Genomic DNA, 490,126 nt, shown 5'->3' with positions numbered 1-490,126 from the left:
AACTGAAACAGGAAGTGCTTCTGGACCAGTGTTGTTTACATCTTGTGAAATGGTCTATTCATTAGATATTTCCCATGAGTCATCATTACATTAAGAAAACTGAACAAACTGAAATGAGATATAGCTGATATTTTGAGAATCCCATAAACATTTAAACATTATAATCATTTTGGTGTATGAGGAACTTGCATTTTTGCAAGTTTCTATGTTAATTTCCTGTCCTATTGTGTTTGTGTGACTGCGGATGACAGTTTTTAATGACATTTGTGACGTAAAATATTGCTAAGTCATGTAGATCATTTTGTATTTGTCTCTTTTTCTAGTGTAGTCAGACTCAGTGCTCTTTGCCCAGTTTTTGCATCCAGTTTTGAAATTTGCCCAGTTTTTTTGTTTGTTTTGTTTTTAGCCAGACCAAAGCAGACAAAGTAGTGTGTTTGCTGTCATAACCCTGGTAGATGGTGGTTGAGAGTGATTCAATATATTGAACATCACAAGTTTCATTAGGCCTACAGTTGTTTACACTGAGACCTGTTTTGACATGTCTTGGTAACTTGTCAGTCAACTTTTGAAAACTGGGTCATGTGTGTAACTAACCATACCATTATTAGGCTATGTGGTAAACAGAGGTAAACACAGTTATAGCATTAGCAAATTAACAAAAATAAATCTTAAGGCTATTATGATACCAATAATGTTATGGCAGTGAGTTCAGATTAATGTGATAATATCCGATGCCCCCTAGAGGCTTCATTGAAAAGGAAAACAATCTGAAGACCACATATGGCCTGGGTAGCTCATTAGACCTCATCGTGGCTTATTTTTCTTTGCATTTTCAGCTTTCAGTCTGTTTATAGACAGGTATGTTTCTTTTAAAATTATGTCTAATCAGTTTAATTTGCCAAATGTGGACTCCAGTTAAAGTGTAGAAACATTTCACAGATGATTCAGAGATCAGAGATGAGCTGAATTTTGTGTCCTATCAACAAAAGATTTTTTTTTTACTCTTTTGAATAAATTTACATTTTCAAAGTTATCACAGATCAACCTTTTTACTTTTATTATTATTATTATTATTATTATTATTATTATTATTATTATTATTTAAATTTAAGCATTTTAGCATAAGGCTGCATGTAAAACAATGTAAAGAAAATGGACTTGAATGTTTTTTGAATGCACTGTAAAATGGTTGCCGTAATAGTGACATCGTGTGGTTATTTTGGGTACAGCAGTTTATTTCCCTTCACATGTAGCTAGTAGACTAGACTTAAATGCTAGCATTTATTCTCACTGAATAAAAAAAGTATTATAATTAATCCCGGAATGATATTTTGTTTGCTGTCTTTTTGTAAAGTAATCATATAAAAATATTTTTTAAAAAAGCAAATATCTTGAATGAAATGGCAGCTGTCAAGAGTTGAATCCAGACTGTAAAAATGGTTGAAACACCTGAACCTAATAATTGAGTATTACATGTCCCCATGACAACTGATCAAACTGATTAATTCAAAACGAAATTCCCTTTAAAGAAAGGCTTTGCCTAACTTAGCTACTTGCATTTTTCATTCGTTAAAGGAGTGATTCACTTTAAAAAAAATAAATAAAATTAAATGCTGATAATTTACTCACCCCCATGTCATCCAGGATGTCCATGTCTTTCTTTCTTTGTCTTTCATGTTTTGATGAAAACAATCCAGGATTTTTTCTCCATATAGCCTGGTGCACTTTACTGGTAACCAAACGGTTCAAGGTCCAAAAGACAGTTTCAATGCAAACTGTTCAAAGGGCTTTAAAAGATTCCAGACGATGAATAATGGTCTTTTCAAGTGAAACGATCGCTCATACGTATATGATTAACTGTAATGTGTCAGTAGATGTAAGCGGTTGCCACTAGAAGGCGCTGTGGTATGAAAAGTAAGTGTTGTAAAACAGAGAGTGAAGAAGAGATAAAAGAAAGTTGTGGAGAATCATAAAAGAGTGTGTCCGTGTGTTATTTGATTAAGACAGAGAAGCAACATCAACTTCTGGTGATCAGTGCAACCTCGTTTATCAACTTTATGAACTAATTTTTTTTCGTGTCATTTGGTTTATTCAACGGACGAAATGAACGAATTGGCTTTATGCACAGCTTCACTACTTCCTGAATTTCAGCCAGCTCCTTGGTTCCTGTCTGCCATTATTGGACACATTGATTAATTCTGGTGTGCTTGACCTCAGTAGTCATGGCAACAATAATCAGACACACCTGAATTAATCAGTTTTGCCCAATAATGGCAGACAGGAAACAAGGAGCTGGCTGAAGTTCAGGAAGTAGTGCAGCTGTGCATAAAGCGCATTGACTCGGAAAAAGATTTGTTCATTTTGATGTGTATAGGCTACTGTATATATATATGCAATTTCCTTCTATTTTATTGTATTGCAGTTGTACAGTATATTTAATGAGACAGACACCTCACATTGGCTGTAAGTTTTATTCTAACACAACTGAAAAAACAAAGGTTCAACAAAAGTTAACCTTTAATATCCAAATATAAGAAGACAGTAGGCTACAGAAAAAATACACATTTGCAGTTCTGTTTCATATTAAGCCTTCAAGATGTTTTATTATTCAATTACGTTTATTTTTATTATTCAATTATTTGTAAAACATAACCTACAATAGCTGCCATATGTGAGAAGAGAAATAAAGACTTCTATATATTCATGCAAGCTAATCAATCATGAGACTAAAGACCCATTCACACTAAGAACGATATCTAAAGACAAGTTCAAAGATAAATAGTAGCGTCCACACCAATGAATGATAACATTTTTTATAGTTTTGTCATCTCTTGCTTTAAAGCAACACTAAGTACGATTTTTTTACCGTAAAATAATGTTTCCAAAATCGTTTCAGTGGTAACAGAATGAAAGGCACTTACAGTATAGCTCCTCTTTGCTGTCCTATATCTGCAAAAACCATGCTTTGTAAGATTGCCAGATCGGGTCGAGTTTCTGTAGTTCTAATGAGACATAAGAAAACTACAAATTTGACTTGCTTTACGTCAAGAGTTACATTCATCATTATTTTGTTTGTTTTTTTCATTTCCGATGCTGTTCGCAATGCATCATACTTTTTAAAAAAATCAACATACAAATCAACAATATGCAACTCCACCTTGTCTGTGGACATCGTTCATTCCAAAGCCAGTGCTGGATAGACAACGAGCATGAGAGCGACAGTATATATATATATAGGCTGCGGTAGGCTAAATTATTTATGACAGCGGTAATGGACAATTCCTCTTCCAACCTGTAGGGCGACTGCAAAGAAAAGGTTGGTGTTGCTTTAAAGGTGAAGTATGTAGTTATGACACTAGTGGCACCAAGCAGAATGAGAATTACAAAAATATATTTTCACGAGTTGTGCCTGAAAGAACTCTGGCACAAAATGAACTTTTGGTCTAATAAAACATTGGTACCTAGTCAAGCGTTCTCTGAGATTAGTTTTCATGATAATCGAATGTAAAGAGTTTTATCTCTAAAAACTGTTTAGCGTATAACGCTAGTAATGGGGGCATTTAATAAGTAAAAAGAAATCACTAGTTTATACCACAAACACGCCTCAAGATAGACCCACACTAACACAGTAACATAATGAGGGTCCCTACATGCAAACCAAAGCATTGAGAACTTTGTAAGTGTACAGACCGTTTATTAAGAAGATATTTTATAAAGACAGTTCACTTCGTGTATACAGACAGGATCCATCTTGGAAAACAGTCTCAACAAGTCGAACCACGAACGCGGTTCGTACAGTTTAGAAGTTCGCTGAACTTCATACAGTTCAGCTCACTCAGCATTACGTTCGTGGTTCGACTAGTCGAGACTGTTTTTCAAAGATGGCTCCTGCTTGTAGACACGAAGTGAACTGTCTTTATAAAGTATCTTCTTATTAAACGGTCTGTACACTTACAAAGTTCTCAATACTTCGTTTTGCATGTATGGACCCTCATTATGTTACTGTGTTAGTGTGGGTCTATTTTGAGGCTTGTTAGTGGTATAAACTTTCTTTTTACTTATTAAATGCCCCCATTAGTTTTTAGAGATAAAACTCTTTACATTTGATTATCATGAAAACAAATCTCAGAGAACGGTCGGCCAAGTACCAATGTGTTATTAGACCAAAGGTTCATTTTGCGCTGGAGTTCTCCTTTCAGTCACAACTACTCCGGGCCTTCTCCTGGTCCAATTCCCTCCTCTTGTCTGTCCTACTACTTTCTTATCTAAAATCTTATCTAAAAAAAAAATTGTCTGGTCTAGTCTGAAAATAATCTTTTTAACACTATTTGAGCATAAGAATCAACAATTAGACAGTTCATGTCAGATTTTGAGGCTGATTTAAAATGCTATATAATTGCAAGTTCTGCTAACAGTTTTTTGAGATTTCAGGATTCCCAGGCCTCATTTTTGACATGTAAACTGTTGGAGGCTGTTTACACTTGACACATTGAAGTCAACATTTTAAATTGGTACATTTGTCTTTCTGAAAGAGTGCATGATGATGCTGTATGATACTGAAAATTCCATTGTAGCGCGCAATGCCCAGTTCGCTTTGTCACTTTCATTACCTGTTAATTAGGTCTAAATAAAAGGCTTGCACTTCTGAAGCTGTTCTGAAAATGTCTTTTCCTTTTTCAATAGCTAGCCACACCACAAACTCAAGCTAAACGTTGAGATGGAAAGAGATTGACGGATTTGAGTGGACCACTCTCAATGTTTTAATGGTGACCCTTTTAGGGGAGATGAATGGGATAACAATAGTTAACAATAAAATGGGTTAAGAGAATGTACATCTTTAAAGTTGGGTGGATTCTGATTGTTAATGGTTTTATCATTCATCAGCTGGGAAAGTAGTAAAGTAAGTGATTCCGATGATATTTTCTCTGTGTCTTTATTGTTGTGGTGTGGACTTTACTATTCTCAGAATTAGAACTATTAATAGATACCATTCTTGGTGTAAACAGAAACACTTGTGTGCTTAAAGCCAAACTCTTCAGAAATAATACTGATACAGATGTTACAGGTTGCAAAAAAAAAGAGGAGATGGTTTCTGACTGTATAGTTTGATCTTTCAGAAAGCAGACGTGTGTGATGTGTCCACTGACTCTGACCATACAGAGCTTTTCCGCGACACCAGGCCTGCTGGGCCTTTCAGCGTGAAGCCCAGCGGTTTCAGTATGTCCAGCAAGTGCTGGCGAAATTTCACCCCCACAAAAGCATAAAGCACTGGGTTGACACAGCAGTGTAAGTAGCCCAAAGTGTGAGTTGCTGTAAGAGCAACATCCAATGCTGTGGTGCTGTCACATTGGTAACTGAAGGTTTGGTTGGTATTTATGGTGTCAATGATGAGAGTGATGTTGAGGGGTGTCCAGCTGATGAAGAAAGCCAGTACGAGGGTTATGATGACACGGATGGCCCTCTTCTTCTGCATGCCCTGAGAGCCATGTTGCAGCCGCAGGAGGATGCAAGAGTAACAGAACAACATCATTATTGCTGGAAGAGCAAAACCCAAAATATGGTACAGCAGACGAGAGTACAGACGCCAATTCTCAGAGGGGTAAAACGTAACACATTCTGTTTTATTCTGACGTCTGCTGTCCGCGTAGTCTGTAAGGAATGCCCAGTCAGGAATGGAGAGCAGAAAGCAGAAGACCCAGACCATCAGGCAGCAACAGTGAGTCACCATTGGCTTTTTACGAGAATACATCTGCACCGCAAAGACGATGGACAGGAAGCGGTCAAGACTGATGCAGCATAGCATGAAAATCCCACAGTAGAAATTGATCTAATGGAGAAACGTGACAATGAAAGGCTGCAAACCTGAAGTTGATTCTTAAAGTAATATATAATATTTAAAAAAGCATGGAAGTGAATGCAATTGTTAAATTAAAAATACACATATTACAGTGTTTTACTTGTTTTAACCCATAAAAAGTGAATGTTATTAGTATAAATTAAAGGGCCCCAATTATGCTATTTTAAAGTTTCCTAATGTTGTTGTGGAGTCTCCTAAAACAGGTTTACATGCATCAAAGGTAGAAAGTAGAAAGGTAAAAAAAAAAAAACTGTTTAATTTCCTCATAATACACACCTAAGGGATTATTATGAACACCACACTAATACTGTATTTGACCCCCTTTCACCTTCACAACTGCCTTAATTCTAGTGGCATTGATTCAACAAGGTGCTGAAATATTTCTTTAGAAATGTTGGCCCATATTGAAAGGATAGCATCTTGCAGTTGATGGAGATTTGTGGGATGCACATCCAGTGCACGAAGCTCCCGTTCCACCACATCCCAAAGATGCTCTATTGGGTTGAGCTCTTGTGACTGTGGGGGCCATTTTGAACTAATTGCCATATTCAAGAAACCAATTTGAAATGATTCAAGCTTTGTGATATGGCGCATTATCCTGCTGGAAGTAGCCATCAGAGGATGGGTACATGGTGGGCATAAAAGGTTGGACATGGTCAGAAGCAATGCTCAGGTAGGTTTAAACAATGCCCAATTGGCATTAAGGGGCCTAAAGTGTGCCAAGAAAACATCCCCCACACCCTTAAACCACCACCACCACCACCACCAGCCTGCACAGTGGTAACAAGGCATGATGGATCCATGTTCTCATTCTGTTTACGCCAAATTATACCCTCTGAATGTCTCAGAAATCGAGACCAGGCAAAATTTTTCCTGTCTTCAACTGTCCAATTTTGGTGAGCTCTTGCAAAATGTAGCCTCTTTTTCCAATTTGTAGTGGAGATGAGTGGTACCCGGTGGGGTCTTCTGCTGTTGTAGCCCATCCACCTCAAGGTTGAGCATGTTGTGGCTTCACAAATGCTTTGCTGCATACCTCGGTTGTAACGAGTGGCTATTTCAGTCAAAGTTGCTCTTCTATCAGCTTGAATCAGTCGGCCCATTCTCCTCTGACCTCAAGCATCAACAAGTCATTTTTCGCCCACAGGACTGCCGCATACTGGATGTTTTTTCCCTTTTCACGCCATTCTTTGTAAACCCTAGAAATTGTTGTGCGTGAAAATCCCAGTACTGAGCAGATTGTGAAATACTCCGACCGGCCCATCTGGGTGTTCCTAATAATCCTTTAGATGAAACAGAAAATTCTTGCGCCAGCAGCATGGGTCCAAATTTCAATCTTAACCGTTCATCAGAAACGATCTTAAAACAGGGCTTTAATAAGTGTAAACTACCAAACTTGTCCTTTAATATACGGTGCACTTTTAAATTTAAAACTTTGCAGGATGTTTTTCATTCACATAGAGCTCTATGTTACATACTAGGCCTATGAAAGGCAATTTTCAAAAATCCATAATAGGGGCCCTTTAATGCATTATGTTGATTCGGCATTATCAAATAATATTTTGGACTTGATAAATAGGAGTTAATTTAGATGTTATAATTTCTCGGTTACCAGAGTGAAATGTCTGTTTTAGAATTGTCATTCATAGAGTTCCATTCCATCACTGATTGTAGGCTATGTGTAAAACAATAAAACGGAGAAGCTGTGTACCAAATCATTTCATAAATAAAATTTATGAAATAAAGACTAATAAACAATAAAATAAACAACAAAGACTTTGCCCACCTTGAACATCGCTCCGTTCAGTTTGCAGAGAGCTGTGCCGAAGATCCAGCCCTTCGCTGCCTCTACAGCCATGAAGGGCAGCGTCATCAGCAGCAGAGTGTCTGCTAAACTCAGGTGAAAGATGAAGATGTCTGTAACATTCAAGCTCTGCCTTTTCTTCCACATTACCACCAGAACCAATCCGTTTCCCAGCAGCCCCACTACCAGCGCCAGAGAGTAAAGGACTGGGATAAAAATTGAATCAAAGTGCATGCTTGCAGCCTGATCACACACAAGTCCTCCACAGCAGTCCTCGTCATATGTGTAGTTGTCGTACTCATTTGAGAAATTAAGTTCTTGGGCGCTTCCGGTGAAACTTTTGTCAGAATTCATCTTCTGCAACAAAACATACATTTCTATCATTTATTTTCAATACAATAGGCTACTGGCTACCTATTTATTATTTAATTTAAATAATAAATTGTAATAAATTAATTGTTTTTAGGCCTAGTGTGTGACGTGAAACTAGTGAATGTGCTGTTTTGTGTGTTTGGCAGCATTTTGTGAAGGGTAAAATTTCAATTTAGCCTTTATTCCAATGTATAGTTGACGTCTGAAGAGACAAGCTTTTCTGAAGTAACGTACTTTGGCCAGAAGGGGGCAATGATGAGACATAATGGCAGGCATCAAGACTTCAAGCTCAAATTAAAGGAATCCTTCGCTCAAAATAATAATTCGGTCATCGTTTACTCATCCTCGTGTCGCTCCAAATCTTTATGACTTTTTTTTTTTTTTTTGCTTCTTTGGGACCCTAAAGAAGATATGTGTTTTTGTTCATTTGTGTTGTCCATAAAATGAAAGTATGGTCAAATGATTGTTGGACCCATTGCCCATATTGTATGGACAAAACAATTTAAACATTCATAAAAATATATTTTCCTGTAATATTCTGAAGGAATTTTTATACAGGTTTGAAATAAAATGTGACCGAATGTTGTATATTAATAGGAATAATTTAGTCTTTTCATATAGGCTAGCCTATTCATTTCTATTCCTGCACTGCCAAATCCAGGGTTTTATAAGCGAATTTACAGCGGCTGGAACACACTGTTGTTTTTCAAATCAACTGTTTTCATATTCTGTGAATAGCTCGATTGAACAGATAAGAGAAAATGAAAAACCACACTGTGGCCACAAAGCATTCATCACTGATGTCTATCAGTCAAAATGCAATTCAGATTTTCATCATTGATGAGACTAAGCTGAATCCGCTATGACCTTCAGGAGTGTTTCTGAACTGTCTAACACCTCCATGAGTGTGCATTCCTGGTAAAACACCATTTCTTTGAAAACGAGACTGTGGGTATTTTGGATATACACTCTTAAAAATAAAGGTTCTTTATCCACCTTTAACATCCATGGAACCTTAATTTCCTTCCCCAAAAAGTTCTTAGTGGAAAAAGTTTCTTTAGATTATTAAAATGTTCTTCAAAAAAAAGCTCTTAAGAACTGTTTAACGGTTTTTGGGGACCCCAAAATGTTTGCAAAAATAACCTTTATTTTTAAGAGTGTAATATAGTATAGTCTTCTGATCTTATGCGAAACCATGTTATTTACAATAATGTTCTGAATGTCAGTAATCGAAACCTGAAATCTTCAGAGGTGATATTCATCACCCCCCTGGTATTTCCCTTTTATCATCCTGCAGTCACAAGCATCAGTCTGTTTGAGCTGGACATATACATTTAACTTTTAGAAATCTAAGTCTTAAAATCATTCATAATTGGAAGTGAAGCTCCATCGACGGATTGCATATCAAGACAAGGGAAGCAAATTGTACTCAATATTATGGCAAGAAATAAATCCAATAATAGTGAAATAAAATGAGATGATCACTGATAATCTTTAAATATAAAATGAATACAACAATAAACATTCATTTCAGCATCAATGTGAGCATTATCGATCTATGGTTATTTGGAAGGATGAAAACGTACCTGTGTCAGTGAAGGATCTCACAGTAGTTGAGAGGCGCTAAAATGATTGACACTTTGACTCTCAGTTACTCATTATTAGACCTAAAGGTCACGGCATGCATGCGCTGAAGAGAGAGAGGAGGAGGAGACAGTGGCAGGGAACACCAGGGTTTAAAAGAGGAAATATGATAACGATCAGTTGTCACCCATTCACAATTCTATTTTAAATGTTCATTTTGTTTTCTCAATGAAATGTTTTGCTCAGGGAAATGCAGAAATAGGATGCATGTTACAAGTTGGCAAACATAGATTTGACATGTTCATTAGTTATTGTTCATCATTCTTAAAGATGATCTTGTCTAGCACAAAAACAACTACAAAAACTTGACTACAGAGAAATTGTAACTGTTGTTCTGTATGCTATTTGATAATATTTCAGTCTTGTGTTTTTGCAAATTTTTCAACCTTTCAGTCAGAAAACAATCAAATCAAGCCAACTTTGTTACTTTATTACCAGTTATTTGTGTTCATATTACAGATATATTTTGTGTTTGTTTTCCATCAGTATGAAGCTGATTTGTAATTAGTAGTAATTGTTGCAAAGCAAACTTGTTGCAAAGTAGATGTTCCATCTTGTTTCATCCTTATGTCTCAGATGCACATGCAACGGGATGTTTTTTTTCACACCTTTACACCACGTCCTGTTCTGCATTTCTTGCCTTTCTCACTTGCACATATCGCTGCTCACGTATATTAATTTGTACTTTTGTTGTCTGGTTTTGGTTTTCTACCTTATGTGCTGAGATTTCGCTATTGTGTCAGGTTGTACTTGTTGATAGCTACAAATGAAAATGTTTAAAGGAGAATAGAGAAGAGAAATCTGGCAGATTTCTTTCAAGCAGAAGAAAAGGGAACCGGGAGACGATGAGCATAGCTATTATTGGTGATAGCTAAAGATAAAGACGGGTAATCTTGACAAAATATTCAATTCTTAAACAGACAGTAGACCTATATGTCAAATACTGTTGTAGTTGCACATTGGGTTATGAGGTACCACGTGTCAATTTTTGCCATACTTGCTTGCCATATAAACAGCCTCAGACCTTAAAATACCAACCCACACCAACCAAAAACTTCTCACTGGTATAAACAGGGCAACACACTCTTTAGGAAATGTCACTTTTGAAACCAATTTTAAACCTTACTATAGTGCCCTAGTCAAATTGTTTCATAGGACTTCCATCACTTTTAAATTGTTTAAAGAATAGAAATTCAAATTGAGGTCTTTGATTATGATTGGCTGAGCTGAATTCAAGGCCGTTTTAAAATACTAAACATACTGTGTCTCCTATGCTATTCTAAGATGTTAGCGATGTCATTCACACACAGCAACAACAAAAAATGTTCTTTCACTTTCAACTGCTTTTTTTACATCAATATAATTCAGCAACTGAGACATGAACTGAACACATTATATACACAGAAATAATATAACAAGTCCCTCCCTGAACAAAGGTGTCAATACCAAAAGTAGCAGTCATTATGGTGTTTCCACCAGCTTTGGGATAGTTTACTTTAAAATTAATTTTTGATATGTTTTAGCTTACCTCAAGGGCATCCAAGTGTCAGGGTGTGGTTCAGGCAGAGGAACGAGGAGTCCGGAATATCGGTAAAGATCAGTTTTAATATCTATAAAACAGGCAGGAAGACAGGAAGACAGGAACACGGGCGCCACACGGGCTAACAACAAACATCGACCGACAAAGACTGAATGGAACTGAACTGAACTAAATACACAGATGACTCAAACATAATGGGGTGAAAACAGGTGAAACAGATGATCAAGACGAGGAACAGGTGGCTTATGAGGGAGTGAGTTTAGGAGAGGAGACAAAAGGATCCTGGGAAGTGTAGTGCTGATGAAAAGACGAGGGACTGTGACACCAAGATGTAGGTGTCTTTGTTTCCACAGTATTTTCAATTGTGACATGCATTTTTAGGTCAAACCTTTGTTGTCTTTCAGTCATATAATGGAAGTCTATGGGGATTTTCTAAAAGAGCATGCACAGAGAAGTCAAAATTAAACATGATTTAATGACTCGTAAATGTAAGTACACATTGATGGCCTAAGACACGAAACGAGCGGTTTGTGTAAGAAAACAAAAAGTATTTATATAGTTTTTACCTCGTGTATCCACAGCCAAGTCCAACTGATCTGACGGCACGGGCGCTTTAGTTTGCGCATGCGCCGGAAGGTATCGTGTACGTCCCTCATTGTTTACACAGAGATTTCGGAAGTTTTACCTTTCACTAAACATATTTAGATATTCAGGACATCGCAAGACGATTTATATATATCTAAATATGTTCAGTAACTTTTGGACAGTGTCACTTTAGAAAAATTGTGAGAAAAAAAGAAAAAAGTGTGATTTATACACTTTTTATTTTCACATTTTGAAATAGGCTATGTATGTTGTTTTTGTACAGTGGATTAATTTCTCATTGATTTTTTTAAGGAGGCACTGTCTCCTCTGAGGAAACTGTGTGGTACAAAAAATTACTAAAACATTTCTCAATATATCAAGTTTTATTTTGACAGAAAAAAAGAAACTTATAAAGGGTTGGACTGACAAGTAAATGATGACATAATATCAAGTTTTGCGTGAACTATCCCTTTAGAAAGAGGGTCAGGTGAGACATAATTTAGCCCTATGTTCACAAACATGTACCCATTTTTCTGGCAAATGGCCAGAACATATGACAGATTTCTGGCCATCTGCATTATCAATCCAGTGTATGCATTCAGTGGTGACCAAGTAAACATGATGACACAAAAGAACAGGATTCACATGGTGTTTGCTACCACTAACCTCTTTAGCAGCAACATCTGAGTAATTAAACCTGCAGTCAGAGGAAGTCTGACCTAAATCTGCAGCTGAAACTTTGCAGCAACAAATTATGAATATCAAATGTACCCCTATAAAATGTTTATTTCTTTGTTAAAGTTAGTATAAATGTGGTAGCCTACACATAAAATAAATAATAATAAAAAATATTAATAGCATTTCAAATAAGGGTAATGTTGCAAACATGATGATGTTACCTTAAAAAACCGAAGGACATTTATTTCTGGATTGTGGTGAGTTGGTACTTGTCAGTACTTTACACACTGCATGTGTGTCAGTCACTGAAAAGTAAATCTCTCTGGAGGTTGTTAGATTAAGAATAAGAAAAAAATTAAAAGTAAAAAATAACTTATATTGTTTGTGTAACTCTCAGTGATAATGTTTGTGATCATTTTCATGTTTTGGACTATTTGACAGCAAATAAAAAATGAGTAAAATATGAATAGGAAATGAGTAAAAAAAAAATCATAAAAATCATGTCCATATGAGTTGTTCTGTGATGTAAAACAAAAAAAATAGCGCAGCAGGTGTTGATACCATGGTCTTGTTTCATTTAAGGAACTGAGAATACTAAGACGATACGTACATTTTAATGACACTGCACTAATTTTACACTTTTTTTTGCTGCTTAAACAAATGTTTGTTTGTTTTTAGTAGTTAGGCAGATGACAAAAGCTGTACCGCAAGGCTAAAGAGGTTGTGTGCAACAGGAAGAAAAATATAATTTTTAAAAAATAGAGAAGTGGAAAGAGAGGGAATTGCTGAGGCTAAGGGAAAACTGATGTTTACAGTATATTTATAGGAAATGGGCTTAGTTATTAAGTATGTTATTGCTTCTTTTTTATGACAGCTGAATGTTTTGTAGGGAAATACAGTTTCAGAAAAACTTAAAATACAATCATAGAAACAAACAAGAACATTGCCACATTGATAATTCAAAAACCCTTCACTTCCTCGTTACACAAGATGAGAAGAATATGCCCACCACCACATTACCACGTTCTCACCCATTTTGAAAGGTGGGATGTAGGAACTGTGGCAGTGTGTATATGACCGCACAACAAACATTTCTCCACATTCTGACCCGTTTTTAACCTGTAAGTGATGCGTAGTGGGCTTTGTAAGGCTCTTGAAACTTACTGTGACAAAAGTGACAATTGTTACATTTTTTTTTAAAGACATGTTTGAGTCTCCATGCCCACTACACCTCTGTGGTTTCCTGTTCTGTACGAGAACAAAAATCAGCAGACAGGAAATATAACTTTTCTTCTTAAGACTAGGGCCCCTTTTCAGAACATACAGTAAATGTGTTTTAACACTTCCTTCAAATACTTTGCATAATAAACTATTAATTTTTTTAGTTCCATAGTTCCCACTCGAGTCAAACTCATCCAAAAAAATTAGAAATAAAACTGTCCAGTAGGGTACCAGCTGTTCTGGTTCTGGTGGCAGTTTGACCTCAAGTAGCTCCCGATCTCTTGGATCTTATGCTCAGTCATTAAGATTTCCATTGTTAAAAATCCAGTCATGCTTTTGAAAGGTTGTGCAACACACTCCTGAGGTGAGAGAAATCCGCTATTTAACTTTTTCACTTTCTCCTACAATGACGCAAAAATCGTCATTTTACGTCATTGTAGGAGGAAGTATAAGAGGGGGGATTTCTGTAAAGTCTACAAACACTAGCTTCCACCCTTTCAAACCCGCCCATAGGGGGTTGGACCTAATGCGCTAACAGACCTATCACAGATCAGTGCCACTGCATTTGATTTCACCGGCAGAAACTTTTTGAAAATATGGACAAAGGTACTGAATATACAGACGGATGCACTATGGATAAGGTACCGAAACGTGGTGCCAATAGGACACCGGTTCCGACATAAACGGTAATAACCAGGCCAAATAAGAACGAAAATTTCAGTGCCTGAGTCTCTGTGTCATGACACGCAAAGTCTCTCGCTCTATCCCTTTGGAGCACAGTCTGTTCTCTCTCGCATGCACACTCTTGCTCACTCGCTCTAGATTCCGGGAGATTTTAATTAATTTGCGGGCATCAGGGAGCCATTATCAATATGCGGGAGACTCCCGAAACTTCTGATAGTGAGGGGGTTAATGAAGATGCCGAAGAGAAAACGCTCCAAGGTTTGGCTGCGTTTCAAGTTTAAATTTATATAGTTCATTGAATTAAATTTATAGTTTATGCAATTTATTTGAAGGTACACTATTTAACTTTTTTTGTTCAGAATGAACAGAATGTAAATAAGGAGTCAATACATCATCCATCATTCTTCCAAAATGTAATGCTCTTTATGTTGGTTTAAATCAAAGTTCCATTTCAAGACTGCAACTTGTGCAAAATGCTACTGCTCGGTTTTTAACAAATACCTAAGCGTGCACACATCACTCCCGTCCTCTACATTGGCTTTCAGTGCAGTTTTGAATAGATTTTAAGATTTTGCTGTTCATTTTTAAGGCCCTAAACGGCCTAGCCCTCAGAGTAACTGAGATTTTAACTCTGCGTGAACACAGCCGGTCGTTACGGTCTTCAAACCAATTGGTTTTAGAAGTCCCAAGGTCAAAGTTTAAGAAATGGGGCGATCAGGCGTTTGCAGTTGCTGCCCCGAGACTCTGGAATAAGCTAACCCCTGTAACCCTTGTTTGAACAATTCTAGATTAATCTATTTTTAGGTGGAAACTTAAAACCCACCTGTTTAAAAAGGCTTTTAATACGCAGAAGTGGTGTGACAATTTCCTTTTTGATTTTATTGATAATCTGTGCATTGTGCAATGTCTTTAATCTTTATTGATTTTATTAAAATCTACACACTGCACCTTTAAATCTATAGTGAATGTTTTATGATCAATACCATTTTCATCACACAGTCACAAGGACTCGATTAACAACTAAAACAGTGCTGTTCACTAATAATTGTGTGGATGATTTCTTATTTGTACGCACAGAAGAACTTCTCATGAAACATCTCTGCACAATTCACAAGTTTGTATGCACATAAAGGTGTTCTTAAAGTCCCTGTAAAGGCAATTCTAAACACATTGTAAATGTTGCATATGTATTGCTAAAACATATTAAGACTGTACAAAGACTGTGAACTGTGAAGTACTGAAATGTGGAGTTAGACCGTTAAACAGTTTTTCACCATTGCAATTTTTACGGATTGTTTGGGCGGGGCTAAAACAGGGCTCGATGACGCACTGGAGCCCATGAGCTCCTGGAGACACCCATATTTGATGACGCACAGAGTCTGATCTCTCCCCTTTACACACAATAACACTCCCTGAGCACATTCGCATTTACTGCTCAATGGGCTATATGCACGCATAAGTTCCGCATTTGACGCAAGGATGCTCGTCCATTTCTGGTTGTGGAGATTTAAGCGGAGGAGAACCGAGGAAAACGGGATTACGGCAGAGTCTTCAAAATTTACTGTCCTCCCGTCTTTGAAACGAAAAGTACATACGTTTAGATGTAATTTTATATATAGTTATGTTTATTTAATATAATTTTAAAAAGAAGCATAAAGACAACGAGGGGTGTCTGTTTCATCTGTTTTTGTGACTAACGTTTCTTTAGTATAACCATGGAGTATAAAATTCAATATAAAATCTCGGTATTGCATTGGACTCTACGATCGGCGGAAGTTATCGAGCATCCTTAAACCTTCACCGGAAATACCGCCGTGCATAGAGCCCATCGTGACTGTCAGTACAACTACAGCTGCCTACAGTTTTCGACACAGAAAATGCATAGCAAACTGACATTGAATCAACGTGGAAATATGACATTGAAACAACGTTGATCTGACATAGTTTTGCTCATCGAATTAACGTTGAACCAACATCAGACGCGTCATTCTTTCAAAACTAACGGAAAATCAACTTGAAATCAACGTGTTGTTTCAACGTTATGAAAGCAAACCAATTTTCGATTTTCATTTAGCTTTGAAGAATGCCTCGTCTGACGTTGGTTCAACGTTAATTCGATGAGCAAAATCAACGTTGTTTCAATGTCACGAGAGACGTCGTTTCCACGTTGATTCAATGTCAGTTTGCTGTCTGGGTAGGCTACTACCTGGATGCGATCATGTACAAAACAGATCGGTATCTTCATTTAAATTCCATAAAAACGATCACATCAAGAAGAGGTTTTTAGAGAACCAACCTTGGTGAAGAGAGGATCGCCGTCAACAACACCCGCCTCTGAAGTGATCATTTTACACTGGATAGTTTTATAAACTTTCCTCAGAGACAACTGGGATTATTCACTGATGATCCGCTGTTACTGGTGAACGGGGCCGAAACGACTCTCCCACCTCAGTGTTCATCCTCCCGTCCCGAAAGCAGTATCAGCTTAAATCACCGTCGACAGCTTTCCCGCTAGTGGGCGTGGTTTCAGCGCAGCCAGCGGACACGCCCCCAGCGTTTTTTCAAGATTTTGATTATTTTATGTAGCCTACTTGCCGGCTTTTTTATCATTCAAATTTGGATGGGTGGCTAATAACACATTTTTCTGTGGTGTGACAAACTCAGAACACATAATTTTGACTTTACAGGGACTGTAACATTGTTCTGATGTAAGTGAATTTGGAGTATTCTGAGCGGCACATGCATGAGATTATACATTTGCATAAAACACTCCCAAACATCACCATAGAAGGGCTTTCCTCAGCTCTCTCACCAAACAGCTATTTGCAGACGTGTCTTCGCCCGTTCCTCGAGCGATGACATTTCCAAGTGTGCCATTCTCACCATTTATCACAATAAAAACCTTTTATCTTAGCCTCATTTCTCATTAGCTAACTGTGATACATGTAAATCCTCGTTATTCAGAGAAACCTTGCAGCTGATAGACCACTAATGGAATGTAGGCCTATTTGAATTGAAATTAATCATTTTTTTATATAATTTTAGATATGGATTATACACTCACCTAAAGGATTATTATGAACACCACACTGATACTGTGTTTCTTAAAAATGCCAAAGTAGACCTACAGTATTCTTAAGCACACTAAACGCACACTATCTTGAAAATTGCTGCAGAGCGGTCTTCGAGGCTATAAGCGTATTCATCAAGCATTATGTTTGGGAACTCGCATGCCCCGAAATTGCGAGATGTCGAGGAAAATATTCTTGTAAGTTAAATTAATTTGATATTACATATCATTTGGAAGTAAAACATAAGGTGTCGTACAAAATACACATTGCCTATCTGTGCACTAATAAAATGTGCATCATTTGCAACTGCTTTTTATCAATTAGGTTACAAGCACCACAGCTTTAAAATTGTGGTTTATTTTAACACAATTACTGTTGTACTACTGAACTGAAGTTTATTTTAAAATGCAAAGTATTTAAAATAAAAAAGCTCTGTAAACACTTTTTTATGCAACACTAAGTGAGTCCCATCCGGTATTCAGTTCTGCGCGTTGATAGATTGTATTCTCAGTCATAAGACTCATTTACATTGTGACTCTCCCTTAGATTTAACTTATTGTAACTCATAGAGCCAACTTATTGTATTGGAGAGATCTAATACATTGGCAAGCAATCCAAAACACTGCTCGGCCAAATACACCAAAATCTAACAACGTGCACGTTCAGTCTTCACACTTACTTGAACACTTGGGCCACATACAGGAAATAAGTTATGCAAGTTGACAGGCGATCAAGTGGAAAGACCGCAAGTGTTTGTAATTGGACAGGGCAGAAGTAGAAGTACTGTTTTCAAACGCGTTGTTTCAGTTTTTACTGTAGCCTATTCCTTTTTCCCCCCGTAAATTTAGTAGAATTTAATAGATTTCATTACGAAATGTTTGGTCAATCTTGATTTGTTCTTAAAATAGTTTGTATGCACACAAGACCCATATGTTCTTCCGCAAAATGCATGCAGTTTGAGTTTATTTACCCACTCGTGGTCCAAAAGTTACACAGTGTAGCTACCTTTAAAGAAAGCTTCTGAATTGATTTCTGTTTTGATATTTGGTATTCATTATTCTCACTTATTTTAATGACTTTCTTGATTCATCACTGACATGGCCGTGTGTTACTTTTTTGTAGATACATTTCTGAATGGTTAAAGATGATCAAATACAGCTAAATCACTGAAAAGTTGCAGCTTTTACAACTGTTTGGTTTCAGGATGTGCCAGCATTTCTCCCATGTTAGACATTCTCTCTGATTTCTCTCTAAATCTCAGCAAAAAATGCGTTTTATTGGCTCTGCTGCCATCTAGTTGAGAAAAGCAAGAGTTACCCAGAAAAAAGTGTGAAACCGGTGCACTGTCAGATGAATCTTTAATCTTGTTTAATTTATTTTACTTTTTGACTTTTTAACAATGAAACACCTAGGGTTTTCTATGTTTTCAGGTTCTCTGCTCCATGGAGTGGGCTATACTGTATAGGCTACTGTAGTTATTTCTCTCTCTCTCTCTCATATATATATATATATTTGAAAAACTCACTTTCAAACTACATTTTGCAGCTCCATTACTGTCCTTCTCACTCAGTCAGTCACTTACAATGTTATAAAAAGACAGGGAGAGGTTTTATTCTGAGCTGAGACTATTTGAATTTTGGGTAAAAAAAAAACTACTGTTCAAAGAAAAAAAAATAGATAATCCTTGAGAGTACAATGTTAGGCAGAAACACTGAGTGACAAACTAATATGCAAACAGGATGTAGATTCTGACAGACAGTAAACCTCTGCTAATTAACACACTTCAACTGGGACTGAATGAATGAGGATCACAGGTTCTCTGGCCCTGTAAGAGGGAAGATAACTCAGGGTCTGTTGAATAAAACCTTATATTGGGCAGGTTAGGTTCACAAAGTTACCCCTATTTCTGGAACTGAGCTGAGTGTCCCTCATCTCAAGGCCAGCAAACTCTAACTTTCCAATATACCAGTTTTCTGGAAGACAGTCCCGATCCTGCAAGTGCTGCAATAATAGCATTAATCTTCTAAATATATAGTTTTTTTCACTTGTGTTTTCATGTGAATGCACTTCCATAGCCTGTTTTGATTTCAATAAGCAAAGTATTGTCTCTTAAAATACATTTTAGGCCACAACAAAGCAGCCAGTAAGCACATTTGGGTTCAGAGCCGGCCCGAGGCATAAGCGAACTAAGCGGCCGCCAGGGGGCCCCCTAATCGGGTTATTTTTTTTTTTAGATTACTTAAACAAGTGACATAAATCAATGAATGAATGAAAATGACTGAATGAATCATTCAAGACAACAAAACTCTGATTTAATGATCAATATACCTGCCTACAAGTTACAACTGTTGCTGTGTCTGCCTGCATTTAAGTCATGCGTCTAGATCATAGACTGTAAAAAAACGGGTTGAAGAAATATTGTTTAGGCCACTTTGTTTGATATAATCACAACAATTTAATGCAAGTATGGGAAATTAACTCAAACCTTCTTGATTAAAGCCCAACGCTTTATCAACTGAGCCACTGCATCTATTGCGGGTTTAGTTTTATTTGTTGGAAAAATAAATATAGAAATATAATTTGACACAAGAGGGCAGTATAGCCCTATTTATGGTTCTGAGTTTAAACTAAACCGTGACATCTACACGTTTTCCAAATTGGACCAACGTGATTATTTCACGTCTTGTCGTGATACGGGTTGGGCACTGAAGTTACAGGAGTTTCTTCCCGTTGCTAAGCAATGGAACTAGGTCGAGTATTTAAAAGGTTATGGTTAACAAGGTTAACGTGGTTTAACGTCAATGTAATAGAATTGTTTTAGCGTACCTTTTGCTTACACGAGGAGCTGTGGGACGCCGGGAAAATAAACATTTTACTCATTAGGCTGCTTCATTAAAAACGTGACATTTAGATGTTTTCTTCGGGGTGGATCCAGGCAAATGAATCCTTTTCACCTTAAAAATAATATATATACGTATATATATATATATATATATATTGCATTTTAAATAATAGAACATTTCTCAGTGATCGTAAATAAAACAAAATTCCATTTTTCTCGGTTTAATGAAAACCTGACATCTACACATTTTCCAAAGTGGACTATTTAGGCTGCTTCATTAAAAATGTGACATTTAGACGTTTTCTTCGGCGTGGATCCAGGCAAATGAATCCTTTTCACCTTGAAAATAATAAATGTTTTTTTTTTTTTTTTTTTTTTTTGCATTTTAAATAATAGACCATTTCTCAGTGATCGTCAATAAAAGAAAATTCCATTTTTCTCGGTTGAATGAAAACCAATAGGTCGTGATGGTAAGTTTTAAGTGCAAGTTTTACGTTTGTGGGGGTTTAAACCGTGACATCTACACGTTTTCAAAAGTGGATCAACGTGATTATTTCACGTCTTGTCACGATACCAGGTTGAAGAAATATTGTTTAGGCCACTTTGTTTGATATAATCACAACAATTTAACGCAAGTATGGGAATTGAACTCAAGTCTTCTTGATTAAAGCCCAACACTTTATCAACTGAGCCACTGCATCTGTTCAGTTCAAGGGTGTATTGGACGGGGTTTTATTGCAGGTTTGGCTTTGTTTGTTGGAAAAATAAATATAGAAATATAATTTGACACAAGAGGGCAGTATAGCCCTATTTATATGGTTTTGAGTTTAAACCGTGACATCTAATAACAATAAATGTTTTTTTGTTTGTTTGTTTGTTTGTTTTTTGCATTTTAAATAATAGAACATTTCCCAGTGATCGTAAATAAAACAAAATTCCATTTTCTCGGTTTAATGAAAACCAATAAACATCCGGATATCTCTCCAATGGAGCGTGTTAACGCAAACGTGTAAGTTTCACGTTTGAGGGGGTTAAACCGTGGCATCTACACATTTTCCAAAGTGGACTATATCAATAGTATTGCTAAGGTTTTGAGTAATTGTTATAGCAGCATACAGCGCATCTTGTTTAAATTCCGATCGGCTCGAACAGAAACCCGCTAGGCATACTGCAATATATTCAAGCACTTCAAGAAATATATTTACTTTGAACCGTGATACAGGTGATGCTAAACAGCTAACATTCCAATGCCGAGTTGCCGACCGGCAGCATTAGCAAGTTTTCAGACTGATAAAAAGCTATTTATGTAACACGTCACACCATATAAGAGTACAAATAAATGTTTACCTGCTCAACAAAAAGTCAGCCGTGTCAGCGTCGGTCTTCAGTCCCAGATCTCGCTGAAGTTTCCTCCATCGGTCAACGGTGAACCCTATATTTATCCTACTCAACTTTCGGCGTTCTTCACATTTTCTTTTCGTCTCTGCTTTTTCCTCAAACGACTTTCTCTTCCGTCCTAACTTTCTTGTAGGGGCAAGCAGGGGACGCTTGCTGATGTATTTTTCGTTGTTATCCATAGCTGTCTGATGTGCTACTGCTACTTAGCTAGCTACCATGTGCGGTCACCTGCTAACGTGCGCGATTCTCATGACGCAGAAGGGGGGCGCGGTCGGGCGTGGTTGGGCGCGGTCGGGTGCGGTCGGGGTGGAGACGCGAGCTCCAGGCGGAGTTTCAAGTGTAGCTGGTGATTGGATGAGAGCAGTTGACCAATGTAGCTTTGCGCTCGCAAAGCTTCCATTGGTCAACTTTTATGTGGCTGTACAGCCAATAGAGTGAATGGATTTTTTTCGTTCTTTTTTCTATTTATATTGTTAGGATTATACTATATAACCATAAACAGCATCTAAACGAGGATATTAATAATGAACATTCTTTGAAATCGTATACCCTAGCTTTAAGAGACGGTAGTTTTGAAAGACCTGAATAATATAATGTAGCCTAATGACTCTTCCTTTAATCAAACATATCGTTTTATTCATGGTAAGCTGATAAAATATCCCCCTGAAGCTGTTAAGTCATCACAATTCAGAGCTGGCCCTTTAAGGCTCTCCAGCACACTGTTTTGAACATTGACCAATCAAAATCCTTTTCCGGCCTGCTCCATTTGCATGTGGCCCACTAGTAGTACTAGTGGACCGCATGAAGCATTTTACATGTTAACTAGTAAGAGTTAAAATGTCCACTAGTTAACAAGTTGACACATTTTGGACCTTACTAGTCAAGTTTTACAAGTTAACTACTTGTCGACAAGTGCACGTTTTTGTAGAACTAGTTCGGTCAAGTCGTTGACTCGTTTCAAAAATTATGAACAAGTTTGGTCAAAGTCATTACTAGTTCGGCTTTGCGCTGAACTAGTAAGACAAAATTCCCTCTACTAGTTAACTATTTATGCTTTTGGTACCACACTAGTTAACTAGTATGACAATATGTGTGTAACTAGTTAACTAGTCAGACAATATGTGTGTAACTAGTTAACTAGTATGGCTAAAAGTGCCTCTACTAGATTACTAGTGGGTGTTTTAGCTCTTACTAGTTAACTTGTAAAACATTTTTGGCCTTACTAGTTAACTAGTAAGGTTAAAAAAAACATGCTACAAATGGACATTTTGTCCTTTACAAGTTAACTAGTGCAACATTTCTCGCCTTACTAGTTGACTAGTAAGGTCCAAAATGCGTCAACTTGTTAACTAGTGGACATTTTAGCTACTAGTGGACCGCATGCAAATGGAGCAGGCCGGACAAGGATTTTCATTGGTCAATGTTCAAACTGTGTGCTGGAGAGCCTTAAAGGGCCAGATCTGAATTAACAGAAGGTGTGTTAAGTTATTTTGTTTTCTATTATTATGAAAAAGCAATTGATTGAATGCACTTTGGTATAGTAAATGTACAACAACTCAATGCACACATAAAACTAAAGTAAATGTGACATTAATATTTGTATAGAAGACTTGCATATACAAAACAGTTTACATTTGCATTCCTATTTTATTGATATTTTTCATTAATATAATACAAATCATATACATTTTTGTGCATCATCATTACATTACATATACATCATCATTACACGTATGTGATACTGCAGCTAAAGAGGCTTCTGCGCTTTTTACATGGTCAAATCTAACCAGCAGGTGGCAGCAAAATTTGGACGTAACGTAATGTCCAGAGCTGCTGGGATCATGAGCAAATCTAACCCAACTAAATCTAGCACAACTATGCAATATGCTTACACAATCTTTAACCAAATTTTAATAACATTTGAATAAAGGGGGAACATGTCAATTTTCCAATTAAGGCTGGACAATTTTGGCCACTACTGTACACGAATAAACAAGATGAGACTGCAGACATTAGTGGATCAAATCAGAGCAAGTATGGAATTTAAGTCACATTGAAATCAAAATTGAATCTTGAATCTTGTTCTTTTTAAAGGAATATTGCAATATTTATTATAAATGATTTATCTGTGCACACCATATTTATTTAAAATTAATATGCCCTCGTAACCTTTAATCACAACGGGGAAGAAAATACTATCACAACATTGTTGTTTATTAGTTTATTTAATCACTTTACACATTAATACTACATGGTAAAAAAATGTACAATGGGCCAGATTTTTATTTTTAGACCCTAGGCAGGTTACTGTTAAAAAAGACAAACAAACAAGCAAAAATGTCATCTCACAAATACAAAATTACCACACCAGAATCTCTACAAATGCTAACAATTTTGATTTGACAGCAACCACATTTTCCACTTTCTAGAGAAGCCACAATGACACGTTATATGTTATAATACTTTTAGTAAATCTATTCTAGGCATTCAGAGGATAAAAAGATAAGTAAACAGGATAATTCAACAAAAAAACGGTCAGTATCAAAATTTTGAACAGTAAATATACTGATTTTGTGAAATGTTTTATATTTGAAAAAAAAATTAAATTGCTATAAAATTGATAAAAATGACATTTTGTTCTATTATGAAATGCCATTCATATGTTGACTTGAATGGGGGAATGCAAAGGAGCATTCAGAGGATAAAAAGATAAGTAAACAGAAGTCAATGAAAAATATTAGCACAATAAGGAGGCACTTTGGGAAATTTTAATATAAAATGTACAGGTATGTTCCTTATTCTAGTATGCACATTTATCTTCCAGACAAGCTTTATAATATGTCATGTTATTTACACCTTTAGAGATACTGCATATTGGTTCCAATCAAGCATGTTCAATTATATACAGTGTAGGCTAGTTATGAGAGTATTTCACACAATAACAAAGAAATACCTGCATCCCCTGCACAATGAAGACAGTCAGTTCTGTTATGAGAAGCTTTGATCAGGCAACTGTACATTAACACGATTCTTTAAATCAGTAATACAACTGAAAAGCAGAGGATCCTCAGGTCTTGTAGAATCCCTGTGCCTGAGGACTGAGACAGAGAGAGACAACCATACATGAGGATGAGGATGATGCATGTTCATAAATACAGTCACCACAAATGCACTATGTAAACGTGATTTCAGTGCATTAGCAAAATGTATTATTTGCAAACAAATGCTTTATTAAGCAATTATTTTAAACAGACTTATCTAAGAGTTGCAGTTCCGGTGTAATTAATCATGTCATAATTCAACCAAAAAACGGTCAGTATCAAATTTTTGAACTGATTTTGTGAAATGTTTTATACTTGAAAAAAAGTATAACGCTGATAAATATGACATTTTGTTCTATAATGAAATGCCATTCACATGTTTTAAGTGTATGTCCAAATACGTTATTATAAGCATGTCTAGCATAACAACCACCAAACTCACGTTTTGCAGCAGCAGAATCTGGTCTTTCGTCGTCTGTACATCATAGTCTGTTAAGAAGAATGAAAGACATAAGGCGTTTGATTTTCACCTTTCAAACACTTCACGGATGACAGCAGTGTGTTGAACTGAACGAAAACCACTCTTGAGTATCACAGTGAACATTTACCTGTTTGTGTCTGCGAATGCCTATGACGGCGATAACAAGGAGCAAGATGAAGACCACAACTCCACTGCTGATGGCAACACAAAGCCAGATGTCCACTGGAGCTTTCTCTGTGAAACAATTGATTGGCAGCAGACATGTTACACATTTTATTGCACATGCATCACTCTCTATCTTTCTTTCACTTCTCTTACCAATCTTTAATGATAGCACAGCATATGTCAACCTCGTCTCATTTTTCCAGAGTTCACACGTCCACTGGCCACTGTGTTCCATTGTCACTTCAGGGATGGACAGAAAAGGTGAAGAGTGAAGAGAGGAGCAGGAGCGACATTTCCATTTCACCTCAAGGTCGGGGTCAAGTGGATGTCCTAAAGTGCATGTCAGATTCACCCTTTGGCCAACATAAAGTCGAGAACCTCCAGACGAGGAAACTAAGAGAAGGAGAAATTCCAGAGTTCAGAATGAACAAACCAAGAAACGTTTGCATTGTAAATGTATTTATGAAGTTTATAAAACGTAAACATTTGTGGTTTCGAGACAAAAAAAATTCATAATTAACGCACAGTGAAACTTTATTCATTCAAAGTCATTTCAATGTCCAGTGTCACTTTTGTTGGTAATCAGCGTTCCCTGAAGCTACAAGTTACTCATAATTTAAAGGAACACTGTACTTTTCACCTTATTAAATAGTTTTACTTTGAATAACATTTTTTTAAATATGTTTCAAATCATAACTACAGTCAAAGGCCCGGTTTCACAGCCAGGATTCAGCCTTAGTTAAATTAGGACATTTAAGTAGCTTTTATAAACTTGACTTAAAAAAACTGATGTGCATCTTGAGACAAAACAATGGCACTGACATATTTTAAGATATGTCAGCGCTACTTGCTTTCCGTTAAAACGGCTCAAATATGCACAGAGCTGCCAACTTTTCAGTTTAGCTTGGCGTGAGATTTCTCCAACGGCGGGTGGGGGGGGGTGGTATTGGGTTGCCTCTCGCTTACCCCTCTGTTGTCGTGCGTGGTTAGGAGCTCAACGTCTGTCTCGCATGCAAGCTCGCTCTAGATAAAGATTACAAGATATTTTAACTAATTTGCAGTAAAAATAGTGGATCGCGAATGCCTCAATAGATAGACCTATAGATAAACTCATCTTTCAGGTTTGACACATCAGCGTGAGAAATCAGGAGTGTGGCGTGAGAGCGTGAGAATTGGCTCAATTGTGAGTCGAGTTGGCAGCTCTTGGTCTGCGGCTAGGCTTAAACCTTTCTGAAACCGGGGGATATTCTAATAAAAGCTGATTGATTTTATGTGAGATCACATAACCAGACTAATATTAGTAGCTAATACTAACCTACTCAACTCCTTAAATGGACACTTTTACTTGTTGTATAAACTAATCCTAGTAAAACTGAAACACCCACACCACTAGGTGTCAGTATAAGTCCAAGATTTCTTTTATATCTTCACTTATTTATTGTAATATCAGGTGTAGACAATATGACTGCATGCACACTGACTGGTCTAGCCTGAAATATAAACTTTTAACACAACATTTATGGGACAGTTCATGTCAGATTTTTTTTTTTTGTTGAGTGGAAATTATTTAAATGTGAGTAAGGCAAACATTTGTGTGAGTTTTAAGGATATCCCCATTCAAGAAGATAGACTTGGTCTTGATAGACATGGCCGCAGAGTGAACAGACTTTCCTTGAAAGGTAACTTAGTAAAGCTACGCCAATATGGAAGTGCTGTCACAATATTGACTGAAAGTAGCCAAGTAGCGTGGTTAGTTCCTAGACTAGACCCCCAACACAATGTCTTTTCACCTACCCTGCAGAACCTCCACCTTGACTTTACTGCTGAGGGTCTTGCTGTTGAACTTCAGGTTACAGTTGTACTCCCCCCTGATCTTCTCTGATACAGGCAGATTAATCAACGATAGATCCTGGTCTTTTAACTCTCTTCCCTGGACCCTTCTGTCTGTGTCCGCTGTGATATCCCATCTGACCACATGACCAACGCTGAGGTTGAGGAGAGACTTCTGCTGGTTTTGGTCACTGAGAGGAGTGAAGGTCCAGCTACCGCCCCGAAGGCCAGTCTCATTTAACACGGACCAGGGAATGTTAAGAGACAGGGAGCAAGGAAGGGTGACTGTAGAGGACGAGGAGGAGGTATAAATGGGATCTGGAGGAGGAGCGGAGAGGTCTAGAGAAAAAGAGATGAAAAAAAGGAAAATGATCACTATTATTATTATTATACCAGCACTGGACATAAAATAAACAATTAATAATAACATAATTTAATAATAATATTAAATATAATATTATATTATATTGAAATTATAATAAAAATATATTGTTCATCTATTTACACTTAGCATTACAAAAAAGTTAATGCTTCATCATGATTTGCTAAATTTGACATATTTCACCATTTTTGTCATTCTTATAGGTCTTGGCTATAATTATCTTTTAAGTTTCTCGTGTATTATACATTCCTTAATGCTTTAGTAAGCAACTCTCAGAATATAAAAACTCCAGAACAAAAAAAAAAAAACAGTAAATGTATATATACACTGCGTGTTTAAGTTATGGAGTCTCACCTATTACAGAAACAGTTGTTGTTGCTTCAGCTACTCTCCTATCATAATCCACCTTGCATGTCCAAACACCACTATGACACCTGGACACCTCTTTGGTGGAAAATGTCTTTGGGTAATTCTTGTTTTGAGGACAATCTGAGTTTTGAGGTGGAATCCATGTTACACTGGACCGAACTGGACTATTGTCCAGTTTACATTCCAGAGACAGAGAGTTACCAAACATCACGGGCAGTACCTTGGGTATAGTGACTAAAACAGAGAAAAAGGTGGTGAAAGGTGGAATACAGCAACATTGGAGAAAATTTTATGTAATGTGTATAGTTATAGGCAAAAATATCTAAGTGTATATGAAAATGGAATAACCGATTTAATCCTGTTAATAATGCCAGATATGCAGTTTAGAATTTAGATTAAAGTCACTCTAGAGGTTAAATTCTTCGACTTAACCAATGCCTTTATGAATATGGAGATAGATTATTATAGAATACATTTACAAAATAATTTGTCATGTTTTTTTTGTTGTTGTTTTTTCTGCAGTTCAGCCCTATGACACACACTACTTCTGCAGTGTGTACATCCTGACTTGAGCACAACAGTAGGTGAGTCATTCCACTGAATGTATTTGTATGTATAAATGTGCATGACAATACAAGTGTCCTGAACAACATTAATATAACTGCAAATTTTAATTATATAATTTAAAACATTTATAAAAAAAATACTGAGAACTCTAAAAAGTAGCTTTTGTTAAATTTTATCCTTTATCATGAAATATAATCATTAAAACCTTTTTTTTTTTGCATTGTTGTGTATCTCAACGTACTGTCCTGTTACATGATTTCTTGTGTTTAATTGAAAAATATGAACTTTAGGTAAGTCACTAGAATTTGCTAAGTGTCCTCATGCTGTTAGCATGTATGCTATGTGGCCATATATCATGTACCATATCTGCAAACTTTTTACTTAAAAAATCAATCCTGTTCCTTTCGGTCCTGTTACTCATACGGTATGAAATAACAGGAGTGAGTAGTGTCATCTGTTTTATTGATTTAATAGTGTGAATATTAGTTAATATAATACTATCCACCTGATTTGGGAGTTTAAAAAGTTGAAATTACTTAAATTGTAGACATACAGGGAGTCAGTCGACCACAAAGTTGACTTTTAAATTGATATTTTGACTTTCAAAGTGATAATTTATCTATATAGAAGATGGAGAGAACCCATACTATGCAGGTGCCAGAAACACCCACCAATTGCATGCTAAAAGAGAAGGAGTGAAACACACACGCAAACCGTCTTTTCCCTCCTTTTTGTACACTCTCTCTCTCACACACACACACACACACACACACACACGCACATACATCTGGACACTCATTCCTGTTACCCAGTGTTCATTTCTGTTACCAAGTGTTCATTCCAGTTACTAATGTTTTTTTTGTTTTGTTTGTTGTTGTTTTTTTACAAATAAAGTTAAACCACTGTTTTTATGAGTTTTGTTTGGTTCATTTAAACAATTGTTTAATAAATTAGATAATAATAAAAGTTAAACATGAGGCTTCGGTCTTCATTAAAATGAAAAAAAAAAACATTACTTTGTTTTAAAGTTTCAAAATGACTTTGTGTGGTTTTTAATGCCTTAATATAAAGTGATTTTGTTTTTTGTTTTTTTTTTGTCACAAATATAAATTATTTAAAGACATAACCCACCATTTCTTTAAAATAAACACTTTCTTGGGGGAAACAAAGAAATTAATTGACATGCTTTTGAACATTCTTTTTAAACGGCACATGCGTTTTGGGAACAGGACTGAGAAAACATGCATCCGTCTTCTGTTTAGAAACCTTAAATAATAAATTTACCTGAATTTGACAAATACACATTTTGGATAGTTAAATATGTGTAGTATTAGATTCAGTGTTGAAGAAAATTTAAAATGAAAGTGTAATTTTGAATAGTTACAACAAGCAAAATTCACCCATTCAGTGGAATGACCAACATATCATTTACTCATCTATTTGAAAAATATTTTCATTCTATTTTGGAGAATAGATGAGAGCATGTTCACCCAGAAAGAAAATTTTTGTCAATATTTTAACTTTTTTGACTTCTGTAGAACGCAAAATAAGATTTATTTGTTGTTGTTTTTTTGTCCTAAAATGAAACTGAATGAAAATTTTTATTGTATGGACAAAACAGTTATTTTGTTACGCAGAAGAAGGAAAGACATAATGAAGCATTTTTTTAGTGAACTATTGCTTTAAGAGATTTTGAGACTAAAATGTAGATGTTTTTCTACTTTTTGTTTCGCACTCACACTCTCTTTGTGCTTTGTCTTACCATGGTACAGTCTGTAGGTCCTGGTGAATTTAGACGTTAATACATGCTGTTCACAACTCCAAACATCAAAATCAAAATCTTGTACTGGTGAGATTTGGAGAGAGAAATCTGATGACAGAGAGGCATGTGTCTTAACATCTTTCCCTACAAAAGACAAACATACATATTCCGTTATAGCAAACATGCTAGCCTGATTATTATGGCGACGTAAAACGGTATGCATCTCACCCTTTTGGATCCCACTCTGAGGGTTCTTGGAGATTATTGGGTTAGTTAAGTCTAACCCGCGGTACCAGTTCACATATAAACTTGATTCTTTATTTGGTATTTCAAATTCTTTGTTAGGCAGGATAGCGGTCCCTCCTATCTGTGCGTAAACTACTATTTCTGATGATAGAAGAACACATCGGTCAGAAGAAGAATGCTTATACAGGCTGCATCTCATGCTCTTCGCCATGTAACAACTGTCAAGATATTTGAACTTACCTTCCGCTTTGAGAAATCGAACAAGCAGTGATATTAGTATCCAACTAAACATCATTCTGTCCTCAGAGCAGAGCCAGAGAGGATGAATGGTGATCTGTAAGACATAGCCATAGAGAAATGCATCACATATCATAGAGGAAGGAAGGGGCTTGTGGTGGGCTCAGATTTGTTTGAGAGAAACAGAAACCGTGACGGATGGTGAGGGGGAGACAGAAGCTTTGTGGTGGGCTTCGGGTTACAGACATAAAGGTAGACAAGTGCCAGTGAAGAAACATGAAAGAACAACTGCTAGAAAGACAGCGAGACAAAGAGGCAGAGAGGTGTGTCTGTGGTGGGCTGAGATTGTGCAGGGAGTAGATCCGTATCCCTCTCGTTTTCACCTCTTCACCTCCTCCTCCAAACACCCCCTCTCTTCCTCCCTTGTTCCACGAAAGGCGGATCTCTCCACGCTTACACACAGAAAAAAAAAGACCACATGGCGCTTCTGGTGCTGTCGCTGAGCTTGGAGTGTGGTGTGCATTATGCCTGTTATATCTGATCTTGGTTTTTTTTTCTCTCTTTTTGTGCTTGAGATGCACAGAAATCTCTCCTTTTACTCCTTCTGAAGAGATTGATAATTCAAAAAAAATGCAGACTGATTTTTTACAATGTGCGCTCTGTAAATCCTTTAGTTTTTGACTTTAAATTGCCATATTCTTTTTATTTCTACAACGGCAAGGTCATGGGTTTGATTTCTAAGGGATGCATGAAAATGATAAAAATATATATATACGTTAAATGTAATGCATATCGCTGCCAAATACATAAGCGTAATTTATAACTATTTTAAGATAAACAACCTCAAACATGAATGCACATTTAAGAAAATCTAATTATATACCAGTAAATTATAATGTTCCAACTTGATTTTTTCACAATTTTGCTTTTAAAATCATGTTTTACAATTTTTATTTTTGCCAGTCCACCACTGAGAACAAAAAGCCTAGATTCAGTTTATTTAGATTGATAGCATGCATTGCATTTATATAAAAAATAAAACAAGAGGCTATTATAAAAAAACTAGGACTGACTTTCTTGGAAAAAAAAGTAAATGTTGATTAAATATAACTTGTGGTATAATTTGCACCAATATAGTTGAGCACCAAAAGTATACGGCAAAGAACAGTTTGACATTTTGTTAATGGCGGTTACATTTTTATTAAAAGTACTAAAAATCCATCAATGTATAGTTCAAAATAATTAGCTATATGGAATAAACATGTTCATGTGGAGTGGTAAAGGCTACTTATGCACACATGATACGGCTTAAATGTTTTATTTCAGTGTGAAAAAGAGCAGTTTTCAAATAAATAAACAGAATATTAACAGGCACACTGTCTTATCAAATCATTAATCATTCAATGCAAGGGTTGCATTCTGGGAATGTTGCTTTAAATAAAAAACTGCTATGAATTTAAAACCATTAGTGGAGACATGCCGTTATAATAGTTTCAACTATTTGTACTGTGATGGATTTTTTAATTAAAGGGATACTCCACTTTTTTTGGAAATAGGCTCATTTTTCCACTCCCCCAGAGTTAAACAGTGTTTTACCGTTTTTGAATCCATTCAAACGATTTTCTGATATTTAGAAGAATATCAGTAACCAGACAGTTTCTCATTGACTTCCATAGTAGGAAAAAATATATACTACGGTAGTCAATGAGACCAGAAACTGTCTGGTTACTGATATTCTTCTAAACATCAGAAATTCGGCTGAATTGATTCGAAAACGGTAAAACTCAACTGTTTAACTCTGGGGGAGTGGAAAAAAGAGGAGTATCCCTTTAACCATAACATTTCTGTTTCTGGTAGGAATAACATTTATATGCTTTTGAAACCTAAATGTTCCCAAACACTTTGGCCAAAGTCAGTGTGTGTAAAAGTCTGAATCATGTTCGAATTTTACAATATTTTTGCTGGTGGGATTTGCTCTCCGAAATTGGTCTGAGGTCCTCCGGCCGTGATTAAAGCATATTCGAAGGCATTGTCTGGAGTCTGTTTAATTACTGCTGCGCAACAGGTTATAGGACACTAGAGATCTTATTCTAGTTATAGTGTAAAAGTACGGGACGTCGGCTGAGTGGGGCGACTTTCTCTAGAGGATAAATTTGTAAGTGTTGATCAGGAGACGACACAGGTAAACTTAAGTCTGGTGTGTAGGGGTTTTTCTACCACAATACGTAAGGTCCAAATGTGTTTAATGCTCTGAATCTGAATTAAAATATTTCTTCATTTTGCTGCCATTTATTACAAAACTAACTAATTGTGAACTTAGCAATTGTAATCTGATGAGTGTTTTTTGAGTCTCTAGTGGAGCAAAGAAATGTGTAAGAAATGAGGGAAAAGTCTGTGAAGAATGAGAAACAGAACAGAGGAGGAAGAGAGGAAGCACACAAAGAAACGCAAACGATAGATGTAGAGATAAAGACAGTCAGAGACTGCACCTGAACATCTAACCCAGAAAGACAGATGATCAGGGCTGTGGTCAGGATGGAGGTTAAACAGTAAACAGACACACAGAGATGGAGGAGAAGGGAGGGGAACATTAGTAAGACCAATAACTTGAAACAAAGCTTTCAGAAGTCAAAAGGCAGTCCTGCAGTTCACACCATTGCATTCACCAGAAGAATATACGTGTTTTAGATCCCTTGTACATCTGATGACTTGCTTTATTTTGTGTATTGGAAAGTTTTCTAGTTTCTGTATGAAACAAGTTTTTAACCATGTAACATAAATGCCGTAAGAGCAATCGAACCGAAAATATAAAGAGTGCAAAGCTTAATTTCTGTAATTCAGCATATTCTACAGTATATAGACTTCACAGTAAATAATGCAGCTTCATTTAGTTTTTTTGCTTCTAAGGTAATATAACTTTAAAAATAAAAGGTAGAAAAGGAATTTATCTGCTATTCTGGTCTAAGCATAAAAACTGATTGAAATTAAATCATCCATAATAAGAACTGATTAAAGTGTTAATAATGAATAAAGTTTATAATTAGATGTACATCTTTGTGTAAATATACTCACCTTATGAGCGAAATACTTTATCGTTCCTCTTCAAAGTTCTGCAGCGGATGTGTTCACTTACAGGCCTAAATATTTCTATTTAACCTCCGTTGACGCCTCCCCTCTGTCTGATTGGCCTGAGAGGTAAAAGAAGACGTCCGGTTATTTACATAAAGCTGTTAAATTCTTTTTTTTATTTTGGTTAGACATTATTCCGTTTTTCGAGTTATCACTTTTCTTTTCTAACAGCATAATGTCTCCCTCTAAAACATTATTGTTAGAACAATATAATAAATCATAATAAATTTCTAATTCGTAGGGAAATTTCAATCAGATTAATGTCGGAAAAGTTTCAGTGACAACAATTAAATGACAAAATTTTTAAGTTTTCTCAGTTTTCCGATGATAACCAAAAAAAATGTTACACCCAAAAACATTTTGAGCAGGTTTTTTCTAGTCTGCAATAAATATTTTCAGATAAAGGACAACATGTTTTCTGTAACCGTGTGTATTCTGAACAGCCTATTTTATAGTGAAGTTTTTCTTCTTTCGTAGTTTTTTTTTTTCGCCACATCATACTGTAGTTTAACTCACTTATGTCCATTTATACTTTTAAATGTTGATGTTATCTAATACATTTCAAAACATTATTATTAATAAACATATTTATCAGCATGCAACGCTCTGAGCCCAAAAGAATAAACTCTAACAATTTCTATACCTCTGTTGTCTTATAGTGGTTCCATTTTCCTTTACATGCATTACATAAAATTTTGATATCTATCATCTGTTCAAAGAGATCCGATGCCTAACACTCATATTAACCCGCACTTGGAACTCGAGTGCATGCTTGAGCAAATATGAGTTGAATATAATAACATATAATGACTGTACTAAATAAATGCACCAAAATGTATTTTAAAAACACATTTATTTTATGCTTTTATTTGTTTATTTACAAATGTATGTACTTAAACAAAACCCTATAATTGCACGTTTGGTATACTAAATCTGCTAAATTAAAACAACTTATTTTGTACTTAATGCATTTTAGTTATCTGAACATGCTGAAATCCAACTAAAGATATTTGATTGTGCTAAAGTGGAACAAAATGTAAGCATACTTGAGGTACATTTTATATACCTCATGTCTTGCATTTATATAGCTATATATATCTCGCATTTAAAGACTGATATTATACAGTGATCCTACTCTCCTTACTAAAGATATTAAAACACATTTTAGGCTTAATATTAAGAAATGTGCATTATGCAATAAAGAATACTCAAAATGTTTATTTTAAGTTTATTTGCAATATTTGCAGTGTCAAGCGATATGCCAGTATGTTAATGGATTTGTAATAAATGCATTTTAAATACATTTTGGTTTAGGTTTTTTTCACTATGAACAGATAATTCAGTTTCATTTGTATAAGAACTTGCACAAATGTTCTCAGTGTGCTAAATCACCATATAACACCACATATAAATGTTTAGCTGTACATTCACAGATAAATTTGACTTGATAATATGTAGACTTGAAAAAAAAAATGTAGATGCCTATTCTGTAAATTACAGGATTTTTTAAATTAATTTAAATGTTATTTCTTAAAATAAAACAAAAGAGGAACATTATTTGAAAAGTAAAAAAGAATAATTTCATTGTGTAATATGCAATTATGATATGCAATAAAATCCATTCAAATATAGATCATTTAAAGAAGCACGGTCATGGATAAACTATAGACTGCCGTTTCTTATATTATGAAAATAAATTGGCACAACCCAACTTCCTCTAAAAATGGACTGATCTCAGCTGTATGTTAACTTTATTTTTTAATGACTAAGAGGTTTCTCTGTAATGTATCACTTCTGCTATAAGATAAACTCAAACCAATGCGGTTCCTCGGAAGAAAACAAACTAAACAAAAGCTAAAGGATGATTATTAGGAAAAGAGAACAGAAAAGCTTTTTTTTCCAGTCAGCATCTGTCCGTACAATACTTCTCTTTAGATCTCGCTCTTCTCTTTAGATTCATATCTTACATTTATAGTTTGTAACTCACCAAATCAAATAGTAATAAGCCCAAATTCAATGACTTCTGATTCTTATTCTGATTAGTGTGTTAGATTTGCAATAAAGATAAAGCCCCAGCAATTCACAAGTCTTCATACACAGCTATTAAGCTTTTAAAAACAACGGTTCTTCGTTGGGTTTTGCAAAGATCGCTTTTCTTAATAAGAAACTCTTAAACATGTTAAGAGTTTTACATACTGATGTCGTTGGACAGTCTTTGAACTTTTTCTGAACAAAATCAATGACTTTAAAGAACCCAGAAAAGAATATGCTGACCTGAAGTACTCATAATCTAAGATGAAGATGTTCCTTGGTGCCTAGAAAAGCGATCTTTGCCAAACCCAATGTGTTGCAAAAATGCTTAATAAGAACCAACCAGCACTGAAAGGTTTTCTAAGATGAAGATGTTCCTTCATCTCCAAAGAAGCATACAGCCAACTCAAAAACCTTTCAGCGTTGGTTCTTATTAAGAAAAGCGTTTTTGCTGCACATTGGGTTTGGCAAAGAACACTTATCTAGGAACCAACGCTGTAAGGTTTTTGAGTTGGCTGTATGCTTCTTTGGAGATGAAGGAACATCATCATCTTAGATTATGAGTACTTCAGGTCAGCATATTCTTTTCTGGGTTCTTTAAAGCACAAGTCATTGATTTTGTTCAGTTTTGTTAAGACCTAGACAGAAAAGGTTCAAAGACTGTCCAACGATATCAGTAAAACTCGAACATGTTTAAAAGTGAATAAAGCATCCTGCTGTAAAAGAATAAAAGCGACAGGTACTGTAGAGCATCTTTCAGCGCTGTATGAACAGGAGTGGTTTGCTAAGGGGAACCACATAAAGGTTGAAACAAACATGTTGCCTGCCTCACATCTGTGTCTGAGGTTTCACCTCTCTGTCATTCTCGCTCTTCCTGCCGTGCTCAGTTCATCTTCTTCAAAAAATACCTTTCGCTTCATGTAGTTCTTTAACTACTTAGATCACTATTCTCCCTCCATCTATCCATCTATCTCCACATTCTTCTCGATTCTCCTGTTTCTCTCGAAGCTGTAAGGAAAGACCCATTTTAGAGGGATCCCTCATTACTCACACAGACTGAAAAGGTGTCGAGACACCAACATAATCATTACTGAAAGAAAGCAAGCAAGAAAAGTGGGCGATTTATTTCAATATGTCCCATACAGGTTTTCGTTACGTGTTTCCCCTTCAGCAAGTCATTTCTGTGTGTACTTGACTGAAGAGGACTGATATTGTCCTCGTCTCCCACACATCTTACCTTATAACTAGTATGAAGGACTTTTTGGGGCAAATAATCAACACTTCTTTTTTTCTTGCCATTTTATCTACAATCTTTGACTGGTATGCTAAAATTAGCGATAATTGTAATACTGTTTTGTGAGGCTGCGTGACTAACAGGGGATCCTCTACCAGATCTGAAATTTCAGAATCGTTTAGTGATTCACATACATCTGCTTAGACTGTGGGCTGTCGGAAATGTTGAAGAAGTCTGAGGAGCGCAGAGTGCTGAAGAACGCTAAGATGGACGCCATTGCAGGCAACAGCTTCTGGGTTTTCTAGTGTAAGAGTTTCACATGGTGAACTGGCTGTTTTGGAAAAGTGAGTGGAAATGACATATTGCATTTGTCATTTTCATTCTTGAGTTTTAGTAGCAAACCTCCTCCATTTAATGAAGTCCTGTAGGTTTGAAATGCAAGTATGGCTAAATGTCAGTGGAAAGAGATGTCGACAGAACGAGAGATTACTGACATTTTCGTGTGAGGCTTACAAAAATGTGTATTTTTAGATTAATGTACAAAAGATTAGATCATATTTTAGTCTGCAAATTTCGAAACCTCACAGTATAGATGACGATTCTGTTCCATTGCGTAATTGTTGCGTTCGCATCATGCTATGTTTTTCTGCTGACGGGCCTAGCTGTAAATGGCCCTCTCTATTATTGTATTTTCACAGAAATGCTCATATTTCCAGAAATCGGTCATCTATAGTGTAATTTCCTATGTACTATTTTCAAGTGGCGTTCCACTGAATGCACAATATACGCTAAAATTATGTTTTTGTGGCTTACATTTTTCTTTCTTTTTTTACATTTTTTATTCATTTAGCTGACGCTTTTATCCAAAGTGACTTACAATTGCTATATATGTCAGAGGTCGCATGCCTCTGGAGCAACTAGGGGTTAAGTGTCTTGCTCAGGGACAAATTGGTGTCGAACCCAGGTCTCTTACATCAAAGGCATGTGTCGTATCTGTGCCATCACCACCCATATACGGCTGCCATACAATCTGGTTAAGATGACGCTTGTTTACTTTATTGAGGTGAATTAATCACCTGTCATCCTCAGTGTCTTCTGAGAGGAGTAAAAAAACATTAAACATTCAAAAAAAAATGCTTCCTATTAAATGGCTATTCCATAACAGTAGATTCAGACCATCTATAAAGACAGATTTGTTGTCTTCTTTCTCATGAATTACATGTTTTGTTCCAGAATGAAACTACCGGTCAGGTTGGAAAACCTTTGTGTGACAAATTGTGTGGTATGTGTGTGGGGCAATAAGTGAGAGGATGACAAACAAAGAAAAATGCCTGTATGACACACTTTGTGAAAGAGGGAATCCTGCTCTCATTATGAAAATCCCTCCTCCATAAAAGCAGCACTCTAACAACAAAATCAAACACAGATTCATTCTGTATTTTCAAACTAGTTGAGGTCACCGTTACACACTCCTAGGTCAAGTGTGGCAGTTGTGAAAATTAAGGGTCACGCCCATTGTGATGTAACACTGACCATCCAAAAAGGTGGTTTCTTTGATTATTAAAACACACTAATCCTATTCTTTTAATTCCACATCCAATGTAGAATCTATGAAACACATATGTATTCTGGAATCAGGATGCTGACTTAAAGGGATACTCATCCTGAAATTGTTCCTAACCTGTATGAGTTTGCGTCTTATGCTGAACACACACACACACACACACACAAAAAAATGTGAAAAAGAAATTATTTTGAAGAATATGGGTCATATTGGGTGTGACCCATATAATATGGGTCACCAAACAGTTAATGGACCCAACTGACTTCCATAGTATGGAAATAAAAATATACTATGGAAGTCAATGGGGCTCATCAACTGGTTGGTGTCCGACATTCTTCAAAATATCTTAAGAAAAACATTTATACAGGTTTGGAACAATTTGAGGGTGAGTAAATGATTATCATTTTTGAGTGAACTAACCCTTTATTTATTTACTGGCTTATTTATCGTCCTTTGCACGATAACGTCAAGCGATGTTGTCCAGTGATTTTTTTAATGTACATAACATATTTTAAACCAATCATAACTTGCATTATATTGATAACACGGAACGACTCTAAAAATCCAAGCTAATGATGAACATAAGAAAAGGTCATAACCTAACCTTCTTTAGATTTTAATGAAATAATGCTCAAAAAATGTTACATCATTGTGTAGTTAACGACTCATTGCACATAATTTGTCTGACTAATCCCTTTGATTCATGTTGATTCCTTAAATTTTGGGTCAAAGCATCTACTGACTGCAATTTATTTAATGCAGGAGTGCTATTATAATAAAGATTATTCATGTGTGGCATATTGCTTGTGCATTGACCAAACTCTCTTTCATAAGCTATAAAAAATGCATGCATGCGCAAAGTTGAACTGAGTGCATGTATGTATATGAATATCATATTATATACATTATTTATAATGGCTAATGATAACAAAAGACAGTAGCCAAACAAATCCTTGTCTGAGAAAATGAACCTGTTTTTGCATTATGCATTACCCGTAATGCATTTGGGATTGCAATGGGTAATGCATAATAATTGTGCAAACTGATGATTGTGCTCATTTAATAATTTTGATTCAGATTTTTTTCATTGTGTTAGTGTGTCTTGAAGAATTTGTCTGTTCTCTATTTCAGAGATTTGTTTCTATCACTGAACAAGTGCCGCTCCACAACTACAGCCGCTGCATTAACAGCAAACGGCTAGAGACAAAATGCACTGCTATAATCTGTTGTTTCATACTGTGATGATCATTAACACTGCTTTATTTACAACCACTGACAACCCACTTTTTAAGGTGAAGTAGTTGCACGTTACATGTACTTACTGTAGTAATAACAGTAAATTATGCTTAACTACAAGCAACTAAGCCAAACCCTAGTATGTGCATTACTTAAAATGTAGTACTTATTTGTGTAATTACACTGTAACAATCTCATCTCAAAATAAATTGTAACCCAAGGTGATTATTTAAAAAATGTCAATTGTTTATTTGACATTTTTTCACTGTGCATTTTGAGCTGCACCTGAGGTCAAAGTGTTTTTGATGGATTGAATTTTGAAAAGACGTTTGACAGAACGAGACATCGAATAAAGCTCGTACAACCCTCTCTACATGTGCCGCTAACATGAGAATAGTTTATTGCTGCATAAAATCAGTGCATATCTGTAAAATCAGTTATGCCGGACTGATATTTTCATAATAAAATTAACATGATAAAAACCATAACCACCAGACATTTGCGACTACATTGCTATACGCTGACAAACAGAATCTCTCCATGACATCTTCGACACGTATTATTCAACTAAGGGAACGCAATATGATGGACTCTTGAAAATAATTCTGGTAACACGTTACGATAAGGTTCATTAACATTAGTTAACTGTAGTTAGCATGAACTAATAATGAACTGCACTTATAGAGCATTTATTAAACAATGAACAGCTGCAACAAAGATGAATAAATACTGTAACAAATGTATTGCTCATGGTTAGTTCAAGTTAGTTACTTACATTAACTAATGTTAACTAATGAACCTTATTGTAAAGTGTTACCAAAATTCTTATATTGATGTTGTCATGAGGGATAGCAGACCTACTCATATGTTTTGTATGCGATTTTCGTCAACAATCCACCGACAAAAAGAGATCTTTAGCAAAAGGCAGTGATGTCTGACAATGACGCACAGTTATTTTTTATGATCGGGCATCTGTTTGTATTTGTATCATAACTCCTTTCCCCTGCAGAACACAATGTGGCCTCAGCACGTATTTGAACACCTAAGCCAAACTTAAACAAATAAATACCATTGCATTCAATGTTGTTGTTGTTTTTTAATCGCCCAATTTTCAAGCAAACTATTTAAGTGATAAAACAATAAATTTACTGTTCAAATTAGTGTTTGGATACTTTTGGATTGTCAAACAAGTTAATGTGATGAGCTTGTGGTTAGTCTGGTTGGACACCTGTGTGAACTTGGGAGCTGACTTTATTCAGCAAATAAAAAGCACCATTTTTGAGTGAATACCTTTGGCAGACTTTCATCCAAAACAACTTACACTGCATTCTATTGCATTTTATCAGGTTCATACAGGCCCTAGGAATTGAATTGAAAGCCTTGTTTGAGCATAAATCAGAAGAGTTAGTTGAGGAAAGCATAGCAGCATTTTGTTTGCAGATGACGCTTACATTGAAATTTTCTATCTAATGCAATGCCATTCATTTTTAAGTGGGAATTGTATTGAATATGTTCTGAAAAACTGCAATTAATGTGGATGGATTTCCGTGAAATTGGGTGGAGGATGAGGATGGTGTCTATTAAAGTGAATACTCCATAGTGAAAAAGCTTTTCACAGTCTTCGTTTCAAAGAGAGAAAGGCTAGCAGTTTAGAGCAACCCCTTGAAAATTTGAAGCAACATACATTATGTGATGTAGGGGTATACTAGTGACTTAAACTTGAACCCTTTTCTGAATTTAAATGTAAAAATATCTAATATTGTAAATGATTTTTATAAAAATCTGCTGTTTCTGTTCAATATTACCTAAATATGCACATTTTTTAGGTTTATATTGATATCTCAGTGACCTCAAATGATTTAAATGAAATGTAGCAAATGCAAAAAGTACCATTCAGTCGGACTGTGAACATTTAACGTATTACGAAACTGTTGAAACTTCACAAAACCTTCATCATATCACACTAAAGACTAAACCCGAATAGTACTTAAAGTCTTTGACTTAATCTTCACCCAGTTTATAAGAGTTTGTCTGTTGACAACAAATAATTGTGAATTTTCAAGCAATGATCCGTATTTAGGCCTTGGCCTACAGTAGCCTACGGTTAGAATTAAACAGAAGTGACTTAATAATACGATGTCTAATATCTGTTAATATTCTGCACAGTAAAGGGAAGGCTGACAGATTTAAATAGCCTATTGTATGTCTAATAAGAGTTATAAAACATAAATGCACAATGACATGAGATAACTTAGGCTATTTTGCAGTAAGACTTCAAAAAAATTAATCAACAAAAATATTTAGTATACCATGTCAGTATATCAATATAGACCTAAAATGTCTCTTGAATCGGTTATTTATGTTATCATTCAGCTGTTAAACGTTTGATATTAAGTATTTTGATTGCTAGAGAGACAGCACACCAAAAACAACAAATCGCCATCCGAGACATCTATAACTTTACATTACAATGCTTTTTTAGTTTTTTTTACAAGTAGCCTCTATAGGACCATATTATTTTAATGAACAAAACTAGCTGCTTGTAAAGAAGATCATTAACGAACCCACCACTGTCATTTTATATGGAATATTTGCTAGCTCGTCGTTTGTGTCAAGACAATTAGCTGAAGACAAAACACTTTTGGCTTTATACAAGTAGCTAAACAAATATCTACCAGGCATGCAAACTAATAACAAAAAGCATAGTTTGTATTTGTCATAGTAACAGAGCAATACTTACAGTTCTGATGAAATGAGTCTGTGTGCGTGCGTGTGTGTGTTCTGTTCAGGATCTCAGAGCTACACTGACATTTTCTTCCAAACACATTCAGTCACACACACAGGGCAGGAAACTGCAACGTGACTTGCGCAGCTCTACGCTCATGTGTCTGTGGTATCGTAGCATCATATGCGTTTGTTTTTACTTTGACAGTTTACCTCTATATCAGTGCCACACATCATTTATCAAACCAAAGGCCTTCCGTCTGCATCAGCGAGCCTTTCCTAGACCTCTTTTATTGCAGTCTGTCTGTGGCAGGGTCTGTGGGGCCGTTCACACAGAACGCGTTTTTCCACTCCACTGCGCTACTTCTTCATTATTTTTCAATAAATTAAGTTTTACTTTTACATTGTTATTTTTAAATATATCAGTTGATATGTGTCCACTTATAGACGGACGTGTGTGTGTGTGTGTGTGTGTGTGTGTGTGTGTGTGTCTGTGACCGTTGAGACTGACGCGCATAACACTGCGTTAAAAAACGTCGCGCTTTATGCACAGCTGCACTACTTCCTGAACTTCAGCCAGCTCCTTGTTTCCTGTCTGCCATTATTGGCCAAATTGATTAATTCAGGTGTGTCTGATTATTGTTGCGGTGACTACTGAGGTCAGGCACACCTAAATTAATCAATTTGGCCAATAATGGCAGACAGGAAACAAGGAGCTGGCTGAAGTTCAGGAAGTAGTGCAGCTGGGCATAATACAATAGGCCTACCATATGCCTTTTCCATGTGTTTTTATGATTAATAATGACTGATTTGATACATTTGTGTTGAAATTATGTAATAAAATATAATTATTTAGGCCCTACAGTTCTTGAAACATCAGATGTGCCAACTTTTTTGCATGAGCCGTTTCAGGTAAAATGGTCCAGTCAAACTGCAAAGGGAAATAGCAATTTATCATCAATTATATTTAAACACAATTTCTTATACAACCACATACACTATAAAAATGAATACGCTATATGTAATCAGTAAAACTGTGACAACAGATTACAAGCAATATTACAGTATTAATTACATTTAACAAATTAGAACTGAGTAATAATTAACCTAATTAATTCCTTAAAATTTAACCATTTAAAATGAGTAAAATGTACAAAAAATAAACAAAAATATCTGAATAACAGATATACATCAAAGATGAATGAGGAACTAAATTGCCAATATTGAAGACGCCTGTTAACAAGAAGAATTACTGAAGGAGAAAACCATCATTTTATGTCACCATTATGGTGATCAATGTTTGTTTTAGTTGGGATCCCTTCAGATAAACAAATAGAAAAGGTGATCTGATGGTGTTGGTTATGTTTTAAAATAATATTTTTTGCACAATCATTTGACTGGTTAATATGTACTCATTATTGGATAACTTTTAAGGAATCAATTTGATTAATTATTACTCAATTCTAATTTGTTAAATTTAATTAATAATATTGCTTGTAATCTGTTGCCATTTTATTGCTAGATATACCGGTATTCATTCTTACAGTGTACCATTTCAACTGCATTAAACGAACATATTTCATATGTGCCATTTAAAAACAAAAATGTGTGTGTGTCTGTGTGTGTTACAGATGATGGCCCAATTTAACTGAAACCATGTTGCCCATTTTACCTCAGTGGGCTAAGGTAAACTGGGCCGCCAAGAAAAACATCACTTTTACAAAAAATATGTGCATATACCAATTACCAAACTAACATTATTTCTGATTAATGCCATCGAGACAGACAGTATGCATAGTTTTTTTGTGAGCATGTTTGCTATTTTATAGATTTATCATCCTTATAATAGTTTAGTTAGATTTGGTATGCCATGCTACTTACCATACAGCTTTCTGTTGTAGTCTCGATTTGAATTATTCCCCCGCCCACCATAGCAACTATAAATCAATCAAATCACCTGTTACTTGTCAAGCACAGTTATGACAACTGTTTGAAATCCTTTGCAGTCATTGGCTCTAAATTCCAGAGGAGCTTTGACCCCCAAACCTTAAATGGCCCATTTTACCTGATATCACCCGAAATGTAACTTTCTTTATAAAGTGCATTTATATCTTATCCTACGCCAAAAAAAAAGACACACTTTTGTACTAAAAACAGATGAACGTTCTTTACATTCAGTTGAGTATAATTTATTAGGCCTAATTGTTGGAGGCTATACAACAAAAAATAAGCTTTTGAGTAATTGGATGTTTTTGACGTCTGCAAACAGCTGTGCATTTGTGGACACCTGTGAGCTAAAAAAATCCAGCTGCACCAGTTTAATTTTGTTCATTAAAGCTATAGTGCGAATACACACACATACGCAAAGAGAGAGAGAGAGAGAGAGAGAGAGAGAGAGAGAGAGAGAGAGAGAGACTACAAATATACAGCAGAACCATGTTAAAAGAATAATACAATTTTATTTTTGAAAGAAAAACTGCAACATTCAACATTCTTGTCATTCATAAAGTACAGTTGTAGAAGCATTTATATTATATCCTCTGCAAAATACACATTATTTGATTTAAAAGTACAAAGCCTAATCATGGCATATTCATTCTTTTGTGTTTTTGGCATCATTACCGGTAAGCAAGAAGCACATATAAAAGCACAGGCCCAGCATGATATTTTTCCCTCAGTAGTCTTGCTCTTTGCTCTTGTCGAATGAATGGTTTTGATTTGCTGGATGTATACGCAGGTTGCGCTGTTTTCTGGGCACTGGAAGCGGTTTCTCTTGCTGTCTCGACCCTCCCGACTCTATCTTAGCTCTATAAATAAACAAATGCTTTAAGACATCTGTAATACTGTAGTATGATTGCTTTAACACTTTGGTTCATTTATGCTTTAAACTAATATGAATTATTAACTACGAACAAGTTAATATTATTAACCAAATGGGTAACTGAGTAAATATAACCAGTGTTAGGGGTAATGCATTATATTAAAGACAGATAAATAATCATAAAGTAACAAATTACTTTGTAAAACAAACAAGAAAGAAAGCTCAGGTGACAAAAAGTAATGTAAACGTAACTTTATGCATTTTTAACAAGTAATCCAAAGTAATGGTAAAGCATTGCTTTTAAAAGTAGCTTTACCAGACACTGAATTTAACTTCCCTATTATTCATTTCAACATTATACTACAATGTGGTGTAATAAACAATAAGGATGCATGATTATAAAAATTATATTTGTTTCATATAACAGATAAATGGCAGATTATTTAAATTCCACTCTATTTTGTCAAAATAAGTTAAAAAAAATCACATTTAAAATATTAAAATAAACCTCTTGAAATGCTTAAAAGTGAATTTAGGTATTATTCTGAACAGTGTGAAAAAGGCGATGGTAATCTAAATGTAACAATAAAATGAGTGGACACAGTTAAATAAGCAATATCAACTGATAAATTAAAAATAACAATGCAAAATTAATTTTAAGAGAATATATAACGAAATTGCAGCATTAGAAAAAGGGAGTTTATCCAAAAATGAACATTTTGTGATCACTGACTCACCCTCATGTCATTCCAAACCTTTTTGACTTTCTTTCTTCAGTCAAATGATAGATATTTTGAAGATACTTAGAATCCCACATTTTTCAAAAATATCTTCTTGTGTAAAAAAATATATTTTAAGGTGAACTATACCTTTAAATCAACATAAAGCCCATACAAACGTTCAGTAAGCCTGACTGTGAGTAATACAAGTACCATGTGTAGTAAAGGAAGAGGAGGTACCTGTTGCATTGGCAGTAGTCATTGGCAGTAAGAGACTGTCGCATGGATCTCAGATATTTCACTCTCTTCTAGATAGAAGAAAAAAAAAATGAGCCACTTCCTTTCTCACTTGCTTGCTGGTTTTCATCTTTTCTTTCTTTCACCTTAATTCGTTTGTTCCTTCGCAGGACGATAACAATCCCAATGACAAGTCCTATCAGAACCATAGAACTGGCTCCTACGGCAATCCAGACCCACAGCTTTAGGCCAAACACCTCCTTGGTCCATGTTCCCCCACCTGCAGGTTTTTTCCCTTGTGCTTTAGTGACTTCCTGTCCACCTGTTCAATGATCATTATAAACTAAGACTGCACTGTTGATCTGGGATTTTGCTTAGTGAGCAATGCACATAAACTGCATCCTTTCTATTGTGAAATTATATTAATTCCTATAGCGATGTTAAAATCCTGCCTGGTACCAATAAGCTGATAATCAATTTAGCCAATAACTATTTTGTCAAACTAAATAAAAAATAAAGCACTTCAAATCATTTAAAGGGGTGAAGAACTGAGAAATCTAAATTTCCTTGAGCTTTTGACATCTAAGAGGTCATCATATTATAAGAATATCCTGTAAGTTTCAGAACTGAAAACGTCCTTGTTAGTCCAATAAAAGCTTTTATTGACACCAGGATCAGCAAACGACTCGTTTTTCAAAGTGGGGAACTATGGCGTCAAAGAGGATAAAACCCCACCCCCTGCAGGAGAAGATCAACACCTCCTTCAACATGGCCCGGTTTAGCCCCGTCCACCAACACGCATAGCTAATTACATAGATGCCTACCTCGTGATGGCAAACCAGATTGTGCTACCGAGCAATACAGAATATTGTGCAGCGCCTGGTTGTGGAAGAAGACAGTCACTACATAAATTTCCTCTGGATTCCAATAGGATTGCATGGATAAACTGTATTTTTAATGACGTTCCAGCTGATGAGGGTAAAACATCGTCCGTCTGTTCGCTTCATTTCACGGAGGATTGTTTTGTAAACAAGACTGGATTTGCAGACCGATTAAGATTTAAGAATGCTACTGTGCCGTCTATATCGGATCTGACAAGAATTGTGCAACACATGGACTCTGGGTCGAACATGTATGGGCGAATTATTCCTGTTGCCATTTTACAACATTGGACGTTTTCAAAACAATTTCCCCCAAGTGCACCGACGGGTGAGTCGAAACTCATTATAATATGCAAAACTGTTATCCACTCACAGCAGTGGGCAGTCTTCAGTGCGAGACGCCCATAAAAACAGAGCGTTTTTCAGCTAGGCTCAAAACTAGGGTACAAAATAGCCTATTACTTATTCATTTTGATGTTTTTGAATGTAAAAACCAAGCGAACGTCATAAGTTGACCTCAGACAACAATATAATAAAATTTAAAAAGCCAGTTCATGACCCCTTTAAATGTAACAAAAATGTAGGTGTCGACTAATGTATAGTATGAACATCTTTATTGTATTCAATTATTGTTTTTAAATCTTCATTTTAAGTAAGCATTAGATGACAGCAAACACAGTCTGAAAATGACAGCAAACATATATTTGAGCGTATATAAAATTAACGTCTAATCCAAAATATATTAACTATGGACTGCTCACTAACATCGGCAGTCAATAACTGATGTGGTTCTGATAAAGTGCATCCCAAGACTGATTTTGTAAAGTTGTGAAATGTAGATTTGTTTCACCTGAAGGTTTGGCCTCAACCTTCAAACGCGTCTTTGCAGTTAGCTCGGCTCCTCCCTCGAACTGCACTGTGCACACATACTCCCCTTCATCATCATGCTTCGCCTGAGGGAATAAGAGAGGAAATGACTGTCAACTCTTAAAATAAAGCCTCATTATTGGCACGATGTTATAGGTATAGTTTATTCAAAGCAAGATCAGTGTAAGGTATTCACATTTATCAATGTGACATCATAGTTTGTGCTGAGTTGTCCACTAGTAAATGTGATTTTTGTTGAATTCTTGCCATTCCAGCGTAAGCCTTTGTCTTCTGATTTCATCAGGGCTGGGAAATGATTTGTAGGGAGTTGGTCAGCCTTCCACTTCCCTCCCACAACAGGTTGAGGTGCACTCTGGGAAAGAGAACAGGGCAGCACTACTTTGCCCCCCTCAGAAACTTCAACATCGTTGGTCAGAAGACCTGTTGGAGACCCAGACAGATGTCATTTAAATGATAAAATGTGAAATATTATAATAACTTTTATTAACTATTAGGGACACCAACCGACAACAGTCAATTTTAAACTGAACTTCAAGTCATCCTTGACCAGACATCTCCACACGCCTTCCTCTTTTGAAGTCACAGACTTCAGCTGAATCACTTGTTTTTTATAATTAGTTTGATTAGTTGGAGTCAGCCACTGTACTTCAGCATTTGGTTTTCCTGTAATTTCGCAGTGCAGCTCTACGTTACTAGACTGCACCAGCACTGGGCCTGGACTAGCAAAGACTGTGTGAGAGAGAGAGAGAGAGAGAGCAAATATGAAACATACCGTACAATCATTCTAAAAAAATAAATAAATACATTTAAAAAAGGCAACTCTAGGTTCTCGCCACTGCTGTGGTCTCTCACCTGACACAACATGCACAGTGTATTGTTTCCCTGTCTGAATGCAGGTATAAACGCCATAATCTCTTTTCTGCAGGTCAGGAACATTCAAAGTTCCTTCATGTACCTTTACTTTATCCTTAACATGGGAATTACCTTTAAAAATAAAATCAATTATAGTGTGACTCCACAATACTTCAAATTCAATCATGTTTGTATAAAAAGGGGAATAAACTGATACCTTTCAATTTACTTCCACTTTTGCCCCTAACGATAACAATGCGAGCGTCGTTCAATTTCCATTCTACATCACTGTTCGGAGTCAGGGCACCACAATTCATGGAAACCTCACCCCCGACTTGCTGATATAACTCATCACATTTCCCAGACGATGTACACAGTGCTGAAGGAGAGAGTGTTGGAGAATAAGGGGGTTAAAGAGCGCAAAGCTGTGCAGGCAGTGTTTTATATGTAGACCGTTTAAAATAATAGGTACTTTAGAAAATAACAATGCATTTTATGAGTTTATTTATGCTCACCAAGAAGGAGAAAAAAGAGGATCTTGCAAGTTGGCATTCTGTTCCTTTTTCTTAAAAAAAAAAATTGAAAAGAATTGTAAAGTTTCTTTTTAAATCAAAAGCCTGTGTTATCTAGAAATTTCTTTTCAGTGAGAAAATCTTATCTGATTTTTTGTGTGTGTGTGTGTGTGTTTTTTTTGTATATAAAAAGAGGCCCAAGCTTTTACAACTAAGAAAAAAGGGGCAAACAGGAAAACAATGTGGCTGTGAGCCACAAGTGCAACTGCTTTCGGTAATTTTGTTTTATTCTCTCTTGTAAATATAGTCATAATTTAACTGATTAAAATTAAATTTGAATCATCTGAGATAAATAAGACACTTGGAGATGGGGAATGAATAAAAATGTTTATTGTAACCAACTTATTGTAGCCAATATACATATCAAAGCTTTATAACGTATCTCTAATGCATAGTAGGCTAATATACATTTCCCTTACAGTGTTTGTGGTGCAAATAAGCATTTCTAATTCAATCTGCTGTTATTACGGATTTTTGTGTTTCATACGGGTTATGACGAGTTGAAACATTTTCATAAATTCTGCAAAATAGGCTACTGTGCTTACGTTATAATCTGGTAATAGTTTATTTCGTATAAATTTGAATTCTTAAAATAAGAAATTATAAATATTTTTTTTTAAGTTAGCCTACATTTCTTTTTATTATATATTACGATAGCGTATTAAAGTTAACGAAAAGCAAAAATATATAGCCTATACAGAAACAACGAAAAGATAAAAAAAAAAAAAAATCAAATGAGCATCATAATCGAGTGTTAGGTAAAACAACACATCAGCCTCAATTAGGAATTGAAGACAGATTTATCTTTAATTTGACCACATGCAGCAAAAACCCATCATTCAGTTGGATCTTTTATGTATTTTTAATTTAAAACCCTTCGCCTATGCAAGAGAAGTTAGATAAATTTCATATTTGAAAACTCTGCTGTTTACTCACGTTTGAATGTCCTTTTTGTTTGTTTTGTTGACAGTTTCTAAGTAGTTCACGCGCCTTTAGTCCAACTTGCACAAACAATCGTGTGAGAAACCAGCCGATACGAAACCCTTAACCTGAACTGGAAACTCAAATGAGAGAACAAAGCGGATTCAGCGGAAGAAAAAAAGAAATGAAAAAAAAGTAGTGTCTTTAGAGAGCAGAAAACGCCTCTCAACGTACCTCGCGGTGGGAAATCCATGACAGACTTGAGAATTATGGTTAAAAAAAGTTAAACAATTAATCGATTTGAGTATTTTCCAGAGCATCTACAGGCCTAGATAGCATGTGCACATTAATCTAAGTATTGACATTTCAGTACAGTTAAGGCTTGCAAATGTGATACGCTATGTAGATTCACTTAAGATTCAAACTTTGTAATTTACTTACCGTCAAACCTTGAAAGCAACAAGACAAACAACGATTTAACTTTCCATTGTTAACCAGATATGCTTAGTTAAATGTAATTGGTGTCGTTTTTACATTTAATGCATTTGTTTTCATTGCATTTACAATTATCAACAATCTTTGCACTTTCAGTTTGTTGCTTCCGTACAAAACGATACTGCTAACAAAGTTACTTTATTCACACACATAATCACAAAACACAGTCAGAAGCAGCAAAGAGTCTTTTTTTTTTATTTTAAAGCAAAATGAACAAAATTAATTCTTTCCTCCCCCAAAAAAGGAGAACAAACCATAAGGAAAAAAGTGAAACCGCACAATATCTTTTGCATTCATTTTTTTAAATTTAAAATTCCAATATATAATATTTAGCTGTTTTTTTTTTGTGATTTAGTGATATTTACTTGTCATTAAACATTTTGCAGAAACATTCTGGAACACAAAGGGAAGGAAGGTGGAGCTTAGCTCTAGAAGCAATGATGACACAATAGTCACAATCCAATCAGGGGGAGCCACAAAGGAGACTAGTGAGTGTGGTAAGGCCTTGTACAACATATGGGCGTTTCGAGTAAGAACACTCTAATCCGCACATCCTACATCTCTTTTTTTTCCCCCTTCCATTTTATTACGTCTGGTTTCTCTCAGTAGTGAATAAATTCGAAGGAGAAGTGCTTTGACTTATTAAATGGCGCATCAGTTCAGAAGCAGGAGTCTGTCGCCTACTTTTCCAGTAGATCAGATAGAGAAGTGTGTGAGTGTGCGTCTGGGTGAAAGAGAGAGAAAGATGCTATTCTAGTCTACTTTATTCCACCACTCTCCTGTAAAAGTACAGGTAGCCCAGGTCCTTAGGTGGTTTCTCAGAGGCACAAACTTTCTGATCGTTAAAGATAACCCACCTGAAAGAAACAAAGACAGACACTGGATATAAAATCACTGAGAAGAAAATTAATTCTGAGAAGACGATGTTGCATTACAAAAGCTGCATATGAATAATAATAGAGGGATTGGAGTCCACAGATGGAGAGAGAACTTTACTCACTGTTGGTCCTTCTTGATGTGGCAGACATAATGACCACACATTGTGCTCGATCCCATGTGACTGATGAACGCAAAAAGCTCATACTCTTCAGGATAAAAGAATGGGAAAGATATGAATTATTAGAAGAGAGCATAAAATTTAAGAAAATATTTAATAAAATGCCACACAAACACACTTACTTCCTGGTCCATCACGGACACGTGGTCCTGGAGGAGGTTCCCGACTGGCTTCACTTCCTCCCTCCGAGCGTCCACCCTCAGACACATCCATGGACTCCAGATCATCCAGATGAGAGAAGATCCAGTCCACAGCACGCTCTAGAACATTATTCTACAAACAAAGAAATTGACAAAATATGGGCTTGACTCTTATAAGAAAGTGATAACAAATAGCCTGTGAAAGAAAGTGCAAACAAAGCATTCATAACATACTGACGGTTTTATTTTCTTGCAATTTTTGTAACCTATTACCAAAATTGAAGACCCCGATTTGTGATTTTGTGCATAAAATCTTCAACTATTTGGTGGTTACCCCAAATATTTTCTAACATATCAAATAACTCTTTTGCAAACGTATTTAAAATAGTATTAAAGTATTATGCAGATTTATGCATCAATGTTTTTTTGCCTCTCACCGTAGCTCTGAGAGCACGAGTGGCCTGGTCTCGACTGAAGCCCATTGAAACGATGGTTGCAAGGTGTTCCTCAGGTACACTCTCAGTGGGTGTTGTGCCAGGAGCAGAACTAGAGCCAGGCAATACTAAAGGTGCAGAAAAATCTGCAGAAAAAAACAAACACAAAGAATTGTTACTCTAAATCTGCATACTGTTTTAAATCAAATTCACAGCTGACACTCATTGATGAATGCATTTACCAGGGTCGTCCATGTGCCCCATCACCCAGTTCATAGCAGCGTCGATGCCACTGTTGCCTGTGTAGTACACGGCCTTCCGGCAAGCTTCCAGAGGAAAACCCATCTCACAGAGCTGAGACACTGTGGAGTCATCCAACACCGGAGCTGAGAGACAGACAAAGAGAGAGAGAGAATGGTCTACACAGCGTTTGATACAAGAAATCATTACACAGACTGAATGCTAATCAAAATTAAATAAAAAAAAAAAGTTTAACCACTGCTTAATTTCAAGAAAAACTCCATTTAACTGAAAACTAAATACTGACACTGTGTATAAATGTATATGACACATCATGTATAAAAAGTGTTTACCTTGAACTAAAGCAAATTAATTTAAAGAACAAAAAAAGACAAAAAGAAGAAAGCAAAGGAAAAAGAAAGAAAGAGGCTTAAGTGAAGACAGATGCAGTCGGAAAGAGGAGAAAAGAGACAGACTGACACAGCAGTGGGGAGTATAGAGAGTCGTCCTCCTCGTTGCCGTGGGAACCCAGGATACCTTTAACCTCCACATCGGGGGTCATGAGAGGAGGCGGGGCCACCTCTGGCAGAAGCTCCTCCCCTGGCTGCTGTCCCATGGCACGGAGCGCACTCAGATCCAGCGTGTCAGGAACGTCAATGCTCACATCTAATAAAAGGATCATATATTAGTCTTCAAACTATGACTGTCAACCAATTAACTGAATAATTTACATTTAAAGATTTATTTGTTATGTTAGCAGGGGTCTTCAACTCTGCCAATCAGCAAACTGCCAAGAAAACTGCTAGCTGGCTACAGAAAATAAACTAGCAATTTATTTAGTCAGCATATTTGTGTTTGATCTGTGTGAAATACAGAAATATAAGACTTGCTAGACCTACTTTTAGTTACTAGTTACCAATAACATTTCCACAAGAATAGATTGATTGATTTTTGTAACTTGAGCATACTTTGATTTAAAATGACGCAGAATGGGCTGTGTGTGTGTGTGGTAGTAGTAAGGAGTGAGGTGTGTGAGGTGGACCTGGTCACCACAGACCCTACTGTCATATGCTACACTGTCTCTTCATGTGGCACATTATGTGTTGGCACATTGTATGGGTCACTTTATCATAACAAGGTAATACAATGTGTAATCAAGTGATGGACTGATTAACAGTAATGTAAATGCTAAATGTCCTAATACCTGTTGAGAGGGAGAGAGAGAGAAAATATTCACCTAGTTTTTTAGGAACCCAATCCAGGCCAAAAGTAAATTTCTTGATTTGGATAACAAGATGGTCAGGAAATGAAGCAAAGCGAGTGGTCCTGGAAACAAAGATATATAAATCACACAGAAGAAACCAAAAAAAGACTGAATGAAAACTAAAATTAATATTATTATTACTTTGTGGCAGTGGTTTTGGCCTGCACTGCAGAGCTCCAGAAATCTGTGAGTGTCTCTGGTTCGCTGAGAGCAGCCAAACAGGCAGCAAATGGGATTTGAGCACGTGTCACAGCGGGGGGAGGGGCTCCAGATGACTCCGCCTCATCACGGCGACGCTCTGCTTCTTGTAGCTCCTCTAATGAACAGGAAGAGAAGATGATAAAAAAGAGGAAGGATACACAGAAACATACTATTATTATTTTATCCAGTCTTTCCAGTACGTAAACTACATTCCAATGAGTGTCGAACCCATATTAGTTGCCTGGTCCATGGGAACGGGCAGCTGGACAATGTAGTCCACTCGCTGCGTATACTTGGCCTTTTGTGACTGCTGGCATACGATCTTCTCTTCCACCAGGAAGCGGAAAGCTTCTGAGGGATTCATGCCAGACCGGCAGTTCCTCTGGCCAACATAAAGAAAGCTGAATTGAGCGAATGCACAAATAGAGAAAAACAAAGACAACAGGAGAAAGTCGTCATCATTACCTCCACCATATTTATAAAGTGAAGAAGAAACTCCTGCGCATCCTGCTGCCGATTGGTCGAAAACTCAGGGTGGCCTCGTCCAACCAGAGCTTTGAACATGCGAGGTGCTATCCCAACCTGGTCACCCTGTACAAACAAAATCATTTATGAATGGCTTATCTCAACATCTGAACATAAACAGAATGACATTTCATTAAAGACAATTTATGAAGGATTTGGACATGAATTCAGCTTTATCTTTTCTTAATGAGACCCAGTGAATTAGAATTGTTAAGAGGTGGGTGTGCACGTGTACCCTGGGTTCGGTGGAGGCGCTGGGGTCATCTCCGGGGTCCGGGGCCGGCTTAGAGTACTCCCCTGACAGAAGGCCATAGCCCAGCTTTGCTCTGATATTAAAGAGTGAAAAGGAAGGAAGAAAAAAAAGAGAGATAATTGATGTATAGTGACCTCTGCTGGATATATGAGATTAAAGGGATAGTTCCTATCATCATTTACTCAACTTTAAGTTGTTTAAAAAGATTTTGGGGTGAACGGTCACTAAACACACCCATATTTTAAATTTTAAATTTTGAGTCAGGTACTCACACTTGAGTCTTAAAGTCCTGGGTAGGGTCACTGGGCGCCTCAGCAAAGATCTTGTCAATGTTAGAAACGTATCTGACAAATCAAAGAGTGAGAGGAACAAAAGACGCATTTAGAGACTTAATTTTATTTCAACAGTTAAAGGGTTAGTTCACCAAAAAAATTTAATTCTGTCAGTAATTACCCTCATATTGTTCCAACCCCGTAAGACTTTCGTGCATCTTCGCAACACAAATTAAGATATTTTTGATTAAATTCGAGAGCTGGATCACATCTCTATAGGCTTCTATAGGATTGAAACTTGCCAAAAATAGTCCAAGTGACTACAGTGGCTCAACCATTAGTTTATCAAGCGACGAGAATACTTTTTGTGTGCAAAAAAACACAAAAATAACGACTTTACTCAACCATCTCTTCCCTTTCGTGTCTTTCTCCTAATATGTTGACAATTTAACAGTGCAGCGCTTCTGGGTTGTGCAGCGCTTCTGGCAATAGTGAGCCTACATTCTTACGTACAATAAGATAATAATATAATACAATAATATAATACAATAATATGAAACAACATAAGGGTAATTACTGAATTATTTTTGGGGGGTGAACTAACCAACCCTTTAACTTATGAACATAAAAAATATATAAAACATTCATATCTAATACACATACACTACCATTCAAAAATTTGGGGTCTGTAAGATTTTTTTATGTTTTCAAAATAAATCTCTAATGGCTGCATTTATTTAATAAAATTACATTTAAAAAATATATAATATTGTGAAATTGTTGTAATCTAAAGTGCTCAAGTAACATTTCTGATTATCAATGTTGAAAACAGTTAAAAAAAAACTGAAAAAAATAAATTAATTCAGGGTTCTTTGATTAATAAAAAGTTCAAAAGAATAGCATGTATATGAAATAGAAATAGTTTGTAACATTATAAATGTATTAACCCTCTGGGTTCGGCTATCGCGCCGGCGTGGCGAGCTCACTTTTTTATTTTGCAACGTTTTATTTTGCGTCACCATTCTTAGTCGAGTTACACTGCTCGTGTAACTGTATTTGAATAGGGAAAACGTGGAGGTGTTTGGTCGCTTCTCTGCTTGGATCTTAATGAATGAACTGGGCTAGTTAACTGCTATCAAAGGGACTTGTGAGCAATCGCCAGAGCGATTGAGTGCACACACTGAGACGAGAGAGGTATAGTGAGGTGAGTGACGATTAATACTATCGTAATAATCCTGGAAAAGTTACCTCACAAGTGCTGGTAGTTTAATTTCGAGAAGCAACGGATTCAACTGATGTACAGTAAGTAATTTATTCTTAAGTGCTTTGTTCTAATCATGTTATTGAATAGTGTCTGTAAACTGCACAAAGTCTGTTTAAATATGAATTACATGTATGTGTGAATGAATAAATGGCACAGCCACACGCGCGATGTTGTTTACTACAAATACATTGCATCTGTGCGTTCATTCACTCTCGTTCCTACATTAGTGAACGTTATTATTACATGAACACATCCAAACTATATTGCTATTAGCCTACTGAGATTTATTCTAATCACTATATACGTAGAATAGTGTCTAATGACAACATTTCGTAGACTAGTTTTGGATAGATTATATAATATTTTACTCTATAAAAAGACATCATCTAATGTTTCTGCACATGTTAAATATATATTATGTTTTATCAAAACTTAACTAATAAACTGTTATAGTGTTTGTTCCAATGCAAGATACCGTAAAACTTCAAATAATAGCCGAGTCCCAAATAGACGCCTGTCTCTTTTACACGTCTGGTGTGGCTGCAGGTTGGGGTAAATAAAAGCCGGTCTCAAATAGAGGCCGAGTCTGTTTTTTAGTTTCGGGTTGTTAATCTTCTAAAACCATCAGATCGTCAGCTTTTTGGACGATCTGAATAATAATACTGTATAAGAGATTTATTGAAAAAGACTATTTTCTTTTCAAGATGTTTCCAACTCTAACTTTGAACCAATCCAATAGAATGGCCCATAAAACCTATTAGAACAGGATTTGGTTCCAGGTATGAGTAAAAATGTGCTTCTGAATTATATTTTGATTATATGTATATATGTGTGTGTGTGTATGTATATATATATATATATTGTCCTTGCATTCTATTTTATTGTTTTATGTGAATGATTATGCGGGATGATTTTCAGATCATTTTTAAGGAAAAACTCTAGGTGACCACATCCATTAGTCAAAAATCTTGTGGACACATATTTAGTATGTGTTTTGTAGCCTTATTTCAGACACTTTAATTTTTAATTTAACCATGCATAAACAATATTCTCTCAAATACACACATGTACATGTTGCTCACATATTATGGTAGCCCTGTTTGTGCTAAATAGAGTTTCACCTTTGCATTAATAAGTTTATAAGCAACTGAAAAAAGCACAAATGTCAGGGGATGTCAAAATATCTCGAAAGACACCTTAGACCCCAGAGGGTTAACTGTTACTTTTAATGTGTCATTGCTGAATAAAAGTATTTAAATGTTTTTTTTTTTATTCTTACCGACCCCAATCTTTTGAATGTTAGCGACAATGACAAACATGGCAAAAACACTAAAATCCCACACATTCTCACAAGCACTCTGAAAGACACTAACTTGGTCTGGAAGTCTGGGATGGTGAAGAGCACTTGCATGACAGAGTTGAGGTAGCAGCTGTTTCCCAGGTTTTTCATACCGGTGAGCCCCTCACCCCACATGGGCCTCAGAGTGGTGCCTGACTCCTGAATCACCTCCCACTCTCCAACACGCTGGTTCACTGCGATCTCCAGCTCAGTCATGGTTCTTTCCGTCTGACATAGGAGAAACACACTTTAACACCAGTTTTTTTTTAACAGCTTCATAAGCACTTTTAGAATTAAATCGTATCTTCCAGAGATTTTAGGAATGAATGTACCTTTTCCATAGTCATCATATCAATGCCAAAGTGAGAAAGGTGTTCTGGAAGCTTAGAATCTAAAACCATATCATCTTCATCATATGAATAGACATCTGCAAAGACAGACACAGCACACAATTTCATCAAATATACACTATCTGTCAGTTTTCTTGACAAAGGAGCAGGGTAAATTGATCAAAATAGATAATAAACACATTGGTGATAAAAAAGCCTTCTATTTTAATTAAATGTATTTTTTCTTCATATACATCAAATAATCTTGAAAAACTTGTATCATGATTTTCACAAAAATATTAAGCAGCAAAATTGTTTTTCAACACTGATGATAAAATTAACTGCTTAAGCAGAAATTCAGCATATTAGAATGATTTCTGAAGGATCATGTGATTGAAGACTGGAGTAACGATGCTGAAAATTCAGCTTTGCCATCACAGAAATAAATCATATTTTAAAAAATATTCAAAGATGTTTTGAAATTTAATTTAATTTTACAATATTATACTTTTACTGTATTTTTTTTTTTAAATAACTGCAGCTTTGGTGAGCAGAAGAGACTTCTTTCAAAAACATACGGCAAGCATCACTTGAGATCATTCTGTGATACTATTACGTTTTAAAAGGCTTGATACCGGTCGCTATTTACTGCCGTTTGATTTTAATTTTAGGGTGAACTCTCCCTTCAACTTTACTGGCTTGAGATATTCCCAAACAACATTATTTAATTAGATTCCAGGAGATTTTGTGTGACAATCTCACCTGCTCCATCAGGTGTTATTGTGCCGAGTTTGACAGCCAATGGGTATCCAGTCTGCTGGTAGTGCAAGAGGGCATGGTTATTTCCTCCTGATCCATCAAAATACCTCCGCCCACACAAAACCTTCCCATCTGTCAGATTCATCCAGATGTTCTCCTGGAGGTCACAAACCTCACACTTCCAACCACTAAAAGAAAGATAGGAGCATCTAAATGCAAACAATCAATTTCTGTAAATTTCTCTGGGATCATATTCTCAGAGCTCAACAGTACATATCAAATGTGTCAACAACATTTGCACGTGTATACCTCGGAGGGATTTTGACCCCATTGTCGAGTTGTTTAAGTTCAGCAGCGTATTTTGACTCCTGTCGCACTTCACCGTCCCACTGCTGCACCTGCAGAGCGTGTGACACCGAGTCTGCTGCCTGCAGCCCTGCCATTGACAAAGACACCTGCAAGCAAGATTGACACCAAACAGCGAATGATAGTTTAAAAAACATCAGCTCACACTTAATTATGACTATAAAGTATTATATTTGGTAAATAAATACAAAGTTAACAGTCTATAGTATAAACTGAGAATCGCAGCTTAATTAGAAAATTAACATGCCACCCACAAGTCTGTTATTATTAAATAGTGAAAAATAATGTTAAAACATACACTAATATAAAATTATATTTACCCGTTCCCGAACGACATCTGGCATGGAGGCTAGATGATCTGATGTCACTTCCTGTCGGTCTGGGAACAAAACCACCTTGACTTCATCCTCATATTGCTCCTGATCAACATCAAACCCTCCCTCAATTCCTACGAGAAAAACATGAAAGCTTTATATCCTCTTGTGTTTCAAAATAATATGCTTAATAACAATAAAAACTAGATGTACTAAAATATTAAGCAAACACTGAGGAGAAAAGAAAGCAGGTGCTTACCAATTGCCAGTCTTGTGGGCTTCTTTTTTGGAGGATCACCAGATCCAGAATTGGGATCATCCTCCTTCTGATAGACAAACAATATTAGTCAACATTTGCCTGAAGAACAGCACAGGAAACGAGACACTACAAAACTTTGCAATTGCAATTCGTATTTGCTTAGTTCAAAAGAGATGACATGATATACATCAACAACAGTGAAATAAAATTCAAGAAAGTTTTTCATTAAAATAATTTATTCTAAACCATATTATTCATGGTATATGTCGTCTATGTTGATTTCCAGAAAAGTCTAACTGTTGCAGCAAGTTATACAATGCCCACCCAATTTGTTTTTGCAGCCTTGGTTACGTTATGTTTTTCCATATTTTTTTAAGTCTTAATTTAAGAGTTATAAGCCATGAATTAACACAACATTACAAATTTTGATATGAAGCAAAACAGTTTTTTTTTTTTTTACTGTTTACAGTAAGACTGTGTAGAGTAATTGAAGTTGCAATGAAACAAAAGTAGGGACAGTTCTTATATTAAGTATTGTGATGCATATCTGAGTGTAACAAAACATCAAAAAAAGAAATGTATTGGTTCTATGCATTTGTTTATGTGGATTTTAAGATGTGGGTGTTGCATTCAAAAGTGGAGGTGGATGAACATGAACTTGCAGAAAAGCCTGTTATATTCACAGGAAGGACATGCTATTTTGATTTAACACTAGGTCAAATTTTTTTTTTTTTTTTTACGAAACAGGCATGAACTGTTCTCAATTAGATCTATAACATGCACTTAGAAAGTAGACAAGATCAATTTTATTTTTATGACCTTTATGGCTTTATTGAACTACAATCCGATAAAGCACTGCAAACGACAAATTTGACAAATGTTAATTACATACATATAGGCAATTTGTTTATATTTATAGCAAATTATGCATGTTATGCATAACTGTTACAACATTTGCAGCTTTATTGAAGTGGGCATTCATCATGGAGAGCAGTTTCTGCATGATTTGCTTGTCACAATTCCCTGATTGGAGGATATTTCTTTGGACATTCATGAATAATGTAGTTCTTCAAAAGGAATTTTACTGTTAAACAAATTAGTTGAAAATCTAGGCTTATGGTTTCAACAAATGGGTTCAATATATAATTTATTAACCACCTAGTAGTAGCTCACAACAAGTCTGGCTTTAATGGTTAAAATTATCATTAAAAATCAATGTGCCTAAGGAGAAATTTTTAGTCGATTTATTACTTCCCAACCCAAATGTTTAACATGAATAAACGCTTTGTCCCACCCAGCCTGAAACAGCAACACTGGCTAAACCAATGGCGTGAGTCTAGAGGCGGGACTCTGTTTGTCTGGCCAATGAAATACAGGAGGTGTGTTAGGGAAACCTGTTTGACAATAATCCATTTTATTTTCTCCTTTTAAAATTACGTTTGGAGAATGGGGGCTTTAAAGATTTATGAACATGTACTAAAACCATACTTTATTATTCATAAATTCACTGAATGATGTGTCATGCGTTTCTGTGCTTACCTGTGTTTTCCGGGTCCTGGTGATATGCAGGTAAGCTCTCTGACCAGTTTTGGCGTGGTGTCGGTCTACGTACTTACTTCCAAAGCCGAGAAAGCTGTTCATACAGACATACAAGCCTCCCTCACTCTCCTGAAACAATTGGAAAGAACTGCTATAACAAAATACTGTTGGTCAGCAACACCACGAGCGCAATGAGGCTGCCTCACGCGCACAATGACAAAATAACATTCACGCGCGTGATACAGAAGCACACAGGCTTCTGAATATAAAAAACTTTGCAGGTAAATTACTAGCTCAAGTTAGCGTTATAACTAGCTTGCAGCTAGCAAAAGTTGTAACGTTATATAATCGGATAATTTGAAGTTACAGAAAATGAATGAATGGCTTAACGTTAGTCGAGATGTAAGTTAACCAAAGAGTGCAGAGTCAAGTCAACAGTGCAATGATGACTAACGTAACCTAATGAAGGAAAATAGTGCAAACTTGAGCGCTAGTTAGCAAACATTCCGATATCTCACAGCTTGTAAGAAGACAAAAGCAAAACAGCAACCTTATACAAACAAGCAAATCAATCAATCCAGAAAGTGCGCGATGACTGTGCAGTCTGCTGGACTCACCGGGCTGGCGAATGAGAAGGCGCACTCGTCTTTGTGAACACGATCTCCGGGCCTCGGAACCCGAATCGTAGACAGAACCGACATCAATATCTCGCTAACCTCCGTCATCTCTGGCTAAACACAATTTGCCTTCTTGCCTACACACTTGCCCGACTGGGTTTTTTGGCCCCCGCTCCTGAAATACAGTCCACTTGAAGTCTCTGACAGCCACTTCTTTCTCTGTTTTCCCTCAATGAAAGCTGCTGCTGCTGATGATCCAGTGTGTTTCATTCGAGGCCAGGGGCGCTGCACACACTCGCACTGCACGCATTACAGCCGCAAATGCTTGACCGTAACATGTCTAAAATGCACGCACATATTTTAAAATTACATTTTAATTTTCGACATAAAAATTGCAAATATGCATGTTTGTTGAGCGTCTTTCATGGAAGAGGATTTAAGTGATCGCTTAATGCAACATAGTAATCTTGGCGTTACAAATACTTTCTTTAGTACATTATCACAGAGGAGACATTTTAAACTGTATTATGAAGTCTCGTTTATTTTGTGTACTACGGTAATATGGAAGCCATGACAGTTGACAAAATGAGAAAGCGGAAAATATTTACCTCATGTAAATAATAACACTGGCCTCATGCGGCTTGGAGTGGAAGTGCGGCCTTTAGGCTTAAGAAGTCTATATGGGGAGCCTATGAGAATCAGAGTCTCTTTGAAATTACAATTACGTTCCTGTCATTATCGTTGTATTTGTGGTGTGGACTTGTCTTTTCTCATAGAATTACAACGATTATTAAAACTAACTATCATTACAATTGTCCAAGGTGTGAATGGGCCAATTAACCCTCTCTAAAAGTAATTTTCCAGAAGTAAAATTGTTAATAGTCATTAATTGTTAATTCATTTTAATTAATACATTACATTATTACACGTGTTGCATGAATATGCTAATTGGTTCCCGCCTTCACTCAGTCACAGTCACACCAGCGTGGTGGACTAACTGATCCACTCGGTCAACTAATGCTACAAGCGGAAATGTTGGTTTAATTCAGCCATATGTTCGAACCAGAAACTGATTCAGAAGAAGAGCAAATTATACAGGCCCAGGTACAGGGGTGCTTGATGGTGCTAAACTAAAAAATGTTCGCCATCAGACGTCTAATGAGAAACTCCTCACTGCAGAGCAAATTGGTAGAGCTGTATATGTAGCTCCACCCAGCTAGATCTCTAGCGAGGAGAAGTGAATGTAATTTGGGCCTAATGGGTGGAGCTAAACCTCCAAGTAAATGATGACAGAATTTTCATTTTTGGGTGGAGTATCCCTTTAACTGCTCACCCATCCCTTTCGAAGAAGCTATGGTTGCTAAAACGGGACAAACATATAGAGAGCCTAAGTCCCTCCCTTTCCGGGGGACCATCATGGGACCTTATTTCGAAAAAAATATTGTATGGTAGTCAATGGCGAGAGACAACAAATATTTTGATCTCGAATGAATTGTGCCCTGAATTACACATATGATGTTTGTCAATTTAAAAGATACATTTTAAAGTAAAGAAAGTTGCAGTTTGATGTAAAACCGTTGAGGTATGAGACTGTGAAAATATGTAATTACAAAGACTACAAACCCCAAAGGCGCACATTTTCCCTCAATGAATGAAGCTATCTTTACTGAGGTTAATGTCTGTCATTGTTTCTATAGATTTATGTAATTGTAACGTTATGCCGTCATGCCTGAGTGTTTTGTACCAGACTGCACCCACATGAGCAGCGGATCTCGCTTGTTGTTTTGCTTCCCGGGAGATGTAGTTCATTGAGCGATTTTCACATAAAACTAAATGTTACTCTTCTGTTTTATGACAAACTGCGACGTTTTTGACTTTCAGAATTATCTTTTAAATTGAAAAACATAATATGTGTAATTCAAGGCACAGTTCAGACGGAATAAAAAGATACGTTGTCTCTCGCCATTGACTACCATACATATTTTTTCCAAAATAAGGTCCCATGAGCCGGAAGCGGAGGGGCGGGACTTAGGCACTCTATCGGCGTCTGAGGCAGCAGAGAATTGCCAGAGTAAGCCAAGTTTCTGTACCAAAGTCCATTATAAACATCATGGATAAAGTTTACAAACAATATTCACCATATCATCTCACCATTTCACCATATCCAACTCCTCCCATCTTACATACACCTAAACCTACCCCTGATCCCTAAACCTATATACCCCAAATCCCTAAAGTCAACCCTAATCCTACCCATCTCGACCCCTTGGATCTTGATCCGACTCCTCCCCGTGGATCTCATGTAATGCATTGAGGTGCTACTGGAAATATTACACATTGCACCGTTAAGCATATTAAAAACGTACCACACTGACATTGAAACAATAAAAAACCCCAGGGTTTTTAAATATATATTGTACAGCCTATGTTTTTAGGTAATAACCCTAACACTTTACTTTTCCAGTTAAAACTTTTTTTTAGTAATAATTTACTTTATGAATGTATATAGGGAATGAACATTACAGGGAATGTATATAGGCCTAAACACAAAATAATAATGCACCAACATTTTTATTTTTATAGAAGCAAATGTGTCCACAGACACACGTTTCCTCTCTCGTGCTGTACCTATATTTCTTGCCAGCAGGCACGTATTCCCCTCATTCCTCTGTGGGACCTCCTCCCTCCCTTCATCCCAGCCACAGTCCCTGCATTATGGCGATACTCTCAAACACAATCCCTGTATACGTGGCGTTCCTCTTCATTCTCAAATATGTATCTAAAACTGCAGGCAGTGGACTATCTTCAGAGAGTTCATCCAGACTTTTACCGCCTTACGATGAGCTCTATTACCGCGGGGTTCGGGCGTATTTTAGGGAGGACTGGGAGCGCGCGGCGGAGTTCCTGGAGAAATCCATTTCCACGCGAGACATGCTCCTGCGGACCAGGCGAAAATGTCACGATGAGTGTTTAACAATAGGAGATGAAAAATTCTCCAAACTAGGTAACTGTTAACTTTATGTACAAATGGACAAAATATATTTTGCGTGTCTCAGTGTGCGAGTGTTTCAATGACCTGGAGAGCATTTAAATTACAGTGCTTGAAACAGTCTAACTAATGCTGCAGAATGAAACATGCCATGCAAACTGGAGACTGGAGTTAATTTCCATGACTTGTCCTGTTGACTGCGTATGTGTGTAGACAGAGCGGATGTTAGTCTCTGGGACCTGGGGGTGCTAGAATGGATGCAGTTGCGGGCCGAGTGTGTGAGGTTCTGCATGGGTCGAAGTGTTTCTCCTGCTGCTCTGCTCCCAGTATCTTCAGACATCGAGTATGAATTTGAAACACGCAACCCTTACAACTACCTGCAAGTCACCTACTATAAGGTAAAATCAGTAATCATAAAGATTTTAAATCAAATCAGTCTAATAATATATCACAACACCTGGAAAGGTCCGAGTAACCCTGCCCTTTTTGTAAGTTTAAACTCTCTTCCCCCCCTCTGTATAGTTGGGAAAAATGGACAAAGCAGCTTCAGCAGCTCACACGTTCTTTGTGGCCAATCCGAGCCACCTGGAGATGAGGAACAACATTGAGAAGTACAGGAGGATGATAGGAGTGAAAGATGAATCCTTCCAGGACAGAGAGAGAGAGCAGGAGCAACACTGGGTGAGTTCAACAGAAGAGAAAAGCAGTCTGGGTATTTACAACTCAAAGTATGTATAGATTAAATGTAGCAGTGGATGTGAACCTTAATAGAACAGAATAGAATTGTAATGAAAAAATTGATAGGTAAAATAAGCTAAGGCTTCAGCCTACACATTTTCCGGTTAATATACATTATATTGATTATGGAAAACTGTGTATGAGGACCTAACTCAATCTTGATGGTGATAAACAAACTAAAATAACACCACCAATGTCACCACTGTTAGTGTTGTGAGTCATAATAGTTATTTTGTTTTTCTAGTGTGTTGTGCAGGCTGTTATTTTGGTAGTTTCTTCCCACATTGACCAGGTGGGGATAACCATATGTGGATAACTTCTTTTAAATTGTATACTTCTGCATCTCACTGTCCTCACTCGTCTCTTGCGAAATGATAAAACGAAATGATAAAAGTTATAAAATGAACCACATTAGCTGTCCTGTATACCCCTTACTCTGCCATCATTTTTTCACATTATTTATCATTTTTTAGGAGATGTACGATGCAGCTATCCTGGCTGAGAGCTCATCTGATTGGGTGAAGGCTGTGAAGAAGTGGAAGGAGTGCGTGAATGGGACTCTCAAGCAGACGGAAGAGTGCAGAGCTCAGTGTGTGATGGCGCCACAGGTCTTTCCGGAGGAGACGGACACTGCACGTGGAGTTTACGAGAGAGCTGCAGGTCAAAAAGGATTTTTATTTACAAAGTCTTATCAAGTTATTGCAGCCACTATTAATAGTTTAACATCTGATCATTTCAAGGAAAAGTAAAACTGGTTACTCCTCTTCTTTGCAAAGAATATTTTAAATAATATGTTGGACCATCATGGCACATTTTGTTTATTATATAACAGATGAGTGAACTCTCTGTCTCTTCAGACCTCTCTCTCTCCTTGCTTTCATGCAAACAGATGTGCGTGACCTTAGTGTCAACGCGACCTGGAAGGGTTTCTGCTCTGGAAGACTTTCTGCCCTTACAGCTCGAGCATCTACATATTGCACAGTTTAAAGGTCAGATGTCATTTATAGGTCAGGTGTTATTAATACAGAACTGATATACACTGATATTTCCTGCTCGTGTTTGCTCACAAATGCCAGTGTTTTTGTAATTTAATTGTTCAAATTGGCTTATTTCTAATTTCTGATCAGTATAAAATTTTAATACCAGGTCATGCATAAGCATAGCCTACATTTTTTTATGTTACAATTTGGATGTGCATAGCAGTGTTATTTTAGTATTATTCAATTTTAATGTTTTTTTTTTATTAATACTTGGCTTTAATTTTCTTTTATTGCAGTTTTAGTTATTTTAGTACTTAAAATTTATTTTATTTTGGTTAGTTAATATATAAGTAAGTAAATATTTCTAAAGTTTCTAAAAATATTTCTAAAGTTTTTCCTTGTATATATATATATATATATATATATATATATTTAAAATATAAAAATAAAAAATAAAATATATATATATATTTTATTTCCGATTTATTTTAATTAACCAAAACTATTTTTAATAGTTTTAGTTAACAATAACATTATAACAACACTAACATAACAATCGAAATACTATTCTGTTTGAGAAACTTCACTATACAAAAAACTCTTTTTACTACAACTCTTTGATGTCCCATAGCTGGTGACCTGAAGGGGGCGGTGGAGACCCTGCGCTCCTTGATGCTCTTTTACCCCACTGATTCAGACTCCCTTAGTAACCTGGAGCTCTACTCTCAGGCTCTAGAGGGCGACACGGAGGCTCAGGAAACAGGCCCTTTGCAGGTATGATGATTGGACTGCTGGAGTAACTATGACACATGGGTGATGGGGTAGAAAGAATAATGTTTGCATTTATAGATCGGTGTGTCTGTTTGATGAATGGATGAGTCAATGAGTAAAATCAATAAAGACTTTAAAATGGCTATTTTATCTTTTTCTTCTCAAAGGAAATTGCTAAGTATGTCAGCAGAGCTTTGGAAGAGAAGAGCCTGCTGTACTTTGGGATGGCAAACTTGGACTTTAAATTCAGTGACCCGGTATATGCCTAATTTCTGTTGCTGGAGTCTTTCACCTCTCACCTTATGTTCCGCTTTCTGAAACTAGCCAAAAAAGGCCTCAGTCTCACTCACTCTCTGTCCTCATCAGGATCTGTGGACACCCGAGGACGTTGTGCCCGAAGCTCTGCGAGAAACCTGGAGGTGAGAGAAACAACAAAAAGGAAATGGTGAGATGAATTTCCTGGCAGCTTCAAACTTTTCTTCTTCTCAGAGCAGAGAAAGAGCGGCTTCATGAGAAACTGAAGCAGGGCCAGAAAGTGGAAGAAGTGGATGAAAGTGGATTTTATGCAGGTACAAGCACTGTTTCTGTCCACCTTGTTCCTTCCATCATCTTATAATATGTAATGTAATATAATTATTGAACTGAATTAATTACATACGTATATAAAATTTGACTCAGGTGGTCCTGTTCCTGTGGTTGGCGTAACAATCACAATGGATGATCAGGGGCTGAACGGGACCAACCGTGTGGTGTTGGATGGAGTTTTATCCCAATCTGAATGTGATCGAGTGATGCAGCTGGCTGCCGTGAGCCTTTAAATAATCATTTCAAAATCGGCCATGTGAACTACTGTTGCAGAGAGCAGCTGAAAGAGTCTCACCTCACATTCTGCATGTGTGGATAATAGGCTGCCGCATCAGTGGGTGATGGCTACCAGGGGCGGCGCTCTCCTCACACGCCGCATGAGAAGTTTGAGGGTTTGACTGTTCTCAGAGCACTAAAGGTGAAATATTATTCACTCATGACACATACGAGAATGATTCACAAAATTATAGACATTCTCACATCAAATGTCATAGATAATATACGTACTAGAAAATATCTGTTTACCAGTTGGCGCAGGATGGGCAGGTCAACCAATCAGATGCCAGGCTGCTGCATGAGATCGGGGAGACCGTAAAAGTTCTGATGGACTCATACTTCAGAAGTCACTCTCCTCTCTACTTCGCTTACACACACTTGGTGTGCCGCTCCGCCATCCCAGGTACGACGCTCTATAGTGCTATACTGCGTAAATAGGAACAATTATTCACACATAAACACATGGGCCGTCATTTATAAAATGTTGCATAGAAACTGTCCTACTTTTGATCTTACAGTAATTTCTCAAATGTGCATACGAGCGATAACAGAACGAACGCACGCACAAAAAAACGTCCGTCTGCCTCTCTTCCAGATTTGAATTTGTGTGCAGCTAAATTGTTTGCGATCTCCACCCTTATAAATGCCACCTAATTCATTTCATTAACAAATAAAAGATCACCAGTCAACATCTAAATTCTTTATTTTTATCTCTGCCACAAGGAACAGTGAGTACGTCAGCTAGACCCTGACATGGCGCTAAGCACTTGTCCACGTCGAACACCGGTTTTATGAATATTAACATTGGCATGGATTTTTGCATACACTTACTCCAAGATCAAATCTGTGCGTACGCACATTTTATAAATGAGGTCCATTATTTGAACGTCTTGCTCAGTGCATATATGACTTTATGTGTACAAAGGAAAGCAAGAGGGGAGATCAGATCTTTCTCACCCAGTTCATGTGGATAACTGCATCCTGGAGCCAGAAACCAGGCAGTGCTGGAGAGAAGCTCCTGCTTTCACGCATCGAGATCTCAGGTGCACAGATGAGTAGATGTTGGCAAAACACACAGGAAATGCACTAAGAATCAATAGGCTTGCTGATAGCTTCCTTTATTAGCCTAAATTAATTTACTAAAAAATAAAATCAGAAGATTAAGATTCAGATGATGAAAGACAGAGTGTGGTTAAAAATTCAGAATAGAAATTCATGTTTCTTACACACAAAATTAGTAAAATAATTTTTACCTTATATTAGGTAAATAGCATTGACTTTTGTGAATCCAGCTTATTCTATAATAAGCCTCATTTGAATAGAAAGGAAACATCTGGAAAATAAAGAAAATCCCTAAATATATATGTAATAGTTGTTGTTTTACTTTTCTTTAACGCACATGTTGTGATTTGTTTGTATTGTTGCCTTCACAGTGCAGTTGTTTACCTGAATGATGATTTTGAAGGAGGTGATTTCTTCTTCACTGATCGAGACACCAAAACAGTCACCGTAAGATTAATTTTCTCAATATTCACAAAAAAAATAAAGTGTCTTTTATTCAAATCCTTATTTACAGGTCATTTACCCTCAAGTTGTTCCAAACCTGTATAAATGTCTTTGTTCTGCTTTACACAAAGTAAGATTGTTGGTAGAATGTTTGTAACCAAACAGATCTGGGGCTCCACTGACTACAATAGTAGGAAAAAAAATACTATGGTAGTCAATGGGGCCCAAGATCGGTTTGGTTACAAACATTCTACCAACAATCTTACTTTGTGTACAGCAGAACAAAGACATTTATACAGGTTTGGAACAACCTGAGAGTGAGTAAACGATGACAGAATTATTTTTTTTTGGGTGAACTATAGCTTTAATATAATCTCCTGAATAACATTAAAGTTCACTTTAAAAAAAAACTTTTGCTGATAATTTACTCACCCCCATGTCATCCAAGATGTTCGTGTCTTTCTTTCTTCAGTCGAAAAGAAATTAAGGTTTTTGATGAAAACATTCCAGGATTTTCTCCATATAATGGACTTCAATGGGAACCAAACGTTTCAAGAGAGTTTCAGTGCAGCTTCAAAGGGCTTTAAATGACACCAGACGATGAATAAGGGTCTTATCTAGTGAAACGATCGGCCATTTAAAAAATAAATAAAAAAGTTTACGTTTTAGAAGCACAAATGCTCGCCTTGCTCTGTACTATGTCGAGCGTTCGTGACTCTCCTTTTCAAACTCGTTCATTAAAATGAACAAATCTTTTTTCGAGTCATGACTCGAAGGGTCCTAGATAAGACCCTTATTCATCGTCTGGTGTCGTTTAAAGCCCTTTGAAGCTGCACTGAAACTCATTTGGACCTTGAACCATTTGGATCCCAATGAAGTCCATTATACAGAGAAAATCCTGGAATGTTTGCATCAAAAACCTTCATTTCTTACTGACTGAAGGTGAGTAAATTATCAGAATATAAATTAAAAGTGAACTACTCCTTTAAAAAAGTCTCGTTCACTAATAATTTTGTGGATTACTTCTATATTACTTGTATACACAGGATAACTTCTCACAAAACCATTTCTATGTAGATTTCTTGCCCAAATTTGTAATCACGTTCAAACCCAATTATTTGCCTTAGACGTTCTCCGTCTTTTATTCTCTCTTTCAGGCAAAGGTTAAGCCTAGGTGTGGGCGACTTGTTGGATTTACATCAGGACCTGTCAATCCACACGGTGTTACTGCAGTAACGGAGGGTCGACGATGTGCACTGGCACTCTGGTTCACTACAGAAAAGCTCCACAGAGATATGGTACGGGGCTGTTATGGCACCTTCAAGAGATGCTAAAAGAGGAAAGATGTAATGTGCACTTATTTGTTTGTTTAACTTCATTTCAGGAACGTGAGGAAGCTGAAGCCTTATGGACAGCTGATGGACAGAGTGTAGTAAAAGAGGACAAGGGGGATACTGAGAGCGCCTTGAAATCTGCCCGCAGTGGGAGAAGCCAAGGCAAAGAGAGGAGCAAAGAGAGAGATCGAGTGACAGGCAGACGAGATGAACTGTAAAAATGACAGATGAATGAAAATATCAGAAAATTGACATCCATGGACATGAAATGCCATGCTGCTTGTTCACCTTGTCATGAACCTGTTCAACATCTGTGTGTGTGTGACTCCCCTCCCCCTTGGAGTATTTTTAAAATAAATCATGTACACACAAGACATTCAAAATCACATAAACGCTAATTTATTTTACATGTTGTGGCTTGGCTAATCGGCATTTTTGCGTGAAATTGCATCCACAACACTAGGTGTCAGTATAAATCCAAAACCATATTGATCATATCGATCAATGCAGCAAACTAAAAATTATTGTCTGCACATTTATCATTCATTTATTATTCTTTCAGAGAATCAAAACCAAGAGGAAAAAAAAAACCCATAGATTTAGACAACGGTACATTAAAACAAGTGAGTAGAGCGAGGGAGGATGGGAGGTGTGGCACATTAGCACTGATGGAACGAGTGAGAGAGAAAAAGAGGGAGGGATTGGGAGAGAGACGGAGAGCGAGATTATAGATAATCCCTCGTAAATGAGTGCATTTGTTTATGAAGCTTACAAATCTCCCATTTAGAGTATGGAATAATAATCCAGGCAAGAAATCATGTAATCATTCATACCCGACTCCCAATTTCAACATGACGCCCTTCGATTAAATCCAAACCCTAATATCTCTGAACCTCCTCTAATGCACCAACAAGAAGAGTCTTGTCATACTTACAGCGGTCATTGATCTTCTGTATGCGTTAATCTACTTTGCGCTGTAAAATAGAGTGTGGAATGGCTAATGGTGGAAAAGGTGTTTATATGATCCTATGGGTCTGATCCTTTGGCCTGGAAAACAGTTAAGAGTTTAAGAGCAATGCAGATATGTGAAGTTACGTCTTAGTAGGCCTAAAGACCCTCGACCTGACCTGTTTCCAAATGACGTTTGACTATCACTGAGATGCGTTCATGAATAGGCCTAATCCCTTTCTCCCTCATGGTAGCGTATAACATTACACAACATGTTGGTGTAATGCTGGATTTTGTCCAGAGCTGAAGAGCACGGATATTAATAGTGATAATGAAACGTTGATGTTTGATGTTACATTCTCATACATTTAACCAGGCCTTACCAGATTTGTTTAACCTGGATTTCTCAATGTAATCACACTGCTGCAGGTTTTTCACAGTGTGTCTTTTAGCCAAGTGGGTCCTCTCGATGCTTTAGACGCATCAAGAATCGCTCAACAATGGCTATACATGTGTTTTTCTGTATTAAGAAAGTAAAGTGTGAAACTTCCACTTCAGTGTCTATTAGCATTCCAACAGTCATTGTTTAAGCAATGTCACAAGAGCTGTGATTTACCATTGTGAGTGTGATAATGTTTTTATAACGGTTAAAGTTTGTGTGAATCGAAAGTTGTGAAAGATTGTGACTTATTTCACGCATCACGTTTTAGGGACAGATTTTACCCACGGGTTGTAAGGTTACTGAACAAGAGGAAGGAGGGTTGAGGTTTGAGCAGATGTTTACATTTTAAATTTTTATTTTAATTTTATTTTAATGGACTGGTGCTAAGAGAGTGCTACGGCACTTTGTATTTCATTGCTGTGGTATTCTGTACTAATATGCATATGACAATAAACTTGAACTGAAATGAAACAGAATTCTGAATGAGGAAAAAATAGAGGGTGGGGCTTGATTTTAGTGCTCCTCATCTCTAGCTCACAGCTTCAGAGAGTGATACAGCCGCCAAACACGTTATTAATACCATGGGATGCCATTCAAGTGGGGCAGAACTAAAGACGAATTAATTCATAAACACATCAGTGTTGTTCAACAATTTGGTTAAATGGCTGACTCAATAAATCATTCGTAAAGATGTCGCCACCTACTGTCGTAACTAAGTAATTGGTGTTGTCAAAAAATTGATATTTCAAAATGCGTCAATTCTGAAATGCTTCTTTTCTGCAGTATTCATACACCTTTACCAGCTGTACGTTCTCACGCTCTCTTCTTTCCGATTCCGAACTGACACACACCGTCTCCTCTCACTCGTCTCATTTGCTTCGGTTGATATTACTGTGACTTTTTACTTGTCGATCACGACTTAACAAAATTTAACAAGATATTACAACAAAATTACCCAAATTATATTAAAACATTGAGATGATAAATTATCTATAGCCTATGGTAATTTTTCCCAGTGGTATCGAAAATTATATTGAATATCGATACTTTTCAAGGTATCATATCGAAGTTATAGATTCCAGTATAGTTGCAACACTTGTAAGTAACCTCTCTGAAAAATTCCCACCACAGCCTGACACACTGGGAATTACACAACAAAAATGTAAAAAGCACTTGAGTACTGTGTTCATATTCATTCCATTTTATTAAATAATTATTGAAGTTACTACTTCTGCCAAGATTGGAAAGCTGCCGGACCAATCCAATTCAGGGCAGGAACTAACTAACCTATAATAAAATATATATATATATATATAGATGTAGGAATGATGTAAAATGTTTCTCCCAGCCTTAGGGGGGAGCTGTGTTCTATGAGTGTTTCACTGTGTGAGTTAGGCCTTCTTCACATGGGTGGAGCTGTTTTTAATTCAGTTCTATTTTCCTTGTGGAAAGGTAAGGAGGGTTTTTTTGGTGTTCTCTGCCACATCTATTTAATTTCTTGAATTATATTGGCCATCCATGTTATTTTAGAAAATATATAACTGTTAAAGATGTCAACTAACATATATGTGCAGTTATTTGTGATGGATGGTTTTATATTTCTGATATTATTTAAAGAGTTGTAAATTCCATGTGGTGGGGTATATTTTTCTGTGTATTGTATGGTTATTATCATCTGTCTGAGTATTTTGGGTTTTGTTCTTTGTATTTTGGATGTATGTGACATTTGACATTTAATTGTCATATGGGGAAAGTTATTTTTTCCCAATCTTTGAGAATCCCTGTGATTTGATTGCTAATATAATTGCAGCTAAGGCTGTGCTGTTTTATTTTATAGTTTTGTATGCATTTTTATTTTTTAATATTGTTTACTAACAGTTCTATTTTCCTTGTGGAAAGATGTTGCGGTGTGCTGCGTACTGGCTGATGCAGAATAAGAGAGCCCAAAATAAAGTTGCTACCGTGATGACCACGATATTTGTGTCCTCCTCATTCAACACCATTTAAACACAACGCAGAGACATCTAGGGGAGCACACAGACGAAGAGGGTTACATCTTTGGTGCCGTGACCCGGATCGTTGGTTTCTACGTCAACGGAAGCAATCTGACAAATAAGAATTGTGAGTGAAAAAAAAAAAAAAAAAAAGAAACTTGTTTTAAAGTGACAGTGTTAAATAGATTGTTGAACTGAACTAAGTTTTGCATAAGGAGAATTATTTTTTTTTTTCTCCTTCTGTCTCTGAACTTTTGATATTGTGTTATATAAGAGTGTTAATTTATTGATTTGAGTAATACATTTGTGAACTGCTGTGTCTTTGGAAGCAATTAACTTTTTTTGGTGTGTGCATTCAGGCGTTTAAATCTCTTGAAGTGGATATTTTTTTATTACTATTTTTTTTGCTCTTTTCCATTTACCTTAATTTATGATAATTTGCTGAGTGATTACAGGAAACATCAGATACATATACAACAAATTCACTAACAGCATTAATTTACACTCAACTATTTTTTTCCATATTTCTATATTATCAAACACTACACACAGTGTATTGCACACTACATACACATTGTGTATTGCATAGAAGAGGAAATTGAAAGAAGTCGAAGAGAAATGCAGGGGCTCCAGGAAACCACCCCTCATCGACCACCTCCTCATCCCCAAGTACCACCAAGGCAGCCCTTCCAGGCCACCCCATGGCTACCAGTAAAGCAGGACAAAATCCAACAGTATGAAATAAGCATGCCCGTCGATGTGAGTATTGAAACTGTATCATAGCAAAATGATGACTCCCAACAGTCTGTCAGGCCAAAGACTAGGCAGCTAGCTGTACATACGGAGAATGTGCCCCCCTCAGCAGTGAGCTGGCACCAGTTGGGCACCTGCCCCAGCACTTTTGTGCAACATCAGCCCTCAGCTCATGCCCAAGGCCCAGATAACCCATTCTTTGGACTTCCAACCCCCATGCCCATGTCTTCTGTGAGCCCACACCCATCTAATGTGCCTACTGTTTTGTCCCAAACTAACATTCATGACAATGTCACTACCATTCAGACTTCACCACATGTGGCCAGCAGAATGCCAACTGGTTTGTCGCCTTCTCCAAATGACCCATACCTGCCCCCAGCGTTGACTGTGCCGCCTAAAACTTACATTCCTACTTGTCCAGGTATGATCCAGGCACCCAATATGTACACTTCTCCATATGGCCTGCAGTCTCCTTCTGCAATGGCTGTTTCACCCCAAACCAACTTTCCAGGTCATCCAACGGCCTCTCAGGTTCCTCCATTCTTCTGTTATGGTGTGCCAAATGCCATTTACTCAAAACCACCTGACACAGTCCAGCCCCCTGCACCTCCTGTCTTGTCTGGACCCAACTTTCTGCAGAAGACGGACTCTGTTCTAACACACCGAAATTACGATGATCGGCAGCGCACCTTACATTCGCATTGTGCCGTTGTGTCATCCTCCTCCCCTCCTGTGTATGCTCCTATGACAGTGCCGGTGTCTCATGGTTCACATATGTATGCACAACAACCCATTTCAGTGCAAAGACCTCAGACTGCACCTCCGCATGTGGCTCATCAGCAAGATGTATACATTCCTTCTACTGGAATGACCACGCCACAGCCCAGCTTTACACAGACACATCAAGTTCGAAATGTGCAAGTGTTCAGCGGTGGCCCTGATTGCAGGATACTCATTGAAGACTGGATAAGAGATATGAAGTACCTCCTTGATGCTGGAGGAATGCCCGAAAATCTGTCCTTTTCTACTGTAGTGCGACATTTGAGTGGTGAAGCCAGGAGGCTAGTTCTGAATCTCCCTCCTAAAGAGCAGATTGCCAGCAGAGCATTTGAAGAACTACGAGCTGAGTATAGTGATATGCAGACGTCCCTGGACCCCTTAGCTGATTTCTATGAGAGATACCAGCGCCCTGGCGAATCAGCTTGTTCATACGCCATTGCTCTGGAGGCCACTTTACGTTCAGTGGAAGATGCTCAGTATGGAGGCCAACCTTTCCCAGACCGGGACGGAAAACTGACACGTCAGTTCATGAGAGGATTGAGTGATGAAGAGGTTTTTCACAGGATAGCTCCGATGAAGCCTAGACTTTTAAGTTTTCGTGAACTTCAAGCAGAGCTTCGTAACCTTGCTCGGGAGACAAGGAAGTTTCAGACACAGCCAAAGGCCAAAAAGACGTACACACAGGCACAGTTTACGACAGTGAGTGGAAACCTGAGTGGTAAAAAGCCGAGAACAGAAAAGGGAAATAGGCAGAACACAGACCTTACTGAACTCACAGCCATGGTGAAGAAACTGGTGAGCAGTCAAGAGGATCAGCTTAACAGATTGATGCAGCTGGAGGCTAAAGTTGGAGCATCACCACAGACTGTGTTTCCTCACACCCAGAGACCTCAAGAGAGTAGTGACACTGCAGTGAGGGGCGTAGTGTGCTATCGTTGTGGAAAACCGGGACACATTGCACGTCTGTGTCGGACAGTGATGACTGATGAAGCAACCCAAGCTGAAATTGGAGCAGAGTCCAGGAAGGATTTAAATGCTTAGGGCCTGTGGTTATCGGGGCAACTACAGGCATGCAACAGAGTCCCCAGCATCATGAAACGGGCAGGTCAAAACCAGCTGATACCCCGCTGGTGGGTCCCTGTAATGAAGGGGTGGTTGGAGTGAATGGAGAAATGTGTACGGCTCTCATTGACTCTGGCTCTCAAGTAACCACAATTACTGATGAGTTCTGGCGCCGGCATCCTGTCCTACGTTTTCAGGAATTGCAGCCATCAGACATCCCCATTGAAGGTGCCGCTGGTCAACCCGTATCTTATGTTGGTGTGCTTTGCATCAACCTTAAGTTTTTGGGAAGGGTCTACTCAAATGTTCCTGCTTTTGTTGTCCCTGTGACGGAGTACCGATCCAGTGTTCCATTGCTCATTGGGACTAATGTAATAAGGATCTCCAGAAATGACCTTCAAGCATCATATGGCAGAAAATATCTGGCCAAAGTGAAGTTGACCAATCCTGAGTGGCACTCTGCAATGGTTGCTGTGAGTAAAAGTGAACCTGGTGGATCTACAGGTAAAGTTGGTCAAGTACAGTATGCTGGTCACAGAATAAGGATACCAGCTGGTAAGGAGCAGGATGTTATTGGCAGAGTTGTGGGTGGACCGAAGAAGACACAATATACAGTTCTAGTGGAGAGCCAGTCCTCCAAAAGGGTTCCAGAAGGCCTTGTGGTTGCCAGGCTGCTTGCTAATGTTGAAAAAGGTTGTGTTCCCATCCGACTCTTAAATCTGTCTGGAAAGGAGGTTATTGTCAATCCGAAGACTCTGCTGGCAGATGCTTTCCTGGTTCAGAATGTCATTGAAGGGGATGAAAAGTGCCACATGCTGCGCCAAAACCAGGTCATGTGTTCGAGTCAGTGTGAGAATTCAGTGACAGCATCTTGTCAAAGTCAGCAGCAGACTACCAGTGTTGAGTCTGTTAATGGTATGACTTGTGGAGTTGATCTTAGTGCTGCAGCAGTGGAAGGTGAGGAGCAGTTGGCGTTGCTTCAGGATTTGCTGAGGAGAAATGCTGATGTCTTCTCCAAACACTCCATGGACTATGGACATACTACCACTGTGCAACATGAGATACCTCTGGTGGATTCTAAACCTTTCCGCCTCCCTTATCGCAAAATACCCCCCTCTCAGTACCAGGAAGTGAGGAAGGCCATTTCAGAGATGGAAGAAGCTGGAGTCATTCGGCCAAGCAAAAGTCCCTATGCATCCCCCATCGTTGTGGTTTCTAAAAAAGATGGCTCCCTGAGGATCTGCGTGGACTACAGGAAACTGAATTCCTGCAGTACCAGAGACGCTTTTCCACTACCAAGGATAGAGGAGGCATTGGAGGCGCTGGGAAAGTCAAAGTTCTTCTCGACACTTGATCTCACGTCTGGTTACTGGCAAGTTGAGGTGGCTGAACATGACAAGCTCAAAACTGCTTTCAGCACCCCCATGGGTTTATATGAGGCCAACAGGATGCCGTTTGGTCTGCAGAACGCCCCCTCAACTTTCCAAAGATTGATGACCTGTTGCTTTGGTGATCTGAACTTTGAGAGCCTCCTTATCTACCTTGACGACCTAATTATCTTCTCTAGGACTTTTGAAGAGCATCTCGAGCGGTTGGAAGAAGTGTTCAGCCGGCTCCGCAAACATGGTCTGAAGCTGAAGCCTCAAAAGTGTAGTCTCCTAAGGAAGGAAGTTCAGTACCTGGGCCATGTGGTGTCTGCGGAGGGTATTCATACAGATCCTGAGAAGATAAGCAGAGTCAGAGACTGGAAGCGGCCGTCGAGTGTGAAGGAAGTGCTGGGGTTCGTTGGTTTCGCTGGGTACTACAGGCGGTTTATCAAGGGATATGCAACATTGGCGGCACCTCTGTATAGACTTACCTCTGGAGACCCAAAGAAGAAGAAAAGAGGGGTGAAAGGAACTTCTGGAACTGTGAAACCGTTTGAGTGGACAGATGAATGTGAGAGAGCGTTTGAAGTACTGAAGGAGAGACTAACTACAACACCAATTTTGGGTTACCCTGACTTCAACTTACCATTTCTACTACAAACGGATGCTTCTGGTGAGGGTCTTGGGGCGGTCCTTGCACAAGTTCAAGACGGTGTGGAAAAAGTAATTGCGTATGCAAGCCGAGGTTTGAGACCACCAGAAACCCGCTACCCCGCACATAAGTTAGAGTTTTTGGCTCTAAAGTGGGCTGTTACAGATAAGTTTTATGATCACCTTTATGGGCATAAATTTTCTGTGCTCACTGACAACAATCCACTTAAATATGTGATGAGTACAGCGAAGCTCGATGCCACAGGTCAGCGTTGGGTGTCACAGCTTGCCATGTTTGACTTTGACATAGAGTACAGACAAGGGAAGTCCAACTCTAATGCTGACGCACTCTCAAGGATGTCTAATCAAGAGGTCATAGAAACTCTTCAGTCCTGCCCACAGTGCATTTCCTCCACGCAGAAAGTCCAGTCCTGTGGAGATGAGTCAGGGAGGAAGGACGATGTTTGGGAGCATGAAGAGAGAACTCTTGTATGCCAAGATGGAGAGTTTCTGGGCCAGGTTGATGAGCTAGCCAATCCATTTGATGGAGCGGGTACTGATGCGCTGCCTGCAATGACAAAGCTGGAGATCAGAGGATGTCAAAAAGAGGACCCTGTCATTGGGCCAGTCCTCCATTACAAGACACTAAACAAAAAGCCAAGACGTGGAGAAAGATTGGAAAAGGGAAAAGACGGAAGGCTTCTCTTAAAAGAGTGGAGGAGGCTGGTGGTCAATGATGGAATTCTTTACAGGCAAGTTAAGGATGTTCAGGGACGGTCCATTGCTCAGCTGGTCTTGCCAGAGAAAATGCGACTTTTGGCTAAAACAAGTCTTCATGACGACTCTGGTCATTTGGGATTTGAGCGTACTTTGAATCTGTTCCGGGAACGATTCTTTTGGCCAAGGATGCACTGTGAAATAAAGTCCTGGTGTGAGCAGTGTGAAAGATGTTGTCTGAGGAAAACTCCCACTGGAAATAGGGCTCCGCTGGTGAGCATTCACACTAGTGCCCCTATGGAACTCATCTGCATGGATTTCCTTGTCCTGGAGAAGTCTAAGGGAGGAATAGAGAACGTCCTGGTGGTCACCGATCATTTCTCAAGATTCGCCCAGGCTTACCCCACAAAAGACCAGAAGGCTGTCACTGTGGCAAGGGTGCTGTGGAAGAATTTCTTCTGCCGATTTGGTTTCCCAGCAAGACTCCATGCCGATCAAGGCAGAAATTTTGAGAGTACAGTAGTCAAGGAGTTGTGTAAACTGACGGGGATTACAAGGACTCATACTAGCCCCTACCATCCCCAGGGAAATGGGACCACTGAGAGATTTAATAGAACTCTGATGAATATGTTGGGCACACTTGATCCTGATAAAAAACCGAAATGGCATGAATACCTTGATGCACTGACGCATGCTTACAATTGCACTCAACACGATTCGACTGGGTTCTCCCCATACTTCTTGATGTATGGCAGACATCCACGACTGCCTGTTGATCTCCTTTTTGGCCTGTCAACAGCAAGAGAACCATGCGAGTACAGTGAATATGTTCAGACTCTGCATGAGTGCTTGACCTATACTTATGAAGAAGCAGACCGAATGTCGAGGCATGCTAAGGATCTTCAGAAAAAGCACTATGACAAGAAAGCCAGAAGCCAAATGTTCCAACCGGGCGACAGAGTGATGGTGAAAGTGTGTTATGTCGAGGGGAAACAGAAGCTAGCTGATAGGTGGGAACCATGTCCGTATATTGTGGTGAAGAAACAGCCAGGAATTCCAGTGTATGTGGTTCGTCAAGAAGATGGTGACCGGGAAAGAATCATCCACCGAAATCTTCTGTCCCAGTGCATGTTTTTCCCGATGAGCCCTAAGTGCCTTGTACGAGAAGAGCCTGACATGGAGGAAGTGTCTGGAATGGACTCAAGTATTTCAGAAGAAGAGGAAGTAATGGAGACAATTGAAAGTGGAGACAGTGGTACTGTTACCCAGTTTACAAGTGTGGAATGGCCAGATGTTCTGGGCGAAGAGCATGAACAGAATGGAAGTCAATTGAAAGAGACCGTGAGTGAAAAGGAGGAGCATGAAGACCAGACGTCGTTGGAAGTCTCCAGTCCTGAGCGGCCAGAGAGGAGATATCCTGAGCGGAAAAGACGCCCTCCAAATAGACTCTCCTTGGAGATGCATGTCCTCCAAAGTGAGATTGACAAGGAGAAGGTGGAGAGAGGAAGGAAATTGTGGGAAAAGGCTAAAGCGAAGAAGCAGCTCTACTTTAGCAATACAAACACACATACACACCCCACCCAGACACATCAAAGTTAATCTTAAGATTTAAACTGATTTAATTTTGTTTTTATTTTTAGTGATGACTGGGACGGCATCATTTAAAGAGGGGGTGGATGTAGGAATGATGTAAAATGTTTCTCCCAGCCTTAGGGGGGAGCTGTGTTCTATGAGTGTTTCACTGTGTGAGTTAGGCCTTCTTCACATGGGTGGAGCTGTTTTTAATTCAGTTCTATTTTCCTTGTGGAAAGGTAAGGAGGGTTTTTTTGGTGTTCTCTGCCACATCTATTTAATTTCTTGAATTATATTGGCCATCCATGTTATTTTAGAAAATATATAACTGTTAAAGATGTCAACTAACATATATGTGCAGTTATTTGTGATGGATGGTTTTATATTTCTGATATTATTTAAAGAGTTGTAAATTCCATGTGGTGGGGTATATTTTTCTGTGTATTGTATGGTTATTATCATCTGTCTGAGTATTTTGGGTTTTGTTCTTTGTATTTTGGATGTATGTGACATTTGACATTTAATTGTCATATGGGGAAAGTTATTTTTTCCCAATCTTTGAGAATCCCTGTGATTTGATTGCTAATATAATTGCAGCTAAGGCTGTGCTGTTTTATTTTATAGTTTTGTATGCATTTTTATTTTTTAATATTGTTTACTAACAGTTCTATTTTCCTTGTGGAAAGATGTTGCGGTGTGCTGCGTACTGGCTGATGCAGAATAAGAGAGCCCAAAATAAAGTTGCTACCGTGATGACCACGATATTTGTGTCCTCCTCATTCAACACCATTTAAACACAACGCAGAGACATCTAGGGGAGCACACAGACGAAGAGGGTTACATATATATATATATATATAAAATAAAACAACTGAAGTTTCATTGTTTATGGTGGGACTTTCCATTAAAGGGACACTCCACTTTTTTTGGAAATAGGCTCTTTTACCACTCACCCAGAGTTAAACAGTTGAGTTTTACCGTTTTAAAATCCATTCAGCCGATTTTTTGATATTTAGATAATATAATCTGGATAATATCAGTAACCAGACAGTTTCTGCTCTCATTGACTTCCATAGTAGGTAAAAACATACTATGGAAGTCAATGAGACCAGAAACAGTCTGGTTACTGATATTCTTCTAAATATCAAAAAATCGCCTGAATTGATTCGAAAACAGTAAAACTCAACTGTTTAACTCTGGGGGAGTGGTAAAATGAGCCTATTTCCAAAAAAAGTGGAGTATCCCTTTAAGTTCTATTGTTTTATTGCATTAGAGATGTTTGTTTTCCCCTTTAACTCCCTAAACAATACTATTTTCCATGTTTAAAGCTGTTTTCTTTGTGTACATTTAGGCTGATTCCACAATTTAGCTGTTTTTAAGATCTAATATCCATGTGGTCACATTTGCTCCCCATGATGTAGGCAAAACCTGACCCTACACACACACACAGATTATCATATATGAATACACACGACGTAACTATACATGACAACAAAGGGCTTTTTACATGACTCTGAACCTAATGCTGCACATAACCTTTCCTCAATGTTCATCCATGCGAAAGTAAACCTTTCCCTTTTGTCCTAATAGAATATAATCCACCCGTGGGTCGCTTTGTCCCCCTCCTTGATAAATCGGGTGATGATTTTATCCACCATGCTGTGATGTTTTGTCTGGCTCAGTGAGGTGGGGGAGGACGAGTTATATTTATGATAATGATAGTTTGTCTGTTCTAAATCAGGACACTAAAATTGATTTAAGCAAAGCCTTAAATGTTCACAGGCTTTTAAGCTCTTTTGCTCCACAGAATTCATCCCCACTCATTTCTGTTCCCAAAACAATGTGTTTTATGTTTTGTTTCAATAGCATTTACAGGAATAAAACGTATTGCACCTTGTGCTTAACTATACTGTAGTCTTCCGCTCATCTCAAAGTATAAATATCACTCGCTTTGAAACAGTTTCCGAGGTGTACGCAACACCAACTCCCAGTGATCTGAAACGTTCATCATTCCATACATAGACATTTCTCTCGGATCCATTATTTACTGTTTTCAGCTTCCTTGCATCACGATGACATGTGAGAAAGTTGTGGATGTTCTACCTGCTCATTCGTGACTAATAGGCTTCTTTAGCCATGACCCTCATCTAAAAAAAAGTGGTGTTCAGGGACATCCATGTTCAGAGTTTAGGGATGTATCGCCAAGGCCTTTCGGATCAGGTCGGGAAAAATCTGTTCTATACTTTTTTCAACCTAATATGAGCACTATTCATCTCAAAGCAAACTTAGCCAGCTTTGGCATTTCTATTTTCTTAACAGGGAAAATGAATATTCTCTGAACAAAACAACAAAAAATAAATAAATAAAAAAAATAAAAAAACAATAATAAAAAAGATATGCTCTCTGTTCCTTCACCTTGGCCCTCCACACACCTGTTTTTTTTGTCATGTGACCCCATGACCTGATTCTCTCCACTATTTAGTTCTCTTGTCTTTTGCTCTCTGTTCTCTCCTCTCCTAACAGATTTCCCTCCCTCTCGCTCTCTCCATCCAAGGCTTTATCCTTTCAGCCCTGATCTCACTTCATCCCCTCCAATCCTCATCTAGCCATCACAAAAGCATCACAGAGTTTACAGAGAGAGAGAAGGGATCAGAAGGTGCGTAAATCAGAAAACCTGAATGAACACTGTCCCGAGAAAAGACAAGTGGATAGAGAACTGGAAAGGTATAGGAATTACAAATAGAGCGGAGAAACGACCAAGAGGAACGGGTAAGTGAGAGGTTGTTTTTTTACTTATTAAATAGTGTATTTTGGGTTCATTTTCAATTGCTTTAGTTGTAACTTATGATTATGGCAAAGTTAAGATTATGATACTGAATTCCACTCAGAAATGTCCACTTCAGGTCAGAGCAAAACCGTAACATTAGTGTCAAACAGTTTTATGCTTTAAATCCATAAAAATATATTATTATTATGTTAAATTGTTGGTCTGTCATTTTTAGTCCGCATAATTTTTTTTTTAAACGAGGCAAGCCATTGAATAAAATGGATATTGGTTAAAAAAAAAAATGAATAATAATTTCTCTACATTACAAAGAATGCTTAAATAATTTCCAATGCTCTAATAGTTATTCATGAATGTAAATTATCAGCCCAAACATTCTTAATCATTTTTAGGTTCTGCGAAAATAGTTCTAGGAATTTGTAACCATGAAAAGTATGTAAATTACTGAATAATATTTGGGAAGAATGTGCTTTCAACAAAGTAAAAATTCAAATGACGGCTAGGCCACACTTTCACACCCATTCCTAGTTTTTTCTTTATCTCTCTCTCTGTTTCTATCCATCTACCCCCTCCCCATCTCTGCTGTAGCTCTTATCCAGATGCAAAGAGCAGTCAATAATCGGATGAGAGCAGATTTGATTCAAAAGGCCTCCCTTAAAATCTCAGCAGTGTGGATTTAAACTCTCTCTCTCTTTCTCTCTCTCATTATCTCTCTCTGGTTATGGTGTTTGGTGCTCACGGTCTTGTTGGTAATAACATTTTTCAAGCAGTTTAATTCACACTGATGTCAAATACAAAAATTCCAGGTATGAATTTCACCTTTAGTTCTAGAACAGGGACTATTTACACAGGACAGCTCCCTCCCACCGGCCCACCTCTCTCCCATCCACACCCTTGTTCTCGCTTTCTCCTCTCAAACAAATTTTAGGCAAAAGTCATTTGGTCATGAGAGCTCGGGAGATACACAGAGATTCAAAAAAGAATTCAACAAAAGGAAATAGCTTGCGTTAATCTTCTTTTAGGTAAGGTAAGACATTATATTCAAACTTAAGAAGTATGCTTTATGACTCGCAAAATATATTTTCACTGCACACTAATTATAAAAGCAAACTGGGGTCAACCATCCAAAATGAAGGGCAAAATTATTATAGATGACAATACTGAGAGAGTTTAACCTCATCAATAATATATGACATGGATCTCAGAATTTTTAGGTTTAATTGTTTGTTTGTTTTTCCTTCATTGTTTCTGAGGGAAAATTAAAGCAGTTGTAATGTCCTAATAGAGTCACAATTATTATTGATACTCAGTAAAGTCCCTTTTATTTCATGGGAGCAGTTGGACTTAAAAATGAATATATTATGAACTAAACTATCTATGTGTGTAATATCTGAATAAATGAGAGCAGGTGTACGTCAGTGTGCTTGACTCTGACTCATTACGCCATTGCATGTTTGTGGTGGTACAAGTGAAATTTTGCATGCATCTTTATTTGTGAGGATTTGCAAACCAGGTCGAAGGGAGTTTGAATTGCAAATAGCTGTTGAAGGGACAACTGAAGATAAATCACAGTGAAAGCAACAACAACAAGCTCTCCCCACAAGCAGTCGAATAAATTGCGTTGTCATGATTACTGTAATAATTAAATGTATTTACACAGGAGTTTTCCCCAGCATTCTCTTGGATCTACTGACCTCACTTCCTGTCTGTGTCTGTGGGTGATCGTGCCTGACAACCGTTGCCATGGGTGAAATGGAGCAACTGCGAAAGGAGGCGGAGAGCCTGAAGGATGACATCACTGTTAGTGTCAATAGTCCCCCACCTAAATAACTCCATTAACATTTACAGAACATCACTGACTCATTCTCAGGTATAGATCAGCTGTAATATCTGTATGTTTTGTGCTCTATAGGCGGCCCGTAAAGCAGTGCAGGACCTGACGCTGCAGGATCATGTGGCGGGGACAACTGTTGTGGGACGTGTCCAGCTAAAGACCAGGAAGACATTGAGAGGACATCTGGCCAAAATCTATGCCATGCACTGGGGGACAGATTCAAAGTAAACACAATAATATATGCAAATAAATGCAACACAGGCTCTACCACATGTACTAGTCTACAAGGATATCGACATACACATATTTACATGATACGGATTTGTTATTTTTAATAGACTTGCACTTTAATTATCCAAAGATAAGTGAAATTAATGATAAATTATTATAAACTGATGGATGTGGCCTCTTTATCTCTGACATTAACAAGGCTGGTGTGAATCCTGCACCAATACCTGGAAAAGGATAAGATCTTTTGCTTTTACAGATTTTTGTGTGATAGTAAATTCACTATTTACTATCAAAACTGAATTAATGCTGAAGTCTTTTCAAAACTTTTATTTTTCATACATTTATGCATTGTGTTTAGGTCATGAGTATGAATAAGTATAATAAAATTAAATAAGTCACAAGTATTTAATATGTAGCCTTCAAGATCTTAAGATTTTAGTATTCATGTGATCCCTTTTAGAATCAAAACCATAAACCTGATGATATTAGCGACATCCTTCAGCAGTCTCCTAGTTGTGGTTTTCGATATTTAAATACAATAAAATATAAATAATATAAATATAAATGTATAAACAAATACATAAATGTAGCTTTAGTAACATTGGAAATAAAAAAATAAATGAATGCTAAATAAAAATACGACAAAAGCACATAACAAAATTACTAAAACTGAAATAAAAGCCAATTCAAAATATTAATAAATACTATATAAATATTACTAAAATAACACTGTTGTGTTGTGGTCCCCTAAAATATTGAATTTCTAACCTGATGTTTCTTTTTACCTCTCTCTCAGGCTGTGTGTCAGTGCATCTCAAGATGGTAAACTGATTGTATGGGACAGCTACACCACCAATAAGGTATTGAAAGGTTAAATTTTCTTTCGAACTTATCTACAAAAAGGCTAAAAATCACTTTACCTATCATTACTAATTGTTTCAGATGTAATAAATGACATAATCTGTTGCTTTAACTTGGAGCTGCAGTCACGTACATTTAAATGCAAATCGGTTCTGGTCAAGACTATTAAGAAAATCAGTATCTGCCAGTGGTCACATTTGTGTGCAAGAGGGAGGAGACACATTTAAATGACATGAAGCACGAAAGCAGGGATGAGATGCTTTCAGTTCTTTTTGAAAACATGGAAGCTGCTTTATGCAACATATTTAGGATAAACCAAGGCCCTTCTGATTTTATTTAGTGCTATTGCAACTTTATTTCTCACAATTGACTCAGCTTTATATCTTTCAATTGTGACTCAAATCTCAAAATCTCACAGTTGACTGAAAATCTCACAGTTTATAAAGCCACACTTATGAGAAAGTATGGCAAAATTATGTATGACAATCATTGCTATTATGAAAAATAAAGTCTCAAATGAGAGAAAGTTGCCATTGTGAAATATTAGACCTCATTCATGAAGCATGAGTAGAATTTTTATGTAAATTGTTCACAAACCCTTTGATATAAATTGTCAGATTCATCGAAGTGTTCATATTTTCAAAATAGTTAGTACGAAAAAATATTACATAATGTAAGACTGAAAAACTGAAAACTGGTTGAATAGATAGACCACTGGACCTTGGCAAATTAACATTTTGAACTCTCACACACACTTCTTCCCCCACTCTTGCAGAGCTCACCCAAACTCAAATAAGAATCTATATGGTGGTTTTAATTTGAACAACTATCATACAGTTTTATACATGTGTTTAGTATTATTTGAAATGTCTACAAGTGCTACTGGTACAAGTCTCCTATTTCCAAATAAGTAAAACAAAAGGTAATAAGGTTTTTAAGAGTTTTTAGATAACATACACACAAGGGAGGACGGATAGGTAAACCCTCCTGCTCTCAGAAGGTGTGAACTCAATGCTAATTGCCACTCTTAGCAAATGGTCCCATGTAAATCAATTTCTGAACTTCTGTCAATGAATTTCCATTGTAAACTTAAGTTTACATATCAAATGAGGTCTGGCTATATGAAATGCAGCAGAAGAATCAGGGCCTTTTCTTTACCTCAGATCAGTCCGTGAATGCGGAGTCGCCGAGACAGACTTTGACTTTATTTTTATTAGAGTCAAAAGGAATAGTCAAACATTCACATAGATTTAATGACGCACAGAAATCATTAAAAAAAAACCTTTTTATGGAGTCAGATGAAATTACGAGTTAATACATAAGATAAAATGTATTGCGATTAATCAAAATCCTTTTACCATGAGAAAAGACGGAACATGCGTGAGACCTTCGCCGCTGATAGAATACCGCCATTGGATCGATTTATTCGGCCTTACAATACCATTTTGTGTTCTTTTAAGGTAACTGATGACACTGCATTTTGATAATAATAACACTATTTGCCATAATAATATATATAAAAAAATTACTTAGTTAAAATGATAGTCCAGCCAAAAGTTTTAATTCTGTTATTATTTACTCACCTTTACGTCGTTGCAAACCTTTATGACTTTCTTTGTTCTCTGGAACATAAAAGAAGATATTTTGAAGACTGTTGGTAACCCAACGGTTTTGGTTCCCATTGACTTCCATTAAATACAATGGAAATCAAAACTGTTTGGTTACCAACATTCTTCAAAATAAATAATTATGTGTGGGTTTCACAGAAGAAAGAAATTATTGATAAATAAGTATCATTGTAATGTACAACGATTTCCAAAAAAAAAAACAACGACAAAAAAAAAAAACTTAATCTGTAAAATATTAACAAACTATTGTCTCTGGTTGTGGTCTAGGTGCATGCAATCCCCCTGAAGTCCTCATGGGTGATGACATGTTCGTACGCACCTTCAGGAAACATGGTGGCATGCGGAGGACTTGACAACATGTGCTCCATCTATAACCTGAAGGCTAAAGATGGTAACGTGAAGGTCATGCGTGAGCTCGCTGAACACACAGGTAAGGATGACTTCAAATACTTCTCATGCAGACCGATTTAAGAACCAGTTGGCAATGAGATGCTAATGAGATGCTTTACATCAGCTAGCTGTGTCTTGAAGTCTCTGTTTTTTTAATGTATATGATTTGTGTTGGTCAGGTTACCTGTCCTGCTGCCGCTTCCTGAGTGACAGTGAGATCATCACCAGCTCTGGAGACTGCACCTGGTACATTGACTTCTAAGAGCTATGAACTAAAAGAGCAAAGAAAATTTTGCACAAATGATTTATTCAGATCAGCACATCTTATTTTCTGAAATAACATGACCTCTGACCTTTCTCCAGTATTCTGTGGGACATTGAGACAGGAACAGAGAAGACGGTCTTCGCTGGACATTTGGGAGACTGTATGTCTCTGGGTGTTGCTCCTGACTTCAACACTTTCATCTCAGGAGCTTGTGACTTCACAGCCAAACTGTGGGACATCCGTGAAGGCCAGTGCAGACAGACCTTTGGAGGCCATGAGAGTGACATCAACGCCATTGGGGTAAGACCAAGGCTCCCCATAGTCAACTGGATAAGAAAATGCCTTATACAAATTTTACATTACTTGCCCAATTTACTGGATAAGTCGTTTACTTATCCAGTAAACTGGACAGTTAACAGGTTCAGTTTCCACCACTAAAATATTTTAGTTTGATATCTAGAAAAATGTATACACGTTATAAAAATGCCCATTTAGTATTTTAATATTTTAGTATAGTATAGTATTTATAAAAAATAACTTTTATTTTGTTATATATTTTTTTTTGTTTATTTCAATTTTAATTCAGTTTAATCATATTATTTCTATTTAGCTTTATTTTTTATTTATATTTATTCATTTTAAATTATTAAAATGAAACTTATTTTATTTCAGTTTTTGTTTTTCGTCAAATACTTAAAATGTATATATTTTATTTGATTTCAGCTTTTTCACTCAGAGAAAACATTTTTCATAGTTTTAGTTCTATTTTATTATTGACATGACTTTTCCAGGTCTAGAAATTACACATTTAAAATTAGACTACCTCATACTGTATATATATATATATATATAGAGAGAGAGAGAGAGAGAGAGAGAGAGAAAGAGAGAAAAAATATCAAATATATATATATATATATATATATATACAGTATACACACACACATATACATAACATATATATATATATATATATATATATATATATATATATATATATATATATATATATATTACACAAGCTTGTTTTGTCTTATTTTAAACAATTGTAAGTCATCTTGACGCCACCTGGTTGAGAATGCCCTAAACAAATGTATTTAACGTTGATATGAAGATTATCTCGCACTGTGTGGTTTGTTGGAGAGATGCTTTTGCTTCATTAACACAATGAGCAAAAATCCCATAGATTACACTGAGGAAGCGGCTCAAGCCATCTTTTGGGACCAGAAATATTTGCAAAAAAGGCTGTATAATTGTGCCAGGCCAGTAGTTGGCGATGTCACTGTGTAAAGAAAAGCTATGCGCCTAGAGACTGAACCATGGAACATGTCAAATGCATGCTCATGACGTCAGTGTTTTCACAAATTTGCTTTTTTTTTTTTTTTTTTAGTTTACACAGAGACGGAAAAAATATAATTTTCAAAAACGTGCACGTTGCGTTTTCAGTCCCACAAAATGCCGCTGTTGAGAAAATGAATGGCCAAAATGTATTATAAGTTTTCTGGTTTTAGTTGACCAGACAAACTGTGACGTGTAGTAAAGTACACGGACAGTAAAGTGTCATTTCGGTACTTTCTGCCTACACTTTTATGAGTACTGTGAATTCAAACATACTTCTTTTTAGCCTACTATATAGTAGGTAAGCATGCGATTTTGGATGCAGCCATAGGGATGAGATTTTTGACCTGGATCTGGATGCAACCACCCAGAACAACTTAGAAATCACCTAGCACACACACTAACAACCTCTCAAAACTCCTTACAGCCACCACATAGCACGCCCTAGCATAGTGGCAGCGAGATTTGCAATATATTATATATACGTGATCTTTCTCTCTGTCACTTTTCAGTTTTTCCCCAACGGCAATGCAGTGATCACAGGTTCAGACGACGCATCCTGCAAGCTGTACGACCTGCGTTCAGACCAGGAGCTCATCACGTTCCAGGACTCCAGCATCATGTGTGGAGTGACTTCCCTCGCTCCCTCTCTCTCTGGAAGACTCCTCCTCGCTGGGTACGACGACTTCAACTGCAACATCTGGGACACGCTTAAGGCGGAGAGAGTGGGTGAGTCACAAGAGATGCAAAGATAGATGTGAACTTCAGGGGAACACTTAAAATGTATATCAGATGCAAAAAAAAAAAAACCCCATCTGTAATAAAAAAAGTGGTTGTCTTTTGCAGGAGTGTTGTCTGGTCATGACAACAGAGTGAGCTGTATCGGCGTGACACCTGATGGGATGGCCTGCTGCACAGGATCATGGGATAGCTTTCTGAAGATCTGGAACTAAAACGCTGTCTCAAAGAGAGGCAAAATCAGAATACGTCAAAGTCAGGGTAAAATGTTAAGGGGACAATTGAAACAGGACTATGGGATATAGTTGTATAAGTAGGGAGGGAAAGAGATGTGTTTGTTGTGGCGTCAGAACGAGAAAGATTGTGAATAAGAAAACCTCATTTAGAGACGGGCTTGATCTGTAGAATAGTCTTGTCAAAGAAACCATGTAATAACAGAAAACAGTTTTTCAGGGACTGCTAACTGCAAAAGGGGGCATTTACCAAGCCATGACCTATTTGGTGATTTAGGTAATTTTTGGATAGGGTCATTAACACAAGGGTGTGTTACAGCATATTATCAATATAGCATATGAAATAAGTCTTCAACACTAGTTGAATCAAACTTACTGATATCTAAATGCATCCTGTGCTATCAAACCTATATGACAGAGGTTGCCAAAATAGTTGCGCAAGATCGAGAATATAATTTCAGTCTACACAGAATTTTCACTTTTATAAAATGTGATTTACAAACTAAAAATAGATTAGTGAGATTGTCTGATTGAAACTTCTTTCAAGTTTAGTGTTAGATTTTTTTGATTGTGATTTTCACTGATAGTGTCGTGTCTTTTTCTGCTTATTCAGGCCAATAAAATAAAAACTACCCGCAAACTTGACTCATTTTTGATAGCTTGTTTCAGGTAATAAAAAAAAAGGGTATTTGCGAGCTTACATCTTACATTTCTGACTTATCTCAGAATTGCGTGATATAAAGTTGCAATTGTGTGTTATAGTCAGAATTTAGACTCGCAATTCTGAGGAGAAAGGTAAAAATTGAGAGATGGAAAAAAAAGTTGCAATTATCTTTTAAAATGTTTTATTCTGTGGCAGAAACAAGCATCTATACTGATGGAATTGAAAACTAAAATTGTGTATATAATATACTATGAGGAAATAAATCCTTTTAAGTAAAAGATTTCCATTTCAAATAGTGCCAAGAATCCTATAAAAAAACATGCATCAGTTTCCCCGAGAATATTAAGCAGCATTTTCTTGAACATCAGAATAAGTTCTGAGGGATCATGCGACACTGAAGACTTAACGATGCTGAAAATTTAACTTTGCCATCACAGCAATAAATTGCAATTTTAAAGTATAAAAGGTTGTATCAGCGATTGTGGGTAACATCACTTCTGTTAGTGTTTGAAGTGAGATCCCAAACAAACCAAGTTAGGCAACGCATTCTCACCCCAAGGCGTCACCTTTGACCATGCTTCAATATTTGACGCTTTAGGCACCCTTTAGCGTCAGTTAGCCTACATGACGCGATCCTACGGCGTCATCTAACTGACGCTAAAGGAAAAGCGTCAGTAAGATGACGCGGGTAGGTTTAGGTCTGGGGTAGGGTTACACACGATCCTAGGGCGTCATCTAACTGACGCTAAAGGACGCCTAAAGCATCAGATATTGAAGCGTGGTCAAAATGCGCTAACAACCTTTAAGTCTTAATATTTTAATATTTTACAGTATTATTGCTTTACGTTATTTATAACTAAATGAATAGGGCTTGGTGAGCAAAAGAGACTTTAAAAAACTAATTCTTACCGATCCCAAACTATTGAAGGGTGGGCAGAACACTGATCCTGGACAAATATCTGATGACTAACAGAAATGACAAAATTGTGCAGAAGAGTTTTGATATTTTTCAAAAACTGCAGGGCTACAGTACAGTAGAGGTGTATTGCAGTATTATCACTTGCTTTGTGAACAGTCTTTAGCAATGACAAAGGTTTACATTTTTGTGTTAAGCATGTGTTTGTGAATAGTTTCAATTAAAAGGTCCTTAGACACGCTCAAAAAAGAAGAAACAAAATTAAAAGTGTTAATTTTATTTACATTAAAAACAGTGTTTATCTACAAACACAAAGAAAACAACAAAGAAAAGGAAAATAGAATGATAAAATTGGCTTAAAATTGTAGTATATACATAGTGTTGTTGGCTGGATTAACCCTGGTGAGTCCAGATTCTCACTCGTTCTCCTTGTTGAGTGATAGAGTCAGAGCTCTCCTGTCCATCTGGGTGAATCTCTGTTTTTCTGGGGTGGACACTTTCAGCTTCATCTGACGGGAAACATGAAGATCCATGACCGATTATATGCATAACATGAACCTCAGTGCTCCTTTTACTGCAGATGTCCAAGTAGTGCCTAAGAACGGTGTAATTACCTGAGAGTTGCGGCCTCTGGGTGAATTGGCTTCCCTCAGGATCTGCAGAGGCGATCTGCCCTCACCAATCAGAACTTTTTCTGTGATATTAAACAAGCAAAAACCTCAATTTTCCAGTTTATAAACAGAAAAAAAGTTAATTAAAAAAAAAAAACTTAAATATACATATTTATTCTTGTGTTAATCTTCTATCCACCTTACTTTTTTGAACAGACGAGGCTCCCATTGTCATTGCTTTCAGTTATTTTAGCGGTAAAAAAAAAAATCAGTTTGTTAAGCTACTTAATATTGCAAAACTGGTATTCCTTCCATAAACGTACTGTTCTGCTGCACAAATAGTTAACTTTTACTGCACGTTATTTACCAATAGTGGCTAATCAACTGGAAGTCTTGCACACTCAAAGAAAATTTGTGATGAAAAATAAAGTGGATGGAAGTAGCATCAGAAACTAGCAAAACGATTAATGACACATAACCATGTGGCCAAGAGACATTCTCACCTCTAGGTCTTTGTTTGGCACGCACAACCATGTTGTTATTCTCGTTTGTGGCTGTGTTTTTGGTGGAGAGCGGTGAAGAGACGAACGTTTTTCCACGTCCCTGTACCCCTCTTGCTCTGACACCAGCGGTCCCGAAGCCTACCCCCAACCACTGGGGCTTAAAAATGGCTTGACTGGGGCTGCGGGTGTCAAACTTCAGACAACGGATGCCAGACTGCACCGTTTCGACCTGGACGCTGGTCACTGGGCTGGATTTGCTGGACACAATAGCCGGTTGAGCCGAGAGAGGTTTGCTCACCTCTGGCTGCTCGTGGCGTGACTCAGGAAGTGCAGGTGTGACCTGATGGACGAGAGACACACATCATTTAGTCTCTCATAGGGAACAGTATGGATTTTATCTGATGCCAAAACAGGCCTATAAATTTGTTCAGATTCCCACCAGCCCTGACGCCATTGATCACAAAACAAAAATATCCATTTAAAGTTATTTAAGTAAAACTCAAAATGTGTTTTCCCCCCATTTCGTAACATGGTAAAAACAAAAAAATATGCAGGATATTTAATTTATATATAATAAATTGGAGATCAATAAGATTTCTTAAGACTGAATTCATGTGTTGAAAAATAATATTTCATAAAATATGAAATATTATTTTTCAGCATTATTGAATTTTCAATAATGAATTTTCAGCATTATTACTCCAGTCCTTAGAGTCACATGATCCTTCAGAAATCATTCTAATATGCTTTTCTTCTTGAGAATCATTATCAATTTTAAACAGTTGTGTTGTCTAATATGTTTGTGGAAATTTGAAATGGATCCCTTTTGCAACATTATAAATGTCTTCACTTTCACTTTTTATCAACTTAATGCATCCTCGCTGAATAACATTATAAACAATATATTCTCAAACCATTGAAAGGTATCTCAAAAACAAACCTGTTCGTCAGACGTCTGGGATGGGACAGCTTCAGCAACAGTCTCGGGCTCTGTGGATGCTGGGGCGACTGAGAAGAGCGTGTAGGAATGATTTTCATTCTCAACAGGAGGAAGAGGAGAAAGAGGACGTTCCTCCTGAGAAGATGAGTAAACGCCTTCATGACATGCAAGAAGACTCAAACTGAGCTCTTTCTTTAATGGCGAAGCACCAAGCAGCAGAGCCTCCTCCGCCTCTTCCAGCGAGGCCTCAGGATCCACCTCTACCTCCATCTGCGTGTCTCCAACCAACACAAACGGGCTGCTGCATATGGAGCCGTAACCCAGTGAAGGAGAGGACTTCGCAGGGGTGAACACGGCATCGGTGCGTTCTCCGAGTGAGGCGACGGAGTTCTGAGCTTCTGCCAGAGGGAGAAGGGGCTCTGTGAGGCCGGAATCATTTTGCCGAGCCCCATTGGGTAGGCTGGGATGTTTGGTAAAGGAGACCGGAGGAAGAGGAGAAATAGTTTCCCCACCGGACTTGACATCATTGAGAAAGAAGGTGCTCAAACGCCGAGCAAGAGATGTGACGCTCACTGTAAAGGAGACAAAGGTGTTTGAGATAATAGTCAACCTTTCTATTTTCTAAATGCTTGTTATTGATCTTATTGTGAACTATAAATCCATGCATAGGTTTCATTTTTAAAGGGTCATGAAACCCTTAACCCAACTTTCTGAGATTAACAAAAGGTATGAGTGTTGAACACCATTGAAGACAATGTTAGATTTAATAATAGGGGAAAATGGTTAAATTTGAGTTTTTTACGCTATTTTTGTAGCCTCAAACTCTGCTACTTCGCTTCGCTTTTCTGAAGTATATTTGCCAGCTCAGCCGCGTCGAACTTCGACAGAAAACACATGTATGATCCGAATAATAGTTGATAAATTAAACTTTTCCTAAAACCTTTCATCATAAAATATGTACATTAATATATGTTCTAAAAAGAATTACATTTCATAGGCAGGGCATTCAGTTACTTATTCACTTAAAAATAAGATGCCAGTGAATTTCATTACTTACTTTGAAGAATTACTTTGCCAGCTATAAAAAAAATAAAAAATATCTAGCATTTCCTCAAGTTTCACCACTGATTTTCAGTGACAATTGATATGCATGGCATGAGCCACTGGCCGATGACAGTTCTCCCAGCCTCCCCACTACATACCACTCCCCTCCCCTCCCTTCTCACAGCCATCCACGCCCATTTGAGTTGCATTTTTCAAAAAGATTATGAGCTAGACTTGAGCTGAGGGGGGGGTTCATGACCCTTAAAATTGCTATTGTAATTTATCGAAACACACACCCCTTTCTAACAATAAACTAAAAGCTCATTCATATCTCCATCCATCAACAACTGACGGATAGATCTGCATTTTCTTTTCTGATCACCAGGTCACTCGGATGTATGTCACAAAGAAGAAAAATTGTCGCTACATTAACCAATCACAAATTTAAAGGGTTAGTTCACGCAAAAACAAAAATCATGTCATTAATGACTCACCCTCATGTCCCTCCAAGCCTGTAAGACTTCTTCAGAACAGTTTTACGATATGTTGGATTTAGTCTGAGAGTTTTCAGTCCCTCGATTGAAAATGTACCATATACTGACTTTGTCCATCAAAAACACATTTTGGTCCAAAAATAAACAACAACTTTATTCAACATTGTATACTCTTCCGGTTCTGTTGTCAATCCGTGTTCAGTGATGCTGATGACACAAGACACTGCTGACATCTTATCAGTGCGCCCGAGCTTTGTTTACAGTCTGAGAAGCACGCTATAAACAAAACAATCTTTGCAAACATGCCTGAGGATTTCGAAATTTTCGACACAGAGGAAGACTTGCATTTTTTTTGCCCAGCCATATTTATTTGATCCCAAATACACAGACACACCAGATACATGTCTTCAGCGTCACTGCGGACTCGTGAACGCGGTTTGACAACAGAACCGGAAGACAATACAATGCTGAATATAGTCATACTTTTCTGTTATTTTTGGACCAAAAAGTATTTTCGATGCTTCAAAAATTCGAACTAACCCACGGATGTCACATGAACAACTTTGATGATGTCTTTATTTCCTTTCTGGACAAGGACAGTATACCATACATTCATTTTCAATGGAAGGACAGAAAACTCTCAGACTAAAATATAAAATATTTAAATTATGTTTCCGAAGATGAATGTTTTTGGATGAACTAACCCTTTAAGGGCTGAGGACAGAGTGTAAATAAATCACAAATGATAAACTGCAAACCCTTAAATACAGATCTACTGTGAGCCGTCTAATAATCAACATTATCACTGATAATCAACAGTAGCTATATGCATTTGTTGAAGTTTGTTTTATGGCCTGTGATGTTAACTCTTTATGGTAGGGGGAAGAAAAACAATTGCAGAAGTGGGCTGGAAATTACTGAACACTCAAAGGGTTGAGCTAATGAATATTAAATTACTCCTTTTATTGGGTTAAAATATTGTGAATGAAAAATGCAGAAACAAACACAGACAGCGTAATGGAGAACACTTGACTTGACGTGAACGTTACCCTTTATTGGTGTTCGCGTAATGCCAGCCGTGGGTGATCGGGGGTCAACAAATCCAGGCCCAACTGACTCCACCACAGGTAGAGGAGAGTAAGCCACACCCACCTACAGGAAAATACATGAAAAAATTAAAATAAAAAAAACTACCTTAATTTGTCCATTGCTCACTCTGTTGTGCTCATTAGGGACCTGAGAAATGACAAAAATTCACCTCACACTGTCCAGCTTCTCTAAGCAACTAAATTATTTAGCACTTTAACTGGGGAAACTGTAATAAAAGTAAGCGTTGTTAAACTGCATGCTTGTAACGTTACCTGTACAGGTGTGCGGTCGATAGCACAGGACGGTGAACGCGGGTCTGCGAGTCTCGCTACACGGGCTGCTTTCGGCCGCTGGCTCGGATCTACCCGAGGTGTTGATGCCACAGACATCTTGCTTTCACTGGATCCCATGTTTTCTCTATGTTCTACTCAGAAAACACCACGGTTTATAAAACATTGCATGGTAAGAAGCGAAAAAAGTAGTTAAACCCATAAGGTAATGATTTTTTTAAAATACATTAAATAAACAAGCACATCGTATTTTACCAACAATATAAAGTTATTGTTCAGTAATCAAACTCACCTTAAAGCTAAAAGTTTTCCACGCTCAGTTCACTGTATATTTCCTTTATCTTTCACACCAAATCAGACTGAATGTTTCTGTTCAATGTAACGTTACATGTAAAAAAGTAGATATTAACAAAGAAACGCTCACTCTTCTAATCCAAACTCCCTGTGACTCGAGCGAGAGCATTTAAATGGACCGTTCTGTGTTTGCAGCGTTTTTTAAACCGACCAATAGTAGAACGCGAGAGTTCCTGCCTAGGCGCTTCTGATTGGTCGAGTCGGTGAATACATTTTATTGGGCGTGTTTCGGTGATTTGAAATACAGCCGCGTGTTGACTGCTGACGCCTTCTTCCAGACCATCTCCCTTCTTTTAATACTTCAGTTAAACAGCCAAAAAAAAATAAATAAATAAAATACATATATAATATATATATACATATAAACTGCACGGGATTCATAAATTTTGGGGCATCTCGCCCGGGGGGCGGGGTTACGTCCTGCGTCACATCTCTTATGCAGGTTCTCGTCGGCATAAAAATACTTTTGAATCGAATTCAATTACAATAAAAAGAGTATGTTTTAATATTTTGATTGTTACTAACAGCAAACTCTAAATCAAATGCCACAGAAAATCGATACATTTGTAAAATTTGTAAAAAAAAAAAAAAAAAAAGTAAAATCGTCAATTATAAAAATGTATTACATAATCATAAAATTATATAATTTACTTATGCTTGAAAATATTAATATTTTTTCATCAAGTTACCAAGTATCTTTGTCAAAGCTTTATTGCTTAAAGTAATAGCAATTTGAATTGGCTATATGCAAAACATTAATAATTATGGTACAATACACATATATGGCAAGTAAAATTTACAATTAAGCAAATATTTTACAGCAAGAGCAAATATCCGATAAGAAAGAGTGATACATACAGACATGTATTTCAGTCTTGCTTACAAATTAAGTTGCTAATATAACTTTAAGGCTTGCAAATCACTGTTACTTTGTACAGGAGCCGTAGTGACATAGAACACAACACATCCCTCTTCTGTCAAACAGAGGCAAGTACTCTTGAGCTCACAGTGCTGGGACCTTATTTTCCCCATAAGAGAAATATTAGTGTCATTTTGATAAGGACAATGGAAAGAACGGTAATTGTCAAGATTAACAAAATTGAAAATTACAACAGATTCTCTGTAAGCATAAACTTGTGACAACCCCTAGCAATAATGCTGTGTCTTTAAACTGTATCATGGGCTTTTCAACATGTCTCTTTTTCTCAAGCATCTGTCTGTTCATTAATGCAGTGCTAGAGTTAAATGACTCTTTTTATTCTCCTCACATCCGTAGCAACGTCTTATCCCGCTTTGTTGGAATGTACATCACGAGTCTTGATGTTTCTCTCCAAAACAGGCTTCTCCACACTCACATTCTATCTTCGTGCACTCCTTCAACTCCTCCATCCTTCATTCTGTCTCTCCTTCTCTCGGGGAGAAGTGCACCAGTAGCGTGTCCAGATCTCGCCGGTCGGCGGCTGAGTAAAGCGAGCTTTCTCCCATCATGCTCAGTGCCATGCGTAAGGTGGACCAGATGTTATCTGACATCACAGTCACTGCTGCACCTGGCCCTCGCCCCGCTCCTCCCTCTCCATCCCCGGCGGCCTGTCGCTGAAGAGAAAGGGCCTCCAGGAAGTGCTCTACTGCTTCCCTGATGGAGAAACGACAAATGGAATTTAGCTTTTTGTTTGCTAGTTTACCCCAATGAAATCATCTTCTTTTACTAACCTGTGTGCACCCAGGTTGACACAGCTGATGCCCAGGTTGTATCGGCTGCGTACAAATCCAGGTTGTAACTCCAGTGCGCGTCTGTAAGCTGCGACCGCTTCCTCGGAGCGATTACCATTTGCAAGCGTTGCTCCCAGCTTGTTCCACAGCAGATAATCCTTCACGTAGGGTTCAGAGAAGGAAGATTGTGAACTAAAATACTAATGAACAATGTGTAAAAATGTGTAGAATATAACAATGTACCCGTTCACACCAACAAGAATAACTATAAAGGTAACTAGAACAATGAACTATATTTGCATCCAAATTAACATTGTTTGTTTGTCATATAGCACATGCTGCAGTTTTGTTGCTGGCTGCTTTAGTCACCATGAAATCCAAATGTAATTTTTTATGGAATAATGCAACGGCTTCTCTTCTCTTCTCTTCTCTTAACTAGCGACAACCTGTCCCTCACATGACATCACAGCAATAGCAAACTGCAACGATCCAACAATACAATCATTTCCCCAAGAACTAGATCAAGTCCCATCTTACACCATCACAATAGGGAAGCAAATATGTTTGATTTCATGCCGACATTACACGCTCAAGCTCTTGGGTGGATTCTGATTGGCTGACACAGTTTTTATCATTCATCAGCTGGAATTTTTTCTTTTGAAAATGATTCCAAAGATATAATTTCTCTATGTCGTTATAACTAGCTCGCCGTCGTCGAGTCCGTTGTAATTTCAGATGTCGTTCTGCCAATATCTGGCAGAGGTCACACCTGATGGGATCGGCTCAGCCAGGTCCTGGGGGCTGCACTGGGGGGTGTTTTCACACTCCAGTAGGTAGGCCATTGTCTGTACTGCTCCGCAGCTACATACGTCATCTGTCTGGTGCTTCCATGTTTTCATAAGTGCTTTACACCTCGCCAGTTCGTAGTCTGTTGAGGGTTAGCCATTGGAGAATGCTGATAACTATGTAATATTTAGCTGTGGTGTGGACTTTCCTATTCTCATAGAATAAGAACAATTAATAAAACATTATAGTTACATTTATCAATTAAAGTTATAATTCTTGGTCTGTCACTGCCTTAAAGGTGGTACAAGCTAAACGCAGTTGGACATTGATGATATTTGAAATCCACCCAAACAAACAAACACACCCCTCTCTAAAACTCAGCCTCCAATCCTAACGGCCCTGCTTCAAGTCGGCCTTGAACCCAATCCCGCTGCATGTGAGTGCACTAACGATGTCAGCGAGACTCTTTCTAGCTGGCCTCTGTTACACACGCAATCCAAGAGTGGATGTCTGTTTATCATAGTAGAAACGCAACAAAATAATGCCATGAAAAATTAAGTGCGGATGATGAACAAATGACAAGGAAGCACAAAACAATTAATGTGCAGTACACAATAGTAATTAAAAGCGATCGTTAGTAGCCAACTCCAGACAAACAGTGACACTCAAACACAGTGTTACTCATGTGTGGAGCGAATCAAAGCAATCTCTGCATCTGTTTTCAGGCCTTCCCGCTTAGCTCTCTCTTTAGAGCTGAAAAGCTTTTCTGATATTAACGCGGGTCCTAAAGCTCTTGCCCAGTCATAAGTAACCCTTCATTTTCCAGTGATTTTCACTGAGCTTTTCTCCTTTGTATTGTGTCTCATTTCTATTTCTGCAGTATTTCTTTCTCCCTCTTGCTCGTTCTCTCTCCTCCACCGTCATACGCCCCCTAATGCTGATTGGCTACAAACATTTGCTGTTGTGGTTCGTGTGTCGGTCCAACTAACTTCAAAACAGCTTTTTTAAAATAACGCTTGCCCCACTTTTAAGTGTGAATGAACCAACCTGTGGCATCACAGACAGGGCGGCACTGAAGCAGTCCACAGCCTTGTCATACTCTCCACTGAGGTTGAAGAGAACGCCCAGACCACACTGCAGCTCAGGGTCAACCCGTGCGGGGTCAGCGGCCGCTGCACTCAAAAACAACGTCTGCACTTCACTGAACAGTGCCCTAAGAGGAAGAAGAAAGAAGGAAATAACTGGATTAGTCTGTAGCTCAAAGGGATAGTCCCCCCGACCAAAAAACAATCGTTTAGCTTCAATAGACTTGGAATACAGTCAATTTATATGACATTTTCATGGTGATTTTTGTCATTCCAGAGCTTAAAGTTGCAGTCCGGCGTTTTTCCTCTTTGTCGCCATCTCTGTTCGAAATCTCAAATTGCAGTAATTCACAGAATTATCAAATTTACGCGAGTTGTAACACCCTAGACACAGCACAGTGTGGATGAACACAATGTTTGATGAGACTGTGAGGCTTTAAGTCATCACGCCGGTGTGGATACTGGCATTCAGAATCACAGATTATTCTTTATGGAAGTATGACCAACAACTTCTTAGCTTATACTAGCTGAGACTCCTTCTTTATGTGTTCAGATGTGACGTAATGACTCAAAGACATGCTCTCCCGCGGAAATCCAGCAGTACCACTGGAATTAAAAACATTATTACAAGCTTACCGCTTTGAATCGAGCTACGGCAAGCAGATAGTTTTGAACACTGGCTGGTTATAAATTTTCTCAAATATGTATTTTGGATCATTTTTAACCCCCCAAAAAAGCTACGGACTGCAGCTTTAAGAAACCCAGTGCTCATTCACTTTCATTATGCCAGAATATTCTTCTAGAACCCTCCTTTTGTGCTCCACAGAAGGTAGCCAGTCAGGCAGGTTTGAAACAAAATGGTGAGTAGATTTTACTTGTATTCTTTTATGAATAAAACTATTCTTTAAAAAAGAAAAGACAGTTCATAATCATTCTTGAGTCATACAAAAAGTATTTAAATATCTGCACTGTCAACTGATTAAAACACTTGGATGGAACTCGGATGGAAAACACCTGTGTTTGTGTTAGATGTATTTTTAGAGCACTGCTCACTTACGATTGGTGACAAATGTAAATCTGTTGCCTGGTTACAATGCCCTGTCCAGTGCATATCACATGCCAGTGTCGGCACTGAAAACAGGCTTCTTCCACATCTGATCAATCCAGTGTTATACAATCATTAATACGATTTAACGGAATTCTGTGTCTGATTAAAAGATACGATTTTTAGCATATTTGTGGTAAAATAATTCTGACTCATCCATCAGTTTTTTTAAAGCAGATAACATGGTTACATTAATGTGCCCTAACCATTCGGTAAAGCTGAATTTTCCAATATGCTGATTTGGTGTTAAAGAAACACTTCTTATTATTATTATTATCAATGTTGAAAACAGTTATGCTTGTGCTGCTTAATATTTTAAAGAAAACTGTGACTTTTTGTAGCATTATTTGATGAATCAAAAGTTAAAAAGAACAGTATTTATTTGAAATAAAAGTACTGAAAAAATGTATTCATTTCTTTCAGAAATATCTTATTGAACCCAAACTTTTGAACGGCAGGGTACATGAGGAGCAAAACCTGTACCCGGTGCAATCAACAAAATCTAATTTTGCTCATCGCAGCAGATTAACAAGAAGAGATGTCATTAATAGCATGCATCTTGTTAGCAATGGAAATACACAGAATCAGTTTTTCAGACCTTGAACCCATAATGTTTTTTTACTGCGTGCATTCATGAATCGTCTTACTCTGGCAAAAGAGATCCAAATCGCTCCCTCTCTTTCTCCTTCTCTCTCACACCCTCCCTCTCCTTCTCTCGTTCATGCTGCTCCAGGATAGGCCTGTATTTGGGGTTGTGCCTCAACCAATCACGGAGCGTCTCGCAGGCCTGTCTGTGCAGTGACTCATTGGTGAAGCTCACAGCTAGAGCCATGAGAGCTGTCAGATTGTCCTTTTTCAGCTCAATACATCTGAAAATAACAATTTAACTTAAATTTAAAACTTAAATTTAAAAGGCAGGTGCAGTATTTTAATAAATCATATTTGTCATAGACAGTTATACTTCTCACCTGCGGAGGGCGCTGATAGCAGCAAACTCTTGCTCATTCTCAGCCTGGCACGTGCCCAGATATTGCCAAGCCTGCAGTATCATCACACAAAGTCAGCATTTCACAAAGACAAACAAGAAAGCAGAACAGAGTTAGAGTCCCTTGAGACAAAATGTATCGTCGGTTTTTGAAAATAGGGTTTATACGTATGAGGCTCTGACCAGCTGGTTGTCAGGCTGCTTCTGAACCGCGCTCTCGAAGAGACGTACAGCTCCAGGAATGTCCCCCGCCTCCATCCTCTTCACACCCTCAGCAAACGGATCATCGTGGGACAGGTAGGGGTTGTCTTCTTCAAATTGATATCCCTAGAAGAAGAGTAAAGGCATATTCACACTCATTTTAATGGGACCAATAACATGAAAGAAAATATTGAAAAAATGTTTTGCCATTCTCTGAAAAAGTTTAGATACCTAAATAAAACACACCCCTGTTTAAAAGTTTGGGTTCATTAAGTTTTGTTTAGTGTTTGTGAGAAATGAATACTCAACAAGAGTCTATTATGCTGATAAGAAGTGAGGTAAAGGCCTTTATAATCTTAATAAAACCAACATTTACAATTATTACAATTTGAAAATGTGGAATAAAATGATTTCTGAATTATCACACCCAAGACTGGAATAATGGCTGTTGTTAAATTAAATTCAGTTTAATTATAAATTAACAATCTTTAAAAATATTTAAAAAATTGTAATAATTTTTCACAGTATTACAATTTTTTTTACCCTATTTTTAATCAAATAAATGAAGCCTAGGTGAGCACAAAACACATACCCTTGTGCATCCTTAAGGACATTTTTGTCTTTTTCAGTTTTGTTTTTTTCGATCACTTTACCTGTGTTAATGCTAACTACATAAAATTGGGCACAGGTGTGTATTTTTGTTGGAATTTTACTCATTCACCCCATTTCCTTTAAAAAAATGTTTGGACTAGGTACACAAAATACTTCCTCTCAGCGCCTTTTGGACAAAAATGTCCCCATTGAAACCCATTAAAACTGCAATTTTTAATCCCAGGGCAGTTTAACTATAAAATTATGCAATCTTTGTTAAAATGCTTTCATTCTGTTGGTAAGGCTTCAAGTTCAAGCTTCAAATTTCAAGTTTTTTGACACGTTGGAATCTGAACAATAAAAAAAAAATCTATTTAAAGAAAAGAAAGTTGTCAAAAATGATTTTTGTGCAGAACATTTAAGCTTATTAAGTATTAAAAAGTGGATATGTAGTATGCAACCTTTAAAATGCTGTCCTTCTGAATATCAGAACAAAAGATTCGGCCACAGGTAACAGCATGATTGAGAGTATTACATTGTTCTTATACAACAGTTCAACAAGAGGTTAATATTAAGTAACATACATTCTAGACACCATAGATACAGTCGGCAACGCGTCATAGTTGGGGGGCGTGGTCGGCGTGGGGGAAAGCAGCGCGACCATCCTATGTATTTGAATGACAAAAATGTCATATTGCGAGTCATTTATGCCTGCCGACCGGCAACGGTACATTGCAAAATTAACTGTAATAGGTTATGATTGCCCTTATTTAATTAAAAACTGGGTCAATGACCCAACCAAATGGCCGGAGGTGTTGTTTCCAGACTATTGTTATCTGGTTGAATCTCCAGACATCGCGGAAGCTGCAACACAAGCCTATTACTCAATCAACTTGCGTATAAGTTACTATAAGTCCATAAAACCATGTCACTTACCAATTGTACGTATGCTTCACTCAAAACTATTAATCCTTTTGTAAAACGGTGATCAGTAGTAGCTGTGAAGTTGCAGAGGGACTTTGCTGACAGTTATCCGAATTCTCACAGACTGCAGTCTGATAACCTTTGGCTGATAACGCTTATGTGACTGAGACATCCCTTATGAAAAACAACTAAAGGAATCTTGTAGTATTTGAGGACAAAATATTATAGTAACGTTAATCCTAAATGAATACTATAGTATTTTGGGACATAGCCTAGAAGTATAGAGGTATTAAAGAACATCACAGAAGTATTATACACTACTATAGAATACTAATAGCCATAGGATTACTATAGTTCTTTTTCGTAAGGGATGTAAAGTCAGACAAATCTGGCCCACTGCCTAATACGAGTTAAACATCTACTACTATATCACACAGGGACCTCTACTCACACAGTAATCTAATAAGATATGATTAATTTTGCCGTTTTGTCCTCCTATCCGGTTCTGCATGTATGTAAGAAAGGCTGTAGAACTTCAATTTATAATTTGTTAGTTTATTGGTGGTACAGAAAACGACACAGCAACTCTTCGGCATGATTGTCCCATGTATTTCAATGAGCGCCAAGGCAATGTTTTCCCCCACGGGCTAAATTCACACCACGTGACGGGGCGTTCCCGGGGGCGTTCCCAGACCAACCGACTGTATCTATATTGCCAGTTATTTTTGTCTATTTTTCCAACGTCAATGAATATTTTCCATGTGAAAACAAAGCAGAATCAAAACTAGAACTAACTATTGTCTGGTAAAGGGCTCAAGGTTTCAGTTAGGTGGAAGTATCCATGCTGTAAATGGGCACAGATGTATATTCAGATACCTTGTCGTAAGAGCTGCTGAGCATCTGGTCGAAGTCTGAGAGCCAAGGGTGAGCTTCAGCATCCCTCTTCGCCATTTCCTCCCACTCCTGCTGGAGTTTCTCCCAGAAATCAACATCACTCTGAACTCACACACAACACACAAGCACCAATGAATTAAAGGATGTCGCACTCAAGTTCATATATATATATATATATATGTGTGCAAGTGTGAAGCCTGGCTCACCTCCACCGCTGCTTTGGCCTGCTGGAAGTCTGGCCCATAAGTGGCAAATTCATCTACCCATGATTCTGCAGAATCTGCCGAAACCTACCGAGCACAGCGACATGCCTGTTAACAGCCTCCATTTTAACACATAACAGAGCCTGCAAATGCTTAAAGGTGCAATAAGTAATTTCTCAAAATCGTTGTTGAACACACATAATGAGTGGACATGCCCCCTACTGCTGATTGGCTACAAGTTTGTTGTGGGGCTCAGTCCGATCCACTTCAACATCTTCATCTTTCATTTTTCAAAAATCGCTTACTGCACCTTTAAATAATACCCAGGTGAAGGGAAAAAAGGCAACATACTGTGATGAATGAGAGTGGGGGAAAAAAGAAAGGATGTAATGGAAAAAGAAAGAGGGCATGAGAAACCAGAAGAAAAAAAAACTCACCCTCATTCATCCATCTTTCCTTTCCTCTCTATATTAAAAATAGCAAGTAATGCTCAGTGTACCTTCACTATAGCAGAAAGTCAAAGTGGTTTCAGAAGCTGGGCACAAGTGAAAAGCAGTGTGAGCAGGGTTTCAGCTGTACAGGTCTTTCAGCGATCACCATGTTAAAAGCACTATTAAACTAAAGCAACAGTCTGCTCTCTTTAAGACAGCAGGTCAGCAGGAGCTATTTAACATAATGAACATGGCAAGCCTACACAGGCAAAACACATAGCAGGACAACTGTGTCACTGTTGCCAGGTGATCAGGGTCCTACCTGCCTGACGATAGTAGCCCACTGCTCTGCCTGTTTAGATTTAACTTTGTCATTCTTCTCTTTGCCCTCTTTGGTTTCCACTTCCACATTCCGTTCCCTTGATTCCAGGAACTGGGCAGCCAGTTTGGGACAGAGGGTACAGGTAGGGGGTATTTATCAATATTGTGCGTTTGGTGTGGGATTGTTAGGGATAGTGGGAAAATTTAGGTATGGACGGTTAAAATGTTAAAATGTAGGGAGGATCTCATGATGATTGTCCATGACAGAGGGAAGAAGGAAATATTGCATTGCATTTAAACTACTGCTTGTTTGAACCATGGGGAAAAAAACAAGCTTTTTTAGAAACAGGAGCCAGTTTCCAAGACCTACACCTAGTCCTCGACAATTTTTCCTGTGAAAAAAAAACAAAACAAAAAAACGTGGACTTGGCTTGATCTACAGCGGGGTCCAAACATCTGTGACCGCAAGTGAAAATACTGTTTCTAATTTAATCCAAATTTATATTATCTGCATACAAATTTGAGTGAAAACTCAAGTTGCATTAGGTCCCCAAATTTGACTGATAACCTACAAATAGTTTTGTTATAAACTGTATTAAATACAAGTATTTTAACTTATCTGTTTATAATTAAATAATAAAAATAATTAGATAATTTTGAAAATAGATTACACTAAAATTCAAAAGTTTGGGGTCAGTAAGATTTAAAAAAATATTTTTAAAAGAAGTCTTATATGCTTATATTTAAAATTTTGGGTGACAACGATTATACTTTTTAACAGACTCTTTCAAGTTCAAAAGAACAACATTTATTTTTCATATAAATCTTTTGTCTTTTGACATTATAAATGTCTTTACAGTGACTTTTGATCAATTTAATGCATCATTGCTGAATAAAACTATACATTTCTTTAATAAAAAAAAAAAAAATCTTAACCGACCCTTAACTTTTGAAAAGTAGTACAAATGTAAATGTGGTCTTAGTCTCCACTGTGTGTACAGAATTCAGTCTCTAAAGCAAATTAAACTATCCAAAACTGTATTTTCACGTAGGTTAGTATTTAAATCCACGCAGTGCAAATCGGGAAGGATTTACAGTATGCCATGTAGGTACAGCGTGAGAAGAGCCAAGATGGCTGCCAAAGGGCTGCAGTGTCACCCTTCACAGTGCTTCCTCTATCAGAGGAGCTGGGAAGGGCTCGTACCTGGTTAAGGCTTGAGGCCCAGTGCTGTGCCTCCTTGGCCTGTGCTTTATCACTGTGCTCTTTTCTTGCTCTGTCCTCCACAGTCACACTGCCATCGCCAATCTGCCTAATGAACCGCAGGAACTACACAGTAACAACAACAACAACAACAGCTATTACACATCTACAGCTAACAGGAAACACGTTGGCGATGCATTGAACACGCACACACACACATACACACACACATCCATCAGTGGTTTCCTTTTGACAGTTATGGTCAGACACAAGGAGGAAGGAGTAACAGCCAAAAGCATAACATTTCCCAAATTATATGACAAAGCCAGAGCAGAGTTAATTGAAAAAAGAGAGAATGAATAAAAAAAGAGAGAATGAATGAAGAAACGACCATGAAAACGTGAACAATGTCACATCACTTTCTCATCAACCACAAGGCAAAAATGTATCAAAATAATAATCATTTTTATTCCCATGGAGAATCTGTGGTCAGTAACGTACTACTAAACCTTTTAAATATAACCCAGAAGTGCAAACGGGGGGTGCAAGTGGGATGATCCCTTGAGACAACATTAACATGATTTTATCTTAACTTGAGAGATCCGTTGTGACGGATATTTTCAGTGATGTGGCATGGCTGAAAGCAGAGCAAACTTATTTTGAAATAGATACACTAGTCAAATGTCTAGCAAAAATGATGTCAACAAAGTTCCAGTGCTGGAGCATTTAATACAGCAATGTGTCATTAAAATGTGGCACAAGGATTTTACCAAGGTGGATTCACTGCCAAAAAATTCCTTACGTATGGTCAAATGTATTTATTAATAGCTATCAGAATAAACAGTTCTTCTACCATGTAAAACCCATTTTATTAACCCAACCATAGGCAGTTTGTGGTAACAACTTAAGTATATAGAAAGGTCTATACATATTAAAATAATGTTTTTCAGAAGTGGAACTATTGGTTTACAATATGTGTTTTAATATATCAATGCGTGGGGTGACTTGGAGTAAAGTGTTTCAAGAGCAGCTCAAAGAACACTTAAACATCACTCTTCATTTTGCTCTTACCTCTGTGTTCTTGAGTTTAGGGTCGTCCACTTTGGAAAGGAGTTCATTCGCCGTTTGTCGTAGTTCTTCACCTGACTGGAATTCTTGTGTCCTGATAGTATAAAAATACATTAAAGTAAGGATAGGATCAGGACTCTGTAAACATCTATTACTCTTAATCTGACCGTAGTATAATTTATGTACGTTACCATTCAAATGTTTGAATATTTTTTTATTAGGCAAGGATGCATTAAGTTGATCACAAGAGTTACAGCAAAGACATTTACAACATTAAAAAAGATATTTCAAATGTACCACAGTTTTCACAAAAATATTAAGCAGCACAACTGCTGTATATACTTGTTGTATTTCTAATCAAACAAATGCAGCCTTGGTGAGTATTAGAAACTTGCATAATATTCTTATGCCGAGTCTCTCTATATTAGTCCTTTTAAGAAACATAAAATACCACTCTTTGTCCTGTTCTCTTTCTCCCAAATCTCCAAGCCATAACTTTTCCTCCGATTGCTCCAGGTACTCCTCAGCCCAGCGGCCGGGGTCTACGAGACAGGAGGAAGAAAACTCAGTGGTGTAAATATAGTAAAAGACGAAAGAAAAAAGTAAAGCAACGGCGAATGAAAGGATGACTGAGCTAAGATGAGTGTAGATTTGTCAATTGTCACCTAATAACATTGAATGACATCTAATAGCACTTAAAGCTGCAGCCGCTTCCATTATGAGCGTGCATATCGTGCGCCTACATTTGAAATAACGAACTTGAGCGTGCAAAAGACACGATATGTGAACAGGCCCTTACGCAGCTTATGCGCAGTGCAAGTTGTGGAGAGACGCTGGGAAGTTTTGATTTTAAGTCGGCAGCTGCAGAATTCAGCACTGCAATACAGTACAGTGTAAAATGTAGCTTAAAATGACACGAGACAATGTTATAGGCCTAGTCATTTGTTTGATCCATTTCATTTGACAAGGAGTCATTTCACGATGGCCAATTTAAAGATTACCAGCTAAATGAGACATACTGAGAGTTTAAAATTACGTTCACTTGAGTAAAAGCAATAGGCTGCAATTCAGATATTTTATGTGGGGAAGGGGGATTGGTTTGTTAAACTATGAATGTGAAACCATATAATAGTAAAAACAATTGCCGTTGATTGACGCCAATCGGACATTCATGTTTTTTTTCCGTCTATTTGAAAGTTAGGCTAATAAACATGTTGCATTCTACACGGCCTGATTATGTCATTTTTGTTCTGTTCTGTTTAAGGCCCCTTCCAAAGTTTTGGGACATCTGTAAAAATTGATTGTTTCTTCCAGAGAAGAAAAGGTGTCCGCTACCATGAGTCATGTGTCGTGCCAACGGTGAAGCATTGTATGGTAGTGAGCTCTCACAATTCTGCCCCAGTTCACTGCCATGAATAAAGAATGGTATCAAAATGTTCTGCAAGTGCAACTTCTCTCAATGATCCAGGAGTGATTTGTTGATGATCCATGCACCATTAAATACTTATCATTGTTTCCCAGTATACCATATAAATAAGTGAAAAAAATTAACTGCAAATACTGAAGCAGCAAGCTTTGCAAAACACAAAATTGATGTCACGGACACACACACACAACACACACACACACGTATTTACCTGCAACTTCATTGATGAATTCTCTGGTCCAATCAGCATCAGCTGGATCAAGACCAGCTTGTCCAGAAGAAGAGGCGGAGTCAGCAGTGGACAAGAACTCTGCCGCCCAATCGCCAGAAAGCGCCAGAGCAGCCACGTCAGGAGCTGAGAAATGAAAACATATAGTTATATGACACTGAAACATGCTGAAATCTGTCTGGATGTGTGTTTGTGCACGCTACCTCTCTGTGGAGCCTGTCTGTAGTTCTGTTGATCTATCTGCTGCATTTCCTCCAGCAGTTGACCCATATCAAAACTGTGAGGAGGCCGTTGTGGGGGCTGGAGAAACTCACTGACCAGCTGGATTTCAAAAACAACAGGATGTCATTATACTAATGGCTCGTTTCCACTGAGTGGTACGGTACGGTACAGTTTGGTTCGGTATGCAATTATTTGCGTTTCCACTGTCAAAAGTTGTGAATGGTACCAAAAAGCCGAACCGTACCGTACCACTTTTTGGGTACCCTTTTCGTTAGGGTACCTAGCACAGTGAAAGGGTACTAAAAGGTGGAGCTAGACTCACTGCAGAACGCTGATTGGTGGACAGAGTATCGTCACTCGCGCGTGCTACAAGGGCATTAGAAGCATACAGTTGAAATATAATTCTACTGTTATTGTGTCACGAAATGTAGTTTTAAGACTTTTTCAGGCGAGAAAGTAGTTATTTAAAGATCAAATCTGTGGTTTATTTATGAATTTTTGATCATTTGACTGAGATCCATTCCAAGCGATCACCGGACGCTTGCGCTCGTGTCCCCAGCCTGGAACAGCCTTCCTCAGCTAGTCATCCTGATGTTTGCCGCTGACTCGGACGTCTCTGTAGTGGTTAAACATGAGATATAGTTCGTCTTGTATAAACCTAACAGGTGATCTTTGGTCTCGTGAACCTATAATTCGTTTCCTGGCCAATAGTTTTGGCAGAAGGCTACGTGAAGTTTCATATCTTGGAACTCTGAATCTTTATATATTTGACTGACTGAATTGTTTCTTGATATTATTTAAGCTTTACTGTATTTTGTACCTTTTACTTATACTTTTATAATGGCTATTATTCACAAACCTGAAATTTAACAAATTTTTTTTATTATTTTAAATTTCATTACAAGATCATCTCTAATGTTGTTTATTGCAACATTTGTACCAATGCGATATGCAATACATTACATTACATATTGCCTGGAATATGTTTAATATTTTTAAATTTAAACGAAAAGAGGCAGGGTTGTTTTATATTTTTTTTTTTTTTTTTATATTTTTGTTATAAATATAACACATGCAGTGATAATCAATAGGCTATGCGTTGTCTGAACCACATTTATGCTTTAGAATGTTTAAATTGTATTGAAATGAAATCGAAAAGAAGCAGAGTGGTGTTTTATAACATATTTCGTTTAATTGTTGCCTAAAATGAACATGCAGAGATAACCGGAGTCGCAGAGCCAGAGCGAGCAGAGTGCCGCGTTCAAGAACGCGCTGTTCCATTAACAGAATTACTGGACTCGCGTCCTCTGGATCATTCCCTTGAGTCAGACTTTGCATTTGCCTCTTTGGAAACGCCTAATGCCAGCACTTGTTTCTAGTGACAAACATTCCGAGAAGCAAGAACAAGATCTGCTGTCTGTCATCCATTGTTGTTTACTATGTCGCTTTCTTCGCGCGAAAATGACGTCGATCGCTTCTTTACAGCATACCACGCCTATCAAGTAAGGGTAGCCTACTGTTGGCGGTGGAAACGCAAGCCTGATCATGGTGTACCCGACCCGACCCGTAATGTACTGTACCGTACCGTACCGTACCCCTCAGTGGAAACGAGCCATAAGTAATAAGATGGGACATGATCACAGACTACTTGACCAGACACAAACATCAGGTCATTGAGATTGAAAACACCATGAAATATTAAGAGACCAAAAATACACACCTCCTCTTCCGTGGCTATTTCGATTGGAGTAGGGGGAATCTATGAGGTGGAAAGAGTAAAAGAAGATTTTAATGTTAATTCAATTATAATTATCTATTATTTTCAAGGCTGCAACTGATTATTTGCATATTAATGCGGTTGCAAGTCCTATAATTTGCAGGTTTGTTTATAGAATGATGTTGTCATGCTCGCAGAAAACAAAATTCAAAATAAAATTTAATTCCCAAACTTTTGATGAACAGACTCAAGAATTTTGGGATAGAGTCTCATTTTCAGCATGCTTAAGAGCCGGAGTCCCCATCATTAGGGACGTTTGTAAACAGAATGATGAATCGATACATTCTTGGCAAATCAGTGTATTTACATCAGATCTTCTCAAACTCTGGCCCTCTAGGTCTACTTTCCTGAAAGGTTTAACTCCAACCCTGATCAAGCTGACATGCCTGTAGCTTTCTAGAAATCTTGAAGACCTTGATAAGTTGTTCAGTTGTGTTTGATCAGGGCTGGAGCTAAACATTTGCCCCGGTTACAAAAAAAAGTTTAGTAACTTACAGTGGGTGTTGATCGATGCCTCCAAGCCCCTCCTTCTTGTGTCATGTGACCAGTCAGTTTCATGAGGGGATTGGCTCCCCCACATTCCGCATCCACTAGCTCCCGCATCGCCATGGCAACACACTGTGAGGCTTGATCAAACTAACACCTTGAGATATCTACAAGTGAAATATCATTAAGTGTCATGTTATAAAAGTGACAGTAGTGAAGTGGTTAAGGATTTATGGATCAGTGGTTCTCAACCTTTTTGACTTCAAGGCCCACTGTCTGAAAGAATATTCGAAGACCCCAAAGGCCTAGTTTTGTATTCGAAAATATCCAAGGGCATTAATATTTAGGCTTTCATCAGTATTTATGTGAGGGATGAAACTGTTATTGGTCTGACGATAAACCACGATAAAATACCACACCATTAGTATTAACATTGCATAGTTTAATTATTAATGACAAAGTGACAACAAATTCAATGCCTAGAAAGTCCCAAAAATAGTTAAATGACGGGTGAGGTGAATGCGATAATTTTTTTGTTGCGACAAAAATATCATATACCTCCAGAACACCAGTCACATGGGACCATTCTGTGATACTGTTGAGTATATTTTAAAAAGCTTGATGCTGGTCACAATTCACATTACATGACGAGCGTGAGCGGGACATTTTTTTTTTTAAATCTCCTTTTGTAGTCCATAAAAGAGGGAAGGGTATACGGCATTAGAACAACACCAGGGTGAGTAAATAATGACTTAAATGTCATTTTAGAGTGATCTTTTAGAGGCTCTATTTCTGCAGTTCCATAAGTGCCAACTGTTAGTGGATTATAACATAAATATAACAAATAATAATAATTATATACTAAGGTATGTATAATTATTCACGGAGTACATAAATGCCAATCATGCATTATTTTGACATCACAACTTTATTTTAACATGTAGCACGTGTTAGTAGATACCATGTTATGGTATAAATCAGAAATGTATGCCCTATGTTTGTTTCAATCATTTACATTACTTTACCAAGTCTAGAAATTAAAAAGATATGAGATTTTGTTTAAGCTTGTTGTTGTTTTCTCTTCATTTAAAATTTAAGAGGCCCCCTTAGATGTTTTCAGCTCCCTGGTTGAGAACCTCTAGACTGGTATCAGAAAGGTTGTAGCCCTAGTTGCATAGAAAGTTATTGCAATCATCGTGAGGCTATAAACAGAGCCTGAAAGACAATGAATCATCGACTTGAGATTAATCCTGTGGATTGAGCTACCTTTCCACTGACTGACATAAACATATGTCCCATCAGCTTATCCAGACTAGAAGGATTACACAGATTCCATTGTTCCTGAAGACTATTAACAATTAACCAAGAATGCACGTGCACAAACAGTGCAGGTCTACTTTGCTATCCTTATGCAATAATTCCAAAACAGCCTGCTTCCCTCGTGCATGACACTTCTGATGAAAAATCATTGAGATGAACAAGAGTGGCCACCGGTTGAATTGGCCATTTGATCACTGTTATGAAAACATACATGCATAACTCTTCTGCTCAGATCTGGTTCTTGTCTGCTGTCAGTTTGCCTTCAGCAAAGAAACATGACTGAGGGCAAGTGTCGCTTTTTCCCAGTGTAACGTTAAATGGCAGTTGAACATCCCCAACGTACTAACGTTTAGACCACAACCGGTTAGCTATTCGCAGCCTTGTTTGTGCAACAGCTAACGTTATGAATGATAACAATAAAGCTAACAGGTCAACTAAGTCAACTATGCTGCAGACAGTTAGCTTATAAGCTAAATAAACTCACTCCTCTCACCTGCCCAGGCGATGTTGTCACCTCTCTTCTCCTCTCTTTCTCCTTTTAACCCGTGAGTAATGCAGTTTTGACAAAAACAAAACACGACAGAATGAAGCAGGGCCTAAAAAAAAACGGCTGGGGTTAACGGCCCCCTGGTTGTCGGTTCCTGACGGGTAAATGTTGCGCGGGTGACCGTCCTGTCTTTATTTACCTTCTCCGTGTGGCCCACTGAAACACGAGCGAGCGAACCAGCAAGACGAACACGCTACGCTCCGGTTATTCACAAACGCAGTTTGCGTAAAGACAAGCGCTTTGAACTGTGCTGAGCATCAAAACGGGCGGAGCGAGGTTTACGCTGAAGTTACGTAAAGTTCCTAAAGTGACAGCGCATGCCTTGAGTGACAGGTTGATAACCTATTGTTTGAACATCAAGCGAAATGTGCTTTAAAGGGTTTAAATTTAAATACGTGTAATTTGTAATTTAGGGGAGAAATGAAACGGATAGCCAACCAGAACAAAAATATAAACTTGTAAAGCTCAGGAGCTTAAACTTGCTTTTATTGATTAACACACTGGCAAGAAAATGAACATGTTGCCCATCAGGATGGGAATAAGCAAGTTTGTTGCAATTTTAAAAATATTGTTCAGATTTCTGTGATCCATTTTTTTTAAATCTATTGCATTTGTACAGTTGTTGTCTTGCTAATTTCACTTTCTTAAAAACTGTTCCATTTTTATTTGTTTGTTTGTGTGTGTGTGTGTGTGTGTGTGTGTATACAGTATCTATGTATATATATATATATTTTTTTTAATTATTATTATTTGTTGTGGCTGTTACCTTTTTTGAAAGTAATCAGGAAAGCTAAAATAGAGTGTATGGAACAACCTTATGGTCGTGTTTTGTTTTATTTGATTAATAGCATTATAATATTGGCAACATAAATAAACATAGATTCCTTACCACTTCCCTCCCTCCCTATAAAATCAACAAAACCATTTTTAGAAGCACTTGCTAACGTGTGCAATTTCTTGTTGTATATTTACTATTTATGCCATTCTGACTTTTGTATTCAACTATCCCTTTTCAAGACCAACGCTATAAAAAAACAAAAACAAAAAAAAAAACAAAGACCACATTCTAACGTCATCCGTGTGTTTTTATTATGAATTTTTTTGAACAGGTTATTTCTTCAGACGGTTATCATTAACAATCAATCCATATAATCCATGTCATTGTGTCTATAAGTATAGTTAATTGTCCCAATGGTAACCATTGAAATAATATAGCTTAATGCAAATTTATCCATTCTTAATATCACACTGCAAAAACAACAGGCCTTTATTTACTGACAGGTTTCCACTGTACACTAACACAGACAGAGAAATAGTCACGGGAAAAGAGAGGGAAGTGCGAGCTGGTATGAGGAAGGGTTGGCACAGTTGTACATTCAGAAACCCAAAATAGCAGTGGCAGTATCTAAAGAGCGTAAGGATAGAGAAAGGTCGGGGGGAAAAAGAGAGCGGGAGGATGATGGCAGAGTGGGGGTGTTTAGGCATTACAATAATATGCCTTTCTGTTTCACTGTGAATCAGATATTAACAAGTTTTAAAATTACACAATTGAACACACAAATAAATAGACATTCATCAAGCCAATCATTACCGCTCTTATTACTAATACTATTATTTTCATTGTCACTGTATATTACCAGTAGAGATATTAGAAAAAAAGTCCTAGCCTAGCCTATCTGAAAGTGCAGACTGAAAATGAACGCAAATAATGAAACAACAAAAAAATGATAATAATAGTAGTAGTCATTTGTATTTACACACATTTAAGTACAATCAAAACTGCCCAGGTTGAGCTAACATTCTGATACAGCAGAGGGCATTGCACTGTACTGTGTTTTTCGTGAGGTTGTGAGAAGAGGTGCAAAAAACATTTGTGCGTGCGTGTGTATTGTGATGCTTAAAAGAAAGCACTTGCATACCTAGCTGCAGTCTATCACTATTACGAAACACCTTTACTGACTAGTCCTCTATATCTGTACATGTGAATTTGTTCAAGGAATGTATCAAGAGACAGATTGTGCAGAAGAAACACAGCTTCTGAAGTCGTTTTGTACTTAAGACATTAGATTAGTTACAAAATGCTGTAATTTGAAACATTCTGAGTCAATTAGTTGATATGAATTGAAAATTAGTGTTTTCCTTATGTTTAATACAGTGTTGTGAGCACATCAATTGGAAAGGTTGTGGGGTGAAAGAACATAATTGTGCCATTAATAAATGATTCGAGAGTGGTGACTAGGGAATGCTTTGTGCATTGTGGGAGCGTACATTCCAGAGACAAGCATTGCATTCACAGAGGCTGAGATCCTATAATTGTGTGTCACAGGTGTTTTAGACACTTTTTTCATTATCTTTGATGGTGCGTCTGTGTGTGTATTTTCCTGTATTTTAAATGAGTGTGAGGAGCTTTAGAATGTGGGCATGGCTAATTGGCTCAGTAGCGTCTGGGAGCGGAGTCTCTTCCCTCTTTCTTGATGATGATTCGTTGGTCATCACTGGTATCATCGGGCGAATCCACTACTTCTTCCTCATCATCACACTCTCCGTCAATATCTGTTGCAATACCCATGCGGTTCTCGTATGTCTAAGAGAGAGAATACAAAGAGAGACGTGTAAGATACCACACATATCAGTAATAAAAAAGTTTGGGTGAGTAAGAGATTTTTTTATAATAAAATAGCTGTTTAATTCAGCAAGGATGCATTCAATTAATTAAAACAGACAGTAAAAATATTTATAATGTTAAACAAAATTTATATTTCAAATAAATTGTTGTTTTTCATTTTCATTAAGGATTCCTGGGGAAAGGGGAATCATAGTTTCCACAAAACTATTAAGCAGCACAGCTGATTCAACATTGATATTAATAGGAGATGTTTCTTGAGCACCAAATCAGCATATTAGAATGATTTCTGAAGGATCATGTAACACTGAAGACTCCATCACAGGATTAAATGACATTTTAAAATATTTTCAAACAGAAAACAGTTATTTTAAATTATATTTCACAATAGTACATTTTTTCCCCGTATTTTTCCAAATTACCAACACCAAACCTTTGAACAGTAGTACATCATGTATCTACTTTTGGATTCATACCTCCATTGGGTTCACAATGATGGTGAGGGCCGAATCATCCCATTGATTACTGCCCTCTTTGCCTCCGCCTCTTGCTCCGTCACCACGACGGTGGATGGAACGGATGCGAAAAACACCAAGAATCACCATGACAACCAAGAAACCGACACACACCATGATGATGACAGTTGCAGCTCCTGGAACAACTTTACACATGAGGAGAGAGAGCAAGAGAGAGAGAGAAAGAGAGAGAGAGAGAGAGAGAGAGAGAGAGAGAGAGAGAGAGAGAGAGAGAGAGAGAGAGAGACATTATGTTAATTCTTTATAGTCTATACTTTTTTGAAGGGTTATATCATGAGGAATAAAACTGTCTTGTGAGATGAATGATTTTATTATACTATTACAATATAGTTTCAGAGGTTTATAGTTTTATAGTTTTTACTTGCAGTAAAAAAAGGCAATTTGCTAACATTATAAATTGATCATTTGAGCTTAAATAACCCTTTAATAACTTTACTAACCATTTTAATCCTATTTAGATATATCAGTAAATATTAGTGTTTACATATTTCAGACATGTACCTGAGTTGCGGTGTGGATTGGGGAGTGTGTGTCCACTCAGTTCCCCGGTGTGATGGGATGGGTGGAGGAACTGCTGCTGAGACGCCAGCAGGTGAGACGGATGGTACAGACTGTCCAGAGAATGCAGGAAGTTTACCTGAGCAAGACAAAGACAGTGAGATTGTGTGTTAATTATGCATCAACATTAAGAGTGTGAACTTTCGATGGTGTTCTTTGTCAAGAAGTGTGTGTACTAAGATAGTGTGTGCTGTAGGTCAGGCTGAAGGATCCATATCGGTGTCGCGTGTGTTCAGTGGTGTTCATTACCTCCAGCGTGAGCTCGTTGCTTGTGTACCGGCCGTTCATTTCTGAGCACGACAGACGGAATCTTCTTTCAAAACGAGCAGAGCCCTTTGCTAAGCGATAGCGAATGGAGCGCAACACATCCTCATACACAGAGATAGACTCCGCTCCTGAAAGTGAGAAAAGGAAGGATTAAAGAATGTTTCCTGTGAAAAAAATAAGAATCAGTTCATTATGTGTTTCTGCTAAAATAATGTTTTGAAAAAAGCTACAAAAGTGATTTTCTCTTTCTCTTTCGTTGATTACCATTGGTGACAAGCATCTTTGGGTATATTAGGCTGCTGTCAATTTAAGACTAAAGCAAGGATCAGATATAATGATACGCGTCAGTTTTATTACTCATTTGTTTACAAGACATGACCGACTGTGTTTACGAGGAGACTCGCCGAAACAGGCATTTTGGCATCATGTTGCGTGGACGTGACTGTTCAAGCTTAAGAGAAAAAGAACTGAATTTGCCATGTGCGCACACAGAAAACCAGTACCAGTATTTTTGCACTTGATGCATAAACTGACAGGACTTAAAACACATGAAAATGATAAACATTCATTCTAGGATGGCGAATCAAACGAGTTTCTAACCAGGGAGCAGCTAATCCCCATACTTGACATCACACATCCCTATACTTGACATCACACATCCTGCGATGTGACTATCACGGACACCATATTGATGCTAAAATGATATATTGTACAGACTAAATTAAAAAGACATCAACAAAAATCTTACTGACCCCAAACTTTTGAACAAAACTGTACATGATTTACATTTACATGGTGGGTTCATGTCCTTCTGGGAAGTTCGTATTTACGACGTGGAACTTTCGTCGAAGTAAAATGGTGGAGTACTTAATTACACAAAAATACAGCAAGGTTCTTAAAATCTACTTCCAGAAAATGAATAACAAAGACAGCCACGTCCAAACACAGCCCTGACGCCTAGGCTAAAACAAGACAAAATTTGAGCTGTCAATGAAAACCATAGCCCAAAAATAGAAGCACAGGCAACCCATAGAACATGTCAAAGAAATGAAAAACTTCACTGTCGACTTTGCTTACATGATGGAATATCATACATCTCGCAAGTTATTTTAGCAAAAACAACATGTAACTAAATTAAAGATTATTTTGGTTAGAAGTGTGTTACTCATAGCCATACTATATCAGTTAATCTAGACGGTGAAATGACTGCGATCTTGACGACGTGACTTGAACACACCAACAGTCCTAAAAGTACCCGGTCACTAAAGTAACACTTAAATGTATAAATGTTTGAAATTTTTTAATAAAATATTAAACCAAGTGGCATTTATTTTGAAGAAGTACACTAACTAGCACAATAGCACAAAACACTATTCATGCAAAACATTTTATTAATTCTTATACATTTATAAATTTTGTTCAAAATTAAGACAAACTTTATTGCAAATGATGGCAATGCAAGCTGTTAAGTTGATGATGAAAAATTACCAGTGATGGCAATGTAGGCCGTTGTGTTAATGATGTCCAGCCCTCTCTCTCTTAACGCCTCCATGTCAACCAAAAGCTCCTCCCTTTCTGGGTTTAGCTCCTCCCCCAAGGGCTGAACTTCACATCCATCCAGAGTGTGAGCCACAGCATCTGACATCAGTGCTGAAAAAAAGAGACAGAAAAAGACCTGAATAACTCTCTAGCCTTTGACCATAACACTGAAGTGAGAGGAGAGCAAAGTTCTGTCTCCTGCATTGCACAAGCTTAAAGTTAAAGATAACAGAATGAGTACAAGTTAACCTGTAAGCAGATAAGCAATTCCATTGCTAGTTTTGCTCACATTGCATATTAACTTGCAAATATCTGATGACTGATCTTGACTTCTTTAATAGAAAGTCCATCTATGCTGCACCACCTCCAGACAAAACCAAAACACACTCTTAGACTGCAGATATTTTGTTCTTAGTTATTCATCAAAATCGAGCCTCTTGGCTATTACAGGGTCTGATGTAGAAATAATTTTCCAGAAATAAATGAAAAGAATCCATTTTGATAAAAAAGCCGATATAGAGGTCATCCATCAAGCTGTGGGTTCACAGTTTTAGGTGAGATGTTCAAAGCTTACCCCCTCCTTCCATGCCCTGGGCAGCTGTGTTCACAGCATGGGACAAGGAGCAGACGATACGGAGCTCAGGAAACAAGGGAACCCCTTGAGGACCCTCAAATTCAGCGGCTGGTCGGGCCAGGTGGGGTCCCACCCCAGACAGAGAGATCTGCGGGGCGTCAGGCTGGAGCACGACCAGGTAACCCTCAAGCTGTCTGAGAGAGAGACAGCTCTCTTCACTGAAACACCTGCAGAAGGACAAAGAGAAGTCTGATGATTTAAACCAAATATTTAGATATTTGAGAGTAATGTTTCAAAAATTTTGTGCCATTTTGCTGGAATGCTTTATGATTATGATATTTTAAAAGCCAACACATTTAATAATGCTTTATGCTGATTTGTCTTCTATAATAATGTCATATTTTTATTTGGCCTTTTTTAAGTAATACATTATTGATCTACACCACCTTAAGTTCATGAGAGTTGGGTTGGATTTTTTTTTTTGAAGGAAGTCTTTCATGCTCACCAACGTTGCATTTGTTTGATCAAAAATATGGTACAAACAGCAATACTTTGAAATATTATTACAATGTAAAATAATTTTTCTATTTTAAAATTGTACTACTTTTATGTTGTAAGTTGTTTATTCCTGTGATGGCAAAGCTGAAATTTTAGCATCATTATTCATTACTCTAGTCTTCAGTGTCACATGATCCTTCAGAAATCATTCTAATATATTGATTTGCTGCTCAAGAAACATTTAATATTATTATCTTATTTGTTTTTTGTTTTTACAAATTTAAAGACTTTACTATCACAAATCTTACTGACCCCAAATTTTTAAATGGTAAAGTATATGATTAATTGTTCTTAATTTGATGAATTAATCAGTATGTTAGTTTATTAATTGATACTTGACTGTGTGGCAGTATTCACGCTTCACAGTTTCCCAGTGATATACGCTATATATATATATATATATATATATATATATATATATATATATATATATATATATATATATATATATATTAATCACATATATGCCATAAAATCAACACAACACAGTCTAAACAAAGCAACCATAACGGTGATCTGAACGCAGCGGCCATTATACATTATAATAACATTATAATCTCGTTCATGGTAGAGAAAGATGCATGTAGGCTACACAGGAAATGTAACCGTGACGACACTGAATTTAACATAAAACAGCCTATATAATAATGATGATAAAATATACAAATACACTTAAATTGATGTAAATTAGTTTTTATGAATGAATGAATAGCTTGCTCTAACTTTTGCTCTGGTCTTCGTCAACAACAAATGCTTTTGCACCCCCTCCTGGTGAGGGTCGACTAACAGTAGATTATGCTCGGTAATCTACAGCTTTTCCTGCAGTCAATGTTGAATTTACTGTCATATTTGAACCACTGAATTTATGGAAGCGAATAGTTGCCTGTTGAATATTATAGGTTGTATTTGTAAACAGTTTGAATATTTTGGAAGTGAAATATGAAACGTGAATATGGATTATTACACCATTAAAATGCAAGCATGGCTAATGCAATGCATAGTAGTGCAATTTAACAGGCTTTTTTGTTTCAAAAACATTTGCCATTATTTTACTTCCATTTACAGCTGCTCACCGCGAGCCCTTGACTTGATATCTCAAAATCTTTACAGATTTTCTTCATTCTGCACTTAGCAATTGATTGTAACATCTCCTTTTCTTTAATTCGCTTTCAGGAGAAGCCTTTTTTCCCCGGTATTTTAATTTCAGTTTAGGCAGTTAAACACAAACTAACCTACTTGTCCACTGCAGTAAACTGACTAAATGACTAATAATATTGAGTTTAAATTCATAAGACTTTAGATTTGTTAGTTAATTTGAAATGCTGAAGAAAGATCCCTATTTCAGCGTGTGGGTTGTCACGTACCTCAGAGAGGTGGTGAGTTTGAGCGGACGTACACCAGGGGTGGCAAATCGTAGAGAGTTCCTGTATGTCACCTGCTGAACAGCACGGTTGAAACTTTCAATGTCGTCTCCCTCTAACACCAGTACAGACTGGCTAGGGTTCACGTGCACCTGAGGAAAATAAACTAGGGTAAGTAAAATAAATAAAAAATCAAGTTTGTTTAAATGTTACAGGAATTTTACAGGTTAAATGCAACTTAAGCTCTACTGACAGATTACTACAGAAAACAATTTTGCATCTCAGTTAGACAACAAACAAACCACAATATTTATAGCCATAATGGGCCGTTGGGAAAAAATCTGGGCTGTGTTATGGGTAAAAATATAAAGTTATCATACTTTGAGTTATAATTTGAATGTACCTTCATGCCTGAGCCCAAAGTCTCAAGGTCTCCGAAATCAAGGCCCTCTCGACAGGCATACAGGCACTCCACTACACTGTGTGGCTCCACATTTCCTGGACGCACTGTTACTCCTGACAAAAGCCCTTTGTAACCACTGACAAACTTCCCTGTGGACCAAAATGAGAAGATATATACATATGAATCGATACAGGCTCTTTTGAGAACATTAAACACATGCTGGCATTTAATGGAGTATCTCTACTGATCCCAGAAAGCTCATGAATAACACATACTTGCACACCCTCATCCACACACAAACATAGGCATGTTCTCCTGGTGAACACCTCACCTGTGTCTTTACTCTCTGGCATGGTGTTGTTCACGATGTCTTTCGATTTCTCTTCTGGCTCTATAGGGAGGAATAAGGGAAAGGATGGAAGTAAATAAAAAGCTGTATTCATTAATTTTTTAAGGAATAGTTTATCTAAAAATGTCTGAAAACTGTCATTCTTCACTCACTAACATGTAATTTGAAACCTATATTAACGTTCAAAAGTCTTTAATGCTCACCAAAGCCGCATTTGTTTGATCAAAAATATAGTAAAAAAAAGTAATATTGTGAAATATTTTAAAATAACTATTTGCTATTTTAATGTATTAAAATTCATATTTAATGTTATAACCTGTATTCAAACCATATATCTAAAATATATAAATGTATATGATATGAAAATTAATTGCTTTACAGTTCAAAAGTGTTTTCTATTTTATTATACGTTAAAATGTAATTTATTCCTATGATGGTAAAGCTCAATTTTCAGCATCATTACTCCAGTCTTCAGTGTCACATGATCCTTCAGAAATCATTCTAATATGCTGATTTAGTGCTCATTAAAGATTTCTTGTTATCATCATCAATGTTGAAAACAGTTGTGATGCTTAATATTTTGTGGAAACAGTATTGATTTTTTTAAAGATTATGAAGAACAACATTTATTTGAATTGAATTTATTAGAATTTTTTTGTAACATTATTAATGCCTTCATTGTCACTTTGATCACTTTAATGTTTTCTTGCTGAATAACAGTATTCATTTCTTTGAACAAAATCTGACCTCACACTTTTGAATGACAGTCTATCTTCTGTTATTTTATATTGGAAGAAAAAAAAAGCACTATACATGTTCTTTTCAAATAAAGTTCCAAGAGGTCCAGTCTCAATATTTCTTTCACAGCGGAGCTCAGGGCTATATCCTTCGGGGCAGATAGTAGTCCTTATTCATGATGATAGTCAGGAATAGTTATGAAAGACAACAATCTTGGGCTTGAGAAAAAAAGAAGTGATGTCTAAGAATTTTATTTTTATTTTTAGTGATTTTTAAGAATTACAAATTTATTTACCAAAAAAAGTAACTGTATATGAATATGAAAAGGTAAGATCAGCTGTTTTTACAGGCTACTATTTTTAGACACCTACGTGCGTGTATGGCTCATAGAAGGCTTGGGACTGAGAAAACATACTGTGGGTGCACAGTTTACCTCTTAAAGCTGCAGTCCGTAGCTTTTTTGGGGTTAAAATTTATCCAAAATACACATTTGAGAAAATACATAACCAACCAGTGTTCATAACTAACTGCTTGCCTTAGCTCGATTCAAAGCGGTAAGCTTGTAATAATGTTTTTATTTGCAGTGGTACTGGTGGATTTCCGCAGGAGAGTCGAGCATGTCTTTGCGTCATTAAGTCACATCTGTACTCATAAAGGAGTCTCAGCTAGTATAAGCTATATTGTGTGTGAGGATGTTGGAGGTGGAGATTTATAGCCTTTCTCACTGCACTTAATATATCCAGAAAGGTTCAAACGACCAATCACCAGTGACAACAGATTCACCCACTGTAAAATGCAAAAGACTTTTTTTGGACTTCGGCCTACAGAAGAAGAGACTGCAACCGGCCCATGCGAAAACAAGAACACATATCGGAAGGACATTGTATGTAATAATGCAATGCTGATGTTGCTAACATTAACAATTTGAGAACAAAGTATAATTTGCACGGTTTTGCTTGATATGATAACTTAAAGGTATAGCGGAGGATTTTCTTTTTCCGGGTGGGTAGTCTATACTATTGGTCCACCTAAGTGTCAATCATTCTGGTGATATGTTTACGTAAGGCCGTCGTACGTGCTCATCCCTGGCACAAGTCATGCACCGGATAGACATGGTAAACATCTCAATTTGTCTAAAGTAGCCTTTTGACCAAATGATAAATGGTATCACCCTGAAATATTCTAAAACCTTGTGTGTTCATGTGTTCATATTCTAAAACCTTGTGTGTTTATTATTACACAAATGCAACAAGCTACTTCTCCATGCAACTATGTATAAAAATAACGTATTATTAACAATGAGACATAGCCTATTAGGTTAAGGACCAACGTAATAGCACTGCTTATATGTTGCCATGTAACGTAATTGCGATTTGCAAAATAGTTTCCTCAGAACGTATTTCGTGTGATACAGGGTTGTACATACCATGTCTTGAGTCCTCGGTCACTCAATCGATCAAGTAAATAAAACACGGAAGGGCATTTGACATGTTGTCTTTTTTATGAATGTTTTTGAGTTAGTTTAGAATTTGCAACATAATTGTGTAAGATGTAATAGACGTTTCCTCTCGGGAGCAAGAGTGTTGTGTTTGTCCATGTGCATTTTTTTTAAAAATTGGAGAGGGCGGGTCTTCTCTAAAATTCGTAAAGATCCTCCGCTATACCTTTAATGATAACTAATTCAACGAATGACTGCAATTGCAGATTTCGAACAGAGATGGCGACAAAGAGGAAAAACGCAGGACTGCAGCTTTAAGAAAATAATGGACCACTACCACTACTACTACTAAAAACAAACATATATCATTTAATAATCAAAACTCTCATCATGAATACAAAGCAAAGTAAACTAGTAATTTCAAAGTTTTTTCTCTGTCCTCGCCATCTCTAAATAGTTTTCCAAATTATAACATTGTTTATTATGAAATGCTCTTAATATGCTGATTAATGTATGGAAAAAATCAAAACGTCTAAAGGAGGGATTGTTCACCCAAAAATGAAAATTCTGTCATTATTTACTCACCCTCAAGTTGTAAAACACCCTGAGTGCTAGCGGTGTGAACCGCTATTATTTTGCTGTTATTTTAATTTCCGCTGTTATTTTGACGGGCTGCTCACTTTAATCTGCTGAAACTGTAAAATTGTGCAATTATGTCCAACGGTCCAGATTGAACCAAGCCTGGGTCCAGATACGAACCATTGTCCACCATTTGAATACCGCTGTTATAAAGCTTCTGAAGCCATACACATTCCATTTAGGCATTAATGCACCACTTTTGTTTAATTAGTATGCATGTTAGATCCAAACTTTGGTGGCGGTGAAAATTATCAGTGTATAACGACTTCAATTTTGATTGGTTCAGAAAACTGTTCTACTTCTACTTTCTATTGCTTTGATGGCATTTTTTGTCTTTTATGGAGTCCGTGGTCACTCTGAACTGGTTTTATATGACTAAAATGGCGTAACAATAACAAGTTCCACAATTCTTTAAAATTTTTATAATTACTGGTCAATGTCATGGTTTCAAAGGGTGAGTAAATAATGGCATAAATCAACTGTCATTATTGGGCTAAATATTACTTAAAGCCTCAGCTCAGTGTCAAAACATTATCTTAAGTGATGAACACAGACTAGGTGACCCAGAAAGCAGAGTAGAAGGAGATTGAAAGCTTGAGCATCTTTCTACCACACACACTCTAAAAGAGAGCCACAGTGTGTAAGAACGGTTCTGTTTAGCTAAATAATATATGAGTCTATTAATAGCCGAAACACACAAAGTCTCAGAAAAGAACAGTACTACAGATTTCTGCTCCACCTACTGCTGATATCTTCACACCAATTGAAGATTTATCACACATATGACTAACTGTAAAATTACCCCAGCATGCTCCGATGACCAGCCGTTGGTGTGGTGCGGGGTTGGGGATAGCTCCGTTGTCATGGATGAGTGCAGGGTCAAAGGTCACACCATCCACATATAGTGTGACAGAGGGGAACTGCACACTAAGGGACAAGTGATGCCACTCACTGTCACACACCTATCAGAGACAGAAGTCAAAGTTCAGCTAAGCTCTGTACACATTCAGAAGTGTGTTTGTATGATCCAAAACAAGATATCTCTGTGACAGAATTCAAGTAACTGAGATTTGCTGTCATGGTTAGTTTACCTGTTCCAGTTTCCAAAGGAATTTGACGGGTCTTGCAGCGGACACATCCGGCCAATAGAAGAGAGAGAGACGACAGCCATGCACCGATAAAGAGTAATGAGAGTATGTGTCATCTGGAAATGAGATCATAATATGACCAGGGATGTCAAAGTTACTGGTACTTCAGTGCTACATTTCATGGTCAAAAATGATCTTGGTAATAATGTAAACACATCTGATATATGTTTAACTACCGTTCAAACATTTGAGGTCAGTAGGATTCAAATAAATAAATACTTGAATACTAATACAGCAAGGATGCATTATATGTATCAAAAGTGGCAGTAAAGACATTTATAATGTTACAAAAGACTTCTATTTCAAATAAATTCTGATCTTTTGAAAAAAAATCCACAAAAATATTAAGCACCCCAACTGTTTTCAAAATTATAACAATTTTCAAAAATTCCAAAATTCCCCAAAATTTGAACCGCATTAAAACTTTTTTAAATAAAAGAACAACAATCTTCTTTTTTTCTGTAGTATTGAATTTTACTACCACTATTATGCACTACTGAAATGTTGGCATGATGACAAAGCTAGCACAGACTGACCATTCTTTACAGTGCTGCAGACAATAGTCTCCTCCTCTTTACGTGTTCCCCTCGCCTGATTGGCCAGTGGTTGAGTGCTGGCACCTCCTCTTCGCATCCAGAGCTGCAGGGTGAAGTGGTCGCCGGATACTGCTGAAGCAACTGAATCAGGTACAACAGCAACATGGGTGGAGCCATTGAAGGAGAAGACCAGGGATGAATCAGAGGACGGTAGAGTCGGTAGCGCGGCGGTCCAATTGGTTGCAGGGGATGGAGGTGGAAGGAGGTCGACTTCACCCCTCACAGCACCTGAAAATGTTAAAAGCCAACATATTCTTGATTTGAGTGTCAGCAAGAACTATGGAGTAAACGCTAATTTGAAGGGATTTGCATCCTGCTGCTAATCTAAGGAGAACGGAATGATTCGGGACATTTTCCCATCTGCTCTAAATGAGATGAACAGTTGGGCGACGGATAAATCCAAAGTCCTCAATTTTCTGTCCGCTAATCATGTCTAATCCTAATGCAAAAAGGGTCTGCCATCATGAAATTCAAACTGTAGACAATTTATCAGAAAAATGAAACATTTTCCCAGATCAGAAACTTATCGTACCACAGAGTCTGCGCACAGATCGATCGGAGTAGCTGTCCCTGTCACAGCCCTTCCCAATATGACCCGTCTGAAGCTCAACCGTAGCCTGGATGTTCCAAACCGTCTCCTCGCAGGTCTCTAAGTGCAGGTTCGGAAAGAGAGGGATACTGCCCGAACCGGGAGTATACTCGATGCGCTTTGTCCATCCTGTGATTCAAACACACACATTGAATAAAACAAAATAACATACGTTGAAACATAACATTGTCGATTTTCAATAGGGTTGAATTCATAGCCAAATTTTTATAATTAAATACATTTTAAGATAATTACCGATCCAGCCTGGCTTGCAGGAAGGCTTGACTGTGACTATGACTTGAGCATCAGCCTGAGCTCGATTCTTCCCACAATCAAATGCGGTCACCCAGAAACTGTGGACACGCTGGCGTTTGGAGTCCAGAGGCTCAGTGTTCTTTATGTTCCCTTGATTTTTAAGAGATAGAGAGAGGTTTATTTATATGGCTAGATAGGCACATAGAATGTTACAATATTTGAAAGCCCTGGTGACTGATTGTAAATTATAAAACAGATTGACTACTGCCAGGGAGCATATGATAAAGAAAGCAAAAAAATTCAAAAGCAGCTGAAAATGAGAGCAAAAACAAATAAAGCAATGAAATATGACAGCGACACATAAAAGGCAACAGTGAACTGGAGGAGAGAGGGAGTGTGTGTAAAATAACAATATTGAAGTGGCACAATAAATAAAAGGATATTCACACAGTGGTGTCTGGTACAGAGTCAGACTGACCCAAATTACGAAACCAAGCCACACACACTACAGCAGAAAAATCTGCAAAGTCATGGCTTAAAGGGGGACTTGTGCGCCTTCCTCTTTGTATCTTTCCTCCTTGTTTCGTTTTCTTTCCATTGGCCAATTCCTTCTTCATCAGCATTTGTCATGTTACAAAATGTCGGCTATTGATCGCCTCCCCCTCAGTCTGTCAATGGGTGCTCTGATCTGCATTGAATGATCAGGAAGGGTCACTATCCCTCATTCTTACTGCAGAAACTGGGATGTTCAGAGAACAAGAATGTTACCCTAAAAAACTGCTTTTTGCCACCTCATTTTTGAGATAAACAATTATTTGGAACAATTGCATAAAATGAAGTTCTTCATGGGAAGTATTATAATATTATACAGTATATTACAATAATAGGTAATATATAGGTTTAGGCAATTTTATCACCATCATCAAAATTAAATAATTTTAATCAAATGTGTCTTAAATAAAAATAGCACATCTCAAAGTAGTAATATTGTCACTTTAATAATATTACACTATTAATATTGCTCAATAATTTTAACATTAGTATGGGGACCTACATTATAATTATACTGAATTATAAAACGGTTATTTCGAATCATTGATTCTGATTGGTCAAGAGCTGTTTATTTGTGATAAAACATGGCTATGACCGCTTCACCCGACGGTTCTATTGATCGCTGCGCAACACTGCGGTTCTATGTTGTTTTTATTTGAGCTTTCATGCATTTTACACATTGGAACGTTGTTGCTGTTCACGGTCAGGGACTATTTTTTCTAGCGGAAGGAAGGCTTTTAGTGATTTTACTTCAAGAAAGTTGCACTAATACATTGTTTTTTACTTTAATATTGTGTGGCAACCGTTGAACTATACCTTAAGTAAGCAATAAGGTACTCGAGGCAAGTGCTGTATCGTGAATAAGTAACGGCTTAAGGGGTTGCAGGCACTCCGCTTCGCGTCGTGCCTAACAACGCCCTTCAGCCGTTACTTATTCTCTCGTACCTTATTGCTTACTTAAGGTATAGTTCACCCAAAAATGAAAAATCTGTAATTATTCAGAACACAAAGGAAGATATTTTATAGAACTCAACTAAACAGACCACAGAGGTCTATTGTATGGACAAAAAATACAGACATATTTCTTTTTAAAACAAAATCTATCTTCTTTTGTATTTTATGCCCAGAGAAAAAAATAAAGTTATACAGGTTTAAAAGGACATAAAGGAAAATTATACAGATTTTTCATACCTTTAAATACTTTTTATTAAACTGCGTTGATAGCTAGTAAAAAACAGCCTTCAACCTACATACTTCAGAGAAAAAAATGTTTATTATGCGTTTAAAAGATAATTGTTCAATTCAGTCCAACAGTTTTCAGTCTCACAGCCTTGATAAAATCTTGTATGGAAGATATTGGCGACAGTGTAAACCTTTTATTCATGTTAAATTTTAATCATCAACCTGGAGATGAATGAGATATTAGTTTGAAATTAAAGACATCAAAACTTAAAACACCAGACTAAAACACAGTTGCAGTTGTAGTGTAGTTCTCACCATCGTTATCAATGGTGAAAGGGACGTTGGGTGTGATGATGTCATAGAAGCAGATCTGGCTGTACTGTGGGGAGCAGTCGGCATCCACGGCTTCCACCCGCACAATACGATCAAACAGACGACCCTCAGGCACAGACGCCTCATACCGACGCTCCACAAAGACAGGAGAGAACTCGTTCACATCATTTACACGAACGTGCACGGTGGCCCTTGGGGAAAAAAAGGGTTAAGAGTGAAATTTAGAATCCAAAATGGATGACCACAACAGTTTGCCAAAATCCAGGAATTGAAATGGAAAAAAAAAATCTCTTACTTATGGGATTTCTTGCTGTTGGTGCCGTCAGGACCTTCACCGCAGTCATACGCCTGGATGGTGAAGCTGTGCTCCTTCTGGCTTTCACAGTCCAGAGGCTCTTTGGACCGAACCAGACCTTCTCCAGTGGAGCGGTCCAACACCACGGCCTCAAACTGTGCCGAACCAGAACCACCCGGTCCGTTATGAACCCTAAACCCACAGATCTCCCCTAAAAAAAAAGAGAAAAAGAAGTCTTGCATTTGAATAAATTATATTTGTACGTGATAACCTGTTTCCAAAATCCTAATTTAAAGCGCCATTCCTACACAAATGAAAAAAACATTAATGTGTGAAATGATGTAAAAAGAGCTGCTGAGTGTTCTTCTGGAAGTAAATACGTGTCTGTGTTCAGGAAGTGCAATCACAAATGACACGCCACTGTGAATGTTAGCTCAGCCTGCGGAGGGGGGAGGTCTGTCAGCCTTAATCCCTGTGTAATTCATGTAATTTGGGTAAACATAACATGTAATTACTTACCGTAGTACTGAACTAGCCGCAAGAAGCTTCAAAATAACCCTTGCACCAAACCCCTAACTAGACCCTGTCAATCGAAAGGTACACTAGTAATATGATTATGCACAACCATTGCTTCCATTTCACACTTAAGGTATAAAAGATTATAACTACCGACTAAAGGTGCGAACTCATCATTGTTCTGTGAATTTTCAGGAGGGAAATCCAGGCATTATAATAGTAATCTATGCAGTCAAGAATTTCATGTGAGGGCGATAGATTTCCCAAAGCTGATTTTGCAAAACATTCAAGTTGGTCACATGGATTCCCTGCATTGACCAACAGAAAACTGCTTTGTTTGAAAGTGACTTCTGTATGAGCTGTGCTATTGACAACAGACAATGGATATTTTTTGCCCACTATCCTTTGCAAATGTAACCTTAAGTGGATTAATCATCACAGCACGACTATAACAAGTAAACGTGCAACATTATCAGCATCTTTACCTGCATAGTGCAGCGGTGCGTCTTTATCCAGGGCGAACAGAGGAGGGTTGAGGAGGACAGTGTTGTCGTTTTCCATGACGATCCCTTGGTACTCCGTCTCGATCCATGGCTTGTGTTTATTGGCTGAAACAATCACAAAAGCAAGGGACAGGTGTGAGAGATGCAAGAACAAACTGTGATTCAGAGCAAATGGCTGTTTTTTTTTCTGACAAGACTATAACGTTATGACGGTGAGTGAGTAGAGGTTCAAAGACGCACACGAGCAGACCAATTCAAAGGAATGTGCAACAAATAAAAAAGTCATGCTGAAATACATAAGTGGCAGATGGTGCAATGGTTCGGCCAGCTGTATGTATGCATAACACTTGCACATTAAGTTATAAACATACCCATATGGGGATCCACCAAAATTGTGTGATGGACACGCACACAAAACGCACACAAACACACACACAGAACGATATGCATCGCTGCTTTGCAGAGTAATTAGATGTAGAGATGTTTGGCCTGATCGCACACCGTGAGGTATATTGCACCTATCACTCAAATACAGACAGAAAGCTCTCTGTGAACACTCAGAGAAAGACCGAACCATGCAAACCTACATCAGACTCCCTGAAAATGAGAAATCTTCAACAATATGGGTGACCCGCTAGCCTGGGGTCTTTCTGGTCGCTGCTGCATTGCTACTGAAAATCTTACATTCATTATTTTGAATTTTCCATTTTATGCCTTGACTTAAATGTTTGCTTTTCTGTGATGTACAGATTTGTCAATGAGATAATGTTATCTAGCTTGTCTTAAAAACATAAGTATGTGTTGTAAACTGCAAACGAATCATTTTGTAACATTTCAAATAAATGCTGTTCTATTAAGCTTCATATTGAGCGGCATAATTGACATCAAATTTACTTAAAAAACGCATTGAAGGATCTCTAAGGAATCATGTGATAGTGAAGACTGGAGATTTGCCGTCACACGATTCAATTCCATTTTACAACATATTAAAATAGAAAACCGCTTTTTAAATAGTAAAAAATATTTCACGGTATTACTGTTTTTACGGTTCATAAATGTAGCCTTAGTGAGCAGCTGAACATTTGTTTTTTCAACAAAAAATCTTACTGGTCCCTACATTTGAATGGTAGTGTATATTTATTAAATATATCAGTAAACAAATATCATATCTTTTTTTTTTTTTTTTAAACTAAAACATATAAATGAATAAAAAATAATAAAAAATGAACATGCTCCTCCCGAACTTTGTAAACAAAACATAATTTTTTTAGCAAATACGTATTGCTAAAAATAAAAATCATTCATTATTTTGCGATTGGTTGTGACAGTAAAAATTTTGGCAAGGCAAGTAAAAATCATCACTACTAATCCTTATTATTGAGCCCTGCTTGATTAAAATGACTGGTCATTTGATATTATCCTATACTAGACAGTGTGCTGACCACTAACTCAATGGACCAGTCTTGCATGTAAGGTTTTTTCATGTGTGGCTGCATGCTGACCACCCCGCTCTCATATTTCATAAGTCAGTCTGTGTTGTTTTGCCATTTATCTCTCTACCTATCCCTCTCTCTCCCACCCACCCACGCCTGCATTCCTCCCTCTCATCCCTCACTCAGCCATATAACATTAATCTGAGCATCAGACCACTGGATTACTCCTCGGATTACAGACTGAGAGATGGTTTGCATCTACCTCCATTTATCACACTTGCCGCTTTCGCACACTGACTGACCAGAAGGTTTTTTGAACGACTCTTGACAACAGCTGTGACGGAGGATAGATAGAAAGAGCTACGCACGTCTGTGATCATACACACGGGAGAAGCATTAGCTGTAAATTAAGAAATACAGCATCTCTGGTTTCCCACATCTCTAAAAATAGCTGAGACAAGAATAGATAAGCTTTCACCCTTTTCTTCAAGGACAAGAGTCGACCTCTCACTCCCTCGCTCTTTCTCACCGAGATCCTACAATATATATCTAAGCATCCTCTCCTACCAGTTGGTCTACATATCTCTGTCATTGGCTTTCATCTTCCAGAGTGTCATTCCATGTCTCTTCACTTTTTTTCAATGTTGTCTCTTTCCATGTCACCTTGAGATGCGGCCTACCTTTTGTGATTTCTACAAGTTGTCATTCATTCAGGAGGCATTGAAAAACTGACGTGTTTATATACTTTACAGCCGCAAAATGAATCAAGTGACTGGTTTCAATAGACTGTATGTGCCGAAAAGCTGCCAACGAAAATCTTAACACACTCGCACTTCATCATCAACACAATGCTCAATATCAACATTCAAAAGGATGGAGGACACTGACCTTTGTTGCCATGGGCAACCGAAGTCAAGCAAAAGAGGAGAAAGGAGAGAAAACTCATTCTGGCCATCTGAGAGAGGAAGGAGGGGAAGGACAGAGGGAAATAACATGCATTAACCTGATATAAAGCAGTTTAAGATAGAGGACAGAGGATAAACAGATAACCGCAAGGACAGAGACAGACATATATCTCCTTGCCTGGATTTTTCTAAACGGAAACATGAAGACTAATAGTAGCCTATCTATCTAGGTATGTGAATATGATATGTAACACTCTTGACATCATCTTTATGGCCTAGTTTGGCCAAACGGATATGTCTTACATCTGAGGTACAGTGTTTCTATGTATATATATAGGCTATATATATATATATATATATATATATATATATATATATATATATATATATATCGTTCATATTTACTAGTGACAATCAACAATCAATAAAACCTTCACATATTAAGCGATATGAGTGCGCGTGAAAGTGAGAATCTGCGCATCCTCGTTTACACGCGCATGCAAGTGTATCCTCGCGACTATGCGCGCGGACGCGGATATCACATAGACAGGTTTGTTAACAGAATATCAAATGTGATTCATTACACATGTCCTCGAATAACATCTGTTTTGAAAAGATGTACCATTTGCATAGCCTACATCAGAACTATTTTTTTAAAATAAATGACGATTTAAAGCTCTACCAATGACGGGAAGATTTGATTTAACCACCTGGTGTTTCAAACGCCTTATTAAAATGTTAGCCAACAGCACACTCAAATTTGTAACACATATGCGACAAACATGAATCGATTTTTCAAGCCTATAAAGAAATTCAAGCGACCTGAAATCACCACATTATTACATATGTACAAGCAGAGAGCGGTTTAGTTGGTATCAACCCGCCACAAGCGCACGAATCGAATTAGAAATATTAATGTTGGATGAAATGCACGTTACCGTGAGGTGTGAGATGGTACCCTGCTCAGTCTCCTCTAAGCATCCGTCACACACTCACACACCTATGACAGCCTGATGCCCGCCGACACACGAGCACAGCAATGCAACGGGTGGAGCGATGGGGCCTCCGGTGTCTCACGAAATGATTTGAACTGTGAAAAGGAGCGAAGCTGGAAGGATATCAAGATTATGTACTAAGAAACCAATGCCCCCGTTTTCGGTAGACGCCGTGAGAAAAAAAGACAGTGTTATATCTCCTCCCTCTCGCAGTTTCTTAACCCGCCCACACTGCGTCTCTCTCGCTCTCAGGACTCACCCCCGGTGAACGAATTTACAAATCCTACTGCGACGAAGGCTTGGTTCTTAATATTCATAGTCGAAACCTCCGCCATTGGAAGGTCAAACTTAGCTAATTAATATTCAGTAGCCAGGCGTGTTCATTGGAGGATGTTACAGCGGACTACTTAATATGCAATAACCAAAGCGTTTCTATAGGACGTTACCAAGCGACATTAACATAAACTATTTAATATTAATAAGCTGAGCTTTGTCAATAGTAGGAAACATTTTTTTCCCCAAACCCCTTCCCTATTAGAGATGGCTGGCTGTGAGATACATCTGGCTGGGTGGGACGCATCTGGAGGGCTCGTTACAACTACTACTCACCCTGAAACAACACATTTATTCCCACTTCGTGTCTAAAACGAAGGACATTTGTGAATACGTTTGAAATCCCCACTATCACTATATCTGTGCTTCAGCTCTGCAAGATGACGTCATATCGGCTCCCACAGCAGGCAGATCTAAAACCCTGACACCACAGTTCAAAAACACTACAACACACTGGAGCAGATTTTATTAAAATCCAGCATTTTTTTAATGAATATTACAAAAAAACGTTTTCATTTAAAAGTATTTTTTTTCTCTCTCTGTTTTTTTTTTTTTTTACATTTGGTAGCAGTAAGGCAGTAGTAGTTGTTTCCCAAAAACAATTTTTTACATCATTAAAATTTGCAACCACACATATAAATATTATAAAACAATTCCGTTGCTACAGTGAGCCTCGGTTCCCTCGGATTAAATCTGGGTGCAGGTTTTAAAAATCGGTCCTCACTGAAGAGTGATGCACATTTGTGGCAAGGATCTTCAATGTGTCATGTCATATACAGAACAGATATGAAGGCAAATATGTGTGGCAATTACTGAGAGCAGATCACACAGAAGAAAAGTTCCTGATGTATAATGAGAAGTGTTGAGAATGAAAAAATGTTATAAGTTAAAAAATAACTTCACTGTGCAATGAAACAAAATAACATTTTAAGGACTATACACATAAACACACTCTACATCAATCTACATAACAGCAGTTTTTTGTGTTGTTGACGTGCACAGTTCCGGTGTTCATTGCTCACTATAATACTTATAATTTAAATATATAATACTCTGCTCTAAATAATATTGACACAAATTTACCCTCATATATATGATTCCGGTGTTTAGTGTTGATGTGTTTCTGTTTTGCTTGTGCTCATACACAGGACGAAAAGATTTACTGGATAAATGGAGTGAACAAGAAAAGGTCAGATGTATGGACAGACAATGTTAAATGGAGTGAGAGGATGAGATGACAGAATGATGAGCCTTTTTATGAAAGCTTGTAAAAAAGAAAAGAAAAGAAAAAGCCGTTAAAAAGAGAAGGTACACCATCAGAAGTTGTCTGATCGCAAGAAAAACAAATGGTTATAAAAATGGAAAACATTCATTTATAATGCCAGGCGATGGTGAATATTCAATCACTGTTCACTCTTATGTGTGTTTCACATTTCAGTGTCTTATTTTAAATCTAAACGTACACAAGTTGGAAGTTATTAGCAAAGAAAAATGAAAAAGGTCTCATTTGTTTCCATCTTTCAAACACATGCTCTACATTCCCTCTAAAAGTGCACACATGACCTCAGCCACAGCAAAAGCCAGTTATCTGATTAGTAATGGTCTCATTTCCTGTTTCCTGTGAGTAATGAGTGCAATGGTATGAGCAGATACAGTATAATTATTTTCAGCCACCAAACATCAGTAAATCTTATTTAACGAATATATTGAACCTCAGAAATACTTGCATTTCTGCAACTTTTACCCTTTTCATTAGAGTCAGAAAGAATGAGAAAACTTTCAAACGCACTAACATTTGTACACATACATCAGTCCTGTATGTAAATAGTAATATATTACTAAAGGCCTTAAAATTTGTCCTCTTCAGGTGCTCTTTAAAAGTCACAGTTCACTTCAGTCAAACTTAGATGGCCGCAAACAAACCTGTGTAAGACAAAGAGAAAGAAAAAGGATGATCATTTTACTTTTTCACTAATTCTAAAGCACTTTTAGTTAAAAATTACTAAAGATTTTGTCAGTTATCAGTACAGCCTCATTATGATCCGAAACAAAACGCTTGGATGAGAAGGGGAAAAAAGATGATGCAACAAATAAATAAGATATTTTATGAAGACCTGGGTGAATGAAGCATTGCCACAGCGCCAGTGAAAAGCTTTGAGACAGAAGGATGATACATTTTGTCCTAGAGGAATTAAATGGCTTATGGTCACACTTATCCTAACTGAATCATCAGTCATGATCTAATGAAGTATGATTATGCTGCTTATAAGTCCTCCTGGGAAGATCCTACGTACATGTTCGGAACCCGTAATTAAGATGTGATGTGGGTTCAAGTGATTTGGGTCTGAATAAAAAGGACACGGAAACTGAAAATCTCTCTGTCACTTTTGGAATTCAAGAAAGAAAAAAATATGTGCATTAAAGGGATAGTTCACTTTGAAATTAATATTACATTTTATTAATTTCACTCAACGGTAAAACGTTAAACGAGTAAACAATGAGTGACGTACACGCGCAAGAGATCACTTCCGGTGCATGCTCAGACCGAAGTTACACGAGGTAAAAACTATATAAATACTGTTTGTTTTCTCACACAAACCGCTCGTTTCGTGTCTTAGGCCATCAATGTGTACTTACATTTACGAGTCATTAAATCGTGTTTAATTTGGACTTCTCTGTGCATGCTCTTTGAGGTGAACCCAGGGTGGACCCCCTAAACCTGCATTATAGGACTTATAGACAACAACGGTTTGATCGAAAAATATAAAAATTGAAAATACTGAGGAAACAAAGACACCTACGTCTTTGATGCTCTTGAGGTAAGCTAAAACATATCAAAAATTAATTTCAACTCCCTTTAAGTACACTTTTTTCATACATTCATCTTGATCTTAACTAAACAAAATATGTACAAACTTAATAGTATTTTTATCAGAATTCTGCTCGAAAAATCACTCTTAGTGTGAGATCAAAATTCAAGAATATTTGCATGGTTTGGAAGAATTTTCATGCCTTTGTTTACATTGTTTACATCGAATTAGCATTTTTTGTGCTTTCTCAACATGCAGTAACATGGATAAAGTGACGTACACTACCATTCAAAAGTTTTGGGTCGGAAATTAAACTGGGCATAAAATGTTTATTCAGCAAAGATGCATTAAATCGATCAAAAGCAAAAGTAGATAAGGGAAAGACATTTATAATATTACCAAAAAATATTATTTCAAATATTATTTCAATTACTATTTCAAATAAATGCAGCCCTGTGTATTATTCAATAAATCCCATCAAACTATCATGATTTCCACCAAAATATTAAGCAGCTCAGCTGTTTTCAACCTTGATAATAATAAGAAATGTTGAGTAGCAAACCAGCATATTAAAACGATTTCTGTGATCAGTCAGACCAGCTCATTATGGATGGCTGTTAATAAATACCATACAGACATTGTGACAGTGTTCACGCAACTACTAATATGATGTGAAGCACAGGAGACAACAAACACAGGAAAGAATAGATGTCGCACTCACACACACACACACACACACACACACACACACACACACACACACACACACACACACACACACACACACACACACACACAAAAAAAACAGTGAGAACAGACAGGTAGCACAAACAAGAGACTCTAGAAGAAACAGGTGCTATATTTACCCTTTTAATTAATCCTCCTTTTTCTCGCTGCCTTTTTTTCGAGGCACGAACACCTTGCGGAGGTACGGCAGGATGAGAAAGGCAACGAAAAAAAAGATGTGACCACAGAAATAAATGGAGGAGTAAACCTGGAAAACAAATGCATTCAAAATATAAATGGCAATAGCAAACACTTCAATAAAGGTGGTTAGGAACATGGACAACCAACGTCAGATTAATGATGAACAAATCTACACACCTTGAGCCACTTGTCATAAGTGAAGAGGCAGAATGGCACCAGAGGGTATCCCATAAAAAGCCAGTGAATAAACTGCTGTACTACATATACAAGTGGATACAGATGACTCTGAGCGATGGATGTCAGCAAAGGACTGTCGCGCACCAGTGCTTGAGCCTGCAAAAATATTTACAGAGCAGTTATATTACATTTATCCTTTGTCTAAGGGCATGTGTCGACATATGTGGAAAAAACGCTCAATATTACGACCAAACTACCAATAATTTCAAGTTGTTTAAATTAACATTAACAAATACATTTAGTATTTAAGCATTAATAAATGCAGTAAAAAACATAACTTGCTTTGCCTCAATGTAAGTTTCCATATGAGCCTGTCACTCAGATCTCATAAAAAAAAATAAAGTGAAAGCGATTCGCTCCACTCACTCCACATCGGTGGACACATACCGCAAGTAAACATGCACAATGTTTCAATCTTGCCTCGAGCCATAGTTCACTGAATAATATTACATTTCAACTTGTTTTCTTTTTCTCCTGAGAAGGTTAATGATCAAGCTGTACCATCAGCATTCATCAAAAAAAATGTGTTTGGCTCAGACAGGAAAATATCAATTGTAAATGTTCCATTGACTTTCATTTAAAGTTGTCTTACATTTTAAAGTAGGACTACAAGGGCAAGATGCCTCCTCAGATACTCACAGCTGTCTTCAACCTGTAAGATTGTGCTGCACAAGAATAGACAGAAGCTCAAAACAGCAGCAACAGTCTTCTGATCAATTTAGAAATTTGGGGAAGTGACTTCGACCTCCTCACTGTTGTTTTCTTCGCTTTTTTTAAATGGAAGATTGGAGGAACCTAATTTCACTATGACCACAGGATATAAAGATTGTAGAAAGTAGCCTTCTCATTATATGAAATAGTTAGTAATATGCAGATACATTTCTATATCATTTAATTTCTATAAGTGTTCAGCAAAGGAATCTGTAGTTGAGGCAAAGGCTGCCCTTCAAATTGAGGATATCGTGGGACAAGTACAGCATGGAAGAGGGGGTTTTGGGCTCAGTTTAGCTACTCCTAAATGGCACAAGGCAGGCCCGCCTCAAAGGAGGAAGCTGGTAGTCAACGAGGTGCGAAAGTAGGAGGAGAGGATGGGGTTTATAAAGGCCATGGCCCATGGGAGAGTGTGGAACAACGTAAGATGGGCTGACAAGACCTTTAGTCAATGGAAGAGAGTAGAATTCCTTATCAGGTCAACATATGATGTTCTCCCATCACCACAGAAATTAAACCTCTAGGTAGGAGAGGATCCCTCTTGTCCTTTGTGTTTATCACTTGCCACATTAAGGCACATTTTGACAGGATGTAGGGTGGCTCTTAGCCAAGGTCGGTTTACTTGGTGCCATGACCAAGTACTGCTATGTTTGACTTTAGCATTGGAAGGCAAGCGTAGTATGACCAATACATTGCCGCCTGTTCAAGCAAAACATTACACGCAGAAGACAATATTCCTCCGCCCAGGCGAGCAACCACCAAGAAAAGGTGTTACCACCAATTCTCGCCCAGGACAACTGGAAGCTGCTAGGGACTGGAAGATGCAGGCTGATCTTGATCAGCGTCTTATTTTTCCACATGAGATTGCCACCAATAACCTACGACCAGATATTGTTTTGTGGTCTGGATCAGCACGCATTGTTCAACTGTTAGAGTTAACAGTGCCATGGGAGGATGCGGTAGATGAGGCATATGAGAGGAAGAAACTGCGGTATGCTCATCTGGCCACTGAAGCAGGACAGCAAGGATGAAGAGTCCAGGTTTATCCAGTGGAAGTGGGTTGTCGAGGATTTGTGGCACACTCTACAACGAGACGTCGGATTGAGTGGCCAAGAGTTGCGTCGCACAGTAAATAACTTATCTGAAGCAGCAGAAAGGAACAGCAACTGGCTGTTGAGATGGACAGATTCTAGCTGGCTGTGTACAGGCCTTGAAACTTCAAGAGTCTGTTGGTTTATAGTAATCACAGTTATTACGTTCCTGTGTATATTACGTGAATGAGGGTTGGTGTTTGGGCAGATATTGTGTTTTGCGGTTGGTGGTATGCCATACGGAACCGTTGCCACTGAACCTAGACAGTGGGGCTCGACAGCATTAGTCAAACAGGTTGGCGCGTATGGTTGGATTGCGGAGAGGTTGTGAGATAGTGGTTAGGTCACATGTGAACTCCGAGGAAGGGGGCGACCTCAGCAGAAGGAGGGATGTAGAGGTCAGTAAGCTGGGCTGAGTTGAGTGGGGGACGGAGGGGGGTGACTCTGGTACGCCACTGTCACTGTCGAGCCTTCTTGAGGTGTCATGGGCTAGTCGACGAAACACTGAGGACGGAAGGTGCCCACTTGAAGACCTTAGAGATGTCCCCTACTCGGCTCAATCCAGACGGTTGTCGTGGTGGTCCACTGGGGAGACCACACTGTAGTTGTAGCCGTCGTGTGTGCTGACGCGGCAAGTACACTGCAGCCGTTAACGCCGGACAGAAGGGGAGTCACACCACCATAGGGAAAGAAGCGTAAATGGATGGAGAAGCATAGTTTACTGTAAACCTACGTCTTAGTTTTGCTTATCTTGGCGAAAGCTGAGTACAAATCAGCACAAAATTAACATCTACTCTCGTGTAATGGAAATCAATTATCTCAGATAGATTTTCAGATAGAAAATTGTCATTTTGGCTTCCCCTGAAATGGGTCATTGCCCAGAAGTAAATACGCTCTTCAAGCATGTGCATTTATTGCATAGGTGGAACAAGACGTGTCTAAAAAAATAAAGCAGAATGCTTTTGCACAGAATTTGAAGTAAACCGTACACTGAAACAACAACAACAACAACACTGAAATAAAGAGCGTGCGGTATATCGGTCAATTTGATATGCGTGGAAGTTGCATTTAATGTAACAGAAACAGAAGAATCTCAGCCAATGATCTATGCTCTCAATCGCTGCGTACGAAATCAAATACTTCCCTACTATATAGTATGCGAAAAACAGTACGTCAATAGAGTAGCATGACAGAATATATAGTATTCACCGAGAATCAGAAGTCCCTATTTCAGGGGAAAATTTGGTTCATGGTATCCAGACTGCCTAGCAGCATGAATAAAACGCTGAGGCAAGGCAGAATGGGGAAACCCAGGCTAGCCGTATGTAAGATTGTGGCCAAAACTGGTACTGCAATCACTTTCAAATTACTGTGGCGTATCCCCTCCCCCCTGACTCGAGGTTGCCAGATAGGCTGCAGGATCCAACATTTTTTTATCCAACACATTTGTATCTGCAGCTGTGGTAACAAGATCACAAACTTCATTTGTGTTTCTGAAGATGAACGAAGGTGAGCATGAGGGTGAGTAATTTAATGGCAGAAATTTCTTTTTGGGTGAACTAACCCTTTAATAATGTCACAAAAGATATCGATTTCAACTAAATGCTGTTCTTTTGATGAACTTTCAAATTATTAGTGCTGTCAAATCGATTAATCGCATCTAACATAAAAAGTTTTTGTTTACATATATGTGTGCGTGTCTATATCTATATCTATATATATTAAATGTATATATTATATATACTGTGTTTGTGTGTATATTAAATACATATATGTGTGCGTTTATGCATATATACACAGACACACACAAAGACATACTGTATATATATATATATATATATATAAAGAATGTATACACATATTATATAAACAAATACTTTTATGTTAGATGCGATTAATCGATTTGACAGAACTATTATTTATCATATTATTGTTAGCAGTGTTGAAAAAATAATATTTGATAAGTTAACTGAACTTGATAACTGATATATCAGGATTCTAGAATGCAGTTATTTTTGCTCCATCATTTATATCGGAGCAAGACAATAATTTCAAATAAATACTCAGTGAGATACTAAACTCAGAAACACTATATCTTCAAAGCTGTAAACTTTCAGTTCTGCCTTCTGTTGGCATGAAAGTAAGTGACTCAAAGACTTTAGACATCTAGATTCTGAACAACTTCACGACTCATGTCTGGTATAGTAACGTTGCCATGGTTACCTGCTTCTCCACATTGACAATGATGAACTCCACGGAGAAGCAGATGAGGTACCCCGAGTGCAAGCCGTGCCAGACAGCCAGGAATAACAATGTGAACATTTGAGATAACAACTTGTTACCCAAAAACTTCAACCTCTTAAACACATGCCTGTATTGTGGACGAGAAAAGGAGAGAAAATTAATAAATGCAGAGATTGAAAAAAAAAAAAACAAGAAGATTTTGAAAGTCACTGATGTGAATGAATGTCAAATACATTAAAAAAAGCACATACCTGGCCACCCAAGCATTTGTGTTGATGTTGAAGGAATTGATGGTGCCTGTGAAGAGGGGCGTGGTCTCAAATAGCCACACCCTCACATTGGCACAGGCATCCCATTGGGGCTCCCCTTTCTCGTTCTTCCCATTATAGCCCAGCCCGGAGAGTATACACACACCTTCCTAAGAATACAGATATAGTAGTATATTAAGGGATGATTACCTCTTCTAAGCTATATAATGGCAGTGAATGGCTGTTTGAAGTGCATCTATCAATCATAAAAGTGCTCCACACGGCTCCGAGGGGTTAATAAAGGCCTTCTAAGGCGAAGCGTTTGTGTAAGAAAAATATTAACATTTATCACGTTACAAAAATAAAATTCAAGCTTCCGGCCAAACGAACATGCGCAGTCTACTTGCGCCTAAAGCGAAACTTATGCAAGTTGTAATGTTGGAAGTAGCGTAGTGCATCATGGCGTAGCGTTAATATCAGCAGTAAGTTCGTTTGGCCGGACGCATCGCTTCAATTCAGAAGGCAGTTATTAACACCCCAGAGCTGTGCCGAGCAGTTTTAAGATGGATAAATGCACTTTAATGGACCTCAAAACAGAAACGACCATTCATTGCCATTATTCAGCTTGGAAGAACCAGGACATTTTTTTTATATAACTCTGATTGTATTCTTCTGAAAGAAGAAGTCACCTGGGATGACTTGAGGGTGAGTAAATCATGGGCTAATTTTCATTTTTGGTTGAAATATCCCTTTAAGTTACATCTAAAAACTGTATAAATGTCTTTGGATTTGATACAAAATATCAAACTAAGTAGAATTATATATGATGTTTGGTTATAAATAATAAAACAGATACGCTGTTCAGAACTAAGACTTTATTTAGGAATTCAGACATTTTAAGTGTGACCTAAGTCTTTTAAAAAAAAAAAAGTAAAATACAATGAAACGAAACCTTTCCAAACATCAAGAAAACAATACAAACTATGCAAGCACACCTACAAATCACAATCTACAGAAAGTTTTAAGCCTGAAAACCTGTTTATCATCCTTTCAACCTGATCAGGTATGGCTTGTACTTCTAGTCTGGCGAACCCTACGGAGGTTCTGTTTCACATTCTCAGCTAGAAAAAGAAAGCCACGTCTTGTATGTACAGTAATTGACTTTTTACACAGCTAAGAGAGTAAAGATTCATTGACTGTACGCAGCATGAAATGTAATGACTCTCAAATACCACAAGTGTGGTCCTAATGGGGGATTGTGTTTGTGCCGTTTACTCACCGTGATCAGCCAGCAGCTGATGTACTTATACAGGTTTACTTTCACCCACACTAGGATGTACACACACTTGTACCAGAACGGATGTGCCTGAATCACAGATAAGAAATGTTTCAATGAGTTAGCCCCATAAAACCATTTTAAAAAAAATAGTGTGTTCATTTTTATTTTGCCTCCCGTACAGTAATAAATACTGTCTTTCTGCAGAAAGAGGTTCAAATGATAAATGAATAGGGATGTAAAGACTTTTCATACTTGTTTTTCATTCAAACTAACGAGAACACTTTACAATAAGGTCTCATTTCTTGTTAACATTAATGTATTAACTATCATAAACTAACAATGAGCAATACATTTGTTACAGTATGTATTAATCTTTGTTAATGTTAGTTAATAAAAAATAGATTTGTTCATTTTTGTATAAAGACCAATTATTCTGTTATTAGAATATTGAATATTATGATATAAAATATTCTCATTGTTCTAAAACCAAAAGAAATTATTAAAATATTGTTTGCTAAATATTTAACTTGTATTAAATAAACAGAGGTTTATTTAAGTATTTGAGCAAACAATAATGATACTATTTATAGAAAATACAGATTTAAGGTATAGTTTGTAAAATATGCTAAATTACAGCACACAACAAGAGTATAGTCTGTAACAATATGATTATGGTGCTTGTTGTCATGTTGCACTTTAAGGGATAGTTCATCCAAACATGAAAATTCTGCCATCATTTACTAAAATTAATTTCTTTCTTGTGCTTAACACAAAGGAAGATATTTTGAAGAATGTCAGTAACCAAACAGTTGATGGGCCTCAATGATTTCCATTATATTTCAATCTATGGTCCATCAACTGTTTGATTACCGACATTCTTCAAAATATCTTCTTTTGTGTTCAGCAGAAGAAAGAAACTCATACAGGTTTGAAACAACTTGAGGGTGAGTAACTTATTTTCATTTTTGGCTGAACTATCCCTTTAACCCGAAATGTTTGAAGTAAACATAATTGTTGTTTGTAAAGCGCTCCCACACCTGATTACATAAAGACTACATTACTTTTACAGGCCAAGAATATGCAAGCCATTCGCTCTATACGCATGTAACATGCAGTGCAAGCTTTAGCTCACTGATTGAATGATTCCTCCATTCGTTTGTGCTGAAATGTATTCATTGAAATGTGATAAGCTAAACTGATTTTATTAATGTAACCAAGAGTCTAACTAAGTCTTGGTTATGAACACCCCTAACAATGAATCTTTTCACTGTTTGTGTGAACTCCTTTTAAATTGCATTTTAACCACAGTCAAAATGCAGTTATTAGGCTTGCAGAAACCGTTTTTCATTTCCAAAATATATATAAATAGCCACAAAGACTATAACTAACAGACTTAAAGAAGGCTCTCATTCAGACTGTAAGCTTTCTGTGGTATCAGTGCCACATTGAAAAGATAACAGAACTAAAGCAAGCAGCAGAGATACAGATCCAAGGCTGTTAACAATTGAACTGTAAATACTAAACATTCATTTTGTGACTGTGTATGTTCAGTCACAATTCACTTACCCCAAACTCATCTGTTAAGTAGTAGCTGGCTGGATAGACGGGCCCGCCCATCGCAAAGATGGATAGGGTGATCAGACCTAAACCGAATCGCTTCATTGCTGGAATCACACTGCAAGAGGAAGAAATGTTTGTTCGTATAGTTCATTAACAGAGGTCTAATAAGCCTTATGATTGGTCAGACTCCGTACTAGTTAAGTTGTGGTCAAAAGTAGTCCTGCCAAAAATGCATATCATTCATTTTCAATTCCCAGCTAAAGAGACAATTGGAGTCATAATAAGGGTGAGCCCAGCAATTCGACAAAGTTGAGAAAAACTTAAGTAGAGAGTAGAGAGAGACACCATGTGACAATGGGAGTAAATACTGTGCTATTTTTCAGTATAAAGTTATAGTGAAGGGTTTTGCTGTTCTATGTTATTTGGATATAATAAAAAAAATGATGTGTGGAAAATCATTTCACAATCTGTCTGCATTTTTAATGCATTGGTAATCATTTATCTTCTTCATGGTATGATGTATTGCAATTCATATACAAACAACAAAACACAGAAAGTTCATTTTTACCAGTAATATAACTTATTTTTAATTAAATTTCCAGTAAGATTTTAGTTTAGGGTCCAATTCTCACTTTATAAACCAGTTTGCATATTACAAGAATATTGGCTTTTTATTAGTCCTTATAAAGTACATTTTAATACCAGCTACTGCATAAACTTAACAACCACCTTACTAACTATTAATAAGCAGTAATTAGAGAGTTTACTGAGATAAAAGTCAGAGTAAATAGTGAGAATTAGATTGGATTGTTGTTGTACAGCAATCCAATAGCATAAGATTATCCAGTGTCTATATGAATGTGTATAGCTTAACAGTTTACAACAAACACAAAGATTAGGCATGTCGCAAGAGTGAGTTACTAAGACTTGTTCATTATCACTTTGTCCTTGAGCAAGTGAAAGAAGTCAATGTCCTTGTAGTGGACAAATAAATCCTGCAAATCACTTTGGATGAAAAACTGTTTATAGAAAGTAAAATCATTGGTTTGACAGACTTTAGCTAAGCTAGTATGGCTGTACTTACATTTACATTTTACATTTTTATTCATTTAGCTTACGCTTTTATCGAAAGCGACTTACTATTGCTATATACGTCAGAGGTCGCACGCCTCTTGAGCAACTAGGGGTTAACACATTGGTGTCTCACAATGGATCTGAACCCGGGTCTCTCACACCAAAGGCATGCGTCTTATCCACTGCGCCACCCACCACCATTACTTGTGAAATTTTGTGCACTTACCTATTGGGTGGTTGTCCGGGGATATCGGACATCTGTCGAGACACCAGCAACAGGTAGTTTTGCAGTGTGAACTGAGGCCCTACCAGAAAGCCTCCATAGAAATATGAGAAACCAAAGATCTCCAACAGAGATGGCGTAGAGCTGAGGGCTGACTTCTTCTGTTCTGCGGTTATCTGAGATTGCTACATAAAAGAAATAAGTAAATGAATTGAAAGAGTTGAACTGGGAAATAGGAACTGGCCACAGAAGATAAATTGCAAAAAAAATTATTGAAATCTTTAAAGATAACAGATATACAAAAGTCTTGGATCTGTAAGATTTTTTAATGAAAGAAGTATCGTATAGCAATCAAGACTGTGTTTATTTGATCAAAAATACTGAATAAACAGTAATATTGTTAAGTATTATTACCATTTAAATAAAGGATTCTTTGATGAATAGAAAGCTCATAAAAACAGTAAAGACATTTATAAAGTTACAAAAGATTTCTGTTACTTTTAATCAATTTAATGCATCTTTGCTTAACATAAAATAATTTATTTCTTAATAACCAATAAATTCATTTTTAAACAGTAGCGTAATTATGACTCTTGTTTTGAATGCATTATTTTCATGCCAGTGAACAATGAAAAGTGTATGTATCCATTTACACCTGGTACAGAGATCCATATCCATATGGGGGTGAAACATCACATTTGTGACTTGATTTAAATGACAAAATATATAGTATTTGAGAGAATAATTGATGTTATGTGAAGTGATGTGACAGCTGGTCAAAGGAGACGCATTATACCAGATGTGAACAGTGATCTGTTTGTCTGACTGACCAAATCACCTAAGATGGATGTTAATACCAGGGGTAAACAGTCTATTTTTGGACATAAGGTAATCTTTACACCCTCAATAAAACATTGCTTTAAGAGGAGAATGAATTTTCTTTCTAGGGTGGCTACAGTTATTGACACAAAGGGAGAGATCAATAGATATAACCTTTCACACAATCACATGAAGACGCCAACTGTGTCAAGCCACGGCTACGATTAATATTTAGACAGAGGCGTTTAATATGAGCCACAGATGAGATCACTGCTGTATAGAGCTAAAAGAATACACAATTACATATTAGGGAACTGCACTACATTTCACCTTGCCGGGAATCATTACACTGATCCATAATGGCCATTTAGCAGAACGTCTGCTACACAACTGAAGAAGATACTTTGTGGTTCCTCATCAGTTCCTTGTGCTCAAATCATGCATAAAAATACGAAGAGTGATGCAGGAAGAGGAAAAGCAGTGAGATAATGATAAGAGGATGAAAGGTGAACAAACTGAGCAAAGGAAGACAGAAATGGTGGAAGATAATAGAAGCTCATAAAGTCAAACTCACTTCTTTTCCACCGTCATAGTAATCAAGCGCTAAACCTGCAATGAGAAAATGAATCATCATCAGTACTAACATGACATGAGCACCAGCTCTGGAGGAGGAAAAAAAAGGTGATGTCGATCTCATAAAACAACAGTATAACAGAAAATACGTCTTTTATATAGTGGACAATTTCAAAACAGTGATAAAGTATAAAACAATTAGTAATAACAATGGTAATTGCAAAAGTACACTTTTTTTTGTAAAAAATACCCTGGTTTTGCAGACATGGTAATAAAATACTTAGGAACATCTACAGCAGGGATTTACAACACATACCATACCCGTTCTCTATCAGTATGATGGATATTTATTGTGCATGTTAATTTCCTCTTTTTTATGTTAACATTGCCTTGCTTTTTTATAATACTCAAAAACAGTTTTACAAACACTAATAATTTAATAACACAGTAAAAACTTTACATAGTATATATATATATATATACATACACACACACACTCAAAAGGATTATTAGGAACACCATATTAATACTGTGTTTGACCCCCTTTCACCTTCAGAACTGGCTTAATTCCACATGGCATTGATTCAACAAGGTGCTGAATGCATTCTTTAGAAATGTTGGCCCATATTGATAGGATAGCATCTTGCAGTTGATGGAGATTTGTGGGATGCACATCCAGGGCACAAAGCTCCCGACCCACCACCACATCCCAAAGATGCTCTATTGGGTTGAGATCTGGTGACTGTGGGGCCATTTTAGTACAGTGAGTGAACTCACTGTCATGTTCAAGAAATGATTGAAATGATTCAAGCTTTGTGACATGTTGCATTATCCTGCTGGAAGAAGCCATGAGAGGATGTGTACATGGTGGCCATAAAGGGATGGACATGGTCAGAAACAATGCTCAGGTAGGCCGTGGCATTTAAACGATGCCAAATTGGCACTAAGGGGCCTAAAATGTGCCAAGAAAACATCCCCCACACCAGCAGCCTGCACAATGGTAACAAGGCATGATGGATCCATGTTCTCATTCTGTTTGTGCCAAATTCTGACTCTACCATCTGAATGTCTCAACAGAATTCGAGACTCATCAGACCAGGCAACATTTTTCCAGTCTTCAACTGTCCAATTTTGGTGAGCTCTTGCAAAATGTAGCCTCTTTTTCCTATTTGTAGTGCAGATGAGTGGTACCCGGTGGGGTCTTCTGCTGTTGTAGCCCATCCGCCTCAAGGTTGAGCGTGTTGTGGCTTCACAAATGCTTTGCTGCATACCTCGGTTGTAACGAGTGGTTATTTCAGTCAAAGTTGCTCTTCTATCAGCTTGAATCAGTCGGCCCATAACTCCTCTAGCATCAACAAGGCATTTTCACCCACGGGACTGCCGCATACTGGATGTTTTTCCCTTTTCACATCATTCTTTGTAAACCCTAGAAATGGTTGTGCGTGAAAATCCCAGTAACTGAGCAGATTGTGAAATACTCAGACCGGCCCGTCTGGCACCAACAACCATGCCACGTTCAAAATTGCTTAAATCACCTTTCTCTCCCATTCTGACATTCAGTTTAGAGTTAAGGAGATTGTCTTGACCAGGACCACACCCCTAAATGCATTGAAGCAACGGCTTTGTGATTGGTTGATTAGATAATTGCATTAATGAGAAATTGAACAGGTGTTCCTAATAATCCTTTAAGTGAGTATGTATGTATATATACATACATACATATATGAAGAGTTCAGATGCAAAAGCCTCTAAGTGCTATTTGAACTTTTCTTCCAGAATTATCATTTTTACCAAGCTTGTATATTTAAGTTCAGTAATTTCACTTAAATGACAATTAATAGGTAATCTTCATTGCCATTTAAGTGAAATTACTGAACTTAAATATACAAGCTTGATAAAAATTATAATATATTTATATATATATATATATATATACACACACACACACACACACACACACACATTTCAATGATTACTATACTATGGTATTTTGTAACTATGTTAATTTACCTTGTGATAAATAGTTTAACAGAATTCAGTTGTATATATATATATATATATATATAAAGTCAGGGAAATAATAGGTAAGGAAGAGATGGTAATTAAAAGCAGGCATCATACCGATGAGTTTGAGTGTGAGGACACAGTGAGGCATGGTCCATTTGATATCATACTCGTCTGTAGCTGTGTAGTAATAACCCATCAACAGATATATCTGCCACACAAAAAGAGACAGTGTACAGCCTCAGGTTCTGTTGACATTGATTTTACTGTTTTTATGTCTGGGGTTAAACAGTTCCAAAAGATGTCTTAACTTTACAAATTAAGCTCTTAATTTCCCTTGACATTATTTTAGATTCCCCTGGTCTCATTAGTAAAAGATTTTCGCATTTCGCTCTACCACAACAGATAAGCATTTTTCAGAAATATGACTTGTAGACATGCCAGAAACATTTTAAAACAGAAAACTGGCAGGAGTCTATCTCTCGGAGAGTGTACACCAGGCAGAAAATCTCATCATATGAATTTAACTGGGGTCTGTGTGACCCTGACATTAAATACAACATGACATGCTTCAGCCATCCTCCATGATAAATAAGTTCATAAGTGTAAGAAAAGTCATGAAGTATCAGTCTGGTACTTCAATGTTAAGCATGCAATGCAGAGCAATGTTAAGCACTTTCCCAACAGTTAAAATAGGATTAAATACATGATCCAATATGGTAGTGATAAGCTTACATGCTTATTATGCAAGTGTTCATGCACAAGATCACGTCAAGAGCACATGAACTGATATAGAGATAAAGAAAAGTGAATGCGTGTGCATTTGTTTCTTACCATCTGAAATATAAAGCTACTCAGAACGCATGTGACTGTCCTTCCCATCAGCCTCAGCATCAAGAACTGAATGATTATACATAAAAAGGAGTGACCGACCTGATACCCTGAGAGAAGGACATGGAGAGATGAGTTATTGCATTCCAGCAGAAACAGAGCATCACACAACTATATAACAGTTTATCTACAATATGAAGATTTTTAATAGAACAGAATACTTCAGCCAAAATGCCAATTGTGTCATCATTTACTCACCCTTGTGTCATTTTCTTTCTTCTGTGGAGCACAAAAGGAGAATTTTTTTGTAATTGGATGAGTAATATTTTTAACGGTCTCTCTTTTCCATATCATGACAATAAATGAGTACTGGGTGTGTCAAGCTCCAAAATAACAAAAACTATCATAAAAGTGATCTATACTTTTTTGTACTTTTGTAAAGCTTCATTGAAAGGTGGAAGGGAACATTATCAGTGAAAAACAACTACATTTTTGACATGTTTATCACACAAACGCATTGTATGACTTTAGAAGGGTTGAAATATGGTGCACAAGTAGTGTGATGGACTTTTGTGGTGCATTTCTTTGACATTTTGGAGCCGTCACACCCTGTTACCATTCATATTCATTATACGGAAAAAAAAAGTGGCTTGGATATTCTTCAAAAATTCTTCTTTTGTGATCTACGGGAGAAAAGTCAAGTGGGTTTGAAACAACATAAGAGTGAGTAAATGATAATGAGAACAATAAAGTTGATTTTTGGGCAAACTATCCCTTAAAAAAAAAAAAAACGGAGGGAAAAAGTTAGAGAAAGACATATTTCAGACTCAATGACAAACAAAAGTAGAATGTCACAGATAATGATAAAGAGAGACAGACCTGCTGTTAGATCCAATTGCAGCAAAAAATAAATCAAATACACAGAATACAAGCACAAGTTAATTTTCCCATTTCCCAACACAACACTCTTCTGTTTTCATTAGCTTGCTTTTCAACCTGCCACTCATATTATCATTAGCCACGCTCTCACACCAGGGGTTATTGCCATGGTAACAAAACCTCATGTCTCTCTGTCACAATCTTCTTTAAAGCCACAGTCACCAGGAAATCCTGACCACAGACTGTAGAGCAGTTAGTCAGGATACCCTTCATTTTCCCTCCATTATTCTCAAAGACACTTAAATGGTAAATAACTTTACAGAGAACAACCTCAAGAGGCAATCGGACAGGGGCCGAAAGTAAATAATTAAACACTTTCACTGGACAACTAAAATAAAAACCCTCAATGCTCTGTGTTTATTAACTTTATGAGAATGAGAAACAGGGCTTGGCATTCACATTTTTGCTCACCAGCCCCTGTGACTAGTGGTTTTCCAAAGTTGTCAGCCACATAGATTTTAATATATTTTCTCATAATTTGAGACGGAGCCATTCTACTGTTAGCCTATACATGCGTGTTTACGTTCAAATAAAACACAACTGACTGTGTTTATGTGAATACTCGCCAAGACCGGTATTTTGACCTTTTTTTGTGTGTATTTGACTGTTTATTGGCAATGAGAAGAGAAAACTGCACACTTTGGATGGGAGCACAAAATCTGCCGGAATACGTAAAATGATGTGCAATCTCACATGGAAATTCGAGACCTGTAACACTAACAATATTCATCCAGAGGAAATGAAAAAAGTGAGTGAGGGGAAACGGGTTTGTATTATTTCAGATGCCTTTTTAAAAGAAGACGTTTGAAAAATGTATATATTATATATAAAAATTCAACACGAGTGACTGCGTTATATATGCCACTGCTGAAAACCACCCACATTTGGCAAGTGTTAATGTCAAGACCTGATGAGAAACATCTACTACCATTTTAAAAATCTGGGATCAGATGTTACAAAATATTTCTTTTGAACTTTGTATTCAACAGAAATATTAAGAAGCACAACTGTTTTTAGCACTGATAATAAAAGGAAATGATTCATAAGCAGCAAATCAGCATTTTAGAATGATTTCTGAAGGATCATGTGACTCTGAAGACTGGAGTAATGATCCTGAAAATGTAGCTTTGCAATCACAGCTATACATTAGATTTGAACAAATATTCAAATAGAAAACAATAATTTTAAATTGTATAATATTTCACAATATTTACTGTTTTTACTGTATTTTAGATCAAATGATGCAGCCTTGGTGAACACAAGAGACTTCTTTCAGAAACATAGAAAAAAAAAATGTACCAACCCCAAACTTTTAAACGGTAGTGTAGTATTTTTAGAGCAACTGTTTTGTAATAAGGACACTGACAAAGATCTGTGGCAAGCCCTTGTCTTTGACAAAAATAAACCATATAAGCAAATGAAATGTCGAAAACAGAACTGTGATATTCCATTGATAATACTTTTGAAACTTCTTATTCAGAGAAAAAATCTTATTCAGTGAGAAAACATTGCTTGAACCCACTTTAATGTGGGTCAATATTGAGAATGCTGCTGACATATGTTGCAAGCCAAACTAGAATCAACTCTTTTGTGTGATTAGATAAGAAGCAATTGAATCAGTGTGAACAGAGCAAGTTCAAGATTACAGGTAACTAGGGTAACTGAACAATGGGCAGAAAAAAGCTCCAGTCTAAATATGGGCTGACAGATGGCAACTGCTGAGCCCTGCCATAGACCATAAGAGTGATATTCACGTAACTGCTAAAAAAGGCTAATAATATGTCTAACTTAAACATGTTACAGCGGTAAAGACACTAGTTATCAGATCTTTCAGCTCCTCACTCCTTCATTCTCTATCTCACCAAAATTAAACATGGCCAGTGCCAGGCCGGAGAATGTGTGGAAGAGATGAACAACTGTCGCAGACTGATGAAATAAAAAACACCGGTAGACCAGTGCAAAGGGATAACCTACAGGGGAAAAGAAAGGGAAATAGATTAGGCATGTGTGGCAACTGTAAATAAATGCTTCCTTCATGAACGTGTGTCATTTCACATAAACTTTTGGCATGACACATTAGAGAAAGCTTTGATGGAGCGTTTGACAGATAGGAATGTGTAAGATCTGTCTCGAGGATACACCAATATTAAAAATTAAGATCTAAAATTAATAATATAGTTATAAAATTATAAAGTTATGGCCAATAACCGACCAATATGGCTGACATTAAAATTCTATACTAATTGGTCTACAAAACAAATTACAAAAAAACAAACACTATAGGTTTAATACTGCAAGTGAATTTTAATTATAATGTAGGCCTACAGTATGAAAACTTGATATTATTTACATTCTCAGGCTTTGATCCATTTTTGCTTTGAACATGTGTATCATTAATTGTTGTTTTTTATTTCTATTTAGCTTATTTTTATTCCAGTTTCAGTAATTATAGATCTTCATCTTAAATATACTGTATTAGTGGCCAAGTCTAATTATTCTAATATGCATTTAAGATTAATTTCAATTATCAAAATGTTTTAAATAAGATTTATAGTTTTGTTCAACAATAACAACTCTGCTTTAAGTGAGTGTCAGTTGAAGGTGTCTATATGTACAGATAGACGGGAATATATTGTGCATCCAGAGTAAAATTAAAATGTTTTCAACTTTTGGTCTTGACGTTTTTCCTCACACCATCCTCACTGAATAGAGCTTTACAATGAAAACAGTTTCATCAACATATATTATGTATTATGCACAGGTTAAAACTGGAAGTTTAGCAGGCTTCATTCTGATTATCCATATAGTCCAACTCAGTTGAAGGACTGTATTAACACTAAATATTTTACAAACACATGAAATAGTGAAATGAATAGTGCTGTAACTGTCATTCCATCGAAATCATGCAAATGTTTTCCCAGCTCAGTCCGTTAGCCCACATGACATTCATCTGGTTGAATTGGTTTAGCTAGCAGTCCAGTTCACTGCAATGCACCTGACCAAAGTACAAATAATCCTGCAATCTGCTCTCACAACCCTATTCTTATCAACCTGTAACTTGAAACCCAGCTTCATTTGCATTGAATACTTCCAGCTAACTGTAGGTCAAAGCGCTCCAATACACTTGCAAAATGAAAACACAGCTGTCAGGTGGAGGTCTAATGAATTAAACTAGTTGTAATCCTAGCAGATGTGTGGAGTTAACCGTGAAATCTCGCCTGACATGTAACTTAGTCCACCCTTGTCGACAGTTGACTCTGGCTAGAGTCGGTGTGAATGGAAAGAATTGGTGTTGGTTTCGTGTCTTTACTGCAGCTGGGAACAGGTTAGACTTGAGGTGTGACTTGAGCAGACTTCAAATACAACTACAACTACAACAACATACCTGTCCACGTTTCTAATGACTCCTTACGACACTCATCACAAGCTCTCCGCACAGCCTAAAAGATCTCACTTGTGTGCCGTTCACTTACCTAATAAGACAGACAAAATCAATCGAATCGCCGGTTCGGGTGAACCGAAATATTCGGCTATTTTCTCCATGAAGGGAGCCGCCATCTTTAGTGTGGGCGGAAGTAGCTGCGGTTGAGTTTCCGTGAGTTTGTGGTGCTCGTGAGGTGTCGCGCGCTCCTTAACTCCGTTTTGCTACTCCCATGGTTACTCCTCCTCTCTCCACCTCTCACACCATTCACAGTGAACCTGCAATCTCGTCTTTCGCAAACGTCTTGCGCAATATGTGTGCCATTTCAGTTCATAGCCAAGCTTCCAATGACGCGAAACGAGGATGAGATTAGCTGTTCAGCCGTTAGAACAGCCCTTCAGAGTTTACTTATTCACAATACAGCACAGCCTCTCGTACCGTATTGCTTACAATAGAACTAATGACATACGCAGAAACTGGATTATTGTTCAATTTTACAGTAAAAAAGAGGTCTTGAAAAAATAAAAAGTAACGCAGCTTCACAATACTGCCATCTAGTGTTTGTCAAACCAAACGGCATTGCTGCACTTATCCTGTTGCACATCATGCTCTCTGCATACTGTTTGTATTGTTTCCAGCTCCAAGTTTAGTCGCATTTGAAAATGTTTTAAACATTTTATTTACATCCTTCTTGCTCCTTCAAAAAGGGAATGCCTTAAACTATAAATTACTTGCAAAATACATTGATCCCCGCCCAATTTAACAATGATGTCTGTTTTTTGGTTACACTTTATTTTTAAGGTGTCCATCTTTTTTACAGTCTATGGTCCACCCTTGTTGCAGTTTAATTATATAAATCAGCGCTGACTAATATCAATTAACAACTTTGTATTTACTATATAAGGTTAGGGTAGGATTAGGGTTTAGATGAGGGTTAGTTGCAATGTAATTATGCACAATTTACTGGTATTGCTCTGGTAAGTGCATAAAATAAAGTGTTATCCTGTTTTTTTTAACCCTGAAGAGTTATTAAAGAGATAGAAAGTTTTTTTTTCCATTTCCCACTATTACTCTAGGCATATTTTCTTTTTAGAGCACTAACTTCAAAAAAAATATATGTATAATTATACATACATACATATGCAACTGTATAATAGATATTTAATATAGGATGCAAGTGTACAGTACGCACAAGTGTACAATAATTCACGTGGTTTGTTTTAAACAACAATGGCATGAAATAAACCAGAACCTGGAATCACTTTTAAGTTAACTTAACTTGTTCTTTTGAGGATGGTGTTTGTGTGGGCTATGTTGTCATTTATGTATTGAATTTGTATCTGTTTATTGTCACACGTGACGCTACTAATAATGTCATTGTTGTGACTATAAATGAAAACGAGTAATTTCGAAATGAACAATTTCTAAACTGATGTTTATTAACATACGTTGTAATAAATATAAATAAATATTTAATTTAATAGAATAATTAAATGAACAAATAATAATTTCTAGTTAAATAGCCTATTTTGTAGTGATGTTACGTATGACACCGAAGCTTCGATGCGCGTATCACATATGCGACACAATTTCTAGTGAAGCCCCGTATCGTGGTGTGTATTGGTTTTCCCAGAGTCACGTGATCGATGACAAACGAAGCCTCACTTTCTGTCCGATCACGTGCGAGTTTCGCTTTGGGTGTCAGAAGGCTCGAACTTTAACGAGTCAATGTTGCCTCAGTCTGGTTGATGGGTGTTTGAGGAGAGTGCTGTACTTTGAAAGTTAATAAATATAATTCATTAAATAACCAACATTTATTTTTCACTACTTAGTCTTCTTTTTTGTTTTGTCTTTTTGTTTTTGTAAAATCTTTGCACTTAAGCTTATATCTTTGCACTTAAGCTTATATTATATACACTTTAATGGGAAAATGAATTTATCAAATGAACAAATCAAACAAACATGTAAGGTTTTTATTTGTAGACAAAACATTGAAACTCTGTAGTGTGTTGTGGTTGCTTCATCTGCCAGAGCTTCTGGCTGCTTTATTTTAAATAAGCACCAGATGGCGCTGTTCTCGACACTCTCGAAGCTTTGAATCTTTTCCCGGAACAGTCAGGGGAAAGCCTCATTGCTTCATGAAGCTTCATTTCCCCATCCCTACTATTTTGTGCTTGCAAAAGTCTTGACACCGTCTCCAATTTCAATATAACCTCATATCGATTCAAACCACGTTTGATACCATTAGAGTTGTTTCATTGTAAGTTTGTAAATCTAAATTACTTTGTATTATTTCTATCTTTCAAACCGAACATGGTGGGCTTCCCTTTAAGGGAAACCTTCTGGACAAATACTAAAAGAGCAAATTTCTAAGCTGCAATGTATGATGAACCTGTCTGGTAACTTTCGACAGCCATATCGATGACGGTGACCACATGACTGACGTACAATAATTTATAAAGATATCAGAAGACCAATTAAAACTGAAATGATTGTTTTATTAACAAACGTTCGTGTACTTCATGAATATTTTTCTTTAAATAACTTAAAATAACATAAAACCGTCTTTGATATAGACGACATAAACGAAAAGCATTGTGGGAATGCAAATTTAATCCCTCCTCCAAATATACATTAAAGGGATAGTTCACCCGAAAATGAAAATGCTTTCATCATTAAGTTGTTTCAAACCACTTTTTTTTGTTCTGCTGAACACTAAAGAAGAAATGTTGAAGAATGCCGGTAATCAAACAGTTGATAGACCCCGCAGATTTTTATAGTATTTCCCCCCATTGCCTACTATGGAGGACAATAGTGCCCCACAACTGGTCTTCCAAATATTTGTGTTCAACAGAGGAAAGAAATTCATACAGGTTTGGAACAACTCGAGGGTGAGTAAACAATGACAAAATTCATTTTTGATTGAACAGTCTCTTTAGTGCCAGCCTACCTGGCCGACAGATCCATTTCTCCAATTTCAATTGGGTCTATCAAAACTAATATTGTGAAAATTGTGCAATTATTAAATATTTACAAATACATTAAGTGGTTACGCATGTGCGAACAAACAAAAAATATGGACATTAAATGTTAAATGAAACACTAAATTAATAGTATTAAAAAAATATTGACACATTTATGCTTCCTTATTTTTCAAACTTTAATATCGGTTTAGGTACAGTTGAGCTTTTGACTTTAAAAAATAGAAAAGGGTTTATTTCTCCACATTTACATGTATGTATAATGTCTTCTGTTATATTCCTTATGATGATAAACATGCCATAAGTGAAAGAACCGGATGAAACATTTTCAAAGTACAGTTGGTTTGTGATTTGTAGTTAATGAACACAAAATAATAGTGAATGCACCTGTATCTCTCTCCTTTTATCAAAGAAACACATTCGCAGGCGTGTAGTCTTGAGCCAATGGTAAGCACTGGGGGGCGGGGTTACAGACAGTGTTATATAAATCCCAGCGGACTGTATTTCCTCGCTGTCTCTTCGTCTGGAGGTCGTTCCGCTTGTGTCTTTCGTCATTTTTTCCCCTGGTGAAAGTAACACTTTTTGCAATCATGACTGGCAGGAAGTTTTTCGTCGGTGGCAACTGGAAAATGAACGGCGACAAAAAGAGCATTGAAGAGCTCGCCAACACTTTAAATAACGCTAAACTCAACCCAGACACCGGTGCGTATTTCATCCACTTTCCTCTTCACCAGCCACAATCAAATGCCATTGCAAACACAGGCCTTTTCGGGGTGTGCAACCCACCGCATTGACCCTGAAATGACATTCACGCGGGACTTTTGACAGCTACCATCGCCTTTAAGCGCATCATTTACAGACTCTTTCTCGTTGTAACGTTAGTTATATAATAGGATAACAGCTCTGTTTTCTACAGTTCAAAGAAATCTATTGCTTGTAACCATTTAATCCATTAGCAGCAACCAGACATAAACAAACCAGTTTCTGTTAAAATTCGATATAAAGAACTATTCGATTTATAAAAGAGGGGACTGCACGTCATGTTTCGATATGAATGAATGAATGATGCTCATCTTGTGTAGTGATTCAAGGGTTAATGCTGGAAATGGGTGTGTGATTTCCAGCACGTAGCCTCCACCGTGTGCATTAAGGCCTTGTCAAATCAAATGACAGGATTATTAGGATGCTCGGTTTATCAACAAAACTGTACCATGCTATTTCTCTTAAAAATATGACCCAGGAAAAAGAACGATAGTTGCTATAGTTAACGCGTTTTGAGTGATTTCTGATCGCGCGGTGTTTCCGCTGTTCACTGCATCACTGTCCGGCTTTATTTGAGAATCTTTCAGACAGACTTGTGTCAGTAATGACACAACTGTGGACTTTGAATTGGTAAAGTCCAAAAGTCACGCTGCTTGTGCGTCGCCTGTTTCATTCATGGTCTGAAACCCGAGAAGCGCTTAACGCGCAAAGGTCACGGGTCAGACTGTCATATCTTGGACTAGCTTTTGCCTTTTTCAATTTACTTCGTGGCCTGTGTAGTATGCAATGCAGTCATATGAGTAACTTTTCCTTTGACCTTTTATCAAGGAGGCTCGAGACGCCAGATATGTCTGCCCTTTACAGGGAGTTTAATTTAGGCTGACCCAAGCTAATTTTACAGTATAAGTGCCACGTCCAATGGGAATACAACCAAGCATAAAAAAATCACAAAAACACTGAATGCTTAGTTTTAGTTTTTTATTCTTATTCTTATTTTATTTGTTGTTTATTCTGTTGTAAAGCACTTTGGTTCACCTATCGGTTGATGTAAGGTGCTAAATAAATAAAGTACATTTACATTCATATATATATATATATATATATATATATATATATATATATATAATGCAATGCATTTTATGACTGAGAGATGTACAAATAAATGTTCCTCAAAAGACTGTAGTTTCATAAATAATACATGAATTTTCTAAACAAAACAAAACAAATTATGTATGGAGTAAAGTAAACTTAAGTTGCTGCTGTCCAGTAAATGTTTATCTTGAACATAAATGTTATTATATTTATTACTTTATACAGTAATAAACATAACATTATCTTATAAACATAGTAAAATTTTTCACATTTTTACAGCAAAAAACACGTGTACCATGACCGAAAGGTGGACATTTTTACAATTATACTAAAGGCCTTTTACTTGCTAAAAAAAAGAATGAACTATTAAGAAATTCAAGTTGTCCTGTCAATAATGTGTATGGTTAAATGTTCAGGACACTAACATCGATTTAGTGACATGAAAGCAGTGCTTTGCCATGGTGGTCTTTCACATAAAAAAAGCACTGCAGTTACAATTCTGTTTTGTTTGTGGGTTTTTTTTACCCATTTGTTTGTTTGACAGAGGTTGTTTGTGGTGCCCCAACCATCTACCTCGACTTTGCCAGGTCCAAGCTGAAACCTAACATTGATGTGGCAGCGCAGAACTGCTACAAGGTTGCAAAGGGAGCCTTCACCGGAGAGATCAGGTACATGTCAACCCGTTTACAGTCCAGTATCACTGAGAATAATTAATGAAAATGAGACTATATTGAATTCATTCACATTTTATGGCTGTTTTTTCTTCTTCTTCTATTTTTACTTCTATTTGTCGCTTGAAAGATCCATTGTATTGTTTCAGCCCAGCAATGATTAAGGATTGTGGAGTAAAATGGGTGATTCTGGGACACTCTGAGAGACGCCATGTGTTCGGAGAGAGTGATGAGGTAACTTAGTGCTTTTACACGTTATAGAAAACCCTATTTTATTATAGAGTAAATCAGTAAATCAGACTTTTTTCCAGGAGTAACTTTATTTGATGTGCACGTTGATCTTTAAAACTTTATAGACCTTTTACATTCGTAAACAAGTATGGCATGAAAGGTAATATTCGAAAAAGCATAATGGGGCACTTTAAACATGCAAAACATGTTTACACAACATCAGCCTCTTGCACCAAAAAAGCATGTTAACTACAGAACATAATAAATTAAAGTTACAGTAGGGTTGTTATTCTACTTAACTATACATTCTCAAGTTCACTATTATAATATTTCATTTCTTTTACCAGTTATGAAGGAGCTTCCTTTTATCAGAAACCTATTAGACAAATACTAAAAGAGCAAATTTCCACCTGCCATATTTGCTGTGAGAACTCCCATCAATTTGAGCAGGTACCTCACTGGTGGTGACTTGCATATGTTTTAGCAGTATTTGAACACTTGAAAGGCAGTATGTGTATGCAAATTTAAACAGGTCATACAATCCTCTCTCTCACCCCCTAACACCTGCTCATACCATCTCTGGAGAAAACGTATACAGTAAGAAATGGAATAAAAGTAGCACTGAGTTTGAGGCTGATTTAATTTAGTGTGAATTTTTCTGTTCAAGTATTAAGCAGAAAAATTACAACATTCTTGTGATCTAATTTTATCACTTTGGTGGTTAAACTCTCAACTATTATGGGTATGCAAATTTGCAAAACTAATTAAATATGCATAGCATTTTTATGAAAATAATGGAATTGAACAGAAAACCGATATTATTAATCATGTATTGTAGTACATTTAGTTTGTTATGAATATGATTATCATGGCGAACCACAAAAAAATAAGAAAGCAAAGAATTGGTCTCACAAAAGATAATCGGCCACCATTTCACTTAAATCGTATTAACTTTCTGTTTTTTTCTTCTTCCGATAGTTGATTGGACAGAAGGTCGCTCATGCTCTTGAGAGCGGTTTGAGTGTGATCGCCTGCATTGGTGAGAAGCTGGATGAGAGGGAGGCCGGAATCACAGAGAAAGTGGTCTTTGCACAGACCAAGATCATTGCAGGTATCTTTTAATTTAGTGTTGTATGTATTATAAAACTTTTCTTGTATTTGAAATAAAACTATCATCTCTTTTAGACAATGTGAAGGATTGGAGCAAAGTGGTCCTTGCTTATGAGCCTGTTTGGGCCATTGGCACTGGCAAAACTGCATCACCCCAACAGGTACAGACGAGATGTTTAGAAAGGATTAGACCATGGAGGTTTTTTTTTTTCAAACATGTTCCCTGGTTTCATTGAACTCAGTGACGAGTCTCTCGCTGCTGTTCTTACAGGCTCAGGAGGTGCATGACAAGCTCAGGCAGTGGATGAAGACCAATGTCTCAGAGACTGTTGCCAGCTCCGTCAGGATCATCTATGGAGGTCAGCGCTCTAAATATTGTTTTCTTTTTTCCATAGAAAAATATCCCATTAAAATTTAATTCATCCGAACCCTTTGAAATTTAATTTATCTCACCCATGGTATGAACCTAATGAATTTTTAAACACCCTTAGTGATGTCATTCATAACTAACTATGCATACCATTTCTAGACAACACTGTTTATTAAGCTTTAAAGCCACTTTACTTAATAGTGTCAAACTTAGACTTTGAATGCAATTTTTGTACAAGTTTGAAGGAATTTTCTTCTATAGAAATTAGAAAACCTACTAGAGCAAATTTCTAGCTAATTGTTCAATTACTGCCACCATTTATTTAATAAAATAATAATAATATTAATAAAGCATAAAAACAAAATAACCTTTTAATTTTTCATCTTTTTCTTTTTCCTTCTTAAAAAAAAAACACATATAGAGCAACCTAAATTCTTTCTGCCAGTCTTGTTTCCTTTAAGAATCAAAATACCAATGTACTCATACCATGCCCCCCTAACCTTTGTATGCCCTGTTTCATATTTCCCTTTCCCTCTCATATTTCTGACACTCAAAAAATCACATGCTCCACAGAATCAGTATTTTCACAAAATTCACACATACATGATAAAGTACTTACCCACAATATGTAAATGCTTATTTAACCCACAATGTCCTATTCTTAATCTCGTGAAGATCATTTCTTCCCTTTGTTTCCTTCCATTGACCCTCTCTGTCCAAACCTTTTGTTGAATGTTATATCAGGCTATGTTTACACGGAAACGATTCTAAAGAGAAAACGCAAAAGTGGCGTTGCGTTATCACTTCTTATTCTGCATTTAGACAAGCGTTTTGGGTGGGAAATCCGCGTACATATGATGATGCAAAAGTGTGTGAAATTCAATGTAGTATGCACTCCAGGCAGCTAGGAGTTCATACTACAACAACACTAAGTCCGCGCGCCTGCGTACAACCTACAACATACAACTTTTGCGTTTTTACCCTCTACACGGGAACGCGGCGGTGGAGCGTTTTGAAGATTTCCGCTCTGGAGGGTGGTTTCACTTTTTTGCGTTTTTAAGCCCCAAAAACGCTGTCGCCGTGTAAACGAAAGGCACATCCAATGAAATATTTTTACGTTTTCAGCCTAAACAGGGCCTAAATGTCTCCCTTTCTCCTCCGCATCCCAGTGTGCTTGCCACTTTTTATTCATTTTTGACCAGATTTGTGCTTTAGCGTCTGCTTTACTTATTGTAATTGATATTTCAACCTCTTCCTGTTTACTCGCTTGCTTTGCCAATCTATCTACCGTTTCATACCCTTCACCCCCCACATCTGCTGAAACCGATGTAAACTTTATCGTTATCCCCACCTGACAAATCCGTGAATGAAGTTCTAGTACTTTATATATTAATTCCTGTCTTGGTTTTGACTTAAATGATTGCAAACTTTTCATAACTGCACTATGACAACTTTGACTGGTTTAATTTCCTTTACCCAATGCAATGCCAACCAAACAGACACCAACTCCACTGCAAATACTGATAAATTATCAGAGATTCTTTTCTGCATCTTCACCCCCATCTTTGGTACACTGAAAGCAGGCCCAGCTTTTCCCAACCCATCAGTAAATATGACCAAATATACTTGTCACTTATCCTATCACAAAATACTTGACAAACATTCAACTCCGCTCTATTTCATGAGTGGGTATTGAAAATCTCTAGGTCCACACTAGTCTGCCAAAGAAGCCAAGGTGGTCTGACTGGCAGCGGAACTGTTGGGCTAAATTCCTTTCCCTCTAATCCCATCTCTTTCCCAATAGTATCACCCACACATCCAAAACTCAATTTTAACCCTTTCATGCTCCCAGCATACCTGCATAACTGCTCTTGTGGGGTGAGACTTACCCTGTTCTTGCAGGTTTGTCCAATAATTGGCTGCCTGCTGTTCCCTTCTTAATTGTAGCAGCATCTCACCCATTTCTACCTGCATTGCAACTGCAGATGATGAACAAAACACCCCAGTACATATTCTTAATGCTTGTGTTTGCACCACATCCAACTTGGTTCTAGCTGCATCTCTGTAAGCCAGGGGTGCCCAACCCTGCTCCTATCAACTGTCCTGCACAGTTTATCTCCAGCCCTAATCAAACACACCTGAAGCAACCAATTAAGGTCTTCAGGATCACTTGAACATTAAAGGCAGGTGTGTGTGTGTGATTAGGGTTGGAGATGAACTGTGCAGGACAGTCAACCATCAGGAGCAGGGTTGGGCGCCGCTGCCGTAAGCCATACATAATCTATTATTGATTTAATCAGTGCACCACATATCCTCTTCATTGCTTCTCTTTTCATACCCCAGTCTACTCCTACCAAGCACCTTTTTACATTTAGCTAAAACTTTTTCAATGTGGCCAGCCCATGTCAACTTGGCATCAAACACCATTTCCAATAATCTAAAGAATTCAATCCTCTTCAGTATACTAGTTAATTGTTGTTTACTGAATTTGCCCTATCAATTTGAACGAGGATCTCACTTATGGTGAATGAGGAAAACATGATTAAGTTTAATAATAAAAGGAGTTACGCAAATTTATTGTAACCAACATTTGATTGGTTAAACAAGATATTTGTTAAACCAGTTAAATTCAATATTTCACTTGATACTAGTCCATCACTTTATATTGAATAATTACAAAAGCATTTGAAACATGTAAAAGCCATGTTGTGTGCAAATTTAGATGTGTCTCATTTAATGCTTTCACCTCCCACCCACTGCTTATTAAAAAAAAAAAAAAAAAAAAAAAAACGAGGAATGTGTAAGAATGTAAAAGACCTGGAGAATTCATGATGGACTGTGCTGTGCAAATGTAACCCATACACATACTGACATGGTGCTAGTGCTGTGTGTTACTGTTTGGGAAGGTTTATGGGTCATTATGGTTTATATTCACTTCAGTATGTTTATATAGAAACATTATGTTGGGATTTATTATTGTCATGCCATACAACTACATAACCACTACTGACAAATCTGAAGTGTATAGTAACAACAGTCAATAATTTAATCACAACTGCCACCATGTACATAAATAGTTGCATATTATATTATCACAAACCACCTCAAATTTAAAGCAGATGAAGTTCTTAAAAGACATTTTTCATTATTAATTAATATTTAAATAAACATTTATTTTAATAGTTATTTAATTATTTATTAACATTTAGCTAATTCCAGAGGTGCTCCCTCATTACTGCGGGTGGATTCCTCACTCATGGTGACTGAACAGAAATTCTGTTTAAAATGTTAGAATAATAATTCTGTTTAAAATGTGCATTTTGCATTAATACCTATTATTTCACATATGACTTATTAAAAAATAGAAAGCATCACATACTGATGTATACAGTAAGTAGTAATGTGGTATTCAAATTATTAACCATAATGCTACCCATTATGCCTTTCACTTTGAGTGGTTCAGATTTTACTAAGCCCTCCAAGAAGTTTCTTGATAATGACTGTTTGCTAAACCCTTTAAAAGAAACTTTTTTTAATATGAAGTAGCCGCCTTTTAAGGAAACCTTCTGAAGAATTCATCTGATTATCCCATTAGCCATGTGTAAACAAAAATATAATTTATGTTCCAATTAAGGAACTTAGATTAGTAACTTAATGTGAAATGTCTTTCAAAAAAAATATTAAGTGGGAATTATTACCCATTTTACTCTTAGCAATTCAAAAAATCAAAAATACTATATTTTTAAAGTATCAATAGTAATCATCATCCCTAATAATAATTGACTTGGTTACATTCTTTGCAATATTGTACTTTACAATATCTTTCTTTTAACAGATTTATGGGGCTTCCTTTTATAGAAAGCCTTCTAGACAAATACTGAAAGAGCAAATTTCTATTTAATCACAGTTAACTGAATCTCTCCCATCAATTTGAACGAGTATCTCACTCATGGTGACTGGCCTGTTGAACTCACCGGTAATCTTGTTTTCTACAAAGGCATTATTATGCAAATTTAAAGGGGTGGTATTGTGCCCTTTTCACAAGCTGTAAAATAAGTATCTGATGTCCCCAGAGTGTGTATATGATTTAGCTCAAAATACCCCACATATATTTTTATGTCCTTTTACCTCACACAGACATGCACTGAAAATTGCAAAAACTTTTAGCCGTTTATGTTCAAACCGGAGTCAGATAAAGATTTTTAAAAACTTTTAGAGTTGGTGATGAAGATAACCTAAGAGGAATGTCGTGTAGTTCCTACCAGCCGTTTGTTGTAGTCCTTAAACTATTTCTCTAAAAGCAAATATCTCCCTTTGCTTTGAACTTTGAGAATTGTAACTTTGCAGACGTTGTTTGCTCAAACAGCAACATTAACACGCTAACTAAAGTTAGAAACTTGAAATCATAAGTACTGAGCCCTCGACTGACCAATCAAAATAATGTTTGCTTAATATTGCAGGACAAGCATGAAACACCCATTGATATCTCAAACATGATATTTTGAAGTATCTTTTCTTAACCAAAATGAAGGGGCTTTCTTTTATAGAAAACCTACTGGACAAATAGTAAAAGAGTGAATTTCCTGCTAATCATTGTTCACAGATTCTCACCCATCAATTTGAACGAGTATCTCACTCATGGTGACTGAATGAAACAAGATTAAGTTCAACTTGTGAAAGACATTATGCAAATTTAAACACACTCCAACAATGATACCTGCTGCTACTAAGTTTTTATGAAGGCACATCAGCAATACACCACACATATATATACAATATATATATATAGATATACAATTTTCACTAAAAGATTGTGGAAGTTTGAGCTTGGTATTTTTATTTCAACTGTTATATGGCACTTTTCCATTACCAGTACCAGTTCGGCTCAACTCGACACTCGTGCCGACAACTCGGCACGCTTTTCGCTCGGTTTTCCATTGCAGACAGTACCGCCACAAATAATACCTGGTCGTCATAGTGACGCCTTTCGTTCCTCATTGCCCTTTCAAGTTCTCGCTGGATCCTCTCTTCGGCCTCCAATCAAAGGAAAGTCTGCACCTCCTCGTTTGACCTCGGCATATTCTTCCGAGTTGCCATAATAATAGTAGTAAGTTTAGTAACTATCACTGGCCAAACTATTTAAAAATGGCGGGGTTATTCTGGATACTCCATCTGGCGGGTGCAATGATGACGCAGTGAATGATGACAATTCTCTCTGACCGATCAGCAGTCGGCATTGTTTTCACATCACATTTTAGTATCGCCTCAGCTCGCCCAGAACCTTGCCAGAGGTGATACAACTTTTTTTCCACTTTTGCACTGTGGAAAACCATACAAAGGTGAGCCGAACTGGTATGGCGTACTGGAAAAACACCAACAACAAAATCTAATTTCAAAGGAAACCTACTGGATAAATACTATAAAAAGTACCATTCTATTTAGTTATTGTGCAGTGAATTAGACAACCATGGTGACTAAATTTTCAAATTTAATTTAGCTAAACATTTATTTTCTTTTTCCAAGTGCAAAAGATGTTTTTTAATAGATAACCTGTTGAACAAATACTACAAGAGCAAATTTCGAGCATAAATGGAAACTTTACTGAATCTGTCCCATCAATTTGACAGAGTATCTCACTCATGGTGTGGTGACTCACACATTGACCTTATTCTTTTTACTCATTCAAATTGACAGGCAGATTCAGTGAACAATGAAAAGCTAGAAATTTGGTAATCTTTCTTTAAACTATTATGGTGGGGCTTCCTTTTAAAGGAAACCTACTGGACAATTACCAAAAGACCAAATTTCCCATTCAAATTTATTTCATCCCAGTATCTTGTTACCTGCTATTAATTAAAAATAAATCGTTTCTGGACAAAAGTTTTTTTGATGACATATCACCAACGAGGTAAAATAACACCACATATCCACAAGTTTCCTACGCCCCATGAGGCCTTGTGTCAAAAGTGGGCGCGACTTCCGGTTGAAAGTAAAAAAAGCGCGATTTGACATGCTTGACACTTGTTCATTCAACAGTTGACAGTCATTCAAGTTATAGCGATCCAAACTAGCTAACGATGTGGGAACACAACCTCAACGAAATTCAAAAGGGTGAAATAACAGTACCTTTACCCTCCGCAGTTGATTGGGAGTATTATAACAACATTATTAATAATCAATACTCATCAAGGCATGGTGACAGACAGTTGTGCGAGCTGACAAACAATTAAAATAAAAAATACACACTTAGACGTGCTTTGGTCGGAGTTTATTCAAAATTATAAATGAATGTGCTTCTTGAATACATTAACTGGCACATTTGGTATTCTGTCAACTCAGGCTTTGATCCTGAGTTTAGGTGTAACATCAGTAGCGAACAGCCAAACACATGCTGATAGAGTTTATAGAATATTAAGAATTTAAACAAATGTATACAGGAAGATTCATCGTCTTTTGGGAGGTGAAGGAAACTACAGTCGTTGGCAGGATCAGAGACGGGCTCTGGCAGGAACACTCTGATTTCGTTTTCAGCTTATGTTCAAAACAATCACGTTTAAGCCACTGAATTAGTTTAGTCCGGTTATACATACAACGTGAACACCACATGTTGTCCCTGAGCTCCGTAACGACATCTCTCATAAAGATTTGCGTCTTTAAACAGTAAAATAATTCTCCGAAAAACAGCTAGCCTTTTCGCTAACTAACACACAAAATACCATTGGAATGCTACTTCCGCCGCCTCACCGGAAGTTTCACCCACTTTATTTTTTACAGGAGCGCCCCTCGGAAACTTGTGGATAGAGATATAATTTCACTATAAAATATCAACTTCAAACTTTCACAATCTTTAATTCAACAGCTCTAAAATTCTTCTTTTTAAAGGGTAACTAAACCCCTGGTCAGAGCCTGACTCCACCCACTAGCAATATTTGAAAAATGCTGAAAAAATGGGCAGACCCCAGCGGGGCTAGGGGGCGTGCACCTGAGACCCGCCGTGAGTGACAGCTGCTGTCAGACTCTAAAATAGAGCGAGACTGGAGTGACTCAAGTAGCTGCCTTTGCAACAGAGCGGCCATTTGAAGTCGAGGACTTTTCTCCCTCACCTTCACCTTCACCTGAAGTGGATGAGGGTGAATTGTATGTAGACACAGGGCCAAATCCATTCGAGCTGCTGGCTCAAACTGCGGTCTTAACTCCCGCATCGCGACCGGCATCTGATGAGTTATGTCGTCGAGTTGATCTCAATAGCGCACGCTGGCATATATTCATATTGATATTATGCCGCTATATGAAAAAATCCAGCAAAATGCACCGGCTCGTTTGTCGACCCCAGAGGATTAACTTTATCCTAACCATAAATTGTGATTAAAATATCCATGATCACTCACATCAAGACGCCGCTGCGGTGGAGGAGTCCATGCAGGACGAGCAGTGTTTGGCACTGCGTGTGGAGAAGCCCATGTCCACCTCTATTCCGTTACTACCCTGATCACTGTACTAAACACTGATAAATCTATGCTAACTTGAAGCTATCCTAACTGTACTATGCTACTAGCTACACAAAATAATCTAAATTATCTATATAATGCTATGCTAAATAGATGCAACAATATTCTATCCTGATCGTTTTCAAAAATAATCTAAATAACTATATAAATGCTATGCTAACTAGATGCTATTATATGCTATCCTGATCGTTTTCAATACTCATAAATCCAACTCCTGACTCGCTACAGTAGTTTTGACGGAACCAGATGCTTTTATACCAGGGGCTGCCAAGGGCGTGGTGAGCTCGCACCAAGGGTGTGACAGAGTGCGTCTGAGAGTTTGCTACGTCAGCAAGTACCCCTACTGCAGGAGCTTTCCGTTTAACCTGAAGAGGGCAGCACTCAGACGTTTTTACACCATATATTTGAAAATCAAAACACTTTATACTCAATTGTCAAAAAATGTACTCGAATCAATGAACAGCATTTATGAAGCTCCATTCTTACAGATCATTAACTAAAAAAAAAGTTGTTTTGGTGTTTAGTTACCCTTTAAAGGAAACCTACTGGACAAATACTAAAAGACTACACTTCTATCCAGTTATTGGATAGAAATGTACTCTGTTAAATGTTCTTAAGATATCTTATTTATTTATATCTTACTTATTTGTAACAAGTATGTATGTAGAGGTTTTCTTTTATAGAAAACCTACTAAACAAATTCTAAAGAGTAAATTTCTATTTGTCATTGTTCACTGAACATGTCTCATCAATTTGAATAAGTATTTCACTCAAGTACTTTTCATAACATCTATCTTTTAACAGATTTATGGAGTTTTCTTTTATAGAAAACCTTCTTGACAAATACTGAAAGAGCAAGTTTCTATCTAGTCATAGTTAACTGAATCTCTCCCATCAATTTGAACGAGTATCTCACTCATGGTGACTGGCCTGTTGAACTTAATCTTGTTTTCTACAAAGGCATTATTATGCTAATTGAAAAGGGGTGGTATTGTGTCCTTTTCACAAGCTGTAAAATACGTATATCTGATGTCCCCAGAGTGTGTATAGGATTTAGCTCAAAATACCCCACAGATATTTTTATATAGCATGTTAAAATTGTCACTTTTTGATGGTGAGCAAAAACGCACCGTTTTATGTCTGTCCCTTTAAATGCAAACGAAAATTTCAAAAACTTTTAGCCGTTTATGTTCAAACCGGAGTCAGATAAAGATGTTAAACTTTTAATGTTGGTGATGCCATTAACCCAGGAGAAATGTTTTGTAGTTCCTACCAGCCGTTTGTTGTAGTCCTTAAACTATTTCTCTAAAAGCAAATATCTCCCTTTGCTTTGAACTTTGAGAATTGTAACTTTGCAGACGTTGTTTGCTCAAACAGCAACATTAACACGCTAACTAAAGTTAGAAACTTGAAATCATAAGCACTGAGCCCTCGACTGACCAATCAAAATAAAAAAAGCCTATGCTTATTATTTCTGGACAAGCATATAACACCCCTTATAGAATTGCAATATTATTTTACCCTGTAATATTTTGAAAATTCAAACCTGATATTTTGAAGGATCTTTTTTTTTTTTTTAATCATAATGAAGGGGCTTTCTTTTATAGAAAACTTACTGGACAAATAGTAAAAGAGTGAATTTCCTGCTAATCATTGTTCACAGATTCTATCCCATCAATTTGAACGAGTATCTCACTCATGGTGACTGAAGCAAACAAGATTAAGTTGAAATTGTGCAAGGCATTATTATACGAATTATGTTACCATTACTTTTACTAGTATATCAACTTAAAGCTTCCTCTAAAGCTGATTACACATGTTGAAATCAATTGTATTGAAAATCACGTCAAACAAGAAAGAATGAGTCCGTTGTGTAATTGGAGAGACGTAAAACAAGTTACGTTTTTTTATACTTCGATGGGTGATGGTAAATTTTAAGAAACTTCTGAACACTGAGCCCTCAATTAACCAATTAAAATAAAGTATGCTTATTTCTGGATTAGGATAAAACTCCCTTTATACAATTGCAGTAATATTGTGAAGTATGCCTTTTTTTAACCAACGTGAAAGGGTTTTCTTTTATAGAAAACCTACTGGACAAATAGTAAAAGAGTGAAGTTTCAGCTAATCCATGATTCATAGATTCTGTCCAATCAATTTGAACGAGTATCTCACTCATGGTGACTGAATGAAACAAGATTAAGTTCAACTTGTAAAAGACATTATGCAAATTTAAACACACTCCAACAATGTTACCTGCTACTACATAATACATTCACTGTTTCTGGGCAAGTTTTTATGATGGCATAAAACATTATGAGAACACAAATATGGTTCAGGCAACACATGCCTATATTTATAACAAAACTAAATATAAAACACAACCCTGCCTTTTCGTTTAAATTTTAAAAATATTAAACATATTCCAGGCAAAATGTAATATTGTATATCGCATTGGTACAAATGTTGCAATAAACAACATTAAACTGAAGGGAACGAATTATAGATTCACGAGACGAAAGATCGCCTGTTAGCTCTATAAAGACGAATTATATCTCATGTTTAACCACAGAGACGGAATGACTCGCCAAAAAAAGGCTGTTCCAGGCATGAGCGCCGAGCGTCCGGTGAGCGATTGCTTGGAATGGATCTCAGTCAAATTATCATCAATCTATAAATAAACTACATATTTGAGCTTTAAGAAACTACATTCTCGCCGGAAAAACTCATAAAACTACATTTCGCGACACAACAGTAGTATTATATTTCAACTGTAAAAAAAGACAAATTCAATTAAAAAATGGTGCTTATATGCCCTTGTAGCACGCGCAAGTGACGATACTCTGTCAACCAATCAAAACATCAATCTTTTCTCAAACACTAAAAGAGCAAAATTCACTGAGTCAACATCATGATCACCATCCATCACTTTGGCTGGGTACCTCACTAGTGTGGAAGCTTATGTGTAGCATTATTCAATTTGAAATGTAATGCTACACATAAGCTTCCATACACTGGCAGTGAACGAATCAATCAAATTTACGTGTGAACGGTTTATTTATTTATTTTACAATTATGGTTATGCAAATTACATCTAATTTGGGTAGTCGTGCATTCATAATACATCACTAGTATGTACACACATATTGTTTCTTTAAGGTACTAATATTTAGCCTTTAGGGGTAAATAAGGTAAGGTGTAACTTTTAAAAGGGTACAGGCCCAGAGACAGCTTTTCTTTTTTTTTTCTGAAAGCATTCCAACATGATACCAGTGTTATTTATTTCTATATACTGATGAAGCTGTGCTTATATTAGGGCTCTTAGTTAATGACTTGCTTTACTTTTTGGAAGATTTAGAGATGTCTTCAAAGCAACAACAGATCCAAATATCTTCAGCAAATAAATATATTTTATGTGTGCTGCTCTTTATATATGAAAAGAAGTCCTGGTAAAAATGTAACATTTTTTTTTTATGGTCCACTGTTTCAGGGTCTGTCACTGGAGGGACCTGCAAGGAGCTCGCTTCCCAGAAAGACGTGGATGGCTTCTTGGTGGGCGGCGCTTCCTTGAAACCAGAGTTTATCGAGATTATTAATGCGAAAGCATAAAGAGCTGAAACCATCGCTCTAATTAGGTCTGCTCCCAAATCCTGCTCTTCTTTAGAAAGTGTTATTGTTGCAATTGTTTCAGTTGTTTTTGTATTGTTGTTATAAATGGACGGCTTGAGTTTTATTCCACTGAAACGTGTGCTACTAAGCCTCCTTTGTGTAGTGAAGTATAGGACTGTAATGAGAACCATCATGGGGCTTTAGGGCCCACGCCTTTACTTGAATAATGCTTACCAACATTCTTTACACAGTGTCAAAAATCTAGGATGAAGTCAATCAACCTCTGTGTCTTTTTAATTGAAGTGAAACTACTTTCCATTAATGTGATTGTCCTGATATTTTCCTGTCCCTCAAAGAGTCTGTCTCTAACTGGCCTGTTGCAAAGTTGCTCATATGTAACCATGGTTATTTGATATAGAGGACAAGACGAAAATATTATAATAAATGCTTCAAAAGTGTACAACTATTTACTGTTGCCTCAAGTTATTTTACTGGAACATTCTGCATAATTTACTTTTTGTAGTAGAAATGTTCCACAAGAATGCAGAAGTACTTACTGCCACTTTTGATCAATTGAATGTATACTTGATATTTCAAGTATTTAGTAATACAGTTTTTAAACATTACATTGTAAAAAACAAAACAAAAAAAAACACTTTAATATTGTACCACCATTGTAAAAATCACGCTATCATACAGCAAACTTCAAGTGAAATAAAACAAAATAAAAAGCAGGAAGGAGAACACTATACATGGGAACCTCTGTAACATCATATTTAGAAGACAATTCTAGTTTCCACAATACTGAATCACAATCTGTACACCAGATTCTTTATATTTCTTTATTTTTTCTCACAAGATTATGTACATAATGTACAGATCAGTATCTACAAATGGCAGTATTTTCTTTCAGGGCAGACACATTAGGGCATTGAGAGGTGGAGCTGTAAAAGAAGAAACAGACAAGCAGTTTTGTCGAAATACTTACTGCCAAGCACTGACCAAATATAAACCAATCGCAACATAGCATTATAATACACAATACAGAGGAAAGAGGAGGGAGACAGAAGAACATGCAGAAAGAATATCAATGACAGAAAAAAATAAAGATGAGACTAGGCAAAAGGTCAATGGATAAAGTTGAAAATGTAAGAACACTTACAGAGGCAAATCGAAGTACAACAAACGTTATGAACTAAAAAAAAAAAAGATCTGATGCAGAGGAAAAAAAAAAAGATCTGATGCAGAGGAAAGAAGTTAAAGAAAGTGGATGTTTTAAGAAGAGGACAGGCAACATCTGAAGAGAGGGATGACACCGTTAGTAATACTGCTGTGAAAATATTACACAACTACAACAGCAAGGGCTAAAAACACGTTTCACGAGGAAAACAAAAAAGGTGGCATCAATTGAGATTAACATTGCTTTGGAAAATCAGTAAATACTATTCATTATGGGCAGACAATAACCATTATCATTAGAAACTGCAGTGAACTTTAAAGACCTGAGGACATTAACTAAGGGTTTCTATAACCTGTTGGTTAGATATATAAAGTTTACATAAGGGTATAAAATGTCTATCTATCTGTATGTCCAGGCATGTGCAGTATGCAATTCTACAGTTTATATTAAACATCAGAAACATGTTCAGCCCACAACCAAAACACAAAATGTCAGTAAAGAACCATAAAAAAAAAAATAAATAAAAAAAATTGCAAAAGAAAAATATAAAAAATTAAATCAGTAAACACTAAAAAAATATAGTTAGGAAATAAAAAAAAAAAAGAAAGAAGAAAAAGCAATGTTAAGAATAGACAAAAGACACACCTGAACATACAGCAGCAATTCTACCAAACACTATGATGAGCCAATCCTGAAATACAATCCATACATCATCTTTAGACTGACAAGGTGTTTTGTCATTTTGTAGAAATTTGTATATTGGCATAAAAAAGAAAGAAAAACATTGCAAATTGAAAGCAAGCTCTCGTTAGAATGACAAATGCATCAATTGGCTGATGTCAGGGCGTCTCAACGGCCATTTTCCAGTGTGCCTCTGGATTAGTTTTGCCCTCATCTTTTCATCTTTTGCTTTGCTCCGATTGTGCATGACTGCAAGAAGAGAAAGAATTTGGTAATAAAGGAGTGCAGGAGGAGAGAGGAGAACAAGGGGTGGGAGGGGTTGAAGGTTGAGAGGGAGAGGAGAGCAAAGTCAGTGTGGCAACCAATAGAAATTGATTCATTTACAATGTACAATCAAATACAAACATCCGAACAGAATGATGCCCTAGGTAGTCAAAATGAACTTAAAGAAAGAAAAGAAAAACATTAACCAAACTCTAATATACCGTAGTCTTCAGTTCTAATTTGACCTCAGTCACATCAGTTAGGACATGTTGCAATTTAAAGGATCAACATCTTTGGAAGAAAAAAATCTAGCCAAACAGCATATGTGTTAAAATTGTGCTTAAACCAAATATTTCTCTTGTTGTTGAATACTTTGGTGTCAAAACAAAACAGGAAGCAAGGCATAGAGATAAAATGACAAAAAAATAAAAATAACTGCCTGGGAATATAAAATAATTATCAACAAGGGAAAGTTTTGGCATTATATTGTCAATTTATGAATCCCTGACTCCTTCATATGTGTGGATTGTAAGAGATTTACTTTATAGCATTTAATTTAATTTTTGCCAATAGATTTAAAAGGGAAACTTCACTTGTTTTAACTACACCTCATATCAATGTGCACATGCTTACCACCCATTAGATTTAAACTTTAAAAACTGCCAGCAAAATTACTGTATAAATCAAAATTACACTTACCATTGTACAAACAAAAATAAACTATTAACTAGAACAAACCAAAGTACTATAAGAGAAAAATAAATGTTCACTTTGCACATTATTTGCATGATAACATATGTACATATTATACAGACGAGATGTTAGGGATGCTTTCTGCTCAGTGGCCTTGAGGACATTTTGCTAAAGCACACATATTTCAGGCCTTATCCATGCTGGACGAATGGTTAATCACATTTAATAAATCCGATTACTTCAACAGCAAAAATGCTAAAAAGCTCCTCGCTCATTTGCAATGAAAGTGATGTTTGGGTTATGACTCCAATTAAACCATTTTAAAGCAGTCCATTTGAGATCAAGGAGCATTAGATGAACTTTGTAAAGCTGAATTGTTACAACTTTTTTTTACTATAACGCATTCATGTTTCAATCGGCTAGATTAACACCATGATGCCATATGAATCTCTGAGATTTACAACTGCACCACAGTAATATCCATGTAAAATGAGCAGATATATTCAATTTTTTTCATACAGATCTTTTGGTGCCAATCTTGCAGTAAAAGGGTGCAACAGGGTTCACTATTAGGCCCGTTTCAAAATGAAATATGCAAATTCATAACCTGCCAGCAGGGTTAAAAGACATCAAGCCAAGCATGTGGTTCAACAGTGATAAAACCTCAACCCAAGCTGAATGAAGATCCACCACGCTTTTTCAAAACATCAAGTCCTTCTTACCAGCCATTACCAGTAGATGTGGCCGAAGCTTAAGGAGCCATACAAACCCATGTGTTGCCAAACTCCAGCAGGACAGTGGATGCCCTTGCAGGAATGAGGTGACCAGTGGAGAGAAGACAGGATACAACCGCCATCTTGCTGTGAGGGAAAACCTTGCTTTTCCTTCTGAATGAATGAAGGTCAGGCTGCCTGCGTGTTGGGCGTAGAGACCTTCTATAATGGGTGGTGCTTGAGGGGACTTGGCTCTTCAGTGGCTGGCGGTCAAACTTATTGGTGAATGAATCCCGCTAGGTGGACCTGGATGACTTTAAAACGGTTGGCCCTATTCCGATCACAGCTGAAAAGATTTTGAGTCACTGAGCTGTGCTTCCTGGGTGTCGAGGAACGATTAGGATGGTATCTATGACCAATGGGCCCAGCTTCTTGTGTGGAAGAGGAAACTGTGTGGGAAGTGGGGGCTGAACTGGTGACGGTACGAAACTATAGGCAAATCTGCATTTCTGTAGGTGATCTTGTTATAACTCAGTCCAAATATTATAGGCTATCAGCATCTGAATCCTAGAGATGAAGCGAGGAAGGACATCTAATGGAGTGCCTCCACCACTGACTTACTGAAGACATCTCAGGCAAAGAGAAAGATAGGGCATACAAACCATCCTCTTCTTGCTTGAAGGATTGCACTTGCGCATGGCTTTAAAGTCCATTAAAGATGACAATCTTGGAGAAGGATCTGTTGCCTTCACACAGACTTGAGCTGGTATGCTGTTGGTGGGAACTGGCTCACGTTAGGCTATATTCAGCATTAACTGTGATGATATCAGGTCTTGAGCTTTGTGGCTGTTTGCTTGAGAGGAAAGAAACATGAGAACACAACACTGTTAGCTTGAAAATGCTTTTTGAGCTCTATGATGTGGGACCTGACATGTCCTGCTGACCTGTCTCTGTTTAATTTTTCTATTGGTGTAAGGGATAATCTGTATTGGGTTTAAAGGGATAAATAAGTATTTGGTTGCCTCATACTTCACTAAATGGGCTGTGTGAATAGGCTATAGTGGGTCTTGAAATGGCACCTAAGTCTCTGTATACTGTCAGAATGTCTATCACTCTACAAGAGTTAAAAAAAATCTGAGATATATCTCGTATATATGATCAGCTCTAGACTCTGGATGCGTGTCTATTATGCAGATATCTGGTCCCTTATCTACAGTCTTTATAAGCTTAAGTGTAAATCATCTGGTCACCCCCAACCCTTTACCCCAAACTACGAGGTTGTAAGACATGTTGAGCTGACTTTACAGTCTATTTTGCTTGGGTCAGAGGGGGTGAATGTAACCCCAAGCCCTGTTAGAAATGCTAAACATGAGTCTAAATCTGGGAAGGCCAAACTGGACTGCACATACTCCACCGGTACAAAGGGCCTGAACCTGCAGCAGAGAAGGGAAAACAAGATGGAAAACTTTAGAGTTCAAATAATCATTAGTATCATTTTTAAATCAATCTCCCTGGCATGTGTACTCACGTTTTAAAAATGGCCCTCAGTGCTAGATTTCTTTCCCGCTCCACAAACTTGTCTATTAGATAAGCAGCCATACGTGGAGCTTTTCGATAGAGTTTGAAGAACCGGTGGAAGTTTCCAAGAGCCCAGGCAGTACGGAGCTCAAGAGCATGAGCTACACATGGATCAGCACGGAGCTCAGGGGTCAGGTACACAAGCTCGGTGGTCAAGTCTATGATAAATGTAGCAAGGGTGATAAAAATTAGAGTGCAAAATAGTAAGATTAAAAGCTTAAAGAGCATTTTGCAAGTAAAAAAAATCTAAATGAACATATAACCTTGACGGAAACAAAATATGAAAAGTTAATGCAGGATTTAAAATGACATCAAGACACTAGTTTAAAAAAATAAAAATAAAGAGAGGGTTTCTTTGACTGTTCGTAAAAACAGCTTTTTTCAACATTGCGTCATTTTATGTCACGACAGGGAGCCTCAGCTCAGTGCAGGGTAGGCTGGTATTCAGTAAGGGCGGTCGTCAGTCAGTGTGTTTTCGGTAGTTTTTGTATTTCAATTTATCATCGTCAAGGTAAATTATTGTGTTTGTGGAGGTTGCAAAAACTCCGATCTGTCAGGACATCGAGTCCACAGGTTTTCATAACAAGAAAAAAGACGGTGCTATCTTTCGTGCTATCTTTTCGGTTTGTGCAGGTGAAGTGACTGGATTTCTCTTCTGCATCGGCTTCGAGAAATGCGGCCGTGTGTAGCGTTCACTTCAGATAGGAGGATTATCATCCCGGCGATATGAGTTCAACATGGGATGCCGAAACAAGAATATTGATCGTCTTATACTGTCCCAATGGCATCAAATAATTGATATAGGTAGACATGCCCTTAATAGAAGCAACTTGTAATTAAAAAACTAAATTTACATTTACATTACACGCTCTCCTGCCCATTACGCCATTTTCAAATGCGGAAGTAAAATTCTCACAAAAACGACTCCACAAGCATCTGTAGCATATTTATAAGTACATTTTGAAGAAAATCTAGTTCCTAAATAGGGTTGGGTATCGAGAATCGAGTATCGATTGGAACCTGGACTAACTTTTTGTTTTTCCCGGAATCGTTCAAAAGTTAAAATTTCGATTCCTAGTTTCGATATTCACAGTCCGCCGACCGGAAGAAGAAATCCCTGAACAACACCAATGAAGAAGCGTCTACCAGAAGTGTTGGCATAACCGCGCGAGTCGAACATGAGTAGCTTACATCGGTGGTCCAAAGTGTGGCTTCACTTTTCTAAAAATAACGAAATCTCGGCAAAATGCAAAATTTGAGACAAAAGGAGTATTTGTGACAGAAGGAGTATTTCCTTCAGAAAGACCGTTGGTTAGCAAGGTTAACTAAACTTTTTTGACCCTGCTTCTTAAAAGAATCGGAATCGAGAATCTTTAGGAACCGGAATCGAAACAAGGAATCGGAATCAGAATCGTTCAAATTCAAACGATACCCAACCCTATTCCTAAACTATTTTTCTATACATTGACTTGTTGGGTCCCCTAACCTGCAATATGCCCTTTAAACTAGAGATTAAACAGAAAAGGCAATTTATACCTCCAGAGTTCTTAGTAAAGATGAAGTAGATAATTCTATAGGAAGTGAATTCTCCAATGTTGTCCGATGGGCAGTCTTTGTACAGCGCCTTCAGCTGGGTCTGGCACTGGTTGAACTCCTCATGGTCACCCTGATAACAGTCGAAATGTGTGTTTAGTCCAAAATGAATGAAAGTTATTTTTAGCCTTTTAATCAGAGCTGAATTTACATCACATACCTTTTCCAGAGCGATGCGAGCATGAGTCTCATATACCTCCACAGTGAAGTCCGTACGCACACCTTGAACCTGAATGACACAAAATTTCAAGATAAGACACTACATGAGAAAATGGCACAGCAGGTAATTAGTACTAGTAACCGTAACTCACAGTGAGATCTTGTCGTATTGACTTCATTTGTTCACATGCATACACATAATCCTGATTGGTCTTCCAATGAGTTTTCACCGCAATCAGGGACTTTCGCAACACCTGAAACAAGAAAATATTCAAAACAAATCTTCAAACAAACTGTTTAAAGGGATACTTCATTTAGCATTAAGCTTTGTATTTGTAGGAAACCTGTAGTATTTCCAAATTGCCATGCATTCCACCCTCATATCCCCCTGAGACTAGAGATTCATGTATTTTCTGTCTGGAAAAAAATCCTACAATAACGCAAAAATCTTCATTTTGCGTCGTTGAAAGATTTTTTGGCAAGAGGGTAAAGACTACAGTCAGTAGTAGGGGCTGTCCCACATCTCACTCACAGAATGTACACAGTGTCAGCCATTTTTTTTTTTTTTTTTTGGAAGCTAAGCTAGCAGGCTCTTGTTCTGTGGAGAAAGCTGAGTAGAAGGGGTTACAATCCACTTTTTCCTGTCATGGACATTTCCGGCCGACGAGATAGTACAAAATGTCCTGGAACCGTATTCAAAACGATTCTAAAATCCTCTCAGAAAACTCTTAATTTAGCTTAAAAACTTTTACGTAGGAGTCTTAGCTTAAGAGTGATTCGGGACTGATCTAATAGCAACTCTGAGTAAGGAAAGGTGGGCTTGACCCCATTGCTATGATTGACACATGCTGCGCCCTAATTCGCATACTATCCGTCCTAAATAGTATTCGAAAATAGAAATAGATTTTTCTGGCTTCTCTCAGTCTAGAAAGCTCCAAATTCAAAAATAATTTCACATTTCTTCTACATAAATGACCCATTTTAAATACACATTCATCTTTCCAGTGGTGAAGTATCCCTTTAATTCACCAACCAGAGACCACTTTTGAGTACAACCCATGAATAAGACATAATCCAGTGTTAACCACAGAACAAAAGAACCAACAGATCCCTAAAGAAAAGCAACACTTTGAGAAACACTCACAGGTACAGGTCTGACAGTTGCAGGGTCAGGAGCACATGTGAGGCGCAGGTAGATTTTGGTGATGTCCTGGCAGGTGCCGACTATTGGGCATTCATCCCAACTCAGCCCCTCCTGGGAGCCATTGGGGAGGTCAAACGCATTGATGTTTAACACCAGGGGCTCAGTGCGTAATTTAGTGTGGAAGCGTGCTGCTCGGCTCTGCTTCTTTGCTTCACGATTCGGGTCATGAAAGTCAAGGCCTGCGTTACCACCTTTCCGCTTTTTACCAATTCCACTCGTTAGGTCTTCCATATTCCTGATTGAAGTCAGAGGAGAAGGTAATGAGGCTACTAGTAATTCCCTAATGTTAGAAAAAACTTGTTAATGGCATTCAATTTTGGTATACAAACAATTAAATCTCACCTCCGTCCTCGGTTTGCTTTGCCTCTTCCTCTGCCTCTTTCTCCCACACCTCCTCTGCCTCGCTCCCTTTCTGCCCCACGGCCTCGACCACCTTTTTGTTGCCGCCGGGACAACGGGAGGCGAGGATCACTTGACATGCTGCTATCTGATTGGGAGCCAGAATCACTGCAGAAGAAAGACAGTCACCATTCAAATTCTGCTAATCTCCAATTTCTATCATACTTCAAGTGATGAGTCACTAATGTTATATTGGTTCTTAAAACAATTGGCACCAACGATTAACTTGCGCTTAAGATGCTTTTCGGAAACGCATCCCTGGTGATCGTTGTTATTTTACTTGTTTAATTTTGTCAAAACAACATAATTCAGAGGGCTGTATGCATCGATTTATGCAAAAAGAGTAACCGTTGAACTTGATACACAAATGTAAATTGATGCGTAAGGCCATCTGCCGGAAGCTAGTTATTTAAGTCCATAAAGTTTTAAATATGGATTTTTTTCTTACACGAACGCATTGCTTCACTTCAGGCCTTAACACGTGGAGCACTTTAATAATAAATAGATGCACTTTGGTGGACTTCTAAAGACATACAACTTCTAAAGAGCCAGGACATTTTTTTATTTAACTCCGATTGTATTCTTCTGAAAGAAGAACGTCATATACACCTAGGATTAGCTTCAGGGTGAGTAAATCATGGGCTAATTTACATTTTTGGGTGAACTATCTCTTAAATCTTAAAAAGGCACACTATGCAGGAATTCCGTTTTTGTCAAACGGCGACCCCTAGAGTCGCTGTGGAGTATTTGTATTCAACGTTACTGTCATAAATACCACTCACACAGAGCGTCTCTGCACTCACGGCCTGATACCCCTTTGAAGCTGTTATATTAAAGGTACAAATCTTGTGTAGTGTTAATAAGAGATCTAAGGCGTGTTTATGGGTAGGCCTACTATGATATTAGACTACACAGCCTATAACAAAACAATTTATTTCAAACCTGAACCAAACTTTTTTTTTTTTTTTCAAAGATCAACAGCCTGTCATTAGTCTGGCACTAAAAAAACGGTATGTTGTGGTTCTGGTAGACCAGCCATGTCAACGAAACGAATGAATGAAAATTTCCTTATCCATGTATATCTAAATTCACACCTATATCTTTGTAGAACTCAAAAAAAAAAAGAAACAGAAAAGATGCTGCAGCCAACAAGCCGCCCGTGGGGGCCGACTCAACCTCCACGGAAAGTTTATAATTTTTTATTAGACAAGGTTTTGCTTTAATATAATTTTCGGGACAATTAGGGCCGGATTCTGGAAAATATCTTAGATTTCAGGACTGTCCCGAATTTTGTGTGATGTCTGGTCACTCGGATGCGAGTGGAGACTGCGTGTGCTATGGGTAATTAGTACTTTATGGGTAATTAGTACACATATATCATAGTGTGCTATGATATATGTGAAATATATCATGCAGCCTTATAAAATGGTATAATAGTGCAGTTATTGAATCCTCGTTCTTGTCTCGTTCCGTTTTTTTGCAGGTTAATCGACAGTTAAACTGCACTTTTTTTTAGTATTAGATAATTAACCTTAAAATCCTGGGCATTACCTCCGGTGATGTCTATTCCTGTCCCTGTGTCGGTTGTGAGGGGATGGGGATCGCGATGAGGAGTGGGACGAGCTGGAGGAGGGGCTTCTTTGAGAAAATACATTTCTGTAGTTACCCAGCCTGGCCCCTGCCCTGCCACGGGTGGCCCCACCTCTCCCAATAGCATTCTCCTGAGAGCGTTGAGGAACCACCTCCCAGCGAGATTGCTTTTGCTTCAGGCTGATAAAAAAAAGCAGTTTTTTAGTACCAAATTTTTTTTAATGTTTAAAAATGCAAGACAATTTTAAATGCAAGACAAGACTCAACTAATACAAGATAAAATTTCTAAAATACATTTCAGGTGATCATTTAAATACATCAGTGAAACACATCTCTGCATAAAAATGTTTGTCTAATCACATTAAAAACAGTCCAGTCCAAGAGTAAATCTTGAAATGACCAGCACCAAAAAAAACATGATCATACCTACATTTGAAATTTCTGCAGAAATCTTTTTATACTGCAATTTATTTCATATGTTTAGTGTCAATAGTTAAGTAGCTTAAAAGACACTAAAACGAGATCTGAACAAGCCACTTATGAACGAGGAATGCTGAACTAAACAAAAAGATACAACTCACTCTGGCAGCGGTTCTCTGGTCCAATCGATGGTATAAGCTGAGCCATCCTGTAGTCTGGACTGCAGAAGGTCTTTCAGTACCTTTTCTGTACGATCCTTATCCTCTTCAGATTCACAGGCTGTGAAGCAACGCTGTACATACTCTTTCATGGCCTGTGGCCAGTCCTGAGGCCTTCAAGAACCACCCCAAAAAAAGTTATTGTTTTCATTGAGGTCTTACATTAAATTAGTATTACTAAATGTATATGGGGGATAAAAGGCATTAAAATTAGCACAGCCCTAATGATCTGTTTAATCTAGAAAATGTGGTCAGTTGCAACTGAGGCACAAGCATGTTCCAACCAGCCTTTTAATTTGAAATATTAGCCAGTATGCTTACCGAGTTTGGGAACATCCAGCTGAAGTTGAAGATGTTGCCACAGCAGACCCAGGAGATTGGTTTGTCACATTAAGGGATCCCAATCCAGGGGCCTGTTCAGCTGAAGGGAAGTTTTGACTTGACATGACGTACGGGCGTTTTTGTATGTTAAATTTTACAGCACCTGTTCCAGGAGCCTCTGTTGAAGAAGAAAAAAAACATTAGGAGGATATACTTAAAATGACATGTTTAGCACACATAATCTAACAGAGACACATACGTTTCATGCGCTGCCACAGCTGCTGTCCACCTTTGTTCATATTGCTATTGATAGGCTTCTTAGAATCCACCATGCCTGCACCTCCATATGGGCCTTGTCCTGGAGCCTGCTGCTGAGGGGGCTGATATGCAGGTGCTGGGTAACCCTGGTACCCTGGCCGAATCTGCCCAGGATTGTAACCCCGCATCATGGGGTTAGAATCCGTAGGGCTGTATGGCAGGGTACCATTGGGGCTGTAGGGGGTCTGGGATGATGGAAGAGGGTACTGGGCATTGGGTGGAGGAGGTATGGGAGGAGGAGGAGGGGGTGGGGGCTGGTCAGTGGATGTAGGACTCTGAGGGGGAGGTTGAGGGGTTGCAGGAGGAGGGGGCTGCGAGGGATAGCTGGAGGACTGATCTTCTGCCATAGGCATGGCAGGGGTCTGAAAGAGAGAGCAAGAGAGAGAGAATTACTTGAATTAATTACTTAAAATGTACACAACTATTTGATCTATATTTGGGTACCAGAAGCTTTTGATGATATATAAAAGTCTATACCTGTCCAGTGGGCGTAGTAGGTGTCTGGTAGCCCCCTGGAACACCATACTGTCCTGAAGGATATGATCCTCCATACTGGAGGAGTGAAAAAAATAATAATATTGCAAACTGCACAAAAAGGAAAAGCTGTAATAAAGCTGGTTTAAATTTGGGGTAAGTGGCAGGTTTTTTGTAATTAAAGTGCTTCTATTATGCTTTTTCGAACATTACCTGTCATCATGCAGTGTGTAATATAGCTGTCTGTGAATGTAAACGGTCTACAAAGGTGTAAAATCAAAAGTGCACAATAAATTAAATTATTGTCTCCCAAAAGAAAATCGACTCTGATCGACCTAAACGGCTCATCAGGAATTCCAGTCTTCTATGACCCACATACGTAGCAGGGTAACATTCGCATAATGCGAATGTTGCGCATAACGCCTATGGTCTTCATTGGCTGCCTGCCTGCGAACAACGTCTACTTTGACCCGTTCTTGGCGCAAATACAAATAGACTATATACAGGTACATGCTGTAAGAATATGAAAGGGTGCATTTATTTACCGGAGGCATGGGGTAGTAGTAGTTATAGGGATATGGGTAACCAGCATACTGCTGTTGGTTCTGTTGATACCACTGCTGATAATACTGCTGCTGCTGCTGCATTGTAGAGGAGTCTGTAACTGTTGCCTGATACTGTCCAACCTAACAAAAAATAGAAAACAGAACAGAATTAATCATTTAACCACACAACACAAAATGGACATTTTTATAAACACACAGTTTACGCGACTATAAAAAAAGGAACATACCAATATATATATATATATATATATATATATATATATATATATATATATATATATATATATATATATATACACAAAATATAAACACTAACCTGTTGGGTGGTGCGATTGGTTGGAGAAGTCTTGGTTGAGTTCTGACTTTTAGTAATGGAGGCTAGAGCCTGTCGGGCTTTTTCCCATTCCGGGTTCTCATGGACTGGGCCCTCTCCACCTGAATTACTACCATACGGCCTGTGAACGACAATGCAAGTTCAACTTTAAGTTATACCATATCTAGAAGGTTCCATTACATAGGCATCTACACAAGACTCTGACCCATGCAAAACATGGAGATCACAAAAAAAATAAAAAATTAACTGTAACAGCAACCAGTTCATAACATTATAATATATGTACACTTCAAATCTGCAATTCGGTCATGCACATTCTGTTAACTACTTCTGTTATTAACCATACTGCGCCTAGCTTACATTATTAATGCCACAAAAGTGTGTTGGTAAAAGTCATAAAGGTAAGACTACAATCTAGACTGGCTTGCCAGAAATTAGGCCTTTAATAGGCCTTATTCAGAGCAGCGCCATGACAGGTATGAAAGCGAGACTGAGAGGGATAGACTTACCGTGTTTTCAAAGGAATCCGGTGTAAAAAGCTGTATAAAGCTCTTAGATCACTTAAACTTTTCCACAGCTCATACTGTCGGGAGGTTTTTTTTTTTTTGTCAACTGAAATTTCTTGGAAAGTTATTTTTGCAGTGTTTCATCAACAGAATATTTCAAACACACAGATTACATATCAGTATTCAAAAACCCACGTTATCCCTCACAGACTCGCTTTCATTTCCGTTAAAAATCAAAGATGGCGCTGATGTGAATAAAGTCCATAACGATACACAGGCCAAACGTTAATTAGCCAAATTCTAATGTGGACGAAATTTTCACATATAACTTAAACTAAAAATTTGAATGACATTTTCAACCAATCAGTAGTAAGTGATTGTGAAACAATACAATTCGGTACATAATGTTACTTAAAAAGAGCGAAGCGGATATTAAGCTAACGTTACACATATTTAACGTTACACCTTTACCTCGTATATGTTTACTAATGTCTTCCATTTGTAAAAAGCAACCGTTTAACAGTCAAAAGATGTGGTGAACGACATCTTTAATCATGGTAAGGATTTGTAATGTGTAGAAGTCTTACCAATTCGATGTAGGGGCTTGCTGTGCCGACTTCGCCGCCATTTGGCCAGAGCTAACGAATTAGCTACTGTTAGCTCGTCCGAAAATTCGACGCAAATATGAGAAAAGCAATAGTTCTAACGTTTGATATAGGATGTCTTGTAGAAATTAGGGTACAAACGCTGCTTAATATTGTTTTACCGAAGACCTTAAACAAACCAAGTTTCAGTTGATATTAGGAATATACTGCAGCCCATATCAACTAATGTTACTTCGTTGAACTCGATGGTTGAATGTCAACACCTCTAACAAAATGGCTGGAGATGATGATGGTGACGCCGGAAATTCTGCCAGCGTCTCTCATTGGACGACAGAATGTTCAACACATGACAGAGAGAAGGCAAATATAGGTATTTCTAACATAATAAAACAATACAGAATAAATAGAAATTAAGACTATATCCTGTGAATTGTGAACCTTTTTTCTGAAATGTATACCTTTTTAAATGATCTGTATTGTATAGAATCACACACACACACACACACACACACACACACACACACACACACACACACATATATATATATATATACCAATATTTATTCCATACAGTACAATAGACATCATTAAAAAGTATACATTTCGTTTCAGAAACAAGGTTCACAATTCACAGGATATATTGCTATAAAAAAGAAAGATAATAAACATTACAGACAATATTCAAAACAAGCAAACTGATGTCAATAAGAATTGTAAAACTTTATTCAAAATTTGATGCTAACTTGGGGAGGGGAAAAAAAAAAAAAAAAAAAAAAACTTGGGCAGGGAACAGTGGTTCTCAACTCAGTGGGCCTCAACAAACTTCTGAGGGGACCTCAAGATGACTTTACCAAAACAAAAACGATTAAAACAAGCACAGTTGTTGTGGACAAAATTGTTACCAGAATCAAATGCTGGGTCTGCCTAGAAAAGGACACGTAAGACACGTAACACAGAAACACTTCAGAGCTCTCTTCATTGGCCTAATTATGCTTTATTTTGATTGGTTCCGCTGACCAAGGGGAACACGTGAGCGACAGCTCACTTTGGCCAATAGAAGCATTGTCAACACTTTTAAATCCCGCCTTCTCTCTCCTCTAAATCACTAGACGTTATGTCAGTCTATTTATATGATTCTGATTGGTTACTTTACAGAATGAGGCGGTGCATTATTTGTTGTTGTTTTAGTGGGAGAAGTTGGTCAGTCGACATCTTCAAGATAGAAGGCGAATTATAATATAAAGTTATTGATTTTTGGAGAGCAACATAATTACTATTAATACGGGCATCTTATCTTCGGTTAAGCCGGGAAGACGGGCGTTACATTTGACTTCTTCCTGAATCGATCAGCAACGTTAGCCGTCCAAGGTATGTTTTGTTTGTTTACCGCAATGATCAATACACCCAGTTTAATGTGGATAAGGTTAATGTAGTTTTATGGTGAAAATGGGTCGTGGATTTGTGTTGGATCAAAGTTTCAGATACCAATCCCGCGGTTACCCGCATTTAATGTTCCCTGAACAAGGCTTGTACGGAATAGCAGGTCATATCCATAGACAGTAAAATCATGTGAGCTCGCGGACTTACGTCATCAGCAGTTGTTGTTATGGGTCCAGTTATCTCATAGTATCATGTTCTTTCTGACGGCAGCAGATTATTATTGTTTATGAGTGTCAATAGTGAGTGTTTCAGGAGCGGGCAGTAACTTACTGTATGGAGGACATGTTTTCGCAATGCAGAACTGCATGAGGCAACTCGCCTTCTTCGCAACACCATCGAGAATCGCAACTATCAATTAAGCCTACTGGCTTTATATTATTACATAATACTACGGTAGTGAATAACTGAAATATGCATATGCCATGGTATTTACACGAGTAAGCACATTACCTTGGTCCAAAAATGGAAAATGGAAAGGAAGTAGGAATGGAAAGTATTTAATTTCTGTTGTAATTGATGGGTGTTTAGTACATGTCTGTATTATGTAATGTTCCTCTGCAGGGCACAAGTGGATGGTTGAGTGAATATAAACAAAACAAACTAGTCTGCCTAGTTCCACAGTAATAAAATATTGGGAATCATTTTCCACAACCTTCAATGAAACGGCAGAACATTCCGTAAAATTACGTACGATGAACTAATGCAGGCAATGTGTAACTTAGATTTTCTATGTTATAGTCCTTTATAGTTAGTTATCATTAAAATTTATTTGGCGTAAAAAAAAAATTGTTTGTTTCCGGTTTCCGACCGACCCTGTCAATTTATGTGCGACCCAAAATTATTTTATGAGCTTGGGGAAGAAATAATAAAAATTAAATAAATACACAAATAAAAAAATTTGAGGCGAACTATAAATTTACGTTTTTGTACAGCTCCGTCTTTTTATAGCACGCGATGCAAGATGCATCTTGTCCTCCAGCAATCTATTAACAAACGAGGCAGATATCGTTCGTCAAACTGAACTATAATACATAGGCTACTATACAAGTCTTTTTTTTTGTAATTTAGGATATTTTTATTCATATTCGCACACACACAAATACATGCATTCATAGACATGTACACACCACATACTAATACCTCCATCCGCCTAGTTTTATTAAAAATCATCCCAAAAATTCCAATCATGATCCCAATCCCATCTTCTGCTGTCTATCACCTCTTTCGCCATGTATTTGTTCGTTTCTTTCATTATTTTATGCAATCCAAAACACTCTAACCTGCCGCGGTTCGTATCTCCAGAGCCCGTCTAACTTGTCCGCTTTTCCGGGACAAATGGATTTTTGAAGGACAAGTAAAAGAGAATTTTACTCGCCCCAACGGACAAGTAGCCTGATTAGAACATCAATAACAAACAAAAAAATAACTAGGGAATCACTAAACCGAGAGAATGATTCTGATTTTATTACATTTATTGCAAGTTGCGATCGATTGTGGATAATAAATGTAGCAGGCCTACTGTATTACTGATGGTAAATTTGCGCTGTTGACGCTCGCGCAGAGAAATCTACACACATGAGCGGAGCACACACACACACACACAGTTAACAACATACTCTGCCTATAAAAAATCTAAATGTGGAGTTTTTATATTTTAACATATGTTAAGCACTAAGCAGCCTCAATTATTTTTCCTGAATACCATCACGATTGAAAAAGTGACATTGATTTCCTACAACAGTTCAATAAACAGTTAGGATTAAGTCACTTACTGTTTATAAGCAATATTGGGTGTTTTTGTTCCATTTTAGCAGCGAAAATAGTTCCAAAGAAAAGTCACAGCAGAACCACGACGCATCTCACAGGAACTCATCCTGTTTTCATTACTGAATGATTCAGCATTTTGAACGAATCGGTTGAGTCAAAGATTCAATGACCCATTCATAAACATCAAAATCTGTCTCATTCTTGAATGAATCAACCGTTTGAACGAATCGTTTGAATTAATGAATCAATAACTCACTCATTAATACGGCCGCCTGCCGCCACCTATTGGCAGTTTAGTGTTATGTTTATAAGTAGCCTAGTATAATTCTTTCCAATATTTATTATTTGCACATTTAAATCAATTTCATAACATTATTTTATGAAATTGTAATTTTTCATTGTAAATGATTTAATTTGATCAGCCCTACCTAGGGTAACAGTATGCTTCATCTTTCATTTTAAATTCCTAAATTTGATCAATAAATTCAATTATTTAGAATAATAAGACACTATAGGGCATTTAATAATATTGGTGGAGGAGATGCTCTTAAAGGTGCAGATATTACAATATGCCTTTTTAAATATCAAAGCTGATTGAACACTGATGAGAATATTGCTTCAGAATAAAAAATAAATAAATTTAAAAAATCCGGACAAGCAACTTTTTACTCAGACAAGTGATTGACAGATTTACTTACTTGTCTGGAGGACAAGCACGTGAAAAGGCTTGAGGGGATAGTTCACTTTGATATTTTTAGTTTTGACCAAAAAATATCAAAATTGAAAATACTGCAGAAACAAAAACACCTACATCTATCCCTTGAGGTAAGCTAAAACATATCAAAAATAATTTTGTGAACTATCCCTTGAATTTCCTACCCATCCCTTGCTGCCACTGAAAAAAAAAAAAAAAAAAAAAAAAAAAATTCCCTACCGACCCATGACCTCAACTGACAACCAACCGGAACCAAACTTTTTTTTTTTTTAGGCCTTTTTTATTTTTATTAAAGTCAACATGAAATGGGAAACACAGTAGTCTTTTCTTTCCTATTATGATGGATATCCATGTAAAACGGTTTCCCGAACAAGAAAAAATGTAGGGTGGGACTTGATTTTTTCGTTGGGAATTGATTGGATCGTTGGATTGTTGTGGTTTGCTTTTCTGTGATGCCATGTGAATGACAGGTTTGCCCCATCCTCACGCCAATGAACACGTCATCAGTGTAGAAAAGAGAAGTTTCTGCAAGTGGGAGGGGAATTATTTCGATTAAAGATTATAATAGAAACGGAATTTAAAAAAATAATGTGCATGGATAAATAATTTAATTATTAGCAATATTTCATTAATATTGCTAATGGCAAGAAGTGTCCATTTTTATTTCATGGTGACTTAAAAAATCTAGCTGTTGTGTTAAGAGGATTGTAGAAAATACACATGGTTTGAATTTTAACATATGTAAATAACGTCTGGACTGAGGGCAAAAGAGAGGAAGAGCCTATGGTGGGGTGGCAGAAGAATTACCAGGGCATTTCAAAATAAACAATTTGTTACACCCTGTGTTTATGATTGACTGATTCATAGAATAAATATTCTTTATTAATGATCATATGCAGTTCTGTGTGTTTATTTCTATCCATGTTTGAATGACAATAACTAATCAGGCAGATGAATTATTGTATCAAATGAGGAAGCCTAAAATGTTATATTTTTATGTTGATGTTATTGTTCATGTGTGTTTGGCCCTCAGATGTCTAGCCAGTATCAGCGAAGTGTTCCACTGGAGATCAGGAGAGCGGAGGGGGAGAGAGTCCGCGCCAAACATCCGGATAAAATTCCAGTCAGTATCATGGTTGGAAACCATAATAACAAAAAATAATATATTTCAGTTACATTATCAGGACAGTTCAAAGGTTTAAAGGGATACTTCACACAAAAAGGATCATTTACTCACCCTCATGTTGTTCCAAATTTGTTTTTCTGTCTTCTGGTGCACAAAAGAAGTTGTGAAGAATGTTGGTAACCAAATTGTTTTGGTTACCATTCACTTAAGAAAATACTGAGGCATTTCTTAAAATATCTTCTTTATGTTTTACAGAAGAAAGTCATGCAGGTTTGGAATGACAAGAGAGATGACAGAATTTACAACTAATATAATATTGCTCTGAAAGGAAGGTTTTGGGAGAGTTGTATATTTATTTGTTTCTTTCTTTCTCTCCTTAGATAATTGTGGAGAGAGCAGCAAGGTCACGAGCTCCTGAACTTGACAAAAAGAAATACCTTGTTCCTTCAGACCTCACAGGTGACAGCTCTTATTTCATACATGCCCTCAACATTATACACTGCCCAGCCAAAAAAGAATTATCCATTTGGATTTAAATAGGCAAATGATTAAGAGTCAATGACTGGATCATTATTGCCGTGATATTATGTTTCTAGCATGTTATACTGTATGTTTGGCAACTGTTCTTGTGTGCAGATTTTCATTTTTAAACAACCACGTGAAAGACACATCATGCCCATATTTCAGGATGACAATGACAAATGAAAGAATGGTTGGAAGCATGAAGAATCATTTTCACACATGAATTAACACCTCCAGAGTCCAGAACTTAAATTCATTGAAAGTCTTTGGGATGTGCTGGAGTAAACTTTATAGAGTGCTCGACTCTTGCATTGTCAATACAAGATCTTGACCAAAAATTGATGCACCTCTTGATGGAAAAAACATCACAACATTTATTTCCATCAAGAGGTGTCTTCATACGTTCGTTGCTTAAAAAACGAACACACTCCATCACAACTGTTGCCAAACATGATATAACAAGCTAGAAACCTAATAATCACTGCAATAATGATCCAATAAATTACTCTTAAAGGGATAGTTCACCCAAAAATGAAAATTAAGTCATTAATTACTCACCCCCATGCTGTACCAACCACGTAAGACCTTCGTTCATCTTCGGAACACAAATGAAGATATTTTTGATTAAATTTGAGAGCTGGATAACTCCTATATAACTCTTCTCAGTTCTCGCGCATGCGTCATGGAAGTCTCGTCTCAGGCCCAGAAGGAAGAAAAGGAATAGTCGAAAAAAGTCGTTAATTTTGTTTTATTTCCGCACAAAAAGTATTCTCGTCGCTTGATAAACTTGTAGCTGAGCCACATGGAATATTTAAACATTTTCTTTAATGACTTTCTGGGCCGTCAAGTTTCAATCCCTTAGGGAGCCTATGTAGGTGTGATCCAGCTCTCAAATTTAATCAAAAATATCTTCATTTGTGTTCCGAAGATGAACGAATGTCTTACGGGGTTGGTACAGCATGGGGGTGAGTAATTAATGACTTAATTTTAATTTTTGGGTGAACTAACCCTTTAATCATTTCCCTATTTAAATCCAAACAGCTATTTTTTTCTTTCTTTTTTTTTTTGTCCGGTCAAATTGACAGGGGAATTCAACTCAACTCGTGATTGCCCGTCAGCACTGCGTAATGATATGGCAGTAAATTATGGCCTTTCAATTTTTTGAGACTCTTTATGACCCTGAACTTCCCTATTCCAGTCTTCCTTTTGAGGAAGAAATGAAACCATTTGCAAACTGTAAAGTTTTAATCTGACGACATTCTCTCAACTTTCTCTTCCAGTCGGCCAGCTCTGCTTCCTGATCAGACAGCGGGTGTCTATGAGGCCGGAAGAAGCGCTCTTCTTTTTCGTTAAAAACTCCCTCCCTCCATCCAGCTCCCCGCTGTCTGCAGTGTATGAGGTAACTCAAGCACCCCTCCTCACTAGTGCAGAGTAAGATACTCAACAAAGGGTGTTCATTGCAGCAAAGATGAGTTTGAAGCTGGATTTAGTGCAGCAGTAAACTGTTAATAAACAATACATCACCAACACTCCAGAGATCAAGATAACACGCAGGAGAAACACAACCACTAAGAACAGAGGAGAATAGAAAACTGAGGGATATAAATACACAGGGGAAACAAAAGTAACTAAATAAAATGCTTCTGACTGGGACAACTAAACGGAACATAATCCTCCTGACCTTCATAAAATTCTAAATATATTTCTTTAAAATCGTATAATGGCCTTGAATATAATGTTCTTTTTAATTGGTAAATGATTAATAAATAAAGTCATGAATAAAAATAAAATAAAAACACTACCATTTAAAAGTTGTTGTTTTTTCAGGATCGGAATGATTTTTGAAGGAGTCAAAAATTATTTATTTAATCAAAAGTAATATTATTACAATTAAAAATATCTGTTTTCTGTCTTAATATATTGTAAATATATATATATATATATATATATATATATATATATATATATATATATATATATATATATATATATATATATATATATAAGTCTTTAGTGCCATCAGAAATCATTCTAATACGCTGACTTGATGCTCAAGAAACAGTTCTCAATATTATCAAGGTTGATTTAATAAAAAGAATTGCATTTATTTGAAATAGAATCTTTTTGTAACTGTGTAAAAGTCTTTACTATTACTTTTGATCCATTTAATGTGTCACTGCTGAGTAAAAGTATACATTTCTTTAAATATAAATCTTATTAACCCTAAACTTTTGAACTGTGGTCTATATGCACACACTTTTTTAACGTTTACAATTTTAATCAAATACAATTTCAAAATAGGATTTCTGATCTAAATTGACCACCTCTGTCTGTTTTTAGGAACACCAGGAGGAAGACCTGTTCCTGTATATGACGTACAGTAATGAGAGTGTTTACGGTGCTTGAGATGGAGGAAGAAAGAAGACAGAGAAAGATGATGCATTGTTTTACACACTATAATCCCACATTCAATACATTGTACCTACAAGGGACATTGGTCATAATGGGGACTAAAGGGTGCTGTTTGCATTTTATCAGTATTTTGGGGGAAACTATAATATGTTTCTTTAAACAGATTCTTGGCAGTTAAGTATTGGATCTTGAGAATTGAGAGACACTAAAGAGAGAAAGAGAAAAAATGGAAGGTCAACACAGAGATAAACTTCAAACACAGTAGTAGAGTAAGCAAGTATTGATTTCTCTTTCTCTCCCAGGAGCGCATCATTTGTATGTAATGCACATAGGTTTTTGTTCTTGTTTTTCTTTTTTTTTGTAAAGTATTATCGATAACTTTTGTGCATATAATAAAAATCTTTCAAATATTTTAGCCTCTGTCTTGTCTATGAGTCTGTGCATAATATTTTAAAGCATTTGTTTTAGTACAGATTTGATAAATTCTTGTCCACTATTTATCCCGTTCAGACAATTTTAGACAAATTTAACATTAAACGCTTAAACTTAGAAGGTTTAAAAAGACACCAGCGGCTCGTGTTTGATATGTTTGAATTTCTTTTCCATTAGGATGAGACATGATTAGTGGTTTGATTGATTCTGACAGTACGAAAAAGAGAGAAGTGAGGGATATATCGTGGCAACTTGGCGGAGTGCAATGGGGAACTTGCGGGAAAACTGATCATGTGTGATGTTCAGATTTATCCTGGTGTGAGAATTTGCATCCGGTCAGCACATTTAAATGTGAAACTTGTCTGTTACTATGTCATTTGTCCTCAGAATAGTTGAGACAATAGGAGATTAAACCAGTAGCTAAAGAGCTTGCACCTACTGGGACCTCTGACAAATTAGTCTGGAAAACGAAACTCAAGGGAATTGGCAGACAGAAAAAAAAGCCATGGCAAGCAACAAAGAAGTAGAAGTGGAGTTGCAGGAGATTGCAACGGCTGAGGAGGAGAAGGAAAACAAGGATGAGGAGAAGCAGGAGACAACAGGTAAAATGATTATTCAAAAATGTTTTCATATAAGCAGTTAACAAGTTGTTGCTCTAGTTGAAGTTTAAAAACACATCTCCACCTTCACAGTGCGCTCATGAAATTGCATTATGTGAGCAGGGCAATACCAAATTTCTCTGATCCAGTCGTTATACAAATCACAAAGCCTTTTCTCTTGTTTTCTTCTCATATCTAACTGTTCTTCTATTTATCTGCATTGTCTCCAACTGACATTGCAGAGGAAAACGTAGATGAAGGGAATGTTTACTCCTCTCTCACTAACCCATCTGAACATGTGTATGGCTTGCCCTCTTCAATCCGCTCTTATACAGTCAATAAAGGTAAAACATTTTTTTATTAATTTTCCTATATAACTGCAAATTTTAGGCCAATTAGTTGCAAACAAAGTGAATAAAAGCACTCATTCAATGATAAAAATGCCAGGAGTTTGATTTCTTTAACGTTTTGTGTACATGTTTAAAATATTATTTTCAAAAAGTAAAATAAAAGTTATTAAATTAAAAGTTTTCAAAACAATGCTGTATTTTGAAATGAATATTATTTTCGGGCATTCATGTGCATATTCATTTTATTATATCTTACAAAAGTTACAAAAATGTGTGATGGAAAGTCCAGCTGTCTATTTGGTCTAAAACACAAGTGAAATAAGACCAAAAAGAGGAACAAAAGCAGATGCAGAGGTCAGTTACAGCAAAGTATTAAATAAAACAAATATTATTTTTGATTATTTTGATTAAAAGGGTTTCCAGAAGATGTATACATAGTCAACACTGTAAAAAAAAAATTCTGCTTAAATAAAAAGTAGCAGTGGTTACCAAATCATATATTATGTTATTGTTGCATGCTACATGCATCAAAGTGGCATTCAGGTGACAGTAGATTAGAACATAACAATCTTAAAGGAAATGTAAATCAGTTGTCCCCTTTCTCAGTGAATTCCCTGGAGCATAATGAAACATGATGGAAAATAATGAGATGGGGAGAAAATGTAGCTATATTTCATTGCATTTGGATTCTAGTGCAAAATATTTTGAGTTCCCAAGAAACTATTGCTCACAAAACATTTTAGTTTTTTTGGACCAAATGGGAGAACCAACTCAAAGATGTATTTCCTGTGCCCCTGTGCAAAGACTATTTGATGGACTTATTTTGTGGAATATTGAGAGTTGTAGTAGTAGTGCTTAGATATAAAAAATGTCACTGGACTACTGTCACGATAAGATCCAAGGAAGACAGAGGTCATTGAAAAGTAACAAGTTTCTCAGAACACTACCAACAGGCAAGACAGCGTGCAATGCACAAACACTGAACTGAACACAAGCAGGAAGGAACTAATACACAGATGATGACAAGACAATGACAGACAGCTGTGAATAACAGGCTTGTTTGAGATGAGCAAATTCTGCGCAGAATCGATCACCGGTGATCAGCGCGAGATGCATGCCGGTTAGAAATGTGTCCGAGAACGGTTCGCCTGGCTCTGATGTCATGCCGACCGCCGACGTATGTCAAAAAACTCTCGCGAGCGCAAGGCGGAAGGGTCGGATTCTGCAGTCGCGCGCAGTTGCTCTCCACCGACTGCGCTGATCAAAAGCATGATGGGAAACAACTTGCTGACGACACAGCTTAATGCTCATTGGTTTAAACAACAGTGATGAAGGTAAATTCCATATTCATTAAGCTAAATTCTCCAAATCAAGGCCATGTTTTATTTATTTATTTTTTTCAAATTGAAACTGATCTATATTGTGAATCTCTTAAACGGGTTAAAAATAAGAAAGCTATAGTCAGTAACTCAAATATACTAGGCCTACTCTAAAATGTTCAAGTGAAAAATAGCTCTCATTTTATAGATGATGAAGTTTGTAAGTCTGTCTATTTAAGCTAAGCTTATTTTGATTGATTTATTTATTTTATTATTAATTTTATTCTGATGTTTATGCATTTGTCGCTGTATAATAGGCCTATTTGTTTCACGAATTGTGGTGCTTGTAGGTAGGCTAGGTTTGTAAGTTGCATTCTTATAAAAAAGTAAAATAAATAAAAATAAAAATAAAAGAACAACAGATGAATTGTTCTCTTTTAAAATGTTTGATTTTAAAACTGATATCATGTTTTATGTGTATACATATGGGTGAATAAACTCTCTGACAGTGCCATATGGGTTATATTTCATTTTTGTTAAAACAATAGGCTATATAAAAACACGTCTGTATTAAAGAAAAAAAAGATTGATAAACCATAGGCTATTTGGAATGTAATTAAATAACAAGTACTTTGGGTTTTATTTACATTATATTTGTTTTTATATAAAAGCAACAGAACTTAAATCACATCCAGTTTATTAGCAACACGTGCACGAGCGTGAATCCCGTTAATCCCGCGATATCCGCCTTTGATCTCACAGGTGTCTGATTCACTGCGAGAACCTAGATCTGTCCGGCTTGATTGCGCTTTTTTCACTCCTCCCCTCACTGCAGCCGCCTACTCTCGACTACATTGCAGGCGAGGCGAGGCGCATCTCAAACAAGCCTATAACATCAGTGCCCATGGTGATTGATGACAGACATGCAGGTGATGGGATGCTGGGAAGTGTAGTGCCATTGAGGTGTGTGACAACTATTGTCATGTTAATTCCCATTGCAGTTAACCATTCAAGTTTTTACAGCAGCATATTCTTTAGCCTACTTTATTCGTTATTCGTTTATTCGTTAGCCTACAGTAGGCTATATGTCGGCGACTTGTGCCAAAAATATTTGTTGGAATAGAGTAGTGCCTAATTTAATACGAAACAGTTGCTTCACAGCAGCATCCGATTATACTCAAACCAAGTGGTTTCTCGTTAGAAACTTCCGTTACCATGGCGCCGCAAGCCTGCATAAATTATCTGTAATAATAAGAGTCTTTTGTATGACCATAGTTCACAATGTAAACCCCATATCTGGGACACAGCTGCATATCTTGCTCTCTGAAGGACAGCGGGTATCTTATTTTGTCCGGAGAGAGCTTCAAGGTCTCATAAGGGCACACGAGGACACAGAGCCGAGATTGTGTTACGGAGCGTCGTCATCAGACTGTGTTGCTTGCTTGCGGACGTCTTCAAAGCATCTGCGCGCGGTCGAACCCCCCAGTAGTGTGTGTGCGTGTGTGTCATAGACTGTAAAAGCCGTAAGCTCGATCATTTAAAGAGCCGTGTTGCGGTCAAGTGTCTCTGTGTAGACGCTGCGTTAGAAGAGACATGTACGTAAAACTGTGCAATTTCGGCAAGTACGCAGACAGGAAGTCTGAGCCGAAAAAGCTGCAGCCGGATTCAGGTGACGAATGATGTTATTACAATTCTCTTGATTTCTGTTATTTGACGGTTCATGTAACGACTACGTGTATTATGTTTTATATTATATTTTTCCAGATGCATCACTTGATATTCACCGGAAGGCTCGCGTTTACCGCATCATTTCACTGGTTCTTTTTGTCATCTGCGTCTTTCTGTTGATTGTGGTCCTTGGACTGTTAATTAAGTGTAAGTATAAATATAACTATCTTAATATGTAGGCCTAGAACTAGGAACCTATTAGGCTATTGTTTTAGTGACTTAACTTGAATTTTCTCCTTGCACAAAACTAACAGCTTGGCCTACACTGTTTATAAACCTGTTAATAATAAATTGCAGAATAATTTAAGACCTGTTGTACTACAATCAAGAATGATTAAGAATAATTTAATTGAATGTTTTTTTAGTGTGTTTGCATGCATCACAACTGGGTGCAGATCTTAAAACAATATAGGTGGGTTCAAATTATTATGGACAAAGAAAATGTGATCAAAAAAGAAAAGTTACACAAAATGACAAATATTGTAAACTTGCTCTAAATTCTTGTATCTAGATCTCAATGTTACATTATTATGAAAAAAATAAGTCTAGTAACTATGGTTTTTTGGTGGAAATGGTTATTTATTTAGAGGTCAGGTGTGCTGTAACATTGTTCCACTATGTAGTGACTGGGACAGGGACTGAGCCATGTCAGATGGTAGAGGAGACGAACAGTTCTCCACCAGAACAGGAATGCAGCATGAAGAAATGCCAAGAGGTTTACCACCAACATTTTGGAGAAACTCGTGAGTTTGTGAACAACAGACATACGGTTGTCTAAAAGTTTTTTTTTTTTTTTTCATATGCAACTTATTTTTACGTAACTCCGGAATTGTCTTGTTTCCCCACTTATATGTGCGCGTGCAGAACATCTGTGCAGTAATTGTGGCAAAGGCTGGTTGAGATTCGATAATACTTGTTACTTCCTGTCTCCAACCCGTCTGACCTGGCAGCAGAGCAGGGAGGAATGCCAGAGGAAGGGAGGAGATCTTGCCGTCATTACTAATGAACGTGTGCAGGTCAGTAATTCTGTAAATATGGTAAATATAACTAACAGGAGTAAATCTCATTTAAATGTATTTTTATACCTTTCGACAATATCTCATCTCTGCAGATGTATCTGAGCAGTAAAGGGAAGTTGAACTACTGGATTGGGCTAAGTCAAGTGGAGACAAATGAATGGACATGGATTAACAACACTGTATTGACAGTGAGGTGGGAAAGAATGTCACTGAAAACAAATTGTGATTTTTTTTTTTTTTTGACTACCTGAGTTGGTTACCTAAAGGATGTATTTTTATTGCTGGCAAAAAATTTCCAATGATTTAAAAAAAAAAAAAAAAAAGGTAACACTTTACAATAAGGTTCAAGTTTCAACATTAATTACCTTCATAGTTAACACAAACTAACAATGATCAATACTGGTACAGCATCTATTTAGATTAGTTGATTCAGCATTTACTAATACATTTGTAATACACATTGTATCTGTTAACATTAGTTAATGCACCGTGAACGAACACGAACCTTTTTATTAACTAACATTAACAAAGGTTAATAAATGCTATACAGATATTTGTTAATTGTAATTTCATGTTAGTTAATTGATTAACTAATGTTTACAAATAAGACCTTATTGTAGTGTTACCAAAATGTTCAAGTATATTTCCAACATTATTTAAGTTTTCTAAGTGGACAGTAATAATAATATGAATTTTAAAAATGTAATGTATTGTAAAAAATGTAATATGTATTCCCAATTTTTTTTTTTGTTGCAGCAGAAATATATATATAGAAATAAATATTATTTCCTAAAAATAGAAAATGAACTCAAGCACTTTTTACACCTTGTCCTTCAAGCCTCCATAAATAATTCATCATTTGGTTACAAAAACACAAGTATTGTAAAATGAATATATTTATTTAAATGTGATTTAGTAGCTAATGACTGACTGTGCTTCTTCTGTATGCACACAGATATTGGGGAGATGATTCCTCTCCAGGAGACTGTGCCATTCTGGCTGCAAATGAACCAGCTGAACGTAGCTGGCGCCCATTTAACTGCAAGTTACATTTACAGTACATCTGTCAGAAGATCTAGATGTCAGAAGATCAACTACTCCAATCAAAACCAACTATACATCTGGATATCATAACTCAACACTTAATCTAATCATCAGAAATAGGGGCATGTAGATATACTGTAGAAACTTTTTAGAACAGTTTTATTTGTATTACAACTGGACTCATTTCTAACTGTACGAATCATTCACACAAAGCTTGTTTATTTGCACTAAATATGGCTAATATTCACATGATAATGTACTGAATTGCACATGCCTTCTTTTTGAAATGTCTCTTTTTGTATTTCTTAATTAAACTTCCACCTTTATATGTAACAATATTGATGGTGCACAGCACACCTATATGTTTGCATATTATTAAACAGTAAAATAATACAGTACAATGAAATGGGAACCATTTAAATATTAGGAATGTCATTTCACCTAAACATTACTACTTGATCTTGGGCCATTTTTAGATATACTTGAAATCCGGGCAATCCACATTTTCTTCATTTTCACATTCTATACTTTGGCGAATGAGCTGCCAGCAGTGCTTTGGCCTCCTTTTGGTTCTAGTCATGTTGCTCTCAGTAAAATGGCTTTGTACAGGATCATTTCCAGTGTCACTCTTGCCTGTTTCCTCCTTCTCCTTGGCTGATTCTCCATCCTTAGAGAATGCGTTAACATAGCGTCTCATCTTTTGCACCAATAGATCATTGCGATCCTCCACTCTGGAATCATGAAATATTATTAAAGAATAAGACAAAAAAATTAGAGTGTTTCGTGATTGTTTGTATTGAATTTGGGATTCCGGGTGTCCTTACCGGAGGTACCAGGATTCTCCAAGGCCAAACGCCAGGCCACAGACACCCAGTCTTGGCCACAAGCGCAGTGATAGCCTCCGTTCCAGCATCAGAGTAGTGGCCACCACCTGTGAACAGAGAAACCCATTTTCACCCAACATGCATCCAGAACAATACTGGTAAATGTGGGGCTGAACGTCACTACCAACCTGTGTCCTCCAGAGTTCGTCACGTTCCTGGGTGACCCTCCACTGTGTGTCGCTCATCATGGCGATCAGGAGGTTAAACAGGAGGATGTAAGAGACCACGCTGAAGCAGATGTGAACAGAGTGCACAACTGGATGTGTGTAGAGAGTGTGGTCCACTGGCAAGTCTATCAGGCCGATGCTCAGCTCAAACTGAGTGAAGACGGTGATGGGGAACGAGCGGTATGGCGGTAAAGCTAAAGATTCTTGAGTCATGTAGAAGACCCACAAGCCTGAGGAAGGAGACAAGGAAGTCATTATTCACACTACAAACTCACAACAGTGCTGGGTAGTAACTGATCATTTGTCAATTGTATATTACGTAATCAGGTTCCAAAAATGAGATACTTATAATTAGATTAGACTTTGATCGGGATAGACGCCACATTCAATGTGGAAGAAAACGAGGCTGTGAGGGATAAAGGACCTAGATCACACAACGTACTTCTCTCCTTCACAACCACATATCCATTCCTGTCAAAAATTAAATATGACGCTACCCTGACTAAGGTCTATTATGTTTAAAAAAAAAAAAAAAAAAAACAATTATCAGATTAAATCATCTTTTTTTTATGATTCACAAAATGAAGTAAATTGTTCATAATTTATTTTTATTAGGGCTGTCAAACGATTAATCGCATCCAAAATAAAAGTTTGTGTTTACATAATATATGTGGGTGCAGTGTGTATAATTATTAAATATATATATATATATATATATACACACACATGCTATTGTTAGGGTTAGATATGAAATATTTTCATGTATATACTGTATATAGATTTATATATAATTTATATTATATATAAATATCAATATTTTATACATAAATAATATTTTTTTCTTAAATATACATGCATTATTTTGGATGCGATTAATCGCGATTAATCGTTTGACAGCCCTAATTTTTATAAAAATCTTAATTCTAAAAAAAGCTTACAGCTGTATACCTTCGGCAAGTTTTAAAATTTTACATTTTTAAAGTTAATTAATAGGTTTATCAACTTGTAGTTCCTTCAGAAACCCCTAATGTAATGTAATGTTTAATGTTGTTGCCATATTTTCTTTCTCTTTGTATTTTTATATCAAATTGGTACAAGTTTACCCTATTCAAAAGTAATCTAAAAGTAGTCAGATTGTATTGTATGGCCATGTAATTTGAAATCAGCAACGGACTACAATTTGTAAGCAATTTAGCCAGCACTGCGCATTAATATATGGTGATGCGACTGTATTTGAACTAACCGGTTGAGGATCCAATGAGGAAGATGAGAGACAACCACATGAACTTTGTCAAATCTCCAAATATTGTCTGCAAAACAACATCCACACAAATACATTATTAAGCTATGCTGGTTCAACAAACCAACCACAGTGAGAGGCTGCCTCAGCAAAATGCTCCACCTTCTGAATCACAATCACATAGGGTCCCAGCATCTCAAAACCTCGGGCGAAGTACATGACATTGGACCAGCCGAGAACCAGAGCCCAAGCCATCGGCACAAGCTCTCCTGCCATTCCAGTGGTGCGCATCACGCACAAAATCACAACCAGACACGCGTAGCTTCCCCTGCCGCAGAAATACAAGGAAATTCAGTGTAAGTGAATGGATGCGATGCGAGTCAAACTGATTTCATTCAACAAAAATGCAGGGGTTTTCAAATATTTTGATGCCAAACCCTCCAATATGATTATCCCCAATATGATTATTATCATTGATAATAATAAGAAATGTTACTTGAGCACCAAATCAGCATATTAGAATGATTCCTGAAGGATCATGTGGCGCTGAAGACTAGAGTAATTTAAATTAAATAAAAAACAAAACAAATGTATGTATGTATGTATAGTATATTGTGATATATTTTGGGTTCTTGGACCCCATGTGAAAATGCCTTTGATAATAGACTTTACAACAAGATAAACTCACAAAGTGACATGGAAGGGGCCTCCAAGTGCAGACTGGCCGAAGTAGCGTTTAGCCCCCACTTTCAAAATACTGGGAATCTGAAAATGATTCAACATAAGGTATGAGTGTTTTGGCATAATACCAATAATACTTTACATTTCATAGCATAATGTTTTTAAAGTCAGACTGAGTAATGTGGGGAAATTTAGCTGACCTCTATCAGCAGAATAATGATGGCTCCTATGAGACTGATAATTTCTCCAATTAAACGCAGGTGATCTTTATAGGACTGATAGCTCTCCTAAACACACACACAAACATAGAAATTAGGTACTTGCAAACATTTATAAAAGTGCTTTGACGTACAGAAATATCAAAATAATAATGTTTCACACCGTGAAGCTTTTTTGTATTTTTATGGTGTTGTCGTTGTCTGCTTTGGTGTAATTCTCAGGAATGTCCTTCAGGGGGCGGTATATACAACACAAAGTGAATATGCTAATATACAGCAGGTACACCAGCATTAATAACCTGTAAACAGATTAATAAAGCAACATCATTAGTTTGACTGAAATTCTAAACATAATTTAATATATTGTGTAAGGCTTCATAGCACACTACTGCAATGAAAGTGAAACGTTTTTCGATAAATTCATGCTGAATATATGGAAATATTATTCCTTTAAACCTCCACAAGTCACATTACACTACATTTTGGACATAATTAAATCATAATTATATTTTCATGACATTACATTTGATATAATATAATATACTATAATTTATAATCACGCATCAATTCCCAGGGAATGCATGAACTGATCAAAATTTGTATGTTGACTACAATGCAAGTAGATCTGGATAAAAACAAATGTACAATTATGCATAAACAAATGCATAATTTAATGTAATAATTGCGTCACAAAACGTAATTAATTATTACATAATAACGTTATCTTCTCTGTGTAAACTACAAAAACTTAGTAATAGGTGTATGGTGTTTCTTTATAAAGTAACATCGCCAACTACTGGCCTGACAGCACAATACAGCTTTTTTTAGTCGGAAACCTTTCTGTTTTTAGAACAGCATTGTTGTGTAAACGTACCCTGAAACAGCTGTAATTATTTGTAGTTTATTAATCAAATAAAAAGATAAACTTTCTAAATGCTGTTTTTTTACAGTATGTGATAGTGTGGCACCTGAAGTAATGTTTCCCATACAGATTCCACTTCAGCCTTACGAGCTGTCGCACTGGAGTCAACTCAAGAATCCTTCTGGCCTGAGACAGACACGATGCACAAAGCACTTAATTAAGAGATGAACTAACAACACCCCAGCTAAAGCACTTTGGCTCAGTCTGTTATTTATTATTATTAATGTTTAAGTTGAGTTTTTCCTGTTCTTCTTTGTCAAGGCCTGTTTGATATGCTGTAGTGTGTCCTGCACACATTTACACACCTCTCTTTTCGGACTGCTGACAATAACCTCAAGCACTGAGAGGTCATCCACCCTGGAGTCAATCTCAGTAAGGTCATAAAGGTTGGAGCTCAGTGGTCCCAAACTCCACTGAATAATGCGTCTGCGGTTAACCAAGTGCTGGAAAGCCTGTGCAGCATCACAAAAACATCAGCCTATGCTCTAAATGTTACTTTGCAATCCTGTGACAGAAAAGATGCATGAAAAGATCTCTTTCTCACCACAAAGTTGCCCTCTTTGGCAGCGAGTTTGAATGGTGTGAGGCCTCTGTAGTTGGGGATCATGTCTAGTGGGATTGGGGGGTCCAGATCTGCATCTCGTGACATCAGAATGTCGAAAATCTGACATGCCGTTGTTTTATTGGGCTGCAAAACCAACAGATGCAGGATGGTATTACCTGTTCATGAGAGAAAGAAAGTTACAAACACACAAGCAGATATACATGTCCAAATGGGAGTAACATATTTAATTATTTCTCTTACCAAGGGAATCCTGGGCCCGAATATTAGCCCCAGCTTTTATCAACATGGACATAATTTCTTCATTACCCACACAGCTTGCAAATGCCAGGATGTGTTCACCTATATTTACAAAATGTTTGTATGTAACAGTCATGGGAAATAGTAAAAGTCATCTCTCTTGATGCTTATCCACATTTCAACTTAAAGGGGTGATGAACTGAGAAATCAAATTTTCCTTGAACTTTTGAAATCTAAGAGGTCATCAAATTATAAGAATATCCTGTAAGTGTCAGAACTGAAAACGTCCTTGTAAGTCCAACAAAAGCTTTTATTGGAAACACGGCCGGTTTAGCCCCGCCAACTGATTCGCGCATTACAGCTAAATATTAGCTGTAATATAGCTAAATATTATATTATACAGTGCCTGGTTGTGGAAGAAGACAGTCGCTGCATAAGCGAGTGAGTTGAAACTCATTATAATATGCAAAACTGTTCTCCACTCACAGCAGTGGGCGTTTACTTCTAAGTCTTCAGTGCGAGACGCCCATAAAAACCGAGTGTTTTTGAGCTAGGCTCAAAACTAGGGTAGAAAATAGCCTATTACTTATTCATTTTGATGTATTTGAACGTAAAAACCAAGCGAACATCATAAGTTGACCTCAGACAACAATATATTTTTTTTAAAAGCCAGTTCATGACCCCTTTAAAATATTTATAATTAAAAGGATAGTTCATCCAAAAATAAAACTGTACTCATTTACTTATCCTCATGCCATTCTCAATGTATATTAATTTCTTTCTTTAGATAAATGCAAACAAAGATTTCTATGAGTCCATATAATGCAAGTGAATGGGGGCTGATAGGTTGATGCTTAAAAAAACACACAAAACAATCCCAGTGGATGAATCAATATCCTCTGAAGTGATCTTGATTTGATTTATAGACCATTTTGCTAGATGTAAACAACACTGGTCCAGAAACACTTCCTGTTTCAGTTTGTAACTGCTTTCTTTATTTCACATGTAAAGAAAACATCTTAAAGATGGATGTTGTTTAACTTTTCGATTCAGTTTTAGATGTTCTGTTGGTTGTATTTTATCCCAGCTTTTGTGTAGTGTTAAAAAACTGAAACAGGAAGTGCTTCTGGACCAGTGTTGTTTACATCTTGCAAAATGGTCTATATAATCGATTCAAATCAAAAATAGAAATCAAATTTCACAGTTAAGTGAAACGATAGGTGTGTGTCAGAAAAGTACTATTTTCAAATCTTTTAACTATAAACCAACACTTTCGGCGAACTGTCCTAGGCACCCTCACAAGTTCAGCTAGCCATAAATATTAGTGTGTTAAATGGCGCGGAAGAACAGAGGATGCCACTTCTTGCGTGAGCTTTGCATCCCACTTAAATCATGAAGTCTCGTACGACAGTAGCCTGGCGTAACTTGGAGCCAAACCAGAAGCTGGACAGCTAGCCATGGCTCGGGACTGGAAGATGCTAGTCGTTAACTTATTGGCAAGCAACTAATCTTTCCACCTGAGATTGCAGTCACAACCCATAGGCCAGACTTGGTTCTCTGGTCCTCTTCATTGAAGTCTGTTAACATCATTGAGCTCACAGTCCCCTGGGAGAATTCAACAGGCCTATGAACGCAAGAAACTGCGCTATATAGAACTGGCAGCAGACGCTCCACAACGAGGATGGAAAGCGAAAGTCTATCCGGTTGAAGTGGGAGGCAAAGGTTTTGTGGCCTCTTCTACCATCAGACTGCATCCAGTCTCTGAAGCGGCCGAAAGAAGCAGCCAGTGGATATGGATTAAGAGGAAGGACCCTAGTTGGGCACAAAGAGCATCAACATAACCCACTCACTAGTCCCCCCCATCCTATAACCTACTTGAGAAACCAGGTCATAACCCTACATTAGGAAGCTGAACAAGGTATGCGGTCAGCCTTGGGCTTTACTCAAGGAACAGGACGCATCCTGCCTTGCATAGTCCCATGGGTAGCGCCATGTAATCAACCAGGCAATTTTTATGATTGGGCGTGGGACACATGCTCAGGTTTTTGATCACCCTGTAGCTGGCCACCTTTGATGAGGGTGTCTTGTGCTGAAAGGCCGAAACACCCACTGATTCAAAGGTACATTACTGATGATGTGTCCCGAAATTTACATCTTTCCCATGACTAAGGTACAGCTCCCACGCCATTCTCAACATCAAGGCAAACCTCATGTGCATACCATCCATTGGCACAACGGACAGTTTACCATCATGCCCCGTGTTTATGATTCTGTGTGTTAAGAATAGAGGATGCCACTTCTCGCTTACATCACAAAGTATCGTATGACAGTAGCCTGGAAACAATGATTTATAATATTTTTCTTACACACAACTTCACATCTATCACTTCAACATTCATCTACTGGGATTAACGTCACAAAAAGGAGTGGGAATTAAAAGAAAATGTCATTAGTGTTTATCTGAAGAAAGAAAGTCATCAGAGATGGCACGAGGCTGAGTAAATGATGAGAGAGTTTTCATTTTTGGATGACGGATTTAATAAAAACGATTAATAGAACAGAAACATCCATCTCACCAAAGTAGAGAAGTCCTCCTCTTCTTTTGCGGAAATACATGCCTGTGACCCTGGGTGTTGCCACATCACCCCCCCTTGCTATTAACTCCTGGACAATGTTAACATTCTGGTTAACTGCAGCAATGTGAAGGGGTGTTAAACCTGTCAATCACAGCATACATCCATGAAATCTTCTAGAACAAATAGTTATAAAATTGTGTTTTTTAATGTTTGAGGAACATTTCGATTTTTTTAAAACAACGACCTTGGTAGAGTTCAGAGGTCATAGGCTCGTTGATGAGCTCAGGTGCTCCATCCATTAATGCCACAGCCGCTTGAAAATTATCATTCATCACAGCAACATGCAGAGCCGTCTCGCCAAGCTCACCTGGAACGGTGTCAGATGTATTTGTCATTCAATGCGCCAGTTATATAATGTAAAGGAATGGCAAAAACTGTGGTTTACCTCTCTCAAAGATATTCGTAGATGAACAGTCAAGCAGTTTCTTTATGCAGGCTGCATTATTCTCCTTAGTGGCGGAAAACAGGGGGATGTCATTTACTCTGCAGAACAGAAAGAGAAATGACTACAACCGTAGGTGGGAGCTGAAATCAGGATATCTCTTCCCTTTATTATTGCTTGCAAGGCAACAGAACTGTGTTGAGATTATTTTAAAATTATTTTCCTTCATTCATTTACTTAATTTCTGTAATTAATCCAGACTTCCTTAAAACATTTAGTAAATAATGAATTTTTAATAATTTTAAAAGATTAAACAAATCTCCTTCTGATTTACACAGTTAAATTATTACAGACATTATATATATATATGAAGAGTTCAGATGCAAAAGCCTCTAAATGCCATTTGAAATTTTCTTCTTTAATGATGATTTTTTATCAAACTTGTATATTTAAGTTCAGTAATTTCACTTAAATGACAATGAAAATTACCTATTAATTGTTATTTAAGTGAAATTACTGAACTTAAATATACAAGTTTGATAAAAATCATCATTAAAGAAGAAAATTTCAAATGGCATTTAGAGGCTTTTGCATCTGAACTCTTCATATATATATACAGAATCAAAATCAAAATCCTAAATCTGCCTTCCTTCTTGAAATGCAAATGTAGTGCCTAATTTATTATATTGATAATAGTTAGTTATTCACTTTTTGTTCTGCATGAGGAAGGTCTCATCCAACATTTCATTCCATCCTTTTCTATGCTGAAGGCGGAACTTCAGCTGGCTCCACCAGTGATTTATCTCTCCTGCAGCAGTTCTGGAGATGGCTGGTGCCATGGTTTCTGGAGGAGTCTCAGACCAAAATGACTGACAGGGGAAAAAAATCCACATTACCAAAAATGTAAAACACAGAAAAAAGGTGATTTTCAAAAATGCATTCGAATTTCTGGAATTTCTGCATTTAAATGAACATGCAGGTGAGTCGGTTTCTCTCCTCATCAACATTACTTCTAATCAGTATACGTTATCTTCATAATTGAAAAGATCCTTTAAATGCAACGATTCTTTTAAAAAATATTATTATGCGAACTTTGATTAAGTGTTTTTGTACAATGTAATCTAACACTTAAATTACTTTTATCGCTGTAACCATGTGTGTGTGCGCATGAGTATGCGTATAATAATTACTACTACTACTACAACTAATAATAATATTTAAAAAATTTTACATTAACATTACTTTACAATTCAAACAAAAGTTACAACACTTACCAGACTATCCACTTTCATAACATTACAATCAGTTATGCACTTGCTACAAGATGCCTTCATTCAAAGCAATATTCACCTACCTTACAAAAATCCTAAATACGTTATTCCAATGTTATTTTCAGTAATTGCTGTATAGCATGTTTATTTGAATGTCAGTGCACAATAGAAAGATTAACAGTCTGACATCAGTATTTATACTTTAGCTGAGCCAAGAAAGGAGGGAGGAGGACGTCACTCACACAGGTGGACAATAGAAGAGGACTCTGAGGTTTAGGAGCCCAGTGAGTGACCCAATAGATCAGGACAGTCAGGGACAGTTATGTTACTTGTGCTTTTAGTAAATATTTCTTCAGCTGAACATAAATTGAGATATTTTGAAGAATGTTGGTAGGCTAACCAGTTGATGGACCCCATTGACCATATTGGGGTTGTATTTTTTTTCCCCATAGAGCGATAGACAATAGGTTCAATCAACGGTTTGATTACAAAATAAGATTCAAAATATCTTCTTTTGTTTTCAGCAGAAAAACGAGTCATACAGGTTTGGAATAACTTGAGGGTGAGTAGCCTAAATGATGACAGAATTTTTATAAATACTAGCTTTAAACAAATCCTTTAATATTCAAGATTACTTTCTAGGGATTTATTTATTTATTAAGTCTACTGATTGGATTTTTTTTAACTTTCACTATATACCTCTATGGAGTTTCGAGATTGGTCCGTGGTCCATATTTTCCGGTCCTCACCCATCATCTTTAACTGAGTAAGCTACCTGAAACAAAACCATATCAGTCAACACTTTTAAAAACACTGAGTCGGTTAAATGTACAGCAAACCTGTTCCAAACTAGCTGATGTATACCAGGATGTTCCAGATGATTCAAAACAACCTTCAGTGGCCGGAACACATTCACCTTAATGAAAACGCAGTATTGCGTTTTGAGGTGGAGGGCCTCACGTCCGATCACTGTACGATCGATGAGCGTTTGTTCTTCTCCTCCACTGAACACTGGATCATTCAGGCCGAAATCCACATAAAACCAAAGAGTCTTGTTGTTGGCCAGAGACAGACTTGGCTACAAGACTTCTTCTCTCAATAATGTGGCGAAGGACTGGTCAGACTCATACCACCCCACAGGGTCAAGGCATAAACCGGTTTTCGTAATTGTTCTCACATCTTCCAACGTAACAGGACAGACCACTTTAAGTTTTGGGGCTCTAAAGGTCGCCTAATGTTTTGCACATAGGCTTTCGTTCCAAAGCAGACGTTTTCATGTGGTAAAATACCCCAAAAAAAGTCCGTCAAGCTGTCAGAACGAGCGAAACACGTCCAGTTTAACGTATCGACAGTACCTTTAAACATCGAGTAAGCCTAGTTCAGTTTTTCTGTAGGCATTTTTCTGTATCGTTTTATTTCACTGGTAACATGACCAAAAATTACGTTCGAGTTAATCTAAAAAGATTTCTTGAAGCATTTTGCAAAAAGTTGTCCACATAAAATTGTCTTTTTTTATTATTTATTTTAATAAATGGTCTTGAGTTCAGGTGAACAGTTTTAGCCATAACCACGTGACCTGTTTATTTCTTACCAATTTCCAATGTTTGATAACGTAGTTTACTACTGGTTACAATTGTGTCCATAAAGCACACTTTTCTTTTACAAACATTTTTTAAAACTTTTTTAGCATGCAGATAAAATTTGGGATCAAGAGGACATTATAGGCAAAAAACAACATCAGAGAGTGGATGTGTAATAAAGGGTCATTTAAGGCATAATACATAGTGGTCAAACACTAGAGACGTGAAAAAAACAAGGCCTAATTGTATGTTTACATCACAAAGAAGAAATGAGTGTTTTGGTTAACCACGAGAACAGTGTCAGTGGGGAAAATGAAACCTGATATATTTTGTAAATCAACTTAGAATGTATACATTTGCAAAAGGTTTTACATTTGGCTAAATGCTACTCATTAATGTAAATAAGTTTCAGCTGAGTTTTGATAGAGTAAAAGACAAATGTTTAATGGTCAGATACATGAGTCATAATGGTTGGTCAATAGTGTTTCAAATGGCTTGTGTAAAGGGCTCAAAAACGCATTATGGGATACTATCTATAGAATGTTAGTTAGACCGCATGTTGTGAAGTAATGGATGTTATTTTTTTCTTCTTCCAGTTATCTTAGTCATGTGTTGTTTTGCATTAAAAAGCACATATTTGCTGGATGTTATTTTGGAGGTTCAGAACAGCCTGATAACCAAGGCATGTGTTTTACTTTGACTGCTTTTGGGAGTTACAACTGTTGTTTTTTATGTTAAGATGTTGTAAGATTTCTGTGTGCAAATTATTGTCATTTCATCCTGCCTACCACAAATGTTTGCAAACAACTTATTTTGTTGCATTGATTTAATGAACAGTTTCAGTTAAGTTCAATACGGTCAAAGCGAGCATGAATCATTACAGGATCCTTTTCACAAATATATATACAGTATGTGCGATATATCAAATAATCAGCAATAATTTACAGTGTAGGACTAGTTTAGCAACAAAAAACAAGTGCGTGCATATTTTTTTTCATAACAGAGATGGTTGATGCATAATAAATATGTGTACTATAATAAGGACATATAAAAAAGAAGGACTTTTTTCCTCTAAGTTTTCAGTTGTTTGTGTAGTTGTTTGCTGCTTGTTTGTTTGCTGGAAATGTAATGCTTTTTCCCGGAATTCTTTGATGAATAGAAAGTTTCAAGGAGTCATATTTATTAGAATTTTTTTTTGTAATAATGTTAAATTCTTTACTGTCAATTTTAATTTTATATGGAAGCATATTTCTGCCAAGGAATAAAAAAAATACAAAAGGTAACTGAGACTCAATTCTGAGAAATAAAGTGAAAATAGCGAAAAATGAAAAGTCTGAATTATGAAATTAAAGAGTCGCAGTTAGCTTTTTTACTTTATATTCAGAGGCAGAATAGTTTAGTGCATCCTTGCTGAATAAGTTTTAATTTCTTATGCATGTGTGTGTGTGTTTCTGTTTATATTACATTGTGTGTCCCCACAAGTATAGTAAAAAGTGAAATCACCTACATTGTGGGGTCCAGCCAGCGGTCCCCATGAGGAAAACAGCGTATAAATCATACTAAGTAATGTTTTTTTGTTGTGTATGTTTCCTGTGAGGGGTAGGTTTAGGGATAGGGGCAGGGTAAGGGGATAGAATATACAGTTTGTACAGTATAAAAACCATTACGCCTATGGAGAGTCCCCACAAAGAAGTGCGCCTTTGTTTGTGTGTGTGTGTGTGTGTGTGTGTGTGTGTGTGAATTTTGTGTCCATACCCCTATCAGATCATACTCTGATCTCATTCTTAGTATCTCATCCACCTCCAGGTAAAGCTGACACACACTGATTGGTGTCTGATAGCTGTCATTTTGCTGACGGACTCTGTGCTGTTTATGGGAAACAAGAGGGACATTTCAGCAGCGTAATGAGAACAGACTTTAACAAATTCAGTAGTCATCTTTAAACAAAATCATATATATTTTACAAAATTGGACAGTAGTGGAACAGTGGTGAACAACTGTACAATCAAACAGATTCAAATATACATGACCACACTCCCTTTTTACATATTTCTATACAGATGAATCCATTCACACATACGAACACAATTGTATTTACTTCAGCAGCAGCACTAAACGGTTCCATCCATAATGTAAATGTCACTCTCTCTCTCTCACACACAGACACAGAAAGACACAAAACACCTCTCTTCTCGCTTTCACTTCAGCCAGCAATTGTAGATCACATTTACTGCAACATTTACTTTACAATGCTCATATATTACAGTGTCTCTTAATGCTACATCATTTGCGGGGTGTTGAAAACACACCTGCTAGTGGACAGGACTAGGATGGGTGAAGGGAAATGGGCTCACAGTAGCACAGATGTGCTTTTATTTGTGAAATGATTATCACAGGTGAGAGGATGGAACGTCACAGGTCTTAGTCATAGGTAAGCAGTGAACTACTGTGGCCTTGTGTATGTTTGATATAATCGCAAAATACAAAAACTTAACTGTTTGTCTCTGAATAACTTGCTGTAAATACTGTATATACAGCCATACATTTAGCATACAGTGCAATTATTCTTTCTAAATGTCTTTTTTTTGTATAATATTTTTGTTTTCCAGTAAAAATAACATTTATAAATTGCATTTTTTTTAGCATTGTTGAGAAAATATTAATTATTTTTCTTACACCATTGCCAAATAGTTTTTTAATAGCTAAATAAATTAATACGAATATTATAATATCAACAAAGACACCTTTAATAGATCAAACCAGCAACAGTAAAAAGATTTAGAATGTTTCAAAAGCTCTTTTGAACTTTTGATTCATCAAAGGATCCTGAAAAATGTGTTGCAGTTTCCTTAAAAATATTAAGTAGCTCAACTGTTTTCAACACTGATAATAATAATAAATGTTTCTTGAGCAAATCAGCATATTAGAATGATTTCTAAAGGATCATGTGACACTGAAGAGTGTATCACAGGAATAAAATACATTTTACAATGTATTAAAATAGAAAATAGTTATTTTATATGAATAACATTTCACAATATTAATTTGTGTAATGCATTTTTTGATAACTGCAGTCCTTGTGAGGATAATGTTTCAAAAACATTAAAATATCTTACAGAATCCAAACCTTTGAATGGTAGTGTGTATTTTCTGGAATAAATATTTACGCATTTGTTTTTTTAAAAAAAAGGGGGGAAATAATTGACAAGCTGTCAACATAGATTTTTTTAGATATATTTTTCCTGGAAAACAATGCAAAATACTGATAAGAAACGTGATTTTAAACAGTGTACCGAGGGCCTTGTGGTGGTTATTATGTGGTTTTCAGTTTATCAACCAATATGAGTATTGTTAGGTTGTATACAGTAGTTAAAAATAAAACTTTTAGTGCCCTTGACCACAAGTGCCAACAAAGACATAACAGTCAATTACTTTCTATTTAAAGTCTCTGATTGTCCTTGCAACTGATTGTGAAGGAGCTTTCTTTTTGTGTTCTTAAGGCGCAAGTTCATACTGAATGGCATCAAGTATTGAACTGATAAGTAAGAAAGTGAGAGGTAGTGTAACACTGAAGGAGTAAGCAAAAGAAGAATGTGAAAGACAACAGTTCAGCAAAGGGGTGGAATAGATGGGCGAATAATTCATAAAACTCTTCTTTTTCACTCAAGGCTCTTTCTTTTTGTCATCCTTGTCTCTATTCCAGTGTTCTTGTGGGATAGATCTCCCAGCATTCACTGCTATGTAGGAAGCATTAGACCTCCACATGTCCCTGAGTGAGGTGTGTCCTGAGCTGCTTCGCTGCGTTTACGATCTTCCGCTGATGACCGAGAAGATTCACTCCGAGAGCCTGAACATCCCTGAGTGATAAAGAGAGAAACATGAAAAGTTAAACTTTAATCATTTATAGATTTTATTAAGTTTTATATTATAATTCATTTTTTAAGACAAATGAATATACTCTACTTCAGCAAGAACATATTCAATTAATCAAAAGTGAAAGTAAAGACATTTATAATGCAACAAAATATTTTCAAATAAAGGCCTTTCTATTCAAAGAAAACTGAAGAAGAATTGCATCATGGTCTCCACAAAGATTTTAAGCAAAATAATTGATTTCAACATTGATAATACCAGTAATAAGACAAAATGCACAAAATCAGCATATTAGAAAAATTTCTGAAGGATTGTTAAACATGAAGATTGAAATTATACTGTTATGTTGATTGATTTACCTTATTTACTTTATTAATCCCCAGGGGGGAAATTTATATCTATGTAAATATATATGAAGAGTTCAGATGCAAAAGCCTCTAAGTGCCATTTGAAATTTTCTTCTAGAATGATCATTTTTATCAAGCTTGTATATTTAAGTTAAGTGATTTCACTTAAATGGCAATGATAATTACCTATTAATTGTTATTTAAGTGAAATTACTGAACTTAAATATACAAGTTTGATAAAAATCATCATTAAAGAAGAAAATTTCAAATGGCATTTAGAGGCTTTTGCATCTGAACTCTTCATATGTTAATTTAAGACATTTGATTGTGTTTACATGAATACTCTGCACGCACTTTGGGTGTGAGCACAAAATCTGCGGGAATGAGTACAATTATGACCAATACGCACAATCCCATGCTGAAATTCATGCCTTGTAACACCAACTATATTCACCCGGAGCAAATGAAACGAGGAAACGGGTTTCTGTGTCAACTGCGGAAATCCACCGCATTGGTCCGGTGTTCTGACAATTCATGCTACCCATCGAGATTTGCTACTTACCGGTTATGCGCATGTGCAGACTCCGTTTTTTTTTTTTACAAAAGGTACATTTTCCTGTTATAATGTAGAATTTCCCTTTGACCATACAAATATTCATATGATAGTAAGCATTTTTCAGTCAGCTGACAAGGAATGACTGAAAGTTTCAGTTACTATGAGGAAAGGTGCTTTGACAAGTCAAAGATGAATATTTTAGAATAATTTTTACTTTTCACACCGTTTTAAAAATAAAAACTGTAGTTTACAGTATACAGTAGCTACTCATAACTTAGAATTGTATTATAATTGTATTTCATACGACTTTAATCGGCATTCTGTGATCAATTCGCGCTGCGGTAGCATTTTTCGACAAGGCAGCAAAAATTGGCAGAACACCGGCTTTAATTTCAAACCCATTTATATATACAGTATATATAATAAAAACATTTTAAAACTTTTTTATGCACTTGGTTACTGAAGAGATAGGGATGAAATATGAGATGTAATGTGTAATAAAAAAGAAGAAAAAAGAAAATGGCAAATTATGAAAGAAGTGTGAAAATATGATTCAGTTGGGTGTATTTACGATGCATAAACATGATAGCTGTGACATAAGAAAAAAAAAAGGAGTTGGCCATTTAATACCAAAAGTGTTACAAATTTCCATCACAGAATGCTATTAAACACAATAAATAAATAGAGCTGCAAATAGCAATTATCAGGGCAAAGTGCAAAGAAGAAAAGTTTCAGACCAACTGCAACAATTATTGTGGATATCAAAATATGATTTAACGGTTTATCAATTTTATCTAATAGGTGGATAGTTTCATGTGGTTCTTCTCCTTCGCTGTATTATGGGTTTGCTATGAGGGGAGAAATGTGCTGGTTACGTTTGTGAGACAATCAGCTGATTACTATTATTATATTATAAATTAAAACCCTTGATCCTCACCTGACTATGACTTTGTAAACGTTATCCATGATGGTTTATAATGGACATGGCCTGAATATGGCCTTATAATGAAGTTTGGTCTGAATATGATAAAGCGTTGCGGAGATACAGCCTTACGTCTGTTTTTGCAAGCACTACATAAAATTAGTTTGTACAGTATTCGAGAACAGTTTGACGATTCGACTTAAATTCCATACATTTTTATTAGCATGGTGTGAAGATGATCTAAATCAATTTTCGTGAAATTTGGAGCAACGGCCTAAGAGGGGTTCGAAGAGGGCAGACAAATTTTCATGACGAAAAATGACATCATTGGGTGCAATCAAATCGAGTTTGTTTCTAGCCCGTACGGTTCAAAAGTTATTAGCATAAACATGAGTGAAAGTTTGGACAGTTGGTGGCGCTAGAGGGATTGAGTTGGAGACTCCAAATTTGCTATGAAGACTTTTCAGACTGTCCTTTATCAGTGTGCCAAATTTCATAACTTTACCGCAAACGGTTCTATGGGCTGCCATAGACACCCAGTCGGAAGAAGAATAATAAGAACTGAAACAGATACAATAGGTGCCTCCGCACCTTTGGTGCTTGGCCCCTAAAGAAGAACAAGAAGAAACGGTTCTTGGCCTCTAATTAGAGATGGTGGAAAGGGCACTGTGCTGAGAATTTTTATTTCTGAAAAAATTAAGAAAGATAGAACATTTCTAAGACAAAGAAAATGTAAAATTTGTAAGACAGATATGTAATATGTTGGATATTGTAAGTGGACAAACTAGGGTGAAAAGTGTTTCTAAACTTACTCCATAGTGAGCATGCTGACACTTTCCAGACTGTGGTACTGTGCTCTCTCAAACGCATCCCTATACCTGTCCATCTTTAGAGCTGTTAGCCAATCACCGACTGTTGACACTGATGAGAGGTCAGTAGGGGTGGGGCTTAAGAGTGGCTGGGTGGGACTAAGAAAGAGGAGAATATTGTAAAAGATGAAACACAATGTTGTCTAATAATGAAAAGTGCTATATGTAGTTTTGAGCATCTCACCGGCTGTGTTCTGCCTTTAGGGAGGCAGGGTGGCGAATGAGACGGTCAAGGGATGACAGGAGAGAGTCAAAGCCTGCCCGGTCCTTCCTGTCGGCCTGCCAGCACTGCAGCATTAGAGAGTGAAGAGCCGGGGGACAACCGTTCGGAGCAGGTAAACGGTACTGATCGACCACTGCCTTCATCACCTAGAGAGGGGAATTAGGGAAGACATAACACATAGAGCAGTGTTTCATTGTATGAGTCAAATAGAAATGCAAAAACAGGAATGGACAATGATTTTGAGGAAAGAGGAACTGAAAACCTGCAAGAACTGCAAAGAAAAGAGAAATCAGATGAGAAATAAAACTCATTTAGTAAGGCGTTATGGAAATACTTAGTAACAGAGTGCAACAATTCAAAACAAATATGATTCATTTTCCCCTCAGTTTACATTTCCAAACATTCCTTTTGCCATTAATTCTAATAATTTTTATATGCACAGCAGTGACTGACAACAGCTAGTATGATCCACACAGAGAGCTGATCTCACTATCAGCGAGTCCATCTGTTATTACACGAAGAAACAGAAATAACTGAGACAGACTAAATCTAGAAGTCGTCGCGAGATGATTTCCAGAAATAAAAAAAAGATGTATATAACGATTGGAAATAGCATATCTATTGTATCCATAATTGTAACAAAATACTAAAAAGTTGCAAAGAGAAGTGCAACCACCATCGCAAATGCCATCAACCTTAGATACAGAAAGTCAAAGAGGCTGGTGTTTGCATAAAGAGCACATCCATCAGCATTCGGATCAGCCTTCCTCCAAGTGTCGAAAGTATAGAGACAAATTTATCCAGTATGGATTCACATGCATCATCGCCAACGAAGTACAACATCCCAAAGTGTAGTGTGCACTGAGGTGCTAGCACATGAAAGAATAAAGCTACAACACTGAAAACCAAGCACCCCTCTCTTGCAACTAAACCAGTAGATTTTTCCGACAAAAGGAGGGAGAGTTACAATGCCAAAAGAAAGTTCTGTCTAAACAAACAACAATCCCTGCCAAAGCTCAACATGCATCATATGAGCTGGCATATTTAATTGCACAGGCAAAAAAGCCACACACTATCTATCTATGTGGAAGAAACCTTGGTTCCAGTCCCAAGGTTCCATGCTGGGAGCATCATATGTAAGCCCGAAAGCTGTTTTGACAAATGCCTCCCTCACGGAATGGGGCGTGGTCATGACGGACAGTCGCTTTACAAGATGTCTATGGCAGGACAATCGTTCCCCCTGACACATTAATTGGCTGGAAATGCTGGCAATTTATGCAGCTCTGAGGAGTATCCTGCCAGACCTCAAGGGTCACCATGTTCTTGTCAGAACAGACGAAATGTCAGTGGTGTCCGATCTAATCATCAGTGGGGTCTAAGATAAACATACTGGCTCTGCCCAGTCCCGCTGGGGTTGGATGCCATTGTGCAGATGTGGCTGAGGCTGCTCCTGGGAGAAATCTGCAGAGGGTCTGTTGCAACGGTGTCTGTCTACTGGTAGTAGCCCCGTTGTGGCTGGCCCGAGTATGGTTCTCAGACATAATATCGCTCCTGGATGGCCCTCCATGGGAGATTCCCATCAGGAGGGACCTGCTGATGCAGGCTCAATATTTCACCCTCGGCCAGAGCTATGGAAACTGTGGGTCTGGCACCCCTTGAAGGATGAGACCTGCGGCTCGTATCAGAGTTCCCACATGGGACCTGGAAGTAGTTCTCGAAGTGCTGGTTGAGGCCCGCTTCGAACCTCTGGTGTAGGCTGAGGCCAAGAACCTTTCCTTCAAGGTAGCTTTTTTTTTATTAGCCATGACTTCTCTGAGGAGAGTAGGAGATCTCCAGGCCCTTTCTATATTTCACGGGGCCCTGGAGTTTGCTCCAGGCAATATTAAGGCTATCTTGCATCCCAGGCTGGGCTATGTGCCTAAAGTGCCATCAAACGTGGCGCGGCCTCCAGGTTTCTCCAGGCTTTTCATCCCCCACCTCACGCGATGGCGAATGAGGAAAGACGTAATTTGCTCTGCCCTGTCAGAGATCTCAAGATTTTTGTCCAGAAGTTCTTCATGGTGGAAGTCAAATCAGTTGCTGGTGTGCTTCGGGATCGCCCAAGAAGGGGCTTCCCGCATCCAAACCGACCATCAGTAACTGTATCCTTCAGGCTATCTCTATGGCCTATCAGGTGCTAAGCTTAAGAATCCAAGAAGTGTGCGATAAGCAGCAGGTTGGGCCACCCCTCATACTTTTATCAGATTCTATAACCTGGACATTCTTTCTACGCTAGGCACTTTAGTGCTCTCGTTCTAAGAGTGCCCTGTGCGCAGCTTCACACTGAGACAGGAAGGGCTCTTTGTGGTATAGTGGGTACTCTAAAGTGTCCTCATCGACGTTGTGTGAGTTCCTGACTGTATGACTGTAACCCTTGTTCCCTGTGAAGGGAACGAGACACTGCATCTCTTCGCCACACCTTCCCCTGCCTGGGAGCGACTTGCTTCATTGCAAAAGCTAACTCTGTTGAGTGCCCTTTGTAGCTTACGTGTATGCCATCACGTTACGTCATACGCCAATCAGGATTGGAATAGTTTCGTTCATGCTTCAGAGGCAGGGTGCATTCCCCAAAGTGTCGTCATTGACACAGTTTTTCGTTTCCTTCTCAGGGAACAAGGTTTACAGTCGTAACCTGGGACGTTTTTCGGACAGGTTTCTTCAAGCATCCTGCCACATCCTGAATATTTTGCCACAGTTGTTCTGGATTTAGTCTGTCTCAGTTTTTTGAACTTCATTATGTAATCCCAGACGCCAGTCGCTGCAGAGTCTCCCAGTACCTGCATGACTCATCATATACATAAACAGAGAGAAGTAGTACCTTTAAACATTCAAATACTTTTTTGCTGCAAATTAAAGTCTCAGTGCTAGTCACCTTGGTTCATGTCTTAGAGCTCTTTATTGAATAATCCTTTGAAATCCCTACGAAGACAAAGACTGGGAAAAATACCTCTGGAATTAAAGCAGCTGAAAAAATAGTCATTAGATGTTGTATTTTAGTTGACATGTGAAAGCGCACCGATTGAGGTCATGAAATTTCGAGCTGCCTGTAAACTTCTCTAAAAAACACACACACAAAAAAACACACACTCTAAAATCCGCTTAATGTCACACGCTCACAATACAGCTGAAAATTTTAAATCCCAACCAGTGAACTGCACACACACACTGTACTGGGGGTTGTTTATGCAACTGCTCATCAAATAGTCTAATAACGCCCTCTAGTGTACATTTTTTTATATATAAATGCTTTGTGACTGCATGGTATGAAAAGCAAGTGTGACTGTAAAATCTATAATGCTCACCTCTTGGTTGCTCATGTCCCAGTACGGACGTTCTCCATATGACATGACCTCCCACACAAGTATCCCAAAACTCCAGACATCACTCGCTGAACTGAATTTACGATGCTGAAAAGCTTCAGGAGCTGTCCACCGCACAGGGATCTTACTCCCCTGAAAGAAATGACAGTAATTTGAGCAAATGCAATGACAGCGCTAATTAACAAAGATGTCTAGGCCTAAAAACAGACACACCACTGTAAGGAATTAAAAATGAAGGGAATTCCCCCCATCCACACCTTTGAACATTTAATAGTGTTTTGTAATGCACATTTACAGAAATCTTCCCATAACGTACCAGTGAAGCAGTGTAGGTGGGCATGTTGTGGTCCAGACCCCTCATTAAACGTGACAGGCCGAAGTCAGACACCTTACAAACCAGGTTCGAATTCACCAGAACATTCCGGGCAGCAAGGTCACGATGGACGAAATTCCTCTCCGAAAGGTAGCGCATTCCAGCTCCAACACCTCTCACCATGCCTACAAGCTGCAACACGCTGAACTGATCCTCATTTTCCTTTAAAAAATTACAAATAATTACAAATATATAATATATATATATATATATAATCAATGTCATTTTAATGAGTATATTATAATATTATATATATATATATTTAATTTACATGAATAAAATATTTTTATTAGAAGTAGTAGAATTATATTGTATAATAACATTTTTCTTGTCATTTTTTCTTACCCTGAGAAAAGCACCCATTTCCATAAATTCTGTGATAATATAATTTAAAGTTCCCCTGCATTCATTAATTTGAACTCTTATAACTAAATTAAAATTACATATTTAAAAAAAAAAAAGATTTTCTGTGAAAATAGTTTATTGTGTTAATTTCCATGTCTTAAAATAACATCTTGTCACTTCTTACCCTGAGAAAGGCATCCAGAGGGCCGTTCTCCATGAACTCTGTGATAAGACGTTCAGGAGGGGAGCGTGTGATCACACCTTCTAGTTTCAGCACATTGGGGTGGTCAAACTGCCCAAGGACTCCTGCCTCACTGAGAAACACATTCTTCTCACGGTCTGTTACTCCCCAACGCAAAGTCTTAACCGCAACCAACACCTCTCTCCGACCCAGTGGCCTGTACCGGCCACGGGACACGTCCCCAAACTGAGCTAGAAAGAGAAATCCAGTTATTTGAATTTTCTATTTCAAACTGACATTTAAACATATCATCAAAATTAATAAAAGCCATAAAATCCATAATGCTTGTTTTATCTGATTAATATGCTGTATGTCAAGTTAATGCTATATTGACTCTACTATATGTACTAACCAGCACCAATGACCTCTTCGATCTTAAGGTGGGCAGGGTCGATTTCTCTTGCAAATTCTTTGATTGCTTCGCTCGGGTCTTCGTAAGTGGAGGGATCCACGTAATATTTCACCCCACCTGAATGAAAAAACATCCACATTACACCATTTCACCCAGTTGTGTAGTCCTAAAAAAGTGGTTTACAATTAATCCTTAACAGATCATTCACTGAACAGATACTAAAATGCATGATTAAGCTGTCCTAGCTAAAAGCAACTGCACTGATATATTTTAGAGTTTCGTCTCAAGATGCACAACAGCAGTAATGTTTTTTTTCTAAGCCACCTTTATAAAAGCTCCTTAAATGTCTTAATTTAACTAAGGCCTAGCCCTGGCTTAATCTAAACCCTGTCTGTTAAATTAGGCCCAGAAATGATAAATTACCCATGTTAGTAAAAATTAACACAATAAATAATGCTAAATTCTAGTAAGGGTGGTCATAAATTAAATAGTTTAAAAAGCTTTCTAATAAATCTTGGCACAAGACACGTTTTTTAGTTTATGGCTGTTCTAGGTCATGTTTGACTTTATAGCGTTTTAAAGTGTTCAAGTCTTATCATCGATGTCTTGAAGGGCTCGCGGAAACCTTATCACACTTTTGAGGTGTGATAAGATTCAGAGTACACTGTAAAAAAAAGTTGCTGCCTTAAATTTTTTTTTAAGTTAATTCAATTTAAATTACATGAAACTGACTTAATAATTTTTTTTATTAAAAACTTTTGTTGAAAATTCTTAACTTATTTTGATGAGTTAAAACAATGTAAAAACATGTTGTCATAACTTAATGATCATATAATTTTTCATGCAGAATTAAATACACCGGGCTTCAGTCATGTTGCACTGATTATCGTTTCAGTTCGTATGGGAACTCAGCGCTTATAAAAGCTCTGAAAGTGGGCGTGTGCAATGTATATAATTATTTATTATCATAATTCTATATGTTTCCATTAACTATGGTATCAATATTTATTTATTACTTGCCAGTTTTGGTTATTTAGGGGTTAAGCAGAGTTCTCTCACTGCAGCGCGAACACGCACCGTCAGTCAATGATGGGCGGGAAAAGGTAGAATGATAGAAGTGCTAATGCATGGCATGTACCAATTACAACAAAACAAATCGCGAGTTTAAACAACAGTATTAGACACACAGGTAAAGGGGAAGCTAACATGACAGTAGACTATGGAGTTTCTAAGCAAAAAAAAAAAACAAGTGGGTACACGCAAATATTGATCCTTAGAATTCTTAATACGCAAACAGCCCTGGGCAAAAAGTAAGTATACGGCGCATACGTGCGTATGGCCCCGACTACACTGGTTTTCCCCCTTCTAATGACAGACATGCTGCCAGTGTGCTCAAGTTTTCAGACTGACAAACTCTACACTTGTGGTGTAGACTATACTAAAACAGTTATTGCATAATAGCAATAATTACAAAGTAGTCGGAATGCACCCCACTTTAATAGATGAAGTGAAAATTTGTTTTTTTCTGCAGTTTTCACTGCAGTTCACAGGTACAAGACATAAAGCTCTCACCTCTGTTGCTCATATATCTCTGAAGTCTGTCACTATAAGGGCTCTCTCTCCTTTTACTAGAGGAAAAAGACCAAACAACTGTTAAGTTCTTTTGTAATTTTATATGCAAAAACAGCCCCTTTTTTTAATCCAACATGTGAGATATAAATATATAATGTATAAATATGTATGTATGTGTGTATGGTATGTACACACACAGATCCACACACAGACATTCAATATATATTTAATGATATATATATATATATATATATATATATATATATATCAATATATAGATAGATCAATATATAGATAATATTTTACACAATAGCTGAGATCAAGGGTATTGATGTACATACCTTCGAAACACAAAGACAATGATGATCGCTATCACAACCAATAGAAATGCTGCTCCGCCCATTACTGATCCGATCATAAGGGGCAGGCGATTCTGAATCTGCTTTGACTGTTCCTCTACAAAGAGAAAAATATCAATAAAAAAATAAAAATAAAAATAAATAAAAAATAACAACGGAGAATATAATTTTGTAAAATAATATTTTACTACATTCACACACAAAAAGATATTTAAAGTAAACATTTCTTATTATTATCAAGTTCAACGCTGAAAATATTTTTGTGGAAACTGATTTTTTTTCCCCAGCATTTATGTGAAATAGAAATCTTTTTTGTCACAACATAAAAGTCACTTTTAATCAATTTAAAATGGATGAATAAAAGTATTAATTAAAAAATATTTAATTAGTTCTTAAATATTTGTAATTGCAATTGCCTAATTGTAATTGCCTAATAACATTAGGATGTTGCTATTTTTTTTTTTTTTATATATATAAAATTTGCTATATTTACTGACAATTGCTTAATTTTTGGGGGCACTTTAAATGAATAATATATGTCAAAAGGAGTTCATCTGAAATCTCTTGAGATAGTGTATATTTACCTAGGCATATAGGTCATATCCTTACTAAACAAGCAGCATTTCGTACAGAAGCCATAGAAAAGAAAAATTGCATCTATTTTTTGTACTGAAATTATTATACTTAGACTGAAACATGAAGAGAAATGAACTCTGAAGAGCATAATCAGTAATTATCCTGTTAGGGGCAATTTTACTAAATACACAGCTAGAAGACACCATTGTTACTGAGACTGCAAATTTAATAGCTTATGAGTAAGCTTGCATATATGCTAGCTAGAATGATAAATTACGTGTGACATAACGCGTTATATTTTTGGCTTACCCATTGCTAGAGTGCTGAAGTAAATAGTGTGGCTGTAGGGTCCGTAGCCTCTCTCATTTCGAGCACGGATCTGGAAGGCGTAGATGGAGCCTGGAATCAGACCTCCAACTGTCACTGTGTTGGTTTCACTGAAGACGCTCACAGCGCTGTCCTCATCAGACCCCTGCCAGAGAGAGAAAGCACCATCTCTGTGACAATACAGCACCATCTGTTCGCTGACGTTATTTACACATCATCATACACAACGTTTTATATTGATGTAAAGGGATAGTTCACCAAATTTTTCACCAATTCTGTAATCATTTACTCATGTTGTTTCTGGTTTTATGTGCTTTTTGCCATTTTTAATATTTCTATTTAGCTTTAATTTATTTTTGTTTTAATAATTTTAGTGCTTGAACTTGTTCCAGTTAGTTGCCAAGGCAAAATTATAAGTTTTAAGTAACGATTATTCGCATCAAACATATTTTTTGTTTACATAATATTTGTGTATACATATTATTATATTTATATTAGGGCTGTCAAACGATTAATCGCGATTAATCGCACCAAAAATAAAATTTTGTGTTTACATAATATATGTGGGTGCACTGTGTATAATTATTTTACATATATAAATACACACGCATGCTTGTATATATTTAAGAAATATTTTCATGTATATACTGTATATAGATTTATATATAATTTAAATATCAATATTATATATAAATATTTTTTTTCTTAAATATACATGCATGTGTGTGTATTTATATACATACAAAATAATTATACACAGTGCACCCACATATATTATGTAAACACAAACTTTTATTTTGGATGCGATTAATCGCAATTAATAGTGTGTGCGCATGTCTCTGTGTGTGTACATATATATATATATATATATATATATATATATATATACACATACATTTATACACACACAAACATATATACATGTGTGTATGTGTGTGTGTGTGTGTGCTCTAATCCTTTAATATTTTGCATAAATAACAGTTCTGACCTTGTCGTAGTATCGGAGCTGGTATTCCAGGATGTCACCATTGGGCCGGTCAGGCTGAGGCCAGGACAGCGTGATGGAGTCTTGAAATCTGCTCAGCTGGTGCAGCATGGGAACCTCAGAAGGCACTGAGACACAAACATGTAATTATACGAGTGACCACACGGTGGCTCATCACTTCACAATAGGCAGCCTACTTTTCTACTGCTCTGAATTAATATCAAATACCTTCCTCATTATAAAGAGAAAGAGCATTATAGAGCGATAATACACACGTGGATTAACATGTAGGCCCAAATAAGCCATTTACATCACGCTTTGGTGCCTGTTTGACGGTTAGTTAGACATTGCTGAAGCCTCATCCGTGTTAACGAGGTCATGAGTTAACCATTCTCCTCTCCCACCCTGTCCCAACCCCCGACCCCCTTAGTCTCAACCAATGTCTCTGTCTGTTAATCAGTCATGTGGAAGTGCTTGTAAAAGGTAACTCAATCAAATTCAATCAGCAGCACCCAAAGCTTAAATAATGGTAAAGTTATATAAACTCATCATATACAGGTCTGCAGAATCCATCTGAGCTTGAATTACTACTAAAGATAGAAAACGAAGAGAGAGAGAGAGAGAGAGAGAGAGAGAGAGAGAGAGAGAGAGAGAGAGAGACAGCGAGAGAGGGACATCTGAATTGCACCGTTTGTTTCCAAAGTTTCTGTGGGCTGCCACACTGATTATCCTCCCTCCATTTTTCATCTCTTTCCATCTCTCTTGCTGCTTTCTTGACCATTATATGAGATGACAGCCTATATTGACCCAAAGCCACTTGTGTTCAGATAGCAGAAGGTAAAAAATTATGAAGGGAAAGAGTTTTACATGGAAATACCGTGGGGAGAGGAAAGAGAAAGAGAGGGGCGGAGGATGTCTAGACATAGCAATGGTTGGAGACAGACGAAGTAAGACATAGATACACTGTGCAAACAGTTTGGTGCGCACGCGTACTGCGGATGGTCCCAGCATACATGCTCTTCATACCTGATTGGCTGGTGGTGAAATTGATGCTGCCGAACTGTGGTGGAAAAGGGCTCAGCGCGGACACCTCATTTATTGCTTGAACCTGTCAAATCATACACAGCTCACTGCAACAATGCTCTTACATGCACATAAGCAGCATTAAGGCATAATAATGTTGTACTTATAAAGAAACTTTATGATTTCGGTATAGGAACATGTACTACCGTTTTTTGAAAGATGTTTCTTATACTCACCAAGGCTGTATTTATTTGATCAAAAATACAGTGAAAACAGTAATATTGTGAAATATTATTACAATTTAAATAGGTATTTTGTATTTTAATATAGATGAAAATCAAATTTATTCTAGTGATAGAAAAGCAGAATTTTCAGCATCATTGCTCTTATCTTGATCCTTCAGAAATTAAGCTAATATGATGATTTGGTACATTTCTTACTAATAATAACAATAATGAAAACAGTTGTGCTGCTTTGGTAAAAAAGAACAGTATTTATTTGAATAGAAATATATGTTTTCTGTAAATATATTTACTGTCACTTTTGATCAATGTAATGCGTCCTTGCTGAACATCAACAAAAAGCACTGACCACAAACTTTTGAATGGTATTATCTATGAAAAACAAACTATTAAACATGCATCCTATTATTGTTATACAACCATTCATTTAAGAAACAATGATCAGCAGCAGGGGAAGTTCACAGCAAAACATCGACAAAGCACACAAGAAAAATTTAACACGATTCATAAAACAATATTTTTGATTTAAAAATATTAAATCAAATATACATTTTTTTTAAATAAACTTTTTTGGGTCTCCCCTATATTATCCCTACTGTATATCATGCTCTCATTTAACCCTCTTGGCCTCTTCGTTTATGAAAACACACAAAGGGTAAAAAAAAGCCACACTTTCCTCCTGTGTGGTCAAAAATGACCGACATAGAAATGAACAGGAAATACGAAAAAATATGAAAACTCAGAGAATCCTTTAGTGGTACAAACTACAATCAGCCACAGAAAAAACTGCACAGTGACAGCAATGAAGAATTATCGCTATCTATTCCTTATTTTGTTAGATTTTTTTAATGATTAAATACTGAGAAACAAAAATGCTTTTAATGTGTTCTCTTTCTAACAAAATTGTAATGTTTGATTGTAAACATTATGCAAAAACTGATACTTATCTAACAAAAAATATCTAAACCTGGACAATATCTAAAAAGGCAAAAAGTAGACATCACAATGTCTTAATATATATCTAAATTCAAAACTTGAATAATCGATAATAGAAATTATTTAAAAATAAATAAATAATGGGAATCCAAAAGCTCTACAGGTAGTAGTTACACAAGATTTTATTACATAAGTTATCACTTCAAAGAAATATATTGTTTTATAAAATATCTTATAAAATTGTATAAATATTGCATAGTATCATACAATCCTCTCAAAATTCTAAATAATAATTAAAAAAATATTATTGAACAGAAAAATTTACATTTCAAGGCTTTGGATCTCTTTTGACCGAGAAGGAGCCAAGTGTGACCCCTAAACGAAGAGGTGAAGGGGGTTAATTAGTATGTAAGTATGATGTTCACTGTGAAATCCAACTGATGGCACAAGTCAATCCAGAAAACATTCCAAAATTAGATTCCTGCTTGTCTCTACTGTACATCCAGTTCTGGCTCTATATGAACAAAGTGCTGTAAGTACCTGTATGAGGTAGGTGACCCTAGTGAGCAGGTTTTTGAGGGTGACCCTTGTCTGTTTTAAGCCAGTTTGAGAAGGGGAAAAAGTGACAGTCTCTCCACACCAGGAGCACATGCTAGGTGGTGCGCTAGTGGCAGACGGGCAGATTCGGCAAACCACCCCATACCACACTTCACTCCGACCACCCATGTCCGTGGGAGGTCGCCAGCGCAACGAAACCCCACCCTCTGAACTCTCATACTCCCATGATAAAGACACCGGCGCTGATGGAGGGCCTGAGAAAGAAAACCTGCAGTTATTCACAAACACTGTTAGCGCTCACCAGCTGCTGATCCGTCTAATGATTACCCTCTATAAACCAGAGCAGAATTTAAACTTGAGGAATTTGGGTTGATGACAAATGACTGCCCACAATAAAGAAAAGGAAATCTTTCTAAATGTTTTTAGAAATGTATTTTGTATTCACATTGGTTTGATATGGTTCTGAATTAATAACTAAATTATTTTTGTATTCATGTGTATTCCTGTGTACAGATGTTCTGATCTTTCTCAAAGTAAAAATATTTATTTAATTACAAATAAATGATCAATTAATGAATATCAAATTCTGGGGGAGTCACATCACATGACAATGTACAACTAATATTGCCTCATTAAAATGTAAAATAAAAATGAATAATGTCTGAATCATCTGAAAAATGACTTGGTTTGGAAGACCAAAGTTTTTGGGAAATAATTTTTACCCCCAAGGAATAATGTTTCTTTTCACAAATATAGTTATTTTTGTAATGGCAATTTGCTTCATTATGATATCAAGGCAGATGTTTCACCCGCACATTTTTTAAATTATGTATGTGTATATATATATATATATATATATATATATATATATATATATATATATATATTGTATTTTTGAATGAATAAATAGATCCGGACAAAATATTAGTGTCATCTTACTGACTTTCACTCCCAGAAAACAAAAATTAGCAAAAAAATGTATTTAGGGGTACAACAGATCCCCTGAAAACGACATTTTTTACCTCTAAAAACTTCATAGTAGGTCTTCAAGGGTACATATGGGTACTCTAAAGTACTAATAAACATCTTTTAGAGGTAGATAAGGTATAAAGTTGTCCCTTGTCCAGTCACAGGCTGTTTTTCCTGTATAAATGAGGATTGTCTATTCATTGTCTTATTTTCTTACATATAGCTGGTTGCTCTCTTACTTGTGCAAGCGGTGGTGTTGGCATCGGTGGGTGCGCGGTAGTAGCCACTCCGACACTCGCAAAGTTTAGACCCTTCTGAACTGGTTCTGCTGTTAGCTGGGCACTCAGTGCACGAAAATGAGCCGGCCACTGCTTTATAGAACCCGATTGAGCATGCTGTTGAAAATAAAGAAAAGCATAACAATAACTGTACAGCACAACATGTACTCAAGCTGTTTGGAAAGAAAGTGCCCGATTCCTGCTTTGGAATTCTGTCAATTACACCAGGAGCGGGATGGCGAATACAGAAGGGGTATACTGTATAATGATCCAGTTGGATGCAATAACTGGCGAATGAAACGTAAACTGTTGCGAAGAGAATTGGAAAATCAATTGGTTTCAAACACACTCAATTAGTGGGTGCAAATTTGATAAACAAGGCTTATTGTTCTCACAGGCACTTGATTTATTAAGTCAGATGTATAATTACCAAGAAAACAAAGAGCAAAAGCATTGTTAGAGTGAAATCGCTCATCCTGATTGTTGTTATTGTGACAAGATGTAATTTAATGAGAAATCGCTTCTAGTTTCATAACATGCCCCATGAAATAGACAGCTGAATCTGCTTGAATCACTCGCCACACAAAACCAATGCTACAACCCTGTGACCTCTAATTGGCTGTTAATTTGAGTCCTTTGCAGGAAAGACTGCCTCATTGGACTGTTGCATTTGGATATTATTATAGCTCCGCAGCAATGAAACATGTCAACCTTTCATTGGAGATTGATTGTGACCCATCTTGAAGCTCAGCAATGACCTCTATGCTTTCTACAGTGAGGCCACAGAACAAACCACAACAAACACAATATGAGGTACATCGGGAATCAATATGCTTGCATTATCCACAATGAAATGTCCAAGTGCATCAGGCTTATCAAGGTATACAAATCGCTGAGTCACAGAAGAGCTCATGTTATGTTATCACACTTGTGACAGTAATGCACACTTTGGTGAAGTGCTTTGTCATGGAAAACCTGTGACAATTTAACGCTTTATCATAATTACGGTTGAGCTAAGAGTTGCTATCTCATCCTTGTCAGCCTTGAAGTCCTAACAAGTCTCCATGTGAATAGACAGGTCAAGCACGGATAACACATTTTAAGCACTTCAGTGACAAAGACACACACACAGACAGAGAGAGAGAGAGAGAGAGAGAAAGATTTCAGTTTTCAGCCAGCTAAAAGGATTTTTATGTTCTCGCTTGTCTGTCAGATATGATATTCGTTCCTAAACACTACTGTGAGAAGTGAGAAAAGACAGATGAAAGATGGGCGTAGTGAGTGAAAAGAAAGAGAGCATTGTCCATCTATCTTTCATGCGGTTGGATTATATTATCCAATGTGTTCTCCTATAGCGGTGACAAAAGACAGGTTTTAGCTACAAACCTTCCTCACTCCTAAGACAATCTCCAACACCTTTCAACATTCTCTCTCTTCTATTCACACTCCCCATTCACCCACTCATTAGCCAACCACAGGTTCTCATTTTTGTCTCTAGTGGCCACTATTTAGCCACAGGGCATTTTGTTTCCACATAAAAATAATTGAACATCTATAGCCATTATTAACTGGCCCAGATTTCTTATTAATTAATGAGATGGCATTGATTTGAGTCAGAAGTTGTCGATCTGCAGAAGACTCAAAAGGTGTTTTTATGACAAGCATGGCTGGCATTGGAGTAAGTGTAATTGGTAACACTTTACAACAAGGTTTCATTTCGTTAACAATTAACTACATTAACAATGAACAACGCTCAAATATTGTATCTGTTAATATTAGCATGAACATTTTTATTAACCAACACATCAAAAGGTTAATAAATGCTGTGAAAATATGCAGCTCATTTTTAGTTCATTAATTTTATTAGTTAGTTCATGTTAGTTCCTTTATTTAGTAATTTTTTTATCTAAAGAGATGTTTCCCATCACAAACAATGATAAACCGGCTGTGACCTCTTGAGGAAAAGCCGCTGTATCCATTGTGCAGTTTGAGTGTTGGCAGTAAATGTTAGAAATATTTAATCATAATGTTGTTTATGTTATCCATTTCCATCACACAACAAAGTGGGTGGCCTGGCTTGAATGCAGCCAGCTAACTCAGAAAGAATGCTGATTATTCTAACAGTCTTCTAAGTATTCTATTAAATTTAATCACAACCTTTATATATATATATATATATATATATATATAGTGAAATATTATTACAACAACATTTTCTATTTTAATAAATATCGTTTATAAAAATATAAATTTTGTGTGCAAATATCGTCTTGTTCACGTTTTCATCATTTTTTATCAGTGTTGAAAGCAGTTTTATTTTAACCCTTTACCTGTCACCCCCCTTTTTGATAATTGACATTAAAATGCACTATACAAACATAAATGGTTGTAATTCAAGAATGCTTTTGAATATAGACCTAGGTTTGGTCTTGTTTTAAAGAAAATAATCAGCAGATATTTAATGAAGTGAAAGCACTTCAAAAAAAAAAAAAAAATCAGCAGATTTTTACTGAATTGAAAGCAATTCAAAAAATTAAAGTTATGACAAGGTTAAAAGTTATAATTTACAGTAAATCCAATATACTTTATTAATATATAAATTAATATTTTACAAAATATGTTTTACTATAAAATTACTATAAAATGAAAGCTATATATCTAACCAAGTTGTGTTCCAAATTTAAAGTTGATATCACAAAAATTGAAGTTCCCATGAGATTTTGTTTAGGTGTAGTACCAAAAATAGCCACCGGGTGCCATTAAATTCCATTGAATTTAACTGTATGCATTCTGCCATAACAAATTAATACATTTCTATCCAAATATCACTTCTGTCACTAAATATGGAACCTTGAGACTCAGATCTTTCTGACAATATGTGTTTTGTCAAGGTTAGAAAATTTTTGATAATAAATTATGAAAGATGAAGCCCAAAAGGGGAGGGGCCTAATAAAAAAATTCCGTTTCTATGTGCGTGACTGTCTGTGGTAATGTGGGCTGGTATGGTTACAGTGCCAGGGATGTTTTTTTTCTTAACCAGTCTGTCCCCATATAGGCCTGCAATATGCATTATTCTCTGTATCGAATCATGCTATCTTATCCCCCAGCCCCTGATGTTTCGAGTTCAGCCCCTGATGTTTTTAAAACCTAGAAACGCCCCTGCTTCATAATTTGTAAGAAAAAAAAACAGCACTAAAATATCTATTTAGGAGTCTTAGACCTTTCCAACGATATATAGTTTGTCATGACTAGATTAGGATTTAATAGTAATATAGTGAAGTAAATTTAGGTTGCCCGTATAAGGACAAGTGACAGTTATGTGGTTAAAAGCTGATACATATTAGAAATCTTTTGTAACATTATAAATGTCTTTACTGTTACTTTTCACCAATTGAATGATGAAAAGTACCACACACATGTTGGGTCGTCATGTTTTATGGGGACATTTTATAGACATAATAATGATTTTTATACTCTATAAACTGTATATTCTATCCTCTAACCCTAAACCTACCTATCACAGAAAACTTTCTGTATTTTCAAAGTAAAGTATTATTGTGTTATTATTAAAGTTCAGTATTATTTATAAGCCATTTTTTTCTCATGTGGACCAAAAAAAAAGTCCCCAAAAAATTCCAGATATTGCCATTTTTGTGGGGATATAGGGTATACCTGAACAAACACACTTGCACACTATATACCTGAACAAACGCAAACGCGCACTCGCACAATGTTAAAATAGATTTAATTTCTTTGGATTGTTACTTATTGGTCAAACCAGAAAACACTATTATATTATAAATTATATTTTATAATACAGTATAAAAACATTTATAAAAATATTTTTAATAAACAACTTTTACTAATTTATTTATTATACAATCAAATATAACTTTGTAAAAAAATATTAATTTGTGTGTATATATATATTTTTTTTTCTTTATATTATATTATATATTCAGTTCACTGAAAGTGTGTGTTAGTCTGAGCAGGTTTATGTGAGTGTTTGAGAAACCAAGAGTGAATTAAGCTAAAGGCATTGGTGGGGGAGGGGCTGTTCAAGTTTAAATAGAGCATGCCTCAAACAAAAACAAAAATTAAATTAGGAAGCATGTTATATTCAGAAAAGCAGTGAAAAAGACATTGAAAAAGATGCAGATGAAGAAAAACTGTAAAAGCAAATGGGTAGAGAGAGAGAGCAAGAGACCTCAGTGAAGTGTATAATTTGCCGTTGACATCGTACTTGGTATTTAGATCGCTGACCCAATTTCTCTCTCTCTCTCTCTCTCTCTCTCTCTTTCTCATGGTTGCTCTCATTCTCTTTATTTGGCTTGCAGCGTTCTGACTAAAGCACACAGATGCACAAACACAAACACACGTAAACACACAAACAACAAACCCAGTGACTGACACACAACTTCAAAAACGGGACATAAAAAGGTATGCACTTACTTAGTACTCTCTCTCTCTCGCTCTCTCTGAGCTAAGCTTCTCAACCGCTATAGAAACCACCCTAGGAAATACATTTCTCTCTAATTAATCTCCATAATTATCCCATTTAATGTGAAATTATTTGCTTGTAATGCTCTGCTGGCTCATGGCATTTCACAATATGCTTTTCCGTTGATTAGATTTGGGAGAACTGGAAATTTCCTGGACGTCCTATCTAAAGGCGGACGTCCGTTCGATAGTGGATGATTTGCATCAGTACAATAAAACCAATTCATGCTTGCACAAAAAAAAAGTCAAACACAATTTACCAACTCTTTTCCCTCTTCAGCATTCCCTTCAGAAAGCATTACAACAAAACATGTTCAACATGTGCACTGGATCAGTCTATGGAAATGCACAGCTTGACAAGTAATGCTATCCACTTTGTGTTCAGTCATTGTAGAATGTGTTAGTATTTGTGGTTATAGTAGGCAATTAAAAGTATGTACCACAATCAAAAAGCACATTATAAATAACCTCTCGCGTTTCCAGAACTTCAGATTTACTCTTAGAACACTCTCAGAAAAAAAGGTACAAAAGCTGTCACTGGGGCGGTACCTTTTCAAAAGGTACATTTTTGTACCTAAAGGGTGCATATTGGTACCAATAATGTACCTTTTGAAAAGGTACCGCCCCAGTGACAGCTTTTGTACCTTTTTTTCTGAGAGTGAAGAAAGGGTTCTATTTAGAACCAGAAATGGTTCCATCGCCTGCTTCATATTCGGAACTCCAAAATGGTTCTATATAGAACCATTTTTTTTTGGTAAAAGGTTCTATTGGCCAAGTATGGAACCCCAGGGTTCTATATAGAACCCAGAGGAACCCTTTTTTAAGAGTGTATAGAATCTTTTAGGGGTTCCAAATAAGTAGCACTAATAGAACCTATTAAGGTTCTAGAACCTTTTCTTCTAAGAGTGTTGACAGCAGAAGAATTGCACTTTCATTGGCCAAGAGGACATCTGACCAACATGTAAAGTAGCCAATCACAATTTGTTTTGTTTTGCATCATGTTTAGGGGAATGAAAAATCATGCCGTGAAGTTTCCTGATAATTACGCAGGAATGAGCGAATAGTTCCTAGGCATATCAACCTAGAAAATCGCAACTTTACATTTAAACGGTAAAACTCAACAGTTAAACTCTGGGGGAGCTGTAAAATGAGCCTATTTCCAAAAAAAGTGGAGTATCCCTTTAAAGAACATGACACATGCGTCCCCTGAAAATCCTGTAGAATTCAACCAATCAGATGACCACTTCAAAACTCCTGAAGTGATTTCCATTTTGTGTTCCTTATGCATCAGACGTTCAGCAGTCTGTAGACATGACGTCTGAGGTAGAGACTATAAACAACCAGTCACCAGTTACATTTTGGTTCCATCCTATTCAATCGGGCAAAACGACACAGATCACCATGCAAATTAAAAATGTCATACAATCAATTTTATATCAAGAGTGTGCCTTTATGCTATTTGAATGGCCTTAATAACTTGGAGGATATAAATTCTTCAGCAAATCAACGTCACCCTTCCTTTCAAGGCTGCTGTTTAAAATATTAATATGTCAGGAGTGAAAATGAGTCATTCTGCTATTATAAACACCAGAACATCTAACAAAAAAGGTTAATTATAAGTTTCTGCAAATGACATTTGATATTAGGCACGTATGGGATGAAAAGATGGACACTGAGCTGTGCACTATGCTAAAAAAAAGTTTTCATGTGTGGATGAGCAGGTGTAATTGTTTCATCTGCTCAGTCGTGCTTTGGTGACTACAATCTTGAAGGACAAGTGAGGGCGAAGCAAAAGAACAGTCATGTCTATGGGGGCGTTGAGACTTGCTCTTTAGCTCTAAAATCTGATACAGTATATCAACACATTTGTACAGAAAATTTGGAAAAAACTATGTATATATATATATATATATGTGTGTGTGTGTGTGTATGTGTGTGTCAGATTGTATCAGATTGGTCTAGCAATACTTTTTGGGACAAGAATGTAAACTTTGACACCAAGTATCACAAAACGTATTTACTTGCATATTCCAGCCCGTTCTCATCCCAAGGCATTATATACTGATGCTTTTACATTTCGTCTACATCCAACGCACATGGCACCCTTTAGCGTCAATATGAGACGCACATATGTATGGGCCAGAAGGCGCCTCCTAGTGGTGTAACCCTAAACTTACCCCAGAACTAAATCTGCCATTACCGAACAAAGCTCTGTGCGTGTTATATTGACGCTGAAGGGTGCCATGTGCGTTGGATTTACAGACAAAATTTCAAATGTGTCACTATATGACGCCCTAGGATGAGAATGCATTGCATATTCCCTTTGAAAACAAAACTCAGCCACTCTGTCTTCAGCGTTTCGGATTTAGGAACATCAAAATGACTGCTGTGTTCATTATTACACCCAAGAACAGAACACCGCAATCGCTTAGACGCCATTCTGCTCCAGCGCATCAACAATGACGGATAATAATGACAGCTCACTCAGGGCGGGGATGTGTTGAAACACTGCGGTCAATCAACAATCGTGGGAGGGGCAACCGTTTTAATGACGTCAGAAAAAACAATCGGCTCAATTTGAGGCAGGGGAAAACATACAAGGGGATTAAAACATAAACACTGGATAGATTTTTATCATTATATGATGGTTGTGTACAGGCACTGCCAACACACATTTCAGTACAATCAACTTGAAAAAGTGCATGTACCCCCTTAAGATATTAAGAAGAAAAAAATTAAGTAAATTAAAATATTGTTATTTTTATTCTAAAGCAATTTATCTTGTTGATTATTTTTTAGTGAAAAGACAAGAAATACTAATCAAGTTAAATTTATTTATTTTAATTTGATTATTTTTTCGCAGTGCATGTCACTGTCATCTCTCACTGGTCATAAATTCAGATCATAAATCATAACTCACATTCTTGCCAAGCCCTGTTTGGAATACAAAAAGGAGACAAAAAGTGAGAAATTCAAAATCAGTCAATTAATTCAAATCGATATCTAAATGAAATATAGATCCTGGAACACCAGCACTGACTCAAGAAAATCCATCAGGAATTTCTGCTATCTCAGTCCTCTAGTCTTTAACTTGTGTCCACTACCATGTCCTTTCCCCTCCTCTTCCCTGTGGTTTCTGTCACTTGTTCAGCTGAATGGCCATTACATCACAGTGACCTAAATGTGTCACAAGCCTCTCTTATCCCCCTCTCTCTCTGTCCCCCCACCACTCTACTTTCGTCTTCAAGATATCTCAAAACTTCTTGTCTGATTTACTCGCATCGCCCTCAGAAATTAACCCCTTTCAGCGAATCTAGTGCCTTTCAACTCCACTTTCTTCCACTTCTACGGGATCTCTCTCTTCGTCTCTGACCTCAATTGCTCATATAGACAGAAAGGAAGAACTTGTTGATCATAAAGATGAGTTAGTCTTCAACATTATTAACAGACAATACTGAAAATGCTAATTATGCAGACAAAGTTACAAGAAAAATACAGATATAGACACAAATACTGGCCGCTGCCATATTGATTTCAGGTCAACACAACGTATTGTTTAAATGTTAAGCTAATTATAAATACTACAGACTAACTGCCTAGGGACATCCATTAAAAAAATAAAATAAAATAAAATAATTTATCCCAACAACAGTCATTTGTTCATATTCATATATAAATCTATAGTACTCTTCAAAAGTTTGGGGTTGGTAAGATTTGTTTTAGGCTGGATTTATTTGATAAAAAATACAGTAAAAACAGTAATATTGTGAAATATTATTACTATATAAAATAATTGTTTTTTATTTTTTAATATGTTTGAAATGTAATTTTTTTCTGTGACGCAAAGCTGAATTTTCAGCATCATTAATCAAGTCTTTTTGATCACTGAGCTGATTTGAAGCTCAAGAAACATTATTATCAATGTTAAATATGTTTGTGAAAACCTTGATCATTTTTTTCAGGATTCTTTGATGAATAAAATGCTTAAAAGAATAGATTAGGATTTTTTATTATTTGAAATAGATTTGTAACAATATAAAATAATTTACTGTCACTTTATTATCAGTTATTATTTAATCAAGTATTGAATTTTCAGATTAATTCAGGTATTTGAATTTTCAGTTTCTTAATATTTACACTTAAAGAATCCTTATTTAACTTTTGAATATTTTTCCAAATGAGGACACCCCCTTGTTACCTAACTTGTGGAGACAAATTTGTAACTCGGAACCACAAAACACATTGCATGCAATGCAGCGTTTGTCTTTTGTGTTTTTAATTAGATCTATGTCTATGGGCACCTTCCCGCTTGTCTGAATACACCGTGTGTAATTTTTTTGTCCATCAAATTTTGTGCATAATTACTATGACGGGAAGCCCGCAGAGTTCTGATTCAGAGATAACTGACACAACAATGATGCCCACACAATGAAATGATAAGGTGAAAGTGAAAGTGGTGGTTAGAAGTATTTGGACACTTTCTGGTTGTAAAACCTTAGTGGATCATACTCATTGTAAATATGATTAGCTATACCTGTGAAAATACTGATAGGAGACCAGTGTGAACCATGCAGAGATTAACTGACTTCATCCACTAAAAATAAAGTTGACACCAATTAGTTAAAAGTCATTAAAAAAAACAAACTGTGACTTACATGTCCAAATACATTTTTTCAGGTCACTGTATGAAGTTCCTAGGAAAATCTAAACATACATCCAGCTGGGTAATACTTTCATTCATGTCAGTGTAGTGTATAGAAACCATTTGACTACATTAGCAGTGCTTCGTTCATGAATGAATCAGCGTTTTTTTTTTTTAAATGAACAAATTGTTTTTGTTCAGTTCCATTCACTGATTTAAGGTGTGTTCCACTTCACCTTTAGACATACCTATAGGCATATAGACTGGTGCATCAAACAAATTCATAAGGGGAAAAAATGTAAATAATAAATCAGCTCCAAAGCAGATTCCAAGTGATCTAAGGCTAAGGATGTTTCAGTTCAATTCATTGCACTGGTCACACTTTTTTATTTTTTAGAAAACTCGCAATTTGTTGGGGAACTGCGCTTAAAGAAAATACTTAAAGAATCTTTCTAGAGTGTCTTAGTAGTATTGAAGACACACAATTAATAATATAGAGTCTTCTAGTAGTATTTTAGATATTCACATTTTAATAAAGACCATGTTTCAGTTGCAAACATTTTTTTATCCAATCAGTTCAGTAAATGAAAATATTAAGTATTAATATTAATATTAAGAACGATTTTTCATGACTTACTGCTGTAACCTGCAGAAACAGTCACAGAATGAATCAGAACAAAACATGTTGGTGAATAGTTTGAGATCTCCAACATTAGACCACATGTTTTGTTGGCTCATTTGAACATACAATATGATTGGGCTTAAATCCCATCACTGACTGAATCAGTGGACAAATATTTTTGATTTGAGTTACTGAGATTAAAACCCACACTATTAGACTACATGGTTTGACTCACCTAAACAGCCTAAACCATTATGATTGGGTTTATAATCCATCACTGAATAAATCATTGAACAAATCTTTTTTTTGGTGAAGAAATTGGAAAGATTTGAGTCAATGTGATGGATCAAAATCTCCACCTATCCAACTATATGTTTTGTTGACTTGCCTTAACAGGCCAATTAAGCCATTATGACTGGGCTCATTTCCCATCACAATGAATCAGTAAACAGATCTAAACAAATCTTTTCAGAAAATGGATTAAAAAGATTCAAGTCACTGAGATGAATCAAAATCTCCACCATTAGACTACACACTTAGTTGACTCACCTAAACAGGCTGAGCCATTATGATTGGGCTCATATCCCCCATCACACGTACATCCTCCAACAGGCACCAGCCATTCGCCTTCAGTGTTACAGTGCATTCTTGGTGCCGTCCCACCCTGTGATTGGCTATGGGGTACACAAGTCCCAGTCACCGGAACAAGAGACGTCGGCTCCGCCCCTGAGGGCGTGGCTGGGTAGAAAGCCAGGAAACGACTGGTTGCTGGACAGCGACGATAAAATACGGAAACACCCATGAGTGACACGCATGCTCCACTGTCTACTATTGCTAACACAAACCTAAAAAAGAGAGAAAAAAGAGAAAGGGTGATGAAAAGAGATAGAAGACAAGTTTAACAGCCAGCAAAACATCCATTGAGACAAGACAGACCAATAACTGTTGTTTGTATTCATATTCAAACCATATCATGGTAAATATTAACACTGTGGCTGATATTTACTCAGCAGAATTGCCTGATCCTGAGTGACCACATTCAGAGGGATCCTCATTTCATCTGCACACAGTGACCATCATTCATCAAGGGTTTTAGGAAGATGAGAGCAAGGCAAAAAGGTTGTCGTACCCTTTGCGTGTGAGAGGAGCAAAGCTGCGGGTTTTGACGTTGATGCGTCGTGCGTTTTCAGGTTTGTACTGGTGAGGCAGGCTTGGCTCCACACGGCTGAAACTCTTGTCAGCTGCGATGGTGTCGATCTTCACCCAGCCCTCTCTCGTCTCTCCACTGGAAGGCTGGAACGGTGTAGGAGAGAGAGAGAGAGAGAGCTATCAAACTAATTATTAATATGTCAGTCATGTTTACAAGGATAGTTCACCAAAATTAAAATTCTATCATTATTTAATCACTCTCAAGTCATTTAAATTTCATAAGCTGTGCATAATTGCAGTTGTTAACAGTGGTGGAAGCCAACATCGCAATCTTGGCCACATGCGCCAATCCATTGCTTTCCCGCAGCTGCTGTGGTCTGCAGTCCAATCTAGTGAAATCTTCAAAACAAAATGCCATCAGATGTGGCCCTGAAACCTGGAAACTCTGGCCTTCCACAGACTAAATAGCAGTTGAAGCAACACGAGGGTGACTAAATAATGACAGAGCTTCAGTTTTGGTATGAACTATTCTTTCAAGGAGCTATTTTTACACTACATTTAAAAGATTAACTACGAGAAGGCAAAAAAGAAGAGATGACAGGACCTTTATGTAACTGAGATGTTGCGAAGACCAGCAAAACTAGAAGAAAGGTATTTGATTTACACAACGATAGACCACATCCCACACTCCCACAGGAATAACTTCAACTTTTATTTCGTGTTTTGAGCACTATCTTCTTCCCCGAGGAGTCCCCCTAACAAACTCCCTCTAACAAACATGACCGAAGTTATATATCTCTTGAAGCCACCCTGCTTAGAAATTCCAAAAGGTATACACAGTCAAAAGATGTTGATTCACACATTGCAAAATTGAACAATTAAAAAAAAAAACAGTATTTGATTTTTCTTAAGCAATGAAAGATAGCATTCTAGCTTTCATGTTTTACATTAATATCATTGGAAGCCTGCAGTGATATGTCAGAGGTATTATGTAGTTTAGTTTTCTTCTTTTCTTCTGAGTGATTCATCTGGGGAAGTGTAGTTCATACAATATACAGTCATTCAAAGAGCACAAGGGTCTTATTTTCTTTAAAAGAAATCCTCAGGCTCCATCCTAACAAATGTTCAGTCAAACAAAACAGAGCGGTACAAGACTGAATGCTGGCATAATACTTCATATGATGTCTGTGTGTGGGTGTAGGACAAGGGATCCAACAAACCAGCATTTGATAACAGGCTAACACACTCATGTTAGTTTTATGATTGTATCCTGTAAGACTTAAGTTGTGCTACAGACATGACCTCAAGATATCTCCAAGCCATAAAATTTAATTGTAAAAATATTTTATGGTTTTTGAAACACCCAATGGTGCAGGTTGGACAATAAATTTGTATTATTATTATTTTTTTTGTAATGTATTTGAATGTATGTGCACCAAGCGAATTGCCCCACGGGGATTAATAAAGCAAATTAAAAAAATAATAATTATCAGTTGTGAACAACACGAACAACAGTGATTTTTCAACATGAATTAACTTCTTGAATTGAGTATTATGTCACTGACCCATGTACCATTGAGCTTAGTACAAATTGCTCAATCCTTCTTTAATCTCAGTATAATCGCAGGTTCGGGCCTTGAAAGTGAGATAATCCCTCGCCACTCACCTCAGCCGCCCAGGTTCTCTCCAGCTCTCTCTGGGAGTCAGCCTGTTTGTAGAACAGTGTCAGTGTCTCCCTGCATGTCGGGGAGGGTGAGTGTAGACTGGCACAGTCACGAACCGAGAAACGCAGTGTCACAAAGACCCGTGGAGCTGACTGGCGGTACAGGAAGGGTGTGGCCAGCCAGTTGTCTTGGAGACGGGGGTTCTGATTGACATTGCAGACTTCAAAGGTACGCATGAGTCTCCCCTTGTCATCTAACACGCTCACCTCATCCCACTGAGAGGAGGAACAATGTTAGAGAATAAAAATGAGCCTGAAGCAAGAATACCACACAACCACCACATTGATAAAAATGAGAAAAAAAAGCGCATTAACTACAAATTTGGTCAAAAATGAGTTAAGACTTAATGGGCTTTATGACATGTGTTCTGTCTTGTGAAAAAATATCTGGGTTAAATGATGTCACGTTTCGGAGATGCATTTCCACATAATCTACCCATAACATGTTTGACAGGCTGGTATAAGAACTTTAAAGGCCTTTTTCTCTGTTTCTTTATTTGCGTAGTTACTGCACTTAGCCTTTAGGGCAGTATACATATATATAATATACACACTCACCTAAAGGATTATTGGGAACACCTGTTCAGTTTCTCATTAATGCAATTATCTAATCAACCAATCACATGGCAGTCGCACATGGCATTCAGTTGCATGGCAAACTGAATGTCAGAATGGGAAAGAAAGGTGATTTAAGCCATTTTGAGCGTGGCATGGTTGGTGCCAGACGGGCCGGTCTAAGTATTTCACAATCTGAAGGATAATGGGCCGACTGATTCAAGCTGATAGAAGAGCAACTTTGACTAAAATAACCACTCGTTACAACCGAGGTATGGAGCAAAGCATCTGTGAAGCCACAACACGCACAATCTTGAAGTGGATGGGCTACAACAAAATAGGAAAAAGGGACTACAATTAGCAAACACAATATTAGTGTGGTGTTCCAAATAATCCTTTAGGTGAGTGTATGTATGTGTGTGTATATATATATATATATATATATATATATTGTAAAGACACACACACACATTTTAATACGGACTTAGATTTTTGCTGTACTGTAAAATATGTAAATAGCAATGAATATAAAATAAATTAAATGTTAGGCATGTAAATGGGAATCTAAATTTTTTTTTTGTAAAATGACACAGATTATATCAGAGAAATACCCTGCCCTTTCTTCAGGTGGTTTAAGCTGAAAATCCCAGACAAACCTCGAATCTTTCCAGAAATCCACAACACAGAAATCACAGACACACACCCTCACTGACTCACAAAAAGGCGGCGAACAACTGCCACGCTGAGAAAGAGCAAGACAGAGGATGAAGAAAATAAATCAAACAGACAAGTGACTAAGAGGAGACGGAGAGAAACACAGCATCAAAAAACTTAACATGAAAGGACTGCTGGGGGAATGAAAACATTCGTTTAGGGAACTAAAAAGGGAACGAAAGAATAAAATGGGCTTGAACATGGAGAAAAAAGATGGGGTGGACAGCTTGAGAGAATGAGAAGATGAGCAAAGGAAGGGGGGGGGGGGATCAGAAAAGCACAGATGGATAGATTAACAAAGATATGTATGCAGACCAAGTGACAGACAGAAAGAGAGAGAGAGAGACAGAAACTGAGGTCTGGCAAGAGAAGCTGGGACAGGAAGTAGAGGACCGAGTTCAGGTCTTCTCAGTAGGTCACAGTCTCTGCGCTGCCCAGGGCCACAAATATATCACGGTTGAGCTGACAGCGAATACACACAGAAGAGGATGAAGGAATTGAGGGTAGGAAGTTGAAATATGCTTCATCTCCTGTGTTTTCAGAAAGGTGGGATTAAAACAAGAAGTACAAACTCATAGGCCCACAGAAACAATAAAAACATATGAAGGAAGAGGGCATTAATGTGCTACACACACACACAAACACACACAATCAATCACCTCAGAATATATAAGTGTGATCCGTCTGTTTCTAAACTAATGCATGAATCTTACCCCAGTGTCAGGATACGTTGTCCAGCCCAGCTCAGCGGTGGACTCCGTCGTGTCCAGCAGCATAACTGAGAGTGGCAGGAAAGGACAGGGAAGTACAGAGAGAGAGAAAGAGAAATAGATGAACAGACAGTGACATAGTTTATTAGATGATTTTACTAATAGCAGCAAATTACAGTTTGATTCCATAGAATCAAAATTGACAATTATTGTTTTAATGGAATATTGCAGTATTTATCAAAAATGATTTATCCGTGCACATCATTCTTTTTTTACATTTCCCACCCTCTTGCAGCGACATCTCTTCTCTTTTCTGAAGACATGTTCACCGGTGGGACAACCTGTCACTCACATGAGATCACAAGTAATAGCAAACCACAATCATCCAACGATCCAATCAATTTCCAATTAACAAAACCAAGCCCCGTCCTATATTTTTTCTTGTCCGAGGAGCATTCTCACTCATAACAGTCAGAATAAGAAAGAATTCCAATAGGAATCGAATCCAACTTTAACTAGTTCCCTTTCGAACGGTCACTTCGTATTGCGTAGCTCCTTTTGAAACTCCGATTTACTGAAGCCTAATGTAAAACGCATTTGCAGCTGCACAGTCAGCACACTGAGCGCCTGACGCGCTCCTTACTCAACATGTGTGGGATCTTCAGTTTCCGCGACGCTCTCCTCCATAGATGCCGCTGCGGAAAAGGGCTATGAGTCTTTGCCGCCCTTCGAAGAGGCTGTGGCTGCTCATCTTTGCCCGAGCACTGCAGCTAGCTGGTGAGCTAGGGCCGTTGATCCCAACAAACCCTGGCCTGCAGAAACACCTCAGCTCTCGCTGGACGTGTGTATTCCGCCTCTGGTCAGGCTGCATCGGCCCTGCACACGATGGCCTTGTTGCAGGTCTACCAGGCCAAACTCCTTCAGTCCATGTTCGAGGCTAGCCTTTCGAGACCTGAGAAGTGCTACAGACCTAGCGCTGCGTGCTACTAAGGCTACAGCACAGGTCATCGGAAGGAACATGACGAGCTTGGTCGTGCTCGAGCACCATCTTTGTCTCAACCTCACCGAGATCAAAAAAAACAAACTCAAAAAATAGGTTTCTCAACGGCCAGGTTTCCAGCTCCGGTCTCTTCAGTCTGGCAATAAAGGGATTTTCGGAAAGGTATACAAAGGCACAGAAAGCATCCCAGGCTATGTGACACTTCTTGCCGAAATGCTCGAGCTCCATGACCAGCAAGCCCAAGCCGCCACCTTTGCCTGATTTATCCAGCCAAGCCTGCGAAGCAGGCGTCTCAGTCCCGCCCTGCGACTGCTGATAGCCATCGCCAATAAAGGCCCGCGAAACGCTCCCCACTCCCCCGGTGTCAAGGCCCTCGACCCAGCGTCGAGATCGACCAGGCCCCACCGAAGTCATCCTAGCACGAGGTGGGAAGAGCGAGGACTTGCTGATAGACATCTATTCAGTTTATAATATTCAGTAAATCGAGGAAAAGGAGTTTCCCCACTGCGTATAGCTACGCAATACTTGTTCCCTCTTTCAGGGAACTGAGGTTACGATAGTAACCGAGTAGTTTTTTTAATGTAATTTATGTAAATATAAATTAGTGTTATAAATATTACGTTTTTTGCTAGATTTACCAAGTCATTACCTTCTGTAAAAAGGGTCCATTTTCCTTTTTATTGCCCAAAACTGATTAACACTGAAAACATACATAGATAAATTAGTTGTTTTTTAAGCGCCCCTTCATGCAGTGTGTAAAATAGCAGTTTGTCAATTAAAAAATGTTTTAAAGATCAAAGTGCATAGCAAATAAAGCTATTGTCTCTTAAAATAAATAATCGATTTGACCCGCCCTCAAACATTGTAATTGTAGCTGAGGCTTGACATCGAGAAGAGATTGTTTTCAGCACTGCAAATCAACTTTGCATGCACTTTCAAAGGAAGAGGACTCGTGTTGGAATTGAAAAGGAAAAACCGACACCATCGTTCGTATCAATGTGTATCAAGAGCTGAGGAAGCCTACAGAGCTGAGATTCAGATTTGGTAATAGGCGTTTTGATTCCGACACGTGCTGTAAGCAGTTGTCCAGTCACAACAGACTCAGAATGGGCGATCTGACCAATCAAAGCAGAGTAGGATGACGGTAAGGATGGGTTTAAACTAAGAGACTGAATCTTCAAAAGAACTGTTTTCTGACTCAGAGAGAAATTAGGTGATGTGTTTTTCAACCTTGGGTGCAGTGAAACCAACGCTATCTCACCACCAATTCGTATGATTGATTAAAACGTGGCTAATTCGTACGGCCTCACTAGTACGATTTTTCTAAACCCTAAGTGATGGTTAGGTTTATGGGGTGGGTAATTCCTACTAGCAAAAAAACGTACTAATTTGTACAAGTGAGGTCATATGAATTAGTGCGTATTAGCCACCTCGTAAAATTTGAACGAATTGCCGTGAGATCGGGTTGGTGAAACCTATTTTAGGAGACCTCCAAAACAAAATTAGAAAATAAAATATACTATTAAAAAGCATATTAAGGGCCCTTTAAATAAATAATAGAAGCATTTTAACAGTGGTCTCAGATTTAGCTTTGTGCCAGCAGGAAAATTCAAGACCAGGAATGCGTCACCAGGAATGGGCTGCTAAAATGTGTATTACACTGGAATGCATCTGTCAACTTCCTATATGAAAAATGAGCCACAGGGAAAACTTACGTCAAAATTCTTAATACAGCAAAGGTTGATATGACAGGAATCGGGCATCTAAGCTGTCCTTTCTCATAATCTCATGCTTGCCCTGACATTCATCTAATGAACTGTTTATCACTGACAGAGAGAGAGTGAAAAGAGGAATAAAAGAAGCGAGTGAATTCTTATCTGGAATCAATTGTACCATTTACAAATGAATTATTTCTGAAATAGTCCATGTTTATTTAATACCACATATTTTCCAGATGAGGGGCGGCTGAGCTCTAGCTCCTCTGGGGTAACGTGAAATGGGTCAAACCCTCGTGTAAAGAACCCAAGGTCTTAAATTGAACAAACAAAACTGAGCAAACACAAAACAAGCGCAGTCATATAAAACACATTCACAGAAGGTCTAAGCCTCACACACACACACACACACACAGCTGGCACATATACAGTACTGAGGATGAGAGTGTTTTTAATTCTGCCTCCCTCCTCCCTCTGCCCTTAAAACCACGAAACTGATATTATTCTGTGGCTTACACTAAATCCAGCCCTCCATCTATCTCCCTCTCTCTCTCCCGCTTGTGCGTAAACAGATTTTTTTTAGATTATGTTCACAGATGGGGACCCTACAAATCTCTCTGCCAATCTATCATTTCCGTCCTGTCTGTCTCTCTCTCTCTCTCTCTCTATTGGGTTCTTATCCATCGCTTCTCTTCCTCCTGAAGACAGTAATGGCTTGGAGCGTGCAGGACAGGGATTTGGGAGAGATTTACTGTATTTTTTTTTCTTTAGTACAGTGAACTTGAAAAGAGGGCACTTTACAACAGTGTGTTTAAAAATGTTGTGCTTTTAAAGTCTTATGTATTCCTTAATATATAACATTAGTACTTGAACAGCGTGAAAGTTGCAATAGTCTTTTTTACCTCCTATGGCGGCGTACATACATACACATTTTTTCTTTTTTTTAAATTATGTGCACGGATACAATTTTTATAATACATACTGCATTATTCCATATAAAAAAAAACATTTTTGTAGTTTCATGGTGACTTAAAAAAATAATCACTATTATCATAATTATGCAATTTATTTTGGATTCTTCTGCTTTTTGTAAAGATATATATTTTTGTAATTTTTCCTGAATGCAATCTTTCCTAAAGCAGATGAAATTAATGCTTTAGTTTTAATGCTAAATTAATGCTGACCACTTAGCAGATAAGTAGCATTCATTACATTGCTCTCAGGCATTTCATGCATCCTTTCAAACTAATATAATGAATGTTGCAGAACAATTTCATTATTTTAACTGACTAAGTTTGGTAATTAGTCAGTCGATTAGTGTCAAATGAGAGGACAGCCACAAGGAATCCCACTTAGCGTTACAATTGACATGATGTTGTTCATAAAGATATTTAATCAGGGACAGCAGGGGGGGGGGGGGGAAACAATGCTAAATGAAAATAATGAAATGTAACTGTCCATATAATCGTGCATAGTTAGAAAAGCAAAATAAACCTTTAAGAGGGAGGAAAAAATGCTTCATATACTGTTTAAAAGTTTTGGGCCAGTAAGATTTAGCAAAAAATGTATCATGGTTATACATGGTTAAAAATATTAAGCAGAAAACCTTCCATTAAAAACATTAAAAACATATGGTTGAGGAATGGTACTATACTGTATCTATATTGTTGATGTTAAAGACCAGTATTAAAAATCATCTTTCTCTGGAAATATGGCTTCTACTAAAACATTTGACCTGTTAATTCCATGTAAAATGGTAAGCTTGCTGTGTTTTTTCCTACTTAGGCATGTTATGTATTGTTTAATCGTTGGCCAAATGGACTTCATGAATACATTTTACCATTTGATTTTTATACAACAAACTGTTCTGACTTTTTTTCACTCACCATTTGATGTCCACTGTAAATCTGGGCTTTGAAGCTGCTTTAAGAAGCACATGCAAACAGAATGCCTACACACATTTTTGTCAAGTACTTTCTTACAAAAGACATGCAGACAGACATATAAATGCACTATTAATCCTCAATTCCAAACAATAAATTCTAATGGTCTTGCAGTGTAATATAGTTTTTTCTTTGAAACACATTTCAAGAACCTACACACACCATTTGACCTCATTATACACATGATGATTTATATTATATTTGCCTTTATACGTGCAAGTAAGGCACATACAATGTGTATGAACTGTATTTCAACATCTGTCAAATTAAATCATACATACTGTGGATCATTATACGGAAATTTACCTTGAAATACTGTGTAAACATCAGTATTTGTAAGTTAATGTGGGGAGTGAATGTGATTCTTTAACTGGGAAATAACCGGTTATAAACGTGTCGCAATTGAAGTCCAACACAAAGGTAAAGGTAAAGTAAAGGTAAAGGCTTCTAAAGGTAATTTAAGGCTTTATTTATATCATTAACAGGTCTACTGTGCTAAAAGGATCTAAAACTGTCTCCGGAAACTTCAAATCATCATTTACAGATGGTCTCTCCATCTGTTAGCGTGCCGTGGAATAAACAGAGGCATGATTCTGGGTCAAGGCTGTTACTGAAATTCACATGGACAGGACACAATTTTTTCTGACCAATTGTAGTCTATAGGGTAAAACAGATTTAAACATGGATAAATGGTTATCAACAGGGTTGCTGACAGGGCAAATGCGTATGTTTCTTCATTGACAACAAGTAAGGATAAATCTTCATTAATGCCTGACATCAAAAAGACTAAAAATAAAGCTAAACGAAGAAAATACAGAAATAGTGCAGCTTTCTTTCCTCCAACCCAACATACTCTGGAGAACGTCAAAAGTTTCTACTTACAACGTGCTTTTGCAGTGTTGAGCAGTGCAACCAATCACAGACATCTCTGTTGATTTCTTGAACGCAATGGCCAATCAGAGGTGATTAAGTGAGCCAATCCACTCACCATTCAAAAAACTACAGTTTTTGTTTGGTGCTGAATTATGCAAGCTTGATAATCCTTCATTTGAACAAAGTGTAGACACGATCTAAAGAGATTTATTTTTGTATGAAAAATATCCATATTTATAGCTTTATAAACTATAATCACTGGCTTCCGGTCGTAATGGCCGTGCGCAAGTCTAGTTCTGGTGGAAGAGTGACCTCTGACAGCCCTTCATTTTTGGGTGAACTTACTGAACTAACTTAAAAATCCATTCATAAAGTCAGTTCAAATTCTTGCAGTGGGCCATGGAAACTTACATGTTTGGTTATGTGGGAAACGAGTTGAAAAAGGTTGGGAACAATTGGTCTACAGACACTTGTCTCAGTTAAGCTCAAGTGCTTAAACAGGACACAAGTAAATCAATATCCTTCATAAACATATCATAGTGGATGGATTCGACCTCATCACCTCACATATTAAACACTTGCGATTCAACAACTACCTGCTAATGCTATATATGTCAGAGGTTGCACGCCTCTGGAGCATCTAGGGGGTTAAGTGTCTTGTTTTGCAACATGACATCATGACTTTTGCGTAAACATACACACCACTTTCGACTCAAGTGGCGTGTTATTTCTACGCATTTTGAGCTATCCGCGTTTATTCACGCGTGTATGTCTACGCCATTAACGTCTGAGTGATTCCGCATATACGCCGTCAAATGTCCGAGCGAAACGAAGCAAAATGTAGATCTACATCTGGGGAGCGATATTTTTTTCCCCTAGGATGGGGATGGTACTCATAAATGCCATTAACCCCAGTGACGGTTAGGTTTAGGGACGGGGTTGGGGTAGGTCATATATACAGTAATAACGTTAAGTCAACAGCGTTCATAAACACGCTGAAAAGCGATTATGCGTGTTGATAGCACGCCAAAAATGGAAATACGAATTGGCGTGTCATACACACGCTATTTCATGAGATCAGTCTGTGTTTAGGGACAGACTGGTGTCTCGCAGTGGATTCGAACCCATGTCTCTCACACCAAAGGCATGTGTCTTATCAACGCATTCTCATCCTTTAACGTCATATAGAACGCTATATGCAAAAGCGGTGCTATACTACGCACATGGCACCCGTTAACGTTAATATAACACGCGGTGAGAGGGCTAAGTTTAGGTTTGGGGTAGGAACTGCGTGTCATAATCACGCTAAAGGATTTCTGACGTCTTGGGTTCGCGTGTTATATTAACGATAAAGGGTGCCATGTGCGTAGTATAGCGCCGTTTTAGCATATAGTGTTCTATATGACGTTAAAGGATGAGAACGGGCTGGTCTTATCCACTGCGCCACCCCAACAATAGCAAGATAGTGGATGAGTAAGGGGAAAACGCACAAAACATAGAACATTCAATGCCCTGTAGATGAAAGTGATGGCAGAAATGAAGTTTTTCGAAACTTTGAATCAATTGAACCATTCGAAAACATATGACTTTGGCAGTTTGATATTTAAGTAGGACTACTACAACATACTTAAGTACAGTAACTAATTACATTTAGATTACAATTAGATTTCTTCTAATTATATTCAGAGAAGTGCAACTTTTTACACACAATGAAAGATATGTTTTCATTTGATTTTAACCAAATAATTATATTTATTTAAGGAGATTCACATGTGCAATTCAAAGGGATAGCGATATTTCCACGTTTTTCACAAAAAGACGCACAGAGCTGTGGCTTCAACAAGATTAACCCTGCTCTCAGTTTTAGTCTGTTATTTACTAATCTGTTTAAGTTTAAAATGGTTCCATCCAGGGTTTTCCCCCATTTGACTTGTTCCGAGTTCCCTAACTGTAATTAAAAGTGTATGACCCGAACTCCTAAATAGATTCTCAAGTAGCCCGCAACCCTGAGCGTGGACATGTATGAAGTGCCGGGCTGCACTCAGTGGGTCCATTGTGATGCAGAGAGATGGGGCTGTTTGCACACTGATGGAAGCAAAAACTGCTGTGTGGGCCAAACCAAGTTAGTAAGTGCTAGAGTAATGCACTCCACTGGCATATCATTCTCATTCCTATGTTGCACACACACACTGTCCCCTTCACTCTGTCTCTCTGTCCCCCTCTTTTTGTGTTTATTATTAAACAGGAAAGTGACAGAAGGGCCTGTCAGAGTTTAAACACAGAGATACATTTAGTTACATTATTGATGTGAGAGAGAGACAATGTTTGTTTAAAAAGCTGAGACACACAGGAGCACTGAAAGAGAGACATGCAGCTAGAGAGAAACATAATAACAGATGGTGCTTGCGAGAGGGTAAAGAGATAAGTTGCAGGGATTTTTGACCTATTAGAGGAGACCCCCAGATTCATAAATCATCTTATTTGCAAATATTTTTTACAAGGGCCATCTGTATGATTGATTATATAATTGGTTGAACTGTGTTCCTAAGGCAAGTTGATTTCTTATTCATTTGGGACAAGATGTCACATTTGTTTCATATGTTGGGGTTAGATACAATTTAATAATTACAATTAATGTTGGCCAAAACATTTTTATTTTTCTTTATCCAACATTCATTTCAGGTCCTTGAATTGTCATTAGTAGTGGGGATTTTCCACTCTTTCTGCAGGTTAAACCATTATGCCAGTAGGTCACTGTCTTTATGAGTGAGTCATTGAATCAATCACTCAACCGATTTGTTCAAGATTACTCATTATTCAGGGTTCATTGTGTTTTGTTCTGAGATGCACAATGGTCAAAAGCACTTTTGGAAGGGCGAAAATAGACAAAGTAACAACTGGCGATCAACTTTCGACTTTACGTTTTTTTTTTTTTTTACATTCTTTCTTTCTATTTATATGTTTATTGGTTATTATTGACATCTTATTGACATCACATCCGGGAGGTAAGTCAGTAAATTTGAGTAAAATCGCTTATCCCGTGTGAATATACCACACAAAATTCAGAAGTGGAGGGGTAATTTCTAAATCACACGTAATCCCCAGATAGTCCCCAGTGCGATATAGATATAAACAATGATATAAACAGTCCTTTATCATCATTGCCTTTGTGTGCTGTGTATTAACATGATGTGTGGGTGTCCTGCATTAGCAGTGAGTGTCTCTGTGAGTTGTTCACTTGAGTGCTCATGCTTGCTCTCACTCAGGGATGGTTGCTTATGAAAGGGTAATGCTTTCTGTTCTTTTATAGGGCGAGACTATGCATGTATTTGGCTTTCTTGGTTCTCAGAAGTGTTAACGCGCAGTGCTAGTTCACGCTTGATTAGTCTGTCTCACTCAAGACAACTCTCTACAATGTTAATCCTGCGGTAGTAGTGAGGTGTGAGTGTTTTATTCCAACACTTCTCCAGAATAGCCTCTTACACACATACTGCATGCGCACATACAGCAAGATGTTAGCTCATAGGTGTGATCAAATGCAAGCAAAATGTATTTGTTGGTCAAAAACACACAGCAAAGGTTTCTTCAACCATGCAGTTTTATGGCTGATGTTTATTTAAACAAACAGATTTAAGTTTTTGTCATTTAAACGTAAAAAATACACATTCTGTCATCATTTACTCACCCTAATGTCATTCCATCCAAACCCGTAAGACTTTCATTCGTCTTCGCAGCACAAATGAAGATGATGAAATCTTTTTAAAGAAATCTGAGCAATTTCTGTCCCTCAATTGACAGCTATAATTACCAATAAGACACTTCAAAAAGCACATAAAGAGATTGTAAAACTAATACATGAATTGAGTGGTTTAGTCCAAATTTTCTGAAGAGACACGGTCACTATAGTATATGGTGAACAGATTGAGTTCAGGCTTTTATTCACATATCAAATCACACATCATCTATTGTAAAGAGCTCAAGCATGTTGGCTTGACATTGGAGAACCAATGAGGTTCAATCTCATGTGTTACGAAGCAAGTTTGAGCTCTCACAAAAAACGTGTCAAGCAAGTTCTATATGATGTCTATATGTGAATACATGCACTAATTCAATCTGTTTATCAAATAAAATGATCGTGTCTCTTCAGAAAATTTGGACTAAACCGTTTGATTCATATAGATTAGTGTTACGTTCTCAATGTGAACCTTTGAAGCATCAAGTGGGTAGTTGTATAGATTTCAATGGAGGGACAGAAATCCCTCAGATTTCATTCTTTATTTGTGTTTCGAAGATGAATAAATGACAAAAATGCCTTCTCTGTGTGGACGGAAGGCCAAAACGAAGAGAAAAAGATTAGAAACTAAGCGGAAACATATCAATGTGGACAAGGCCTGTATGTCCACAAGAGCCAGTAGTTGAAGAAACTAGAGCCAGACCGATATATCGGCAGGCTGATATTAGGCATTTTCCAAACTATCGGTATCGGTAGTTATAATGCCCGATCAAAGTGTTGGAGTTGTATAGTTTGTCCACCAGAGGGCACTCTACACCATCCCTGTTGGCAACACTCGTTGAGTTGATCACGAGACATACACTGCTTGAATAACAATTAAAAGAACATCCCCATCTTAACTCAAATAAGCATGACAAAATTTGTGACTATCATGTCCAGTTTTGCTGCTGTTAAATAAGCCGAGAGTGAAGCGGAATTAGCTAATAGTTACGTTACGTTGTTACAGTGTAGTTGAATGACTGTCCTTTTAACTTTTGACGATGTGACTGAAGTATTTCTTTAATTGCGCGTGACATTTATAGCAATGAGACGTATCATTTCTCCTTGGCCTGTTATATAAAAAATTTATGTTTTACAATTTGCAGTATGACGGCTCATCATAGACTAACTAACCACAAAGCTAGCTAATGCCACTATCATCAGTCTGTTCTGTTGTGACAATAAAATAAAAGTTTCTTATTAAAATGCATTATCACATTATTTTAGTTAAAACTCACAAATAACTACAAATAACTAATGTTAGGGAAATCTGATAATGTTTTGTTGCACGTTTCTGAAGAAAAAAACAAAATCGGCCGACATATCGGAATATTGGATTTTAAAACCAAGAAATGTTTGTATCGGTATCGGCCTTCAAAATCCTTTATCGGTCGGGCTCTAGAAAAAAAACACTTTTAAACACATGTACTCTTTTAAAACTTAAACATCTTTAAAATATGTTCAGCACACTCATGAATCCAAATAGGCATAACAGTGCTAATGTGACATTGAAAAGTGTGCTTTTGTGTTCTTCAGTCTGGGTTTCATGCATATTCGTGTATGTAATTTGGCAAGTTCTCATTAATTTGCTCCAGATGTCTCTGTATACAGACAGCCACCCCAGGACACACGCAGTCAATCTCTCATTACCACCAAACCACAGAGAGAGATGGCAAGAGTGAGACAGGGATTAGCGCAATTCCAGATTTAAGCTCACGCACATCAGTGAATGTTATCAAAACTCCCCATTTCAGGTTTATCTTGAATTGAAGCTTTTATATGGTCTGTCTCTCTCCACAAAACACTGCTTATGACTCACTAGAACACTGGCAGAACCCTTCTTCTCTTACAGCCTGCAGCTCTGGACCTGGGCGGCTCTCATTTGGCCCTAGAGGCGCGCTGTATTTTTCTGCTTGATCTCATCAATGGCTTGACCTGTGCACACACCATTTCACAAGGGAAGCGTGAAGTGCTTTATTCTTTTCGCTTTTGTATCCTGCCTTTATTTAGCCATGTTTTTCGAGTTGAGCACAACACGCATTTCATGCAGTGTCCTAAAATCTTCCCTTGGAGGCCGAATGTTTGGAAGAACGTACAGTAATAAACAGCTCATGATGTTCTGCCATCTTCGCTCTTAGCGGGCTGACTTTTCCGCTCTTTTTTCTAAAGTACAAAGCGCTTCTTATGTGATTGTTGTGCATCCAGCATGTCACTGCCATGGGGTGACCGTTTAAGCACAATTCTGCTGCATAGACTAAACTGTAATGTTTTGCCAGGTACTCAGTAATGGGCTTTATATGGAAACAACGAAAATAAGCGGTTTTGAAAAATTGTGTTAAAGTAAGAAAATGCACATTATATTTTGGGGATTTATTCAACAGAATAATAAAAGAGAGACAGGAAGTGATTGGGGACGAGAGAAGAACAGGACAGGGAAAGGACCAAAAGGTCACCTGAAATGCTGTTGCACCATATGTCGAATCACTGACCAGAAGATTATGGCTTCTACAATTGAGACTTTGTTTCGTTTTCATTCCTGAGACTTTAATTCTCACACAATGTGATATTTTTTATTTCACAATTGCTCCTTTATTTATTTATCATAATTGTGACAATATTTCATGACTACAATTTTATATCTCACAATGTGATTTTATATCAATTGAGACTTGATCTCTCCCAATTTTACAACGGCAAATTTATATTTCAACTGCATCATTATTTAATAATTTTGACTTAATATTTCACGATTGCAATTTAAAATTCCAAATGCGATTTTATATCTCATAATTGCCTGGTTTTGTCATAGCTGTAAGATATAAAATCAGATTTTATCTTATCTTATTTATTTATATATCTCTTTAAATGGTTTTACCTCACCAGTGCAACTTGATTTTATTTCTATTGTGACTTTAATTCTCATAATTGTGACTTAATATTTCACAATTGCAACTTCAATCTCACAGAGAGATTCTATATTGCAACTTTATTTTTCATAATTGCAACTTCATCTCACAATTGCAACATTATTTGACATACTTCACACTTGCAATTTATATCTCACGATATGATTGTTTAATTTCATAATTGCAACTTTATATCTCACCAATACTTCACAATTCAACTTTATTCCAAAAAATTACAACCTTATATTACATGATCGCAATTTATATCTTAATGGGAATTTATATTTTAAATACTGCGACTTTATTTCTCATAAATGTGTCTTCATAATGTATGTTACAATTGGGGGTTTATTTCTCATAATTGGAACTTTATATCTCACAATTTCACATTTTTAACATTATGTCTTATTTGTCATTTATTTGTGAGTATTGCACAATTGCAGTTTTTTTTTAACATTCTTATATATTAAAATTGTGATTTTAAATCGATTGTATACCTTAAAATTGACTTACTACATGACTTCATACATTATCATTATAATACACGCTTGCAAATGAGAGTTTCCTGCAAAAAAATTGTGTTTTTAGTAATCAAATTACTTTAAGGAGTAAGCGACTGAAGCTGGCTAGGGGAAGGGTTGGTACTGCAGCAGAATATGGAGCAGAGCAGGGTGATGCATTTTGGCCTGGGGCAACAGTTTGAGCTTGGATGAGTACAGATCTGAGAGCTCAGCTGCGTGACTCAAAATACTGACAGCAGGATACCTCATGAGGAGGTCACGTACACACACAAATATACTGTATATCCAACCTCAGAAGAACTGGACATGAAACAGGGCTAGCAATGAGGGGGAAAAAAAAAACTCATCGAAGCCCAAGCTGTGCCGCCTGAGGGACCTTTTCATGGCCCTGTCTGAGACATGACATGAAACTTTGCTCTTCTCCTCTCTCACTGCACCTCTCCATCCTCCTCACCTCCTTCACATCTCCCTCTTTTCACAGGGGCGTGAGTGTAAAAGCTGCTTTTACCAGAATGTGAGGCTTTTAAACCGTTCTGTTTCTCTCAGTGAGGAACACCCTGCTGTGTGCATTTACACTCAGCTCTGTCTGCACATACAATCTCCTCTTCAACACAACACCCCTGAAGAGTCAAGTGGAGGCTAATTACCACTAAAGGAGAGCACAGTCAATTTTACAAGCAGACCCCAGGGATTGACCCTATGGCACTGTCTTCAGTCCAGACTGACAAGATGGCAGCAGGGATAAACTCTCTTGGGCGCACTGAGCTAGATTGTGTTTTTGACTGCTCTAATTGAAATTTTCAGTTTTTCAGTAAAATTCAAAGCAAAACTACTTGGAGAGATTAAAACTTGTGGTCAGAGAACATATCTTAAGTTTATTAATTTTTTTACCCCACTATTTTCTTATTTTAATCATTAAGCTAATCACAACAAAAATGCCAGTTTAGTAAGCATATATATTCTCAAAAAATAAAAATAAATAAAAAATAAATTATTTATATGTACAATATATATATATATATATATATATATATATATATATATATATATATATACATACACACACACATTAAGTTTTTTTTTTTTTTTTTCAATTTTCTGCTCAACAGCTTGGGGTTGGTAAGATTTGGTAAGTTGGTCTCTTATGCTCACCAAGGCTGCATTCATTTATCAAAAATATAGTAAAATATTATTGGGAAATATTATTACAATTTAAAATTTCTATTTTGTATTTTAACATATGATGGCAAATCAGAATTACCTCAGCATTTATTGTCAGATGATCCTTCAGAAATCATTTTAATATGACGATTCGGTGCTCAGGAAACATACTATCAATGTTCAAAATTGAAAATTAAAAGTAACAGCATTTAAATCTTTTGTAACCTTATAAAAGTACTGTGACTTTTGGTCAATTTAATATATGGTTGCTTGTGGAAAAAAAAGTCTCAATTTCTTTCAAACAAACAAAACAAAATCTCACTGACCCCAAACTTTTAAACTGTAGGGTAGGATTCATGTGTTGTCTGGTAGGGATTATTTTTTGCATTCAGTAATTTTGGAAAATTATGGAAACTTTTTTCTGACACAGAATAAAAAAATGTATAAAAGGTAGGCTAATTGCAACTTTTTATCTCGCAATTTTTTTTCTCAGATTTGCATGGTATATAAGTCAGAATTGATTTATATAAAGTCGCAATTGCGAGTTAAGTCAGATTTGCATGATATATACTGTATATACAGATAAAAACCTTCCGAATTGTGAGATATAACCTCGCAAGTGTGAGAAAAAGTCAGGATTGCAAATTTATATCTTTGATTTCTGACTTTATAACTCGCAATTACGATTTATCTTTTAAATTGTTTAATTCCATGGCGCAAACAAGCTTTCATAAAACTACATTTGAAATCATATAACTGAAAGATTTGGTAGCCTTATAAAAGCTATTTTATTGGAGCAGGTCACCTAATGGGGACCTTAAAAAAAACCCCATTTTAAGATCACATGACCTGCTAAATACTCCCCGGTTTATCTTGGTAACCCCTTGTTACCTGAAACTTTGGCTTACAGCATAAATTAATGATTGCTGACAACAAACAGCCTTACAATAGCACCAGTAACTGATAACTGCTGTTGATGTTGCATTCACACCACTAGGTGTCACTATATGTAATGGCCAGTGACTTTATTATTATAATAACTTTTTTGAATTGCAAAAGGCTAAATATATAGATATATATTTAGAGCGTCGATGTCTGATGTGATTATTGTCGCTAGCAGACCAACAAAAGCCTTCCGGAGATCTTGAAAGCAGGGGACTCTATGTGAATAGACAGGAAGCATCTATGTGAATGGCTGTTGAGTTAATTAAAGGTGATGAAGGGTACAGGCCTTTGCTCTAGGACTGCAGGCACAACTGCATTAGTTCAGAGTTATGGGCCTGAGGGAATGGCTGTGGACTAGTTAAATGTGATGAAAGGTATAGAATTTGGCTATCGGCGAGCAGGTAAAGGGGTTTGCTGAATTAGTTTAGAGATATGGCCTTGAGGGAACCTAGAATCATTAGAGCTATGAGTCTGTGTTTTGGGACTGAAGTGCAGCATCTTCCTTTTGGAAGACATTTCTTTAATTTAATGCTTTTTAATCAAAGAATTCATTTGATTATATTCCTAGTTCCTACCTACCATTACTGGCATTTTCATTTAATTTTTTTTAACTTATTATTTTTTACTATTATATTACTTATTGTTAATTTTTTTTAAATTTATTATTATTTATTTTCTTTTTTGTCACAATTTTTGTGTGCATGCAGTGCACTGATGTTTTAGCAATATTGTATAAAAATCATTCCAATAAAGTACTTTGAATCTATAATTTATTTATCTACAACAATTGGTAACAGTGATTATGCAAGTGAAACTAGATAGAATCAACCTGACTACCTGTGTAGAAGGGGTGTGTGTGTGTGTGTCCCACTAAAAGACTATATAGTACTATGCAGGGTAGTCTACCAATTGAACCTGGGAGAAAAGGGGCTCATAATCACCAAAAGAGGTTATTATGGGACGTCCTGGGGCAATGTTCCTTGGTTTCACCCGAAAAAGTAATTTTTTGACAGTTAGATCAGGTAGAAATAGTTCCTTTGACTTTTTTTATACAATGAATACAGTCTCATATTGCATTTTTAATACGAGCAGAGATGCAAAGCACAATAACAGATTCAGATAAGTTAGGAAAAAAAAAACTGTGGTAAATAAGCGTCTGTGAAAAAGCATGTTCATAACAGACTCTGGCATTCCAAATACCTTACACACACACACACACACAAAATGAGTCACTGAGAGCTTTTTCACAAGAGCTCACTATGAGATGCCAACTTCATCAATCCATCTATTTAAACTGCTCATGTCTGCAACGCATTGACTGAAACCACCATTTAGCCAATAGAAAAATGAGACCGAGAGAGAGAAAGAAAGAGATATGCTGAGTGAGTGGGTGTCTGTATTATCACAGTGTTGAACGGGCTGGGGAGAGAGAGCTTATAACAGTTATAATATCAGAAAAAAGGGGGCAGAGAGTTGAGAAGGGGGGGTTGAATGGGTCAGAGAGAGACAAAGGTTACACAACAAATTATTCACCCCTCCGCTGGCTCTATTCTACAACCTTTTGTTAAGCATAAACGCAGCTTGGCAGGATCCACAGAGAGCTCTTCAATTCACAGTAACTCATAAACAGCTACTCATTATACAGTACAAGGGTCTGTTCAGATCTCCAGCCTCAGACTGACACTAACACATGCATCACAGCGATCACATGTGCAGATGTTATTGAAAGTGAACTGTTTGAATCGCAAACAGACCTGAAAACTCATTCAGAGACTCGTACACATGTTGACACACACTCTGAACCGGACCGGACAGTAGGAGCCCCCCCCAAAACGCACACACACACATGGGGGTCTGAGAGCACCAGGGGGAGCAAAAGAAAAGTTTCATACCTTCTTCAGCTGAACTGTGCTGGACCACAAGAGAGACAGACAGAAAGATCCTCCACATTTCCATCAGAGCAACACACAAGAAGAGTCCAGAGAGGAAGAACACAGGAGAGGGAGACAGGAGGAGAGAGAGAGAGAGAGAGAGAGAGGGAGGAGGAGTCTGTCTATTCGTTTTTATCTCAGATTAAAGAGAGGAGAGAAAGAGCGGGGGTGGGGGAGCAGGGAGGAGTATTTATGTATGATGATGATTATGACTGAGAAGTCACTGAGCAAAGAACAAGGAGAGAGAGAGAGATGAAGGGACCGGTAAACTGACTTTAGCTACTCACTGTGATGGAAAGCCTAAAACGAGTTGGGCTAGTTCGCAGAAAAAAGTGTCTAGACACGCAGGAGACAGGCACTTTCACAGTCACATTTGGTGAAGGCTCTGGTTTGGCATGCTGATCGGGCACGGCGAGCCAGATTGGAAATATGCATCACTCAGTAAAAGAAGCTTGGAACCCTGCCTGTGTGTTTTCTTTTCTTCTCTTCTTTCAACTGCTGCATTTTTCCCTAAAAAAAAAAAAATACATATTTTGAATATTTTCTTTTGGCCTTGGTTAGGCCTACTTCTTATTTTCCATACACACATACACACACACACACACACACACACACACACACACACATACTGTATATACGTACAAAGGTTCTTCAATACAGACAGGCACATAGAGGCTGTTGTATTCCTGAATGTTGTATAATTATCTCTTTGAAAACAGCGCCTTCTGGTGGACACATAGCGACTGCAGAAGACATTGGTGGTGCACACACTATGGAATTTTGCTTTGGTAAGGGCATAAAAAGTAACAATTTTGACATAATGTCGTAATTATGACATGCTAAGACATATGACAAGAAATACATAAAAATAAATTAGGCTACAGCCTAAGAATAATAATGAGAAAAAGTAAAAAGATTAATCTACTAAGTTAAATTATTTTAATTTCTAACTTTTCTTCTCATAAATATTACTTTTCAATGACAATTATGATTTAGAAAAGCTGAAATGGGCTTTCATAACAGCCTGTTGTGAAATGTCACTCCTGTCAATTATCACACGACAAGTTCCTATTACAGCCACAGTCATTCCGCTGTTCATCTTCGCCCCAATCTTACCATTTTATTATAATTGACCTCTATTTTATCCAATTGCGCAGTCGGGACTGGAGTTAGCTTGAAGCTTGAGGCTCGGGCGCGAGCTTGTCCTTTAATGAAATCCAAATTCGTTCACCAAGGACTGGATGAGCAGGCTAAGTGAAATTAAATTAAATATGACAACATGTCAGAACCACATATTCAAGATTTAAATTTTTTACGTCTAATTAAAGTGAGCAGGCTACACTATGTAACTTGGCCTAGCGGTTAAAAGCATTGGAGTATGTTACTGCTCATAAAACATTCACTAGCCAACTAGATAGTTCAGCTTAGCTGAGTGCCTATAGCTGAAGATGGGCCCATTCCCTGAAGCTATAGACGCTTCTTTGAAAATATTATCCAGCACAGCACTGCACTGCATCTGGTTAGTAGGCTAGTGAATGTTTTAAGAGCAGTAGCCTACACCCGCAGTCACACAGAGCCTAAGCACAACCAAAACAATGTTCTTCCTCAAAATGTATGCAGTTTTTAATCACCATCTTTGCGTCGCAGTTTTACAACACTTCAAATCCCTCTGCAAGCCAACGTTTCTCGTTTTATTACGAGCTCTGTCGCGCTATCCTTTTTGGGGACATTCTAAAACGCTTAAAGTCCCAGTGAAATCAAAATTGAACCTATTTACTTTGTTAGCGCATTACTAGTCGTGTGGTGAACAATTAATCCGTGCAAGTGAATATATATTAAAAAAATGTTTTACCTTAGTAATCTTTAATCAAAATCTGAAAAGTTACTTCCGGTCTGGAACGGTTTCTTTTTCTGATGACGTAGGTTTCACAGTTTGGGTGGGGAAACGCTTAACCACTCCCCTCAAACCGTTAGTTTGCTATGAGCGAGAGATGGAGAGGAGGAGCGCTAGAGTAAAACCCTGCCCTCTGTTCCACTTGGAAATACGTCACACAGCACTGGAGAAAAATCGTTTGCAACTTCCGGTTCACGGGGACTTTAATGTGAAAAACGCTAAACGTGCTTACTGTAGCCTACTAGTGATATAATAAAAGACCAAACTCAGTGCACATCATATTAATAAACCATACTATGTATAGAAAAATAAGATGAGTCCAGAATATGAACGCAACGCGTTTATTTACACGTTAAGCATTTTCTACCCATAGAAAAACGTGATAAAAAAACGTTGCCAGCAGATCATCTCCTCTGTCTGCGTTTTTTATAACCTGAGATTCAAGGAAGTTTTGAGATTTAACGTGCTTCATGTCACCTTTCTTGCTCGTTGTGACAAAGGACCCATGCATGCCACTCCCGGTCCCACACATCCAGGATTCCTCAAATCCAGCCTTGGGCCACTGAATTTGGCTCACCTTGGGCGTTGTGTTCGCTCTCCGAAGCGCCGAAGTGAATGGCTGGCAGTCGCAGCCCGCGCTGTGTGTGTGTGTGTGTGTGTGTTCACTACTAACTGCTAATGTGCACTAACTTGGATGGGATAAATGCATAGGACAGATTCCATTTATGGCCTTTACGTTACGTCACGTCACTTGAAAGAATCAGGGACAAAAACATGTTTTGGAAAAAGGACTGATTTATTTAAAAACAAAAATAGGATTGATTATTTATTTAGTTAATTTTGAACAAAGCTTTTACATAGCGTTCTAAAACGCATTTGAATAGCCTCACTTAAAAATAAATCAGACGCAATTTTTAGATTAAACTATCATCATGATTGACTTACAAATAAAGGAATATTAACATGTGACTTTTCTGGATGATATAATGTCTCATGACAGGGATGCATGTTATGACACATCACATAAGACAGTTATCTAAAAACAGAGTTCCTGTGATGCAAACAGCCACAAATATGCAAGTCAAATCAAATTATGTGAGAATGATCAGGCCAGTCTCACAAAATATGCTTCTAAGTGCTCAATGTATTAAATATACTTATTTTTAGGACATTGTGCTTGAAGCAAAGGTAAAACAATGTAAAAACATCACAATTTGGTAACAAAATTAATTATATTTAATAAGCTATAAATATAATAAAATATATAAATATATAAAACACTCAAAAAAAAAAAAAAAAAAAAAAAACGTTGGTACATATTGGTAAAAATCCAGAAAATAAATCCTGAAATCACAATCATGCAATCAGAGTGCAACAAAATGAAGTAAGAAATGTAAACAAACCAATATATATATATTTACACAGTTGAGCAATATTACAGTAACAGTCACAAATAGGGAAAATACTGAAAATATATGCACATTGGTCCATGTTAAACAATAAATGTTTTATTGTGATTGCTGGCCTGTCATGATTAACTTTCATATGATTCTGTGTCCTGTGTTCATTCAGTCAGGCCTAGTGACAACCGTCATGAGAAATACTTCAGGGATGAATAATAGCATTTAAACACTGATGAATCTTTTTTAGATTCTGTATAGGTCACTAATCAATAATCAAATTTTGACACTGAACATGAGAACTCCTTTGCACAAAAGACCAGATGCTCAAGACCTGAATAGTGGCCAAAACAGTACAAGTATTAAAAGGCCATTAGTGAGTCTGATTAGTGCGTAAATTCAGTCTGATTTCAGTCTTTGGGCAATATGAGAAATTTGTTACATAAATTTTTAAATATAAGTAATAAGTTTAATATTCCACATGATTATGCACAAGTGCTTAGTGCTCACACATAAGTTATCTTAAAAATGCAACAACTCTGTATCTAAACATTCAATTTAGCAAAAGGTAGCTGTACCCACATGTAACACTCATTTGCTCATAATGACTTTATAATCGCCAACTGTAAAAAGGCTTTCAACACCATACGAGCTATTTCCTTTGTAATAATGCCCAATATTTATCCGCATCTGTTCTCTATTGTCCGCTGTAGGAGTCCATTTAGTGTCTAGATCATGGTTTCTCTATAGGTTTGTTCCACTTTTCTCCTGTCCTGTCAGCTCAGTCATCTGAAACTTCTCTGATGACGGGGACACTGGCAGAGAAATGGCACCCTCTGGAGACGTGTAGCTGGCAGCATTGGAGCCTGCGGCATTGGAAAATCCACTGGAAATGTCCTCAAACGTCCGGCCTTTGGTCTCGGGAACCCGGAAGTACGTAAACACGAAGAAGATGATGAGGAGGATGAGGAATATGATAAACACATACGGGCCGCACAGTTTCTAGAAAGGAAGCATGGCCATAATAATGTGTTTAGCTCTTGTGTCCATACAAAATATGTTACTGCTGAATTCTGTGACAAATTTCTCACCAATAGTGGTAGGAAAGACAGTCCGACAATTAAACTGGCCGTCCAGTTGCAGCATCCCGCCACAGCAATGGCGGCCGGACGTGGACCCTGAGAAAATAACTCTGCCACTATGAACCATGGGATCGGTCCTGGTCCCATCTCAAAACTGGCCACAAATCCGAAAACTGCCAGAATGGCCAGAATGCTGATTGGTGAAATTCCCTGCTAGCCGGAAATTGAATCATTTGTAGAGAGGAAAAAAAGAGCAATGATACACTTCAGTGAATGAAATCTCACGTAAATATAAGTTGGCGTTCATTTGTAAGATCACACACTGACCCCTTCAGATGCAGATTCGAAGATAGCAGTGCCATTCTGATCAAGTGTGACAACTTCAGGCTTCAATAGATCAGAAAAGAGAATGAATTTTAAAAATGGTATGTCTCTATTCTCTAATATTTAAATGAACAAATCCCTTGTTAAATCCATCCCTTTCACTTCTGAAGATCAGTAGTTTATCATGCAGGCCCATTTAATGATCATATCTATTTAATTATATATTGTATATCAAAACTTACCACAAGTTTAAGAGAAATAGTCATGAGCAGAGCACAGACAGTCATTCCAGCCAGTCCGATCATATGAAGTGTTCTTCTCCCTGCCCTCTCCACCAGGAAGAGCTGTTGAGCAAAGCAGTGGGAACACCAACACACTGTTCTTTAGGACACTCTCATAAAAGTATTTGAACAGATATAAGGGCATGACATTTTTAATTTAAGGGTGGTGAAATAAGTTTGACGACTGTTTACCCACAGTACAGTTCTTTTCAAATGTTTGTTTATGTGAGTATATTAGCTCAGCTGTGTAAACTCACAGAGATGACAGTGAAGATGGTGTTGACTGCACCCATTCCAATGGTGGCAAAGACTGGCCCAGTGATACCTGCTCCTCTGAAGATCTCTGTTGAGTAATAAATTACCTGGAAAATGTTCAGAAACGCAGCAGTTTAACATTTAGAACTGTTCACGTCAAAATACGGGAAAATACTTGTCTTGTTTTCCAGTAAAATAAATATCTGAACATTATTAAAACAAGATATATTCGTATATGACTTGTTAAAGAGAATGTTAACTTTATTTGACTTCTCATTGGCATAAAATGCATAAAATGTTTTTAGGTTTATGCTTGACTGAAAAATACAATTTTCCAATGAGCAAATTAAAGGGATAGTTGAACTTTGAAATTATTTTTTGATATGTTTTAGCTTACCTCAAGGGCATCCAAGATGTAGGTGTCTTTGTTTCCACAGTATTTTCAGTATTTTATATTTTTAGGTCAAACCGTTCTTGTCTGTCAGTCATATAATGGTGGTATATGGGGTCCACCTCAAAGAGCATGCACAGAGAAGTCCAAATTAAACATGATTGAATGACTCGTAAATGTAAGTACACACTGATGGCCTAAGACACGAAACGAGCGGTTTGTGGGAGAAAACAAACAGTATTTATATCGTTTTTACCTCTTGTAATCACAGCCACGTCCAAGTGATCTGAGGCTGCAAGCGCTGGAAAAAGCGCCAGAAGTGATCTCTTGCGCGGTTGCGTAACAAATATACATTGAAATCGTCTTCCATTGCAATTTCCAGTATATCTAAATATGTTCAGATCTTCACGGTGAAAGGTAACGCTTCCGAAATCTCAGAGTAAACAATGAGTGACGTACACACGAGAGAGATCACTTCCGGCGCTTGCGCAGATAGAAACGCCCTCGCCCTCAGAGTACTTGGACGTGACTGTAATTACAAGAGGAAAAAACGATATAAATACTGTTTGTTTTCTCACACAAATCGCTCGTTTCGTGTCTTAGGCCATCAGTGTGTACTTACAATTACGAGTCATTAAATCATGTTTAATTTGGACGTCTCTGTGCATGCTCTTTGAGGTGGACCCCCATACCTGCATTATATGACTGACAGACAAGAACGGTTTGACCTAAAAATATCAAAATTAAAAATACTGTGGAAACAAAGACACCTACATCTTGGATGCCCTTGAGTTAAGCTAAAACATATCAAAAATTAATTTCAAAGTGAACTATCCCTTTAACTCAAATTAATATGGACATTATACATACTTTATTTACAAGTATATATTATGTTATACTGTATTTTACACCTGGGAAAACATGCTAATCAAAGATCATTATGTAAACTTTTTATGTCACTGATGGGGGGGAAAGTGTGGAGACTCACAGCGTTGATGCCGGACAGTTGCTGGGACAGCTGCAGGATTATGGCGATAATAATGGGCTGTCTGTAGGCGGAGTTACGGAACAGCTCTGGAATAGAAACCTTCTTCTCCATGGACATCTTCATGGCCTCTTCCTTCATCTCACGAATGTCATCCTCCACATCTGAATGCCCACGAAGAAGTGTCAGCACTGAGAGCAGAAGAGAGAAAGATCAACATAGTCAGTATGGAAGAGACGAGTAAATACAATTCAGTTCAGGCAGTGCTAATTGGTGAGTTGCGCATGTGTCCTAGATCTCTTTCTAGATCCAAATGGGATGCTTCTAAAGACTTTTTTTTAGTCCTCTTGAGCAGTCTCACCTTGGCGTGCCTCATCCTCCTGGTTGAGACTGATCAGCAGGTATCGAGGGCTCTCTGGGCAGAAGATCAGCATAACACTTTGTACCACTGCAGGCAGCGTCGTCATAGCCAGCAACAACGGCCACAAAGACTGAGACCCCAGCAATGACTCCAGACCTAAGATCTACCATAACATCCACAAAGATGATCCATTTATAATTATTTGCAATTTAATTTTTAAGTCTATTATCAGTATGTTACAAAACCAAATGACTTCCTTTCTTCTGTAAAATATAAAAGGATCAATTCTGACAAACTTTCCATAAAATACAATGAATAAGGAAGCAATGAAGCTTTCAACTTTCAAAAAAGTCCCAAAACCATCATGTTAATTTCAAAGCCTTATGGGTTAGAGCGATCCCTTTAATCTCCTATTTACATTTATCCATAGGAAAATCTAACCTGTGCAACCAGGATGCCGATGACCACCCCGAGCTGGTGAAGGGTGCCAAAAGCCCCTCGCAGTGCCGTTGGAGAAATTTCACCCACATACATGGGTGTCAGTCCTGTACACATACCACAGAACACACCAATCACCAGACGGCCCAATATCACCAACTCATGGGAGGTGAACATGCTGGATAAACCCATCAGGCCTCCACCAATCAGAGCCAGGATGTTGGACAGCAGCATCGATTTCCGTCTGTAAAGAGAATTTTGGAGATGAAACAAGAAGATCTTTTATATTTGTTTTATGTCCAAATAAATTGTATCATTTTGAATTTGGTCACTCTCTCTTCTCACCTCCCAAGCTTGTCAACCAGAGCGCCAACACTCAGAGATCCGATCATGCCGCCAGCATTGAAAATGGAAACTGCGACACTCCACACTGTTGTGAGTGTGGATTCATCCATGGGCTCTCCAGTGCGCACCAGAGTCACGTTTCTGATGAAGTTCTTCACTTTCTGATCATCAACAGAGAGACAGACAGCAGTAAGCGATGAAGCGTTGTCTTTTGAAGTCTAAATTGCTACTCATATAATGAAACATTTACGTCATCGGGTGCGTTGATGACTCCTGTGTTGAAGCCGAACTGCAGCGAGCCGATGACGGCCGTGGACACGCAGAGCAGCAGGTAGCATGTCACCTGCTTTCCCTGAACAAAAACAAGGAATACACATACTATTATAGTATTTCATTAAGTAGACAGTTTTGTTTCTCTTCAATGTTCAGAAAAGGGCTCAGAGAAATATAATATAAATAATATAACAATAAATTATTTCATATATTAAAGCTACACTGTTATGTGTGATTTTTACCCCCAACTAGCGGTGAAAAGGTATATGACCATCCAGTGAATATTAGTTTCTGTTCCTCTCAATTCCGATTTCGTTTTAACTCCTACGGTGGCCAATGTAGTCCAAGATTAACATGGCTTCCAGTTCGACCTCGCCCATGAGTGTTAACGCGAATTGCGAAGCTTGAATTAACGGGTATGTCTCTCTTTGGCTAATGAACTTTCAAGATGGAGGGGCAACATGGCGACCGATATTAGAACCCCTCACCCGTATTTATTTTCAATGGCATATTATACACTCACGAGAATACTTTATTACTTGAACGAAGTAAATATACATTAATGAGCACATATATTTTTGAAAGACCTAAGTGTTTTTAGCTAAAAGAGTTACACAGTGTAGCCGTATGTAAGATTGTGGCCAAAACTGGTACTGCAATCACTTTCAAATTACGGTAGCGCGGTGTTTCCCCTTCCCTTCCCCCTGACTCAAGGTTGCCAGATAGGCTGCAGGATTCTACATTTTTTTATCCGACATGTTTGTATCTGCAGCTGTGGAAACTAGAGCAGAGCTGGCAACCCGGATGCTGCAACATTACTGATTTCGTGATTGATAGATCGATGGAGGGTGGAGCATCAGACCAAAACACAACATGACAACATGACAACATCAGTTGAGGGCTGCAACATCACCTTTTAGATGACAATATCCTGGCCGGACTACTGTTGTCAGTGATATAAGTATTTGAAATTAACATGATTTCTTAATGTCTACTTGTCTAGTGACATATCAGGGCCATTTTATGATTATTTGAAATACATTTAATTACATACAGCTCCTTTAAATAAAATACAAAATTAAAACATACAAAATATTACCGTTTTATTCTGCTTTCTAAAGACTGATTGGAAACCATGAGATTAATTATTTGATTGTATGGACAGCTTTATGTTTCTTTTGTTTATTCTCAATATATATGTGTAGGCTACAAACCCCTCCACAGGATGTGGCAAAATCACACAATCTGTTAACGGCAGGAAATTCAAACATTTGCCTATGATTCATCGACATCATATATGGCTTATCACTTAAAACATGCAAGTAGCAGCAACTTTAGTCCACTCGCTCTAATGTTAACCTAGACAAATGATAATGGTAATTATTAGACATATAAGTGTTTGTGTGGAGACTAGAGTGCGCTTACTGCATGACATACAGGTGCCGGTGCCATCACTTGCATTTAACTTAAAATTCTCCGTCATTTTTTGGTCATATAGAATATGCACACTTTAAAGTGTTTACTTTTATTTCTGTAAACTCACAATAACAACAAAATGTGCATTAGTAAAATAAGGAAAACAATTAGGATGCACTTTCTGCCATCTTGGTCACCAAACAAACCAAAACTCAGTGTAAACTTGGCTCACAGACATGATAAAACAAACGTTTACAATCTCCTTCCTGTACACAGACTAAAATGCATGTTTGAGCTGTTTTAACGGAAAGCTACTTTGCACTGATATCTTAAAATGTCAGTGCCATCGTTTTGTCTCAAGATGCACAGCAGTAATGTATTTTTTCCCTATAGGATACGTTTATATTAAAGCCACTTAAATGTTCCAATTGAAATTTAGGTCTACTCCTGGCTTAGTCTAAGCCCTGTCTGTGAAACACAAGGCCAAAGTTTTCTCAGTTCAAATGTATCTTCAAACATGAAAATATAGCTTTGTAAGAGGGTCCCTTGCAAAGGGGTTTATTATAAAAACTCCTGCTTTAAAGGATAACTGAACCAGAAAGAAGAGTCTTTCTCACTGCCTTTTTTGCCTTTATTTTTAAATCACACACTCGCATCACTCAGTATTCACACACTACCTCAATATCCTATTTGTCTATAAACCTTTATGCTTTTTAAACTTTTATCAAAACTTAAAAAAGGGCTTTGTCAAAGCCTAGTTCCAACAAATTACAGCTATGAAATAGTAATATACAGTCAACTTCACAATGCGATTCAGCATCCTGTTTGCTACTTCAATTCAAGAGGAAGAAATCTAAAAATCAGTCTCAAGTCAATTCTGAATGGCACACAAATTCTTATAACCACATATTACACAATAGTAATTTCAGTAATTTCCCTCTGTGAATAAAAGTGGAACAACAAAGTTGCATAAATCAGTTGACATAACTGGAAAGTCACAATGTGTCATTTTCTTTCCTAACCGTGGTTCTCAAGCTCTATAACTTCTCTAGTTGATGTCTTTTCCTCCCTCTTATGTCAAATTAAAAGTAGTAATAGCAACCTAATACTTCTTTACAGCAGCAAATAATGGGTCAGAAAGAACAATAATCTGATGGCCTGTTCAAAAGAGCATATGGGGTGACATTTGTATTTTTATAGGTCTGTAGGGCCTTTTAGAGAGTAACTTAAAATTACAAACTATTACTAAGTCATTTATGATGTCATTTTTCATGAAGGAAATGGTAATCTGGAGTGATTAACTTGCTCACTACTGCATGCAATATTTGGCAAATATTTGTCTGTTACAAAAAACCCACACACAGGAACTTCTGCAGTCTGATGTGATGAAACAGACTTAAACAGACCCAAACATGCACACACAGATTCCTGGAGGAGTGAACAAGTAAATGGGTGTCATAATGTGATCTGTAAGGTGTCAGAGCCACCTGGATTCAGATTCAAAGTTCATAACGAGTTCTTCTGATAAAGGGCGGTCCATCAACTTTCATCTCTATTGATCAGGATAGACCATTTGCACCCCCACATCCCACCATGAACTCCCTCTCCTCCAGTGGATGCAAAATTGCACACTCGGATTGGGAATTTCCATTGTGTCTGTCCATTCCAAAACAAGTAAGAACCAGTCAGAATGTTGTTCATGTTATGCTCAAGTTTGAACATGCCATCTAAAACCTGCTCTGAACAGTCATTTCTCCTTATCGTTCTGCTTTGCACATCTCGGTTTCTTAATTCACATGCTGCAATCCTATCGCTTATTCCAACTGAGAAATAAATCCGAGACTGGCTCATACATTCCAGGGTGACTCCCTTAATTAGAACTACGTAGGATCAGAGTCAGTTGAGATTTGGTCCGAAACACATCTAAGAACTACAAAATTGCCATAAAATAAGCAGATGGATGTAAAAGACCCTATTTTCTGCATGTAATCTATTGTGAAAAAGAAGTATAGCTAATTAACGCATATTTTTTAAAAGAATATTTAAGCAAATAAGAATATACTTTAATATTGCATAGATGCAGTAGATGAAAATGTACTATAGTTTAAATTTAAATTGCATGTAATAAGCAGAACTTAAGAGACCCACTTAAGAGGGACTTAAGTCTATTTATATGTCATAAGTACTTCTTTTGTCTTTGAAATACACTTAAAGTGTGCTGATTTGTAAACTAAAATTATAAATGTAGTTTTTTAAAGCATGATTAAATATTATTTAAACATAATCATTAAAAATACTGTTTAAGAAACAGTAAACAGTTGCACTTTAAGTTGTCCTTATTGTTACAGATCACAGGTTGACCTCAAAATGTAGTAATTTCACCATGAATGCATTAATTCAATAAAATGTAGTAATCTAACCATAAATTTATTTAATTAAATACTACTTTTCATCTTTTTCCTTTGAGTCCGGGGTTTTAAGCAAGGAAAATTACAATTTACCAAGGACATAATGAACGACACTCGTCTCATTCGTGGAGGTGGAAAAACAAGTTCTTTGTGACATGCAAAATTTATAGTATTAAAATTGAAATGCAAAAGAATAGGCATGAGAGTCGGCTGTTTTCGTAAATTTTAAGTTTTAATTTAAAATGTTTGCGTTTTTAATATAAGTACAAGGTTAAATATTTGACCATGTGCTTGAGCAACTTATTATAGAAGTAATGCATGGAATTATAGGCCTATATAGTTTAAATTGTGTTTAAACGTGCATACGTCCATTCAAGTTTGTTTGTGGCAGCCAACAGCCACGGATCAGTTACGCACAGTAAACGCAGCATATGTGAAAGCACTATAGCATGTGCTGCTCCTGTACCGTATACACACTGAATACGGACAGCAACACGCAAAGCACACAGAGTATGTGTGAGACTGGTGTAACGTAAAATTCAAGTACTCTACAATGCCTCTAGGGGTCACTGTTTGACAAAAACAGAATTCCTGCATAGTGTGCCTTTAATTTTATCTGCATTAATGTTATCTGCAAGTACTTTTTTTTTTTACTTTTAAGATTTGAAGTTAAGTGCAAAAATATTAAGCTCTTTTTTTTTACAAGGGATGCATTGAAAACTGGTTAAAAAAGGATAGATTTCATAAGGGTCATTGTGATAGTAAAACCTTTTCTTATTAATCATAAAGAAGAAAACATCACAACTTGTTCTGTATACATAATGACACTGACAGAAAAAAACTCTACCTTACTGTCTTTCATCTTCTCCATTCTGCTCTTTGTTGCGAAATCCAGTATGAAACTGAGACAGAGGTCGTCTGTTCTTCCCTCTTCTTGCAGCGAAACCAAATGTATATGGATAAATACAAATCCGTATTTTAAAAAAAAGGCTCTAGAGTGGGGGAAAAAAAGAATACAAATAATCGTTTTTTTTTAAGTAATGCAAAAGAATGAAACATTTTATATTTTCATAAAGAACAACCACAAAAAAGTTGATTTCCTACAACGGATGTCTGCTGAGTTGAGATGATGAGCATCAGCATTGTGCAATGTAAACTGCAAAGTACGTGGAAGTCAAATATAAGAGGCATCTCTGTCAGCTCAAGATCATTCCTCTCTACCGTTAAAATGTGGTTATATGGGTCAACACAGTTTCAGAGACATTCCTGTACTCTGACATTTTAAACATAAATCAATCTTTAGTTTATCAGCTTTATGCAGTTCCCTAATTAAAAACATTTGATCTGCTTGTTATGAAGTTATAGCTGCATTTACACATATTTCACACAATCACAGTATTATATTCTATTTTTATAGGCTAATTAATACAACTTATTTTTCATAATTGTAAAAACAACATCCTTTCATTCCATTTATCTTGTCACAACAACCTCTGTCATTTCAACTAACAAGTTTCTCTTCTCTTCTTTTATCAATAATAAATCTGTAAGTGAACAAAAAAGTATAATACTTCACTTCAGGGTTATTTTGATAAAGATTTAAGGCCACAATTAAACGTTTTCAACATTTTAAACAACGTGTGTAGTTATGAAGCAATATTTTAGTCAACATTGTAATAAAAGATCGTTGTAATGCTATAGTATGTTCTATTTCTATGTAAGGAAAATGTAAAATAATAATATTTACGTTTATGCTTGGAGAGCTCTTGCGTCGATCAGGTGTTTGCTGGTGTGTGATGAAACGCTCTCGAGCTCGTGGTTTTATGTTAAGTGAGACATGAGCACCAGCACGTTGTGTTTTTCGTCACACAGCCATGCTCCCCCTATTTCTGTAATATTTGAGTCACAGAAATAATCGAGAATTTAGTTTTAAGTCACTCACGTAACATCCTTAAGGAAATCCTTCCCGTATCTCTAAACACTAGAGCAACCTCCCTAGACAGCATCATAGGCGCCAGAACCTGCCTATAATGCCTAATAACTCAATCTAGGTAGGCAGCTAGTGATGTTTTGAGACCCTACTCTATTTTATGTCCTTATTTGGTTACTCGCGCGTTATCGCCAAGACTAGAAGTGAATCGCGCTTCTGTTTATCTCACGCAACATCCCACCAGTAAAAAACCCTGCTGTCTGACAATACTACCGTCATTGTTGTCATGTGAGTGCTTCTGTGAGAAAAGTACGTGCTTTTTTGTTTGTAAACAAGTAGTCCTCTCTTCCGAGATTGGACAATTTGCGGGGTCTGCTGGCACTCCATGCAAGTGTGTGATCTACTGATAACAAATGTTTCGTTGCCCACGTTCGGGGTAGCTTTGTTCAGTGAACTTGTCTCAAAGGCATTGCAAATTAAATACAATATAAGAAATTACTTGAAAATCTAATTTATACAAGGTAACGTAGCCTAATATAACGCATAGCCTAATAATAGCGCGCGCACACACACAACGCTAGTTGACTGTTATGACAGACAACAGGAACTTGCAGGAAACATTTTTAGAACTGAGATCATGTCACTGTGGTTTTGTTTTTGTATGAAGTAGCACACAAGACAAACTCTCCAGGAGCCTGCCATTTTTAATCACTTGTTTAAAAAAGTATTACCTGTTGGTAGGCAAGGCATCACACACTGTCGATGTAGGCTAAATTGAAATCAAAACCTACAATAGCAAACAAAAAGGGCAGAAAAGTCAAGTTTCCCATATATATATATATATATGTAGCGTCTAAATATTTGATCATCTTTTTCAGTATAAATAGACACACACAGACCACTGCATACAATATCGTTCTGAAATTTACCGCAAAATTATTTTTTTTATTAATGAATTGATATTGCTAAACTCTCTTGTATGCATAGCCATCACATATTAGCCTCTAATGTTGGAAAATGAATTGTTGACACGTTCATTTAACGGAACTGTTGCATGATAAGCCTGTGTTGACTTATTTACAGCACAATAAACTGTAGCATGTTCGTTCTGAAAGCTTGTTAATTACTTATTGTTTTTCGATTTTAATTCAGTTAAAATAATCTTAATGTTTTCACTGTCACGTGCTCACAGTCGGCCTGTTTAACGTGACCAACAATACATGTGTAAGTCTCTTCATTTTGACATGGTTTTATAAAATTGGTTGAGACATTTAACATTTGTTTAACCAAAGCTAATTTGGGTTGGTTTTTTCTCATCCCAAAAGTCACTTCTCTTTCTTTTCATTTCTAATAATTTCTCAACATTCCTAGGCACCTGGTTTAATTGCAATAAAGAAAGTAGTATTTGGCTGTAATAAAACTAGAGGAAAAAACAAAACAAAACAAAACAACAACTCTAATGTAGTTAAAACTGGGTGGAAATACTGCCTTGATAGCACTATTTTTCAGTCCTCCAAAACTAGGGTCCTGGAAATGCGGTTCTCCGACTCGTTAAGTGGCACTGTCACAAAAAACTAGGGCCTGAGAAATGAGGTCCTAGAAGTGGGGTCCTGAAAATGCAGCCTCCAGGACTGCAGACAGATGATATTGCAAGAAAACTGAAGCTCTTCTTGATTATACACTTCCAGTGTGTCCTTTTGCCCCTAATGTTTTGCATCAGATTTTAAAGATATAGAAATAGAGGAAATTCTAGGTAGGCTACTCTGTGCAATTATGTTGTCACTGCAATTGCCACACTTTCACTAAGTCTTAGTAATGGTTACCGTCACAGTAAGTACCAACTCATATCGCCATCTGGTGTTTTAAAAGCCAACAGCACGATGACACCAAGACGCAGGATTAAACAGCCATTTAAATAAAGCTGTGAAAACGGTTTATATAGAACATCCTAACTTCTTAATCACTGATTTCACTTAACATCATCCTGTGTGTTCAAACTGAATTAGCCTTTGTGTCATTGCTTGAACTCTATATGGCTAAATCCACTATCTTAATATGACCGTTGCTTCAATAAGGCATGTAAAAGGAGCAGAATTCACAATGTTCATCAACTATCTGCAAACTTAAACTTTGGATGTATATATTTTTGTCAGATTGCACATTTAAAAAAAAAAACCCCCACAACAGTAGCAGACTTAGTATGCTAGTTAATAGACAGTTTCATTTAGAAACAGTCTGTATAAACTATAATTTGTTTGCGCTTTGTTTAAAAAAAAAAAAAAAAAAAAATGAAATCATTTGGAATTGTGATTTTATTTTGTAATTTTTAAACAGTAAGTTGTAGAGCGACAAAGCTTATGCTTAAGTAGGACCTCAAAATGCTAAAGGACAAAAGGTCACATGATTCGGAGGAGCACTCAGAATGACCTTTCATCCTCCAGTGGGCAAAAGACAACATCAAAATAGGATCATATATTATGAGGTACTCTACAAAAGGTGGGGAGTTCATGAATTGAAGGTAACAGCAAACATTTAGATCTTTCCGGGGAAGCTTCCATCCTCAATCTGTCCATTCCATTTCTCCACCTGAAAAAAGGAGAGAACAAAAACAAGAACACATTGTATTTTAAAAATAATCCCAGCCGCAGCCCTTCATAACGCATCACATTTCACAGTCATTGCTTGTGTCTTGTTGCATAAAAGGAAAGGAAATTAGCAATTACATCAGGTTAGAAAACTGTTGACTTAAATTCCTGAAATTTTAGGGAGGATCATGTGTTTTGTGACATCAGAAAATGTACCATCCATTACTTCATTTAAATGTTAATTACTAAGCTGCTTCGCTACACTCCTAATGATTTGAATAGGGGCCATTTCATTACGATGATCAGGATGGGTACCACCTGCTGTCAATAATTGTGTGCATTACTAGTTATTACCTGAAGGACGGTTCTTGTACATTTAAAAAGACAAACTTTACCATGTTTAATGTACTAAAACATTTTTTAAATACCCTGTCATAGCCACAAATGACAGAATTATGTATGAAAGAGACAAGAGACTGTCTTTAAGACTACAAGACTACAACCTACGGTCACAAAATGTTTCTTGTTAGCATCAGCATTCTTCCTTGGTGCAAGCTAATGCATTACTTTTATCGTCTTCTTGTTTATTTATTCCGTTCTTGTATTGTATTGCTGCCATAATAGGCTACTTGCCTAGGTATTGTATCTGGAATTATGTTGTAGATTGGATTTTTGATTGTATAACTGATCGTATCCTTGATTCATTGTTTTGTCCTTTATGTGCAACTTCTTGATGTCTGCACCTTGACGCTTTATCTTGGCCAGGTTGCCGTTTTTAATAAGAATGAGTCCTCTATGTGCCTACCTGGTTAAATAAAGGTTAAATATATATATATATATTTTTTAAAGAGACTATTTTGTGGAGTTTCCTTCCAGTTTATTTTTTATAATTTTCTGAAATAATATGCAGTTGAAGTAATTTTCATCCTATTTTCTTGCAAATAATGTTAAAGATTTAAAAAAGAAAAAAAAAATATTTGAAAATGGTAGATAGGGCTGAAACGATTCATCGAGTTACCCGATTACAAAAATTCCTCGAGGCCTTGTTAAATTCCTATGACGCACACTATATGCGCAGGGACCACACCATAGCGCGTGATAGAATTTAGTTGGCGTGATGGCAGAGAATGTCTAAAGTTTGGGATCCTATACATTGATGTTCACTGATTTTAATCCCATACTGTATTTGTAGCGCTGTCGTAATGCGGTTTGACTAGATTTGATGTTTAGCTTTGATGTTAAGTAGTAAACATATTCACGTTTGATTGCAAGAGCGTAAAGTCTAAAAAAGAACCCTTCGCACACACACACACACCCTCATCTCTCTCACGCGCCAGTCAGACCAATTGCGGCAATGCATCTCATATGCTTAAACTTTCATGTAGCCACGCAACAATTTCAGCATGCATTCACTGTATACACCGGGATGTGATGAAGGAACAAATATTGTATTGTAGTCTTTGCGAAACTTTGTTTGTATGTCACATCTGCCAAAAAAATGAAACTCCACAGCCTGCTTCTCCAAACTCCATTATTTTGTACTTTTAAAGCCAAGTATTTATAGTTATACACACAAAACGATTCAGATAATCGATAATCACTTTAGCATCGAATCGCAGCCCTCTTAATGATAATCGAATCGTGAGGTGCCTAGAGATTCCCACCCCTACTTATTATAATTGTTTTATTTACATTTTTTTTTTATTAATTGTATACATTGATTACCTGTTTGGCTTGATATTTTATATTAATTTATTTTTGTTCTTAGGTGGGTAATTTGTAGAAGGTGCAATCCTTTTTTTTAGTAATGTTGTATTAAGACGACAAAACTAAGGCCGAATGGCCTTTACTATTTAAGTTTGTATTCATAATTTTATATGTTTTACAGTAAGTTGACTTCACTATTGTTATATAATTGTTGGCACTGGGACTTATAAACACTCATTGGGTAAAATTGCAATAAATATGCTTAGTTCTGGACCCAAATGTTGGAGTTGGAATAAATACCTTTTTTTTTTTTTTTGAGAAATAAAAGCCAAATGCTTGATCATTTTATAGCCCCATTAAATTAATCAGATTAATATTGATCCAAATAAATATAGATATAATTTAAAATGTGGTTAGTGGTTCTCATCTATGGCTTTAATATTTTCACAAATAACGTAATGGTATTATTTCATAAGAAATAAAACCATGTTTAACAATATGATCATGCATTCTGTCTGGAGATGCCTAAATGTTTTGATAAAGTACTTGACTTGCCGTTTCCACATTATATTATAATAGACATGTAATTTAATATAATACAATATCTACAGACCTACATTACTCTTGCTTTGTGAAGAGTCGGTGTCAAGGTCCAGCACACTTCTGAATGGTTGGTGCCAGTTTTTATAATGCATTTTGGCATGGTGGGTGTCACTTCATAATGGTGTGGCATTTTCTCTCATGTTTACAACATGAAAATCCTGATCAGTAAGAGTCCATATGTGATTGCACACCCCTCCTAGTTTTTAATTTTTTAGTTGTGGCTACCCATCTAAATAATGTCTATTTTCTTTTAAAATTCCAAATGACACAGCTGTGAATCCTATGCAAATAGAAAAGAGTATGTGAAGTTATAAAAACAACTGTGTATTTACAATATGTATTTAAATACAATGTAAAAAGACATTTTAAAAAAATGAAACGTGTTATAATAAAAATAGAGGGGTTGGTGATCGCAGCAAAGAGGACATTTATTTCAGAGGTAGTGATTGTTTTGAATGCAATATACAGATAAATGTAGCCTACTCAATCTGGATTTGATGTTGACTACGGTAATAAAACGTAGTTATTTATACAAACGCATTTTTAAAACTCACCCAGCTCATTGGACACAGGCTCTTGTAGACTCTCTGATACCAATCGCAGGGAGAAGTGTCCTGCCCTTTGCTTGACAAAGCCTTATTACACCGGTGAAAGTCTATCAAAAAGAAACAACAGTAAGTAATCTGCACTGAAATTAGCCAGAAATAGTCAATAGTTTACAACCCAGGCATCCACCACAAGTTACTCAATTCATAATGTGTTTTGATAACGTCAAACAATCAATAGATTCATTATAGCTCATAACTTCAGATGTTTGTTGCTACCCAGCCAGCTTTACCACCAATGTGACCTTGACTAAAAACCCTAAATCCAGGGTGCTCCAAGGGAACTGAGATCAGTATACCTCTTAGTAATCACAGTTGAAAAGCATCTAAGGCTCATACTCATTCTGATGATTTTGTACAGGCCTGTGTGTAAGGCCCACTTCTCGGATACATTTATGAAGCATTTGGTTATAGATTAGCTGTTTGTGTACAAATATGGTTCATATAATAATTTCTACTGTTCTTACCTAGGTAATTTTGGAAACAGTTTCGTGTCTGATTAGTGTTGGGAAAACGGGCATCGAATGGAGCCGTTCTGTAGTTCTTGATCTTGTCCTCAATAACATCAGCCATCTTCAGTCGCAGATAACGGGTCTGAGTGACGTAAACATGCACAGACAACATTAACAAAGCAGCTGAATTAAAGTACACTATGGGTCCTGAGTTGCTCAAATGTCGTAGTTGGCCAGTGTGATAAAACATTTGAGACTGACATTCATAGTCAGTTTGAACTGAGCCCAGCCAGTCTCATCATATAAGGCTTAAAACTAACTTGTTATACTTCAAACGAGCTCTTTTACCTTTTCAAGGAGTAAGTGTAAGGAATAGTGAACTTTTAAACGCGTTAAATAGGTTTAAAACGGCAGATATATTACCTCAAGTAACATAACCTTGGTAACGTCAGCCGGCTTACATAGCTAGCACGCTTGCTAGCTCGCTAACTCAAATGAACCGTTCTCGTAAATCACCCGTTGATATTTCATTAATTTGACAATAGAGTAAAAGTAAAGAGTTTCAACAAACCTCACACAAGATGAACAATTGCACGAAAACGTGGATTAACATAAACAAATATAAATATTGTAGGCCTACCTCTTGCTGCTATGCCCTTATTATAGTAACGTCCTCTCGGAAGACTTTCAAAGCGCACTGAATTGTGGGAAGTCAATGTGGAGGGAGCATTGAGCATGAAGATGAGGCAAGGCGGGGCTTATGAGACCAATATTAATAGGCCTATTTATTATTTACACAATTCATTTATGAAAGTTCATCTAGAGTTTATTCGAATCTTTAGATGTAATATGAAGGGAATAAAATAATAATAGTAGGCCTATATGAAACGAAAATATAAAATAATATTAATACAGGCTACTAACGTGTCAGTGCCTATTAATAAAATAATAATTGCAATCTACAATATAAAAATTGGGGCGTTAAACTGATGACAAACTAATATCGACATTTACCAGTTATCATTTTAGCAGACTAAACACTGGGAAGCAAAAAAGATCATAATAAGAATAGTGGCTATGTGTAAATCATAAAGTGGAAAAAGGCCTTCAGCATACCATTGTATGGTCAGAACCTTTCCATCTCTGACAAAAAAATGTTTCTAGGCTATTTAAATATTTTTGTAATTAATCCACTGTCTGGAGCAGGGTATTCATTTAATTCTGAATATGTTTTATATATTGTTAGCTTTGTGTTTTAGTTGTGTGTACAACGGAGCATTTTGCTTTATTATTTTCTGAAAATGATCTGTTAAGAAATCTGTGCACAGCACCTAACTAGGGAACAATAATTCAACGCAGTGCAGTACTGTCCTCTGCCTTTGTAGGGCACTGCTGGCTACCAAACCATCTTCTCATTCCCGAACTGGAGTTGGAGTGTGAGAGAGATGTATAAGAACTTTTTTTTAACCAAAGAAAGCGTGTGCTACTGTATGCACACTTCATTCCAAACCCATTCCTTCTGACCAGGAGCCAGGAAGAGCTTTCACTTACACACTAAAAACAAACATGGAGGGACAAGTCTGAATGACGCACAGGAGCCTTCACAGCCTGCTGTCAGTGCTTCCTGTCTGACAGACCAACTGCTCTTAGAGCTTTTGGTCTGACACGGTGCATGTGAGTGTGTGTGTGTGTGTGTATTTATGTAAATACATATATACAGCAGCATATGTAGAACAGCACAATTGCTTTACACTTAAAAGCAAATGTTACAGCTGAATGTTGTTGAAAGAAAAAAAATTCTTGAAAAGCAAAATTATATACAATGGTTATTTACTATTTTATTATTGTCTTGTGAAAAAGTTTCACTAAATTTAGTTAGATTTGGGTTTTAAACAAGAGAAATGGCTAAGTATTGGTATATTCATACAAATGCTTATTCTTGTATACACTCAAATAGGATATGTATACACACATTCATATACGGATACAAATGCTTCTTTCCTGACACATCATTCTGTTGTTGACAAGGTTAAAGGTTACAGGTGCCTCTCTGTCTTCGACATCCTGTCTCAGGTTTCCTGCTTCCTCTTTTTTTCAAAAGCCCTACAACACAAGCCAAAGAGCGTTGCCTAAAACATGCTGAGGCCAGTGCTAATCCATTCTTTTAGATAATAAACATATATACCGATTCAGTTCTTTCAGATGTATAATATTTCCTGAGTTGTCCCCATAGATCTTAGTTAGGGTAGCACCATTTTTAATTTCTGACAGGAATCAAAACGAGGCTGTGAGGGATTGAAGTAATACATTCAATGGACTGTATGTGGTTCAACAGCATGCCAAACGAAACAAAGAAGTTTCACTAGATGAAAACTCCATAAAATTACATTAGATAGGCCCTTTTTTACAGCGAATACCATTGTAAATACTGTAAGTCTATCCCTCATAATTTTCATCCATGTAAAATTCAATATGGCGTCTACACTGACAAAGAGTTCTCTTACTCTCAGACAATTTCCGGTGCCGTTTTGATTTTGAATGGACATATAGGCCTATTAAATATCCTGACGAGTGCTTATTACATTTTTTTTTGTCTTGCGTTTTGTACATCAGTTTCTTTGACATTGCTCTATGTGTATAATTCATATATTCTCTCTGTCTCCCTCTCTCTCTCTTTTTCTCAGGATATAGGTGTTGTCCATTGGGGAGGAAGGAAATTCTGTCATTTAGAACAATGGGCCTGCTTCTCTATCTATAGACGCAGAAAAGGGGAGAAAGAAAACGAGAAAGAAATAGAAAGCAAGAATAAGGACTAGAGGACCCTTCCAGAAACAACTTTTACATCGAAAATGAAAAAGACATCCTAAAAACTGGGTTGAAAGGACAAATTCCAGTAAAGCAAAGCAAGGCCTCATGCAGAAAATGGACTATTTAAGCATAATTCTGGACTAAGGAGAGACAGAGCCAACCTCCACTGGTATTTATTTTACATTATTATAATAAACTTCACAAACAACAACAGCCATTCCGAAGATTTATCCTGTTACAAAGAGGAAGCCCGTCACAGTGGGTAAGTCGCATTAAGATCATCCTCTGGTGAGAAAAGCCATTTAACTGATGCAAAATGACAGGTTTGGAGCTTTAGTCAGCATATCCTGAAAATCTTTCCCAACCAAATGTAGTAAATTTTGTGTCTTGGTTGTTCTACATCCACCATTAACTTTGTAGAATGTGATGAAATCAATTATGGTCACAGAGTCAACATACTAAAAGTGAAGTTCACTTTTGAGGATCGACAGAGGGCAGCTGACACTTAGGGGGTCTGTTCAGGGGTTTTCCCCGTCTGTCTGCGAGGATACATGGAGGTGAAGTCCACAGTCAGGGCGGAGGACAAAAACATGTATGTTATTATGTATAGCCGACATTCCGCGCTTTTAATCAAAGTACAAAAAGAGTGATATTCATAGAATGTGGTTTGGCTGCATGGCTGATCCTCGGCAGTGATAGTTTCATGTTGGTTGATATCTTCGTCATGGCCTCTTGGCGAAGCCACTTGACTCTTACTTGACTTCCACGAGTTTGCTTAGCTCAGGAGCAACTGTGCCAAACCTCTGCTTTTCATTAGACATGTAGACATGAATGTGAAATAAATCTTTTTCTTAGAGCCATAACTATATACACCGCCTGATGTCAACTTTGTGGCATTCCCTACAAGCCGCGTTAATGCTCTGTTACTCATAGACTGTTAGATGGTGAAGAATGTATGACACGGCACGTCCTGATTATTCAACGAGACGTTAGCTTTTCCTGCCATTTGTCTACTGAATGTCATTCACTGCCGAGATTTGATTTTGGAGAGGAATACATACAGTATCAATGACACAAACTCAGGAAATGAAATCTTTTACGGCTTCAAAGTCGTGCACGACGATCTTATGTCAATGTTCTTCTGGTGTTTCTCTGCATCTTTTTTTCTCTGACTGTTAAGACATTTCCTTTTCTTGTTTTTTCCTACTTCTCCTGATCCTTCCTTTCTCAAATTATTTTTTTTGTACATTTTATCTTTCCATTCTCCACACTTCCATCCAACATCACCTCCCTCTCTCACTCCCTCAGATGGAGGAGTCTGGCAGTCCCCGATTTAGGAAGCTCCATTTCCCAGTGGGCTTGTGGATAAATTCTCCACGGAAACACTTTGCCAAGTTGGGAGCTCGTTGGCCCAGTGCAGCATCAGTCAAGTCAGTGTTCCGAACTTTCGCTTACTCTCTGGATCAATGACAAATAAGAGTGTCCCTGATAAAGTAAAGCATAAAAGCCAGGTTCTTGGAAATGTATTTATTTTAATTTCATATGAAAAAACAATTTCGCAAAAGTTTTAATTTAAAGACTCTAAATCAGTCTGGTTTTGAAAGAAAAATCATGAATTAATAATTCACAAAGTTTTGGGGGAGTCGCACCACATGACATTTTATTATCATAAACAAGTCAAATGATCTAATACTTTTAGAGACTTATGACATTGACACACATTCAAGGTCAATAAGAAAAAACTATTTTTTTCTTATGACCTTATTTTGACCTGTGCAGATTTAAAACAAACCTCGCTTCGTTATAAGTTCATGATTCATTAATTTGTATATCTGTTTGTAAGTTGGTTGCACCACATGACCTTGATAGTTTTCAAATCTTTATTCAATACTTTTTCTAAAAAAGAATAAGAAATGATTTTTCCAAACCTGTTCTTTTTTCAATAATTTCATACTTTAATAATTTTGTTTTCTTCATTACAATATCAGGAGGGCAGTTGTTTTACCCAAATAGTTTTGAATTTATGCCACTCAAAATGATTCAAACGAATCCTAATTCAGAAAATTAGAACATGTTCATAAAAGAATAATTGTATTTAAGTCATTGTATGATGAATTACACTCTTAATTGTATTTTTGAATCAATTAATTCATCTGGACAAAAAACTTTACTAAATTTACTACTAAATGTACTAAAATTGAGTAAAAAATTTGAACTACTTTCGCTACATTTCTCCTTCCAAATAATGAGGACACATTAATGAATGTGACAGTAAATTATTTGTAAATCACCTATTCCTTCATTTTATCAGGTCCACAACTAGCTCAGATGCCGCTTCCCTGCATGAGGCCCCATCATCAGTCCCTTCCTCCCTCTCTCACTCTACCCCTTCTCTTGCCCCACCCTCTCCATCCCCTTCTCCTGCCTTCCTCCGCCCTCGCCCAGTCAATCAGCAGTCCAGGGCCAAAAGGCTGTCTCACCTCTTCCTGAGAGGCCGGTCCAACAGTGACCGAGACCGTGCCATTGGAGAACGTGAAAGGGAAATATGGGCGCATTCTGCCACCCCTTCATCACATCACTACCTGCCTCCTGCTTCCTCTAATGCCCCTGGGCTGGTCAAGATCTATGGAGATGCCCTATCCAGTGGTGCTAACTATCGGAGCCTCCTGGCAAATATACACTCCACTGCTCGCCAGCTCATTCAGCAGGTCATCACCCGCTACACTGAGAGAGAACGAGAGAACGAGACTGAAGACACAGGTATTATCCCATAAAATTATGCAAATGTCGTGGGCACAACTGCCAAAATCCCAAAAAAGACAAAAGCACCATAAATGTATCCAAAAATATATCTTTCAGACTTATGCCTGAAGTGTCTTTCACAAGTCTAAAAGACATTTATGATGCAAATGGGCACAGATGATTTTGTCCCAAAAAGGACAAAAGCATAATAAATGTATCCAAAAAATGTCTTTCAGACTTGTGTCCTATAATGTAAATTGTTTTGTGCAGTGCAAATGAACGTAGTAAAATCTAGTTCACTAGTCACATGAAATTTAAGTCATTTTCACAGATAATTGACCTCCACTGTCGCTCTGAAATGTCATTTGGGAACCCCTCTCAGATTATGAAATGGCACAGACATGTCATGCCAGGTTTGATGTCATTGTCAAGACAAAATGCCATCAGTACTTTCATTTGTTTTAATGTTTTAAAAAGAAGTCCTTAATGCTCACTAAGGCTGCATTTATTTGATAAATACAGTAAAAAAAACTGTAATATTGTTCAATATTATTTCAATTTTAAATAACTGTTTTCTATTTGAAAATATTTTAAACAGTTTTAAACAGTTGCTGCTTAAGAAACATTTCTTCTTATTATCAGTTAAAAACAGTCGTTCTGCTTTATATTTCTGTGGAAACGATGATAAAAAGAAATTCTGTTCAAACGAATACCAGTTATTTGAAATAGACATCTTTTGTAACAATGTAAACTAACAGCAAACTTTTGAAGAATAGTCTATTCCGTTCCTCACTAAAAAATCTTGAAAAAAGTGCAATGTCCATATGTGGTGTTTGAATTGCTGTATGTAAAGAATTAAGTCAAGATTATTCAGAAATACGATACTAACACATTTGGAACGACATGGGGGTGATTAAATAATGATTTAGGCAGTTTCATATGGGTCTGCTGCAGGATATTGGGTTCATTCATCCAATATCTCAGTCTTGTAATGGATGAAATATAAAACATCAAAAGCAAGCTGGAGATAATTAAATGTGCATTTGAGTGGAGACATCAGAGATTATATATAGGAAATTAGGCTTTACCCGCTTATTGTATCATTCCCTTCTGAATGTTCTTACTTCCTGTTCACCTGGTCAGCTCTCCAGAAATATTCCCCCGAGGACTTCCTGTTATGTGATGTCATTGGAAAGCCCATTCCACAGCCAGATGGAGCCATTAAATGGCAAACAGAGTGTCGAAGGGGTGTGGCGTCCTGGGAATGCCCCTTACAGCTAGTGGATATGTGGAGACCCAAGGATGGTTTTGAACGACGGTTTGAGATCCAGTGCCTTGATGAATATGAGAGGGAGGAGAAAGAGAAAGAGAGAGAGAGAGAGAGGGATGGAGAGAGCTATCAAGGTTGGAAGATCTTCATATTTAACTGTAAGATATTTTCCAACTGTGGCAATTAATTTGTGGGAAAACACTATTGTGATAACAGGTGTACGTTGGAGGCGGAGCCGCATGTCTTCAGGGGGTGGTCCAGAAGAAGAACGAGGTCATCGAGGGCGGAACACAGAACTTAGGAGGAGTATCAGTGATATGAACCTGAGTCTAAGACGTCGTCAGGGCAACACTGGTAGCAATGACCCTCGGCGTTCTGGAAATGCCTCAAACAATGGACAGGATAGAAAGAACATAGTGAGCATGATGGCATCTGAAAGTGAAGAGGTAAAATAAAGATATAGACCAACTTTTCAATACAGTAAAACCTCAAGAATGTGAAATCGAATTAATAACGCAGGGCTCAACAATAAGGACTTTTTTCTGCTTGCCCGGTTTTGGCCAGTAGTTCAGATTTCTGCTTGTCCTTCCAATATTCTCCAATATAATGTCAAATAAACCTAATATGATAAGACATACACAGTCTATGTAATATGTATGTCTTGATAAATACATATTATCCATTCTCAGTATTAGAGCCCGACCGATGAAGAGTTTTGAAGGCCGATACCGATACAAATATTTGTTGGTTTTAAAATCCGATATGCCGATATATCGGCCGATATTTTTTTTATTTTATTTTTTATTTCAGAAACGTGCAACTAAACATTAACAGATTTCCCTAACATTAGTTATTAACTAACTAAAATAAAAAAAGAAACTTTCCTTTCTTTTCTTGTCACAACAGAACAGACTGATAATAGTGGCATTAGCTAGCTTTGTGGTTAGCTAGTCTATGATGAGCCATAATTTAGCAATGGATAACGTCATACTGCAAATTGTAAAATATACATTTTCAATATAACTGGCCAAGAAGAGATGATACGTATCATTGCTATAACGGTCACGCGCTATTAAAGAAATACTTCAGTCACATCGTCAAAAGTTAAAAGGACAGTCAGTCAACTACACTGTAACAACGTAACGTAACTATTACTAGCTAATTCCGCTTCACTCTCGACTCATTTAACAGCAGCAAAACTGGACATGATAGTCACAAATTTTGTCATGCTTATTTGCGTTAAGGGAACTGATGGGGATGTTCTTTTAATTGTTATTCAAGCAATGTATGTCTTGTGACCATTTCAACGAGTGTTGCCAACAGGGACGGTGTAGAGTGCCCTCTGGTGGACAAATTATACAACTCCAATACTCATGACTCATGGTTCAAGCGTGTTTCGTCCGTTTTTACTTTATTTTTGAAATATTCATTTATCGGTCATTATAACTGCCGATACCGATAGTTTGGAAAATGCCTAATATCGGCCGATAATAGCGGCCTGCCGATATATCGGTCTGGCTCTACTCAGTATTACTATTATCCTTGTGTGATTTTTTTTTAGGGCCCTGGGTCAAGAGGTGGTGGATGTGAGGCGGACAGACGTACTCGTGCAGCAGAGGAAGAGAAAGACACCTGTGACCTGGAAGTGATGTCGCAGAGTCTGATCCTTCCACCGACAGATCGGCCTTACTTCCTGTTACTGCAGGGCTATGACCAGAGCAAGGCTAGACATGCATCAACTCACTTATCTTGCAGCCATCCCATGACATCATTCCTGTATTCCCCTAATCACAACATACCATCAAAGCTTTTATACCTTTGAGTGGAAGGCCCATTGAACAAACTGCACAAAAAAGCCACACAGAAGCTCTATAAACACACACACACGGGCTGCACAATACCAACACAAGCATGCTGTGTCTACTGCTTCATCTCTGCACAATGACCTCACACAAGCACATATTGTCGAAAACTGTAACACTCTCATTCCTTATCGTCACTGTATTTCTGCAACTTAAGATAGGAGATTGCACAGATTGTAGTAAAGACCACAATGAAGAGGATAACGGCTTTTTTCCACTCTCGTTGTTCTCACTCTCTCACTTTCTTGTTCATTATTTGTTCAGGACTTTGTGTTGTACATAATGACGGGTCACACACATGTTTTTGGGCGGAAGCCAACATTCCGTGAGCGTGAGATGGACAGGGAGAGAGAGAGGAAGGGGAAGAGGCCTCTAAAAGTGGACACTTACCTCTCAGCTCCTGACCTGCTTGCCCGACACCTCCTGATCAGAAGAGACACAGCCGTCCCAGAGCAACCACGCGGTCAAGGTACCCTGACACCAAGCTATCTAAAGACAGATAAAAGAACATTTCATAGAACAAAACGTAAGGCTTCAGTTGCACCTGGGCACTGATTTTGATTATTTTTTACATTCGCATTCAATAATGCAGCACCAAGGATTTCAAACATTCGTGATAAAACAGGAACAGGCAGTACTGACGTGAAGAAACACTGCAATCAGTGTTGGGTGGTTTAACTAAACAGCTTTACATTTGAGCCATTTTATTGATTAAATAGTGCTGACAAACTCTGCAACATTACTTTTTCACTTCTTTGATACTTTATAATGCTGCCCACACCCTGCCCGATTTTCGCCCTGGTTTTCCACTCAACTACAGTTAATGGAAATCGCCAACAAAAGCCAGAAATCCGAGGCAAATCTGCACTCAATCGTGACCTCAGCTGACGATCACTAATGTGTCAGTTTTCGACGGCAAGAAACTGAGAGAAGTGCCAATGCATTGCAGATGCCCGAGAGGTATTTATGCTGCCGACCACACACTACATGACTTCCAAGGTCGTCAGAATTCGGTTCTTTTTACACTGCACACGGTCCTCGCCAATGTCAGTTTCATTATAAACAAAGTTCAAATGATAGGACTTGGACTGCAGACTGCAGGTCTAGATATTTAGTCTGCTAATGCCACCCACACCCTACATGATAGCCCTGATTTTCATAAACAGTTCACGGATATTGCCGACAAAAGCCCAAAATGAGAGGCAAATCTGTGCTAGTTCACCGTGATACTTGCTACACTCTCAGAAAAAAAAGGTACAAAAGCTGTCACTGGGGCTGTACCTTTTCAAAAGATAAACGTTTGTCCATTTCAGGTGCTAATATGTACATTTTAGGTAAGTACATTTTAGGTGTTAATATGTACATTTTGAGGGTTAATATGTACATTTTAGGTGCTGATATGTACATTTTAGGTCCTAATATGTAAATTTTAGGCCCTTATATGTACATTTTAGGTGGTAATATGTACATTTTAGGTACTAATATGTACATTTCAAGTGTTAATATGTACATTTTAGGTGCTAAAATGTCCATTTCATGAGCTAATTTGTACATTTTACGTGGTAATATATACATTTTAGGTGGTAGTATGTACATTTTAGTTACTAATATGTACATTTCAGGTGCTAATATGTCCATTTCATGAGCTAATATGTACATTTTAGGTGGTAATATATACATTTTAGGTACTAGTATGTACATTTTAGGTGCTAACATGTACATTTTAGGTGCTAATATGTCCATTTCATGAGCTAATATGTCCATTTTAGGAGATAATATGTACATTTTATGTGGTAATATGTACATTTCAGGAGCTAATATGTACATTTTAGGTGGTAATATGTAAATTTTGTGGTAATATGTACATTTCAGGAGCTAATAAGTACATTTTAGGTACTAATATGTACATTTTAGGTGTTAATATGTACATTTCAGTTGCTAATATGTACATTTTAGGTGCTAATATGTACCACTAAGGTACCAATATGCAGCCTTTGGGTACAGAAGTGTACCTTTTGAAAAGGTACAGCCCCAGTGACAGCTTTTGTATCTTTTTTTCTGAGAGTGTGCAATCTGAGAGAAGACCAATGCATCTGTGATGCTTGAGAGATTTTGCATGTTAAATATTGTCGGTGATGCCCAAGAGATAGGCTATTGTATGATGCACAACCTGTCTGCAATCCAAGTCCTGTGGTGTGAAATGTGTTTTGTGACGACAGAACAGCAATTGTGAAAAGAACACCAATCCGAAAGTTGTGTAGTGTGTGTAGGAGGCAGAACACAGAGAGCAAAAAGATCACTAGTGACAACGCTCGGAAACAAACGTTGTGCTAGTGCTAGCTTATATTGCTAGCGACGAAGAAGGTCAATATTAAGGTTGACGCAATAGTCTTTTCTTCCCTATTGTGACATATCTGAGTGAAACAGCTTCTCAAACAAGAATAAATGTAGGACAGGATTTGATTTTGCGCATTGGGAATTGATTGGATTGTTGTGGTTTGCTATTGCGGTGATGTCATGTGAGTGACAGGTTTCTCCGCCCTCACGCCAGTAAACACATCATCAGAGAAGAGATGTCGCTGCAAGTAGGAGGGGAAATGATTTTGATTAAAGATTACAAGGGTACATGAATTAAAATAAATAAATAAAAATGGTGCATGGATAAATCATTAAATACTGTAATATTTTAAAAAAAGAATCTTACAGTTAAAATCTCTTTCAAATGCTTGTGAAACGAGGCAGGTAAAGACATTCATCATACAAAAAACATCAAAACATTAACAGTACACAAAAGCACGTAAATACCACAGTGTTTCTGTGTATTTTTGTTCTGTATGTACTGTTTTAAACATTATAAAACTTCTGCATTGTACACAAAATGTACTGTAGTACTGTAGTCACTGTAGTACTGTTATATATTGGAGTACCAAAAACAATACCATTGTTCATGAATATGGTAATTATTCAGTTTGCACAAACAGCAACTAGCAATATAGTTTTCTGTATTAATTATTTTGGGGGATTCGGTTTAAACGTGTAAGTATTTTAGATAAAATTACAGCTTACTGTTTTAAATATTTCATATTTGTGAAAAAATTAAATAGCTTAAATGCATAGCAAGCTACTTTTGCAATGTACTGTAGCTTTTAGCCTTTCAGCTTTTAGCTTAGCTTAAAGGAGTAGTTCACTTTAAAAAAAAAAAAAAAAAAACTTTTGCTGATAATTTACTCATCCCCATGTCATCCAAGATGTCCATGTCTTTCTTTCTTCAGTCGAAAAGAAATGAATGTTTTTAATCAAAACATTCCAGGATTTTCTCAAAGGGCTTTAAACGACACCAGACGATGAAAAAGGGTCTTGTCTAGCAAAAAAAAAAAAAAACGGTCATTTCATAAATAAATAACAAAGTTTAAGTTTTATAAGCACAAATGCTTGCCTTACTCTGTTCTGTGATGAGCGTTCGTGACTCTCCTGTTCAAACTCATTCATCAAAATGAACAAATCATTTTTCGAGTCATGACTCGAAGGGAACTACTCCTTTAAGCTATTTTTCTTCTGTTGCTAGTTCAGCTAGAAACATGTTTTGAATAGCTTGCCCAATACTGTCTCCAATTATGCTTCTTGTTCTCATTCTTTCTTAGCCTTGGCCCGTCCATTCAGAGGAGGACCTGTCACTCTCAATGGAGCTCCACTTTATAGAGAAGCAGCCCTAAAGCCAGGAGACTTGTTGGGTCTGGGCAGCCACTTCCTTTTCCTTTACCGTGACCCCCGTGTGACCCCCGCACCGCCCCTGGCCTTACCGCCACCATGGCAAGGTGACATGTCAACTTCCTACGGCCCTGGTGGGATGACAGATAGGCAGGAAATGCTTCGGCAGTATCTGGGGTCCACAGAGTCACTACTGAGATTCCAGGCCAAACATGCCGATGCCTTGCTGCAGGTAAACACTGATACGATCGGATCCTCCTTCTGATATATCTGCCATAAACAAACAGTAGTGCATGTAAATAGCGAGTTCTGACAGGGGGGTTTTATCATAATGATTTACTGAATGGAAATCTGTAGACTGCAGCTGTTTAAAAATCACAGCACGGTTCAGCCAACATTGCTGCGTAAAGGTTTATAATACGGCATCCTCAGTGAGTGTTGGAATGAAACCTCTTTTAGGAAAAATATAATCACTGGTGTAACAAATACTGCAGTAGTTTCAGTTTTGCCATGGCACCATAATATTTGTTTATACAAATCGGTTACTACTTCTACTTTAATTTCAGGAAATTATTTCGAAGAATTCCAGTCCAGATTCAGGGGGCGGGGCCTTAGCACCTGCCTATCTTCTGTCGCTCATGATTGACTACGCCTCTAAACATCTGGATCCTGAATTAACACCACAACTGCTTTTAAAGGCAGCCAATCAGATCAAAGGAATTGTTTGGGTAAGTGTCCAAAAGTGCTTTCTGTTTCGTTAAACCTATAAAACAGAAATGACAGTTTATAATAATTGAATTATACTTATTATTTTAACAATGTTTAACTATCAGATATGTTTTTAAGTGAATCATTGTAATTATATTATACAGTGCCTAATTTAACATGAATATCAATATTATTAAAATTACTATAAGTAAAAGTGAACACATTACGTCTGATTCGATGTTGATGAAGCGGTGCTTGAGCCTCACTCATGGGACAAAATAGGCCGGGAACCACTGGTCTAGATGGCATGAACTATTATGATATCATAAAATGTAAAACCACAACCTTTATTAAGAGTAAAGTGAAGCACAGGGTTGGGCTGTGTTACGTAACGGCTATTAAGGTGATATTGAACATGACAGGCCATCACTGTTCCTTACACTCTTTGGCTCACGCAAAGTTGTTTTGTCAAACCAAGGCACAGATAAACCTGGAGTAACCGTTAAAGCACACAACAAACACTAATAGTTTATCTGAGAGTGTTGGGCGGGAGTGTCTTAAAATGGACTCTCTCTCTGCACTGTTAAACTGTGGTTGAGGAGCCACAGCTGCAGACACAGATAGGCTTTCATTGGAATTTCACCGTAGTTTGTAAACAGAGGTTGACTGATGTCATTTCCACCCGTTTGGAAAATGTGCTGTCATTGTCCGGACACATCAGCCAAACACTCCCACCCATGCATTCATTCGAGTCTGCTTTAATCTCTCTCTCTCTCTCTGTTCCATTATTCATCTTTCAGGACAAAATTAAAGAGTTCGGTGACAAACATCCAACACAAAAGTAAGAACCTGCACTACCTCTCCATGCTGTAGATCTGTATACACTGTTCAAACATTGTTGCTCAGTGACAGGCCTGTAAACAGTGAATTCCTATCACATTACCCAGCACTGAGCATGTGTTGTGATTTTATTTATTTAATGTTTAAATATATAACTAATGTATACAAAATAATTGTATATATTTAATGAAATAATATTACACAAAAATTAATTTATATACATTGCCTGACCAAAAAATAAATAAATATAAAAAAAATTATTTGCTGTTTGTACTTAAATAGGCAAATGCTTAAGAGTCAATGACTGGATCATTATTGCTGTGATTATTATGTTTCTAGCATGTTGTACTCTATGTTTGGCAACAGTTCTTCTAATCCTAATTGATAAAGTGTGCAGATTTTTATTTCTTAATCAACCATGTGAAAGACACATCATGGCCATATTTCAGGATGACAATGTCAAGATTCCTCAGACTCAAATTGTGAAAGAATGGTTGGGAGAAAGCATGAAAAATCATTTTCACGCATGGATTAACACCTCTGAGTCCTGGCCTTAAAATCATTGAAAGTCTTTGGGATGTGCTGGAGTAAACTTTATAGCGCGCTTGACTCTTGCATTGTCAATACAAGATCTTGACCAAAAATTGACGCACCTCTTGATGGAAAAAAAACATCACAACATGTATTTCCATCAAGAGGTACATCATTTTTTGGTCAAGATCTTGTATTGACAACGCAAGAGTCATGACTCAATAAAGTCTACATAAGTATCTTCCTACATGGTTGTTAAAAAAAAAATTAAACTACACACTCCATCAATTAGTTAAAACAACTGTTGCCAAACATATAACATGCTAGAAACACAATAAGCACTACAATAACAATCCAATCATTGACTCCCACAAGCCTTGCCGTTTCAGAGGTTCTCTGACCTAGTCACCTCGCCATAAGGCGGCCATTTCTAATGCATCCAACAAGTTGCATATGCATAACAAGAACTGACTGCTATCTAATCTACCCAGACCTCCTGATGTTCAAAGATATTCTTTCTTTTCACCAGTGCCTGGTTATAATTTTTTGGCTCATCTGTGTATATATAACATTTTCCTCTAAAGGTCCGTTCACACCAAGGACGATAACTATAATGCTAACGACAAAGATATAGTTCAAAAATTCTTTCTCAATATCAAAGAATAGCAGAATCCAGACCATAATGACAATGACACAAAGAAACAATGTCATTGGAATCACTTTCAGATTTTTTTTCCAGCTGATGGAAGTGATGAAAACAATGACAGCCTATCAGCCTAGACTGTCTACCGCTTCAAATGCTCAAGTTCTTTAAAGCAGGATTGGCAAAACTGTATTGCAAGCTTGGAATAAACAGAATGATATCATCGGCTGGTGTGGACGCTATAGTTATCGTTCTTGGTGTGAACGGGCCTTAAGAGTTTGAAAACGTTAGAAATTATAAAACTATTCTCACTTTAAAAAATATTTTCATGATTTGTAATCACAACATTTTTTCTTTTGTCGAATCAACTTTAACTCAATTTTTCCATTTCAATGAACTTAAAATTTGAAGGCAACCAGGTTACTTTTTTTAAGTTAAACCAACAATATTTTTTTACAGTGATATGCCACAAGCTAAAACTATCAGATGGTGACCAACCATGTATCCAAATTTTAAAAACATATTATGAAACAAATAAATTAAACAGAGCAATGTATCAATATATATGTGTGCATATTGTGTACAATGCAGAAGTTATATAATGTTTAAAAAAAATATGGTTGTTCAGTCCAGCAGAAGCTGAAGTTGAACTTCCTCCCCCAAGCATGCAGAAGCTCTCATCTGACCTTCAACCTCTCATGTTCTGGATGTCCAACGCCACGGAGCTCCTCAACTTCTTTCAGGTCAAAGTCGAAGCCATGGAAAAAGAATGGGAATTTGAAGGTGAGCGAGAGATCAGCGATTACAGCATGTTTTCTGAAAACCAAAAATACTTGCATTACACAATGTGCCATATCTTCTGCTGTAGACGTGTTATGTCTTTTGTTCAAATAAATCAGTTTTCTCTCATCTCTAAACTATCCCATCTTGTCCTTTTTTGGTAAACTTGCTAGTCTAAGCAAACATCATGACCTGCAGAATATGCCTGATTCACATTCATAGTTTGATTGTATTCAAACTACTGACTTATGGCTCATGGCTTTGCCAAATGTCAAAATGTACTCGTCATGTGATAACATTGTGTATTGTCAACAAGCAGCAAGTTTTCCCTCAAAGATGAGCTCATAAAATAACTTTTTATTGTCAATGAACGAATTATGCTGAAACTAATTGAAATTACTATAAATGATCAATGTGAATAAACCTGGGATGGTCTGAATATTTCTCCATGTTATTTTATGGACATGTTGAGTCATGTATATTAAAGGAGTAGTTCACTTTTGCTGATAATTGACTCACCCACATGTCAAGATGTCCATGTCATTCTTTCTTCAGTCGAAAAGAAATTAAGGTTTTTGATGAAAACATTCCAGCATTTTTCTCCATATAATGGACTTCAATGGGAACCAAATGGTTCAAGGTCCAAAAGAAACTTTCAGTACAAACTGCAAACTGTTCAAAGGGCTTTAAACGATTCCAGACGATGAATAAGGGTCTTAATCAAGCGAAACGATCGCTCATTTAAAAAAAACCCCAAAACAACAAAGTTTGTTTTATAAGCTCTAATGCTCGCCTTGCTCTATTCTGTGATGCATGTTCGTGACTCTCCTGTTCAAACTCGTTCATCAAAACCAACGAATCTTTTCCCGAGTCAATTCGTTCGTTGAATGAACCAAATGACCCGGAAAAAGATTCGTCCATTTTGATTAACAAGTTCGAACAGGGTCACGAACGTGCATCACAGAACAGAGCAAGGCGAGCATTAGAGCTTATAAAACTTAAACTTAGTTATTTATTTTTTAAATGAGCGATCGTTTCGCTTGATAAGACTCTTATTCATCGTCTGGAATCGTTTAAAGCCCTTTGAACTGTTTGCAGTTTGTACTGAAAGTGTCTTTTGGACCATTAAAGTCCATTATATGGAGAAAAATGCTGGAATGTTTTCATCAAAAACCTTAATTTCTTTTTGACTGAAGAAAGAATGACATGGACATCTTGGATGGCATGGGGGTGAGTAAATTATCAGCAAAAGTTTTTTTTTTAAAGTGAACTACTACTTTAAGTTTTGTCTCACATTAATCTATAGCCCCGGGTGACCCTGTGCTTTCGGCTGACATGGACACCTGTTCTGAGGCGCTGGCACAGCTGGATGACGTCATTATGCACACCTTTCAGCAATGTGTTTACCATCTGACCAAGGTGAGAGAATGTGCATCAGCGCTGCTTGAATGACCCATTTTTAATATAATGTATTATATATATTGATCTCATTTCGTCTCTCTTTCAGACATTATACTCCCTCCTCCCAGCACTGTTAGACACTAACCCCTTCTCCAGTGAGGAGAAGAAGAAAGGAAAAGCAGGCGCCAAGGACAGAGCAGGTAGTGAAGGTGAAGGAGACGAGGAAGAGGACGTCTCGACTTTGCCGCCCACCGTGGCTGGACTGGTGGAAGTGTATCGCTGCTCTCTGCAGCTTTCCCGAGAAGCTTGCCTCTCTCCACCGCTAACCTCCCAAACATTTGGCTACCTCTTCTTCTTCACAAACACGTCTCTTCTCAACACACTCTTGGAGAGAGGTGAGAATTTACAATCTTTCATAAATACAGTTGTGTTTGCACATGGTTTCGAGCAGCAATGACAGGAGCTGACTTGTGATGGCAATGAGTTTATGGCTGGACCAGCAGTGTGATGTTGAAAATGTTTTGTTCGTTCCGTCTTAAACAGACAGTCTGTTCTCTTGGTCCCGTGCGGTTCAAATTCGAACAAATCTGGACCTGGTTCTAGACTGGCTACAAGGAGCAGGCCTTGGAGATATTGCATCAGAGTTTCTAAAGAAACTATCGGTTACGGTCAATTTCCTGTGCATACCTAAAACACGCCTTATTCAGGTGAGAGTCTGAGAACAAACACGCTGCGCTGAATATGAAAATAAATTCTAGCACAATGATATTTAATACGTTTCCACTCTCTTCCTTCAGTCATCCTGGTCAAGTTTACAGGAAGAACATTCCTTGCTAAATCCTTCCCAGCTTCACCATCTTCTCACACATTATAAACTTGGACCAACGAGAGCCCCACCATCCTCATGGGCTCCGCCTCTCGGTACAGAGCTTGGAAGTGGTGAGCAACAATCTTAATAAATTAACAACTTATTTTTAAAATGTAATGATACTATTTCCCTAAATAGGTCAATCAGTTTTTTTTTTTACATACACTTCTGTTCAATAGGTTGGGGTCAGTAAATGTTTCTGATCAAACTGACCAAAAGGGACAGTAAAACATTCAGCTTCAACACCACAGAAATAAATTACGTTTTAAAATATATTCTCAAAATATAGTTATATTAAAATATAGCCTAGTTATTTCAATTGCAAGAAAATATCATATTGTAAGAAAATAAAATATTACAATTTTTTATGGTATTTTTGAATAAATAAATGTATTATTGGTTAGCTTAAAAGAATTCTTTCAAAAACATTTTAAAAAATCACAATATTAAACATTTTACTGTATTTTTGAATAAATAAATGTAATATTATTCACATTTTTTTCAGATATTTTTGAGAGTTTCTTGGACCATCCTCCTCTTATCTTGCCTAACGAGACACCTCGCCTGGACCTGACTCAGCCAATCCCAAGCCCTGATCTACTGAAGGAAGTGACACGCCTGCGAACATTCCTGTGGGGGCTCGACCAGGATGAACTTCCTGCTAATCAGAGGACTAGACTGTAACATTACTTCATTCCAGTTGTGAAATTATGAACATTATCTAGTTCTCATATAGAGAAACTATCAGTCTTTAGATACTATAGTAGGCTACATAAGGGCCTGTACATGTACAAATCATTCCTTGAATGACATGACATTCCTTCTTTCTTTGCCTATCAAGCACATCTGTTTGATTTTAAAGGAAATACACTGGCTTAATTATGAATATGCATAATTAATCGCATTGGTTACCATTGGTTAGATTTATGTTGCAGGAAATTCATTGCCTGGTTGCAATGATAAATGCCAGCCTGTTATTTTACAGTCTTCTAATGTTCTGTTAAAGTAGCTTTTTCACTGTTTGTATTTCTGTAATAAATAAAAATTACATATACCCCCTGGCATGTTTTATTATTATTATTAATGGATTCTCATACTTCTTTTGAGAGTCTGTGGAGGCCACCTGCTGTTCTATTAATCAACACTGGGTGGCATGATCGCAATGGATTCAACGATTAGTTAGTGAGAAACATCAAGGCATTTTGATAGTTCTACTACTTTAAAGCCAGGGTAAACCCTGGGTAAACATACAGTAATTAAGGGTTATCTTTTTCTGTGATACTGTTCATATAGCCCAAGTTGATCTTTACTAAGGGCAAATTCCAATCGGAAGTGCGCATCCCTATGTCCTGCTTACTCCGAAGGGCAGAGCCTTTGAAGTGTGGACTTTGGAGGGAGCATTTCTGTTTCATGAAGCCGTTTGGAACGCACTTGGTAAAGGGAGCAACTAAAGTCAATGTAATTTTCCTCATTAGCTTCACATGGGAATGTTACTACGACAACACTAGGCAGTGACAAAAGGAACATTTTATTATTGGTGTTAATATGATACAAATAAATGTACATTTACAATTAAGTCACGCTTTATATGTATGTGTGTGTTCCCGATCTGCTCTTGACTTTATATGGTAAAGGTGAAATTCACGATTTTTTGCTGAGAATCATTGTTGTACATATATTAATAACATGATATTTGAAATCAACTCAAACACACATACACACAATCCCTTCATTTCTCCGCCCCCATTATGCTTGAATATGCAATGCAAGAGTGACAAGGCTTTGCAAAACAAGGCTTCGCAAAAAATAAAGCAAAGATGACGTACTAACGACAAGGAAGAACAAAAATTAATATACAGTACATGAGTATATACAAGCTCGTTGTTAGTCACCAGAAGCAGACACTTGAAACCAATGTTACTATGAAGCAGAAACAACGCAACCTCAGTTTTCCGACCTTCCAGAGGTCTCTCAAGCGCTGGAAAGCTTTTCTAATAATAACGCAGGTCCTCAAGCTCTTCCCTGATCCTAACCCTTCTTTTTCTAGTAATATTACTCTGACCTTTTCTCTTTTGTAATGTCTCTCAGCCATCTTGCTTTCTACAGTCTTTCTTCAGTTCAAATATCCCTCATGCTCACTCTCTCTCCTCCCCCATCATGAGTATATACTATGGGGTTAGAATTGTTGCATTATTCCAAATAAATGGATTAAGATCCACAAAATAAATGTAGAGTTTCACCAAAAAAGAAAAGAAAAAAAGATTAGCAAATATAACAAATGTGTTTAATGTCACAAACATATTATTATTATTATATGACGCTGATGTAGCCTACTTTAATTAATAAAGGTAAAATAATTAATTTAATTATACATACTTGTGTTACATTGTATGTTGTTTAATTAAAGGGGTGGTAAAGTATGATTTCACTTTTCTAACTTTAGTTAGTGTGTAATGTTGCTGTTTGAGCATGAACAACATTATCAAAGTTACAACGCTCAAAGTTCAAATCAAAGGAAGATATTTGCTTTTTAACACACTTGAAACCCCGCCCTCTGCAGCAGCTCATTTGCATTTAAAGGGCCATGCACAAAACGGTGCGTTTTTGCAAACCCTCAAAAAGTGACATATAAAAAGTGACAAAAAGTTATATAAAAATATCTGTAAGGAAATTTTGTGCTAAAACTTGACACACACACTCTGGGGACATCAGAGATTTATTTTACATCTTGTGAAAATAGCATTTTACCACCCCTTTAAAATAGTATAATTTTAATGAATTTAATGTAGTAAATTACTATTAAGTTTTAGTGTATTCTTGAATGTATTTTTTTTTGTGCCCTGCAGAGACTAGTACTATACTTTTCAAGCTGTAACTGACTGTCATAAAATGTTGAACTGAGCACAGAGTCACGGACATCATGCAGTGCCATTACTCGACCTGAATATGCCGCTTGAAATTGTTCATTCTATGGCGCTCACTTTGTGTCATTTAATAACCAAGCTTAGAGGAGTAGTTCACTTTAAAAAAAAACCTTATAATGATAATTTACTCACCCACGTCACCCAAGATGTCCATGTCTTTCTTTCTTCAGTCGAAAAGAAATTAAGGTTTTTGATGAAAACATTCCAGCATTTTTCTCCATTTAATGCACTTCAGTGGGAACCAAACGGATAATTTCAGAGGGATTTGTTAATAAATCATTCCTGGTCGGATTTATGTGACATTTTAATAAAAACAATATGGCGAAATCGATTATTTAAGGTTATATAGAAAAGCATATATCCTGAAATCCCTCTGAACTTTTTTTTCATCTTGTACATAAACAAAATTAAAAAAAGAATTTTTCCCCTGGCTTTATCATATGTTCAGATCTATCTACTGAAAATATATCCAAACTTGCGCATATTTAATGAGGTAAGGCCTAATTTGCATAATTAAACATACAAATTTCAAAAACTAATAATACGTTTTTTTATATACTTGTGTAAGAAATCAACGGAGAAAGTTTCATGGTGATAGGCCTATCTATTTACCCTAAAAATTTTACCCTATTCACCTGTAGTGTCTCGCCTTAAATAAATATATATATTCAACAAAAGTAATCATTTAAATTAGCTACTTTCCTATTGTGGTACTTGGATTACGTTACTGAATATTTTTATATGAAGTAATTTGTAACTGTAACGGAATACATTTTTAAAGTAGCCTAATCCTCCCAAACCTGTGCATGTTACACACATAAATATAGGCCTACTGTCAAGAGGACATGAAAGGCAAACAGTGTGTGCAAAAGGATTTGGTGAATGGGTGAATATGAATTCATCAAGTAGCCTACAATGTTCCTGAATCACCTTTTTTTTTGATCATGGAGCAATATTCAAATTTAAGGAATAAAATATCAATTTAAGGCTAATGCAGTGCCTGAGCTCCAGGTAAAGTTTACACAACAACCTCCTACAGCATGAATGTTTTGAGTGCAGGCTAGTCCATTTATCAAAAGGAGTTTTCGCAGGATTAGCGGCTAAATAAAAAGAGCATACCTGTTCGCTTTCTTGCTCTCAGCGGCTGGGAAGCGTGCCTTCTTCAACTCATATGCTTTCAGCCTTGAACCATTCAGAAACCATTTGGACCCTAGGCTGATTTTATTCCGAACCGTCCCTTATGACGTGCATCGACGTTCTCCACACGCACGCGATCTCAAACACGAACTTCTAGCGTGATATTAGCTACTTGGAAATACGAAGCCCCTCATGGTAGCCTATAAAAAACGGACATGGGAGGAAAAATAGTTCAATGTTTTGCGTTTCCCAGTGATGCTTTAGAGACGCAAATATACTCCATTCCCTGAGAAACTTAGAAACGTTGTGAGAGAACGTAAAAGCATTGAAAAATAATTTTTGTCCATCTCATATTTTTCCCACCACTATTAGGGACTCCGTAGAAAATCACATGAAAAGCAGCGTGCAGGATAAAACCTTTGACCGCCCTCTGCACTGCATTAGCCTATGCTATAGCTTTTGACCCAGGGTTAAAAGTAAAACGTCGCCCAGGGTTAAGTGTAGTTTGGCGTGTAGCCTATATTTATTGCAGAGCTATCTATGTTGTGACGGAGAACACAGGCTACTGTTTGTAGTTTCTTATTGATAAAACAACCTTCTCACTCACAGTGACGTTCGAAAATAAACACTCTGTTATTGACCCAAAAGTGGCGTCAAGCCCATCCTTGCTTCATTTGTTTAGATGTACATGTTTTTGAGGATATGAAAAAAAATTCCCAAGACGTGTACTGACGTCATGTGAAGTCTTTAATCCACATTTATTGTAAATCTGTGTTGTCTTTTCCGCGTTGTATCTTGACAACGTGCCAGATCTCCGTCCCTTCCGGTCAATTGTTTCATTATGCCGTTTTTACGGTAAGAATGCGATCCCGTGAGAGCCGTTTACATCACTCTGGATTTTAAATTTGTCCAGCCAACGGCACCAGCCCTTGTTAACCCCATCACCCGCGCCATGTCATCGTCTCAAGTCGGTGGCAGATTTGTGTGAGTCATGATTCAGCCTCCCTGTGGTGGAAATTTAATCAATTAAGTTACTATACGACTTCTGATTTGCAAATCTGTGTGGTTTATGAGCGAGACTGTTCTTGGGCTGTTTTGAACTTGTCATCCTTTCATCATGGAATAATTGATGATTATTATTTGAGTTAAAGCAGTAAAGATGTTTTTCAGGCATAGTGCTGGTCATACAGCTATGGGTCAGTGATGCCAGTGTTGATGTGAACAGTCAGCCTCCCCATCCTTTTTCTGTGTCACTGTCTGCCCTGTCCTTAAAAAGTGTGTGTCTGTATTGCTCACATGGCCAGCCATAAAACACACACATGCACTCTGAGCGAAGATATACACCCATTCCTCCAGGTGCTGCTCCCCGCACCTGTTGAAGTTCCTCTCTGTAATTAGGACAACACAATTATTTTTTTCGAAGGCAGAGAGGGAAGGGGGGTGAGGGGTAGACAATGGAGCACTTATTCTCACTTTGCTTTCTTTTTCTACATCTCTCAAGTAATGATAGATTCTTGCATCTTCAAAGCAAGACAGGTTTCCTACAAAACTGCTGAGTCAGGAAAGAGAGAAAGGGAGGGTCGTTTTTGTCGGGATGTCTGTGTGTTCTTAGCTGTGTCTTTGACCGTGTACAACTTGTCTTCTGCACATATAATATTGGATGATGTTCACGTTTTCAAAATTCCGACACAAGCACATGTTTAGAGTCTGACAGTATTAATCCTGTTCTTATTGAGGTCTGCCTTCATTACACAATTTGGGGCTTTCCAGGCGTCGACCCAAAAAACCTGAACCCCAAGGCCACCAGCTGTTCCTCAGCTGAAGTTCCTTATCTGTTGTTCAAGGGTAACAAAACATAGGCCTAAAATACTAAACAAAATATACAAAACACACATGAAAAAAAAAATAAAAATACCATAGGCCTATAGTTTAAAGTTCTCACAGAGAAAGGGGAATTGTCCTGATTTTAGATATTTTACTGACGCTGCAGAAAAGACCAACTGGCATGAATATTTAGTCCAGGCTGTATGTTTATTTGGTGTCGATCTAGTTGGTGGATTACTATAGTATGCTTTTCCGAAAAAATATTTCGTTTTTACAACTATTTTCTGTTATTAAGTCTATCTATCTATCTATCTATCTATCTATCTATCTATCTATCTATCTATCTATCTATCTATCTATCTATCTATCTATCTATCTATCTATCTATCTATCTATCTATCTATCTATCTATCTATCTATCTATCTATCTATCTTTGCCAAGCTATGCTGTTGGTTAAAATTACAGTTACAGTAATTGAATTTCAGTTCATACTGCCTAAATTCAAACTCTGCATCATATTTGACACATACATATAAATTAAATTAAATTTCATTGGGTTCTGTTATTACAGATGACCGTTTTGCATATTCAACCATGTATGAGCAAATATATTACAGTAAAACAAATTACAGTAAGTCTGAAATATCCAATCTGAGGAATGCATCGAAAACTTTTAGAGTTAAAAAAAGAAAAAAAAAAATCTACATTATGTTAGTCCAAAAAGATGGCGAATAGTATAAATGGAGACGTGTGTGCGCATGTGTCTGCAGCCAGTGCGGTCAATGAGGTTGAGCTGCCCTGAGTTTCCTACCCTGCCTGCTCTGACAAAGTCTGTGTGTGTGTGTGTGTGTGTGTGTATGAGAGAGAAAATCTATCCTTGCATATTTGCGTGTATTTCTATCCACGAATAGAGAGGGAGTGAACACGTGCTCATTGGCATTCTTAAAGAAGCGAATCCTTGATATGTAAAAGAGAAATATGAAATGGACTGTGTGTGTGTGTGCGTTCATGGGAAAGAGAGACTGTGTGTAGGTTTGAGGTTAGACGCGGGACGAGTGAAACACCCAAGCTCTCCTCTGGGACCGATTCACTTTCTCCTGCTGCCAGGCGGATTACATCATCGCTGCCCACCGTATTAGAAGAGCCCTGTGATGTCACACCGAGAGGTTATCCACCGGCGACGTTCCCGTTGTGTCCGTCTCTAAACATCATCCATTCCACGCGGTTGTCCCTTTTACCTCTCCCTACATCTCTCATCCAGCTTCTCTCACTCCACCCTAACCTTTGCTCTGCATTTCTCTCCCCACCTTTCCTTGCCCCTCCTTCTGTTTTATATTTGCTCTCTTTCAGGTTCGCCTTCACTGGGAGTCTCCGCTCTGGTCTCGGGTTTAGGGGTCTCGTCCAAAATGCACACCACACCTCAACTCCCGGCTCAGGCCCTTTGGCCATCCCACCTCATCTGTCCTCCGCGCTCCTCTCGTCCCCTCGTTTCTCTCCTCTCTTCTGGGTCTGGGCAGTGGCGGTGGGGTCAGCGGTGCTGCGGGTTGGGGCTGTCTTCCGACAGTCCTGCTTTTTCTGTCGTGCTTTTGTTCCGTTCTGCGTCATCGTGTTGACTGAGCGGACCCCACACTTACCGGGCAGTTGCGCGCCCAGCCTCGGCCTAACACTGAGCCATGTTAGCGGCTGTAATCTGATGGCGGTGTTTATTTTATGTAGGCTCTCTTTGAAGGCACTGAGAAAGTCTTTGGCCTTTTTGTCCAGCGCTTTGGCTGCCCGCGCAGAGGTGCTTGCAGTGGTAATAGTCAGGAAGAATAATATTTGCATTCGTATTCACTCAAAACATGTTTTTTTCCATATTAGTGTCAGAGAGGGGAGAAAGGGGACAGAAGGGGAGCTCTCACTCTTTCTTTCTTTTTCTCTCTCTTTTTCTCTCTCACGCTCTCTTTTCAGAGAGTGTGGGGATCTCTGGGCCCTGGCTGTGGTGGCAAGCCTGCGTCTACTCCATCAACCCTTATTACGCCTCCACAATCCCATAATAGGTACTTAACCTCTTCACTGTGTTTGAAGCTCATGGCATCACTCACTGTCTGAGAACAGGCGCTTGGCCTCTCTCTCTTTTAATGGCATGACCAAAGCAAACATACTGATGGCATTCGCGAATTTTGAGAATACAAATGTAGAAAAAACAATCTGCGAACTGAGCAGTGTCTTCATCCCATGGGAAATTGCTGCAAAATATAAATGGATGTTGTAGCCATACACTGGGCAAGCCACTATTAAACGCAATCTAATAAATTACTTGTGGTTTAGAGTGGTTGGCTGCAGATGCCTTGTATCTGGGAGTAACAGCGTATCAGACAGTTCTGGTAGGTTATAGTTGTCAATCATTTTGATGGCAGGCATTGCATTGGCACAAACCGTGAGATTTTAAGGCAGAGAATATATTCAAAGTCAGTTTTGATAATACTTTTATTCAGTAAGAATGCATTAACTTTACAGTAAACTTAAAGTAAAGCCATTTAAGCAACATTAAGTTTTCAACTTTAATAACATTACTGTAACATGGGGTGGTGATGGCGCAGTGGATAAGACACATACATTTGGTGTGAGAGACCCGGGTTCGAATCCACTGTGAGACACCAATGTGTCCCTGAGCAAGACACTTAACCCCTAGTTGCTACAGAGGCGTGAGACCTCTGACATATATAACAATTGTAAGTCGCTTTGGATACATGAATAAATGTAAATAACAATTACAGTAAAAATGTAACCCCAGCACCAACTCTATTAGTATGATTTCTGAAGGATTCACATGGTGAAATTAAGATCTGTCAATACTCCCTATCACTCATGCTGGTGGTGCAAAACAAACAATCTGTCTTTATTACCATTATTACTGTAACAGTTCACAATGATTTTCTTTCGCAGTGTATTTTAAATCATAAAGATCCTGTAAGCAAAGATGTCAAGTAAAAAAGTACAAATACTTTGTTACCTTACTTAAGTAGAAATGTTGTGTATCTACTTTACTGGAGTAATTATTGACTTTTTACGTCTACATTTTGACACCATTACTTCCTACTCCTTACATTTTAAAAATAGCCTCATTACTCCTATTCAATTTCGTCTTGTTTTCATTCCAACTTGTCATCGTAAAAAAAAAAAAATATATATATATATATATATATATATATACATATAGAGAGAGAGAGAGAGATGAGTGAATTTGATTGTGCTTTGATGAGAACTATAACCATATACCATTCCGACACCTTGTTGGTTTGTACGCGATCCATTGTACCTGTACATGACACCAATCACATCACACTCCAGCAAAGACATAGCCAGTGCTGTTTTCGAGGAGTTGGTGTAGTGCACTAATAGGTCCAGCCTAGGTGATGCGATAAGCTTTTGTCCTTAATGGATTTTTTTCCCTTACGTTTCTTTTCCTTTTTGAAACCAGTACTTTGACACTTTTACTTAAAAAGCTTGAGTTCAACTTCTTCAGAAGTCTTTTAAAACAGTAGTATCTATATGTGAATACCTCTCCTGTAATCAGTAAAACAGGTGCACTGTATACAGTAATTCCTGTTTGAAATGAGCTAATCTTTAAACATTTAAAGGTACGCTTCATCTTTGTGGCCATAACCAAAAAAATAACTTGTGTGTACTTGTGCATTTTTATAGCATTGTTTTATAATTTATCAAAGATCCCTTCAAAAGCACTCTGTGTGAATGGCAGAAAGCAGTAGCGCGTGCGTGTGTGTGTGTGTGTGTGTGTGTCATCATCTCAGTGTGATATCTTGGAAAGCCCTCTGACATCACCTGTTAAACTCCAGTGATGCATTCTCATTCAAGTAAATTACAGCGTGCCGTTTGTAAATCATTCAGTGGGTGGAGCTTGACACCAAGCCAAACAACAGCTTTCTCTCTCCACATCAGTGGCTGCTAGGGTAAAGAAAACATTAGAGATCCTTCATTCTTGCTTTCATCCTTTAAGTCTTAACAGGAGATGACATAGCCGTTTCTTCCTCCCATTCTGTTCAACAATATTGCATTATCTAAAGGAGGGTATGGAAATTATGCCTCTGTTTCTCTCTCACTCATGCCCGTTTTGCATTTATCCAGATGAGACTTAATCATGTGACAGCTTTAGAATCAGTCTCTATCCTTTCCCAGACTCCTCCCAGAGCCGATCTATACACTTCGGCCCAAATATAGAGAGACTGATGCCTCTTTTGTCAAGACTGTGTGTGTTCTGGGTGGGAGGCATATGGCATGTGCTTGCTTAAGGCCCGGCACATTTCAAATGATGATGTAACGCCAGGAAACAGGGGGAAATCAACCCCGGCGGTCCTGTAATCTGATCCCTCTTCTTTGCTTTCATTCTTGCCCATATTTTGTCATTTTATTAAAGCCTGGGTCAATGAATTGACACCATTTTTTAGTCCAGATCTATCAATTTATTCAGACATACAATGCAATTCATATATGCAGTGACTTGAATACAGTAATGAACATGTTTTTAATTTTTGAATTACAATTCATTTTATATGTTTAGTTAAAAATACAAAAATACATTTCTAATGTTTTAAAATAGATCTCTTATATGCCATTGACCTGTCCATTGTGGTAATTCTGGGGTGAACTTGAGGTCAGGGTGGACGACGGGTGCGGGAGTCACCTGTAAGCTCAAAGTGATTTGCAATAAAAGTCCAGTGAATTGTTTATTACAGGTAAAGGCTCTGATCTTACAACATTGTATGTTTGGTGACAGACAAACAGAGTGTTAGAAGAGCTGTCACACTGATCTAGGATTAGTTCAGGTTGAGTCATGCTAAGGTGGTGTGACTGATCCAGTCAGAAGTGTTTGAGTAATGCTGCCCTACTGTGCCGTTGAGTGTCTGTTTTCTTCATCAAAGATTCAACTCTTTTTCTCTTCTTTGCTGTCCTCCTCACCCCATCTGCCCCCCTTTCCCCACAGTCTCTGATCATCTTACATGTCTGCTGTCCTTCAGGGAAATTCCCTCTATGACTCTGCCATTCCTCCTCACATTCCTTTCATACCTATAAGGATAAGACGATAAAATGTGCGGGAGTGTGTGTGTATGAAAGGATTTAATGGAGCGTCTCGAGAGAGAGATAGAGAGGCGCTGAGTGGGTGGTATTAGAGGAGCTTTTAGTATGAGAATGTTGTACTTCATTGATCCTCTGACCGTGGGAGGTTAATTGGTCATGTTATAAATATAGAGCGGTCATTATGGCATACAGTGCGTTTCAGTGAGAGGAAAAGTGACAGAGTAAGATGGAGTGGGATTGTTTTGGCTTCGGAATTTGAAACTGACCATTCATACCATAAACTCTGACTTCCTGTTACATGAGACTGATCTTTAAAGGGTCATTCCACCTCTGGAAAGATGAATGTGTATTTAAAATGGGTAATTTATCTAGAAGAAATGTGAAATTATTTTTGAATTTGGAGCTTTCTAGACTGAGAAAAGCCAGAAAATGTATTTTTGGCTTATGTGGATGAAAGACAACAACTCCCAGAATGCACTTGCTTCGCTGCCCTAGGAGGCCACGCCTACCGCTAACAGAGCGCAGTAGTTAAACAACAAGTCTAGTGAGTCTCCGTGATGAGTCTGCTCGAAAATGTGTTTCGAGATCGCCCAAAATGTCCGGGATTTGGCTTTTTCTTTCTACAATCGCCATTCATCATGTTTACTGTGGCGAGCAGGACGAGTGAGGGCCGTGTGGAGAACGATGCGAGGCCTGTGGCGTGATTACGGATGAGCAGCACCTGTGAGACGTAAGTTACTCGTCTCGTATCTCTCACGGAGGAGCGGGAATTTTCTAAGCAATGTTAAAACGCACATCAACCGATGACTTTTTTAGCGTTCATGTAAACTCAATATTCAGATTCACCAATCGGAATGAATTCAGTTAGATTAAAACAAAAGCTGTACATGTAAACAATGCATGGCGACTGTAGAAAGCAAAAGCTGAATCGATGGCCGGACATGTCCGGGAAAAAGAGGACTCGGCTTTCTCCACAGAATAAGAGTCTGCTAGCTTAGCTTCCAAAAAGATGGCTGACACTATGTGTAATCCCAATCCTGATAATGCGTCCGTCTGCGTATTCAGTACCTTCGTCCATATTTTCAAAAAGTTTCTGCCGGTGAAATCAAACGCACTGGCACTGATCTGTGATAGGTCTGTTGGCGCATTAGGCCCAACCCCCTATGGGCGGGTTTGAAAGGGTGGGAACTAGAGCTTGTAGTCTTTACAGAAATCCCCCCTCTTACACTTCCTCCTACAATGACGTAAAATGACGATTTCATTGTAATAGGAAGTGAAAAATGTAAATAGCAGATTTTTCTCATCTCAAGGGAAAATGAGAGAGTGTTTCATGACCTTAAATAGAAAGCTTAATGCAAATGGGTGGAGGGCCCCCCCATTTTTTAAAAGCCATCTGAAATGGTGACATGTATATGCCCTTATTCAGTTCAGAGGTATAGTTCACACATAGGTTATAATTGTGTCATTAACTACTGACTTTCGTGTTGTTCTAAACAAATAATAGTTTTGTTCAAAACACAAATTAAGATATTTTTATGAAATTTCTGTCCTTCTGTTGAATGTCCATTACTCCAAAACTCCAAAACCAAAAAAAAAAATCTGATATAATCATTCTTCAAAATATCTTCCTTTGTGTTCAGCAGAAGAAAGAAACCTATACTGGGTTGCAACAACTTTCTGCAACAACAGATGTTTTATTTTTGGGTGGAGTATCCCATTAAGACTTTTATTAACATAGGCCTATAAACATTGATAAACAAACTATCACGGTTCATTTCCCACCTGAGTTTGTCTCCATGGAGACTGATTTGATTTCGTAATTCTGTTCAACTCTTCCTTATTAATTACCTTGGTTGATCTGTGTAAATAAGTTCCTGTGTTTGCAGGTCTCTATGGTCTGGTCTTGTCAATGTTATGGTTGTGTTTGTGCCTTTGTTTGGTTTTACCTGTGGATACTATTAAAGACTGTCTTGGATCTTTATCTTCTTCTTCGTCGTGTGTGTTGGTGACACACATACATAGAGCACATCAAATATTTTCAACCGTGCTTATGTCACACCTGAGAACAAACGACAAAAGATGATGATTTGACAGTTTTTGCTCATATAATGAAAGTCAATGGGGCCCAAAACAACACTGGATCCTTCCTTAGTCAGGGTAGATACCATATCGAATTCTAAACTGATGAAAACAAGGCTGTGAAGGATAGGCCCTCTCACAACTGTTTTTCAAGTTTTTCTACTCAAAAACTTTTTTTCTTTTTAAATATCACCTGAACTTTTTTAAATGTAACGACTTTGTATGTTGATTGTATTTACTGTCATCTACTTGTGATCTGATCGACCAAAATCTTAATGCCAGACCATAAATCGATCTCTATGCACAGTTTGTGTCTATATTTTTCTTCATGCTATAAGTTCTAAACCCCACTTTTACAAACGTACAAAAACGGCAGTACTTGATTACTATAGTGCGATTTGCTAAGGCAGCATATTCTACACGCAACCTAATACGTGCACGCTGCTTGTGTGGATGCATTCAGTTTTGACCGCAAATTAAGATGAGGAAGGCCTATTTTGATTGGATGTAATGTGTGTGTGACATTTTACAACACCACCATTTTTCTGTTTTTGCACAGTTAGAAATGCATGCTCGGCTTTAGTTATTTTGAGGTGGGGTAAAATTACATGAATTGAAAAATTCAGCATACCTCACGTTTGGGAACCACTGATCTATACAATGCTCCCAGCAGTGTGTGTGGTGTTGCGATGTTTGCTAACAGTATAGGCTACAAATGCTGCAAATGTATTTTTAACTTTAAACTTACTGAAGTACCCAAGTGAAGAATTACTTTTTTTCCCATGAATATACTGTACATGTTTTATTTAAAAGTAAATTGCCTGCATGCTTCAGCTCAATGTATGATTGATTGACAGATGAGTAGGCGTTTCTTTGATGGATCTCCCTCAGTAGCTCCAGTCTGTAAGGGATGAGCAAGAAAATAACTGAAAATTAGATACATTGAGCTATAGTGGAGAAACACACATCCATGTACAGCACTGAGAACCACTGGCAAATCTGTGGAAGCACAGGCAAAGAGCCAGCACCACCATGAGGGTGGCATCAGACCCCACAAGATTACAGTTAGCCAGACAAAACATGAGTTACTAAACAATGAGTTGCTGACAGCCTGGTCTACCAAAGACTCTATAACCATGCCAATGAAAAGACTGGCAAACAAGGTAGCTGTCAAGCAGGGTGTTGTGGCACAGTGGCCCCCTGAGGGGCACAATGATGACTCCAGGGGAGATTGTCCCACCCTAAACTGCTTACTAAGAACTATGAAGATATGTATAGAAGAATATATGTTTTTTTGTTTTTTTATTTGCTGTAGTTTGTGTTAAATTAAAGGACAACTCCGGCACAAAACGAACCTTTGGTCTAATAACACATTGGTACCTAGTCAACTATTCTCTGAGATTTGTTTTCATGATAATCAAATGTAAAGTGTTTTACTGGTTTGCGCCGCATAACGCAAGTATATACACTGTAAAAAATATTGTTGGTTTAACTTAAAAAAAGTAACTGAGTTAATACAATGAAGGAGATTAATTTAATCACCAGAAACTCAAAATATTATGTTATCTGAACTACATAAATTATCTAAGTTGATTTGACAAAAGAAAAAATGTTGTGATTACAAATCAGGTAATCAACCAAGGCTCAAAATTACAAGTCAAACCATGAACGCCATGCTAAGTGAGCTGAACTGCATGAAGTTCAGCGAACTTCTGAACTGTATGAACGGCGTTCGTGGTTTGACTTGTCGAGACTGGTTTCCAAAGATGGCTCTTGCCTGTATACGCGAAGTGGACTGTCTAATAATAAAATATCTTCTTATTAAACGGTCTGTATACTTACACAGTTCTCAATGCTTTGATTTCATGTAGGGACCCTCATTATGTTACTGTGTTAGTGTGGGGCTATTTTGAGCCTTGTTTGTGGTATAAACTAGTGATTTCTTTTTACTTATTAAATGCCCCCATTACTAGCGTTATACGCTAAACAGTTTTTAGAGATAAAACTCTTTACATTCGATTATCATGAAAAAAAAATCTCACAGAACGGTTGACTAGGTACCAATGTGTTATTAGACCAAAGGTTAATTTTGCGCCATAGTTGTCCTTTAAGTAATTATAGGCTACTTCACACAGTAAGAATGAATGTAAGTCTCCTGGAAATCTCTTAGACAGGAAGACATAAGGAGGATCATTGCTTAACAGCACAATGGAAATGTTGTGTCCCAAGTTATTGGAAAGTGGAGATTAGTGGTCTTTGTACTTTGAGCCTATTCCGATTCAGTGTGGGACTAAATGGCACATTTATGCAAGCAGTACGGATGTTGGTTGGCATTAGTCACACGACCAAGAGCATGAGAATGCCCTCCAAAGGTTTCCCTCTTTCATATCACTGGGGTCACGATGAAAGCCCAGTCAGTGTGACAATCCGATGACGTTGGAGCATTCCAAGATCTTTTGTCTCCTCAAGTCTCTGATACATTCTCACCCTCTTTCTCGCCTTCCCACCGTCTCTCTATCAGCCGACATCAGCCGTCCATCATATCTTATCCTGCTCCACGTCCCTTTCTTTATCTTTACTTTTCCTTTCCTCTGTTTTTGAGCCGTGAGATTCCTTCCTTAGAAAACACACAGCCCTCCGGTTAGCCCTCTGTGACGCAGGAGCGATGCAAAAGGGGGTCCAGTAAGGGGAGGTCAGTTCATGTGTAACAGAAGGTCTCCAGTAAAGGGGAGGGTGATGAGTTTGGCCTTTGGCCGCTTGTGACGCTGCTCTCTTGTAAGCTATCAGACGAGACTGACGAAGACACTGAGAATGCCCAATGTCTCCCGGGTGTCTTTTTTTAGCTACAAAGAATGTGCTAAAAATAGCCCCACTCACGCTTGTTGTCTTTCCTTTTGTCTCATCAGTCTTTAGTTCTTTTACAGCTGTCCTTGATTCATTTTATCAAAAAGAGAGAGAAACACATACCATACTAGTGACCAGACCTGTTTACATATTTCACTCCTGTTTCCATCCGCTTGTTTTTGTTATTGTTTAGCAGCCCCCGGTTTATGTTTAGCCCTCTCCTCCAACACCTACTCTTCCGCCAAGATGAAGAGAGATGGTGAGGCGGTGAAAGATGGAGACATCCTAGAAGAGATGGAGATCAAAAAGGACATATCTGTGTTATATGTATAGTCCTTTATAAATATTTTTTTTTTATTTAAAAAGGTGGTTTTAGGTTTGTAAAAATGACTCGTTTTTAAAGAATATACGTCATGTGTAACAAATTGTAATCAAGATATAGTGTCTGAAATGCAAGTGCAAAATTTTGCTTCTTAATTAATAAGGATTTTTAGATTTTTTTTAAACTGGAAAACAAGAAAATAAATTCTGAGCAAAATGATTTTTGAGACAGACTGGGAAATTGATGGTCTGAGATACAGACAAGACACATACAATGACAGGTGAGGAAAGAATGTTTAAGCAGACTAAGAGCGGGACGGTCAGCATTCCTGTGTTTGTATGCGCGTGCTTTAACAGACTGAACTGAAGTCTGCAAAATGTTAACATGCTCATGAGATGGACAAATGAGACGCAAGTAGAGGGGGGAGAGAGGGTGCAGAGTATGGAAAGACTGTAAAATCGTACTTTTTGCGTGGGTTGTTCTCCATCTTCATTTTGTTCTCCTACTTTCTTTCTCTCCCTTGGTCTCTATCTGACCTTTTGCTCATTCAAAAGTCTTTATTCCTGTGCATGTTAAAAATATAGAATGTAGTAAATGAACAAAAATTAATAAAAAATTCACTTTTATTTCCTCTTTTCCTAATTTTTATATTGAAAATATATATTTAATTTCACCCACTGACCTAACCACAATGCACACTCATTCTTAATGTCAAATCTTAATGTCTTCCAGCAAGCAGCTTGCATCAGTGTGTGTTTTTGTGTGCGTAATTTCAGCACACTCCTGCCAAGCTCTAAGGACCGGAAGTAAGCTACTGCCATGCGTGATTTACAGCTTATTACCGTTTAGGAGGATTTTCGTAACAAGATTGAGCCAGTGTTTGTATGTGTGTGTTAAGGAAATAAAATATCATGACACTTCAATACGTCAGATTTTAAGAGATACATTCAAAGTGAGTTGTAATCCAACTCTGTGTGTACGTGTGTGTGTGTGTGTGTGTGTGTTTCCGTGCGTGCGTAAGACACTTGCTAAGTTAGCACGAACTGTCCTTTGTGTGGTGGAAACGTGGTGAATTATAAGGCTGGGTATTGATACATGTTTGCAGATTTGATTTGATTTTGATTTATGTGAATGTTTTTGTTACAATGCCAATTTTGCTTATAAATTCACACGTATTGCTGTGAATTTTACAGGAACCTTGTAACTTGGAACATTGCGAGAATGTTAGTTTAAAAAAAGTATTTGTTTATTTAACTTAATTTATTATTTAAGTTTATTTATTTATATATGATATAGACACTGGCTGAGCTATTTGTTTTGATTTACAAACAAGAACCAATTCATAAGAGTCATTTGATTGTGAATCAGACTACATTGTTTTTTGATGTATGTTTTAAATAACAAAAAAAAAATGATAATGAGACATAAAGAGTATTTAAATGTGAATTAAACTACAATGGTCATGTATGAGCCTACAAGTGCAACTCAATAGAGAGAAGTGTTTTCTTGCCATTACTTTCTCGCACACATCCTTTGTTATCTTATATTTAATTTAGACTGTTAAAAATGACTTCTTTTACAGTGTGCTTGTAGATTCAGCAAGGATTCAGGGGTACAAAGGCATAGAGTTAAAGATCTTGGGATTTTAAAAATTCAAATGAAGATTAATCATAAAATCAATATTTTAAATATATACTTATTGGATTGTACAGATTTATTGTTCTCTCCCATGTGACTGAATACAATTTGGCAGAGGTGTAATCCAGTAGTTTTGTGTGGTTTCCTGTGCACGTGTGTTCATACATGCTTGTGTTCGCAGCATTGTGAGACAGATTCTGAGACGTCATTTTATTGCCCAATGATTATCTTCCTGCAGTGTGTCATTCTTTCTCTCTCTCCCCCCTTTTGCTTTTCCCATAGAGCCATTAACACACTCAGTTGCTCTCTGACGTCTGTAGAGGGGCACACGGTTTGGGAAAGGTGAAGGGGGCTTGCCAGATTGTTGGTCTGGACACACCTCTTTCTTCTCTGCCAAACAACGAATGGGAGCAGTCAGCAAGGGTCAAAGGACATGAACAACATCCTGTCATAAGAATTATCTGTCTTTTTCACTGTATTTATACATCCTCCCACACACGCACAAACATTGATCTTCCTGCAGACACTCTCACTTATTTCCCTCTTTTTGTTTCTCAACACCTCTGTCATTGTGAAATTCCCTTGGGGGTTTGATGAGATGGAAGAGAAATTATTCAATTATATCAGATCATGCTTTTGCAGGTATTTAGTGGTTCAGGTATATCTTATGTTGTGGAAAAATCTCCCCACAAAGATGGGAATATTTGAAATATCTTGTCCCTGTGGGATATATATATATATATATATCACATAAATCACTTATAAATCATATAAGTGAAAATGCTGAATGTTTTCTGTGATGGGTATATTTAGGGCTAGGGGATAACTTATACAGTTTGTACATTATAAAAATCATTATGAGGAATGTCCCCATAAAACATGACAACCCAATGTGTGTGTGTGTGTGTGTGTGTGTGTGTGTGTGTGTGTGTCTGTGTGTGTGTGTGTGTGTTCATGACTGAGGCGGTGATATGCAGTCCGGCATGGAATAATCATAATATGGCCTAAAACACTGGAGAACAGAATATTAAGCAAAGTTTGCTTTATTTTGGTGCTAAGTATATTTAAACATCCTCACTTTTATCAAATCATGTTATTGCTTATGTAGACTGGTATAAGCTTATTCCGTAACACTGACTAATAAACTTATAGAATTATTTAGCCCCAACAAGCACATTGTTAAACTAAAACATTTTGCATTCATAAAGGAGTTTTCCATTCAAGAAAACTAAATGGTTCCACAAATATATGGTTGTAATTGCGCATGCAGTTTGGCAGTAGAAAACAAAGTAGACTAAAGCCAAATGATGGTGAACTGCTTTGAGGTTTTGGTGTGGGAAATGAAAGTGTGATTATGATTATGAATGCAGTGCAAAATGTTATCAAATGTTACCAATTAAGTACAGACTTGAAATATTGATAAGAGTTACATTTAAAAAATATATTTTACTTACATTTATGAATTAGGCTGGTGCATTTTTCCAAAGCAACTTACAATACAATGTACTAATATTTTTCCAGTTCATTGTATGCATTCCCTGGGAACTAAATCCATGACTTTAGTTTTACTAGCACCATGACAAAAAACATCCATCTTGTGGCCTTGCAGCGAGATGGATGGCTTGAGGAAAGACGGGTTGAGGTTCAGGAGGAGAACGAGGGACCGGGGAGGTGCTGGAAACCCATAGAGGGTAGATGGGAAGAACCAGGGCAGAGCAGACAGCAGCAGAAGCCATGGAGGAGATGAGGGGAGGAACTATGGAGGTGAGGATAGTGGAATGATACAGGGAAGAACGGGCGGCCGACGAGATCCCAGAGTGACCCAGGAGACGGCCATGAGGAAGTCGACCCACTGTGACAGTGATGGATGTAGGAAACAAGGTAGTCATTTGAGCCCAATGATGCCTGGAGATGTAGAAGCCCAGGTGGAGTCTGTAGGGCCGAGAAACGCAGTGACCCAGAAGGACTGGGAGACCAAGTCGGAGTTCTGGCGACGAGTGGCTGAAGTGGAGCCATCGGGCCGGAGGACTGAGGCGACGCCGGTGGAGCCTGAGAAATGAGAAAGCTGAGAAAGCTTGACAGAACCATAGGGGTGGATGGATGGAGTGCAGCAGACAGCCAGGAAGTGGTGATAGTGGGGCGACGACTGACCAAGGTGGAGCCTGTGGGATGAGGGAGCACAATGAGACCGAAGGGACGATGGTCCCATGTGGAGCCCAGGAGCCAGGGGACAGGCAATTGGCTTTATGCACAGCTGCACTACTTCCTGAACTTAAGCCAGCTCCTTGTTTCCTGTCTGCCATTATTGGGCAAAATTGATTAATCCAGGTGTGCCTGACCTCAGTAGTCATGGCAACAATAATCAGACACACCTGAATTAATCAAGTTCGGCCAATAATGGCAGACAGGAAACAAGGAGCTGGCTTAAGTTCAGGAAGTAGTGCAGCTGCGCATAAGGTCACTTGGTCAACAGGCAGAGGTAAAACTCCTGGTTCTGAGGGACGAGGTGGGGCTCTGGACTAGAAGACCCAAGGTGGATCAGGGCTACATGGCAGGGCTGATGGTGGAGGCTAAAGGGAGCCAGAGGTGGTGGAGACGAGGGAATGGCTGGCTTCGGTGGAGTGTGCCGGAGAGGAAGACTGGGTGTGGAAGCAAGCTCTGTGATGGATATACCTGGTGGTAACGAAGACAACCAGGTGCTGGACAATGATAGTGGTGACAAAGAACACACTGTGATGGACGGTGCTGGTGGCGAAAATTAATTACGGGTTGACAGGACCAGTGGCAATAATGATACATACTAACCTAATGATCCATGCTAACATAAATTAGTGCAGGAAGGGACCAGCGGCAGAGAAAGTATGTGGGCGGATAGGGTGGTAAGCACTACCTCCGTCTCCCAGTCTATTGGCCATTCCCTCCAGGTCCACTAAAACGCCCACTGTCACATATGTCATGGCCGTCTCACACACCTTGTGACCTGGTCACACACTCTGGCTTTTCCTTCGGGACGGATGTGGCTGCTGGCTCTGACTCCTAAGCCGGCATTGCCTCAGGCTTGATCTGTGTGCTGGCCGCGGAATCTTCAATCCCCTTTGCCTACACCAAAAGAAGATCCATTGGACAGTGTCCAGGAGTTCCCTCATGGCATCACCAACCGGATCTCTTTGTCGAGTCCGATCTAAAACCTTTCCATGAGCGTGATCTTGATGCAATAGGTGAGGTGGCAGATGCCGATGAATTCCTCCACATACTCCTCCAGGTCTCTTCCTCGTTAGGAGATAAAAAGGCCCTGTTGGCCTTGAGCAAGCTCCCCATGGGAGCTACATTAATTAGTCAATCTACATCTTCACTTCTTTGTAGGTCCAGTATTCTGTCACACTTAATCCAGAGGATGATGATAAAGATGCAAAAATAGTATAAATAACAAAAAGTGTTTGTTAAATAAAACAAACCAAGGTAATTCAAAGATAAAGATAAAGAGCAGCACTTAAACATACAGTGATGATGTCTAAAAAATGGACAGGTGTGATGATTGAAAGAGTGTCCGACAACTAGCGGGAAACTAGAACAAAGGGAACAGAAAACTAGAGAGAAACAAACTAAAAGGCGGGGCGAAGCAGCTCATTTGCATTTAAAGGGACACATACAAAAACCAAGTATTTTTACCCACGACCAAAAAGAGGAATTTCACAGACACATTTTGGGGACACCATAGATTTAAATTACTTCTCATGAAAAGGGGCATATGTGACCTTTAAGGTTTATTGCATTATTTAGTTTCATTATATATATGAAATATAAGTTTCTTGTCTTCTTTATTCTAGCCTCTACACTTTTCACCAATTTCACTTTCATTGTATGTAAAACGAAATATTTGCACTGTTCAAGCAATAGCTAAGCATTATCTGTCAAATGAAACGAAAAAGAATATACTCTTTCTAGAACTTTTAAGTTTCATTCTTGAGTTCAACTGTTTTAACCATCGGTCTCACTAAGCCTACTGCCTAAACCTGAGGGAAAAAAACAGCTTTTCAACAGTAGTTCTTAAACTCAGCATTTTACCCACCTGTTGAAATTCATTAGTGCCTTAATTGTTCCAATTAAGCTTCTGCCCTCTTGCCTAGGGTGCTTACACATCAAAGGAAGCTATTAAAAAAGACAACAAAAACCATTTCTGAGTTGTGAGCCTGTTGGCCAATGAAACAGTGTGTGTATTATTGCGTGCTGCAGTGTATGTGTATTTCAGGAGGGGAGATCTGGCAGCGTGTGAACATGGACATAATGAATGTGTGTGTGTGTGTGTGTGTGTCTCATAACAGGGGATATTACAGTAATGAGGTACCAGGATGTCTGGACTCTTATTGCTCCCCACCTGTGTCTCACTTCCCCCGTGATCGAGGAGTGTGTGTGAATGTGTGGGAGTTGGTGTAATGTCTGTGAGGTTTGTGACCGGACAGCTCAGACTACCGGTCTTTTCTCTAGTGCGTTCAGTGATCGGTGATGTGACAGCTGAACGTCAGGACCACACACTCACACACACGCATACAGCAAAGCAATCACCACTGATTGGTAACCCGCTAACACACCCACACACATAATCAGACACACACGCCCTTTGGATTAGGGACTTAAACAGACTCACCAACAACCACCCAAGAGACCCCCATCAGGGCATGCAGGCAGAGAGAGTCGGTGAGTGACTAACTTCACTCTTTCTTTTATTCTTTTCCCAGCTGTGTCTTCAAACAGCCCTTTGATGTGGGAAATTAAAAGAGCGAGTGTGTCAATATCTCCCTCCATCCCTCCATCGCTCCTGCACACTCATCCATTTCCCTTCCTTCCATCTCTTCCTCTCTCCTCCCTTTTTTCTTTACAGCTGACCCAACAAAACCAAAATGTGACCCTGCAACCACATTACCTCCACACACCCTGTGTGCGTGTGAGAGTATATGAGAAAGTGGGAAAATGAATGCTTGTGTGTGAACAGGGCTTTATGTATATGCATTAGTGAGTGAGGATGCTGCAACCATCAAAAATGGGGGTGACGTTTCATTAAACATACGGTCATTAAATGTAAGTTTCATGAAAAATGGTATACGAATGATATACGGTATTTTTAATTCTTGAAATGTGTTTAAAAAGATTTTAATTTTCTTTATTGTAGACACTCTTATTTGTCATTTATTTGACCTATGACCCATCAAAAGTGACAAGAAAATGGAGGACTTAGAATGAGATTCGGGATGCAGGCTGGATTTAAACCCCAGTGTCTGCACTGTGCCATAGATCCAGTGCTCCCCCACTTTTTGTCAGATAATAATTCCCATACCTTAACATGTCCCCCCTCTCACACATTTCGAGTCGTTCCTATACCCCTGAGTGAGTTTTTCTTCACTTTCGTGAAAATGGAAAGGTCAGCTATTAATGCCGCATGTGTATGTAAGGTTGCATTAACCCCTCAGCCATACTTTCTCTCTGTCTGGAAACTCCTCTCTGCTTCTGTTGCAACACTGTGCTATGCTTTATTGCATGTGACTCTGTGTTTCCAGTGCCATGCACTGGTTTCTGTATATGCTAAATTAACCTTCCCCCTCTCTCTCCCTCTCTCTCTAACTCTGCTGCCTCTCTTTTTTGCTCTTGAAGGGTTAGTGCTAATGTTCTGCAAATTCCCTAACTGTTACTATGCAACACTTACAGGCCTTACTATGCAACACCTTTCTCTTTTATTCCTTCTCTCACTCTTTCCTTTACCCTGGAGAGAAATAAGAGGGAGCGTCAGTGAACGAAAAGGGTGGAAATAACAGACTGCTGTTTCAGGAGCGAAGTTTGAATAGGTGCATGGTAAATATGCGCAATGCAGCGTCCCCCTTTACATTACATTATGCAAATAATGCAGCCTATTTATTTATCCCTAATATAACGGCGCTGAGAGAAAGACAGAACGGGAGAGTTATCAAACTCAGATCGACTGATACAAAATGAAACAATGGGCTTTTTAAACTTTTGTAGTGATAAAGGGAGAGAGGGGAAGAGATCTGCAGATGAAAAGATAAAGAGATGGACGATTTGATTGCCATAGATCGCATAGCGGGATGGTGCAGAGGAAGAGAGATAGCAGGATAGATATATAGGCAGACCTAGAGAATACGATATTGCCAAAGGAAAAAAAATAAAAACAACAGAAACTTCTTCTTCTTTTTTTTTTCTTCAAAAATTCGCAAAAGGAGACAGACAGTGCCGATGGGCGGGAAGCGCGTGCTCTGAAGAGAAGGCGAGTGTGTGTGTGTGTGTGTGTGTGTGTGTGAGAGAGAGTGTTTTTATGAATGAAGTGGTGACTCAGGATGTGTCATACCCCCGTCTTTATAAAGGAAGTTTTAAACAAGCCTAAACATTTCACTTCGCGAAAAATTAGACTTACCCTCGCATCCTTCTCTCTCTCTGTCTCTCCCTCCATACACCTCTCTGACCGTGTCTCTTTCCATCCTCACTCGCGTTTGTTAAAACTAAACAACTATTGGAACTGGACACAGTCAGGTTTTGGTGCTGTTTTCTTGTTCTTGTTAATCCTACACTTCTGTCATTCATTCATTTTCTTCTTCACCTCACGCTCTTCCTCTGTAGCCTTGCTACTGTCGCGAGCCGTTCGCGCGGATACTGAGAGAGAGAGAGAGACGAACTTTGGAGCACGTGACAACATCTGGAGCTTCATTTATTTATTCTTTTGATACATTTGTTTGTTTATTTGTCTGCGTATTTATTTGCAACATATCTGCTTTTTTAAAACAAGGACCTGGACAAATATGAAATGTAAGTGTCAAATTGTTTATAGCTACATCCCTCTGTTACTACTTTCCCCCTTTTTTATCACCGTCACTAATTTGCTATTTCCACTGTTGCGATTGACACTTGTTGCTTTAACTCATCTAATCGCCTTTTGTTATCAAACCCCCTTACTGTTTAACTTATTTATGCCGCCTAAGATAAAACTATGTAGGCTAACTATTAAGCATCCGTATATAGGCTACCGATTTATTAAACTGACAAGCCTTTAATTTGATTTATAAATACGGGACTTTTTAATGGAAACCTGTTCGGGATGTTAGTAGTGTTAATGTGTAAAGTTAGTTTGACAGGATAATGGCTCGAGGCGCTCGCGGTTAGTTCATTAGAGAAGCATTTATCATGTCGACATAATAATGGATCAAGTGTTACTCGCTCAGGGCGCACTGCAGCTTCAGCGGACCGCTTTTTCTTCTAGTGTGATGCAACATGTGCGATTCTCCCAAAAAGATGACAGAAGTGTCCTCTGGGTACTGAGAGTATTGATATGCTTTTTGGACGTGTGGAAACACGGTCCCATTATAAGAGTGACACGCGCTCCTTGGACGAACATTGGAGTATTGTTTATAGCTGTGCATCAATGATTTGCTCTCCTCCTCAGTGCTGGGTGACTCCTCCTCATCGCTGCTCCTCTCGCTGCTGTTGGCTCAACTGCAACTGTTAGCATCTGCCTTCCCTGCCCACCCCCGGAGGATCCAAACTGACTTTGACAAGCTGACCAATCAGACCAGACACCTTCTGAAGCTGACTCAGGACCTACTGGTGAGTTGATGTACTGTGACACCAGGAGAGGAAGCTCACACTGTACTCAGAGATGCTGATGATGATCAGATCTTGATCTCGAGCCTCTGAACAGCTGGGCTATAATAATGCTCCTTGCAAACGATTTGTGGACAGGAATTGGCTTATCTCTGGCGCTTTCGCTCACACACAAACATGCGCACACACCCGTCAATCGGCTTTTTATTCAGCTGGCTCATATTAGAGCTGAGATAGCAGATTGCGGTAGCTTTGAGTCCATGTGGGAGCAGATAAGGCTCATTACTGTTGCCTCTATCTGACAAAAAAAAAAAAAAAAAATCAGATCCCTGGATTCAGGCCCAGCAGCAGGGCTGACATCCCAGACAGCATCAAAGATTGTAATGTCAACCTAATGAGATGGGTTTAACCTACGGGATGGGGGTTATACACGATCTGCATGGCTCAGAATGAGCCTTGTGCTTGTGTCCAGCGCTCAGACCATCTGAGAGCGAAATGCATTGGGTTTTTGTGGTTGCTATATGATGGAGATCTGTACTTTGAGGGTCTTGAACCCACATTGCCCCCCTCACCTCTCCAAGGCCTCACTTTCCTTCCTCGGAAACATAAACAGATCCTTGTTCCCATGGTTACTTGGAAGTCCTGTTTACCAGCACGGGTTGAAGCACGTGGCACAGAAAGGTGAAAAGTACAGTGCTGCCTTCTATGTAGTTCCACTGTAAATGAAAATGTTAACAGATGTAGTACTGCTTAATGGCATAGGATGAGGCTTGATTATTTGTTGGAATACGATTCCAGATCATTGGGGTTCGTATTGCAAGGTATAAAAGACAATTCTGTCTTGCCAGGATGACTTTATTCTGTGGAACACACAAAAAAGAGAGAACTGAACAAAATTACTATAAAAATAAAATCTAATTCAAAATGTTAATAAAACTATGATAGTATATAAATGAGACTAAAATAAAATTGGAATGTTTTAAACATTCTTTAAAATATCTTGTTACACTGAAGAAAGAAAGTCTTTGTGGAACGACGCGAGAGAGTAAATGTTGACAACTTTCATTTTCATTCCTACCGCTTTAAGAAGTATTTCTGCTGTTCTTTTGACCCTGCGTGGTCTTTGATTCCAGTTTTCATTGATATTATGTGCAACTCAAATGATTACTCATCTCGAACAGGACGGATTTTCCTTTCAGCACAGAGAACCACCTGATCTGAATCCATCACTTATGTATTTAAAATCCCGTGCCACCTCTCCCAGCTCTTTGCTTCAATTAGACACAATAATGGTTGGTTGTGAGTGTGTGTGCGTCTTGTATATAAGGGAGTTTTGCGTCTGCCGCCTTGTATATGTGCACCAGATGTTACTCTATCAAAGACCCCACTGGTGACAAAAGGGCCCGACACACTTTGAAAAACATTTTGTTAGTTTTTCAATGACATGAAGCATTTATTTTGGTTTCTTTTCTTCTTGCATGGAGTTCCACTTTACAGGGGTCAAGGCTAGGAAAGAAAAATAGAATGGGAGTCGACGGAAAGTCCCCACAAGAAAGCTATAAAACGCTGTGTGTGCGTGTATGTACAGAATGTGTTACTGTTACTTGTGTGAGGTGGTGAGAGTGTGTATACATGCGATGTTTGTATGACCGTGTGTGCGTGCCGGTGAGAGTGTGCATGTTGTAAATACTTGTGGTCTGTGTAGGTGTGGGGCTGCTTGTTTGGCTTTCGGTCTCCACAGCAAAGTGTCCTGATAAAAATCACTCCGATTTATCACATTCCCGTATTTGCATTCAGGAAGGCGGGAGGAGGGAGGGCACAAGAATCAGTCGAGTGAGGTCACGATCCAAACGGAGAGAAGGGGACATGCGACCGATGAGATGAAGAGATCAGAGAGCACTCTGGATGTGTGTGATGATAGTCCCACTATGATGGACAGTGAGCTAAAGGATGGATGTGTCATCATTTGGCTGATACTACGAGCCAGAGAAAAAAGAGGGATGCAGAGCTGAGGGAGCACAAAAACAACAACAAACCAAGGAAAAAACACATCATTCCAAACAGAAAGCTGGCTTGAGCACGCTATTATTTTCGTCACGTTGACCTCTGATTGGTCTGCGATGTTGTTTTCTTCTTGAAAGACACAAAGGGAGCATTACACCTGCCATTTTATCAGCACTCATTAGCGCTCACAAACAACCCTTCGGATGACTTGTAAACAGTCCCTGCTTCGTTCACGTGGCGGCCACATTAGGAACCGCAGATATTGTAACGCATTGTCTAAACACGGACGAGAGCAAGTTAGGGTCACTCGTTGCCCCTAATGATATCTTGCAAACACCTGAGTTTGTTTCTGTCTCCCTCTAGTGCCACGTGACGACAGTGCAGCGAGCCACGAACCGGCCCATACGTCATGGCACCTTTTTTTAGTCCTGACCCTGGAGTTTCCCTGCTGCCCAGTGTTGTCTATTCCACTTTAAACTCCTTAGTCATTGCTTATGTTGTTATTCTTCCTCTAGAAAACATCCTGTGGCTTCAGGTCACGAACTTGAATTGTCTAGGTTCAGAAGTTAAAGCTCGGGGAACTCTGGGTGACTGCCGTTCCCTGTAATTCTGCGGTGGTTCTGCTAGTGGATGCCAGTCGTTTCTTTTCTGGCTCTGCTGTTACTCTTTTGTTTTGATTGTTGAGGTCAAAGTTGGGGATCTAGAACTTAGGTGTGACTAGAGGAAAGTGCCATGACGTTTCCATTCAGAATATGCCGTTTTTTACTTTTTATTGATGCCCGTTCTGTCTTTTTTCCTTTGTTTTCAGAAAGACCCGGTGTTCGGTGCAGAGATTGATCACCACAGGTTCAAGTCTCTTCCAGCGGTCAGCAGCAGAGTCAGTGACCTCACCACTCTGGAGGTGTGTATGAGGACAAATACAAATAGGCCTTCGTGCTGCTCTTTATTTTCATTATTTACCTCTTTAACAGCACAGAGCCATCCCAAGCAAGGGGGTCCCAATTGGTCAATTCATAATTGCGGGGCCTGGGACTCCCTAATGCATGGGTCGCACCAGTTGCACTGCCCTGTGGATGGCCCTTTATCTGTCTGCTTTTACAATGTATTTCAATATTATCATGTTGTTTTGTTCTGAATTCTTTTACTAATGTTTTCTCGTTTTCTCTCTTGCAGTTCAAGCCTACTCTTTCTCAGCTCCATGCGGACTTGAAGTCCTTCGAGCACCATTTTGAGTGGCTGAATAGAATAACACGCAAGCAGCACCACAGCTCAGTACCAAAGTTGACTGACATGATCTCCCACATTAAGAGCCTCATAAACTCCTTACAACGTCAGGTACGTGCTCAGACTCCCATCCCTCAGCAAACGAGACAACTGTTACAAGACTGGCTTATTTTTTGTGTATAAAACCTACAAAATGTAGTAAAAATATAAAGTATAATAGTCAATCAAAGGTTTGCGGTCAGTAAGATTAAAAGAATAAGAAATGTATACTGTTATTCAACAAGGAAGCAATTAAATGAATCAAAAGGGACAAAATTACATTACATTGTTTCAAATTGGAAATTCTATTGATCGTAGAAAACCTGAAAAAAAAAGTTTTCCATGGTTTCCACAAAAATGTTAAAGAGCATAACTGTTTTCAACATTGATAATAATTAGACATGTTTCAGGAGCAGCAAATCAGCATAGAATGATTTCAGAAGGATCACTATTAGTAATGATGCTGAAAACTCATTAAAATAATTTATATTATTTTAAAATATAATAAAATAGAAAACTGTCATTTTATTTGTAAATGTGTAAAAAAAAACAACATAATATTGCTGTTTTCACTATATTTTTGACCAAATAAGTGCAGCCTTGGTGAGACTATGTATATATATATACACTGCTCAAAAAAATAAAGGGAACACTAAAATAACACATCATAGATCTGAATGAATGAAATAATCTTATTAAATACTTTTTTCTTGTTTTTACTTACTTTTTATTTTTTTCTTGTTTATTTTTTTGAGCAGTATATATATATATATATATAGTTACATGGAAATATCATCAGTAGATTCATGTTTGTGACTTTTTATTTATTATATATTTTAGATGGCCAGAGCAGAGGCTCCCCGGATCCCTGTTCCCTCTCCCTCACTTCCACCCAATCCCGCCTTTCACTGGGAGGTGGTTCAGTCCTCTCAGGAACTCCTGCAGCAGTTCCGGCTCTTCTGTGACTGGGCCTCACGAGTGTTCCTTACCCTTAAATCTAGATTACCAGCATGAGGAACCTCAACGTTTCTTTACAATACAGCAAACAAGGCCAGGACTCGATCATTATTACAGTCCAGGGATGGACTGGCCATAGGGAGCAACAGGACTTTTCCCAGTGGGCTGAGTCGACTTGTGGGAAAATAATGAGTGGACTGAAGCTGAATATTTCAACTTATTCTCTCCTACCCATTTATAACGTACTGTTGTTCAGTCTCATTCAAACCTCCATTACTGTTCACTATCAAACCAAGCATAAGCTTGAGAGTGAATCTGTGCCTAACACAATTCTGCATTCCCAGTCATGTACAATACGAATATTGCATATGGAACCAGGAAGACAATTATTGATTTGGCCTAATTTTAGTTCAGAATGCTTTCAATCAGCTGAAATGTAGTGCCATAGAAGTATGACCTCTCAAAAAATGAGGTCCAGTCCCAAGATAGGGGTAAATTGAGTAATAATTTGACAACATATTGGACAAACGTTGAATAATGTGAGAAAGATTTAAACATCCCCCAATGCTTTGTGCAATATTGTAGTGGGTGATTATCTGTGGTGGGTTGTTATGGGCCTTGTATGTCATAGGCCCATTTATTTTTTCATCCCAGTCCATCCCTGTCGCAGTCTGAAGCCTGATATTGAAGGAGTCCGACCTGAACTCCAGTCGACGTCCTGCTTCTGATGCTCCATTTAACCGTAAACCTTCCTTTGCCTTTTCTTTTTTATACAATTCATTTTTCAGAACTATTCGTAATTTCGTAATTTATGTATTTATTTATTTATTGACTAGTTATTTATTTAATGATATTATTTATTTGATTTCTTGATACACATCAACATTGTCAACATTCTTTCATTTGCAAGTCAAGAAGTGTACTCTTTCTTATTTTATCTAACGCACACACACACACACACACACACACACACAACAGCTTAATTTTTTATCTTTTATTAAACTGATTGTATTTTTATACAATTTAATTTCCTCTTCACTGTTACCTAGGTTACAATTCTCTGCCACTAAATGTAGCAATATTTTGGGAGTGTAACGTATCAGTGCTGAAGGAGAGAGGTCTAGCACTAACCGGAAATTTGCTAGTCTTTATTTTATGTTGTTGTCAATTTTTGCACAGCATGTTTTGATAAAACTTATTTCAAGCAACATGAGAAAAGGACAACCTAAGCCTTAAAATACTATGTATTGTGATACTTTGGTACTGTAAAGCTGTACATACATGTTCCCGAATGTAAACTGGTATATACAATATGTGTTTACGTATAATATTGTTTGTACGTACAAGTCCAGTGCTCTATCAATGTGTTGCAATATTAACATAATTTTTTGCCCTTTCCTTCTCAATTTTTAGGATTTTGATACAGTATTTACTATTTATTGTTATTATAACGTTATTATTAATATAAAATGTTAATTATGTTTAAATTATTTTTTGCTATTCAGAAGCAAGACTTCTGTCATGTTTTGTACTTTTTTACTACTCACCGCCAATCATCTCTGTTTAGGTCGGTTTCTGTGTCTACATCATAGACTCAAAGTTGCTACATGTATGTGCACTAAATATGCAAAAACTGGCTGACTGTGTTCAATTGTGTGCCTTGTGAGAGAGACAATAAAGGAATTTACATGTAGCCTACATTTTTTAAATGTGTTTTTTTTTTTTTTTCCATTGTATTAAAGAGAAGGCTATAATTATGAATGCTAAAATTAAACAGAGGAAGATACCTTAAAATCATAATAACTAATCACTACTTTTTAGTTGGCATGCGCATTTTCTTACTGTTAGGTTAGGTTTTTTTTTTTTTTGCAGAACTGGCTACAAAAAAAAAAAACAACACAGGGAAGTAAGGCAAGGTGTACAAACAAACAAACAATAGTACCTAACAGAAAATAAGCATCCTGGGTATGCATACGTCAAATTATGTAATACATAAAAAAAGAAAAGCATAATTTAAGGCCAAGTCATCTGTTAGGTTAGGTTTTATTGAACATACTGAGCAAGCGATGACGTGTGTGCTGAACTACATTTCCCACAAATCCTTGCGCAGAGGCAAACCAGTGCATAACATGAAATTCCTTTGTTTATAATCAAGAATTGAGACTTGATTAGGATGCGAGGTTTGTAGAATAACCTAATAGGTTTATTTCCTGTTATTTATAAACACAACTGCGGAAGCTTTACGGACATCTTAATTAAAAGTTCGTCACAGGATGTTTTTGACCAATGAGACAAACCAACAGGGGACGAGGGCGAACCAATAGGCGAAGACTTTACTGAGAGGCGGTCACAGACGGGCGACTGCTGGTTAGTTTGTGCTCTAGATTATTGTTAAGGTTGTGTGGACTAACACTGCGGACTTCGGCCTTATATCATTAAATCAAAAACGACCATTTCATAGAAACGGACCAGAGGAATAACACATGCATTGAATAATGCACCCATTCCGATAAATAGTGCGACGCTTGAGGAACGAAGACAAGACTGAAATGGATTCGATAAGGCCGGATCGAGATATCACAAATAATTCAACAAACAGCCGATAAAACGATCCACTATTGATTTTTTATAGAAACTAAGGGGTGAGTGCGCTTTGGCCAATTGAATCCTTTTATCTTCATTTTTTTGTTTAGTTTTTTCCCCCTTTTCCCTGGGACAAGAAGGCAGCAACACACAGATAGATAGCGGGTGAGGGAGGGGGAGTGAAACAGGAGGAGGAGGAGGAGGAACTTTAAAGGAGAAGGTGGGTCAATTCTCTGATGCTCTGTTTACTGATGATGAGATACACTGATGATCAATTACTCCTGGAAAATAATTTTTGTTGAAATAACATGCAGTCTTGTCTAAAGGCTTTCTAATACCTGGGACAATCTAATTTATTTATTTCCATTACACATTAAATGACTAGCATAATAGTTTCATAGATTTTTAGAATATCTTTGTATTTTGTTAGTCTTAGTTTTTTAATTTAACGACACTTCACAGTTTTGTTGCATGATTTGAGAATGATCCAAGGATCATCTAGTACTCAATGGAAGAACATTTGACCTTCTGTACAAAGCATATGATCAGTGTGTCACACATTTACTTGATTAGTGTCTTTAGAAATAGGGCGTAATCTAAAATGTATCCTATTCATTTTGTATCATGACCGATTTTAAACATTTTTTCCTAGGCTCAAATTGCGTTAAAATCAGAGCTTTTTTCCCATCTGTTTTTGCTTCAGTAAAGTAAAACTAAATATAGAATTTTACATTTTTCATATTAATATTACTACAAACTGTTTTAATGATTTGCTTTGACGTGTTCTGATGAGTGTTTCTAAATGTCTCTTGATTTTCATTGACAATGGCAGACCATAATTCAAATTTCAAAACACATTCTGCATAGCACAAACTATGTTTATTCTCATTTTAAGTGTATTCTGGGTCATATTTACTTTTACCTTGCACTTGTATTCATAGTTTTTGAGGAAATGCTATTCAAGCTGATGTTGACATCTGCCTAATTTGACTTGCTTCCACCGAGAGCCAAAATACCTTAAACAAATCATACGAGGAACATATTTTTAATATTGCACTCATGATTATAAGTATAGTTGCATTTTTTCTTGTATACATATAATGCATCTTAATTCTATTTATGTATTCAAATGTATAGCTCTATCAACTAAGGAGAAGACGACAGAAGATTTTCATCTTCAGAAAAGATTCCCTGGCAGAAATCTGAGAAAACTGGCCCAAACTCCATCAAACAGAAGCCATGGCTGCCATAATTAGAGCAAAACTGCAAAACTGAGATCCCTTCACTACAGCCCAACCTTTTCTGATGGCCAACTCTGTTGCGACTCTGGTGGTCCAAACCGAACTCTTACCTTCTCAAACATCCTCCTCCCTCTCTCCCTTTCCTTCCCTCCTCCCCTCCACAGAGGATGGAGAAGAGGATGGTGAAAGGGGAGAAGAAGAGGGCAAAGAGTCAGTAACCGTCGGGCTTACAGGTGACATGGTGACATCATCATCACCCCCCCTTGCAACAGTGGCTCCAAACCCAGAGCATCCATTCCAGTGTTTGGACTGTGGGAAGAGTTTTAAGTGGTCATCCAGACTGGCACATCATCAGAGAAGCCATAACAACGAAAGGCCATATCGCTGTAACCTTTGCCCTAAGGCCTTCAAGGGTTCATCTGCCCTACTATACCACCAGAGGTGAGAGGTCAAATGATTCTAGATATGGGTTGACATGCTAGGTCACAAAGCCCGATGTGATTCTGTGCTGACTACTTTATTTTGTTTTATTATTTCGATTCACCACAATTTTTACTTCATAAAGTTGGTTTGTTTGTTATTTAAGGTCTCATTCTGGAGAGAAGCCCTATAAGTGTGATGACTGTGGTAAAGCATTCAAACGCTCTTCTCTTCTACAGGTGAGCCATTCCAATCTCAAGCAGTGTCACCATATATGTCTTTATGGTCCAGATAAATCAAACTGATCATTTTTTTCAGGGTTCTGATTATGAATAGAAAGTAAAAAAATAAATAAACAGCTTTTATTTGAAATAGAATTTTCTGTAACAATGTAAAAGTCTTGCTGTCACTTTTGACCAATAAAATGTGTCTTTGGCAAATAAAGTATTAATATCTCTCCAAAGAAAGTATGTCTGATTCCAAACATTTGGTTTTATTTTTATTTTAATATAAAAATAATTGATTTCAGGAATGTTTTATGTAGCATTCCTAGCCCTCTGATAGCTGGAGATTATTATGTACTTCCTTATGCCGAGTTCAGACTGCATGATTTTAGCCACGAATTCGGCTCGCCGACAGGTTTTGAGAAATCGCCCGAAATCACAGGCAAATCGGCGCTCGTTCACGCGAGTGACAATCACAAAGTGTGAATGAGCAAATCACCAACGTGTCGCTGACGCCCGTGAGATATTTGGCATGCTAAATATCTGGTCCTGTCGGTGAATATCCTGCTGTGTGAAAAGTGTTCTGACTGAAAACTACATAATCGATTACCGCCAGCCAATGAGAGAGCAAGATACAGAGCAGCGGGGAGTTTGGGGAGGAGTTATAGATCACATATCAACATGCATGGCATTGTTTCAGAAAAAGGCTTCTTCTCGGTCTATTTGGACCAAAGAAATGGAAGAAATATTAGTAGAAATTTGGCAGGAGCACCCCTCTTTGTTTGACGTTTCATCTAAGCTGTACCACAACACAACTGGGTCGAAAAAGAAAAAAGTCTTGTGCGCAGCGTCATGCAGTGTGAAACCTTCTGTTGCCGATCCATCGTGCAGTGTGAACACAGCAGTGACTGAATGTTGGCCAAGATAGTCATCCAGTGTGAAAAGGACAGCGACCCAACTACTTTGAAAATCATGCAGTCTGAACTACGCATTACTGTAGTTTTAACCACTCTTTCTGAGAATTGATAAATGTATTTGGTCTTAAAGGTGACTTTCTTCAAATATAACAATTGTAGCAACTTGATTTCATTCTTACCACAATGGTTTTTATATCCAGATTCACCGCAGTGTGCATACAGGTCTTCGCACTTTCCAGTGCTCCTACTGCCCTTTAACCTTCAAATGGAGCTCACACTACCAGTATCACCTCCGCCAGCACACTGGTGAATGTCCGTACCCGTGTGACAGCTGCTCCAAAGCCTTCAAGAACTCCAGCAGCCTGCGTCGCCATAAGAATGTCCACCTGGGCTTCAAGCCCTACGTCTGTGATGTCTGCACTAAGGCCTTCAGTCAGTCCACTAATCTGCGACAGCACATGCGCATACACACGGGAGAGCGTCCATATATCTGTAGGGATTGTGGTCGCAGCTTCACACATTCGTCCAACTTGGCTTTGCATCGCATCTCTCACGAAGAAGGAAAGGCGAAGAGTGCTGGGAAGGCCGGAGGGGCCGGTTCAGAGCTAGCAACTCGAGAGATGGAGGTGGTGCTGACGGAGGATTTGAACACCGTTGGGATGAGCATTTCTGAAATGGTGGGCCTCGTGGGTGGACAGGAGGGAGGAGTCGGACAGGTGTTCCTGTCTCAGTGTACGTCCTCGCCTGCTACCTCAGGCACAGCCAATCAGAACATTCTGCCACAGCTGACGCTCACACCCACTTCCTCTGCTGTCACGGGCACAGAGCATATCCACATGGGCAAGACTGACACGGGTGCCAGTGTTTTGCTGTTTAGCTGTGGTAGCTGTAATGAGACATTTTCAACACAGAGTCACCTCGAGGCACACCAGACTCTACACCTAGATGGCCTTGGTCCAGCAGGCGGTGGAGAGGTTGTTACAGAAAATAGCACGGAGGGAGGTGGGGTGTCACTGGTGGGGGCTACGCCATTGTTGGCAGACTTTGAAGAGGTTGTTGAAACCACCGCAGTTGCAGATAGCGGTCAGGGGGCAGAGTTACTTGGTTTGGATGCGGTTAGAAATGAGTCAGGGCAGGCACAGTATGATCTACTTCAGACCTTCACCGCGTCTGTGAATCAGATGTCCACTGAGGCCAGTGTCTCAACTGCTCAAACTACTACAGAATGTGCCTACTGTGGGAAGAGTTTCAAGACCAGCAGTGGACTGACCAGACACATGGCTCAGGTAAGACCAAAACAATTCTTGTCAAAGAAGAGCTTTTTCGGAAACAACCTTCATTTCTCATTATCTGTTTTTTTTTTTTTAAGGCCCATCCTCTCGCTCTGTCTGAGACGCGTTCTCAGTTCAACTGCTCGGCATGTGACCGCTCCTTTCCTCTGCTCTCCTCTCTGCTCAACCACCAGCACTCCCACACTCCCGAGCAGAGGTTGCTTGCTGAGGCGGAGGCGGAAGTAGAGATCGTCTGTCCCTCTCTCTCAATGCCCCTGCCCTCCTTAAAAAGAGATGGTGAAGATGGAGAGAGAGAGATCCATGTCAGTCTAATTGCTGTCACAGAGGAGGGAGAGAGACGAGCTGTGAAGCCATCTGCCAAAGCATCAGGGAAGGGAAGCAGGAGAGGTGGAAGTAGCAAGACATCTGCCACAAATAACGGTAAGGGTTGCTGCCGTGGATGTTAAACCATTTGTTTGGTTTATATTCAAAATCTGGCTTCTCTGACTGAGGTTTTTATTTTTTATATTTATTATAAATTTATGCTATTTGTTCTCAAGCTTTTGATATATGAAGACCTTGCATCTTTCTATTAAAACCCCCTATTTGAACATAGTCTCACACAACGTGATCCTTATCTCACGATGGTATTTCTGTTTATATTCCCTATAGAGAGGCCATATCGCTGCTCTGAATGTGGGAAGTCATTTAAAGGTTCATCAGGACTTAGGTACCATATGAGAGATCACACTGGGGAGAGACCGTATCGATGCACAGAGTGTGGCAAGAGCTTCAAAAGGTCCTCACTGCTCTCCATACACCAAAGGGTAAACACAACTGCTTTTCAACTTGATGTTTTGATTTGTTTCTGTGCAAGAGCAATGCAAAAAAGTATACTTTGCATTATTAAATCAATTCTGTGATGTATTTGCTACATTAATTACATTTTAAATATTTTTAAGGACAAATGTGAATGTTTTGATGTACTTTTAATTTTTTCCCTGTGCATTTATAATTAATTAATTATTTATCATAATATATGTCATAAAAAGGGAATGGATCTGCCAAGTTTCAAAGGCACCATGAAAGTATCCTAAAAGTTGTCTTTACTTGTACTATACTGCTCAGGTCTTTTATAGTCACAATTTTGTAATAGAAATAAAATTAAATAAGAAATTAATATCAGAAATACACGTGAATAGCTAAACTCAAACAAACATACAAAAACGTCCACATTCTTGACGTACGCACTAGTTCTCCTTGGCGTCAACCAGTTATATCTTTGGAATTACAAACGTTTGATCTGGGTTTTTTTTAAAGGTCTGAATAGATAATTCATGGGCTGATCCAATTCACAAGTTGATTTAGTTGCAGCAGTGAGCAGCTCACTAAAAGGAAAGCTTACTATTAACATCAACGAGTCATACACATATGCTTTTATGTTGCTTTCGTGTGTTTTTAAGTTTAAAAGTTCCACTTAAAGGTGCTATATGTAACTTTTCTTCTAAAATGAATCCTTTTTTTATTGCATGTGTGTGAAATGACCTGCCTCCCGCACAACACACACTCCAACACAAACTCCACATAAATATAAAAAAACAAAACAAAAATTTATTAGGCCAAACGTGAATCGAATCGACTTAGGACAAAAACGCGGATCAACATTGGCAGAGCGTTTGAATTATGGAGACCTGCTGTTTTTATTGTGATAAATTACAAGTCTTCAGATATGATGAAATAATGGAAAACTATAACGAAATAGCAAGGTAAAATACAACATATATGAGACATGGAATGAATACACAAGACTGTTCCAGAATAACAAAGTAGGTGATTTAGGATGTAAATTTTATGTACTAGATTTACTGTCTAACGTCACTCATCCCACTACGATCATATTAATTATAATACACATTTCCAGACATGTTCAGTACAGTAATGCTACTTCCTACTTCCGTTTTTGTTATCAAATTATACATTCACCTATGTTGACATTGCTGATTGTGAAACATACACGAATAGTTGGTGAAATGCCTTATGCTAGATAACACCACAAATGTAACTTTATCATGAAAAATTGGTTGCAATCTGAATGAAACATCACTGATATAGGCTGTTAAAAAAATACATATAGCACCTTTACTTTTAAGTGCATGGCAATTAACCAGTAGATATTCACATAATTAAAATATCTGGGGGAAGTATTTCTTGAATTTAGTTTATGTTTTCAAAATCAGCTAAAAACCAAGATAAATATTAAAACATCTTGAAAATTATTCTTATCCCATATAGGTCCACACAGGTGTGCGGGCTTTTCAGTGCCCCTACTGTCCACTGACCTTTAAATGGAGCTCACACTACCAGTACCATCTTCGCCAGCACACCGGTGAGAGGCCATATGTATGTCAGGAATGTGGAAAGTCTTTCAAGAACACCAGCTGTCTCCGTCGCCATAGTCAGCTCCATTCTGGCCTACGTCCACATGCTTGCTCTGTATGCGGTAAGGCTTTCTCTCAGACCTCCAACCTCAAACAACACGAACGGACACACTCTGGAGAAAGGCCCTTTCAGTGCCCCCAGTGCCACAAGAGCTTCACCCACTCATCTAATCTGCAGCTGCACCTACGCACACACTCCTCGCGCAAGGACTTCAAGTGCCAACACTGCGGAAAAGAGTTTGTCATGCTCTCCTACCTGCAAAGGCATTTGAGAACTCACAGTTCTGGGGGTGCAATAGCGTGTACAAAGGAAGCAGGAAAGGTGGCTAAAGGTATCGGGCCTTCAGAGACAGCAACGCTAAATTTAAACTTGAATGTACCTGGAGGACTTACCTCATTGTTTCCTAGTGATGGCAATTCCACGTTGATTCTTTCACCCCCAAATCTTGACATACCTCCTAACACATCACAGAATTATTTTATGATCCAGACAACTTCAGGGCTCCAACTAATCCCACTCTCCAATCCCACTCCAACACAGCAAGTCCTCCCTCCACCACCCCCTCCTCCCCCACCACCTCCACAGACGCAGAATTTTCTGCTACTTCAGTGCCAGTCTAACAATGGTAACCAACCTAGTCTGATCCTGGTCCCCACTGCATCCGGTACAAACACTCTTCCCGCCTCTTCAGAACAGACCCTCCCCTTGCTGCAGACCATTCAGGCAATACCCCAAGTTTTGGCGCCACCCCAAACTCAAATTCAGCAATTTCAACCAGTTCAGACACAGCAGAGATTTATTTTGACCAATAATAATGCTCCCCTCATCACTCCCCAGCCTCAAAGCACATCGACGATGACTCGTCCCATTTTAGGAAGCCTCGGTCGTAGCAGGAAAGGTGGAAATAGGCGTGGACGGAAGCCTAAAGCTGCTACTCCAAAATCCCCTCCTACTGTTCAGACCACACTAGTCAAGCAACCATTTATGTTTTCAGCTGCTACTCCCACATCTACTACGATATCCAGTACCACTTCTGCTGCTTCTTTAAAGACAGAGTTCCCGCAGCTTAATTCTAACAATCCACTGGCTGTGTCGCCTGTCAGCAATAGCCAAGTACCTGAAAACCCTTCTGTCCCTGCAGTTAGCATTATGTCGGTGACGCAAAACTCTACACTAGCAAACAGTTCTTCTGTGTTGAACGGTGATCCCGAGATTCTTCCAGTCGAGGAAAAAGCTGTCGAAGAAATTCCAAGGGAGCGTTTCGTTCTGTGCCTAAAGAAAGAAACAGAGAATGGAGATCAGGGGGATGGGATGGAGGTGAAGGTGGAGATGGAGGGAGGGAATGACGCAGGGCAGTCTTATGTCTTACAGATCGAAGGTGAGGGCCAGGGAGAAGAGGGAGGGAATAGTGGGGGAAGAGAGAAGTCATATGTTCTCCGGTTTCAAACAGAGGGAGAATGCGAGGGTGATGCAGGAAAAGAGAAGACCGAAATGGTCTCCCTTAACTTACTCCAAGAGTGGGCTGGACAGAGTGAGGGGCATGGAACTGCAAATACTGAGGGAAATGTTGAAGTAGAGAAGTCATTTGTGCTTCATTTCCAAACCGAGTCTCCGAGTGAGGAGAACATTCAACCAGGCTCAGGCTACATAGGATGCCCAGGTGAGGATCTCAGCCTTTCTTGCCACCCGGGTCAAGCTTTGGTGCCTCTGGAAGGGCAGGATGTGGTGTTTGAGCTTGGTGACGAAACAAAAATTGATGGAAGCACAAGTCCAGGGGACAGTGTTCAAATGATTGCACTGATAGAAGATGATGGCAACGGTTCTGGGGCAAGGGGCAGTTTTAAAAGTGCTGTTGGGGCAAACTCAGGGCAGATGGAGGGAATCTTCCAATTAGAAGGAGGAGAAGGCATTGTTATAATAGAAGTCAGCACCAGCAGTTTGAGAGAGGGTGGAATAGAGGCAGCAGATGTAGGACATAGGTTAGTGGAAGGAACTGAGGAAAAGCAAAATAATGATGCACAAGTAGTACGAGAGGAAGTAATGTCAGAAGAGTCAAAAGTTGCTGAGGCTGAGAGCATATCATCAGAGATGGAACTGATTGGAATTTAGGGCTGACTATGAATTAAATCTGATATTTGAACTGGCTTTAACACAACTCACACCTCATGACACGGTTTCACATGCAAAACTATAAGTGGCACATTTACCAGATATACAAATGTTTTAATTTCAAGTTATGGTTCTGTCATTCTAAAGTGTTTCTTTTTGAACTGTGAATAATGGTTTTAAAGATTAGGAAGCTGATGGCAGTGTTGTAGCTGTAGGACTGACGTAGGACTGACACAGGACTTATGTTAGTCTTACATAAACCATTTGAGTATTGTTTGTTGCATATATACTGTAGACATCCTTAGAACACCACCGTGTCTTCTTCTTAAGCTGTTGTCCCCCCAAGACTGAACTTTTGTGGGGATAGAAAGCACATAGCGGTAGTTCACCTGGTCCCTACGGAGAGCTGTTTCACAAACCACAATCATCGAATTCAGCCCAACCAAAAATAATGGTTTCTAAATGAAGAAAATCCTTGGTGTTCTTCTACATCCTGGTTGCACTGAAAAGAGAATTTATAAACTAATATGAAATATGATATGCTGTCATGTTGACAGTTACTGTACAAAGTGAACTTTTGTAAATATGTCTACTCTGTTTCTTAATATTGGTACTAGATGACAACTATCAATAAAAATAGGTATGAATGGCAGTATTTGCGTTTGCTGTTTTACTAATTTCTCAGAATTTACAAATATATTCAGATTACTTCATATGTTGGTAAATTTTTGGTTAGATTTAATGAATGCATTTCATTTTCCATTTTGATATGGATATGACAGACAACTTTTACTTTTTTTAATAAAGGGGGATTCTGCACATTGGTGTTGGTTGAGGAGATACTTCCATGTAAAGCGCTTTGAGTGCTGAAAAAAAACTCAATATATGTGACGAATTACTGTTATAATCCATATTAATATAACGCCTCAAGTCAATCCAAACAGTGCGCATGCGCTTTTGCGTCGAAAGGTTAAACCGCTACGTGCGCATCCACACTAAGCAGTTTGCGCAGGCTCGTATTCCCGGATAGGGATAGGTTGAAGTAATATTCCATGCGGGAAGACAACACTGAATCCTCAAGTCCTGGCTCAAACACTACAAGAAACATCGACTGCAGATGAGGGTGTTGCTTTTCTAAGCAAACCCTGCGTCTCTGGATATTAGGTAAGTATGTCAGTCACGCATGCTCTATAAATGATCTAGCCATAGATAGAGCAATAAAGAAGGCGTCGTTTACCATATAAGGGTTTAAATTGTGTCACCAGGGTTGACGGAACAAGCTAACGGTACAGCATTCTTACGTTACTTTAAGCCTGTTAAATGCTTCATGAACAGTTGCAACAACCTGAAAGACAAACAAGCCATGAGTTTTTTTTTTTTTTTTTTTTTTTTTAATATTTTATTTAGTTTTGATACATGTGGGAGATTACCCACAAGGAAGTCACATAAACCACAAGTCTATCACTTTAAATGTGTCTTTATTTGCATATTCCTACGAGAGTTTACTGTTTCTTGGAGTTGAGTACTCTAAAATAAAATGAAAATTTAGAGTGAATTTAGATTTCCCAGTTTAATGTTTAACACAAGGCATGTCTGTTTTATTTATTTTTTTATAATGTCTCCTAGGCAAGATGGTTAGATTGGATCTTGGTGAGGTAGTCCTGAAGAGGATGCAGGAGAAGGACATTGAAACTGTTAAGGCTCTCATCAAGGTGCGATTCAACATTATGTCCCTCACGGGCTGTTATTTTTTTCCTCACCCATTCTCTTTTCATTATCTTCATTTGTCATTTCTCCCAGTTTATATTTAATCTTAGGCCACATGCAATTTTCAGTGATAAGAATCTCATAATTTTAGAAATATATAAGAACTACACAGATAGGAGATAGGCCTACACCATTGAGTGGTTATTTTTGTGTTATTTCTCTACACCAGTGAAAAGTAGCCTATATAATACAAGCCAACATTGAGTATGTTTGTTGGATATTGGATTGAGTGTTGGATTGCTCACTATAAAAGAATCCTTTAGTATTAGACTGTTGTGTTTTTGTTGTCATTAATTATAGAGCAATACATTTTCATTATTTTATATATTGTGAAAGATTAAAGCCTCTTTTTGAGATACTATACCTGCTTATTCAGCTTTAATGATATATTCACTGTCTGAACAAAACAATAATAGATTTTGGAAGTGACTAAAACAGTGATATGTTAACAGTCTTTGTTGTTCAAAAGACTTGTTAAAGCAAGAATACAACATGATTTATTATATATACAGTAATTTGAAAACATCTCTTAAATATGGTTAAAGATAATATTTTTGTGTTTTGTTGATGTTATACGATGAAATGGATAAGTGGAAAAATGACTGCAAAAAGTTAGAGATTCTCAAATCACTCTTTCTCCTCTCATTCTATCTCTGTTTGCAGGAAGGATGTGAGGGAATGGAGAACCGCCTGATTCTTCACCTTCTGACCCGTCCGCTTGCTCTCTTCATGCTGGCCACCCTGTCCTCCATCCTCCGTTGTGTGCTGCACTCTTTTATCTTGGCGTTGGTCATTCCCGTCTTCATCCTCATCATCTACCTCAAGCTCACCATCCCGCGATCGGTGGGCATCTTGGGCTCCAGCAGGCCATATTGGGACTATGTGGGCAGCAGTTACCACGCAGAGACCGAGCCAGATCTACCCAATCCTTACTTCAACCAAGCCAAACTGATCACCAACCAGGAGAAAAGCAGACGCCGTAAAAAAGCCAAAGAGAAGAAGACAAACGAGAGAGAGCAGGTGGATGAGGATGAGCTGAAGGAGAGGGCAAAGGTTGCTGGAGAGGTGTGGGTTGCGGACTCTGACGGGGAGATAATGGGATGCGTGGCTAGAGACGGTTGGAGTCGGGACGGTGTTTGTAGGATCTGCAGGCTGGTGGTCCAGTCTTGGTACCGCAGAGAGGGACTGGGCAGATTGCTGGTGCAGGGCCTGGAGTCCAAAACAAAGCAGAGTGGCATACGGCGGGTCTACGCCCATGTGCCATTTCCTTCCAGGGTGGGAGAAGCTTTCTTCAGGAGGCTGGGTTATCGTCTGCAGGGCGAGACTGCAGGGACTGAGGGAGAGGAGGAGGATGAGGATTATGAAGAGCCAGAGAAGGGTTGGCTGGGGTTCCCTTTAACTAAAGTGTTTGTTAAGGATTTATAAGTGTCATTGAAACTAAAGTCTTTACAGATAAATAAAGGAATACACTGGATTCAATACAAGTTAAGCTCAATCAACCTGTGGCGTAATGCTAAATGCGACCACAACAATAATTTTGACTTTGGAGGATTTAAAGGTAAAAATGTGAAGCTAATAATTTTATAAAAGCAGTTTAATTTCTCTGTTAAAATGTGTGTAATGTGAGCAGTTAAGTTGTTTAAATAATCCTTTTTACGGTCTTGTTATGTTATGTTGTCATGTTTATCAAGTTGATTAGTCATTGGACAATCGACCTGAAGTTGTATATAACTTTATACAGAAAAGGTTAGTAAGCAGTTTTTCCTACACTAAAATCTTGTGGATATACTATTGAAACAGTGAGTATTTTTCTATTAACCAAGTATTTTACAATTGCCTACTTCACTTTCATTGTAAGTGCCTCACTGTAACCCCGATTTTTGCCATCATGGACCAGAACTAGTGACATATTTTCTTCTGTATTGTGTCGTACATCCTACATCCTATTACAGATTTTCAAAAAAATACTTGTTAATGTTGGGGACTTGTTAGTTGTTACTGTTAGCGAATAGGATTTGTTGACTAGTCCACAATATGCATTTACAAAATAGATTTTCTTTAATGGCAACTTTAAGGATATTTTGACTTGTCCCTTGTTGTGTTTTGTTGTGGTAATCAACATTGTGTGCTGTCAGTTGTCACAATCACTTGTCTTGAACCTGGAATATTCCTTTGAAAATGCTTAGATTTCAAATTTATAACTGGATTTGTTCATCAGCGAATCACTGACACTAGTAACCCAGTGATGGCTGTGCTATTTTATATAAATGATGTATATTGTTGCTAAAGAGAACTGTAATGTTGAACATTACAGAATGATCACTGGGTTTCAAAGCCAGAGCCACGAAGGCGTCAATCTTGTTTATAGCATGGAATTGCTTTAAGAAATTTTTGCAGGGTTTTTTTTTTTAACTGGAACAAGTGATTTACATGTGTTTTCCTTATTTATTTACGTTATTTATTATATTGTATGTGAATTTGAGTTTTGTGAAAACATTTAGTTTGTTTCCCTTGACTGTTGATGAATGATCTCTATGAATAAAATTAAGCTCAAGGTGTAAAACCTTTTAATGTGTTTCTTCCAGGCATGGTTATCTATTTTTCTGCTTCACCGATCTTTCTACACCAAAATATCTGTGGTTTAGCTGCACTGAAAATGCTCTCATAAATGTCACCAGAAGCAAACCCTGACACATTGTACAAACTCATTGCAAATTGAGTTCAATCTCATATCCAGCCCGATTAGTTTAAATTTGCTGCAAAACACATTGCAAGTACAGTTAATTTCCGCATGCTACTCTAAATGTGTGTGGGTGGATACAGTTTAGTGATGCTGAGTGTATTTGAAACTAAGAGCTGCTCATGCTGTGTGGTTAGCTTAAAACACCAGCTCTACCTTAACCACTCACACTACTACCCAACAGCATGTAAGGCTGCCATTCACCACCGGATGTTCATACAGTTCACTGTGTGGTCGGCTTGATGCTCACCTGCAACAGAAAGCTGCACTGTCACATTTGCTGCTAATTTAAACCTGTTTGACTATTGTTTTAAAACCACATACCTGTGAAAAAGAAGTACACTTTAAAAACATCCACTCAAGTACTTATAGTTTCTGTTTGAAATATGTTTAAACTAAAATGTACAGTCGAATGTACTGATAAGCATTTGCTGTAAACTAAAATATGCTTTGATGTAATTTCTATTGAAACTTTTATCCCATGTATTTAAGTATATTTGGAATTATGTACTTGTAATGATGAAGTTGCAATTTAGTACATTTCAAATATATTCATTTGAAATAAAATATCGAATAACACTACAGTTCACGTGTTTATATGTTAGTCACATCAAACGTGCACTTATTTAAAATACAAAAAATTAAAGCACTTTAAAATTACAACTTTTAATTTTAAATGATTAAAAAAGCATTTTTGAAAAGTATACTTATGTGTGTTAAGAGACGCTGCATCCAAAATTGAATACTTTCCTACTATAGGCTATAATATGAGAAAAACAGTATGCCAAGAGAGTATAGTATGTTGTCTCCTAAATGATGCACTACATGCACTTGTAAACTATGTACTTATGCACTATGTACTCAATCGTCTAGTGTACTAATTTTATAAACTGAAGCTGGTAGGTCGTGTGACAGTAACAACATGGTGGATGTAGTGCGTCCAAATTTCATTCACACTACATATCCATACTATATAGAACATACTTAATATTTAGGGCTGTCAAGCGATTAATCGTGATTAATCGCATCCAAAAGAAAAGTTTGTGTTTACATAAAATATGTGGGTGCACTTTGTTAAATTATTTTGTATATATTTAAGAAATATTTTCATACTATATTTATATATAATTTACAGTATATTATATATAAATATTTTATATATAAATAATATTTTTTCTTAAATATACATGCATGTGTGTATTTATATATATACAAAATAATTATACAAAGTGCACCCACATATTTTATGTAAACACAAACTTTTCTTTTGGATGCGATTAATCGTTTGACAGCCCTAATTATATTAGAATGTTTAGGTTTTAATACAGTTCCAGGATGATTTGAATTTCAACCTGAAACCTTTTTCTTCTATTGAACTCTCTTCAGTAGACTCACATTGAGATATCTAAATGAATCTACTAGAAGTAGATCCATAACGCATTTTTTTTCTTCAGACAGTGCCGTGTCTGTCATGCACATGTACAAATCTACATGTCCAGCCACTAAGCTTTTATGGGCTTCAATTGTGTTAGTCAACTAATGAGCACAATTACTTCATCTTTCCTTTTGGTAGCTTTTGCAAGTCACAGTGGCTGTTTTGTTGTGGAGGAGCTTTTGTTATAATGCACAGAGCAGCTCAGGCAATTGAACACCTGCTACTATGTCCCCCTAACTGATGTGTAACTATTATTGTCACCAGGAAACAGATGTGAGTTCATGACTCTGGAAAGTAAGTGTGTTTGGAGTTGTGGTTGAGTTTGTCTGCACGATGGGTGGGTTTCGGAAAATATGACTTGGCATTTCCGGCCAAGATTCAATTAATGTGTTGTGCCCCTTTACACAATGTGGTGGTCTTCATTACCCACCATCAGCAAGAGACAGAGGAAAGTGGGCTTGGGGTCACCCGTGAGAACCAAACGTTAAAAATTCTGTCATCATTTAATTCATGAAGTTCTTGAAGATGTTTTGAAAAACGTTTCAGCTGTTTTTGTCCTTACAATGAAAGTCTAATGGGGTTCAAAACAACATCAGATCCATCTGACTTTCAAAGTATTGACTAACAAACTAAGACTAAGAGTTGTGTTTAAATGAGATCTTATTTTGTGCTCCTTAGAAGAAAGACATGCGGATGAGTTAATGATGACAGAACTTTCATTCTTGGCCAAACTGGCTTTTTATAATAATAATAATTGTCAGTGGATCTTAAAAGATTTATTTTTTTCTTTTCTTGATAATGCACATTAAAGCTAATTTTTTTCAGATAAAACTTTAACATGAGCAGGACCTATACAGTATATTCTTTTCTCTGTTTTCCCAAGTTCTACACACATTGTGGTAAGACCTCAGAAAGACTTGTGGTCGGAAGGTAAATCATGGGAGCAGACAGATCTCTTCCAGATGTTCGAATTCAGACATACACTTACACACACTTGAGAGGGAGCTCATTGGGGAGCGGTGATTTCCCTGGCCGCAGAGTGCATGAGAGGGTGAAGTAGAGTGACTGGAGACAGACAAACACACGGGATGCCAACTTTAAAGTCACCAGGAAAGAGCCAAAGACAGTTGCAGACGGAAACAAATGAATAAACACCCAGTAGATGTGTTACTCTCCTTCCTTATCCAGGCAGATTCACCTGGCCCTCTCACTCAATACCTCTACGCTGTGTGCTTGAAGGTTAAGTGGCTTTTTGGAAAAGAAAACAAAACACTGGGGTTGTGGTGACCTCCTGTAGTAAAACAACCAATTCTTTTATTCCCTGTGGGAAAAACTAAACAAGTGGAAAGGGTGCGCATGGAGAAAATCTGAGCAAGAGAGAGAAGGTATATGGGAGTGTTTGGGTTGTCCTTTGAAATTGTGTGGGAAAAATGAAGCGGAGGGTTCCCTGACTGGGTGCAAGAGATCTGGAATTTTCCAACTGGCTTTGGTTATGCTGTTGGCAGCAATTTCTGACGCACATTCTGGAGCAAAAAGGTTAGAAAACACGTCAAACGTTCAAGAGACTAATATGCGGTTAAGACAAGGTCAAGAGCTATTGTAGAAACTTGGGGGAGTAATGAGGAGTTTAAAAAATAGATAATAATTGCATGCATCTTTCCATCATGCCAATTCACAATTTAACAGATTGCAACGCCTGTTTGCTTTTCTGATTGACACTGTCTGCAACTAAGACTGTAACTCTTTTACATATCTATTTAAATATCACATACACTGATTATTGAGCCGTGTCACTGTTTAAATTCACCTCAGCCACCCAAACAGGTTTGAAAACCATTTTCAACCAATCAGGGACCCTCTTTCTTACAGCTATATGAGTATGTCATGGGTTTTCTATACCTCCCACTTCCTTTACCGATTTTTAAACTCTCACTGATGTGCCTAAATGAGTTAGCAAGTTTCGACTTTCGAAATGATCAGCAAGCTGGACAGGTAAGTGAAAACAAAATAAGTGATAGTGAGAGACGTGGGGGGATTTTTATTTTTTTTTTGTCTATATGCTGTGTGCAGATAAAGTCAACTATCTACCCATCTTTTTAGGAACTTATTAATAAAGGAATAAATCAATGCATTGGTGCATTGAGTTCATACATTTTAATGGCATGCAAGGGCATTGACCTGTTTTCAGACTTTCTCCAGTTTCAGAAGGTGTAAATTGAAACTGATAGTTATTTGTGTGATTGTGGGAATGATTAAATGCGTGTCTATTTTTGCATGCACATGGTTAAGAACCTAGTCTTAACTCAAACGACTAATGACTGCAAGTGTCCCAGTCATGCTGAACAGTGCGATCTTAACAAGATGCTGTATGGGAGTTTCTGAATTATTCAATTTCTATATGATTGAGGTGCAAAAGTTCCCTTTGATGTTATTACATTTTATGATTATATTTGATTACATTTTAGATTTGTTACGTTTGAAAGTAACTACTATTTTTAGCACAAGTTGTTAATAATGATTTAAAATGTATTTTTTATTTATTTGAAAAATTGAATTATGTATAAAGACATGTTTTCTGAGAATGTATAATGAATTATGTTTATTTTTTTTAAAGACGTAGATATTTATTTTTTAAATAGACTATTATTTTTTTAACTGAAAATTAACCCCCCGCTGCCGTTTTATAGGCTATTGCAAACATTTGGTACTGTGCACAAACAAATTCTTACTGAAAGCTATTTTTTGAGATATCAACCTCACATTTGGAACACATTGTTTAGATTTCCAGTTTTAGAGTAAAACATATAAAAAAGATTTTTTGTTGCATTTTTTCATTTCAAGCTTTTTTCAAACTTTTTTTCATCTGCCACGTGTCGTGTTCAAAAAGAGAGCAAATTTAAGTCTGTGCTCCAAAGCATTATTATGATGCTCAGGTCTATGCTCAGAAATTGAATAATTGGATTATAACTAGTTAACTACCATATAAATATAATTGACTACAATAAAATCTAAACTAAAATCTAGAACAATCATTTCACTGAAATTTCGACACACAAACAGTACCAGAGGGTTAAAAAATAGATTTTTTTGCAGTGTGTACTCCGTTATCCATTTTTAAAGAGTAGCCTAACTAAACCCTAAACCAACTTTTTTTAGTTAACGATCTGTAAGAATGGATCTTTATTAATACCAGTCATGGATTCGAGTAACTTTTTTTTTTTACATTTGTGTATAAAGTGTTTTATTTATACAATATATGGTGTAAAAACGTCCTAGTGCTGCCCTCTTCAGGTTGAATGTTGACTACTGCAGTTGAATTTTCCTATTGGATGTTCCGCACTTGACGTACGCAGGTTTCAGCTCACCACAATCTTGGTACAGCGGCAGTATAAAAACCATCTTGTTTCGTCAAAACCACTGTAGCGAGTCAGGTGTTGGAATTGCGAGTATTGAAAACGATCAGGAGGACAGAGTGTTTTAGCATCTATTTCGTCCCCTCTATCTCCGCTGGGGTCTGCCCACTTTTTCAGCATTTTTCAAATATTGCCAGTGGTTGGAGTCAGGGGTTTAGTTACCCTTTAAAGGGATAGTTCACTTTGAAATTAATTTTTGATATGTTTTAGCTTACCTCAAGGGCATCCAAGATGTAGGTGTCTTTGTTTCCACAGTATTTTCAATTTTGACATTTTCAGTCAAACCGTTGTTGTCTATCAGTCATACACTGGAGGCGAAGGGGGTCCATCAACAAACATGCACAGAGAAGTCAAAATTAAACATGATTTAATGACTCGTAAATGTAAGTACACATTGATGGCCTAAGACACGAAACGAGCGGTTTTTGTGAGAAAACAAACAGTATTTCTATCGTTTTTACCTCGTGTAATCCAAGTGATCTGAATCAGTTGTGCAATGTCCAACTGAACCGAACTGAATCAGTTCAATGTTACGCCGGAAGTGATCGCTTGCGTGTAACGTCACTCAATATTTACACGGAGATTTCGGAAGTTTTACCTTTTACTAAACATATTTAGATATACCGAAATCGTCTTCCATTGCGGTTTCCCGTATATCTATTATGTTTAGTGAAAGGTAAAACTTCCGAAATCTCTGTATAAAAAAAGAGTGACGTGAGCGCGCAAGCGATCACTTCTAGCGCATGCGCAGACCAAAGCGCTCATGCCGTCAGATCATTTTGTTATGGCTACGATTACAAGAGGTAAAACGATAGAAATACTGTTCGTTTTCTCACACAAACTGCTCGTTTCGTGTCTTAGGCCATCAATGTGTACTGACATGTATGAGTCATTAAATGATGTTTAATTTTGACTTCTCTGTGCATGCTCTTTGAGGTGAACCGAATGAGGACCCCCTTCACCTCCAGTGTATGACTGACAGACAACAAAAGTTTAACCAAAAAATGTCAAAATTGAAAATACTGTGGAAACAAAGACACCTACATCTTGGATCCCCTTGAGGTAAGCTAAAACATATCAAAAATTAATTTCAAAGTGAACTATCCCTTTAATGACAAATGTGATGGAAATAAATAACAGAGTGTCATGTTTTACCGTAGTGTTCTCATGACCCAGAAGAAATTCATCTTCCATTATAAGAATGTGCGCTGGGCCCGAGGGAGACACGAGACGTACCTTTGTTTTGTAGTAAAGAGACGCACCGGCCCAGACTCCCTCTCCTTTGACTTCGGACACCTTCGCAATCGCACCGGCTGCCACGTAGAAGTGAGGGGAACATGAACTGATAATGAGAAAAGATATGATCAAAAAGGCATTATTATATAGATAATAACTTTCCTCTTACTCATTCTTTCTCCATCTGTAATTTTGTTCTCCTGTTTCATCTCAAGCTGCTCTTTCTGCGTCACTTGGGCGCATTGTGTCCGGGCCTGTGTGGTTCCAGTGTGGACGGTGCGAGAATATGTTACTCAGTGACCTGGTTCTGCTCCTGGTCGCCCTGCTCTAAATGCGCTCAACAACTTGCCCACTTCCTGTCGCAGACGCCTAACCTGCGTCTGAGAATCTTTGTGTCACGCCTTTACTTCTGTGATGAAGAGGACAGCCTGGAGAGGGAAGGACTGCGACACTTGAAGAGGGCAGGAGTGCAGATCTCTGTGATGACGTATAAAGGTAAATGGGAGGGAACAAAGGGGGGCGTGTTTAATACTTGTGATGCAATGTGGCAAATTACATGCTACACTCTTGTCCTTAATTAGATCCTTTTTTGTTTTTAGACTATTTCTACTGCTGGCAAACATTTGTTGCTCGGAGGGAGAGGAGATTTAAAGCCTGGGATGGCCTTCAGCAAAACTCTGTCCGACTCGTTCGAAAACTCAATCGGATTCTGCAGGTTTATAGCAATATTTAGTCGTTAAGAAAGTGCCCCACTTTACTTGTATTCACTTTATTTAACGGTAGCATTTGTGGTTGTGATCCATAAGTAAACATTTGATGAGGTCATGGCATGTACTGAATTGAATCACTTGCTTTATTTTTCACTGTAGCCCTGCGAGACTGAGGATCTGAGGGATGTTTTTACTCTACTCGGGCTATGATCACGAATATGAGATTCACAAATCAATGAACACTGAGAAATGAACCGACTGGGATGAAGAGAAATGGTGCTGTATTACCTGAGACTTGAATCCTTTGACTTGAATTTGACCTGATCTTGTACTGTATGTATTGCATTAATGTGGTTATTTTGGATGTCAAAATGGGTGGTGATGGCGCAGTGGATGAGATGTGATGTGAGAGACCCGGGTTCGAATCCACTGTGAGACACCAATGTGTCCCTGAGCAAGACACTTAACCCCTAGTTGCTCCAGAGGCATGCAACCTCTGACATATCTAGCAATTGTAAGTCGCTTTGGATAAAAGCGTCAGCTAAATGAATAAATGTAAAATAACCGTTTTTGAATACCGTTTAAATTTTGTTCTTTTGACCTTTTTATTCAGTAAGAGACCTGAAAAAAACATATCATGATTTCCACAAAAATATTAAGAAGAAATATTAATAAGCATTGACAATTAGGCAAGAGTTTTGGCTATTCATTTACACAAAAAATGCATACTGGGGGCCTGAAAACGCAAGCTATAGGAAATGCGTTTCAAAGTGCAAAGTTTTGAAAATGATGTCTTTCCATGTAAACAACAAAAATGTAAATTTGTGAAAACGGTGACATCATGCTCCATGTGTATTACATGTTCGCGGATTGTTTCTTCACAAAGTATCACCAACTTGGCTGGGATAGATACAGCCTTTTAGTCATTTTCGCAGATCTGTGTGAACCAGGATTGTTTTGACGGCATTGTTGTCTCTTTTTAGTATATTGTTGTCATGTAAACATACCCTAAGACACAGGAAATCAGGATACAAGGCCTCAGAGTTGCAATTTGTTATGGCCCCGCTCAAAGGCCACAACAAAAAGAGGAAACCACACTTAAGGGATTACCAGAAAGGATGTTCATTAACAAAAGTAATTTAGTTTAACCAAAATAACAAATCATTTTTAAAACTTAACGAATGTGGCTGACAAAAAATAATGGCAGGTTAATTTAATATAATAATAATAATACATTATTTTAAAAAAAAAAAAAAAAAAAAAAAAAAAAAAAACACAGCAAAAGAACAAGCAGTCCAGCCCGCATCAATCAGGAAGGGGCGGGTTTTATGCAATCTAGAGACAGTGGCCAGCTGCCTTTGATCTGCCTGATGGCCTCAGCTCCACTCACCCATGAAGTTCACCCTGCAACAAAACACAGACAGAGACACAAACACCCTGGCAGAGGCCCCTGCATGGGCCGTCACAAATGTAACAAGTCTTTGCCATGAAAGAGTGAAAACTTATGCAGAGATTAACCAGATAATGAGAGACAGGTGGAAGTGATCAAACAGTCCAGGCAATGGGTTATGGGAATTGAAGTTCGTTGTGGGAAAGCAAGGGAGTCTGGAGGAGTGCCCTCTGGTGGAGATCATGGGTACTCCAGCTGGTAGACGTAACAAATAGAATGATTACTGAAGGATCATGTGACACTGAAGACTGGAGTAATGATGCTGAAAATGTAGCTTTGCCATCACAGCAATAAATTACATTTTCAAATATTTTAAAATAGATACATTTATATTTAGATATAATAATATATTTAATATCATTGTGTGATTTATGAAATGCAACCTTAGTGAGCATAAGAAACTTCTTTCAAAACATTTTTAAATCTTACGGTGGTGTATGTCACTGACAGAGGGTGATTTGGTGTTGCCTTACCTCGGTACAGCAGGCATTTTGCCAGATTATTGTTTAAATGACTGAACTTTTTTATGGATTGTATTTAGCTTAAGTTAACTGCATTCAAAGCTTAAGTTAGGAGGTTAAGGCCTGGGGCATAAACTGCTAGTTGCATAAACTGTTAGTCTTACATAATTGACCGAGTTGCATAAACTGCTAGTCTTACAAGTTAGTCATCAAATTTTTTTTTTCAAAACTGTTCATAACTTTTTAGAGTTAGTTAGGAATAAGTTAGTTTCACAGACTGGGTTTAGACTAAGCCATGATTAGGCCTTAGTTCAATTAGGAGATGTACAGCTTTTATACAAAACAATTGAACCAATGTATTTTAAGATATGGAAGTTACTTTCAGTTAATACAGGAGATGGTCCTCACTGCAGAACATGAAATCCAGGGGGAACTCCTCCCACCTTACATATCTTACCAATTTCCGCCCCCTGATCCCTAACCCCACCCCTAATCCTACCCATCTCCACCCCCTGATCCCTAACCCCACCCCTAATCCTACCCATCTCCACGCCCTGATCCCTAATCCCACCCCTAATCCTACCTAACCCCACCCCCTGATCCCTAATCCTACCCATCACTGATCCCTAACCCCACCCCTAACCCTACCCATCTCCACGCCCTGATCCCTAATCCCACCCCTAATCCTACCTATCTCCACCCCCTGATCCCTAACCCCACCCCTAATCCTACCCATCTCCACACCCTGACCCCCCCCCCCTGATCCCTAACCCCACCCCTAATCCTACCCATCTCCACGCCCTGATCCCTAATCCCACCCCTAATCCTACCTAACCCCACCCCCTGATCCCTAATCCTACCCATCACCACTCCCTGATCCCTAACCCCGCCCCTAACCCTACCCATCTCCATGCCCTGATCCCTAATCCCACCCCTAAGCCTACCTATCTCCACCCCCTGATTCCTAACCCCACCCCTAATTCCTACCCATCTCCACCCCTTAGATCTGGATCCAACTCCGCCCCCTGGATCTCGTGTACTGCAATGTGGTGCTACTGTAGAACAGCTGAAATATGCGTTTTAGTCTGGGACTATATACTGTAACATGAAATGTACAAGTATATAACTTTGAAAATGATCATTTGAATGGTAAGTATCATAACAATGTGGCCTATTGTAATATTTAAGCTCAGTTTTGGTTTCATTTCCACTGTGTTTGAGTCCTGTTTTGCCCGCCTGATTCCTCTAGTTAGTTTTCATTTGTTCTCATTTTCCCGCCACTAGTTCGTTTCCATGGTTATTTATTCACAAACATGTTTGCCTTCAGTCTCTATCTTGTGTATTTAAGATTTTCATTTTCTGGTGTTGTTGTTTTTATTGTTTTTAATTTTTTATTTGCATGCTACCTTCTTGTTTGTGGACCAAAACTGCCTGTCTAAATTCATGAATATGGTATTTATTTATAAACCATTTTCGTAACAGGGGGTCGCTGCTCCACCAATAGATATACATGCATAAATATGGCTCCACACACCAAGTGGTCCTTGGCCAGGAGGTTGAAGATTGAAGACCCATACTAACATCCTAATTTGACCAAATTGGGTGAACTCATGCTGCGTTCATGTGCTATGGTAATTATGGTAAATACCAAAAGCCGACGTGGAAAATACACATGAACACCCACTCATGTGGTATTTTCTACTGGGCAACTCGTAGAATATTTTGAGGGACGAGTTGCCGAGATGAGATAACCTTTGAACTTTTTTAAAAATGGCGGAGAGCACCGCAAGAGTCGTTAATGGTAAAAATATATACTATGTATTCATGATCTAGAAAATATAGCATAATATTTACCTTCTGAGTTTTGATAAATCATTTTCTTGCTGTTGCAGATGACTTAAGCAATCTAAAATAGTTTTAGCTAAATAACAGGTCTGGATCTCCATCTTTTTACCACATTACAACAACAACACTGGTAAATACCAATTCACAAGTGGAAAATATCCTACTTTCCATAGCACGTGAACGCAGCATCAGTCATAGTGAAATTCTTACAGCAGTTGTTTACACAGCGTTCATCATGTGTATTGTTGAGGCTGGTGTGTAGGCTACTGTGTGGGCGATTGTGCAGCATTTTTATGCAGTTCTGCCCACATTTTCTCAAGTTTATCAACATTTCTTGATTCTGGAAAGTGAATGGACAGTGACCATTGCTTTCTTGAAAGTTCCCTCTGTATCCCTGTTTCCCTTGTGTCCAGTAGAGGGATCTGTTTCCCATCTATGGTGTCGTGGAAACCATGAGTGACTCAATTGCATTGTGCTCTGTGTCTGGATCTAATGGCAAATAAAAGAGTTCTTCAACCAGAATGAAAGACAGTGGTTTGTCTCATGAAAATAATGTACAAAACTATAAACACTGCTGGTGTAGAAAGGCACAAATCACATTTCTAAAGCATTTTCAGTGATTATGATTTCAAAACCAGGAAGAACAGAAAAAAAACAAAGTAACAAAGATTTCTGTCTTCCACCTGTTTACAAATCAGTAAACATATTGTCTCAAAAAAATGTGTTATTCATGACCACAGTGAGATCAGTAAACCATTTTAGGCACCAGGCACAGGCCATAAATAAAACCATGACATCATTTATATTATTTATCTCAACTTATCAAAACAAAGAATTACTCAGAGAATAAACTTGTATCACAGATGTTTTGTTGCCTGGAGAGGTCTTGTGTTCATTCACAGCAAGTTGCTTTCAGCAGTCTTTTTATCATGTGTGTCGCCCCCTACTGTTTGATATATCTATAACATGCCATGATACCACATGCAAATTGGCCTCTCTGTTGTGTTTAAGTCCCCATGAAATCAAAATTGACTATTCATATTTTTTCAAGTCCCTGTGAAAAGTCCAAAAAGTCCAAAACCAATTAGTCTGATCTTTCAGAGTAAAACATTAATTCTGAAACATATAAATGAAACATATAAACATTTTTATTTGCCATTGTGGATGTTGTATTTTACTTACAGTGGTTGGTGTGGACATACACAGTATACTAAGAATATAAAGCACATATAGTGGTTATACAGTGTGCTTCTTAAACGTTCAGCACCAGAGCTGTGCATTGTCATGCTCTTTGTGATCCTATAATAAAAGTACAATCTTAAAACTAAAACTCTGAGACATTCAACCAAGCTTATTTCAGTTCCAAGCACAAACATTAAAATGAGAAAAGGGTGATGAAAAGTGATAATGAACAGTAATGATTGTGTCCGCATCCTCAGTTTTATTGACACAACATTAAAAAAATTCAGCATTCAGATTTATATAGCTGTATTTTTTGGAACCAGAACTCTCTTCTTTTTCTCTCTGACTTTGTCATCCATCTGACTTTAGGCCTTGTTTGCCCAGTTTTTTGGGTAGCCACGACGGCAGTGTCTCTTAGTTGTCCTCTTTTGGCGTTTTGGCCACCCAGATTTCTCTCTACAGAGTTCAGCTGAAAGAGAGAGAGAGAGAGAGAGAGAGAGAGAGAGAGAGAGAGAGAGAGAGAGAGAGAGAGAGAGAGAGAGAGAGAGAGAGAGAGAGAGACTGACTTACTGTAAGATTGTGTTTTTATTTAGGATCAAATAAATCAGCCTTGGTGAGCTTGGTGATGGAAGTCTTCTTTAAAAATCTTTTTTTTTTTTTTACTGCTTCTAAACTTTTGAATGGTAGTGTAAGATAATAAAGTCCCCCGTGTAGTCAATAATTTTATCCCTAAACTCACATTTGATCACCGAAATGACACATTTAAACATTTTTTTTCCTTGAAAATGTGTCATGCCTTAAAATAGCAATAGTAACTCCATACCCTTTCCTCATTTATTATGTGCAGTTCTATGAATATGAAAATTAGACCCACCTCAACTCACTCACACCAGCTCAGAGATCCACCCATGACGATCACATGTTAACGTGATTGGTTACAAGGTGTGATATAAACACCAGTGATTTCGTGTTTTTCAGACTGCCTTTGGTTCATTGTAGTTTTAAGGAGAAAATATTCAGGATAATGGTGTTGACTCATATGCATTTGCACATGGTTTGTCTCAAAGCATATTAAAAACACCGCATAGACATAAACAATATTAAAAGCTTGATTTTCACCACATGGCGACTTTGAGAATATACAGATCGAGTCTGAGTCAAGACCGAGTGTTTGAGGAAGCAAGACCGAGTCGAGATTTTGTCCAGACATATCAGTTTTGATATTCATGATTTAATATCACCCCAGTTAATAATCTACAGTTAGGCCTACAGACTAAGCTAGATTGGGAATTGTTTAGAGCAGTCGTGACTCGTTAGTGATGGGGACGAGACCGCATATGCCGAGTCCGAGTAAAGACCGAATCGTTGAAGGGTCGAGTCCGAGTCGAGACCGAGTCTTTGAAGGAACAAGTCCGAGACCAGACTCGAGTACTACATCACTACTATATCAAAACAATATAACAAGATGGTCCATTCAAACATCACAAGTTCCAATTTACATTAGTGGGACGTTCTGTAGTTTGCGAGTGTCTCACCCATCAGGATCTCGTCTTGCTGGCACACGGTCCTCACACAGATCTCTTTGTTGATCACATAGACTCTAGGAAGACTGGAGGAAACAGATGTCATTTATTTCATATGCACCATGTCAAACACAAATCTCGTTTTGTATGTTCAGCAGAGGAGAATGTCAGCAGGAAGAAAGTTCTGTGTTAGTCACCTGTAGAGACAGAGAGATTGAATACATCTCTTTATCGGCCGATGAACCGAGTACATCCTGGTGCAGGGGTATGTTTCCTCTCTGCAGTCTGTGGGACAGAAGCAAGACTGTTATTGTTTTGACACAAATGGCGCACTTGGATACACTGCATGTACAAACTCACCTGGTGGTGGCAAAAGAGAAACATCAATGTCCTGTGTTTCTGGCAAGAATAAGAAAAACACAGTAAACTAAAAGCGTGTACAGGAGACCAGGGCTAGTTTTCACACTTTTGACTCAGGGTAGGTTTATTTTTGAAAGTCAGTGTGTGTAAAGACACATTAATACTTAAAGTACTTTAGTGAAACACTGAAGAACATTTTTGCATTATGACCAAGAAAAAAGACAGTTCATTTAACAGGCAAATTGGTGAGTCGCCACAACAAGGACTTCTGAGGCTGTATGAGAAGCATGCCTTTTTTTGAAATATGATTTATAATAGAAATAATTAATAAAATACTTTATCTTTAGACAAGAGAGACATTTTCTACAAACAGCAGTTTTCATTCTTTTTTAAATTTACAAGAACTAAGAGTGGCATTACAAATTAATTTAATGAAATATTTATAAATATCATAAACAAGCTATATTTATGACTGAGATATTTAATAAAATATCTAAATAAGCTTCCTGAATGTTCTTTAGGGTTTACACTTTGTATTACCAATGAATTTTAGTTATTTGTGATTACAAAGTTTAAACTCTTTTTTTATACTTACAAATAGCAATTTCTATCAGATGATTTTTTTATTGATTGATTTTCTTGATTTTTTGTTATTACTTTTTAGACTATTTTTTTTAGACTTTTGGTAAAAAATAAAACACTAATTATTCATGAAACAGCAATATATATATATATATATATATATATTATTTAAATGACAACAGATAAAACATGACCTTGCCCCTAAAATAAATGTAATGAAAAGATGTTTGAAACCAATGTACCAAACTACTCCTGAAAAACCACACACACACACACACACACACAATCATTTTAACAAAACAGTGTCATAGTGAATTACCAGCTTGTTGTGCCCGGACAGTAACAAGTACTGTGAGAGAAGAAGAAAAAAAAAAGCAGAAAAGTTTTGTTGGCTGGGCATTCAAAAGGAATCATTCATTCATATTAATTAAATGAATTGGCTTCTGTTTGGTTGTTTTGATGAACTTACCAAAGAGACAACAGCATAGCAGCACAGAGACTGGATAGCTGCCCATCTTTCAGGGTCTTTACGGGGTACGATCAAAGGTCAGGGCCTGGAGAACGAGAGAGCATCAACGGTCATGAGCACGTTTATCATAACAACCTCGAAAGCTTTCAGAGTATTCAAAATGAAAGTGGATGTTATGAAAGACTGTTTCATCTTCAGAGTAAAAATTAAAATAAACAAAGATTATAAGGTTATTGTTAAGATAAAGTAAGAATTAATACATTATCGCCCAAAAGTTAAGGTCAGTAAGATTCTTTTTGAAAGAATTTTCTTATGCTTTCTTATGCTACAATAAAAACAATAATATTGTGAAATAGCATTACATTTTAAAATAAGTGTTTTCTATTTTAATATATTTTAAAATGTAATTCATTTCTGTGACGCAAAGCTGAATTTTCAGCATCATTACTCCAGTCTTCAGTGTCACATGATCCTTTAGAAATCATTCTAATGTGCTGATTTACTGCTCAAAAAACAAAAAAACAAAACATTTCTTTTTATTATCAGTGTTACTTGGACATTTGTGATAATTCTTTCCCCAAGATGTTTTGATGATTAGAAAGTCAAAAGAACAGCACTTATTATTTCTATACTATTTTTTTTTATTTTGTTTTGAGAAAGGTCAGAACAGATTTTCTCCAAAGTAGGCCCTGTTGTTAACACTTTAAGAGTCACCATGCACTTGCAAAATATAACCATTTATAGGCATCCTCGAAAGACTTGGACAAAATATATAAATTCTAAAAGAATTCTATATAAATTCTAAAAGAATTCTGTATGAGAAGAAGGCAGACCAACCTAGGTTTCCATTTGCCTCTGACTCATGCAGATTCTCATTTATTGATGTCACAGAACATAAGTTCTCTGTTCTCAATCGCTCATTAAAGATATCAGTTACAGCTGTTCCATCCGTCCAGCTTTGTCTGTTTCCTTGTCTCTCCCCAAGTCTTTTCTTAAGCCTGTATAAGCCTGTATTTCTTGGTGTCCAAGACATGAGCTCACACTAAAGAATGTGCATTCCCACCCCTCCCTGTGGACTCAACAAAATCACACACACACACACACACTCACATAGGCATGCTTACGCATACACACAGACGCATAAAATCATACAAACTCATACATAAACATATATGCACTCCTATGCATTCCCTCAGACCATGGTTTCGCCTGAAGGATCAATTCCATATTCATGAACTGACAACTCAAATGTAGAGTGCATGCATCAACACACAGTTTACACTTACATTCTGCATTATTTTTCATTTTAAGTGTGTATTTCTTATACCGCTGCATGTTTTTTCAAGAGTAACACAGATTTTTACATATTCATCTACTTAAGATTCTTTACCCATTCTGAATGCATATCTTCTGTTGAACTGTGTGCATGTTAAAAGCAAAGACTAGATGATGTGTCATATGATGGTGGTAATGATGTAATATTCTAAAAAGAATTTGTTTTTATAATACTTACAAATTTCCAATCCTCTGTTGCTCCTTGTGTTTTTCAGAATCCTTTGGCTTTTAGTTTCCCCTCCCTTTCTCTTCCCTCGCCTCAACATCCCTCCGCCTGTCTCTCTCTCTTTTTCTCTATTGCTCATTCGCTCTTCCCATTTTAATCCAAATTTTGGAGTTGTAATCCTTAAAGATAATATAGGTTTTATAAAAATAGTGTATGGGGGCTTGACCTTATAATTTGATCTTGGGCCCGGTTAGGCAGTCCTGCATGGGTGATTTAGATTTTTGTGTTCTGATTCTGAACCAGAATATGTATATGTGTGTATAAATTATATACTGTGTTTGACCCCCTTCGCCTTCAAAACTGCCTTAATTCAACGTAGCGTTGATTCAACAAGGTGCTGAAAGCATTCTTTAGAAATGTAGGCCCATACTGATAGGATAGCATCTTGCAGTTGATGGAGATTTGTGGGATGCACATCCAGGGTGAACGTGATTTTACCAGGTTCGAGGCAACTTTGTTGATCTCATAACAGCAATCCAATAAGCCAGATTTGAGGGACAAGTTTACAGTTTATGTCAAGTTTAGGTTTACAACCAGGGTTAGGTGCTTCTACATCAGTGTTATTCACCTATAATTTCCTTCTGATTTTAGGGATAATTTATGGGTAGGGGTAAGGTTAGGGTTAGGACTAAATTTTCAACTCAAATGTTGTTCCAGGATCAACTAAATACATTCACCCAGAAACATGTCTTACTTGGCAAACATGTCTTACATGTCCAGTAACATTGTCTTCATCTTTAATTGTTACGCCACTAGGTGACGGCAAAGGACTGTCGAGTGAGTCATTAAACCGTTCATTCAACGAACACCTTCAAAAACACTAAGTGTTTACTCTGTGAAAGTAAATTTTGCTCATTTGGTCCACTTTAAAGTAATTTTCTAATGCACTTTCACTAATGTTAGACAGTGTAGTGCACATTTCATAAGCTTAATCTTCAAGTTTCAGATTTAGCCAGATTGATATGATTAAACCTTATAGACAACATATTAGACCAACATTATGATTTAGGGCTGGCAATGAAAGGAAATGAAAGGAAGTTACCACTGCTGAAGAAAACCCCCTGCAAATACTGACCCTAATCCACAACCTCTATATGAATCAAAATCAGTTTTGAAAGGGGGAGACCCACAGTGCCAATAGGATGGTTGGTTTAGTATTGACCTTTAGCTTAACTGGTGGCTTCTTTAGGCCCAGCCAGACAAATAGCATGCACGATTTTCCAATATCCATACTGTGCTGTCCATCCATACTCTGACTCTGGAAAGTAGTCTAGGTCGACAAACTGAGCACCAAAGAGCTGATGACATTTTGACAGATGGAGGCATAGCAGACAGGAGAGAGCCAGAGCTGAGCTAGTCCAAATCCGTGTCCTGCGACCTCACAACCTGATTGTGAAATTCATGTGCTTCATCATGCCATGTGGGGTGGGCCGAGGGAGACACGGTGGGTCCTCCTGGAGGAGACAAAAATAAGTTAAGCGTGCCAGATCGTAAACACCATATAATATATCTGTTTATTGGAAGAATGTTTCTTCCCACCCCTCCCAAATGCAATGCACGGTAACCTCCTCATTATCTGAATAGGGAATGAGACGTTGTGTAGCTTTAAGACGCAGTGGGAACACCCTCTGGGTATGCCGATTGTCTGAAACCCTTATAGAATCACACCAATTCATTGGTCCTCGACACTCTTATGTCGTAACATTACATAGCTCCACAGATTTCTCTGGCGAAAAAGAAAATATGTCGGCAGTGCAAGGAGCTTGGCAGCGAATGCAGTCTCGTTCCCTATTCAGAGAACATAGGTTACGCAACTAACCAGAGACGTTCTCTTATATAAGTTCACTCAACGCTGTGTAGCTTTAAGATGCAGTAGGAACGAAATAACAAACTCGCCAAGCTAAAGCACTGCCATAGCTAGTACAAGACCAGAAATGGTTACACGACTGGTTCAAGCAGATAAAACTTGGGAACCTGGAATCATGTCAAGATCCAAACTATAGAATCTGACAAAAGTGTGCGGAGAGGACCCGCCTGCCGCCAGGCCCGGCACAAAAATATATTCCAAGAGGGCCCCTCTAAAAAGAGCTTGAGAGGAAGCCATACTTCTAGTGGAATGTGCTCTGATGCCAAGAAGTGAAGGCAGGCCACACACCTCATAAGCAAGTGAAATAGCTTCCGTAACCCAGTGGGAAATCCTCTGCTTTTTATGCGGCAAGCCCGTGGCGGCCAGCACCAAAATGTACCAAGAGTAGGTTCGATTTCCTCCAACCGCCCGGGCGGTCAACTTAGAACTTCATAGCTCGAACCGGGCAGAGCAAGTTAAGTTTCTTATCCTCCTCAGAGGCAAAAGGAGGAGGATGGAAAGCGCAAAGGTTAATAACTTGATAGAGGAACGTTGTGGACAGAAGCTTGGGTACATACCCTGGTCTCGGCCCTAAGGTTATCTTGACCAGACCAGGAACGAAGTCCAAGCATGACTAGGTTATAGAGAGAGCCTGTAAGTCCCCTATCCGCTTCAACGAAGTTAAACCAAATAAAAAGAGCAACCTTAAGAGACAGAATCCGCTTAGGAGCTGAATAAAGGCCAAAACTAGCCTGGTTTATTCAGGGTAATCTCGTCCGACTCTCTATGAGCGGAAATAGCCGCAACGTATACCGTGAGAGTGGTAGCGGCCGGTCCAGAAGCAAACTTCTCATGCAGAAATTCCAGCACTGAGCCAACTGGGCAGCTAACTGGGTTCATAGCATTTGCTGAGCATCATGACTCAAACACCCTCCACTTGGAGGAATGCAGCCTCCTCGTAGAAGGGGCTCTTGCACTTGCGATGGTTTCCTGAACATCAGCTGGTAGACCAAAGCTTAAAGCTAGGGGCCTCTGATGGGCCAAACGTACAACTTCCAACACACATGCCTGTCCAGGGTGCGTGAACGTGAACCTGGACCCCCCTAGCGGTTTACATGGGACAAAACCGCCATATTGTCTGTTCTGATAATGACATGGTGTCCTTTGAGAAAAGGGAGAAAGTGATGCAGAGCCAGGAAAACGTCTCTCAGCTTCAAGCTGTTTATGTGCCAAAAGAGGGTCTTGCCAGTTCAGATCCCATATGCTGGTCTGCCTTCGAAAACCACTCCCCAGCCGGTCAGAGAGGCATCCGTTGTAATCATCTGGCGAAGTAATACTGCTCCCATGCTAACCCCTTTCTGAAGGAAAAGGGGGTCCTGCCAAATTGACAGGGCACAGAAGCAACTGCACAACACCATCAATAGGCGAAGGGCTGGACCCATGGGTAACATTACATAGCTATGTGGGGGGGGGGGGGGGCTGTGGCCATGAGGCCCAGAAGTGGGTGAAGTGGGCCAAATGTCACCAGACTGGAAATTCACGCAGGAGCCATGCGGGCCTGCATCAGTGATGCACGGGTCAATGTATAAACAACCCACACCCGACCGACGTTTTCAACTAACCCGCCCGCAACTTGGACCACAAAAAAAAACAAAGAAAATATTATTTTGAGTGAACTGGTCGAACCGGACTGAACCGTTTGAAACAACTTGCGTCTTGCATCAGTGCTTAATCCGCAAGTTACTAAAGTTACTCACTTTCAGACATGCCTGACAGTCCCTCCGAATCTAAATAAACCAATATCCTGGAGTATATTTTACTCCAGTAACTCCACCAGTTCACTAAACTGAGACATGTTGGTGCCACTGCTGAGAGAAGTAATGAGCATGAGCACAGTCGCGTACTACTGAACGCACAAGTACAGCGGTTCTCAGATCACACCAGTACAGAACCGAGACTGAGCTTGTGCGTCATCTTCGTGCCAGTTATTCTGCCAATAAAGTGTAGGCCTATGTATTTCATAGAAAATTGTGTCTAGTACTATATACAAAGGTTTAATTGGGATCTTTATTTCAAACGACCCGACCGACCACGACCCGAATATCATAAAAAATATTTTTGGATGACTCGTAACTGCGGTTAACCGCGGGTGGATCAACCCGCGCATCACTGGCCTGCATAAGAACTGAATCTATGTGCACCCCAAAGAAAACTGTTTGTTGAACTGGGGTAAGAACGCTCTTCTCCGTATTCAACCTCAAACCGAGAAACTGAATATGATGAAGGACAAGGTCCCTGTGGTGAGTCAGGCAGAAACACTTGCGCGGTCTGTCCGGCTGAGCGGCTGGTTTGTTGGGCCACTTCAACTGAAGACGCCTATGAGGTCGCTGGTGGGGAAATGGGTGGCCACGGGCTGCCCAAACCGTGGTTGGTTGGGCATGAGACTTGTCACTCCTCCTAGTAGGGAATGAGAGCGGCGCTCTGCTCTATGAGAGGGGCGTTATCTGGGTTGAAGATTTCCTAACTCTCCTAGGCATAAACTGCTTAAATGCAGCCAACTGAGACTTACAGTAGCAGCTCGGAATTTCTCAATCACACTATGAAACGTTGAAGTGGGCATTCCAGGTTTCTCAGGATGCTTAGAACACATTGTTATGTGTTATCTGGCAACGAATTCATTCAGCTAAAAAGAAGAGGAAGGAGCTCCATGTGACATTCCTTGATTTAGCTAATGCATATGGTTCAGTGCCACATGAGCTTCTTTGGGCAGCATTTGATTTTTCAGAGAATCATTGTCAATAACAAATTTGGTGAAAGCCTATTTTGAAAAAATTGCAATTCAGTTTCTTAACCCCAGAATTCAGCAGTACATGGAAATGTTTAGAGGTTGGAATAATGACAGAATGAACCATTTCTCCACTAGCTTTTACCATGGGAATGGAAATAATCATTAGGGCATCAAGATGGGCAGTTGGAGGAGAGTGCTTGGCTTCTGGGATGCGACTACCACCAATCAGAGCATGCATGGATGACATGACAACCATGACTACAACAGTACCCTGCACTAATCGGTTTTTGGGTAAGTTAATCGATAATATTGAATGGGCAAAAACAGAATTTAAGCCCTCTAAATCAAGGCGCATCTCGAAAGGAAAGGTAGTAGAAAAACATTCTTCATTAATGCTGAGGCAATAACAACAGTTTCTGAGAAGCCAGTAAATAGTATTGGGAGATGGCACGATGGGGATCTAAAGGAGTGGGAGAAGTTTGACGACAAGCAGTGCTCTACCTGGCAAACTAAAACTCTGCTCTCAGTTTGATCTACTGTCGAGGTTGCTATGGTCACTGACTGTGCACAGGGTTTCTTTGACAACAGTGGATAAGCTGGAAGCGTTAATAAGTTCATACATCAGGAAATGGTTGCGAGGCACGCTGCCTCAGCAGAGTGGGACTTTATAAAGGAATATTGCAGCAGCCAGTCTCTGCTTTAACCAAGGAGTTTAAGTGCGCCAAGGTTAGAGTGGTACCTTATACCTTAGTAGAGTCACGCAACAAAAGTGTAAGGGAGGCAGCACCTGTGTTAAAAACTGGTAGAAAGTGGTCAGCAAAGAAATCTGTGCTAGAGGCAAAGGCCCCTAAATATAGAATTATAACTTACTTATAAATGAATTATTTATTAGTATTACTATCTATAAATACATTTATAAAGACTCATTAAGACCTACTGCATTAACAGTTATAGTTACATTTATATTATTTTTTATAATTAACTAAGTCATGCATTTGCTTTTTCAATGTGCATAATCCATTATTCAATGATTTATAAATTATCAAATATAAAATAGTTCCAGAGACTCTTGTTCGCAGTAGCAATTAGTTATCAATTTTGTCTTTAATGGTTAATTTTTGCAATAGAGGTCATTGATGGTCATTTTGATTTGTTAAAATCCATTTGCACGGTATTGCTCATAGCAGTTTAACATCTTTAAAAAAATTGTTGCAGTGTTACAGTGTTTTGCTAGTATGTAACATCAAAAAGATACATTTACCCAACTGTTGTAAATGCAAACTATCAGTTTTCATATGTTGACCTGTATTGATCAAGATTAGCCAGTCTGTACATTGATATGTTTGAGCGATGTAATCATGATCCCTGTGTTCTGCTGAGGTTTGTAGCAGGTTCTGCTGAACACATTGCTGTCCTTGGCTCTGTTCTTGCAGTCCAACTCTTCTCCTGTCATTCTCATGATCAATTGCGTTCTATCTGCGTCTCCCACCACTCATCAGTTGTTGTGTCCTTCCATCCAGCTGTCCCCTGCAGAGTCTATCCCTGTCCACTGGAATTTACTGGCCACCAAATCTCTGTTTATGACATTGTGCCCATTTGTCTTAAGTCTGAGATTCAGTTTTACTAGCTGCAAAATGAATGAGACTATAATAGAAATATGAATGATAATTAATTATGTGTGCACATGCGCCATGCGGATATCAAAGTGAGACCTGTGTTGTTTGGCACAGTTTGTTATGGAGCTCAGGTGCAGGTATATTTAAAAAAAAACAACAACAACAACAATATTAACACTCAAAATGGTTGCTGCCAATTAATGCCTTCAAAAAATAACAAAAAAAAAAAAAAACATAAATTGCATCAATGCTCAAATTTAATTTGCTAAAACATTTTTTCCCACACATAATACCACTATACCCCAAGTCTGTTTTATTGTCTATTTCACCATTGAAACAAATGCAACACTGTTGATGTTATGCATCTCTTATTGGTGTTGCATAATTTCCAGGAAGCTGATGACGAGAAGCGACACTATTAACATTAGTTTAAGCACCGAACACCAAATGCTTTCAAACTCATTAGGTGCGTTCCATTCGACAGGGTCCCTTCACAAGTGTTCACTGCTCCCTACTCCCTGAACACGGTATCAGTTGAAGTGGACTTCACTGACTTCCTGTGAAGTGATGTATCGATGTTCCCTTATTCCCTATGCCATTTGCAGTGCCCTTCGAACTGAACATGTTCGTTCCCTTTGAATTGGAATCTCACTTAAGATGGCAAAATACCCTGTGAAGTCCACTTCGCAGTCCACTTATGGTCGAATGGAATTACCACCTCAAAGCCATCGACTGGGGCAGAAAGAGAGAAGGCAGAGGTGACTTTCATTGGACTGCATTAATGCATCATTGAGACATGAAGTTCAGCCTGTTGGCTTTGGCCTGTTAGTGAAATCAATGGGCTGTACCGAACTAGAGAAGGACAGATCACAATGTTTCGACAGAGAGATGAGGAGGTGGTGTGAGGGAAAGTCAAGATGGCAAAGAACATGAACACGGAGAGAGATACAGGGTGCAAAGAGGGGACGCGGAAAGGTGCTGATGTGTTTGACAGTCTAAATAGATGGACCTGAGGCTATTTATAAAATATGGGTTTGCATAGGCCTCATGGAGGCAAAAGCTGATAGAGCAGACCTGTGGGATTCAATGAGGGGGTCAGAGGAAGAACAAATGTATGAATAATCAAAACACTAAATATGTATGAACACAAACACAAAGTATAGTTGATTAAATTCATAGAAATGTTTTATTTAATGTTTAATTCTTATAGATTTTATTGTATTATATACATTTAATTATTAATTAATTATTATCTTTAATGCAGTTCATTGATAGCAAAAAATGGAACACATTATCTTTCTCTTTGTATTTGTACACATCAATTTGGTACAAGATGTCCAAATCAATGTGATACATTAGTTAGGACAATAGCTAATTTTAAAACTAGACTGATTACATTACCTAAAATGTGTATTGTATAGATTAACATTTATAGATTACGTTACTAATTATACATTTTATTTGTATTCAGTAGCGGACTATGATTTGTAGGTAATTTACCCAGCACTGGTTGCAGGACAGTGTGGACAGCTGGAAAGTTAGAGTCGCCCCGCACATATCTGAACTGATCCACTGTATCCCAGAACAACACTAACCTGACACCCGCTCCATTGTACATGTGTTTGTTTAACATTTCACACTGCTCTTGTCCTATTTAGAGTGGAGTGGAGCTGTATATCAAACAGCCTGCCAGTATATCTGCTGTCTTCAGACCATCTGAAGTGTTATAATGCATGAGGTCAGCAGAGTTCATCAACGATGCTGATGTACGCACATGGCGATGTCAACTTATAAGGGCAGCTTGAGAAGTGCATATTGTATAACAGACTGAAGAGAGTAAATGAGTCACCAAAACAAACAAGTTTATTCAAACATGTACAAGCAAGTAGCCTATGTACAGTACGGCTATGTACATCAAAACAACTGGTTTGAGCAGCCCATTCTCACTCCCAAGGCGTCACCTGACTGACGCCTTGGGAAGCATTTGACCATGCTTCAATATCTGACGCTTTAGGCGCCCTTTAGCGTCAGTTAGATGACGCCCTAGGATCACGTGTACCCTACCCCCACCCCATACCTAAACCTAACCGCGTCCTCTAACTGACGCTTTCCTTTAGCGTCAGCTAGATGACGCCGTAGGATCGCGTCATGTGAGTGGGCGCCTAAAACGTCAAATATTGAAGCGTGGTCAAAGGTGACGCCTTGGGGTGAGAATGTGTTGGTTTGAGAGAATGTGTTTATGTATTCCACCCACATCTGATGAGCAACTCCTCATCTACAGTACCTATTTACCTCTCTACACGTCAAGAGCTTACTTATACGTTGCACCTGAGAAAAACTCTGTTATAGGCATTGTGGCCAAAGTATTTATAGATTTTGTTGTTGGTAAATCCTGTAGTTATATGTTATGTCAAATAAATGCTGATATTCTATTTAAATTTCTATTACATAAAGAATCACAATGTATCATGGTTTCCACAAAAATAATAAGCAGCACAACTATTGGTACAACATTGGTAATAAGAAACGTTTCTTGAGCAGTAAATCAGTATATTAGAATGATTTCTGAAGGATCATGTGACACTGATGGAGTAATGATGCTGAAAATTCAGCTTTGTCAACCCAGGAAAATATTACATTTTAAAATATATGAAAATAAAAACAGTTATTTTAAATTGTAATAAAATTCCACAATATTAGTGTTCTTGCTATTTTTAATCAAATACATGCAGCCTGGTGAATATGAGAGACTTTACATTACAAAATAAGCCTCAAACCTTTGAATTGTAGAGTGTTTGTGTGTGTATACATTATATTGGCTGGATAATTTGTTCTCTAATGCAATGGCATTAACTCTTTAATAATTCGTATTACTAATAATTTAATATTAATAATTAATCCTACTTATTAATGATTAATATATTAAATCGTGTTCCGACGTCCCGTATACGACCCACAGGGTGGTTTATAGGTTTAACTTTGTGAAAGACAAAGCTCCACAAACGCAAAAGTAAACACAATACATATCTTTGGAAAGCTGAGAAACTCGTGATTCGAACGACGTAAACTATTTTAAGATACAATCAACACAGCGGGCACAATCTGTCTCTTTGTCAGACCACCAACAGCCAAAACAAACCAACACAAACTGGAAGAAACTCACCAAGTAGTCCACTGATCCCTTACATTCCAACAAAAATGGTTTGGTTTCACTGAAAAGCGTCCATACAATCCAATTTGAAGAAGTTTTTAGTCCAAAACAATTGTATATATGAATAAACATCCATGGAATGTAAATAGTAGCATTTCGCGTTAGCCGACAGCGCTATCACAACTTCGACGCACTATTCATCTGTCTAACTTCAGTTGAAACGTAAACATTGGAGAAAAAATAATGTCAAAATGGCCGCTGACCCCTGAACTATTGATTGACAGGTCATTTTAGCCAATCGGCGAGTGTTAGGGGTGTCTTCTGAGTTCCAACAACCAACGAGCGCGCCTGGTGAAATTCCGTACCTACCTCTCTTTGAGTGACAGTTTATCTATCCAGTTGCAATAGAGAATGAAATGACGCTATTTTCTGATAGCCAATGAATTTCTGAAAAGACTGAAATGCAGCTTTAGTGGTAGTGATGGGAAGTTCGGATCATTTTACTGATTCGGATCTTTGAGTCTCGTTCAGTAAAATGAACGAATCTTTTATCGAGTCATTTCGTTCATTTCGGTCATTTCATAATTATATCATTAAAATGTCATGTTAAATATCCCAAAACATCTAGTACTTACGAAAATCTTAATTACATTTGTAAAAATAACATAATAGGGTAATGCAGCCAAAGCCAAAAGCAACTGAAATAACTGTAACGTTAGCTATTAATTAGTTGCTGGGTCTCAAGTTCAGGCTATTGCAGTCTGACCCTGTTATAGTTCACCTCACCTCCTGATCCGAGACGTTCTTTGCTTTGCAACTTCATATTTATCAGGTTTGTTCTCCTCCTCTCATATCTCGAGACGTTAGCTGTTGACTCGTCAGTGTCTGACTCTGATCTGTGCTGTCTGCTGGGGTGGGCCGTGCCATGCGATATAGCAGGACCGGAAAGATTAAAGATTAGTTCATCTCTCGAGTTCGGGTTCGGCCGGGTCCGAGTCTTTCGTTCTTCCTGTCAGTCCCATAGAGTCTATGCTGTCAGCACCGGAAAGAGAAATGATTAGTTCATCTCTCGAGTTCGGGTTCGGTGGGTCCGAGTCTTTCGTTCTTCCTGTCAGTCCCATTAAGTCTATGCTTTCAGTACCGGAAAGGGGAATGATTAGTTCATTTGAGTCTTCGGGTTTGAGTCCGTCGTTCTTTTCTCACGTGGCCACGGGTCTCGCATCAAATACAACATTAGATTCGTATTATTGACTGCGTCTGAATATTATGTTATATAGGCATTAAAATACAAAATATGTTCAATAAACATTATAAACGTCCATTATTCCTTATTCCTTATTATTGTGTACGTCTCTTTTCTATATTATGCATCTGTGGTGTGTTTTATTATATATTGTACATTAATTAACTACTATTATATTATACATCATCTACGTGCCTGTTTGTAAAAGGTTTGTGAATTAGTTTGTAAAAAGTTTGTGAATTTGGGTATTCAATACGGTGACAATTCACGTGACTAAAGAACGAAGGACTCAAACCCGAAGACTCAAATGAACTAATCATTCCTCTTTCCGGTGGTCTGACAGCATAGGCTCAATGGGACTGACAGGAAGAACGAAAGACTCGGACCCGCCGAACCCGAACTCGAGAGATGAACTAATCATTTCTCTTTCCGGTACTGACAGCATAGGCTCTATGGGACTGACAGGAAGAACGAAAGACTCGGACTCGCCCCGAACCCGAACTCGAGACTCGAGAGATGAACTAATCATTTCTGTTTCCAGTACAGATTCAGAATCCATATATTGCGCAATGCGCATGCGCGGGTAACACAAGATGAACGAATCACTCCCTGAGACAACTCGATAGTCCCGAGTCATATTAAAGATTCGTTCAAAATGAACGAATCGTTCATGAACGACACATCACTATTTAGTGGATGGAATCATCCGATCACGTTAGAATTCCTGCGTAAAGCGAAAGTTATCCTCTGCGCACTTGTGCGTAAACACAACATTGAACGCGTTGTTGAGTGAAAGGAGGTAACAGATGTGAAATGACAAAGATAATTAGAAAGACACACTTATTACTCGAAGAAGTGATTGAACAGTGTATTCTCCGTGATCGTGGTGAGTGGGAGGACATTTGTGAGCAAGAGAGCAATCGATGTTTCATCCATTGTGTGGTTAGCACTAGCAGAAGACACTTTTGGATGGAGACGGCACTCACGTCACGAAAAGTAAGTTTTATTATATTACCCAACATATTTGACTGTATATACTGAGACATGTGTTTGTTTTAGGTGTACTAAAACAAACACATGCCTCAGTTGAGGTGTCGGCTTTTGCCGTGTGTATGTGTTTGTGTTTTGGGTGTAGCCTGACCTGCTAATCTAGCCATGCTACCTGCTACGTGCGCTCGTAACGTTATGTTTATGTGGCCTTTTTGTGAGTTGAGATAGCTAAACACACAAAACATACATGTCTTGTGTGTGTGTTTACATGTAACGTTATCTGCTAATTTATGTTGTGTGCGCTCGTGTTTATGTTATTGCTCATGATGTGCGTGTGCGCTCATGAACTGCATAATCCTGGTTCTTTGTGTGCATGTGTTTCTGTGTATTTTCACACGCATATAATGTAAATGTTTTGTAAATTAACTTATTCCCCTTTTTTATATATCACAGACCATCATCTGAAAATTAGTGAGTGAATTCTGGGAGCCAGTCAGAAAAAAACAACATACTGGAACAGAATGACAGCACCTTATCAGGAGAGGAGCCCCATCATTTATCTTTCCAGAGAGGTTCTGCCAGCTAAACAACAAGTGGACGGGGAGGGTGAGATGCAGAGGAGAACTGGCTTCTTTTTTTTTTTCCAAGCCTGTGCATATCACTGGACACAGCACTGCAGGTCGTCACATTTTTTTGTGTGTGTGTATATATATGTGTGTGTATGTGTATATATATATATATATATATATATATATATATATATATATATATATATATATATATATATGTGTGTATATATGTGTGTGTGTGTGTGTGTGTGTAGTTTGAATTCTAATATTAAAGTGTTTTAGTACCATAGCACTTGTTTTGTCTCTTTATTTGTAGAAAGTTTGGTTTCAAGAATTGAAAAAAAACACTATAATGTGTTTATGCTTCAGTTACTATGTGTCATCAATATTTACAGTGAATCTGGCAAAGGAATATGATAGCCCTAAGTGTAACCTTTCATTAGAGCCCAAAATTATGACTGTAGAGTAAAGCATTCAAGAATAGCAGCATTTTATGTGTCTATGTTCACAAAGGGTCATTTGGAGTCTCCAAGTGGCTTTTTTTGGGAAGCGCCTAGATATACACTTGGATAAACATGTGTAAAACACTCATTTTCTTAGATATTATCATCAAATTTTAAACTCTGTTTGGTAAGGCTTCATGCTGTGATCCAGTTGTGTTTTCCAGCTAATAGCTCCCAGCTGTAGTTATCTGCAGGCATCTGTTTACACAAAAAAAATGTAGGCGGAATTTTTTTGTCATTTTTCATTGTGTTCAAAGTTATATTACTCAAGACCAGTAGGACTTACAGTGATTTTGACTGTTTAGGAACAAACCTCTGAGTGTCACCTTTCAAAAGAGAGCAAAAGCATGCATATACTCCAAATGGTTCAAGAACAGCATGCAATTTAATTTGGATAGGTCTTTTTTAGGCGTTTCGGGCAAATTTTGCAGGATTTTGCAGGCCTTCTAAAGGGTTAAGTGTCCAAGGGCCACTGTATAAATACAAATCTTTAAAAAGTTCATTCATCTCATTGTCTATTTAAAAAAAAACTAATATTCCAATATATAAATATAAAAAAACATACATCTGTTTATAATATTGCAATCGTACATGAACTTTATCTCTCCCTCCTTTCCAACATCTCTTTTCCCCCTTCCACCCCTCCTCTCTCGAGGATCTTCTTGGCCTCCAAGTGCGCCTCCTGCTCTCTCCTCAATTCCTCTTTCTCTGTCTTCAGTAACCAAGGTCCTCCAAGGTAAGACAGGATCTCTTCAGGCCCGGGGCGAAGCCAGGGCAGCGGGTTCAGCAGCTTTCTCAGGAGAATGAGGACGAATGAGCTTAGGGAGTCAAACTGAAGGGCGACTTTTAATTCAGCCTCATTTTCCTCTCTCGCAGTGTTTTGCTTTTCACAATGTTCTCCCTCCTCTCTCTGTTTGGTTCGATTGAACCAGTCTATGTATTTGCAGTAGGAAGGGTCATCAGAAGTGGTCTCCTCCCAGGGGAAGCAGCTTGTCAGCAGGCAGTAAATGAGGATGCCTAAAGACCAAGTATCCAAACTGGGCTCTACTGTCATCCAGGTGTCCTCTGCTTCCTCCTTTGCCTCACTGACTGTCTTAGCGCACTCCATCTCGGGCACACAGAAAGGAGAGTTGTACCACACAGCACGGACCTTGGTCCCCTTTGCCCGCGCCAGGCCAAAGTCGCCCAGTTTGACCCAGCGACAATGCCGGTCACACAAAAAGATGTTCTCTGGCTTAATGTCCCGGTGCACAAAGCCAAGCGAATGCAAGTGAGACACAGCACCACTCAACTGAGACATCACACTCTGAGCGCACTCCTCACTCACCTGCTACAGAAAAAGACAGAAGAATAACAATTAGAAATAACACAATAACAATTAACAATTTCTGGCATTTTTTTCCCTTTTTCATTAATATAGTTTTGTCATAGTATTTATTTATTTCCTTTTCTGGTTCATTATTTTTCTTTCTTTCTTTTATTTATTTATTTATTTATTTATTATAATATATCTATTACGGACATCTTGTTGTCCTTTTTTGTTTATTATCCAATATTGTTATTTGTATTTGTTCATTCATTCATGTACCTAACTTTTTGTAATTGAAAGTACTTTTCCTAATTTAAAGTACTAATTTAACTTTTCCTAATTAAAGTACCTAATTTTCCTTTTAAAATATTATTATTGATATAACACGTATTTATTTATTTATTTATTTATTTAACCATTAAGGCCACCATCTTGCCCTTTTTCAATAATATTTATTTATTTATTTATTCTCTCATTCAAGCACTGTTTTTATGCATTTGTTGTGTTTATTTATGCTTTGGCAATAATGTTTGTGCAACAGCCCTATTGTTATGAGTTATGAGATGGCAGAAAGTCTATGTTCTAATCTGCCCTTCAGCGGTACAGTAAGTACTCTCATTAAATTGCATTAATGTATCAAGGCTGATGATAGGACCAGTTGTTTTGGCAGGAGAGTGAGAACACGGGAGCATATCAGGGAGGGAACATGTACGTGCCTGGATAATCTAAGACACGTTGTTCCCTGAAGAGACGTCAAAACGAAAAATGCTCTTCTCATTTCGAAAGCCCTATAGATCAGAGGACCATAATCGACGTCCCAGGCCCTTTAATGAGGAGAAGCCACTAAAGTTGTCTAATGGCCATCTAAATCTTGTCTGAACACCTTGAGGTGTGTAAAGGATGACAGAATTTGAAATACTGCTGCATTTACTGACCTCTGACACAATGACATCATACAGGTCTCCATAAAGACCAGCCTCCTGGGCAAAGACATAGTGGGAAGGCGTGGAGTAGAAGATGCCTATAGCCCGCGTCAGAGAAGGGTGTGTGCAATAAGAGACGGACAGGTTGTATTCACGCAGAAAAGCTTGGAGAGTGGTAGAGCAACGGGGGAAGAACTTCAGAGCCATTGGGGTTCCTGGAAGTTCAAAGATTGCTAAAGTGAGAAGTGCTTCGCCTTCACCAAATACACCGTCTTATAGTTTAGAACTCGGCCTGAACAAAATAGGTGACCACAAAACAACTGACCTCTCTTCTGATGCACCGCCAGCATCACCTTGCCATACGACCCCTCTCCCAGCTTTTTGATCAGCTTGAAGTGCTCTGATGTCACCAGTGATGTCATGGACTGAGCCGTGAGGTAGCACAGCTCATCCAGCTTTCTTGGTACAGTCTGACAAGAAAACAACAGAAAAACTAACAGTAAAGTTGCGGTGCAATTTATTCATGGAATATTGCAGTGTTTATTATAAATTATTATTATTTTTTTTATCTTTAATAAATAAAACTCCCCCTCCCTCTTGCATGCAATGACATCTCTTCGGGACAACATGTCACTCACATGACATCACAGAAATAGTTAACCACAACAATCCAACCATCCAATATATTCCTGATGAACAAAATCAGGTCCCGACCAACATTTTCACTTGGATATAAGTCACAATAGGGAAGAAAAGATCATCGCAACGCAACATCGTCAACTTTAATCATACAATGCTGATTTGATTTTCAATCAGTATGCTGTGTGAAGCATCTACTTTTATTTTATGTTGCTTGATCTTTATAATTATTAAAGCTATGAAAAGCATTTGACCAATATTACAATTCTGGTGGATTCCGATAAGCTTTGTTATTGTTGATAACCGATAAATGCCTAAATCTGATAACGTTTTGTCGAAATAATTTCTTAATAAAATTTAAATGAATTTAAACATCACAACTTTATAATATACATTATGAAAATAGCTATTCATTTTAACATTTTCTAAATATTAGGTTTATCAATGTTATTAAATTGTTTGAATTAATTTAATATTTTTATTTATTTTATTTATTTTGTATTTTTATTTTAACCAACAGACTGCCTAAATTGTGATTAATACATTAAAACAATTGTGTTAATGTTTTTTTCTGTATATATTACTAATCTTTTACTTTAAATCAACTTTAAATAAGTATTAGATGATGACAAAAATAATCTAAATTGAAAAACAGTGTAAATGAACAAGCTCAATTAAATATCCAATATTGATCGATACTATGTATACAGATATAGTCCTGATATATATTTTGTCATTATGATAAGCTGACTATACATCATCCCCCTTATTCTCGACCGCATAGTGGGCATGAAATTAAAGAAAAGAAACTACAATTGCCATTTAGGAAATCAGTTGCTTTAGACGGCATCCAATTACACTTCCAATTGTCTGACTTCAGAATTGCTCAATTGAGATTCATTCAGAGAGCCATATAATAATGATAGTTATATGACAGTTTAACTTCCCATCTGTCAGTTCTTTCACCAGCCTTCACTTTTATGTCAAAGGATGGTCGAACAATACCATAAGCCCATTAACACCTCGGCAGGCCTGAAATAGCTAGGGCGCATGTTACAAATGCATTTTTACATAACACAAAGCAAGCAGATCATATTTACATTACACCCTATATATTTATCAGGGACATTTGCTGATTGTCCTAGAGGTTCCTAGAAGTGTACATCACACCTGTCCTGTGTGCGTCAGTGTTCATTTTTTTGCTTTGTCAGTCTATGCAACCTTTACTAACACCACTCAGCTGCGGAGAAGGACCATGTCATTGTACGGTATTCTGTTACGACTTTATAAGTCTGTGATGTGGTCCTAGTGAAACGATTGTATGAGTGCGTTGCTAGGCATTGAGAACAGAACCACCAGAGCAGCCTTTATCTCACTGATAGACGCCTCTGGCAGTACGGCCTTTGATAAGGTGCCAGGAGTGGACGTGCATATATGCTCCAGGTTGTTTCATTTTCCATGCAACCTTCATGTCTGTAATGTACAATAAGACTAACAATGTTGTTTTTAAAATCAAATTTCAGTAACACTTTAGTTTAAGGTCCAATTCTCACTATTTAATAATTGCTTATCAGCATGCATATTACCAGGATATTGGGTGTTTATTAGTACCTATAAAGCATATTAATGCTGTCTTAATATTAATGCATATTAAGGCTACTATCTATCTATCTATCTATCTATCTATCTATCTATCTATCTATCTATCTATCTATCTATCTATCTATCTATCTATCTATCTATCTATCTATCTATCTATCTATCTATCTATCTATCTATCTATCTATCTATCTATCTATCTATCTATCTATCTATCTATCTATCTATCTATCTATCTATCTATCTATCCATCCATCCATCCATCCATCCATCCATCCATCCATCCATCCATCCATCCATCCATCCATCCATCCATCCATCCATCCATCCATCCATCCATCTATCTATTTTCACAGAGTGCCACTATTGCAAAATATGTGCAGTATGTGCTGGGGATCATGTCTGGAGTGTTGTACATCACCCACAGGTGTATAGCACAGCTTTAATAGATTTAGCAGGATAAAATCTGAAATATTATTTAGTAATGATTTACTCCTGTAAAGCTGGCATTGATAAAACACTCACTAGCGTTTTATCAATGCCAATACAGTATAAATGTGTGTGTGTGTATGTGTGTGTGTGCTATTGTTATTTGGTTAAGTGTTAATTTCTAATACTTGTTAATGTGTATTAATATGAAATGGAACAATTTCCATTAGATCGATAACTCACAGTCATTGTCCAACGCTGCAGTGTCTTTCAGGACGTCTCTCTCACTGTTTCTTTCCCATCTGGACAGGACTGAGCTCTGAGTCAAACTGTCCGTTGCTTGTTATCAGCATACAACTGAGATCGACAAGTAGTTAATCAGATGTTGCGGTGGTGCAAGTCTGAGTGTCAGTTGCTACTGAGTATTTTTATAACTGTGCTCTCTCTCTCTCTCTTGATGAGTCTGCCGACCTCCTACTTACCACCTTCCCCTGCTCTCTCTCCCTTTTCCCTCCAAAATTCCTCTGGTTGTTTCCATCCCAGATAGCCATGTACTACAGCAGTGAGGTATGCTGCCCCTTCCCAGAGTCTCACTCTTTCTCTCGCTCTCTCTCTTTACTGCTACGTCAGTAGTGTCCCAATGTGTTCCACCTGTCAGTCAGTCTGTCTGTAACACTCTATTCAGTTCCTGCTGTTCCCTGAGGTATCATATCTCCCTTCATCCTAGCACGATCAATTAGTAAATTCCTCCTACTGTGCATCTCTAGTCTGCAGCTCTGCTGGATTAAGTAAGATTGAAGAAGATACCATGAGGTTAACAGTTTTGAGATCTAAGAGTAATCCTAAGGTTCTCAACTAAAAAAAAAATCACGTTCACTCTAAAAAAAAATATTGTTGGTTTAACTAAAAAAAGTAAGTAACCTGGTTGCCTTAAAATTTTAAGTTGATTGGAAATACTGGAAAAAGTGAGTTAATACAATGAAGGAGATTGATTTAATCATCAGAAACTCAAAATAAGAAGTTATCTGAACTAAATAAATTATTTAAGTTGATTTGACAAAAGAAAATCTGTTGTGATAACAAATCTTGAAAATATTGTTTTACAGTGTGTGAAACTATTCTAAATTCGCAATGTTTGATCGATTTACTTGATTTTTGAGAGGATGCAGTGAAATTAGTGCCACACACACACTTTTCGTCCCCTTGGAATTATAAGGTTCTATCTGACATTTTTGTCAAAATTGAGTTATTCACATTTTCTTATTCTGTGGCAATTTATTTACATTATGTGATGTGTTTTGTACATAGGGTCCCTGTTATTTTTATGTTTGAAAGAAACATGTTCCCCATACACATTTTCCTATATGGAATGCAAAAACTTTAAAGCTCAATATCTCAAAACTGCTCAGAACGCAGATACCGTATGATTCCAAGGGGACGTTTTATTAAAAGTATTATTTTTATACGGATAGAACGAAAATGTTATTTGAAGTAGAAAAAAATAGTTCTTTAAGAACTTTTCACTAAAAGGTTCTTTAGAGGAATCAAAAGTGTTTATTTTATGGCATTCTATTGCCCCTTTTTGGAACCTTTATTTTTAAGGGTCTACATGTTAATAAATGCACATGGTGACTAACTGTTGTGAAACATGGAAAACAATTCAGTAACATGAGCGCCATTATATTATTGGCTTACGAGGTGCATGTGGTTTCCACTGACTATGCTTGGTATAGAAGTCGAGGTTGCCATCTCCATTAATAAGAGAATCTTTAATCTTGCTTTATGCAACAGTTCCATAAACAAGCAAATGATGTCATTCTTACGTTTCAGGCAAAAATGCTTTCAAATCTCAAACAGCTTTTCTGCAGCACAAGCATTAGAGTGTTGGCGCTTGCAACGTCAAGGTCATGGGTTTGATTCGCAGGGACAGCTGATAAGAATGTAAATGTGTACCTTGAAGTGCAATGTTAACATAAAACAATAAAACAATTTTCCAAAATACATAAAAATGTAAATGGGCCAGGCAGTTAATGTATTTGTATACACACGTTGTTTCAAATAAAGGCAAACTGGACTGTATAAAACCCTATAAGAAAAAGAATGAAAAGAGAACGGTTATGTGCAATACAATATATACATTCCATTAAAATTGTCATCTCCTTTTGTTTATTTATTTGTTTTGTTTATTGGCTGACATTCCAAATTCTGCCATCTGTTTGAGTGACAAAACTAACAGCTGAAAGCTTGCAGAACTTAATACAACCATCCTCTCCATGACAAACCTTTGCTTAGTGCAGCCAATTCACATTCTCTCTTTCTGTATCTCATTCTCAGTTTACCCTGAACCTCAACTCTCTCTCTCTCTCTCTCTCGGCACTTCACAATTGACTCTTTAAACATTTAAATTTCAGAAAAATTTCCTTTGATATCTCAAATACATGACTACTGTGTATTACTAAAGCAAACAATCCCTGTTATCACAACAGTGGCCGTTTCTGTTTCTCCAGCTGCCCTCTACATGCATGAAGCTGTTGCTAATACAGTCTGCTGTTGACTTCAAAGAGACTTCATCAATCCCTCTGGACTCCTCTCCATTCATAATCAGCACCACACTTATGTAACTCCCCTGCTGTCATGGTATGTCTGAGACATCATAGAATTAGTTTAACATGTAACTCAATCGCCAAGATACACAAATAGGTAGCAATGAATCATTTGGGTGTCTATTGCAATTACCTGCTGTATAATTTTGAGTTATTTATTTATACAACAAATTCAAATATATTTCATTTGTGTTCTCTATTCAATCTTTGACAAAAGTGTGAAAGGGTTCTTTATCTGTGGTGGCCTTAGTTATTCTGCATGAGTGTTTGTGGGTGTGTGTGCATTTGTCTGTGTTTATGTGATTGTCTTTTCATGGATATTTAAGGCTGTTTGTGTACTTAGTCCTTAAATGGTTTCTGCAAATCAGCGTGACTTGGTAATAATAAAAAAACTTCTATCATCAACTAGCCATTTTTATCTTAAAGTAACATGGCAGCATGTTAAAGTAAATATATTTTGCATGTTACTTTAATGGTGGATAAAAAATTTTACAAGTGAAAATAAATGCAATTAAAAAATGTATATATATTTTTTTATCGGAATCCTGAGTAACAGCAGTAATATGTTATTTTTAAGTTCTTATAGACCCCTTTTCAGTTGGTAAACAAAGTGACGTTTTTATGTGGGCGGAGCTTAGGTGGAGGCAGAACGATCCCTCTGGCCGCTTCACTAACACTAGTTAGCAAGTTTTATTAGCTTGTTTCTTTAACAATGACTGGAGAAAATCAGATTTTATCTTAATGTGAAAGGTCACTCACTGTCCAGGACCGCGATTGTTATTTTCAAAAGTGTATTTTAACAGACAGAACCAGATTGGCCGACCCTTAGCCTTCACACGCTCACTCAATGCATGGAGGATCTGACAGGATTAACGTTACGTTACCTCGGTTGAGTGGCCTGACTTCTAGACTACACCTACCTAATAGAGAAACCGATCGTAAAGAGAAACTGAGGGCATTTAAATCTTTAGATGCCTATAACTATGTGCTGAATGGTCATGTAAAAGACTTGTGTACGATCCGAGCCAGGGCAGAGAAGACGACAATGTAAACAATGACATTACGGTACGATTTTAATGATGTGAATATTTTCTAGAAATAAAAAGTCCAGTTACAGCATATTCACTTTTCATCGATTCTTGCACCAAACAACACAACAAGATGACATTTAATAATAATAAAAGTAATTTAAGCGCCTTATTATTTAGCCGAATCTGTGCTGGTTTGCATTGGCCGCCTCCAGTTTTCACTTTGTTTTGCCTCCAGGTAGCGCCATGACGTAACTGTGACGTCAACCTTAATAAAATACTAAAAAATTTAAATGTGAACTGAATATATATTTTTGAAATATTTTATGTACAGTTCATGAAACTTGGCATTACAAAAATAATTGGTTTATGCATTTAAATTCAGCATGTTGATACGTTGGGACTACGTGTAAACAAGCAGAAAAGCCTGTTCGCTCCAAGTCAGACTGCAACATTTCTGGGTATATGTTTGAACTCAGTGACGATGCGAGCCAATCTCTCCTGGGAACCCATAGACACAATATCATCGTCTCTATGCGGTTTCAAACCGGGCAGATCAGTGTCACTGAAAGAGTTTCAGAGGCTTCTGGGACTGAGGGCAGCAGCTTCATCAGTGTGTCATTGGACAGCTGCAGTTCTGGCTGAAAACTCGAGTTCCTCCAAAGGTGTGGTCTTCCGGCCACAAGAGCATCACTGTTACTCACAGTTGTGCCCGCACTCAGGTACCGTGGAAAACCCCAGAGTTATTCAGTTCAGGAGTCCCTATGGGTATCGTGGCGCGACACAGGGCAGTCTTGACCAGTCTGGCCTCAGGTCTGTGGGCAGAGCCACAGAGAAAGTGGCATATAAACCGTCTGGAGTTGGCGGTGTTTCTAGCCCTCTAAGCTTTTCAGTCTCGGTTGGAGCCGCACCATGTACTGATTCGAACTGACAACACGTCTGTGGTCTCGTACATAAATCGCCAATGCGGCGTGCACTCCAGAGCCCATTTCGAGCAGACGGCGAGTCTCCTGCTGTGGGCAGATTGGTATTTTCTCTCCATAAGAGCAGCACATATTCCCGGTGTCTTGAACCGTGGGGCGGATATGCCATCAAGGAAGAGAGGAGGCTTCACCCTGGCTCGGTTCAAATGATTTGGGATCGATTCAGGGGGGCAGAAGTCGATCTGTTCGCCATGAGCGAGAACACACACTGTCAGTTGTTCTTCTCGCTGTTTCACTCCCCTCTGGCAAGGGAAGGCCAGACCAAAAACCAGGCTTTACGCCTTCCCTCCAGTGAAGATTCTGTCTGTGTTGTTATGCAAAATCAGGGAGGAGAAGGCATCTGTGATCCTCGTAGCCTCAAACTGGCCGAACCAGCCCTGGTTTGCGGACATGAGGGAAATTTTGGTGGGCTCCCCGTGGAAAATTCCCCTCAGGAAAGACCTGCTATCTCAAGTGAACAGCACGATATGGCACCCAAGCCCCGAGTTGTGGAACCTTCATGTGTGGCCCCTGAACGAGAGGGAAGCACTGCATTCGCGAGTGCTGAGCACTATTCCGGAGGCGTGCGGCATCTTCCAGGCATCTCTACGCTTCGAAATGGTGCCAGGATGTCGGTATCGACCCGGATACCTGTTCCGTGTCGGATGTTCTGCACTTTCTTCAGCACAGGATGGATAATGGGAGTTTGCCGTCTGCGTTGAAGGTGTATGTGGCCGTTATTGTCGCGTTTCACTCCCTGGCCGATGGACAGTCGATCTGTAAAAAAAAAAAAATAAAATAAAAAAAATCTAAATCAAAATCAGCCTCGCGTGATGCTGACACTCAAAGTGCTGTTTGCCCCGTCAGGGCTTTGCGTAAGTATGTGAATCGCTTGGCCACCTTTCTCAGTTGGACCAACTATTCGTGTGCTTTGGTGGATGTAACAAGGGACGAGGGGTATTGAAGCAGAGGCAAGCTCACTGGATTGTGGATACTATTACTCTAGCTTATGATTGCCAAGGGAAGAATTGTCCCCTTAGCATCAAAGCTCAGAGCGATCACCTCGTCGTGGGCCTGGTCTAGAAGTATTTCTATACAGGTCTTGTGTCTTGCTGCTGGCTGGTCTTCACAGAATACATTCGCCAGGTTTTATAAGATGGATGTACCCTCTGTGGCGTCGCGTCCTCTAGATCATTGCTTTGGGATGCAAATTTTGACAAGGTTTAATTAGACGGCGTGCTGTTAATTGATATTAAAAATATACGAATTTTCAATTTTGGTGACTTTTATAAAAGGTACTTTTTTCTGTTATTACAAACGTTTAAAAACAAGCAGCGTCGTCATAATTACAGCATATTGTGTTACATTGGGGGGCCTTCAAGTCCAAAAGGTTGAGAACCACAGTGCAAACAGGCTATGTCTTGAGGATATTACTGCAATAGGCTGTAATTTAAGGAGCGCATTTTCATTGGGACACCGCCGTTATGTGGGCACTGCGTGCTATAGCATCACTTTTAAAGTTAGGAAAGAAAATAGCATAAGGATACTTATCATCTCTTCACAACTCGAGGCTTTTATAGGTTAACACGACACCCGGATGCCACAAATGTCAATAGCACAGCAGCCGTTCCTGTCAAGATTGTAGAAAGAACTCATCAGTGCGCAAACGTCACCAAAACAGGAGAGTTAAGTTGTTTGCATACATATAATATTATTTTTCCAGATTATAACATTCGTATGAATCTAAATAGTATTTAGATTCATACGTTTCACTGCTATTTTAGAAAACCACCTAGAAACCGTTGTTACGGTAATATTTACCACGGCTTATGAATATGCAAACCAGGGAGCGCGCAAGGGGGCGCGGTCCGTCCGGCTGCTGGGAAACGGAAGCGGAAGTGCCGCCATCTCCTCAGACCAGCCGAGCAACAGCAGGGTCAGTGCTGACGGTTTTTGAGAAAGTAACGTTAGCTCTGTTATATCAGTAGAATCGGTTGTGTGACACATTACATATTTAAATGACGAACGCGACTCGAGAGGTGATAGTTGTGAAAGAAAACCCCTGTCGCTTCAATCTGTCACGCACTCACGCGCGTCTCTTTATGAGTTGAGTTAGCATAGCGCAGCGCTCACGCCTCTAAATGAGTGTTTTTAATTCAGCTCCGTGACAGAGACAACAGCGCTTTCCTTTACTCCCGTCTTCTCCGGTAATAACCCGCTTTCTGCTGTTCGGCTGGATGTCTGGTCGTGTTTGAGGGGGGGAACTGAAGCTCAACGGTAAGTAGCCCCAGCTAGCTGATCTCTTGTTGACTTGGGAATGATCTCTTCCTAACAGTTTGTGACACTGTGGACCGCACAATGCTTAAATTGTGTTGAAGTTACTTTCGGAAGGTTGTCTAAAGGCTTGCAATTAAAAGCGTGTTGTTTGTGTGGCTGGGTGGGGATATAGAGAGATTTGATAGCCCCTACTACTGTCATCTGCTCAGACAAAGATAAACTAACGTTACTGGCCACTTTAACAGATCTGATACTTCACCAACTGTCAGATTTCACACACACACTTCCAAGCAACAGTTGTCATAGATAAGTTCATTGAATGTTGTTTATCTTCTCGCAGCTTGCTTTGAAAAACCACCTGTTGACCCCTGAATTTACTGTTTTGAATGGAGGTTGAAGTCAAGGTCTGTGGTCCAATTGACTACAGTTCATTCAGACCTTGGTACTTTGCTCCTGGCACCCTCAAGGCGGCTGTTATTATCAGGTCAAAGCCTTATGCAACAGTGCTGCATATTAATACATTACACCCTCATGAACTACTACTTATCGCCTGTTCTTTCTGGATTGACCGAGACTTTTTAGAAATACATTTTTAGTATATTTGCATAAATATTTCACTTTAATAATAATAATAATAATTATAATAATTCTTTAATGAATGTCAATAAGTTTATTAATATACCTAATCAACTTATGTTAATAACTCCTTTATATGTTTTGTACAATTCGTTTAATTTAATATTAGCCCCGTAAAGCCTGACATTAAATAGTCAGAAACCTCAAATTGTTTTTAATAGAACAGTTTTTTTGTACCTTTTAGGCAAAATTTGAAAATTAAAAAGCTCACATTCGAGGAAGGAAAGTAGATTTTATTTAGAGCCCCAAACGTGCTGCAAGTGTTGTTATTTGTATGGTCAAAGAGTAACATGAAATGCTGATTGCTTGTTGTTAATCAATAAGATTTTTCAAACTGTATAGCAGACTATTTGCATAAAATGCTTATAAATATCAGTACTCAATATCTCCTAATAAATGCAATGCAAATGCAATACAATGATGCCTGAGAGTTGTACGAATAAAGGCCTGTTTTGTTATATTTGAGACATTTTAACATGAAGCAATTAATATTCTAAAAATTGATGTAGGAATAATCACGTAAACCTAAGTTGCTTCAATCCAGTAAATGTTCGTCTTGAAATATTTTAACAATATAAGTCATTCTTAGATTACTTCAGTAAAACATTTCACACAAAAAAGACGTACAATGACCTAAAGTAGACTTTTAACAATTTTACTAAGCCTTTTACTTGTTAAAGTATTAACTATCAGTCAGATAGTCCATGTGAATATGGTTCAGTAGAGAAGAATATTGTCTTTGAACTTCAGTTTGCTCTTTATATTTCTGTGGCATCGCTGTCATAGAGTAATTAGCCGGTGAAGTGGATTTACTTATTGGAGAGTTAAAGTTTTCATGAGCATTGTAATGTTTGAAGAGGATCTCATAAATGTCAGTAGACCAGGAAGATTTTAAAACAAGCGGTTCATTCATAAATCCGTAAGATCTTACCCTTATGCTGTGGAAATACAAACCATTGTGTAGTAAAATGTGTCTGTGAATCATGATGTTGATTAAAGTGATTCATTGAATGTTTTGTACGTCACAGCAGGTGTGATGCTTCAGCTTTGTTGTAGTTTCTGTTGACCTACACCTAGCTGATATTACAGATGAGTAATGTGTATTGCCTTTAGGCACTGTCCGCTATTAATGCATTTTATCTATTGTGAGAGAATGGAATTGAATGTCTGTTGTGTTTTTAAGCCTTCACAGTGCTGCATCAGCTTCCATCTCTGTATGTTGTACATTCGGTCTAGATCTCTGTTCTTCTTGTAGTTGTTTCACCCCACATCTGTGGTTCCGGGCCCTCATGTGGCCGCCGTGCGGAGGTTTGGAACAGTGGACAGGTTAAACACTGAGAGACCCCGACCTGAGCACGCACATAGAGAAAGACCGAGAGGGGGGAGAGAGACTGACACTCCCAGGTATAGTACACTTCACAGACACTTCCTGGAGCCAGAGTCTCACGTCATCAGATGCATCAGATGTTTACATAGCTTTTTAGTTTGGGGAATTCCACTGGCTGGGCTCTCATGGTTACAGTGGGTGTACGGTACTGGTAATGCTCTGTTATATTTGATCTAATGTTTTTTTAATTGACAGGGAGATGGATTGAGTCTGAAAAGCTGCCAAAGCATTTCTTTTGTGTTGTCTAAAAAAACATCTCACTGGTGGTGACTCCGTGTCATTCTTAGATATTAAAGTTTTGTTTGGATCTCAGAGTCGATACGCTCTCATTTGAAAAATGTGTAGCCTTTGTTTGCTTTTTGTACCTGTACATATTAGTGTTTCATTGACATTGTTTTACAATGTCCCAGATTTTGCAGAACCTGATAGCCAGCCTGTTGCCATGTCGACATCATCGCTGCGGCGACAAGTGAAGAACATTGTTCACAATTACTCAGAGGCGGAGATAAAGGTTAGACTTCTACCTTTATAACCTTTTCTTTCTTCTTCTTGGCCTTGAAACGATCTTATTCATCAATAGTCTTTAAGTTCTTGATAAATGTTTTGCACTTGCCCTTCATTTTTTAGATTGAATTAAATCTAATACAACATGAGCGAGAGTAATTACTGACAGAAATTGTATTTTTGGGTGAACTAACCCTTTAACTTTAATCCTGCACAAAACATTATATAACACTTAATTTCAGCATTTACTCTCCCTTTAGAGTGTTTTGGCAAAGCATGCTGGGAAATAGAAATCCCAGCTAAGTTTCAGTTAAATTTATGTTTGTCTAAATTAAAAGAAACAAGTTCATACAATTTAAAACAACAAAACCATTCAGATTACTTACAATGTGTCAGTTTTGTTAACTCAAGGGAAAAGTTAATTTTATGAATTAACTAATTTGTTTATTTAGGTTTACCCTACTCAAACCAATTAATTATTTTGAGCATTAGGGTGTACAATGTAAATGTAAGCTGCTCGTTTTGGTTTCAATGCTACTCTTTTGACATTGGACCTTTTTTTTGCTTGAAATTTTGGAAACACTTTATTTTGATGGTCCCTTTTGAACATTCTGTTGACTATAAGTAACTTTGCAACTACATGATTAGAGTATTAGTAGACTGTCTGCTTAATATTATCTGCCAACTCTTTATTATGATGCTCCTCCAACAGGCATTACTGACTATAAGTAACTTTACTACAACTTTACTACCCCAACCCTACCAGTCAACTAATACTCTAGTGAGAGTTAGTAGAGATGTATGTGCAACGTTACTTATAGTCAAATGAATGTGTTAAAGGGACCATCCAAATAAAGTGAAAACATTTTTTTTTATAGAAAAGTTAATGTTACCGAAAAAGCATTAACTGCAATCTTTCTTGTAGAGCTATGACGGTATATACGGTGTAATGCCGATTAATAATGTGTTGAGCACTCGGATGTGTTGTTATTTGGATTGTATTTCATTAAAAAAAGTAAAAATCAAACATTAATACATGTAAAAAAATGTATAGCCTAGCCTACTTTTTAACTTGACAACACTAGCTGAACAAAAATGCACGTAATTGAGGACATGTGACAACAATGTGGCATACTACTGTTTGAAATGTTATAGTTGCATATAGTATACTGTTTCACATTCTTTAAAAAAAAGTAGGCAGCATACAGTGTGCATTGCACTGTATTCAGAAGCAGAGCAAAGTTCATTGAACTTTATTTGTACTTTCTCCAGGTGAGGGAAGCAACCTCTAATGACCCATGGGGTCCTTCTAGCTCTCTGATGTCAGAGATTGCTGATCTGACATACAATGTAGTGGCCTTCTCAGAGATTATGAGCATGGTCTGGAAGAGACTCAACGACCATGGGAAGAATTGGAGACATGTATATAAAGTAAGATTGATGGTTTTACTCTTGCTAGTGGCAGATTTAGATTATATGGGGTTATAAACAACATAATCTGATTGTGTTTTTTTACATTTGCTCTTTCTAAGGCTATGACTCTGATGGAGTATCTGATCAAGACAGGATCAGAGCGAGTGGCACAGCAATGCAGGGAAAACATCTACGCTGTTCAGACACTCAAAGACTTTCAGTACATTGACAGAGATGGCAAGGACCAGGTACACAGAAACTGAAAGTTACACATTTATAAAACACATGCAAATGAGACATGTTTTCTCTTTCAATAAGGATATAAAAGAAGAGCTCTTAGTGTTCGTTTTGAAGTGTCCTTCAACATGTTAGTGGTTCTCAAATATGATTTAAACACCATAACAATCTCTTGTTCAAGGTCTCCATGTGCAGTCAACTCAAACACCATGACTTTCAAACAAGGTCTTTCTCCCATTCTTAAAGGGACACTATACAGTTGTTTAGCTTAACTGAACAGCTTCGGAGTTATTGAAATGGTTATATGACTTCTTTCGGCTTGAATGGTGGCCGTCTCTGGTGTAGGCGTAACTTGCGGGTGTGATATGTCCCCATTGAAACATCTCACGGCACGGATGTGCCGATACAAACAAATAAAAAATCTCCAGTTAACTCTAGTAGAGCATTCCTTTAGTTCGTTTGTTAAATAAGAGGCGATCTGAAATGTGCTGATTTTGAAATCAAGTGACCAAAGTGCTTGTTGCCGCTGCGATCAGTGGCGCGGATACAGTGTTCTGTTGTGATGTGCACAGTCTTCACACGGACGCGTGCTTCAGTCCGTTGCGGACTGTATATATTTGTTACGATGAAATCACAAAACCTAATGCACAAAACAACGTGTCCCTGCTTGATATACAACCACTAATAAACAATCGGTTTTGATGAGGAAAAAAAACTATACTACTTAGTGCAGATTAGCTAGAACCCAGGACATGCTTGGCAAAAGTTTTTCCACTGGACCATGGGAATAATAGTCGGATCTATGTATTTAAAGTCGGCGTGAAACGGAAGTTGAGATTGTCATTTTTTCCTTGTCGTGACGTATATCCAAGTGAAACGGCTTCTGAAATTATAAAAAAATGTAGGGCAGGGCTTGATTTCGTCCTTGGGGAATTGATTGGATCGTTGGAGGTTGGGCGTTGCATACAAAATGGAGGCAGATTTGAATGAGCTTCTCTGAGAGGCGGTTCACCGATAGCCGCACCCTCATCGGATCTGGCCGCACACTTTCGCCATTCCACGTGACCGAAATAGAAGAGAGGTCGTTTCGATGGGGGAGGGAAAGGTAATGTCTTTGATTAAAGATTTTAAGGGTACATGAATTTTTAAAAAAATATTGAAGTGCACAGATAAATCATTTATAATAAAAACTAATCACAGGAAAATTCTCAAAACTAACAACATATATTAGATTTCATTAAATACAATGTACTATTGTATACTATGTAACGCGTCACGCTCTGCGTGAGTGGTATTTACGACAGTAACGTTAAATAATACATAATAATACAATAAAGTACACCATAGCGACTCTAGGGGTCGCTGTTTGACAAAAAAAAAAAACGGAATTCATGCATAGTGTCCCTTTAGTTTAAACCATAAAAACATCAGCCCAGTCTTCAGCTCACTAGGTTTTATTTTAGTCCCCCTGGTAAATTCCTAACATGTTTGTCACGAGCATTATCTCAAAGTCAACAGCTTCCAGTTCAGGTTGTTAAATTATTCATTCAGATGCTGAACAAAAGAGCCATTAAACCTGTTACAATTGCACACATGCATTGCAGAAAACAAAACATTTCTGAATGTCGCATGTTGCGTGTGTTCATCAGGGTGTGAATGTACGGGAAAAGGCCAAGCAGCTGGTGACTCTGCTCAAAGATGAGGAGAGGTTAAGAGAGGAGAGAATCCATGCACTCAAGACCAAAGAGAAGATGGCACAGACCAGCAGTGGTAAGAACTAGAAGTGCTTTTCAGTAGGAGGGGCTCATGAAGGGGTCAGAGCGGACACTCAAAGATGTCTGTCAGCCCCCTTGTAAAAGCACTCTGCACTTCACAGCGTTGGCCAAGTGTGGAGGTTGGCAAGCGTTTTGTTCTGGAAGCACTTTTAGGGACCGATACTCCACCATCTATTGATGCATCATAATGGCTGTCATTTGACTCCTCCCTTAGCATCTTCGGCCCCTTCTGCTCCTGCTTTAGGGGGAGGAGTGCACTCAGGAGCAGACGCTGAGCAGGCGTGGCCCCAGAGCTCCGGAGAGGAGGACCTGCAGCTCCAGCTGGCACTGGCCATGAGCAAGGAGGAGGCAGAGCAGGTAAAGTCTCTCGGCCAATCAGCGACAGGTTTTCAGGCTGCAGGTAAAATGCACTATTGAAATGGTTCAGGGACTGAGGAAGATGAATAGTTGTTCTACTTGACACAGAAAGAGCTTTGTATGCATACTTAATGGGAAATTGGATTTCAGCTGGAAAACATGTAAGGGGTAATATACAATCAGCTAATCATTAATGCAGAAGAAACCCTGGCATGGTGATTAAGGCCCTAATGCAAAGCAAAAGGATGTATCGTCCTGAAGGGGTTCCTTTTGCAATAATGATCGGCTTGCTGTGCATTATCCTGCTTTTTACACGGCTTGAGCTTTTGTACGTAAGGAAAGTAGAGACCATGCCGTAAAGTTGCACAGGTAATTATTTGTCTAAGACAGTGGTCAATAAAGTTTTACAGTCATTATACAAATGTATTTGAAAGCAAAATGCCAAGATTGAACAATTAAAATGAAGTATTTCAGAGTCGTGTAATTGCTTTAATGGGCTTAAAAAACATATCAAAGAGTTTACAAGTTGTTCTTGCATATAATAATTTGTACGGTCTCAATTAATGTGTTAATGCATGAAATACTTTTGTTTCAGATTAACATGTTAAAAAATATTTAACACAGTTAACGTAGCATCTGTTTTTTCCATCATTCTTTAGCTAGCGCTACATTATAGATCATGCTTTTATTCATTCAAGTGCTTTTAAACCATTCAAGTGTGACAAGAAATCTCCTGTCTGTGTGACACGCACATGACTCATGCAAACTGAAAGCTGCTTTAGACGTCGCGCAGGCCGCATTGAGTTCTCTTTCGTGCTTGAACAGACAAAAACACACAAAATTATCCTCGTAAGCACAGTCTTAAATGAGTTAAATAAAGATCTTAAATGACTATAGAGTTGTGAGGACATGTTGTGTCAGATGTGTGTCAGGAATTAAAGTGACAGCAGCCAAATAAACCTAAATGAACAAATGTTAACAAAAGACAGAGAAAATCACTCACTGCTCTAGACTAAATAACACTTATAGCTTTAATAAATATTGTATTATATTTTATACAGTGTTTAATATTATATTATATATTCATACTGTGAAGACAGTGTTTGATAACTTAATTTCTGTATATTTCCCATCTGTTAGATTAAATATTTTAAAGAATTAATTCGTTTTAATCTATTGACAGCACTAATAATAATATAATAACTGTGGCTTCCCAATCAGCGCTCAACAGTTAGTATTTTTTTTTTGGACTGGTTGTTCAGATATATACTGTTAGCAAACATCCCAATGCTGTACATGCTGCTGGTAGTGGCGTTTAGATGAATATGCATATATGCGCTGCATGCTTTTCTATCAATAACATAATGAACACGCAACAAAAATGACTGTGGTGAGAAAACAACATAAAGAAAGCATATGATCATAGCGATGTTGATATGTTTGCACCAGCTCTGCAATTGTTCACTTCAGATTTCACTTCTGCATTAACGAAAGCAGCTTTATAGTATTAAACATGAAAAGCAGTGTCCGTGTCTTTAAAATTACAACTTCAGTTTCTACTATAAAGCAGCACTCTAGTGTGTTCATGTGTTTACATGTGTCTGACCTTGATGGACTGAACAAAAGAAATGAACTGGAACAATTTTTTTGAGCCACAGAGCACACCCAATTATCATGTAATCACCATGAACCAATGAACAATGGTAGATCAAAAGTGTTTACGAGCTGTAGGAAAGAAACAAACTTCGTTTTGGCATGATTTTGTTCTACATTACGTCACACTAGTTTGTAGCCTATTGGAAACTGGAACCCAACAAAAAAAGAATCATAGATTTTTATTAAAATATATATTTATACATTTATAATTTATCTGATTTTGTATTTTTTAATATTTACATTCATACTTTTATATGTATTATGTATATGTATAATTATATATTTAAATGACAATATTATCTATGGCTATAATTTTTATTTATTAATGATATTTATTATAATTGTATAATAATACAGCAAGTATTTTAAAAAAAATGTCTTATAAAATGTCTTTTAAAAGTTGTCTGAGTATAAAAAGTATGTAAAAACAACAACAAAAAAGTAAGATGGGGCAAGTGAATGCCATTCTGTCATCTGGCTCAACACTCTCACACTGGCCCCAAGCCATCCTCTCTGTTGAGTCCTTCTAATAATAACCATGTTTAAAGCTCCCTAAATCTACATTCTTTCCTAACTGCCATCTTAAAATAGAAAAACGGGCTGTTTCTCTAATAAAGTACAATAACACGCATTCAACATTAGGGGCCCGTCCTCTGCACAGTTTTTACACATTTCCCCTCTCACACCTTCACTCACACCTGTCCTCACCCTGCCCCCCTCCTTCAGACTAGCAAAGACCCTCTGGAAGATGCAGAGATCCGCTACGCACTCACAGTCAGCCAGGAGACTCACCAAAAGGTCAGGGAGCAAAAATTCACAGTGGATGAACCTTTCCTTTGCTATCTTCTTCCCTCTCAAATCAAAGATCAGCCTAAAATCATATATACATCCGTATGATCAAATCGAAATATCTAAGAAATACCCAATAAGTGCTTTTACAAGGTTAGTAATGTCTGCTTTTTTGTTGAACTTACCTCTTGTTAGTCATTGCTGTTGTTTGACATCTTCTGAAATCTTCACTTTTGCATGATGAAATCAATAAGTCATTTTAGAAGTACCTATAATTGTCAGTAATTGTTCTTTCTTTGCAATTCCACTAGAGCTTATCAATTACAGTATCAGAGTAGATAAACTGCCCACTCCTTCCAAATGCTGTTCATTTGTGCCTAACTCAAGCCTTTTAAACACACCTCTGGAGCTGGTGAGACGTGGGAGTCAGGTTGCCACAGTTCACTAGACTCCATTTCCCATCAGCCCACAGAACTTGGTTCACTATGATGATGTGACGGTGGTGTGTGATTGGCAGGAGGAGCGTCTGCGCAGGGGAGACGACCTGAGGCTGCAGATGGCCATCGAGGAGAGTAAGAGGGAGAAAGCCAAGCCCGAGGAGGTGTGTGATTGTGTATGATTGTGTCAGAAAGAGTTCATGCTTGATGAGCTGTCCCTCTAGGGCGAGAGCGTGAGGTGTACACATGGTAGTGTGTTGTGTTACCGAGGGTTGTGTGTTTGTGTACCTGCCTCTCACTCTCCAAGAGTTACCTGCTCTGTCTGTGTCTCTCACCCTGCGTACGCTCTTTAGCGCAACAGTGTGTGTGAGCCCGTTTCACTTCCTCTAGAGTTTCCTTCTCCTTACCATTTTGCCACACTAGCTATTATTAAACTACTTGGAAGTGTAAGTGTATGTCCTCTCTCAAACAAGCTTCACGCTTTTGCTGTGTCGCATACTACTTTTGATGAGGACATCTTACTGACCTGTCTCTCTCTCAGTCGTCTCTGATGGAGTTGAGTGTCGTAGATCCTTGGGGGGCCCCTGCATCGGGCTCCGCGGGACCCTCTCCTCCACCCACTTTGGCTCCTGCTGCATCCACCGCTGGGCCTTGGGGCCAGGCCGACCCGTGGGGGGCCGCCTCCCCCGCCTCTCCCCCGAGTGCCGATCCCTGGGGAAGAGCACCAGCGACAGTAGTCCCAGACCCATGGGGTGACTCGTCCTCTAGAGTGAACTCTGACCCCTGGGCATCCACAGGTGAGAGTGTGGAGGATGTGTCCTCCTAGTGTCCTCTCTGTCTTTTCCCTGGCTTTTCCTCTATATTTGTGGTGTCCATTGATCCTTGAACTCTCCTTGCATCCCCTCCAGCTGTGACCCCTCCAAGTGCCGACCCTTGGGCTCACTCGGTGGCTCCGGCTCCTACTCCGCTCTCAGGGTCAACCGATCCCTGGGCAGCGGAAGGAGCCGCCCCTGCCACTGACGGTCTGACCTCTGATCCCTGGAGTGGCTCGGTTAAACAAACTAATGGGACAGGTATACTTGTACATGTAAATGCATAGATGCTTATTATCACAGGGATGTCAAATTCTGGTTCTGGATGGCCAGCATCTTGCAGAGTTCAACTCCAACTTGTACCAGCACACTTACCTGAAAGTTTCTAATAATCCTAAAGACTTTCATTACATCATTGTCAGTTGTGTTTATTTGGGGTTGGAGCTAAACTCTGCAGAACAGTGGACTTCTAGGAGCAGGTTTGGGCACCCCTGATTTGTCCGAAGACTGGCCAAAGAAAAGTTGCATTAGACACCCCAACAGTGTGTTTGTTGGTAATACACACACAACACTTTCATTAGACGCCACCAGTTCTGAAGATGAAAAGGTATTTTACTCAGTACTGGTTAATTGGCCCTTTGTTAAGCTTTATAGAAAATTTCTTAAGATGAACTGGAGATTTATGGAAATAGAGTGGATAATATTCTTATGTGGGCTGGAATTATTTGTGATGTTTAAGTTATGAAGTAAGACATAACTGCGGAGACTGAACCAGAATCGGAGAGCAAACACGACGACAGCTGATAACGTTAGTTTAAAGTTGCCTTTTCCAAAGGAGAGTAGTATAGACCTTATGTAGCCCCGCCCCTTTTAAGTGTTGCGCTTGTTGTCTTTTGACTTCCGGTCTGTATTTTCACAGCGACCTTACATAGGTAAGAATAAATTGCTCGTAAAAAAAATTCCCGGTCTCGATTTGTTAAGATATCTGCTTTACAATGCTCATGATAAAACTCTACAATAAGTAAATCCACTTCACCAGCTAATTACTCCTCGACAGCAATGCCATAGAAATATACAGAGCGACCGCAAAAACGGGAGTTCAAAGACAATATTCTAAATATGACGGCACCCACGTTTCTCTGGTGCAAAAGGTCTATAGGAGCTGTGTGGAATTTAGTTCATATGCCTAATTTTCAGATCTGATATGAGCTTTGTCTGCGTTAAAATATTTGAACTTTTGCGGCTAGAATGTATCCTGATTTTAATTAGAAAACGATGCTTTTCTTTTAAACACATTGGCACTCGTTTGTTTTGTGTGGATATTCATGTTGGAGATACTGGAAAGGCAGGTTAAGTGAACATAACTGATAGGCTACTAACATTTACTGTGAACTGTTTTAACTACTGTCGTCACTACAGTGACTTACTGCACATTTCAAAGTCACATTTAATAATGTTGACTGTACTGTTTAATTAATTTTTAACTTGAGAGCGTACACAGCAGGGCAACTTACATTGATGCGCTCTTAAAGGGAAACTGACATTCAAGAGATGGTGCTCTTAAAGTGTTAATTCTTTGGCAATATTTATTGCTAAACAAATATTTGTCTAATAATATGGTGGATGGCAGCATTTGCTTCGGCTGATTTTGGTCAGTAACATTTTTAAGGTGGGGCTTAGCAAACCCCTGCAGGTTGCACTGCAAACCTGTTTTTTTTTTTTTTTTTTTTGTTAGTCTGCTACAAGATAATATTGTTTAAGCATTTACCTGTTTTTAAGCAGTTTTTTGTCAAATTCTTTTCCACACACAGCAGATCTAGAGAGAAGAGGATCCTCGTTGACAGGAGGTGATGTGGGAGGTGGAGGCAGCACAGGCTCTCCGGTGCCCTTTGACCTTTCATCGCTCGGTTCCTCCTTGCCTGTTCGAAAAACGCCAGAGTCATTCTTGGGCCCCAATGCAGCGCTCGTGGATTTAGACTCACTTGTATCATCAAAACCCAAACCTAAACAACCTCCACCGCCAAGCATCTCCTCAACATCTCACAACCCCTTTCTACAGACACAGGGTGTGTATTTAAAATTGGCCACATTTAGACAGAAATTGTGTTTGTTTATCCCTCAAACGTTCTTTTTCTCCGTTTCCTTAAGGTCCCTCCTCAACAGGTATGGGAGTTACCCCGGGCAGTACCATTTCCAGTAGAGGGGTGTCTCCGACCCCATCTTCCACTTCTAATCCCTTTGGCGTGACCCCGATGGCATCCATCTCTCCTCAACCGTCTTCACTTGGTTTGAGCCAGCTCCGTACAAGCCCTGTTCCCCCAAACCCTATGCTGGGTCACATGGCTCCACCAGCAGTGGGAATGGTTCAGCCAGGAATGACCATGCCAGTAATGGGGGTCCCTATGGCGGCCCCTGGTATGGGCATGGGAATAGTACAGTCCAGCTCAATGGGCATGCCTTTTGGTGGAATATCCCCCATGGGTCCTGCAGGAAACCCCTTGCTGATGGGCTCAGGAGGCCCTGCGCAGCCTTCACTGATTTTGGGTGGGCCGTCTGGGGTGGGCGGAGTAATGGGAACAGGAGGTTCCATGGGAGGTGGAACCACAGGCACAAGCACCAATCCTTTCCTCCTTTGAGAGATTTCACCAATCCCACGTTACCCTATCCACTCAACAACCAATCCAAACCTGCCCTACCAACACAAACAGTTTGTGTTTGACAAAAAAGAAATGTGTGTACATCTCTATATTTAATGAAAAAGTAAAAACAAAAATTTGTTATTTTCTTTCACAAAACAGCATTTCAATTATTATTATATATATATATATTTTTTTTCATTTTATTTTACACCGTATTTGGAGTATTTATTTCCCCTTTCGTTCAATTTTTTTTTTCTTTGACAGACATGGATGATTGGCAGGTTCATTCAATGAATGCAGGTTGTTAATATTGTTATATTATTAGGATGATTGTTATTGCTCAGTAACAGGAAGATGAAGATACGGGAGGAGGAAAACAAGCCACTAATGAACTCAATCATACACCCCTTTCTCCCTCTTTCATTGAGGCGAACCTCTGATGAAAGAGTAACATGAAGGATGACTGACGGGCTTGAGAAGTATTCAGCTGTTGGTTTTATTCACAACTCTACTAAAAATCATCAATAGATGTATTACTTTTAATTTAATTTAATGTGTAATCTTGTGTAATTTATTTTAATCGAATGTGTTTGACTCCTGGGAACGATTAAACCGAGGAAAATCGCACTGGATATTGCCATTGAAACAGATGCCTGCTTGGTTTCCTTTGACCTGCGAAATTTCAGTGCACGTCATGTGGTTCTTATACAGAGGAGCAGGGGCTGTATGGGTGCTTGTGTGTGAGTATGAGAGCATGTATGATGTGTCCAGTGTTTTCACTTGGCCCACGGCTGTGCTTCTGATGGGGTTTTATCAGCATAGTCACACTTTCAGCATAATGGTTATTTTCAGCCATTTATTTTTACAGTCGTAAGAATCAAAGCATTCAACACCTGTTCACGTGAGAAACAGCACCTGTGTCTTTGCATTTCACCTCAGCACCTTTTTACTTTGACATTTACACAGAGAATGGGAATTGTTCACGATTATGAAAATGGAAAAGAGTTATCTGAATGATTTATGTGAAATCATAATGTAAAATTGGGGAATGAATGACATGATTCATGCTGTTATTCTTTATTTACTTTCAATGAATTATTTTATATATATGAAAATTTTAGAGATGTTTCTCTAATATTGGCTATGGTCAAAAATTGTGCGGTGTTGACTGTGAACATTCACATTGAAAAATAAAATGGAGAAAAAAAAAATCTAAGAAATTTAAGAAATAAAAAAAAAAATCCACATAAAATTGTCCAAGCTTTTTTTTGTTGCATGGATTTGATTTTAAATGGGAATTAAAATGAGAGTGAGTTAAAATATTTCCTTTTATTTGTTTTTTTATCCATATCAAGCAATAAATGTTGATCAATTTCAGTCAATATACACATGTATAGTCATAAAATACCTCAGTGTACTGTTAAACTGTGTTTATTCCCCCACAAATTGTTAGTGTACATGCAATTTGTTGGAAAAGTGCAATTTAAAATCTTTGGTCAAAAGATTTTTCAATAGCTACTTGACTGACTGTAGACTAGATCAACATTCAGCAAAAACTGAGCCATTGTCAATAGGCCAATGCTTTGGAAGTGCTAACGTCATTTACATTGTAATACACTGACGTAAACTTAAAAGGCAGTCGGGCGTGTGTAGCGTGGGCTAAGAGAAAAGGTATGTTCCATTAATGAAAACATCGTCAGGATCCACCCTAACCTTCAAGGTCTGGGTCAGTTCAGGAACAAACATGAATATATTGCATTGTACGTTTTGGTTAAGCTCACATCAACATGCAGCTGACTATAGCAGCACCATTGTGCCATATAAACTGTAAGATAGAACTGAAACTGAAAGGAAACAAACAACTGAATGACGGTTATCGTTAAGATGGTGCTGCTTTTGTTCCATATATACATGAAACCATATTCATGATATTTTTTCTTTTACTTTGTATTTATGTGTGTATATCTGCCAAAAGAATTATTCAATCAATGAATCCCAATCGAAATCATCCAGGATTTCTTCACTGTTGCTATGAAGATTCTTCAAGGGCGGATGACCTTTTGGGGTCAGTGGTTGAGTTTGAAGTGCTGCATAAAGACAGAATAACATCATATTTGGATGCCTGAGCAAATAGACCAACATAGCAACACTAATTTGAATTTCCTCTCTGAATGACTAAGGACACTTAAAAGGGATAGTTCACCCAAAAATTGTCATTATTTACTCGCCCTCATGTCCTTCCACAACTGTAGAAGTTTCTTTATTCTGCAGAACGCAACAGAATAAACTTTGAAAATGCCTGTTTTTTGTCCAGTCAATGAAAGTCAACAGGGTCCAAAACAACATTTGGACCTCACTGACTTATTGTGTGGACAAAAACAGTTTAAACATTCTTCAATATGTTATGTTCCACAAAAGAAACACCACCATGGAAAGGTTTGGAATCCCCCAAAATCCTACATGAGGGGAGAACTATCCCTTTCAGTTTAGATGCACTTGTCCTGTAAGGATTTAAGGGATCACTCAACGTACCATTAGGAGTCGGAGGTTGGCTCATGGTGGGCTGCAGACCTGGCGGTCTTTGTGGTGTCTGGTTGTGGGTGTGAGGGGTCAGGGTTCTCCTGGGATTTTGGAGAGGAGGTTCACCAGTGCCAGGTGGGAGCTGGGGGTATATGAGTGGAGATGGTTGAGTTAAACAAGCCAAGGTGGGAGAGTTAGTGGGTGGAATATTGAGAGGAGGTGGGGCCATTTGTGCAAAAGGGGAGGAGCCACCAGAAGACAAGCCAATGAGACCCTTCTGAGTGAAGAACCGGTTGAGTGAATCACAGAGCGAGGTGAAGAGAGCTGAATCCAATGCCCAGTCACAGAGCTCGGCCTGACGCATGCTCTCTACCAGGTCTGAATGAAAACAACACAGAGACACCTAATAAATCTCCCTTACACTGATGTACAGCAGTTTTGAAGCATTGTCCATTATTTTAAAAATCATTGTAAAGAGAGAAAGTTTAGCCAAAGAAATACATCACTTTGTTAGCTGTCTTTAGTGTAGATATTTTTTCCAAGGGGAAGTTTGATTGTTTATTTCTACTTTCAATAATGAGAAACTTGTAACTTGCAACAGTTTTAAAAGAGTTTCCCAACAGTGGAAAATAGTGATTCTGGATAAACAAATTCCAACTGTAAATCCAGAGCAGAAAATGAAAGCATCTTGTGCATCATATATCTCACTGTAGTCTATAGTTGAGTACTGACCAGGGTGACAGGTGAGGTCAATGTTAGCCCAGTCCAGACTATTAGCAATTCTGAAACTCTCTCTCAAAGAGTCAGCGTTACTGAACCAGTCTGGAGGAACAACTAAAAGAGAGAGAGGATCAGTCATCAGGACACTCATATCCCATCAACATGTCACTACTGAGCAGTTATACTCACCATTACTGTGTAGCAGCTTGTCAGGCTCAGTGTTGGAGTTGGGATGAATGTTAGCATTCTGGTTCGGATTTATGTTTGGGATAAAACTAGAGTTAGTATTGGGTGTATTTGGGTTGAAGTTGCCGTTGGTATTGAGGTTTGGATTGAAGGTAGATGTTGGGTTGGTATACTGGTTAATATTGAGGTTTGGGCAGGGATAGGGGGAGAAAGGAGGCAGGGTTGGGGTGTGGAGTGGTGTACTGTCATGGGTTAATCCAAGTAAATTGGGAACTTCAGCTTTGGGAGAGAAGGAGCGAGAGAGATTAAGCACACCTTATCTTAAAACGTATTGAAAGTAAATAATAAGCTATAGGAAAAGAGAGGCATAATTGATTTACTTACATTGTGAGGTGACTCTGTCTCTCACGGAGCGACAGAGGGACTGAAAGGAATTGTACAGATCCGGTAGGTTCAAATCAGCAAAGGAGAATCGGAGAGGGGGATCGGCATGAGGGTTTGAAGGAAGAGATGTAGGTATGGGGGCACTTGCACGTTGCTGTGGTAACGATGACTGCAGAGATAAATTTGAGAGTGATTTGGATAAACAATGTCATATACCATTTAAAGGAATATTTCAGCCAAAAACGATTTTTTTTCCCATGAAGCTCAAAAGGATAATTTTTTAAAGATCTTAAAAGTATCTTAAGTTCCAACAAGGACAAAAAAAGCACCAGATTACTTTTCCAAGTAACTAGTACATATTACTTTTAAATTTACAGATAGATTACTTTTTCAAATAGCTAATGCAGGTTACTTTGTTTTCCCATTTATTATTGACACCTCTCCTGTCCCCTTGTCGAGAGAAATCGCGAGTAAGTGCAGTGGCGTTGTGAGTGCTGAATCAAAATGGTGGTTATTGTAGTTGTAGGCTAAATGTGAGCATGCGATTACTCATCTCTCTTACACATTTCAAAATAGTGAAATGCAAACTCAGAATATTAAGCAAACCTGCAATAATTAAATGTTAAAGTACACAAATATACTTTATGTATTTAATCCTTTATTAAGCAATGTCTTTGGTTCTGACCTTCTATGATTCAATTGAACCATATAAATAAGGAAAAATGACTAAAGATAAACATCACATTTATGTTTCACATTTAAAAAAATAGCTGAAGAGTGTTCATTTGCATTTCCTTCAGCTTGAGGGCTTTACATTTGCCAAAAATATGACATATCACATTTAGTTTTGTTTGTTTTGTAATTAAAACATGCAAGCAAGCCCAGCCCAGATGAGAATGCAAAAGTAACAGTTACTTTCCATAAAAAGTAACTAATTAATGCAATTAATTTGTTTTTTTTAGTAACGCAATACTGTAATGCATTACTTTAAAAAGTAGCTTTTCCCAACATATGAGATGTGTAAGAACCAATGACACTATTAATGGCATCAATGCACCATTTCTGTAGTTCATACGACATAAGTTGGCTATCTAGTTTGTAAAAGAGTGTTATGGATCTTTTTGAGAATGATTCTATGTTTAACCTTTAAACGTTTTCTGACCTTTTAATGTTTAATCGAAAGGTTAGAAGAACTCTATCTTTCATTGAAAGTGACAGATTTCACTCTGAAGACCATTATTCTCTTAACATTTAGTCAACTTAAACCCACCCCTCCACAATCAACTACAAATTCACATTCATTTTTGAATGCAAAGCCCAAATTTCAAAACCCCAAAAGTCCCCACCCTACACTTAGTCTTTTTCACTAATTTGTTAAACTGAGATGTACAAAACAGAAGAAAACATATATTGCTACTTCAATTTCATCTCCACTTTAAGCTATCTATAATATAATAATATAATATAATATAATATAATATATAGCACAAGTCATATGGTCTACTTTTATGATGCTGTTAGTCCTTGCTGAAGCTTGGTAGCCAGTGTCTTTGTAATAATAGCTTATGCAAGTATTTTCAAAATATCTCCTTTGTGTTCCATGAAAAAAATATATAATTTAGGTTTTGAATGACATGAGGATGAGAAAATATTCTGAACTATACTTTTAAGGTGATGCATGCACCCAAATTCTTTATAAAATATGAAGCCTACCAGTCACTAAAGTGAAAGTGATTATGAAGTACTCCAGCAGTCATTAGCTCTATTTTGTTTACTTTACACTCTCATTTCCTCTTTCTTAGACCTTAAGCTCTGTTCAACGAGGAGCTTCCTTAATAACCCTTAATAGAAATAGAAAAGCAGAAGAAATAACTTTGAACCTTGCAAGGAGGTGGGGGGAACATGATTTTGGTGTCTGGCTGAAGTGGGAGGGGCTCCGGTTGATTGACAGGCACTTGGACCTCTGAGGACGGAGCCTGAAACATGGATGTATATGAGTGAAATACTTATCTCACAAATGTGACAAGATCACTTCATGTGATGTACTCTTACCTCCTCCTCTTTAGGATAAGGACGTTTGACTCCTCTGGGTTGAGTCGAGTCAGGTGGTACATCCATCGTCCAGTATGACCCCTAAAACAGGTGATTATTTAAACTTTAGTATTAGTATTTGAGAGTCCTAAAATTGTTTTAAAAAGTCGCAATAACCTCAGATATTAATGAACAAAATAATAAAATATTTGACTACATCACCTTCCCAGGGTCGCTCTGTGGTCGAGGGATTTTCCGGAAACATTTGTTGAGAGACAAATTGTGCCGAATTGAGTTCTAGGAGAAGAAAACAGATATATGTCTACATGTAACTGTATTTTACATACAGCTGAACAAAATGCAGACTTGGTGTGCATAATAGACTATTATCAGTGTTTAAATGAGTAATTTACTAAAGTCTGTTTTTAAACAGATCATTCCTCAGATAATCAGCACCCTTTTCCAGTAAAGAGCATCATATTTAATTTAGCTTTACTTCTTGTAAAGAAATTGCAACACCTTTCCTTCATGACTTCATGTCACTACACACCTACATGGGAACTGTCATTTCCCAATTCCCATTGACAGAAAATCTGTGATGAATCATATAGCCTACACGATTTATGTACGCGCAATAATGAAATCTGTCTGTTTGACACCTCAGTAAAAAGCAGAAGTTGTATTTTAACAGTAGGATATGATGCAAAGCCAGAGCTCCCTGGACAATTCAAGTCTAGTCTATCAAAAGAGAAATTAAGCACTGGACAGAAGAAACCCAATGTTTACAAACACAAACTGGTTAAGTAATGCTGATGACATGACTTTCTCCATGGACTCAGTAAGATGATCCATTCAGGGCTCTGAATCTAAACATCTATCAAAGTCAATGGTCCTTCCAGACTGTTATAAAAAAAAGGTTTTATTGATATATTGAATTATTTTTATATGTTTAGTTGTCATGTTAATCTTAGTTTATTATTTAGTAATTTTGTGCTTTTGTCATTTTATCATTATTATTATTCATATTGCTATTTAGGTTTCATTTTATATGATTTATATGATATCATTTTAATTCATAAATCCAGTTAATAATTTCTGTTTATTGCTAAGGCAACATTTCTAATTTTCATTTAGTTTTTTTTTCTTCCAAATAATATTTATATTCTATTCTATTTCAGCTTTTTTTTTTAACAAACCTGCTTCATAATCAAGTTTACAAAGAACTTATATTAGTTAACGAGAAGATGAGATATAAGAGTGATATCAATTTAACGGAAAATGTTTTAGCGTAACCATCAAGTGTAAAAATAACACATTTTTCTGACAACTTCAAATAATCATTATTTTAAAAGTTAACAAATATTTTTATGGTAAAAAGTTTTTTTCCACCACATATATAAATTACTAATTCAAAAATATTATGTTGTTTTTTTAGGTGTCCCACCACATGACAGTTTACAACCTAAACTAACCATAGCCTTGTCAAATTTACAGCTCAAAAGTTCAAATTATCAGATTGTTTTTTTATTTCTAAGAAATAATAATAAAATGTTATGCCAAAATATTTAACACTTTTTTCTTTTCAGAGTTTCAATCTTTCAAATGAGGCTTTTTTTCAGTCTTCATATCAGTACAATTGAATCACCCTGCCAAGTTTATCTTCATGCCACTGACCCTAAAAATTAAAAAAGAATTGCTTTTAGCTATGTTCATATTTCTCAAGTTTCTTTCCAGACTTGTTTATCAAATCAATAATGGTGTAAAGCCAAGTCCCAGCTGGAGCACAACTGCATACATAACTAGTCTCATTGCGATATTTAGCACAAGGAAGTGGTCATGTAGTGGACTTTACCTTCCATCCTCTTCCTGCTTTGCTGTAATAAGGAAATGTATTACTGATCCATGTGTAAATGTCATTTAAACTCAGCTTCATTTCAGGAGTGGAACTTATTGCCATGGCTATCAGAGTGGCGTAGCTGTGGGGGGGCTTCACTTTGGAATTAGATCCGGGGGAGAGTGTAGGTATGGGAGGGATGTCCTTCTCTCTTCCTCGTTCTTTTTTCCGTTCCACTCTTTCTTTCCCTGATCGCAAGGTGCTGATTCCCAGCTGAGGAAGCCAGTCAATGCTAGTTAAACTTGAGTCCAGTTCAGAAGCCATGCTTAAGGGATTGTCTGAGAAAACAAAACATTATGTAATACTGTGCGTTATCTCATGCATTCCAGCTAAGCTGTGTAACCAAGTCAATCATATGCAGTTGTAAGGCAATGTGATTTAAAAGCATGCTGTAATCTAAATCTCATTAAAAAATTCATAAGTATATGGCTTGAAAAACAGATACTTATATCATTAGTTACTGCACACTTGATTGATCAAAGGAAATGTTAGATAGACTTATAGATCTGTTTATTTGGAATAGCATTCTAAGAGAAATGTTTGTATACGTATAGCAGTTGAGTGAAGACATACCTCAATCCTGTCAAAAGGCCACCGACTTCACCCTGTAAATTTTTAATGCCGTCATCTGTTGCACAGAGGCAGATGAAGGATCTCAACATACATTTATTTGTCCTTCTACTCTCTTCTATGTTTATCGCGGCATTCATTAGCTGCCTGAAGCGTCTGAGTTAACACGTTTTGTTTGAAATTTGAGTTTGGGAGAAGAAAAAAAAACTGTCGGAAAAAGTTCTTCCCTTTCTTTCTCTTTCCCCTCCCTTTCTGCTTGTGTTTAACGTCACACACTCCACCCTCCATTTTGCCATTTGAGAACTCAGTGTTTCTCCTCCTCTTTTTAGTTCTCTCCTCCTCCTTTCATGGCAGCACAGTTTACTGGTGAGTAAGTTCCTGTTTCACCGCTGAAATAAGAGAGGGGTAGAGCTTCTGGCGGGAACCCACTGTAATAATTTCCATTGAGATTTTCTTGGTCCTATGACATATTAACACCATTTGCATAATCAAGAGGTGTACACACAATACTTTATTCTTATTTTATAGTAATGCATGTACAGAATATAATCATTTGGCAAAATTTTACAATAAGGTTTTATACATGTATGGCACTTTTCATGCATTAAAATGAACCTAGACCAGTCAATGCAGTAACACTTTATAATAATTTATATATTCCATTTGCTAGGGAACATGAACTAACAATGAAAAATACTTATTTATTAATCTTAGTTAATGTTAATATTAAAATGTACTAACTGATCAAAAGTTATTTTTGTTCACATCATTAAATGGACTTGAGCTAACATGAACTAACAATGAACAGTTGTATTTTTATTAACTAATGATGCAGTGAGATCTTACTGTAAATGTTAACATAAGTGCTGGAAAAATGCTCATTTTTAGCTAATTATACCAAATGCATTAACTAATTTTAACATGCAGAACCTTATTTAAGTGTTGACATAAACTCTTACGTTTCTTCTGGTATATATATTTTTTTAATTTTACGTGTTTCTATGAAAGTAGATATTATTTGAATATGAAATTGCTCAAAGATCACATGAGTCCAACAGGTTCAGAGAGCAGCTGTGTTGATTTTATTTTATAATTTATGTAATTATGTATGCAGGGTGTGGTGTGCGACTGGCCCTATAGAGAGCTGAAGAAGGACAGCAGGCCTGTATCAGGGGAGGGGTGAGCCAAGAGCTTCTGGATCTGTGTGTGGAAAATGAAGGAGGACAGGTCAGAACATGAACGCAAACCTAATAACCACAAATCCCATGAACCTCAGCGCCACCTCATCATGCTGTCATTAAGACAAACAAACCTAAAATTAGCAGGGATGACTTTTTTGTTGCAGTATTCTTACTAGGACTAGATGTTAGAATCCCTTGATATTCAGCAAGCGCTGATGTTTGAGATGTCCTCTTAGGTGGGGTTGAATTGGGGGATGACTGCCTCCACACACATCACACACACACACCATAAGTTGTAAACCACAGCCTCATTGGTTGTTTCGCCCTTTTATCACAATACACCCTCACCCAAGGCTGGGCCACCACAGGCTGATCAGAAATGGGTTTGTTTCGCACCGGAGGCTCCATTAGGTCACTTTGCAGCCCTTACAGTCCCCTTCCGCTTCAGCCACTGCCAGTGACTGCTTCTTTTGGCAGCAGTTGCAAGATCTTTGATGGTCTTCTGCTGAGCCTGTCCTCCGACCATTTTCAAGGTCTAAGAAAACCACATGCAAGTCTTTCTTTTCCTTCTTGGCCATTTTTACCTAGTGCCAGATGACATTTGCGTGTGCCAAGCATCCTGAGAAACCACTTATCCCTGCCTTCTGCACTGAAGTGTTAAAGGAATACTCCACCAAAAAATGAAAATTCTGTCATCATTTACTCACTCTCAAGTTGTCTGCAAACCTGTATGAATTTCTTTCTTCTCCTGAACACAAAGGAAGACATTTTGGAGAATATCGGTAACCAGACAGTTGATGAACTCCATTGACTTCAATAGTAGAAAAAAAAAACCTATTTGTATACCGTAGGGATGCGCGGTATACCGGTATTGCAAAAATACCGGTATATAATAAATTTCAAACGGTACAATATCATCCTTTTGTTAAATTCGGTATTTGATGAGCTGCTGTTCCGAAGTTCTCCACTAGGCGGCAGTGCACTACCGAAACTGACGCGAGTCACGCGAAACCGGCAAATGAAGGAACACGGTGGAAATGAAGCTCATTCGGATTTCTACACGCCCGAAATGAATGAATAGAGAGAGCAGTATGAGTGAAATAAGGCATTACTTTGCCAACTAAATTAATGAGAATAGTGTAGAAACAGACCTCAATGCACCACTCTGCAAACTTTGCTTTTAATAATGTGTTGCCATGGAATGCAACACATCAAATCTGCCAAAGCGCTCGTCAGTTGCTCATCCTGATTTGTTCAAGAGATCAACTGGTGAGTTCATCATTCAAATGATTTAATTTAGACTTTTATTGAACACTGAACAGCGCACATAAATAAGAGCTTATCAATTAAATATGATACGGTAAACACGAAAGCTCAAAACTTCTTGCATGACACGCTAGAACCAAAGTTGAGTAAAGTTGGCAATAAATTCGCAGATTCGAACTTCCCGGGTCAATAACTCCTCAGCTGTATGTCGTTAATGCACAAATGTCACCTCTTTTTAATCGTAGTAACGTAGACAAGCAGCTACAACCTAATTTTCCGCGAAACGAGCTTTCCCTCACAGTGGATAAAATACATTGATCTCTATGCGCAGGCGGCCGAGAGACAGATCCTAAGGGACCGTCTGCAAAGTGCAAAACCCGAAAAGCGTTAATGCGAAAACAGTCAATAACTTCACTGTCACACACTACAGTGTCACCAAATTCAGTTTACACATCACTGCTGTCCTATTGTTTATACTAAAACATTTAATTTGGGGAGAAAAATATTTTTGCATAATTTTTAGGATTTATATTTATTTAAAAAAAATTCAATAACTTCACTATATTAATATACTGCATTGTCGCCAAATTAAGTTTTCACATCACTGCTACCCTGTTGTTTAAACTACAATACTCGTTTAGAGAAAAATACGTTTTAAATTGTATATAATATTGAAAATGAATAATTTTATGATTTTTATGAAATTCAGTTTACACATCACTGCTGTCCTGATAATTACTACAACACTTATTTTGGAAAAAATATATTTAATTGAATATACAATTGAAAATGTATAATTTGTATGATGTTTATGAAAAATATTCAATAAGTTCACTGTAATCAACTGTATTGTTGCCAAATTCAGTTTACAGATCACTGATGTCCTTATGGTTATACCAAAACACTTATTTTGGAGAAAAGGGACAATTTTAATTGAATATACAATAGAAAATGTACATTGTTTATGATATTTATGAAAAATATTCAATAACTTTACTGTAATTTACTGTATTCTTGCCAAATTCAGTTTACACATCTCTGCTGTCCTGATAATTACTACAACACTTATTTTGGAGAAATAATACAACTTTAATTTAATATACAATTGTAAATGTATAATATTTATGTTTTATGAAAAATATTCAATAACTTTACTGTAATTTACTGTATTGTTGCCAAATTCAGTCTACACTCCACTGCTGTCCTGTTGGTAATACTACAACACTTATTTTGGAGAAAAATGACAATTTTAATTGAATATACAATTGAAAATATATATTTTTATGATTCTTGTGAAAAATATTCAATAACTTTACTGTAATTAGCTGTATTGTTGCGAAATTCAGTTCACACATCACTGCTGTCCTGATGGTTATACTACAACACTTATTTTGTAGAAAAGATAATTTTAATTGAATATACAATTGAAAATGTACAATTTTTATGATTTTTATGAAAAATATTCAATAACTTTACTGTAATTTACTGTATTGTTGCCAAATTCAGTCTACACTCCACTGCTGTCCTGTTGGTAATACTACAACACTTATTTTGTATAAAAAATACAATTTTACTTGAATATACAATTGAAAATGTATTTTTATAAATTTTATGAAAAATATTCAATAACTTTACTGTAATTAGCTGTATTGTTGCCAAATTCAGTTCACACATCACTGCTGTCCTGATGGTTATAATACAACACTTATTTTGGAGAAAAAAGACAATATTAATTGAATATACAATTGAAAATGTACAATTTTATGATTTTTATGAAAAATATTCAATAACTTTACTGTAATGTACTGTATTGTTGCCAAATTCAGTCTACACTCCACTGCTGTCCTGTTGGTAATACTACAACACTTATTTTCGAGAAAAAGGACAATTTTAATTGAATATACAATTGAAAAAATATATTTTTATGATTCTTGTGAAAAATAATCAATAACTTTACTGTAATTAGCTGTATTGTTGCCAAATTCAGTTCACACATCACTGCTGTCCTGATGGTTATACTACAACACTTATTTTGTAGAAAAGATAATTTTAATTGAATATACAATTGAAAATGTACAATTTTTTATGATTTTTATGAAAAATATTCAATAACTTTACTGTAATTTACTGTATTGTTGCCAAATTCGGTTTACAGATCAGTGCTGTCCTGTTGGTAATACTACAACACTTATTTTGGAGAAAAAAGGACAATTTTAATTGACCATACAATTCAAAATGTACATTTTTTTATGATTTTTATAAAAAAATGGTCAATAACTTTAGTGTAATTTACTGTATTGTTGTCAAATTCAGTTTACACATCACTGCTGTCCTGGTGGTTATACTACAACACTTTTTTGAGAAAAAAGACAATTTTAATTGAATATACAATTGTAAATGTATAATATTTATGTTTTTATGAAAAATTATCAATAACTTTACTGTCATTTGCTGTATTGTTCCCAAATTCAGTTCACACACCACTGGTATCCTGATGGCTATACTACAACACTTATTTTGGAGAAAAATGAATATTTTAATTTAATAAACAATTGAAAATGTATATTTTTTATGATTCTTATGAAAAAATATTCAATAACTGTACTGTAATTAGCTGTATTGTTGCCAAATTCAGTTCACACACCACTGATGTCCTGATGGTTATACTACAACACTTATTTTGGAGAAAAAAGAAAATTGTAATTGAATATACATTAATGAAAATGTAAAATTGTTATGATTTTTATGAAAAAATATCCAACAACTTTACTGTAATTAGCTGTATTGTTGCCAAATTCAGTTCACAAACCACTGATGTCCTTATGGTTATACTACAACACACTTATTCTGGAAAAAAAATAAAATTTTAATTGAATATACAATTGAAAATGTACATTTTTATGATTTTTATGAAAAAGAGTCAATAACTTTACTGTAATTCACTGTATTGTCGCCAAATTCAGTTCACACACCACTGATGTCCTGATGGTTATACTACACCACTTATTTTGGAGAAAAAGTACAATTTTAATTGAATATACAATTGAAAATGTATGATTTTTAGACAAAATTTCAATAACTTTACTGTAATTTACTGTATTGTAGCCAAATTCAGTTCACACACCACTGATGTCCTGATGGTTATACTACAACAGTTATTTTGGAGAAAAAATAATATTTTAATTGAATATACAATTGAAAATGTAAATTTTTTATGATTTTTATGAAAAATAGTCAATAACTTTAGTGTAATTTACTGTATTGTTGTCAAATTCAGTTCACATACCGCTGATGTCCTGATGGTTATACTACAACACTTATTTTGGAGAAAAAGTACAATTTTAATTGAATATACAATTGTAAATGTATAATATTTACAATTTTATGAAAAATATTCAATAACTTTACTGTAATTTAGTGTATTGTTGCAAAATTCAGTTTACACATCACTGCTGTCCTGATGGTTATACCACAACACTTATTTTGGAGAAAAAGTACAATTTTAATTGAATACACAATTGAAAATGTACATTTTTATGATTTTTATGAAAAAAAAGTCAATAACTTTACTGTAATTTACTGTATTGTTACCAAATTCAGTTCACACACCACTGATGTCCTGATGGTTATACTGCAACACTTATTTTGGAGAAAAATGACAGTTTTAATTGAATATACAATTGTAAATGTATAATATTTACAATTTTATGAAAAATATTCAATAACTTTACTGTAATTTACTGTATTGTTGCCAAATTCAGTTCACACACCACTGATGTCCTGATGGTTATACTACAACACTTATTTTGGAGAAAAGTACAATTTTAATTGAATATACAATTGAAAATGTATAACATTTATGTTTTTAGGAAAAATATTCAATAACTTTAGTGTAATTTACTCTATTGTTGCCAAATTCAGTTTACATATCACTGCTGTCCTGTTGGTAATACTACAACACTTATTTTGGAGAAAAATGACAGTTTTAATTGAATATACAATTGAAAATGCACATTTTTATGAAAAATATTCAATAACTTTACTGTAATTAACTGTATTGTTGCCAAATTCAGTTCATACACCACTGATGTCCTGATGGTTATACTACAACACTTATTTCGGAGTAAAAAGAAATTTTAAATATAATATACAATTGAAAATGTACAATTTTTATGATTTTTATAAAAAATATTCAATAACTTTACTGTAATTTACTGTATTGTGGCCAAATTAAGTTCACACACCACTGATGTCCTGATGGTTATACTACAACACTTATTTTGGAGAAAAAGTACAATTTTAATTGAATATACAATTGAAAATGTACATTTTTATGATTTTTATGAAAAATATTCAATAACTTTACTGTAATTTACTGTAATGTTGCCAAATTCAGTTTACACATCACTGCTGTCCTGTTGGTAATACTACAACACTTATTTTGGAGAAAAATGACAGTTTTAATTGAATATACAATTGAAAATGCACATTTTTATGATTTTGATGAAAAATATTCAATAACTTTACTGTAATTTACTGTATTGTTGCCAAATTCAGTTTACACATCACTGCTGTCCTGTTGGTAATACTACAACACTTATTTTGGAGAAAAAGTACAATTTTAATTGAATATACAATTGAAAATGTACATTTTTATGATTTTTATGAAAAATATTCAATAACTTTACTGTAATTTACTGTATTGTTGCCAAATTCAGTTTACACATCACTGCTGTCCTGTTGGTAATACTACAACACTTATTTTGGAGAAAAATGACAGTTTTAATTGAAAATACAATTGAAAATGTTCAATTTTTATAATTTTTATGAAAAATATTCAATAACTTTACTGTAATTAACTGTATTGTTGCCAAATTCAGTTCATACACCAATGATGTCCTAATGGTTATACTACAACACTTATTTTGGAGAAAAGGGACAGTTTTAATTGAATATACAATTGAAAATGTACATTTTTATGATTTTTATGAAAAATATTCAATAACTTTACTGTAATTTACTGTATTGTTGTCAAATTCAGTTCACACACCACTGATGTCCTGATGGTTATACTACAACACTTATTTTGGAGAAAAAGGAATATTTTAATTGAATATACAATTGAAAATGTACATTTTTTATGATTTTTATGAAAAATAGTCAATAACTTTAGTGTAATTTACTGTATTGTTTTCAAATTCAGTTCACACACCGCTGATGTCCTCATGGTTATACTACAACACTTATTTTGGAGAAAAAGTAAAATTTTAATTGAATATACAATTGTAAATGTATAATATTTATGTTTTTATGAAAAATATTCAATAACTTTACTGCAATTTAGTGTATTGTTGCCAAATTCAGTTTATACATCACTGCTGTCCTGATGGTTATACTACAACACTTATTTTGGAGAAAAAAGAAAAAAATTTAATTGAATACACAATTGAAAATGTACATTTTTATGATTTTTATGAAAAAGAGTCAATAACTTTACTGTAATTCACTGTATTGTCGCCAAATTCAGTTCACACACCACTGATGTCCTGATGGTTATACTACACCACTTATTTTGGAGAAAAAGTACAATTTTAATTGAATATACAATTGAAAATGTATGATTTTTAGACAAAATTTCAATAACTTTACTGTAATTTACTGTATTGTTGCCAAATTCAGTTCAAAAACCACTGATGTCCTTATGGTTATACTAAAACACTTATTCTGGAGAAAAAATAAAATTTTAATTGAATATACAATTGAAAATGTAAAATGTTTATGATTTTTATGAAAAATATTCAATAACTTTACTGTAATTAGCTGTATTTTTGCCAAATTCAGTTCACACACCACTCATGTCCTGATGGTTATACTACAACACTTATTTTGGAGAAAAAATATTTTTTTTATTGAATATACAATTGAAAATGTAACATTTTTATGATTCTTATGAAAAAATTTCAAGAAATTTACTCTAATTTACTGTATTGTTGCCATATTCAGTTTACACATCACTGATGTCCTTTTGGTAATACTACAAAACTTATTTTGGAGAAAAAACAAAATTTTAATTGAACATACAATTGAAAATGAACAAATTTTATGATTTTTATGAAAAATATTCAATAACTTTTCTCTAATTTACTGTATTGTTGCCAAATTAAGTTCACACACCACTGATGTCCTGATGGTTATACTACAACACTTATTTTGTATGATGTTATTGCAAAGTGAGTGTTGAGAATTCCTATGGATCACATGACATGGCCAATCATGGGAGGAGCTAAGTCTCCTCAGGTGCACTTAATGAGTGATAAGGTACTATTGTTTGGTGTGTTGGTGTGTGGCACATGCAATGGAAACAGATTGTCCTTCCTTTCTCTCCTAATGAGAGCCTTTGAAGAGTTTATGTGTTCCTGACAATGTAAGTTTGTTTGCTCTGTTTTATTGTGTTAATTCCTGAGATTCTGTTTGTCTAATTCTGAAATGTGTTATGTGATTGATTCTTTTGTTTCTTATTATTTTGATGTAGGATTGCATTATGTGATAAAGGATTTATTAGTTGAAGTTCTATGGTGTTAAAGAGTATTGTAGTTTATAACACATTGAAATCTTTGTTCATTTATTATTTTTCATCTTTGTTATTTTTCATAATAAAAAAGTAATTATAACCAACAGGGCAGCAGTGATGTGTGAACTTAATTCCACAATAATGCAGTGAATTACGGTAAAGTTATTGAATATTGATCATTAAAATCATAAATATTTAACAATTTCAAATGTATATAGCATTACAAATATTTTTCCTCCAAAATAAGTGTTGTAGTATAACCATCAGGACAGCAGTGATGTGTGAACTGAATTTGGCAACAATACAGCTAATTACAGTAAAGTTATTGAATATTTTTCATAAAAACATAAATATTATACATTTACAATTATATAATCAAATAAAGTTGTATTTTTTTCTCCAAAATAAGTGTTGTAGTATAACCAACAGGACAGCAGTGATGTGTAAACTGAATTTGGCAACAATACAGTCAATTACAGAAAAGTTATTAAATTTTGATCATAAAAACATAAAAATTGTACATTTTCAATTGTATAATCAATTAAAATTGAATTTTTTCTCCATAATAAGTGTTGTAGTATTACCAACAGCACAGCAGTGATGTGTGAACTGCATTTGGCAACAATACAGTAAACTTATTGAAAATTGATCATAAAAATCATAAAAATAGAACAATTTCAAATGTATATACAATTAAAAATATTTTTCTCCAAAATAAGTGTTGTAGTATAACCAACAGGACAGCAGTGATGTGTAAACTGAATTTGGCAGCATTACAGTCAATTACAGTAAAGTTATTGAATATTTTTCATAAAAATTATAAAAATTGTACATTTTCAATTGTATTTTCAATTAAAATTGTCTTTTTTCAACAAAATAAGTGTTGTAGTACAACCACCAGGACAGCAGTTATGTGTAAACTTAATTTGGCAACAATACAGTAAATTACAGTAAAGTTATTGAATATTTTTCATAATAACATAAATATTATACATTTACAATTGTATATTCAATTAAAATTTTACTTTTTCTCCAAAATAAGTGTTGTAGTATAACCATCAGGACATCAGTGGTGTATGAACTGAATTTGGCAACAATACAGTTAATTACAGTAAAGTTATTGAATATTTTTCATAAAAATTATAAAAATTGTACATTTTCAATTGTATTTTCAATTAAAATTGTCTTTTTTCAACAAAATAAGTGTTGTAGTACAACCATCAGGACAGCAGTGACGTGTAAACTTAATTTGGCAACAATACAGTAAATTACAGGAAAGTTATTGAATATTTTTCATAAAAACATAAATGTTATACATTTTCAATTGTATATTCAATTAAAATTGTCTTTTTTTCTACAAAATAAGTGTTGTAGTACAACCACCAGGACAGCAGTTATGTGTAAACTTAATTTGGCAACAATACAGTAAATTACAGTAAAGTTATTGAATATTTTTCATAATAACATAAATATTATACATTTACAATTGTATATTCAATTAAAATTTTACTTTTTCTCCAAAATGAGTGTTGTAGTATAACCATCAGGACATCAGTGGTGTGTGAACCGAATTTGGCAACAATACAGTAAATTACAGTAAAGTTATTGACTATTTTTCATAAAAATCATAAAAATGTACATTTTCAATTGTGTATTCAATTAAAATTGTACTTTTTCTCCAAAAGAAGTGTTGTAGTATAACCATCAGGACAGCAGTGATGTGTAAACTGAATTTGGCAACAATACACTAAATTACAGTAAAGTTATTGAATATTTTTCATAAAAACATAAATATTATACATTTACAATTGTATATTCAATTAAAATTGTACTTTTTCTCCAAAATAAGTGTTGCAGTATAACCAATCAGGACATCAGCGGTGTTTGAACTGAATTTGACAACAATACAGTAAATTACACTAAAGTTATTGACTATTTTTCACAAAAATCATAAAAAATGTACATTTTCAATTGTATATTCAATTAATATATTCTATTTTCTCCAAAATAAGTGTTGTAGTATAACCATCTGGACATCAGTGGTGTGTGAACTGAATTTGACAACAATACAGTAAATTACACTAAAGTTATTGACTATTTTTCACAAAAATCATAAAAAATGTACATTTTCAATTGTATATTCAATTAATATATTCTATTTTCTCCAAAATAAGTGTTGTAGTATAACCATCTGGACATCAGTGGTGTGTGAACTGAATTTGACAACAATACAGTAAATTACACTAAAGTTATTGACTATTTTTCACAAAAATCATAAAAAATGTACATTTTCAATTGTATATTCAATTAATATATTCTATTTTCTCCAAAATAAGTGTTGTAGTATAACCATCTGGACATCAGTGGTGTGTGAACTGAATTTGACAACAATACAGTAAATTACAGTAAAGTTATTGACTATTTTTCATAAAACTCATAACAAATGTACATTTTCAATTGTATATTCAATTAAAATTGTACTTTTTCTCCAAAATAAGTGTTGTAGTATAACCATCAGGACATCAGCAGTGTGTGAACTGAATTTGACAACAATACAGTAAATTAAACTAAAGTTATTGACTATTTTTCATAAAAATCATAAAAAATGTACATTTTCAATTGTATATTCAATTAAAATTTTATTTTTTCTCCAGAATAAGTTTTGTAGTATAACCATAAGGACATCAGTGGTTTGTGAACTGAATTTGGCCACAATACAGATAATTACAGTAAAGTTGTTGGATATTTTTTCATAAAAATCATAACAATTTTACATTTTCATTAATGTATATTCAATTACAATTTTCTTTTTTCTCCAAAATAAGTGTTGTAGTATAACCATCAGGACATCAGTGGTGTGTGAACTGGATTTGGCAACAATACAGCTAATTACAGTACAGTTATTGAATATTTTTTCATAAGAATCATAAAAAATATACATTTTCAATTGTATATTCAATTAAAATATTATTTTTTCTCCAAAATAAGTGTTGTAGTATAACCATCAGGACGTCAGTGGTGTGTGAACTGAATTTGGCAACAATACAGCTAATTACAGTAAAGTTATTAAATATTTTTAATAAAAATCATAAAAATTGTACATTTTCAATCAATTAAAATGTTCTTTTTTTCTCCAAAATAAGTGTTGTAGTATAACCATCAGGACATCAGTGGTGTGTGAACTGAATTTGGCAACAATACAGCCAATTACAGCACAGTTATTGAATATTTTTCATAAAAACATAAATACTATACATTTACAATTGTATATTCAATTAAAGTTGTATTATTTCTCCAAAATAAGTGTTGTAGTAATTATTAGGACAGCAGTAATGTGTAAACTGAATTTGGCAACAATACAGTAAATTACAGTAAAGTTATTGACATTTTTTCATAAGAATCATAGAAATTGTACATTTTCAATTGTACATTCAATTAAAAAAAAAAATTCTCCAAAATAAGTGTTGTAGTATTACCATCAGGACAGCAGTGGTGTGTGAACTGAATTTGGCAACAATACAGTTGATTACAGTGAACTTATTGAATATTTTTCATAAACATCATACAAATTATACATTTTCAATTGTAAATTCAATTAAAGATATTTTTTCCAAAATAAGTGTTGTAGTAATTATCAGGACAGCAGTGATGTGTAAACTGAATTTTGGCAACAATACAGTGAACTACAGCAAAGTTATTGAATATTTTTTAATAAATATAAAAATTATTCATTTTCAATAGTATATACAATTTAAAATGTATTTTTCTCTAAATGAGTATTGTAGTATAAACAACAGGGTAGCAGTGATGTGAAAACTTAATTTGGCAACAATGCAGTATATTAGTGAAGTTATTGAATTTTTTTAATAAATATAAAAATTATGCAAAAATGTTTTCTCCCCAAATTAAGTGTTGTAGTATAAACAATGGGACAACAGTGATGTGTAAACTGAATTTGGTGACACTGTCGTGTGTGACAGTGAAGTTATCGACTGTTTTCGCAGTAAAGCTTTTCGGGTTTTGCACTTTGCAGACGGTCCCTTAGGATCTGTCTTTCGGCCGCCTGCGCATAGAGATCAATGTATTTTGTCCAATGCGAGGGAAAGCTCGTTTCGCGGAAAATTAGGTTGTAGCTGCTTATCTATGTTACTGCGATTAAAAAGAGGTGACATTTGTGTATTAACAACATTCAGCTGAGAAGTTATTGACCCGGGAAGTTCGAATCTGCGAATTTATTGCCAACTTTACTTAACTTAGAACCAATTCAGTTACCGTCTCATGATCTCATCATTTTTGCAGTTTCAAACAAATATATTCATTTAATTTGAATTAATAAAGCATAAAAGTGATAGTAAAATGAATGGCATTACTGCCGCTGTGGCGACCCATAGAGAGAGAGAGAGATGGTAGTAATATAAATATTAATAATATTAGCCTACAATTAAGCTACATTTGTAAACATTCACTAAGGAACCTGGCCTAACAATATAGCATTGATTAATCTAGATCAATCAGTAATAAAATGACCTAAAAATGTAATATCCTAATAAATGTTTAGCATCATAACATTACTTTTTGCAATGCATTATATGCATAATATGAACCCAAACACAAACAGTAACCAAACCAAGATGAATAAATGTAATAAATGTTGATAATTCTCTGTTGATGCATGACAGCTAATGGTTTACGTCATTTCATTATTCTATTATGTTAATCTATTATTATTATAGATATTAACCTATTTTAATTGTATAATATCTTTTTTTTCCCCCAAATCAAAATTTTACCTACACATAATTTGTTTATTTTTTAAATTTTGATATGTTTATTTTTTAGGATACTTTTCTTTGCATATAGGGTAGTTGAGAGTTTCAAGCAGTGTTTAATAAAATTGTTTCAATTCACTTAAATTTAGACTTTTTTTTTTCGACTGTGGTATCGATTTAGTATCGATACCGAGGTATTAGGTTCTGGTATCGTATCGAAACCAAAATTGTGGTATCGAGCCATCCCTAGTATACCGTTTCGGCCCCAAAGTGTGCAAAGAAAATATCCCCATACCATTACAGCACCAGCTTGAACCTTTGATACAAGGCAGTATAGATCCAGATCACAATCTTCTATTGTCCAATTTTGGTGTGGCTTTGTGAATTGTAGCCTCATTTTCCTGTTCTTAGCTGACAGTAGTGTCACTGGTGTGTCTTCTGCTGCTGTAGTCCATCTGATTCAAGGTTTGACGTGTGAGTTCAAGGTTTGACAAGAGATGCTCTTCAGCAGATGCCGGTTGTAACTGGTGGTTATTTAAGTTCCACTGACCTCTGGGCAAATTTCTTAGGAGGTCTCCCATCCAGATACTAACCAGGGTCAGCCCTGCTTAGCTTCAGTGTGCAACCAGTCTTGGGCTACAGGGTGATATGGCTGCTGTCCTGATTTGGTGATATGGCTACTTAAATTACCTTTCTTACCAATTCTAATGCTCAGTTTGAACTTCAGCCGAAATACAGCTTCAAACACAGCTTTTTTTCCGACCAAAGCTGTGTTTGAAATCACCCACTATAGCCTACACTCTTCCCTACATGACTCCTCTATATAATATATATATATATATATATATATATATATTAAATTATCTGTTTAAGAGTATAGGGGACCTAAATTTCCTAAAAATGCATTGAGTTGCTGCTATGTGATTGACTGATTAGATACAGTATATCCATTAACTAGCAGTTATCAGGTGAACCTAATAAAGTGGGTAACCTAACTGCTGTGAGAGTGTATATTTATACACACACAAACATTTTAAATTTCTTGAATTATAAATGAGAATATATGAAGAGTTCAGATGCAAAAGCCTCTAAATGCCATTTGAAATTTTCTTCTAAAATGACCATTTTTATAAAGCTTGTATTTTTAAGTTCAGTAATTTCACTTAAATGACAATTAATAGGTAATCTTCATTGCCATTTAAGTGAAATTACTGAACTTAAATATACAAGCTTGATAAAAATGATCATTTTAGAAGAAAATTTCAAATGGCACTTAGAGGGTTTTGCATATGAACTCTTCATATATATATACGTGTATATATATATATATATATATATATATATATATGATAATATGCACAAGAAAAAATTCAGATGGATTTAGATGCTGCCAGACAGGTCGGCAGTTACCTCTTTAAAGTTAGGGTGTTTGGCATCCTGCACTAGTTGTAATAAAACTCCCTCAGTAGTGGTGAGAAACGCCCCACTCTGCTTCAGTCGTGACAGTGCAAAAAGACGATCCGTATGACTGAAATACAAAAGGCAGATATGTTTTCAAAACCCTGACAATCACTTAAAGAATTGACTTATAGGACACATCAGATTTTACACAACCACCTCATCTTTAAGCAAACACAGTGAAATTCCTCCAGTTTAGACCTTTAGAAAAAAAGCTTATGGATGTCATACATCATTTGACTTGAGTTTGTGTCTGAAAAGTTGTGGGTGAGTAAAGATAAGGTATGTAGGTGTCTCATGTTTGCATTGATTTAAAACACAGTTTTTCATGTTTTATCACAGAACGCTTTCCATAAGATACATAAATATAGAATATCACAACAGTTTTCAATTTAGTATATTTTAAACAAAAAAATTATTCTTATACCTCCGAGAGGAGACGGCATCTGCCACAATATGGACCTCCATGCCTCGCTCCAGAAGATCATAGGTTGTACACTACAGTAAAACAACAACCTTAAAGATCATGATCAGGAGACATTAAATTTGTCAGTGAAAGTAAAAGTGCCATGCACCAGTTTAAAAATCCGTTCAACCTTACCGCAATGCACGCTTGAGCCTCGATGCCACATAGTATAACTTGCTGAGGGTCTCCCAAGCTCTTGAGTGAGCTTTCGACACTGTCCGTCAGCATGGAGAAACTGGTCTTTGTATGAGGCTTCAGGCCCTCGGCCCCCAGCTCAGGAACAGTAGGGCCCAGACCTTTAGGGTACTGCTCGGTTAAAATCTGAGGGATGTGCAAGATTCGGCATGCCTGGAAGAGAAACAAAATTTCTATATATAAATTAATTACTTTTATTATTCATTATATATTTAGACATTAGATATTATCAAACACTGCTTCATTATGGCTGATTTGTAGATTGTACCCAAACATTGAAGGTGCTGATTGTACCTGTAGCAATCTTGCTGCATTGCTCACAATGTTTGTGAACTGAAAAATATTGGGTCTGAACTTCTCCTGAATGTCACACAGCAGCAGCACTGAGCCTTTGGTAGACAGCCTGCCAATTCTTGCCACTGAGGAGATAATCAGGTAATTATGTCACATAATGTCTCACATACTGTGAGTCTGTTCAATTTAGTCATAATAGCATAACCTTAATTAAAACACTAAATTGTTAAAAAAAAATAAAGATGCACCAAATAAACTTTAATGAAAATAAAAACCAGCATGTCTAAAACGATGTTGTGAGCCACTTATATTGTAATAAAAGTGAAAGTACGAAGAGCTCCTAATGTACTGAATGTAAATAACTCTTTGAATTCTTCTCATACATGATTAACACACAGATTTCAACCACAACTGCGTTGATAGAGTTCAATGTCATTCACTAGGAGTACTTACTGTTTGTGGTGTATTATGAGGGAGTCTCAGACCACAAAGATCAAGATCAGAGGTCACCGTTACCTGTGTGTTATATAAATGTACACTGCTCGTATTGGTCAAACTGTCGTTGAAACTCTGGTGAAGTTTATATGGTAATGACTAAGCCGAGTAGTGCAACACTAACATATTCATAAATGACAGCAACGCACAAAATTCAATTCAGATACAGCACAAAGGTATATCCTGTTATTTACGTATGCCCTTGAAAAATATATTTCCCTGATTATTATTACAATAATGCAACACAATTACCCCACTCGCTGTAACACAAACCTCCAGATAAGAGGGCAGTGTATCGCTCGTGATTTTGGACCAGTCTTTCAAATGAACGATTCAGAAGCAACTCTTCAAAGAGTGATGATTGCAAGAGCCAATAGATTTCGAGTAAGGGCTGTAAGTGAGAATTTGGTTGGTTGGATATACTCCACGAAACCGCCCCCTTCACTGAAAGAATCTATTTTGTGTTTTGAGACTCGAGTCGGAGCTATGAGTCTGAGCAGCACTGAACGAGTCATTCAACTGAATGAATGAATAATGCATCGGATAAGCAAGCTCTATAACCCCGACACACAAAAATACCATTTGGCGTAACGGTGTGTAACCATAGACTGTAAAAAAGTGTGTAAAAGGAAAGGAGCACTGAATTTGAAAGAAACAATTTAATGAATAGATTCAAAAGACTCGAGTCAGTGAGATGAATCAAAATCCCAACCACTGTTCAGTGTTCACTGCCATCCAGATCCATTAGAGGGCGTTGTAAGATTCAATGCAATTCAGTGTAGTTTTTTCTTTCTTTTTTTGTATTATACATATTAATTTACATGTAATGATTTTAAATGTATGCAATACTAAAAATCAGCAACAGTAATAGACACTCGTTATAATATATATTTAATGACTCGATATGTAAAATTGACCCGGAAGTGTTTGGGAGTGGCTACTGACCTTAGTGGGCGCACTCTAACGGCCTTGGCGTTCCAAAGATTTTGTGGAAAATATACGGTCTATTTAACGTATCTCGATGTTTTTGGGGAATACATGAGCTCTTCTACGAGCAAAGCCCTCATTTATTCCAGCACATTATCTGGTGCATGTGTGTGTTTACTCTAGGTCTCTTTGAAAGCACGTTTTCCTCATGCAAGTCTTTGTATGTTCTGAGCGATTCTGCAAGACTCCAGCTCGACTCCTGCTGCTGTTATTAAACTCCGCTTTGCTTTCCCAGGGTCGCATTTTTCCCTTACACAAACTGTAGTTTCTTAACGTTTTACGCTTGGTTTGAGTTATATTTTTTTTATTTGCGAGATATTCGCAGCCACCGAATTGCTAGCTGCAAGCTAGCACGCTTCACCCTCAGTCGGCGTCTTGGAGCTGCTGGAAAATGTCAGATTTTGACGAGTTTGAGAGACAGCTAACCGAAAATAAGCAAGGTGAGAAATATATGTATAATTGTGATAAAAGTGACGGATTGGCTAAGTGTTACAGTTGATGTGGTAGTGGTCATTCATTGGACCGGTTTCCCTGGATGTTCCTGCAGCCTGAAGGGTGCTCTGCATCATATTGCACAGAAGGAAACTCGACAAATGTAGTACTGTTTTGTCGTATGTGTGTCATAAACATAATTTGTAGAGGATGTGTGTTTGGTGCATGGTTTCACAGAGATATTGAGATTTATGTTGATGCCTCCTGGTTCGTGCTGATCAGTGTTAAAACCTCACCAGGGCTTAGGTAAAGAATGTGATAAGTAAAATGGCATCCATGACTTACTTTATATTTAGTTAAAGGCATAGTTCACCCAAAAATTAGAATTCATAATTTTTCATCAATATATTCTTTTATGTTCCACAGAAGAAAGTCATACAGGTTTAGAATAACATGAGGGTGAGTAAACAATACAGATTTAAAAATTTTTGGTGAACTGTCCCTTTAAGAATTGAAATATCGCAGTGATCATTTTAAATAATTAAAACCTTTCCCACACATAAACAACATGCTATTTCAAAAATATATGCTCTCATAAATGTACAAAATATAATTTTCAGCCACCAAATAGTACTTAAATTCAATATCCAGTGCTTAGATGAGCATCAGCTAGCAGATATCAGTTTGAATAAACATTGTTGAATTGATGAAAATACAAGTTTTATTCATGTTTTGTACATTGCTGTGCAACTTAAATGTGCAGCGGACCGAGACAAGGAGAACAAGCACCACCGGCGCAGTGGCTCCAGAAGTCGTAGCAGAGACCGGGATAGGAAGAGAAGGAGCCGGGACCGGGACAGAGAAAGGAGAGGCAGCCGAGAACGTCATGGAGATAGCAAGGACCGCAGACACAGACGCAGGTACGTTGGGGAAACATTTTAATTCAAGCCTGTACATTTAAATACATTATAAATAGCATTCACATAGCATCATTGTTGGTTTCGCTTTCTCCCTGTGTAGTCGCTCCCCACACCGTGAGAAGAAAAAGATTAAAGTGAAAAAATATTGGGATGTTCCTCCTCCTGGATTTGAACACATCACACCCATGCAGTACAAAGCCATGCAGGGTAAGAGTCTGTTTTTCATTCTTTCCTTCTCTAGCCCTGTTTACTCCTGCTGCGATTCATCTTAATGCATTTGTTTCTGGTTGTGCTCCCTTAAAATTGTCTGATTGAACAATATGGAATTAAAGCTTATAACTCTACAGTTCACAAGTTTGGGATCAGTATGATTTAATTTTTTTTAGAATGTTACAAAGCATATTCAAAAAATGCTGTTCATGAATAGATCATGAATAAAAAAATCACAGTTTCCACAAAAATATTAAGCAGCACAACTGTTTATAATTGTCAATAATAATAATAAAAAATGTTTTTTGAGCACCAAACCAGCATATTGCAATAATTTCTCAAGAAGCAGGCATCACTGATGACTGGAGTAATTCAGCTTTTCCATCACAGGAATACATGTCTAACATACTTGTAAACCTTGTTCTTTGACTTCAGCTGCTGGTCAGATCCCGGCCACTGCTCTGCTGCCCACAATGACCCCTGAGGGCCTGGCTGTGACCCCAACACCTGTTCCTGTCGTGGGCAGTCAGATGACTCGACAGGCCCGGCGGCTCTATGTGGGCAACATCCCATTTGGCATCACAGAGGTGAGGTTCTTTATTATTTGACATCCATTAGTATTTTGGTGTAGGGGAACGTAGGGCTGGATGATTAATCGAAAAGTAATCTAAGCCTATAACCAACGTCATTTTTCCAGGTCGGTTATTTCATTTTTTTTTTAATGCTCTTAAAGGGTTATTTCACCCAAAAATGAAAATTCTGTCAGTATTTACTCACCCTCATGTTGTTCCAAACCTCTATGTGTTTATTTGTTCTGCTGAACACAAAGGAAGAATGTTTTAATCAAACAGATCTCATTCCCTATTGACTACCATATGTATTTTTTTCCTACAATGGTAGTCAATGGGGATTGAGATCTGTTTGATTAAAACATTCTTCCAAATATCTTCCTTTGTGTTCAGCAGAACAAATAAACACATAGAGGTTTGGAACAACATGAGGGTGAGTAAATACTGACAGAATTTTCATTTTTGGGTGAACTAAGCCTTTAATATATCCGCCCACTGTGTGTTAATGTACTTTCCCCTTTAAACATATTACTGCGTGTTACACGCTAGGGTGGGGCGATGTCTACTAATTTCGATGTTTAGCCGATGCGTCTAAACATTGTGATGTCTGTCCCAACCCTATTACACGCAGTGTCTGTCGTTTGGATTCAATAAAGATTACACTGGACAAACTCAAGTCTAATGCAAACACTGCTCAAAAAAGAGACAAATGCCCAGCAACAAGTGCCTCCACCAAGTAGGTCTTGATAACACAAGCATTTTTCAAATCCTATACAATATGAAAATGATTCAAGAAGATGGAAAGAAATAGTATATTTTACTTTTAAGATGGCAATATTTAGAATTTATTTTGTTTACAAAAATAACTATTTTTAAAAGTTCTTTATTTTCAACTTTCTTGTTACTTTAAAACTTAAATTACTTTTATTATAAGACTTTTTTTATTTTTTTTTATTTTAGAGTCGCGATTATGATTTTAGCCCTATTGGAACGTGTGATGATCTTTCTGTCAACGTTATAGTGAATCCAACTGTATTTTTTAAATCGTAGTACAACCAATTTTTTTTTAATGCTTTTCTTTGTTCTTGCTCCAGTATAATAATAGCAGTGCTTTCTAATTTCCTTTATAAATATAGGAGTCTATGATGGACTTCTTCAATGCTCAGATGCGTTTGGGTGGCCTTACTCAGGCCCCAGGAAACCCAGTTCTTGCTGTCCAGATCAACCAGGACAAGAATTTTGCCTTTCTTGAGGTCAGTCTTCATTCTGAGCAGTAGAGGCTCTAAAAATCATTCATAACATTTTGGGAGTGTAATATGAATGTTATTTTTGTTTCTTAATGCAGTTCCGCTCGGTGGATGAGACCACACAGGCCATGGCATTTGATGGCATAATTTTTCAGGGACAAAGTTTGAAGATTCGCCGACCACACGACTACCAGCCTCTGCCCGGCATGAGTGAGAATCCCAGTGTCTATGTCCCAGGCACGTCACTCTTTTGCTCCCCCAATTCTTGTACGCTCAATGTTTTGCTCTCTTCAGTCATAATTTCATTGAAACATTAGTGATTTAATGTAGATCATTTTTGGTCACACTCTGGTTCTCTCTCCCTAGGTGTCGTTTCCACAGTGGTGCCTGATTCGGCCCACAAACTCTTTATTGGTGGTCTGCCAAATTACCTCAACGATGACCAGGTTAGTGTTAAAATAGCATTATGCGGCAGCAAGTTCCGGTCACTGAGGGCTGCTGAGCTTACTATTGATTGGGCAGAACTGATTTCCCAGTATGTTTTATTTGCCATTGTTCTGAGTGTGATTTAAAGTAGAATTGTTTTGACCAAAGTTTTTGCATAACTTGGCATGGCTTGTTGTTTTTAGTGGCTGTGCGGTCCTTAACCCCTGATGACAACACCAGCTACAACAATGTGATTATGATAGCTTTTGATATTAGCATATACTGATTATGATTTTGGCAGATATGTTAATCTTTTGTCTGTGCCAGAGTGAAAAAAAAAACTTTTCATGCTCCTCAGAACAGATGGATCCATGATATTAAAGCCTTTAAGTTCACATGTTTGCAGGGTTGCGATGTCCGTGTAACAAATCTAGCCCAGTTGCCAATCAGAAATAGCGCAAATATCAAAATTTAAAATGCACTCCACATACTGTACCTAAAATATATATTTTACAGTGACTGTTGTGACTTCTCAATTTCAACTTGTAGTTGTAAACAAACTCAGTCTGTTTTCATAAAGGAGCTCGAAAGTGACTCGAAAGGAGCTCGAAAGTTCATAAAGTGACTCCTCACAAAACTTAAAGGACAACTCCGGCGCATAATGAACCTTTGTTCTAATAACACATTACTATACCTAGTCGACCGTTCTCTGAGATTTTTGTTTTCATGATTATCGAATATAAAGAGTTTTCTCTAAAAACTTTTTAGCGTATAATGCTAGTATATAGGGCATAGATTAGTGACAAATAAAAATTGTTAGTTAAAGGGATAGTTCACTTTGAAATTAAATTTTGATATATTTTAGCTTACCTCAAGGGCATCCAAGATGTAGATGTCTTTGTTTCCACGGTAGTTTCCGCAATACTTACATTTACGAGTCTTTAAATCATGTTTAATTTGGACTTCTCGGTGCATGCTCTTTGAGTTGTACCCAATATACCTCCACAATATGACTGACAGACAAGAACGGTTTGACCTAAAAATATCAAAATTGAAAATACTGTGAAAACAAAGACACCTACATCTTGGATGCCCTTGAGGTAAGCTAAAACATACCAAAAATTAATTTCAAAGTGAACTATCCCTTTAAAAGCAACTAACAAGGCTCAAAATAGCCCCAGATTAACATAGTAGCATAATGAGGGTCCCTACATGCAAACCGAAGCATTGAGAACTTTGTAAGTTTTCAATGAACTGAAATCTTATTCAGTTTAATAAGAAGATATTTTATAAAGACAGTCCACTTCGTGTATAGAGACAGGAGCCATCTTAGGAAAACAGTCTCGACCAGTCAAACCACGAACGCCATGCTAAGTACTGTATGAAGTTCAGCAAACTTCTGAACTGTATGAACGGCGTTCGTGGTTCGACTTGTCGAGACTGTTTTTCAATGATGGCTCCTGCCTGTATACGCATTTATGCAATATGTCAACTTTATGCTGTGGAAAAAAATCAACATGTAGCAACCATTTAAAAATTATCCTAATTTCGTAAGAAACCGCTTGTCATTGTAAAAAAAATATTTATTTTAGAAACTCAACATTTTGAATTTTGATAAGTCTCTTATGCTCACCAAGTCTGCGTTTATTTGACCAAAAATACAGTAACAACAGTAATATTGTGAAGTATTACAATTCGTAGTATTTATTTTATTTGAAATGCGTGTTTTCTATTTGCATATATTTTAAAATGTAACAGCGATGGCAAAGTTGAATTTTCAGCAGCCATTACTCCAGTTTTGTAAATATTCATGCACACACACACACATATATATATATATATATATATATATGTATATGTATGTGTATATATATGTATATGTATATGTATATATTTATATGAAAGTAATTTTAAGTTAGTGATTTTTCTTTGTTCCACAGGTCAAAGAATTGCTGACATCGTTTGGTCCTCTGAAGGCCTTTAATTTGGTCAAAGACAGCGCTACAGGCCTCTCTAAGGGCTATGCTTTCTGTGAATATGTTGACGTCAATATCAGCGACCAGGTGATATAAACAAACATTTAAAAGACATAATCAGTCTGTCAACTCCCAGCAAAAACATAAGCTTATACAACACTATCTGAGATCATCACTTACCTTTTTCCTCTGCATGTAATGGGCTTCATCACATTACATATACACTCAACTAAAGGATTATTAGGAACACCTGTTCAATTTCTCATTGATGCAATTATCTAATCAATCAATCACATAGCAGTTGCTTCAATGCATTTAGGGGTGTGGTCCTGGTCAAGACAATCTCCTGAACTCCAAACTGAATGTCAGAATGGGAAAGAAAAGTGATTTAAGCAATTTTGAGCGTGGCATGGTTGTTGGTGACAGATGGACCGGTCTGAGTATTTCACAATCTGCTCAGTTACTGGGATTTTCACGCACAACCATTTCTAGGGTTTACAAAGAATGGTGTGAAAAGGAAAAAACATCCAGTATGCGGCAGTCCTGTGGGCGAAAATGCCTTGTTGATCTTAGAGGTCAGAGGAGAATGGGCCGACTGATTCAAGCTGATTAAAGAGCAACTTTGACTGAAATAACCACTCGTTACAACTGAGGTATGCAGCAAAGCATTTGTGAAGCCACAACACGCTCAACCTTGAGGGGAATGGACTACAACAGCAGAAGACCCCACTGGGTGCCACTCATCTCCACTATAAATTGGAAAAAGCAGCTAGATTTGCAAGAGCTCACCAAAATTGGCCAGTTGAAGACTGGAAAAATGTTGCCTGGTCTGATGAGTCTTGATTTCTGTTGAGACATTCAGATGGTAGAGTCAGAAATTAGCGTAAACAGAATGAGATCATGGATCCATCATGCCTTGTTACCACTGCGCAGGCTGGTGGTGGTGGTGTAATGGTGTGGGGGATGTTTTCTTGGCACACTTTAGGCCCCTTAGTGCCAATTAGGCATCGTTTAAATGCCACGGCCTACCTGAGCATTGTTTCTGACCATGTCCATCCCTTTATGCCAACCATGTACCCATCCTCTGATGGCTACTTGCAGCAGGATAATGCACCATGTTACAAAGCTCGAATCATTTCAAATTGGTTTCTTGAACATGACAATGAGTTCACTGTCCTGAAATGGCCCCACAGTCACCAGAGCTCAACCCAATAGAGCATCTTTGGGATGTGGTGGAATGGGAGCTTCGTGCCCTGGATGTGCATCCCACAAATCTCCATCACCTGCAAGATGCTATCCTATCAATATGGGCCAACATTTCTAAAGAATGTTTTCAGCACCTTGTTGAATCAATGCCAGTTAGAATTAAGACATTTCTAAGGGGGAAAGGGGGGTCAAACACAGTATTAGTGTGGTGTTCCTAATAATCCTTTGGTGAGTGTATGTGCATATTACATATACTGTTTAATATGGGCTGTATCTGTAGATCCATTAGAATGAAATAATTTGGCCAGGATTTATCCATGGGTTAGAACATAAAATGAGCTAGAGGCGTGTCAAGAGCTGTTAATTGACATCCATGTTAACCTCTCCAAGGCACACTGTTCACTATCACAGGCCATCGCGGGGCTAAATGGGATGCAGCTGGGGGACAAGAAACTCCTGGTTCAGAGAGCAAGTGTCGGCTCCAAGAACACCACACTGGTGAGGGACAGTATGAGTGTGTTCAAGTATTGAGTACCTTTGTGTGTGTTTGAAGTGCTGAATTTCCCATTATTTCTCAATCTCGCCCCCTCTTTCTTTCATCTGAAGACTGGTATAAACCAGACTCCAGTTACCCTTCAAGTTCCAGGTCTCATGAACACCTCTGTAACTCAGATGGGTGGCATTCCCACGGAAGTATTGTGTCTGATGAATATGGTGGCTCCAGAGGAGCTGCTGGATGATGACGAGTATGAGGAGATCGTGGAAGACGTCAGAGACGAGTGCTCTAAATACGGTCAGGTCAAGAGCATCGAGATTCCACGCCCTGTAGACGGCCTTGAAGTTCCTGGCACTGGAAAGGTTTGATAAATACATGAAGAGTTCAGATGCAAAAGCCTCTAAGTGCCATTTGAAATTTTCTTCTAAAATGATCATTTTTATCAAGCTTGTATATTTAAGTTCAGTAATTTCACTTAAATGGCAATGAAGATTACCTATTAATTGTCATTTAAGTGAAATTACTGAACTTAAATACACAAGCTTGATAAAAATGGTCATTTTAGAAGAAAATTTCAAATGGCATTTAGAGGCTTTTGCATCTGAACTCTTCACATGTACATTTGAATGAAAATTTTAAAAGTAGCTTGTTAAAATTGTTGTCCATGTTTGTTTGTTTTTCTCTTTTCCTCCTTAGATCTTTGTGGAGTTTATGTCAGTGTTTGACTCTCAGAAGGCAATGCAAGGCTTAACAGGAAGGAAATTCGCCAACAGAGTGGTGGTGACTAAATATTGCGACCCTGATGCTTATCACCGCCGTGACTTCTGGTAGAGACTGGACTGAATCAAGAGCTAGAGAGACGCAGATGTTGTGATATCAGTCTCCTGGAAACCCCTTATTTTGTAGGTTTATGAGGTCTGAGAGGGTGTGAGCTTGCTTTTTAAATCCTGCAGACTAAAACATGACTTGTGATTGGTCAGAATGTAGCGAACCAATTATTTGTCATGTTTTTTATGTTGTTGATTGCAACATTGAAGTATGTGCAAAGCTATAAGATGGGAAAATAGATCGTTCTACTGTATGTTATTGTCTACAGAAAAGGATACATTTAGACATGCCACTAAACTTCCAGCTTAATTTTGGCCTTTAGTGATTTCACATGTCCGTTTTCTTTCCCCTCAATGTTAAATATCTGCTCTAGCATCTGTACAGCTCAAACTTTTGAGCCAGACTGGTCAGATAGGAGTGAGAGGAGGATATAAAGAAGCAAGTGAGGGAAGAGAAATGACGACAACAACAGAAATGAATGTTACACTCAAACAAGAAGGTGAGAGGGGGTATTTGAGGAGAGAAGGCTGTTATTTTGACATGGTCTTTATTTTGGCTGTGAAATTCTATTTCCTGTATAAAACTGCAGTTTAAAAAGCCAGATGAGTTTCTGGATTGTCTTTTGACACCACACATGTATGAGGTAAAGCTGTTACAGGCATCTTTTGTAGAGGGTGAGTCCAGTTAAGTCTAAACTGTCTTCTATCTTGACCCTCCTTTTTTTTTCTTGCTGTCTCTCCTTCTTTTTATAATAGTTGTATTATTTCTTGTGAACCCTATTTTCCTGGCCCCATCTAACCAAATTTATACACAGTGAAAAAAGAAACTTGTCTCTTTTCTTTTTATACATTCTGATTCTGTATCTAACTGTCCACTGCTGTTTTTTTTTTTAAACTGTAATAAGCTAAGTTGATTTAATACAATGCATTTATGTATGAAGACCAGAGAAACAATCTGGTGAAATAAACCCAATGCGTTTGAATTGAATCGCGACACACTGCATCTGTATTCTGCCAGCAGATAGTGCTAACAAGCTCTGCTCACTAGTTAGAACTAGTTTATCACTGATACGGTATCTGAGTATTATGAGCAATGGGTTAGTCTAGTCAGTCTGTTTTTAGACTCGGGGGGCCGGGTGGGTGGGGGGGATTGGGATAGTGTTTTTTTGTTTGTTTGTTTTTTCCCTCTAAAATAATAATAATAAAAAAACAGGAAAATATATCAATAAAAAAATGTTTATTACTGATATTCATGTGGTTCTATGGGTTGACTGAAAACTATGAAATGATGCTGAGAATTAGAGATTATGGGGAGTTAAATGTGCTTCACAAATCCAGGAGTATGAAACTGAAATTCCTCTGTAAAGGAGGGGGTAGGGGGGTTATTTATTGGGTGGTTAAGTTTAATAGATTATAATAAACTGCTTTTAGCTGCTTGACCAAGGCTATGTGATATAATAAAAAAGTATTATGTAGAAAACAAATAACATAACTGGTTATAACACATTATCTCCTAGTCTCAGTCATTAGTGGCTCAACTAGAAAAATAATTGGAAAATATGTTTTCAAACCTATTGACTGTTACTTTTCAGGGAGCCAGGAAAAATTTGTTCACAAGCTTAACAGAAAAATATGGTTCAGTCAGCCCGGTACTTCTGTGTATTACTTTAATGCCCTCCCACAAAAAAACCAAAAACAAACAAACAAAAAAAGCATTTTAATGTATTTACTTTAAAGTCCCCGTGAACCGGAAGTTGCAAACGATTTTTCTCCAGTGCTGTGTGACGTATTTCCGAGTGAAACGGAATATTGAACAGAGGGCAGGGTTTTACTCTAGCGCTCCTCCTCTCCATCTCTCGCTCATAGCAAACTAACGGTTTGAGGGGAGTGGTTAAGCGTTTCCCCACCCAAGCTGTGAAACCTACGTCATCAGAAAAAGAAACCGTTCCAGACCGGAAGTAACTTTTCAGATTTTGATTAAAGATTACCAAGGTAAAATATTTTTTTTATATATATTCACTTGCACGGATTAATTGTTGACCACAAGACTAGTAATATGCGCTAACAAAGTAAATCGGTTCAATTTTGATTTCACGGGGACTTTAAAGTGTTTTCGGTAACACTTTATTTTACAGTGTCCTTATGTTACATGTACTTACTATAGTAATAACAGTATATAATGCATAATTTACATGCAACTAATCCTCAACTTAAAGGGGTTATTTCACCAGTATTTACTCACCCTCAAGACGTTCGTTCATCTTCGTAACACAAATTAAGATATTTTTAAAGAAATCTGAGAGCTGGATCACTCCTGCATACTAGTCCATAGGCTTCTTGAGGAATTGAAACTTGCTGGCTTCGAAAACTTATTAAAGACTTCATTAAAATTGTTGAAGTGACTACAGTGGTGGCTCAATCTTAAGTTTATCAAACGACGAGAAAACTTTTTGTGCAAAAAACAACAAAAATAATGAGTTTATTTGACTATTCATTTCCTTCTCTCTCTGCCTCGAGTCAGGTTACTAGTTTAACAGCATTTGATCTGTTGTACGTCACAAGCATCACACACGTGACCAGCGTCGGCCAATAGTGAGCCTACGTGTGACGTAGCTCTACGCTATCACACTACGTTAACTGACTAGAGGCCCATAGAGAAGAAAGTGAATAGTTGAAATAAAGTCGTTATTTTTGTTTGTTTTTGCGCGCAAAAAGTTTTCTCGTCGCTTCATAAAGTTACGATTGAGCCGCTGTAGTCACTTGGACTATTTTAAAGATGTCTTTAATAACTTTTCAAGGCCGGCAAGTTTCAATTCCTCAAGAAGCCCATGGACTAGTATGCAGGAGTGATCCAGCTCAGATTTCATCAAAAATATCTTAATTTGTGTTCCGAAGATGATGAAGATCTTACAGGGGTTGAAAGAACATGAGGGTGAGTAAATACTGACAGAATTTTCATTTTTGGGTGAACTATCCCTTTAATGCTACCTTAACCCTATAGTAAGTAGCCTACATGTAGTTGCTTAGTATTACTCAGTTCTTTAATATATAATTACACTGTAACAATGACACCTTAAAATCAAATTTAGGCAGCTAGATAACATCAGTGAAATGGTGCTCATTACTTTGGAGAGATCATAAAGAAGACTACAAATACTTTCTAATGATTTATTCAGGGCTGTATCTAAAACCTTTTATGGAATGGTATTGGCGTTATATGAATAAACTACTACCAATGGGTTGATGGAAACATGTTCTGTTGAATTATTAGTGACCATCTTTTTGGCTAAATTATTTTTGCCTATTGATAATGACCCCAATATAATGTCTTACAGCTATCAGCTGCTCTCTCTTGCCTCAAACAGTCCTCTCTCTCTAAAGCAAAACATGCAAAAGAAGTGCTGCACAGAGTGTGACTTCTCGGTCACTCGAATATTGTAGAAAAAAAGTTTAAAAAAGGCAATTTTAAAATTGGACCAATTTTTTCTTCTTAAGCCATGATCAAATAAAGGCTTTTGAAACTTTTTTTCAACAATATTCGAGTGCCTTGGAGTATATTTTTTTTGTTAAGTCCTCTTTCTCTATTTTCTGTCTTTGCAGCTGTAACTCCCACGCTCTTAATGTCATTAACAGGTGCTTGTCCAAAATAGAACTGTTGCTCACACACACACTCAAACATCAGTGGATCAGCTGACGTGCACTCGACTTTATTTCCCGCACACATGCAAAACTCACACTGACCTACACTGAAAAATGTTAAATCTATTCATACGTAGAAAAATTCTCTTGCTTGGACCATCTATTCATACTTAAGCTGTCGTGCATTCAAAATATCTTTAACTTGATTGCATGAGCCCTGGTCCCACTTTTCTCCACCCTCCACTTTCTCTTTTTTTCTCTCTTGCTCTCTTTGCGTCTTTCCTTCTACTCTCAGTTGAGTTTCATGTATCTAGTCATCAGATCTGCACCCACACAGAACAGGTCAGGATTTGATTGCTCTCACTGTTGCTTGATGCTTGATGGCTTTTCAGTGCACTTACTGCACACATGTATACTGTCATAGTTTAATAAAATCTGTGACACAAACCTTAAATTTAGTAGTTTTGTGTTGTGCAGCTGATTAAATTATGTATTTTGTTATGCTCTCAGGAAGAGTGATTGCGCATTTGATAACGTTGCGAACTTATTTTTATTTATTTTTCTCAAAAAGTCTGAATCTAAAATGCATGGATGTATTGATACACAAGTATAATTGATGTACGTGTAAATGTATTATTTCTATAAGTGTAAATTATTTTGTATATTAACCAAAATGTAAATATATATATATATATATTTATAATTAATTTTTTTTTATTGCATCACATAATCACATCACTGTTAAAAATGTGACTAGTTATGTTTGCATAACTGTCTGATAAACTTTTAGGCAGTTCTAATGGTCTGGATGTAATTTATTGTCATAAGAGATGTTTATATATGGCTTCTGGAGTCTAAATCATAGATATAGTGTGTGAGTTTTGGGGTTGAAGCCCTGTAACTTTAAAATGACGATTGGTTTCTTTCATTCTTGCTGAAAAAATTGTCTCTTGACTGAGATGTTGAGCCCCTTAGGAGTGGGTGTAGACTGCTTCCTTTTGAGGCAACAACATATGGCAAAGTATAGTATACACATTACTGAAGCGTAACTGTTTTGAAGAAAGTTTTGACAGCGTCGGAGTAATTTAAAGAGCTGCGATGGAGGTGGAGATGATCTTGGTGGGTTAATTATAGCCTGTTACATTTCCAGGTCATGTTTAGTGTTTTGACAGTCTGTTATTTCTCAATGACTGACTTACAATGCATAAAATGGCCACAACAACTCACTGAAGAACTTGTTTAATATCTGTGTAGTCATTCTGCAATTTTTTTCATCTGGATTTTTAGCTTGTTTTCCAGTGAAATAACAGGCTTGTTTTCTGATATAATATTTGGAACTAAGTTGATTTTTCTTGCTTCATTTGCATTATGTTTTACTCGTATTATATTAAATGTGAGATTTTAGTATGTTTTTGAAAATAATTCTTTTATACTCTGCAAAGCTAAAACCTTTTTTTATCCAAACAGTAAAAAATGTAATATCGTAAACTATTATTACAATTTAAAATAACAGTTTTCTATGTTGATGTGCAGTCTTCAGATGTCACATGATCCTTATTTATTCTATAAATTCTTATTTATTATTTATATTTATTTATCCTTATTTATTAGAAATATTCTAATACGCTGTTTATGATGGGTGTTGAAAATTGTTGTGCTGCTTAATATTTTTGTTGTTGTAGTGTTTTTTTGTTTGTTTTTGGAATAGAAAGTTAGCATAATTTATGGGAAAAAAGATATTTTACATTTTGTAACAACGTTGTAAAGTGATCAGTTGACTTAACCCTTCAAAAAGTGAGGAAACCCATTGCTTTAAAATGATTAAGTAAATAAACTTCATGAGTAACAGATAAAATTAAGTTATGTGGAATTGTCAAGTTCACCTAACTTCTTTTTTTGAAGTTTATACTTAATATTTAGGCAATGGATTTCCTCACTTTTTGAAGTGAAGTCAACTGATCATTTTTACAGAGAATTTAAAAATCTTTAGTTACTTTACTTTGTGTAAAATTATCATTGCCTTAAAAAAAACCTTACTGACCCCAAACTTTTGAATGGTAATCTATACTTAAAGTCTAAGATGCCTGTGGACTAAGAAAAATAAAGTTAGTTCAATATGTATTTTATGAAAAAAAAAATATATATATTTAAAATATACTAAGTGATTTTGCATAAGTGAAGTGACCTTATTTTAAATTATCATTATTACTGAGTCATTTATTTTTGCTGTGATGCTAAAATGCTAATTTTGGACTATTTTTAAATAAGATAATTCATAAGTATATGCCGTGGCGTGTTTGTGAGTGTATCATGCTATAATTTTGGCTATGGGCCACATGCTTATTTATTGCCTTGTTGTGGTCTTATTGCTCCTGTGTGAGTGATTGGCTTCAGTGAGCCTCGTCTTGTATACTCCCTCCCTGTACAGGGACCGAGTTAACACCTTTAGACCCTCTGTTGCTTTGCCTGTCACAGATGAATTAACACCTACTGCTCCACCTGGCTCTTCTTTTTTGCCTTCATTCTCAATCATCCTTGTGTTTCATCCCTCAGTATGTTCCTCTTCCCGCTCTCAACCGATCTTTTTTTAGAATAGCAGAATGCCGCACACCTTGAAATTCATGTCCACAGATCTGATGTTCTCTGTACACATAATGCTTGGGTATTTATGAGGCCTTAAAATGGCACAGATCAAACAGGCTGGGCTAAAGTGAGCTGGGTTATGCGGGTATGTGGTGTTATCGTAGAGTCGCATCTGGCATAGCTAATTATTAGACAATGTGACCTAATCGTGAACCATATTAACTCTCTCTGACAGAGGACAAAGGTATAATGTTGTTCTCCAGGTATTAGGGATGTTCGCTGTGTTCAGTATGAAAAGTGCATTGTTGAATGTATACTGCAAAATCTTGTTTTCAAATAAAAATTTAAGTGGGGTAAAAAAAGAAAAGCTATTAGATATTTTAAAAACAATTTTTAAAATAATTTTATAAATAACTAATTTAATGCGAATTTCATAAGTTCTAATTTTACTTCTAAATTAGAAAGTTACTTTAACCCTTGTGCTGCATTAGATTTTTAACACCGTTGAGTGCATTAAGGACCAAAAATGGCCACATATTAAACATTGCCTAAAATATTATATATTATTATTATTTTCCACTTTTACCAAGTTAAATCTTTTAACCAGCATCAGTCCTCATCATAACTACCAAAAATGTATTCAATTTCAGGATTTTAACCCTTTAATTACCAGTTTTGTTTGCGAAACCATCGATTTGTATAAGAGGAAAAAACACAAAAATTCAATTATTTTCAATAAACTAAATGCAAAGAGAAAACTTTAGATTTGGATTATCACAGTCCCACTTTGCAAAAAATCCCACTTAGCGCGTTAGAGACCAAAAATGGCCACCTATTAAACATTGCCTATTGCCTAAAATAAGGTGCATTTCCACCCATAGGAAATAAATATGTAGTGACGTCATCTGGTGGAATACACTATATAATGCAAATATAATGCTTTTGCTTCAAAATGAAAGGATGTTTGTGCAAAAATCATGTTTCATGTATTACTGACAGCCTCAGATTTAAACAACGTTTTAATGGGTTTCAATGGGCCATTTTTGTCTTTATGGTGCTGAGTGTTACTATTTGATCTACACAGTGTATGTTATACATATTTTGCAAAATGGGATCACATTTTTTAAATGTATCCAAAAAGTCACAATTTTGCCAAATTTCATACCATTTGCATTAAAACAGCCAAAATGGTCGAAGGAATTAAACTGCAAAAGACCAAAAATGTCCCTAATGCAGCATAAGGGTTAAGGTTGAGTTTGTTAACATTAGTTAATTTGTGATGATGGAATATAAATAGAATATTTGTTTTTAATTATTATTAAATTAATTATTTTTGCGGTAATGCTTTACAATAAGGCTCCATTACTATCTTTAGTTAATGTATTAATTAATAACTAACATTCACTAGCAATGAGCAATACATTTGTTAAAGTATTTATTGATCTTTTTTCATTTTAGATAATACAAATGCAGATGTTTTGTGTTCATGTAGCTCAAGTCCATTAAGTAATATTAACGGTTTATTTTAACAATATATAAGTAAATATCAAACAAACTATGGTAAATGCTTTAGAAGTATTTTTCATTGTTAGTTCATATTTACCAAAATAGTTAACTAACATTAACAAATGGAACCTTATTTTAAAGTGTTACCATAATTCCTGTTGTAAATTCATGACACCTAATTCATTTTGTAATGCTAACAGAACAGATTCAACCTTATTATAGAGGTTGCTTTATTAGAATTCTGTTCATGTTCTTAACATGTGTGTTTGGATTATTTACGCATCTATGATGGAAACAAATTTCCTGAGGACAAATAAATCATCAATCATCATAGAGTGAGAATAAAAATAGTAAAGCATTAAAATTAGGTTAGAAGTAATTCATAAGAAGTATTAAGCATCAATAGTATCTTGAATAAAGTTGTAACCCAATTGTTTAGATTGTAGATCTCTGAATCCTTAGTCTTTCTGCTACTTTTCATGTACTGTCTTTTGAAGACTTTTTTTGTTTTTGTTTTTTTGCAGGTTCAACAATAAGAGGAATGCATCTTGTTTTCGCGGCTCATTAAGGCCTCAATCCAATGTTTCTCATCAAGCCGTTCTTTTCATCTACCCATTATTCCCATCTAGTTTGTTATCAAACCTTCTCGTGTTTGTAGGCGTCAGTTAATTCCCACTCTACGTTCTTCAGAAATGACCCCCTGTCACTTGAATTTCTGGCACGCCGGTTTCTTTTTAAATCACAGAACATTGTAATTCTCTATAATTTCCTGTTTTTTTTTTTTTTTTTTGTGATTTCTATTAATATACTTCTCTGTGTTCACATTATCTATCAGTCCAGCAAACTCCAGACTAATCTCTCTAGTCTCCTGTTTTTTTTTTTTTTTTTTTGCTTTAGTCATTTCTGGTTCTCCCCTTTCTTGACTTTGCCTCTGGGAGTTTTCCTCTCTCATTGCCATGTGGTCCAACTATTTCATTGCACACGACGAGGATGGGAGAGGAGGTGCGGCAGGGTTGGGTGGAGCTGGCAAGAAGATGGGGCGTGCAGGTCAACGACCGAGGCCCCCTCGAATGAGTGACAGCCAGGAGGGCAAGATCAAGCTGGCATTTTTTATCGCCCTCATAGGCGTGACTCTGGCGGTACTTGGCATGGGCACAGAGTTCTGGGTGGAGTTATCTGAGCCAAAACACTTCAGGAACAACCAGACGTGTGAGATGGCACATTATGGCCTTTGGAAATCATGCGTTCGTACACTATGGGTGTCCGATATTGACCCGGAGAGAGAGAGCTGTGGACCTGTAGAATTGCCTGGAGGTGAGAGCACTCATTCTCTCTTATCTAACATATTCACACACTCACACAGTAGCTGCGTTTAAATGGACCCTAATAATCCGATTGTAATCGAACAAGTACCTCAGTCTTCGGAATAGAAAAGTCATATGTAACCATGTCAGTCAGAATGCATTGGCCAAATCCAATTAAAATTTCTTTTGAATTGTAAGGGGTGGTGTAAACACTTAATCGGAGTGAAACCTGAAACTGGAAACTATTGCGCATATGCGCTGACGTAGAAATGGCGTAATGATGTATGACACATGGATTGAGCTGTTGTTGTGGAATGAAGTCGTGTCATTCTAAAATTCAGAAAAAAAGTGGAGCAGGGTATAGTATGCAGGATATAGTATGCAGATTTCCTATATAGTATGATGACCTGCTGCATATTGCATCCCACAATGCAATGTGCTTGAATATTAACATATGTGCTGTGAATTTTAACATCTCTTTCTTAAATCGACTCTTTAAATATTTTGTATATATATATATATATATATATATATATATATATATATATATATATATCCCTTTATAAAAAATATATTTTTGGATAATATAATTGATGTAAAAAAAAAAAAAAAGATGTGGTTCCAAGATATGATAATTGCTCACATCTATTTCATTAATCACCATAAAATCAAAATGAACAATTCAGATTTTTAATGGAATATTGCAGTGTTTATTATAAATGATATATTCATGCACATCATTATTTTATTTTTATTAATAAGCCCTTGTAATCAATAATTAAAATAACTTCCCCTCCCACTTGCAACAACATCTCTTCTCTGATGACCTACTTACTGTCATGAAGGCGGGACGACCTGTCACTCACATGACATGACAGCAATAGCAAACCACAACGATCCAATCAATCCCAGATCAAAATCAAGTTCCACCCTACATTTTCACTTGTTCGAGAAGCTATTTGACAATAGGGAAGAAAAGACAATGGCAACTTCCATTTCATCCGTCATGAAACATGCAGCATAATGAGATTGTCGACAACAATGTAGCATAATGCTGTTTAAAACATTTCTTGTTGCGTAATATGTTCTGTTTTACATACTATTTTTAAAAAGTTGTATGCCGAATTCAGTGTGCAGTATGATAGTATTCCATCCATACACACCCTACCAGTCCAGTGTTTGCATTGCTACTGGGAAACTGGCGGTTGACATCATTAGATAAAAATGCTAATCAATAAGGAAGTATGAAGAAATGATTAGACTTACTAAAAGGAATGCATAAACAAAATCTGGTGTGTTTTTACACACACTGACTAAGAGTTTTATTTTGATAATATAACATAATGTATTGTTCTTGTATCGTGTATTGTTGGAAACGTGAACACATTATACGGCATACTTATATGTATGTATCTGGGTTAGCTGGAGGAGCAGATCATGCATAATTATTTTTAAAGACACAAAGCAGCATTCAGCTCACGTACAGCAAAACAGGGATATTATTAATGACGGTTGACTCTCTAAGATGCCGTAAGAGAGGCTTAGCTTTTCTAGTTCTGGTTGGTGATATTCATCTTACCTCTCATATAACAACACACACAAACAGAGAGTTTCATTTGCCTCAGTTTGTACGACTCAAGAGAACTGTGATGATGTTTCTTGTAACAGTGCCATTGGTCCGAGTCCGACTGCCAGATCTGTTAAGGAACAGTTCCACTCTCTACTTGAACCTGTCATAACAGATCATAACATGACACCCCTTTAGCTGAGAATGCAGAACTGCACTTTTTTTTGGCAATTTTTCCTGGCAAAGTTAAAAGGGCAGCCAGTTTGGTTTCTGCTTTGAATGTTTAAATAAGAGATAACTAAACATTCTCAGTAGTTTAACGTTTGAACATTATGCAGAGATGACCTGCTTTCATTCTCGGTTATGACTTCCATGATGCATTTTTAAGAAATCTGTTCAATATTACATTACCAGCTCTATGCTAATCATATCTTGTGCAGCTCTCAGCAATGACCTTACTTGACTCTGTGTGTGCCTCTATTTAAATTAGCTTGTCAAATTTGTATATACAGTGTATGTTTTTACATTAATTTACATCTTTAAATTACATTTTATTTCTTTAAGTATAAAGCAAAATTACAAAAAAACAAACAAACAAAAAAACCCCACACATTTAACCATGCCCTGACTCGTATGTAAATAAGTGTGGCCATAAAAATTAATCTTCATAAAAATTGGAAAATTGAAGATCCACTTTTTTTTATACAAAGTGTCACTATATATGTGACCTATATAGTGAGATATGCAAGACAAAAACATTAGTCTGACTCATGTGTACTTAAAAAATAGCATAGACTGAGAATGCGAAAATATGTTCTGTGTGAACTGACCCTGAATCAACCTCGAACAAATTGACAAAAAATAGAGTGCCGTGGACTGTAGGTCAGTAATAGGTTTATGCTCACTGGTGTGGAAAAAAACAAAACAATATATTGACTTCTAAAGACACTTTATGCATGTCTAGTGTATATAAATATATGGGTGTTTTCCTTATTTTGTTATACCATCTAATGGATTTTTAAAGATCTATCCAGAGGTGAGCAGAAGATCAAAATTGAGTGAGCACAAATTTTTCCAATGAGGGTAAGTTCTGGAAAAAAGATGTGTTTGTGAGAGGGGTCACAGTTATAGCAGAAAGGTCAGTCATATTGCACAAGGAAAAACTGCAGTCTGACTGCTGCCCGTTTGCAAGTCTAAATTTAGAAGACATGAGAGAAAAATCTGGAAATATAAGTAGACAACAGACAAGCTGCAGAGGACGAGAGAGAGGGAATGTGGATTTTATTTTGTATACATGCTTGAGTCTGTTCTCTCTTCCTTGTTCTGCCCTTCATCTTCTCTTTCCATCTGCCTCCCTCTCATTCCCTCCCTCTCCATCTGCCTCGCGCTCTCTGTCTCTTGTTCTTTCAGTGCCATATGTGAGAGGGCTGCTCTGTGTCCTCGACACATTAATACACAATGACCCTCACAGGGCTTACAGCAGAGAGCTCAAGTGCCTTTTTCTGTTTCTCTGACTGATTTTATTCTTCACCTTCTCTGTCTCATTTTTCGCCCTCAGAATCGAACTGCACATTCTTTAAATTCTACACTTCTGGAGAGAACGCTGTTATATTTAAGAAAACGACCCAAAAAAGTAAGTTCTTACTGTATCCTCTGCCCTCTTTTCTCTCTGCCTTCTATGTGTCATTTCCCTTTTTGCTCTCTCATCTATTCATTCTCTCCCCTTCCACGCTGTTTCTCTCATTGAAAATCAGTCATGTGTTTCTGTCTCCTCCCCCCGCTCCATGTCTCTCCAGCTCTCCATCACCCATACATGCAGGAGAATGTATCATTCCTGAGCTCCTTTCTTGTTCAATTCTTATTTCAGTTTACATAATTACTGAATGCCCCAACAAAATGCACTCACTGTATACCCAAACTTATCTGGACTTATCTGGTTTGGCTAGGCCAGTTAAAGGTACAGTTCACCAAAATAAAAATGAAACTTCTGTCATCATGTATTCACCGCCATGTTGTTCTAAACCTGAATAACCTTTTTTCTATGGAACACAAAATGACACATTTTGAAGAATGTAGTGGTCACTTTTGCAATTCAATTACACACAAAAAGATGCAAAATCACTATAAAACACAGTTCTCAGGATTACTATGATACATTTGTGTGAGAAACAGACACATTTAAGTTATTTTTCACTGAAAATCTCTTCCACCTGTGAACTGTTAGTTTACTGTTAACCTACTGATCAGTTTGATTCATGACTAAAACATCTGACTCAGAAGAGCAATCCGTCCATGATTTAGATATTGCTACTTCTCTTCAAGCATGATTTCCAGTGAATTATGGCTTCAATTTTGGTCTGTTGCTCACTTGAAGCTTTTGTGCACAAGATTTTTGATAGTGTTCTGTTATTTTAACTGGTAGAGCATGATGCTAGCGATATAAAGTAATGATTTACTGAATCCAGCCTGCTTAAAACTCAGATTTCACCACATTGAACACCTTTGGGATGAACTGGAATGCTGAACATGTACCAGATCCCAATGGCCAAAATCAGCCCCTGACCTCACTAATGCTCTTCAGTCTGAATGGGAGCAAATCCCTTCAGCCATGTTCCAGCATCCAGTGAAAAGCCTTCCCAGAAGAGTGCAAGCTGTTAGGGAGGGCCATTAAGGCCAAGGGTTTTGAAATAAAATGCCCCTGGGTTTGGTTGTCCACATACCTTTGCCTTTATCTTATAAAATGGAGACTTTTATTTTCAAGTATAAATTTTGTAACAATTATAACAACTCACTGCTTGCTTTGTTTTCTCTCTTAGGTTTGCACATGACAGGTGCAATATTGGCTTTGTTCAGTTTGTTTCTGATGGTCATGGGCGCTCTGTGTGTCACTATGTCTCTCAGTAAGAGTGTGCCCTTCTTCCTCAAGCCTGCAACCATCTGCTTCGTTTTCTCAGGTACTTTTCAAACACCTCATAACTGCATCTGATGACTTTGAAACACACCAGCACCATTCATCTGCTGTAAAACTGAAGTAGCTAATTATGGAGTATGCTACGTTTTATTAAGGCGTCCTGTGAGTCAGTGTTCTAGACTAGGATTGACAACGGTGTAATGCACTCTGTCCCATTGCTGAGATTCTGAACTCAAACATCAACCATCACAACTTCAAGCATCTCAAGAAATACAGCTGGCCTTATTTCAGGGTCACCTCACTAGTCAGGTGTAACCACTGATATTCTTTATTTTATTTAATTTGTTATTTATTTTTATTTCGAACAACAAAAAAAGATAATTAAAATTAAAGCTACAAGCAGCGATGCCCCGCGCACCTGTGCCACCGCCACCCGGCAGTTTTAGGAAGACAGAGCACGGTGGGCAGTATGTAATGATAATAAATAGGAGGGCTATGTCAAAGTATTTGTATTTGCCACATTTCCTGCTACCAGCAGGTGGCGCTATTGCTATGCCCAAATATGAGCATGGTCATGTGTTCAGGACAAGACTCTTATCAAACATGTGAATTTTGGGGCCGATCAGACATTGTATGCGTGAGTTACTGCAGGCTGTCTGTGGTTGCCTAGCAACATTGGAACTGCAAGCAATATTGAACTATATGACATTTCATGCACAAATCACCAAAAGTCAGGCCGCTAAGGGCACACCCTTCGATGAAAACTCAAGATCTTCTCAATTTAACGTCGCAAAGGCCTTAAGATTACACTCACCTTTAGATCAGATCAAAACTGTAGGAGGAGTTTGTTTAAGTACAATATCAGGAAATTACGAAAAATGCACAAAATCTAGATGGAAGTTAAAAATAGCTGACTTCCTGTTGTGTTTAGGGCTATGCTCCAAGAGACTTTTTTGTTGGTATTGGGTCATTACATGTATGTACCAAATTTCATACCTGTATGTGAAACGTAGAGCCGGGGCAATAATTTAAAGAGTTTGCCCCACCCAATTTTGAAAACCATATCACACATAAATTTTCACCACTTCTGAAGCGTGTGCAAAGTTTCAGAGTTTTCGAGCATGCGAAATGCGAGCATGTTTCGAGCATCCCTCTAAAAAGCGCTTCTTTTAAGAGAAGAAGAAGAATAAACAAAGCAAAAACAATAGAGTCCCCTCACCATTGGTGCTCGGGCCCTAATAAAATATAAAAAATGCAGCATACCGAAAAAAAAAAACACAAAAAAAACAATATCTATAAAGTACTATAACAATAACTACAATATGTTCGAAAAGGAGCAGGATAAAGTAGAAGCTGATTAAAAATTTTAAGTTTGAGTTGTAGAAGAAGATATGGCAGAAACTTAAAGCGCTGGTGTAGTTAGAACAAAGTTTTTTTTTTCCACTTAGGGGTACTTTTTCCACTAAGTTTTGCTGAGGGCATCATTTAGATGAATATGTAAATGTGTTCCTTTCAATGACAAAATAAACACACAACAAAAATAACAGTGTTGAGAAAACAGCAGTTAAGAAAGCATCTTATCATAGCAACGTGGATATGTTTGCACCAGCTCTGGAATCAGCATGGATCAACAATATTTGAAGGTGTTTTCCAGAAACATCCCTTTTGCAAGCTGGTACCTGATTTTATTGACATAATCTCACACCAGTTTGTTTTTTAATTTTCGAATCCATTCAGCTGATTTTCTGATGTTTAGAAGAATATCAGTAACCAGACAGTTTCTGGTCTCATTGACTTCCATAGTAGGAAAAAAATATACTATGGAAGTCAATGAAACCAGAAACTGTCTGTTTACTGATATTCTTCTAAATATCAGAAAATCGGCTGAATACATTCGAAAATGGTAAAACCCAAATGTTTAACTCTGGGGGAGTGGTAAAATGAGCCTATTTCAAAAAAAAGTGGAATATCCCAAAGCGCCTGACTCCCAAGCCAGAGAACCGGGTTCGAGGTCTGCACAGAGCGGGGCGAGTAGGACCTGGGTGAGGGGGTTACACATGCACCTCCAGACTGAAACTAAATAGAAAATTAATAAAAAAAATGGAAACAATAAGTTAAAATGTTGTCGCCTAGACTAGAGGAACAGGATCAAAAATTTGGAACTAATTTACATTAAAATGCAATTATATAGAAAACACCCCAATTTATATAACTTGTTGTAGTCTATATATTAAAATGTCCCTTCATCACAGCTCACAAGCTAAAGTAGGAAGCGCTTTTGGCTAATTTATCACCTAGAAATATAATTTAGCTCCTAAATGTTTCATGTTGAATCGAAAAAGGTGAACTGTTACTTTAATGAAATGTCCTTTCATCTCTCCACTTTCCACAGGTATCCTGGTCCTGTTGTCCATCATTGTTTTCCACCAGTCTGTGCTGGCTTTATTGGCAAGCGATCACAGTATCCCTCTCCATCACGAGCTGTCCTGGTCAGTGGCGTGTGTTGGCTCGGCTGGGGCCGTTCTCATTTTTGGAGGGCTTATGTTCCTGTTGCTTTCCCTCCCCAACAACCCCCTGGAGAAATGCTTTCGTCAGCAGAGCAGTAGTGATACCTAGCTGTCCTGTGAGTTAAGTAGCAGAGGATCTTTTATACTCTTATGCTGCTTGTGGAGACTAACTGACGTTATAAAGGACTCTCAAAAGCTAATGTTCATAATGTTTCGCAATAACCTGCCTTAGAACTGCTTATGAATGAGATTTATAGACCTTAATACACTTACACTGAATTTGAACTGATATTTCCATGATGGCTCTGTACATAAAATCAGTGACCAACAGATCTGTTTACTGTCTTTAAAAGCTTAATTTACACTACAAGGCATGCTATTAAGCATTGTTTATTTATCTGCATTGCTAATTTGTATAAAAAACCTGATTTATTTACTTGCTATGTAAAACTGACTTCTGACTGATGGTTTCTGCAGGCTGAAAGTGTAAAACTGTTTCTTTTTTTTAAATGCCATCCTATCTATGCTAAAGGATAGCCAATATGTTTCGTTATCCATGTAGCTGTGGTGTGAACTTCCCTATTCTCATAGAATTAGGGCCCATTCACCAAGAACAATAACTATAACGATAACTATATTAGCGTCCACACCAATGCATAACATTCTGTTTATTATGAACAGCGTGCTGCAGTTTTTAGCTTTTTTTTTTTTAGCTGAAGCAATTGAAAAATCAATTGATCAAAAATCTGTCTCTATTTAGTTATCAAGTAAAGAAATCAAATGTTGCTCTAAAAATTTTCTTATTGAAGAAACTGTTTCACTCTGATATATGTCACAATAGGGAAGAAACGATTATCACAACTTCCATTTCATGCCAACTTTAAAGTTGGGTGGATTCTGATTCCCTGTGAATGTTTTTATCGTTTGATTTGATTTGTTTATTTTTTTCTGGTAAATTTACAATGAAATAACCCCCCCCCCCCCCCGCCAAAAAAAAAAATCTCATTTTTTTTTCTCATTTTATCATGAGATTTCTCAAAAAATCTTAGTTTATCATCTCTAAAAGTGATCCCAACTATATCGTTCCTGTGTCGTTATTGTTATAGCTATGGGACTTCTCCATTTTCATAGAATTAAAACATTTATTAAAACTTAATAGTTGTATTGCCATTTTGTGAATGGGCCTTTAGAATGATTATTTAAAGTTTGTAGTTGAAGTCGATATAGTTATCGTCTTTGGTGTGAATGGTCGAGTTGGTGTATGCTAGTTAGTTGTGGCTTGTGAACCATCATAGCCATGCTGTTTAGCAAAACTTGGCAGATGAGCTTCGTTGACCAGAATTATCTGTATGGTGAAGCTGGTACCCAACAAAGTCTTGCTAGTTAAATAGTCGAATGGGGATATACGCTGGTGACCAGCTACAGAGATCCCAAAAAAGTAACACTTTTGGACACATTTAAAAATATTAAAGTAATTTTTAACTTCTATTGATTTATTAACCTAGGAAATTTTTGTGCCATCTTTCTTTATAGGGTTAGTTCACCAAAAATGAATAATCTGCCATTAATTACTCACCCTCATGTTGTTCCTAACCCATAAGACTTTTGTTCATCTCCTGGACACAAATGTAGATCTTTTTGATGAAATCTGAGAGCTTTCTGTCCCTCCATAGATGGCTACACAACCACCTCTTTGACACTTCAAAAAGTCAGATTAGTCCAAATTTTTCTGAGGAGACTCAATTACTTTATATAATGAACAGATTAAATTTAGACTTTTATTTACATATAAATATTGATCAGCGAACATAAACAGAAGCTCAACCGAAACCGTGTTTAACCCAAACACGCGAGAATGAACCTCATTGGTTCTCACACATCAAGTGAACATGCTTGAGTTTCACATGAGTTTATCATAACCCATGTGTGAGTTGATAAATGTTTGTGTTGTGAATAAAAGCCTTAATTAAATCTGCTCATCACATAAAGTGATCGCATCTCCTCAGAAAACTAAACCACTCAATTTATCTGGATGAGTTTTACGATCCCTTAAAGGACAAGTTCTGTATTTTACAATTAAAGCCCTGTTTTAAGATTGTTTCTGATGTAATAGAATGGTTAAGATTGTTTTTTAGACAGATGCTGCTGTCCCGACAATTTTCAGTTTCAGTTCTGTGATGTACGGCATTACTCCGCCGCCGGAAACGCAAAGTCTACAGTTTTACAATGAATGGTAAAACACCTGTTGGAATGCATCTTTTGCAGCGATTTTTGTGTGAGCATATCAGTGAACACCCCAGACTACTCGGTGAGTTTCACTTCTTTGTAAACTAAAAGTTTTATGCATAAAGTTTTATGCGTTTTCTGAAGGATTGTTCCTGTGCACCTATGCTACCATTGTAGAGGTGTGGAGATGCTACCACAGAATCAGAAAATTCATGAGACAGCAGCATCTGTCTAAAAACAATCTTAACCATTCTATTTCATCAGAAACGATCTTAAAGGGTTATTTCGGTATTTACTCACCCTCATGTTGTTCCAACCCCGTAAGATCTTCATTCATCTTCGGAACACAAATTAAGATATTTTTGATGAAATCTGAGAGCTGGATCACTCCTGCATACTAGTCCATAGGCTTCTTGAGGAATTGAAACTTGTCGGCCCCGAAAAGTTATTAAAGACATCGTTAGTCCATGTGACTTCAGTGGCTCAATCGTAACTTTATGAAGCGACGAGAAAACTTTTTGTGCGCAAAAACAAACAAAAATAACGACTTTATTTCAACTATTCACTTCCTTCTCTATGGGCCTCTAGTCAGTTAACGTAGTGTGATAGCGTAGAGCTACGTCACACCTAGGCTCACTATTGGCTGACGCTGGTCATGTGTGTGATGCGTGTGACGTACAACAACAGATCATTCACTGTTAAACTAGTAACCTGACTCGAGGCAGAGAGAGAAGTAAATGAATAGTTGAAATAAAGTCATAATTTTTGTTGTTTTTTGCACAAAAAGTATTTTCGTCATTTGATAAAGATAAGATTGACCCACTGTAGTCACTTGGACTATTTTAACGATGTCTTTAATAACTTTTCGAGGCCAGCAAGTTTCAGTTCCTCAAGAAGCCTATGGATTAGTATGCAGGAGTGATCCAGCTCTCAGATTTCATCAAAAATATATTAATTTGTGTTCCGAAGATGAACGAACGTCTTACAGGGGTTGGAACAACATGAGGGTGAGTAAATACTGAAATAATTTTCATTTTTTTCAAAACAGGGCTTTAATTATAAAATACCGAACTTGTCCTTTAATGAACTTTTGAAGAGTCAAAGTGGTAGTTGCGTAGTGGCCTGTGGAGTGACAGAAAGCTCTTAGATTTTATCAAAAAACATATTCATTTGTGTTCTGAAGATGACAGAAAGCTTTACAGGTTTGGAACGACATGAGGGCAAGTAATGACAGATTTTCATTTTTAGGTGAACAATCCCTTTAAAATAAATGCTGCTTGGTTTGATATTTTGCTATAAATTCATTATTAATGCATTTAATTGCCCAAATACTTTTTGGGATCACTTTATACTGGTCTTTTCTGCTGTTTTTTTTTCAATTAGCAAAGTAATCAGCTGATTAGATATCATAGTTTTCAATGCATAGATTTGCATTATATAAATGTAAAATGATGCTTAATACTATCCATGAAACCAATGTGTGTGTATAAAAATGATGAATGAAATGTTTTGATGTGGACGATACAGACTCGTTGTTGAGCCACACTGTTATGTAAATAATGTATTTATATTGTACTCCAGTCGAAATGAGAGCACCTTGTCCTTATACTGAAGATACAGTCCTTCACTGAACTTTCTTCATCTCCTTCTTTCTTATATCAGTTCTTCACTCTGTGCCACTCTCTATTCTTCACGCTCTTTCTCGTTCCCTAGTTTTGCTTGAGGATTAAATCGCTTTCACCCAAGACAGTCTCCTGCACTCCTTCCCTCGCTTGTTTCTTAATCTCACTCCTTCTCTTTTGCCTCTCGCTCATTCTAAAATTAGTGCATTGCTCTTCTAAGCACATCATGTTGAAATGGATGAGAAATATTATCCTGGTATGTCAACTATGCCCACCCTCGACGTTCTCTCGATGTTGATCGCTCTTGGGTGTCTCCGAGGGTTTGGGTGGAGCTGCTGTTTCCCTGCGTCTGCCGTCCCGTTCCTCCCCTCCCACCCGAGTGTTTGTGAATACAGTGTCAGTACATTTGGGAAGTGAGGAAAGGCCTTAGCCTCAGTAATCTGCATGTCTCTCATCCAGTCTAACTAAAGCCTCCATCCAGTGCAAAACAATCTAGATATCCGCAAACCGCAGAAATGACAGGTGGCGAGTGTGTTCCTGGAGTAACCGTCTCGACATGTCCTACAGTATGCTTATAATTGGCCCTTTTTAATTTGGGGAATCTGTATTGGGTCTGTAGGATAAGAGCACGTGGCTTGATCAGCTGGGGGAGTATGGGTGGGTGCAGGAGTTGGGAAATTGGAGCCTCTAGGTTGACACTGAAGCTAGAGGTCTGCTAGTATATATAGCCCTTTAATAGTGCCTGTCAGACTAACGGGCTGTTCTTTCACTTTTTATGTGTCCAAGTACATGGGGGGAATAAAACAGGATCTGCTCTCACGGTGAAACTAATTGTTGGTCCGAACAGAAAGAGTGCATGTTTGTGGGTGGGTACAATAAAACACTCAATAGCCAGTCTTCCAATAGTAAAATAACTGGGGTGGTATGTGAAGGTTTGACCATCTGGATATTAGGGGAAAAAATGGGGTCAATTATCATCTTCCAAATTTACTCTCAAAAAAAGTAGTAAAATCCAAAAATGATTCTGCAAAATATCTAGATTACCACTTAAAGGCCTGTTAAAAGGAGGCTAGAGGGTAACAAAGGGTAATAGTGTATTATTTTCATGTTTTTTTTTCTCAACCTTTTTGACTCTTTTGGGTCCTCCATTGTTTACAATATTCAAAGGCCCTATGACTTTTCCATTTGTTTGTGATTTACTGGATAAAGATTAAGGATATGGATTTTTACTCTCAATTTTGAGCATGGCATAACTAGAAAATGTTATATTCCTTATAAAATAGGGCTGTCAAACAATTAATCGCGATTAATCGCATCCAAAATAAAAGTTTTTGTTTACATAATATATGTGGGTGAACTGTGTATAATTATTTTATATATATAAATACACACACATGCTTGTACATATTTAAGAAATATTTTCATGTATATACTGTATATGGATTTATATATCATTTATATTACATATAAATATTTTATATATAAATATTTTTTTTCTTAAATATACATCCCATGCATGTGTGTGTTTATATATACACAAAATAATTATACACAGTGCGCCCACATATATTATGTAAACACAAAATTTTATTTTAGATGTGATTAATCGCGATTAATTGTTTGACAGCCCTACAGGATCCATGGAATTTTATTAATTTACAGGACTTTCCAGTTGTAGAAATCACACAAAATTAGGCTACCTAGGTTTTCAAATACCATGAGCACCCTCATTTTTTAAATAATTAAATGGAAAAAAAAAATCAAATAAAATTGTTTAGGAGGTTAATTCAAATTAGAAATAACTTAATTTTTGCATTTATTTTAAATAATTTTAGCTGAGAATCACTGTAGTATTATAAGATTATGAAAGCTCATTTTGTCCTCAGAGTAAAAAAAAGAGCATTTCTTACCAAATTTATCTCATAATTGCTCACAATCGCAACACTTTTTTAAATATAATTGCGCCTTTGAACAATTGCAAGTTTTTATCTCACATTTTCAAAAATAAGTTTCATAAATGTGACTTTTATTTTAAACTTTTTCAATAATCTAGTTATATTTTTTACTCTGAGATTAATATGTTCTTCCATAGAAAACAATTTTGATAGGTGACAAACTTCTAAGGATCAAGATTTTAAAAGACACAAATGACATCACTCGCAGATTGTCTGTTGTTTCTTTTTTATATATAAAATCCGTGCAATACAGTGTTAGAGTTTATCACACATTAAGATAAACCATATTTTCTCTAGATATATCTATTCTCCACTACGTAATATTTATAACTAAGCACATAAATGCTGTCTGTGTGTAGTTTTTCACATTTTTCATGAATTAAAAAAAGACCCCCGACTACAGGAGATTGTGATTTTGATGCCCATTTGCACTCAATTATGTAATGTCCTGTGTTGACCTCTTGTTGGCTGGGATCATGGAATAAAGGTTAAAGGTTAGCAGAATGTCCACATATATAATCTCTCATTTAGAGAAGCAGACGGGTCAAAGGGAGTCAGGTGCAGCACAGTGAACGTTTGTTTTTGTTAGGGTTTTTTTTTTTTTTTTTTTTGGAGGGGAGCTTTGCCTTTGGGATACTGTCATGTTCACATGACACAATGGAGGGAAAACACAAATGACACAGGGCATGCCCCAACATAGAGTGTAGCCCAACAGGGCTCAAGGAAGACCAGTGTCCTCATACATATTCAAAAAAGCCCCGCCCACCCATTCTGCCCTCTCCGATACATATTTGTCCTCTGGTTTTAAAGTCTTTTTTTTTTTTTTTTTCAAACGTGTAATATACTTTTGCATTTCAAAATGTATTTTTTTTTCAGCCTTCCTTCAACTGCAGACCTGTCGATTTACAATTCAAATGGTCCTTTATTGTCCCCGCCCATTTGAAAAGCACAGTTTTGGCTAGAAGTCATTTTCTGAATGTCATTCACCATTTTCTCTATACAAATATATCATCTGTCCCTCTTCGACTAAGTGAGGGAATGTTTTAATGCCCCAAAACAAAGATTTTCAATTTAACAAGTGCTACTTCTACTGCTAACAGTGATTTTAACAAAAATAATATGATGGTAGGTTTTTTATAAAAATCTTTTTCGTTTGAACTCTTCAGTCCATCAATTATGGTGCTGATCTGTTTACTGAACTGGAAGACAGATATACAGATATTACACACTAAATTGCATGTTATCAAAGGGTAGAAAATAAAACTTTCATTAAAATAAATAAAACGCTTCTCACAAAGTTAGTTGTAATAATAATAATCTCATTCTCACAATACACTCATGTTTCTGCAGTGCTCAATATCACATTTTTGAATCACAGTCAAAATCTCGTCTTTCTAGTTTAAAAACTAGAATCATTTAGCAATGTTTAGAGCTGTTCAAACTTACTCATGATAACAACAACACTTCATCGTCTTGGAAATTCTTCGTCTTCAAAATCAAGCAAAATAATAAATATCACAGTATCCCATGATTATAGTTTCATTAAGAATAAACATGTTATAAAACAGTACTGAAAAAAACAAAACATGAATGTTGTTGTTATTATGAGATGTTTGTCATTCTTTTACTCTTTATTTTTTCATAAAGTGAAACATTTTTCAATACTGAGAAAGTTATCCTCTTTTTTTTTTTTAGTTGTTTTCCCCAGTCTTTCCATCTAAGTCATCTCTTGCACTTTGTCAACTACTCCAACCCTCGATCTGTCTAGACTGGTGTGGTTTTCCTATTTAGCGTGTTGGAGTTACTCTCTCTGTCACCTTTCCCTAGCCTATCCAGCGTCCCCATCCCTCGTTCCCTCTCCACCGTAGAGGAGGAGAAAGGTGGAGGCTGGGAGGACGGGACTGAGTTGCCGAGCGGAACATTGGAGTTGGAAGAATTCTGGACCACTGACGGATTGTGGGATTTTAGCGAGGGCAGCGTCCCACTCATCATCATGCCTCCTCCGCCCCCTCCGCTCTCTTTAGGGAAGCAGTTGTGCAGTTGGTATAGTGTGGCGCGATCCACCGTGCCGTACAGCGGAGGGGCGCCCAGCCCTCCTAAACCACCCAGTTTGGGGTCTCGGGAGAGGGTGTAAAGGGAAATATCCCCCCCTGGCAGAGCGGAGCGGGAGTGGGGGTTGGGTAGTGTGGACACCGAGATGGGCCCCTGGGAGAGTAAAGCTGACGGGGCCATTCCGAAGTTCTTACCCCCCGGAGGACCACCCACGGGGGACGGGTCTCGAGAGCGCGAAGGGTCGGTGGATCGAGAGCTGGAACGCGATCTGCGGCGGAAGCGGTAGCTCGGGAGTCGTAGCATGGCGTGAGTGGTGCTCTTAAAGATATCGGTGCGAGAGCGACAGCGGAGCTCCTTGTTCTTCTCGATGTAGATGTTTACCGCCAACACACCCACCATCTCGGCCAGGATGAAGGACAGCCCACCAAAGTAGAAGGACCAGCCGTAGGAGTACTGCCATTTCTTATCCTCGTCCTTCTTTGGGGAAATGTCACCCAGAGCGGCAGAAATGTACACTATCACACCGATGATGTTACTCAGGCCTAAAGATCAAGGGTCAAAAACATGCCAACTGATCAAAATGTGCTGTTACTTCAGGTGATATGCAGCTTTTGTTTGCAGAATAACAACGATTCAAAAGCATTTGCAGTCTAATGTGGCAATTGACCGATACAGATAGAGATCAGATTCATTTTACAGTAATATTGTGGATCATTCTGTACAAGCACAAGCAATTAAACACATTTTATAATGAATTCTACTTATTGTCAGTATAAATTAGATACACAATGGGGTCCAAATGTCATATTTTTTTCACTAAACAGATTTTAACTGAAAAATGTACTGGACAATTAACATATTATACTATATTATAATTTTAAACATTTTTGTTTATGCATGACCGACAATTTTATTCAAAGCGACTTATTAATTAAATGTCTATCTCAAATGCAATGGGTTATATGCACGCATAAGTTCCGCATTTGACGCAAGGACTCCCGTCCATTTCCGGTTGTGGAGATTAAAGCGGAGGAAAACCGAGGAAAACGGAATTATGGCAGAGTCTTCAAAATTTACTCTCCCCCCCGTCTTTGAAACGAAACGTACATACGTTTAGATGTAATTTTATATATAGTTATGTTTATTTAATATAATTTTAAAAAGAAGCATAAACACAACGAGGGGTGTCTGTTTTATCTGTTTTTGTGACTAACGTTTCTTTAGTATAACCATGGAGTATAAAATTCAACATAAATTCTCGGTATTGCATTGGACTCTACGATCGGCGGAAGTTATCGAGCATCCTTAAACCTTCACCGGAAATACCGCCGTGCATAGAGCCCATTAAGTCTGTTTGGAAGTGTCTGTTGTGATATAATAAATGTATCATAATTATATGTGCATCTTGAATGCAATGTAAGCTAAACATTATATCATATTAAATGATATATATAATCTTTAAAGCATTATGAGACAGACATTATATTAAATTATGGATTATATAAATGTAATGTATAACTTAAAAGGTACAATTGTTCGCCACCAGGAGTCGCTAACCTCTTAATATAACAAAGGCGTATATTGATGACGCAAAGCATTAAGCGGAATTATGGATCTTGTCTTCAAGCTGATGGATCTTTCGTGGTTGAGTGAATACAGTGATTTTTTTTAACATGACTGTGGTATGAAGCAAGGCGTGATTGCTAATGTGGGACATACCAGTGCCACGCGCAATGAGAGGCCCGTGGATATAAAGGAATAAGGACATTTCATTCTACCGAACTACGCTCAAGTGCTGAATTAAAACTCACACAGGACAGTTTATAAGACGAATTAAACTTGAGGTAATGCAGCGCTGTTTCACTTGCTCTAACAGTTACACTATCACACTAAACGGCGTTTGAGTGTGTTGCATGTTGTTAGTTATGGTGTTTGTTGGCTATATGAGACTAGCAGTAAGCTAGATCAACATATAGATCATATTCGAACATTTCATCATGTTGAACTAAATAACATTGATTAGTTTTATGTACATTTTCTCATCTGTTTAATAAAGCACATGCAACACTTGCGTCTCTGTCAAGGCGAAATTAGTCACAGACGTGGTGTTCTCGGCATCTCGAAAGATTTTGATTTTAAAATTTCGTTTAAAAAGTCTCAAAGTCTGCTTGCCATGGTCCATAATGTTTGAACAAAACAACAACAGCGTGAGCGTCCTGCTAGGCATAACCCAGTTGTCCAGATTTGTCGCCATGGTTACTATGGCAGTACGAGCGGAAACTAAGGGGAACGCGGATATGACTCGGATACTGGCGACTCCCTCACCCCTGCTCACCATAAACAGTAAAAGAAATGGACACAGTGACCCCATTGATTTCAATGGAGAAGACTGAAACCCAATTATTGCACTTCCTGTCTGATGTCTGAGCGACTGCGCAGGCTTAAACTGACCTTGACGACAGTCTGACAGTTGTAAATCTTCTAGTAGCTGTGCCAAGACAAAACTGAATCACCTAATTACCCAAAAACGTTATAGAAATATTTTGTCCCGTTGCTTTTATGGACTATCTATCTATGGGCTTCTCCGTTGACTTTATGCCTCCATGTCCCCCCGATTGCCTCATAGGCTGCATTTACACTGCAGGTCTTGATGCCCAAATCCGATTTTCCGACTATATCAGATTTTTTTGACGACCTGCTTACATCATCTTTTAAAAGTGACCCATATCCGATTTTTTTTTTTCATTTACACTATAAACTGCTGAAACTACCAAATGTAGACGTTCTGACCCGGGAAATTAAGTAAAACAGCACAAAATGCAATGGATACAGATGTGAATAAAATTATCCAGTGTTTTTCTTTCCACAATATTTTGAAAAGTCATCAAAACATTGGGCTCGTACGGTGGAGAAAAAAGAGGGGAGGAGAGGCACTGTAGCCACGAGCGCTTAAAATGATGCCACGTATCTCGTGAAATGTCTTCAAAAACAGATTTATTTCTACAACAACTCTGCATTTTAGCCTTCACTCTTCGCCCCAAACACTCAAAAGACATGAAACCTCCGCATTGCTCCACTGTGTGTATCCTTTCTTCCATCGCGCCTGTAATCGCGCACTTTTTAATGACGGACGACTCGCATTTACTGGGGAATATCCGATTTGTCTGCTTACATGGCACACGCAAATGCACGTATCTGATTCTGAATGAGGCCTGAATCCGATCTGAGAAAATCGGAATCCATGCGTTTTTTTCCTGCTTACACGTTCACCAGTCATATCCGATCTGTGAAAAAACGGATTTGGGTCACTTGAACCATGCAGTGTAAACGAGGCCTTAGACAGTAAAAGATTGCCTGCGGGCTTCTTCTCCTGTCTATAAGGTAATGTCACTATTGTGCGACAGAAAGTTGTGCGGTTATGACGAAATCGTTCGCCTATTACGGGGCCGTAAAATAAGATACAAGGTAATGGAACCTTTAATGCATTTTCATATTTTTTTTTAGAAATAAATTAAGGACAAATGAAGTCTTAAAATTAAGTCTGGACGTCTCAGATGTAAAGTTATTCGCTCTCAAAGTGACGGCAAAATGAATGGGAGTCAATGGAGTGCTAACAGCAGGTAAAGTTCTGCTACAATGGTGGCTCCCGCGAGGCTTCAACTTCCGGCTAATGGATTACCCCCTTACTGCTCACACGCTCGCAATTTTCTCACAATTTACAAATAATTGGAAAAATTGGGGATATTGTAAGTAATCTATCTTAAAAACTAAACAAAATATATAACATTGGCCTAGTGGTGATATTTTACTGCAAAAATCCTACATATTGTACCTTTAATATAAATTTACTTTGCATTTAATTCTTATATATATATATATATATATATGATCTCTTTTTGTAATAATGGCAAATATTAGGTGTAATTGACATTTACTCCAGCACCAATACATGTACACACACACTGCACACACTTTACCTGCTGCTACGAACAGAATGCCAGCCCCCAGCACGATATTCCTTTTGCTTTTGTAGAAGCGACTGGCTGCGATACAGACTCCTCCCATTAGCAGCAGGATGGCACTAAGAATGGGAAAGATGTTGGAGGCCCGGACCACTCCTGCAGGGAAGGAGAGAACAGCAGAGTAGAGAGACAGATGGGAGGGTGAGAGACGGAGAGCATCATAAGCGTGAAACGTGATGAGTGCACGCCAGTCAGTTCTGTTCAGGTCTTTAGCCCTGTGCATTTGTATTTCCACACATTTTTAGATATATACATATTAAGCTAAAACAAGGCACCTGGTTAATTAAATTATGCAGTTGTGCTCTCTGTGAAAAAGCCCCAGAGGAAAAATGTTCCCCTGGCAGTTGGGCATCCCATCTGGGACCAGTTAAGCTGGGACAGAGCAAGGAAATGCCATCTAAATACCAACCAAAATGCCAACTTGTGTGTGTGTGTGTGTGTGTGTGCGTGCATTTATGCATGTGACGCACACAGGGAGCTGTAGCACAAAAATGTCTTGGAGCATTTCAGGGGATATGAAGCATAGGATTGAATCTGCAGAATTACTGTGAATCTGCAATATGTAACTTTGAAAAAGCTCTTCTTACAGTATAGCACATCAAACAAGCATAGGTATTTAAAAGGAAGATCATCGTCATTATTTTCATTACCATATGTAAAAACATCTTTTTAAAAATGTGTAAAATCATAATAATTTGTTACAATACAAGGGGGGGGGGGGGGGGGGAGGGGGTAAATAATGACAAGGGCTGGGCGATATGGCCAAAAAATCATATCTCGATATTTTTTGGTCAAATGGCGATATACGATATATATCTCGGTACTTTCTACGTTTTCTATTTAGATAAAGAAAATCTTTATACTTAATATATATATATATATATATATATATATATATATATATATATATATATATATTCACATTCGGCCCAATGATCCTACAAACAATGTTGATATTGAAGGATATGGAAACAAATATAATATAGGCTATGCAATATATTATGTGCAAAAAGCTTTTGTTTTTATATTGACTAAAAGCTAAACTAAAAATGAAAATAAAAACAAAAACAAACGCACAAACTAATTATATTAGCCTGCATTTGATTACCCCATTATAATCACTTTCACTTTCATTAAAAATATATACTTGTAGGTTTAAAATTCCACATATGGCACATTTATTTTCTCCAACAACAAATATTTTAGCAATATGTTTATTTTAGTCAGAATTATTGCGTACTACGTAGTACTATTCACGCGCATGCGCGCGCCGGCGCTCGTTCAAGGAAGCATGAATTTTAGCGGAGATTCACTTGCAGAAGCTCGTCCTCTTCTGACATGGACATATTTGTTGTGAAATGGACATATTTACTTTACTTTCTAACATTTACAGTTGGAGAATATACCTGTGAAATGTAAGTTGAGCACTGAGGAAAGCACCACATCTCAAACGCATTAAACAGCGCAAGTATATCTGTCAGTCAGCAACAGTGTCTGTCAGAGCATTTGACAGGGCGGCAAGCTGCCTTAAACTTGTTAACTATATCAAAGTGATTTTGACGCAATTAATATAAGCTTGTGTCATGTTTAGGACAAATTGTACTACGTAGCCTAGCTACTTTCACTGCAGCAGCTCACACTGCAACCTCCGCCATTTTTCAAATGTGCTCATATCAAACTACTGTATCGATATAAACGGTATTGCCTCATTCCATATCGTTTTAAAAAAATATAACGATACATCGTACATACTCGATATATCGCCCAGCCCTATACCATTTTTTATTTTAGGGTGAACTGTTCCTTTAACATTGCTGTTGCTGCATTCCATTCATGCTGCAGAACTGATAAACTCTGTTGTTGTAATAAAGGGCAGCCTCTTACGCAGGACGTATTCTGCTCCATCATGATCAAAGTCAGCGTCCTCTGGGAAGTGGTTGATCTGGGAGCACACGCCACGCTTCACCCCTATAAGCAAAAACATGTCAGAGGATCGTCAGAGGTAAGACATCCTGAGCATATGTTAATCCTGAACTGAGAAAGAACCGCATACCTCCGTAAAAAACCCTCGCACACAAAAATATTACTGACCACAAACCTTTGAACAGTAGTTCGTATTTAACACAGGAAGTGTCTCATGGAATATCAATTGTGATCATGGTCAAATGCAGTAATGTCAATTTTCTATTATTCTTTCATAATAAAACAGGCATTGATGTGTAGATAGATAGATAGATAGATAGATAGATAGATAGAATGAATGAATACCTTTTAATGGTCTAATTCACAATCCAATCTTTTTAAATTAGACAGGGAACTTATTTTTGGATTGTAGCTGCTGATACAGATCTAATTCTCTTAATTCATTATGTTCATTTGTTAAGATGTGGAACAGACGAACACACACACACACACACACACACACCCTAGAAATCTAGCCCTGGAGTCAATCGGGGAGTGAATAGCTACCCGCTCCAGTGCTGGGGGCCTACGGCAGACAGACAGACTGACACGGTGTTGATTGATGGAGTGGGAATGTGATGGATTGATGAGACGAACGAAGGGAGAAACAGGTGGACAGGTGTATGGGGGATTCTTTTCACAGCTGTTTTTGTCTTTTTATATTCCTCCTCTTATGGACATTAATCTGTATGAAAGAGACGAGGGCACAAAAGGGAAAGGTGTCAGCGTATAAGAATCTGCCATCAACCTTTTGGTCCTTTGTTAAAGATACTGTAACCTTCAGTAACGGCCTTTGTTTATGCCATCAAGTGCACGTCACCAGACCTGCCAAGCTTGGGGAAATGATTTGAGTACCACAACAGTGTTAACCATCAGTTCACATGCTTTTGCACTACTTCGCTTTGCACAAGGTTATGTCCCCCCTCACCAACAATATTATTAATTTATTCATAATATAAATTATATTTTAGTTAAAAAAAAAACCCCACAACAATTATATCATGAGGATATAGGAAACCCTATATATTGTAAATATGAACAAATTTTGATTTTGATGGCTATAACAAAAAAGTTGGGACAGAGACCAAATAAAAGTGAAATGATTATCCAAATTAGATTATCCAACTATTTTGAAACAGTCCACAATGAGCAAGTGAATTGGTAATAGTTGAGGCTATCATGTTTGGGTGTAAAAGTGCTTCTCAGTCTTTTTAAGCAAAGATGGGTCATGGCTCATCACTTCCCTGTATAAATACAGGCACACATTTTTAAAAGTAAAAAAAAAAAATCTCTCTGCGATTCTAACTGTTTTCAATCAATGTAACTATACAATATTAATAATTATTAAAATATATAGCCTAATACTGTAGAAATAATATTATTGTAGTGTAAAATAAAAAAGAGTATTTAATAATTTTGCTTTAAAAAAATAACATTAAAATTACAATACTATTTTTTATGGCTCTCTTAATTTCCTTCCTTTTCAAATGATTCTTCAAGCTGCTGCTGCTTCTTGCTTGACTTGAGAACTGCACATGCACAATTGAAAGGCATTACTAGTTTTTTTTTGTGTGTGTGTAGTTGTTGCAAATCATACCAGTGTACCTTGAGGTCAAAATGTGTTCCTGCTACGTAAAAGGCATACAGGTTGGCAGGTCTGCATCACCCACAATGGAAGAGCCACATATTTTAAAAAGACAGCAGTGTGACGAGCCACTGTGCAACTTTTCCACGCTGAGAGTTGAGAATTGTGCAACTTTGGATAAAACGAGCTCATCAGTGTCACTTTTTACCCAGCCATCCAATCACAGTGGGGGAGAAGTGGTGAAAATACCACACCTACTTGTACTATGCCTCTGTGAGTGTACGGGACCTACAGGATTACTATAGTAATCCATACAACCCCAGTTGATGAATCAATGTTGGCTGAAGAAAAATTACAGATGTGCGCAAGGAAAATACTAATATTTTACACTTTTTACACCAGAAAGTATATGACTTTCAGCCAGCTGTCAAATGTGTGTTCGTGAGTTGACAAAAACATCAGCATGTTGTGAGACTTGCGTGAGAAGTAAAGGTCCTAGGTGCTTAAGCATCACTACTTGCTTGAGCTTCAGAACATGCTCACAAAGTGCTGATGTCCATGTCAAGTGTGAACCCCTGTTTGACAGGCAGATGGAAGCAATGGTTTTGTAGCGTAAACTTTGTAAATATTAGTATTTTTCTCACACACGCTATCATTTACGCTTCAGAAAACTGGAGCCGTACGGATTCCAGTCACGTTCAATTTGGGTGATTGTCAACTTTGAGGGTTCCATCCACTTGCGTTATATAGACTCGCAGTTATGATTATTATTTATTTATTTTTAATCTTTGAGGGTGAGTAAATGATGAGAGATTTTTTTGGGGGAAAATGATCCATTTTCTAGACTATCACCAAGCCAGTATGGAAATTCAAGCTAGTCCAAATTGGTCAAACAGGACGTTCACCTGCTTACCATGACCTTGCTTTCTCTCTTGTAGAGCCAGCCATCTAAGCTATGTTACACACGAAAGCAATTCATTAGCTTTCAGAGTAGCACTGGCCTCTGCTATATCGACTGCTACAGCAGGGGAGCCTAGATGCAGTGTGTGTGTACATGTCTTGACATTGACAATCGGGGTGATGTGACAATCAGCTCACCTATCATCATAAAGCCCAGTTGTATTTGCTGTTTGGACTGATTTAGCTGCAACATTTATTATGCAGATCCAAAAAAAATCCGCTTTCCACTTCACCTGCTTTTAATTGTGTTTCAACTGAGCATCTATCTTGGCTCTAATCCCCCAGGAAAGCAAGGATGTCTTGACCTCTAAACTATGCCAAGAGTGCTGTAATACTGCAGTGACCAAAGGGGCGAAGAAAGAAGGGAAAGCGAGGCTTTAATGAGATAGAGAGAGAAACAAAGAGAGACGGCCGAAAAAAACAGGCCGCGTCGCTATGATGATTGGGAATCCAGGCTTATCTTTAATTGAATGCTTTGTTATCAGGGAGCTTAGCCATAAGGCTAAATTAGAAGAGCACAATGGCTGGTTGCAGGCGGAGTGGAGAGCGTATTACACGGGGATGAGTGAGAACATGAGGTGCTAGAACGACCCCTAAGACTACGACTGCTGTCCCTCTGTGTTGACCTCCCAATGCAATCTGCTCGGCCTTTTAATTAGGCATTTTGGGCTGTGCTCCTAAATTCAAAACTCTTCAGCAGCAAACAGCTATATCAGGGTTCAGGTTTTATGATACTATGCGTGTTCATTACCCAGACAGAAACATAGTGTCACACCTGGTACATGTGGATTCCACGCGTACCCGTACCCGTACCAGATGTGGGCCGATTTAAATGAAGAATTTAACTACTTTTGAAATGGTTTCATCTTTTATACAGAACAATTTAAAGGCACTTGTGATTGTGAAAATAGATTAATAATATGCATTATGTGAGATCCTATTCATTTGATGAATAATTAAAGTAAATAATAAAAATCTAATGTTAAGTATATTTTTTGGAATTAAAAACATTGCCATGCCTGTAAAATGTTCCAAGACAGGGGAAATGACTATCCTCTTGCGAGGGACCCTCTTCCTAAAATATAAATATTGAAAATAGTGTGATATTATTAAGATAACATTTTATATTGTCACCGCAATTATTATAGATACGTATACACTACCGTTCAAAAGTTTGGGGTATGTTTTTTTTTCTTCTATTAATGCTTTTATTCAGCAAAGACACTAAGGCTTGGTTTCACAGACGTGGCTTACGTAGGCCTAGATCAAGCCAGGTTTTGGCCTTAATTAAATTAAGACATTTGAGTACGTTTTTTTAAACATGCCTTAGAAATAAAAAAATAAATAAATCCATTAGTAAATCCATTACAGGATTTATTTTGAGACAAAACAATGGAACTGGCAAGCTGCTTTTAGTAAAAACAGCTCAAACATGCATTTTAGTCTGGGAATATCTTAAACCTTGTCTGTGAAACTGAGCATAAACTGATCAAAATTGACAGTAAAGACATTTATAATGTAACAAAAGATTTCTATTACAAATTAATGCTGTTCTTTTGAACTTTCTTGTCATCTAAGAATCCTGAATGTATCAGTTTCCACAAAATAAAAATAGTGAGCAGAACAACTTATTTCAACATTAATGATAAGAAGAAAAGTTTCTTGAGCATTAAATCAGTATATTAGAATGATTTCTGAAGGATCATGTGACACTAAAGACACAAAATTCAGATTTGCATCATAGGAATAGATTAAATTTTAAAATCTTTTCAAATAGAAAATGGCTATTTTAAATCGCAATATTTCAAATATTACTGTTTTTACTATATTTTTGATCAAATAATAGCAACTGTGGTAAGCATAGGAAACTTCTTTCAAAAACGATTTCACAAATCTTACAGAGCACAAACTTTTAAACAATTGTGTATACATACGTTTTTTTATATACAGTATACACGAAATTATAGGCACACATGTTTTAAAAACTATGGCTGGCAATTGAATAAAATAACTGTTTATCTCATAAGTCTGTAGAATAAAATTATACTGAAACATTTAAAAAAAACATTTATCATAAAAATATGATATTTAATTATTAATATTTAATCAATATATTAAGTTAACACTAGAAAATATAAATTTTCCCCATGGATACCAGTTTAAAAACCACTGTTTAAACTTTTTAAAAACTATTTTTGATTTGCCATCTGATTTGCTATTGTTTGTTTATCAAAATCTGGCCTAGTATTTTTTTTAGTATAAACACTGTATTATCATAAGACTGCCCTAGTGGAGGCAAATATTAATAAATCAAAACCCTCGTTTTCTCCCAATAAGTGCACAGATGCCACCACTACAATGTAACCAAGAACCAAGATATAGCTGACCCTCCAGACAACAGATCCTCCACAGGCCAGAGTGCGTCAAAGCCCCAGGGTCCTTCTTGTCTTTATTATGGGGATCATCTTGTGAGTTGTTGGCGGTGCTGTTGCAGATGAGCGCCCGCGAGTACAGCCAATAATCTGTGCCGATAGCCACCGTCATCAGGCCAAAGGATGCGAAAGCACCCACGATGGTGAGAAGGATCTGAATGCCCTTCTCACACACCATGCCTACAGGAGAGAGCAAGAGATGCAAAGAGAGAGAGATACGGAAACATCACTGATTGTCAATCTATATCTCCTCCAATATGTTCTTTTATAGTATCGATTTAAAGAGATGAGAGATGACTGAGCTCCTTCTCTTTTAGACTTGATTCTAAATCACGCAACCTCAGCCTCAAGGCCATTCAATGCTTCAACCTGATTGGACGAAGCAGCTTACCTGATGGCGAGTTTCTGTCCTTCGACTCAATTTTGAAATCTTTCTTTTCCTCGTCAGATGAGAATGTGCTGTCCCCTCAATCCGGGCAGCATCCATCGACTGTCCTCGCACACTCCTTTTGTTCTTCCTGCACTCGTTTACTCCCCCGCTTCTCTTCTGACAGGTCGACCACAATGGAGAAGCTTGTGTTTGGTCTCTGTGATCCCTTCGTATGTATGCAGTCTTACTTTGCGTCAGTTCTGGTCATTGCTGATATATAAAACAAAACCTAGAGATGAGATAGAAAAGGAAGAAAAGATAGATTGGATTCTGACGCAATTTCTTCGCTGCAAAAAAACAAACAAACAAAAAAAAAACAACTGTTTGGAACTTTGGCAAGGAATGATTCTAAAGAACTTGGGGAGAAGGGAGCAAAGGCAGGTCTACACTGTTACCATAGTAACGCTGATTTGCAAAAGCTTGTGCATGGAGAGATGGGAGGGGGGCAGTGCTTTCATCCCTTGGGACGAGATAAGGGAATAACTGACAAACATGCAATTCAGCAACATTACATGAATTGGATCATTGGAATGAATCTGTAGAGACTCCCTGACCAAGCAAGAGGGAGAATCATTACCTCACACAGTGCTGGACGCTTTATGTTAACCACACCTATATGAGCACACAAATGCACACACATACAATGAAAACCTATAAAACCAGAGGACAATCGTGCAGTACGCATAATTTAGCAAACATAATTTAGCAGACATAATGCAGGGCTGCCTTGGCTGTTAATAATTTATAATGCAATATGGCACAGCCATCAAAATGGGTTAAATCCTGTTCACATGGTGAGCCTCTGCAGTACAGATTTGTAGCGCTCATAGAAAAATCCCTTTCGAGTCAAACATGGATGGACAATCTGAGCCGATTTCTAATGTGCCAGTGGCACATAGAAAAAAAGAATTTAACAAAGATGCAGTTTTGCATGTTGTAGCCCAAACTATTCTAGCTAGAGACGTTTATCAAGTGTAAGCTGTTAGATATGATAGAGACTGTACAAAATAGTACAAACAAACAAAATACAATCTGTGATGCGACTTTGTAAAGAGTAACACTACACGCTTTTAGACTGAACACGTCATACGCATTTAATTCAATTAAGCACAATTCTTTTCACTATGGGGAAAGATAGTCTAATATCTTGGAAAGGCTTTTTTGTTTTGACTTTGTTATACAGTATGGCCACAGGCAAGGGTAAAGTTATTAATCTAAAAATACCAATACAAATGTCTATATAAAAGTAGATGGAGAAGCGTAAAATCTCTAATGTTTTCACACACAGTGAATACAGTTTATTATGATCAACACAAGAATCTGGTAATAACGGAAACAGCAACTGTCTGTTTTCTCACTCTCACTTGAGTCTCAGCAGGGAATAAACCATCATGTGACATTAACCTGTGTAAACTGAGTCCAAGTCTTTATCACTACAGCACTGCCTCATTCACAGATCACAAACGCCTCTTTTCAAGTGGTGTAATCACTGATTAATGGTGCTTTATCATATTGCCAGTGTTGAAGAAGCTTTAAAACTTCATAAATGTAGGTTGCCAAGCTAATAAACAACTGCATTGAGGCAATATTTCATTATCACAAACATAAACCAACAAATGCTAAATATTAATAACTAATATTTATTAATTTCATGAAAAAAAGAGACTTCTGGGAACACTTGTTTGCATTACAATAATAGCCTATCTAATATTCTATTATTGTATGCACTACAGTTGTACTGTACTATTAACTATAAAAATAGCTTACAAAAATGACTATTGCACTATAAATATAGTATTCATATAAATTACTATTACATACACGAGTATGTACAAGTTGTGAATAATCCAAATGTTTAGTCAGGAAGATTTTCTTACTGACTTAGTATTTTTGAAAGAAGTCTCTTATGAGTAAGTCTAAAGAGTATTAGAGCATGTCTAAGGATAACCAGCTACGGCTGAACTCATAAGCATACAACATATCATTTCGAGTGAAAAAACGAAGAGAAAATCCAAAAAAAAGTTAAGGGTACAAGCCTGTATTCATATTTTCATTTCTGAGCAAAGGAACTACTCCTCCCATAAACCACCGCGCCTCACTAAAGTTGACTGAAGCCATCGTGAAAGTGCCTTTTGAGTGACTTCCAATTCTGACGACGGAATTATTTTATATAGTGAATGTGCAGGGAAACTCCTTTTCTTCGATTTACTGAAGCAAACGCATTCGCAGCTGCACATGCTAAAACATTGAGCATCTGGCTCGCTCATAGGCTGTGCTACAGCAATTGCACATACAATGGCGTGGGGGCATCTCTGAGGTGCGACCAATGAATTAGCCCTAAGTCATTACACGATCTTCAGTCTTCACATGCCTGCTTTCAAGGGGTTTCAGACACGTGACATGACTTCCGGGTCTGTTCTCGTATACAGCAGGGAAAAACAATTCTAATGCAAAAACATAGAATGCACCTACAATGACAGTGTAGAATGTAGCAAAAATACTAAATTAAATAAATATGACACTCTTTGTGCAAAAAATAATTCGCTGTGCATAGAATGAAACCATCAATTTCGCAACATGACATCATGACTTTTGCGTAAACATACACGCCAATTTCGAGTCAAGTGGCGTGTTATCTCGACGCATTTTGAGCTATCCGCGTGTATGCGTGTATGTCTACGCCATTAACGTCCGCGTCATTACGCGTGTCTGTACACGCCGTCAAATGTCCGAGCAAAACAAAGCAAAATGTACATCTACATCGGGGGAGCTATGTTTTTCTTTCCTAGGATGGTAGGAGAACAGTCATAAATGCCATTAACCCCAGAGACGGTTAGGTTTAGGGACAGGGTTGAGGTAAGTCATATATTTATATATACAGTAATAACGTTAAGTCAACAGCGTTCATAAACACGCTAAAAAGCGACTGTGCGTGTTGATAGCACGCCAAAAATGGAAATACAAATCGGCGTGTCATACACACGCTACTTCATGAGATCAGTCTGAATTTCAAGCTATATAAACACAAGAAATAAACAGTAATGTTGAATAGTCTAATCTAGTCTATGCAGTTCATCATAATATAATTAAAAAATTTCGCATTGAGGATATTTTGGATAAATCTGGGTCCAGGAAAAAAAAAAAAAAAAAATCAACTGAACCACTGCATTAGAGCATTCACAACATCAGATAGGCTTACATAACGAAATATAATTTCATCAAAAGGATAATTATATTCCTCCCACAAAAACACTGCCCAAAACGTGTTACAGATTAATAATGGGCCATTCTTTTTTGTAGTTCACATGACTGCCCAGAAAGCCAGTGCGAAGTCAACAGTCCCGAGGCGTTTAACTCCTGGCTGCAGGCCTCAGAAACATTAACTGAAATACACTGTTCTTCTATATGTCAAAGTAATCAGCCTGAGAGTCAGTCAGAAGACAGTCAGCAGCTTTCAGTGTCTGTTTCAGTCGGATGCCTCTGCTATGTTTAAACTGAAGTAGGCAAAAAAAGAGCATTAAACTGAGAACCACACACAACAACACCTCTTATGAAACAGATTGTCTCTGTGTTTCCAAAGTCTGCCACTTACTATCGCAGTAAATACAAACATTTGGCTTGGCAGACCACAAAAAAATCACATATTTATTTGCATCTATTTATAATCACATAAGGACAAGGGAAAAAAAAATAGCAGAGCTCCTGTTCTCATGAGACGGTCACATAATCAGCGGTGCTTCCATTCATAACTTCCTAGTTATTGCAGTCATGTGAGATTTGATTTGCAAGACTTGGGGGGAGGGGGAAAGAAGTGACACAACATAACTCATTTCCACCATCATTTCTTCCTCACCATACATTTGACATGTCAATGTACGTGTATGTCAAGTAACCGATCAAAATTACAGACAATTAATACACCATTCAGACAAATCATGTCATGACTGTGAAAGGCGAAGCCGTAATTATGGGAAACGCGTCCAATTATTATGACTCGTGAATCAATATAATTAGCACATAAGTCCCTGCTGCAATCATGACAAAGAGCGTCAATTATGACCTCTTTTGCGTCGTTCGGAAGAGAGGGAGAACGAGCGTGAGACAGAAGCAGACAGAGGGAGAATGGACAGAGCAAAAGCAGTATAATCATGGAGAGTGCGAATGACATCAAACAAAAGCAAGCGCACTGAAGTTTGAAATACCTTTGTTCAAGGAAACAATTGAATGAATCACTTTGAAAAGTGAATAGCATTATACATCAAATGAATGCACTGAAACACTACCTTCACCTTTTTGTTTGGATGAATTTAGCGCTACTGCAGCATCATCGTCACGCTGAGGGTGTGAGACCGCACTGAGCTGAGAGATGACATCGTTAATGAAGGATTAGAGCATAACACCTGATCCTCTCATTTACACACACCCTTTATAACACTCCTCACATTCACACTACACTTCTTTCATACCACATGCACTCTCTTTCTGCCAAGCCTCGCCTCCAGTGTGCTCAAATTGTTACCATTGTGTACGTCCAACTCACAATTTTGAGTGCTTTCCACACAAGATGAATGATGTGTGTAGCCTTATCAGGTAGGCCTATCTTTAGGTTGAATTTCGAAACATTGTGTTCCTTTGAATAGTAGAGCATAGTACTAGCAAGGTCATGAGTTCGATTCAATGCATGAACTGATAAAATGTACAAACGTCTGGCGTTGGTAAGAGTTGTTATGTTTTGACTGACTTTTGGTCTGACTTTATTTGACCAAAACTACAATAAAAACAGTAGCTACTATTGTGAAATATTACTACATTTTAAAATAACTTTTTTTTATTTAAATATATTTTAAAATAATTAATTTATTATTGAATATTCCTGATGCAATCTCCAAAGAATAATTTTCAGCATCATCACTCCAGTCTTCACAAATGACCCTTCAGAAATCATTCTAATATGCTGATTTGCTGCTTAGGTCTTACTATTATCAATGTTGAAAACAGTTGTACTGCTTAATATTTTTGAGTGTGAAAACTTCAAAAGCACTTTTATTTAAAATAGAAATCATTTGTAACATTATCCATGTCTTTAATGTCACTATTGATATATTTAAAGGGATAGTTCACAAAATTAAAATTCTGTTTACTCACCCTCAAGTTGTTCCAAACCTGTAATAAGATAAATAAAATAAGATATTTTGAAGAATGTTGGTAAACAGACAGTTAATGTACCCCATTGATTACCATGTAAGAAAAAAAAGGAAAAAAAAAACACCATGGAAGTGGATGGGTGGCGTCAACTGTCTGGTTACCAACATTCTTCAAAATATCATTCTTCAAAATAACAGAAGAAAGAAACTCATACAGGTTTGGAACAACATAAGGGTGAGTAAATAGAAAAACAGATGACAGAATTAAAATTTTTGGGTGAACTATCCCTGTAATGCATACATGCTCAATAAAAGTATTAAATCTTACCAACTTTTGAAAAGGTACTTTACCTTAAATGCAATGCATGTCGCTGATAAAAAGTGTGCCAAATGCGAAAGATTATTTGATTCTGCATTCTAGCATTTTAATTGTATTTACTTAAGAATGGATTTATAGCTATTTTATTTTTTTCATTAGAAAGGTAATTAAGTTTGGGCTAGTCTCACATGTCCTTAACTAAATAGCATTAGGTCTAGTTCCCACTGCAGCTTATTCTGGCTAACCTGTCTACCGCATGCATCCTTTTACCTATCTTTGACAAACGATAGACCGGAAGTCAGTAATGTCTGGTGGACAATTGCAGGAGCTTTTGCAGTAAGACCTTATGCGACCACTCGACCAGATGTGATGCAAGGCCTATTCTAATCAAAATTAAAAGCGCAAGGTGAGAATTACCATGTTTGATCTAAAATGGTCTGAAATAATAATTTATTACATAATTGTTTACATTGATCAGCCCTACCTACTTTGCTTTTCTTTCAGATGTGTTGGCAATAATTTGTTTTGTATGTAGGCTATATTAATTTATTTTCAACCTCAATTTTCAATGAGGTTCGTTCCTGTGCGTCACGCAGCACGTTTGAGCTTCCGTAAGAGGCTTGCACTCACAAGTTCGCAATCAAGTTCGGCTGAGCTTCTGTTTATGTTCGCTGATCAATGTTAATATGTGAATAAAAGACTAAATTAAATCTGTTCATCATGATAAAGCGACGTGTCTCTTCAGAAAATGGACTACAGCACTTGATTCATATGTATTAGTTTTACAATCTCTTTACGAACGCTTTGAAGCGTCAAAGTGGTGATTGCATAGATGGAGGGACAGACAGCTCTCAGATTTAATCAAAAAGATTTTCATTTTAGTTCCTAAGATTTAAGTCTTAAGGATTTGGGACAACTTGAGGGTCAGTAAATAATGGCAGAATCTTCATTTTTGGGTGAATTAAGCCTTTAACCTACAGTAACCGGCAATCGGAATTATAACCCCCATTGCAAATCAGGTTTATTGGCAAGATTGACAGACTTTCAGCTGTTTGCAATGAATGAACAAATCAAACAAAAGTAATTGAAAAAGCTCAACACAACAGATTTTTCAAGTGGTTATCCCAAATTTAACTGAAAATGCAACTTTTAATGACTTCTGCAGTCTCAAAATTATTCAACCCCTTAAAGGTGGGGCACGTCTTTAGCTCTTAGTAGAACATTCTTTTGCTGTTACGACCTGCTGCAAACGAGATGTATAACCAGACACCAGCTTCTGACAGTGTTTCTGAGGAATCTTAGCCCATTCCTCATGAGAAATGGCCTCCAGTTCAGTATTAGTCTTGGGTTTGCATGCTGCAACCACCTTCTTCAAATCCCACCAGAGATTTTCTATGGGGTTCAAGTCAGGTGACCATGATGGCCACTGTATAATCTTGCCGGACCTTTTCTGCAACCAAGGCTTGGCAGAATTTGAGGTATACTTGGGATCATTGCCCTGTTGGAAGGTCCAAATGACAGTTAAGCTTCAGCGTCCTCACTGATGGCATGAAGTTTTCTTCTAGGACTTCCTGATACTTCAATGAATCCATCTTGACTTTCACACCCTGCAGGTTTCCAGTGCCAGAGGAAAGCAGACCCGAAGCATCACCGAGCCACCACCATGCTTAACTGTAGTTGTTCTTATATGCTTCATTCTTCTTCCTCCAGACATAGGCTACTGCTAATCCAAAGGGCCAAAAAGTTCCAAAAATGTGCTAAAGGTTTGTTTCATCACTCCTCGGAACAGATTCACAGAATCCCAAAACTTCGGTGGCCTTATTTATATGATTTTTGGGTCAGTAATTGTGTACGTCTCTGAGTTCCGGCATGCGTTTAGTACACGCCTTACTGTGCAAGCTGAAACCTGAGTTCCTGTTGCCACCAAAGTCTTGCTGCAGGTCTTTGGCAGTCACTCGAGGTTATTTCAGAGCCTGCCTTCTCAGAAATCTGGTTGCTGCCGTTGATACTGTAGCTTCCTTTATCTGCCCGTAGTGTAACCTCTGCTCCTTTAACTTTGAACTTGCAAACTATGTTTCCAACTGTGAACATTTAAGAACATTAGTTCCTTTAGTTCCTTCGCAATGTTTTACGAGTTTACACGTACATTATATCAGATATAGTAATTTATGGATATTTGGGCTCAGAGCTTGGAATTTGGCCCGAACCCAGAGTACTCCCCCTTCTGGCTGGGATAAAAAACCAGCCAAGAGTGAGGTAATGGGGTGGTGGATGGATGCTGTGAAACTGTCATGGGACAGAGGTGAGGGAAGGATATATTTATATACTCGACTTGTACTGATTGGTTGATTACCTGAACATGCTCCTCTCAAACTTTGTTATATAAAACTTAATTTTGTATCCTGTTCCTTGTTTGTGAAGGATGACGGTATCTTCTCTTAACTTTTAGGACCATTCTTTTGACTTATATTATTTGACTTTTGACCATATTTCTAACATGCAGTCAAACGTGACACTCAACCTACGTAGCCAGTTCAGATATTTCATGTGTTCTAGCTCAAGCAAACCTGGTGCAACTAATGAAGCCCTTAGTAGGATGCTTAGTTCCATCAGGTGTGCTAAAAGACCAACACCAGATTTGCAGATTTGTGCTGTTATGAGGGATTCTATTTGGGGTGTTGAATAATTTTGAGACTGCAGAAGTCATTAAAGTTGAATTTTCAGAAACCACATTTGTCGTGTTGAGCTATTTCAATTACTTTTGTATGATTTGTTCGAAGCAAACATCTAAAAGTCTGTATATTTTGCCAATTAACCTTACTTACAACTGTATCTCTCGGGCATTGATGTTTCATCAGTGCTTCTCTCACACTGAGTCTTCGAATGTCACACACTTCACGTGTGCTTCCACACATAGAGACATTGAAAGATTCAGAAATGACATGAAATGAGGTGTTCATTTCAGATCATGTTTCCTCTCAAAGACTAAACTCTTTGCTAAATCTTTAACTAATTAGTTATTTATCTGACACATTTATTCAAAGTGACTTACAGTATATTTTTTATTTTTTTCTTTGTCTCCCCAAAGCAACTTTAGTTAAAGTGGCTTGCTCAACAGCACAATAGTGATGATTGAGAGTTAATGGATTGCCTGTTTCTCTTACCAGCCAAGCTCGAGCTGGCATGACCAAAATTATAAAGGAAAGAATGTGCAACTCTGTGAAAAGACAAGAGCTGTGATGGCCCAGCAGGCAGTATATTTATACATGTGCAATTTGCATAATATCAATATGCATAGACATGTAAGGCTTCCAGGAAGAGGTCACCTTACAGATTCAAATTCAACAGTCAGAACACAGCACAAGATCACTTATAATTTAATAATACACCCATTTAAGACCTACAAGAACAGTAAACAGCCAATTCATGCACTGATCTACTGTTATTTATTAAATGAATCACAGTATCAAACTTGATTGAATGATTCAGTTGATCCAATAGATTCATTCAAAAATGTGATATAACAAATGTGAGTGACCACATATACTACTGTTCAAATGTTTAGAGCTATAGTTAATCTTCAGCGAGGATGCATCAAAATTGATCAAAAGTGACGGTAACACTTTTCAAAGTTTTAAAAGATTGCTACAAAATATTTAAACTTTTTATTCATCAAAGAATCATAGTTTTCGCACAAAAATATTAAACAGCAACATAAAAATATGAAACATTTCTTGATCAGCAAATCAGTATATTAGAATGATTTCTGATGGATCATGTGACACTGAAAACTGGAGTAATTATGCTGAAAATTAAACTTTGCCATCACAGGAATAAATTACATTTTAAAATGTACTAAAATAAAAAAGGAATTATTGCAAAATTGCAATAACAAAAGTTTTACTGTAATATTGATCAAATAAATGCAACACTGGTAAGAACTTTCAAAAACACAAAAAATCTTGCCAAACCTAAACATTTGAGTGTATGTAATATCACTACATGTGGCTAAAACACGTGAATTTCACCAAAATGTTGCTGTCATTAAATATGACAACTTAAAACCAAATTAAACAGTTTGATTAAGTAAGTTCACATCTCCTCGCATTCCGACAACACAACCAAGCACATCCAGGCTTAATTCCTTACCAAAGAATATTTATCCCCTGGCCTGCACTCACATCATTTTAAGGGCATCTGATAGGTGTTTGTATGAATTGTGTTGCAGTCATGGCAGTACAGTACAGCTCAGGTATATTCATTCTAATACAAAAATAAATATGTGTTTCTTTTATTTCAGTAAATTTCTTTTCAGATAAACTTCAGAAATAAAGATCACTTGCCTGGAGGCAGTTGCTCAATGAACGATGAACAATCATAGTTCCAGTTATGCAGCAGTATCTGTAAACCCAGCAAGCAATAGCCGTCATTTCAACGTCTCGGTTTGGTTAAATATACCCGATATAGTCTGGCTGTGTAGCCCACTTCTAGCCCTAAATAACACTCAATCTGGTTACTTGTCAGTTTTTTTTTTCCAAAATAACTTGTGAGATGTAAGATATCCCATCATGTTAGCAAAGTCAACTGTAATTACAAAGTGTTTAGCTTCTTTTATTTGCCATATTCTATGTGTAGGCTGTGCATAGACACGATCTAGCTTGTAAGACGGGCTATTTCCCCCGAAAGCAATAGCCGTCATTTCACCGTCTCTGTTTTACCCGATATAGTAATAACCCACTAGTCAAAATAACCTTGAATTTGGATACATGTCGTTTTGGCCAAAATAACTTATGAGATGTAGACTATGATATAGGCTATTCGTGTAATAAAAAGTCAACAGTGAAGGTGTTTAGTTTAAAGGGGTGGTAAAAAGCCATTTTCACAAGATGTAAAATAAAACTCCCCAGAGTTGTGTGTGTGAAGTTTTAGCACAAAATACCCCACAGATATTATGTTAAAGGTGTCAATTTTTGAGGGCCTGGCCCTTTAAATGCAAATGAGCTGCTGCAGAGGGTGGGGTTTCAGAGCTGTGTGTTAGCAGCTGCGATTTCCTCACACAGACACACTAAAATGACAAAAACTGTTCTGCCTTTAATGTTAAAACGCAGTCAGACAAAGATGGAGAGACTCAAGAAGAAGTGACGTGTAGAATACAACAGAACGTCTCTGAATGGTTAGTTGATGAATTTATGTTGCTGATGTGGAGTTAATTGCAATTAGCATATTCTGTCATGATAAACTATAAATCGCTCGTATAGGAACTGTTGTGAGATACACAGAGAGTGATTTTCTATTGCATGTGAAAAGAAGGATGCTAAAGCTTGAGCTGACTCACAAATGTACTCATATACAAACACTCTTCCTCTTCTCAACATGGACTGCATGTTCCCGGGGGCGGGGTTTATGAGCATTTTAGGGTTAGTGATGTCACTAACCCTGGAATAATGTCTTGTAGTCCCTACCAGTCATTTGTTGTAGTCCTTTTCTTTAAAAGCAAATATCTTCCTTTGCTTTGAACTTTGAGCATTGTAAATTTGCAGATGTTGTTTATGCTCAAACAGCAACATTACACAAAGTTAGAAAAGTGAAATCATAATCAACCACCCCTTTAATTTATTTCACGTTCAATGTATAGGCTGTGTGCGTTGAAAGCTCATATAGTCAGACCGGCTATTTGTAACCCACTTATAGATGAAACTGATTAATTGTAGTTTTAATGAATTTGTTGGGCAGGAAACACATGAGATGGTTGATATCCCATCATCTTCGCATTGGTAATAATATCTACAAGGTGCCAGTGTCATTTCATAACATGGTCGATCTGTAGTCACAATTTAGCTCTGAACTGGAGGGGCTATGTGCAGTCTGCTTTTAGTTCACCTGGCAAAATCGAGACAAGGTTTTTGTTACAATATATAGCCCTGATTTAGACCAGTGATTATAGGCCTATAGCCAAAATAGTTTTAAAGGGGTCATGAACTGGCTTTCTAAATGTTATTATATTGTTGTCTGAGGTCAACTTATAACGTTCGCTTGGTTTTTGCATTCAAAAACATCAAAATGAACAAGTAATAGGCTATTTTGTACCCTGGTTGTGAGCCTACCTAAAAAACAGTCGGTTTTTATGGGCGTGTCGCACTGAAGACTTGGAAATAAACGCCCACTGCTGCGAGTGGATAACAGTTTTGCATATTATAATGAGTTTAACTCACCCGTCGGTGCACATGGGGGAAAATGTCCAATGTTGTAAAATGGCAACCGGATTCGCCCATACATGTTCAACCCAGAGTCCGTGTGTTGCACAATTCCTGTCAGATCCAATATAGACGGCACAGCACCGTTCTTTACTCTTAATCGGTCTGCAAATCCAGTCTTGTTGACAAAACAATCCTCAGTGAAATGAAGCGAACAGACGACGATGTTTTACCTCATCAGCTGGAACGTCATTAAAAATAAATTTTATCCATGCAGTCCTGTTGGAATCCAGAGGAAGCTTATGCAGCGACTGTCTTCTTCCACAACCAGGCACTGCACAATATTCTGTATTGCTCGGTAGCGATCCAGTTTGTCATCACGAGGTAAGCATGTACATGTATGATACTTATGTGTGTAATGCACAAATCGGTGGGCGGGGCTAAACCTGCCGGTGAAGAGTTGATCATCTTCTGTGGGGGTGGTGTTTTATCCTCTTTGTCGTCATAGTTCCCCACTTTTAAAAACGAGTCGTTTTTAGAGGCTGTGTCAATAAAAGCTTTTATTGGACTAACAAGGACGTTTTCAGTTCTGAAACTTACAGGATATTCTTATAATATGATGACCTCTTAGATGTCAAAAGCTCAAGGAAAATTTGATTTCTCAGTTCATCACCCCTTTAAAACTGTTCACATGTTTTTCGCCCATGCAGCTTCATGTTTGCCGTCACACATTCATAAAAAAATCTACATATTATTTTACTGTCTTTCATTTTAAATTAAATTTAAAATGCAATTACATTTCTCAACCGCTAGATGGCAACAGCCCTACTGAGACACGACTACTGGCTATCGCGAGATAAACATTTCTACCATTTTGAAACATTTTAAACGAGCCAGCTGTCGGTAGTGGTGGGCAGATCCAGGCTTCGTGAAGCAATGAAACAGTTGAAACAAATGTGCAATATTGTTTCGATGCTTTGAAACAATCCAACATCCGTCTCAACGGTGACACCTAGTGGTCACTTGTCACAGGTGGTGATCTGAAACAACCTTGACAACAAGCCTGTATTTTTCTGTATGTGAAGCTTGTAAACTGTAGACTGTGACTGTGCATAATGTTATTTTGGCCACAATGTCTTAGGTTGACACAGGCATATGGACTTTCTAAACAGTGTCCCAACAGTTTATTATATTTCAATTATAATTATATTTCAAACAATGCATACCTTGCTTAGATGGCCCAGCAGTGTCAGTAGCAGGCCTAGGTACAGGGGGAATGCTACCCTCTGCACCCTGTACCCACATGTATATGTAGTCGTTTAATAGCCGTCTATTTGATGACTATTCTTGTGCTATGGTTAGACGTCTATTAGTTTTTCACTGACAGCCCAAATTTAGCCTTGTTTTAGCCTAGACCCATATGCACTGTCTATTAGATGTATATTTGTGGTTGTTTAATAGCCGTCTAATTGATGACTATCTATACTTGGGCTATGGTTAGACATCTTATTATTGGGCTATAGTTAGACATCTTCTAGATTTTCACTGACAGCTCAAATTTAGCCTTGTTTTAGCCTAGACGTCTTTTCAACGCAAAATAGCTTGCTCGGAAGGAAGCTCGAAGGAAAAGAGAGCTAGTGAGGATTTTCTTTTAGTTTGCTTAACCTGGATGTCCGTATTTCCTCCCACAAGCAATTAACAGTCTCTAAACAAGCGGCATTACCTTGTTTCTTAATTCCCTTGGAGATCCAGACAAAAAATGCATGAACCGATGAATGAATCATTTTCTCTTGCTTACAGCTTGCTATAGGTTCTGTTTGATGACTATGCATGAAGGAAACAAATGATCACAGTCTGTCTCTTGCACTCTGTCACATCTGTATTTAAGGATTTTCATTCCATGAAAGTTTCAGTCCCAGTTGGGACCGACGAAAGGGAGAGTTAATTATCACAGCTCAAAGGACAATCCAAAAGCCTCAATGGGTGTGTACGAGGCAATGAGAGTGTATCTGTTTGATTCCACACTAAATTAGAAGTCTGCATTTATTTGATCAAAAGTACAGTATTATTACAATTTTAAAGAAATGTTTTCTATATTATTATATTTTAAATGTAATTTATTCCTGTGATGCATAGCTGAGTTTTCAGCATCATTACTCCAGCCTTCGATGTCGCATGATATTTCAGAAATCATTTTAATGTCCTGATTTGCTGATAAAAAACAAACAAACAAACATTTCTTATAATCAATTTTAAAAACTATCGTGCTGCTTAAAATGTTTGTGGAAAACAGAGCATAGAATACAAAGTAAGCATTTATTTGACTTATTTTTTTTTGGACAGTGTTTTTACGGTCAATTTTGATCAATTTAATATATATTAACATAATATTAATTATATTATTTGATCACATGACAATGATTTTGCTCTCCTAGATTCAATTGATTGCATGCTGATGGCAGATTTCTGTAGGATTTAAATCTAAAATGCTTCAAAAACTCTCCAAAATGTTTCTTTCATGCATTCACACTTACAAATAATCAGATTGAGTAAAGAGTATGTGTATTTGGCGTGCTGTCCGAAAACAGGGCTTTGAGCTCTATATTTTGGCCCGAACCCAGAGTGCTCCCCTTCTATTCCTGGCTGTGGTAGGAACCAGCCAAGAGGGCTGCTGAAAACTGTCGAGGACTGTGTATATTTGGTCTCCTCTCATGCTGATTGGATAGACGTGTTAATTACTGATTGGAAGGACGTGTTGATTGGATAGATCATTTGAACGTGTTCCTCCCAACTTTCTTAATGAAACATAATTTATTAAATATCACTATTGACATCGACTTGAAAAAGACATCAGTCATCTCTGACAAAAAATGGTTTAAAATGAGTACCATTGCACTAGGGTAAAAGTAAGCACACCGCAAACAGATGTTGCCTGACTCATCTGTCACAGTCTGTTAAAAAGCCACACTAATACAACCATGAACAGGACCTTAACAGCACTGACCATAAATTGTCAATGTACGAACAATAGCTACTTCTAAATCTGTTTTAACAATGTAAACCTCATCACTGATGTAGTTTTTGAGAAAAAGTCTTGCCGGTGTTGTTGCGAGGATATAGCTTTGCTATAGACAGCATTGATCGGGGTATGAGGGGTCAGTTCACTCCACTTTGTTTTTCTGCTGCAGTATGGCTGTTTTAAAAGCTGTATTGGTCTAGTGGGAAAGAACAAGTGCGCCTGGGAAAGTGTCACGACTAACACAATGTGCACTTCATGGAATGGCATAGAAAAGAGAAGCCAATTGCTAAACCAATCCATGTCTTGATCATATTTCACCATTTATCAGTTTAAACCATGCAGAGATGTCCACTTGCAAATATAAAATCTGTCATTTACAGCTGCAGGACTCCTTATTTTTACAGTTCACTTCTTTAAATTATACAGAGAATAAAGGAGATAATCTCAGTCACGGGTCCGCTTTTTTTAATAATAGCAAAATGGCCGACCGCTGGGGTTTCTTTTCCTTTGTTGTATTCTGAAATGCTCTCAGTTCCTCTATATATCGTGGGAAAATGGTGTTGGTACAGCAATGCTGACACAGGACTCTTCAGAGTATTACATAATTATGATCCCAGGAGACGCAATCTGCTTAAACAGAATCCTCCAACGGAGAGCGAGACAACCTGAGCCCTGACCAGGTGCTTTCTTTCATTAAAGCATTTCTGTATGGTCAAAGGCCATGTAAATGGTGGAGGAACATCTTAGGCTTCCTGTGAGCACACAAAGCCAGACACTGAGTGCCTTTCCTAGCTTGTGCCGTGTGACTTTTAACTGCTATCTGATTCATTCATTTTATTACAGTATATTGTACAATATGGTGCTGAATGGTAGACATATCACTACTTGTAAACTGGGCAGGTGAAAGTGCAAAGTGCAGATAAGCAATATTGCCTCACATTCATAATGAGAGTTGACAGGGATCCATTATAAGTCTTTTTTAGTAACATTTACAGTAAAAACAGGCAGCTAGTTGCCATGAATGTTGCTGTAAAAATACACTGACACTGTTAAAGGCATTATGGGATGGCCTTTTTAGTGACAGTACACTTTAAACTTTGTAATTAAGTGAAGTTCATGGAAACTGTCAAATACAATCAATTTAAACATACATCAACTGATACCTAAATAAAAAAACCTTAAAATGTATTTTCCCTTCAATTTGGTTAACAACATTTGCCAGTAGAATTATGTATTTTGCATAAAACTTACATTTAACCAATTAACAGGATTTTAATGCATTTTAAAATTTTGTAGGCCTCTATAATCTATCAGTGTGATAGATCTTAAATAGAAATAGAGGCCTATTGACAGCAAAAGCCATGTTCCTAAGGTCACATGATGTGATTGAAACGCATGGATCAAACATGCACGAGCAGGGCTGTGAAAAGGTCCAGGCTCGTGATCAGTGAGATCAGATAAATGGTCAGAGTGAAGTGTGGGAGTTGACAGGGGGAGGCTGGGCGCTGATGCGAGCCGCAGTGCATTCATTAGAGGAGCCCGACACCGAAAATGGACGCCTTTCTCTATAAAAAGCCCTTCATTCTCGCTTCAAAAATCTAAAAGGACAGGATGTGTCCAGTGGGCCACAACAGACTTGTTCTAGAAGTATATCAGTGATCTCAGTGTGTTTGTTTCACCGAGCTCCAGATAAAAGGAGTTCATGCTGCATGCACAATGAATGCGAGGACGCGCTTGCAGATCCACTATGAAGACGATTTCATCATTTATCACGTTTTTCCCCGGTCGGTTTGATTGAACACACATTTGCAGATACAACCAAACGCAGTCGAAAAGCTTTGAAAATCGACAGCTGAGCTTTGCAAGCTTGCATTTTGGCATCGATTGACCGCTCTTTACATTCCACATGGACACACATGCAAACGGAAACATCCAAACAGCCCCCCAAAAAATCGCGAGCACACACGCAGGCTACAGAAAATCTGAGGTTATTGCTTACCAGTTTAATTTGTCTCCGGTTTGAAGACCGTCGCGCTCCCAAAGAGGAAGACGAGGACAGATAATTGCATATCAAGAGAAATGGACTGTAAACGCGTTAGCAAGCAAAGAAAAGAATGGCGGGGTTTGCTCGTCTCGGGGACTGACGCTTTTAAAATGTCGTCAAGTAATAATAATTAAAAAAAAAAAAAAAAACAAGTTACAAATGTGAATCTCTCTCAAGACAGATAGTATATAGGAGAGATATTCAACGCGCACACGTTCCCACGTCACTCGAACACAGAGTGTAGCCAATGCGTGTGCGCGACTGCGTCTCCCCCGCCCGCGCCGCAACCCTTCACTCGCTCTATCCGTCCCTCTCCTTACCCCCTGAGTGAGTGTGTGTGTGTGTGTGTGTGTGTGAGAGAGAGAGAGAGAGAGAGAGAGAGAGAGAGAGAGAGAGAGAGAGAGAGAGAGAGAGAGAGAGAGAGAGAGAGTCGTAAGCAACTTGTCGCATACCAAATCCTGGCAGACCATACGAAATATTCGCGCCATTGTGCTTTTGAAATTGAATTC

At 37.4% G+C, this 490,126-nt stretch overlaps 32 protein-coding genes, 4 long non-coding RNA genes and 9 other non-coding genes across 69 annotated transcripts; 15 read left to right on the top strand and 30 right to left on the bottom strand.

Moving 5' to 3' along the window:
- Window positions 1-4,460: 4,460 nt before the first annotated feature.
- Window positions 4,461-9,714, bottom strand: cxcr3.1 (C-X-C motif chemokine receptor 3, tandem duplicate 1). Its single transcript, XM_039680194.2, has 3 exons — window positions 9,617-9,714; window positions 7,641-8,015; window positions 4,461-5,827 (listed from the first exon to the last, which is right to left on the bottom strand). The coding sequence occupies exons 2-3, from the start codon at window positions 8,010-8,012 to the stop codon at window positions 5,114-5,116; spliced, it is 1,086 nt and encodes a 361-aa protein (XP_039536128.2). The 5' UTR covers window positions 8,013-8,015; window positions 9,617-9,714; the 3' UTR covers window positions 4,461-5,113.
- Window positions 9,715-23,899: 14,185 nt separating this feature from the next.
- Window positions 23,900-42,860, bottom strand: cd4-1 (CD4-1 molecule). The gene is made up of 11 exons (XM_039679487.2): window positions 42,708-42,860; window positions 33,846-33,961; window positions 30,777-30,870; window positions 30,519-30,677; window positions 30,291-30,434; window positions 27,947-28,195; window positions 27,175-27,549; window positions 25,534-25,773; window positions 25,343-25,449; window positions 25,177-25,223; window positions 23,900-24,791 (listed from the first exon to the last, which is right to left on the bottom strand). The coding sequence occupies exons 3-11, from the start codon at window positions 30,829-30,831 to the stop codon at window positions 24,761-24,763; spliced, it is 1,407 nt and encodes a 468-aa protein (XP_039535421.2). The 5' UTR covers window positions 30,832-30,870; window positions 33,846-33,961; window positions 42,708-42,860; the 3' UTR covers window positions 23,900-24,760.
- Window positions 42,861-45,130: 2,270 nt separating this feature from the next.
- On the bottom strand, window positions 45,131-50,740 carry LOC120484372 (contactin-5). Of its 3 annotated transcripts, none has more exons than XM_039679486.2 (10): window positions 50,598-50,740; window positions 49,605-49,654; window positions 49,307-49,468; window positions 49,090-49,221; window positions 48,742-48,966; window positions 48,413-48,657; window positions 48,200-48,302; window positions 46,615-46,748; window positions 46,472-46,539; window positions 45,131-45,498 (listed from the first exon to the last, which is right to left on the bottom strand). In XM_039679486.2, exons 2-10 carry the CDS (start codon window positions 49,639-49,641, stop codon window positions 45,366-45,368), a joined length of 1,239 nt encoding a protein of 412 aa, XP_039535420.2. In that variant the 5' UTR covers window positions 49,642-49,654; window positions 50,598-50,740; the 3' UTR covers window positions 45,131-45,365. The 3 variants fall into 3 exon arrangements, with proteins under 3 accessions (XP_039535420.2, XP_039535418.2, XP_039535419.2); XM_039679484.2 differs by having other exon boundaries at window positions 46,615-46,790; window positions 50,598-50,739; XM_039679485.2 differs by having other exon boundaries at window positions 46,472-46,536; window positions 46,615-46,790; window positions 50,598-50,739.
- A 673-nt stretch (window positions 50,741-51,413) lies between these two features.
- usp5 (ubiquitin specific peptidase 5 (isopeptidase T)) lies at window positions 51,414-62,563 on the bottom strand. Of its 2 annotated transcripts, none has more exons than XM_039679481.2 (20): window positions 62,250-62,563; window positions 61,633-61,761; window positions 60,094-60,160; window positions 59,841-59,968; window positions 59,464-59,609; window positions 59,158-59,342; window positions 58,399-58,493; window positions 58,101-58,294; window positions 55,464-55,535; window positions 55,174-55,264; window positions 54,879-55,004; window positions 54,642-54,795; window positions 54,354-54,528; window positions 54,186-54,274; window positions 53,429-53,614; window positions 52,951-53,094; window positions 52,712-52,854; window positions 52,257-52,407; window positions 52,078-52,162; window positions 51,414-51,934 (listed from the first exon to the last, which is right to left on the bottom strand). In XM_039679481.2, the coding sequence occupies exons 1-20, from the start codon at window positions 62,355-62,357 to the stop codon at window positions 51,841-51,843; spliced, it is 2,562 nt and encodes an 853-aa protein (XP_039535415.1). In that variant the 5' UTR covers window positions 62,358-62,563; the 3' UTR covers window positions 51,414-51,840. The 2 variants fall into 2 exon arrangements, with proteins under 2 accessions (XP_039535415.1, XP_039535417.1); XM_039679483.2 differs by having other exon boundaries at window positions 53,486-53,614; window positions 62,250-62,562.
- Window positions 62,564-64,908: 2,345 nt separating this feature from the next.
- On the top strand, window positions 64,909-71,804 carry p3h3 (prolyl 3-hydroxylase 3). 2 transcript variants are annotated; one of them, XM_039679365.2, is made up of 16 exons: window positions 64,910-65,253; window positions 65,452-65,636; window positions 65,761-65,919; window positions 66,450-66,636; window positions 66,834-66,965; window positions 67,588-67,730; window positions 67,895-67,984; window positions 68,094-68,146; window positions 68,217-68,296; window positions 68,406-68,533; window positions 68,635-68,730; window positions 68,841-68,991; window positions 69,514-69,631; window positions 70,022-70,097; window positions 71,252-71,392; window positions 71,479-71,804. In XM_039679365.2, the coding sequence occupies exons 1-16, from the start codon at window positions 64,965-64,967 to the stop codon at window positions 71,644-71,646; spliced, it is 2,196 nt and encodes a 731-aa protein (XP_039535299.1). In that variant the 5' UTR covers window positions 64,910-64,964; the 3' UTR covers window positions 71,647-71,804. The 2 variants fall into 2 exon arrangements, 1 of the variants encoding a protein (XP_039535299.1); XR_016145717.1 differs by lacking the exon at window positions 71,479-71,804 and having other exon boundaries at window positions 64,909-65,253; window positions 70,027-70,097; window positions 71,252-71,390.
- A 2,327-nt stretch (window positions 71,805-74,131) lies between these two features.
- Window positions 74,132-77,386, top strand: LOC148976998 (uncharacterized). Its single transcript, XM_089117605.1, has 2 exons — window positions 74,132-74,939; window positions 75,365-77,386. The coding sequence occupies exon 2, from the start codon at window positions 75,782-75,784 to the stop codon at window positions 77,384-77,386; it is 1,605 nt and encodes a 534-aa protein (XP_088973731.1). The 5' UTR covers window positions 74,132-74,939; window positions 75,365-75,781.
- An 8,059-nt stretch (window positions 77,387-85,445) lies between these two features.
- On the top strand, window positions 85,446-93,010 carry gnb3a (guanine nucleotide binding protein (G protein), beta polypeptide 3a). The gene is made up of 9 exons (XM_039679928.2): window positions 85,446-85,521; window positions 86,160-86,299; window positions 86,412-86,557; window positions 87,361-87,424; window positions 89,321-89,483; window positions 89,623-89,689; window positions 89,807-90,008; window positions 91,556-91,772; window positions 91,890-93,010. Exons 2-9 carry the CDS (start codon window positions 86,243-86,245, stop codon window positions 91,994-91,996), a joined length of 1,023 nt encoding a protein of 340 aa, XP_039535862.2. The 5' UTR covers window positions 85,446-85,521; window positions 86,160-86,242; the 3' UTR covers window positions 91,997-93,010.
- Window positions 93,011-93,855: 845 nt separating this feature from the next.
- On the bottom strand, window positions 93,856-99,087 carry cdca3 (cell division cycle associated 3). Its single transcript, XM_039679926.2, has 7 exons — window positions 98,858-99,087; window positions 98,548-98,699; window positions 98,236-98,338; window positions 95,649-96,220; window positions 94,709-95,048; window positions 94,209-94,288; window positions 93,856-94,103 (listed from the first exon to the last, which is right to left on the bottom strand). The coding sequence occupies exons 2-7, from the start codon at window positions 98,683-98,685 to the stop codon at window positions 94,011-94,013; spliced, it is 1,326 nt and encodes a 441-aa protein (XP_039535860.2). The 5' UTR covers window positions 98,686-98,699; window positions 98,858-99,087; the 3' UTR covers window positions 93,856-94,010.
- A 525-nt stretch (window positions 99,088-99,612) lies between these two features.
- Window positions 99,613-116,583, bottom strand: pex5 (peroxisomal biogenesis factor 5). 4 transcript variants are annotated; one of them, XM_039679733.2, is made up of 17 exons: window positions 116,378-116,583; window positions 114,574-114,731; window positions 114,022-114,060; window positions 112,283-112,400; window positions 112,062-112,205; window positions 110,876-110,966; window positions 110,428-110,518; window positions 109,360-109,482; window positions 108,157-108,267; window positions 107,407-107,490; window positions 107,183-107,302; window positions 104,774-104,917; window positions 104,574-104,644; window positions 104,253-104,474; window positions 102,463-102,628; window positions 100,630-100,787; window positions 99,613-100,552 (listed from the first exon to the last, which is right to left on the bottom strand). In XM_039679733.2, exons 2-17 carry the CDS (start codon window positions 114,685-114,687, stop codon window positions 100,312-100,314), a joined length of 2,037 nt encoding a protein of 678 aa, XP_039535667.2. In that variant the 5' UTR covers window positions 114,688-114,731; window positions 116,378-116,583; the 3' UTR covers window positions 99,613-100,311. The 4 variants fall into 4 exon arrangements, with proteins under 4 accessions (XP_039535667.2, XP_039535663.2, XP_039535664.2 ...); XM_039679729.2 differs by lacking the exon at window positions 108,157-108,267; XM_039679730.2 differs by lacking the exon at window positions 108,157-108,267 and having other exon boundaries at window positions 116,369-116,508.
- A 912-nt stretch (window positions 116,584-117,495) lies between these two features.
- Window positions 117,496-137,577, bottom strand: clstn3 (calsyntenin 3). Of its 2 annotated transcripts, none has more exons than XM_039679915.2 (19): window positions 137,260-137,577; window positions 136,305-136,371; window positions 133,966-134,088; window positions 132,965-133,175; window positions 132,652-132,860; window positions 130,603-130,752; window positions 130,291-130,476; window positions 129,699-129,986; window positions 129,106-129,218; window positions 128,817-128,976; window positions 125,182-125,241; window positions 124,851-124,999; window positions 124,451-124,599; window positions 122,529-122,755; window positions 121,904-122,065; window positions 120,398-120,543; window positions 120,092-120,227; window positions 119,531-119,715; window positions 117,496-119,015 (listed from the first exon to the last, which is right to left on the bottom strand). In XM_039679915.2, exons 2-19 carry the CDS (start codon window positions 136,369-136,371, stop codon window positions 118,866-118,868), a joined length of 2,871 nt encoding a protein of 956 aa, XP_039535849.1. In that variant the 5' UTR covers window positions 137,260-137,577; the 3' UTR covers window positions 117,496-118,865. The 2 variants fall into 2 exon arrangements, with proteins under 2 accessions (XP_039535849.1, XP_039535850.1); XM_039679916.2 differs by having other exon boundaries at window positions 137,322-137,577.
- Window positions 137,578-138,914: 1,337 nt separating this feature from the next.
- lpcat3 (lysophosphatidylcholine acyltransferase 3) lies at window positions 138,915-158,882 on the bottom strand. Its single transcript, XM_039679622.2, has 13 exons — window positions 158,693-158,882; window positions 157,082-157,189; window positions 154,284-154,390; window positions 153,567-153,660; window positions 151,447-151,481; window positions 150,057-150,238; window positions 148,763-148,871; window positions 147,197-147,283; window positions 145,921-146,087; window positions 145,649-145,796; window positions 141,564-141,719; window positions 141,326-141,453; window positions 138,915-139,572 (listed from the first exon to the last, which is right to left on the bottom strand). Exons 1-12 carry the CDS (start codon window positions 158,775-158,777, stop codon window positions 141,334-141,336), a joined length of 1,398 nt encoding a protein of 465 aa, XP_039535556.2. The 5' UTR covers window positions 158,778-158,882; the 3' UTR covers window positions 138,915-139,572; window positions 141,326-141,333.
- Window positions 158,883-160,956: 2,074 nt separating this feature from the next.
- LOC120484819 (U7 small nuclear RNA) lies at window positions 160,957-161,012 on the bottom strand. Its single transcript, XR_005623793.2, has one exon. It is a non-coding gene; the product is annotated as a U7 small nuclear RNA (small nuclear RNA).
- A 1,097-nt stretch (window positions 161,013-162,109) lies between these two features.
- On the top strand, window positions 162,110-177,440 carry tpi1b (triosephosphate isomerase 1b). Its single transcript, XM_039679379.2, has 7 exons — window positions 162,110-162,323; window positions 164,020-164,143; window positions 164,296-164,380; window positions 165,356-165,488; window positions 165,563-165,648; window positions 165,759-165,846; window positions 176,856-177,440. The coding sequence occupies exons 1-7, from the start codon at window positions 162,212-162,214 to the stop codon at window positions 176,972-176,974; spliced, it is 747 nt and encodes a 248-aa protein (XP_039535313.2). The 5' UTR covers window positions 162,110-162,211; the 3' UTR covers window positions 176,975-177,440.
- Window positions 164,731-164,784, bottom strand: LOC148976997 (U7 small nuclear RNA). The gene has a single exon (XR_016145910.1). It is a non-coding gene; the product is annotated as a U7 small nuclear RNA (small nuclear RNA).
- On the bottom strand, window positions 169,698-169,753 carry LOC120484822 (U7 small nuclear RNA). The gene has a single exon (XR_005623796.2). It is a non-coding gene; the product is annotated as a U7 small nuclear RNA (small nuclear RNA).
- LOC120484824 (U7 small nuclear RNA) lies at window positions 170,387-170,442 on the bottom strand. Its single transcript, XR_005623798.2, has one exon. It is a non-coding gene; the product is annotated as a U7 small nuclear RNA (small nuclear RNA).
- LOC120484825 (U7 small nuclear RNA) lies at window positions 171,612-171,665 on the bottom strand. Its single transcript, XR_005623799.1, has one exon. It is a non-coding gene; the product is annotated as a U7 small nuclear RNA (small nuclear RNA).
- Window positions 174,031-174,085, bottom strand: LOC148976996 (U7 small nuclear RNA). Its single transcript, XR_016145909.1, has one exon. It is a non-coding gene; the product is annotated as a U7 small nuclear RNA (small nuclear RNA).
- LOC120484820 (U7 small nuclear RNA) lies at window positions 174,175-174,228 on the bottom strand. Its single transcript, XR_005623794.2, has one exon. It is a non-coding gene; the product is annotated as a U7 small nuclear RNA (small nuclear RNA).
- Window positions 174,955-175,010, bottom strand: LOC120484821 (U7 small nuclear RNA). The gene has a single exon (XR_005623795.2). It is a non-coding gene; the product is annotated as a U7 small nuclear RNA (small nuclear RNA).
- On the bottom strand, window positions 175,433-175,487 carry LOC120484823 (U7 small nuclear RNA). The gene has a single exon (XR_005623797.2). It is a non-coding gene; the product is annotated as a U7 small nuclear RNA (small nuclear RNA).
- Window positions 177,441-177,802: 362 nt separating the features above from the next.
- Window positions 177,803-191,080, bottom strand: leng8 (leukocyte receptor cluster (LRC) member 8). The gene is made up of 15 exons (XM_089117604.1): window positions 190,773-191,080; window positions 189,662-189,800; window positions 189,325-189,465; window positions 188,783-188,857; window positions 188,247-188,667; window positions 187,988-188,165; window positions 187,610-187,780; window positions 186,990-187,208; window positions 185,382-185,546; window positions 184,980-185,274; window positions 183,988-184,089; window positions 183,837-183,905; window positions 183,620-183,749; window positions 182,034-182,241; window positions 177,803-181,938 (listed from the first exon to the last, which is right to left on the bottom strand). The coding sequence occupies exons 1-15, from the start codon at window positions 190,811-190,813 to the stop codon at window positions 181,776-181,778; spliced, it is 2,517 nt and encodes an 838-aa protein (XP_088973730.1). The 5' UTR covers window positions 190,814-191,080; the 3' UTR covers window positions 177,803-181,775.
- An 879-nt stretch (window positions 191,081-191,959) lies between these two features.
- Window positions 191,960-199,182, top strand: LOC120484725 (gamma-aminobutyric acid receptor-associated protein-like 1). Its single transcript, XM_039680130.2, has 5 exons — window positions 191,960-192,158; window positions 195,746-195,835; window positions 196,219-196,297; window positions 197,641-197,759; window positions 198,701-199,182. The coding sequence occupies exons 2-5, from the start codon at window positions 195,746-195,748 to the stop codon at window positions 198,764-198,766; spliced, it is 354 nt and encodes a 117-aa protein (XP_039536064.1). The 5' UTR covers window positions 191,960-192,158; the 3' UTR covers window positions 198,767-199,182.
- A 394-nt stretch (window positions 199,183-199,576) lies between these two features.
- LOC120484650 (perlucin-like protein) lies at window positions 199,577-205,874 on the top strand. 3 transcript variants are annotated; one of them, XM_039679957.2, is made up of 7 exons: window positions 199,577-199,806; window positions 200,046-200,147; window positions 203,237-203,347; window positions 203,824-203,943; window positions 204,065-204,216; window positions 204,312-204,412; window positions 205,175-205,874. In XM_039679957.2, exons 1-7 carry the CDS (start codon window positions 199,710-199,712, stop codon window positions 205,296-205,298), a joined length of 807 nt encoding a protein of 268 aa, XP_039535891.2. In that variant the 5' UTR covers window positions 199,577-199,709; the 3' UTR covers window positions 205,299-205,874. The 3 variants fall into 3 exon arrangements, with proteins under 3 accessions (XP_039535891.2, XP_039535892.2, XP_039535893.2); XM_039679958.2 differs by lacking the exon at window positions 200,046-200,147 and having other exon boundaries at window positions 199,579-199,806; XM_039679959.2 differs by lacking the exons at window positions 199,577-199,806; window positions 200,046-200,147 and adding an exon at window positions 202,742-203,141.
- trpv6 (transient receptor potential cation channel, subfamily V, member 6) lies at window positions 205,579-214,625 on the bottom strand. The gene is made up of 17 exons (XM_039679955.2): window positions 214,550-214,625; window positions 213,904-214,064; window positions 213,199-213,296; window positions 212,998-213,120; window positions 212,754-212,894; window positions 210,181-210,279; window positions 209,920-210,095; window positions 209,681-209,827; window positions 209,422-209,501; window positions 208,617-208,752; window positions 208,436-208,522; window positions 208,243-208,319; window positions 207,717-207,882; window positions 207,558-207,624; window positions 206,276-206,544; window positions 206,088-206,194; window positions 205,579-205,994 (listed from the first exon to the last, which is right to left on the bottom strand). The coding sequence occupies exons 2-17, from the start codon at window positions 214,032-214,034 to the stop codon at window positions 205,736-205,738; spliced, it is 2,163 nt and encodes a 720-aa protein (XP_039535889.2). The 5' UTR covers window positions 214,035-214,064; window positions 214,550-214,625; the 3' UTR covers window positions 205,579-205,735.
- Window positions 214,626-217,984: 3,359 nt separating this feature from the next.
- ephb6 (eph receptor B6) lies at window positions 217,985-267,844 on the bottom strand. Of its 2 annotated transcripts, XM_089117603.1 has the most exons (20): window positions 267,830-267,844; window positions 267,001-267,223; window positions 249,950-250,014; window positions 247,911-248,183; window positions 246,225-246,388; window positions 245,645-245,940; window positions 235,293-235,448; window positions 234,067-234,338; window positions 232,352-232,433; window positions 231,329-231,453; window positions 230,323-230,485; window positions 229,420-229,534; window positions 229,079-229,134; window positions 227,507-227,623; window positions 227,098-227,345; window positions 226,512-226,730; window positions 226,178-226,327; window positions 222,798-222,982; window positions 222,557-222,712; window positions 217,985-219,903 (listed from the first exon to the last, which is right to left on the bottom strand). In XM_089117603.1, the coding sequence occupies exons 3-20, from the start codon at window positions 250,010-250,012 to the stop codon at window positions 219,798-219,800; spliced, it is 2,946 nt and encodes a 981-aa protein (XP_088973729.1). In that variant the 5' UTR covers window positions 250,013-250,014; window positions 267,001-267,223; window positions 267,830-267,844; the 3' UTR covers window positions 217,985-219,797. The 2 variants fall into 2 exon arrangements, with proteins under 2 accessions (XP_088973729.1, XP_039535622.2); XM_039679688.2 differs by lacking the exons at window positions 267,001-267,223; window positions 267,830-267,844 and adding an exon at window positions 266,675-266,924.
- Window positions 267,845-269,384: 1,540 nt separating this feature from the next.
- On the bottom strand, window positions 269,385-280,688 carry slc2a3b (solute carrier family 2 member 3b). Of its 3 annotated transcripts, none has more exons than XM_039679747.2 (12): window positions 280,314-280,688; window positions 279,414-279,558; window positions 274,720-274,821; window positions 274,470-274,630; window positions 274,128-274,368; window positions 273,687-273,849; window positions 273,329-273,516; window positions 271,952-272,056; window positions 271,656-271,757; window positions 271,417-271,476; window positions 271,099-271,299; window positions 269,385-271,009 (listed from the first exon to the last, which is right to left on the bottom strand). In XM_039679747.2, exons 2-12 carry the CDS (start codon window positions 279,435-279,437, stop codon window positions 270,752-270,754), a joined length of 1,605 nt encoding a protein of 534 aa, XP_039535681.1. In that variant the 5' UTR covers window positions 279,438-279,558; window positions 280,314-280,688; the 3' UTR covers window positions 269,385-270,751. The 3 variants fall into 3 exon arrangements, with proteins under 3 accessions (XP_039535681.1, XP_088973728.1, XP_039535682.1); XM_089117602.1 differs by having other exon boundaries at window positions 279,414-279,496; window positions 280,314-280,572; XM_039679748.2 differs by having other exon boundaries at window positions 279,414-279,499; window positions 280,314-280,569.
- A 2,102-nt stretch (window positions 280,689-282,790) lies between these two features.
- Window positions 282,791-287,215, bottom strand: cox6b2 (cytochrome c oxidase subunit 6B2). 2 transcript variants are annotated; one of them, XM_039679460.2, is made up of 4 exons: window positions 287,089-287,215; window positions 286,464-286,590; window positions 285,946-286,046; window positions 282,791-283,082 (listed from the first exon to the last, which is right to left on the bottom strand). In XM_039679460.2, the coding sequence occupies exons 2-4, from the start codon at window positions 286,567-286,569 to the stop codon at window positions 283,029-283,031; spliced, it is 261 nt and encodes an 86-aa protein (XP_039535394.1). In that variant the 5' UTR covers window positions 286,570-286,590; window positions 287,089-287,215; the 3' UTR covers window positions 282,791-283,028. The 2 variants fall into 2 exon arrangements, with proteins under 2 accessions (XP_039535394.1, XP_039535392.1); XM_039679458.2 differs by lacking the exon at window positions 287,089-287,215 and adding an exon at window positions 287,020-287,042.
- A 1,966-nt stretch (window positions 287,216-289,181) lies between these two features.
- On the top strand, window positions 289,182-305,670 carry rasip1 (Ras interacting protein 1). The gene is made up of 16 exons (XM_039679457.2): window positions 289,182-289,518; window positions 290,565-290,686; window positions 291,568-292,016; window positions 293,142-293,402; window positions 293,485-293,714; window positions 294,830-294,991; window positions 295,395-295,599; window positions 298,772-299,070; window positions 299,405-299,566; window positions 300,347-300,387; window positions 302,189-302,343; window positions 303,647-303,759; window positions 303,848-304,136; window positions 304,285-304,448; window positions 304,539-304,680; window positions 305,115-305,670. The coding sequence occupies exons 2-16, from the start codon at window positions 290,565-290,567 to the stop codon at window positions 305,291-305,293; spliced, it is 2,973 nt and encodes a 990-aa protein (XP_039535391.2). The 5' UTR covers window positions 289,182-289,518; the 3' UTR covers window positions 305,294-305,670.
- On the bottom strand, window positions 293,195-309,180 carry LOC120484350 (uncharacterized). Its single transcript, XR_016145716.1, has 4 exons — window positions 308,653-309,180; window positions 302,247-302,376; window positions 293,491-295,619; window positions 293,195-293,332 (listed from the first exon to the last, which is right to left on the bottom strand). It is a non-coding gene; the product is annotated as an uncharacterized LOC120484350 (long non-coding RNA).
- Window positions 309,181-319,147: 9,967 nt separating this feature from the next.
- Window positions 319,148-328,802, bottom strand: LOC148976995 (uncharacterized). Its single transcript, XR_016145715.1, has 3 exons — window positions 326,527-328,802; window positions 321,284-321,382; window positions 319,148-320,782 (listed from the first exon to the last, which is right to left on the bottom strand). It is a non-coding gene; the product is annotated as an uncharacterized LOC148976995 (long non-coding RNA).
- A 62-nt stretch (window positions 328,803-328,864) lies between these two features.
- Window positions 328,865-335,466, top strand: il11a (interleukin 11a). The gene is made up of 5 exons (XM_039679456.2): window positions 328,865-329,267; window positions 329,902-330,062; window positions 332,872-332,964; window positions 333,237-333,398; window positions 334,167-335,466. The coding sequence occupies exons 1-5, from the start codon at window positions 329,261-329,263 to the stop codon at window positions 334,338-334,340; spliced, it is 597 nt and encodes a 198-aa protein (XP_039535390.2). The 5' UTR covers window positions 328,865-329,260; the 3' UTR covers window positions 334,341-335,466.
- Window positions 335,467-336,612: 1,146 nt separating this feature from the next.
- Window positions 336,613-346,139, top strand: znf628 (zinc finger protein 628). 2 transcript variants are annotated; one of them, XM_039679615.2, is made up of 7 exons: window positions 336,613-336,925; window positions 338,004-338,548; window positions 338,694-338,766; window positions 339,869-340,954; window positions 341,038-341,380; window positions 341,612-341,766; window positions 343,232-346,139. In XM_039679615.2, the coding sequence occupies exons 2-7, from the start codon at window positions 338,172-338,174 to the stop codon at window positions 345,485-345,487; spliced, it is 4,290 nt and encodes a 1,429-aa protein (XP_039535549.2). In that variant the 5' UTR covers window positions 336,613-336,925; window positions 338,004-338,171; the 3' UTR covers window positions 345,488-346,139. The 2 variants fall into 2 exon arrangements, with proteins under 2 accessions (XP_039535549.2, XP_039535548.2); XM_039679614.2 differs by having other exon boundaries at window positions 336,613-337,086.
- Window positions 346,140-346,427: 288 nt separating this feature from the next.
- nat14 (N-acetyltransferase 14 (GCN5-related, putative)) lies at window positions 346,428-349,833 on the top strand. Of its 2 annotated transcripts, XM_039679616.2 has the most exons (3): window positions 346,438-346,651; window positions 347,114-347,199; window positions 347,918-349,833. In XM_039679616.2, exons 2-3 carry the CDS (start codon window positions 347,119-347,121, stop codon window positions 348,677-348,679), a joined length of 843 nt encoding a protein of 280 aa, XP_039535550.1. In that variant the 5' UTR covers window positions 346,438-346,651; window positions 347,114-347,118; the 3' UTR covers window positions 348,680-349,833. The 2 variants fall into 2 exon arrangements, with proteins under 2 accessions (XP_039535551.1, XP_039535550.1); XM_039679617.2 differs by lacking the exon at window positions 347,114-347,199 and having other exon boundaries at window positions 346,428-346,651.
- Window positions 349,834-352,455: 2,622 nt separating this feature from the next.
- Window positions 352,456-357,348, top strand: aicda (activation induced cytidine deaminase). 2 transcript variants are annotated; one of them, XM_089118178.1, is made up of 5 exons: window positions 352,456-352,814; window positions 356,003-356,168; window positions 356,294-356,573; window positions 356,678-356,793; window positions 356,948-357,348. In XM_089118178.1, the coding sequence occupies exons 2-5, from the start codon at window positions 356,010-356,012 to the stop codon at window positions 356,996-356,998; spliced, it is 606 nt and encodes a 201-aa protein (XP_088974304.1). In that variant the 5' UTR covers window positions 352,456-352,814; window positions 356,003-356,009; the 3' UTR covers window positions 356,999-357,348. The 2 variants fall into 2 exon arrangements, with proteins under 2 accessions (XP_088974304.1, XP_039535247.1); XM_039679313.2 differs by lacking the exon at window positions 352,456-352,814 and adding an exon at window positions 353,356-353,421.
- A 4,310-nt stretch (window positions 357,349-361,658) lies between these two features.
- On the bottom strand, window positions 361,659-366,247 carry mfap5 (microfibril associated protein 5). The gene is made up of 7 exons (XM_039679933.2): window positions 366,174-366,247; window positions 364,661-364,745; window positions 364,511-364,540; window positions 363,610-363,648; window positions 363,447-363,534; window positions 363,262-363,335; window positions 361,659-362,195 (listed from the first exon to the last, which is right to left on the bottom strand). The coding sequence occupies exons 2-7, from the start codon at window positions 364,704-364,706 to the stop codon at window positions 362,092-362,094; spliced, it is 381 nt and encodes a 126-aa protein (XP_039535867.1). The 5' UTR covers window positions 364,707-364,745; window positions 366,174-366,247; the 3' UTR covers window positions 361,659-362,091.
- Window positions 366,248-377,569: 11,322 nt separating this feature from the next.
- Window positions 377,570-378,713, top strand: LOC148976994 (uncharacterized). Its single transcript, XR_016145714.1, has 2 exons — window positions 377,570-377,861; window positions 378,309-378,713. It is a non-coding gene; the product is annotated as an uncharacterized LOC148976994 (long non-coding RNA).
- Window positions 378,714-379,387: 674 nt separating this feature from the next.
- sbk3 (SH3 domain binding kinase family, member 3) lies at window positions 379,388-385,012 on the bottom strand. Its single transcript, XM_089117600.1, has 4 exons — window positions 384,070-385,012; window positions 381,485-381,629; window positions 381,172-381,374; window positions 379,388-380,257 (listed from the first exon to the last, which is right to left on the bottom strand). The coding sequence occupies exons 1-4, from the start codon at window positions 384,073-384,075 to the stop codon at window positions 379,526-379,528; spliced, it is 1,086 nt and encodes a 361-aa protein (XP_088973726.1). The 5' UTR covers window positions 384,076-385,012; the 3' UTR covers window positions 379,388-379,525.
- A 5,288-nt stretch (window positions 385,013-390,300) lies between these two features.
- epn1a (epsin 1a) lies at window positions 390,301-403,375 on the top strand. 3 transcript variants are annotated; one of them, XM_039679576.2, is made up of 13 exons: window positions 390,301-390,696; window positions 392,588-392,736; window positions 393,130-393,230; window positions 394,496-394,654; window positions 394,756-394,884; window positions 396,523-396,643; window positions 396,863-397,005; window positions 399,388-399,459; window positions 399,968-400,051; window positions 400,429-400,684; window positions 400,796-400,960; window positions 402,514-402,765; window positions 402,848-403,375. In XM_039679576.2, the coding sequence occupies exons 3-13, from the start codon at window positions 393,162-393,164 to the stop codon at window positions 403,333-403,335; spliced, it is 1,938 nt and encodes a 645-aa protein (XP_039535510.2). In that variant the 5' UTR covers window positions 390,301-390,696; window positions 392,588-392,736; window positions 393,130-393,161; the 3' UTR covers window positions 403,336-403,375. The 3 variants fall into 3 exon arrangements, with proteins under 3 accessions (XP_039535510.2, XP_039535509.2, XP_039535512.2); XM_039679575.2 differs by having other exon boundaries at window positions 390,302-390,696; window positions 402,511-402,765; XM_039679578.2 differs by lacking the exon at window positions 399,388-399,459 and having other exon boundaries at window positions 390,302-390,696; window positions 402,511-402,765.
- A 136-nt stretch (window positions 403,376-403,511) lies between these two features.
- Window positions 403,512-411,968, bottom strand: foxj2 (forkhead box J2). Its single transcript, XM_039679580.2, has 10 exons — window positions 411,647-411,968; window positions 411,032-411,351; window positions 409,402-409,476; window positions 409,201-409,281; window positions 409,029-409,124; window positions 407,149-407,317; window positions 406,768-407,043; window positions 406,591-406,692; window positions 405,871-406,236; window positions 403,512-405,425 (listed from the first exon to the last, which is right to left on the bottom strand). Exons 2-10 carry the CDS (start codon window positions 411,335-411,337, stop codon window positions 405,316-405,318), a joined length of 1,581 nt encoding a protein of 526 aa, XP_039535514.2. The 5' UTR covers window positions 411,338-411,351; window positions 411,647-411,968; the 3' UTR covers window positions 403,512-405,315.
- A 734-nt stretch (window positions 411,969-412,702) lies between these two features.
- isoc2 (isochorismatase domain containing 2) lies at window positions 412,703-429,568 on the bottom strand. Its single transcript, XM_089118195.1, has 7 exons — window positions 429,512-429,568; window positions 428,612-428,792; window positions 427,844-427,968; window positions 427,490-427,702; window positions 427,316-427,386; window positions 426,841-426,958; window positions 412,703-412,843 (listed from the first exon to the last, which is right to left on the bottom strand). The coding sequence occupies exons 1-7, from the start codon at window positions 429,566-429,568 to the stop codon at window positions 412,778-412,780; spliced, it is 831 nt and encodes a 276-aa protein (XP_088974321.1). The 3' UTR covers window positions 412,703-412,777.
- u2af2a (U2 small nuclear RNA auxiliary factor 2a) lies at window positions 412,757-438,622 on the top strand. Of its 5 annotated transcripts, none has more exons than XM_039679585.2 (11): window positions 412,757-412,870; window positions 430,521-430,677; window positions 430,778-430,884; window positions 431,323-431,474; window positions 432,593-432,709; window positions 432,802-432,970; window positions 433,070-433,149; window positions 435,070-435,192; window positions 436,702-436,809; window positions 436,918-437,169; window positions 437,504-438,622. In XM_039679585.2, the coding sequence occupies exons 3-11, from the start codon at window positions 430,863-430,865 to the stop codon at window positions 437,636-437,638; spliced, it is 1,158 nt and encodes a 385-aa protein (XP_039535519.1). In that variant the 5' UTR covers window positions 412,757-412,870; window positions 430,521-430,677; window positions 430,778-430,862; the 3' UTR covers window positions 437,639-438,622. The 5 variants fall into 5 exon arrangements, with proteins under 5 accessions (XP_039535519.1, XP_039535518.2, XP_039535516.2 ...); XM_039679584.2 differs by lacking the exon at window positions 412,757-412,870 and adding an exon at window positions 429,255-429,765 and having other exon boundaries at window positions 432,802-432,940; window positions 436,723-436,809; XM_039679582.2 differs by lacking the exon at window positions 412,757-412,870 and adding an exon at window positions 429,255-429,765 and having other exon boundaries at window positions 436,723-436,809.
- LOC148976993 (uncharacterized) lies at window positions 413,276-426,542 on the bottom strand. The gene is made up of 2 exons (XR_016145713.1): window positions 424,915-426,542; window positions 413,276-414,220 (listed from the first exon to the last, which is right to left on the bottom strand). It is a non-coding gene; the product is annotated as an uncharacterized LOC148976993 (long non-coding RNA).
- A 7,214-nt stretch (window positions 438,623-445,836) lies between the features above and the next one.
- Window positions 445,837-454,628, top strand: cacng6b (calcium voltage-gated channel auxiliary subunit gamma 6b). Of its 2 annotated transcripts, XM_089117597.1 has the most exons (4): window positions 445,844-446,676; window positions 449,792-449,866; window positions 451,050-451,187; window positions 453,537-454,628. In XM_089117597.1, the coding sequence occupies exons 1-4, from the start codon at window positions 446,319-446,321 to the stop codon at window positions 453,758-453,760; spliced, it is 795 nt and encodes a 264-aa protein (XP_088973723.1). In that variant the 5' UTR covers window positions 445,844-446,318; the 3' UTR covers window positions 453,761-454,628. The 2 variants fall into 2 exon arrangements, with proteins under 2 accessions (XP_088973725.1, XP_088973723.1); XM_089117599.1 differs by lacking the exon at window positions 449,792-449,866 and having other exon boundaries at window positions 445,837-446,676.
- A 6,525-nt stretch (window positions 454,629-461,153) lies between these two features.
- On the bottom strand, window positions 461,154-489,875 carry cacng8b (calcium voltage-gated channel auxiliary subunit gamma 8b). Its single transcript, XM_039679993.2, has 6 exons — window positions 489,573-489,875; window positions 472,859-473,126; window positions 472,423-472,647; window positions 467,413-467,496; window positions 465,484-465,624; window positions 461,154-462,048 (listed from the first exon to the last, which is right to left on the bottom strand). The coding sequence occupies exons 3-6, from the start codon at window positions 472,643-472,645 to the stop codon at window positions 461,219-461,221; spliced, it is 1,278 nt and encodes a 425-aa protein (XP_039535927.1). The 5' UTR covers window positions 472,646-472,647; window positions 472,859-473,126; window positions 489,573-489,875; the 3' UTR covers window positions 461,154-461,218.
- Between the last annotated feature and the right edge of the window lie 251 nt (window positions 489,876-490,126).

Source organism: Pimephales promelas, chromosome 12, assembly GCF_988280905.1.
Source record: "Pimephales promelas chromosome 12, fPimPro1.hap1.1, whole genome shotgun sequence".
NCBI lineage: Eukaryota > Metazoa > Chordata > Actinopteri > Cypriniformes > Leuciscidae > Pimephales > Pimephales promelas.
Note: the sequence above shows the minus strand (reverse complement) of the source record. Positions and strands in the feature narration are given on the sequence as shown.

Bases quoted from the DNA above. Each gene is read 5' to 3' on its own strand.
- cxcr3.1 (XM_039680194.2), bottom strand. From the start codon at position 8,012: ATGAATTCTGACAAAAGTTTCACCGGAAGCGCCCAAGAACTTAATTTC. The intron at 5,828-7,640 runs GTGGGCAAAGTC...TTTCTCCATTAG, and splicing joins TGAACGGAGCGATGTTCAAG to ATCAATTTCTACTGTGGGAT.
- cd4-1 (XM_039679487.2), bottom strand. From the start codon at position 30,831: ATGATGTTTAGTTGGATACTAATATCACTGCTTGTTCGATTTCTCAAA. The intron at 25,450-25,533 runs GTAAGAGAAGTG...ATTGTTTCACAG, and splicing joins TGTGCTATCATTAAAGATTG to AGAAAGCTCCAGTGGACATC. The intron at 24,792-25,176 runs GTGAGTTTGGTG...TCTCTGTCTCAG, and splicing joins AGATTCTGCTGCTGCAAAAC to TCCTCAGGCACAGGGATTCT.
- LOC120484372 (XM_039679484.2), bottom strand. From the start codon at position 49,641: ATGCCAACTTGCAAGATCCTCTTTTTTCTCCTTCTTG. The intron at 48,303-48,412 runs GTGAATACCTTA...TTATTCCCTCAG, and splicing joins ATGATGTCACATTGATAAAT to GCGAAGCATGATGATGAAGG. The intron at 45,499-46,471 runs GTACCTCCTCTT...GTTTATTTATAG, and splicing joins GACTACTGCCAATGCAACAG to AGCTAAGATAGAGTCGGGAG.
- usp5 (XM_039679481.2), bottom strand. From the start codon at position 62,357: ATGACGGAGGTTAGCGAGATATTGATGTCGGTTCTGTCTACGATTCGG. The intron at 55,005-55,173 runs GTACACGTGCAC...TTGTTTGTACAG, and splicing joins GCGCCTCCACCGAACCCAGG to GGTGACCAGGTTGGGATAGC. The intron at 54,275-54,353 runs GTAATAATAATA...CTTTGTTTCCAG, and splicing joins GCCAAAACCACTGCCACAAA to GACCACTCGCTTTGCTTCAT.
- p3h3 (XM_039679365.2), top strand. From the start codon at position 64,965: ATGGCGATACTCTCAAACACAATCCCTGTATACGTGGCGTTCCTCTTC. The intron at 67,985-68,093 runs GTATATGCCTAA...TGTCCTCATCAG, and splicing joins ACTTTAAATTCAGTGACCCG to GATCTGTGGACACCCGAGGA. The intron at 68,731-68,840 runs GTGAAATATTAT...TCTGTTTACCAG, and splicing joins CTGTTCTCAGAGCACTAAAG to TTGGCGCAGGATGGGCAGGT.
- LOC148976998 (XM_089117605.1), top strand. From the start codon at position 75,782: ATGCCCATGTCTTCTGTGAGCCCACACCCATCTAATGTGCCTACTGTT.
- gnb3a (XM_039679928.2), top strand. From the start codon at position 86,243: ATGGGTGAAATGGAGCAACTGCGAAAGGAGGCGGAGAGCCTGAAGGAT. The intron at 87,425-89,320 runs GTATTGAAAGGT...GTTGTGGTCTAG, and splicing joins ACAGCTACACCACCAATAAG to GTGCATGCAATCCCCCTGAA. The intron at 91,773-91,889 runs GTGAGTCACAAG...TGTCTTTTGCAG, and splicing joins GCTTAAGGCGGAGAGAGTGG to GAGTGTTGTCTGGTCATGAC.
- cdca3 (XM_039679926.2), bottom strand. From the start codon at position 98,685: ATGGGATCCAGTGAAAGCAAGATGTCTGTGGCATCAACACCTCGGGTA. The intron at 95,049-95,648 runs GTTTGTTTTTGA...CTCGTCCATCAG, and splicing joins CCCAGACGTCTGACGAACAG to GTCACACCTGCACTTCCTGA. The intron at 94,289-94,708 runs GTGAGAATGTCT...TTAATATCACAG, and splicing joins TGCCAAACAAAGACCTAGAG to AAAAAGTTCTGATTGGTGAG.
- pex5 (XM_039679733.2), bottom strand. From the start codon at position 114,687: ATGGCGATGCGGGAGCTAGTGGATGCGGAATGTGGGGGAGCCAATCCC. The intron at 114,061-114,573 runs GTAAGTTACTAA...TCCACCTCATAG, and splicing joins GGCATCGATCAACACCCACT to ATTCCCCCTACTCCAATCGA. The intron at 112,401-114,021 runs GTGTGTATTTTT...TTTGAAATCCAG, and splicing joins AAATAGCCACGGAAGAGGAG to CTGGTCAGTGAGTTTCTCCA.
- clstn3 (XM_039679915.2), bottom strand. From the start codon at position 136,371: ATGGCCAGAATGAGTTTTCTCTCCTTTCTCCTCTTTTGCTTGACTTCG. The intron at 134,089-136,304 runs GTCAGTGTCCTC...TGATTGTTTCAG, and splicing joins GGTTGCCCATGGCAACAAAG to CCAATAAACACAAGCCATGG. The intron at 120,228-120,397 runs GTAATGAACACC...TGTCTTGCTCAG, and splicing joins GCAACGAGCTCACGCTGGAG to GTAAACTTCCTGCATTCTCT.
- lpcat3 (XM_039679622.2), bottom strand. From the start codon at position 158,777: ATGGCGGCTCCCTTCATGGAGAAAATAGCCGAATATTTCGGTTCACCC. The intron at 148,872-150,056 runs GTAAGTGCACAA...TTCCTCTTGCAG, and splicing joins CCCGGACAACCACCCAATAG to TGTGATTCCAGCAATGAAGC. The intron at 147,284-148,762 runs GTAAGTGAATTG...TCTGTGATTCAG, and splicing joins ACTTAACAGATGAGTTTGGG to GCACATCCGTTCTGGTACAA.
- tpi1b (XM_039679379.2), top strand. From the start codon at position 162,212: ATGACTGGCAGGAAGTTTTTCGTCGGTGGCAACTGGAAAATGAACGGC. The intron at 164,381-165,355 runs GTAACTTAGTGC...TTCTTCCGATAG, and splicing joins TGTTCGGAGAGAGTGATGAG to TTGATTGGACAGAAGGTCGC. The intron at 165,649-165,758 runs GTACAGACGAGA...CTGTTCTTACAG, and splicing joins AAACTGCATCACCCCAACAG to GCTCAGGAGGTGCATGACAA.
- leng8 (XM_089117604.1), bottom strand. From the start codon at position 190,813: ATGGCGGCGAAGTCGGCACAGCAAGCCCCTACATCGAATTG. The intron at 188,858-189,324 runs GTAAATAAATGC...TCACTCCTCCAG, and splicing joins ACTACTACCCCATGCCTCCG to TATGGAGGATCATATCCTTC. The intron at 187,209-187,609 runs GTGAGTTGTATC...TTTTTTTATCAG, and splicing joins ACCAGAGAACCGCTGCCAGA to CCTGAAGCAAAAGCAATCTC.
- LOC120484725 (XM_039680130.2), top strand. From the start codon at position 195,746: ATGTCTAGCCAGTATCAGCGAAGTGTTCCACTGGAGATCAGGAGAGCG. The intron at 195,836-196,218 runs GTCAGTATCATG...TTCTCTCCTTAG, and splicing joins AACATCCGGATAAAATTCCA to ATAATTGTGGAGAGAGCAGC. The intron at 196,298-197,640 runs GTGACAGCTCTT...TTTCTCTTCCAG, and splicing joins TGTTCCTTCAGACCTCACAG to TCGGCCAGCTCTGCTTCCTG.
- LOC120484650 (XM_039679957.2), top strand. From the start codon at position 199,710: ATGGCAAGCAACAAAGAAGTAGAAGTGGAGTTGCAGGAGATTGCAACG. The intron at 200,148-203,236 runs GTAAAACATTTT...ATATTTTTCCAG, and splicing joins CTCTTATACAGTCAATAAAG to ATGCATCACTTGATATTCAC. The intron at 203,944-204,064 runs GTGAGTTTGTGA...GTGCGCGTGCAG, and splicing joins CCAACATTTTGGAGAAACTC to AACATCTGTGCAGTAATTGT.
- trpv6 (XM_039679955.2), bottom strand. From the start codon at position 214,034: ATGGCACCAGCCATCTCCAGAACTGCTGCAGGAGAGATAAATCACTGG. The intron at 213,121-213,198 runs GTAAACCACAGT...ACACCGTTCCAG, and splicing joins TACGAATATCTTTGAGAGAG to GTGAGCTTGGCGAGACGGCT. The intron at 208,523-208,616 runs GTGTGAAACATT...GTGTGTGTTTAG, and splicing joins AAATACAAAAAAGCTTCACG to GAGAGCTATCAGTCCTATAA.
- ephb6 (XM_039679688.2), bottom strand. From the start codon at position 266,738: ATGGAAATGTGGAGGATCTTTCTGTCTGTCTCTCTTGTGGTCCAGCAC. The intron at 230,486-231,328 runs GTCAGAACTGTT...TCTCTCTGGCAG, and splicing joins AGCTCCGATACTACGACAAG to GGGTCTGATGAGGACAGCGC. The intron at 219,904-222,556 runs GTAAGTTTAGAA...TTTATCACTCAG, and splicing joins GTCAGCATGCTCACTATGGA to GGATGTTCAGGCTCTCGGAG.
- slc2a3b (XM_039679747.2), bottom strand. From the start codon at position 279,437: ATGGAGAAGATGAAAGACAGTAAG. The intron at 272,057-273,328 runs GTGAGTCTCCAC...AACATTTTCCAG, and splicing joins AACTGTCCGGCATCAACGCT to GTAATTTATTACTCAACAGA. The intron at 271,477-271,655 runs GTAAGTTTTGAT...GATCTATTGAAG, and splicing joins CTATTTCTCTTAAACTTGTG to CCTGAAGTTGTCACACTTGA.
- cox6b2 (XM_039679460.2), bottom strand. From the start codon at position 286,569: ATGGCTGATGTTATTGAGGACAAGATCAAGAACTACAGAACGGCTCCA. The intron at 286,047-286,463 runs GTAAGAACAGTA...TCTTTTTGATAG, and splicing joins CTGTTTCCAAAATTACCTAG to ACTTTCACCGGTGTAATAAG. The intron at 283,083-285,945 runs GTGAGTTTTAAA...TCCTTTTTTCAG, and splicing joins GCCTGTGTCCAATGAGCTGG to GTGGAGAAATGGAATGGACA.
- rasip1 (XM_039679457.2), top strand. From the start codon at position 290,565: ATGGAGGAGTCTGGCAGTCCCCGATTTAGGAAGCTCCATTTCCCAGTG. The intron at 293,403-293,484 runs GTTGGAAGATCT...TTGTGATAACAG, and splicing joins GGATGGAGAGAGCTATCAAG to GTGTACGTTGGAGGCGGAGC. The intron at 304,681-305,114 runs GTGAGCAACAAT...CATTTTTTTCAG, and splicing joins CGGTACAGAGCTTGGAAGTG to ATATTTTTGAGAGTTTCTTG.
- il11a (XM_039679456.2), top strand. The intron at 332,965-333,236 runs GTGTGTATGAGG...TCTCTCTTGCAG, and splicing joins GTGACCTCACCACTCTGGAG to TTCAAGCCTACTCTTTCTCA. The intron at 333,399-334,166 runs GTACGTGCTCAG...TATATATTTTAG, and splicing joins TAAACTCCTTACAACGTCAG to ATGGCCAGAGCAGAGGCTCC.
- znf628 (XM_039679615.2), top strand. From the start codon at position 338,172: ATGGCCAACTCTGTTGCGACTCTGGTGGTCCAAACCGAACTCTTACCT. The intron at 340,955-341,037 runs GTAAGACCAAAA...TTTTTTTTTAAG, and splicing joins TGACCAGACACATGGCTCAG to GCCCATCCTCTCGCTCTGTC. The intron at 341,767-343,231 runs GTAAACACAACT...TATCCCATATAG, and splicing joins TGCTCTCCATACACCAAAGG to GTCCACACAGGTGTGCGGGC.
- nat14 (XM_039679616.2), top strand. From the start codon at position 347,119: ATGGTTAGATTGGATCTTGGTGAGGTAGTCCTGAAGAGGATGCAGGAG. The intron at 347,200-347,917 runs GTGCGATTCAAC...CTCTGTTTGCAG, and splicing joins CTGTTAAGGCTCTCATCAAG to GAAGGATGTGAGGGAATGGA.
- aicda (XM_039679313.2), top strand. From the start codon at position 353,402: ATGATCAGCAAGCTGGACAG. The intron at 353,422-356,002 runs GTAAGTGAAAAC...GTTTTACCGTAG, and splicing joins ATGATCAGCAAGCTGGACAG to TGTTCTCATGACCCAGAAGA. The intron at 356,794-356,947 runs GTTTATAGCAAT...TTTTCACTGTAG, and splicing joins AACTCAATCGGATTCTGCAG to CCCTGCGAGACTGAGGATCT.
- mfap5 (XM_039679933.2), bottom strand. From the start codon at position 364,706: ATGGGCAGCTATCCAGTCTCTGTGCTGCTATGCTGTTGTCTCTTTG. The intron at 364,541-364,660 runs GTAAGTTCATCA...CTTCTCTCACAG, and splicing joins GCTATGCTGTTGTCTCTTTG to TACTTGTTACTGTCCGGGCA. The intron at 363,336-363,446 runs GTGACTAACACA...TGTTTCCTCCAG, and splicing joins CAATCTCTCTGTCTCTACAG to TCTTCCTAGAGTCTATGTGA.
- sbk3 (XM_089117600.1), bottom strand. The intron at 381,375-381,484 runs GTCAGTTGTTTT...TTGAACTTCCAG, and splicing joins GGCGGTGCATCAGAAGAGAG to GAACCCCAATGGCTCTGAAG. The intron at 380,258-381,171 runs GTCAGTAAATGC...CTTTTTCTGTAG, and splicing joins ATGATGTCATTGTGTCAGAG to CAGGTGAGTGAGGAGTGCGC.
- epn1a (XM_039679575.2), top strand. From the start codon at position 393,162: ATGTCGACATCATCGCTGCGGCGACAAGTGAAGAACATTGTTCACAAT. The intron at 393,231-394,495 runs GTTAGACTTCTA...TACTTTCTCCAG, and splicing joins ACTCAGAGGCGGAGATAAAG to GTGAGGGAAGCAACCTCTAA. The intron at 400,052-400,428 runs GTGTGTGATTGT...TCTCTCTCTCAG, and splicing joins AGAAAGCCAAGCCCGAGGAG to TCGTCTCTGATGGAGTTGAG.
- foxj2 (XM_039679580.2), bottom strand. From the start codon at position 411,337: ATGGCTTCTGAACTGGACTCAAGTTTAACTAGCATTGACTGGCTTCCT. The intron at 409,282-409,401 runs GTGATGTAGTCA...CACCTGTTTTAG, and splicing joins CACAGAGCGACCCTGGGAAG to GGGTCATACTGGACGATGGA. The intron at 406,237-406,590 runs GTCAGTACTCAA...GTTTTCATTCAG, and splicing joins TGACCTCACCTGTCACCCTG to ACCTGGTAGAGAGCATGCGT.
- isoc2 (XM_089118195.1), bottom strand. From the start codon at position 429,568: ATGCGACCCTGGGAAAGCAAAGCGGAGTTTAATAACAGCAGCAGGAGT. The intron at 428,793-429,511 runs GTCTTGCAGAAT...AACACAAAATAG, and splicing joins GCAGCAGGAGTCGAGCTGGA to ATTCTTTCAGTGAAGGGGGC. The intron at 412,844-426,840 runs GTAACTGCCGAC...TTCCACACACAG, and splicing joins AACACCCTAACTTTAAAGAG to ATCCAGAAGCTCTTGGCTCA.
- u2af2a (XM_039679581.2), top strand. From the start codon at position 429,717: ATGTCAGATTTTGACGAGTTTGAGAGACAGCTAACCGAAAATAAGCAA. The intron at 430,678-430,777 runs GTACGTTGGGGA...CTCCCTGTGTAG, and splicing joins GACCGCAGACACAGACGCAG to TCGCTCCCCACACCGTGAGA. The intron at 437,170-437,503 runs GTTTGATAAATA...TTTCCTCCTTAG, and splicing joins AAGTTCCTGGCACTGGAAAG to ATCTTTGTGGAGTTTATGTC.
- cacng6b (XM_089117597.1), top strand. From the start codon at position 446,319: ATGTGGTCCAACTATTTCATTGCACACGACGAGGATGGGAGAGGAGGT. The intron at 446,677-449,791 runs GTGAGAGCACTC...TTTCGCCCTCAG, and splicing joins ACCTGTAGAATTGCCTGGAG to AATCGAACTGCACATTCTTT. The intron at 451,188-453,536 runs GTACTTTTCAAA...CACTTTCCACAG, and splicing joins CATCTGCTTCGTTTTCTCAG to GTATCCTGGTCCTGTTGTCC.
- cacng8b (XM_039679993.2), bottom strand. From the start codon at position 472,645: ATGGTGTGTGAGAAGGGCATTCAGATCCTTCTCACCATCGTGGGTGCT. The intron at 465,625-467,412 runs GTAAGAGGCTGC...CCTTCCCTGCAG, and splicing joins TGGAGCAGAATACGTCCTGC to GAGTGGTCCGGGCCTCCAAC. The intron at 462,049-465,483 runs GTAAAGTGTGTG...CTTGATCTTTAG, and splicing joins CATTCTGTTCGTAGCAGCAG to GCCTGAGTAACATCATCGGT.